This window comes from Mytilus californianus, unplaced genomic scaffold (genome assembly GCF_021869535.1).
Source record: "Mytilus californianus isolate M0D057914Y unplaced genomic scaffold, xbMytCali1.0.p SCAF_1, whole genome shotgun sequence".
Taxonomy (NCBI): domain Eukaryota; kingdom Metazoa; phylum Mollusca; class Bivalvia; order Mytilida; family Mytilidae; genus Mytilus; species Mytilus californianus.
In genome coordinates, this window is record NW_026262581.1 from 114,681,224 (window position 1) to 115,257,939 (window position 576,716).

Below are 576,716 nucleotides of genomic sequence, written 5' to 3' on the forward strand. Positions count from 1 at the left end.
AATATAAAGTGATAATATACGGATGTCTTTAAACATTTACTTGTGTTCTGAAATGTTTAAACAAAATTCGGATGGATTTATACAAATGCATTTAGAATCGATAGGATAAAATAGAACTTACTGTAATGCTCATTGCAGATTAATCGAGTTATTGATGATTCCACAAGAACAGCAATATATTTCTGCTATCTCGTTGTTATGTAATAAGATAAAATATTACAATATCGCTTAATAATTCTGAATAAAAGTAAAAGTTTGGAATTATGGAAAGAAGAGTTTTTGGAAATTCCAACTTAACCAAATTTCAAAATGAATCGAAATTGAATACCATGATTATATACGAGACAGTAATTGCCTCGGTGTTGACAATCTCAGTTATTGCGTCTTGGATATCAAATTTGGGTATCATTGTTGTGTTCGTAAAGTACAAATGCCTGAGGACAAAACATGACATGCTTGTAATTAACCTTGCATTTACAAATTTAATTATTACAGTTGGGATTTCATTTTATTCCACCTATACGTTACATCCAGGTGATATATTCCATACGAAAATAGTTTGTATGGCTCTATTTATTTGCATCTTTGGAGGAATATTAACATCTCTATTCGTGCTTTTGTTCCTGGCCTTGGAGCGATATCTCTGTATTTTACACCCTGAAATCCACATTAAAATCAAACGGAGACATGTGATAATTTGCAGCATATTAGCTTATATAGTTGGTATTACATACACTATGATGCCGTTCATTTTTAAAAATCACTGGGATCGTTACCATTTATGTGTAGTAAATGTGTTTCCTTTTGAATTCAGCATAGCGGAACAAGTATGCGGTAGTATTATAATTACTATAATATTAATCATAAATGTTATAGTTCTCAAGGTTGCACTTTCTCATGCTTCAAAGATAAACAGACTTTTAAAAAATGTACAAAATAAACACAGAAAGAAGCATAGAAGACAGAAAGGGAAGGCTTTCGTGACAGTGTTTCTATTATCTGGTATTTCAGTGATATGTTGGATTCCTGTGTTGGTTGTATTTGCAATAGAATCAGACCCAGATTTAGACGGAAGTTATAGGTGGATTTTTACCCAATTATTATACGTACCTTTATCCTTAAATACGTCAGTCACAGCAATAATCATTGGTCACAGAAATCGACATTTCAGAGATGCTATAACATCCATGGTTTGTCGCCGACAACATAGATGTAACCGAGTTAATATGGGTTGCTAATATTAAAATATTCAATTCCTATATATTGAATTCTTATTTTTGGCATAACACAATGTATGAATGTGAAAATTGAACTTTTCTTACCAATGTTTAGGATAAGGTTAGGACCCCTAAAATCGTACATGCTATGATTCGCTGATTGATGATAATTTTCAAATCAAACCAAGAAACGACTTCTCTGGAAACAATTTCGTCTCAACTTTTTTCCTTTTCTAAAAAGGCAGTCGTCGTCTAGTTTTACGGATATATATTGAATAATACGTAAACATGCTTTCTTTTAAGTGGTAGGCCATATCTTTTTAAATAGTACTGTAATCTGCAGAATATGCCCAATATATATAAACTGTTCAAAGTTACTATCTTTTTTTATGAACATCTTAGATTACCTGCTTTGCCATACCGTTGCCTACAACATTCAGGCTTGCGTTGTTATTTATATCGTGAACGGTAATGAGTTTTGTTAAGTATTTATAAATCAGTTGTTCTATTATCACACAATTACAACTATATTAATATGATTAAATGCAATGTATCTTGCATGTCCACTTGAAGTAGTATTAATGGAAATAAAACTGAGCTCGGATTCTTTGCTCCACTCAATAAATTGACTTTATTTGAAATCTGTAATTACTTCCCAGCTATATTTCAAGTTATAGAAGTTATAAGCTTCAAAATTGGTTTACTTAATTGTAATTAACGCGAACTTAATATAAACTTTTTCATAAATTGCAAATGTATTTCGGTTTAGAAATCGAATTTGGAAGTATGATAATTAATGAAAATATAAGAATTGTCCGAGTGTGGGTTGAATCAAGATGAAGATAAACCGATGGAGGCTTGGTCTTATTGATCTTTATTAAGGTAAAGATAAGAAAAACATCTTTGCTAATATTGTCAATTTTAGTAAAGAAATTTTAAGTCGTGAAAGTAAACGATTAATTTACAATAAACCCATATAGTTGTAAAAACACAAGTGCTTCGACAAGATCACGACATCTTCTGTTATGCATTCATGATCAGTAAGGCGATTACAATTGTGAAGTAGCATGTCTTTTACTGCAAAAAAAACTTTCGCCGAGTAGTTTCGGTTAATACTGGTTCACTTATCTACAACTTATAAGTTACAACATATCTACACAACTAAAATGTTTGAATTTTCATTAATGTATTAGTAAAAGGGGAAGGGGGATAATACGTCAAAGACACAACACAACAACACAAGAAACTCAAAGGATTTAAAGGTCATAATGTCAACATGCGGTCCACATTCTGTATGTAAAATTGAGAATGGAAATGAGGAATGTGTCAAACAGACAACAACCCGACCAAAGTCAAGTCAAATTTCTCAAGTCGGGTGCCTGTAGTTCAAGGAGAGTTGTTTGTTACTGTTTATCATATTTGTTTTTCTTTTGTTGTTTTGTACACAAATCAGGCCGTTGTTTTTTTCTCATTTGAATTGTTTTACATTTTGTTAAGTCGGCGCCTTTTAATATTGCTATGAGGTTATAGTTTTTCTCATTATTGAAGGTCGTAGGGCGACCTATAATTGCTAACATCTACGTCATTTGGTGGATAGTTGTCTCATTTGCAGTCATTCTACATTTTATTTTATATTAATAATCTACAGGTGCCTATACAATATGTAAAGCTTTAAATCGCCCCGAGTCTATAAGGGGACGACCATTTGATATTCTGGGGGGGGGGGGGGGGGGGGGGGTGGTCGGCAGGAGGATTTTGAAAATAAATAACTCGGCCTTGATAATCACAAAAATAAATGGTTTGTTCTGTGGTAGTTCGAAAATAAATAACCTGACTTACAATGTATTGAAAATGAATAACTCGGCAAGTCTTTAAGCCATTTTATAAATGCTATTCGAAAGTATGAGGTGGCACCAGATTCTTCATAAAATTCATCTTTTTTTCAAAAAAAAATTCGGGAAACACTTCCCAAATCTTTTAATAATAAAGGTATAAATATTATTTAAATATACTTGAAATGTCTGAAAATGGGTTTCATTTAACTTGAGGTATATTGGCTCAGGAACACTTACCTCACTTTTATTACAGGGCTGTAACTACATTGAGGCAAATGCCTTTATGTAGGAAATTTTAAAACCAAAAGCTTGTCTTCATATCAAATTGTTTTCACAGCGAGTGTTTGCAAGAAGCAAATTCTGTTCTCCCTTGGACGTAGCACCTGTTTTTTCGGGATCAATGTTTCTTTAAATTTGTCTTTTGTTCATTGATTGCCCTTCTGTATTCTCTTAGTGTTGCATTCCTTTTATGATTTAAAAATTTTGTTTTCAACTTGATCATGATTTTTATTTTATTTAGTACTTTTTAGCTAATTTTACAACTTAACTACTTTAAATTGTATCCCAGTTAAGAGCTACATCAAGTTGTAATTGAAATGTGTTATTAAAAATTACTTGACATAGTTATATCACTGATAATCAGCCCCCTCTTAACCTAATTTGAATAAAACCCCATATAATTTACAGGTATAAAAGATTTAAATTCTGCATGCCGAAACAACAACAAAAAAAAACCAGCAGCCACATTAATATTGGTCTTTTGATGTTGTCCCTATAAACTTAAGTCTTATGCTGAGTCTATACATTTTACTTTGAGACCAAAATATTGTCAAAAAATTATTAAAACAGAACTTGCGTTTTCAGAATAAGAAAGGGTCTGGAAATGCCCAGAAAGCACGATTTTGCATCATTTGTTCTATAGTTTCTTTGGGCCTTCAGCGGCTTCAAAACCCTTCAAAATTTGTTTGCCTCGCTCCGCTCGGCGTAAATACATTTGGCAATACTTTTAAAAGAGGCTAGTCACAGCCCAAGTCTAATACCGTGTATGTATGCAATACATGTATATGCAGTTTGGAATTCAGAAGATTCATTTCGCAGAGGATGATGATTAATTCTGATTAAATGGTACATTAATGACTTGACTGTACATGTATTATTTATGATAAAAAATTGATTTAAAAATTGTATGTTTTCAAATATTACAAAAATAAATAACCGATCCAAAACAAATCCTCCTGGTCCCCCCCCCCCCCCCCCCCCCAGAATATCAAATGGTCGTCCCCTAAGAATAGTGAATATATTTAACAGAGACTTTCAAAGACATGTCATCAACGTCAATTTCCCAACTAGAAGCTCCAGAGATTATTTATCGCTCACCTGGTATCTATATATAATATTTACTTATAGTCCTGCAAGATGTTATTAAAAAAGTCTTCCTGTTATTGATAAATTTTGACATGACGATTTGCTTGATAAATTCTAATAACAAGGATTTAAAAAAGGACATAGTCACTACCAATGTGTAACATAGTAAGATGTGTAACATAATAAGTCACTATAAATGTGTAACATAGTAAGATGTGTAACATAGTAAGTCACTACCAATGTGTAACATAGTAAGATGTGTAACATAGTAAGTCACTACCAATGTGTAACATAGTAAGATGTGTAACATAGTAAGTCACTACCAGTGTGTAACATAGTAAGTCACTACCAATGTGTAACATAGTAAAATTTGTAACATAGTAAGTCACTACCAATGTGTAACATAGTAAGATGTGTAACATAGTAAGTCACTACCAATGTGTAACATAGTAAGATGTGTAACATAGTAAGTCACTACCAATGTGTAACATAGTAAGATGTGTAACATAGTAAGTCACTACCAATGTGTAACATAGTAAGATGTGTAACATAGTAAATCACTACCAATGTGTAACATAGTAAAATGTGTAACATAGTAAGTCACTACCAGTGTGTAACATAGTAAGTCAATACCAATGTGTGACATAGTAAGGGTGAGTTGGTAAGGATAAATAACATTTGTATATTAAGAAAAATCTCTATGGTGTACAGAGAATATATCCAAATAGCTTGCTAGTAATGTTAAAAATATCTATCAAAAAATGTTTTGTTGGGTTTATGGAAATTTTCCATCAATTGCGATCTATAACAGTAAAGGAATAAGTCTGCAATATAAGCAGTTGGTCCCCATCGGAATACCCATCACTAAGCAGAATACTTTATTCAAGAAAAACTAACATAAATAATATCAGGCAAAACATTGCAGCCTTTAATCATGTCCTTGCATGTCCAATGAGTGTTTGGTTTGTAAGTTTTATTACTAAAAGGTGAATAAGAACGATTGCAATAGGGATTAACCACTTTATTAAATAGGAAATGTTTTGATTGATAAGAATGACAGCATAGAATATTGCGTAGAGGAATCATAACTGTCAATAGAGACCAACTGACTTTCACAGGAGCGTAGTTTATCCTGGAGCTTTTCACACAAGTTTTTTACACTTCAAAAACATAACATAAACTTTGTCACACTATTTTATAACAATATAAGAAAATGGAGTTGTGGTATGAATGTCAATGAGACAACTATCAACTCAAGAGACCAAAGGACGTGGAGTTCAAAGAACCGAAACATGTGTAATGAAAAATTACTGGATGCAGAAATAAAACGAAATTTAACAGGTGTATTATGTAATTTCAAAATCCAATACAAAGTCCGAACATTGTGGTGTTCAGTAGCAGCTTTCAGTTCAGGCGTTATTGAAGAATGTTCATCTACGCCTTTTTCTTCAATAGAAGTTGTAGCTATGGACGAACTTGAATTTGTGAATTTCAGATTATTATGCAGATATTTATACTGGGAAATGCAGAAGGTCTTGTTGTTCTGCACTATCTGTGATGTTGTTATGAACTCTACTAAAAAGTACAACAGCCCGATTTAGATTGTTAGAGAGTAAGAACTTTATGTATCAGCAGATACAGTTCATCAATTAAAGAACTTTTGTTTTGATCTTCGGAAGTCTCAATTAAGTCGATTACTTTCCGGACATAGGGAAATTAAGAGCTCAGTGTGTCTTTACATTTATTTTGTTGTTGGGTTGCTTTCTTCCTGATGTTCATTATTATCTTTGGTTCGTTGTCCTAGGTGGTATTTTAAATCGGCCGACTATATGATAGGCTTACATTATCAAAGTCGGATGTCTAAAAATAATTACTCTTCAAAGTTATAGATATGTATTTTATTTGTTTTAGTTTAGAATCAACTCACTATAGACAAAAAATTTGAAAATTAAAAATATCAACAACAAATATTTCAAAACGGTTAAATCTGGATAAGGCGAGGTTTGCCTGCATGAGATGAAGGATTGTATGATTAATATGAATACAAAGAGATTTGGGGTTAAGAACAACCATAAACACAACAAAACCAAATAGATATTTAGGTGACAGTAGATGTCAACGTACACACATACATTAATTTGATGTAACCAGTTGTTTCAAACAAAGCTTTAATATGTTTTGTTTGAACGTCAAGAATTTAATTGATGTTCTATCAAGACTTTAGTAACATATTAAAGTAGATAAAGTTATCATAAGATAAACTTATTATTATTCGTGCGAGTCTGTTGTAACAAATGAAGAATAATAATGAAGAACAGCACACATTTTTTTTGACATAATTTTTGATAGGTATCTTATCTTTTTTTTTTTCTATATTCAAAGCATATTTTGTCTCAATCCTCGTTTTTTTTTTTGTTGTTGTTGTTGGTCTTCTTCGATCCCACGTGTTCAATGCTATGTGTCATCACTGATTAAAATAAGTGAAGTCAGGTATGCAAATCAATTTTTAATTACCTGATTTCCTGAGATATGGTTTAGCAGTATTAATATCAGTGAAATATGGCATGGACCGTTTCCTGACATTTGTTTATCAGGTGTGGTAATGGACAGTACACATATGATATATCCAATCTTAGTCTCGTAAAGGTCTTTGAACCTTTACTCTTCAAGCCTATTGGTGTCACACAAACGAAATAATCTATTTTCTTTAAAGCTTTATTTGTCTCTGAACTAGATGATAACTCATACTTATATTTGTGAGATAATAAATGAATAAAATGATGTTTCAGAGATTTGTTTTTCAGCCGTCCTTGTATATATCGAAACGGCATTATGCGTTTTTGCAAGTCCCTCATATTGGGATTAAGTGCAATTATGAACCATGCCATTGAAAAAAGAGGACCGTAAGCAGTGTCACATTGAAGTTGTAATGAAATGTGAAATAAAAAGATAGCCAATGTAATTAAAACAAAGTACATCCTGTATTTGAAGATAATCAAAACTTGTCATAACAAAATTTATAGTACACACATGATGTGTTATGTACCTAACCTTTTCATAATATGTTCTGATCTGATACGTTGTTTACTAACAATTAACATATAAGTACAGATCTACTGTTTTTACTCTTATATTATATGTTTGTGAGTTATTACAATATAAATAAAAAGATAAGGTTAATGCCCTATAGCGTTTGTGAGTTATTACAACTAAAATAAAAATGTATATGAGGTAAATGTCCTATGAATGAATCAAAAGGGTTATCTAGTATAGAAATATGGTCAATGAATGCCAAAGGGTCATTTTACTGTTCCTTTGGCATTGTTTTGCCTTCCAGTAATTCATTTGCTGACTATGTGTCATCAAATTGCCGGTAACTAAAATTCCATGTTGAGAACCCCAACACCGTAAATATCAGTAGCCCTATGTACATTTTCTATCAACCAAAACGCTGATTTATGTACTTGCGTATAGAAATATAAATGTAAATAAACGCCAGGCATGCGGTTTAGGTAAAAGAATGCAAAAAGAGCATTGTACCATGATTGAAACACAATTAATGGAATCCGTGGTATTAAACATAATTAATAGAACGCTCCATGTTCTGACGCAAAATTTTCAAATAAATCATTTGTACTAGGTTTGGTATGTCACTAATCCCACATTAGGTGTGTTGTTATTTTATTACCATCTTATATTTCCTATTTTGTAAATTGTAAAAGTTTTATCACTTTACGTTAACTAATTTTTGCATAGAAACATTGCCACTAATAAGTTATGTCCTGTTTTCGGCGCGAAACATGGTTGAAATGTATTTTCAGTTTTTTCATTTCAAAATCTTTCACCAAGTAATGTATTTATAAAACGGAGATACTATATAACACGATGAAACATTATTTTCTAAAACGACGGTGTAAATCTCTTTTAAATAATAATCGAAAATAATCGGTCCTCTTGGCTCAACAAATTTGCATTTCACTCCCTGTCTTTAATTTAATAGGATTTTAAATTGCAGTTCCTTAGATCTGAAGTACACAGAGCCATGCAGAGGTAGACGCTCACATTTTCAGCAGAAAAGAATAAACATTGGAGCATACATTAAGTAAACATTAAATGACTACTCGAGAACTTCCTTTGAAATGAGGGTTTTGTTTTAAATTGGAGGTTATATTTTATCAAATAATTTCAGCAAACGTATTATAACTTCGTTTGATATTTATAATTAGCGCACGTGGGTTAACTGTACTTCTATAAGGTGTACGTAAACAGAGAAGTTATGACATGTGGCAATAAAAATATAGAGCCTCATAAACTAACTTTCACAGGAAACCTTAGGGTAGAGTATCAATTCTAAATGAAATTAATGTAAGTGCTACGTTGATGAATCAGAAGAATAATTGAGAAAAGGAATATACTATAATAATAAATCAATTAAATGTTATTTTAAACAAATTTGTAAATTAATGAAGAATTAAGAAATATCTGTTTCATGAAAAACAAAATCATAACCAGAATTTTATTAATCTATCGGTAAAATTAAAAAATAAACTATATTTTAAACCGGCGGTAAATGCAATTTGATAAATAAGTTAGGTTCCTATATAAAAAAGAAAATCATAAGATGAATCTTAATATATATATATTTGCCTGATCCTGTTTTAATAGAACAGATCATGGAAATGGGGACTGTGTCAAAGAGGCAACAACCCGCCCAAAGAGCAGAAAACAACCAAGGCCACCAATAGGTCTCCAACGCAGCGAGAAAATCCTGCATCCGGAGGCGGGCTTCAACTGGCCACCAAACAATAACGTGTGCTAGTTCGGCGAAACGTTTACGTTTAAATGACAATAAAGTTTATAGGCGAGTGACATTTTTCAAAAAGTGTGTCAGTTAAGGACTTTAATGCACCCACCTAACACACGGCTGTATTATATATCATTCGAAAGCTAATTATCTGTACTTTCTGTTTTGCCCGGTCGTAAAAAAAATCGTACGGTGCATTTTCTGTTCAATCAAGGTCAAAGGTCAAGAATAAACATTCCAAATGTTTGCGATAATTAAACAAAAAGCCATTTTATAGTTCTTGTGTTTTGTGGACTGTTGTTTGTCTGTTGGACTTTTATTTTATTTTGTTCATGGTTTTATCTAAGTTTCTTTCATTATGGGTTTGAAATTGTCCCTTTGGTATCATTTTACTTTAAACACATTAAGTTGCAGTAATGAAAATCGCCAAAATTTGCATCACAGTAAAGTAAAGAAGATTAAACACAATAAGACAAATATCCGTGAAAACAAGTTAATTTGCTGACGGTGATATATATAACCAATTCGTAATCATATAACTTAACCACAATTTTTAAAACTTCCATTACTAAAAGAGAGGCGAAAGATATCAAAGGGACATTCAAACTCATAATTTGAAAACAAACTGACAAAGCCGGGGCAAAAACCGAAAAAACGACCAAAAGACATGCAACAGTATACAAAACACAACACATAAAACTAAAGATTGAGCAACACAGACCCCACAAAATACTTGGGGTGAACTTATGGGCTCCAGATGGGTAAGCAGATCTTGTTCCACATGTGGCACCCGTCTTGTAGATCATGTAATTACTAACCCGGTGATAAGTCTAATTCGGTAGGTGACATTCGAGGCAGAGTGGAAGGTATTGTGGTTACGTCGAATGGAACATATCCGTCGTCAATATCATATCAACCGGGAGATATATACTCCATATGCAGGTGTTGCTGGAATGTTGCTACATAGAAATGGAAAATTCACAATTGGGAAGCTGAAATCATCTTTCTTGTCGTAAAATTTGTTCCCAACCGACCCTGATCGTTGATTTCTAGATGTAAGTCAAGATATGTAGTAGAGTTAACTGTATCTTTTGTGTCTTTTATTTTCATTTTAAATGGGATATACGCGTTCAACATTGTCACAACCTTTGCATTATTCAGTGAGAGGACATCATCTATATAGTGGAAAGTGAAGTTTAAAGATAATGGTAGCTTCTTTTTATTCGTCCGAAGAAGCTCTTGCATGAAGTAAGCCTCGTGTGAATAAGGAACAAGACATTAAAGCTATTCAGGAAGTCTAGTTGTAACTAGAATCATTGCTAGTTAATGGAATTTTTTCAACAAAATTATTCTTTTTCGATGATTTCATGCATTTAAACAATGAACAATGCAGTTTAGGCAGCCAAGAAGACAAGAAGACGTATACTGGTATTTGAATTCTTTGAAATTTCAATTTTCATTAATTTATTTTTTATTTATTTTTGTCTATATTTTCAATTTCTTGTTTATGGTTGACCTTATATAAATAAAAGATCAAGGTTCATAATAAAATTACAAATCATACAATAAGAAAAGTCGAAATATGTTTATTTCAGTCTGGCAGTTATAATGCACATTGCAATTTCGCAGTTTCGCCCCCTTAATTTCAAGCAATAGTATGATGCACGCATATACTTTTTTACTTTAATTTTATCAAATTCTTAAGAATTTGTCTCTTTAATCTTATATTGACCACATACAATGTTTAAAGAGGAAGAAGTGCTTAAAAGCTGTGTTTCCGCAGATGGCGGTATTTTGGGCAACTGTATAAGTTTTATGATTTGCTGTTTGATTAAAAGTAAGCATAATTATAGGAAATTGGTGATGTCAAAAACTTCTTTAATACTTATTACAGGGTTTTACTTAGTTTAAAGTGATTAGCATGTGCATCAGAAACAAACAAATTGGTTTTCACTCATTTTGTTAACTTTTACTTGAATTTCAGGAAACATGTGCTGTTTATCAAAAACACGCTTTAAATATTTAAAATGCGTTTGGTAAATGACTGTTAATCTCTCTGCTAAAAGTTTAAATCGTTTGCATATATGGATTTATTATATAGAAGTCAGAATATGCAATCAAGCTGACATCTTGGAAAATATGCACTTATTCGTCCTTGACCTTTGATCTTGATTTGACGGAAATTGCACCGTACGAATTTTTTACGACCAGGCAAAACAGATAGTACATATGTTTAGCTTTCGAATGATATACAATTTAGCCGTGTGTTAGGTGGGTGCATTAAAAATTAAATTTTATGGTTAAAGTCACTCCACTATTATAAATTTGTTAATTTTTATACCGGTATTTTAGACTTAATTGCTTTCCTTTATAATGCTTTTTATTTAAGTAAAACTGCTGAGTTGTACGGGGGAGGGGGATCTAGAACTACATAATGGTACCCGACATCAGTACTGGTGAAGAAAGAGAAGGAGAGAATTTCCTGTTCTTGGTTCCCAATAGATCATTGTTTAAACTTCAAGTAATATTAAAAAAAAAAATACATGATGCCCATACACATAGACTCCTATAACAGCACCACACTTAAGTATGACTGAAAGCTACTGAAGACGAGTAAACAAAAGAGAAGAACACGAGGGATACTTATCTATTTTCATTTTAAGTACATACTAATTATGATTTCTTCAGTTATGACTTGCTTGTCATTTCATGTGTAACATAAAAGCATAACCTACTTTGGCGTAAAGTAATCATGAACTGACATTAACAACACTTGTACTTATTGTAAACACGTGACCTTTGCATGTTAAAAGTGTGGTTTTTTTGTAATATTATTGACAGAGACATATAAAAAAAACTAAACAAGTACACTTAATATACTAATGAACTTTAAGTACATCTGACTTGTGTTTTTTTAGAATTGCCTTTTTTCATGAAAGGTGAAGCAGGAGAACACCGAATTATAAAATGAGATTTGAGCAAAAAAGAAAAAAATATAATAAAAAAAAACATTGAAGATGCTTAATTTTTTTAATGACAACATATTTGTGACGTTTGGGGAGTGTTTTTCAACAGATTATCGACATTCTTATAGGGATCAATTGGGCTCCTCTTCTTGCAGACTTGTTCCTTTATTCATATGAAGCAGACTTTATGTAGTATGGGTGTCTTTCGCCATCTTGGATTGTAAAATAGCAGAACGCAATAGGTCTAGATATTCAATCAAGTCAGCAAAATTTAATGCAGAAATTCAATTGAGTAATGTCAATTTTTATTTTAAATGAACAAATTGTTGTAATTTTAACTTATAATTACATTATACTTATATTTGTACAAGTTAAGATATTTTTTTTATTTCAATACCCTTTTCTTAGGGAATTAAGGGGATGTGACTCAGAAATAGTATAATTTCGAAGGGAATCTACATGAAAATTTTCTGTTTTGTGTTACAGCAGCAAAAATCCTACGGTGATCCCATGTTTTCTTTTTATATTCTAGAAGCATTTTCTAAGAGCTTTCTTTTCGTGTTTTAGTTATTCACTGTTCTGTCATTTAGTTTACCTTCTATTGACATAATGATGTTTTCCCTGTATAATCCATACAAAATACGTTATTTTTTCACAACCTGTAGCTTAAAAGACAGTTACCTAACATTTTTCTTATATTTTTTAACATAATTATCACAATATACATACTACATTTTGGCAAAGTATGGAAAAAAATCATTTTTTTCGTTTATACTCCTATACCACCTTAATACAAGATCTTCTCAAGAAGAATGAAAAGAAGGTGGCTTTATTCTTTAGCGTTACGTTCTATATACAAGTAGACTTGGGTTTCCTATCATGATTTTTTTTTTGGATAAAAGATTACTGCTTACAAGAGCATTGAAGCAAAAGCTGCAAATGATAAAAAAACTAAAGTCACCCCTTCCATAAATTCCCGAACGCAATCATGATTTGGTTGACAGTTATATGACATTTTTGTCACAGATGACCACAGATTATGTTCCACTTGTCGTAGCCCCAATCGCTTCCTCTTTTATTCTTTTGTGATATCACCGAATATCAGTTTTTTACGAATTTTTACTTTTCTTTTTGGATCGCCTGAGGTCATTACTAGTTTTTGGTTTGGGTTCGTGTTGCACGATCCTTAGTTTTCTATGTAGTCGTGGACTGTTATTCGTCTTTTTATATATTTATGGTATTGTCTGTTTTTCTTCGACTTATAGTTTTTATTGGCCCGCTCCTTTTATGTTTTCTTAAATATACTGCTGAGAAACCTTCAAACTAGTTTAACCCCGCCACATTCTGTATGTGCCTGTCCCAAGTCAGGAGCCTGTAATCAGTGGTTGTCGTTTGTTGCTGTATATCATATTTGTTTTTTGTTTATTATTTTGTACATTATTCAGGTCGTTAGTTTTCTCGTTTGAATTGTTTTACATTTGTCATTTCGGGGCCTTTTATAGCTGATTATACGGTATGAGTTTTGCATATTGTTGAAGGCCGTACGGTGACCAGTATAGTTCTATGTTCCTGAAAATCAGATGGTCGTTCGCTAAATTTTGTCGGTGTAAAAGTACATTTTTTTTAAAGATTCGTGATTTTTTTTTGAGCACTTTACATGACTTTGTTGTCAAACATATATTTAGAAGTATAGAGTGTAAGATGGAATTATATCTGCATCAGTATCATCATATTTGTGCTAACTTCCATTTACTATTGTCGTTGTTTTCAAGTGCTTGTTTCTATTAGGTATTTTAATGTGGATTACCAGATTTTATGTTATCTAATATGAATTAATCCATAACTTATGTTGGATCTGGTCGATCCATTGGAATATAGATGTATGTGTGCGATGTCTTTTTTTTTTTTTTTTTTTTGTGGGGTAAGGGGAGAGGATGTCTTACTTCTCCAGTTAGCAACAATTAACAAAAACAGAATGCATATAGAAAAAATATGCCGTGATATATCTGTTGAGATACCAAGGTTATCATTAAAGTCCCTGCGTTTTAATGAAAACAAAAGATCTATTAAGGCTATATAACTGGAACAGGTCCTTTGGGAGACAAATTCAGTATAGATCGGTCTGAATTCCATTTGATTGAAAAATTTAATATCACTTACCACTACTTTGATGATATTTTTGCTTTAAATAATCGAGAATTCGCTAATTATACAGCGGAATTTTACCCAAGGGAACTTACTTTAAAATAAAACTAATATAAACAACAAGACAGCAATAATTAGCCGTTTTTTTAGATTTGGATATTTCAGTCTCACACGGGAACAATGATATCTTTGCTGGTGGACTGTTAGTCCCGAGGGTATTACCAATAAAAACATTATTTAAAGATCTAATTACAGTGTTGAATTTGTAAACTATTAGAATAAGTTTATTTAAAGGATCGATAAGTTTACCCGGATCTTATCTAAATTTCCGGGCTCGGTAAATAATATCTCCGTAAAAATTAAGATGTGCTATCCCGCTTAAAATACGTTTTCTACAGGTACAACCAAACTTACAAACCAAATCTTTGTATCTATGGAAGAATTTAGTAAAGGTTTTAAGTAATTTGTGGTAACGAAATCCCTGACTTAATAATTTACCAGTTATACATAGATTACGTAATACAATCTGTCCATCCTTTATTTTGGCATTGCACAAGGTCATGTTTTTCTCTGACTGTTAATGACGTCTTTACACTAAATCCATTGGATGCTGGATGTGTACTGATTAATATTTTAGTCTTAGATACATGATTTTTTGATTATTTGTTATTGGCTTTGAATTAGCTGTCTGTAACTGCGAGTACTCTCAGATCTGTACTTAGTGTCCCTTTTGTTGTTAGGGATGAGGGATGGATAAATACCCTGCCACGTCCGGTCTGTGTTTATGTTTGATTTTTTTCTGCTTTGTATCGATCTGATGAGTTAAGCCTTTTTCAACTGATTTTTATAGTTTGTTCTTATGTTGTGCTGTTACACCACTGTCCCAGGTTAGGGGGGTTGAGCGCTCACAAACATGTTTAACCCCGCCACATTCTGTATGCGCCTGTCCCAAGTCAGGAGCCAGTAGTTCAGTGGTTGTCGTTGGTTCGTGTCTGTAGTATCTGTTTTTGTTAATTGCTTTGTTATAAATTAGGCCGTTAGTTTTCTCAATTGAATTGTTTCATATTTTTCATGTCGGGGCCTTTTACAGCCGACTATACGGTATGGGTTTTTTCTCATTGTTGAAGGCCGTACGGTTGCCTATAATTGCTTACACCACTTTATTTGAACTTTGGTGGATAGTTGTCTCATTGGCAATCATACCTCATCTCCTTATTTTTATATAAATGTTATCAAGGAGAAAATTAACGGCTTCAATCATCTCATTATCATCATGACTTTATCAACCAACGGAACGAATGGAAAGTCGAGACATTGCGTCAAATACGAAATTATTTAATGAAAGTGAGGTTAATGTACAGATATAAAAAAAATTCTAATGTAAATAAATGACAGGGAATTCAACCTCATCGTAATAACTATTATATTGTAGTGATACAAATCAGTATACTCTGGTTTGTTGTTATATATCATATTGATATTTGTATATTACAGTTACATGTATATATAATTTTCATCCACTTGTATATCATTCTATTCTACTATATTAATAATAGGGCAGTGCAAGTGCATGGTGGACACTCTTCTGAAATAATTCGATTTTTCTAATAGATTGGATTTGAGTAGGCATTCATATTTTCCGCAAAACGTTCAATCTCCCATGCAGAGTTATCGGTCCTTGAGAGAGAGCAAGGACCGATAACTCTGTATGGGAGATTGCAAACGTTCTTGAGATATTCTTCCGCATGCGTTAACACAATTTTTTCTGTACGTGTGCATAGATATTTATGATTTTTTACTTATATATATGTAGGACTCGGAGGTGCGATGGGGACGCTGAAGTGCGATGGTCACGCTGAAGTGCGATGGTCTACGCCGAAGTGCGATGGTCCGTTCGCTGATGTGCGATGGTCTATTTGACGCCTGACGGTTAGTTTAAAAAATAAAGATGTGCAGTTATTACGAGAAGTACATGTAGATTTCTTCAATAAATGGTAAATCAATTTACATTCATTATTGTATATGTCTGTCCTTAATTACAGTTGCATACTAAATGAGAGATCGTCCTCTTTGATTTTCTTCATGTGGACATAATTCTGCATTAACATTTTATCTTACTTCTTCTCATGAGTTCCTCGTTTACCGTAATATAGTAATACGGAGAGTCTGTCTGCGGACCTGTATGTATTTACAGAATGTCAAGCTCCATCGTCCGTAAAGAGGAACCTTTTGAAGATTTCGGGGAAAAAAATCGCTACAGAAGGTTAACTTTCCCCTATCCACCAATCCTCCCCGTGTCTCGTAGTATTCAAAGTTTATAAGCCCCTTATCAACTTACAAACATGGAAAACTGCTCTTAACATACACATTGACTTCTACATCGACATGAAAAGAATTGAAAATGTAGTTTGTGTAGACCATCGCACTTCAGCGTTATCACCATCGCACTTCGGCGTAGCTATAAACAAGATAGCGTCACAATGCCACCATCGCACTTAAGCGTGATCTAAAACTCACTTCAGCGTCAAACCATCGCACCTCAGCGTGACCATCGCGGTTCGGAGTACCATCGAGGTTCAGAGTCCTACATATATATATAACAAAACATTTTCATATTATTAATTTATGTTCTAAAAAAATTATTTTATGAGTATTCATTGAAGAAATGAATTTATAACAATCGGTAAGGAATGTTATTTTGCACTCGATGATGTCCTCGTATTTATAGATTATAGATCGGTTACCAGTCAAACACGAAAGTTACGTAATGGAAATCTCTCTGGCAAAAATACATCGGAATGCCCTCACGGTCATCGCGATGTAAAAAAGGGAATACATATGCACAATTAGTTCCCATCGAAATATCAATCACTTATTATAATTTATCCCTCAAAACATAGAAATATTAATAAACAACAAATTAATAGCTTTAAGCATTTTTTTGCATGTTCAATTTGTGTATTTTTGTATGTTTTATTACTGAAAATGGCAATAGAAACGACTACAACAGATATACGAGGTAGTTCCACTAAGATTTATCAAAATACCATATTATTAAATTAAAAAGTATTAAGGGTAGATATATCACAGCTTACAATGGAAGCAATTAAACTGACCTCCAATAGATCGTAAGTTATCCAGCACTCCTGAAATAGCTAATAGGCATTGTATCATAATCTCATAACAAGTTCCTTACGGGTTGTAAGAACATGTTATAATCATTAGTTGAAATAGGACATTAAACTAGCTTACAGTAGCTGCGTGAACTCTTATAGGTCAGTACTTCGTGTTTTTTTGTTGTTTTTTTCATTTTTTGTTGTTGTGCTTAGTACCGATCTGAAGAGATAGTCCCCTTTTAATTTAATATTAGAGTTTGTTCTATTATTGCATCACTGTTATTTGACGCAAATTAGTACCAAATTAATTATGACGCACTCGATTCATTGTTCCAATCTTCAACCGTTCTGTATCAGTTGACAAGTCTAGGGTTGAAGCAGATCTGGATATGCCATCATTATCTTTAATTTCAATATCAGTGGTACAAATAAGATGTAAATATTCTTTCACTAAATGAGAATACATAATCTGTATAGCAGAAACTGAATTAACTCTTAAATATACGAATACAAAATTTCTTATGACATCAATGAAAAACTTGCAATTATGTTTTAATGAAAAAATCCACCCTCTTTTGCTTTGGCAAATAAGGTTTAACAGTTATCTTAAATTAAAAAAAAAGTGTTATTTTGTTGTATCCAATCTAGGCTAGCTTTTATTGTGTGTTTATTTTAGTGTTGCTATTTACAAAACGGTCAGGACAAATATAAGGGTTTTCTTGTAGAATCAAGTGCGCCTCAACTGTTCAAAAGTAAATAAAGCAAACAGCAAAACATTTACATTTTTATGAAATTGTCATGATTTTTGATTTATCATAATCACACAGACTCTAAGTCTTGTGTCTTGTTATCAGTGTTATGTAAATGTTTATAGTTCTTTTTTTCAGAATTAAGTATCTGCGAATAACATGTAACGCCCTGTTGTCACTACCAAAATTGTCCATCAAAAACTTGGTCAAAGAAAACTTTGAAAAAAGAAAATTTGGTCAAAGTCATCTGTTGTCACCGTCAACGTTTTCATCAAAACTTTGGTCAAAGAAAAGGTGGGAAAGAGAAAATGGCTCCAATAAGAATGACTGCATTGCATTCAACTGTCTATTCTGTATATTGCCGTTCTGAGCAAATGAATTATAGATATCGTGCAAGAGTGAGTAATAAAGGGACAGAAAAAAACGGTTACTAAGAGGACAGCGAAGTCCCTTCAAAACTCTCCTTTACGAAATATTTACAGTGAAGACTCGGTTCTATTATCACTCACCGTTAATTTGATGATATTTTTGCTTTATATCATCAATAATTCTCTTATTATACAGCGGAATTTTACACAAGGGAACTTACTTTAAATAAAACTACTGTAAACAGTAATTATTGTTCTTTTCTAGATTTTATTATGTCAGTTTCACACGGGAACTCTTAGAATATACAAGACATCTAACTGTTATATGAATTATCAGTAACACAGATATATAGTTCATATTAAGCACTTCTGTCTATACAAAAATACAAATTATATAACATCTAATCAGTCGTAAGAATCAAACTGAGAGGATCTGTTCATGGACGATTTAAAATTGCCTTCCTGTAGGACGTTTCAATCAGACTTACAATAAACATATTAAGTTATTAAGTTATCAGCACAAAATCTTAATATATCAAAGCTATCCGTGTGTATTTATTATGATTTTAAATATGCTACACTCCTAAAAAACGAAAATAAAAACATTATCATAGAGGATTATACGTTTGTTTATTAATGATTTGTCTGCATTTAAGATAAAATTGTTTACATCTTTGATATTGTTTACACTTGCCTATTTACGTAATTATCATCATACATCAATTATTGTAAAAATCTGATTAACATTTAGATCCATCACAATTCGCGTGCTCGTATATGCTCATATGAGGATAGCGAACTCAGAGATCTATATTCTAATTAGATTGTTATTGCAAATAGAATACTAGTAAATCTTTATCATATCAAATTATATTTCATATGTATGATCAGCCATCAGTAAAATACTTTCAAACGTGTGACTTAAAGACGACACGAATATCAAAACCGAATCGATCAAATCTTTTACACTGAGTGTCCTCCATTATTTAAATGCATTACGAGTGATAAATATATAACATTTCCATGTACAATGGGAATATCAAACGGAGTGAGATCAGATTGCACAGGCTTTAAGCGACGATCACTCGTTATATGATTCTAAAAAAGAGACATAGGATACCAAGGGGGCAACACAACCCGAATGTTGAAGAAAACCAGACAATACCATGATCAAAAGACAAACAACAGTCCACATAACACTACAAAGAAAAACAAAGACTGAGCAACACGAACCCTACAAAAAAAAATCAAAGCGCGAATGCGCTGTAAAGGCAGTTATTCCATACAAGGTTTGTGAATTTATAGTCCAGACTGATTATAATCAAACATATAACTTTTCAGGAAAGGCTAACAGCATCACAGATTTAGACATTTTTAATTGTTATGGCATGGAAATGGTAATGCTACATTGTATTTCCTAAGAACAAATTCATGATTGAATGAGTATATTAAGGCACTTATATCGTTTGAATTAAAAAAATAACCGCTACAGAGCAACTTAGCATTAGCTGTTTGTAGAAACAAATTGATTTTGATTTATTAAATACTCAACAAAGTGCAATTGAATATTTATAATTACGTAAATAGGCAATATTTTGGTTTTCACTAATTGTGGCTATTCACATCTCGAGTTTAAAAAAAAAACATATTCCACTTCATCTTAATAGCTTGGTGTGAGTTTATCTCAAAAACATTGAGTTATATGATGCATCTTCAAGAGTCAACTCTATCCAAGAAAATCGTTATACTTCAAAAAATTACTCCGAGCAAAATTAATTTCCAAGTAAATAATTCCAAGAAATGATTATGTCAGGTCAATTGTTTTTTGTGTTTTTCAATGTCCAACGCCGAGAAAAACTAATACTACCATATTTTTGTTATGTATGTTCGTCTGGTAAGTTTTGAAGGATGTAAACTTGCTTCAGATAGTGATTCAAACTACGGTTGGATTATGTAAAGTCCTATATTTGTATTAGTGGAAATATTACTATGGATTTTACCATGTACTTAAATTAATTTCACAACAAAGAGGTGGACATACAAGCCTGTGTTGATGTAAGAGCAACATTGTCTGGCACGTCAGGGATTCTAAAGGAAGAGAATAGGGTAAATGGATTTTAGACAGGTAACTTACTGTCCTAAAATAACGTGCACATTCATATACTTCACATTTGTAAGACTTGATTCAGTTTAGCATACAAGCCTGCTGCAGTGGTTTGTGTTGTTTCTGTTGTTTAACCGATTCTAAGAGTCGGGAAGTGGTACAATATTCCTATAATAAGTACTATTTATATGATCTGAACATTTTGTTTATACGCTTTATAATTAGGTATATAAAAAAGAAGATGTGGTATGATTGCCAATGAGAAAACTCTCCACAAGAGACCAAATGACACAGAAATTAACAATATAGGTCACCGTATTAGGTCATTCCGGCCCCAAGACGATCTGTCACAAGACGTTCCGGACCCACGTCGATCAGTTCCAAGTCATTCCGGCCCCGAGTCGATTAAACCCCATAGTAAAATAATGAATAATTACTACAAAATTAATCAAAAGCTCAAACACATCAAACGAATGGAAAACTATCATATTACTAACTTGGTACACTGGCATTTTCTTATGTAGAAAATCGTGGATTAAACCTAAGTTACTATTGACAAGTGGTAACTAGCAATTGTTCAGTCGACTTTTCATCATTATACTAACGACTGAAACGATCTTAAAAGCAACTTGAGATTGAAATACCACTCGAAATAAACCCGAACCTTTTCACACGGATTCTTAAGTATTTCCGGTATGTCAGTTTGATTCTGCCCAGTTTCAATGAATTACAATAGACAAACACAGAATATCACAAACAGAATTCCACTTTTTGGGATTTTTATGATAGTGTTAACCCCCCACCCCATGTAGAACAAAATGACTTTTGCCTGATGACATAAGGCACTGTCTTTAAAAACTGGGTGCATTCATTGGTTCCAATAGTGCGTGTCCAAACCATGAAACTGACGAAATCTGTAGCAAGGTCAGTGCACAATATTTGATATGTGGTATCTACAACAGAGTTGGGACGTCTGTAGTAGATTGAGAACTAAATAGACCAACTCGTGATGGCGACTGTAGCTTGTGACATGTGAAAGTGTCAGTCGTTCCTCGTAGCCTAGTTAATAATTAATGTTTATTTCTACTAAAAAAATGTACAATTTCATATAAATAAGAAGATGTGGTATGAGTGCCAATGAGACAACTCTCCATCCAAGTCACAATGTATAAAAAGTTAACAATTATAGGTCAAAGTACGACCTTCAACACGTAGCCTTGGCTCACACTGAACAGCAATGTATAAAGGGCCCCAAAATGACTAGTGTAAAACAATTCAAACAGGAAAACCAACGGTCTAATCTATATAAAAAATTCGTAAGGGTTCCGCGGAACCCAGTGTCTCGCCTACTTTGCCTGTTAATCGCAGGCTCAACGAAAATGAGATGAGGAAAAAATTTAATAAAAATATTCCTCTTGATACAATTTTTTTATTGTAAGAAGCTTCTGTCCAAGTTTGGTAAAAATCCAGGATAGTTTATGAATCTAATAAATGTTATAAAAAATTTAACTGCAGACTGTATGTAATGTTAACTGGAAGAAAAACTAAGTCCATTTATAAGTAAAATATGGATAAACAAGTACAAAATTTTAATAAAAATTTCCTTCTAGATACTAGCTTTTGATCATAAACAAACTTCTGTCCATGTTTGGTACAAATCTAGGATAGTTTAAGAAAGTAATTAAAATTTTAAAAACTTTAACTACAGAGTGAATGTAATGTTTCCTGGCAGAAAAACTAAGTCCATTTATAAGTAAAATACGGAAAAACAGGATTTTTTTTTAAAATTTACTTCTGGATACTATCTTATGATCATAAACAAGCTTCTGTCCAAGTTTGGTAGAAATCCAGGATAGTTTGAGAAAGTTATTAAAATTTTAAAAACTTTAACCACAGAGTGAATGTAATGTTTCTTGGCAGAAAAACTAAGTCCATTTATAAGTAAAATACGGAAAAACAGGAGTTTTTTTTTTACAAAATTTACTTCTGGATACTATCTTATGATCATAAACAAGCTTCTGTCCAAGTTTGGTAGAAATCCAGTATAGTTTAAGAAAGTTATTAAAATTTCAAAAACTTTAACCACAGAGTGAATATTTGTGGACGGCGCCGACGACGACGACGACGACGCCGACGGAATGTAGGATCGCTATGTCTCGCTTTTTCGACAAAAGTTGAAGGCTCGACAAAAACGAGAAACGAAAAACACTTATGAACAACACCAACAAACGACAAACATTGAACAACAGGCTCCTGACTAGGACAGGTGAACACAAATGCAACGGGTTTAAACGTTTTAACAGGCGCCAACCTTCACCTTAACCTGAGACAGTAGTGTAACATGCAATTATGCAAAACGAAATACTGCAATCGAATGGTTTGGAGATATTTTCAGAAAAAGAACCAAGTAAGAATTAAAATTATTGTGTCCCATAGCTCGGACATTGTTTAAATAAGACATGTAGTATTATTAGGCAAATTCTCTGGCGTCAGTCTATTTGTGTTTCCTGTAGGTTATTTTTCAACAATCCACTGTAATCTGATATTTAACTTTCAATCGAACTTTAAATTTACGAACTTTTTTCTCTCACATTTAAAGGGTCCGACCTTGTGCGCGTTTTCCTCAATAAGAATGTAACCTTTGGAATGTAGCCGCTTTTGATAAAGGTAAGTCACTCTGACCTATATTTCGTGCTTTATTGACTTACAATAAGTTTACGCCAATATGCGACTCTATATAGCTTAATGAAACTTTTTTTTACGCTCAACTGTTTCTCAGATATTAGGTGATAAAATCTTGGACCTTTTCGCACTGAAGTTAAATCCCACATCGCGAACGGTTTCAATTATTATATAGTATTGTTTACCAAACGTGGCGAACTTGTAATCATTTATGATAATTACATATTTTTGAATTAGTTGTGTATGTCTGCCTTTTTTCGACTAGTGGTGTTTAATTGCTACCTCGAATAAATTACTTCATCCTTTAACCAGATTCAGATTTAGTTGAAGGTATATATGTGACATGGCCATAGAACTTGGTATTTACGGCCATGGTCCGTAAACCAGATCGAAATTATTCAAAACTTTAATTTTGCCTTGTTTTGTAAATTTTTCTCAATTATAGTTTTAAGGCAATGATTCCTTTGTACAATTATCTAAATGAAGTTTTAGGTTCCTGATTCCTGTAGAGTTAAGGCCAATTTTACCTTATTTGTTTCACTCAAATAGTCAGATATATAAATATCGAAAATTGTTAAAAACTTACTGGAATTTCAAATATTGCAGAATAAAAATATATAGATTTTTCTTATATACATATGTCAAATAAAATGTTATTCATCACTACACACTGTAATGGAATGTAATTTTGAAACAATATTGCAAAGCAAAAAGTATGGTAAGAGCCATTTTTTGGCCCTAAAATTCCCAAAATAGTTAAATTCTTCAATCTTTTCATAACCTATGTTAATTTCATTGAGAAATGAAAAGGATGGTATAATCTGTACACTTGAGTGCAGTAATGCAACTAATCATGTAGCTGTGGTGTAATAAACATGAAATTGACATAAAAGTGATTTTAATCATAATTTTTGGCACAATAAAATATGAGCAATGGTAGTGGAGATATCTTTGCATAAGACGTCTTTTGTATTTTGGGGGTAAATTCTGGGCTCATATCTTAATGTAAATGTCAAGATCTCCAAGTGAGACTTTTCGGCAGTTTTGCATGAAATTTCACAACGTTGAAGCTCTAACAAAATATGTTAGACAAAATTGAAAAATGTTAATATTGATATCTGACAGACTAATGTCATATGAACATCTGACAGACTAATGTCATATGAACATCTGACAGACTAATGCCATATGAACATCCGACAGACTAATGTCATATGAACAACTGACAGACTAATGTCATATGAACATCTGACAGACTAATGTCATATGAACATCTGACAGACTAATGTCATATGAACAACTGACAGACTAATGTCATATGAACAACTGACAGACTAATGTCATATGAACATCCGACAGACTAATGTCATATGAACATCTGACAGACTAATGTCATATGAACAACCGACAGACTAATGTCATATGAACATCCGACAGACTAATGTCATATGAACATCCGACAGACTAATGTCATATGAACATCCGACAGACTAATGTCATATGAACAACCGACAGACTAATGTCATATGAACATCTGGCAGACTAATGTCATATGAACATCTGACAGACTAATGTCATATGAACAACTGACAGACAAATGCCATATGCACATCTGACAGACTAATGTCATATGAACATCCGACAGACTAATGTCATATGAACATCTGACAGACTAATGTCATATGAACAACTGACAGACAAATGCCATATGAACATCTGACAGACTATCATATGAACAACTGACAGACTAATGTCATATGAACATCTGACAGACTAATGTCATATGAACATCTGACAGACTAATGCCATATGAACATCTGACAGACTAATGTCATATGAACAACCGACAGACTAATGTCATATGAACAACTGACAGACAAATGTCATATGAACAACTGACAGACAAATGTCATATGAACATCTGACAGACTAATGTCATATGAAATCTGACAGACTAATGTCATATGAACATCCGACAGACTAATGTCATATGAACATCCGACAGACTAATGTCATATGAACATCCGACAGACTAATGCCATATGAACATCCGACAGACTAATGTCATATGAACAACTGACAGACTAATGTCATATGAACATCTGACAGACTAATGCCATATGAACATCTGACAGACAAATGTCATATGAACAACTGACAGACTAATGCCATATGAACATCTGACAGACAAATGTCATATGAACATCTGACAGACTAATGTCATATGAACATCTGACAGACTAATGTCATATGAACATCTGACAGACAAATGTCATATGAACATCCGACAGACTAATGTCATATGAACAACTGACAGACTGATGTCATATGAACATCTGACAGACTAATGCCATATGAACATCTGACAGACTAATGTTATATGAACATCTGACAGACTAATGTCATATGAACATCTGACAGACAAATGTCATATGAACATCCGACAGACTAATGTCATATGAACATCTGACAGACTAATGCCATATGAACATCTGACAGACAAATGTCATATGAACATCTGACAGACTTATGTCATATGAACATCTGATGACTTTTATTTGTTTGATCTTTAATACCTTTTGATTTTGAAATTCAACGGGCCATAAAATGTCGCCTTATCATGCATGTTAACCTGCTCCTTTTAAGTGTTTTTTTGTAAAATTTTGTATCGAAGGACATCGTTAACCTAAATATTTATTTGTATTTGACAAATTTACTTACAACAGAGTTTGGATTTGGTTGACAATTTTCTTGGGTCTCGATTGTCGAGTGGTCTAAGTACATGTAGTTTATCTAATGTAACAGTCAACCCTAGAGCCTGTCAACTCTGAGGCTGTGATTACAAACACCGTTCGTGGCGATTGGTGTTCGACTTTGATCTTAATTGACAAGGATTTCCAGTGTTCTTGTGGTTTTCTGGGGATACTGTAGCTTCCTTAATCAATCAAATCAGGTCACCATGGTATAGTCAATGTATCTGGAAGTGGCTTTAAATACAAAATACAAACTTACAAACAAGAATGTCTTACATGGTTAATTTTTTTGTTGTTGAAAATACTGAAAATCTATTAAAATGCAGTTTTTAGCAATCTTTAGCCATTTTTTAATTGGTTTAAATGTCCAGAAATGCACCATTATAATGTTGTTAAAAACTCAAACAATACACATGAACCTGCGATAGTGTGAATTTAAGTAGGAATTGGAAGGCCTAAAAATTTTAAATAAACAGCTGCGCCATGAGCGCATAATACGCCCGTCGCTTTTTCAAAGAATAAAGTTCAATAACTTCTAAATGTCATATCAGAAATTTATAAAAAAAAATCTAAAGGGAGGTTTTTTAATAGATATAAACCAGTCACCAAAGTTTCATGAAAACTGCTCAAAGCACTTTTGAGTTATTGTCCAAAAACTGGAAAATCACCCCTTTTTTATGAATAAAATCCCATAACTCTGAAACGTAAAACCTAAAATTAATAAAAATTGAAAGGGAGCTTACGTTAATAGATATAAACAATTCACCAAAGTTTCGTGTAAACTGCTAAAAGCATTTTTGATTTATTGTCCGAAAACTGGAAAATCCCCCTTTTTTAATAAACAAAACCTCATAACTCGGAAACGGAAAATCTGAAATTCATAAAAATCAAAAGGGAGCTCACGTCAATAGATATAAACAATAATATTCATAAAAGTTTCATGTAAATTGGTCAAGCGTTTTTGAGTTATTTTCCGACATGTTGACGACGGACGGACAACGGTATACCATAATACGTCCCGTAAACGGGCATATAAAAAGGGTCTTGGTGTGAAATAAATTCAAGAGAAATTGCTGCATACCTCTTTATCTTGTGAAAAAAGGAAATTTGACGAACTTGTCATTTAGCGTTCAGATTGATAATCTTTCAGAAATACTTAGTATGTAATTGAACAATCATTATATATATAAATATGGTTTGGGATTTCACTTTGTTGAAGACTTCTAAAGAAGAATTATTTTTTGTAGAAAATTGACAGGTTTTGTGGTTATTGGCCATACATATGTATTAAATATAATGCAAAAACATGCTTAAAATATTTCCTAATCTAAAATAGCAAAAATACAAAATTTTAACAAATAGTTCATTCAAAATAGGTTAACGAATCAGATAAGTTCTACAGAGAACTTCTAAATGCTTGTTACAACGTCTTTAGTCAGTTTAAGTTTGAGGTATGTAGTCAAAAGCAAATAACGGTAACATCACAACAATAAATTTCTTCCTTGAACACAGCTGGGTGAACACAGTCGAAATTTTAAATCACACATCAGAATCCTCGTCCTCACCGCATGTGAATAATAGTCCGGGAATCTGTCCGATCTTGGTGTCAGTTCCATTTCTACTGTATTTGGACTTACTGAATGAGAAACGAACTGTCCCACAGTTTACGCTTGTTGTCCCACCTTTGCCTTGGTAAGTATCAAGTCCTTCTGCATTCGTCAGTTTCACAACAACCGTATGTTTCTTGCTGTTTGTGATAGTGACCGGATGTTCTAGTAACACAGGGTATGTATGTTGAGATTCACTAGTTTTCAATCTTGTTCGTCTCGTTGCAACCTCATGGTCTACAGTGTCGTACAAGGAGCATGTAATATCGTACACACCCTCGCCGATGTAGGAGCCGTAAACGAGAACACCATGTAAAATTATAGGACGGTTTGTTGTGAAGGCAATGGCATCAGGTTCCCCACCGCAATACCAAGAGCCATCTTCGTATACAGAATGATACCGGATACATGTTTGAATAGGACGGGTATCTTCCGAATCTCTGGCCTCAAGTTCGTCTATTTTTTCACTACGTTCATGTGTTATAAATGTAGTTATTTTGCTACCTTTTTGATAAAAGAATTTGAATAGTTCGACCTTCTCTTTGTCTGACAAAATATCCATTTCTGAAATTACATCCGTAAAATACTCTTTCCCCATGAGCGGGAATCTAATTAAATACAAAAGGTGACCAAGCTCGGCGCGCTGATTTTCACTGTTAACTTCCTTGTCCTTCTTGGTACATTTGTTCAAAGCCCATTTGAGCACACATGACAAAATTGTCTGTTCATCAACTCGTAATAAGTCGTCCTGCAGTACAAGTTCTAAACAATGAGGGCTAAGCTCGAGGAAGTCATTTGAGTGCAAGACGTCCGGTGCATGAATTCTTATATATGCCAAACATTTCTCCTGTAAATCTTGTTCATCAAAGATATAAGACTGTTCAAAGATGGTACATATATTTTCGGCTGATCTGTCCAACTCCAAATATTTCACGCACACTTTAACTAATGACTGGATGGAGTACTTTTTAGCAGCATATAACAGCTGGAGAACTAAATCTGGTTTGATGTCTGTATCTTCACAATACAGGTACCTAAAATAAACAAACCTGTATTAAGACAAATTAAAAACAAAAATGTCTTAAATATCAAATATCAAGGGCACCAAATATGGAAAGGTTCCTAAGAGCATGAATCATTAACCAACATATTTGCAACCTACTCGGTCAAGAGAAGATAATGTTTGACACATTAAACTTAGAATGGCTTTATTTGTGCGAGACACAGAGACTGATGCATACAGAGACAAGAGTGCACAGGCTGAAATGTCTCGCCTACTTCAAATTTACTGACCATTGATATTATGCTGATAGTCCTAAATATAAAGCTTTACTACAAGTATCACATAAACTTAACATGATCCAAGAAAATTAGGTCAAACCGGAAATACATGTACACCTTAAAATCTTCCCATACTCCAAATATAGTTGACCTATTGCTTATAGTTTCTAAGAAACAAATTTAACCAAAAAAACTTAACATTGACCAATGAACTATGAAAATGAGGTCAAGGTCAGATGAACCATGCCAGACAGACATGTACACCTTACAATCAATCTATGCATTAAATATAGTTGACCTATTGCCTATAGTATCTAAGATACAACTGACATTTACCTATGAACCATGAAAATGAGGTCAAGGTCAGATGATACCTGCCAAACAGACATATACACCTTACAATCATTCTATACACCAAATATAGCTGACCTATTGCTTATAGTTTAGGAAAAACAGACCAAAACACAAAAACTTAACACTGAGCAATGAACCATGAAAATGAGGTCAAGGTCATATAAAACCTGCCCGAGTGAGATGTACATCGTAAAATATTTCCATACACCAAATATAGTTGACCTATTGCATATAGTTTTAGAAAAAAAGACCAAAACACAAAAACTTAACTTTAACCACTGAACCATGAAAATGAGATCAAAGTCAAATGACATTGCAAGTTGGACATGTACACCTAACAATCATTCCATACACCAAATATAGTAGATCTATTGCTTATAGTATCTGATGTCACTGATCCATGAAATGAGGTTGAGGTCAGATGAAAACTGTCTAACAGGCATGAGAACCATGCAAGTTACGCACATACTAAATATAGTTATCATATTACCCATAATAAGAGAGAAATTAACATTACAAAAAATCTTAACTTTTTTTCAAGTAGTCATTGAACCATGAAAAATGAGGTTAAGGACAATGGACATATGACAGACGGAAACTTCATAACATAAGGCATCTATATACAAAGTATGAAGCATCCAGGTCTTCCACCTTTTAAAATATAAAGCTTTTAAGTAGTTAGTTAAAGCCGCCGCCGGATCACTATCCCTATGTCGAGCTTTCTGCAACAGAAGTCGCAGGCTCGACAAAAATCATGTTCATGGGTTGTCAATTTTCATACATTCTCGATAAATACAAGTTTTATTAAAATGCAAGCACTATGTATCAAGATGGACATTTTCGTAAATGGTGGGAAACTTAACCAATAATTTTTGACACAGGCAATCACTGTGGAATAGCAAATTATACCGATATATCGATTTTCAATGAACTCATACCACAACAGTTGTTTCTAAAAACTTATATTTTTTTATCAAAAAAAAATGTTTACCACAATTTTGACATCAGGGAACAATTTGGAATGCAAAAAGATGATTCTCAAAATTTGTGTGATTTTTTCACAAAAAGTAACTTTTCCCCAAAATTATCACAGAAATAATTTTTAATTAATGGGTTTATTTCGGAATAGCATATCATAAAATTTCAATTTAACTTTTGATAAAATTCTGGCACAAAAAGATGTTTCTCATAAGATTAATAATTATTGTTCATGGCATCAGTGAGATGTATAATTACAGAAACAATGTTAGCAATTGTGTATGGACTGTTGATTTTACATGTATACCTTTATTCTTTACTATAATCTAAAATATGAACGAATAAAATAGAGTTAAGGAGCATTTCTTCTAAATATAATCATTTTATGCTAATTTAAAGGGGAGACATTTCGTCTAACATTTTAATATTTTTTTGTAATTGTTTATTGTATATTTGTGTTTGTATTTAGTAGCAATCCGATTGTTTGGATTTTATACTAATAAAATATCTTATCTTATCTTATCATTAGATGATTAGTCGATGGAGCCTTTGTTATGTTTTACCACAAATGCCACCATGTTTGCCATCTCAACAATATGAAAAGAGGACCGACCATATGCAGAGGGTCTTCCAATCACCAATTCCTTAAACTTTTTAACCATTTCACCTTTTAGTTTTTAAGGGGGCAGATTGTAGAAAATCGGTCAATCAAAATCAAGTGTTTACGGAAGCCCATAGGGGACCTACAAAAAAATAATATTATATCGTTATCTCAATATATATATCGTTATTTCGATATAATTAAATCTTTATCTCGATATATTTATATCGTTATCTCGATATTTATATCGTTATATCGATATATTTATTTCGTTATCTCGATATAATTATATCGTTATATGTATCTCCATATATTAATTTCGTTATATCGATATAATTATATCGTTATCTCCATATATTTATTTCGTTATCTCGATATATTAATATCGTTATCTCGATATTTATATCGTTATAACGATATAATTATATCGTTATCTCTATATAATTATATCGTTATCTCGATATAATTAAATCTTTATCTCGATATTTATATAGTTAAGGTGGGGTGGGGTCAGTGGCGGATCCAAAGGGTGGGGGTGGGGGGTTCCGGGGGTTGGAACCCCCTTTTTTTACGATCAATGCATTTGAATGGGGACATATAGTTGGAACTCCCGCTTTCTCCTGGGTTGGGAACCCCCCCCCCCCCCCCTTTAAAAATGGCTGGATCCGCCCCTGGGGGTTATTGCACCTTTTTTGCATTTAACTCAAAAACTTATACATATATCAAAATTCTATCAGAGGGTAAAATTGATTAGTACATAATGATCTGTATCTGCCAAAATTTAAGTTTAGGTTGATCGGAAAACTTATTAAAGAGCTATGGGCCTATATTTGCATTTTTTTCAAATCTTCATCTTAGTTTTGACAATATCTTGAGAAAGTCGTAAAAGCTAGAGCCTTTTTTAGTTTTTCATCAATATTCCAAAGTATTTCCTGTTTACAATTATCTTACTCCTCTAGGTAAGAAACTAAGGTTCCCTGTTTACAGAAATGACATCTATCCAGGAGCAATAGAAAGCTATCAAGTCCACTTCAACCTTTATTTAACATTGAATTTAAAAGAAATACATAGTTCCCTATGCAAAATGATAAGCGCATACAATATAAAAAATATAAATGCATGATAATTACATAAAGGCTTTCATTGGTAGTAGATATGGAAATATAGAAACAGTAATTTTGAAAATTTAGGCTAAATGTATTTCTTACTCTAAAAGAAGTATATAAATATATGCAGTGTTGTATATAGATATAAGAAGATGTGGTATGCGTGCCAATGAGACAACTATCCATCCAAGTCAAAATTTACAAAAGTAAACCATTATATGTATATATATTTTAAAATACGTCTAAACATCAGCCCAACAATGTAAGGTCTGTAAATTTCCTCTCGCAAATTTTTGTTCTTCCCTCGCCGGGATTCGAACTCATGCTCCTGAGATATCGTGGCACCAAATCGCCTTGCACTATGCTCGACGCGCTAGATCACTCGACCACCTAGGCTCTACAATAATAAAGCTTTCGGTGGCCGGATGTTACTTTTCCTCGTCGTATATTTTAAAATATATATACATTTACAACACTGCATATATTTATATGCTTCTTTTAGAGTAAGAAATACATTTCGCCTAAATTTTCAAAATTACTGTTTCTAATTTGTTTGTTTTTTATCAAATCAAATCCATTCAATTCAAATTTTAGATTAAAAGCTAGAGCCTTAGTTTAAATTGGAAATTGTTCAGATCATTAAAAGCTACAATAAAGTCTTATGGGCAAAACTTTCAAATTTTGCTTCTCTTAAAATACCCAAATTTGCAGATTTTCGCATATTTTTGCTTATTTATTGAAAACTAAAAGCCCCAGGTTTGCTTGTACATTTTTTTTATTTTATAATATACACAAGGTCAGTAACTCGACAAATCAAGAATATGGTCTTCGTTTTCTCGTTGTATTTTATTTATGTATAATTAAATTGAGAATGGAAATGGGGAATGTGTCAAAGAGACAACAACCCGACCAAAGAGCAGAAAACAACTGAAGGCCACCAATGTGTCTTCAATACAGCGAGAAAATCCCGCACCCGGAGGAGTGCTTCATCTGGCCCCTAAACAAAAATGTATACTAGTTCAGTGATAATGGACGTCATTCTAAACTCCGAAATATATAAAAGAAACTTAGATTAAAAATTACACAAGACTAGCAAAGGGCAGAGGCTCCTGAATTGGGACAGGCGCAAAAATGCGGCGGGGTTAAACGATGTTTTGTGAGTTCTCAACCCTCCTCCTATACCTTTAGCCAATGTAGAAAAAACAAACACACAGCAATACGCATAGTAAAACACATTTTAAAAGAAGTCCGAGTCTGATGTCAGAATAGGTAACAAAAGAAACTAAACAAAATGACAATGATACATAAACTAACAAAGGAATACTAGCAGTTACTGACATGCCAGCTCCAGACCTCAATTAAATTGTCTAGATCAACATCTTAAAATTTTCAAAGGTATATTCCATTTTCTTTAAAACGAGCCATAAACCGACATTTTACATGTAATAATAAAAAAGTTATACAATGAAACATCTCATAATTTGAACCTATTTACCGAGGTCGGATAACTATCGGTCAGCGCCGGCTAACACCACTAGGGGATTAATCGAACATTCTTCATTTCGCGCGCTTCTGATGGATGCCAAACCTTGAAAGATATTAAACAGGCTTATTTTTTATTTGCGCTAACAGTTTGATCCGCTTACTTGATATGTCAATTTCTGTTTACATTGATTGATGTTTGCTTAACGTTCAGTCGCAAATATTTCATGCATAATCAGGACGAAAAGAAGAAAGCGACAGACCAGGGAAGCCGATCGAACTGCCGGCGCAAAAATGTAATGTCGTTTAAGTTTTGTATCAATCTGTAGCTGACGCGAAAATGCGTAGAACTGTCGATTTTCAATATAGGTCCCAGACACGCTTGAAATAGTATATATATCTGTAATATACACGAGGTCGGACAACTATCGGGGAGCGTTTGCTAACCCACTGGAGGATCAATCGACAGTTACAGTAACTCCTAACGACAAAACCATTATATTTATATTTTCCTGTGTACATTTTTGTATTACAATAACGCCAATTTGTCCCAGGAAAGAGTTGTCTTATTAATTCTCTTACTACATCTCATTTATTACGACCTCGTGTATATTAAAGATATATATACTAGTTCAAGCGGGCCTAAGACATTTAAAACTTAATGTTAAATAAAGGTTAAAATGGACTTTGTTAGTTTTCTTTTGCCCCTGTATAGATGGCATTTCTGTAAACCGGGAACCTTAATCTGTTACCTGGACGACTAAGATAATTGTAAACATGAAATATTTTGGAATAATAATAATAAAAAAAAGGCTCTAGCTTTTCAAAATATTGTCAAAATTATAAAAAATTGAGAAAAATTGCAAATAAAGGGCCATAGCTCTGAAACGAATTTTCCGATCAACCTGAACTTAAATTTCGGCAGAGGCAGATCATAATGTACTGATCAATTTAATTCTCTGCTAGAATTTGATATCTGTATAAGTTTTTGAGTTATTTACAAAAAGGTGCCATAACCCCATCTTACCTATATAATGATATCGAGATAACGACATAATTATATCGAGAAAACGATATAATTATATCGAGATAACGAAATAAATATATGGAGATAACGATATAATTATATCGATATAACGATATAAATATCGAGATAACGATATAATTATATCGAGATAACGATATAAATATCGAGATAACGATATAATTATATCGAGATAACGAAATAAATATATCGAGATAACGATATAATTATATCGAGATAACGATATAATTATATCGAGACAACGAAATACATATATCGATATAACGATATAAATATCGAGATAACGATATAAATATATCGTGATAACGATTTAATTATATCGAAATAACGATATATATATATATTGAGATAACGATAAATTATTTTTTTGTAGGTCCCCTATGGGCTTCCGTAAGTTTTGGGTAAATATTGGTGAAAACGTTTCCGTCTGGAAAAATGGAGAAAATCCTCACTTCCATATAAGTAACAAGCTTTAATATAAGTTTTAAGAAACAACTGGTAGGAGTTCATTGGAAATCAATATATAGGTATAATAAACTGTTATCACAGAGATATGTCTCGCCTTTTTGTAATTTTGATAATGCAAATGTTGAAATTAAAATAGCAATACTTTAACATGTAAGTTATGCAAATATTCAAAGTCGATGAACCATGACTGAAGGTACATGGCTAAACAATCTCCATGGAATGAGATGTGCCAATGCTAATACAACTGCATACCAAATACCACTGACTTATTATAAGTTGTTCCCTTTAAACAAACCTAAACACAAACATTAACTTGTAAACTATGTAAAAGTTTCAAAGTCAATGAATCATGATCAGGGGTGGGGCTATATAATCTCCATCGAAACGATATTTGCAAATGCCAATACATTTGCATACCAAATATCATTGACTTAACATTAGCAGTTCATCTTAAAATGATCTAATCACAAACTAATACATGTAAACTAAGCAAAAGTTTCAAAGTCAATAGACCATGACTGAGGGGGCGGGGCCAAATATTCTCCATGGAAATGAGATGTGCTAATGCTTATACAACTGAACACAAATTAACATTGGCCTACCACTAATGGTTCCCCTTGAACTGACCTAATCACAAACTAATACATGTTAACTTAGCAAAATTTTCAAAGTCAATAGACCTTGACTGAGGGGGCGGGGCCAAATAATCTCCATGGTAATGAGATGTGCCAATGCTTATACAACTGCATACCAAATATCATTGACCTACCACTAGTGGTTCCCCATAAATTGACCTAATCACAAACTAATACATATTAACTATGAAAAGTTTCAAAGTCAATAGACCTTGACTGAGGGGGCGGGGCCAAATAATCTCCATGGTAATGAGATGTGCCAATGCTAATACAACTGCATACCAAATATCATTGACCTACCACTAGTGGTTCCCCATAAATTGACCTAATCACAAACTAATGCATGTAAACTATGAAAAGTTTCAAAGTCAATAGACCTTGACTGACGGGGCGGGGCCAAATAATCTCCATGGTAATGAGATGTGCCAATGCTAATACAACTGCATACCAAATATCATTGACCTACCACTAGTGGATCACCATAAACTAGACCTAATCACAAACTAATACATTGTTGACGCCGTCGCCGACGCCGGAAACAGCATACCTATGTCTCGCTTTTTGACTCCGTCAAGGCGAGACAATATAAGTAAGCAAGTAAGCAAGTAATTTTATTGAAATAAAGTCCAAACATTGAACTATGATCAATTATGAAATGAACATATTCTTGTGCTTATAAAATGGAACAAAATATAAAAACAACATTACATTGAACAGCACAATTATAATCACTGATACCACGATCGAGTTGATTAGAGATATATGTGCAATCCGTCTGTGGTGTTTCAAAGAGATCTGGGTTGAAAACAGTAGGAAGAGTTTATAAGAAGCAATTATATTTGATACCCACTTTTCCCTGATCGTCTGCCTAACTTCACCATACAATATAAAAATAAGATGATGTGGCATGATTACCAATAAGACCACTTTCCTCCAGAGACCAAATTAAGTAGAAGTAAGCAATTATAGGTCACCCCTTCAGCAATGAGCAAAACCCATATCGCATAGCCGGTTTTGAACTTCTTGCAACCTGACCAAAACTGTATACCTTTAAATTTGTTATGCAGTGAAAGGTGTGATTAATGCATGGTTGATAAAAAGATATTTATAGAATAATAGACACTGTGTTTAATTTTTCTGTTACAACATAGCCCATTACTTACTGCAATAATATTCTAAAGACACTGTGTTCGATGTCTGGAAGAGCTATTTCTTGACCTTTTTCTGCAAGAGGACCGTTAAACATTGCAAAGAATACACAGCTTCTGCTGATCAATATGTGTTTATGCGCTGAAATTCTGGTCTTCTCCTCACCAACCAAAAACGTGACGTCACATCCAATGTTGTTTTCTAACATATATCTATTACATTCCACCAAAGATCGGGATGACTGCCAATCTTCTTCAGGAGAAGCCATCTTGAATTTAAATCCTGTAAAGACAATATTCGAAAGTCACTATGTTTACCTTCTCTAACATCGGACTTAGTTTATTCCACATTGGCTAGAGGTATTGGGGGATGATTGAGATCTTTCAAAACAGGGGCTCGAGAATCTTAATTTAGAACGTAATATGCTCTAAACCCAATGGAAACATTAGGATTTAAATTGCTTCGCCGAGCGCAGCTGGATACGACCATAGAGGTCCAACCCTGAACAGTTGGGGCAAAAATGGACACAACATTCGCGCTTGATACAGGTCTGAATTTGGATTGTAATTAAATATTTGACACATAATAGGTTTCGATATCATAAACTAGTCAAAACATTTACTAAATTTTATCATCGGTATTAACATCATTCGTAAATATAACTCAACATGCAGACATCTTATACGTTTGGGTATTTCACATCCAATCTTTTATGGTAATATTCTTTACAAAGCACAAAAATGTCAGTATTCACCTCAAAAGCTAACAAAACCTTTAAACAGACTTATTAAGAAGGGATATAGTTACGATACTGTTGTCAGGTCATTAAAGATTGCATATTTTGGCGTTAATATTGATTCACTTATAGGGTCTTTGCATCGGAATTAACACATTTATTCTAAAACCAGTTGTTGGCATGACACGGGTTATGTTCTTCTCATATATTTCATGACGTTATAATACTAAACCCCTAACAGGAGGGATTGTGCCTGATATTCATATGATGAAGACATAATCTTTCAATCAGTTTAATTGAGGTCTGGAGCTGGCATGTCAGTAACTGCTAGTAGTCTGTTGTTATTTATGTATTATTGTCATTTTGTTTATTTTCTTTTGTTTCCTATTCTGACATCGGACTCGGACTTCTCTTATACTAAGTTTTACTGTGCGTACTGTTGTGCGTTTGTTTTTTCTACATTGGGTAGAGGTATAGGGGGAGGGTTGAGATCTCAAAAAACATGTTTAACCCCGCCGCATTTTTGCGCCTGTCCCAAGTCAGGAGCCTCTGGCCTTTGTTAGTCTTGTATCATTTTTAATTTTAGTTTCCTGTGTATAATTTGGAGTTTAGTATGACGTCCATTATCACTGAATTAGTATACTTATTTGTTTAGGGGCCAGCTGAAGGACGCCTCCGGGTGCGGGAGTTTCTCGCTGCATTGAAGACCCATTGGTGGCCTTCGGCTGTTGTCTGCTCTATGGTCGGGTTGTTGTCTCTTTGACACATTCCCCATTTCCATTCTCAAATTTATTCTGACACAGAATAACTGTAGTCAAAGAACTTAGATTTGGTTATATGATTTGAATTTATATTCAATTTTTTGCTTTTATGCAATACACTATACTATTGCGAATTGACCTCCCCCCCCCCCCCCCCCCCCCCCCGAAAAAAAAATTCCCCCTTTTTTTTTGCTATCGTGCAATACACTATGCTGTTGCGAATTGACCCAGCACCCCCCCCCCCCCAAAAAAAAAACAACAAAAAAATCCCCCCTCCCTTTTTTTTTGGCAAAAAAAAATTATATTTGAAGAAATTTTCTTTTTAATTTCTGAAATCTGAAATCAGAAAAAAAAAATTGTCCCCCCCCCCCTTTTTATCACCTCCCCCTCCCCTTTTTCCCTCAATATATGGTCATTATCTCAATTCAAATTTCCAATAGAGTTTGCAATCATAATTACCCATTTAAATACATTATAAAAGTCTTAAAATAGAAAATGACATACTAGTACATAGTCATGTCTAAAATTAATATTTCTTAATCAGCATTTTTAATAGTAACTTCTAAAAATAAATTGACAGCTAATCACCTTAAGACAATACAACTTACTAGATACACATAATTTAAAAGCAGTGTAAGGGGGGTAATCCAAACTTAACATTGTACTTAAAAGTAATTGTCTATTAACAAGGAAACCCTTGTTTTCCCCCTTTTTTGCCCCTAATTCCTAAGCGGTTTGAGCCATTACCCCCCAAAGCCAATCCTAACCATCCCTATGTGGTATGGAAACTTGTGGTATAACTTCAGAGAGATCCATACACCGTTCACAAGTTATTGTCTGGGAACTAGAAAAATGTTTATTTGGGCCCCTTTTTGGTCCCTAATCCCTAAATTGTTACGACCATAACCCCCAAAATCAATCCCAACCTTCCTTTTGTGGTTATAAACTTTGTGTTTAAATTTCAAAGATTTCTATTTACTTATACTAAAGTTATTGTCCGGAAACAAAATGTCTTCGGACGACGACGACGACGACGTGATACCAATAAACGACCGCAAAATTTTTTGCGGTCGTATAAAAACAACTCGGGAATCTTAATTTAGAATGTACTATGCTCTATATCCAATGAAAACACCCCTGTATTAAAGCCAGTCTGGTAGTATTGGTATCATACAGATACATCTGTTGTCTGTTTATGACATAAGCTTGGTATATCTGTTTGGTTTACTTTTCTTTGAATAATTACTGGATATTGCTGGATTATGATTATTATTTCCAGTTCCAATTCATTTGTCTTACCAATTTCTTTTTCAAATTCATTAATTCAAGATTGTGGCATATCAGGGGGTGTGTAATTAATAAAGCATATCAAAATGGATTTGGAGTTTTTAAAATATATCTGAAGCCATGTGTATTCTAGCGAACTTATTTCCAAGATTTTTCTTCTTTTGTTATAAACATGATAAAAGGAGCTAGAAACATGCAATTACATCCCTCCATTTTTGTCACTTGTTTTCTTTACCTTTTTTACTTTTACTATTATTCTTTTGAATTTTCGTTACTCTGACAAACTCCCATTGATTTGTTTTTATTGCCATTTAGGGATATAATATCCAATTTAAAAAAAAGTAAAATATTTTCGTTTTTTTTTTCAAAGCATTGCATGGATTGACATGGACAATAGAGAGACAATAAATATATGTACAACAATGGTAATTTTCCATAAATTTACTTAAGGAATGACTGTAATATTTTTCTGTCTATGCAGAAATAACATCAAAAAATGTGGTGCACACTGAATAACCCGCGTAGCAGGTTATTTAAAAGTGTGCACCACATTTTTAAAATTATTTCGAATAGACAGGGACAAAATTTCGGTCATTCCTTATAATTTAATTCTAAATTCCATTTTTAAGGAGCAAATCATGAAAAAACGTTGAAGGCGTTACGGTCACATGACAAAATTATGTCTATGAGCTTATAGACAAAAAACTTTCGCCAATCTGTATCCAATGAATTTCTGCCAATATAGGCACACCTCCGTATTTGGAGTAAAACAATAAAATAGTTCCACCACCACAATAGACTATGAATATTCTTCCACCAATATATTTACACTTCAAACAATATGTACACTGTTCACGTTTTCAGATAAAATACTTGTTTATGTAATAAGTAAGAATTGTCTGTTTACTATTTAAATAAAAATTTTGTTTAAATGCGACCTATCTATTTAAAGTTTATTTTCCTCCAACTGCTAAACATGTCCATTTTTGCAAGCATTTCATATCTCTTATTGTGCAAGTTATACATTAGTTGTCTACAGAGAGGTTCTATTTTACTGCTGATATCAATTTGTAAATCATCACTGTTAGCATAGCGGAATGCGTTAATAATTAGTTGTAAAATGTCTAGCTGTGCATTAGTATATTGCAAAGCAGGAAGCTCACTACATTTACAAATAATGTTTTTCAGTACGGAAGTTCGAATTTGGTCTAGGGCTTTACAACACAGCAGAAAGTGTGTTAATGTTTCTTCAGCCTGGTCACATATTTTACATGTTGTATCTACGTTGTTTGGATTGTAAGCTGCTCTATATTTGTCTGTAGAATGTAAGTTCCAGTTGCAATTTTTACTCTAATTGGAATTCTGTTGATATCTCTTTGGTTAGCACTATTCGCTATGGCTAAAGGATGAATTTTCCCAGTTTTATATGATAATGATGATATATAATTCATGCTGGAATAATACATTATTTCTTCATTTATTCTTGATGTCCAGTATTTATGTACTGCTGTTGTAATCATTTTCTTCCATTTTCCTTTTGACAGATCATTACAAAGTAACGATATTGGGTTTTCTAAATCATATTTGATACATATCTTTTTCATATCTATAAACCAACTGTTGCTATCCAGGCTCTTAATCTGTAGTTGTCTTTCTGCTAGCCTCCACTCCGTTGAGTTTTTATTTGCTCTTGTAATGTTTCTAAACATTGTCAGGATTTTCAGATGTATTTCTGCTTCAATAGGTAGTAAGCCTGGTATTACGTACACAGCAGGGTCAGCAACATTAATATTCAAAGAAAGAATTTGTTTTCGTAGCTTTTAGTGTTGAAATTGTAAATTATCCAGTATTTTGCCTTTTGGTAACACAATTTCAAGTCTGTAGGTCAGTATTGGTAGAATATAAGTTCTCAACAGTGCAATTGAAGTTTCTGGATCAAGTCCTTTCTCCCCGTGTAGATCAGTACCCATTAAGCTGTAGATAGCTCGTCTTGTTTTTTTTCAAGTTTTCTTCAACAGTTGATTGTGCAGAATTGATTTGGGATCTCGTTATTCCAATATGTGTAGCTTTGTCCAATACTGGCATTACAGTATCGTTCAATTTCAAAAATCCTAAATTAGTTTCTATAGTTTTGGCCTTGCTTTTTACAGGTAAAATGAAGCCTTCGGAAGGTTGTAGCTGGTATCCTTCCCGCTTACTGAAATCTACGGCAATGTCTACCATTGTTTGTATATCTAATGAGTTACAAGCAAGTAATGCAACATCGTCTGCGCAGGTTGGGGCACAACAATTAATGTTTCGAATTTTTCCACCTAGTCCCGAGTCACATAGAAAATTCAAAAGAGGGTTTATATATAATTTATAGAAGTCGGCACTTAGAGTTCCTCCTTGCCGAACACCTTGTTCTATTTTAAAGTTTTCTTCTGAAAAGCAATTGTCCCATTTGACATGTGAAACAGCATTTTGATTAAGATTGTCAATCATTAGTATTGATTTATTTGAAAAGTCGTATTGATGAAGTCTTTTAATCAAGTTTGCGTGAACCACAACATCGAAGGCTGATTTTGCATCTAATTAATAGTTCTATAAGATCTTTATTCTCTCTTTCAAATTCTTCTACTATAAGTTCACAAAGTAACGGTGATGAACTTTCTGTGAATCCTCTTTGTAATGGATTTTGACATAAGTTATTTTACAGTGCTCTCTCATTTTCAGTATCTTCTCAATCACCTTTGAAAATGTTGGTGTTACAGTAATACCTCTGTAGTTTTTGGCATTTTTACAGCCACTTTTATTTTTAAATACCGGAAAGAAAAGAGTGTTCCAATTTTGAGTGAATCAGGAATAAAATGCATTTGAAAAGATTTGTTGATTAAGGCTTGTAAATATGTTGTCAAATTGTCACCACCATAGATAATATTTTTAGCTGTAATGCCATAGAAATCTGCTGCCTTGTTGCGATTCAAACTGTTGGTAGCTTTCAATATTTCGTCCTGTGTTACAGCAACATGTATAAATTGAACACTGCAGAGTTCAATGATGTTTTTATATTCATTTTCTGTAATCTTTAGACAGTTCGTACCAAAGTTATCATTAAGAGTGTTTTCTGCTAATTTACCAAAATGTTTCTTCCAATCTTCCATTATTTGATCCGGAGTGTTATAAATTTTGTCTCCTACATTTAGCTCATCAATTCGTCTTGATAGTTTTCCTCGTTGCTGGTTAATAAGTTTATAGAAGAGAGTTTTGTTTGAAGATCTTGCCTCTATGATTTCTTGTCTGTCCTGTATTCGTCTTTGTGCAGCTTCTATATTCTACAATGTTTTCTTAATTCCTGTGTTGTTACTTTCTTTTCAAATAGAAAAGGATCTAAACTATCAGTTGGACGTCCATTTGCTTTCCAGTTGTAAAAAGATATTTTCTCATTCCTAACATGCCTAATAGCTTTCAATATTTCATCGGACATCACTTGCAATTTTGGTTTATTCTTTCGGATTTCAGTTTTTGTGCGATCATATTGGTGGCTTTAGTTATTACAGTAGTTATCTCATGAAAACCTTTTTCGATATCGTCATTTGTTTTTATATCTTGCAGTGAGGTAAGAAGTCCTTCATTAATTATCTCAGTGTACTTGGACAAGTCTGCTTTATCCCATTTAACTTTCCCTTTAGGCTGAAATTCTGTTTCCTTTTTTGAACTCTTAGTTATTTGGAAATCCAGATGCAATAATAATGGATAGTGGTCAGAAACATTCCCAGTAAATTCACATTTGCTGATGTTAAGGACAGATAATTTAAAAATTTCTTGAAAAAGTATATAGTCAATTGCAGTACAATCTTACCCGTTAGCGCTAATGAAGGTTTTTCCAACATCTTTTGTACACAGGTGTTCGTCCATAAACGTAACTATATATTTCTGTCTCAGTGAGTTATTAGAGCCAAATATTTACTCATTAAAGTCTCCACCGATTATTATTTGGTGTGTTTGGTCATAGGTTGTCATTAGTTCATTCAGTAGATCTATACATTCTTGAAATTCTATTTGACTATTTGCTGAACTCCTGGTATCTATGATGAGTTTATTTACATGGTAAATACACTGATATGATAATTATATTTGGGTCTCCACTGATCTCAATGCATTGTATCCGATTATTCCCTATTGTGACATGTCAATGGAGTGACTATAGAATCAAGATTTTTCTTCCAAAGTATAGCTGTCTCGCCATAGCCTCTTGGCATTCTCCATGGAGTAATTGGATCGGTGGAGTCTACTGCTTTTCAGCCCCAGTATAATTTTGAAGTATGTCATTCAGCAACTTTAATTGACAGTCGAAGAGCCAATGTTCTTGAAGTATATATATATTCATAGAGTTTTTTAATTCTGTAAAAAGTGGACCACAGGTTAAAATGTTCTTACAATTAAAATCTAAAATCTTTAATACATATTTACAATTTTTTGGCTGCTTTCCTACGGGTCAAGATTTTACAGTTTGATTTTTGGACGGTTGAGGCTGTTTTAGTATAAAAAATGCTTGTCACCATTGTTTACCTCTTAGCTTATTGGCTGACCTTCACGGGATATGTAGAACCAATTGAGATCACTTTTTCCGATACTCTGTTGATTGTTGACCACATCTATTCTTTATCATTTCTATATGTTGGTCTGGTTGAAAGTGAATGGACGGGGTTTTTTTTTTTATCTCTCTTTTCTTCAGTTGGAAGTATTTCAATTAAGTTTTCTATACATATATTTCTGTAATCGTTGACGTCTGAGTGTTGTGGAGAACAGGTTGCCAGTATGAAGAATAATGGTCATTTGGTTGCTGATTTGGAAAATATTAGTGATTTGTTTGTTGATTTGGAGAATATTGGTGATTTGTTTGCTCATGAGATTTTTGCTGACAGAAAGATTCTTGATTTGATAAAATTGAGAATGGAAATGGGGAATGTGTCAAAGAGACAACAACCCGACCAAAGAACAGAAAACAGCCTAAAGCCACCAATGGGTCTTCAACACAGCGAGAAAATCCCTCACGCGGAGGCGGGCTTCAGCTGGCCCATAAACAATATATGTACTAGTTCAATGAAAATGGACGTCACACTAAACTCCAAAACATATAAATGAACTAAAATTAAAAAAACATACAAGACTAACAAAGGCCAGAGGCTCCTGACTTGGGACAGGCGCAAAAATGCGGCGGGGGTAAACATGTTTTGTGAGATCTCAACCCTACCCCTATACCTCTAGCCAATGTAGAATAAACAAACACACAGCAATACGCACAGTAAAAAATTGGTTTAGATTGTTCAGGCTTAGAAGTTCTATCACAGCTGTTGTAAAGTAGTTTGTTGAGTTCTTCATCTACTTTACCAAGTACATTTGGTGACTTTATCTCGGATTCCCAATATGAGTTTATCATTCATGGTACCATCAGGACTATATTTGTTGTCTGTGTTAGTGATACTGTGGAAAGTCCCACCGTCTCCCTGTGTTGTCTTATATGCCTCAAGTGTCTCAATTCTCGTAAATAGATTCTTTACAGTCTGTTCCAACTCTAGGTTTCTGGCTTCAGCTTTAAACAGTCTATCCAGTACTTTAGTTTTTTCTGACATGTTTTCATTAATAGCAGTCTCATTCAACTTCGACTGTTCATCTTTTTTCCGCAGTCTCTGTTCTAGTTGTCGAAGATCTTTCAGTTTGATTTTCTGAAATTCTGAATTAACACTGGTTTCAGTTTGAACTTGCTCAGTGGAACTGTTGATATTTGTTGGATAATTATTTATTGTTAGATTTTCTTCATTCTCTTCTGTGCGTTGCGCTGAGCTACAACTTATCATGTTGCCAATTTTACCATCTGTAACTATAGTTTTAGTACATGTTTGATGATCTTGTGTAATATCCAACTGTTCATTTTCATTCTGGTCTTTGAGACCCAAGCAGGCAAAGCAGGTGCTGTTGATGGTATTCAGACATGAGTTATGAAATTTCATTAGACAAATAGAGCAGCAATTTACATTATTTAGTATTAACATATTACATGCCTGCCAGTTCTGTACATTTTCTTCTTGCAAAAGGGACTCAGCTAAAGTTTAATTTTGTATATCATTTACCTCCAATGCTTTTATAATTTTGTTCTTTTCATTTTTTTCAAGAGTACAGACTGTACATATGTAAGTGAAATCCTTTCTTTTACATTTTTTACATCATCTTCTGAGAATTTTTCACAATAATAATGTACCCAGTGCCCATTGATGCAAAGTACTGCTTTTGTTCTACAGTTTCTTTTACATTTGTGACATTTTTTCCAATCAGAAGACGTTTTACATCCAAAATTAAATTATTAAAAAATAAAGTCACAGGACAATTTTTCCTATGAAAATGAGTCCCTCGTTAACGGTACATGTAGAAAAATATGTACATGTATTGCACATGCTTTTCTACAAATGTTCTAGGAAAATTGTTCAAATACTTCATTTTCTGACAAAAAATAGAACATGGTATAGGTTACCTAGGAGGCAAAGTCTGGGAACCTGTTTACCAACATGTATAGGAAGGAAAAGAATTCTGTAACATGTATATCTTTTAGATGTATTATTTAGCATTTGATTAATAACTTTTTGCTCAGCATCCAGTGTCAAATATTACACACATATTTAGGAACATTATCATACCAACACTCTTATCAAAATAAAGAAAAAAATAAAATAAAATGCAAATAAAATGCAAATGAAATGCAAATGAAATATTTGATATTTTATAGTAGTTATGAAAGTTGAAGTTATCAATTTTGCTAGGACAGTAAGTCTCTTTAAAATGTACTTTCTTAGACAACCCTTTATATTATTTTATAATTTATAAATTTGTATATTTGTTTCTCATTTATTGTTTTTTACATAAATCTGATAGGCCATTAGTTTTCTCATATTTTTTAATGTTTTACATTTGAAATGTCAAGGACTTTTATAGCTTCTTATATGCAGCATGGGTTTTGCTCATTGTTGAAGGTCGTACAGTGACCAACCGTTGTCATGGTTGTTAACTTCTAGATCATTTGGTCTCTGATGGAAAATTGTCTCGTTGGCAATCATACCACATTTCCTTATTTTTATAATGATTTTTAAATAGTAAAATAATGAAAATCAGGTTTCTTAGTTATAAGCATGATTAAATTCTTTTTCATCAATTCTTCTAATAAATAAGTCTGTTATATTTCAAAAAAAAGAATAAACATGTCTTGGGGACTTAATGAAAGCTGAATCAGAAAATATATATACCTACCGAAAATTTCAAACATTACAATAAAACATTCCATTGTTACATCAGACATATACACAAATTTATTTTTAATGTTTCTTTTTACATCTAATAGATTTTCTTTCAGAACATAGAATTTTCCCAGTAAAATTACGGACATTTTTACCTAGGAAAATAAATCTTTGGACTTTTATAGCTGACATTTGACTAAAAATACTACAACATCATGTAACCATGGACTTTTAATAGTACATATGTACACGTACTTGTAATTTGTGTCTGCACCAAATGAAATTCAGTTTGTTTTTTTCAAGTCTTCTACAGCTTTGAAAAAATGAAACTCGAAAATTTTAATTTTTAAAAAAAATGTGTTTCATATAACTTTTATATTTATATTTAGAATAATTTATATAATGAATTAGGTCCTGCCATTCCTTTATTTTTTTACAAGGGGAAAACAGGTTTGTCTGTAACCAGAGTAAATTTTATGGTGTTGAAATGACCATTAGTCAATACTTTATGATAAACCTTAAATATGTCAAAAATAACACTAAGGTTGTAAAGATACATAAACTTTATAAAAAAAAAATAAAAAATTCAGGCTTATGGTCCGGGTACACAGTTATCGTCCTTTGATTTTCGTTGTCCACGAATATAGTCCCTAGTGTGGACAGTGTGTTACTTGTCGATTTTTTTTATACCCCTTCCGAATTTATTTCTCCATGTTTTATGACTCAAATAGTAAGTAGGGGGGTGAAATGACACTGTAAAAAAATTTGGGTCATGAATTTTAAAGTAAAGTAGTGATTTGGTCCAGCTGAAAAATGTTAAAAATTAGCACATCGGAAGCTGTCAAAAGATTTGAAGACCCCCTTAGCATGAAATTGTCCATATTTTGAGTTAGAGCCGATGAAGTTTTCTATAATTTTGATATAATTTGTCCCAAAAGTAGTACAACACACTGTAAAAATATTATTGAGAAAGCGCAGGTGGGATTTTTTTAATTTCCATTTATTGTCTAAAAGAAATGCACTACGAAATAACTGTGTACTCGGACCTAAGAGGTGAAATCAGGAAATATAGAATCTGTACTTTGGCAACTTCCCTGAATGATTTGATGGTGTCAATTTATCAAATAGCATAAAACTAAAGGATTTAAACTTTTATTTGATAGAATTTCTGCAAAAATGACCAATTTTGGCATTTTATGGTCAAAATAAGCATTTCATAGCTTTTTCAATTTTGATGCATAAGTGGCATTCTGACTTTCTATCTGACAGGTTTTTATGTGTCAATATTTGTGTTTCTATGTTTCAATCCAGTTGTATTACTCATTTGTGAACTCTGAATCTACAGAAAAGAAGATTATCTCAGACAATATGCGCAAAATGTGTTGTATATATGATCCTCGTCTAACGCCCTGTTTGGATCAAGTTAAATGTGAGGAGCTTGGAACATAAAAGTTGAAGTCCATTATAAAGACCTTACTAAATTTGTATAAAAAGCACTTAACAATGTCTTTTGTACCTGTTTTATGTCACATAATACCTTTCTTTTCTTCTGTAGGATAGCAAGTGGTTCAAATATAAGCCTGTTGAGACTAAAATTGCATGCATGTTTTTCACTAAAAAGTGAAAAATCTTTGTATCAGACCATACTGTCTGCAAAAAAAGTTGAATGCAAGAGTCTTTTTGTGCTCAGATTTATTGTATCATGTCACCTGAGTATAGAAATGATAGAAAAGACACAAAATTTTATTTCATATAGCTTCAATATGCATTTTTAAATGTAAATATGTGATACGGCCTAAATTGACCCTAAATTATTTTCAGTCTTACTTGGCCTAAGACCCTTTTAAGCTAATGTGATATGTTATTTGTAAGTTTTCTTTCCATTTAAAGTACATTAAATACATATGTAAGGATTATTTATAACCAAAAAGCTTTACAAATTTAAAATTGCTGGAAAATATTACATCTTCATGTAAGGCCCCCCTTCATTGGAAAACCTCCATTTTTAGCCACAGGCTCATATAAATTTGACTTTTTAATAATTATGATAAGTCTGATGAATCAAATGAGTACTCTATTGCTTTTAATACATAATATATTATATATTAAGGCATTTCAAAAGTATTTTTTTGCAATATTTTAATTTTTTAAGCCTCAATTGTTGATAGTTGAAAATTTTCAATTTTAACGTCTAAATTTAACACTCAAAGTTCAATATAGAATTAGTCATATTGTCTATAATATATATCCTATTGCCATGAAACTTTGTAAGCAGTCTTATAATTTAATAAGCTTTAGTCATACCAAGTTTCATTAAGATTGGTCAACTTTTTCTACCCTATTAGGTCCGGGTACACAGTTATCGTCCTTTGATTTTCGTTGTCCACGAATATAGTCCCTAGTGTGGACAGTGTGTTACTTGTCGATTTTTTTTATACCCCTTCCGAATTTATTTCTCCATGTTTTATGACTCAAATAGTAAGTAGGGGGGTGAAATGACACTGTAAAAAAATTTGGGTCATGAATTTTAAAGTAAAGTAGTGATTTGGTCCAGCTGAAAAATGTTAAAAATTAGCACATCGGAAGCTGTCAAAAGATTTGAAGACCCCCTTAGCATGAAATTGTCCATATTTTGAGTTAGAGCCGATGAAGTTTTCTATAATTTTGATATAATTTGTCCCAAAAGTAGTACAACACACTGTAAAAATATTATTGAGAAAGCGCAGGTGGGATTTTTTTAATTTCCATTTATTGTCTAAAAGAAATGCACTACGAAATAACTGTGTACTCGGACCTAAGCTTATCAAATATATACAAATTACAGGGTTACACTTAAAACCTGAAGGTGGACCTGGAAAGACCTGAAATATTCCATTTGATTTATTTAAATTTTAATAACTTTTGATTTAACAATGAATTTTATTACATTATAAAAATAATAATAAAACATTGTGTAATGCCAAAACTCAACCCTTAACTGGGAAATAAAGAGACCTGAACAGACCGGAAATTCTAGTCAGACTTTTTTAATACTTCAATAACTTTTTTATTTTTCAATGGATCTCCTTCAATTTTAAATAGACTTGTTATCAAATCTTCCTTATCATAATATAAGTGCTTACAATGGTAACACATATTATACACTGGTTTGGATGTCCTGTACTTGGCAATCGCAATACTGGTATTCCAGTATTGTGTACAAGGAATAAAATTTGCTGTTCCAGTATTGTGTACAAGGAATAAAATTTGCTGTTCCAGTATTGTGTACAAGGAATAAAATTTGCTGTTCCAGTATTGTGTACAAGGAATAAAATTTGCTGTTCCAGTATTGTATTCCCGCATTGTACCAGTATTGTGGTTTAAAAAAAACTACATCAGGTGGCATAACATAACAAATGAAATATGACAATTTCATCAGGTATAATTAAAAAATACTAAAAGTAGTAATTATAATGATCTATAATAATAATTAATGATATGAAAACGAACATTTTTTCGAACTAATACTCATATTAACATCAAACCATTGAATTCAATAGGGCTTTTTCTATATATGGAATTAAACTTATATTTAGAGTAAAAAAAAAGTTAAATGTAATGGTAATAGAACTGACTATGGTGTAATTTTAGTATACTTATGTGAAAACATCATTTCATTTTTTGTAATTGATAAAGTAATTATTCAGATTGATAAAATAACAATAATTAGCCATTTTCATTTATACTGGTGTTGGAGGGACTTGTCCCCTTAGGGTGTTTATTTACCTATATGATTCGAAGCAATTAAATATTATATTCACTCTTATAGACTGCACTGAAATCAAATGCATTTTTCGAACTATGGATTGATTCAAACAAAGGTGAGAATAAATCCCAAAGTATCCCAAAATGTGCAAAACTTAATTCTATTCTTCCTACATGAATATGAAAGGACATTTATGGAGAAAACTGGAAGAAATTGAATAGTTTATCCCCTGAAAATGACTCTCAATTTGTATTTGTATAAAATCTATATATTTAGCAATAATACTATGAAACTACAATACATCTTAACTACTTTGAGTAAAAAAAGGTTGAAAAATCATATTGTCCAGTAATATCCCAACAATATCATCAGCATTGTTATACCAATATATATTAGGCACTGGCTACGGTTACATTGAAATGTAACAATAATAAAAAAGTTATTGTTACATTGGAGACTAATTGCCGGAATGCAGGGTTGGATAAGGATCTGATTAATTATGAATGTAACAATAATATTTGTGTCTACGGAGATTTATTAAACTTTAACCTTCTATACTTTTGTTGCTCAATTCTTTGATATGTACTTGATAATAATAGTAATAATATCAATAATATTGATAGTATTATTATTATTATTATTATTACTATTATTCAACAAATAGTGTTTAGATAGTTTTAAGTACTAATTATTTTAATATTCTTCACGATACTACTACAGTTTAGTAGTGCCAAAGTCAAAATATATAGTTCAATGGTTCGATGTTAAGAAAATATTTTTCACCTGAAGGAGAAACATATATTGTATTATATGTCTCTGCTTGAAGCATGGCAGACATATAAGTTTCTATAACTTCAAAAATGGATATATTGCAGAGTGGAATTGAAACGTCTGCAAAACCGACGTGCACATTGCTGCATCACTCATTTGTGATGGCTGCCTAGATTGGTTTCACCAAAAATGTGTCTGACTGAAACATGCTCCAAAAACAACATACTGGATGTGTAGAAACTGCTATGGTAAATAAAAATTTAAAAAACTGTATGCAATATTGTAAAATTCAAATAAAAGTTACTTTTTTTTATTATACATATTACTTAAGTCCCAGCATACATCATGATACATTGAAGTGCATTAACGTAATAATAACACAATGCAGTGGCGATCCAGGGGGGGGGGGGGGTTCCTGTGGTTGTAACAATAACTTATTTATTATTGTTACATTTCCATGTAACCGTAGCCAGTGCCTATTTATTATTTTTTTTTTTTACAATACTGGAACAAAATTTATTTATATTCTAGGGTATACCAGTATTGCGATCGCCGAGTACAGGAGATCCCGCTGATTGTTATAATTTTTATGATACAGCTTTGAATAATTCCTTTGTCTTATTGTTACAAAGGGTTGCAATTACTGGTTTAAACACAGTGACCAGCTAGAATGCATAGCATACAGTACTGGGAGAGGCAGGCCAAAGAGAAGCTCAGAATATATATACATACCCGAAGATCCTTTTTACAGAAAATGTAGATTTAATTTTAACTATTTTTAGTCAACTTACCAGTGATGCAAGCGTTGAAGAAAGGGCGATAACTGCTTTGTTTATATTTCTTTTTTCCGATACTCAACCCAAATATTTTTAAATGCACATGAAACAAAATACACAGTCAAATTGTATAGCTTACTGTTTATTTTAGACGATTTGCACTGTTAAAAGCTACCTTTTTTTCCATGTAACAGTGTAATGAAACGTTTTTTAAATCGTAAATGGCCGTTGCAGTGTATCCTATGATTTGTTTTTGCCTGGTTGTAGTTTAAACCGTTAACGCCCACGAGCAACTTCCGGTTCATGTGAACCGGTGTCACTGTCATTGAGGTCGAAATCACTTTTTTATGTAATACGGACAAAGAGCATCTAGAGTGCGACATTTAAATCCAAAAGACACATCATTTATCAAGTAAGAACATATCCGTGCTGGACGGAAGAAAAATACAGAAGATAAACTCTATTATTGAATAATTCCGCAATGTCAGACACAAATAGTAACAGCACTGTTCCGGAGACTTCCCACGTTCCTGTTGTTTTAATTGAAAATGTTAACCCGAACGTTAGGAACATGGAATATGCTGTCAGGGGACCAATTGTTGCGAGGGCTGCAGAAATTGACTCAGAAATAAAGAGTGGTGTAAAAAAACCATTTGCTAAAGTTCTGCCAGCAAACATAGGGGACTGTCATGCCACAGGTCAGACTCCTATAACTTTCATTCGACAGGTAATTGCCTTATGTGCTTATCCTGAACTGTTGACAAGTCAAGAATTTCCTGCAGATACAAAAGAAAGAGCTAAAAGAATATTGGCAGGTTGTAGAGGAGGAAGTATTGGGTCTTACAGTGGTAGCCCTGGTGTAGAGGTTATACGCCAAGATATTGCAGAATACATTGCAAAGCGTGATGGAGTTCCAAGCAAAAGTGAGGATGTAATCTTATGCACAGGTGCTAGTGATGGTATCAAAACTATACTCAGCATGCTGATGACTGGCAAAACAGGAAATGAAAGAGCTGGAATAATGATTCCCGTACCACAGTATCCTCTGTACTCAGCAACACTTACTGAATACAATGCCCAACCAATACGATATTTCATGAATGAGGAAAACAATTGGTCTTTGGATATCAGTGAACTTAGGAGAGCTATTGAAGAAGCAAAATCCAAATGTTTACCTCGAGCGATTTGTGTAATTAACCCAGGGAATCCAACAGGCCAGGTGTTAACACGGAAAAACATTGAAGATGTCATCAAATTTGCTCATGATGAGCGGTTGATGATTTTGTCAGATGAAGTTTATCAACACAATGTCTATGCTAAAGGATCAGAGTTTTTCTCATTTAAAAAGGTTTTAATGGAAATGGGTGCACCATATAATAGGCATGAACTTGCATCTTTTATGTCAGCATCAAAAGGTTTCATGGGAGAATGCGGGTTCAGGGGTGGATACTTTGAAGTTGTCAATTTTCACCCAGCAGTAAAAGCCTGCTTGCTGAAGACAATATCAGTAAAGCTTTGCCCACCAGTTGCTGGACAAGCTGTTATAGATTGTGTGGTCAACCCACCTGTCCTTGGGGATCCATCTTATGACCTTTTCATGAAAGAGAAAACACATGTTCTGTCTCAACTTAAAGAGAAGGCAAACTTAGTCACTGAACTTTTCAATTCTATTGAAGGTATCAAATGCAACACAGTTCAGGGAGCAATGTATTCTTTCCCACAAATATTTCTGCCACCAAAGGCCATAGAAGCTGCAAAGGCTAAAGGCCAAACACCAGATTCTTTTTATTGTTTCTCACTGCTGGAAGAGACAGGACTGTGTGTAGTACCAGGAAGTGGATTTGGACAAAAAGAGGGAACCTACCATTTCCGAATGACCATCCTTCCTCCTCTAGAAGAAATAAGAAGTGTGTTGCAAACTTTTAAAGAGTTCCATTTGCAGTTTTTATCCAAGTATAAGTAAATACTGGTAGGTACAAATCTATAAATTAAATCTTTGAATATTTGAAAAGAGTTATATATAAATGTGCAAAATACAAGTGAAATATTAAGGAAGAAGAAATAAAAGATGATGAGGGAATGAACATGATACAACAGTCTCATTAGATAAGGGTCATATTGATGGATTGCTGTCTCATTGATGTACAAAAAAGATGTATACCCCACATCTCCTTTTATTCGTGTGTTAATAGATATATTCTACATGTTACCCATGGTTATATTTACTGTTAAAGTTTTATGATAAAATAAGGGAATGTGGTATGATTGCATTCAGGACAAATACCCACCAATGACTGTTTTTTTTTTAAAAGGATGTGAAAGTGAAAACTTGTAAATGTAACAAATATTATAAAGTAAATGTAAATTAATGAATGCAACCAGTTCTATAAACTGTTCATTATTTATTGTGAGCATTTGTTGTAAAATTTTGTTTTTTGTTTCAGTTAAGTTGGCATATGGATCACCAAGATTTTCTGGTAATGACCTTCACCTGTGTACTTTCATAAATAAATGGAGGAGTTGTGATAGAAACAACATATTGTGATATTTTAAAACCAATTTTTCAAAATAAACTGCTTTAAACTTTGAATGAAACCGGTTATGAGTTATTTCCCTTTAACTACTCTATGTGATTGATGTTTACATGGTACAATATGACCTATAATCATGATAGTCCTATATGTCTCTACAATCTCACTGTGCCATGTTAGTTTTTCCAATGTATTTGAAATATAGTTGATATTATAGATTTTTTTTCTGTTAATATTATTAGTGTATTATATATCAATGAGTCAGAGAGATATTTTCAACACTTTTTCTTCTGCTGTAATATGCTATTTTGCAAAAAGTATTATTAAAGTAACCTATATTGATTAGAATAATTGTTATACTTAATAAATTATTATAATAATTTATTTTCATGAATATTCTGGAACTGAGAGAGAAGATTTGTGTTCAGTGGTTTGAGATTATGACCAATAATTTCTACTTTTCAAATTATTTTTACCTGTAACCCATTTTCTTGGCTAAAAAGTAACATGACAAGAGCTGATCATCACAACTGATGATCATAATTTACCATTACTTAGATGATGATAGATTTCTGTTTATTTGTAATATGCCCTGTTACATTTTATTTATATTAATGAATTTTATAATTTGTATATGCTTAAAAGATATTCACAATATAGACATGATAGATATAAGAAGATGTGATATGATTGCCAATGAGACAACTCTCAATCCAAGTCAAAATTTATAAAAGTAAACCATTAAAGGTCAAAGTACGGTCTTCAACACGGAGCCTTGGCTCACACTGAACAGCAAGCTATAAAGGGCCCCAAAAATTACTAATGTAAAACCATTCAAACGGGAATGTATTTTTTTAGTAAGTTTGTGTGTTAATTTTTTCTGTTGGCAGATGCAATGTTTAATTAAGATTTTGATGTCACTCTAATCCGTTAACTTGTGATTTAGAATGATTGCTTGTTGTTTCATATTTGAAAGCTTTTACCGTTCTTGAAGTTTGTTAGAATTGAATTCAAGTGATAATGCTGAGTTTGGTATCAATAGATATAAGAAGATGTGGTATGAGTGCCAATGAGACAACTCTCCATCCAAGTAAAAATTTTATAAAAGTAAACCATTATAGGTCAATGTCTATAATTCTAAAAAATATTAATAATCCTTTATCTTAAATGATAAACACGTCTTGTCTGGTAGCTACTGTAAAACTAAATAGATAATAATTTATATGCAGTTATCTCCCTTCCTATGTGGTTTACGATTTGCCATAATGAGAAAGATTTTTTGTCCATATCTGTGGGTATTCTGAAAGTGATTCAGTAAAAACATTATTCATTAATGTACATCTGTGATTTACAACTGCTTTATTTTAAGAAGACTCAACTTTTAGCATTTTAATAATTGAAGTTTATCTTTATATTAGAATATCCACAAAAGCTTTAATAACTAGAATTTTGGTTATGGTGCTATTTACTGTTATTTTTTTGTTTTGTTTATATATACAGATGCATATATTTAGTCTAAGAAAATAGGGACCTATTTAGCCTGTTTTCTGAAAATAGGATCCTTATATGTTCTTTATTTGTAGTAAATTGTTTAATTTCTGTTTTGTTAAAGATTGTTAACTTAATGTATTATTAGTTTGCCCAACAAAGTTAAGGACTAATAGTGTATCTTTTGTGTTAACATCAATGACTGGACTTGCATCTTGAAAATTGAAAGACATAGGTCATGCAAAATTAAAAGATTCTTAAAGTATCATCTGATTTTGCAAGCATATATATGTCTTATAATGAAGATGGTCCCATACCAAAGTAGGTCAACATGACCAATAATTGATGCTTCTGTGACTTTAATTTTGTTGTTTAATTTCCATGTTGAAGATCATGTGAGTTGAAGATTTATCTTACTTGTATGTAGCTAGGTGTATCCTAATGAGTAGGTTGGAATCCAGTTGAAAGTAGGTTACTCTGACCTAAACTTTTTTACAAATGACCGGTTTAAGTTTATTTCAAAATTTATCTTTGTTATTGTAAGTTGAGAAGGCTAGTATTCAGACCAATTCAATTTGATTGCTGTTGATATTTTAATGATTTTTGCCTCGCCTTGACGGAGTCCAAAAGCGAGACATAGATATGCTGTTTGCGGTGGCGGCTTCAATAATGTATTCGTTTGTGATTAGGTCTAGTTCATGGTGAACCACCAGTGGTAGGTCAATGATATTTGGTATGCAGTTGTATTAGCATTGGCACATCTCATTACCATGGAGATTATTTGGCCCTGCCCCCTCAGTCAAGGTCTATTGACTTTGAAACTTTGCTTAGTTTACATGTATTAGTTTGTGATTAGGTCAGTTTATGGGGAACCACTAGTGGTAGGTCAATGATATTTGGTATGCAGTTGTATAAGCATTGGCATATCTCAGTGCCATGGAGATAATTTAGCCCCGCCATCTCATTCATGGTCTATTGACTTTGAAACTTTTGCTTAGTTTTCATGTATTAGTTTGTGATTAGGTCAGTTTAAGGGGAACCGTTAGTGGTAGGTCAATGATAATTGGTATGCAGTTGTATAAACATTAGCACATCTCATTTCCATGGAGAATATTTGGTCCTTACCCCTCAGTCATGGTCTATTGACTTTGAAACTTTTACTTAGTTTACATGTATTAGTTTGTGATTAGGTCAGTTTAAGATGAACCACTAATGTTAAGTCAATGATATTCGGTATGCAAATGTATTGGCATTTGCAAGTTTCATTTCCATGGAGATTATATAATCCCACCTCCTAATTATGGTTCATTGTCTTTAAAACTTTTACATAGTTTACAAGTTAATGTTTGAGTTTAGGTTTGTTTAAAGGGAACGACTTATGAAAAGTCAATGGTATTTGGTTTGCAGTTGTATTAGCATTGGCACATCTCATTTCCATGGAGATTGTTTAGCCCTGTACCTTCAGTCATGGTTCATTGACTTTGAATATTTGCATAACTTACATGTTAAAGTATTGCTATTTTAATTTCAACATTTGCATTATCAAAATAACGAATAGGCAAGACATATCTCTGTGTTAACAGTTTATGGTTCAATATTTTGTTCTTATGATGCATATATAATCAATGACATGGTCTTTCTGAAGAAAATATTAGTCTGCTTTCTACAATTTGAATGAATAACTGCATCATCTAGTGCATGTGTACTTAAGTGTTTGGGACACTATCTAGAAAATAACTAATCAGATCACCAGCTTTTCATGGTGATATGACTTTGGTTCAAGTTCATATCTTTATTCCTTTGAGTGTAGGATACTTAAAAACTTTATTGATTTGGACCCTATTGAGCCAGCTTTTGTTTAAGTATGATGGGCCATGCTTTATTGACTTTATTAAAAGTGTATAAGAGTGTTCATGCACTGACTGATGAAGTTGCACACTATGAAGGGGATTATTTTAGTGATTTATAGTACCTGCAGTTTGACCTGTTCTCGGGGATTTATTTTCACGTTTTTATACGACCGCAAAATTTTTTTTAGGGGGGTCAATTTTTTTTCCTCAAGATTTAAGAAATTGTCAATTTTCCAAAGAAAAAGATTGGGGGTCACTTTATTTTGCTAATTCTTTGTATATAGTCTGAAAACAGATATATTAAGTATTGTGCAACAGCACAGTGTATTGCACAGCAGCAAGAAATCTTCAATTGAATATAAATTCAAATCATACAACCAATTTCAAGTTCTTTGACACATTTGTTCTGTGTCAGAAACCTATAAAGTGTCAAATACTTAATTAATATCCAAATTCAGACCTGTATCAAGCTTGAATATTGTGTCCATTTTTGCCCCAACTGTTCAGGGTTGGACCTCTGCGGTCGTATCCAGCTGCGCTCGGCGAAGCAGTTTATTTTGTTTCTGATTCTAATTGTCCTATCATATTAACACATTGGGGTGTGTTCCCATTTTGATCTAAGTCATGAAAACATAAATCCCTTCCAAAAATCTTCCTCACTTTACAGAAGTTTCCAAGATGTAATAAATAACCATATTTGTGTCCATTGAATTATGTAATGATGCAATCTTTGCCATTTGTGATTAACAAAACTATAAATAAAAAAAAAGGAATGCCATGATTTAACTATACATCACATGTTTTATAATAGTTACTTATCAGTTAGTAAGAAACAACAAAAGTATTTCTATAATATTTTGAAAGTTTGTACTATAGCTTATGTTACTTAAAATAAGATTATTTGAATATTTTGTTATATTTACTGAATTTTGTAATGTTACACTGCTTTGAAAGTGCTTATATGCCTTAATTGTTAATGACTGTCTGCAATAGAAACTTAAAAAGTAAAAAATTGCAAATCCCTTTTTAGAGTTTTATATGCCTTAAATTGCTGCCAGGAATATTAATAATAAGTTTTGTCTTCTCTACCAAGAAAGTAGTTGATGTTTTTAAGACAAATGTTTATGTATGAGGTAGATGTAGTCCTTTGTTGCATAATTACTGAGGAACTTATGCAATGCTGTCACTATATTAAACTCTATGATTGGTTAATGAAAATTGTGATGAGGTTACTATAACATACTCTATGATAGGTCATCAAAATTTGTTATGAGGTCATCTTAACATACTAATACTTGGTGATAGGTCAATGATATTTGTGATGAGGTCACTATAACATACTATGTGATAGGCCAATGAAATTTGTGAGTAGCCTAGGTCACTATAACATACTCTGTGATAGGTCAATGAAATTTGTGATGAGGTCACTATAACATACTCTGTGATAGGTCAATGAAATTTGTGATCAGGTCATCTTAACATACTCTGATAGGTCAATGAAATTTGTGATTATGTCGCTATAACACACTCTGTGACAGGTTAATGAAATTTGTGATCAGGTCACTATAACATACTCTGTGAAAGGTCAATGAAATGTTTGATGAGGTCACTATAACATACTCTGTGATAGGTCAATGATATTTGATAGAAACTTACGTTACCTCCCAGTTTCAGTATATTGACTTAAATTTTATATAATTTATACATTAATAAAAGAAAATGTGGGTTGTACGCAAAAGAGACAGCAACCCCACGACATAAATAGCCAAATGACATCTAGAGGGTGATGCTTAAAAGTTCATTGACAACATATTTGTTACGTTTGGTGGATTTGTTTTTCAACGCACAGCCGGCAAGCAACGTGCACCAATTGATATCCTTGTATCGCCGACTTGTTCCTTTATTTGTATAAAGGCAGACTTCATTCATATGTAGTGGCTTCTAAAGAAGAATGAAAGAAAATAAAGATACTCATTTTACTTCAAGTTCCGCTATAAAGATAATGTCATCCCATTGTTTGATGACTATGTTGATCGCATTTACCCCAGTGTAAACCGTATCGAATGCGGGAGGTCGTGGGGTAGACTACTGCTGGATCAAACCAAAGACTAAAATTGGTATTTGCTGTAATTTCACCGCCATTCACACAACGTTTTGGGGGTAAAAGCAAAGACTGGATCATGATAGTGTGTCTCAGTAGACCAACATGCATGACATATTTGCCACTGGACGTTAAACAACCAACAATCAATCAATCAGTAGATCGATATGTCTTCCCGTGAACCGTAACATTGTTAGATAGCACATTTAAAATTACACTCTGAGCGTCAATATAGAATTGATTGAGGTATAACCGGGGACAGTAATGTTACAGTGGTGGATAGTTGTTTCATTGACAATCATACCACATCGTCTGATTATTATATTGAAGTCATCTCTTCGAAAGATTTACGGACGCCATAACGATTTGATCGACCGGCATTAAATATATTGTGTCTCCGTTGACCACGAATATGTTTCGCTTGTCGCACGTCCTCTTTTAATTGTTTAAGATATTATCGAATTTGTTATTCCAGAAATCCCCCCCCCCCCCCCACCCCACCTTAAAAGAAGATATGCCAAGTCCAATTTTTGTTCCTGAGAGACATTTTTCAGATTTTGCAAAAATGTTAGGAATTCAACCTATTTGTGTTACCAATATTTTTTTCGAATCTAAAAAGATCTGAAAATACATTATCTTCGTTAAGGTTTGAGAGGGGGAAATAGTCTGTTCGACTGTTGAAGGCCGTACGGTTGCTTATAATTGCTTACATCCACTTCATTTGAACTTTGGTGGATAGTTGTCTTATTGGCAATCATACCACATCAACTTATTTTTATATTCAGACCTTTTCAGTCGTTTATTGTCATTTGAACTTGGTCCTATTTTAAAATGCAATATGTCTTATGACCTTGACTTCATTAACATCCTCTCGTAGTCAAGGCTAAATTTCCAGGATTAGTTTGTTCCTCAATTAAAATTTATGATAAGTTAACACTATTTGGTATTTAGATTGTTTTTACAAGTGTTTAAAATATGACCTTTCAGATTGGACGTTTTACATTTGCGCGGAAATAATATAACATTTGCGCAAAAGAAATATTACATTTGCGCGACTTTTACCTATATATATATATATTAACATATATATTTACCATGCTAGTTTTTACCAAACAACGCAAGATCAAAACATTGGGTTTGAGAAAATAGTACAAAGAAAAATCTAGTATATCATTCGGAAATGGCTCAAAATGTTCTCCAATAGTTTTTCTTGAACCAAACGTTCTTGGTGGCTGCTTTGCTGAGTAACTGATGGATACAATACATGATGATACCTTTCGTTTGCAGATCATAATGTTGTAGAGAACTACATGTCTCCAGATTCCAAGTTCTTTGGATTTAAATATACTGCTAGAACTGATGTATAAAGCACATGACTTGAATAATATGTTTAGTTCTTTATAGTGCTTACGGTTAACGAATCTATAGTGTGATTTTATGATTCCTCAGTATAATTATAACATTTAAAAGTAAATATTATAAACTGTCTTGACCGCCAATATATATTTCAATTTAGACTTTTATATATTTTTTCGTTTGGGCTTGTATTATATTTTCCTTCTGGTTTATATGATCCGTTCATCCTATTTGGACTCTTTAAAATTCAAGAGTCTTTCCTAAATTGAGGTAAATTATATGGCCTTCCAAATACCGTTTCGATCCCTAACATCACTGAAGAGACATTAATTGTCGAAATCCGGATATGGTGTACAAATTTTTGCACCTCATGTTTGTGGTATACCATCTTTTCCACAAGTTTATTGTTTTCTGTTTGGTATTAAATTAATATTAAGATCCATTTTGTTAGATCTGGTGATCAATTTATTTGGCAATCGCCAATGGCAGTCAGCAGGGTTTAAGAACATCAGTTGTTCGACTTGTTAGTCAAATGCGTTTTGTTAAAATAGACTTTTTCACTTTTTTGGTCTTTTGGAAATTGTTGTTTGTGATGTATTTAGACCCCTCTACCAAGCAATTTGTTTTACATGCACACGTATAAAAATTGCGGTTTTTATCCAACGCAATCATAGGTTTGAACGTTGTTTTCAATTTAGACTTAAAAGTCTAAATTGAAAACAACGTTCAAACCTATGATTGCGTTGGATAAAAACCGTTGTTTTCAATTTAGACTTAAAAGTCTAAATTGAAAACAACGTTCAAACCTATGATTGCGTTGGATAAAAACCGCAATTTTTATACTTAAAAGTCTAAATTGAAAACAACGTTCAAACCTATGATTGCGTTGGATAAAAACCGCAATTTTTATACGTGTGCATGTCTAAATTGAAAACAACGTTCAAACCTATGATTGCGTTGGATAAAAACCGCAATTTTTATACGTGTGCATGCAAAACATATTTCTTAGTAAAGGGGTCTAAATACAGCATAAACAACATTTTCCAAAAGACCAAAAAGTGTGACAAAGTATATTTTAACAAAACGCATTTGACTAGCATACACATCTCCAGTTATTTGAACATGTACTACATGTATATATAAAACCACCTGACGAGTACCCTTGGCAGGGAAGAAACAGTTTGTAAATGTCATATTCACCTGTAAATTACTATTTTTAAAACCGCGCAAATTTAATGCAAATCCGCGTATATGTAATGCACCGCGTTCGAATTAGGTCTGCTCCTTAGTAACTATTCACGATAAGTCAACTATATTAATATTTTGTGGTAGGGTGATTAGTTGCAAGGATTGCATGTTCATTTGTAATTTTTCAAATGTCATTGATATCATTTTCATTCTCAAGTATCTCAATCTACTTCGTAAACCCTGAATTTTGATTCAACACCAGAGAAAGCAGACAGAAGTATACTGTCATTCATCGCGCCAAATATCAAAAGAAATATATTTCCTCAACCTGGTCAAGATTGCAGTCTTTGTTTTGATGGTCATCACATTGAAGAAATCAGCCAAAAGACAACTTGACAACGATGATGTGATGATGTGTCTTTACCAAAGCGACGCAAACGCAATGATATGCTAGACCATATTTTATTATTCCATGACTGCCTTATAAAAGACGTCCACAATAAAAAAAAAACTAATAGAAAGTGGTCTAATATTTCATTTAAAAATTTTGTTTAAAAGGACGCACGTCTAAATGCAGAAAAGTGTTAAAATGCCTCGTTTAGAGATTTCGAGGAGATATACCGTTAGTCGAATGCGTGAAATTTATTATAAAAAAAGCGGATAAACACATCAGTATTAACAGCAATTTTCTTGTGAAAACCATTTCACCATCCCGAGATCGCTTCGACAAAGGAACATTTACAGCAGTTTTGACATTCGAGATGATTGCTAATTTAAAACATTTGAAAACTCGCCAACAGTTTTTATGAAACCATTCCACCAAATTTCTTTTTCCATTATGATACCTGCATACAACAACACTTTAATGGTAGCAATCTCTACAAGTTTGCCGGGAGAAGTGTTTGGAAATTTGATGAAGATATCTAAACAAGTACCAATGAGTAAACGCCACAACCTACTGTAAATCTAGACTATTCGACCTCATAGTGTGAAAAATTATTATGTAGAATGTTTCGGTCCACTGAAGACAACCCTCAAGCTGATAACGTGACACGTTTGTGTGAAGGGGTGTGCAAACTGGTAGTTTGTTCTGCCATTTAACCAAAGTACACTGCATGATACGTATATAGCAATATCACATGAATACACGAATACAAATCCGGAAGTTATGAAGGAAACAAATTATGAGACAGCAAACAAACTCTTTACGTTAAAACTAAAGTATACATTAAGAAGTACACGAAAGTTTTAACGCTGAATAAAACAAGAATCAAGCGAGTTTTTTTCATAGGCTTTAATATGTCATAATTTATAATAGATAAAAAACAGATAACAGAATAACAATAAACAATTGAATAAACAGCTTATAAAATTTAAGCACTTGTATTTTATCACATAAGAATTGTAGCACTAGATATTTGACCAGAAGTTTTGTTTTAAAATCGCATTGATTTTCTTGCATATCGTCTTTTTTCTCCTGCTGTCCATGATTTGGATTTTGCTCGAAAGTGGCGTAAATCTGTTGAATGGTCAGAATGAAGCATTGGTCGGTAGCTGATCGGGTCACATAGTTCAGGATTTTCGCCGAAGAAGGCTTTGTATCCACCATCAAGAAGATAAATTTCTGGAAAGTTTAATGCTGGGTAGTTTTCTTTGTTTAGTTCCCTGTCTTTGCTCCTGAGGAATCTTAACATTTTTGGACCTCTTTCTGATGAAAACTCACAGTGAAAGATAAGAACTTGTTTTTCTGTTGTTGGGTTCTGAAGCAGAGTTAAAATTGTCTCGTGTAAATACATGTTTTCCGCCCCTCTGACATGCCCACCTTCAAATTCGTATGGGTATCTACAGTCGATTATCCGGAAACTATCTATTACGCCATCATAATGACCTTCAACAAGGTCAGCGAGAATCTGTGGTGAGATGCTCTTTAAATCTTGATGCTTTCCCTGTACTGTTGGTAAACTGTATGTTCTACTACCGTCTGCTATCAAATGATCGTTTTGTGTGAGAATATTTACAACTGTCTTCACATCGTCATTGTGTCTGCGTCGCTTTGGTAAAGACACGTCATCGTTGTCGAGTTGTCTTTTGGCTGATTTCTTCAATGTGGTGTTGACATGACCATCAAAACAAAGACTGCAATCTTGATCAGGTTGAGGAAATATATTTCTTTTGATATTTGGCGTGACGAACGACAGTATACTTCTGCCTGCTTTCTCTGGTGTTGAATCAAAATTCAGGGTAACATTTGCTGATTGCATAATGTCCACATCATCAGAGTTCTGGAATAGTCTTCGGGAAATCATGTTTATCAATATTTCAACAGCTTTGTAAAGTTTTATTTTGCACTTTAAAAGCATGCAGGATATATACCCAAAATTTTGACTGGCATTAAGTAATTTTCTCTCTGATGTAGGAGTCCTGCTCATCTCATTACTCACATTATCCAATAATGTTTACCTAAAGCCATAACGATATAGCTTGGACAATGATTGCTTTGTCACTTGACCCTTTCAACCTTGATTGATTCGTCAACTTTTCACTGGTACTGAATACCATGTAATAATTGACTGTCAAAATAGTTCATTATATACCGAACTATCTGTTGTTTAGATCCCTGAGATAAATTCACCTAATTAATTCCAAATAGAATGCTTAATTGGTTAGTTCGCTTAATTTGTCTTTTTCTAATTAAATATATTTATTTATTGTCCAGTGAAATATTGTGTAATACTTTAAAAAGAAGAATATATTCATAATTCTGACATTATGTAATTTGCCTTAAAATTAAGAGAAATATACTTACAGATGAAATTCAGATATTTGATTATTTCATTTTTAACAATTGTGTTTTGTCCAAACCAGACATTCATATTTATGCAGCGTACACCTCCCCATTCCTAATAAAAAAAATTAAAAAGCAACAAACAAATTAGCACGGAACAGTTGTCGTACCCAGTAGAAATTGGCATTTCTATCTATGAAGGCTAAAATAAGATTTTTCCCCGTGACACTGAAACGATCAATGGTGAAAAATTTAGAGATAGGAACCATATCTTTGATCGCGACCTTCGGGAATATAAATTAGTATAGAGAGATATTGAGAGAAATCATTTTATTCATATAACTAAATTAATTCACATCATGTATATGCGTAGGCTAGCGAGGCATCTGTCAGCGTATTCTTTATAGATATTTCGTATATTACAAGTTTATGTATAATGGTGGTGGGTTTTGATCATTTACCTTTTCCTATAGTATACGTTACAATAATGCTGTCTATTGCAAATAAATATATATCTGGAGTCCAAAGGTAATTAATCGACGCTTTACTTCTCCTGTAACACCATCTGTCTGTCATTTTCGAGATAACTCATTTTGGGTTGAAACATTTATTTTAATTTAATGAAATGTATCCAAACAGAAAGAAAGATACAGAGCAAAGTGAACTTTATTCAAAGGTAATCTATAGTATAGAAAAAGAAAATTTGCTATCTATAACTATTATCGTACACAGTTATTACAAGGTGTTTGACTATTCTGTTAGAGCCGTGTGCTTCTAACATTCACACCATCTGTGATTTAAACGTTTTTGACGGTTCTGTAAACGCAATTTCCTTGTAATGCTCGCCCTCCCTGTTTTCTGAAAATTTTTGTCTGTCCTTTTAGAGCCGTCTGTTTGAAATACTTGCTTTAATGTGATTTAAAGCTTTTGATTGTTCTCTTATAGTCGTCTCCTTGTTATTCTTGATCTCCCTTTGATTTGAAAAGTTTTTAACTGTTCTCTTGGAAAGCTTTTGTTTCTGTTAGCGTCAAATGCTTGTAATGCTTCAACTCCCTGTGAATTGAAAGTTTTTGGCTGTTCCGTTGGAGCCGTCTACTTGTAATGCTTCATCTCCCTGTGATTTGAAAGTTTTCGTCCGTTCTGTATGCTCCAAATTTCCTTTTATGCTGTCTTTCCCCTGTGATCTTAAAGTGTTTGTTGTACAAATGTAATAAACATTACAGAATTTATATGGGTTTCGTCATTTCTCTCAAACTTCAGACCAACATACATTATAAGCTTTATAGGAAAACCACAACCACAATTGTTTTCAAATATTTCAATTTAGATTTGGAAAAGCTAATTTACGAATATATGTCTGGCTTTTTATTACTGCATCAGCTATCAAAAATTATCAATTGTATTCTAAAATCACTCGGGGAACTTGTAATGTAGTCTACACATTGGGGATGAATACCATTATATTATAAATTGTTCACATTTTTTAGAAGACATAAATACATTTAGTAAACAAAATTTCAATAGAAGTCCAAATATTATACTCTTTACTGAAATTGTGTCTTCTACAAATAAATTTATGTAAGTTTATTTGATTTAAAAAGAAGCGAGTGTGTCCTCCTGAATTAATTGTTTTTGTTGTTGTTGTATATATTGTATTTATGTTTATGTATCTAATATGATGTTATACATGTGTTTTCTGTACCTATGTATTTGGTGATGAGAATAAAGATATAAAAAAAAAGAAAAGAACAAAAAAATGTTTTTTTGGGGTGATTTTTCAAGCCGGAGTTTTTTTATAGTATGGCAAAGAGGGCTTTTACACAAAACAAAACCTTACAGAATACTTGGTTACTTATTAAACTGGTTTAAAGTTATCTTTGCAATAAAAAAGAAATTGTCTTCCTTAATTTTCATTGTTTCAACTGGAGTTCCACAAGGATCAGAACTTGGTCCTTTGTGATTTATAATATATAAAAGATTGCATAGAAATTCACATCTTTGACCGGACTCTTCGTTCAGTTTCTTAATGGTACGATTGGGGACAGATATACATTGTTGTGGGTGGTCTTGACTTATAGAGAGAGCTGGACGAATTCTCAAGGAGTTGACTTATGTTGTGCTTCAATCCAGGCAAAACAGAAATAATTATTTTATAATAACTGATACAGCAGATATTATTTCCGAAAATTATAAATAAATCCCTGTTACAAAATGTCACATACCTCTTGGGGTAATGTGCTCTGACGCTCAATGTTACAAAACATAAAAGTTTTTTTTAAAGAAAACGTAAGTAACGACTTTGCAGAGGGTATTATGAGGGGAAAAATAATTAGCTATTATAAAACGTATGGCATTATTTTCGAATATCGAAGTGAGATTTGGAACAATTGCTGGATACGGTATTGAAGGTTTGTAGAGAAAAAAAATGAAACAATCAATATTTGTAAAACAAAAAGACAAAATTTATTCTGAAAAAAAATGCAAACGCAGCCGATCTTTTTGTTTTGATCTGAACATTTAACTGATAGGTTGTTTTAATGAAAAAAAAAAAAAAAAAACATAATTCATTAAATTAGTTTTTTTTACAAACTCGATCGATATCTAGTATGTTTGAATGTTCCCGCTAGAGACAATTTTAATAACATCAATACCTTTATTTAAAGTTAATTGCCATGAATGATTGCTAACACAGAATCTAAAATATCTGGAAGAATGAAATTTGCAGACAAAACACGTTCTTACACAATTGGATAAAACTATGAATTTTCTACCCCGAGAATAGATTTACCTTGGCTGTATTTGGAAAAAACTTTCTTAATGTTGGATCTTCAATGCTCTTCAACTTCGTACTCTATGTGGCCTTTTAAACTTTTTTAGTTCGAACCTCACTGACGAGTCTTTTGTAGACGAAACGCGCAATTTTAATCCTGGTATCTATGATGAGTGTATTTAGAACCACTGGGTCGGTGCCACTGCTGGAGGAGGTTTCCTTCAAAAGGTTATAACCAGCCCGGTAGTCAGCGCTTCTATATTTTCATGAATTGTCATTGATATGGTCATAATTATAAATAAACTCGTACTTTATTTGACCTTTTCAGCTTTTTTTATTCGAGCGTCACTGACGAGTCTTTTGTGGACTGAACTTCTGTCTGGCGTACAAAATTTTAATCATGGTATCTATGATTAGTTTATTAACAACCGCTGGGTAGATGCGGTATCACCAGCCCAGTAGTCAGTACTTCTGTGTTGACATGACTTAGCATTGATACGGTAATAATTATCAATTAACTGTTTCCAAATTTTGATTTTTTTTTATATAAGAAGGATTTTATACCCAAGGAATAGATTACTTAAGCTGTATTTGGCAAAACCTTTATAAATTTTGGTTCATCGATGCTCTTCAACTTCGTACTTTATTTGCCTTTTTAACCTTTTTGATTCGAGCGTCACTGACGAGTCTTTAGTAGAATAAACGCGCGTCAGGCGTACAAAATTTTAATCCTGGTATACGATGAGTTGATTTACAATCACTTGGTCGATGACACTGCTGGTGGAGGTTTCCTCCCCGATTGTATCACCAGCACAGTAGTCATCACTTCTGTGTTGACATGAATTATCATTCATGTGGTCGTAAATATAAATTAACTGCTTACAAAACTTGGATTTTTTCGATATACTAAGGATTTTCTACCCCAAGTATAGATAACCTTAGCTGTATTTGGCGGAACCTTTATGAATTTTGGGTCCTCAATGCTCTTCAACTTTCTGCTTTATTTGACCTTTTTAACTTTTTTTATTCGAGCGTCACTGACGAGTCTTTTGTAAAAGAAACGCGCGTTGGGCGTCCTGGTATTTATGATTGAGTTTATTTGCGTTTAAGTAGTTAGTATAGATATTTGTAACGTCAACCAATTGAACAATTTTCTAAATGAAAAGAACACTTTTTAAGTTTCGTGCGTGCGCAGCGCATTTTTCGTTAGGAAAGTTGGGCAAAATTACTTTTCAGAAAGGCATACAAAATACATTTGCAAAAACGTGTGTTTTCCTTTTAAAAGTTAATGGGCCAACAACCTGCACAATCTAAACTATATCTGTTTCAGTTTGAGCCACGTGTTTTACTGAATATTTGGCAGATTCGTTCTTTTAGTTTTATAATATTAGTAAAATAACTTCGAGTCTTTTATTTAAAAGAGGCAGAAGATATCAAGGGTACATTCAAAACGCACAAGTCGACGAAACTAACAAAAACCGTGGCAGAAAACAAAAGACGACAACAAGACAGACAAGTCCTCAAAACGCTATTAAGAAAACTTGAAACTGAGCAACACGAACTTCACAACAAAACCTGGGGTGATCTTAGGGTTAAAGAAGGGTAAGCAGATCCTGCTCCACTAGTTGCACCATTAATGTTGCTCATAATACTTAATATGACATATTAGAGAGAAATAGCCCTCGAACCTCGTATGTAATACTTTAATATAATCTATCAGAGAAATAGCTTCGGCACTTCCTGTACATTATTTGATTATAGACGTTGTTAAAATGTGTATTTTAAGATATCGTTATCGAAAAAAATAATCAGTGTAAACTTTAAAATGCATCCTTATATAGATATGAATTCAACCAAAGTCATAAATATCTACGTCCTGTTTCCTTACTTCCTTCATTGTATTTATGAAGATGCAAATAATGCAAAATGAACAGAGTGATAGAACAATGGATATATGTACGTTAATATGTATTCATATTGTATTTTTCAATGTTATCAATTGTAATCCATGTCAAATGAGAGGAACAATAGCTAATTGCAGAGACAGAGGCCTTACGAAAGTACCAGATGATCTGCCTATTGGTATTACAACTTTAAACTTAATACAGAACAGAATCGCAGAATTACCAAACTATGCTTTCAGTCGTTACAAGCATTTGAAAGAATTACAACTTGATAAAACAGGGCTCACGTTAATCCAAAAGGATGCTTTCTATGGAATGAAACAACTGAGCAATTTATCACTTTCAAAAAACAAAATGGATTTGTCAAATTCAAGTTCAGCTGATATTTTTAAACCACTAACATCACTGCTAGAGCTTGACATAAGTGAAAATGACAATATCCCGGAGGTAGCATCACTTTCGTATCCATTCTTTGGCTACATGAAAAAACTAAGCAAGTTGTCAATGGATCTTTTATCTGAGCGTGTATTTGAACAATGTGGTTTTGGAGAACTTGTTAATTTGAAGGAAATTTACTTTAACAGGTGTTATATAGATCATTTGACCAACAAAACATTTTTAAATCTGACGTCCACTTTAGAGGAAGTACATTTTTACAATTCCAAACACATTACTGACATAGAATCAAATACCTTAAGACTTTTAGTTAACCTAAAGGTTCTACGTTTATACAAGTTTTGTTCAAGGTTAGATTTAGCTTTAAAACTTTTGTACCCATATGAAAACAAATCAATTTCAATAATTGAATTCACAGAAGTTAATCCGGGAATTTGCGATGGCCCTCTTCATTTTCCAAGTGCTGTCATAGTTACTCAAGAAATGTTCAAACATTTACAAAAAATATGTATTAAAGAACTAATTTTGATGGAAGATGGAATTGTAGACTTTGAACCAAAGTCCATTCTGTGGTATGAATTTCCGGAATGTTTTGAAAGCATTATTTTGTCGAAGAATCGCTTTCCAGTCGCAAATGGATTTAAAACAGCCGAACTACTCATGCTAACTCGTAAGTTAGTTAACCTCAAATATTTTGATTTGTCGTACAATCCATTGTCCTATGATAATACAGAATCGTTTACGTTCAATGTGACTGACAGTTGCTACACAACGAACCATGAACATGCAGAAAAACTGAATAATGACTCGAATATTCGTAACAGAACAATCTATATATCTTTACCTCCTAAGTTAGAAAAACTTAGACTATCAAATTTTCTACAGAAAATAGTAAACAATAATTTAACAGTTGGCATACAAAATTCGTCAAACCTGAAATATTTAGACCTGTCTTACTTTTTGTACAATTCCATTCCGGACTTAATGTTCCTACATCACAGTAACGTCGTATTTGTTAACCTTACTGGAATCGATTCACGATTGTTTGTAAGCAGAAAACACCAACCATTACTTGAAAGTGCCAGGACAGTTATACTAAAACAAACACTTCTAGGCAGAACAATATACAAATCTGGGGAATCTACATTTCAGGCAATACCAAACGTTACAACATTAGACATCTCGTCAAATAACATTTGGTATATTCCTATAAAAGCCTTTTCTGCAAATAAACAATTATCTGAGCTTATTATGGCATATAATTTATTTGCTGAAATTCCAATATCTCTGATGTCATTATCAAAATTAAAACATCTTCACATGGAATATAACATGCTTCAAACTATTAATCAAACAATGAGAACCTGGTTAGAAAATCAAAGAATACGAAACAACGGGAATTTTGTTCTCGGACTTACGGGAAATGTTTTCAAGTGTGATTGTGACACCTCCGATTTTATCCGGTGGATGTTTGAGACTAATGTTGAGTTTGATAACAAAAAGAAAAAGTACAAATGTAGATTGAAAAACGGAACGATATCAACTACAGTTCGTGTTCACAACGAATTTCATCAGCTTTTCAGTAACTGCGGAAGTCAGTATTGGCTTCTGGTAGGAATTGTTTTACTTTCCGTATTTACTGTGTTGACCATTCCAGTTGCCATTATTATAAATTTTAGATGGAGAATAGTTTACTGGATTTATCGAGAATTCAAGACAGTCGTCCAAAAAAGATTGAAACAAGATTTTTGCTACGAAGTTTACATATCATACGCACGAGATAGTGGTACCTGGGTGAAGGATTCACTGGTTCCCAAAATAGAAAATTGTTGGAAAATGACTGTCTGTGTAGAAGATCGTGACATTCTTGCTGGTGGAAGTTTCGCCGAAGCAATTGCAATATCTATCGAAAAAAGTCGAAACGTCATTTTTGTTATTTCTGATGGTTTTAAAGAAAGAACGTGGACAAGTTATGAAATCGAAAGAGCAAAATACGAAAAGTATACGGGACATCTTCACCATATAATTATCATAACAAAAAAGGTTTCAGTGGATAAAATTCCCACCGAATTTGGACGGTTTTGGAAAGATGTAATGTTCATTGAATGGCCAGAAGAGGATTCTGATTTTGGATGGGATAAATTAAAAATAGCTCTGTTTCAACAGGACAAATGATGAACATACACTAGTTGTATAATGTTTGCCTACTGCATGCGAATAATTTTTTTTCTGTAAAAAAGACAAATTTATTAACTTTATATGCTAAAATGCTAAAATTTATAATGTATTTCAAGGTTAAATGAATTCATAGTTTTTTAAGAGTCTCGAGCTTGAATAAATGTCAAAATGTCGTCCGTGAGATCTTCTCAAGAAATCAATTTGTTTGGACAGCAATACAATTTTATACTCGAATTTTTTTGTAAGTCTAGGTTAGTCTATGAAAAGGTATATACTATGCAATTTAGAGCGAGGGGCTTGCCCCGAGCTCTTCATTTCATAGTATATACCTTTTCATAGACTATCCAATTTCGAGTAATCTTTTAATTGGTCTATTGATAGTTTATTTTGGCTGACTACTTGTATCACAGGTGTTTGTAAAACGGAGCTCATTAACGAAGTTTTGTAAATCTACTCCCTAGTATCATTGTAAAATATGTTATTTCAAAAGGCCCTTGACTCCAGAATGAAAAGATGGTAGCTGCTGGTGTGAGTATGTTTATTGGTATAAAGCAGTGTTTTTACTATACATGTACTTCTTTACATGGTAAGATGACAAAATAAATTGACCAAAAGCAGGCAATGATTAAATTGCAGTGGAAGCTTTACATGTCTTGAAAACATTTTTCAATTGCACAGTAAAACTTAAGCTATAATTAATTTGAAATATATAGATAGTTTGCAGTGACGGACCCAGGTTTGCTGGGGGTCCGGGGGTTGGAAAACCCTCATTTTCGGGCGATCAATGCTTTTGAATGCAAATATGGTTGGACCCCCCTTTTTTTCCTGGGTTGGAACCCCCTTAAAAAAATGGCTGGATCCGCCCCTGGTATGTCCCATGGATAGTCTGCGGATAGTCATTAGAAACCAACTACCAATAGATCAAAGATACTAGGGTTAATGTTTTTTTTATTTCAAAGTAAAAACTAATAGATGTATCAGAACATGTATATACATATATATATATATTATATATATATATATAGGTGGCACATTCTCTTCAGACATTATTACGGTTTTGCAATTCATGACATCGTCCTGAACATGCATGAAACATTTGCCACTGGACATTAAGCAACCAATAATCAATCAATCAATCAATTCATGACGAAATAGATCAAGTTGCCTTAATTTTCCTTCACAAGGCTTCATAGTACACACCTTTTTGTGTACAAAGTAATTGCATGGGTGATAAATTATCACAATTTTAAGATGGCGTTGTACTCTAATCAAGGTATAAAGAACCATATTTGTGACTCTTTATTTAAATGAAAGAAACTTGCAATCGTCAAAAACATTTTTTAGATCCAAAGATTTTAATAGCAGAATATTTAAAAATCAATGTGAAAACTATATTACAAACTATTTAATTTAATATGGAACACAGCATTTTATTTCAAAATAATCTTGATTACGATACAATGAAATCTTACCCTTGTGGTCATTCGTGCGTAGTTACTTAGTTCACGGAAAAAGTATGTACTATGAAAATTAGAAGGCAAATTCTAGCAATTTGATTGGACGAGAAGTTGTAAGTATGTGCTAAATTGGAATATAAAATGTGTATAAGATACATCTTGAGGGCGTTAGACCGAAATGGTATATCTAATGTACACCAAGATATTATTGTCAATGCAGAATGATTGTTTTCAATAATTTAGGAGGGGGTCTTGGCATGATAAATGCAGGGTATCCAATTTCATTTAACGACATCTTGGTGTAAATATATATATAACATCTCATATATATATTTAGAAATTTCCAATTTACAAAATATAAAAAAGAACAAAAATACTTTTTATGTCCCACCTACGATAGAATAGGGGCATTATGTTTTTCGGTCTGTGCGTCCGTTCGTCCGTTCGTTCGTCTGTCCCGCTTCGGGTTAAATTTTTTGGTCAAGGTAGTTTTTGATGAAGTTGAAGTCCAATCAACCTGAAACTTGGTACACATGTTCCCTATGATATGATCTTTCTAATTTTAATGCCAAATTAGAGTTTTGACCCCAATTTCAAGGTCCACTGAACATAGAAAATGATAGTGCGAGTGGGGCATCCGTGTACTATGGACACATTCTTGTTTCGAATTGCTTTTGTACATACTTTCTTTTTAAAGGTCTATCAGAACTAACACGATTCTCTATTTTGATACCTCCTTAATATTTTTAGCTGATTCGAGCCAAAGGGCCCGTTTTTAATCACTTTGGCGTCTGTCGTCCGATCATCCATTGCTAAACATTAATTTCTAACCCCCTCAAGCGCCACCGAGTCAGTTGAAAGTAAAATTTTGGTTCAACTTTGACTGATTTCAATGACCAACCAACATAATGTATATCCACATGGGATAACATGTAAATATCTTGTTCTTGAAAATAGATTCACGAATGTATTATTTTCTAAGATGTATGACGATATTATTCCTCACAAATTGTGTTTCCAAAGATTTAACAGTTGAAGTCATCTTACAGGCCAACATACCACACATACCTCCCATTTGTCATTTGCTTCAGAGCTACTATGAAAAAATCTTTTCTAGATTTGGACATGAAACAAACCCAAAGATCTGTCAGAATACATTCAATCTAAGTCTCCTTTCTCTTGCTATAGTATATAAAAACATTTGACTTCTCTACCCTTTACACTATTATTTCGCATTCTAAACTTAAAGACAGATTTAAAAAAATAGTCCAACTTAGTTTCATAAAAAAGAATGACCTACGCTTTATAAAGGGAAAAATCATATGTTGTAAAAACAGACAATCGACATGCCTATTGAAACCTATTGTAATCCTATTCTTGTCGACTTGTTTCTGTACTCATATGAGACAGACTTCATACAGGAGCTTACCCAGGAATAATGGAAAAGGCTAGCATTAATCTTTAACTTCACGTTCGGCTATATAAAGTATGTCCTCTCACTAAATAATTCAAAATTTGGTGACCATATTGAACTCTTCTATCCCATCGAACTTGATTTAAAGGATACCACAGATACAGGTAGGTCTGCCTCATATCTTGAGAAATATCTAGAAATGGACAATGAGGGTAGGTTCAGAACTGAACATCTTTTCAAACACATTGGCTTCTATTAGATTGAATTTGTGTTAAAAAAGGCAGAAGTTTGAGATCGCTTAAACATAGTAAAAAGTCAGTTTTTTAATCAATATAAAATTGACATATTCTACAGCTCTTTTTATAAAACTTTGACGTATTCATCTCATCTTTGATGCAAAATGTTATTGTGTGGAGAAACTATCGGCAGAGCTAATATTCTATCAATCTATGTCCATAGGCGGGCCAAAAATAGCTTAGGACATGCGAAATGAATGATATAAGATGACTTTATCTTTTTATTCTGTTGGAAGAAAAAATAATCCAACGAGGGCATGATTTTGCTTAAAAATAAGATCACAGGTATCAAAACAATATAAAAACAAGGATATTTGGTATTATTGCCAATGAAATAACTATCTGTCAGAGACAAAAGAATGAAATTGGTGTCTTGACAGATCCGAAAAGTGTTCACACGTTACAACTAACCACTTCTAAGCTGCTGACTTAATATAAAAATAATATCTTCAGTAGCTCATGAGAAGAGTGACGGAAATATTTGTTAGACGAACAGATGGAGGGACAAACGAGCAGGCGAAAAGACAGACAAGGTTGATGCAATATAGCCCACTCGTAATGTGTGTGTAAAATAAATGAAAATCAGTTATCCCATATTGCAACGACACTCACTTGGTAACAAGCTCCTGACTTGGAACAGGCACATAAATAATCTGGCAGGGTTAATCATGATGTGGTCGCACAACCTTCACCAAACCTGGGACAATGATATAACAGCACACCACGAGAACACACTGTAAAAATCAGTTGGAAAGTGTCTGACTTATCAGATCGGTACAAACGACAAAACAAATACAACCAAAAAACAAGTAAAAAAAAGACACGGGACACAACATATCGATTTAAGAGTACACACTGTTATTGAAATTTACTTTTAATTTGCTTTCATTGAAATCTATACGTCGCTACAGATACGGACAAAGCGAGCGAGTTGGGGAATATTCACACTATAATAAGAGCCAAATGACAATAACCTGGAAATTAATTTCTGCAATATTTTTTAAGTAAATAGCACTTATGGCATGGTTTGAATATACATTTGGATATATTGTCAGGTTTTATAATCTGTATTTTTAACGTAAACTTTGACCTTCAAAAAAATTGTTTTTGAATTTTCATGGTTTTCAAAAAGGTTGGTTTATTTGACTTTGAGCCTAAGCGAACGAAAAAGGAGTCGTTTATCCATTCCTGAAATCACAAGAACATACAGGCCTTATATACAGGACTGAACTCCAATGGGTAATTACAGTCGTGTACTGTCGCAACATTGTTAATACACGTAATGTATCTTCTTGTTATGCCTTCGTCTGGATAATAACCATCACCTAAGCTTACACAGTCTATCAATCTGCCACCCTCAGGTTTTGGTATTTGGTATTGACTGGTACAAGTCCCTTTATAAAAGTACTTTTTAACCCCATATTGGTCTTCTCCACACTGATATATACCCATCATTCTTTCCATAAAACATTTGATGTAATTAGGTGTCATTTGTTTATTTGGGTGCTCGTATAAACCATCATCTTTATTTCGGCAGCTAGGATAAGCAATCGTGCACGGTTCTGAGTGACCGGGAACTGGTTTGTTTCTTGAATAATCACCTGGAATGAAAGAAAATATAAACACAAAAAAACTTCTTAGTATTTCATTGTCTTTCTCTTTCTCTTATTTGTTATATTATGGTAATGTGAACTTGTGATAGCAATGTTAGTATGTGCGATTCGTACGATTTTCCAATGTTTAGAGACGGAGTTGGTGATCGTTACTTTGTATCATACAAACTTTGACTGACAACAAAATAGCTGATCTATAGACATGCCACTATATGCCATGTACAGTGTTACATAATAGCTTAAACTGACGAGGAAAGGCATCGACTAACGAATGCTATAATGTTTTTTTATCTGAGTTTGCTGAGTGGTCTTGGGTGCTGGAAATAGGGCAGACGGAGTTGCCACGATGTCCAAGAAGCATTGGTTCAAATTTCTTCGAGAGAAGGACAAATATTTGCAACTGCATTTGCAGATTTAACATATTTTTGGGGACTAAATTTTAGACAAAGAATTTATCCGATGCATATATCTCATTTCCTTAAAATGTTGTGTTTAACGGATTGCTTTTGATTAATCAGGACAAATCAGCACAAGCCTATACTTACATACAAACAGACTTAAAGCAAAACTATTAATCCTATAGAATCAATGAAAACAAACTTACAGCCATCGACCAACACTTTTCTGCTTCCGCAATTCACATTAGTAAAGTTGTCACACTTGTTAGTGATATCGTTAAACATCTGAGGATAAATGCATTCGTCTAAATGTTGCTTAAAATGTAGCGGAACATATATAGTATATACTAAACTACAATCGTAAAACCTTTGACATTCCTCTGCATCGGCAATCAAAGATGACGACGACGTCTGACATTGGTCAGTTATAGCAGACGATGCTGTAAAAGAAATTTAAAGTTAAAATAGAGACACCTACATGTTTTATCTTTTGTGCATTCTCTCTGAAATAATGTTCTATCTTTCGTCAGTGGAAATATACTTCACCAGAAAGAGTTGAAAGAATTTGACATATCTGCAGACAACAAATAACATTAGTTTTTACTTGCAAAGACACTGACTATACATGTATATATATTTTTATATATTTACTCTGCAAAAAAAAAACAAACAAAAAAAACACGTATAACGTTTACTATTTTTTCTTCTTCCAATTTTGTTCTGTGTACTTCAATTCGAATTTTACAGAAATTCGTTGATATATTAAATTAGATTAAGCTTGGGCTTAAAGCTTAATAATACACGAATGGCACACAGGGTTCTTAACAAAATTGGGTCAATTTCCAGTTACGTTATAAAGTCAGTATATATTGTCACCACTATGCGCCACTAAAACTGTTCTTCATCTCCGTAACATGGACCAAATTAGATTTTGTATTCCGACCAGTGGTATCAATTGCCATTCATTTTGAAACGGTCCAATGATTGAGTTTGAGTTCGCGGACGCGTCTATTGAAGGCCTTGACAATACATTAATGATGTTCTAAGTTAGTTGATTTATGGTAACTCTTGCTGTATGGGACCAGAAAATTGTTCTGCTGAAACATCTCCCTCTTGCGGTCAATAACATTTAGCATATGTGACTGCACAATATCGTTTCTATAACGTTGAGCTGTTCAATTTACTTGGACACGCACTAGGTTTGTTCTGCTGTGAAGGCTATTTCTTGTCACATTATGACGTTCCACCGCCAAATCTGCCAACTTCTTGTACGCTGGTATGAACGAAACACTTATGTAGACGCTTGTAAACGCAGGTTCGTCCATCACATCTTTGGAGATAAAAACGTGACTCATCTCCGAACTAGACCATCACTGTATGACATAACGAAGACTTGCACGTCTGTGTAACTGGGTAGAAACTGGTTAAACATAAGGCTGTGTTAAGTAGCTCCAAGACTAACTAAGAATATCATTAATGTATCGTCAAGGCCATCAAATTTCTCTTTTTGTATATATATTTATGCATATTTGTTTCACTGATCCAAATGAACATTTCACACAAAATAAAGTAGTGAAGTGGTTAGTCTAAAATATTGATGCTATGGGGAAGTTTCATATTATCTTTTTTTCAGTTGAGGGGTTCAAAAGGATTATTTTTCACAGTTGTTCCAAAAGTCGTCCAACATGGTGTAGCGACTCTGCATTGTAGGATTTTATATAGCATATTTACTTACTAATTTCATGTCCTGATTATTTGAAATATTGTATATACGACCTTGACGTGTCAGCAGACGTAAATTTCAAGAATTATAAAAAAAAATTATAAAAAAATAGAATTATAAATAAAAATAGACATTATATAAAAATGTGTTTGATTCAAACACATACTCAATTCCTCTTCACAACGCAGTCCCCCATACGTTTTTCCTGTCGGAATCGCCACACACTGACAAATATAGCCAGGAGAATTTCCCATGTTTGAACAAGTTCCTCCGTGTAAACATGGACTACTATTGCAATGGTCAGTATCTAAAGTCGCTCTTGTTTCACAATGTGTACCAGTATACTGTATCATTCCATCCTGAGATACTGTACAAACACATTTATGTCCAGTTGTTGTTGCAAAACACGTGCCTCCATTTAAACAAGGTTTGGTGTCACAGCCGTTCAGCAAGTTTTCAAAAGCTTGTAAAAAAGGAAAGAAGCACATGAGATATGCAATAAATGTTAATAAAGTTAGCATTTCAGGAGATGATTTGGAAAAAAAACCATACAAACCAGGAAATAGGCGATGCGTATATTTGCGACGAAAGGTCATGGAAATAAAACAATAATTACAAATGTACAGATTTTCCAGGTAGTTATGATATATATATATATCAAATAGTGTCGTTCGGAGTTCATGTAAGTTAGGAATCTGTCTATAACTGCCCGCTCACAGTACAAAACAAATTGCATATCATTTTTTTTCTGTTTTGATAACATATGCATATAAAAAAATATAAGTCTCATTCCAAAGTTGGTTGGATGTTTAATATGCAAAATTAGAGAGAAAAAATAATATTTCGCGTCAGTGTTCTGGAAATCAATTACTGAAAATCCAACAATTTCATATTTCGAGAAAGTTAAGAAACCCCAAAGCAATACCAAATTCAGTAAATGAAAACGTACAAATCCTGATAATAACCTTGTAATCTAATAAAATTTACCTCTTTTTTCATACCATTGATTTGTTATATCATGCCAATTACTAAAGCTACTAGGAAAATATATTCTATATAACGAAAAGAAACAGTACGATGTAATATATAAATATAATTTATAGAAAGAAGTCGTAAGGAAATAGAGCTCGTGGCTCTTAGAACAAGATGTGTGACATGACAACATAAATATCAGAAGGCAAATTGTTCAGGAAAAAAGTAAAATAACAAAAGTACCGAACTGCAAGGAAAATTTAAAACGGAAAGTCCTTTATCAAATGGCAGAATCAAAAACTCAAACACATCAAACGAATGGAAAACAACTGTCATATTCCTGACTTGGTACAGGCATTCCCTTATGTAGAAAATGTCAGCCCTGATTTAGACAATGAAGAAACCACGCGATGAAAATTGGACGGATAACAAATCCGACTCTGAGTCTCATATATTTAACAATTATATCAAGAAAAATAAACAATGTCACAACATATACATGATATAGACAAAATACATAAGTCTCGTTTATCATTGAAAATCAAAAAATGTAAACAAAAAATAACCAAGTCTTAAATTCCAAAATAAAACAAATCTTCATGATTAAAAAGTGAACTAATATCAAATCGAAATTAATCGTCGATCAGAAGAGGAAAATATGTTCATCAACCGAAAAGAAAACCAGCTAGAAGCTTTGTGTGAGATGTTTAAGACAGAATACCACCAGAATTATTAATGCGTTATACGACCACCATATTGATTATACCCTCATTTAAACCTAAAAAGTTCACAAAATTACCAGAATGACGAAATATACAAAGAATTCATAAAATACCTAACAAAACAACAGAACCGCACATAATACATACCCGATCATTCCGGTGTGTCAATACACGAGTACACGATAAATATTCTGGTAGATTTAACAGAACTCGCATGAATGTTCTGTGAAGTCAGATAAAAATATAAGTATTTGGGCATGATTTTCCGATGGTCAGAAAAACAAATAACATATTTGGGCATGATTGTTTGATGAAATCAGATACACATATGACTTACTTGGGCATAACTGACAATTGAAACCACATAATAGTGATAATAAATTCTTTATTTAAAGAGGGTTACTCAATTAGAACTAGTTTAATTTTCAATGAGGCCCTCAAACAAAATACATGTATACAGCTAACATTCAAACATCAAAATACAACATATAAATGATGCCATCAAACAAAATACATGTATACAGCTAACATTCATACATATAAATTATTTGAACATGAATGTCCAATGAAATCAGATACACGTATGAGTCATGAGAGATGCATACAGGTAACAAAAACATCAAGTTTGTGGTTAAATGATAATACTTACATAATTCACAGAATTGTCCAGTGAAGCCAGAATAACATGTACATGAAAATCCAGTGGTACTAGCATGACATGTTCCTCCGTTTCTACATGGGAGATCAGCGCAAACTTTTGATACTGAAAGAGAACACCATCAACATTTTGTAGTATAAAGTCCTTCTTTTATTCTATTCATTCTGGTCTTCATTTCTTTTGTTTTTATGGTATTTTAACAGGAGTTAGGCATGTTTCAAAGTTCAAAGCACATCTTGCCTAAATTTTGTTCTGCCTACATACTTTCACTTTATATATATCATAGTATTCAAAACATGTATCGATAAACAGTTGACACAGAAATATTTCTCGGCTGCGTTTAAATTTTATTGTATGATACAAATTTTGAAATTTAAATGGAAACCACTTGTGACTGCCTGTACACTTATTAAAATGAAAGGAGTGACATCCAGTCTCCCTGAAAATGGGATCTGTCAAGGCTTATACAACTACATACCAAATGTCATTGACTTATCATATAAAGTGGTTCTCCTTAAACAGGGGACATAATTACATTTTTAGACATGCACAGTATGCAAAAGTTTTAAAGTTAATAAGATAAGATAAGAAAACTTTATTTTGATTCGGCATAAGTTAAAAGACACAACACAAGCTCTAAGGAGCTTTTGACCGAATATAAAAACATATACATAACATAAAAACAGTCTAATTTGACATATAAAACAACCTGTTATACGAAGTTAAATCTCACTTACATAGCATGCAATAAAAATTTAGCAACAAATTTAAAATGAAATAAAACATGCTAGACCAGAGCAAACAAAAGCAACATAAATAATAAACATCTCAAGAATTATCTGCAAGCAGAACATCGACATTCCAAACCATTCCAGGACTGAACAAGACTTTTAAAATGTGAAAAACTATTTTCAGTCCTGAAATGGTTTGGAAGGCTGTTCCATAAAGTAGCAGCAGCAAATTTGAAAGATTTTTTACCGTAACGGGTTGACTTTACCTGTGGAACATCTAGAATATTTACATACCGGAAAGAATACTTAGATTTTTTGACACTCACCAAATTTTGTAAGCACACAGGAGCTATATTATTTATAATCTTAAAAGTTTCTAGAGCCATTGTTCTAATCCGTCTAATCTGCAAGGAGGGCACCTTAGCTTTAAGTAAGAGGTCCTCGTAGGGGCTGGTAAAATCCTCATATACAAAACGGAGTGCTCTTTCCTGCACCTTTTCTAATTTTTTGGAATTTTTCTCAGTGCAAAAATGCCATGCCAAAGGACAAAAATTAAAATTACTAAGAATAAAGGTATGAAAAATAGTAAGTTTACTAAGTCTATCCAAAACTGAGCCCAAACGTTTTAAAACATTTAATTGCTGTGATGCCCTCCTACAGATTGAGCTGATATGAACATCAAAATTTAACTGATAGTCAATTTCAATGCCTAATAATTTAACTGTTTTTTCACATGTAAGGTTCGAGTTTTGAATACGTATAGATGGGTTTTGTTCAAAGGTCTTTTTGCCAACAGCCAAAACTTGAAACTTATCGGGATTTGCTTGCATTTTATTCACCCGGAACCACTCAATAAGTATTTTTGACTCAGATTCCAAAGTTGAAATTAATAAATCAAAATCTGGAGTACAGAAAGACAAAGTATTGTCATCTGCATAGTTATATAAACTTCCATTTTTAACAAAAAGAAAAATATCATTTATAAATATGTTAAACAACAATGGCCCTAGTATAGAACCCTGTGGTACGCCTTTATGGATGTCAGCCAAATCACTCAGAACATTGTTGACTTTAATTTGTTGTTTACGATTAGGACTTTAAAAGAGCAACAGCATGGGGGGATACACCATATGCTGATAATTTATCTAGCAAGATATTGTGAGGCAGGCAGTCAAAAGCCTTAGAAAGATCCATTAATACCGCTGCAATGTACTGGTTTTTATCGAGAGCTTCACGCCAATCTTCTAACACTCTGAGAAGTGTGGTCTGACATCCATGTCCACGTCTAAAAGCACACAAAAAAGGATTAAATATTTTATCAAAGTATTCAGTTAGTTGAATTTCATATATTTTTTCAAAGATTTTAGAAAATATGGGTAAGACACTAACTGGTCTATAGTTTGTTTTTAATAATGGGTCACTCTTTTTATGAAGGGGGGTCACTTGGGCTTCTTTAAGTTTGTCAGGGAAACAGTTATTTTCAATTGATAAATTTACAAGAGTTGTCAGCTGTGGTGCAATATAAAATTTACAATTTTTTACTATTTTTGCTGGAATACCATCAGCTCCTGTAGCCTTCTTTATGTTTATTTTATTCAAGATTTTATTGACATTTTCGTTAGATACTTTCTTAAATTCAAAGTCAGAAACATGCTTTCTGTTACTCAAAATTTCTTTTATACTTGGGTGATTTGAGGGGTCATATACCACATCTGCTCCAATTTTGTCTGCTACTGTGGAGAAAAAATTATTAAAAACATTTGAAACTTCATTTGGACTATTTACAATTTTGTCATTTTCACACAATAAGATTTTTTGTTCTCCACAGTTCCCCTTTTTTGAGAAAAATGGTTTGACTGTTTTCCAAAACTCGCATGATTTTGACCCACCAGAGCAACGTTCTAAAAAGTATACTTTTATTGATTTTCTCTTTATCTTAGTTACCAAATTTCTTTGTTTTCTAAATTTCTCCCAATTTTTGTCACTCCGGTTTTTAGTATATTGTGAATAAAGCATTTGTTTTCTATATATGGCCCCTCTCAGTTCTTTATTCATACATGGCAGTGGTTTTCTTCTTTGACACCTAGATTTGACAGGTGCATGTTTATTTAATATATTTTTAAAATCTTTTTCATAATCATCATAAATACTATTTAAATCTTTCTCAGTACAGTTTTCTGAAATCTTTATTTTCTGTAAATCATTTGTAAATTTGTCAATATCAAAAGTTTTGTAACTTCTATATGTTACGTCCCTGCATTTTTGTGCAGGTAAATTCCCTTTCACAACTGTAGAAATAATATTGTGACAGTCACTAACACCATTTGGACTATTTGTTGTTTTAAAACACAAATTCTTTTTACTTGTAATAATAACATCCACAAGGGATGGGTTACAACCCTTTTTAAAACATGTTGGACCTTTAACCAGTTGTGATAAGTTGAAAATATCACATATATCATGTAAAGTCTGAGATTTTTCAGCAGACAACATATCAAAATTAAGGTCACCAAAAATAATAATATTTTCATATGACACAAAACATTTATCTAGTGATTTTGTAAAATTATCAATAAAGTCATTATTTTTCATGGATGGAGGTTTGTATGCTCCCATAATAAGCCATTTGGCATCATTTATATAAATTTCATAGCAAATATTTTCAAGTTTATCAGATTCAAAACATTGTTTTCTACTGGAGGGAAAGTCTGATTTAATCAAGGTAAGTAAACCACCGCCGTGCTGATCTCTGTCACGCCTTTGTAATTTATAACCATCAACTTGAAATAAGTTGTCTTGGAAGGTATTGTCCAATTTCGATTCGGCGATCATCAATAAGTCAACTATATTGTCTGTGAGAAGTTCTTTTACCTCATCAAATTTGAACCTGAGACTGTTTATGTTTACATATGCCGCAATAAAGTTCTTTGGATGCAGACGTCTGGTCTCTCTCAAATCTTGGAACAAAAGTTTGTTTACACCGGAAGTAGAGTTTGACGATAGACTGTCATTTATAGGTGCGTTTGACTCCTCGTTAAAATCAATAAAATACGAATCGCTAAAATCTGGTAAATAACATATTTTGCAGAACCAGCTGTCAGTTGAATTTCCAAGTAGTTCATATTCTTTTAAGGGTAGATTTATACATTTTAGATGAAACCACAAGTTACAATCATCACACTGGATTGCCCGTTGGTTTTTTCTGACTCCCTTCTCGCAAGTTCCACATGGAAATTTTACTGGTCCAGGATTATTTTAATGTACCATAACAGTTGCCGGACCAAAATGTATCCATGCAAAATGAGATGTGTTAGTGATAATATTACTGCACACTAAATATAAATGACCAACCATTGGTGATGAGAAGTGGTTATTTTCAATCTGACCTAATGATATACTTTAATATGAAGACCATGCAAAAGTTTCAAAGTCAATGGACCATAACTCAGATGGTAAGGTAAAATAATCTCCATGAAAAGGTAGATCTGCCGATGCTAGTTCAACTACATATAGCCTGGGATCCTGGCCAACTGCTCGACGAAGTATTAGATTGGGTCAGGATGTCAGGCTAAACTACATATCAAATATCATTGATAGTTAATGAACTGACATACCTTGGGTTGAATTTTTCAAGAACAGGTAGCTTTATGAGTGCTAAGAAAATTTTAGTTCGAAAAGCAAATAAAGCAATGTATGAAGTATTGAAAAAGGGGAGGTTGCACAACTTGTCAGTGAAATCTCAATATGATCTATTTGATAAAATTGTGAAGCCAATCCTACTATATGGATGCGAGATTTGGGGTTTCAGTAATACTGATATTATAGAAAGAGTGCACTTAAAATTTTGTAAACTATTACTAAACCTTAAGAAGTCGACACCTAATTTTATGATTTATGGTGAACTTGGTATTTATCCCATGTCTTTATATATACAGCTGCGTATGGTTAATTTTTGGTCAAAAATGGTAAATGGGAATGATAACAGGATTGCTAAAATATTATACAGATACATGTTCTTGAAGAATTCTGTCAACCAATTTAGGTCAGATTAGTTGAAATACGTTAAAGATACATTAGATAGATGTGGATACAGCAATATATGGTTGTCACAAGGAAATTTTAATCCTAAATGGTTGGGTATTAGTTTAAAACAAAGGTTATTTGATCAGTTTCAACAGAAATGGAGAGCAGATATTGACTGTTCATCAAAAGGTTTGGCCTACAAATTGTTTAAACAAAAATTTGAATATGAAGAATATCTGAATATCTTAAGTGATAAAGATAGAATAACATATTGTAGATTTAGAACGGAAACCACAAGTTACCCATCGAAACTGGTAGATGGAATAAAATTGAACGTAACTATAGATATTGTAATTTATGTCATTGTAACGAGATTGGGGATGAATTTCATTACATTTTGCAGTGTAGTTATTTGACAAACTTTCGAGCACAATATTTGGATACTTTTTCTTGCACAGAAGTAATATACTAAAGTTTGGAAAACTATTTCAGTTAAAATTAAAAAATAAGTTAAAAAAGCTGTGCAAATTTATCAGGGTTATAACTTTTCAAGCAAGTCTTCCTGGTTAATCACCACTCTTCGCCACTACTGTGTTATTTTGTTTTATTTTATTTTTTCTTCTCATCTTGTCATGTGTGTTTATGTTATGTTATAACTTTTGATGAACTTCTTTGTACCATTGTAACTATATGGTGTTTGAGAAATAAAGAATCTTGAATCTTGAATCTTGACTTATCATATGTGGTTTCTATACTCACGTGACTGTGATTTCAGCTCACAGTTAGGGCCGTGGTAAGAAAACCCGTCAACGTTTTGGAGACAATGGCACATGTATCCATCACTTGTTCCCGTGCAAGATCCTCCATTCAAACATGGTTTGTTTAAGCATGCATTGCCTATCAAGTAAAGAAATAAATTAATAAATTAATCGATGAAAAGGAGTAGGCCCAGTAAGACCCCTTTTTGGCCCCAAAATATAGCAGTTTTACAAAATTGTTAAAATGTAAAGTTTTAGCTATTTATTGGAAAGAAGAATACTTTTGTTACATAAATATGGGCTGTTTTTGACAATACAATGCACATGTATCGGGTACTAGCATCATTAAGTCATGCTAAATTACTGAAATCTTCGAAATTTCAGCATTTTGGTTAATTTTTAGACGGTTTCCGTCTGAAATGGAAGTGGCCGCATTTGTGTTCATTCTTAATATTTAAATGTAAGTTGTATTTGATGATAATACATAACATATATAAAGGTTGAGAATGAACACGGATGCGGCCACTTTCTTTTTTGACAAAAACCATCTGAAAAGTGACATATTATGGCATATTTGATAGATTTTTCATATTTAAGCATGAAATTGAGCGTCTTTAATGACTAAATCAGTTCAAATCTTTCACTTAAACTAATTGAATCGACTGAAGTAGACACTTAAGTGTTTAAAAAGTGTCCAAATGTTTCATCAAATGAACCTGAATTTTGAGGCCAAAATCGGCCCTTACCGGACCTACTCCTTTGAATTAGTTGATAAAGGATTTTTATTATTGGTTATCATGTTGATAATTGTAATAATTGCTTATGATAATTTTACATTATTCATGATTGAAGACTAATAAATTGTTTTAATGCATTTTCAAAAAAAATCATCTGCGATTACTTAGGCTCTACAACATTTTATATTATTTAGAAGCAATATACCCACATAAAGTACTGACATGCTATGTTCTTACTGCTTCGAGTAAAACCACCATTTTTCATTTGTGCTTAAAAGTATAAATTGAGGTTGGAAATCTGCAGAGATTATGATAGCATATTTATCTTAAAATTTCATGGCTAAAACGCTCTCAACAAATATCTGAGCAAATGTGCGTTTCTATAATAGTAACAATACATATATGCATATATCTTGCGAAATATGGTAAAATCTTTGTTTCCAAATCACTATTTGAATCCAAATTCAAACAACAAAAGGATAGAGTTCAATATAATTATTCATTTTGCATTCACGGTATTTGAATAACAGTACATCGTAAAAAATTTCTACGAAAATATAATGGTTCTTTAATATGTTGTGACGATGATGTTCTCTTACCTATCTCACAGTTTTGTCCACTGTAGGCGCTGTTACAAACACACATGTAGGTTTGTTGCGGTGGTAACGATCCTATACAGTTTCCTCCGTTTAAGCATGGGTTTGATTTACACGGGTCGGGATCAGTTATAACTAAATAAATTATAAGGATCGCAAAATATCAATGTACAGTTGAAAATATAATTTGGTACTTTAACCTTTCAAGGCGTGACAACAATAAAAAGGTAAAAACCTACTACGTTACACAGTCTTGCTGAAACAGTTGGAAAACTTGGAGTTGAGTCTATATATAAAAACAAAGGAGGATCTATGATAAGAGCTAATATCTGGCTTCTGAAATTGTAATAAAACATTAGAATTAATTTTTCCATTCAAAATCTAATTAATTTAATTGATAAAAGAAAGAGAGGAATGTTATATGATAATTGATAAAAGAAAGAGAGGGATGTTATATGATAATTGATAAAAGAAAGAGAGGGATGTTTTATGATAATTGATAAAAGAAAGAGAGGGATGTTATATGATAATTTCAGTGTTGAATTTAGTAATTTGTGCTGTCTCTGTTATGATTTAGATTGTCAAAGCCTCATCCCAAAAAAATATATTCAACCCTTTTCAACATTTGTGTATATATTGAAGACATTTTGTAGCATAATCTATATTGGAATAAGACTTTGGCTAAAATCTGAATTTTTAAGACAAGATCTTAAAAAAGGTTATTTGGCCGGGTCTTTTTTCAGTTCTTCATTAGATGAAATATTTTTGGAGCAAATACATAACACAAAATTCAAAAAATACAATTACTGTAATGGGATAGACTAATGTTGACACCTGAATGATGTTACTTGATAAAATTATAAAACTTTTTTTTATTTTCGAATCATGGGACCAAAATGGCTTATCACATCTTGAACTTCATATGAACGTTATTTGGGCAAACATATTTATTGCAAACAATTTCATTTGATTAATTGTGTGCTGTTTGCTTGAAGTCCAGTGAAAATTATGTCATGTTTATTCAGGACGAGAACAAATTAATAATAAATCTTAATACGCTTGATAAGTGGGTCAACCGGAATAAAGGCGGAGACACTGGTAGCAGGTCAAGAAGTCCTTATAAGTTCACGGAAATCAAAAAATTTTAAGAGCCTTATTAGTTCTACTGATCATCTTTTTTGATAATCTAGTAATCTTTTATTGTTTTTCGAGATCAACAAATTATCATTTTTACCCTGAAGATATACATTGTTGAGTCATCCGTTTTAAGGTCAGTCAGGTCATCTATGGATATGTCAATGATAAAGTCAAGATAACTTCATTTAAATTGACAATTAAATTGTGATCTTGTTTGTTTGAAATAATCTAACAATATTCTACAATACTGATTTGTAGTATATTTTTGTTTTTGTAAAAGGCGACACAGATAAAACCTAAATTATACGTTTTATGTCAAAATAGAAAGAAGAGGGTTACGCGCCTTGTACTTTATTCACGTATTAAACTTATCTGACATTTATATAAATGTATTTAAAATGGGGAATGAACCATTGTTTTAAAGATATGTCTTCTTTTACCAGAAAAATAGTTACACTGGGTTATGTTTGTTAATCCGCTTCTGGAGAAACCTCTAAAAACAAATGTAACTATTTCCATCTGACAATTATCAATTTTAGATCGAAAGGGAGAAAAAAGGGAATATGTAAAGCTATTTTTTTAATTAGTTTCTTACTTTTGTCAGTCGTAAGACCACCGGCAGGCACACACACATCTGGATGATCCAGCGACACGCATGCAAAGTCGCCATCTTTTCTGTGTCTTAGTGTATTTGGGCATCCAGGCATCGCTATGAAATTTCCATGCACACATTTCATAAAAGTACAACTGGTTTCATTAACCTCGTCTTCGGTACACTTTGGCTGGGTAAGCGGTACTAAAAGGTTAAAAAATATACATATTAAAAATCAGGTTGTTCTTTTGTCTCATACTCAAAAATAGCACTCCAGATGTATAGTCAATGGACTATGAATATAGATATATTGAATATATAGTTATGGTAGGTTCTAACATATGATATTTACACTGCTAATACCATATGTGTTCTAAAAATGTATTATTTTCTAAGCAATATATGTGTTCTAGTAACAATGTAATGGTGCTCTAGTAAAACTGACGTTATATGGTATAACTTTCACGTGGCTTCTAACATTGGAATAGACATTTTAAAGATCTTAATTTATGGAAGACATGTTAAGGTTGTCACATTCCTTTCATTCGTAGTCATCCTTAATCATAGTAGGCAATTGATTTTTTAACAGTAAAACAACGTGTTTATAAGGTCAAAACATAGAATACGCATGTATCCTCGGTAAAACATCGAGTTGAATAAGCATTTCGATAAAATAAGAGAATGGATTGGTCTTTAACGTCTTACCATTTCTACATGCAGTATTTACATGTCCTTTTCTTCAATTCATCTTAAATAAATTAATATACAAGTATATCAATTATCTATTTCTTTGATTTACATGCAATTATGTTGAAATGCACTATCGGTTTTATATCTAACATTTATTTTGGCTCAATTTTCAAAAGACAATACATGGCTGTTTAATTCATAAAGAAACTAAACAACGGCCTAGGTTTACGAAACCCTTTGCATGTAGTGAATTCGTCGTATTCTCCGTTTTTGAGAGAGTGTTTCGTTGTTGCTAAAAAGTGTAGAATATATCAATAAGACGATCAAATGCCATAAGTCGGTTAAAGACCAGACAGGCCATGGTCAAATGAAAACAAACAGAACTAACAAACAACAGTCATCAAAACACTACCCTGAAAACTAGATATTGGGCAGCACAAACCCTACCAAAATCCAGGATGGACTCGTCGAGGATAAACAGTTACCGGTTCCGGTATTATGTTGCATTCAGTGACGTCACAATCGGGGGAAATAGGACGGAATGCGACTACGATAGGTGGAACATTAGGTAGCAATAAACAGTTAGGAAAAAATATTAAAATTTTCCCTCATAAATTTTACCATCCCCTTTTCATTGCCTTCTTGCAATATTAAGCTTACTGTTTGTGTCATATATGTGCATATGTATGTAATCAGAATCTTCCATAGATTTCATATCCAGTATATGAAATGGTAAAATATAATTTCTCCTTGGTGTATCCATGGCAACAATCTGCATTTTTTTGTTATAAAATATAGCAAAAAGGGGGGAAAAGATGTCACATATTTCCCCAAAATTTGACCAAAAGTAGAATTTCAATCACTTCAAGTAATACCTTTTCTGAAACTGTTTACATATATCTTTCAATAAATCCAATGAAAATCATATGTCTTTCGTCTCATTTTTTTGTAAAATTGCGTCAAAAACTTCGTGTAGAAAAAAAGTGTTTGTAAACATTACATTAATTTCTGGACCGATGACCGGTCTAGCTATGAAAATACGGAGAGTCAAACAGAAAATAGCCCATAAAACATGTAAAAAATAATCTTGATGTTCTTATAAACCACATTTGAAGGCTAAATTAGTACTCAGCTGTCTAAAAATGAATTTTATTACACAATAATTTAATTTTGGATGTAACGCGTCTTCCGATTGGCTGACGTTGTTTTGTTTATCAGCTCATAGACATAATTTTGTCATGTGACCGTGACGTCATCAACGTTTTTTCATGGTTTACTCCGGTTTAAAATGGAATTAAGAATTAAATTATAAGAAATGACTGTAATATTTTTTCTGTCTATTCGAAATAACATAAAAAATGTGGTGCACACTTTTAAATAACCCGCTACGCGTGTTATTCAGTGTGCACCACATTTTTGATGTTATTTCTTCATAGACAGAAAAAATACTACAGTCATTCCTTAAATAACTTTCATATTTGAAAAATCCACCGGGGCCAAAATGCGAAACCAAACTCCTAACTGTGTATTGCTACCTTATAAAAATAAGAAGATGTGGTATGGTTCACGATGAGACATCATTCCATCAGAGACCAAATTAAGTAGAAGTGACACAGATATTGTATAACTGTTAACTACAACAGGCGGGGCCGCTTGTAAAAGTTTCGAAGAGATGACGTCAACCATTAGTTCAATAACTTCCCTGTAAGCAGCAACCCTCTATTAAAGAAATCATGATAGAAAAGACCTCCAATATCGTATAACAACTGGAGGATATATACTCCATGTACAAGTGCCACTTGGATGTTTTATAGGAATAAAGCGGCAATTGACAAATATAAAACAATTCAAACGAGAAAACTAACGACATGATTTATGTATAAAATAATGAACGAAAAACAAATATGATATACAGCAACAAACAACAACCACTAAATTACAGGCTCATTTTTGAAGTTAAGTTGATCAGGAATGCTCATACCCTAATATTTAATAGCCAGGGATGCTCATACCCTAATAGTTAATAGCCAGGGATGCTCATACCCTAATAGTTAATAGCCAGGGATGCTCAGACCCTAATAGTTAATAGCCAGGGATGCTCAGACCCTAATAGTTAATAGCCAGGGATGCTCAGACCCTAATAGTTAATAGCCAGGGATGCTATACCCTAATAGTTAATAGCCAGGAATGCTCAAACCCTAATAGTTAATAGCCAGGGATGCTCAAACCCTAATAGTTGATAGCCAGGGATGCTCATACCCTAATAGTTAATAGCCAGGGCTGCTATACCCTAATAGTTAATAGCCAGGGATGCTCAAACCCTTATAGTTAATAGCCAGGGATGCTCAAACCCTAATAGTTGATAGCCAGGGATGCTCAAACCCTAATAGTTGATAGCCAGGGATGCTCAAACCCTAATAGTTAATAGCCAGGGATGCTATACCCTAATAGTTAATAGCCAGGGATGCTCAGACCCTAATAGTTAATAGCCAGGGATGCTTATGTACTTGAATACATGAGGATCTATATGACTAAAGGGGCCTAAAATGATTAGCCAAATCCATCTAAGCTGATGATGTCAGCCGTGTTGACTAATTTGTAGATCTTATTTGCAGATCATTTTTGCTAATTACAGTTTCTCTCTACCTACTATAGTTTCTGCACAAATCACAAGAATGGGTAAATATCGTCATTGGCGGTCGAGAACTTCTATAAGAGGTGATATTTGAGTTCAGTCATGTAAACTTAATTTGTAGATCTAATTTGCTTGTCATTTGTCAGTTTCTTATATCTACTAATCATGATTTCCGCACAAATCACAATAATGATTAAAAATCGTCATTGAAGGTCAAGAACTTGTGAAAGAGGTGACCTGATGATTTCAGTCATGTTGACTTATCAAAAAGTCTTACTTCGCTGGGTTTTTTTTTTGACTAACTACGTTTCTCTCATATACTATAATTTCCGCCAAAAAACGCGAAAATGTGCAATAATCGTCATTCAAGCTTATTACTCTTACAAGAAGTCAACTGGAAATTTCGGCAATGTCAACTTATTTTGCTTATCATTTATGTTTTTCTCTCTATCTACTATAGTTTCAAACAAAAGGCAAAAACTGGTTAAAATCTTTATCAAGGACGATAAGTCATATCAGGAGTCGACTGCCAAGTTCGACATTGTTGACTTATCTGTACAATTTGTCTTGCAGATTATTTTGTTGTTTAAGTTTCTATCTATCTTCTATGTTTTCAAATTAATAGAAAAAATGCAGATTGGTAAAATCAATAGAAGCCAAAAAAGAAGGCCAAAAAATAAGTAAATGCAATATAAGTTTTGTTATCAGATATTTTTGTTTTAAGGGCAATAACTCCAATAAGTATTGAATTGTAGATTCAGGTCATTTTAACTTGTTTGTAGGTCTTTGCTTGCTGATCAATTTAAATCTTCTCTCCATCTATTGAAGTTTTCAAGATATTATTCAAAATCGCCAATAATTGTTTAAAATCATTAACTGAATGACAAAAAGTTCTTAAAAAGAGTCTTCAGACAATTTTGATTAAAATTTATAATGGTACGTCTTGACATCCGGAACGTTTCTGCAATCCCAGGAGTTCTCTTACTATAATAGTTTCAAGATAAAAGACAACATTTGTATTTTACTTCCTTGTTCAGCCTTGGTGGCCATATTGGTTAGCAGACGGGATCAACAGGCACATATAAAGTAGATACACAAAAGTTGGTTCTAACTGACAAGGTAGTTTCACAGCAGAATTTCGGGGTTAAATTCAACGGACGACAAACAACGGAAGACGACAGACGACGAAAGCCAAGTGACGAAAGTAGATCATACTGGCACAAAGGCCCACATGACCTAATTGGGAATTAGATATCAAAGGAGGGAATAAAAACCATAAGTCGAAATAAGATAGACAGCACGATCGACTTTTGAAAAAACGACGAAAAGACTAACAACAGTCCACAAAATACTACACAACTAAAGATTGAGTGACAGGAACCCAACAAACTTCCGATTAACTTAGAATAAGATGTTTTGACCTCAACTATACAAAAAAAGGTTTCGTTAAATCTACAGATTGTCAATGATATTAATGTACTGAAGAAAGATAAAAAAAAATTGAAATAAGATAAAATTAAAATTTCAAAATAAAGGAGAAAACTTGCTTACATGGACTACCATCTGGCAAACAGGCATCTGGGTCCTCTATCAACACGCATGCGAAATCAGGATATTTTTGGTGCCTTTGACCAGCAGGACATCCAGGCATTTTAAGATACATCCCATGAACACATTTCATGAAATTACAGTCTCTATCTACTTTGTCTCCAACGCACAGTTGTGGTAATGGCACACCTGGTATATAAAAACTTGATAAAAGTTGCTTCTTATTTTAACTTTTTAAATGTGCATTTTACTGATTATTTCTTCCAAAGACATTATGGTACCTCAATAACTATGAATAGTTTTCTTAGGTTATAATCATTTTAGTCCATGTATTTGTACGCTATAAACATACTTTGTGCGCTTGAATTTCATAGTTTTTTTGCGGTCATTATTAATATTTATCTGCTCAACTTTTGGTTTAAATTTCGATCGGTTGTTTGGACTGCTCCTTGGTATCACCATTGTTCACCTGTGAATTTGACTTTGAATGACTTCCCGACTCTAACGGATTTAAATTTTGAAAAAAAGTAGAATTCTTAAAATTTGTGATAACCAAACATTTTCTAAGGAAAATCCGTGTAAAAGTTAGGAATGTGGTCTCTCGTTGTCCTGTATATCTCAGAACGATTAGTTTAAAAAGAATTTATTTTCTCAATCTTAGCAAAATGGATGAGTAAAGTAAATCATACTTATAATACAATATACGTATATATGCCTAATTTAATTGTATGATGTGTTTAAAATGGATTATTAAATAACTAATGTTTGTCCATTCAAAATGCATAAGATATGAAAAAACAGGACATCACAATAGTAAATTTGAAATGAAAACATATTGTTAATATTGACTTTTGAATAAACTTGAAAATAGACAACAATCTTAAACGAAGAACTTTACAAGATTGAACTAATCTGGTTGTCATGGTTTAACAACAAAATATTAATTATTTCTATGTGCGATTAAAAATTGTGTTAAAACGGATTAAAACGACACAGTAAAACAATGGTTAAAATATACATGCTGAAATATTTACCTTTTCCAAAAAATAAACATATTAAAAACGTAAGAGCTATCATTGAAATATCCATATCAATAAATAATGTTTAACATAAAAATGCATGATCGTTTTCGTTTTGTAAACTTTCTCAGATAGACATTAAATTAGTTTTAACTGGGGGCGAAGGCTGTATGATACTAATCATTATAGGTATGCTGAAATATATAGTTATTGATTCATAAATCCGTGTTGATGTTATCATTGATGTCCAGGAGTGTATTTGGTCTATTGTGATTCAGCAGTATGTGCACTCTTAAACTTTATAGTCCCGAAAATCTTTTAAAAATGCAAACTTAAGCAGACATCTTTAATTAATATGAAATATCTAGGAGGGGTATTACTATTGTGTTATTTGTAACTTTTTTAAATGATAATTTCTTGATATAGTTTCAAAATTTAATATTTAAGATAGCAATTTATCCATTTGTCAGGTGGACCTTAGTAATTCATAATCAACACTTAACGTTTAAAACAATAATAAAATCCAGAGTTATCGAGAAAAAAATGTCATCAGATGGTCGGCGCCTACGAAAATAACAACAATTAAGACAAGACAAGAAAAGACAAAGTTTTACCCTTCCTAAGTCGTGATGTGATTTAGTCTACTAGCACCATGATGACAGTTTTTTTTTACCAAGAAGTCATTCTCACTATAATGCTATAAAAATAAATTCATGCTTATAACACGTGGATTTGTTTTTACTTTTCCAAATTGCTGAGTTTGAAGCATCAGGAGATGACATTTACTAGTAACTGCAAAACCAATCAAACGTGAAGAATGAATTCAAAAGTTGTTTTTGGAAGAAAATTGCTCCATGACAAAAGTTACGCATTATTTGTGCTTTTATACAAACGTGAATGATTAACGTTAAAAACATCTTTACTCTAAATATAATATTCACCAATTAACTTTATTTTCTACCAATGAAAAAGCCACACGTTAATGAGAATGGACAGCAAAAAAGAAGGCTTTTAAGCAGGTCTTTAAAAGGTTTAATGGTTTCTAGATTTGTCCAATATCCTTTCTATCATAAAGGTTATGACAGCGATGTTCCGTGACTGAACTGAAAAGACTGCTAATAGCAATTTGATTTTTCATTGTACATTTCCTTGTATTAAATGTTTATAGAAAAGAACATCGTCTGAGTGAAAGGTTGGAAAACATTTAGATGTCAATTTCACATCAAGAGACAGTTTAATATGCATTCCTATCGATTTATCTTCGGAGATCTGAACTTAATTGTTGGAAATCATTGCTCACGTTTAATCAAATTGATAGTGTTTGTTTCGAGTTGTTCCATACTATAATTTCTATGGAAATTGGGATACTTTTGTATTCGGTTTTCTGACTGAAACTTACAATTATGTTTGGTAAAATGATGAAGTTATCTAAATAAATGTTGGCTCCGTTCGATTTTTCTTATGCATTTATTAACTTGATGGAAAGTTTGCATGGAATAGTTCTGAATCGTATCCAACAAGCTTTATTTGAAAATATTAATTGTTGGTCTTCAAAATTTGATTCTTTGTTAGAGTTATATATATTTTAATACTACATTTTAATCAAGTTAAAATTGAACTTTTAAGTTATATCGTATAAAACATCTTGACTTCAAGTACTTGAAAAATCTTTCCTGATCAAACGAGTAAACTCTTTTCCTGAACAAATGAGTATTTTTTTCCGGAATAGTTAAGTAAATGCTTTCCTAATCTTTTCTTAAAAAATAAGTAAAAAATTTCTTGAACAATTGAGTATTTTTTTTCTTAACATATGAGTGAATTCTTTATATAACAGGGGTGGTGTTCTCGAAAGTATCCCAAGATTCGTCCTAAGACACATCCGAAGACCAATTTTAGAATGGACTTAGGATCATCTTAGGACACTCTTAAGTTGTGTCTCGAAGCTATCTCAGACGCATCTTATGTTAGGACGTCCTAAACATATCCTAAGTGCGAAATTTTAAATCGTTAAAGTAATTTTTTGATAAAACATTTATTAATGACGAAACCAATTAATAAAATTGTTTACGACTTTTATAATTACATGTTTATAATTAAATGCATGATTTCAAATGTAATTATAGATTAATATCAAAAAGGATTGTAATTTAAACTGGAAAACAATTAGTTTTGAAATGAGAATTGAATTTGTAGTGTCATCGTATCGTGAAACACGAAGTTCAAAGTTTTAAATCATGCACATAACCGATGGTGCGTTTCATTTCATGTTCATCTTCACATATTTGCTTACAAATTATTGTCTGAGACGTGTCCTAAAGTTAGGATGAAGATAGGATGATCTTAAGACACCTAATTAGGTGTCCTAAAGTTAGGACAAAAAATGCCATATATCCTAAGTTAAGAGAGCTTCGAGAACACGACTTAGGACAAAGACGTGTCATGAGATGGTCTTAGGACAGTCCTAATCCTAAGATAGCTTCGAGAACACCACCCCAGATGAGTAAATTATTCCCTTAACAAATAGGTAAATTTTTTCAAGAACAATGATTTTTCCCCTTTGCAAATGAGTAAATTCTTTCCTGAACAAATGGTTAAATCATTTCCTTGACAAATGAATAAACTCTTTATTAAAAAATGATTATAAATTATTACACATGAGTAAAATTCTTTCCTGAACAAATGAGTAAATTCTTTCAGTAGGTATATCAGAATTTAACAGCAAGATAAATGCAATAATGATATTCAGAGACTTATATAAAAATAACGATCTGTGGTATGCCATTGAGACAACAATCCACCAGAGTTCAAATGACGTTGATGTAAGCAATTGTAGGTCACTTTGCGGCCTTCAACAATTAAAAAAATACCGTATGGTAAGCTTTAAAAGGCACCGACTTGAAAAATGTGAAAGAATTCAAACGAAAAAACCAACGGCATTATTTATAACAACACAATTCACGAAAAACAAATATGACAGACATGAATCAATGACTTTGGACAAGCACATAAAGAATGTGGAGGGGGATGGAGGTTTAACATTTTTATGAGAGCTCAACCCTCCCTCTTCTTTGTTAACATGTTATTTTGTTTCGTGTACTACTTCCATCAATGACAGCAAATGCAATACCAACACTTACTAGAAAAGTCTTTTTTACCTTATCTAAATATATTTTTAATGATAGATATTTTGTAGCTCATGAACTTGTGAATTTTGACCAGACTATCACTTCCATCCTGGAAATGTCCGTAGGATTAAACTGATTATCAACTGTACCCTGTATAATATCACGATTAATACTAGAGAATACCTGATTCACTTCGTTCTGATAGTATAACAAAACAGACCATTAGTTTATGTGACATGTGTTGTTTTGTCTAGTTGGGCGGCTATTTTCTGATATTGCAGGTCATTTCTTTACACGTTTCATATACATTTTATTATCGTGTTTTTTTAAATACAATTCAATATAAATTAATATAATTCAACTAAATGAACTTTAACATTTTATTACACAAAAGTATCAACTTGGACCGTAATTTTTCTCCCAAAACTGCACGGTTCAATATTTATTAATTTCACATTTTATTATCTCAAAAAATGTAGTAATTTGGAATCTGAAAACTTGTGATACAATCAATTTTATATTTAACAAGAAGTATAATCACATTTTTGCAATTTCATAACAAATTAGCCTAGTTATTTTGTTGATAGCGATGTCAGCAGAAGTCGCAGCTTTAACGAAACGTTGAATATGTTTTTGTAGTATTGATTTTACACCACTGGAACATCCATCAAGTTTTCTGACGACTTCCATTAGTGGGAGAGCTACTGTTGGTAACACAATATGAAATATGCTTTATCTCAGCATTGGACTTAATCAGAGATTACATAGACGCCAGTTTGTTTATACAGAAAAACAAAGTTCTGCTTATAAAACCATCCGAAAACTGTAATATTAAATCCAGTTTCTGTGGATATTGCGATTGATGGTAAGATTTGTTTTATTATGAATCGTTTCTTTATTTCATTACTTAATTGAAGAAAAAATGTCGATTTGAATAATAATAATAATAATAATAATAATAATAATAATAATAATAATAATAATAAAATTATTATCATTATTATTATCATAACAAATTAGGACAATTTCCAATGGGTAATACATTTTGCGTATACTTTTATCTAAATTTAGAATTGAGCGCATCCTTACAATCAATTTTCACTTGTAAATTGAAGTAACGCCTTATAAATTCAAGAGCCCGGAGCACTTTTCTAGGTACAAGATTGTGCTCAAATCCAAAAATATGAAACCCAAGGATGTATAAATACTTAAACACTTTAGGAATTATATGACTAGAAGGAACATAAAAAGAATACCCATCTAAATCCATCTAAAATTACGTAAATATCCATAAAAAGATATAGAAAAAAATTATCTTACTTCAGATTTCATTATTTTACATTTCAATGAGATTTTAATGCTGAATGATTTAGCTATATTGTGAAGAATCTCGAGTGTAACAGAAATAATTGTAAATCAACTGTAATAATTTTTTCCTCGATTCACTGGTTATGATTTACCATATTCATTCATTTCATTTCATTCATCAATTCATCATTGAAACAAATGACGAGCACAATTTCATATATTTTATTTTTAACAAAACAATCAACCTAAATGGTTTTAAAATAGATATATTCTATCTTTATTGACTCTGTTTTCTTCTCAAATTATTTTTTCTAAACTTAGGTGCAGGTATTCTTTGGTTACGTTGGGGTGTTGACTGTTGACTACTTATTTTAACATTGGGTCGCTGTTTCTTTGTTTACGTCGGGGTGTTGACTGTTGACTACTTATTTTGATATTGGGTGGCTGTTTCATTGGTTACGTCGCGGTGTTGACTGTTGACTACTTATTTTAATATTGGGTGGCTGTTTCATTGGTTACGTCGGGGTGTTGACTGTTAACTACTTATTTTAATAATGGATCGCTGTTTTATTGGTTACGTCAGGGTGTTGACTGTTGACTACTTATTTTAATATTGGGTCGCTGTTTTATTGGTTACGTCAGGGTGTTGACTGTTGACTACTTATTTTGATATTAGGTCGCTGTTTCATTGGTTACGTCGAGTTGTTGACTGTTGACTACTTATTTTAATATTGGGTCGCTGTTTCTTTGTTTACGTCGGGACGTTGACTGTTGACTACTTATTTTGATATTGGGTGGCTGTTTCTTTGGTTACGTCGGGGTGTTGATTGTTGACTACTTATTTTAACATTTGGGTGGCTGTTTCATTGGTTACGTTGGGTGTTGACTGTTGACTACTTATTTTAATATTGGGTGGCTGTTTCATTGGTTACGTCGGGATGTTGACTGTTGACTACTTATTTTCATTTTGGGTCGCTGTTTCATTGGTTACGTCGGAGTGTTGACTGTTGACTACTTATTTTGATATTAGGTCTCTGTTTCATTGGTTACGTCGGGGTGTTGACTGTTGACTACTTGATTTGATATTGGGTCGCTGTTTCATTGGTTATGTCGGGGTGTTTACTGTTGACTGCTTATTTTAATAATGGGTGGCTGTTTCCTTGGTTACGTCGGGGTGTTGACTGTTGACTACTTATTTTAATATTGGGTGGCTGTTTCATTGGTTACGTCGGGGTGTTGACTGTTGACTACTTATTTTAATATTGGGTGGCTGTTTCATTGGTTACGTCAGGGTGTTGACTGTTGACTACTTATTTTAATATTGGGTCGCTGTTTCTTTGACCGACCATTACCAAACATTTAATGGTATCAATAGAATGAAATGTCACTTGTTTCTACAACTACTTTTGTGGGTAACATTTTTAGAAATAACCTAAAAAGTGGACAAAACTGTTTGTTTAGGATTAATTATATGTGTTTGACTCAAAAGGTTTATGATGTCCTGACTAATTAATATATTTTGTTAATTTTTTGGGGTCGTTTCTTGCATTATACATCGTTTCCCTAGTATTTCCTGGCTGCTAAATTCATTCAAACACGTAGTTATCTATTAAAAAAGAAGTACTTCATAACTGTATAACATCCAATGCAAAAAACCAAGCCTTGAAATAATTCAATTGAGATTTTATTGCGATATATTATTTCTCTCTCTCTCTCTCTCTCTCTCTCTCTCTCTCTCTCTCTCTCTCTCTCTCTCTCTCTCTCTCTCTCTCCTGCGAAAATATTGATTGATTGTTGTTTGCATAACTTCCAGTGGCATGCATATTTCATACTTATTCAGGACAAAGGACAATAGGTAACAATAATACAATATGCAAGATCGACAGAGAAATTTAAAGTTACTAAAAAGAGGGTAAAATAGAAAGGGACAGAAAATTTGTATCGCAGCATGTCATCTACATAGCATTCTCAACGAGCTGTTGCAAACGTCCAAGAGAGTGGTATTCTCCCTACACAAGGCATCGCATATAACGCCACCATTCCGAGCCGATGTGGCTGTGTATTTATACATCCAGCTTTTAGGTATGTATGGGTTTTAGTGCCGGATAAACGTCTATGTGACCTTATTTCGATTATCTCAGTAGACATATCAGTTAAAGATACTTATTTCTGAAATACGAATGAAAATTGACCTCTCGGAAGAAGTTGACGTACAACACATATGTTAAATATATTGTTTTGATATCAAACAGCTATCTAGATTTAATACAAAGAATTAATATATGTGACTAATAAACACAAAAAAGGTCATTCTTCTTAATAAAAAAAAATACGTATAGGCAAACGGAATTACGTGTTATTATTCTGAATTGGCTGTCAGGCATTTTTTTTTGTATGCTCATTCAATCATCTCCATAAAAATAGTTTTAAGCGACAGTTCGTCAAATACCTGCTACGCGATCTAACGCAAATCAGATTAAGGTCATGAATCCGAGCAGGTCTATTATCTCCGGTCATTTTCCCCTAGGGGTAGGTGATGATTCTACTCCAGTCAACCATTGGGTATCCTGCGAAGCGAATGATTAAAAATAAAACATATTTAACTGGCGGAAATATAAGTTCAAACAAACAATAATACATGAAATAGGAAGTACCTAATATAATGGATCGCACCAACCACCAACAACAGACGTCTCATGGAAAAATGGATATACAAATAAAGATCAAAAACAAATTAACAAACGAACAACACATGGGTCATATATGTTGACTTGGAACTGGCTCAGTATACAACTGTCGTGAAGTTCGAATGTGTCAAAAAGTTAAATATATTTTGTGTTATAATGAAATCAGGGCAACCTTATATTGTTTTCTTGATATTTATGATAAAATTCATTCGAAAAGTATTAAACACGTCTTTTGACGTCCAAATACGTTAATACGTCCAAATACGTTAATACAAAACAGTCTCGCTTGTTCAACTGTCTCGCTTGTTCTGGTACAATACAAAACAGTCTCGTTAGTTCAACAGTCTCCCTTGTTCTGGTACAGGTTGAACTTCTATGTTCTTAAATCATAATCCAAAAATCAATTTGAGTTCTACTAAACCAATGCTTTTTATTCTCTTTTCGATATTCTTTAAGGAATTTCTTTAACCATTGAAAAAGTTATTGTTACAGAAAGTTAATCAATATTTGCATCTTTTAAAACAATATCAGAGAATGCTCCCAACGTAATCCTTAATACTATCCGCATAACTGCTGTTGCTTGCATCTTGATTGATTCTTTATCAGCCTGATTAAAACCAGATCTTTCACTTTATATTGACATGTCTTTTTTGTTGTTGAAGATGTTCTTAGAATGTAAATATTTAGACAGGAAAAAAAGGTCATGACATGAACTTTCGAAAATAATGACGGAAAGCAAAAGATGAAGGAAAACTAATTGCTAAAACACGCACATTGTACTCAAGTGCGTAGCATATTCCAAATGGTCTTTTTACCGTGTTTAAAACGACTATGTAACATTAGGAGATATGATTGCCAATGAGACAAGTATTAAAAACAGAGTCCAAATGAAGCGAATTTAAGATTACTTTACGATAACAGCTATATAATGATATTGATGGCACTATTAATTTGTTAAAATTTAACACTACTTCTATACAGTTTTTTTTTGCAATTTAATGTCGGCGTTCGTCTAATGTCATATAACATTTGTTATTAAGAGAAATTGGTTTTGAAGGAAGATATTTGACAGTTGATATTTATTTACAATGACTTTTAAACACTGATTACGATTTAGAGCTTGATATATTGTATAGACACAGCCATGTCTACTGTTGAAGACTGTATGCTGCCTTCTAGATGTCTTTTGAATATTTTTGTCATAGGGTTGCTGTTTCTTTGATGTATACCCCGCATCTCTGTTTGTTCACATGTTCTTGCCTCTACAACGATTATGTACGGGAATTTCGTTTATTCTGATCTTCATCCGAGATTCGGTGTACTCTATAGATAAGCGAATATATTACCTTCTGCAGGTACATGTGAATATTACTACTAAGAAACTGAGAGAACAAAATTTGAAATGTGATATGAACAGATTTTTTCGAAATAGTTCAACCTTTGAAATCCCCCAATACCAATTCACAAATATAAGTATTATAGGTTAAAGTCGACTTGGGTTCGTCTTAGAGGTCCTTAAAAAATTACACGCTGAATGCAGTCATGACAGTTCCATAAATGGTTATATAGATTCGTGATAATGCTCTGTGGACATGATTTCATATTATCATCAACTATTACTAATATAAGATTGATTATAGAAAAATGAAGACTATTTTTTGTCATTTCAAATAGAATGACACGTAAAAACATGAATTGTATTCCTAAAATATCTGTTGGCATTTATTCTTGTGCTTATAAATTATGTGAACCTATTTGGCTAATTTGTTTATAAGCTTCGTAATTGCTAATTTAAATGCTTTGCCAGTTAGATTCTATTTCCTTTAAACTGTATCTTTTCTATAATTTTGCCTTATAATTATTCTCCAGAATATCTTGTATCCTGTTTTGGGGAATACTTTCCATTGCAACAAAAACTTCTTTTAAATTGAAGGAAAAATCTTTCGTGCGATTCTCAGAAAGATAAAAGATACATTTATCTTCTTTGTATGGAAATCCTTTCGTTACTACTTAAAATCAAGTTCTACGGGAATATTAAAAACACGTAAAGTAAATTCCAAGACATTTGAAAATCAATATCCACATGCAATGGCAATTTTATGAAATAATATATACATCAGTGCCAATGCACGATTTGCATAAAAACGGTCATTGTGATTCTACTTGGCAAATCACATTAAAGTGAAAAATCCTGACTTGAGCACATTACGAAATACCAGGGGCAATACAAACAAAGAAAAACGAAGAAAAGGTCAGACAACAGTCACAGACAACAAAAATGGGTAACACGAACCCTATAAGTATAGATGATGATTACAAATTGCCAGTATATATATAGACGTTGATTACTGTGACCTTGAAGTTTAGTAATATTTTTTATTCCTTATATTTTTGTAGCAGGATTACACGGAATTCTATAAAATACACCAATTAATACAGATACACCAATTAATTCAGATAGACCAATCAATGCAGATTTTAAATGAATGATTGAGAGTTGCTTACTTAACATCCAGTCGGAAATATATCGTGCATATTAAGGACAATTTTAATGTTTTAGGGAGTAACACTGTGTAAGCAGTATAAAGACAATTACTCTCTTTCTATTGTCAGTCTTTATTGAACAAATACCATTGTCATTTTGGCGACTTTAAAGTGCATCATAAGTCTTCAATTTAGACGGTTACCACAAAACCATTAAGGAAAGTATTGAGATGTTTTAACTTTTTGTAATTCATTCCAGATTTTATTACTGTGTCTAAAAGCTTTTTCGCCTGATGACGTTGATCAATATCATTTTTAAAACTGAACTTCTGACAATGGTTGTGGTGTTTTAAGTCTCACGATAAAGTGATTTTCTTGTCAAGTTTTCCATTTGAGATATAAGTCAAGTTCTTCCAATGAGATTTGACACGAGGCACTGTGTCAATGAGCATATTCATTACGACCTCTGCATGTTTACAGTTTGACCACAATTCTGCATTTTTACATGAATGTCTAATTCATTCGATATATAACCGATCACACTATCTGCCAACTGCATCTATAAAGGGCAAAACAAACACATAAATGAACCTCTTAATTGCAAATAATGCAATAAGTTTTATTTGTGTATTATTGTCCACACAAAGGCAAGTAAGGCCATCGAGGCAGAAAAAGGAAGAAAACATTCTTCAGATTTGTTTGTGTGATGTATTTGATAAAATGCATGTACTATTTGTTCATTTCAGATAATTTGTCTAAATGAATCGAACATATTTTTTATGTTAAATTTATGTAATATGTTTCATTTGCTTTATAAGTTTTCAGTGAAACACGATTGAACTTTTCTATTAAAGTTCTTCTGTGTTTCAGTAAGGTTCTTCTTATTTGTCTTCCCAACAGTTAGTGTGGAGCGTACCTGATGAAGGTAGTTCATTTGTCTTTCCGAACATTTAGTGTTTATAGAAAAGAAGATGTGGTATGATTGCAAATGAGACAACTCTTCACAAGAGACCAAATGACACAGAATTTAACAACTATAGGTCACCGTGCGGCCTTCAACAATGCAATAGCATACCCGGTGTAGGTAACTTAACTGTTTTTAAGAACATTTAGAGTTGAGCATTTAGCGTTGAGCATAACCTATGAAGGTAGCCTATTTGTTTTCCTGAACATTTAGTGTTGGGCCTTTAGTGTTTAACATGCACGATTAAGGTAACTTATTTGTTTTCTCGAACATTTAGTGTTGGGCTTTATGTGTTTAGCATACCCGTTGAAGGTATCTTATTTGTTTTCCCAAACATTTAGTGTTGGGCATTAAGTGTTTAGCATACCCGTTTAAGGTAGCCTATTTGTTTTCCCGAACATTTAGTGTTGGGCATATAGTGTTTAGCATACCCGTTGAAGGTAGCTTATTTGTTTTCCCGATCATTTAGTGTTGGGCGTACACGTGAAGGTAGTTCATTTGTCTTTCTGAACATTTAGTGTTGAGCATACCCCATATGAAGGCAGTTCATTTGTTTTCCCTAACATTTCGTTTGATTGCTACTGTTATCTATTCAGCCTCTAGAGACATAGTTGAGTGTTCAGTTAATTTGAGTTTTATATGGTTATGTAGACAAGAATAAGTCAATCAATGAAAAAGGCTAATATTCTCCTATAACTGTATAGACACGCTGTATCGGCAAGTCTGTATTTCTTATAAATTTTATAGTTAGTTTTGGTGTATTAGCGAGTGTAGTATCGTTACTTCATAGTTTCGAAATAGAAAAAAATATGTATTATTGCATCGTTCCAGCAACGGGCGGGTTTTATTTACTAACAAAGTTTTTGATTTTTACTAGGATATTTAACTAATTTAAAATTAAAAATGTATATATCAGATGGTCAGGTTGCAAAAGAGCTTGCTTAATAATGTAACAATACTGGAAATGTAATAAAAAAGTGGGAAACCATTTAGAATGAAAAAGGCAGGTCCAATTTACCTAAATTCTTTTCATTGACGAAAAAATCTTTCAATCATTACAGTTCGAGATCTTCATCTGTCTGCTTTGAGGTCGTGTCTCTGAACAACTAGTCAATGCTTTCGTGCCTAAAGATGGATCAACATTTAAGTTGTTGACAATATTTTGTCAAAAAGGTCGAACCAAATTCCCCTGAATTTGTTTCTGTCAGAAAATTGTGAATTCTTCTGTAATTTGAATATTCAAGATTCTGTATAACATACTTCAATTTGTTAAAATTTGTATTAAATAATATCCAATTGTTAGACAATTTTGGTAAAATTTAACAAAATTTACATGTTTTTGTAAAAAGTTTGCTTCGACTGAAATCTAATAATTTGTATCTTAAAACGATATAAATTTATATTCAATACAGTTTTGGTTTTGGTTAAAAAAAAAAAAATCTGAAACTCGTTCGGAGGAATAGCGGGGACTTGTCTATATATATTTATCAGTTGAAACATTATTAATGTTGGTTGTGGTTGTCCTTCGATGCAAAAAATTGAAGAATTTGCTGAATTGTGTCAAAATTGTCCTTACAGCAATTGATTAACATTTTGGTTTAATCTGGGACTATTATACTAATATAATATATTATGTCCCAGGTTTAATTGATATTTTCAAAATCTATGCATTATCTTAAGGGTATATAATGTGGTCTGTTTAATAGACTTCATTAACTCTCTGATCTTGACTCTATGAATGCTACTGGCCATATCTCTACTTTTAGAGCTACTCTTCAGAGTTGTTCATCGATAATCTTTCTAACACATTTTACGAAATTCAAACCTTACATAGATATTAACAGCCAATCGTAAATTATTCACATGAGTTCATCTTTTTTTTTTAATTGAATTTTTTTTTGCATGTTCCTTGAAGATAATGATCATAATGGCAAAACAATATGTTGACACAAAACAATCATGTGGTTTAAAATATTTTCATGATATTTACGCCATCCATTTCTTCTTAAAATTATCTTATTACCAGTTCTTGAAACCAAATATCGTGTTCCTGCAAAATAATTTGAAACCGATAGATTGTACACCATTTGTACAATAAATCATTTAGCTGACACTGTCTTTTGTTTGTTTTTAATTATAAGGAAAGAAGATGAACTAAATTCAATTTGTTGCTTTTATTGAATTAAACAGTTTTGCATATTATTGTTTGTCTGTTCAGAGTGGGAAAATAATTATCCGGTTAACTCGATAGAAATCTTAATCATTTTTTGGTGTAGTTGTTACTATTATTATTAGCTGTCACCTTTTTCTGACCAGTTTACAAACAACAGTGATCTGTGTAAGTTGTTACTATTATTATTAGCTGTCACCTTTTTCTGACCAGTTTACAAACTACATTGATCTGTGTAAGTTGTTACTATTATTATTAGCTGTCACCTTTTTCTGATCAGTTTACAAACTACATTGATCTGTGTAAGTTGTTACTATTATTATTAGCTGTCACCTTTTTCTGATCAGTTTACAAACTACATTTATCTGTGTAAGTTGTTACTATTATTATTAGCTGTCACCTTTTTCTGATCAGTTTACAAACTACATTGATCTGTGTAAGTTGTTACTTTTATTATTAGTTGTCACCTTTTTCTGACCAGTTTACAAACTACATTGATCTGATCACTTAGTCTGTGATCATTGGGCTCAGTAATAAGTCTGCAAATTTATCTTCATTTTCCGAGAACACTCGTGGTCAAGTTATATTTTGTTTTGTTCTAGACCATCGTATCAGCATTGTTCTCGACCATCGTATCAGCATTGTTCTCGACCATCGTATCAGCATTGTTCTCGACCATCGTATCAGCATTGTTCTCGACCATCGTATCAGCATTGTTCTCGATCATCGTATCAGCATTGTTCTCGACCATCGTATCAGCAGTGTTCTCGACCATCGTATCAGCATATTTCTCGACCATCGTATCAACATATTTCTCGTATCAGCATTTTTCTCTGGATTTCCTGTATACTTATTTTCTCCAGTAAACGTTCTTATTGTGCACGGTATAAGTCTGATGAACTATCACATTGCTCTGATTATATTGAGAAAAGATAAATAGGCAAAGATGGATAGTTATCTCATGATAAAAGACATTAACAAGTATATTATCCCCGCTATCAATCTACTTGTTAGGTTTTGCTGTTTTTAACGATATTCGTTCAGGTCTGACACAGTTTGATACTGTATTATTTCCCAAAGAAATCGAAGGGCAATATAAGTAGTTTTTTTTATAATATAACTCGATTACGTCTCCAATAGCAAGTGCAGGTGATCTGCATGTTGTTTTATTTATTGAAGAAAAAGTTAAATGCAGAATGAAGAAAAAAAGTGTATTGACTATATAAATCGCATCTATAATTGAACTTGAAGAGAAGGATGCAACAGATAGTGAGATATATACATATTTTGTTTTGCACCTAGTGACAGTGTGGCTAAGAACTATATTTTTTTTCTTCAACTTTTCCTTGTCTTTATGCATCATACATCACCTACTCTTTATTCGTTTAGGCAGACTTCATATTTAAGAGCCTCTCGTGAATAATGGTAGGACGTTGGAATTATGAATTAACTCCAAGTTACGCTTTATAGATGATGTCCTCGTAATGAGCGGTTCAAAGTTTTGATTGGGTTGACCGTTATGGCCGGAATATCTGTCTCACAGATGACTACGGATATGTTCCACTTGACTATAAGCTGAGTTGATACGATATTAAACATGACGATGCATCAAGTCATCAGTGGTAACCTTCATAATTGGAAAATTTACGGGTTCGAGTTTCCCTTTCTTGTTCTTTTACAATTACAAAGAGGGACTTTTATTTTTTTGTCGTTTGAGATTATTTTCAAATAACCGTGACATTTCGTTATCATTTTAGAATACGATTATTTATATTCATTTGGGATTATAATCCGATAAACGGTTATTTGGGTCTATATTTTAACAGGAGAAGGTCCACAAAGACCAAAATGTCCCTAACTATTGAACTATGTCTTATCCAATCTAAAACACAAAAGTATTTTCCAAAATAAACAATGTCAGATAAGCAAATCATATATGGCTTCAATTAAAGTATCGTGCTATTCGGGTTAAGCCAAGTTTTTTTTTAAATGTATAGTTAAAAATTTCCTTTTTTTAGCATTGGCACACCCTTCGACCAAAAACTTTATATGTAAAAAAAAGCCGCGTTTTACTTTGTTTGAAATACACAATCGAAAATATATATATATATCGGTCATTGCATGTGGCAACGAAAAAAAAAACATCCTAAATTTAGAGGAAATTATTTAAAACTATCATTTCCATAATCAATATGTAAACATTAATTGTTTAACCTATCAATCTACATGGCAACATATTTTTATCATTGACCTCGCACTTGTCTAAATTTTGGCATTGACGTTATAATTCTATTATGAATTTAAGTGGATATGTTATTATTGCTAGTAATTTGTAAATTTTGTTTTAGCTGATGTTCTTTTTTTTTTTTTTTTAGATATCATCTGCGAAATCCAAGACGGCATCTTAATCTTAATCGGATGTTCTAGTATCTATTGTGATCAAATCTAGAATCTCACAATGAACGGATCATTAAATTATGCAGCCAGCACAAATCTAACGACCATATATAATCTGTCTGACATCAACTCTGAAATTGTAGATTTTACTGAAATAGAGTTGAACAAATCACCGAGTTTTATCAAACATGACTCTGGATTTATTGTGGTAACTAAACTAATTATACTGACAGTTATTATGGCCGTCGGAATCACTTGTAATGTTATAATCATATATTCTATAGGAAATAAGCCTCAATTTCATGGACCACCATTTTATTATTTGATTAGTCTGTCAGTTTCCGATCTATCCAGGACAATCTTTTGTTTCCCTTTTGTTCTTTCTTCTATTGTGGAAGGATCTATATGGAAACATGGGGATTCCTCATGTACGCTTTTGGCATTTGCAAATACATTTTTTGTATTCAGTTCTGTTGTAGCTTTATTTGCTATTGCAGTAGACAGACATCTTGCCATTGTTCATACACAGTTTCACAAAAGACGATCACGTGGGTTTATGAATCTCGCTATTGTAGTTGTTGGTTGGTTAGTGTCGTTTGCTGTTTCGTTCCCGCCAGTTTTTGGAATGGGTACATACAAATACATACCAGAAGAATCGCAGTGTACCTTTAGGCATCACACCTACCGCGGTAATGATACATTAGGGTTTCTTTTAGTTATGACTGGAGTTATGACTGGTACTATCTTATTATATGTGAAAATATTTATATTTCTAAGAAACCACAGGAGAATGTGTCCATTACAGAGACATATTCCAGCACGTAGTAATAATTGGGCATTTATTGGCCCAGGTGCCAATGGACATCTTATGATGAATTGGATCAATGGATTTACAAACGGCATGAATCAAATTCCAACAATACCACAAAATCTAGCCCATATTGCAGGTCGTATTCGGCTGCCAAGGCCAGTAAAGAATGAACATTTGACGAAAAAGTTCTTATTTGTAACAATTATGTTCGACTCGTTGTGGATTCCATATTTAGTGAAAGCTTTTATCTCGACGTTAAATGAAACTGAAATTCCATATGTTGTTGGGACTATATTATCGTGGATGACCTATATGCAAGTGGCTCTATGTCCACTTATATACTTATGTCTAATGACAGTTAAAACTAAATCAAAGAAAAAAGATAATAATGAGGACGCAATATACCAGATTGATTCTGGACAACTTTGATAGAAATTGTGAGCGTAAAAATATCGTTCCGTTGTTTTAAATGGTTGTGAATAGATTTCAATTACTTTTTTTACAATAACTTTTGTTTGAATATTTAGCGCGTATTTACAAATTGGAAAAAAATAATAATCTATTAGCATGATTTGATGTGTACGAAGCACATGATCAGATTTTATAATCTGTAAATTTTTCATCTGATATACCCATGACAATCTTAAACAATACAACAAAAAATAACAAAAAGAAACAACACGTTAACCATGATAGAGATAGATCGGAGCGGAACAAAAAGTTTATAAAGGATTCGTTGCAATAAATAAAAGATAAACATGGTATGTTGGTACAAATTAATATTGGTCTTTCGACTATGCAAATTGATAGCATCTGGTACCACAGCGATTGATGGTTATCAAGCGACAGTACTAGATACTGGAACGATGATACCACAGCAATTGATGGTTATCAAACGACAGTATACTGGCTATTCGAACGATGGTGCCACATAGATTGACGAGTCTAAAGCAGCAGAACTGAATACCACAGCAATTGATGGTTATCAATCTGGCAGTATTGACTACTGGAACTCTGGTACCGCAGTTATTAACGGTTATCAAACTTGTCGTCCTGGAGACTGAAACGGTGGAATCACAGCGATTGGTGGTTACCAAGCGACAGAACTGACTATTTAACCGGTTGTAACACAGCGATTGACGCTCATCACGCGGTAGTAATGAACCAGTTGTATTATGAGCGTTCAATACATGTTTCAATTCGCACAATACGTGTTTTCATGTCAGCTAGAATACAAATATGCAGGAAACTTTCTATCAGAAAGAAGAACAATTAAAATGAGGCGCAAACATTTTGTTAGTTTTGTTTTAAGAAGTTTTATCTTTTGTTTTTATACAGAAAAAATTAAATCCGCCATCACAAAATAAATTGTGGTCGAAGGTCTTACTTGTGCAACATCAGAAGTCGTTTTCCTTTACACATGCTTTCTTGGCTGGAGGCACATTCATCTATCGTGTTCCGTTCCCTGACTGAATTAGATAAATATTGGTATATTTCCACCATGTTAAAAGCAAACAAATATAGGTGGGTATGCAATATATCAGGGCAACAACTACTAGCATATCATACAAAAAAAATGTATTGGGTTTCGTAGCTTTAGCTTTTGATGTGTTGTTTATTCAGAACAAACATGTTTTATTTGTTTATTTATTTCTATTATTATGTTTTTAAAAAGGGTTGTCTAGTTTGTATTGCTATACAAAATTCATAACTTTTTTTTCTAATTACAAAGCATCTACGATATTTTCCTTGTTATTACTTTTTATTACATCGGATGTGACCTTGACAGGTCTTACCGGTGTTATGTTGCCGCAGAAATTTCTTTGCAGTTTGACTGATAACCGCGAACGTATTTCGTATAATTACGCGGATATTATCGAGTGCAACATAACATTCCTTATCGCTTGTTATATATTAATTTCATCAATAAATATTCATGAAAATAATTTTTAAGCACATAGATAAATGATATGAAAATGTTTTGTCGTGCGAAATATATATATCAATAACAAATCATGAATACCGAAAAGGAGTAGGTTCAGTAAGACCCCTTTTTGGCCCCAAAATATAGCAGTTTTATTATAAATAAATAAGTTTAATATAAACTTTTAGCTATTTATTGAAAAGTAGAATACTTCTGTTACATAAATATGGGCTGTTTTTGACAATACAATGCACAGGTATCGGGTAATAGCATCATTAAGTCATGCTAAATTACTGAAATCTTCACAATTTTAGCATTTTAGTTAATTTTTAGACGGTTTCCGTCTTAAATGGAAGTGGCCGCATTTGTGTTCATTCTTAATATTGAAATGTAAGTTGTATTTTATGATAATACATAACATATATAAAGGTTGAGGATGAACACGGATGCGGCCACTTTCATTTTTGACAAAAACCATCTGAAAAGTGACATATTATGGCATATTTGATAGATTTTTAATATTTAAGCTTGAATTTGAGCGTCTTAAATGACTAAATCAGTTCAAATCTTTCACATAAAGTAATTGAATCTACTAAAGTAGACACTTAAGTGTTTAAAAAGTGTCCAAAATCTTTCATCAGATTAACCTGAAGTTTTAGGCCAAAATCGGCCCTTACCGGACCTACTCCTTTGTGTTAACGCATGCGGAAGAATATTTCGAGAACGTTTTGCAACAAAAGCGGGAAAATATGAATGCCTACTCAAATCCAATCTATTAGAAAAACGAGTTATTACAGAAGAGTGTCCACCATGCACTTGCACTGCACTATCATTAGAATAGTAGAATATAATGATATATAAATGGATGAAAATTTGCCTGTAGAGTTATTAAGATGATCTGCCATATATATAACTGTTATACAAATATTGATATAATATATAACAACAAACCAGAGTATACTGATAACAAATGATTATATCACTACAATATAATAATAATTATTACGGTGAGGTTGAATTCCCTGTCATTTATTCATCATCCACACAAGAACTTATCTCAGAAAAAAAAATTATCTATCTACCTTAACCCAACTTTCAGATATAGAGATATGAATTTTTTTCTGAGACAAGTGCTTGTGACCATCCACCAGAACTTGCGGTGATCCGATGTTCAGTACTTCAGTACTTTGATTCTTTAAGCTGAAGCATCTATTTCTATAAAAAGAATGTAAAGCTTTGGTTTTGGTAAACCGTTAATGTCTTTCAATATATAAGTGGGCATGTCTTATCAAAATAAGGAGATGTGGTATGATTGCCAATACGATAACTATGAACCAGAGTCCAAATGACATGGGTGTAACAACTGTAGGTCACAATGAACAAAATCGATACCGAATAGTTAGTTATAAAAGGCCCATCGTAAGAAATGGCCAAAAGCGCATCAAAGTTCAAAAATAGAAAACTTAACAATAAGGAACGAGAAATCGTAACTTTTGTCATACAATCTCTTGTATCGAGTTTTTCCGTGTGAAACTGAAATATCCAAATTTAGAAATGGACAGTTATTTATGTTTATACTAGATTTATTTAAAGTAAGTTCCCTTGGGTATATTTCCGCAGTATAATAAAAAAAATCTTGATTATTTAAGACAAGTTATAACTAATTTAACGGAAAGTTTTATTAAATTTATCATTTAAAAGTAATCTTTATTGAGTTTTGCCGTAAATTATGATTCTAGCGATACAGGAAAAATGTCTGCTATTAAAGGGGATCAATTGGTGCCCATTGGAATTCATAAACTTGTCGATAAACGAACATAGATGTTGTTTAGGAGAAAATAAACAGCCACAACCATTTTATTACAGTTTCAGTAGATATACATAGTATATCAACAGGTTTGTCATATTCTTGCATTGCACGGGAATATATATTTGTGGCTATCTACGTGATTTTTGTATTTTTCCAAATGTTTAATATCATAACTGTGAATTTATAAAAATGGAGAAAAGTGATGGAAGCCGACAGAAATAGCATTGAATTAGGAGGACTAAATCTGTTAGAGGTGCACTGATTGATAGCTACGCCTGGAAAAACGTAGTCTTTTTATTTGTTGAAATTTGATTTTGAACAAGCTTTCAGTAACTGCAAGTACTCTTAAATAGGTACTATTTGTCTTCTGTTGTAATATTAGTTTTTATTGTGCTTAGTACCGAACTTACAATTTAAGTCTAGCCCTTTGTTACTGCTTTTTACAGTTGTTTTGTGTTGTGCTGTTACGCACCGTTTCGGGTTAAGATGAGCGTCCATAAACATGTGTAACCACGTTACCCTCCGAACGTGTAAGTCAGGATGAAGTCCTAAAAGTTATTTGTTGCCGTCTATCATAATTATTTATTTTTTATTCTTATAAGCTCAAATCAGGACGTCAATTTTTTCTTTCGTTATTGGCCTTCGGCTGTTATCTGCTCTTCGGCCGGGTTGTTGTCTCTTTGACATATTCCCCATTTCCATTCTAAATTTTACTTATCCTTCGGTGGATATTTTTCTCATTTGGCAATAATACAGCACCCCCTATTTTCCCATTTAAGTCACATTATGCAAACAATAATAGACGTCAGCCGTTTCACCATCTACTAATACAGATGGGAAAGGAAACGCTAATAAACGAATTTTGAAATAGTAAAAAGAATTTTATTGTTGTGCAACCTTTTTTTCCTGGTGTATTCGACAGATATATTTATGCAAAAAATAATGAATAGATTTGCCAGACATTACACTTCATGCACATTAATCGTGTAAAGAAGTTATCTAATAAGGTTCCTTAAAATGACATACTATGCAATTACATGTATAGTTGAACGGATGATTCACACTTTTTAACATTTAAAGTACATTTAAATGTATAGAGTTGTATTCAATTCTTTTTAATAGATAAGTCAGATATGATTGTTCGACACCAGGGTTAAGTGACATTGTGTAGCGAAGTGTAAGTCAATACATGCACCCCATATATTTGTTTTTTCTTTGTGGAAAATTATCGCTTCGTTTAATTTTCTTTCAATTGGCATATGACCGGGTATACAAAGTCGGTAGTTTGAAATTCATTATAAGCTCAAAGTAGAAAATTATTGAGGTTTTGTCAATTTAAAGATATCGATTATTTATTATCATTTGGAAATTTTTAGGTTATTACACGTGATTCAATTTTGTTAGTTGGACAAGTATGTATATGTTCTTTAAATGACTTCCGAAGGTGCCAATGCGGTTTTGAAATTCTAAGTCAAAATGGAGTGGAATCGAAAAATAGAGGACAAACTTACAGAAAATTGGCAATGGTTGATGAAGACAGTCATGCTGAAAGAAATCGTCCATGTTTTGATAGAAGACAAAGTTATAGCTCTGGATTTCTGGATGAATCTAAAAGAGAAACAAATTTCTGAGCAGGATAGGAATGCGAATTTTTTCTTCGAAGTTTCCAAATTCACAAAGGAGAGATATAGAATGTTTGTTGATGCTTTGAGAAAGGGAGGACACAGTCACCTAGCTGATATGTTGGAAATAAAACCACAAGGTATAACGAATAATTTACTGAATGAATTTTCATATAGATGTTAATTTTGTAAAATTTTAATATATTCACATATTCCAACTTTTCCTTACATTTATACCAAGGTTTCGTTATTGGTGTGTAACAACCAGGTATGTGTTCAACAGGAAAACTTTCCTATGCGATCTTGTATTGAATAAGTCATAATGGTACAATTTCAAAGTTTTTGTAAGGCCGACTCAAAGAGAAAATTTGTGCATGTTAAATTTTCAAAATCTTCATTATTATTTTTTTTCACGAATACAATAGCGATCCTAGATTCAGTCGTGTCGTCGGCGTCGTCAACATTTAGTTACAGACTGCGGTTAAAGTTTTGATAGACATCAATTAATATATCATGGAATTTTAGAAACATGGACGGAAGCTTACTCAAGAGAGCATCCAGCAGGAGCAAAATTTGATTTATTTTCTCTAATTTTTCGGTATTTTATTAATAATGGACTTAAATTGTTTCGACAACCATAAAGATACAGTCTTGTGTTATTTAGACATCACTTTGCAAAACCTTTATTTTATGGAGTTTTATGAAATTTGGACAGGGATAGCGTGTTTTTGGAAGTCAACATAACACCTTTTCACTGACAGCATTCGCATTAAAATTTGTCGATATCTTAGAATTGTATAAAAATCAACAGACTGATAAATTAAATTGACATGCGTGCTCCATTGATGAGAAACAAAGGAGTAGGATAAATTTCATCTGTATATATTTCTTTCACTCTCTTAGCTTTGAAAACTTTACCTATTTTCGAACACGCATATGGTGCATCCAATTATGATTTGTATCTTGTTACTTTGTATTATTATGGCAGTTGCTATTTGTCCGGCTAGCCGGACGAATAGTACCAGGACTATTTGTCCGGCCAATACAATACGCATGTCACTATTTGTGTGTGCGTGTAATATTATCTTCATCAGCACCAGGGGGTCGCAAATTATATATGGATATTTAAAAAGCAATGTTTTGCAATCTTTAATTGTAAGGCCCCAATCTTGTTACTGGTAATTGAAATTGTTGTTTCCTTCATATATAGTCCAATGTGGACAACGTATAATTTGAAATTTTTTTCATACATATTCCATATTTATTTCTTTATCTATGGCTTCACAATTGTATGAAGAGGGAAGAAAATACTTGTAAAGCAAACTTGGGTCGTGATTGACTCATGCATTTTAAGTTAACGTAAGGATTTGGTCTAGTTGAAAAAGATACAAAATTGTTATGTCTGAAGCTGTCAAACAGAATTATAGACCCCCTTAACATAAAGTTATCCATATTTTGAGTTAGAGGTGGTAGATTTTTCTATATGTTTCCCCCAAAAAGTAAACTACACTGTAAAAATCTTATTAGGAATCCCAGGTGGGATTTTTCTTTTTATTTGTATTTATTGTTCTAAATAAATGCACTACGTTAGGGGGTCGAGGTGACACAGGGTTCCTTTTCCCAAATCCCTCTTTGTCCCCCCAGATCCGACCTTTGTTGTCCCCTATATTCCATATCCCCACTTTTTACAACCTATATCCCACATCCACACCTTTTGTAACCCCCGCTCCCCCTTATATCTCACTTTTCCTTGTGCTTTCAGTTATTTTTGAGTCCCTTTTATAAAATTAGATCTTTCTTTAAGTTCATACTTTCGTATTCGCTTGTCTAATTCTGAAAACTGTAAACTGTATCTAAAATATTGATATCGCTGTTTTCAGCCATGATCAGTCAAAATTGAAAATCAGTGATCGGATTACACGCGACCCCCTGGTGCTGCTGAAGATAATATGACACGCACTTCCGCACGCACATAAAGTGACATGCGCATTGTCATGGCCGGACAAACAGTCCTAGCACTAGTCCGGCTAGCCGGACAAATAGCCACTCCGTATTATTATCAGTGGATCGATCTATCTGCTAGTAGATTGCAAGGCCCCGAAGGTGTCGATATCCTAGCCACCAATGCTGTTTGTATTGGCATGTTATTACTGTGATATCCTAGCCACCAATGCTGTTTGTACTGACATGTTATTACTGTGATATCCTAGCCACCAATGTTGTTTGTATTGGCATGTTGTTGCTGTGATATCCTAGCTACCAATGCTGTTTGTATTGGCATGTTATTACTGTGATATCCTAGCTACCAATGCTGTTTGTATTGGCATGTTATTACTATGATATCCTAGACACCAATGTTGTTTGTATTGGCATGTTGTTGCTGTGATATCCTAGCTACCAATGCTGTTTGTATTGGCATGTTATTACTGTGATATCCTAGCCACCAATGCTGTTTGTATTGGCATGTTATTACTGTGATATCCTAGCCACCAATACTGTTTGTATTGGCATGTTATTACTGTGATATCCTAGCCACCAATGCTGTTTGTATTGGCATGTTATTACTGTGATATCCTAGCCACCAATGCTGTTTGTATTGGCATGTTATTACTGTGATATCCTAGCCACCAATACTGTTTGTATTGGCATGTTATTACTGTGATATCCTAGCCACCAATGCTGTTTGTATTGACATGTTATTACTGTGATATCCTAGCAACCAATGCTGTTTGTATTGGCATGTTATTACTGTGATATCCTAGCCACCAATACTGTTTGTATTGGCATGTTGTTACTGTGATATCCTAGCCACCAATACTGTTTGTATTGGCATGTTGTTACTGTGATATCCTAGCCACCAATGCTGTTTGTACTGACATGTTATTACTGTGATATCCTAGCCACCAATGTTGTTTGTATTGGCATGTTGTTGCTGTGATATCCTAGCTACCAATGCTGTTTGTATTGGCATGTTATTACTGTGATATCCTAGCTACCAATGCTGTTTGTATTGGCATGTTATTACTATGATATCCTAGACACCAATGTTGTTTGTATTGGCATGTTGTTGCTGTGATATCCTAGCTACCAATGCTGTTTGTATTGGCATGTTATTACTGTGATATCCTAGCCACCAATGCTGTTTGTATTGGCATGTTATTACTGTGATATCCTAGCCACCAATACTGTTTGTATTGGCATGTTATTACTGTGATATCCTAGCCACCAATACTGTTTGTATTGGCATGTTATTACTGTGATATCCTAGCCACCAATGCTGTTTGTATTGACATGTTATTACTGTGATATCCTAGCAACCAATGCTGTTTGTATTGGCATGTTATTACTGTGATATCCTAGCCACCAATACTGTTTGTATTGGCATGTTGTTACTGTGATATCCTAGCCACCAATACTGTTTGTATTGGCATGTTGTTACTGTGATATCCTAGCCACCAATACTGTTTGTATTGGCATGTTATTACTGTGATATCCTAGCTATCCTAGCCACCAATGCTGTTTGTATTGGCATGTTATTACTGTGATATCCTAGCCACCAATGCTGTTTGTATTGGCATGTTGTTGCTGTGATATCCTAGCCACCAATGCTGTTTGTATTGGCATGTTATTACTGTGATATCCTAGCCACCAATGCTGTTTGTATTGGCATGTTATTACTGTGATATCCTAGCCACCAATGCTGTTTGTATTGGCATGTTATTACTGTGATATCCTAGCCACCAATGTTGTTTGTATTGGCATGTTATTACTGTGATATCCTAGCCACCAATGCTGTTTGTATTGGTATGTTATTACTGTGATATCCTAGCCACCAATGCTGTTTGTATTGGCATGTTGTTGCTGTGATATCCTAGCTACCAATGCTGTTTGTATTGGCATGTTATTACTGTGATATCCTAGCTACCAATGCTGTTTGTATTGGCATGTTATTACTTTGATATCCTAGCCACCAATGCTGTTTGTATTGGCATGTTATTACTGTGATATCCTAGCCACCAATGCTGTTTGTATTGGCATGTTATTACTGTGATATCCTAGCCACCAATGCTGTTTGTATTGGCATGTTGTTACTGTGATATCCTTGCTACCAATGCTGTTTGTATTGGCATGTTATTACTGTGATATCCTAGCCACCAATACTGTTTGTATTGGCATGTTATTACTGTGATATCCTAGCCACCAATGCTGTTTGTATTGGCATGTTATTACTTCAATAGAAACTGCCAGCTAACGTTAGATATCTTCCCAATGCACACGTCTACGCTGTTTTTTTGTGTGTGTTTTGATTCTATTTTGTTTTTCAGTTGTTTTTGTGAGATGGAGATATAATCGTCTTATTGGTGTTTTTGTATTTGATTGTGTAATAGTGTATTACCTTGCTTTGAACCTGATGAAAATCTAATTTTTTTACAAAGTCAGTATGAACGGTTTATGTAAATAGTTTAAACTATGAACCATCTATTTAAGAAAGATGTTTATGTCATTTTGTACTTTAAAGTATATTTGCATCCTTTGGTAGATTTAAGAGTCAACAAGACACCAACAGCCTTGGGTCCTAAAAATGAGAGAATTAAAAAGGAAAATATACCAAAGAACAGTAAAAGTAAACCTCCTCCAGAACATATAGTAAGTCTAATGTTACTGTCGTGGTTAACCAGTTGCTATCTTTTCATACATTTGTCTTTCATTTACGTCAAACGCGATTTAAATATGTTTGATTGTGATTCAACCAAGGTATGAAGGGATTATGGATTTTAATACAAGGTGTGTGTTATAATTAGACTTTTGTCACCATAAGCATTTTTAGATATCCTATCATATCCAAACTTCCTCGACACAATCAGTTCAAGCACTTTAAAGAGTCTTTTTGCACTGTATTTGAATAATTTTACTGTGTTAATTCTATAAAGCGAATCTCCAACTTAAAAGTGTTATTCCTTAAAAGTTCATGTTTTGATTTACCTTATTTTTTATTTGATTGTCACCTATTTGAAGATCATGTGAGTCTTATATAATAAAAAAAATTTAACACCACAGTGCAGTCCCATTGACGTGAACCCTTCGTCGCCTCACATTCATTTACTTGAACTTCAAACAGAGTAATGTAATCACAAAACTGACTGAGACATTTGATGTTCACCATTTTCCAAAATATTACCCTTTAAAAATAATGTCTACAAAATCAGGGAAGTAACTGTACTTCAAGTCTTTACACCAGCCATTGAAATAGAATGCAGCATTACGTATACTGCTCATTGTAAGGGTTATTTACTAGATTATACTAGACTAGTCTGGTATCGACACTGTTTGACACCAAATTGGTTAACAAACTCGTGACAAAAGAGATGCGAAAGATACCAAAGAGATACTCAAAATCATAAGTCGAAAACACACTGACAAAGAAAGCCAAGGCAAAAAACGAAAAACGACGAAAAGACAAGTAGTACACAAAACACAACAAGAAAAACTAAAGACTGATTTCAACTTGACCACTTGGTTCAATAGCTTCCTTGTAAGCAACAACCCTCTACCAAGGAAAGTGTCTAAAGAGGTGTTTGGAGTTTAAATACTTTTAAAGTGTCTAGTTCTCACATTACCTTTTATTTCGACATTTATGTTTGGTCTAGCCATCTCGGCAATACGATGGGTGTAACTTTCAGATCGTGTTGCCCTATCAACGTTCTGTTTATTTCCATAAAATCTAAATATTATTCAGCCAATACAATTTTAATAAGAAGGTGCTGATTGTAAATATCGCATATGTAACCAATTTTTTTTTTCTCAAAGAAAGTTTCGATTGAATTTTGATTTTGTTTAGGAATTTTCCTTCAGTAAATTTGATATTAAAATAATTAAAAAGTTGCCAATACCTATCAAAAAGTTAAAATGCAGTTTTAGCCATCCAAAGGAATTTATAATATAATACATGAAGCTGTGATACTGTGGAATTAAGTATAGATTCAAGGACATATTAAATTACACTGCTGGTAAAAATCAATACATCAGAATCTTTATTTGTTTGTTGTTTATTGTACCATAGTATAAGTGTTGGCTTGGTCATGAATTGTTGTATTTAGGCATATACAGGTTTAATTGATTTTGTACTTCATTTATTACTAATAGAAAATGCGTCAGTGGAAACATATAACTAGGGGTTAGTACAGGGTTTTATATGATAAACATAACATTCTGCATCTCACGCCAAGATAAGATTGTCTCCTTTGTAAAGCATAACGTATATTTATGTTATCAAAGAACATTGTTAAACTAATGAACCAACCAGGTCAAGAACTATGCGTCAATCTTAGCTTTCCACATTCATGTGTTTCCCCTTTATCCAGGTTCCTATACATGATATTTTATGTCACCATTTCTGTTGTATTTTCAGTCTAAACATGACCGCACACCAAGTGATATAAAGCGAGAAAACTCTGAACTTAGGAATCAACTAACAACAATCTCCTCTCATGTTGGACACCTTCATTCAGTGACCCAAAACATAGCAGGGTCACTTGTGTCACATAGTAAGACGTTCGTGGCAGAAAAGGAATCTTTTGTTCAAAGGATTCAAAATATAGAGGAGCATGAAAAATATCTGGAGCTGCAAGATACGAATCTTAAACAGGAAATGGTTATAAAACATTTACGATCTGAAATCGTAGATCTGAAAGTTGATCTAAATCATCAAATTAACCAACTGGAAATAAAACTGAAGGATGCTAACGTGAAGAGGGAACTTAAACAGCAAGAAGCTGAAAATTTGCTTAGTAAGATCACAGGGATAAAAACACAAATGCAAAGTCTTACTAAAGATTTAAATCTAGAGAGAGAAGAAAAAATAAAACTGAAAACAGAATCGACAAAATTACGGAAGCAGAATAGTGACCTTCAAGAAAAAATTAGGCAACAAACTTCAAAAGTAGTGTCGTTCGAAAATGATATGCTGCAAGTAAAGTCGGAGAAAGAATCGGCAAAATCTGAATTTAAACTTCTTCAGAAAAAAATGTCAGAAACCGAGAAAATGTTGAAAGATAAGACACAGAAAAATGATGAATTATCACATGATATAATTGATGCAAAGTGTAAGGCTGAAGAATTTGAACAGGAAAACAAAAGACTAGAGAACAAAGTAAGCAATTTTGAAAAAGAGATTGTAGACTTGAAGGCAAAACTCCACAAACTAGAAGCAGATAAACAACGAGCTAGAATGAAAAGTAGCGTTGTCCCGACATGGCGCTAAAAACGAGTATGATCTGTTTTGTCTTGACATTTTGTAAATATTGCCGCAAAAAATACACATCTATATTTGTTTTATTGTTGATGTTATAAGTATTAAACTAATTGTTGTTGTTTTTCAATTGGATTCATTAGAATAATAGATACATTTTACTTTTATTGGCCCGCTATTGGATATTTGATTTAAAAAAAAGAAGTATAGCTTCTCTATAAAATTATGTTAACAGCAATCTGTAAGGGAGCTACCATTTGACTCACCTTTTCAAAGGAAATGTGAGCTTTTGCCATCACTTGTCGTCCGTCGTCGTCGTCCGTCCGGTGTAAACTATTTCAAACATCTTCTCCTCTGAAACTACTGAACCAATTCCAACCAAACTTAAGCTAAATGATCCTTAGGGTATCTAGAATAAAGTTTGTATTTTATTTTTTGTTTGGTCAAAAAACATGGCCGCCATGGCTTAAAATAGAACATAGGGGTAACATGCAGTTTTGGCTTATATCTCAAAAACTAAAGCATTAAGAGCAAATCTGACGGGGTAAAAATGTTAATTAAGTCAAGTTCTATCAGCCCTGAAATTTTCAGATGAATCTAACAACCCATTGTTGGGTTGCTGCCACTAAATTGGTAATTTTAAGGAAATTTTGCAGTTTTTGGTTATCTTGAATATTATTATAGATAACGATAAACTATAAAAAGCAAAAATGTTCAGCAAAGTAAGATCTACAAATAAGTTTAATATGACCAAAATTGTCAATTGACCCCTTGAGGAGTTATTGCCCTTTAAAGACAATTTTGCATAATTTGTTTATCATGTTTTCTAACTTTAAAAAATCTTCTCCTCTGAAACTACTGAACCAAACTAAACCAAACTTAAACTGAATGATTCTTAGGTCATCTAGAATAAAGTTTGTGTTTTATTTTCTGCTTCCTCAGATAACATGGCTTTCATGGCTAAAAATAGAACATAGGGTAAAATGCAGTTTTTGACATATATCTCAAAAACTAAAGCATTTAGAGCAAATCAGACAAGAAATTAAAGTATTCATTAGGTCAAGGTCTACCTGCCCTGAAATAATCAGCCTAATCGGGTATCTGATTTTTAGGTTATTGTCCATGAATTGATGATTTTAAGGAAAATTTGTAGTTTTCGGTTATTATCTTGAATATTATTATAGATAAAGATAAACTGTAAACAGCAAAAATGTTCAGCAAAGTATGATCTACAAACAAATTTTATGATATGACCAAAATTTTCAATTGACCCCTTAAGGAGTTATTGTCCTTTAAAGACAATGTTTCACAATTTGTTCATCTGGTTTGCTTACTTTAAAAAATCTTCTCCTTTGATATTGCTGAATCAATTTCAGCCAAACTTGGGCTGAATGAGTGTCAGAGTATCTAGTATAATTTTTGTATTTTATTTCCTTGTACGTCAAGAAACATAGCCACTGTGGCTTAAATGGAACATATGAGTAAAATGCATTTTTTTTGCTTTTGAAGAAAATATGATACAAAGAACATTTAAATGTCATTTTTAAGCCACTCATTAATATATATTGAAAAGCAAAAATAATCATTGATGAAAGATTTGAGCAAAAAATTACAGGTGAGCGATTCAGGCTCTTGAGAGCCTCTTGTTTTTTGCCAAGTTGCTCATCCTGCTTTTTTTCAAATTTCCTATATATTCAATCTGAAATAAATTCCTGCTAGTGAAATTGACTATATAAGCTCAGTCTTGATGACACAATTTGGTTATTGGAGTGACGATTTATCTAACTTTAGCAAAACACAGGCTTGTTTCAGGAACATTTCGGCTAAATTAGTATAGAGCACAAGGGTCGCAAAAAACAAAGAGAGAAACATGAAATACACTTCCTGTGTATAAAATATCTTTTTAGGTGACGCTTGTGCTCTGTGTATTATTTCTTATTGTCGGTGTGTCACATTTCTAGCTCACCGGGGCCCGAAGGGCCCCATGTGAGCTTATGCCATCACTTGGCGTCCGTCGTCGTCCGTCGTCTGTCGTCGTAAACTATTTAAAAAATCTTCTCCTCTGAAACTACTGGGCCAATTACCTTCAAACTTTAACTAAATGTTCCTTAGGGTATCTAGTTTATAAATTGTATCCGAAGTTTTGATCCATCGACAAACATGGCCGCCATGGCTAAAAATAGAACATAGGGGTCAAATGCAGTTTTTGGCTTATATCTCAAAAACTAAAGCTTTTAGAGCAAATCTGACACTGAGTAAAATTGTTCAATTGGTCAAGATCTATCAGCTCTGACATTTTCAGACGAATCGAACAACCCATTGTTGGGTTGCTGCCATCAAATTGGTAGTTTTAACAAAATTTTGCAGTTTTTTGTTATTATTTTGAATATTATTATAGATATATATAAACTGTAAGCAGCAATAATGTTCAGCAAAGTAAGATCTACAAAAACGTTATTATGACCAAAATTATCAATTGACCCCTTAAGGAGTTATTGCCCTTTAAAGACAATTTAACACAATTTGTTCATCAAGTTTGCTAACATTTAAAAATCTTCTCCTCTGAAACTACTGGGCCAATTACCTTCAAACTTTAACTAATTGTTCCTTAGGGTATCTTGTTTATAAATAGTATCCGAAGTTTGTATCCATCGACAAACATGGCCGCCATGGCTAAAAATAGAACATAAGGGTCAAATGCAGTTTTGGCTTATATCTCAAAAACTAAAGCATTAAGAGCAAATCTGACAGGGGGTAAAAATGTTAATTAAGTCAAGTTCTATCAGCCCTGAAATTTTCAGATGAATCTAACAACCCATTGTTGGGTTGCTGCCACTAAATTGGTAATTTTAAGGAAATTTTGCAGTTTTTGGTTATCTTGAATATTATTATAGATAACGATAAACTATAAAAAGCAAAAATGTTCAGCAAAGTAAGATCTACAAATAAGTTTAATATGACCAAAATTGTCAATTGACCCCTTGAGGAGTTATTGCCCTTTAAAGACAATTTTGCATAATTTGTTTATCATGTTTTCTAACTTTAAAAAATCTTCTCCTCTGAAACTACTGAACCAAACTAAACCAAACTTAAACTGAATGATTCTTAGGTCATCTAGAATAAAGTTTGTGTTTTATTTTCTGTTTCCTCAGAAAACATGGCTGTCATGGCTAAAAATAGAACATAGGGTAAAATGCAGTTTTTGACATATATCTCAAAAACTAAAGCATTTAGAGCAAATCAGACAAGAAATTAAAGTATTCATTAGGTCAAGGTCTACCTGCCCTGAAATTATCAGCCAAATCGGGTATCTGATTTTTAGGTTATTGTCCATGAATTGATGATTTTAAGGAAAATTTGTAGTTTTCGGTTATTATCTTGAATATTATTATAGATAAAGATAAACTGTAAACAGCAAAAATGTTCAGCAAAGTATGATCTACAAATAAATTTTATGATATGACCAAAATTTTCAATTGACCCCTTAAGGAGTTATTGTCCTTTAAAGACAATGTTTCACAATTTGTTCATCTGGTTTGCTTACTTTAAAAAATCTTCTCCTTTGATATTGCTGAATCAATTTCAGCCAAACTTGGGCTGAATGAGTGTCAGAGTATCTAGTATAATTTTTTGTATTTTATTTCCTTGTACGTCAAGAAACATAGCCACTGTGGCTTAAATGGAACATATGAGTAAAATGCATTTTTTTTGCTTTTGAAGAAAATATGATACAAAGAACATTTAAATGGCATTTTTAAAAATGGCATTTTTAAGCCACTCATTAATATATATTGAAAAGCAAAAATAATCATTGATGAAAGATTTGAGCAAAAAATTACAGGTGAGCGATTCAGGCTCTTGAGAGCCTCTTGTTTTTTGCCAAGTTGCTCATCCTGCTTTTTTTTCAAATTTCCTATATATTCAATCTGAAATAAATTCCTGCTAGTGAAATTGACTATATAAGCTCAGTCTTGATGACACAATTTGGTTATTGGAGTGACGATTTATCTAACTTTAGGAAAACACAGGCTTGTTTCAGGAACTTTTCGGCTAAATTAGTATAGAGCACAAGGGTCGCAAAAAACAAAGAGAGAAACATGAAATACACTTCCTGTGTATAAAATATCTTTTTAGGTGACGCTTGTGCTCTGTGTATTATTTCTTATTGCCGGTGTGTCACATTTCTAGCTCACCGGGGCTCGAAGGGCCCCATGTGAGCTTATGCCATCACTTGGCGTCCGTCGTCGTCCGTCGTCGTCCGTCGTCTGTCGTCGTAAACTATTTAAAAAATCTTCTCCTCTGAAACTACTGGGCCAATTACCTTCAAACTTTAACTAAATGTTCCTTAGGGTATCTAGTTTATAAATTGTATCCGAAGTTTTGATCCATCGACAAACATGGCCGCCATGGCTAAAAATAGAACATAGGGGTCAAATGCAGTTTTTGGCTTATATCTCAAAAACTAAAGCTTTTAGAGCAAATCTGACACTGAGTAAAATTGTTCAATTGGTCAAGATCTATCAGCTCTGACATTTTCAGACGAGTCGAACAACCCATTGTTGGGTTGCTGCCATCAAATTGGTAGTTTTAACAAAATTTTGCAGTTTTTTGTTATTATTTTGAATATTATTATAGATATATATAAACTGTAAGCAGAAATAATGTTCAGCAAAGTAAGATCTACAAAAAAGTTAATATGACCAAAATTGTCAATTGACCCCTTAAGGAGTTATTGCCCTGTAAAGACAATTTAACACAATTTGTTCATCAAGTTTGCTAACATTTAAAAATCTTCTCCTCTGAAACTACTGGGCCAATTACCTTCAAACTTTAACTAATTGTTCCTTAGGGTATCTTGTTTATAAATAGTATCCGAAGTTTGTATCCATCGACAAACATGGCCGCCATGGCTAAAAATAGAACATAAGGGTCGAATGCAGTTTTTGGCTTATATCTCAAAAACTAAATCTTTTAGAGCAAATGTGACATGGGGGTAAAATTGTTTAATTGGTCAAGATCTATCGGCCCTGATATTATCAGAAGAATCGAACAACCCATTGTTGGGTTGCTGCCACCGAATTGGTAGTTTTAACAAAATTTTGCAGTTTTTTGTTATTGTTTTGAATATTATTATAGATATATATAAACTGTAAGCAGAAATAATGTTCAGCAAAGTAAGATCTACAAAAAAGTTAATATGACCATAATTGTCAATTGACCCTTTAAGGAGTTATTGCCCTTTAAAGACAATTTAACACAATTTGTTCATCAAGTTTGCTAACATTTAAAAATCTTCTCCTCTGAAACTACTGGGCCAATTACCTTCAAACTTTAACTAATTGTTCCTTAGGGTATCTTGTTTATAAATTGTATCCGAAGTTTGTATCCATCGACAAACATGGCCGCCATGGCTAAAAATAGAACATAAGGGTCAAATGCAGTTTTTGGCTTATATCTCAAAAACTAAATCTTTTAGAGCAAATGTGACATGGGGGTTAAAATTGTTTAATTGGTCAAGATCTATCGGCCCTGAAATTATCAGACGAATCGAACAACCCATTGTTGGGTTGCTGCCATCAAATTGGTAGTTTTAACAAAATTTTGCAGTTTTTTGTTATTATTTTGAATATTATTATAGATATATATAAACTGTAAGCAGCAATAATGTTCAGCAAAGTAAGATCTACAAAAAAGTTAATATGACCAAAATTGTCAATTGACCCCTTAAGGAGTTATTGCCCTTTAAAGACAATTTAACACAATTTGTTCATCAAGTTTGCTAACATTTAAAAATCTTCTCCTCTGAAACTACTGGGCCAATTACCTTCAAACTTTAACTAATTGTTCCTTAGGGTATCTTGTTTATAAATAGTATCCGAAGTTTGTATCCATCGACAAACATGGCCGCCATGGCTAAAAATAGAACATAAGGGTCGAATGCAGTTTTTGGCTTATATCTCAAAAACTAAATCTTTTAGAGCAAATGTGACATGGGGGTAAAATTGTTTAATTGGTCAAGATCTATCGGCCCTGATATTATCAGAAGAATCGAACAACCCATTGTTGGGTTGCTGCCACCGAATTGGTAGTTTTAACAAAATTTTGCAGTTTTTTGTTATTGTTTTGAATATTATTATAGATATATATAAACTGTAAGCAGAAATAATGTTCAGCAAAGTAAGATCTACAAAAAAGTTAATATGACCATAATTGTCAATTGACCCTTTAAGGAGTTATTGCCCTTTAAAGACAATTTAACACAATTTGTTCATCAAGTTTGCTAACATTTAAAAATCTTCTCCTCTGAAACTACTGGGCCAATTACCTTCAAACTTTAACTAATTGTTCCTTAGGGTATCTTGTTTATAAATTGTATCCGAAGTTTGTATCCATCGACAAACATGGCCGCCATGGCTAAAAATAGAACATAAGGGTCAAATGCAGTTTTTGGCTTATATCTCAAAAACTAAATCTTTTAGAGCAAATGTGACATGGGGGTTAAAATTGTTTAATTGGTCAAGATCTATCGGCCCTGAAATTATCAGACGAATCGAACAACCCATTGTTGGGTTGCTGCCATCAAATTGGTAGTTTTAACAAAATTTTGCAGTTTTTTGTTATTATTTTGAATATTATTATAGATATATATAAACTGTAAGCAGCAATAATGTTCAGCAAAGTAAGATCTACAAAAAAGTTATTATGACCAAAATTATCAATTGACCCCTTAAGGAGTTATTGCCCTTTAAAGACAATTTAACACAATTTGTTCATCAAGTTTGCTAACATTTAAAAATCTTCTCCTCTGAAATACAGGTGAGCGATTCAGGCTCTTGAGAGCCTCTTGTTGGGTGACGCTTGTGCTGTGTATTATTTCTTATTCCTGGTTTGTCACACATATTTGGCAAATTTGCCATTCTAAATGAATGGCAGATATTTTAAACTAAATCCTCAATGTTTTATTTAAGTACATTGCTTCAACATTTTATTCTTCAGAGAAAATTTCATATACAATTCATTTAAGGGCCGATTTGGTCCCAAATCGTATACCTTGTCCCTTGTTCGCACTATAGTCAATTTCTTTTGACTTATACGTCAAAACGAAATAAATGAAATTTGTTACACAAATAACCTATAGAACTAAGTATAAGTTAGCATCTAAAGATTATGAACAATATAGTTTTTATTGATAAGCAATTTTGACAGAAATTGAAAAATTGAAATGTTTAGTAAAATTCTGTGTCTTCCAATCTACATCTGAATGATATCTTTGTGTAATGAAACAGCTAGCGTCTTGTACTCTTCTTATCTGTCTAATATCATCTTTAAACATATCAAACCTGCATGTAAAGCACACCAGATAATTATTATAGGTTTGAAATTTTCACCTGTACAAACATATAGAAAGTGAGTAGTTTTAGTTGATTTAAAAATCCCCAAAAGAGCAACCATAAAATGTCATAGAAAATCAGGCAACATCATGGTCTGCAGAAAAAAAAACGAAAAGATAAACACAAAACATTACACTAAAAACTAGTAAAGATTGAGCAATACGAACCTCACTAAAACTTTGGGGTTTATAAAGCCATCGTAGAGCAGCGACTGATTAATTCGGGTTTTACAATTCAGAACCCGAACTGAGAGATATTAACTCCATATATAGAGCTTCCGGAATGTTGCAAAGAAATGGAAAGTTCTTATTTGGGAATCAAAGTCATTGTCATGAAGTGTTTGTACTGAACCGAATCTGTCTCTGTGGACCACTATAGGTGTAAGTTTAGGTACGAGGCAGACCTGGCTGTAGCTGGGATATTCTTTATTTGAACTTTATTGAGAATTTTGATGAAAAAATCAGCAAACTTTCAAGTAATCGTTTAAATGCTAAAACATATGTATATTTTGATTATCAGATAAGGCCTATTTTCATTAATCTTTCTTGAGAAGTCCTTGTATGAAAAATTGCTCTTCTGGGTATCCCATCTAAAGTAAAAAACAAAACAAAAAGCAATAAAAGAACAGAGTTCCAATGTCTCCCGCGTTGCACATATTTTATCTATATATATATCCATGGTACAAGGGCAATAACTAAAAAAAGCACTTTTTTTTTGTTCTTTAAAACTTTTTATTAATATCTTAGAGAAGTGAAAGCTTTAGAGCAAATGCATTGTGATTTCCATTATAATTAATATTTCCAAGAGGCATAACTCGTTAAATATATTTGATCAGAACTTATTTTCGAAAATGTCAAAGACATTGCTGATATAAACCTATGATATAAGTTTCATAAAATTCTGGCAAGAATTGAACACATGAGAGCTCTAACTATGCAATTTTGCATATAATCAATATTTCCAAGGGCCATAACTCTTTCAAAAATAATTGATCAACACTGATTTTTTAACTCTTCAGACATTGATGATATAAACCTATAATATAAATTTCATAAAAATCTGGCAAGAATTGTACACATTAGACGCTCATAAGGCAATTTTCCATATAATTAATATTCCCAAGGGGCATAAATCTCTTAAAAGTTATTGATCTGCACTGATTTTCTAAATCGTCAAAGACACTGCTGATATAAACCTATGATTTAAGTTTTATAAAATTGTGGCAAGAATTGTACACATGAGAGCGCTAACAATGCAATGTTCCATATAATTAATGTTTCTAAGGAGCATTACTCTTTCAAAAATAATTGATCGGCACGGATTTTCGAACTCGTCCAAGATATTGCTGATATAAACCTAAGATATAAGTTTCATACAAATCTGGCAAGAATTGAACACATGAGAGCGCTAACGATGCAGTTTTCCATATAATTGATGTTTTCAAGGGACATAACTCTTTTAAAAAATTGATTGGTACTGGTTTTCAAACTCGTCCAAGACATTGCTAATATAAACCTATGATATAAGTTTCATAAAAATCTGGCAAGAATTGTACAAATGAGAACGCTAACGATGCAATGTTCCATATAATTAATGTTTCCAAGGGGCATAACTCTTTTAAAAATAATTGATCGGCACTGATTTTCGAACTCATCCAAGACATTGCTGATATAAAGCTTTGATATAAGTTTCATAAAAATTTGGCGAGAATTGTACAAGTGAGAGCGCTAACAGGACCGGACGGACGGACGGACCGACGGACGCCCGGTATTTCTATGTCCCCCGCAACGCGTTGCGCGGGGGACCATTAAACACATGTCATTTCTATTAGGATATAAACGGAGTTTCGTTCTAGGTTCCCATGCTAATGAAGACAGAAAGTCCAGAAATCTTTACAAAAAGTCAGCGTCGGAAAAAAATAAATATAAGGAATAGTGGCAACAGAAAAATAAATCGAAGGAATAGTCGCAACAGAAAAATAAATCTAAGGAATAGTGGCAACAGGAAAATAAATCTAAGGAATATTAAAACGCATAAAAAAGTACATTTTCAAGTCTGAGAAAGTGCGGACAGCGGCCAAATTCTTAATCCGTTTAATATATTCTGTGATTGGATATAATCAAGAAAAATAATATCCACATGTATCTACAATTTTCATGAAGTTAATTGGACACTTAATAAACCGCAGTGTCTTTTACAGGCACATTTATAGTGAAAGCAAAACATTGTAATAATTAGATTGAATGAACCATGTAAACAAAATATGCATTAACTTTTGTTTATTTATTTACTTTACATAAGATTGTTTTTATGATCAATAGAAAATCTATATAAAAAAAATCCCGAAAAACCGACATTAAAGAAAATGATTCCCATGGTAACGAGATGATACCGGTGATACGAGTTTACCAGCTGAGATAAGACGCTTGTATCTAGTTACTGCAACTGTGTAATCAAATCAATGGCGACTGTGTTGATTCTTGTTTACAACAAGGTAAGTGTTAATTTCAAATATTTAATACCAGGTTTTACTGTTTGTTTCACACATTTGATACAGTGGTTGTTTTGGAACTCTTAAGCAAGCAGATTTTCTTATATTGTTCTACACAAATTTGTATACCAATATCCCGTCTCTTTAATAGTTTATTTTAAGAGTATAAAATAACGTAACTACAAATTTCTTTTCTTTTTTTTTTTTTACATTTTTCTTGTCATCAAGAACATTTGTTTTTAATATTTTGGATCTGATTTTTATTTAAGTCATTTTTTATAATTTTTTTCTATTCCACGTGTACAGACATTAGTCATCCGTAGAAGACGTGACGTGACGTGACGAAATGCATACTTCAGAAAATGTTTTATAAATGTTACAAAGAATTCGTGTATGCTTGATTTAAGCCGTTTACAGAATGTTCAAAGTTCGTGCAATGCTTTTAACCGTTGTTCAACTTGATTTGGTAAAATAATCAAAACAATTTTTCTCGTATTTTTGATTGTTACAGTTTAAAGAGTCAGCAATGTCAAAACCTTATTTTCCGTTCTTTTGTTATCCGATATAATTTATAAAATTTAGTTAAAGATTACAAACCGCCATGTGTTAAACTTACTGCATATATGTCATAGAAATAAGAGCGTGCGTTGTGTATTGAATAGAAAGTTTTAGTCATACTTATAAATCACTATCTTTTATCTTTTTACTCTAAAATCAAAATAGATAGGAAATTCCTGCTTGTCTAAAATGATAAATCTGACATTACAACTTTACATACCACAAATATACACTTACCAATGCTTGATTCTACTTAAATTGTACTAACTCATATTTTAACTTTAAAGTCTTTTTTATAGAATTAGTATCAATTATTCGTGTGATTTTGTTTTATATTCACACAACGTATATAAATATGCATAAATGTATCGATATAGTTTATATTAGATTTCCAAGAAAATGAAAGTATGTTTTTTTATAATGTAATTTTTGTCTAGTTTATGACAAGATATGGCTTCTAGTCAGATGGCTACTTGTCAAAATCGTTTGGTAACCCTTAACTATCACACTGTTACGTTACTGTAAGACGGGGGACATGATACTATTGATTGGAACGCTATTGTTTATTTGTTTTTATTTATCATAATTAATCTGGTATCGCTGTTGTGCATATCATCAGTGTTAATTGGGTATGGTTTACTAATAGTCTTAAGTAGACTGTACATTTATTTTGATTGTATGAAAACGATATTCCCGACTTAATTACTGATAACAAGTTCTCCTTACCATTAATTTTAATTCAGTTTACATTCAACTATGGCAAAAAATTTGGCGTAAATTGGTATTTTGTTTAAAAACATAAAATATGCGACATATCATTTGATTTTTACATGTAAAAGAAGCATGAAAGGTACCACAAGTCGAACGGAAACGCATTTCAATGTATTGTGTTCCAAGGGCTTCTGAGGACGCACACAGTTTTTGTGGGATTCGTGTTGCTCAATTTTTATTTTCTATGTAGTGTTTTGACGACTATCCGGTTGGTCTTTTTTACTTTTTGACTTTTGTTATGTGGTTTTACCTTTCTCCTTCATTTTTTTCATCAGGAAATGTCCTTTTCAGCTATTGTTTTGATTGCTTAAGACCCCTTTTTCGTGCTAAGTAACCCGTTTGTTCTTTCGTCTGACCGATTGATTATATTTTATGGGTATGATTAGCAAAATATTATCATTGTCGTTATTACTAAATATGTTGGAAGGTTAACCAATTGGATCTCATAAACTAATGGACTTTTAATGAAAATGTCAATGATTCTTAAATACTTTATGCCATTCGTGCGACTTCTGGTCCGAACTAACTACATTCTATGAGAGGTCCTTGGAGTTCTTTCTTTTTTAATCGATAATAATAACCATTTAATCTCAATTTTTCAAAGAGTTTTTAGAGTTAAACAGATTGATTTCGGTTATTTAACGACGGAATTTGACCAAACAGCCAAGAGAAAATAAAGTCTCCAATAGAATTCCATACTAACCATGTCAATAAAAGATATATTAAATATGATCAAAATAGTTTTTTTTATATGAATTATAATTCTAATCATTTTTTTTATTATTTGTTATCATTTTTTGCATTACTTTCTTATCTTATTCTTTCTTATTTTATGATGAATAGTTATGTCCTTTTTCTAAACCGAGAACTTCCGAATCGTATGTGTTTGTCTTATATCTTTAATGTCTTTTTCGATTCGGGGGTACTGAAGTAAGATTTTAGGATTTGAGACTGTCTGTTATTTGCATTCACACCATTTAAAGACTCATCGCGACTTAGATTTTAACATGTTGTAAAGACACTGATATATATTGCTGTTCAAGACTATTGTTGAGCTTAATATGTGTGTCTTTTTAGTCCCCTACCGACGAAGTTTGCACTCTGTCCGTCTGTCTATCTGTCTGTCTTTCTGTCTGTCCATCCGTCAGTCCGGCAAATCAGTTTTCCACACTTTTTTTCGTCATGCTTGAAGATATTGACTTGATATTTGTTATATAGTTTACACCATGACAAGTTATAGATCAATTGCATTTTGTTCCAGTACAATGAATTTTCAACTGGTAGGGGACTATGTATTGCCATGCAATAATCTCAGAATGCTTGTTGATTCTTGTTTTGTTAATTTCACTGTTGCCTGCATTGACATATACCTATACCCAACATATTTTTATACGACCGCAAAAAAATTTTTGTGGTCGTATATTGGTATGACGTTGGCGTCGTCGTCGTCCGGCGTCGTCGTCGTCGTCCGGCGTCGTCGTCGTCGTCGTCGTCGTCGTCGTCGTCGTCCGGCGTCGTCCGAAGACACATTGGTTTTCGCACTCTAACTTTAGTTTAAGTGAATGGATCTTTATGAAATTATACCACAAGGTTCAATACCACAAAAGGAAGGTTGGGATTGATTTTGGGGGTTATGGTAATAACAGTAAAGGAATTAGGGGCCAAAAAGGGACCAAAAATAAGCATTTTTGTAACTTCCAGACATAACTTGTGTGTTAGTGTATGGATCTCTCTGACATTGTACCACAAGGTTCCATATCACTAAAGGAATGCTGGGATTGATTTTGGGGGTAATTGCCTCCAAATTTTAGGAATTAGGGGCCAAAAAAGGGGCAAAAAACAAGCATTTTTCTAGTTTCATGACAATAACTTGTGTGTAAGTTTATGGATCTTTCTGAAATTGTACTACAAGGTTCCATATCACAAAGGGAAAGCTGGGTTTGAGTTTGGGGGTAATTGCCCTAAACGTTTAGGAATTTGGGGCCAAAAAGGGGCCAAAAAACACATTTTTTTCTAGTTTCCAGACAATAACTTGTGTTCAAGTGTATGGATCTCTCTGAAATTGTACTGCAAGGTACCATACCACAAAGGGAAGGCTGGGATTGAGTTTGGGGGTAATGAATCATAATGGGGGTTCAAAAAATTTTGGGGGGGGATTTATTTTTTTTTCCTTTTTTTTCTTTTTTTCCTTTTTTGTTTCTTTTAAAATTTTCCATTTTAAGTTGGTTATTTCTGATTTATATTTAAAATCAAATAATAATGATATGGTAGGAGATACACACCAAACAGGATGTGTAAATTATTATATAATAAGTATTGTGCAATAGCAAGAAATTTTCAATTGCACAGTATTGCACAATAGCAAGAAATCTTCAATTGCACAGTATTGCGCAATAGCAAGAAATCTTCAATTGCACAGTATTGCGCAATAGCAAGAAATATCCAATAGCACAATATTGCGCAATAGCAAGAAATTGTCAATTGTACAGTATTGCGCAATAGCAAGAAATTGTCAATTGTACAGTATTGCGCAATAGCAAGAAATATTTAATAGCACAGGATTGTGCAAAAGAAGATACTTCCTATAAATTGCTTATTTCTTGACCAATTTCAATGGGGTTTTATTCTTGATTTCATGGGGTTCTTTAATATGCTGAATCTAACCGTGTATTTAGTTTTTGGATTTTGGGCCCTGTTTTTAAATTGCTCCACATTGAGGTCCAAAGGGTCCAAAATTAAACTTTGTTTGATTTCATCAAAAATTGAATTATTGGGGTTCTTTGATATGCCGAATCTAACTGTGTATTTAGATTCTTAAATTTTGGTTCCGTTTTCAAATTGGTCTACATTAAGGTCCAAAGGGTCCAAAATTAAACTTAGTTTGATTTTAACAAAAATTGAATTCTTAGGGTTCTTTGATATGCTGAATCTAAACATGTATTTAGATTTTTGATTATGGGCCCAGTTTTCAAGTTGGTCCAAATCGGGGTCCAAAATTAAACTTTGTTTGATTTCAACAAAAATTGAATATATGGGGTTCTTTGATATGCTGAATCTAACCATGTATTTAGATTTTTGATTTTTGGGCCCCGTTATCAACTTTGTCCACATTGAGGTCAAAAGGGTCCAAAATTAAACTTTGTTTGATTTCATCAAAAATTGAATTATTGGGGTTCTTTGATATGCCGAATCTAACCGTGTATTTAGATTCTTAATTTTTGGTTCCGTTTTCAAATTGGTCTACATTAAGGTCCAAAGGGTCCAAAATTAAACTTAGTTTGATTTTAACAAAAATTGAATTCTTAGGGTTCTTTGATATGCTGAATCTAAACATGTATTTAGATTTTTGATTATGGGCCCAGTTTTCAAGTTGGTCCAAATCGGGGTCCAAAATTAAACTTTGTTTGATTTCAACAAAAATTGAATATATGGGGTTTGATATGCTGAATCTAACCATGTATTTAGATTTTTGATTTTTGGGCCCCGTTATCAACTTTGTCCACATTGAGGTCAAAAGGGTCCAAAATTAAACTTTGTTTGATTTCATCAAAAATTGAATTCTTGGGGTTCTTTGATATGCTGAATCTAACCATGTATTTAGATTTTGGATATTGGACCATAATAGGTGAATGTCCAATTTAAAATTTTTAAGTTCTTAGACCACATTCAATCTGTGTTAGAAACCTATGCTGTGTCAAATATTTAATCACAATCCAAATCCAAAGCTGTATCAAGCTTGAATGTTGTGTCCATACTTCCCCCAACTGTTCAGGGTTCGACCTCTGCGGTCGTATCAAGCTGCGCCCTGCGGAGCATTTTATTTTTCTTAAAATCTTAAATATCATTAATTTCAAATGGAGTTTATACAGTGTAACAAATAGTTCTGAAGAGATTGAATCTTAACTGTGAAAAAAAACTAATCAAAACAAATATTTTATCAGCGTTTGAAAAAGAGAGTAAGACAAGGAGGGCAAACAAGAAAGATATATCAAATATTACATTTACAGTTAAAAAAAAGGGTTTTGATGGTTCAGAGTGAGGGTGTTGGTGGGGGTAGGTGTGGGGTGGGGTCTTTTAGTTTATATGCTCCTGATCTGAAGATGTTTTAGATCAAATTCGTTTCTAATCACTAGAGGGGTTTTTAACGACCTTTACTACATGTGTACCCAAGGTCGTTAAAACCCCCTAGTAGTAGTAGTTTCTGATCAGTTAGAAGAGGTTTCTTTAATACTGCTTGGCGACCATCTTCAACTCCATTCTGGTTCTTTGAGAGTAATGATTATAATCATTCATGCTAAGTTTAATCTATATACATATATTGACGATTACATCAAAAGCTTTTTACGCTGTTTAATACATTCAAACAAACTTTGCCTTCATAGAAATGTCATATTGCACGAAGAAAATTGTAATTGTATAAATTGAAAAAAAACACGTAACATATTTGTACTAACGGAATGCCGTCAATTAAAGATAAAGATACCATTCGTTGTTTTATTTTAGATTGCTTAAGCAGACGATGAGAAGAAAACAGTATTTAAAAATCCTATGTCTATGCTGTTGTGTTCTATTCCTGTACAACCTCTACCACGCAAATGTGTCGCCGTATCCACACAAAAATTACCATGAAGAAAATCCATCAACCAAGTTGAACTCACGACCTGTCTTTCTTGTAGACACTCCAACTTGTAAAATTCCATTATTTTCACCATTTGATATTTCAATTGTTCAATTTTTGAAGCCTGGAAAGAAAATTTCTTGTAACAAATTTCTTCCATACACTTACGAAGATGGGACTATTTTGCGAGTTAACTGGACAGCAATTCACCAATCACGTCATAAAGATACCTTCAAACATTGCCGATATCAACCAATCATAAGACCATTTGAAGCGGAGCATCACAATTATTTTGACTACGGCGACTACAGTAAAAAGTTCTATTCGTATATTGAAGTTCCATATGAATTTGTAAGAGTTCGATGCTATAACAGAGCTAATGGTAAAATATATACCAATTACCACCAGTTTATTTACCGAAAGAATGATATTGAAAAAGTAAAATCGACAGCTTTCGAAAAACATAGGGCGAAAGTTTCGGAAACTTTAAATGTTTTAATGGTTGGTGTTGATTCCATTTCTAGATTGAATTTTCAAAGATATATGCGAAAGACAAATGCCTTTTTATCAAACAGACTAAACGCTTTTGACATGATGGGTTACAATAAAGTAGCAGACAACACATTTGTCAATATTGTTCCTATGACGCTTGGAAAGTTTTTAGAAGATGTCCCATGGAACGAATCACTTAGTGATATTTCATTTGATAGTTACAACTTTATATGGAAAATGTTTTCTGATCGTGGATATCGAACGTTATATGCTGAAGATGCTCCAAAAATTGCCATTTTCGATTATCTTAAAGCTGGATTTCATAAAGCACCAGCTGACTATTTCAACCGTCATTTTAGCATAGCTATGACTAAAGACAAACAACTCTGGTATAATGAACATAACTGTCTTGTCAACAGACTAGAAACTGATGTAATTTTGAATTATACATTCCAATTTGCTTCTATTATGCAAAAGAATCCATATTTTGCTTTCGCTTTTATCACTGGATTAACCCACGATTCTACAGAAAGTGCAGCCATGGCTGACGAATCATATTTCAGTTATCTGAAATCCCTTTATGAGCAACACATGCTTAACAATACACTGCTAATATTTTACAGTGATCACGGGATGCGATTCGGAAAACTAAGGGAGACTTATATTGGAAAATTAGAGGAAAGACTTCCATTTCTGTTTATAGTTTTACCAGAATGGTTCCGAAAGAAATATCCAGTAATTAGCCAAAGTCTCCACATCAACGAAAGACGTTTAATAACACCATTTGATATCTATGAAACACTCCAGGACGTTTTATTCTTTGGAACCGATCAGCGGGAGCAGTCGTCTTCAAGGGGAATAAGTTTGTTTCAAGAGGTGTCTGATGAGCGCACCTGCTCTGAAATTGGAATTCTTCCGCATTGGTGTACATGTGCAAAAAATGTACCTCTACCTCCTGAAGACATAAAAATTCGCGACTTCGGAGAGCGAATTGTCACATCAATAAATCAGATTTTATCAACATATGTAGATTGTGCACGATTGACCCTAGAAAATGTACTTAGTGCCTCGAAGATTTTACCGTATGATGAAATTCTTCGATTTAGGAAAAGTAAGAATGACGTTATAAACAGGAAAGTGACATTCGGCGACAAAGTTAACTCGTTTGTACATTACCAGCTTATCGTCCAGACAAGTCCAGGTAACGGACGATTTGAGGCCACTATAAAATATGACGAACTCCACGACTCTTCAAAAATTGCGAGTGATATTAGTAGAATAAATTTATATGGCAACCAATCAAATTGTGTAAATGATCATTCCATTAAGAAATATTGTTTTTGCAATATGTGATACAAATAAAAGATTTTATACTTTTTTATATCAGTTATTTCGACTTCAAGACTATATTATGTCAGACCAACATGTTAATTGAATATATGTATAACAAATACTACCATCTGTGTGGCTTAGTTGCTTAAGAACATACACAAATGCTGTAAGTTTATACTGACCACATGAACATGCAAAAATGACATCAAAGCCACACGACTATTGGTTTAACCTCGTCCATTGGAGCACGAAAATGAGATAAGACTAGCATATCCAAAAATTGAATAGTGTTACTAGTATCTTATTTTATAAAATTTGCTAAAACAGGCCCAATTCTGATTATTTTATCTAGATCACTATGGTTTGAACATGAGGTTAAAACCCTATGACACGTCAATTGAAAATGCAAGATGTCTTTTGGTTTTTTCTTTTTTTAGTTGTCTTGTGTTTCTGTTTCAGTAAGTAAAACCCTACATTCTCGCTTGCAAAGTTACCTAGTAATAATATCATCTCACTCGTGATAAGGTCAAGCCATATGCCATGGGATATGTAGTCACGCAAAGTAACTGAGGAATATACCTCAGGTCAGGTTATATACCATGGGGTATATAGTGCTCACTACAAATAATATATAGTAAAGCATATCAACAGAGGAATATAACTAGGGTCAAGTCATATACCATGGAGAATGTAGTGCTCACAACAAATACTATCGTCATGGATAGTAACTGAGGAATATACCTAAGGTCAGGTCATATGCCACGGGGTGTGAAGTGCTCACTACAAATAAAATAGTCGAGCATACTAAACGAGGAATATAACTAGGGTCAGGTCATATGCAATAGGGTATGTAGTGCTCACTACAAATACTATAGTCATGGATAGTAACTGAGGAATATACCAAAGGTTAGGTCATATGCCATGGGGTATGTAGTACTCACAACAAATAATATAGTCATGGATGGTAACTGAGGAATATACCTCAGGTCTGGTCATATGCCATGGGGTATGTAGTGCTCACAACAAATAATATAGTCATGGATGGTAACTGAGGAATATACCTCAGGTCTGGTCATATGCCATGGGGTGTGTAGTACTCACAACAAATACTATCGTCATGGATAGCAACTGAGGAATATGCCTTAGGTCAGGTCATATGCCATAGGGTATGTAGTGCGCACAACAAAAAATATAGTCACGCAAAGTAACCGAGGAATATACCTCAGGTCTGGTCATATGCTATGGGGTATGTAGTGCTCACAACAAATACTATCGCCATGGATAGCAACTGAGGAATATACCCAAGGTCAGGTCATATGCCATGGGGTATGTAGTGCTCACTACAAATACTATAGTCATGGATAGTAACTGAGGAATTATACCCAAGGTCAGGTCATATATGCCATGGGGTATGTAGTGCTCACTACAAATACTATAGTCATGGATAGCAACTGAGGAATATACCCAAGGTCAGGCCATATGCCATGGGGTATGTAGTACTCACAACAAATACTATCGTCATGGATAGCAACTGAGGAATATACCTTAGGTCAGGTCATATGTCATGGGGTATGTAGCGCTCACAACAAATACTATAGTTATGGATAGCAACTGAGGAATATACCTTAGGTCAGGTCATATGCCATAGAGTATGTAGTGCTCACTACAAATACTATAGTCATGGATAGCAACTGAGGAATATACCCAAGGTCAGGCCATATGCCATGGGGTATGTAGTACTCACAACAAATACTATCGTCATGGATAGCAACTGAGGAATATACCTTAGGTCAGGTCATATGTCATGGGGTATGTAGCGCTCACAACAAATACTATAGTTATGGATAGCAACTGAGGAATATACCTTAGGTCAGGTCATATGCCATAGAGTATGTAGTGCTCACAACAAATACTATCGTCATGGATAGTAACTGAGAAATATACCAAAGGTCAGATCATATGCCATGGGGTATGTAGTGCTCACAACAAATACTATAGTCATGGATAGCAACTGAGGAATATACCTCAGGTCTGGTCATATGCCATGGGGTATGTAGTACTCACAACAAATACTATCGCCATGGATAGCAACTGAGGAATATACCTTAGGTCAGGTCATATGCCATGGGGTATGTAGTACTCGCAAACAAATACTATAGTTATGGATAACAACTGAGGAATATACCTTAGGTCAGGTCATTTGCCATGGGGTATGTAGTACTCACAACAAATACTATAGTCATGGATAGCAACTGAGGAATATACCTTAGGTCAGGTCATATGCCATGGGGTATGAAGTGCTCACAACAAATACTATAGTCAGGCAAAGTAACTGAGGAATATATCTCAGGTCTGGTCATATGCTATGGGGTATGTAGCACTCACAAAAATTATGAAAAAAATATACTATCGTCATGGATATTAACTGAGGAATGTACCTAAGAAGGTCAGGTCATTTACCATGGAATATGTACTGCTCATAACATATACTATTGCCATGAATAGTAACTGAAGAATATACCCAAGGTCAGGTCATATACCATGGGGTATGTACTGCTTACAACAAGTATCATTGTCATTCATAGTTACTGATGAATATAATTTATAAGGTCAGGTTATATACCATAGGGTGTGTACTGCTTACAACAAATATTATTGTCATGCATAGTAACTGAGGATTATACCCAATGCTGAAAACATAACTGAAGCCTGAAATGAAGTCAAGGTCGTATGACATGTCGGACAAGCATTTACCAAATGCTGTGGACCTGGCATGTATAGCTACCGAAGATGATGCCTAATCCTGGTAAAATAACTCCGATCAATAGATTTTCGAAATTTTTGGCCTAAGAGTATCACTGAAAACATTAATTGTTGAAATGCACATCTGTTGCATTAAAATTGGTATCGTTCAATGTACTAGTTATGACTTCTGTGACTTAAATGCAAGATAATTTAGAGAAAAATGATTTATAATTTAAAATATTCGGACAGAAATAGATTGGAGCACATACTAGATCTGCAAGTGCTGCTTGTGATTCAGGCAAATATAAAATGTGCAGCATTTTAAGGAATACATTTGTCGCTTACCGTCTCCAAATATTAAAACAAGTATAATTGTGACTGATGAAACACTAAAAAATTATAAATTAAAATAGCAGGGGCACAAGTTTGTCTTGATAAGTTTGGTGCAATTCTGTAAAGCCATGTTCATGGAGAAGCTGATTAAAAAACGGCTTAGTCCATATTTTGGTAGTGGAAACTCCAAGCTGTATCGCTCACCTGTTGAAAAATGGCCAGTTTGCTAATGAGCACTTTTATATGCAGATACTAGTTATTCTTTCTGATCATTTTAGCACTTTAAGCTAGCCCCTATAGTTTTGGAGAAAACAACTAAAACCACAAAGAAAAAAAGAAAAAAAAAAGCAGCAGAAAATCAGCATTTCTTTGGACAGTAACTCTATAACATATAGGCAAATTTGCAGATTAGATATATATTGTCATGCTAATCATTTTGGGATTTTAACCATAACCTAGCTCCTATAGTTTTCAAAATTGCAGATCAGTTATCAGTTTCACAAAAATCTTACGAATAAAGTTGATCGTTAGTCATAAACAATTAAGTATACTTGCAACAGAGACATATATACACATGTCTCTGCTTGCAATCAACTTTATTCGCAAGATTTTTTAGTGAAACTGATCATAGCGGACAGATTATTCGAAAATTTTCAGGGTTAATATATCTTGTTGTGCTGTTTTTTTTTTTAATGCGATGATTACTTTTAACCTAGCTTCTAAATTCTGTAATACAGCAAAAAAATGAAAATGAGTAAAAACTTACATTTCAGGGTCAATAACTTCATATGGGGTATTCAGATTTTTCTATAATTTTTCAGGTAGATAGAACTTACCATGCTGAATATTTTTTTTTTGCATTTTTCACTTTTAACTTTCCTAAAAAGATTTTAAAACAATAGTCAAGATAAGCAAGAAAGTTATACATTAACATTTTAGGGGCAATAACTCCAAAAAAGGTGGATAGATTTTTCTAAATTTATCAAGGTAGGTGCTGTTTCATTTTTACCGTCAGATTTTCTTTAAGGTAGTATGGGTGTCTTTCGCCATCTTGGATTGTAAAATAGCAGAACACAATAGGTGTAGATTTTCAAGCCAGCAAAATTTGGTGCAGAAAAGCTATCAAATATTGTTTTTTTTTTTTTTAAATGAACACATTTTTGTGAATTTAACTTATAATAAATTATATTTCCACAAAGATGAGATTATATTGCTTGATTTCAATTTTTCTTAATTATGGTATTAAGGGGAGGTATCTCAGAAATAGTATAATTTCTTAAGTAATATACCTGAAATTTTTCTACTGTATGTTATAGCACGAAAAAACGTACATTGACCCCATTTTTTCTTTGGATATTCTATTTTCTCAGACCTATCTTCTCATATTTTATTTCACAATTCTATCATTTAGTTTACCCATCATTCACATAATGATGTTTTCCTTTCATAATCCATACAAAATGTGCCACTTTTCACAACCTGTAGCTTAAAAAAAAGCTTGTTGACCTACCATTTTTATAATCATGAACATATCACAATATTCAGTGCCGGATCCAGGGGGTCCGGGTGTTGGAACCCTCCTTTTTTGACGATCAATGCTTTTGAATGGGGACATATGGTTGGAACCCCCTCCCCCTTTAAAAATGGCTGAATCCGCCCCTGATATATACTACATTTTGGTAAAGTATGTAAAAATTCTATCATTTTTCGTTTATTTTCATCTTTAAATCTTCACAATAAAACAGATATTTATTTGCAATAGTTACCACTAAAAATGATGGGTAAAGGAGTTAGTCCATGTTGTCTTATTTGTAGATCTCGTCTTGCTTATGCCATTTTTTTTTTTTGTAGTTTTAAAGATAATAGCCATTAAACTGCTGATCTTACAGACACATGTCTCCCCTGTATGTTGTTTAGTGAAATGTAAATGTTAAAATTAGAATAGCAATACTTTCATATGTAAATTATGCAAAATATTCAGTCAGTAGACCATAACTGAGAGGGCAGGTCGAAATAATCTCCATGGATACGAGATATGCAAATATAAAAACTAGAGGGTCTAAAGAACCTGTTGCTCCCCTAGGTCTATGAGCACCTTCCAACAATGGACTCTCACCAACATTGTGGACTAGAATAGAATTCATGAACAAATCTTTTTTCTTTAATCTTGTATTGCTGATCATTTTTTCTGTTTAGTTTCTCTATTTTCTTTAGTTTATGCCCAAAACACACAAAAAAAAAAAAACAGTAAAAAAAATATCATTTAAGGCCATCACTCCTATAAAGAGTAAAAACTAGAGGCTCTAAAGAGCCTGTTTCGCTCAGCTTGGTCTATGTGCATATTCAACAATGAACACTCTCCAACATTGTAGACGAGAATAGAATTCATGACAAAAATCTTTTTTGTTGATCATTTAACCTGTATAGTTTCGCTCTATCTTTAGTTTTTGCTCAAAACACAAAAGAGGATACATAAAATCCTCATTAAGTGCATTTACTCCTATAAAGCGTGACAGTTTACCAACTATATCGGCAAAATTTGACTTAATAGATCTTGCCTTGCTGATCATTTTTGTGATTTAAAGTGTCTACTTATCTATTATTATTTTTATCATATAAGGAATAACGCAAAAAAAAAGGTGAAAAAAAGTCATTAAAGGGCAATAACTCCAACAAGAATTCGTCGGACGATTTCCTAAATTTGTCCGAATTGTAGATATTGTCTTGCTGATCATTGTAGCTTATTTAAATTTTTATCTATTTATTATAATTTTAAGATATAAGGCAAAAACGCAAAAAATTGGTAAAGATAATCATCAAAGGGCAATAACTCTATAAGGAGTAGACTGGTGATTTTGACCATACAAAGTTATTTGTAGAACTTGTCTTGCTAATCATTTTTGCAACTTAAAACTTTCTCTCTATTATAGTTTTCAAGATAATAGACAAAAACAAACAAAAATGGTAAAATTTGTCATATGATGGCAATTAATCCTATAAGTAGTCTTCTGATACTTTTGATGTATATGGACAATTGGTAGAGCTCAACATTCTGAACATTTCTGCCACTGTCAGATTTCCTCTATTTATAAGTTTTCAAAATAATAGACAAAACTTGCATTTTACCCTTATGTTCAATTTTTAGCCATGTCGGACATCTTGGTTGGCAGGCGGGGTCATCGGACACATATTTTTAAACAAGATACCCCAATGATGATAAAAGACAACTACGGACGACGAAGGACACCAAGTAATGAGAAAAGCTTGGTAACATTTTATTTATTTGTAGATTTTGGCTCACTGATCATATTTGCTATTTAAAGTTTCTATCTATATTTTTTTAGTTTTCGAGATAGTAGGCAAAAACGTAAAATATTGGTAAAAATCTACATTAAAGAGCAAGAACTCCTACAAGGAGTCAATTGACGATTTCGAAGTTTTTCAGATATCAGGCAAATACGCAAAAAAAAAAATGGTAAAAATCATTATCGAAGGGCAATAACACCAATAGGGTCGTCAGACGATTTCAAGATTACAAACTTATTTGTAGATCTTGTATTGCTGATCATTTTTGCTTCTATGTTTCTATCTATCTATTAGTGTTCCAGATATCAGGCAGTTGTTAGGCAAAAACGAAAAATTTCGGTACAATTCCCTCATTTAAGGGCGATAACTCCTAGAAATCGTCGTTTGACAGTTTTGAAATAATAGACAATAGGTAGATCTCATCATTTTGAGCATTTCTGCCTTTTGCAGATTTTCTCCATTTATAGCAGTTTTCAAAATATTAGACAAAACCTTGCATTTTACCCCCTATGTTCTATTTTTAGCAATGTCGGCCATGTTGGTTGGCAGGCGGGATGAACTAATAAGAAGATCTGGTATGACAGCCAATGAGACAACTAACCAGCAAAGTTCAAATGAAGTGTATGTAAGCAATTCCAACTTACAAAGTTCAAACTATGTACTGGTTTCCAAAGCTGCCCAAACACCTTACAAATATAGACTTATTTCGTCTTCAAGCCATTGTTCCACTACTAAACTGTCTATTCTACTTACTAGTACACTTGGTACAATCAAAAGCCTGGTAATAAATTGTTCAAATAAGGCCTTTGAAAATAGTGGAATTAAGTACTTTTTGAGTGTCAAAAATTCGTTGGAAGTACTTGATAAATTGCATGCTTATATTGGTGATTTCGAATTTGTTCAACGTTTTGATTTTTCTACTCTATATACCACTTTGCCTCATAATCTAATTAAATGGGCATTTAAAAAGTCAGAATGCGAATATGTAATTATGTTCAAACTCTTTTAGGTCATTTTTTAGTAACAACAAACAAAAGAACTATGTCAAATGGACCTGCTTTGATACTATAACTGCCCTTGATTTTTTACTAGATAACATTTTTGTTCGCTATGGAGATTCCGTATATCGTCAAGTTATCGGAATTCCAATTGGGACTAACTGTGCACCACTTATTGCGGACCTGTTTTTGTATTGTTATGAGTTACAATTTATGACTAAAATCAACAAAGACCCATCGAAACAACATCTGATACAAAAATCTAATAACACTTTTAGATATTTGGATGATATATTGGCTCCCAATAATGACGACTTCAGTATGTACACTAAAGAGATTTATCCTGCTGAACTGACTTTAAATAAAGCTAATACTAACAATGAACACTGCCCTTTCCTGGATCATGATATCTATATCTTTAACGGGAAGCTTATTACCAAAAAAAAAGAGATGATTTTTCATTTCCTAATAATTACATTAGATGTATGTTTCATTATAATACGTTATTCTGATTGGCTACACTGCAATCTCGCGTTATTCCTTCAATATCAACTTCATTACACAATAAAATTTATCATTCATGATGACACGAGGTCCCACAATAAAGTGCACAGGTAAATTAAATAAAAACTTGATAAAAATCGTGTTTTCATAATCCTAGCTAAAAAATGTAATTTTAAGTATTGAATGCTTCTTTTTGTAACTTCATAGGGTTGTAAAAGCGTTGACCGTGCGCACATTTTTAGAATGAAGCGCTTCCGCGCTTCATACAAAATGTACTTCGGTCAACGCTTTTACACCCCAAATGAAGTTACAAAAAGAAGCATTCAATTCTTAATTGTTAATTATCCATTTTTAGATGATGACGTTCCCTCGTCACCATCTTATGGTGTTTATATATCTCAACTTGTTCGATTCGCTCGTGTATGTAACAACATATTTGATTTTAAAGAAAGAAATCTCTGTATTACTGAAAAATTGTTTCACCAGGGTTTTCGATATCACAAACTAGTCAAAACATTTACTAAATTTTACCATCGGTACTAGGACATCATTCGTAAATATAAATCAACATGCAGACATCTTATACGTTCAGGTATTTCACATCTAATCTTTTATGGTAATATTCTTTACAAAGCACAAAAATGTCGGCATTCACCTCAAAAGCTAACCAAACCTTTAAACAGACTTATTCAGAAGGGATATAGTTACGATACTGTTGTCAGGTCATTAAAGATGGCATATTTTGGTATTAATATTGATTCACTTATAGGGTCTTTGTATCGGAAATGAACACATTTATTCTAAAACCAGTTGTTGGCATGATACGGGTTATGTTCTTCTCATATATTTTATGATGGTATGATACTAAACCCCTAACGGGAGGGATTGTGATTGATTTTCATATGATGAAGACGTAATCTTTCAATCAGTTTAATTGAGGTCTGGAGCTGGTATGTCAGTAAGTACTAACTGCTAGTAGTCCTTTGTTAATTTATGTATCATTGTCATTTTGTTTAGTTTCTTTTGTTACCTATTCTGATATCGGACTCGGGACTTCTTTTAAACTGAGTTTTACTGTACGTTTGTTTAATCTACATTGGCTAGAGGTATAGGGGGAGGGTTGAGATCTCACTAAACATGTTTAACCCCGCCGCATTTTTGCACCAGTCCCAAGTCAGGAGCCTTTGTCTTGTAAGTTTTTTAAATTTTAGTTCCTTTATATGTTTAGGAGTTTAGTATGACGTCCATTTTCATAGAACTAGTACACATTTTTGTTTAGGGGCCAGCTGAAGTCCGCCTCCAGGTGCGGGATTTTCTCGCTCTGTTGAAGACCCATTGGTGGCCTTCGGCTGTGTTTTTTACTCTTTGGTCGGGTTGTCTCTTTGACACATTCCCCATTTCCATTCTCTATTTTAATTATATGCAATCATACGGCCTTTACAATACCTATACAACTGCATATCAAATATCATTGACTTATCATATTTGGTTCCCCTCAAACTGACCTAATCACAATCTTGAAGAAACACAGACAGAAACAGTAATTTTGTACTACAAGTATAACATTATCAATGATCCATGTATATGGAGGTCAAGGTCAGATAAGACATTTCGTTTTTATAATCATTCCCTACAGGAAATGAAATTCACCACTTGCTTACATTATCCAAGGATTTGTATAGTAAATACAAATCCTTGCATTATCTGAGAAACCATTTTAACCACAAAAACTTAAGTTGACCAGTGATCAAAGAAAATCAGGTCAAGGTCAGATGAACCCTGACAAAAAGACGGGCACACCTTACAATAATTCCATAAACCAAACATAGCGAAATTATTGGTTATAGTATCTGAGAAAAAGACCTAATCAAGAAAACTTAACATTGACCAATGAAAATTAGGTCAAGGTCAAAGGAATCCTGCCAAACAAACACGTACACTTTACAATAATTCCATACACCTAATGCAGTTGACCTATTGCTTATAGTATCCGAGATACACACTTGGCAACAAAAGCTTAACCTTGATCACCGATCCAAGAAATAAGATAAAGAAAGGTAAGGTGAACCCTATCCGACAGACCCAAAGATCTTGCACAGAAATTTGCCAAATACATTTATTCTATTACAGCCAAGCCTTGTTATGTCAAAAACTTATACAAGTCGTGGCATTGTGAGAGTCCCAGTAGAATTCCTGTTTATTCAAGGCATTTCGATTTCTGATGAGTTTAACTTGGTTGATTCGAAATCGTATATTTCAAACTCCCTTTGAAGAAAAATGAACAAAAATTCAAACCTAGTTAAAAGTCAAGATATTTTTGGAAGGAAAAAGAGATTCAAATATAGAAATCGTATGTTTTTATTGTGCATTGAAACAAGTTTTTTTTAAGAAATAAAGTATTTCATAATACTGCATGTACTGTTCATGCATATGGATTGTATGATTTCTACTATTACATACAAGGCTAAACTTGTGAATAGTTATGTCAGGTCCCTTCCACTTAAACTTTGGTTTGGCTGTACTAATAAGCGAAAAACAGCATAATAAAAATCTAGTTTTTGTGGAGCCTGCGACTTATGTCGCAGCAAGCTTGACATAGGGATAGTCTATGACTTTAACTAACTTCTACATATTCTTAATATTTCAGAAGGTAGAAGACCTGGATGCTTCATATTTTGTATATAGATGCCTTATGATATGAAGTTTCTGTCTTTCATATGTCCATTGTCCTTGACCTCATTTTCATAGTTCAGTGACTACTTGGAAAAAAAGTCAAGATTTTTAGTATTCTTAATTTCTCTCTTATCATGAGTAATAGGATAACTATATTTGGTATGTGCGTACCTTGCAAGGTCCTCATGCCCTTGACCTCATTTCATGTTTCAGTGAACAAGGTTAAGTTTTCGTGGTAAAGTCTACATCTCAGATACTATAACCAATAGGTCTACTATATTTGGTGTATGTAATGGTTGTAAGGTGTACATGTCCAACTGGCAGATGTCATCTGACCTTGACCTCATTTTCATGGTTCAGTGGTAAACGTTAAGTTTTGTGTTGTGGTCTGTTTTTCAAATACTAATGCAATAGGTCAACTATATTTGGTGTATGGAAATATTTTACGATGTACATGTCAGTCTGGCAGGTTTTATTTGACCTTGACCTCATTTTCATGGTTCATTGCTCAACGTTAAGTTTTGTGTTTTGGGTCTGTTTTTCAAATACTGAATGCAATAGGTCAACTATTTTTGGTGCATGGAATGATTGTAAGGTGTATTACCTGTCTGGCAGGTATCATCTGACCTTCACCTCATTTTCATGGTTCATTGGTCAATGTTCAGTTTTCCTGGTTAACTTTGTTTGTTAGATACTATAAGCAATAGGTCAACTATATTTGATGCATGTCATGATTTTAAGGTGTACATGTCTGTCTGGCAGGGTTCATCTGAACTTGACCTCAATTTCATGGTTCATTGGTCAATATAAAATTTCCATGGTTTGGTCTCTTTCTTTTATACTATAAGCAATATGTCATCTATATTCCGTGTATGGAATGATTGTACGAAAGGTATCCTTTAATTTCCGGCTTGGTTTATCTGACCTTGACCTCATTTTCTTGGATCATAAATGTTAATGTGATACTTATAGTAAAACTTAATATTTAGGACTATCAACATAAAATCAATGGTCAGTATAGTAGGCGAGACATTTCAGCGTGTGCATTCTTGTTTAATCAGTTACTAGAATGAAAATGAGGTCAAGGACAAGGGACAAGTGACAAATGAAAACTTCAGAACATAAGGTACCATTATAAAAGGTATGAAGTATCCAGGTCTTCAACCACCTGAAATATAAAGCTATATACAAATCATTTATGCCGTTGAGATTAGTATCCCTGTCTCAATTTCAGCCAGACAGAAACTTCTGAAAATAAGGCTCCTGTATAAAAAATAAATGGGGAATGTGTACATGGGACACAGATGATGCCCCCGCTTGCATTTCATATAAAGTTATAAAGGCACATAACTGAAGAACGGTAAAAGTGACGCTACCCAAATTCAAACTTGATCTGTATTTTGTATTTTGTGGTAATAAGCATTGTGTATAAGTTTCATAACATTTGGTTGAGGCAAACTAAAGATGGAGAACGGAAACAATAAAATTCAGCAATTTTTCTGTTTATAAAGGGGCATAACTCAAGAACAATAAAAGTGATGCCACCCAATTTCAAACTTAATCTATATTATGTGGTAATAAGCATTGTGTATAAGTTTCATAACATTTGGTTGAGGCAAACTAAAGATAGAGAACGGAAACGAAAAATTCAGCAATTTTTCCAAATGTAAAGGGGCATAACTCTAGAACGATTATAGAGACGCCACCAAAATTCAAACTTTATCTGTGTTTTGTGGTAATAAGCATTGTGTATAAGTTTCATAACATTTGGTTGAGGCAAACTAAAGTTAGAGAACGGAAACCAACTTTGGGACGTAAGGACGTTCGTACAGACAGACAAGGGTAAAACTTAATGCCCCCTCCGCTACGGCGAGGGCATAAAAATGGATTATCCATCTCTTCTAACTTCTGAAATACAAAAACAGGTTTGCTTGGTTGAATGTCAAACAAAACCAAATCAACAAACTTGTAATATAATGCAGGGTAAACAACAATAAAATATCAAGACATTTTTAACATTGTATATTTTTTAATGACATTGATTTCTTCATTTTATTTTGGACAATGATCACAAATTCCATGATTTCAATTAATCAGCCTCATCAACAATCATGATTATTTTGTTAACATTTGAATTGAATTATCACCAACCAAAGCCTGAACAGCAGTGAAACAATTAATTCATAAGGTCTAACTTTATTTCATGATCATAAGGAGAAAAACAAATTCTCAGCCATTATATACATGTAATTTGTTAAACATACAATTTAATTTATTCTGGAACCAAGGAAAATGTCAAAATTGTCCAAATAACATAATAAAGATGCATCTTTGTATCTGTACACAATGTGATAACACTGCTACATCTATGGACCTATTCATATTGTTATATGTTGGTCAGATCCACTTCATACACAGGTGAGTCACAAAATATACAGATACAATGTATAAAGCAATAGTGAGCCCAGGACAGACAACTCTGCTTCTTTCTTTACCATCTTCAATTAAAAAAATAAAAATTTAACAATGAAGTATGATTAAAAGATGAAAATGAGATGAAAAGATACCAACAAATTAATCCTTGAAAAGATACCAACAAATTAATCCTTGAAAATATACCAACAAATAAATCCTTGAAAATTTGCTCAGTTCAGACAAAGTATAAATATGATGTACAAAAACATAAGGATTATGAGAATTTTTGCATGTGTTCAATGGCTACCAGAGCTCTCCGTCTCTGTCTTTGGCTGGAACCTCTATCACTCTTGGTTTGTCTATTATTCTTGCTGTTCGGTTTCCTTTCTCTACAATTCCTATAATCCACGATTGATAACCTTCTTGTTTTTCAATGTCTTTACAGAATGCTGCTGCTTGTTCCCTTGGTAATGCCATTAATAAACCTCCTAGTAACAATAATAAATAAAATTGTTATTCAATAAACTACAAAATAAAGAATTAAGGTAATGGATAATCCAACCAAATTTAACTGGTAAAGATACAAAACCATAAAATGTACTCAACAATAAAAGATAATGACAAAAAACAAAAAAATCAGAAAATGAAAACATACAACAAAATAACAATATTGTAATTAGTTAGAAATTAAATTCATCTAAATTCACAACAGCATATATATATATACCCTATTAGTTTCTCTGAAAGATTATTCAAAAAATAAATGGGGAATGTGTCCATGGGTCACAGATGAAGAGTACCAGTTACGGAACTGGTCAAGGAAAGACAACTCAGGAAATTTCTTTAACCTTACATAAATATAAACGATAGCAGTCACTTTCTCTGAGTAGCATATTATATCTACTGCATAACATCTCATCTAACTAAAAATCAAATAAATCACTCACACCCCTATTGTACCCTCCCATGCTAATAAGACCACAAACAGTACCTGATGTTTCTGCTGAATGTCCTTGTAACAAACCAAACATGTTTCCACAGGCTTTACTTATTGAAGCCATTTTTGCTATAATGGGCAAATTATGGATGACAAAGCTCACTTCGTTCTTCTGAATCTTAGCAAGGTTTTTAGCATGTCCTAACAGTCCAAATCCTGTGACATCTGTGGCTCCATGAGCATTGTATTTATGCATAAGTCTAGCACCTGTGGAAATATAAAATGTTTCAAAATAAAACATGAAATATAACCCTTGATGAAGACATGACTAACAATTCTTTATAATCATAATATTTTTCATATAAATTTAGATTTTTTTGGGAGTTTTGTATGCTTATTATTACAGTAGACTCCACCTAATCGGATATCGGCTAAACGAATATATCAGGTATTGTAATATTATTTCAAAACACCAAACCCTTCCCTATATGTTTAATGCTAATTTTATCGTGTAATTGAATATCGGATATAAGAATATATCGGCAAATCTGATAAGAATATTCAGAAAAATTCTGTTAAAACCATGCACAATCGGATATTTTCAATGTTTTTCTGACAGAAAAAGGACCCAGAAGTTACGCAATTACAATCTTGCAGACAAGAACATTTTGTTTTTACTTAATAAAAGGAACTATTTCTTAATAAATTGTTTGTCTTTATTCATTGTCTTCCTTTGTAATGTGAATCAGATGCCCTTTAAATTTAAATGGTTTGAATTTATTTATAAAATATGTTAGGGCAGTACGTTGCCGTTGGCCATGGGAGAATTTTGATAAATCTCGGCGTCCTCATAGAATCAGAAATATAATTCAAAGTGAATGTACCTCCTGCTGAATAATTTATTGCAATATACATATAAATTCCTTTTGACAAGAGAAATTTGACTTTTGTCAGATATAAATTTATAACATGTGCATGACCAATTGTCATGGACGCCATTTTTGTTTTGTTTACATAATGTGAAGAAGCCTCTAGAAGAATGGCCTAAATATTAACAGTCTTTAGAAAACATAAACTTGGTGCACAAATATTTTACCAATCATGATTATCTTCAGTAATATTCAAATTAATTTGATTTTATAAAGAAGTAAAATATATAACAAATTCGATTTCAGTTTAGAGATTCTACACTGTACACAGAATATGCTTTAATCTATTTATAGCTCAATAAGCTTACCTGTGATTAATGTAAATATGGAAATAACTTCGTTAATAAAACAAATAAAGACACAAACTATGGATGGTAGATATTTATTCACATAAATATTTCAGGGTATTTGATTTATTTTAATAAATTTAGGATTTAATAAAATGCTCCGCTGGGGCACAGCTTGATACGACCGCAGAGGTCGAACCCTGAACAGTTGGGGCAAGTATGGACACAACATTCAAGCTTGATACAGCACTGAATTTGGATTGTAATTTAATATTTGACACAGCATAGGTTTCTCAGACAGAATGAAAGTGGTCTAAGAACTTAAAAAATGTTAATTTACCTATTCAAACCATATCATTATTATTTGCTTTTATATATAAATCAGAAATTACCAATTTAAAATGGAAAATTTTAAAGAAAAAACTAGAAACTAGAGGCTCTTAAGAGCCTGTGTCGCTCACCTTGGTCTATGTGCATATTAAAACACATGGATTCATGACAGAATTGTGTTTTGGTGATGGTGATGTGTTTGTAGATCTTACTTTACTGAACATTCTTGATGCTTACAATTATCTCTTTCTATAATGAACTTGGCCCAGTAGTTTCAGTGGAAATTATTTTGTAAAAATTTACAAAATTTATGAAAATTGTTAAAAATTGATTATAAAGGGCAATAACTCCTTAAGGGGTCAATTGACCATTTTGGTCATGTTGACTTATTTGTAGGTCTTACTTTGCTGTACATTATTGCTGTTTACAGTTTATCTCTATCTATAATAATATTCAAGATAATAACCAAAAGCTGAAAAAATTTCTAAAAATTACCAATTCAGGGGCAGCAACCTAACAACGGGTTGCCTGAATGGTCTGAAAATTTAAGGGCAGATAGATCTTGACCTAATGAACAATTTTGTTTTTGAAAGATTTGCTCGAAATGCTTTTTAGATATATGAGCCAAAAACTGCATTTTACCCTATGTACTATTATTAGCCATGTCGGCCATCTTGGTTTGCGGGCGGGGTCATCAGACACAATTTTTAAACTACATACCCTAATGATGATTGTTTACAACTTTGGTTAAATTCATCTTAGTAGTTTCAGAGGAGAAGATTTTATTCAAGATAATAACCAAATATGGCAAAATTTCCTTAAAATTACTAATTCAGAGGCAGCAACCTAACACAGGTTGTCCGATTCATCTGAAAATTTCAGGGCAAATAGATCTTGACCTGATACCCATGTCAATGCTTTGGTTTCAGAGATATAAGCCAAAATCTTCATTTTACCCCTTATGTTCTATTTTTAGCCATGGCAGCCATCTTGGTTGGTTGGCCGGGTCACCGGACACATTTTTAAAACTAGATACCCTAATGATGATTGTGGCCAAGTTTGGTTAAATTTGGCCCAGTAGTTTCAGAGGAGAATATTTTTGTAAAAGTTTACGGACGACGGACGCCAAGTGATGAGAAAAGCTCACCTGGCCCAAAGGGACGACGGACGCCAAGTGATGAGAAAAGCTCACTTGGCCCAAAGGGCCAGGTGAGCTAAAAAGGAAAAAAAAATCCCCCCCCCCCCCCCCACCAATTTTTTGAATCCCCTTATGATTCATCACCCCCAAACTCAATCCCAGCTTTCCCTTTGTGGTATGGTACCTTGCAGTACAATTTCAGAGAGATCCATACACTTGAACACAAGTTATTGTCTGGAAACTAGAACTAGAGGCTCTCAAGAGCCTGTGTCGCTCACCTGTATTTACTGATGCTTTGGAAATCATGTAAAATAAGGTTAAAATCATAATTAATAGTATTAGATATTAGATATTATAATGATATCTAAGAAAATAACAAAAATCTGCAAAATTTCTGTAAAATTACTAAACTCAGGGGCAGCAACCCAATAACGGGTTGTCTGTTTCGTCTGAAATTTAGGATAGATAAATCTAAATCTGATGAACATTTTTGCCACCTGTCAGATTTGCTCTAAATGCTTTACTTTCAGAGATATTAACCAAAAACTGCATTTTACCCCTATGTTCTATTTTTAACCAAGTCAGCCATGATGGTTGGAAGGCGGGGTCATCGGACAAATTTTTTAAACTAGATACCCTAATAATGATTATGGCCAAGTATGGTTAAATTTGTCTCAGTAGTCTCAGAGAAGAAGATTTTTGTAAAAGATTACAAAAATTTACGAAAAATTACTAAAAATTGACTATGAAGGGCAATAACTCCTAAAGGGGGCGACTGACAATTTTGGTCATGTCACCTTATTTGTAGATCTTACTTTGCTGAACATTATTGCTGTTTACAGTTTATCTCTATCTATAATAATATTCAAGATAACCAAAAACTGCAAAATTTCCTTAAAATTACCAATTCAGGGGCAGCAACCCAACAAGAGGTTGTCAGATTTGTCTGAAAATTTCAGGGCAGATAGATCTTGATCTGATTATCAGTTTTACCCTATGTCAGATTTACTCTAAATGCTTTGGTTTCAGAGATATAAACCAAAATCTACATTTTACCCCTATGTTCTATTTTTAGCCATGGCGGCCATCTTGGTTGGTTGGCGGGGTCATCGGACATATTTTTTAAACTAGATTCCCTAATGATGATTGTGGCCAAGTTTGGTTAAATTTGGCCCAGTGGTTTCAGAGGAGAAGATTTTTGTAAAAAGCTAACGACGACGACGACGGACGACAAGTGATGAGAAAAGCTCACTTGGCCCTTTGGGCCAGGTGAGCTAAAAATGCTTGTTTTTGGCCCCTTTTTGTGGTATTAAACCTTATGGTAAAATTTTATAGAGATCCATTCACTTAAACTAAAGTTAGAGTGCAAAAACTAATGTGTCTTCGGACGACGACGACACCGCCAACGTCATACCAATATACGACCACAAAATTTTTTTGCGGTCGTATAAAAACTGAAAACAAATAAATACATTACATAACCAGCTGATATTACACAAACATCGTGGTGCCTGGTGGTGTATAACCTTTTACTGTTTTATAGCTAGTAACATCTCAGAATTATGTCAACTCATTATTGCAGAATATTCAATGAATATTTATTTATTGTCTAATTGAATATATCGGGTAATGGTATATTTTTTGCTGACGTTTAGGGTATCCGATTTGCAGGAGTCTACTGTACTTAAATTGCTCAAACGCATTACATTTGGATGCATTATCATAGTACAACCATTGGTCTTGTTAAGAATACTTTAGTTCGGAGATAGTCAGAATTCATTTTACACACAAAATACATGTGGTAACATCAGACATCTATGCAGTATTGGGATCAATACAACATTGTCTGCATGAAAACATCAATATATGGGCAATGTAACTTTACGTTTGTTTTTTTATCAGGGCGAGGAGGGTAAAACTAGAACAGGGTTGACTTTTTTAAGTGGGAATCTATTTAAATCTTTTGCTCAAGTCTCCTGTGTAAAAAAACTTGGAATGGGCATAGAAAAACACCACATGATATGACTTTTTCATACTCATATTGAAACAAAAACTAACCCAGAACTCTTGCATGTGTGTCTTGATTGTATAAACAAATGTCAACAGCCAACTTCTGTCTTGACCTGCTGGAATTAATTAGGGCCTTTTATATTCTATAATACCCTGTGGTATAAATCAATGTACCATTATGCAGCACATATCTACTGTAAAAAATATATTTGAGTGTAAAGGTCTCGTAAAACCAACCTGTTCTATTAAGCCTAGCCATACTAAACATAGCTCTTTGGTATGCTTTCCTTACATCATCATCTGATACAACCAGTTTAATCCTGTTCCATCTCTCTGGCTGGTCTAACCATTGATAAGCATTCACAGCTACTTGTGTTCCTAAAGGTTTTGTTAATACCAACACATCACCAACTACAGCATTATCTGGCCTGATGATTTTAAATTAAGAAAATGTTAAATATTCTTAGATAATATTTCATTAATTAAGACATGTGTGAAAATTTACTAAAATACATATGCTTACTACCCTGTACATTTTGATATTTTCACAGTAGTCTGTGACATGTATATCATCTGATCAAATCAAAATGTATCTGTAAGGTTTTTATTAAGACAATTTAAAAAGTTGATTATAACAGTGGATGTCTGACATCACCATGGTATATGATCTTGAATTACCTAAAATAAATAACGTGATCCCGAAACTGTACCTTCTGATAAAGTATAGAAGAATATATATCTACTAGGCAAAGTGTTCTGAAGGTCCACTTTGTAACAAAAAATGGAAGAGTAATGATATTCTATTTGTCAAATGGACAAAAGAATATAACCATGTCTGCCAATAATGAAAACGGATATTTATTCGACAAGAGCAATCATATTTGAAATTAATTTTTCCAAATATGAAGAAAACACCAATATAAATCCTCAAGAAAACACAACTAGAAGGGAAATTTTTTCTAATTAAACTCAAATAAACCCTTGAATGCACAACTTAAAAAGTCCCATTGATAATTTAATTTTGGTTTAAATGGATAAAACTTCCAACTTTACACAGTGAAATGGCAGCAAAGTATGGCCAACAACACATTACAACAAACTTTCTTACCTGAAAACTTTCACATATATGGTCCCAGAGATGTACAGTAGCATCAACAAATTGAAATTAAACCATTCATAGACAAAAAAAAATGATTAAAAATGCATAATGGCAATACACTATTGTCAACAATATGTAATGACTCACTCACTTGGAAAGATTTAAAGCATATGATCTGAGAGGGGTAGTGTTCACAGAGTCATAGATAATATTAGGCCTAAACTGGTTAAACTGCTTTAACTCCATAACAAAATGTCAAATGAAAATGACGAAGATGTTTTGTTTAAAGAAGACATATTAAAATCTTACATGTGAGGTTTAAGAATTCAATTAAAGAACCTTAGTGAGCATGCTCACATACCCCACGTCCCCACATTGTCACTGTAGAAATAAAATAACTAAGAAAAATATTGTATAAGAAAAAAAATTGAATCATAATTTCCTGTCGATATGCACATCTACCTAGTATGTCCTTATTATCTACAAAGTTTCATGAAATTCTGTTGTGTGGTTTCAGAGGAGTTGCGATGACAAACTGTTGCAGAGGTATATTGAAACAAATAAGTTCAAAGGGGCATAACTCCTAGAAAAAAATTGAATCATAATTTGGCCCCTTTTAGGCCCCTAATTCCTAAACTGTTTGCCCCATAACCCCTAATATGAATCCCAACCTTCTACTTGTGGTATTAAACATTGTTGTACAATTTCAGAGCAATCGAAATACTTATACACAAGTTATTATCCTGAAACTAGAAAAATGTTTGTTTTGGGCCCCTAATTCCTAAACGGTTGGGACCATCATCCCCAAAATCAATCCCAACTTTCCTTTTGTGGTATTGAACCTTCTTAAAAAATTTCATAGAGATCCATTAACTTAAAGTTATTGTCCGGAAACCAATGTGTCTTCGGACGACGACATCATACCATTATACGATCCCAAATTTTTTTTGCGGTCGTATAACAACACAATGCCCACTCCCAACTATTGTAAGAGGGGCATAGAAATTTCCTTAGAATCTACAGCAACTGGCTTTCCAAGCCACAAATAGAGAGTTGTATGTTCCCCCTGACAACGGTTATGATTGTAGAGTAGACCAGGCAGGAAGGTAAATTTTATTATGATGTCAAATAAAGCACACAAAATATACACACAACTGATCAAACCTGACTGTGGTTTCCAGTTCCTTAAACTTATGATGATAACGTTTTGACTTTGAAGCATTTGAATAAAAATTCTGCTCTAAAATTAAGACATTTGTAATTTTCCGTTAATATGTAATAAATCCCTTTAAATTCAGGATTACTGTGTGCAAAGCTAAGGCATATTTTACAAATGAACACTATATAATATTAATTCTAAGTTTTGTTAATGAAGTAAAAAATAACTATCAAGATTTTTTCCCGATGTCTAGTGTAATTTTGATTACAAGACTAAATCTCACATAATAAATTCATTGGGCTGTGAAACTGTAGTAGCTACCCCACCAATAGTTAACCATGGGTTGATGACTGTTTGACCACCAGTAACAGAACTTCCACCTTCTTCAGCATGGTCCTACAAGTGGAAAAATAAGGCATCATAACAAACTGACAAACTTCTTTACCGAGGTTGTAATATGAAAAGTTAAACCTATACTTTCATCTTTAGATTGATTGATAAATGGAAAGTCAAACTATAAGACTGGTTAAAAATCATCAATTATGGTAAGGTTTTCATATTTGTTTATCTTTCCCTTAATTTTCAGATTTCCATTTCAGGAAATTTTTGGAGTGGTAGATTTTTGTGAATTTGTTCTCTTATTTCAGTTAATAGTTATCAAAGGTACCAGGATTATAACTTAATACGCCAGACGCGCGTTTTGTCTACATAAGACTCATCAGTGACGCTCAGATCAAAATAGTTATAAAGCCAAACAAGTACCGTATAAACTCGCCTAATAGTCGATCCTACTATAAGTCGGGGGCCCTTTTCAGCTCCAAATTCTAAGGATTTAGTCTTGACCCTCGTATAAGTCGGACAAAATTTGGGCATTTTTTTTTCAGCTGACAGTAACTGAACGCCGGTAAAACCAATGCAAATCCAGGAATAATATTCATTTCTGCATTAATGTTTGTTTGGTTTGAATTTAGTTGATGCTCATCATGATAATTTATATTGCTGTTAATAATAAAGATGTATTCATTTCTCTTGTTTTGTTCACTGTTCAAATGTTAGATTAGCCATGTGTTGTTTACGTAATGCATCAATGATTTTGTAGGGTATGACTAACAACCTATTGTTTGAGAAAAGCGAATATAAACTAATATGAACCTGAAAAATTTAAAGTCAATCAACACTTGATGAAAATATTTTTCACAGCATACATAACTCGGTGTTAAATGAGCATGTACACTTCATAATTCTTATTATATTGTGATGATTAAAGGATTAAAAAAAGTAAGTGAAGCTAATCAATATATTAAAATAACTAACTCCAACTCATTAGTGTCATCTGTTTACCTATCACTGATAGTTTTCACACCTTTAGTGAATACAACTCTTTCTCTCTTAATTGGGGTTATCAATGGATTATATTGGCTTGTCAATCAATTTTGTAATTTTTGTTTACCTGAGACACTATAATGAATAATATTTTGATTTTGGGAATGAATCTTAAAATTATTTTTTGATTATTATATGATTTATAAGCATTGAATTGATATCATGATATCACAATAATGACACAATAACTCCGCTGAAAACATCCTTTCACATATTTGGTACATTGTTATCTCCTTTTCATTTTTGGTTCTTGGCTCTTCTTTTGGGTTTATAGGAAAACCATGTGACCATGAAAATCAATACACAAACCGGAAACAGTAGAATTTCAACACGAATTTGCAGAAAATGTTTACCAAAGAACAAATAAAACACAAAGACAGTATTGAAGTCATTTATTTTCAACAAAAACTTTTTATTTATTGATTTATGTAGGTTTGGCAATCAAAAACGTAGTTTTGACCAGGAAATTCACTCCTGACCACTTTTCTCAAGCTTGGATTTTTCCTCTGGTCGCTAGATCTCGTCTATTAGTCGGCCCCCCTCTCTGGATTATGAATTTTACTCCCAATTTTCCGACTAATAAGCGAGTAGGAACGGTACAAAGTTGAAGAGCATTGAGGACCCAAAATTCCAAAAAGTTGTGCCAAATACGGCTAAGGTAATCTATTCCTGGGATAAGAAAATCCTAAGTTTTTCGAAAAAATTAAAAGTTTTGTAAGTTATATAAGAAATTTTCACATAAATATCCAAATGAATCCATGCATTTTATAAGCTAAAACAACATGTCTGCTAGCTTCAGTGCTCAACATATCTATAAACAATATTTTGGCCATTATTTGTTGATCTTTACTTGACATCAACTAGTCATGGTGAGATATTAGTGTTAGAGCAAGAAAAGGGACATTTTTTCTCCTAAGTGGAAGATTTTACCAATCTCTGTCAAAAGACTGGTATTTATAAGCAAGATTTCTAAATTGTCAAAAATACAAGTATGCTACCATCTACATCTGGAGGGCTGACAGCTATTGGCTCATTAAAAATTATCATTTCAGCACATTTTCCAAAAGCAATCTCTACATGATAACCAGCAGTATCTTTTGTGAGTGGGAGTTGCTTAACAACAAATACATTATCATAAAAAAGTTAGCAGGTGGTTAGGGGAACATGAAACAATTAACAGTTTCTTGAAGGCCATGAATAGTTTAACAATGATCCTGCACTATAACAAATAATGTCAGGTGACTACAGTAAAGAACGCGAAAATTGTCAATATTCTATTTATCAGTCACATCATAATCAATCTGATGTCTGATAACTATTAGGGATGTCTGATATTTCTGCATATCATTAACTATCAGATAGCAAAAAGGTGTCACTCTGGGTAGTAATTTTAAAGAATAGATACAAATGGGATCCATAGTCATCATTTTACACTAACAACCAATAAATTGCTTCGCCGAGCGCAGCTGGATACGACTGCAGAGGTCCAACCCTGAACAGTTGGGGCAAAAATGGACACAATATTCGCGCTTGATACAGGTCTGAATTTGGATTGTAATTATAATAGGTTTCTGACACAGAATAACTGTAGTCAAAGAACTTAGAATTAGTTATATGATTTGAATTTATATTCAATTTTTTGCTTTTGTGCAATACACTTTGCTGTTGCGAATTGACCCCCCTCCCTCCATAAAAAAAAATAAAAAAATTTACCAACCTTTTTTTTTTTATTTTGTGCAATACACTATGCTGTTGCAAATTGACTCCCACCCCACCCAAAAAAAAAAAAAGAAGAAATTTTCTTTTTAATTTCTCAATTCTGAACTGAGAAAAAATTGTTCCCCTCACAATTTATATTTCACCTCCCCCCCCCCCTTTTTTCCATAAAAATAAATTCTTTCCCTCAAGATATGGTCATAATCTCAATTCAAATTTCCAATGGAATTTGCAACCATAATTACCCATTTAAATACATCATAAAAGTCTTAAAATAGAAAATGACATACATAATCATGGCTAAAATTAATATTCCTTAGTCAGCATTTTTAAATAGTAACTTCTAAAAAAAAATTGACAGCTAATCACCTCAAGACAATACAACATTTCTTTATACATAATTTAAAAGCAGTGTAAGGGAGGTAATCCAAACATAACATTGTACTTTTTTTTAATTGTCCATTAACCAGGAAACCCTCGTTTTCCCCCCTTTTTTGCCCCTAATTCCTAAACGGTTTGAGCCATAACCCCCCAAAGCCAATCCTAACCATCCCTTTGTGGTATGGAAACTTAAGGTATAATTTCAGAGAGATCCATACACCGTTCCACAAGTTATTGTCTGGAAACTAGAAAAATGCTTAATGGGCCCCTTTTTGGCCCCTAATTCCTAATCTGTTAGGACTCTAACCCTCAAAAATCAATCCCAACCTTTCTTTTGTGGTTATAAACCATTGTGTTTAATTTCATAGATTTCTATTGACATTTACTAAAGTTATTGTCCAGAAACCAAATGTCTTCGGACAATGACGTGATACCAATATTTTTTGCGGTTGTATAAAAAGAATTGTATTTTAAATTTTTTTTAAATCGTAGCTAATGCCCCTTTAACTGTCATGATTGTATGAATATATAGAAGCATCAACAGTCAACATTTATGGATCTTTCAATATGAATCTCAACTCCATACTATAAAATATGGAAGAAAAAATGTGGATAGTGTCCACAGATGATAACCCCGCTTGCATATCATATAGTTATAAAGGGACATAACTGAAGAAAAGTAAAAGTGACGCTACCCAAATTTGAACTTGATCTGAGTTCTGTGGCAATAAGCATTGTGTGCAAGTCTCATAAGTCTCTTGAGGCTAACTTAAGTAGAGAACAGAAACTAAAATTTCAGCAACTTTTCTATTTGTAAACATGCATAACTCTAGAACGGTTGTGTATAAGTTTTATAACATTTGGTTGAGGCAAACTAAAGTTAGAAAACAGAAACAAAAAATTTGTACTTGATCTTAGTTTTGTGGTAATGAATATTGTGTATAGGTTTCATAATGTTTGGTTGGGGCAAACTTAATTTACAGAATGGAAACTAAAAATTTTGCAATCTTTCGATTTATAAAGGGGCATAACTCAATAATGGTTTAAGCGACACTACCCAAATTCAACTTGATCTGTGTTTTATCAGTGGAAGTCAAAATTAAACATTGCATTGTATAAAGCATTGATTGTAGTTGATTCAACTATAATCATGGACAAAGGAAGATAACTCCAATTTAAAATTTACTTAATATTTAGAAGAAAATAAAAATTTTGCAATTTTTCCATTTATAAAGGGGCATAACTCTAGAACGGTTAAAGGTCACACCACCAAAATTCAAACTTGATCTGTGTTTTGTGGTAATAAGCATTGTGTATAAGTTTCATAACATTTGGTTGAGGCAAACTCAAGTCAGAGAAGGAAACCAATTTTGGGACGTACGTACAGACAGACAAGGGTAAAACTTAATGCCCCCTCTGCTACGGCGGGGGCATAATAAAAATTACTTTTATATCTGTACTGTTATTTTTTTGCATTTTTTCCCCAATCATATCTTGTATACATGTTTCCCCCCTTGAAACTGCAATAAATAAATCTTGACTTGAAGCTATACACATAAATTTTGTAGATTATACCCCTAAATAAATCTTACTTTAAATCCCCTCAACATCATGGGAACAACAATATCTCGTTCTTTCTCTGTCATTTTATTACTGACACCAAGCAACATCAACATGTTGTCACAATCTGTCACACCCATAGCATACAGATCACTCAGAACATTAGCACAAGCAATTTTACCCTGAAAATAAAAAAAGATTTTTCATATATTACTCAAACATTTAGTTCAAGACTCTAGAAAAAGCAACTGAAATGATATGAATAAGGTACATTTTGAATTAGTATAACCAATGAGACAGCATCTCAATAGCACAATAAAAAGTTGTCTGGATATCTGCGGAATCCTGTGTCTCGCCTGCAATTGCTGCTGTCAGTGTAAAAGTGTAATGTTGACTTAAACAGTGAGTCCATTTATTATAGAATTCACAACAGTGTGGACATGGACACCTGGTTCTTAAATGTTATTGTGTCTGTCACTGGCTGACGACAACAAATATTTCACACAATTATAGTATGTCAGGGGCCTCTCAATGGGGATGTACATAATTACTATTTTTACACTTCATAAAATAAAGGTTTTTGCATGAAACTTTATAGGAATTTGTTTTGAATAGATCTATAAAATCACAACAAAAAGTTTCTTTTGAAAGAATAAGTTAATTCAGAGGTGATATCACAGCACATTTTATTGTATTTTTCAAATTACTATGCAAATGTATTCTGACGTCAAAATTCTTGTTGTAGCGACCTGTTTGAAACAAAATCTTTTCAATTTTACTACTTTTACATTTCCTTTTCTGCATATTTTTCTCATGGAATTTCTTTTGATTATTTGTGTTGCTGGGATGCTGTCATGCTCATTATAATACATAATATACCTGACTTCTCCTTCAATATCGTCCTGAACATGCATTAAATATTTGCCACTGGACGTAAAGCAACCAACAACCAATCAATCTTTAATTATAGTCTACAGTAATCAAAACCCCAGATCTATCCCTAAACTGTATAGTTATTACTACAAAGAAATACATTAATAAACTGCTTCATCAAGTGCAGCTGGATACGAACGCAGAGGTCCAACCCTGAACAGTTGGGGCAAAAATGGACACAATATTCAAGCTTGATACAGGTCTGAATTTGGATTGTCATTAAATATTTGACACATTACAGGTTTCTGACACAGAATAAATGTAGTCAAAGAACTTGAAATTGGTTATATGATTTGAATTTATATTCAATTGAAGATTTCTTGCTGTTGTGCAATACACTGTGCTGTTGCGCAATACTTAGCAAATCTGTTTTCAGACTATATACAAAGAAATAGCAAAATAAACTGTGACCCCCAAGACAGTTTCTAAAATCTTGAGGGGAAAAAAATTGACCCCCCCTAATTTTTTTTTTTTTTTTAACTCCCTCCAAAAAAAATAACATTTGAAGAAATTTTCTTTTTGTAAAATGTGGTACAATTTAAGAGACACCCATACACTTCAACACAAATTATTGTCTGAAAACTAGAAAAAAGCTTGTTTTAGACCCTTTTTGGCCCCTAATTCCTGAACAATTTTTCGACAATTACCCCCAAAATGAATCCTAACCTTCTACTTGTGGTATTGAACCTTGTGGTTCAATTTCAGAGCAATCAAAATACTTATACACAAGTTATTGTCCTGAAACTAGAAAAATGCTTGTTTTGGGACCCTTATTCCTGAATGGTTTGGACCATCATCCCCATAAACAATCCCAACCTTCCTTTTCTTAAACTAAAGTTATTGTCCGGAAACCAAATGTCTTCAGACTACGACGTGATAGCAATATACGACCACAAAAAATTTGAAATTAAAAACAAATACTATAAACTTTTATGCAAAAACATTTATTTTATGAAAGATATAGTATTTATGTACATCCCCAATGAGATGCCCCTGACATATTGTAATTGCGTGAAATCTACAGCCAGTGATACACACTATAACATTTAAATACCATTTGTACATGTCCACACTGTTATGAACTTCATTCTATCAGTAAAATACAGAATTAGAAAAATTAGATGCTATTTCATGGTCTTGCAGATAAGCTTCTGTCCACATTTCATAACAATCCATGAAGGTTTACAAATTTATCAGTCAAAAAAAGTTTAATCCCAGACTGTCTGCAAATGTTAACTGTAAAAATATAAGTCCATCTATATATAGATCAGAAAAATACTGAATATGAAAAAAATATATTTTCTTAAGTTTGCTTCAAACATTATCTCTTTAATCATAAAAAAGCTTCTGCCAAAGTTTCATAAAATTCTATGAAGGATTGACAAAGTAATCCCAGACTGCATCTACTTGTTAAATGTAAAAAAAAAACTTTAGTCCATTTATCAGTTAAATACGGAATAAGAGGCTGTCGAGTGACAGCAAACCGGATTTTCCTGCTGAGGTCGAACCCTGAACAGTTGAGCAAGTATGGACACAACATTTAAGCTTAAAACAGCTCTAAATTTGGATTGTGATTGAATATTTAAAATAGATATGTAATGATATTTACAAATCAAAACCCCCAAACAGGATCATGTAAAAATTAAACATTAACACACACAACAAAAATAAAATACCACATAACAACTGTGACATCTACCTTCATAACACACATGACTTAAAAAAAATAATTATAAAGAAATTTTGACAACTAATGACTAAAATTAATTGAACAGAATCCATATACTTATGTTATCATTACTGGTTCATGGAATAAGTTTGAGTTATTTCCCTTTGAACAGAAATGGTTAAACTAATAAAGCAAACATAGTTCTCTAAAATTAGATATGATTTAAGGTGGCTGGGGTGTCTTCCTCCATCTTGGATTTTGAAGTAGCAGATAACAATTGGTCTAGATCTTTAATTCATGTGCAAATTTGAGAGTAGTATGTAATTCATGTGCAAGACTTTTCATGTTAATACAGAAAATTATGTGTTTTATCATATTTACGGCTGTATTTTCTAAAAAAACACAATACTTTTGTTTGATTCATTTTTTTTCAAATAGAAAGTGTTGTGAATTTATCTATTTTAATATGTTGCAAGAAAACAAGTCCAGTGACCCCATTTTTGCTTTTTCTTGTCTGAAAGCATGTTATAAGAGCTATCTTCTCACATTTTATCTTAAAATTCTATGGTGTAGTTTTCGTTTTATCACAAAAAATTGGATTTTCCATGCATAATCTATACAAAATCTGACAATTTTGCACAACCTGCTACATGATAAAAACTACATTTTGACAAATTATTAACAAATTCTATGGATTTTAATTAAGACCCCCCATCCACCTTAACCACTAAAAATAGTTCTCTAAAATTAGATGTGATGTTACACAATGTATATCTATTTTCAAATTATAATAAAATATAATTAATAGTTCCAAATATTTTTTCTTTCATTTGTCACAAACTAATATAGATCTGCAACTTATCTATCAATGTCAACAACTTTATCTACACAATGTAATGTAATGAAATATATCCTTTTATAAAAATAGATTATTATCTAATTAAAGGAGTTCACTTCATCAAAAAAAAATTATATACAGCATTCAGAAAATTAGTTTATAAAGAATAACAAACAAACCTACCATAAAATTCTTCAAACAATTACCAAAGAAAAGGAAAAAAAATCCAAAATGTCATTTATCATTAATACAATGTCTTTTAAAAATCTTTTAAAAAATGAGTTATTTCCCTTTGAACAGAAATGGAGTTATTAATAAGTCAAAAATTGAATTTTTGGGAAAGGGCTATAACTCAACAACGAGAAAAGCTAAGATCGTGAAAATTGAATTTGACCTTCATTTAGTCACAGGAAACAACATATCTAAATTTGAAAAAATTTCGTTAAAGCGTTTTCATGTTAAAGAAAGGACACGCTCACCCGCCCAATAACTGATTTTTCCTACTAAAATCCGGTTAAAAATGAGAATAAATATTTCAAAATTTTGCTCTGGATACTGTAATTTGGTCATTAATAAGCTTCTGTCTAAATTTCCTAAAATTCCATGAAGGTTTGACAAAGTAATTGATGACTGACAAACTTTAGCCTCAGACTTAATCTGAATGTTAACTGTAAAAAAAAAAGTCCATTTATCAGTAAAATACGGAAAAATGAAAATAAATATTTTCAAAATTTTGCTCTGGGTACTGTATTTTGGTCATAAACTAGCTTGTGTCCAAATTTCCTAAAATTCAGTGACGGTTTTACAAAGTTATTTGTGTCCAAAAAAAACTTTAACCACAGACTGAACCTAAATGTTGACACCACCGACGGAATCTAGGATCGCTATGCATTGCTTTCGGGACATAAATGTTGCAGGCTCGACAAAAACAACATCAGGAGGATAACAAATTGTCTTGATTTATACATTTTATGTGAGAGAATAGAGTCCATCACTACAAAGTCATCTTGTTTATTGTTCCATTCTATGCGACAACAAAGAGGATAAAAAATGTCACAATGCTATTAATGAATGGCTTCCTGATATCACTTCTCCAGACATGATTTTTCATTCCCATGACAGATTAAAGACAGAATCTGCAAGTGCTGACAGGGTTATATGCTTTCTACAAATTTCATACAAAGCTGAATTATGAAATACCTATTAAGAGCTAAAAACAAATTGTTCGAGACCAGAGTGACATTTTACTTTATAATGAAAGTAAATGACAAAGAGATATCTTTTTTTCTGTTCCATTCTATGCGACCACAAGAGGAAAATAAATCTCACATGGCTATTAATGAATGGCTTGGTCCAGTTTGAAATTTATTTTTTCAGAATCTTGATCATGAAGATGTACACCTGAAATCTTATGACTATCCCTTTAATATCAATGCAATCCATGAAATAACAGCTGAGCTAATAAACTGTTAACACAGAAATATGTCTCACCTTTTTGTTATTTTGATGGTAAAATGCAAATGTTGAAATAAAAATAGCAATACTTTAACATGTAAGTTATGCACAATATTCAAAGTCAATGAACCACGACTGATGGTACAGTCCAATCAATCTCCACGTAAATGAGATGTTCCAATGCTAATACAACTGCATACCAAATATCATTGACATACCACTAGTGGTTTCCCATAAACTGAACTAATCACAAACTAATGCATGTAAACTAAGCAAAATTTTCAAAGTCAATAGACCATGACTGGGGGGGCAGTGCCAAATAATCTCTTATATGGAAATGAAATATGCCAATGCTAATACATCTGCATACCATTGTCTGATATCATTGACCTACCACAAGTAGTTCCCCATAAAATGACCTTATCACAAACTAATACATGTAAACTAAGCAAAAGTTTTTCAAAATCAATAGATCATGACAGAAGGAGCGGGCCAAAGAATCTCCATGGAAATGAGATGTGCCAATGCTAATGCAACTGCATACCAAATATCATAAACCTACCATTAGTGGTATCCATTAACTGACCCAATCACAAACTAATACATTATATATATACATGATACATATGTCTAGCTTTTTTACTCTGTCAAGGCAAGATAAAAACAATTGTATTTATATCAGTATTAATTATAATATAGACCAGAAATATGTGTAATCAAGACAAAATTTTACATCTTTATGACGGATCAAGACAGCATCTGATATTACAGACTAAGGGCTAATTGTTAGAGACCAGAGTGACATTTTACTTTATAATTGAAAGTAAATTACATTTCCATGGAGATTCTTTTTTCTGTTCCATTCAATGCGACCACAAGAGGATAACAAATCTCACATGGCTATTAATGAATGGCTTCCTTATTTTGCTATCAATAACTGCTTTTTCTTGTGTTAAGACAATGATAAAACATTACTATAAACCCAACATATATACTTCCTTTCTTAAATCAATGAAAAGAAGCATCTAGACATGAATAAAGGCATTCCAAAATTCAAATTTTTCTAATAGTTGCATCTTCACTAGCCAAAGGTTACGATACAACCCGTTCCTCTTCAAGAGTTGTTCGAATTGTAACCCTTGGCTAGCAAAGATGAATAGTTGAGACTTGGTCCAACTTTACATTGGGAAAATACAAATGGGTCAATATCCCTAATGCGCCTCAAATTGAGGAACACAAAAGTTGTGTGTAAACAAAAAATCTCTGTGTAGTGATATTGGACATGTTTCTATTTTTAACAATTGACTGAGCTTAACCATTAAATATTTGTGTTGATTTGAGAAGTAGAGGACCATAGAATAAATGTGTAAAAACTATGCAGTTATTAAATGTATGCAAAGTATTAAATTTTCAAAGAACTTATTGTGTGAAAAAAGGGATTTTTTACCACCAGGAGCCGCATCACGAAAAGGATTTTCGGGGTGTGCTAATTTACGGAAAAATGAATCACACTTCGTACCCCGAAAATTTAACCACATATGTGAAAATGTCTCAGCTTCGAAATGAGCCATCATGCATATCCAAGTTTACGATATGGACTGTGCTACAGAGGAAAACATTACCATTACCGCCTATGTAAAATCCATTACGCATATTGCCCCAAATGCATTTTGAAGACTTTTAAAAGTGTTATACGAATAAAACTAGATGTATGGCAGGCAAAGCTGACAATGATACCCCTGCCCTTGTGAAGTCCATGATTTGTTATGGGAATCCCTAAAGCATGATTCTGATAAAAAGGGCAAAATCAGGTCCAGATTTTGAGAAAGTTTCAATTAAATGTAATAAGCGGTTTAGGAGGAGTTACGGATAAAAAAATAGGTACCCTAAAATAAAGCATAAGAAGAGCTGCAAAAAAGCACTAAATTTTTAAGATTGTGAGTAAGTTTCAATAAATTGTAATTAAGGGTTTAGGAGAAGGGGGTACAAACTGTGTAGTATAGTGTGCAGATATAACAAAGTCCATGTCATCTAAAAGTAAAACCATAAAATCATTCAAATGAAGAAATGAAATCACAAGATTAAGGTGCATCATATGAGTAAGAGTCTGTGATTGTTCCACAAAGTTCTGTCAAGCCATACAGAAGTTTGCAGATACAAAAGTGGAACAGAGGAAGGAACTAACAAACTGAGGAAGGGACTCCCCTTTCACAATATACTGCCTACTTTTGAAAGCGGGAGATATAATAAGCACAGAACATGTAGCCAATGGTTCAGTTTAATATTTTTTTTTAAAGAAACCTGATCATAAAGATGTACATCTGAAATATCTTAAGACTATTCCTTTTGCAATGCATTCCATGAATGACAGCTTAGTTTTATAATAATTCTATTATTTCTGGATCATATTATACACAAGACATATGTTTACTACAGATCAGATGACTCTTGGACAGAATCTGCTATTAGACTGTGGGCTATTTACTTTCTTAAAATTTCTTACAATGCTGTAAATTGACATAGCTCTACATATCTGAAAAAAAATTGTTCGAGACCAGAGTGACATTTTACTTTACAATTGAAAGTAAATGACAAAGAGATATCTTTTTTTCTGTTCCATTCTATGCGACCACAAGAGGATAAAAATCTCACATGGCTATTAATGAATGGCTTGGTCCAGTTTGAAATTTATTTTTTCAGAATCTTGATCATGAAGATGTACACCTGAAATCTTATGACTATCCCTTTAATATCAATGCAATCCATGAAATAACAGCTGAGCTAATAAACTGTTAACACAGAAATATGTCTCACCTTTTTGTTATTTTGATAGTAAAATGCAAATGTTGAAATAAAAATAGCAATACTTTAACATGTAAGTTATGCACAATATTCAAAGTCAATGAACCACAACTGAAGGTACAGGCCAATCAATCTCCACGTAAGTGAGATGTTCCAATGCTAATACAACTGCATACCAAATATCATTGACATACCACTAGTGGTTTCCCATAAACTGAACTAATCACAAACTAATGCATGTAAACCAAATAAAATTTAAAATTTTCAAAGTCAATAGACCATGACTGAGGGGGCAGTGCCAAATAATCTCTTATATGGAAATGAAATATGCCAATGCTAATACATCTGCATACCATTGTCTGATATCATTGACCTACCACAAGTAGTTCCCCATAAAATGACCTTATCACAAACTAATACATGTAAACTAAGCAAAAGTTTTTCAAAATCAATAGATCATGACAGAAGGAGCGGGCCAAAGAATCTCCATGGAAATGAGATGTGCCAATGCTAATGCAACTGCATACCAAATATCATAAACCTACCATTAGTGGTATCCATTAACTGACCCAATCACAAACTAATACATTATATTATATATACATGATACATATGTCTAGCTTTTTTACTCTTGTCAAGGCAAGATAAAAACAATTGTATTTATATCAGTATTATTTATAATATAGACCAGAAATATGTGTAATCAAGACAAAATTTTACATCTTTATGACAGATCAAGACAGCATCTGCTATTACAGACTGAGGGCTAATTGTTCGAGACCAGAGTGACATTTTACTTTACAATTGAAAGTAAATGACAAAGAGATATCTTTTTTTCTGTTCCATTCTATGCGACCACAAGAGGATAAAAATCTCACATGGCTATTAATGAATGGCTCCTAAATACTGCTTTATTTTTTTTAGATATTTTAACTTTTGGATTAGTTTATCTTTTTATCATGTTTATTACATTGACCATGGTGGAAACAAGCATTCTGAGAGAATTGCATGGCAATACATAGTCCCCTACCGGTTAAAAATTCATTGTACTGGAACGAAATTCGAACTTGATCTTTAACTTGTCATGATAAAACTATACACCAATTATCAAATCAATATCTTCAAGCATGACGGAAATAAAATGCTTCGCTGAGCGCAGCTGGATATGACCGCAGAGGTCCAACCCTGAACAGTTGGGGCAAAAATGGACGCAATATTCGCGCTTGATACAGGTCTGAATTAGGATTGTAATTAAATATTTGACACATAAAAGGTTTCTGACACAGAATAACTGTAGTCAAAGAACTTAGAATTGGTTATATGATTTGAATTTATTTTAAACTTTTTGCTTTTGTACAATACAAATTGCTGTTGCGAAATTGACCCCCCCCCCCTTCCCCCCACAAAAAAATAAATAAAAAATTGACCCCCCCCTTTTTTTTGCTTTTGTGCAATACACTTTGCTGTTGCGTATAAACCCTCCTCACCCCTCTTTTTTTTTTGCTAAAAAAATAATATTTGAAGAATTTCTGAAATCTGAAATGATAAAAAATTGACCCCCCACAATTTCTTTTTACCCCCCCCCCCCCCTTTTTCCCCCAAAAAAATTCTTTCCCTCAAGATATGGTCATAATCTCAATTCAAATTTCCAATGGAGTTAATTACCCATTTAAATTTACCATAGTGCTAACTTGATCTATTTTATAATAGAATTTAAAATATGGTGTCAAATCTTTCATATGGATTTTTTGTTAAAAAAAAAAGATGCAACATTTTTTACTGGTCTTCCTTTATAAATATGCATTTCTTTAAGCATAATTTAAAAGCAGTGTAAGGGAGGTTATCAAAACGTTGTATTTGGATTTCCTCCCTAACACTGCTTTTAAATTGTCTTAATTGTTCATTAACCATTACTTTATACATAATTTAAAAGCAGTGTAAGGGAGGTAGTTCAAATACATCTTACACTGCTTTAAATTATGTTTTGTACTAAAGTATTTGTCCATTAACCAGGACACCCTTGTTTTTCCCCCTTTTTTGCCCCTAATTCCTAAATGGGTTGAGCCATGACACCCCAAAGCAAATCCTAACCATCCCTTTGTGGTATGGAAACTTGTGGTATAATTTCAGAGAGATCCATACACCGTTCCACAAGTTATTGTCTGGAAACTAGAAAAATGCTTATTTTTGGCCCCTAATTCCTTAACTGTTGGTACCATAACCCCCAAAATCAATCCCTTCTTCTGTGGTATTGAACCTTATGGTAAAATTTCATAGAGATCCATTCACTTAAACTAAAGTTATTGTGCGAAAACCAATGTGTCTTTGGACGACGACGACACCAATTTCATACCAATATACGACCGCAAATAATTCTAGAATGAGATACAAGATTAACATTCCTATGAAAGATTAAGACAGAATTGGTCGTTGTAGAAGGCTGCTATTAGCTTTTTTCCAATTTCATACAAAAAAGAATTCTGAACAAGCATTCTGAGAGTATTGCATGGCAATACATAGTCCCCTACCGGGTAAAAATTCATTATACTGGAACAAAATGCTAACTTGTTCTATAACTTGTCATGGTGTAAACAAAAAGAAAATATCAAGTCAATATCTTCAAGCATGACTTAAAACAGTTTGGAAAACTGAATATATGAGTGAATTTTTTCAAGTCCAAGGACCATAACTCTGCACAAAATTATCAGACCGAAACAAAAATTTGAACTTGATCTGTAACTTGATAAAACTATTTACCAATTGTCAATCAACATCTTCAAGCATGATGAAAAACCTATAACACTCTAACATTAGATATGATGTAATTCAATGTATATCTATTTTCAAATTACAATCAAATATAATTAATAGTTCCAAATATTTTTTCTTTCATTTGTCACAAACTAATATAGATTTGTAACTTACCTATAAAATGTCAACAACTTTTATCTACACAATGTAATGTAAAGAAATATATACCTTAATAAAAATAGATTATTATCTAATTAAAGGATTTCATTTAATAAAAAAAATATATATATATATATACATGTAGCATTCAGAAAATTAGTTTATACAAAATAACATATAAACCTGCCACAAAATTCCTCAAACAATTTACCAAAGAATGTCTTTTAAAAAATGAGTTATCTCCCTTTGTACAGATTATATGGTTTAACATAGTACTCTAACATTAGTTATGGAGTTTTTTCATGGACCATATAACTCTGGACTAAATCATCAGACCGGAACAAAATTCGAACTTGATCTATAACTTGTCATGATAGAACTATATACGAAATATCAAATCAATATCTTCAAGAACGAAGAAAAAAAGTGTGGAAAGCTGAGTTGCCGGACTGACAGATGGAAAGACGGACAGACAGAGTGCAAACCTAAATTCCCCTTCGACTTCGTCGGTAGGGGACTAATTAGCTGTTCTACATACATTGTGTCTAAAACAAATTGTTAGAGAACAGAGTGCCATTTTACTTTACAAATAAAATGTAAATGACAAAGAGATAACTTTTTCATGTTCCATTCAATGCGACCATATAAGCACTAATATACTTATACAGCTATTAGTGAATGGGTCTTGTATAAAGAATTTAGATAGAATTCAAATCTTTAAAAGTCTGATTCTCATCAATAATAACTCAATTGAAAACGGACTACACATCTCTTATTTCTTTCTTACACAACTTACAGGGGTGTGGAAATATATGTTCTAAGCACTTGTCCCTGGCAAGCATACTCTTAATTTTACTGTTCAAGAGAAAGAAAGGCAAGAAAAATAGTAACTTGCCCTGAATTTCACAATATATCTAGAATTTTACTCAAAACTAGTAGGATTCTTAAAACTTTTTTGTAACACAAGATGGAATTTTTGATATTTATGTGTATGGATAGAAACAGACCCGGTATACATCAATGAGATGGAAAGCAATCAACAAAACAAAGACATCTAGAGGATGATGTTTATTCAATGTTTGATTGCACATAGCTGGGACATAATGTATAGACTTATACTATGTCCAGCATGTACATTGTACAGTACTCAGAAGAGAGAAAAAAATATATATTTGATTATTATTAAATTGTAATTGTTTTGTACAAATTGGACAAAAATTGATAGTTTTACAAATTTTTCGTAGGACAGTCAAGAGCAATCAGAACTTCACAAAACTTTTAAATTCTCTCTTCTGTTTATTTTCATTCTTTTTGTCCATTTCTGCCTGTGATTTCTATTTCTAGTCAACACCAAAATTCTTGCTTCACATTTTTATCTTTTTTATTAAGACATTCCACATCTAGGGATGTTTATCCATCACGACCTGGTCATATTTTCATACATAAAAACTCAATGACACTTCACTATCAATTTACTTCAAATTGGGGTCCCCAACTTGTAAGTCTCTATTCTCAAAATAAAATTGTTTTTATTGAAGAAATTTTTGGCCTTTAAATTATCAATAAAATAAATTCTTTTCAAGGTTGAAGGTTGGATTCTTTTCTTCAAACTGAACAACTGCAGAAAAATTTCAGTCAATGAAAATGAATAACAAAACGTTTTTGTAAAGTCTCAATAAGGAATAAAGCCTTCAAAAAGTAAGTGTTTCTGCTTACCCTTCTGACCCAAATTTCGCGTACCTACTCAAAATTTTGTTTTGTCATTTTTGTACAAACAATATCAAAGTTGACTTAAGTTAAGTCATACTATTTCCAATGTTGAAACCAGTTAAAAACATTTTGAAAGAAAAAATAATTCGCTTATCTTCCCTTTTTTTCCAGCATATAAGTGGAAACACAGGTATTATCCTATTGCAAGCATTGCTATTTTCTAAGTTATTTGATCACTGGGGAAAAGCTGTCTCATTGGCAATCATACCATATTTTTATATTGAAAACATCTTATATCGTCAATTGATCATTTGTTTGTCATACATATAATGATGTATGCAGATTTAGCAAATCAAACACCTAATTATCAGGCACAGTGGTATATTGTGGATTTGTTTATTTTTGAGGTACCAAATTTTCATTCAAGCCTTTAGAAACTTTAAAGGGAATTTATATTTTGTTGATTTACAATATACCTAATTTCATGTTTCACCTATACCCAACAAAAACCATAAAACACAAAATTATAATAAATCAACTCTAAACCTTTTCATTTATCCCTGCCAGGGTATTATTAGTTATCTTGGTGTAATCAGGGGTGTTCAGAATTTTTGACGCGCAGCCGAATGATGGGTGTATGGATTTTCAACAACGGTGTAAAATTCCGCACACCCCTGATTACACCAAGATAACGAATTTATTTCTTATGAACAATTCCTTTACTCATTTTTAAACCAGGATGTAAAATTGAAAAATGCTAATGAAAAATTTCCAGTGTAACATTTTTTCAACGATGATGTTGCTGCATATTGTCAAATACTTTTTTTCTTTATTTTTGGGAAATTCAGAAAAAAATTTTTGTTCTTTTGAATTTTTGGGAAAACAAAATTTTAAAAAATTAAAAAAAAAATTTTTTTTAATTTTTGTCTTCAAATTTATTTATTTTTTATTTTTTATATTTATTTTTTTTTTTTACATTTTATTTTTTTTCTTTATTTTGGCAATTTTTTGGCAAAATTTTATTTATCCCGGGGTGAACAAGGGTGGAGTGTTATTTACACCGGGGTAATTAACCAATCAGATTGCAGTATTTTTGCTGCATAAGAAATAAATATTTAAACATCAGGAGCCAACATAATAAATGTTAAAGTGCACACAAAACCACATTATGGAATTTGCTATTTATTGAAGATCTTTTGATAGCCTCTCTTACAATTTAATTCAACATTTTTAGACTTTGGGCAATTTGAAGAGATCTATTATTAGACTGTGACCTCTGGATATTACCAGTTTATGTGTAGTTGGACTGTATAGTGAGCTCTGGATATTACCAGTTTATGTGTAGTTGGACTGTTTAGTGACCTCTGGATATTACCAGTTTATGTGTAGTTGGACTGTATAGTGACCTCTGGATATTAACAATCTATGTGTAGTTGGACTGTATAGTGATCTCTGGATATTACCAGTTTATGTGTAGTTGGACTGTTTAGTGACCTCTGGATATTACCAGTTTATGTGTAGTTGGACTGTTTAGTGACCTCTGGATATTACCAGTTTATGTGTAGTTGGACTGTATAGTGACCTCTGGATATTAAGAGTTTATGTGTAGTTGGACTGTTTAGCAGGCCTCGACAATAACGCTTGTCCGATTGTCCGGTACCAGAGGAAAAAAAGGTCGGACAAGTAAAAGCTATATCAAGCTTGTCCGATGGGACAAGTAAAATTATTCTACAGAAAAAAAATTTAATCCGACTTTGATGAACAAAGTAATTATAGACAAAAAACAAGAATAGAAGATAAAAACAAGTATTAATTTGACATGTTTACTTGCAATCGATATTTAAAACTGGTTCTTTGTCAGATACTTTTTTTAGAGGTAAAAGGCATACTTTTCTCGGAAACCAGTCTTACTGATCCGAATCAGCATGGCTTTGTAGATAAGGTAACTTTTCAAGACAGTTCCTCACCAGCTCGGAAACTGGCAAGGCAGGGACCAAGACAAATCAGTACCTGGTTTTCCACCTTATTCTGTTGCTTTATAATAAATACCATACCGGTAATTTTTTTAACAAAAAATATTTTTTAAATAAAAATGAAGAAATTATTTACCATAAAATTCACAAAATCATATTTGATCATATGTAGAAAAAAACAATACTTGCAATTCGGTGATCTATAGTAGTTAATTTCTGTGTCATTTGGTCTCTTGCAAAGAGTTGTCTCATTGGCAATCATACCTCATCTTCTTTTTTTTATTGATTGCATTTGAAAAAACTTTTTTCAACTAAAAAACATAGATACAAATCCAATGAGTGTACATTGACAGGCCTATCAGACGGTGCCTCATGTGCAGAGTCTGATGAGACTTTAGCATTGAAGAAAGCTAGGACCTAAGTCCTGTGACATGACTAGATTCAGTTGTTCTCGACTCATATTTTTGAAAAGTATTTCAAAAGATATACATGTAAATCAAATTCTGTTATATTGTTTTAATTCATTTTGTTCCTTGAATCAACTTAAAATGCAAAAAAGGTTATTATTAAGATTTTTTTTGGACAAGTTACAATTTCATTCGGACAAGTAAGTTTTGGTATGTACTTGTCCTACTAGACAAGTTGAAAAAAAAGTTATTGTAGAGGCCTGTTTAGTGACCTCTGGATATTACCAGTTAATGTGTAGTTGGACTGTTTAGTGACCTCTGGATATTACCAGTTTATGTGTAGTTGGACTGTTTAGTGATCTCTGGATATTACCAGTTTATGTGTAGTTGGACTGTTTAGTGACCTCTGGATATTACCATTTTATGTGTAGTTGGTTTATGTCTCATTAACTAGATAGGTATTGCTATGCTATAGCAAAGGAAATCAAGTTTTATTGATATTAGACCAGTGGTTTCAGAAGAAGACTGTTTAAAAAGTTCCTGACATATATAGACAAAGATCAAGTGACAGCAATAGCTCACACTGCCCATAGGGTAAGATGACCAAAAAGGTCAAACTGTCAAAGGTTAAATTTAACCATTGCATTCTTTTTTAATGATGCAGAACCCCCTCTTCCCTAGGAACATGATTTTATTTAATTTACCATCATATAAGGGTCATCAACCAAAGGATAGAAGAAATCTGTTGTCTGAACCAATGAGAGACCTCCATGACGTAATGGTGTGACTGATGCATCCATACCAATACCTACAAAATAATTCATAACTTGCAAAACATAAATTCAAACATTCATAAATGATGTTTCCTGAGCACCTGCCTGTTTCAAGGCATTACCCATAGTGCCTACTGGCAATTTTTATCCGTTGTGTCATAGTCTGAGACCCCAACACCATCAGGGGATACTTGTTGTACGAAATTTTGTGAGTCCACAAATATTTTTATGACAAAAATATACACAGATTTGAGTTGATGTCAATTTTATTTCTATAAGAAAAGTTGTTGTTGTCAGCATGTAGTGAGTGCATGATGTCCAATCATATTTTTGACTTACTAGCAAATTAATTTCATTTTGTTAAAACCTTGAGAAATTCTGTTCCAAGAAAAAACCTCATACTACCTAACCCAACAAGAGTGCACACACTGAAATGTCTCGCCTTCTTTACTAACCATTGATTTTATGTTGATAGTCCTAAATATAAAGCTTTACTACAAGTAACACATAAACTTAACATGATCCAAGAAAATGAGGTCAAGGTCAGATAAACCAGACGAGAAATACATGTACACCTTACAATCATTCAATAAACCAAACATAGTTGACCTATTGCTTATAGTTTCTAAGAAACAGTCTTAACCAAGAAAACTAAATATTGACCAATGAACCATGAAAATGAGGTCAAGGTCAGATGATATCTGCCAGACAGACATATACACCTTACAATCCTTCCATACAACAAATATAGTTGATCTATTGCTTATAGTTGAAGAAAAACAGACCTAAACACAAAAACTTAACACTGAGAAATGAACCGTGGAAATGAGGTCAAGGTCAAATAAAACCTGCGAGACTGACATGTACATCATAAAATATTTCCATACACCAAATATAGTTGACCTATTGCATATAGTATTAGAAAAAAAGACCAAAACTCAAAATCTTAACTTTGACCACTGAACCATGAAAATGAGGTCAAGGTCTGATGACACCTACCAGTTGGACATGCACACCTTACAATCATTCCATATACCAAATATAGTAGCCCTACTGCTTATAGTATCTGATATATGGACTTGACCACGAAAACTTAACCTTGTTCACTGATCCATGAAATGAGGTCGAGGACAAATGAAAATTGTCTGACGGGCATGAGGACCTTGCAAGGTACACACATACTAAATATAGTTGACCTATTGCATATAGTATTAGAAAAAAAGACCAAAACTCAAAAACTTAACTTTGACCACTGAACCATGAAAATGAGGTCAAGGTCAGATGACACCTACCAGTTGGACATGTACACCTTACAATCATTCCATATACCAAATATAGTAGACCTACTGCTTAGGCCAAAATAAATAAATGGTGTGTTTCCGGTTTCCCGACCCTACCTCCGTTTCCGACGCCGACCCTAAACATTTTATTGACAAAAATAAAATAAAAATTCAAAATCCGGATTTGTCAGTCAGTCCGGATCCGATTATTCGTTTAGAATACTATAGATCTTCAAAGCGTTTGATAATAACGACCAATATTGATAAGTAAAGCGTTTCAAGGACCAAGATTTTAAATAAACAAGCATGGCTTTTCGGCAACCGTGTAGCGTATTAGCTGTCAAATATGCGAAATGTGATCACATGCACACAAAATATAATGACATCGAATCCGGATAATTACGATATGATGAATCTTTTTGATGAACATCAAGCAGACCTATAGACGAAAAAAATACGAAGTTGACGCACTTTGTTCAACTTCTTTGAACAGCCTTTACAAGCGAGATTTTTTAAATATTTGTATATATAATGAAGTCTATTCAGTATATATACATATATTAACTAAATCTCGTCTAGTACCTGTGCTTCTTTGGACCCGCGGCAACAGTCAGAATCGTTTCAGGTTGGACAGACTGTAACTGTCGGTAAATTGACTAACAATTTTATAGTAAAAACTGCTAAAATCAATCCAGCTTTTGTTGTAAAACATGCTCTTACGAATGTTGTACAGAATTGTGCCCAAGACGCAACATAAACGGCTGTTAATGCTTTTTAGTTTATGATGGCAAGGGAACAGACAATGTGGAACGAGAAAGATGAAACTTCAGAAGCTTTCCTCGTAGGCAGACATGGTGTATGATTCATATTCATTTATAAATGAATCTGCCCCAGCACCATGTCTACTTTTATTCTTTTTTATTTCTCTGGCTGGTCCCATAACAATTTATACAAGAAAAGGGAAAAAATCCTGTCATATTTACATCTGCAATTTATTTGACCAGTAGATTAATGAGGTACCTTCACGACGAATTGTCACGAAATAGAAGTTCCAAATGGAAAAAGTGTTCTGGAATATTATTTCCACTGGAATAAATATTACAGTATATGTTCCTTACGGAATGAATGGTATAGAATATTTATTCCAACAGGAACAGATATTATGACATTGGTTATAACAAAGTTTCCAGTGGAACTTCTGTTAGGCAGAACAATCATATGTAGACAGAATAACGCTAAAAAATCTTGCCAAACGACGTTAACGGTAATTTTTAGTGCATGACGATAAAATGTACACTTTCTTTTAGACGGTAAAAAAATCGACTGATCTTGACGAATCACGTGAAAAATTTTCCAAAAAAACGGTAACGATAATTATCTGAGACCTATAGTATACAAATCCTTGCTCTGAAGAATCAGGATAAGGATATTTTGATGAATTAAGATAAAATTTTGACCAATTTGACGCTAACGGTAGCCAAAAATTACCATTTGACGCCTGACGGTAACAGGCATTACTACCATCATTAATAAGACAAAGATTTCACATTCTCACTCTTCTCAAAACCTGGAATTTTAATATTGTCAGAACCACCCAATCTTCAATCACCATCACATTTTGTCAAACATCAAAACACATCTGTATATTAAATAAAGAGGGTGCAAGGGCAGAGTATTAACCCTAAAAAAATCATAATTATCTGCTGCTTAGCATCGGTTCAGAGTTTTTTCAAGGGGTACGAATCTGCTTCCATATGTATACCCTGTGTGACATTTACATTTTTAGGTTCAACGAGGATCAACATAATAACATACCATGCCAGATTTTTCACTGCCATTTTTGGTTTAAGATAATTAATCGTGAAGAACATACACTTTTCTTTTTACGACCAATGAAATGCATAAAATTTTCATTAAAGTTTATTTTCATATTTCTGACGCAGAATTAAAACAGAAAATTAAAAAAGCTGTAGATTTAATTACTTTTCTAAATATCAGAGAAGCCCGCACATCAAACTATTTGATTTGGAACTTTTTTCTGCTGTCGACCCATCAATAAAAAAAAAATAAAATGTTTTCATAAAATAAAATGTTTTACCTACCTACCCTACCTAATTTTTTTGAAGATGAAATAGGAAACACACTATTAATTTGTTTTGGCCTTATAGTATCTGATATATGGACTTGACCACGAAAACTTAACCTTGTTCACTGATCCATGAAATGAGGTCGAGGTCAAATGAAAATTGTCTGACGGGCATGAGGACCTTGCAAGGTACGCACATACTAAATATAGTTGACCTATTGCATATAGTTATCCTATAACTCATAATAAGAAAGAAATTAACATTACAAAAAATTTTGACTTTTTTTTCAAGTAGTCACTGAACCATGAAAATGAGGTCAAGGACAATGGACATATGACAGACGGAAACTTCGTAACATAAGGCATCTATATACAAAGTATGAAGCATCCAGGTCTTCTAGCTTCTAAAATATAAAGCTTTTAAGAAGTTAGCTAACGCCGCCTCCGCCGGATCACTATCCCTATGTCGAGCTTTCTGCGACAAAAGTCGCAGGCTCGACAAAAATCTAATTTTAAAGAAAACTTTTATGTATTCTGGATATTCTTGCCTACACCTTTTAGAAATATTAAAAAATATAAATGTTAACGCTTTTTAATACAACATAACAGATCACTTTTTGAAATCAAACTATTGATATAAATAATTTTTAATATCAATTATTTCATTTGTTCACAACACTATATGCATTTTTTAGTCATTATTCCTTGAACTTTTATACCAATGTATGCCATGAACATGTTAACTTTTTAGTTTTAAAAAAAAGTTTATGCTTTTCTATGATGAGGGTATACAGGACGACTAACTATGTAACCCTCTTTAAATGAAGAATTGTTGTTGTTGCAAAATCTATAGACTACGATTTTTTTTTCAGTTTGATACAATATCAAACCTTTCTTTAAGATAATGAATTTTAGTGTTACTGTGTACTTCTCATTTTGTTATAAAAGTAACTTATTACTGTAGTAAGCTTGGCATATTAGTAAAAACAATAGAAGTACGAATTGTAAAACCAAAAAAATACCAATTTTTTTCATACATTTGTAGCTTGGCTCTCATTTCATTTTTTTTTTTATTTCAACACATATTATCCATACTAAAATATCATGACACAAATATACAGAATAACAAATATGCACCACTTCAATCAAAACAAACATTAAATTATATGGGCAATTTGACAAGGGTTTAAGTGGGGAATATTAATAAGAAGAAGAATATTTTATTTTCCAATTAAAGGGCCCTATATTCTATAAAGAGCTTTTATCACATTACATAAAAAATATGACTGCGGCCAAACTGACACACTACAAGCATGATAATATAACTTCAAAGTTGTGAATATTTACATATTATTCAAAAAAGGTGAAAGGAACACTGGCCGTGAAATGGGCTTACAGACCCCACTGTACAACCCTCCCCCCAAAAGCAAATATGTTTAAAAATTTTGCGGCAACATTTAAACACAACATCACTGATTACTGGTGTAGTTGTTTACTCAAAATACATTCGAAATTTGTTTTCTTTTTAATGAAAGAATGCATTTGCAAGAAAATTAAAAAAAATATACATAGCGGTTCTATCAAGAATTTCCGGATTTCTTAATAATCACGTGGTTCCTCACCGTCCACGACATTTTAGTCCGCCATTTTTGTTCCTGGGGAACATCCAGGTCACTGATTAAATATATGTTTTACATCAACATTATGCTACCTTATACTATGAAAGCGTTATGAATGAAATATACATTGCAAAAACTTTCAAGATTGTCTCTTTTTAATGTATATGTTGCCAAAAAACAACTGTTATTTGTATCCGTTTGTCGGAATCGATGTAGATTGTATGTTTATGTCGATTCCGAAAATGAGTGACAATTTCAATTTTTTAAATACTTACCCATTCGGGGAGTTTCAGCCATGTACTGGAAATGAGACTGCTCCGACTCCTGGGCATTGCTGTCCTGTTGTAGTCCCTCGAGAAGCTTATCAAGAACTTCTTGAGGGACTTTACACCCTCATCCCTTTAGGTCAGCAAACTTGGTGAGTCGGAAACTAGCATCCAACTCATGTGCCACAGGATCGAACGGCCGTCTCATTCCAATTGTTTCAGGGTTCTCCATCTTGAAAGGTCTTATTTTACACTAAAAATAAAGAAAAATATGAGTTCTAAATGTCTGCATTAAATATGTAGTATTTGTCAGGCAATTAATTGTAGTTACGAGCCGAAAAAGATAAGCGTACCTACCAGACAAAGAGAAGTATGGCGACCTCCCCGACTATGCGGTGACGCGGGAAACCCCGGATGAAGTAATAGTGATTCGTTTTCGGAAACAAACGACTATTTACCCAGGGAGAAATTATTGACAAGATTAACAGTCTCTTAGACACCGTCCGTACTTCTTTTATGTGGGAAGGGGCATGTGTTTTTAAAATAAAATTTTTGAATCTTACTTCCTATAAAGAATTAATAATTGTTTTTTTTGATTACAGGGGCAAATCCAGGATTTTTGAAAGGGGAGCGTAGTTCCATAAAGGGAATATTAATACCGCGAAATTTTTTGAACGATTTTATGCTGAAAAATTATATATTTTCAATCAAAGGGAGGAGGGTGGCATACACCCTCATCATCCCTACTGCTGAAGGTAAGTGGAAAAAAATGATTCTTTTGGAAATTAGTAAAAAATTGGAAACAACTTTGAAATAAAAAAACAAATCTTATTCCTCCGATGTGAAGTTGGAATGTTTTATTACAGTTATCAAGGACGTTAAACTAAATCTAATATACGTCCTTGCAGTTATGTTGAAAAAAACATAGGTACTTTGGGACAGGATAATTTGATTTAAGCACTCCCCCTTTTTTCCAGAATCCTTATTTTTTTGTTTTATTTCAATTTCAATTATTTTCTTGTTTTTCTGTGATACTGATATTAACATAAATATATTAGAAATATCATGTATTTACCATTTACATTAAATTACAGATAAATATATGTTATTTCGAGTATTTTTTATATTAATATATCACAGAACTTGAAACGCGAAAATAATTTAAATTTATAGAAAACAAAATAATAACGGATTTTGGAGAATTAAGGGTATAATTAAGAAATAAATATATGTTGACACTTACAAGTTAAACAATTTCCAAGGAAACATTTTGTCTGCTATTTTCAGCAGACAAAGTTATGTTTTATAGACAAAGTTATGTTTTATGTAGTGCAATTCGTTAGTACAATCTGGATCCAATTCCCACGAAGCATAATCCAGCGTGGGAATTGGATCCAATTGCACTAAACAAAGTATAATTGCTCAGTGGCGGATCAAGGGAAGGGCGTGGGGTGGGGGCTTGGAACCCCCTTTGACGATCAATGCTTTTGAATGGTGACAAAGGGTTCAAGTTCAAGTTAAAAAAAGGCTGGATCCGCCCCTGTTACTTCTTGGGATTCGGATCCCTCCGCGAATTTCCCGGTGTGAAAAAGTTTACCCAATCCTTTGTGTAGAAAAATTCCAAGTTAACACTGCTGTTGTCTTCTTATTCTCACTTATTAAAGAAGTTGACTGTATCAGTTTTGGGTGATTTCAGTACCCGACGTCATTCCATATACATGCCAAACCTCTAAATAGAGCTTTTTCTTCAAACTTTCTGTATGCGTTCATAATAAAGACCAGATGTATGCATTCAAGTATGAGGGGAAAAGTATAAACCGAAGCTTCAGTCAGGAAGAAGGAAAACCGAGAGAAAAAAGACAAAAGCAGGAACAAGAAAAGCAAACAATGACAAACACTGCACAACTCAATATTGAACTCAAGTGCTCTAGAAGGGGGACGATCGGGAGGGAGCAATTTTTGCAAATAAATATTCTGTCCAACTAAATGTTGAAAATAAATATTTGGGCCTAAATGTACATGAAAATAAATATCCTGTCCTCGTAACAAGCTTATTTTATATGATTGCTTCGTCCGCCGTGGTCATACAGCTCTGTATAACAAATACATAAATAATTTGGACCGAAAAAAAAGTTTTTTATGCTCGCTTTGCTTGCCATAGTCATACAATACTGTTACAGTTAAATAAATATTATGACACCAAAACAAGCTAACCTTTTTTTCCTCATGTTCCTCTCCTTGGTCATACAGTATTATGACAGAGAAACTAATAATCTGGTCCCCAAACAATTTTTGTTCTCGCGTCCCCTTCCTTGGTCATACAGTATTCTGACAAAGAAATATATAATCTGGTCCACACTAGATATAAGAAGATGTGGTATGAGTGCCAATGAGACAACTCTCCATCCAAGTCAAAATTTATAAAAGTAAACCATTATAGGTCAAAGTACGGTCTTCAACACGGAGCCTTGGCTCACACCGAACAGCAAGCTATAAAGGGCCCCAAAAAATTACTAGTGTAAAACCTTTCAAACGGGAAAACCAACGGTCTAATCTATATGAAAAACAAGAAACGAGAAACAGTTATGAACCACATCAACAAACGACAACTACTGAACATCAGATTCCTGACTTAGGACAGGTGCAAACAATTGCAGCGGGTTTTTCTCAAGGAGCAGCAAATAATGTTTACTAAAATGAAGTTATTGGTAAGTTGATATGAACCAATCTCATTAATATTCAGACTAACAACTCGCATGCTCGTATATATAAGGTTAACCGAAATCAGAGATCTATATTCTAATGAGATAGGATATGAACCTAATTGAACTCCAGTCTGTTGAAGTTATGAAATTGGCATCTTGCATCCAAAACGAAAACTTCAAGTCACTGTTTGAAGTGTCACAATAACATGGTTGGGCATTTGTGTTATCCTTGGCGATGCGTTAGTTATTTTTATACAATGTGTGTTAGAAAATGGCGATATCAACGGTTTAAACTGATTAGCTTGTGTAAAAAAATAAACATTTTAAGAATCCTGTTTTGAGAGCCTTAGTTATCTTATATGAGCAGGGAAATGGACGACCCTCCATAAAACAACTTGGTCTGCTGAAAATAGCGGACGCCATGATTCCTCGGAAATTATCGTGTATTGTCAACATATATTTGTTCCATATTACAGATGCATGTCCCTATGGAAACACCATGTTATAGACAATGTCATGATAAATATTTCTTATGGGAAAATATTCAATAACATGGTTTCCGTTATAAACATATATTACTATCCATTGTTAACTTTATGTACATTACATTATAATCTGTTAATCATTTATTTCTGTAATCAGTACTTTTTACTGAATTCTTTATTTTTACACAATTAATTAGCTTATACATTTTAGTACCCCATTATTCTCTATTTGTTTATTTTTAGCCAATTTTCTCTATTCTTTATTTTTTTGCACATTATTGTCTATTCTGTTAACCCCTTTAAATAAACCATTTTTTCCCAGTTTAAAATATGAACCAGTTCACATGCCATGGATGTTTGTACTTTACGGTCGTTGTATGTTACCATGTTTGACATGTCTACTTACTGTGGATTCATTTATTTTCGTGGGTACCAATTTTCGTGGATTAAGGAAAACTTACATGTTCGTTGATATTTAATTTCGTGGTTTTGACGAAGTCTGCATACAAGCCTATGGAAAATTTGTTATTCGTTGAACATTTAATTTCGTGGTTCACCTGTACCCACGAAATCCACGAAAATTGATATCCAACGAATAATAATGAATCCATAGTAGTTAATAGTAAAATTGAGAATGGAAATGGGGAATGTGTCAAAGAGACAACAACCCGACCATAGAACAGACAACAGCAGAAGGTCACCAACAGGTCTTCAATGCAGCGAGAAATTCCCGCACCCGGAGGCGTCCTTAAGCTGGCCCCTAAACAAATATATATACTAGTTCAGTGATAATGAACGCCATACTAAACTCCAAATTGTACACAAGAAACTAAAATTAAAAATAATACAAGACTAACAAAGGCTAGAGGCTCCTGACTTGGGACAGGCGCAAAAATGCGGCGGGGTTAAACATGTTTATGAGATCTCAACCCTCCCCCTATACCTCTAGCCAATGTAGAAAAGTAAACGCATAACAATACGCACATTAAAATTCAGTTCAAGAGAAGTCCGAGTCTGATGTCAGAAGATGTAACCAAAGAAAATAAACAAAATGACAATAATACATAAATAACAACAGACTACTAGCAGTTAACTGACATGCCAGCTCCAGACCTCAATTAAACTGATTGAAAGATTATGTCTTCATCATATGAATATCAGGCACAATCCTTCCCGTTAGGGGTTTAGTATCATACCATCATAACATATATGAGAAGAACATAACCCGTGTCATGCCAACAACTGGTTTTTAAATAAATGTGTTTAGTGCCGATGCAAAGACCCTATAAGTGAATCAATATTAACGCCAAAATATGCAATCTTTAATGACCTGACAACAGTATCGTAACTATATCCCTTCTTAATAAGTCTATTTAGAGGTTTTGTTAGCTTCAGAGGTGAATACTGACATTTTTGTGCTTTATAAAGAATATTTCCATAAAAAATTGGATGTGAAATACCTGAACGTATAAGAAGTCTGCATGTTCTCTTAGTCTCTTTTAGTGCAATGTCAACGCTACACAACCAAATTAAAGGATACAGTAATATGGAAAAAGTGCCTTGTACAATATACGATGTAAAAATAAATTCATTACAATTCAGCTGTCGATAGGGACGTCTGAATTAGTCTTCAGCTATGCTCGATGCCTAAGTATCAAAAACATAACCGAAAAGAACCAAAATCATTGACAAATCCGGTTAAGAAATCGAAGCTATGCATGAGGTATATTAAGTATAAGGTTTGATGTAAAGATACTGATAAGTTTAGTAAAATATCGAGAATGATACATTGTGTTCTTATCAAAGGACGGAAATCGAGTTATTAGACAGAAAATGCGCTTCTACTAAACACTTTCAAACTGAATGTATATATAGTCGATTCAAATTCAGTATTATATAGAGATAGGGACTTTTCTGTAATTGCTTTCTGCATGTGTGAGTTATGTTTGTACCCCTTTTTATAGTCCACTAATCGATGTTTAAAGGAAAGGTTTGTGGTCTAGGTTAATTAAGATTTTCGATTACAAAGACGTGTGGCAGGAATCTCATATGGACGAGTCTTAACTTACTGATTCGACTGGCAACGTTATTACTGGTGACCTAAACATTCCACAAAACACTTATCTGTGAAATGTATTATCATAAGGCCCGAAATATTGTCAGCCTAAATCCATCAATTGGAAAACCAACATCAAAATACTGATAGATTCAGTCGAGGATTATGCCAGGCAATGGGTTGAACGCGAGAAAGAAGGCGTAGATATACTCTTTTCGAATGGATCAAGGATGTGAGGTCGTTGATACAAATCAGAATTAAAAAAAAATGAATGGTTCTATGAATACACATGCTACACCAATCTTTAAAGACCTTCGAAGACAAATATATGTTGTTCCCCGCAGATAAAGCACCAAACAACATCGTTTTTGTGTGTATATCACATTACATAAACTGCTTGATAAATGAATTAGGTATTGACAATTCACTTGGGAACTCAACATAAACTCCCACCGACACTTACCAAGGAAGAAGTCCTGGATAATCATAGGTCTGATCTATGTTCGTTTGGAATTTCAATCTAAAAAGAAAAACACTGTATTGGATACCTAAATTACATAAGTGTCCTTACAAACAACGTATATTGCTGGGTCTTCCAAGTGCTCCACAAAACCTCTTTCTAAAATTATTAACATTAATTTTATTAGCAATCAAACCTGGGCTTCAAAATTTTCTAAAACTAGCATTATCAAAATGCATTATCCTTAAACTTCACATTCCGCTATACAGATGATTTCATCTCACTAAATAATTCAAAGTTTGGGGACTATGTTAGACGCATCTATCCCAAGGAACTTGAAATAAAGGATACAACAGATACAATTAATTCAACCTCATATCTTGACTTACATATAGAAATTGACAATGATGGTTGGTTGAAAACAAAACTTTACAACAAAAGAGATGATTGCAGCTTCCTAATTGTGAACTTTCCATTTCTATGTAGCAACATTCCAACAGCGCCTATTTATTGAGTATATATCTCCCAGTTGATACGATATTCCAGGGCTTGCGTTTCCTATCATGATTTCCTTGATAGACAGTTGCTGTTCACAAAGAAGCTATTAAACCAAGAGTTCCAAATGGTGAAGTTGAAATCACCCCTTCAAAAAATTTACGGACACCATCACGAGTTGGTTGGCCGTTATGGAATATCGAGGGATATGTTCCGATGGTTGTAACCCCAATCTTATCCTCCTTTTCCTCAAATGTGATCTACTGAATTAGACTTATCACCAGGGTTGTACTTACATGAGCAACACGACAGGTGCCACTTGTAAATCAGGATAAAGATACCAGAGAGACATTCAAAGTCGATAATAAACTGACAACGCCATGGCTAAAAAAGAAAAAGAACAACAGACAAACAATAGTACACAAAACACAACATAGATAACTAAAGACTGAGCAACATTAACCCACCAAAAACTGGGGTGATCTCTGGTGCTCCGGAAGGGTAAGCAGATCCTGCTACACATGTGGCACCCGTCATGTTGATCATGTTAGTACAAACCAAGTGATAAGTCTAATTCGGTAGGTCACATTTGGGAAAAGGGGACAGGATTGTAGTTACATTAGGAACATATCCGCTATCATCTGAGAAACGATATTCCATACGGTCAACCAACTCGTGATGGCATCCGTAAATTTTACACAGGGATGATTTCAACTTCACCACTTGGAACTTTTGGTTTAATATCTTCCTTGTGAGCAGCAACCCTCTACCAAGAAAATCATGATAGGAAATACAAGCCCTGGAATATTGTATATACTGGGAGATATATACTCCGTATGCAGGCGCTGCTAAAATTGTTGCTACATAGAAATGGAAACTTCACAATTGGGAAGCTGAAGATCAGATCTTTTTTTCAAATTGTTTTGTTTTCAAATGACCCTCATGGTCAATTTCTAGATGTAAGTCAAGATATGAGGCAGACTTAATCTCAAGTTCAATGGGATAAATGCGTTCAACATAGTCACGAAATTTTGAATTATTTAGTGAGAGAATAATGCCTTTTTAGTTTTTAGTGTCGTTTGGTTGCTGTCTCATTGACAAATCTCCTTTTATTCACAATTGGAACATAAATAGAAATTTTGTAGAGTTCAAATTCCATAGTTACATTTTTGAACGCCTTCAATTTCAATCCCAACAATCTATCAGCCGGACAACAGAGAAGTATAGCAATTGCACATGGAACCAAAACCTGTCTTTCCATTTAGTATTGAAACAAATACATGGATGGATACCCCATATCCTTTGTTTTCTACAAATTTCAGAAAGCAAAAGACAGTCTTTAAGGAGTCAAACTCAACCACTGTCCATTGTCTAATAAAGCAGTCAAAACCCAGATGCGTGCTCAAGACTCAAAATGGTGCTTTCCTCGCGGCATTGGCTTGCTGACAGTGTAAAGAATATATTTCGGTGGTACAGCAGTAGCACAGATTCCGCACAACAAAATTAAAGCCATTTTCTTTAAACCATACGTCAAGCTTTTGAGCAATAAGAAAACAAAAAGCAGAACCTTTCAAATTAGAACGTGGTCTCAAAATTACAAAAAGAAAACAAACAGGTGGTGATGCAAGCCAGTCTGGCAATACATGTTCCGATGGGTCTACTACACAACAGACAGAAGACATTACTCAAACCAAATGCAGGTTCTAAAAAGTCGTACTGAAATCACTGAGTAACTTTGTTTCCTTGCAAGGGTCAAGAAATTGGGCATTGTCAACTTCAAAGGAGGGTTCAATCGGACATATCAACCTGATCCAACAACACGCAGACAGGTGATGGAACCCTTGTATGAATCACGTCTTCTGCCTGGTAATATTTGGTAAGAACTGGCCTTTTAAACATAATTATAATGTAGTAATACCAATATTTCACAAACTGCTTCATGGTTTAATTGGGATGAAACGGACAGGAATCTTATATAAGTATAATAGTCCCAGGTTAAAATTACCAATTAGCAGAGCTAAAGAGTTTTTTTAATTTGTTTGTTTGTTGATTTTTTCCTTCCTTTTTGGGGTTATAGGAAAGTGAGTGCTATTGTTAATTCACAAACAATACACACTGTTATAAATAAGCAATAAGAAATTGGAAGTTTATTTATTATGGTTGATACAACAGAGTATTTACAATGCTTATCATTTTCAAAAGATGGCAATGTATTACAAATAATTATGAAAGTAGAAATTTTATTATTTACTGTGAATTTTCAAAAAACATTGAGACAAATGAGATAAACAAAGTGTTGGCAGTAGGTTATGTTTTTTTAAGAATTCATAAAATTAATTAATGCAAAATAGTCCTTTTTATTATTATCACTTTGAAATACTACTATTATCTCAATAGATATATGGACTAAATTGCACACTTAAATTAATTCAACAATGTAACATTTATTCAAGTACCGGTAGCGACAAGCACAATATGTGAGTTTACAACATTTCCCAGTTTTTAATATATGTTTTAGTTAGCTTAGAATAAAAACATATCAAAAATTGCTTACATTTCCCATTTTGTTTTTAAACTGAAGTCACATCTACCCTGCTGCTTTTTATCAGTACAGTTTTCTATATCCAAAGTTTTTAAATATTCTTTTGTAACTGAATTCATTTTTTCCCTAAAGGATACTATCACAGTTAAGTTATCAGTATCACACGAGGACTAATTATTGATAAGTTAAATGAGAATAACATCTGTACAAAAATTGCATAAATAATAGCACTCTTGCAAAATTTCATCCAATATACAGATATTCAAATTTCTCAAAAACATAAACACATGAGTCTTTCCATACTGTACTATAAGTATGACAGTGTCAGCTTTCATAAAAAAAAAGAGTATTTAAACTTGACAATAAATATATACCATAAAATCTAACAGTATATAAAAACAAAGGCTTATATCACCCTGGTACCTAACAACACTAACATTAAAACATATACACATAGGAAACATCTCAACATTTAAAACAATTTAAAAGTTCAAACTCTTCAAAAATAACCACTTACACAATTTGTAACTTTTTGTATACAATTAATTATTTTAAGTATACAATCAAATAGTACGAAAGTCTTCAAAATTAAAAATTTTCCAATTTCTAAAAATTGTATCAACCTTCTAACATATGCTGCCATTCTGAAGATGCACAATGTTACTTAACAAAGTGGATTTTTGATTTTTTTTTTAACTGTTTTAAATATGCTGTGTAATTTTATATTTACCTAATAGTTTATAATAGAGCATTTGAATCTTGAGAACTATCAACTTTTTTTAAATTTCATAACTTATGTACTTATGTACCTGTGTACTTTCAGATTTAACTTTCAACAAACTGCTGAAATACAGTCAAAAGCTGTTTTACAACATACATGTATTTTTACACATATCTTTTCAGTGAGAGAATCTGTGAGACATTATGGAAAACATCTTTTACATGCACTGTTTTCCCTAAATATAAGAAGCAGGCTGATTTAACAAAGCAGAAGACAGGGCATTAATAGTGAAGTATTAAAAGTTTACTTTTATTAATTCACACTGTCAAAATCATGAAGTTGAAGGCTATTTACCAGCTTCTAAGGAAAACACTGACATGTTTTACAAAAAAATCACTTCCTACATATACTGCAGAAAATACTGCAAGTACAATCAACCTGCTTTTAATAAAAAAATATCCATCCTGGGATTTATGATAAATAAATGTAACTACAGGTTTTTATGCAGAAATTGAGACATTTCTAACACAGTTATCATTGAACAAGAAAATAATGATAGATAATTTATCTAAAAAAGTGAATGATTTGGTCAGTGAAAAGGTTAGGAACAGCAAGAGTAAGAAAATAGGGATTTCATTCAATTTCATCAATTTCTGAGTCTCCAGAGAGAGGGTTTGGTTCTCCTGTCACACTACACCGATGTAAAATAGCTTTCTCATAAGCCCGTTGCACAGCCTTCCTCACATTTGGTTTTCTGTTTTCTAATAACTTGGCTTTGTCTAAGCCAGAGTCTACACCTAAAGGTTCTAACTTGTTTCTTGGAAGCCACTGCCTAAAATTTAAAAAAAACATTAAATGATACAAGTCCACTAGCCATATAATTTTTATCCAATGGTTGTTTTAATGATTAAATCAGCATACTACAATCTTTTATTCCTTCTAGTGATGTTTAATTTCTAATTAGGCAAGGATTTTTAAAATAAGTTGGTTGAAGACAAGATTTTCAGACAAAAATAAAATTGTAGTATCATGTTTTTTTTATCCCTGCCGACCCTAAATAACATGCTTCGCCACAGCGCAGCCTGAATCGACAGCAGAGGTCTAACCCTGAACAGGTGGGGCAAGTTTGGACACAATATTCAAGCTTGATACTGTCTGAATTTGGATTGTGATCAAATTTTTTACATAATATAGGTTTCGACACAAAATAAATGTGGTCAAAGATCTTAATTTGAAATGGGACATTTGATTTACCTAGTATGGTCTGATATCCAAAATCTAACAACAAGGTTAAATTCAGCATATAAAAAAACACCAAAAATTTAATTTTAGTTGAAATCAAACAAAGCTTAATTTTGGACCCTTCAAACCTTAATATGGACTTATTTGAAAACAGGGTTAAAATAAATAAAATGCTCCGCTGGGCGCAGCTTGATACAGCACTGAATTTGGATTGTGATTAAATATTTGACACAGCATAGGTTTCTGACACAGAATGAATGTGGTCTAAGAACTTAAAATTTTTTAATTCACCTATTCAAACCATATCATTATTATTTGCTTTTATATATAAATCAGAAATAACCAATTTAAAATGGAAAATTAAAAAAAAAAAAAAAATCCCTCCCCCAAATTTTTTTGAACCCCCTTACAATTAATCACCCCCAGCCTTCCCTTTGTGGTATGGTACCTTGCAGTACAATTTCAGAGAGATCAATACACTTGAACACAAGTTATTGTCTGGATTCTAGAAAAATGCTTGTTTAAGGCCCCTTTTTGGCCCCATATTCCTAAACATTTAGGGCAATTACCAACAAACTCAAACCCAGCTTTCCCTTTGTGATATGGAACCTTGTAGTACAATTTCATAAAGATCCATACACTTACACACAAGTTATTGAAACTAGAAAAATGCTTGTTTTTTGCCCCTTTTTGGCCCCTAATTCCTAAAATTTTGAGGCAATTACCCCCAAAATCAATTCCAGCCTTCCCTTTGTGGTATGGTACCTTGCAGTACAATTTCAGAGAGATCCATACACTTGAACACAAGTTATTGTCTGGAAACTAGAAAAATGCTTATTTTTGGCCCCTAATCCCTAAACGTTTTGGGCAATTACCCCCAAACTCAATTCCAGCTTTCCCTTTGTGATATGGAATCTTGCAGTAATATTTCAGAAAGATCCATACACTTACACACAAGTTATTATCATGAAACTAGAAAAATGCTTGTTTTTTGCCCCTTTTTTGGCCCCTAATTCCTAAAATTTTGAGGCAATTACCCCCCAAATCAATCCCAGCATTCCCTTTGTGATATGGAACCTTGTGGTACAATGTCAGAGAGATCCATACACTAACACACAAGTTATGTCTGGAAGTTACAAAAATGCTTATTTTTGGCCCTTTTTTGGCCCCTAATTCCTTAACTGTTGGTACCATAACCCCCAAAATCAATCCCAACCTTCCTTTAGTGGTATTGAACCTTATGGTAAAGTTTCATAGAGATCCATTCACTTAAACTAAAGTTAGAGTGCGAAAACTTATGTGTCTTCGGACGACGATGCCGACGTCATACCAATATACGACCGCAAAATGTTTTTGCGGTCGTATAAAAATCAAAATGCACAATAAGATTCAGCATATCATAGAGCCGCAATAATTCAGTTTTTGATGAAATCTAATAAACTTTAATTTTGGATCCTTTGGACCTCAATGTAGACCAATTCAAAAATCGGGCCCAATATCCAAAATAGTAATACAAGGTTAGAACCCCAAAAATTAAAGACTTAAATTAATCCTATTGAAATTGGTTACAAGATTTGTATTTATTTTCAATTGAAGATTCTTACTATTGCGCAATACTGTGCTGTTGCACAATGCTTAGTTAATCTTTTATTTATATAGAGAATATCATATGGCTTTTTCAATATCACATCTGTATCAACCCGAAACACCAATATAATCCCAAGAGCTCTGCTTGAGGGATTATATTGGTTGAGGGTTGATACGGTGTGTGATATTGAAAAAGCCATATCATATTCACTTTATTATATACATATACCTCACGTAGATGTTTTTTATGTGACATGACGTCATACAGGTAAGGAGGTTTGAAATAACGTCATACAGATTATAGGTTTGACATGACGTCATACAGATTAGGGGTTTGATAAAGCCTTTGCAACAGTGACTGCAATCGATGACGTGACCTCATACAGATTAAAGGTGTGATAAAGCCTTTGCAACCGTGCTGATATCGATATCATCACGGGTGGCTGATACAGCACGCTTGCCAATGATTGTATTACACATACAATTTATCTGTATTTACTACTAAGTATAGAATAAAATAATTTACACACCCTGTTTGGTGTGTATCTCCTGTCATATCAGTATTTGTTGCTTTTATATGTAAATCAGAAATAATCAATGGAAAAATGGAAAAATTTTGGGAAAAAAAAACCAAAATATCATGAAAAAAAAAAATTCCCCCAAAATTTGTCCCCCCCCCAATTTTTTTTTGAAATTTTGAAGATATTTTCTTTTCAGGAAAAATGTACAATTTCAGCGAGTTCCATAAACTTTAACACAAGTTATTGTCCGGAAACTAGAAAAATGCTTGTTTTTGGCCCCCAATTCCTAAACTGTTGGTACCATAACCCCCAAAATCAATCCCAACCTTCCTTTTGTGGTATTTAACCTTATGGTAAAATTTCAAAAAGATCCATTCACTTAAACTAAAGTTAGAGTGCGAAAACCAATGTGTCTTCGGACAAGAACGCCGGACGACGACGACGCCGACGCCAACGTCATACCAATATACGACCACAAAATTTTTTTGCGGTCGTATAAAAATTTGTGATTACAGGTAATCCACTTATTGCCATCAGATGGGTCACTAATCCGTTAATTGACCATCATAATTATTTTTCCCAGTAAAATCAGTCAATCGGCATTACAATTTCAATATTTTTGAAACCACCACAATTTGCAGTTCGTTTATCGTAGTTTCGTCATTTGAACAATATTGTTTATCCCTGGACAGTTCTCATTTAAATTTCAATATTTACTCAAACAATCACAATTTGCAGTTTGTTTGTCGTAGTTTCGTCACATGAATAGTATTTTCGTCATATTTGATATCACTTTTCATCAAAAACTATCGGCAATTTCAATTAAAAAGATAGACCTTTATTCAAAACGTTCAGAAATATTTTCACGAGTCAAACAGGTGCTTTCTTTTCTATGTACTGTGCATGCACTCAAACGTAAAATACGAAATCAATTTGTATCAAATTAAAAGAGAGAGACAAATATATTTCTTACTAAGCAACTTAATTTAAATAAATGTGGATAGTGTCCACAGATGATACCCCGCTTGCATATCATATAGATATAAAGGGACATAACTGAAGAACGGTAAAAGTGACGCTACCCAAATTTGAACTTGATCTGAGTTTTGTGGTAATAAGCATTGTAAGTCTCATAACATTTGGTTGAGGCTAACTTAAGTAGAGAACAGAAACTAATTCAGCAATTTTTCTATTTGTAAAGGCACATAACTCAAGAACGGTTGTGTATAAGTTATTTAACATTTGGTTGAGACAAACTAAAGTTAGAGAACAGAAATGAATTCAGCAATTTTTATGTTTATAAAGGGACATACCTCAAGAACGGTAAAAGCGTCGCCACCAAATTTCCTACTTAATCTGTATTATGTAGTAATTAGCATTGTGTATAAGTTTCATAACATTTGGTTGAGGCAAACTAAAGTTAGAAAACGGAAACAAAAAATTTGTACTTGATCTTAGTTTTGTGGTAATGAATATTGTGTATAGGTTTCATAATTAATGCTTGGTTGGGGCAAACTTAAGTTACAGAATGGAAACTAAAAATTTTGCAATCTTTCGATTTATAAGTTAGCCTCAACCAAATGTTATGAGACTTACAATGCTTATTACCACAAAATAATGGTTAAAGTGACACTACCCAAATTCAACTTGATCTGTGTTTTATCATTGGAAGTCAAAATTAAACATTGCATTGTATAAAGCATTGATTTAAGATGATTCAACTATAATCATGGACAAAGGAAGATAACTCCAATTTTAAAAATTACTTGATTTTTAGAAAAAAATAAAAATTTTGCAATTTTTCCATTTGTAAAGGGGCATTACTCTAGAACGGTAAAAGTGAAGCCACCAAAATTCAAACTTGATATGTGTTTTGTGGTAATAAGCATTCAGTATAAGATTCATAACATTTGGTTGAGGCAAACTAAAGTTAGAGAACGGAAACCAATTTTTGGAAGAACGTACGTACGTACAGACGGACAAGGGTAAAACTTAATGCCCCCTCCGCTATGGCCTCATCATTGACCATACAGACCTGTCCAAAACAGAAAGAGCTACTTTAGGTTACAGAGGACAACCAAAAGGTATGTAATAACTGTTGAAATACACAATAAAGTCAACTATATTAATGTTTTATCAATTCTCTCATTCTGCTCTCCACAGACCAACTCAAACTGATAGTTTCCAATAGTACCTACTATGTACCTTGTGTTATGTTGACAGTTTGCCATCTTATCATATACCATCCTGTGTGTTATGCAGTGTTATATAGTTACCTACCATGTACGTTTTGTATCAAAGAAGAGGATGAGGTAGACATGTTCATCATATTTTCTCTGAAGAAGTAAAACATCCTCTGGTGGGACTGGAATAGGAACTCCATTATGGAAATAACCAGTCTTAGGCATTTTGGGATTTATTATCTGTTAAAAAAACATAAGTAGAGATCAGGATTAAATCAATATCACAGCAACCCTACAACACAAAACCTTATAAGGCCACAGCAACATATAAATTTTCCTAACTTTAGACAGGTGTGCAATCTTTCTGTGAAGATATGAGTTGAAAACTGCACAATATGGTACCATCTTATGTACATTTTACTGAAAAATGATTAAGTTCTAAAGTCTGGAAAAAATGGGAAAATTCCTCAAACAATTCCATAATAGCAGGGATTTGGGTTGAAAACTGTAGGAGGAGTCGATTAGACAAATAAATTAACCACTTTTCCCCACCTGCCTCCCAAAATCAACATACTTACTTTTAGCTGGTTTTTGTTTTTTCAAACAAAGCCAAAAAAATATTTGAAAATAACTTACAAGAGCAGGGTACCATGGGTAGCCTCTACATTTTGCCCAAACCAAATCAAGAGGCTCTAATGGTATCAGTTCTTCTGAATCACAGCTTGTACTTCTTCTTGCCCTTCCTGAAGAAAAAAATAATTATTAAGAAAATGGAAATGAATTTATTTTACCAAATCCTAATATCAAACAAATAAAGAGTCCTAATACTTCAGTCTAGATTATAATGGTATCCTTTGAAGATAGATATTTCCAACTATTGTCTTGTCATCAACAGAATGAGGAACAAAGAAAAAATCAAAGTGACATTCTTCTGGTACTTCCAAAACAACTTCCTGCATCACACTTGAAATAATAGCATAGCTAACCAGCTCTCACCTGCAGTATACGAGTACAATTACTACTTAAGCACTGAAATGGAACAGTACTGGTTTAATACAATTTCTGAAAAGACAAGTGAAAACCTTTAAACAACTATCAAGGTAAAAACATAATCTTAAAGGTTACATAAAATTTGCATTATGCATCTTTATACAGTGATTGATGGTCTGAATGCAAGAAAAAAGTAATTTCCAGGGAGACAACCTCTGAAACATGTGACTGCTACTACAAAGATACAAAACATACTTAGATTACTGGAGTTACAGGTTGATCACATGTAAAATCATTAGCAAGTCATGCAATAAATATCGTTACTGTATTAACATTTAACATGCAATAACATGCTGTTATGCAATTTCTTATTGCATTGGAAACATACAAATGAATGACAGGGTATTTTTGTTAATATTTATACAACAGAAATCAAGGAAATCAAACATGTTGCAGTAATTTAATATGCCTTATCGGCAAGTACTTCTGAATTTGACAGGCTACATGTATGCAAATTTCCATCTTGTTATTGCTAGCAAGTGGGCAATTTCTTTTTTCTAACCCTGAGAATTTGCATTACATGTTTGAGTTTTGAAGTTCTGATGCATGGTCATATACTATAAATTTAGAAATTATTGTTTGCATTTATCATTGTTACAAAAATGTGAGATTATTCCATACAATTCCAGGAAATCCTGCTGCATACAAATAGTTCAATCAAAATTTAAAACATAACTTTTGATTAATGTGATAGAAATTCTCTCACAAATGTCACAATAATAAAAAGTAGCATAAATTTCCATTTTACAATATATTGATGAAATGAGTGCTTGTAATGATCTATGCATTTGATGACCTTTCTTTTCAATAAATGATAATAATAATTTGTCAGAATTCATGGACTTCCTATTTAAAAATTCTATATTTATAATAACTAAAAGTTTCATATTATTTTCAGAATTTTTATTTGGAAATAGGATATAAAAACATCAACAATAAAAAATGTCAGCTACACTGTACAGTAAAATAACTGCTTTCAAATAATCTGTATTTTTGTATTCAACTTAAAACCATCTTTCTCTCTCTTAAATATAAATAATTAGTACAGAATATTTTAATACTTTGATCAACAAAGTTCAATTAAAAAGTTTAAAACCCACAACAAACAAAACACAAGCTAACAACCTGAGTAAAAGCATGCCAAAGTATGTCTATACCTATCTCATTTCTGTCATCACGGAGACATTCCAACATTTCTGTAACGCTGTTGATTTTATGTCTCAATACATAAGTTGATTCACAGTGCTTCATTTCTGTTTCTTGTGCAGATTTATTTCTTTTTTGCTGGACCATAGGCATGACAGAAGAAATTTTTGCCACATGACTTCGATTTATTCTAACAAAAGGTTCAGATGAATTCACAACTTTTTTAATTTTATTGTTTTTCAGACACAAGTTCTTATCATCCGAAAGAAAAATTTCTGCATATTCTGCTTCACAAGCAAGCTTAACATGCTGGCTGGTTCTATTTGTGCATGCAGGGAAAGTTAAACATTCATGCAAGCTAGATTCACCAACTGCCTTTGAAGCTGAGGTTATAATGGTTGCTACAATTAGTACCACACAAGGAGAAATACATTCAACAATTTTAATCACTGCTTTTATCAAATGAAACAAATTAATTCAAACATTATAAAAAGAACATCAACAAAGATAAATAAAAATATTTCTCCCTGAATTTATATTATAAAATATACATTTGCAAAGCAGTGATTTCCCATTTACAAAGAAAACATCCAAGTTTGGGTGCTCTGATTTTAATATTCATACATAAATTTTTTATATAAAAAAAAAACAGCACCAAATAAGCCATTTTATAATAAATGACACAAAACTGATTGCACAAATGACAAGAGCACTAACAAGGAGATTTTCTTATTGAAGGATCAGCCAGCTTGCTCATAGAAAATATCACTTTTATTAAATTTCTATCAAACATTTTGCTGGCATAAATTTCGGATTATTTGATATCTTCTGGTAACAGCTGTCTATCACTAGCTTGGGAAAGCACTGCAAGGAGAAAATGAAACAAGGTGCTGGTTATCAATATACATAGTCATTGTGTTAGCAATCATATACACATATGGTTTCTATACTAATTCAAAAACTAAAAGGATATATAAATAACCATAATGATTTGTAATGTCAACAATTTCTAGCAAAGGAAGTAAATAAACTCCTAATTATCAGAAATTCTTCCAAAAAAATTAACTCCAAATTGGAACAAATAGTAAAATTGACAGAAAATTTGGTATTTTGTTTGACTTGAAGACCAATCTAAGTTACCAGTCAAATTTGCAAACTAACTGACCTAGCTTTTAACCTTGTTTATGTTTTATCTTTTGAATTAAAAACAATCCTTTACCTAATTTAAAGAAACAATTTGTATTTCTATCTGAAAACTTTACACAGAATCATTGAGGTTATATTATAACTCATTCAGTATATTAGGACACACATGATATTATGTTACTAAATTCATGCAATGTATTGTAAGTGTAAATGTTATATATTTATACACATCATCATTTCATATTTAATCAGCAATATTAGGCACATACATATACATATATATTCCACAAAAAAACCTTGATTAATTATTTTAATCTATTTATCTGTATAATTTCAGTTTAAAAATATGAGTTGTATTTAAAAAAAAAACTAGAGACTCTAAAGAGTCTGTGTTGCTCACCTAGGTCTATGTGCATCTTGAACAATGGTTACTCTCCATCTTTGTGGACTAGATTTCATGACAAAAATCTCTTCTTTGTTGATCCTGTCTTGCTGATCATGTTTGCATATTTAAGTTTCTATCTATCTAATATAGTTTTTTTTCATATAGTTGGCAACAACGCAAAAAAATGATAAAAATTGTTATTAAAGAGAACTACTTCAATAAGGGGTCATCAGACAATTTAAACCATGTCGACTAATTTGTAGATTAAGTCTTACTCATCATTTTTGCTAATCTAAGTTTCTATCTATCTATTTCAGTTTTTCAGATATAAGGCAAAAACGCAAAAAATTGGTCAGAACCACCATTAATGGGCAATAACTCAAATAAGGGGTTGTCTGAAGATTTCAACTATTCAACTTATTTGTAGATCTTGTCTTGCTGATCATTTTTGCCTATTTAAGTTTCTATCTATTATACTTTTTCAGATATTAGACAAAAACACAAAACATTAGTAAAAATCATCTTTAAAGGGCAAAAACTCCAATAAGGTGTCATCAGACGATTTCAACCGTGTTGACTTCTTTGTAGAACTTATCTTGCTGATCAATTTTGCTATATACAGTTTCCCTCTATCTATTATGATTTTTAAGATAATAGGCAAAAATTTTAAAAAGTTGGTAAAATTCATCATTTAAGGGCAATAACTCCTATAAAAAGTCATCTGACAGTTTAAAAATAAATGGACAATAGGTAGATCTCATAATTCCAAACATTTCTGCCCTTGTCAGATTTTTTTCTCTATTTATAGTGGTTTTCAAGATAATAGACAAAACTTACATTTTACCACTATGTTCTATTTTTAGCCATGTCGGCCATCTTGGTTGGCAGGCAGGGTCATTGGACACATTTTTTAACTAAATACCCTAATGATGATTGTGTCCAAGTTTGGTTGAATTTGGATCTGTAGTTTCAGAGAAGAAGATTTTTGTAAAGGTTAACCACGACGGACGCCAAGTGATGAGAAAAATCAGTTGCACACTAACTAGTAAATACAATACAGTATATCAATGTTCTGATTGATAATTAATTAATGCATCTACAACTTGTACAATGTTCGTTAACATTTTAAATACTTAATCAAAATTTAGAGCAACATTAAAAGCAAAACATGCGAATAAAAAAAATGCTACATTCAAGCAATTGTTTTTTTTTTCTTCATATGTAGACTTTTCTTTAAGTACATGTAATTTGAAGCAACAATTCATCTATTAATAATCTATACAATATAACAAGAGTGCACCGATGAAATGTCTGGCCTGCTTTACTGACCATAATTGATTTCATGTTGAAAGTCGTAAAGAAGTTTTCACTACAAGTATCACATAAACTATACATTATCAATGATCCATGAAAATAAGGTCAAGGTATGAAAACAGCTGCATCACAGACATGTACCTATTCTTTATAATATTTAAGAAACAGACCAAAACATAAAAACTTATCACTGACCAATGAACTATGAAAATGAGGTCAAGGTCAGATGAAACTTCCAGACTGACATGTATGTACACCTCACAATAATTACATACACCACATATAGTTGATCTATTACTTAGTATCTGAGAAAGGGATCTAATCACTGATCCATGAAATGAGGTCGAGGTCAAGTGAACCTTGTTTTACAGACATGTAGACCTTGCAAGGAACCCATATATATATACCAAATATAGTTATCCTATTACTCATAATAAGTGAGAAATTCAAATGACAAAAAAAAACTACACATTTTATTATGCAGTCGCTGAACCATGAAAATGAGGTCACAGAAAATGGACAAATGAAAAACTGAAACTTCTTAACATAAGGCATCTGTATACAAACAATGAAGCATCCAGGTCTTCTACCTGCTGAAATATAAAGCTTCATATAAATAGTTCCGCCGCTGCGGGATTGTCATCCCTATGTATCACATTCTGCAACGAAATTCTGGCGATAAAAAATTTACAGTATTGCATGATATATTTAGAAAATAAATGTCTACTCAGGAAAAATGCTGGTTAAACAACTAAAAAACCCATGCAAAGCAATCTACAAACAGATTATGATGTCTTTGTTTTAAGGTGTGGATAGTACAAGCAATGAAATATTGAAAAATGTGTTAATGATTTAATCTCCCCCTATCTGTTACATTATGACTTAACTTTTAGACTTATATCTAAAAAAACCAGACATGGCACCCTTATGATTTACCTTATTAAATGATGATCACCTATATCTTTAAAAAACATGATGAATTAATGACGTGAATTGACAATGATGATAGCATTTATGCTTTTCACCAAGAATCACACCAAGAAAACTCTATCCAAAAAATCTCTTACCATATCTAGCTGAGCTTGGAGAATTAGATCCATCACTTTCTGTGCCACCATCCTCAGACAACTTTGGTAAGCCATTTGAATTTTGATCTATCCACGTATAAACAAAAATAAAGCAGCCATCAAGCATCAATCAGGCAACAATTAAATTTTAATGATTCTTCAACTTCTCCCGAGCACTTTATAAGTTATAATTAACATTTAATTCAAGTATATTAATTTATATTAGACTTTAGATTTATTTCTAAAAGCACTATGTGTATCAATTTTTTCAAACTAAAAAAATCTACTGTGAATTACAGTTCTATGAATAAAATGTGTGCAATAAACCTATAGTATAAAATACTTTAGAATTTTAGCTTAATAATATATTGGCATTGTAAAATTCAATCTTTTTCACTACCAATATCTGGTTTGAGATAAAAATGATCGATGAAAGTGATGTCTGCAACATTATTTTTCAATATTCCATGTTTTTTTCATGATAAAAATGATTTAAAGCAATGGAAAAATAACTTTGTCCAGAGATAGCTACAGATCACTTACATAAATAATTAGAATTCCAAATCACAATTACTTTATATTGTATCTGTCCTCAGTAATATCATGAGAGACGACCACATATGTGAGTAATGACAGGATTTTGTTTGTCTTTTCATTTAATTGAACATGCTGAATATGCAGACACCAAAATCAACCGTTCAGAAACTGTCAATATTGTACAGTATTAAGTTATGAATTAAACAAATGAAAATGAGAAAAAATATCATATTGAATATTTAATAACAACTTGACAACAGTTTTACCAAAAGACTCCATCTTAGTTTCAAAAACATAAAATAATATATTGAAAAGAGAACAGGTTTACATATGGGAAGCTCATTAAGAACTTATGAAGTTGAAGGTTCATTAGATATACAAAAAGCAAGCAAAAATTAAGTGTTCAAAAAAGCTAGCCAAACAAAATAATAGCTTTGTGCATTATTCAAAGCAAAATGCCCATTATACAAAAAGTGCTTCCAAGTACAAAACTTAGTACATGTATGCAGTTATAAACACTGGTTCTAGGATATAAAATAGTACAAAACTCTAAAACTGTAATTCAAAACTTGTACCAAACATTTCTTGGAGATGTGTGCAGGATAGTTTTAAGATTGAATGAAAATCACAGAGGAATAGCATAGTACAATTAAAGATTTGCAGGTGTATACTATCTATTAAGATAAAAAAAATCAGTATAATAATACAGTTTAGTTGCTACCTGTTACAGCAATAAATGATATTTCTTAAATTCAGCTATACTTTATGTAAATTAAAATTCAAGTCCTTCATCTGTGAAAATGTCATCATCAGTCAATAAAAACCTATTTAACAGACAATTCCACTTGTACCAAATATATTAGACCCATAGGTATTCCAATTCAAATATTTGATACAATTTTTCTACAGTTTAGTTCAAATAGTATGGTTCTTTTTCCTAAATCTAGTTACCATCACTAATGACAGCAAAGCCTGGAGTCTTACCTGATCTACTATTGCTACTGGATGAACCACTTGAACTTTCCGATAATGAATCATCACTTGAACTTATCACAGATGAACTTTCAGATTCCGAAGAACTTCTTAAATTATCTGGTCCTCGATATCTCATGAAACTGTCTTTTTTTGTTAAATCAGGAGGATCAGCAAATTGAGATAAAGGTTCAACCATAGAACTAGTTCGTTTAGGTGGAGACGGTCGTAAATCTCGATCAGGAGAGGCTATAGCACTAGCAGATCTCTTTCTGGCTGCAGGACTACCTGGACCTCTCAGCCTTGGAGACGTTATATTCATTGGTTCTAGTACAGGCGGTTGAGGGGATTCTGTTGACTCTGTATTAGTTTGTTTGGATTTCGGTGGCCTGCCTGGCTTCCTAGTTGTAGGAGTACTGATAGGTGGTGTATTAGGTGTGGTAACTGGACTAGAACACCGTGAATTGTTTTTTGAATTAAAACCTTTTTTGCTGAATAACACCTTAGTTCGTCTATTTACACCTGATGGTGTTGTTAATGATGAGCCACTTTCCTCAGTTTTTGTAGATGAAGTTGATGATTCTGTTGTACGCGAACTATCAGATGATCGTCTTTTTTCTGAAATATACACACTCCAAGGTAATAAATTGCAATGATGTAATAATTAATATTTATTAAATTAGGACCAATTTCATTTTTCTGGGCCTAAAATTTTGTTTATATGTATTGTTTGAACCTTATTGCAGCTATGGAAAAAAGTGATGACCTAATTTTACTGTTCAGTTTTGGACTCATTGGAATGATAGCAGAACCTATAGAACTTGCTGTTTTGTTACAAAATATTTAATAACTTTTAAAAGATAAACTACATTGTTTATATCTCTCACTCTGGTTGAAGACCTCTTTCTTTTAAGGGAGTCACCATTTTTCATTATTTCTTTTAAGATTGAAATTTTTTCCCACAAGCAATACTCTTATGATCAACTTTATGAACTTCAAGTTTTTTGCAATCCTTTTTTTTTGTTATTTTATTACAGCTGTTTGATATTTTTAACAGTTGTTTGCAAACAACCGTAGGGAGTATTAAACTTTAATATGATAAACTTAAGATAATATCCACATTCCTGCTTTACCTAAATGTCTCGGTAAAGGGGGTTCAGATTCTGATTCACTTCTACTATGACTAGCTCTTCTTCCACGCCCCCTACCCCTCCCTCTACCTCTCCCTCTTCCTGGAGTCCCTCGGCCTGCTGGCGTCTTCTCTGGTTTACAAGCTGATGATGATCTTATGTTACGAGGTTGGGGTGTAGATGGCTGACCATCCTCTTCAGCAGAATCGTCATCTGTTCCTAAGAAAAGATATCAAAATGATAAACATTTAAGAGAAATTAATGTCCTGTCTTGTCTTTTTTTTCCTTTAAGCAATTAAGCTATACATTTAATTAATGTGGAATATTTGCACAATCAACAGAATAATGTTAAAATTGCTTCTTTGCTTGATTGATTGACTGATATTCCATGTACACTCAGGATAATATCATAATCAAGGTAAAGTCCTTTGAGTTAACCCTGCTTTGCTTGATTGATTAACTGATATTCCATGTACACTCAGGATAATATCATAATCAAGGTAACGCCCTTTGAGTTAACCCTGCTTTGCTTGATTGATTAACTGATATTCCATGTACACTCAGGATAATATCATAATCAAGGTAACTCCCTTTAAGTTAACCCTGTGTTGCTTGATTGATAAACTGATATTCCATGTACACTCAGGATAATGTCATGTTCAAAGTAACGTCCTTTGAGTTAACCCTGCTTTGTGTTAGACATGGAAATCAGAATTGTGAATGTGTGACTGTAAGCAAGTCTACAAGAGGATGTGGCATTCCTAAGCTGACCAGTCATGTGTTTATTCTTAATCACCTTGTTTGGAATAGAAACAGCAAATAGAAGAGAAATAAATTTCATATAAAAGTGCTGTTATAATGCTACTAGATAAAAATTGAAAGTTCACAATGAGGCTAACCTTAAAAATATGTTTGTTTGCAGTTTCCCGACTGTACCTTCAGACTGAAGGGTCGGTAGGTAGGAAAAATATTTTATTTTATCAGCCAAAAAGTTTAAACAAGCAGTTACACAAACCAAGTTTCTTGTTAAGAAAAAAAAAACCTATTTTAAAAACCAACATGAAATGAACAGGCATTGTCAGATAAAAAAAATCTTTTCAACTAAAACTTTAATTCAATTTATGATATAAAATATGGTATTATTGAATACTGAAACACTTGTAGACAAGGAATGACTAGAACTGTTTTAAAGAAATATATTCAATGACATATATGCTTCTTGACTAGAAAGTTTTCATGAGTAGAGTATTTTCATCAGAAAAATGTAGATATTGAAGATTTATAAGACAATGTATTAAAGAGTGTATTTTTAATAAAAAAAAAATCAGCCATTGAATCTTCCTCAATTGAAAAAAGGGCAGACTGTTTTCATATTTCTAACAATATTTAATTATATGCAATACGATTATATTTTGAAAGATATGTTGATGCCAGACTTAAATGAAAACCAAAGAAAACTTACTAGTTTGTGGTGAAATCCATAGCACCCCATTAAAGTAAATGTTCTGTACTGAAATGTTTTGACAGCATAAAAAAATTGGCAGCATAGGTCCTAAGAACATGCTTTAAATTCAATTCACACAGTGACAGGCCACAAAGTTTGGGTATATTTAATATTGTAAGAAAGAGAATAGTTGCAATGAGTGGGGCAGCCCCCCTTATCCTAAAGGAGCATACTCATTGCAATCGAAGATCGATTTAATATAGAGAGAGTATATTTATTTTTCAAGCTAATCATTCATTTTCTCTACATCTTTGTGTATTTTGGGTTGCTTCTCATTGATTTGGCATGGCCGCTATCCATTTACATTTTAAATGAGTTCTTTCTCTGTACAGGCATCATGTTTACAGGTATCCATATATTCACGGTTTTAATCTTTGTCTTCTTCACAACGATTTATAGAAAATATGACATACTTCAAACTGCTTTTTGAATTGTTTAACCAATGAAATTGGTTCCATAAAGTCGAGCTCAAAAGATTCTGTATGAGACAGAAAGTTGACAAAGATTAGTCCTATAACATATGACCTCGGGGGCATTTTTTACTATTTCTATTTACTATTTCTGATATTTTTTTTACTATCAATGTGCCACCCGAGCATTAAAAATCAAAGCACTGTAAGCGCTATAGGCAGTTAACCAAAAACCAAAGCAAAAATAATTATGAAAACTGTGGCAGTGTTGCTTCATTTTTTTTTTAAGATTTGAAAGAATAACATTAAACATTCGTATATTGTACATGTATGTTTATTTAATGAATTGATTATTAAGGCAAATTAATTAATATTTTATCAAGGTTCTCAAAAGCAATGCATATATCAATGTATATTTTTAATGATGAGTTTGCAATGGTACAAGTTCGCAATGATTGCAGTTGTTCTAGTTTGGTAGTTAACGTTGGTACCAGTTGACTTTTAGTGGTACAAGTTGACGTAGTACGAGTTTGTAATAGTATGAATGGACTTGCTTCCCTGGCAGTAACACTGCGTTTGGGTTCTACAGTACAAAAGTTTTGAGACACAAATCAGCCAAAGGTTTACTACTACAGGGATCAAAGGTGAGGTCTGATTGACCTGCCCATAGTAAATGTAAATGATCCTTACCTTCACCAAGTCCATGATGTCACTCCATCCCAAGTTTGGAGTAAAATGACAGGTGATTATAAAACATTTGGTCAAATATTCTTGGGCTTTACACTGCTTGAAAGATTTATATGTTTTCTTTAAAATGAGCCATAAATAAAAATTTTCATAGGCCCAGAAATAATTAAAAAAATAAGTAAAGTAAATTCAATTAGCCTAGACTTATTTTTGCATCAGTTAAATTTTATAAGAAACAAGAAATAATTGTAACAGGATGATGTTACAAAGTCTTCCAAACAGAGCTCCCATAATTCTTCATTCCCATGGTCGCCTGACATTGGGCAAAGTCCAGTACAAATTGGTTAGGTCTAGTAAAGTGATATGCATATGTGACCCCTAGGAGATTGACCCTGTATATCATTCAAATCTTCTTGAAATGACGAACAGGAAGAATAAATATGGTTTAGGGTTGGGTATCTCACCCGGTTTACAAGTTCTCAAAAAGGGGAAAGGGGGGGTTATCCCCAGGGGACTTACCCTGTATTTCATTCGATTTGTTTTATTGTCCCATACAAGAATATATATGGTTTCGGGGTGGGGATCTCAACCGTTTACAAGTTTTCAAAAATGTGGGGGTGTGGGGTGACCCCCGTGGACTCCCCCTATAATTCATTTGATTTGTTTTCTGGTCCCATAAATGAATATATATGGTTTAGGGGTGGGGATCTCGACCGTTTACAAGTTTTCAAAAATAAGGGGGTAGGGGTGACCCCAGGAACTCCCCTATATTTCATTTGATTTGTTATCTTGTCCCATAAATGAATATATATGGTTTACGGGTGGGGATTTCAACCGTTTACAAGTTTTCAAAAAGAAGGGGGTGGGGGTGACCACAGGGACTCTCTTTATATTTCATTTGATTTGTTATCTTGTCCCATACATGAATATATACTGTTTAGGGGTGGGGATCTCGACCGTTTACAAGTTTTCAAAAAACAAGGGGGTGACCCCTGTGGACTCCCCTATCTTTCATTTGATTTGTTTTACTGTTCCATACAAGAATACATATGCAGTAGGGTGGGGATCTCGACCGTTTTACAAGTTCTCAAACATAAGGGGATGGGGTGACGCTGGGGATTCCCCCAAATTTTCATTTGATTTGTTTTATTGTCCCAACACAAGTATATATATGGTTTAGGGGTGGGGATCGCGACCGTTTACAAGAAAAAAGCACATTTTCGAATTGAAGGGGGTGGGATGACCCCCAGGGACTCACCCTATATTTTATTTGATTTGTTCTATTGTCCTGTTATTATTACTGAAGACCGTGTGCGTCTATCACTTACTATTTTCAAGTAATAGTCATTTGAAAATTGAAAAAAAATAAAATCCCATAGGGTTCTATAGTAAACTCCTCCCTTCTTAAGGCCCCTCAAAATACCCCTAAATAGACCCCAAGGCACAAACGAAAGATTGATGGCTCCGCTAGACATGTTAGTCTAACATTTTATGAAACCCTAAGTAAATCTGACAAGCGGTCCGAGTTGTCTCTGGGACGAGTTGTCCACATTTTATAAAACATCCGATCAACGTCGATTTTCATCTTTGTCATTCATAAAACAACAACAACTTTATTGGCAAGTTTAGTCGGAATAATTTAATAAAAGAAAGGAATTTAAATGTGCATACATTTAATTGAAATTAATTGATTAATCACAATCTTCTTAAACGAAAAGAAGATCATGATAAACAAAACTTACTTTATAACATCAGAATACTTACTAGCTTACGTTTCGTGTAAGATAAAATTACCGCCAACTTAGACTACTATGTATAACTTTATTTCCTCTATCATAGAGATTTGTTGTACATGAACAATATTGCTGTGCCGTTTGCCATTTGGGAAATGTAAACGACTTGCAATTAGAGATTTTCGGCGATGAAATATTTCATACAATTGTTCTTTGTCATCTTAGCCAAAAGCACATGGGATTATAAACTACGTACGGATTTCTATTGAGCACTACTTCCTATGTGCAACTTCAAAAATTTTGGGTGGTTCGACGATCATTTAAGGTTTTTCTGGTCATATTTTTTGTATTCCAGAATTGAAAGTATGAAAAAAGTGCCCAATTAGTTATTAATAACATATTACCCAGCTAGATAATAACAATAGCACTTTTTACACCATTCAGTGGGAAGAACACAAATCAAGGGTGGTAGCATAAGGCAGCTTAACTGCCTAAAAATAAAAAATGAAAATATCAGTATAAAAACGTTAAAAATTGAATAAGAATGCGAAGTCATATGTTATAGGACTAGACAAAGATGAGTTATCGTGTCGGTTGTGAATATCCGCTGCATCTTCTTCAATGATACCATCAAAGACATCATTCGATGTGCCTGAATCTGTATAAACAGTTTAATATTAAACTTTTTTGTTTGTTATTTGTCTTAAAATTGACAGAAGTTGACAGCGTAAAGGACATAACTTCATGGATACCTGTAAACTATTTCCATGTGCTTTATCATTAAACGGTCACATGAACGCTTGACGGGAAGGCAAGAAAAACCGAACTTAAAACGTGTAATTGACCTAGACTGAAATCAATTTCGGAAAGGACCTGAATTTTCTGTACTCGGCAATAGAAGTTTTAAAAATAATTTCTTAAAATTTAAAGCAATAAAATTTTCACAGTCGGGGGGATTTTCAAGGGTTGGTCGGTAAACTGCAAACAAACAATATTTTAATTTAAGCCTGAGAAAATAGGAGAATTTTTTATTGTTAGTTCTCAAATGAGCCTCACTATTGAGTTTTAGGTAAATGACAAGGTATTAATCATTATAATCTGATCTGTTATGTTGTTTAATTCCAGGCCATGAGGATTGATGTGATGAACATTATTACCAAACAAAATTATAAAAGGGCATCTTCTGTAAAGGAGATTAAGTTAAAGATAATGCTGCATGTAGCTTCTTTCCATTCTTTAAGTGAATTCTCTGTATTAAATCTTCTTCATAATAAAGAAGCATTCTGAGGTTACCGCAAAAATTTTTTTTGAACTTTAATCTTTTACTTCTTATGTCAGACATGACTATCAGTTTATACTAAATGGCTTATCAAAAGATTGAAGCATTACATAAAAAAGTGTAGAGAATTTGTGTGTGATAGATTGCAGACCTATAGTCTTCTATTGCGTTGACAGGTACAGGCCTAAAGAGAAACAAATCTCAGAGCAGAAGACCCACAGCTGGTTTTGACTTTTGGTGACAAACACACTCACAAATTTGTTAACAATACAATTGATATCAGTTTCAAAAACATTTCGTAAGAATCAAAGTGGTTTTTTTTTAACAAAGTACATTTTTTGTCTCTCCTTGTAACTGGATATTAATAGTGATTGTAGATTCAACATCATGGAAAAACATTATTAAAAAAAATATAAACCTGTGTCAACACTCTCGTCTGCATCACTTGTTTTCTGTCCTTTCTGTAAAGCAAGCTTTCTTCTAACTCTTAGAATTTCCTTTTTGATTCTTTTGATCAGTTTGGTCTGTTTACCTAAGAAGAAAAATAAAACAATTTTTAAGACATCCCATGAGTGATCTTTCAATTTAATTTCTTGATGAATTTCAAAGAAAGTATAACAGAAACCCCCTTCTAAAACCCTTTTTCAAAATATGTATTGTATATTAATTTTAGTGTCTAATCACCTTAAAAGTTTTAATATATATAAACTTTTAACACAGATATGTCTCATCTGTGTGTAATTTTGAAAGTAAATGGGGAATGTGTCCATAGGACACATATGATACCCCCACTTGTATACAACTTTATATAGGGACATAACTCAAGAACAGTAAAAGTGACACTACCCAAATTCGTACTTGATCTGAGTTTTGTTGTAATAAGCATTGTGTATAACTTTTTCATAACATTTGGTTGAGGCAAACTTTAGAGAACAGAAACTTTTCAGCAATTTTTCCATTTGTAAAAGGGCATAACTCTAGAAAGGTAAAAGCAACGCCATCCAAATTCCAACTTGATCTGTGTTTTGTCGTAATAAGCATTGTGTATAAGTTTCATAACATTTGGTTAAGGGAAAATAAAGTTAGGAAACGCAAACCAATTTTGGGACTTACGGACGTACAAATGGACAAGGGTAAAATTCAATGCCCCCTCCGCTATGGAAGGGACATAAAAACAAATGTTGATTATTTAAATGACAATACTTTAACATGTATATTATGCAAAACTTCCAAAGTCAATGAAACATGACTGATGTGTCAGGGCCATGTAATCTCCATGTAAATGCGATATGACAATGCTAAATAAAAATGCATACTAAATAGCACTGACACATCATAAGTGGTTCCCTTTAAACTGACCTATTCACAATCTCTAACATGTAGACTATGCAAAAATTCCAGTCAATGAACCATGACTAAGGGAGCTGGACCATATAATCTACATCAAAATAAAGTATACCAATGCTAATTCAACTGCATACCAAATATCATTAACTTACCATTAGTGGTTCCCCTTATAGTGACTAATCATAAACTTAAAATTGTTAACCCTGTCGCCGGAACCACACCTTAGTCTTGCATTTGCAAATTCTTTGAGTCAAGACAAAACAAGTCATTCCTTGCGTCTAATTTAAGACAAACCAAACATAATTTGACACAGGCAATAAATTTTCTTCTAATTAAAAAAAGAAGATAAAGAAACTTAGTTTGCCAAAGATACAAGATTACATTTAGGCAATTTAACTACTTCATACCCTTTCTATTATTATTGGCAGCATCCATGTTATCTAACAGGATTCTTAGTTGTTCTTCTAATGGCAAGTTTTCTTTCCTCTTATCCAAAAAATCATCAACTAAAAAGCATATATAAAAATGTCATTCAACTCCAAAAAATGCAAGCAAATAACTCTGCCTTCCAAATATTGAGTAGACGCAGATATTTATTAATACTCAATATAAACTATGAACAAGAACAATTACATGACTACAAAACAACTCATTATATAAACTTTTTTTTAGAATATTCAGTATGCTATTAGTAAGATCAAGTTTAAACAAAAGTTTTTGTTTGTTTCTATCTTCCATTGATAAATCTGTTTATTCAAATATCCTTTGTAATACAATATCACTAAGCAAGCCCAGGAATGCAGACTGAGGGAGCCCTGTGTATGGACATTCTGCATTTGTCCAAGAGGGAACAAATAGCATAAGTTAATTATTACAAAAACTGAAATAATTCTGTTGTAAATTTCTCTTACTGTCTTCTAAAATCACAGGTGATCCAATAGGATCTGGTTCCCTGTCTAAATGTAATCCAGTATCAGGATCGTAACCAACTCTTTCTACCATTCTCCTGGCTGCTCTGATCACAGCTCCACCCTATAATCAATGAAATAAAATATCAAGATTCTATGTACTTCAATGAAATGAAAATATATTGTAAACCATAAGGCATTTGTGTCTGCTCATTCGAGTGTAGCTTTACAATTATTTGTATTAATGAAAGATGAAATGTGATGATCATCTTTACATCATAAAAAACAGTCTCTATAAGAAAGAAAAATACATGAAGAATACATTATCTATTTCTGACCATGAGTATAAGCGAATTCATTATTTTTACTTGTACTCATGAAGTGTGAATTCTTACATTACATAAACATAAGTGATAGGGTGCAATAAAAGCCTCATTTGACTAAAATAATTACTAAAATTCATTGTGATAACAAAAGATTAAAAATAAATTTCAGCTCATAATTCATGTTGTTATTAAATCAATAAATGGATTTTTTAATCAATTTTGAAGAACCTTCAAATATGTAATTTTTTGAAAGACCTTGTATTTAAATCATTGCCCATACTGATGAATTATCTTAATGCAAAATTAAAAGAATTTTGTATATACTGCAATTATTAGGTCAAATAAGAATTAAGTGTGCATTCCACTTTGAATATAAATGCCTGATAGTAAGTAATGAACTTAAACTATACACTATTTTGTGGCTAAATTAAACAGTTCTTATTATTTGATATAAATGTATTACCTGATCTCTCAGTTTAACTGCACAGCGATAAAATACTGTGTCTTTTGCATTATAGGTGCAACAATTCCTTATAATGGTTTCAAAGTCTTTCTCAAATTCATCCATGGTCTTGTAAGAGTGGCCGTCTATATTCTTTCTCATTGTTGTAAAATCCATAGGTTTATCAATATAGTTTAAGTAGTCTGGTACCTGTAAAATGGTTATTATTTCATAGATAGTTATTCATTTCCAATTCAATTCAGAGTGTGCTGAAAAGAAAATTCATAAAAATTTAGAGCAAGCCTTATTAAAGTTGGCTACTAGTAGCTGCCCAATTCTGGTTATCAATTTTAAGACTAAGGTTCTTGATTTAAGCATTTAGTATAATGTATAACTGTATCACTTGAACTTGAAATAATGCATATGGTGTCAAAATAGGTGCTGTAAAGTGTAAACTTTTGCACCTTCAGAATTGATTGGTGTGTATTGGTTATTTTTGTTGTAAGATGATTGCATTGGGCTGTAAGTGACTAAACATTTACTCTACCTCTTTCTGTGGAATGATTTTGTTTTACTTTTCAAACTATATCAACATATGTTGATCCCAGATATACACAATTTTTTAGGGTTATAGATTCTACCAAAATTCACATTTGATTAAATTCAACCACTCATTAGATTTTCAAAATTAAAGATGTGAGGATTACTAATAGTCATTTCTCAAAACTGTTAATACAAAGATGTGTCTCACCTATTTGTTATTTTGATAATGCAAATGTTGATATCAAAATAGCAATCTTTTAATTATCATGCAAGTTATGCAAATATTCAAAGTCAATGAACCATGACTGAAGGTACAGGGCTAAACAATCTCCATAGAAATGAGATGTGCCATTGCTAATACAACTGCATACCAAATACCATTGACTTTTCATAAGTCGCTGCCTTTAAACAAACCTAAACACAAACATATACTTGTAAACTATGTAAAAGTTTCAAAGTCAATGAACCATGATGAGGGGTGGGGCTATATAATCTCCATGGAAATGACACTTGCAAATCCCAATACATTTGTATATTTGCCTACAAAATATCATTGATTTAACATAAGTGGTTCATCTTAAACTGACCTAATCACAAACTATTATATGTAATTTAAGCAAAGTTTCAAAGTCAATAGACCATGACTGAGGGGTAAGGACCAAGTATTCTCCATGGAAATGAGATGTTCTAATGCTTATACAACTGCATACCAAATATCATTTACCTACCACTAGTTGTTCCTCAGAAACTGACCTAATCACAAACTAATACATGTAAACTAAGCTAAGTTTCAAAGTCAATAGACCCGTGACTGAGAGGGTGGGGCCAAATAATCTCTATGGTAATGAGATGCGCCAATGCTAATACAACTGCATACCAAATATCATTGACCTACCGCTAGTTGTTCGCCATAAACTAGACCTAATCACAAATACATTGTTGACGCTGCCGCCGGAAACAGCATACTTATGTCTCGTTTTTTTTGTCAAGGTAGGACAAAAATGATATATTGAAAAACCCATAGTATCATATTAAAAAGAAAATGTTGAAAATAATCTACATGTATGCATTTAATCCCATCTTGTCAGAACAGGTTTGAATACAGAAAAACTTTCAAGTTCTTCACAGCAACACTTAATTGATGTCTGTATTAAATTGGCTTAATCAAAGCAACCAACTGATTTCATAAATTTCTTATAGTATTTTTGAGGCTTACAATGCACATGTATAACCAAGTTCTTACCTCATCTAACGATACAGGTTCAGAGAAGAAACCAGAATTATCAATTTCTTGGATCTGATCTAATGTATGTCGCAACAATACAGCAAATGGTTGTAACTGCATCTCCATTGCTTGTTGTTGAACCTTAAGCTAAAAAATTTAAAAAAAAATTTTTTCAAATAATACTATAAAATGGAAATTTTGAAATTTTAGGTAAACAGTTCACCTTGTTTTGAATAATTTAATAACCAGTGAAGATAAAAAATTAATAATTTGATAATAAAAAGCCAAATCTATGCATATAACAGGGACATTTGTATTAAACTGAATGCATTCATTCTATACTCAGATTCTGGAATTGTCCAACTGAATACTACCACTTAATAAACACTTTACTGCAAAAACCCAAGTATCAATATGAAATCATAAAAATTTAAAACAAAAATTATCTTCTAAGCTAGTTTTAAATATCTGATTGGAATGAATGCAGTTTTTTTTGCTTATATTTTCGAGTTCAAATGTCAGGATTGTTCTCAATTTATAGATTTATTTGTCCTCATCTAAGCTATTTCCATAACACTACCCCTTCATTTTTCATTTGCCACATCTTGATATTACTGCCTTAATATCCTTACATAGTGTTCTGCACCTTGTAAGTGTAAGGTTTCATTAATATTAATATTCATCTATCTATTTAGAATTGTTGCACTTATGAGACTCTTGCCACATATTGCAATATTGTAGTATGGTAATTTGATTATCTCCCCTTGAACATGTGAGACCAGAATTGTATTCCTTTTATGCAAAAGAAAAGTTCAAATACTTTGAAACTTCATAGATATGATGACCTTTTGATAGAAACCTATGATTTACACATATATCACATATTTTTAACAAATACTGGTATAATAACAAAAATTGTATATACAAAAGACTAATCACCTGTTCTCTTTTAAGTTTTTCTCTTTTTCTAATCAATTCCACCAACAATCTAGCTTTCTCCAAATCCTGTCTTAACCTTTGCCAGTACTTCAGTTGTTCTTTCAAAGCATTACTTTGTTTATCATTTTTTGTCTGAAAAATATGTAATTGTTCATAAAGGGGATTGCTAGCAATAAACTAAAATCTATTGGGCTGCATAAATTTCTGAATAATTTCTATGTATTCTGTAGACAGATTTTTATTTCATTTGTACACAACATTTTAAAGATAGAAGTTTTCAGCAGAGAGCAAGTAGAGCAGTAATGAAACTGAAAAATTGTCACATGGTATGGAATAACAAGATGAAGCTTGGTGCCATATATCAAGAACCCATGAAATGTAGTTGCTGTGAAAATGTGACAGAAATGTGTTAGACAGACTTATACCAGTATAAACTTCCTTTGGAATGGGTAAAGTAGTCATCCATACATCTTAAACAGGTACTGTGGATTCATTATTATTCTTGGGATACTAATTTTTAGTGATTTCGTGGCTTCAACGTGAACCATGAAGTAAAGATCTTTTTTAAGCTTGTAAGCAAGACTTTGGCAAAACCATGAAATCAAATATCCACGAAAATAAATGAATCAACATTATATATAATTATATGCAATATCCCCTAAAGAACAAGCCTTCCAGCTGTAAAATTGGAAGTATATTAGGCAAATGTCATTTCTACTTCTTTCATGATTATAAATAAACACAAAACAATAAATACTTCCTAACATTATATACCTGCTCTTTGTTTCTGGTCATATGATTGGACTGTAATCTCCTAAGTAGTGGCACACCATTCCGAGACTGTCTTTTTAATGTCCAATAACTTAACAGTCTTGTTATGAATGGTTGCTTCTTTGGCAAGTTAAGCATTTCACCTATTTTTGTTAGTCTGAAATCAAAAAGACAATGTACATGTTTATGCTGCAAAACTATCAAACATCATATCTAGAATACACATTTAAGAAATTTTGACATTGTTATACCAAAAAAAATAAAAGAAGAAAGTGTCTAAGGACATGAATGCCCCTGCTTAAGCTTTGCAATGAAAATGGGATGGACGGAAAGATGGAGAGTCAAGGGTAACACTTAATGCCCCCATCGCCTACAGCCGGGGTATAAAAAAAGACAAAGGACATTTACAGTTTATGACTTAATTTATTTTACTGTTTAGCTTGTTTTTTTTCAGTGTAATCAGTTCTTCAAAAAAGTTACGGTCAGAGCTCAATATTAGGGTTGGTCAGGAAACTCTAGAAGCACATTTTTTATTTTTGTTTGACAATCTTTACCAATTATCAACATTATATTACATTAAGATTTAATGCAACCATACCTGAGCTGTGGAATTATTGGAATAGAAACAACTGGCATGGCATTTCTTTTCTCAGCTAGGATTTTTCTTGCTTTTCTCATTTTTAATCGAGATTTTTCTTTAGCATCTGCTGATTTTTCCTCCTCTGATGTAGTACTGTCATTTAACATAGGTGTACAATCTGAGTCAGCTGGAGCATGAACATCACAATAGGCTGTTTTACGAACTGTCACAGTTAAACCACTAGGCTCTTTGACAGGTTCTATTTTCATATAAAGTCCTGCCTGTTGAGCACAAGTCACATGAAATGCAGTGTAACAGTTTGTTTTGTGGCACTGAATGCATGCTCCTGTCCCTCTCTGTTTACAAATATAACATGATAACCTCCATCGTGCAGGAGGAATTCTCTCCATACTATCTATGGGTTCTAAAAATACTGTGTTTGCAAACCCTACTTCAGGTATCCATAATGCACATACCACATGAGCCCATTTTCCGTCATCAGTTTGTTTGAAAGCACCACCCTTATTTGGGCATAGACAACAATCAACTGCTCGTGAGGGAGACTGAAGACACCGACGACACAACCATTGTCCTTCAGGAATATATGGAACACCATAACATTCCTGGTGCACAGCCAAGTTACACATGTCACAAAATAAAATCACATTGCTATTTTGACATTCACCATCCATACAAATACTACAAACAGCATCTTCATCAATAGGAGGGCCAATATCCTTTCCTGAGGACTGACTCTGGAAAAAAGCTTCTTTTTCAAATCTGTCCATTAAAAGTTCAAAATCTGCTTGATTTACCAGAGTAAGTCCATCTGATTCTCTTTTTTTGTTCAACAGTTCCAACCATGCATGATCCTGAAATAAATATTAATATTCTATAGCTATTTTGATGTTCTTACTTTCCAGTAATATTTCAGTATTATTTACATATGGTTTGTATGTCTTTTTGGATTAAACATTGCAATTTTAATGTGAAAATCACAGTACCCATAAGGTGATTCAGTTAAAAATCTCTCTTGCTCAGAGTTCGCGAAAACTTATTTTGACCCGTCGGTCATGGGACCGACAAAGCATGATTATTTGTCAGTCCTACAAAATCTGTCAATTTTATCCAGAAATAAAATTAATAACATATTTTATCGAAAAATAACTTTATTAATATTAGTTTTATTCTTCGCACCCACAGGCAAATTAACAATGAAGGACCAGTTCAGGTCTTCTGATTGTTCTTTTTAAAGTCATCTTCACTATCCATTTCATCATCTGAATCACTTTCTCGGCTGTTACAGTATTCGTTTGCTCCATTGTCGGGTTCAATTGCGGATTGTTTGCCAGGGATGGCTCTATGAACAAATTTAGTAGGCCACGTGTAGATCGCCGCTTTGGTTTGTTTATAATTAATCTGTAAACCAGTACCGGAAATTGGCAGCAGGTACATCTGATAACCGATATAAACACTTATTGGAAACAGTTGCAGTACATCTAATAACCGATGTAAAAAAGTGCCGAAATATGCACTACAACGGCCGTTTTTACAAGAGCATTAACTTAAAAATTCGTAAGGGTTCCGCGGAACCCAGTGTCTCGCCTACTTTTGCTGTTAATCGCAGGCTCAACAAAAATGAGGAAAAAAATTAATAAAAATATTCCTCTCTATACTATCTTTTGATTGTAAGTAGCTTCTGTCGAAGTTTGGTAAAAATCCAGGATAGTTTATGAATCGATATATCTAATAAATGTTTTAAAAACTTAAACATGTTAAACTGCAGACTGTGTGTAATGTTAACTGTAAGAAAAACTAAGTCCATTTATAAGTAAAATACGGAAAAAATGGAACAAAATTTTAACAAAATTTCCTTCTAGATACTATAGCTTTTAATCATAAACAAGCTTCTGTCCAAGTTTGGTACAAATCCAGGATAGTTTAAGAAAGTTATTAAAATTTCAAAAACTTTAACCACAGAGTGAATGTAATGTTTCCTGGCAGAAAAACTAAGTCCATTTATAAGTAAAATACAGAAAAAATGGAATTTTTTTTTTACAAAATTTACTTCTGGATACTATCTTATGGTCATAAACAAGCTTCTTTCCAAGTTTGGTAGAAATCCAGAATAGTTTAAGAAAGTTATTAAAATTTCAAAAACTTAAACCACAGAGTGAATGTAATGTTTCTGGCAGAAAAACTAAGTCCATTAATAAGTAAAATACGGAAAAAATGTAATTTTTTTTTTACAAAATTTACTTTTGAATATTATCTTATGATCATAAACAAGCTTCTGTCCAAGTTTGGTAGAAATCCAGGATAGTTTAAGAAAGTTATTAAAATTTCAAAAACTTTAACCACAGAGTGAATATTTGTGGATGCCGCCGACGACAGAATGTAGGATCGCTATGTCTCTCTTTTTCCACAAAAGTTGAAGGCTCGACAAAAAGCACTTTTTTTGTTCTATAAGACTTTATCTTAATATCTTAGAGAAATGAAGGCTTCAGAACAAATGCAATGTGATTTCCATTATAATTAATATTTCCAAGGAGCATAACTTGTTAAAAATATTTGATCAGAACTTATTTTCGAAAGTATCAAAGACACTGCTGATATAAACCTATGATACAAGATTCATAAAATTCTGACAAGAACTTATGAAAGCGCTAACAATGCAATTTTCCGTATAATCAATATTTCCAAGGGGCATAACTCTTTTAAAAATTTTGATCAGCACTGATTTTCAAACTCATTGCTGATATAAACTTATGAATAAAGTTTCAGAAAATTCTGACAAGAAATGTACACATGAAAGCGATAACAATGCAATTTTGCCATATAATTAATGTTTCCAAGGGGCATAACTCTTTTAAAAATAATTGATCAGCACTGATTTTCAAACCTATTCAAGACATTGCTGATATAAACCTATGATATAAGTTTCATAAAAATCTGGCAATAATTGTACATGTGAGAGCGCTAACAAGACCGGACGGACACCCAGTATTTCTATGTCCCTAACAATAAAGTTACTGATAAAGATATATAAAAAGATTTTATCAAATGCTTATTTTTGACTTACAACATCAAGATAGGAAATTGATGATATTGTTTAAAATTGATCTTTTTTTTTAACCCATAAATACATGTATGTACATGTATATATAATAGCTCTTTTATATCTTGTGTAAGGCCTAAAAAAAAATAATCTGTGTTTCCGGTAACATCATTTTGAAAAATAGGGTCGGTAGGTCGGATTATTATTATTTTTTTTTACATTGTAAACGAAATCCGGAAAATTATCATGGTTTTTCCAAGTCCGGGTCCGTAATTAGTTTCAAATACGGAAGTGCGCCCATTTGCAATGTTTTGAAGCACCTGCTGTGCAAATTTCTTGGATTTTAACCTATATGGAAAACCTTTTGACATAAATAAAATGTTTTACTGGCTTTCTGTGCCAGTAGAAGCAAGTTAGATAAATAGTTATGTCGATTAACAGAAGCCTGTGTCAAAAACAGGGTCGGTTGATACCATTTTTAAAAAATTTTTTTTGAAGATCCAATAAAAAAATTAGGGTCGGGGCTAAAAAATAGGGTTACCGGAAACACAGATTTTTTTTTCTCGGCCTAATTAATTACTGGTACAAATGTAGGTTGCTGTCTAATAACTTGATACAATAAAGGACTACAAGGTTTTTGATTAATTTTACCAAATGTATTCATCAAAACCAGTTGTAATACAAAGGTAATTACCAATCATCAATGTGTAATTGACTTCAGCATGCAACAATACTGCTGAATTTTAAATGCTAAAAAAAATATCATACGAATCTCTGTGTGATTGACATATGTCACCTTCATCATCAGGTATCAACATATTTCCTTCTGTTTTAAGACTGTTTATAGACAGATTTGGTTTATTTGTTGTAAAGTTTGGGCTAGTATACATGTACATGTACATGTAGCTTGATAAGTGAGAAACTGAAATTTCATTAACAAATTTTAAAGGGAGATAATTAATGTAGCTTGATGCAGATGTAGTTGTTCAGAACCTGGTAAATGGTCAGTAAAATATGATATGGTAGACAATATCATAAATTATAGGTACAGATCAGTGAAAGAAGATATATAGAAACAGATATATTTTTCTTGATTCTAAAATATTATTTCATGAAAATCACATTTAGTATCTACATCTTCACCATTGCACATGTGTACTAATTAAAAGATCGCATTAACTAATAAAAATTGTAAAAAACATGATACTTAGTGAATTTCCTTGTCTGGACAGTTTACTCACCTCTTCATCCATATCATACTCAACTTCATCATCCAACTCATCTGTAGATTTTTCAATATAACGATAATATGAGTTTGGCCTTGGTTTAGGATTTGTTGGCTTGATATAATTGTCCACAATCTTAAACTGTGCCTCTGGTAATTTACCAGCATTGTTTACATCGGCTGGGACTGGTGCTTCTTTGTTTTTAGTTTTGTTTTTATCTGTATGCTGCTTAGTTACTTTGGGGACTTTCTCCGCTTTCTCTTCTTTTTCTTTATTACTCTGGTTGTCTATCTGATCTTGAGATATTATTTCTAAAGGTTCATATATATTTATTCTATGAATCCTACCATCAACATCAATTTCCACCAGTCTTTGTGCTTCAGCATAGGTCAGAGTTTCCAGTCTTGGAGCTGGTTTAACAAATTCTGGTGGAGTGGGTGATCTTCGCATTGATCTGTGATGACCCCATCTTCCTTTTTTCTTACCAGGTTTCTTACCAGTTGGAGTAGGACTGTTATTTTCTGGGTTATCATGATCATAATTATATAGATGAAACTGAATACCACAATAACTTTTATACACTTTACCACAGTCTTTAACCGGACATTCATAAGGTGGTTTAGTGGCCTTCAAGTTTTGACAAAAATCTCTGACATCAAAATCATACACCATTCTGATGAAATTCCTACACCATTTCAAGGGAAAGTCTAAAAAAAGGAAAAATCAAGAAAATATACAATTTATCTATACAGTTATGTATGGTAAGTCTAAACACCTTAAAAATCTGTGCATGACAATTGCAGTTATTCCCAAGTTGACAAGACATTGGCTCGGTGTAAAGTATAGAAATCAAATCTTTTACAATCCAGAGAGTAGTTGTTCTACAGGCTATTATAGCTTATAATGTTTTGTTTTATCAATAAGGCAGGGAAACTGATTAGCAGGGATCCAGTATCCTAGGCTATAAAAATTTGGGCCTTGACACCTAATATTTTTGCTGATAACAATTAATATCCATCAGTTGGTCCCCAACATAACAGATCGGTCTGTCCTGGTTCCTGTTCACACTGCATCATTTTAGTCCAGAAAAGTGAGTTATTTCACACAGACTTAAAATAATTATTCTTAATTTTAATGTATAATTACCAAAATATATAGACAGTATGTACATGTATTGTAATAATTCTTGTTTCATGGTGAATAATATTCTAAAAATTAATTACCTAGCTACTTGAGAATTCATGAATAAAGAAAAATTTTCCAACAACTAATATTTCTAATTAAGAAATAATTCATGGGAGCCATAGATTTGATGGAAAACGATCAGGATAAAATTTGAATATCACGGCCCAGGCCATGTGTAAATGTCCAACAAATATATGGCTTCCATGAATTATTTCGATTCTAATAGGGCAAATACGGTAATTTAAAAACTGAAACGGAGGTAAGATTGCCGTGCGTAAATCCACAGCTGACATGTCGTAACTAAGGAGTGAGCCGCCATGTTGACTTGCTGAAATCCACAAATGTGCAAATAATGCAATAGAATAGAAAGTGAAACAACACCTACCTCAAAACTCTGTTTTAATGTGATATTATCCGAATTTAGGGCATATATGTAAGGGAAAACCTTCAGCTTGAGAGTTTTCATTCGTATGACATTAATGCGCCAAGATCATTCACGAAATTTTGCAGAATTTTATTTTATTTTGATTTTGTACATTTTTTAAGGTCTTGTGCATTAATTTTTTTTTATTATGCATTAGAATAGGAATAGCAGTCTGTAGTTTCTTTTTTAATTTTAATTCAAACACAACGAAATCGTCATAGTGTTTGCACATAGGTTACGATACATGTGGATTTACGTGGGAGGTAAATAGTAACAACCATTAATATGTAACATGTATCTCTGAGTTTGCGCTAAGTATAGATATATCGAGAATTTAATCACCCTATTGTTTACAAAGCGAAAGAAGCATGTCATACTAGAATTGCTAATAACCGTAGACAACTAATATTTCTAATTGCTAATAACCGTAGACAGAGATTTTTTTTAAAATAAAAATAACTGTATTTTGCAAAAAGACTATTTGTCTCATTGCATTATGCCAGTTACGATATCAGGTAGTTACATCTTTTCTGGTGAAATATATGGTTCGAGAAATACATGTAGCCTTTGTCTCATTTGCACTCATACCACATCTTATATCTATTTGCTGCAACAGCAAGACTAATTTAAGGATGATTTCTATATATGTCCAGTTATAAAATTCAGTGCAAAAAAAAAACCCATTCAGTTCGTCATAATACATTTTGTACTTCATAAAACAATAAAATGCTCCGCAGGGCGCAGCTTGATACGACCGCAGAGGTCGAACCCTGAACAGTTGGGGCAAGTATGGACACAACATTCAAGCTTGATACAGCTTTGCATTTGGATTGTGATTAAATATTTGACACAGCATAGGTTTCTGACACAGAATGAATGTGGTCTAAGAACTTAAAAATTTTAAATTGGACATTCACCTATTATGGTCCAATATCCAAAATCTAAATACATGGTTAGATTCAGCATATCAAAGAACCCCAAGAATTCAATTTTTGATGAAATCAAACAAAGTTTAATTTTGGACCCTTTTGACCTCAATGTGGACAAAGTTGATAACGGGGCCCAAAAATAAAAAATCTAAGTACATGGTTAGATTCAGCATATCAAAGAACCCCATACATTCAATTTTTGTTGAAATCAAACAAAGTTTAATTTTGGACCCCGATTTGGACCAACTTGAAAACTGGGCCCAAAATCAAAAATCTAAATACATGTTTAGATTCAGAATATCAAAGAACCCTAAGAATTAAATTTTTGTTAAAATCAAACTAAGTTTAGTTTTGGACCCTTTGGACCTTAATGTAGACCAATTTGAAAACGGAACCAAAAATTAAGAATCTAAATACACGGTTAGATTCGGCATATCAAAGAACCCCAAAAATTCAATTTTTGATGAAATCAAACAAAGTTAAATTTTGGACCTCAATGTGGACCAATTTAAAAACGGGGCCCAAAATCCAAAAACTTAATACATGGTTAGATTCAGCATATTAAAGAACCCCAAGAATTCAAGAATAAAACCCCATTGAAATTGATCAAGAAATAAGCAATTTATACGAAGTATCTTCTTTTGCACAATACTGTGCAATTGAATATTTCTTGCTATTGCGCAATACTGTACAATTGACAATTTCTTGCTATTGCGCAATATTGTGCTATTGGATATTTCTTGCTATTGCGCAATACTGTGCAATTGAAGATTTCTTGCTATTGCGCAATACTGTGCAATTGAAGATTTCTTGCTATTAAGCAATACTGTGCAATTGAAAATTTCTTGCTATTGCACAATACTTATTATATAATAATTTACACATCCTGTTTGGTGTGTATCTCCTACCATATCATTATTATTTGCTTTTAAATATAAATCAGAAATAACCAACTTAAAATGGAAAATTTTAAAAGAAAAAAAAAAGGAAAAAAAGAAAAAAAAAGGAAAAAAAAAAAAAATCCCCCCCCAAATTTTTTGAACCCCCTTATGATTCATCACCCCCAAACTCAATCCCAGCCTTCCCTTTGTGGTATGGTACCTTGCAGTACAATTTCAGAGAGATCCATACACTTGAACACAAATTATTGTCTGGAAACTAGAAAAATGCGTTTTTTTTACCCTTTTTGGCCCCAAATTCCTAAACATTTAGGGCAATTACCCCCAAACTCAAACCCAGCTTTCCCTTTGTGATATGAAACCTTGTAGTACAATTTCAGAAAGATCCATACACTTACACACAAGTTATTGTCATGAAACTAGAAAAATGCTTGTTTTTTGCCCCTTTTTTGGCCCCTAATTCCTAAAATTTTGAGGCAATTACCCCCAAAATCAATCCCAGCATTCCTTTTGTGATATGGAACCTTGTTGTACAATGTCAGAGAGATCCATACACTAACACACAAGTTATGTTTGGAAGTTACAAAAATGCTTATTTTTGGCCCCTAATTCCTTTACTGTTGGTACCATAACCCCCAAAATCAATCCCAACCTTCCTTTTGTGGTATTGAACCTTGTGGTAAAATTTCATAGAGATCCATTCACTTAAACTAAAGTTAGAGTGCGAAAACCAATGTGTCTTCGGACGACGACGACGCCGTCATACCAATATACGACCACAAAAATTTTTTTGCGGTCGTATAAAAACTATTAATGCCAACAGCACAGATTCATTCCCAAGATGGAAAATCATAGTCTTTCACCCACAGGAGTATGTGAAATGATATTGAAACATGGAAAAGAAAAATGGCATTTCAATCTCAAGTTCAAGATACTGAAATATGACTTGTCCATCCAATTTTTAAGCAAGTAAATTGCAAGGATTTAAGAATTGATACCCAGCAAAACTAATTCATCATGTCCATTGTCATTATATTACCTGATGTAAATTGTTTTGCCACTTAGTCAAGCTAAACTTGTAAGAAAGTGGGGAAAAGGATACAGTTAAAAATTATGACTGCAATATCATATGGAATTAGCCTACGTCCTGCTCTTTACAGATGTAAACAAAAAATTTGAACCAGTTTCCGGTTTCGGACTACAACTGAAAATTAAATCGTCACCAGTTTCGCTATATCTACCTCGTAATTTTTCAACGATGAGAATAAATTACGTCTATATTAACATTTTACATTATCTGATATGCAGCCAACAACAGCCTGTTACAACAAGTCAAATGACACCGACGCCGCAGCTCATGGATCGATTTAGGGCAGACAATGAAATCGGTGAATTGATTTAATTTTGAAGAATTACTGCACATTTACCATCTAAAACTGATACAAATTGTTTTCTTTGTTCATTTTGAGCCAGACCAACTATGTCTGCGTTAGTATCATTGTGTATGCTATATGAAAATAAGTGAAATAACAAACCTTTCCAATGCGTCCTCTTCGTTTGGCCAAGCAGGCATATGCGCATATGTTGTTGCGCAGCCCATTTCCGTTTTTCAGATTTCAAAGTTTTAAGCGGGAATATTATAAAACTTTGAAGATCATAACTTTTATAGAATCACATCACACGGCGTGTCACATCATAATCCATAATCAGTTGCTTTGCAATGATTCTGTAATATGATATATTACAACTATCATTGATATCTTCATTTGAGGTTTGGGCTTTATGTTCTCAACAAGGATTTGTATAGTGAGAACTATACAAATCCTTGTTCTCAAGTGTCCATGGATGATCAGTGTTGTAGTTATCGCCTAATATTACTAACGATAATTCGTGTCTAAGTAAAATATGGGGGGGAAGCAGGGGCGGATCCAGCCATTTATAAAAAAGGGGGGTCCTAACCCAGGATAAAGGAGGGGGGTTCCAACTGTATGTCCCCATTCAAATGCATTGATCGTCAAACCCCCCCCCCCCCCCACCCCTCTTCCTGGATCCGCCACTGGGCAGACTGATTGAACATGATTGATTGTTGCTTTCATGCATATTCAGGACGAGAACAAATCAACAATAAATGAAGTAAGCAGGTTCTTCAAAATGGGAAGACCGGGGTGAAATATTTAATGCACCTGGAAAAAGAGTATGTCGAAAAGGAAATAAATTAATGTCCGGCGACAGCCTACCTACGCACCCATCAAAGAGCATTCGCAACCGTGACTATTCAACGTGCGGAGAGCGTGCATATATCGAATTATTTGAACTCTAGTGAATATATAGTAGTCAAATAATAATCATACCACATCTCCTTATTTTTAAAGAGAGTGTGCATGGCACTCTCCCTAAACGAGGAATAGGATTGAACATCCCTATTCTGAACGGACGTGTCTGCGTAATTATACGCACATCCTACATAGCAAAACTAACGCGGCCCCGGTTCTACTGACGAACTGGACTATGATGAGTCCGGACTACTCCATGATCCTTAGGATAGTATTTATACAAATTGAAAATAAATCAACTAGATTATTTATCAGGAAAGATTACATTCTTTACAGACGGATGAAAATTATAATCGACATGAAGGAATCTTCAGACATAAATAACTTTACGTATATATAGCATTAATTTTGACTGTATTCAGTTGGAATCATGATATCTATCTTGAAATTTTTAGTACTGTGCCACGGTTGGTTTTTTTGTTGTCTCCATCTCCCTTTATGACGCTGAGGTACTGACAAAACAATATTCAACCACGATCACCTCTAAAAAGTCGTTGTACAGATTCTTTTGATGTTAAAGTTTATGCCAAGGTGCATGGATACTGGATCCGGAGAGCTTTGGCGGGAGTCATGAAATTGACAACCAATCACCAATTTAGGTCATTCGAATCAATTTCTTCCGAAATTGACCAATTTATATTTTTTATGACACCTTGAAGTTTAGGTCACTTTTTTATTCCTCATTATTCACAAACAGCTTCGTCGATCTTTCTTTCTAGAAAAATAAATACTAACAAATTTAAATATATTAGACATTTGCCTCACCACTATCGACGTTGTATGAAAGATTCGCAGTGGTTCTTTTCAGCTGAGGAAATTCATTTTTAATAGCTGTTTACTGAAGTTAAGTATAGTATCAAGAAAATTAGGTATATCACAAACATATATATGTAATATATCGATACAAAGGGACAATAACAAAATATTAATAGAAAAAAACATAAAAGACCATGACAAAAAGAAAAGAACGAACAGGCAATCAAAAGTCTACAAAACATTACAAAGAAAACAAAGAGCAACACAGGAGTTGCACTCAGGTGCTCTTGAAATCTAAGCAGCTCCTGATCTATGTAATCAATTCATGTTGCCCATAACAAGCGATCATTCGATAATATGTCATAAACTAGGAAAGGAGGAGAGAATTGTGGATACAACAATCGAAACAAATCCTTGGCCATCTTTGACACAGATACTTAGTATTCCATACCGTTCTCCCTTATCATGATGGTGAACTTTGGAACATTCCATTTAACATCTGAAAAAGTTGGGGGGGGGGGGGGGGGGTCTGGGGCGGGGTTTTAAAAGTAATTTTGATGGGGGACCGGCCCATTTTTTGTTTCTGATGGGTCTAAGTTCTTGGGCACGATTTGGCATCTGAGGGATTTAAAACCTAGCATCTGCATGAGGGATTGAAACTTGTGTGAAAATTTTCTTAGGGGGTCTTTGACAAGGTAACCATCCATCCCCCTTTTCAGATATTAAATGGAATGGCCCTTTGCCTTTTACGAACACTTGGCTCGGCAGCTTTCGTGTAAGGACAAACTCTCCTCTATCAAGGAAATCATAAGAAGAAACTCGTGCCCTGGAATAACGTTTTAATCAACATTGAGATATGTATTCAAATACAAGTGGCTGGTGCTGCTCTACTATTGATACATATAAAAAAAATGAAAATGAAAATGAAAATGAAAAAGGATAAATTGAAATATTAGTAATCTCTTTGTCGTCAAGTTCTCAACTGACCCTTACTGCCAATTTTGTTATGCAAGTCAATATATGAAGTTGACCTAACTATAATTTAAAGTCAATGGGAAAGGTGCGATAAACATAGCCACCAAACGTCGGATTATTCATTGAGAAAACATCATCCATATATAAAGGGAAAAGTGAAGTCAAAGGATAACTGAAGCATCTTTTCATTCTCGTGAAAATACCATTATGAATTCTGCCTCACACAAATATAGAACAAACCATAGAAGTGGAGCAGTGTTGGTTCCTTTGGAATGCGAACTGTCTTTTGAAAACATGTTCTTGAATAAAACGAACATATGCTGCCAATAAAAAAACAAGCCTCTTAATGGTGTCATTTTTACAGAACTTCTTCTTTGAATCGGATGATGATGGTGGATGGCTGCTTAATGTCCAATTAATACGCATATTCAGGACGAATGTTTATGTTTACCCGGACACGTTATTCTGATTCTGAGCCGACCAGTCTTACGCATACTCCTTAATGCCGCGTGCTTAGCGGAGAAGCAGCAAATGCCAATTTTAAAGTATTTGCTTTGACCAGGCCGGGGTTCGAACCCACGACCTCCGCACTCGAGGCGAACATGCTACCACAAGACCACCGAGGCGGTTCTCTTTGAATCAGAGTCTTACAGGGTATGGTTTGTCCCTTTCTTAAACAAGATATTTCACTATGTTGGTCGTATTTTAGATTTGGATAAATTCTGTCAATCTGTTTAGAATGAGAGATACACATGAACTTGTACTTTAATGGTACAGCCGTCAAATGTTTAAGACCACCCTCCTCCCTATACTAAATGTACATAATACATGGTCTATATTTCATCTCCCTATTTTTTCTAGATAAAAATGTTAGTGAGAATCCATGGAAAAAGTACGCCACTGCAACCAAGGCCCTTCATCATGAAGGTGACGTGACTTTTTGTACGCCCATATATAGTCTTTGCACGTGCACAAAACTAGCCACTCTTCGTTGTACACTCTCAATCATGACAGCCAGTATCATTCTGTAGATACGAGTCCCACTCTGTGTAGGAGGTGTTCCAGAACTGAACGAACAAGAGAGATGTATAGGCAGATTACTTGAAATATTTGTTGCAGTGTTTGAGGTTCTTCTAAAATAGGGTTAGAATCCGCTGAGGGAAGAACAAAAACTTGCGAACGTAAATTTGCGTTGCAGATCTAACATTGTTGGGCTTAATTTGAGACGAATTATATATAAATTAAGGTGTTAGTCCTGTATACCCACGAGTTACCCTATGGAATATGTCTGTCGTAAATTTGTCACGTTTAGAATCCGATCTACTCTAATATATAGGGCGCTGGAAACGGTGCAGGCGGTGTTGCCACGATGTCACAGAAGCAAGGGTTCTAATCCCGCTGAGGGAAGAACAAATTTGAAGATCTAACATTGTTGGGCTAAATTTGAGACGAATGATATACATATAATGGTGTTATAGCCCTGTATAAACCACATGTTATCCGATGGAGAATGTCTGTAATAAAGTTGTCATTAAAATTTGATGTGGCGGCATGGTAATTAAATATATATATTGAGATCTGGGCACAGTGCAGGCGGTGTTGTCACGATATCCCAATAGCATGAGTTTGAATCCGGGCGAGTGAAGAACAAAAATTTGCTTCCGCAAATTTGCAGATGTAACATTGTTGTGCTGATATTTAGAGTAATTATGAATATAATATGTGTTTTCAGTCGTGTATCACCTTCACAGGTGATCCAATAGATGGATCTGTCGTAGAGTTGTCACTTGTTTACACGTTATTCTTTCCTTATTTTACTTATTTTGTATTTACATTGTATCATAGATCAAATTTATTTGTTAAGTGTATGTTCACTGGTGTTAATATCTCTTTTGATTGAGTTAAGCCATTTCAATTGATATTTTATAGTGTGTCTTTCTATGTTGTGATGTTACACTATTGTTTCAGATAAGGGTGAAGGTTTGGTACCATTAAAACGTTTAAACCCGCTGCATTTGTTTGCACCTGTCCTAAGTCAGGAATCTGATGTTCAGTAGTTGTCGTTTGTTGATGTGGTTCATAAGTGTTTCTCGTTTCTCGTTTTTTTATATAGATTAGACCGTTGGTTTTCCCGTTTGAATGGTTTTACACTAGTAATTTTTGGGGCCCTTTATAGCTTGCTGTTCGGTGTGAGCCAAGGCTCCGTGTTGAAGACCGTACTTTGACCTATAGTGGTTTACTTTTATAAATTTTGACTTGGATTTAGAGTTGTCTCATTGGCACTCATACCACATCTTCTTTTATCTAAATATCAAATAATTATTTCTGTGACTGCATCTTACGATCCTTTACGACAGATAATTTAGCTAATCTGCAATCAGTTCCATCTGGGAACAGTATATATATATGTTCCTGGTTCCATCTTCGTGCCTAATATATATATCATGTACTGTGTTACAACTCTAGATTCTACTGACGAGAGAAGGTAAAACTAGGCCACCGAAAGCTGAATTTTTAGTTCAATCTAGGTGGTCGAGTGGTCTAGAGATCTGGACACAGTGCAGGTGGTGTTGTCACGATACCCCAATAGCATGAGTTCGAATTCCGGTGAGGGAAGAACAAAAATTTGCTTCCGCAAATTTGCAAATTTAACATTGTTGTGCTGATATTTAGAGTAATTATATAAGTACGTCTAAACAAGTGACAACTCTACGACAGATCCATGCATTGGATCACCATGCAGTGAAAGTGATACACGGCTGAAAACACATATTATATTCATAATTACTCTAAATATCAGCACAACAATGTTAAATCTGCAAATTTGCGGAAGCAAATATTTGTTCTTCCCTCGTCATATATATATTTAGTGCCTGGAAAATCAACCTAACAATGTTAGAGTAGATCTGATTCTTTACTTCCTTCCCGAGTTGGGCTGGAACCTGTATTTTTTACTTCTCACTTCTACGACAACACCGTCTAGCATTGAGCAGACGCCTTCTCCCCTCCTCTATAACTATATAGCTTATAAAAATCAGCTTTTGTTTCGGAAGGTATTAATAATAATGACACCTTATAAACGATCATAAATATTTTTTCATGGTAAACATTCCAATATGATTTCAGTCAACTTTTCGTGTAACAGGGATACCAAGGCAATAAAAAAAACGAGGTAAATCTGACAATAACATGTCCAAAAGAAAAACAAAGAAAAATCGAAAAACTGATTGAAAAAGGGATGGGATTTTGGCTACAAGTGGAACATGTCACGGTTAGTCCGAGATTGCTGTGACGTTAATGAGAACTTGTTTTGCACACTGGCACTTGTGTTAATAAAGTCGAAAAAATACAGAAATCGAGATGTTCCTTCATCATACAATTGTATGGATCACAATTTAATTTTATATTTTGAACTTGACGAAACGGATAAGACTTGGCGAGAAGTCAACAAGCAGTCCTCAAAATACTACACAGAAAACTATATATGATATAGTAAGCAACTCGAACCCATTAAAAACCGAGGGTAATTCATGTGTTCTGACACGGTAACTGGCAGTTCTACGGACTCTTCTCGAGTGCGGGAGGTCGTGGATTCAATCCCCTATCGAGTCAATCTAAAATATTGCATTTAGTAGAAACAACAAGCAAAGCTGTTCGGGTCGGAGTCAGTCTGAAATACGTGTAATATTTGCCATTGGACGTTAAGCGACTATGCTCAATTGTAATATGGCGTCCTTCTTATCTAGAAGGGGGTACATGTGCTTGGCGTCATTGACTATTGAATGGTATAGTCTAAACGACGCGAGCTATAATAGTGGATATTTCTGAGGGAGTAATACTCGCTACAATATTCAATCAAATCTTTTAAACAAGTAAAACTATATGTATTTGAGAACGTTTAATCGGGTACCTCTTGGTTTTTTTGGGTTTTTTTTATTTGTTTTTCTTTATTGGATTATCATGGATGCAGTTTTTGTATCCTCGACGGTAACCCACGTCTCAGTAATAATCAATAAGACATCTCAGCTTAGTTTGAAAGGCTTATATTATCTTATTTTTCATTTGCGGTCCTCTATCCGTAAACACGTTTAGAGAGCACACTTAACCCTGCTGATTACCACATTAACGCGTTAAGGATGTGGGAAGAGACTGTCGTGATATACCCAATTACATCAAACATGAATCAATGATCTTATTTCAAACTTAAATATGATATGCAATATACATTGTACCTGTTAATTCAATTTACCCTTCAGTATAGAGCAAACAGACATAAATCTTTGTTGACGTCATCACAATACAAAAGATTTCATATTTCCGTAAACAGAAAAGACCTCCTCTGATTTTAATTTGTATCTTCACACACTCCTTGTTGTTTTGTTTATCACTCTATATAGGGGAGGTGGAGCAGGGTCGTCAATGTAACTTAAATTAACTTGTGTACCTCGAAAAGAACATGCATGAAATATTCACCACTGGACGTTAAGCAAACAACAATCAATCAATCGAAATGAATTGATGCATAGTAATCGGACAGCTAAATCAATTTTTAAAGCTGTTCAATCTAATTAAAATATAGAGCTCTGATTTCGTTATACTCATATGAGTACGCAAGTTAAGATAGATTAATTAGATTGAAGGCTGTTATTTTTCATTTAAATGACATGTTTTCAAAATTTCTTGTCAGTCATGATATACGATGTCTGATTTCTTTTAAGGTCCATTTAAAAAGCCAGTCACAAGGTAAAATTTCTGCTCTTAAATATCTCACTTTCCAACTTACACCTTCTTTCACGTGACATTTTAGTCAAAGTATCCCGATCTTCAGGACCTAGCAATTGGATTTATCTTTAATTTAAGATAGTCCTATATATATATATGCTTGAAATATTTGCCACTTGATAGTCAGTAACTGTTAAACAATTGAAAGTATTAAAAGATGGGGAATGAAGAAAAAGAAATGAAAAAAATATAATAAAACACTGAGCAAAATAATGCAAAGTATAATTTAACTTGTTGTAAGAACGTATATCAATTTGAACTTACCAAAAATGTTACATTCGCGGATGCAGCAAGGGGTTTGTGGATGAAGATACGATCTTCCTTCGGATTTTTTTTCTTAAGTGAAAAATAAGGCTGGGACACCTTTTTTCAAAAAAAAAATTCTATTGGAAATCAGAAGAAAATAAATCAGCATTAAAGATCCTGTTTGCTATTTAAACAAATCGTTTGTATATTTGAATAATTATGTTGAAAAAAATGTGTCTTGAGAAAAAACGCGTCTGTTCGTAACATTATAATAAAGTGGTTATCTCCCTTACACTGTGGTGCGTTTTAAAACATTTAAGACGTTATTTAAGTTTCAAAGCGATAACGCACCAAGATACGCAAATTAAAATTAAATTAAAAACGTAACAAAAAGGAAGACAATCATCACACTGCCTTTTGTCTCTCTTTTTAGTTTCGATTATACATTTTTTTCATAACTAGTCCGTTATTTTTATAAGTTTTTTTGATTTACAAAGGAACATCATTATTTTCAATAATAAAAAAAACTAGTCTTTCTCTCTCTCTCTCTCATTGAATGCTGTTTTTTTTATCATAACTTCCACTATATAGAATAAGATTATCCAAACTTTCTGTTCGATGCTTTCTTAAATGGTGCAAAAGGACAAAGGGTGTAATTCCAAACCCCCATAAAAAAATGAAAACAACACGTTATTAATGTCATGCATCCAAAGCGCCTTTCTGGATTTACCTTCATCATGAACGCGCAAAGCCGAAGATGTATAAGAACCGTAACAGTTGAAGAGCTATATATATATAACCAAAAAGTACTTAAAAAATAGCCAAATCCATCTAAGGTCAACTTTGCTTGATGGAGTTGAAACCTTAATTTCATAACCCTCTTCTTCGCCAACTAAATTATCATATAATTCGTCAACCAATGCTATATTTTTTTTTTCGAGTTGGTTTATTTCATTGCCATATTAGATCGAATTAGTCACTTTTGTTTATAGACGTATTCCCTTTGTAAATCATAAATGGGTAAGCAAGTAACAGAAACGGAAAAGGAGGGATGTAGAGAGTCACAAAATGAAATAATTCATATCTGAAAGATAAAACATTGCTTTTCTTCAGGCATACTTGTGTTAACATGGGTGAAATGCCTTTTTTATTCAAGTTTTTGGCAAACATTCAAAATTTACAAAAAAATATTGAATGTTGTTGTATCAATATAAGAAGTACAGTGGCCGACATTAAATTATAAGGAGACATCTGTACATGAAGATTAAGTATTGTTAGCTTGATCTTATTCCGTAAATATGAGCAGTCTCTCTATACGGAGATTTGGAAAAAGTCAATGAAACAGCAGCTCAACCAAACACACAAACATTATAGTGTTTAAATATTGTATACGGCTGTGATTTTTTTTTCATGTAATGTCGATGTATAATAGAGTCAATGGCCTCTCCTGAGCCGTTTTCTTTTTATATTATTGTATGCCTTCTATCCCATTTATTGAGTTACAAAGTACGGTCGAGTACTTAACAAAAAACAACCTCGCTACACGTTAATGTGCTCATCCAAATTCAGTGCACTTCGGTCCATTTGTGCGTTAGACCCCGGGTGGGGTGGGGGTTGCACTTCGATCCTTTTGTGGTAGGATGGGCAGCTGAGACCTTTAGAACCTCAGCCTTTTTGTATATGTTGAATATTAAACAATCATAACCCCTTTCATATATGTTTTACCCCCCCCCCCCCCCCCAAAAAAAAAAAAAGAAAAAAAGAAAGACATAGCTTTATCTCGGAATTCAGGTCGTTAATGCTCTTCATTTCGTACTGTATTTGTCAATTTTTTTTATTCGAGCGTCACTGATATATATATTATCATATATTGAAACACATCCAACTACTCATTATATAATTAGTTGCCCATCCCCCCGGGTGCTTGGTGCATTATAGATCGTTTCAGTATTATAAATTGTTTACCATATTTATTGTGTTTATTTCCTTCCTTTGTTTATCAATCTTTTCTTTTCTTAACCTTGTAGATCTGGTTAAAGTTCCATAAAAGTTGCGCTCTTAAATCGATAAAAAAATATTACTAAAATATTACAATAGTTACCAAAATTTCTGGCTCGCTTCGATCGTTGACCATCTTAAGATAATGCTCTAAGAACAAACTATGAGTTTTGTTGCTTTTTTTGCGTTATTTTTAAGCAAAATCGTGAACATCTTATATTATTTCTGTATTGGATTTTTCGATCAATAGTCATAGATAAGTAACAAATTAACTCTATATGAACGTTCAATACTTCTAAATAAATATTAAACCTGTCATAAGTAAACATAATGTAACAATACTAAATAAAGAAAATATAAATGAAACTGTAAAGTAACTAATAAGTAACATAATTTTGATATACGTTTAATAACTTCTTGTATCTATGATCACTTGTGAAGTTCGTGTGAACGTACCGTATGAACTGAAATAAACTATAAATCATGTTAGGATTACGTTATATACCATGCGTACTGATAGGTTTAAATCATTTAAAATCAAAAACAATATGCTTGTGTTGTAGATATAATAAATATATTAATGCAGTAGTCTAAATGCATAGTATTCTATCGTATAGTGGGAACTAATTAAAAGCGAGCGACATCATTGGTTGGAGAACACACGATCAGCGTGATTGACGCGTCTGTGGTTGCACGCCCACAAATTAGACTACATGGTCCGAGTTTGAAGTGTGAAAAGAGATGAAGTTTTGACCATGTTAAGTTACGATGGCATTAGTTTTGCTAGTATTTGTACTGCTTCTTCCAATGCTATACCGGTGTCACCCAGCAGGAATTCCAAAGGGTTAGTATAATTAGCTTGTTCTAATTTGTATCTATTAAACAACTTGTTGTATTTTATTTTTATTTTTCGTTTATAACATGTTTTATATATTTTCAGATATAAGAAGAGAAATAACAAAAGAAATAGTGTTTCCAAAGAGACTAAATACTTATGATAATCATGATAATCATATTAATAAAAGGAGTACTCGTAATAAGCAAAAAATTGTGTCTTATTCCATATCAGCGTTTGGAAATGAATTTTTATTAGACTTAACTTTTACAAAGGATTTTATACCTAATAAGTATGTTGTGCAAACTTTTGGTGACAACTATACTCGGATAGAGGACAAAAGCTCCGACCAGGAGCAGTGTTTCTATCGTGGAAGTATTCAGAATGCTAGCCCCTCGTGGGCAGTATTCGACTTATGCAATGGCCTGGTAAGTCCTTTACTTGTAGTACGTAAAGATATGACACATTTTACTATTCTGTTACAGAGATGTTAAACCCTGCCTATCAACTTCGTTACTTTTCTTTGTATCTCGTGTTAAGCTTTCTTAAAAGCTATAATCTACCCTCCCTCTGTTTTTTCCCTGCAATTTTTCACCCTTCGCAAGAAATTAATAAGTATGTACAGTTAAATTTCTCACTTGTAGGTATAGAATTTAAGCTTAAAATTCAATAAACAGATTAAACTATCAATTGTTTTACTACCGTTCAACTCAGGTAAGCTGATTTTACTATATTAGATTAGCCGAGTCAGCTAGTTTTATTCGTCTGTCGAAGCTGCACTCGATGTATATATATACATTTTGGAAGTGCAGAGCTGGCAATCAGAAGCCAGAAAATTAAACACAATAATCTCTGAAGTTAACGATATTTTTATACCAATATTTCTGGAATGAATAAGGTAAATTTGGAAGGTTCATTGACCAACTGCAAAATGCAGAGTGCAAATTAAAAGTATTACAATTATAGCATTTGTCAATGATATAGAGCTTGATCGTGTATTCAAAAGAGGGGTGGAGAGGACATGAGAGAGTATTGGAGGAACAAGAAGACAGAACGTCATACTCAGTAACTGGCAGTTTGCACCTGTATCAGAATGATTGGGACTTGTACAGACAATTTTACTTTCTTATTGATAATTTATCTGTGTTTCGTATTTCATACAAAAAAATAAATTGAGTTATTCTTTCCATTTTGAGTAGGTAGAAAGACATTAGTCTTACGTAAAGAAGTAGATTTTGGTGTAAAGGACACCCTTGTAGTCGCACGAGGGTCTACATATATACAGAACGGATTTATTTTCAGATTTCCATCCATCCCAACAGTTATCTCGGCTTTATTCTGTTCCGAGTGAAATCGATTTAACTCAAGCAAAGTCACTGTTTCTGACCCTCGCAAACGTCCGTTCTTCGTCTCTCTTCGAATTGGTTTAACCTTCATTTTCCAGAGAAAATGCATGTTTCGGAGCTCTATTTGCATTTTCCCCCCCAACCAACAATCAGGGAGTTCGCCACTTTTTTGCATGACTGTCGTAGACATACTATTGCACTCGGCATATCGTTTTTTTTTTTATATCTTTCTTTAATGGTATACTTTCAATGTAAAACAGATTGAATGTTGCTTATTACTTACAAGCTGTATTGATGATATCAGTAAACAACTGATTGGACAGATTATTTATGTTTAACTTTTACAAGGATAACTAAGTCAACACTAGATACAGGCCTATATCATAAAACACTATCATAAAAGCTATCAAGCGACGCAGGTGAAGTGTCTTATATTTGCGTCATCCAAAGGCATGGTGATTGACAGTTCTACTCTGAACTGAAGATTTTTTTTTATTACGGGTACCAACAAACATAAATACACCAAATAAAATTCCACGTTCAGTGTTTTATGTGCTTCTTTATAAAACAGTAACACTCATAGTCATAACGCATTTAGGTTCTATAGATGAAACCCAGAATTCAATACCATGTATAGTTCTCTTTTCATTTGGACGTTATATATGAATAAGAAGATGTGGTATGACTGTCAATGAGACACCTATCCACTAGAGACTATGTCTATCATAATGTCTGTTAAACCATCGTTTCACATGCATTACACTGACAAGAATATGTGAGTGTTGTAACAATATAACAGCAAAGTGACAAAAGAACGTCAAAAGCCTAACACTGTTTCCTATTAACGTGTCACGTATGGACCTGGTCAGATTACGCTATTCGAAAACGTCCATCCCCTTCAAGTTGCAAACGACATGCCAGGTCTTCCACAGATGAATATTTCCGCAGTTTTGTTGAAATATATATTTTTGTATTAATTTAACGAATATTTTACATTACTTTGGATCAAATAGCAATACGCTTACGTCTTCTGAGGCATGTCAATATACACCGAGCATTGGATATTGTTGCTTGTTCATTTTCGATGTATTTTCTTATAAAAAAGGGGAGTTGATACTATGCCTGATTACTGATTGATTGTTGCCTGTTTAACGTTGTCCAGTGGCAAATATTACATGCATATTTAAGACGAGAGCAAGTGAACAATTAATGCAAAAGGTAGGTTCGGCAAGATAGATCGACCTGGAAGAAGAACGGGAAATTTGGAATGTCACTGGAAAATAAGAGTAAGTTGGATAGGATCATACTATCTACGAATTCATCATAGAGTTGTTGTAAGGGTTTCTAAACTTGCAAAGAGTTTGGCATTCTCCCTACACGAGACGTTTTTAACGTTCATTTTCCGGAGGGCTATGTATTTATTCAAACAAACGGACGCCTGCCCCACTTAATCAAGGGTTTCTCTGCAAGATTGGAGAAGTCAAGGAATGACCAGCATGCACATTTCTATATATATCCCAGTCAAATCTTTGGGCCTAGACAACACTATTACCCATAGACAAACAGACTCAGATAACGAAAGATAACGCAACACTTACCCCACTGAAAAAATAGTGGTGGAGTCAGGTTCTACGGAAGTGTAAGCAATTCCTGCTCCTATCCATTAATCATTATGTTGCTCTTGTTATGTAAGTAAAAATCCGATGATAAGTCGCATTTTGGTAAAATCACAATCATGAAGATTTTGCATATAATCAAGGATTTTGTATAGCATACAAATCTTTGGTATAATCGGATACATTAAATGCAGTATATGTCTCTGGTATAATATTAGAAATGGGGGATGGTGAGACTATTAACGAATAGCAAGTGTTTAATTTAGTAACATCTAAAGTATACGTATATGTACGACATATATCCACGAAATAAGTATTACATTGACTAAAATGAATAATTTGATATTTTTACAAAGTCTTAATTGTTAATTGGGTGAACTCGATTATTGGAGTCGTGGGTGTATTTTAAATGTTTCCATCCCCTTACTTTATCTTCCCTAAAAAAAGCACGGATCAATACACAGCTCCCACATAGCATAACAGTTAAAATGAGCAGTCTTTGCTCAAAACTGTTAGACTTAAAAACCCGAAAATCAATCTATCACATCGTAAAATGCATGCGTTTCCTACAGCAGTGTAACATATTATACTATCAGTATCACTGTCTGCAGGTTATGAAACGATAACTTATCACATAATTTCCCCTTGCACACAACTATTAATCGCAAAAACTCATTCTTCCCAAGAAATATCCGGGATTGGAACGCTTTCTCATGGGGTTGTATCAGCACCATCAGTGGAGGCCTTTAAAGCCTCGATGACAAAGCTGAACTAAATTAAAAAAATTGGGGGGAGGGGGGTGGTCTAGTATGCGCACCAAATCCATGGCAGTATAATCAGTTCGTTGATTGTGGCCATTATCTGGCAGAAGCAGAAGCAACTTGTATGTATACAATGTATCCTCTTCTTGGTCATGTGTCTATAATAATTCCTCTTTCACTAGTTCATGGTTCTCATCAAAGCTTGCACCTATTTATTGAAAATCTTGACATCCTGATCCTAAGGTCAAAACATTGACACTACTTGTCACATTGTACTAATTAATTGTTTCATCTAGTACTCTCTTTCTCTTAGTAGTATCTCACGTTACTTGGGTATACTTTGTAGGTGCAGGATCAGGATTCAGGGCTTACTAGCTCTTAAAATTACCCTGTACTATCTAAATTGTCTCCAAAATTTTTGTTCATAGTTCTGGGTTTCTGTAAATTATCAAAATAATATCACACAGACTAAATGATTTTATAGGTTTCACATGCATTGTGTAATGATTTTATAGGGTTGTGTATGTGTGTTACATTACCTGAATATAACATCCTAGGCTTTAGTCATTTGGTTCTATATCTGGTCGCTCATCAATGTGGGGACGTCCGATCTGTATAACAACTGGGTAATGACTGTCAAATATACAATGGGAAATCCTGGAATTCCTTAATATGACATATTAGTCTTCCGAATGCACATTGGTAATAGTAAACCTTAGTAAATGTAGTTCCGAGTAAACTGATGTTATACCATATTCATAACAATAGCACCGTATAGCACTGTAAGTGTATACATACGGACACATGATAAGATACCTTCATCTATGCATAAACTTATTGGAGTAAAGGATTCTTTTGAGCAGGAATATGTGACTTAAAACATACAAATGAAAATACAGCTAAGGGATGATTTTGCCATCAAGAGTAGTTTTAATCAATGTGATAACAATTATATTTACAAAACAATCAGCATTGTAGGCATGCAGTATACACAAATAATTGTATACATATTCCAGTCGTAGGCTCAATAGTAAGAAAAATGTTATATTCGGTAACGCATATGATGTAGATATAGAATGGAGCAGATTTGTGGTGTTGACCATTTCATATTTATAAAGTTTTATACCTAATGGAATGCCAAAGTTTAAGTTGAATACCAAGTTCTATTTATATTTTCAGCTTGGTTCATTTTATGCACATGGTGAACATTTCATTGTTGAACCATTCACAGAAAGTGATTCTTCTAAAGAAGATACAAATGCTCATTACATTTACAGACATTCACATCCAGTTAAGCCACAGTCAGACTGTGGTGTAAAAGGTAGGATTTTTAAAGTAAAATTGTACCAATTCTATTTATAACGAAACTAATTCTATATATACGAGAAAACCAATTCAATATATGAGAATGAGATACGAAAGGTTGGTGATTAACCATATCTTTAGCACAGGTTAGTTTTAGCTATAATCACATCAAATGTTCATCACCCTGTGACACACCTCAACTTATTTTCAGTTAGTTGTGGACATTACAGAAATTTTCCTTATGTGAACTATGCAAGAAGTTTAAATAATTAGGAGGTGGTCTTTTAGCAGTTGAACTTTATTTCATGGTTAAGCATGATAAATGCATGATATCCAAGTACATTTAATGAATATATTTATAAGTGGTTATTGTTGTGACATAACCTACTTTATGTTGAAGGTTAGAGGTTTTTGTTTTCAATAGAAATGCTAATTTGAAATTCAGGTGTTAGCATATTCAACATAGCAAAATTTTTAAATACTTTTTGCCTGGTCATTGGATTAAAATAATTCATTTATTGGTGTAATGTGGCCTCTGTTTATCCATATGTGAATGCAATAGAATCACTTAGATTTTTTTTTTAAATATGACTCATTTATTTAACTAATTTTAATTTTCTTATTTGAGCAAATAAGATAATTTTACATTTATATATATATCACTGGAAGTCTATTACCTAAAGTGTATTACCAGGTAATGGACCTCTGATATCACTTAGAGAAAACCAATTATAAAAATCTTTGCTTAAGGAATAGATTGAAGTGCAGTAAACAAAAGGAATTCAACAATACAATTTATTTGGTGTTAAAGTTCTTGCTATTACTGGAAGGAAATAAACTGAATCGAAAGGGTGATCAATTTATAGAGTGTCAAAATACCATATAAAATACTTAGATAGCCAGGAAATTATCCTTAAATATTAGTATAACCTGATCTTTATCACAGATCAGAGAGAAATATTAAGGTATTACCACAAATCATATTAAAGATTAATAGGCTTACTTTCCATAATAAGTCAGAAAAATATTTACCGTTTTGTATTTACAATTCAATTGCTTATATCAATCAGATGTTTAGTTGAAAAAACTCCCAAGATTTTAATAAGAAGATCCATTTATCATATTATATAACCAACAGAAATGTCCATTTTTATGTTGTATGATATTGGAGGTGTCACTAAAATTTTGACTAGAGAACAGGAACTATTGAATACATATTTGCTTTAACTTTTTACATTTTAATCCCTACCACAACATTAAGAAGGTGGAATAAAAAAATATAAGTAGAAGAATTACAAATGCATGAATCTACCAACACTGAATAGTATGGACAGTATTACCGATATTTTACCCAAATAAAATGGCTCTATGTAGTTTTGCCTTTGTTTCCAGTACAAGGCTAAAACAGTGTACAACTCGGATTCCAAATGTAATTCCAGGTTTCCAACTTGAGAATGAATTCTGAAATTCTTTATCACTGCATGCATGCTAGGTCATCTGTTAATGATAAAATGTCTGTCAATAAATTTTGAATAAGAATCAAAATTTGAATTTTATTGTGACACAATAGAAATGATGACAGCTGACAATTAGTCTAGTAATAAAACAATTTGAAGGTCCATTACACAGGTATAATACAAGATGAGACCAGTGACAAGGATAAAAGGGCATGATTTACATGGTAGAATGACATATTATATTTGACCACTATTATTTGTTGTGTCTGTTGGTCACTTGTACAAAGATTTTTGCTATGCTTTTAAAAATTACAGTTATTTTGATAAGTTGTTTAAAAGAGAAATTATTTATTGTTCGCCAACTCTGTCACTGATTAGAACACAATTGATCCATTTTCTGAAATTATTTTGTGATTAAAAAGGTTACATCTATTGTTAACTTACTTAAAAAAAGATAATTGGATGATTTTTATTGTGGAGAATGTTATTGCATAAAAAGTTTATGAAACATGAAATTATGGTCAAAATTGAAAAAGTCTCTTGTAAAAAATCAGTGATAGCGGTACTTTCTCTGGTTTTGTATTAAAGAGAATTAATTATCTTTTATTCTTTTTTTATTTTTTTTTGGGGGGGGGGGGGGGGAGGAGGCAGGTGCCAGGAAGCTTGTGTAACATTATTTGAAAATGATGACATCATTACTTAACATTAAAGTTAAATACTTTAGAAAAATACAAGGTGTTCATCTTGTAAAAATGCATCATCATGTTGTGGACAGCATACTTTTAACAATTAAAATAAGCTTGTTTTGTCCATTGCATTACACAACACTTTTTATATTGTACCAATTGGTCTAAATGCCTAATGGCAATTGAAACCTTTCTGTTGGTGTGTTTGATTCATGCCATCTACTACAGAGAACACTTTTCTTTGGTATCTTTAGTTCTATGATTTATACTATGTGTATATTAAGCTTGGATAAGTAGGTTTTAACACCTGTCTTTTGCTTCACCTGCTTTACCTACGTGAAGGGTGTATGTAGGTAATAAACAGTGTACAAAATGAACTTTAATATATGTCCTGAACCATGACTGACCATATTCACTATTGTAAGGTATATTTATCAGAAAGTAAATGGTTTTAAAAGTCATTCATGTTTGTACCATGTTCCACTGAAATTCCCTGGGTGGAATATTATGTGTCCTGTTTATTAATACCCACTAATTGTTAACTTGTAATATATAGCCTTCATAAATTCATTTTGTGACAAAATGTTAAGATATCTTTGATGGGGTCTTTTTCCTTGATTAAGTTCAAATGCCTTCTAGACCAATTTGCAAAGCTTGATTAGTAAAAGAATTAGCCATCAACCTTAATTATTCTGAAAAGTACATGTTAAGGACAAGAAGAAAAAAGGTGATGTTGACCGTTAATAATATGTGGTAACAGTAATCACATTTGAGGGGTTTTAATTATGATTTATTATATTTCCTTTAATGATATCTTGTCCCGTCTTCTATGTAGGTTTAAAGAATGAAGGAAATCATGACATTTAAAGAATTTATGGTCAGTCCTTTAAATAAATCATAAGTATAAATTGAAGTCTAAAGTGTAGGCTCCGTAGAAATTATTCTGGCAACAGTTTGACTATCCTTGTTGAATTGTATGTAAGTTTTATCTGCAGTTAGGGAATTATTCATCTTTTACATTGATTGTGAAATACTGCATGGTTAATATCACCTCCCATTACCTTAACTATTATCAAGAAAAGATAGTTTTTTTTATTTGATCTCCTGGGTCATGAATATTATCTATTTAAGGCATCATTGTCCGATTCAGCTACACACAGGGTCCCTGGACACTTATATGTTCTGCAAGATAAAAATAAGTGTACAATCATGTTTGACAGAAATATTGAACAGTATATACAGATTTTATTAAATCTATATTACATGAAAGTCATTTGCATTTCCCACTTAAAAAAGATTTGTACTGTCAGATATTAATTCTGATGCTGAAACAACAAGGGAAAGTAAGGTCTTTGTGGAAGTCAGTTACAGACTTGAAATTAACATTTCCAGAAGTCTTTAGCTTGTTTCTTTATAAGAGGAATATTGCACATTGCTGGTCTTTTTATCAAATTTGTGACAAGCTATCTCTGTGATGAATTGGTTGTTTACTTGTTGTCTAAAAAATTATTAGATTTCCACTAAAGTCATCTTTGAATACTGTACATATATTAATTTTGTGATATCAGCTAATTTATAAAGACACAATGACCTAAATGTTTCTAACATTTACCCATATTTGTCTAAAACAGTTACAGTACACAGACTTAAGTCATGAACTAGTCTAAATGACTGCCTAAAAAATGTTACAAATAGCTTGTTATCATAATTTGCATGTTAAATGTCTTTAAAATCTCTTCATATTTGTTCTATTCCAATGAGCAGAGTCTTCCAATTTGTTCATTACAACATTTAATCTGTATAATTCTGCAATTAGAAGTTAAAAACTATTTTGGAAATCACCATTAAGATATAAATGCCTTTTGAATGGACCATTTACATCAAATTAATGACAAATTTTTTTCATAATTGCTTAAACCATGATGAATTATGAATTTTAAAGAAATGTAAGAAATGGGGTCAGCTGCCTTCAAGGCTTTGAATACTTTTATCATTTCTAACATAAAGGAAACACAGGCTGTTTCTTAAAACGGCAAGATTTACTTATATATCTTGAATGTGCTTAGTACTGATATGATAAGTCTAGTTTGTCTTTTACACCACTGTCCAAGCTAGGGAGAGGGTTTGCACGATTGCAATCATGTTTAGCCTGACACATACTTTATGTGCCTGTCCCAAGCAGGGAGCATGCCAGAGCCTTCTATAGCTAACCATATGACATTGGTTTTGCTTACAATTGAAGGCCTATACATGTATTTGTTTACATCCTCATCCATTGGTCTCTGGTTGATAATTATCATTGGCAATCATACCACATCTCCTTATTTTTATGCTCATGAGTGCATGATATGTGATGGTTAATCATAGGTTGAGTAAAATTAATTAGTTTATTTCCTATAATTTAACTAAAAAAGGTAATGTTAAGAGCATATAAAATTTGAAGATAACAAAATCAAATGAAAATAGCATTTAAGTTACCCTTGAGAGCCAAAATGAAAGAAAAATCCTATCCTCGAATATTGACAAAACTTGTGGCTATTTTGTAGTAAGTTTTGTACTGTACTATTGCCAGCTATTGTATTGATGATGTTATGATATAAAAGAGAAGACCTTGTCTAATCTCAGCTTATCACCAGTTATTCTTGCCAAGAGTTAGGTTATTGCTTAGGAACATGGTTTTATATGTATAACCATCTATACATATATCAATCTTCTTTACTCCCACATTATTACTGTCTAGTAAAATAAAACTTTTATGACAATAACTGTCTCTCCATTAATCATATTTCACTGGAAAAATGGTCACAACTGTTGAAATAATACAATTTATACCTTTGAAAATATTAGCCTTCAGTGTTGTCAGTTGATTTTGTAGTCACATCTCTGGAAAATTAATGTTCAAAATAATTGATTTTAAGGTCAAGTAATTTACTGCCGTGTAATGATCTACTGCTTACTTGATGTCTTTGCTTCATTGTATGATATAAGAAGGATATATTATATTACAATAAAAAAAATGAATGAAAATATGACCGCAGTGAAAAGGTGCACACTATTTAATTAAGATGTAACAGTCCAACATTGTTTATGCAAACATAAGTACAGGTACACGGTACACCCAAATATTTTGCCCAGGAAACTGTAGGGCTTGCATAAATTTGTAATCTGTAACTACAAAAAGTGGCATTTCATTGTATAACTGTTATGAATTAGTTAATATTAAATGTTTTTGGAATGAAAAGTGCAGGGAAAGACATGATATTGTTTAACAATGTTTCAGTTTTTTTCTTTTCTTTGTTGGAAGTCTGTAAACAAATTTACCTTGGTCATTACACAAGATCATGTTTTTCTTCACAATTCATGATGCTTCTGTATGAAATCTACTTGGAAGTACAATGGCTGATATGAAAGTGTAAGGTTGAAGCTATACAGTGACCTATAGTTGCTAACTTCCACGTCATTTAAAATCTGGTAGTTGTCTCATTGGCAATCATACCACATCTTATTTTTATCTTAAAAGTGTACTTGAACTTTTGTAAACTGCAACTTTGTGACTGGTCATAACAGGAACTTTTTTTCAATGACAAAGTCATGTAAAGAAATTTCTGAAGGAAGCTTACATTAAAAAATCAAAGCAAAGAAATTATTACCAAGACATTTCTGGACAGGACAAATGGGTGCTTATATTAAGAGATGTCCAATATTGAGTGCAGTTTTTTCATTCTGTAAGATTTTGTATCTTCTGTCTGATATAAGGTGATTTATGTATTACCCATTTTTATACAACAATGTGTTATGATGAAGAGAAGATGATTTTATACAAAAAGTGAACATGATATCATTCATGTGTGGCCCTCGTTTTCTGTCATTTGATGTGAGTTTAATGTCAGGTATTGGTATGTGGACAAACTCCACCTTGCACAGAAAGTAAATACATGATAAAAGAAATCTAGTCTCTTTGTTATTAATTGTTACATTAGGTATAATAGCCAAATGTTTTAATGAAAGACTCTGGTTAATAAGTAATTGACCATGCTTGTAATTTAAGGTCTATTTTTATTATCATGTCTGTTTCAGCTGCTTCTCACCTATTGGTTCAGTCAGTGCAATGATTATTTTGGTATCTTTCATTAAAAAATTTGACCATATTGAATGGATTTTTCCAAAAGGATTAAAAAGTTCCAAACAAATTTTGTTATAGGGGCAAACACCTATAGAACATAAGTATGTTTTTGCCACTTTGAGCACCTGAGCTCTCCCTTGGTTTTCAGTAGGGCTTGTGTTACTCATTCTTTAGTTTGTTCTGTGTAGTGTTTTATGGCGCCGGGGCCTGAGCCCTCTCTTGGTTTTCAGTAAGGCTTGTGTTACTTTAGTTTGTTCTGTGTATTGTTTTATGGTGCCAGGGCTTTAGCCCTCCCTTGGTTTTCAGTAGGGCTTGTGATACTTTAGTTTGTTCTGTGTAGTGTTTTATGGACTATTGTTTGTCTTTCTTCTTTTTTTTGCCATAGTGTGTTCTCTCTTCCTTTGATCTATGTTTTTTAGCTCACCTGACCCAAAGGGAAACTTATGGGTTTTTATGCCCTGTCTATGATAGTCTATGCATCAATCCATTTCTTAGTCTCAGGGTCTGTCTGTCCTGTATCAGGTTTAAGTTTTGGTTTAGGGTAATTTGGGTTACATCAACTTGAAACTTAAAACACATGTTCATTATGAACTTTAAAACATATGCCAAATTAGGGTTTTGACTGTGATTTCATATTTCACACAACATACAAATACAATAGTGTTGAGTGGGTCATTGTGTCTTATGGGCAAATATTCTTTTGTTTTCAAACAAGCTTTACACAATTTTTGTATTATCTAAATACTAACTGCAATGTTTTTTATGTTGAATTTAAATCACCTCCGAAATACGATTCTGTACAGTGGCAGTCAGCACATTTTAGTTTTTTTTCAAGTGTATGCAAGTGCTGTTATGAAATTGAAGGTCAGACACAATGGAGTATGGCCTTGTGCCAATAGTAACTATCACAGGTACCTAACACATTCAGAGTTTCATAAGACATTTGGCTTGGTGGTCTGATGAAAAACAAAACCAGCAGAACTCATAATCATTATAGTTTATTGAAAATTTATAGATTATATGAAAGGAAGGGCTAGACAAAATTAAAGAATCGTGTAGCACAATAATTAATTGATTGTTATAACTTTCTACAAGAGGTTGAAGGAGGTTAAAGAAGTAAAATGTTTTGATATGCATTGATCAACTTATTATCCCATGGCTAGAAAGATGTTGTAGGGATATAATTACATGTTTGTCAGTCAGACTCTGTCTGTGTGTCCATATGTGGATTGTGGATACAGTTGAAACATTGGATGAGGATTAAATGAACCATAAAATTATCAAGGTCATCAGTCACATATATCAAGGTTTTCAGTCAAATTTTTGTATACACAGAGTAGAAGGAGGCCTAGATGAATTAATGTTTCAGTCAATAATAACTTGTTTCTTCTGGTTATGGGATAATCATAGTTGTATAAACCCATGGTTTATTCATCTATGGGATAATTAAGGAATTTTAATCTATGTATTAAAATGTAATTCTTTCAATACTGAAAATTATTGCTTCAAAGTTCCTGCATTAAGATTGATTCTATCATTTTGTGTAGACCTGTTTTATGAGTGTTTCTTTAATGATATTGGTTTTCCTATCTCTGTGATATCTTAGTAAAACAAGTGATATCTACATTAATGAATAGTTGTGATAGTATATAGTTTATATATTTATTTCATAAATCATCTTCTTATATACGTTAATCAATTTCCACATTTTTAGTAAATCATGACTTCAAAAACGGGGTATCCAATTTTTTTATTTTGATGTTTATCTATGTAGAATCAAATTGAAATTTCAATAAATGCACAAAAGCTAGACACATTTAAATGCATCTAAGAGGTGTGGAAACTTCAAGCAATTGTTAGCCCTCATAGATTTGATTTGTAAATTCAAGGATAAACTATGTATCTTTTGCTAAAACTATATTATGACACTTGACCACTCAAAAAATGATCTTTTTTCACTGACCAAATAAATATGTATAGTAATAGGATAGTGTCTTTATCCTTGGGGTTAGAGATAGTGTTTCTAATTATACAAAAATGTTAGATAGGAAATAGAAAATAATGTAGAAAATGGGTTTTGGGAGGAAAAATGCTAATACAGAGTATAACAATTAGAAAGTTAAACTATAACCAATAACCTACTGAACTTCCCATGAGCTTTTGTTTCTACTATCTTTCATTGAAATTGAGATGATGTATTCATGTATTCTGAAAATACACCCTTTTGATGGAATCTATATTATATATCTGTAAAAAATAAGGCTGTAAGAAAATAAAAACAAAAGTAGGCACATTAATGTATTTTAACATATTTTTAAGGATGTAGAATGGTGTTTATGGGTGCTGGTCAGTGAAGGGTTTTGGTGGTAATGTCTTATTTTTTCAATCAAAAGTTATAAGTGCAACTTTAGAAATTAAAATTTTTGTAACAGTTCTTTACAGTAAAAGAGCTTTTTGGCAGAAAAGACAGCAAAAAATAATTTAATATATGTTATGATAATTACCATGATTACCTATGGTCAGTTGTGTTACCCCAGACAGAACATGATAATGATATTAGACATACAGACATAAGTAAATTGACACAATCTGTGTAAAGCTTTCACAATTAACAGGTGTCTGTACATACTGATATTACAGGTACATGGTTCAGATCATACCTTGCTGATATTTTACCAATTTATAGCATTTAACAGACATTGCATTCAGGTTATCATGATTATCATTCTTAAATAATCATGGTTATCATTCCTATCATGTTACACTACATGTCACTTTCCATTAGACCTGATCTTACATGTTCATTGTATGCTTCTAGTATTGTTAGCTTTTGTTGAAATGGTCTTGAGTAAAGTGCTGCTATTTTGCAGTAGTTGTGTCTCTTTAAAAGTTTCAGTCATAGATAAATGATATTGTCTGCATTGGAATTCAGAGATAAGAATGCTTGAAATACTTTGGAAAAAGATATACATATAACATCATAGTTACTTCAAACACTATTTTTGCTTTTTCAGACATGATACAGGTTATTATTTTTTTACAAATCATTGAAGTAGAAGTTAAGAAATTTTGTGATGGAATAGTTACTGCTGGTAAATCTTTAGCCTTCAAGTCTCTGTGTACTGTATTGATGAGGCTTAACTTCTCTCAACATTTCTTTAATGTAGTAAATATTTGTTATGTATTTTACTCAGTTGTTTAACTTTCTAAGTTTGAAGATGTCTCAGAGTGTTTGTTCAAATGTAAAACTGTAAAAGAATTGTTGCCAAATATAAATAGTGAAAAGTTTTACTTAACATCCCTTAATCTTGACTTTACATACAGAGTGGTGCTTTAAATATTTAAAAGTCACCTTTAATTTGTTTATTGAAAATATAAGCAAACTAATAAATTGGTTTGGTAGTGTTTGATGTCGTAATACCAAATATAACAGTAATAAAGTTTTAATTAAGTCTAATTCACTATATGACATTTAATAAAGTAAATTTTAGGTCATTAGAACATTTTAAATTCTTATTTTTCACACATCAAAGGATGTTATATCAGAAAGCATTTTAAATTTATTTATTGTTTATTATTTAATTAATAGTATGTTAAATTTTGACAACTGTAATGATGTTTCATGATCATTTTGATTTATGTTCCAAATTGTCTTCTTAGGAGACAAAAACTATTGTTAAATATAGCCCAAGGGTTTAAAATAATAAGACTTTACCAATGACAGACTCTCCTACTGAAATTTAGAAGTCAGGACACAGTCTTGGTTTGTTCTCACTTGTAAATCAGGCTAAAGCTTCCAAGACAGCTTTAGTAAGAATTTTTTAACTGTATTGGCAGTTTCTTGTTTATTTGAATCAGCAGTGATATTTGAAAGTGAAACAATGATCTGTTTAAAGTAAATTACAGCTGTCCGTTGCCAAAAACATTTATACCTTCTAGCCTTAAAGCTCATTTCAAGAAAAAGAGTTTGTCTTTACATTTTTTTTTTAAATTTTCCATAGCCAACTGAAACACCAACAATTAAAACATAGATTTATGTCAGAAAGTATTGAAATACATCTCTTATACCACTCTTGACTTGTTAACTCAAATTCAGATGAAATTAAAGGCTTAATATTATTTGTACAAGAGACTGAAACATGAAGCTACTAAAAGGATGACTGAAATTATACAATAGTACATGTAAGATTAATTGATTCTTTTGAAGGTGGAAATCTTCAAGTTGTAGTTCACTCAGATTTTTGTTAAATTATAACATCAAAGCATTAAATTCCATATGTACAAATAAGTATTATGAATTGAAACTTGACCAACAAGCATACGTCTTGTTCATATTTTGTTGTTTTTTTTCTCAAAATTTACTAGTTTTCTTTATTTACTGCATAATAAAGTAATAATATACATTACAATTTGAGATATTTATGGTTAATTTTGTCCAATTTAAATACTTTTGTTCTTATGATTCTCCATGCATTAAAAAAAGTAATTTTACACTTATTTATCTTGTGACTAATATCAAATAAATACTTCATTTAGTTCATTTAGATTTATTTTATAATCTGAACAAGTGTCATTTTTCAAAGTTTTGTTGATTTGAAACTTATTCATAAAAACTTTACACCTTATCACACAAATGATTAATTACTTTTGAAGGCTTTTTGTCATAAAACCTCAAAAATAGTACCACTGTGGTGACCTATGCAATTTTATGTTCAAAAATTTAATTGTGGTTGTTCCTCAAATAATTAAGATAATGAAAAAATTGCCTTTGATCTTGAAATATTGTATTTTGATGAAGTAATATTGTGGGTTTATTACATACATAAAAAAGAAGATGAGTATCTATTTGTAAAATGAATGACAATTTTTATTCCATTCATGAAAATTTATGAATGGATAAGTACACATTTGTACTTTTGTAATGTTAGCAGTTAGTGGGGGTCCGTGTTACATTTCAGTTGTAGTCAATGTCAAAGTATCAGGAATCTAGCAATTAGTTTGTATGCAAATGTAAATATTAGGATTAGAATCAATGCATTACAATTTTTACCTATCATGCATTTATTAATTGATATAAGAGGAAGATATAATTTGCATTGGAATAACATTTTGTCCGCTTAAATTTTACAATACCAGAAAAACCTAAGCCATATTTCTTTATGGGAATTGTTCTTCCCGGCATCTATGAAGAACTAAAAAATTTTGAGTACATTTCAACCAAATGATTTTACTTTTTTGGGTTGTAATTCATAAAATTTTATTTCTTATATATACATTTTTTACTTCAGTTTAATTGCAGTTTTAAATGCATGTATATGAGCATCTATTTCCTCTTATATAAGTTGAGAATTCACTTGACTTCAGTTTTACAATGACTATTAAATTACATGGTCATTTGTTTCTCAGCATCCGCCTTTCCTATTTGAATAATTATGTAAAGTTTTGTAAATCTGAAAGAAAGAAACAAAGGTCATTTGTTTATAAATAAATAACAGCAATATTTAGCTAGAGGAATTGTAGATATATCTTTGTGATCTGAGAAGGTAATGAGACATTTTCTGTGGTTTGGCTTTAGGAATAGCATTATTTTGTCATTGTACATTGGTGTATTTGCACATATTTGTAATGACCGACAAACCTACCTAACAGGTTGACTTGTGGGTATGATGTTTTGTTGTCATGTTGTACAGGCTAAGGTGTCTGACAGACTTATAATGACATAATACTACTATATTTTGTATGACAGGTTGTCATATTTAGATAGTATCATATAATATTGTTAGATAATGAAAAACATGGCCATAGGTGTTTGAACACGGATCATCGTAATTATCTTGTACTATATGGGTCATGATACATGTTTTTATAGTATTAAGGTCTTTATATCCTAAAAATTAGTACTGGACATTTCAGAATTTCTGAAAGATCTTTGACTTTAAATGAAAAATTCAAGCAGAAAAATAAATTTTGGAAATACTCAAAGTATTAGCGATATTGTTATGAAAACAACATCTCGACTAAATGGATGCCAACAGGAGCAGATTTTAAATCATACCTTGTTAAATGTTACAACAGATCCAACAGTTATTGCTAGAGGGTTGGAACTGCTTAAAGCTGGCAATGATGGAGGAGTCAAAAATTTATGTGTGTTTTTCACTTTATTAGATCTTTTTAAAAAAAATTAAAAAATTTGTGATATCCTAAATTAACATATATTAGAAAGAGAAACTTTTTTATACTGTATTTTGCTTGTGTTGTTAAGTTATTTTTAGCATTGCTATTTACAGAAATTGAATTTGATGGATGGCAAATGACTCATATTACAAAATGAAAAATGGAAAATTATAGAAAAAGAATTGTTTTATACTTTTTTCTGATATATGACTTTGAAGTAAGCTAAGTTTCTTTTCTTTTGTTTGATATATGTCAAGTTAAATGGCCATAATTTCATGTAAGACCAATGTATCACTTTGTAAAATAGACTGGGACAGTTATGGTCAAGTTATAGTTCAGGGGGGCAACCAAGGAAATTAATTTCTTTACGAATATTTTTTTCAAGACTGTATTCCAACTTTTCCTAATATTGGAGAAAAAAAAATCACAAATTAAAAGTTTTGTTTTCTATTAATTTCTATTGACATCTTATGGACCAAATGTTGTTGATGCTATGGCCTGGTTTGCCAGGAGTAACAAGTGACAAATTTGACAGACTGATAAACTGTCAATTTGTTAGACTTAGAACCCCCCTCAGACATTTGAGGTCATACTGACCATAATAATCCAGTAAAGCAGACAGGTCCCATAAGTTAAAACAAGGTGTAGGTGGAATTAATTAGAACTGATTGTAGGCATCTTAAAAGGAAAACAATTTCATATGGAAAAGTTACATTGCATTGGACTTTTTTTTTACTCAGCATATCATATGATTTTGTTTTACTCTGAATTCCTTTTTCATGCATGATAATAGTTGAAATATTTTTTAAACAAACTGCATAACATGTCAATCAAATTAATGAATTTAAGCCTATTCATTCACTTCAAAAAATAGAATTCCACCATCTAATGTTTTTAAATATGTATAAAGGTACATTGTATATTCTAATATTAAATTTTTCCTTTTTTTTGTATGAAGACTAGACTTTCATTCAATTTTGCAAGTCTGCTAATGTTAGATTAGTTATCTTCCTATAATTTTATCCCATCAATTTCATCAATGGGATTATGTAAAGGTAAGGGTTATCGTGAGCATGACATTAAATATTAAGATACCTAAGGAGCAGATTATCACTGTACAAAAACATGAATGATATCCTAAATAGTGATATCTATATTGGTAAATTCATTTACCTGTAATTTAGATAGTAATCAAAGCTTTAATTTGACACCTGACTGCACCATGCAAGGTCGTGCAGCTATTATGCACCTATTATAGCAAATGTGTGTTAAATTCCCCTATCTTAAAATCATCTAAGGTCCGAATGAGTCACCAGATTTAAATGGATTTAGGCACTAATTGTCGGATTAAATGTGCTGTTTGGAATTCTTGAATGTAAATCAAGATGAATTAAGATATTTACATGTATCTGATAGGTAAGTTTAGGGAGTCTGATTTATCAAGTTTCAATCAGATATGACTTTTTTCTTGCTTATTCTGCAGAAAATTAGACATTCGTTGTACTATATCTAATGTGTTTACATTTTGAGCAATGAAGTTTTTGCAAAGCTGTAACCGAAGTCTATCTTGAAAATTTCTGCCCAATGAAATTTTTATCCCCCCCCCCTGATAAAAAATTCAAGAGTCTTCATCTGAAATGTAAATATATTAAGAGCAGGACATATTGTATAAAAACTTGGTTGATGAATTTAAACATCTTGAAGTTTTTTTGTGCTTGGTTGTTGTCACATTGATGTATACCCAACATCCTGTTTTAATCATTTTGGGATAATTTTTTATAAAGATCAGTTTTACAATCTTTCCTCTCTTCAGATTTTGGCCTACTGATATTGCACAGTATTTCTCTATACTTGTATTTCTTTATTCATATTATCTTTCTGCAGTTTTGTTTACATAATAGTTGGAGATTATGAGAAAAATGACACATATTGTACAGTTTCATCTGAAGTGAAGCATTCCACAGTAATTTAGAACTACCTGTGTTTACAGTTCTTATGTTAGGCCAATCAAATCGAGACTGTGGTTTTTATGGTAAAGAAGTTTATTTGCTTAAGGAAATTTTTTGAGTTCAAATAAAATCCAGAGTGATTTTTTTTATAAAACTATAGGTTAATGTCAATGAAGAAATTTTTGAAGACTTGTAGAGGATTGCCTATATCAGCCATTCATTCTACAAATTAACGAAGAAACTTCCATTATGGTTCAATCAATACAGAGGTATCTCAAATGGCATATCAGGTCACTGCAGAATCTGTTTGTAGGAACATTATCTAAACTTTGCACCTTTGGAAAATGTTGTTTAATTGGCATCATGGTATTGAACTGTTGTAGATGAGTTTTTAATCCAGGTTAGTTGTAGGTTGGTCTGCAAAGTCATTAGGTCATCTTATAATAATTAACACCTTGGTGAAGCACTATAGCAACTCAAATAAATAAACGCTTTTTCCCTTCAAGATATTTTTATAGTATCGAAGTAGGTCATAAGGTAAATTTGCTAGATTGAAGATTTGCAGATTAACAAATGTGTATATTGAGAAACAGAAATACAGTAAAATCGGTCAATGTGATGTGAATTAAGGTTGTGTGATTTGGGGTACCATTATCCTTCAACAATATCAGCTGTTGCCAAAACATATTTAGTAATTAATCAAAGTATAAAGAAAAATCTATTGATTTGAAAACTGGTTTTATAGTTTCAACACCAAGGACTCTAGATCTTGTATGGGTTTTTCTTACCATTTAAGAACCCCCATCAGTCTTCAGGATGAAGAAGAGCAATAACAGCCCTCAGCTTTCTTTCCAGTATTTCTATGTGAATATGTGTCCCATATCTTCTGTTTTACAATTGAAGAAAAGGACATTTACAATGGGATAATAAAAAATCTTGAATCTAAAGACTTAACATGAAAAAAGTTAAAAAGAAAAAAGAAAAAATACACAAAAAGCTTTTCAAACCATGATAACTCTAAAAGTAGAGGTGAACTCGACAGTTTCAGAAGGGTATACCTAATTCTCACTTCACTACAAGCACTTGTCTTGTTTGACATTTGAAAATGAAAATATGGTGTGATAAGTCATATCTTCTAATGTAGCAAGTTTTTATAGTAGTACATCACACACACACACTGAATTTAACTTACCTGAAATAAACAGGGTTACATGAATAAAGGACAAATTATGTTGTATAGTTCAGGTCTTGCATAAAATTCCCAAGACTGTTATATTTGTATTGTTTGTGTAGAAGACATGTTTAAGTTCACAATTATTAGAAAACCACATCATAACTAACAACAAAGCATTTTATTGAGAACCATTTGCCCAATAATGACCAATTATATCCTGTCCAGTGCACTTTTTGTCACTTGGAATGTTAAGTACCCAGTCAAGTGATCATTGATAAAATTGATTAGATTTGCATTAATTGTTTCAGTTTAGTAAACATTAAACAGCTTTGTTTGTTGTGGAGTATTTTATAAGAGTAGAAACTTCTGACTGGTCCCTTCAATTATGTCCCAGTCAAAGGTTGTGACAAGTCATCCTGGACAACCTATTACAATAGAAAGGTCAGACGTGTGACAGATAATGAGACTGTTTGGACACACCCTATAATCAAATCTCACTTATGTACATCAACTACTTTTAAATTACTGATATTAAATATAGGAGGTCTGTTGAACCTTTCATTAAGACCGTCATATGTGCACTGTCCCTTTACCTTCAAGGTGTGAGAGACTAAAAACCTTTCAGATACCTGAAAAAAGACATTTTTAAAGTTTTTGATTTTAATCTTGACACCTTTGAAAAACTATAATTATCTTGACCAGTTAAGGTCAACAATGAGGTGGTCAGACAATAAGGTAAAAAGATGTTTGTTTATTTTCTGCTTAAAACTCATTAATATCTTTCAAATTATTATTTGAAAAAAAATATATGGAAAATTTCTCAGTTTTGATGCTATCAAACTCCACATGTTTATTATAATTTCAGCTACTTTATACTTGATAAATGTGTGTTGATCCAGTCTTCATTAATCATCTTTTTTGTTGACCACAACTGCCAGAGGCTAAGTCCAGATGGACATCTTAGTGGCTGAACATTATTTAATTTGTCTGAAGAAATTTATAATTAAATCACATAGCAAATTTTTGAATCCTTTTTTTATTCAGTCTTAATTTAAATAGAGTCCTATAGCCTCTAATTCAGAAACTATGAAAACAGTTCTCAAGTTATAGTGTGAAAATGGCTTGGAGCGGGAAGTCTGCCCACCCATTACTTGTACTACCCAAAATGAAATTTTAAAATTTTACAGTAAAACTCCAGTAATTCTCCATTTACCATGAGAAACAAAAGTATTTCCATCTCACTCAGGGAATGTTTTAGTTTACCTAAGTTCAAGAAAGTTCTGTGCTTCTCTTATATTTTTTCTTGGGTCTACTGTATGGGAAATTTTACTTCCCTTTGTGAGCATAGTTATGCAGGTATTGGAGCATGGGTGTGCAGGTTTGGGAGCATGGATATGCAGGTATGGGAGCATGGATATGCAGGTATGGGAGCATGGGTATGCAGGTATGGAGAACATGGTTGTGAATTTGTAAGCTCTATTATGTGTCTGTGAAATTGGACAGATTAGTATGATAACAAATTGATTTAAGAAGTTTCTGAAAATAAAATCCTTGAAGTTAGTAATTTAGAAAAGTTTAAACTATGATAAATTTTTTAATGGTCAACAATTGAATACAGGTTTTTAATTCACTAAAATTGTAAGAAATTGAAAAAATGTGTTCCATGTCTGTCATATAATTAGGTCTTTGAACTTTTTAACCTCAGTTAAAGTTTTGTATTTGGACAGAAGTTTACTATTAATGTATGTAATAGGGTCTTATTCATGTCAGAGTAGTATGATACTATTCATTTTATAATCAGTGACGACAAACTGTGAATGGATTATAAATATTAATATGCCTAATAATTAAACATTGGTTTGCGTACCTGTATTACTGATAATACCTATGTTACCTGTTGATGACTCATGTCATGGAATGTGTTGATATATAGGTTGCTTGACAGTTAACTTGGCTTATCTGTGTCTATTTTGAGTTTGTCTTTGGTCAATGGGTCAGTTTGATCTCACTAGATCAGTTACTCCTCTGGTCACCTTATCTAAAATATATGTCTTGTACACCATGGTAGTAGTTGTGGTAACACTTCTGTCAAAACATGACAAAACCATTGCAATTTTGCAAAATCATCGAAATTGCATTTGATTTTTTTAAATATATTTTTTTGATTCAGGAAGCACTTGTATACATTCTTATAAAATTGATAGTTTTTGGCTTAAATTCCATTGGCTATCCTTATTATATAAAAAATATTCTCTTGCTCAAAGGACAAGGTACAATGATTGATTGATAGCTATTTGCATATTGTCCAGTGGCAAGTATTTACTGAATATTCAGGACAACATATGGTACAATGATGGTTTGCTTAATGTCCAGTGGAAAGTATTTCATGAGTATTCAGGACGACACAAGGTACAATGGCAAAAAACTGTTATAAAAAGATTTGATTTTATGATACAGGAAGCGAAAGTTTGGTTTGTTTTTTAAGGTCCGTTTTATGCAAATTATACAAAAATTAGATATAAATGTTCACAATTTCACCAACTTGGAAAACAAATTTCCCCAGATCCACTGTTGGAAGTAGCTGAAAGAAAAAGTTTTTCAACCTATTCTGACAAAATGCCTATTGTAGAGATCAGACTCATGAAACAATCAAGTTATTTAGGTGTTTTCTTACTAATTGATTATTTCACCATATCAAAATACTTTATTGATAGATTATATGCATTGTAGTGTTTGACATCCATAAGAAAGAGTCGTAATAGTCTCTGTTTGTACCTTGTCCTTTTTCATTTTTTCCCTGTAGTTTCTGTTCTCTAATGTAATGTTTTTGTTAATTGGAGGTTAATCTTTTAGCAAATTTAAGGCTGTTCATGCATGCAGAAAATTGAGATTTTAACTTTTTATAGGCAAATTTATAATAAGGGTTATTTGAATAGAAATAAAACTAGCCATTTCGTGATGATTTCTTTGAAACCAGTTATTAGCTGTAGAATTTATTTATAATTGAGAACTCCCAAGTAGAACTCCAAGGAATTTGCACAAGGCCATTTAGGGTATCAACTTTTTTGTATCCCATGATTGAAATTAGATGACCAAGAAAGAAGTTTATTATTAGAAAGGGGTGCAAAAAGCTAGATTTGATGAAAAGGCTCTTTTTATGAACAATGATATATTTAGCAAAGCAAGGTATTTTTGTATTAAAATATAAAGCTTTTTTGTTTTATAGATTTTGTTATTAATATTTTTCCCATAACTGATTTTAAAGAATATTGCATGTTTGTAACATTTTAGTTTGAATCAGGTCAGATATCAGGGTTATATTCAAATGTTTTAATATAATTACCAGATCATTGTTTGAATTTTGGCCTAATTTTTTCAATGGACTAAAGTAAAAGAAAAAAATTCAGATCAGGGTCAGGTTTCACACTTGACACAAAAATTACCTGATTTGAACCTTAACACCTGTAAAAATTAGGGCCTGTCATATTGTTATTTATATCTACTGCCTTGATTTATTGGGTGAAGTTCATACCCATGATCAAATAATGTTAAAAATAATTCCTTAATTGCTTCATTAGTGAAATAGCTGGAGAGTATTTACCTCAACAAAATTTGGAATCCTGTAGTTTTCCATTTAGAAATAGAAAAGTTTTTGTTGTACAACATTAAGGCTGTTAATCGCTTTACTTTTGATTAGATATCTCATTCTTGTATCCATGATAGTAAATATGAAAGTTAATTTGTATCTGAAAATAACAGCGGTCTCGTGAACATCACAAGACTTCTACCCAGCACAGCTTTGCTGGAACTAAAATACTTTCAATGAGCATACAACCTTTCTATATTATTTATGTTATACATAGAATTAAAGACCATACTATGATCATTGTGTAGTAAGATTTGGATTTTATTTTTTGTTAAGTTGCTGCCTCATTGTTATTTACTCAATATATCTACTTATAAAGACAACAAATATATGTAACTGCTGAATAAAAAATAAACTTGTTAAGACATCCAATCTAAACCATACCATGTTTGGGTGGTCTTATCTTTGATTTACTTCATCTGTTGTGTTAATTATTACTATTAATATTAGTGATATTGACTGGATATACATATGTTACGCATGTTTTTCATTCTTATTTATCGAAAAATTACTATAGATTTTGTATAAAACTGCTTATAAGGGTTTTAAATCATGTTTGAGATGATCCTCACAAGGAAGGTGTCATGGCATCTCATATGAATTTGAAATCTAGTTCACTAACATTGGTTTTTTTTAATTATATTTCAGAAGATTATAAGCATACAAAGAGAAAGGAAGAAGAGAATTCTAGTTTAAATGACAATAATTTTAATTCATCTGTGATGTTAGAATCTAATTCTTCATATTATAAAAGTAACAATAGTGCTCATCATATTCATAAACGTTCCACGTCATATAAACGTTATGTCGAAGTTATGATTGCTGCAGACTATCATATGCAACAGTATCATGGCAGCAATTTACAGCGTTACATATTAACATTAATGGCAATCGTAAGTATTCTTTTATTTCAATGATAAACTAATCCATACAATATAAGTTCACATAACTGTCAAAAAGTCCCAAATTCAAGACATATGAGATGAATGTGGTTTCAATTACTTTTGTGGGTGCTAATTTCTTGGATCAAGGAAAAAAATTTGGGTGGTTTTGACAAGTATTCCATAACAGTTAATGGAATAATTGTATTCTGTTGATAATGCAATTTGGTTAACCAGAAAATTGTTGAAAATATTAGTTCTCCACAAATAAAATGAATTCTCTATTTATGAATACACTACAATTAAATTTATTATTTTTTAGTGAATGTGCATAGGGGAGGAAACACACATCCTTTAAGCATGCTTAACATATACTGTACTGCCATTGCATTGAATAAAAGAAAGACTAAAATAACAGTTTTGAATTTGATATACTACCTTCATATTTGAATCTATAAGCAAAATTATATTCTAATAATTACTAGATAGTTTGGTTTTTCTTTTAACATTTTGAAATATAGGTACTTCCAATAATAAAAAGATTTATTTTACATATATATTTCAGGTATCCAGTATATATCATGATGATTCTATAGAAAATTTCATCAATATAGTTGTAGTAAAAATTGTACAGTTTGAATCTGAACAGGTAAGAATGGCAGCTTTAATTCCATCGGTAATCTTCAGATTTATTACAGAAAAGAATTATAAGTATTGTGTAAATAAATCTTTTCCCCCTAAATAGGTATGAAAAATCAGTATTTCCAATGCTAGATATCTACTTTTTAATTCTGAATAAAAACCGCTGGTATCCAATAATAGAGTACAATTTTAAGGTATTTTGAAATGACAATTTTTAATCAAATGATAAATTCCTAATTTTAAGATAAATTGTTTTGATTTTAAGCAATATCTTTTTATTGGGAAATAGTGGTTTAATGATAAACCCCAACTGTGGTCAGGTACACAGACCACAGTCAATGACAGAGTATCGCTTGCTTGATCTCGCGGTCATTTCCTGGTCCACTCATTAATATTCTTTTTTTCCCTAGCTATATGACAATAAAAACCACAAGTTTTTGTCTGTTTTTGACCATCTTCATTTATCATGGAATGATTGTTATATTGTGTACATGACAATAGGTTTTGGTTAAACCCTCTGTATAATGAAATGGGATGATTGAAAAATTGAAGTATTTAATGCCGACAAAGAGACACACGTTGATGGTAAAAAATGATATACATTGAGTCCACACACAGGCTGACCATGGTGTTATAGTATTAATGGCAGGACATACACCTTAAATTAATCAAAATAGCTACATGATACTAGTTGTATTACTGTCCCATTCATAAAAAGTGATGATACGGTAGATTTAAATCTAGGGCTTATAAACGTTTGAGTATATCACTGGTATGATATTCCGCTGAGTGTTTTTGTTAGGGACATGATCTACTGTTTTGTTCAGTTTCGTTAATCCTTTAGACCACTTGCAATCCCATGTATTTAATACTAGAGAGGTGGGTCTTTTTTTACTTCAGATCCTGCTTTAATGAATTAGAAATTGTTTGACTTCAAATTTCAGTTATTAGAAAAAAGACAGTCTACATGTGTGTCCACAGCTGTGAATTCTTGTCAACCTGATATTATTTTGATACTAGTAAACAAAAATTTTGAGGTCCTGTTTGTTAATATATAGCTCCTAACAGTGATCTATTTATACTTCCTTGTCTAATGTTTAGGTTTGAGCTTCCAGACACATGAAAGTTATAAAGTTATTTTCATTGACTAGCAATGGGTCGATACCATTGCTGGTGCATAGTTAGTCCCAGCTCATCATCAGCTCAGTAGTCAGTGCTTGGGTACAAACTAGATTTATAACATTCTATTCCTTAATTCCCCATTGATAAGGTTCCACATCTCTCTTTTTGGTCATAAAGCTCATAACATTGCTTTGTTTTTATACCTCCCTGGCTTAATAATGGTTTCTTTTAAAGGTAAATCCATATAAGCACCTCAGATGCACTAAATTTACAAAGCATTATTTTCATTAAATGGGATTTTTAAACTGACCTTATTTTGATTTCACTTAATTTGTATTTAATAGATACTGGTAAAGGGGAAGCTTAGAATTACTGTTTAATTGCTTTTTCTTCAAATATCCTAAAGATTTTCTGATATTTTATGACAAAAATACAAAGAGTAATTAAGTGTCAAATGTTTGTTCTATTCTAATGGTTATCTCTTTTTAAAAATCAATTAGTGGATGTTAAGTATGGTTACTTCAATCATTTTCTGTCACTTAATTGACAAACCACAGGTAAAATTTCACAGGTAATTGTGCGGTTATATCTTGTGTATTATTTTACTGTTTAAGAACTGAAAACAGAAGATAGTAGAGTCTTCTATTTCTGTCAAACCATGACTGAATTGTCAAGATCGAGTCCCATATCTTTGCAGTCCATCGGCTAAATTGGTTGGAGTTACGTCTTAAAGCGATATAGGAAATCAGTCTTTGTTTGACATGTCTTTCATAAATCTTCTTTTAAAATTATTGTAGAAGGTACAAACTTGCACCTGTTACTCAATCAATTTCTTATTTTATGTTCCTTTATTTAAAGAAATGCCAAAGGTGAAAATTAGAACAATAAGAGGTTATTACTTGTAACATTATAAAAAAAATACTATTAGTAGACCACAATTACCTCAAAAATGTGATTATAACTTTGATACAGGTTTTGTACTACCCATTTAAAATAGAATAATCTGTTTTGCCTGAAGTCAACTTTTGCACATCTCTGTCACTGAAAGAGTTTTAATCAAAGGTGTAAGTTTCATATTAAGTGATGCACCAGTAAACTAAATGTAGACAAATGTAACCTACACCAGTTTTTATAAACACAGGTATCTCTTTGATATATTTATACAGGTAAATGCTGTTACGAATCTGGTGGGTCTTAAATTCCCATTTTACTTGTGGTTGCACATCTAAGGTGACATTTCCTTTTAGTCTTATTGTTTTATTTTATTCTCCAGACTGAAAAATGGTATGATTGTTATCTGTTCATGAGGCTAGAATTGGCGATTATTTTACGTACCTTAAGTAAGATCCCTGACATCAGCATTAGAGAAAACAGAATTATACGATCTACGATCAGTTTTCTTTTATCGTGTTGATCCAAGGAGTAAAAAGACATTCCGTAATATATGTACATAATACTATAGGTTAAATGCTATTATATTAGTCTGTGTTTTGCATTATAGGCAAATTATACCATTTTGTTTAGGTGGGCCCACCGACTGATATCTTTTTTCCAAAATATATTGGTCTTTTATGATAAATTCAACAGAACCTGATATATTTAATGATAGTCTTTAATCATTTTAAGTTGAATACTTCTTTTATTAGCAATATGTTCCATATTTAGAGTCTCTTTAGAAATTTAAAAGTTACACTTACTCTTTGAATAATATGGATTTTATGAATTATTATTAATCTATTGAACGTGTAATAATGTAAAATGCATTTAGATGATTTTTGATTCACTGAGTTAAAAACATGACTTGGATGAAATTGAAATATATTTTTATCTGTAAACCACAGATGATAATATGATGAAAAAGTTTACTAGGCTTATTTTTCTCTGTTTTCTAAAAATGTCCTCAGACAGTGACAGATATTAGAATTATTATTATTGCAAGGGAGATCTGTTGTTTATAGATTAGTACTTTAGAATATCCAGTTCCTTTCAACTAATTGAGTTATTGGTGAAATATTTGAAATTGTTTAAGAAGAATGAAATTTCTCATAGTTATTAAAGAATGAAAATGATTTGAAGTTTGAATCTTCAAGTTTAGCTTAACAATAAGTTACCGAATCCATATATTTGATAACTTTAATCTAGGTTGTAAATTATGTATCAATTCAATGTCAAGTTTTCTAATAAAGTTCTAAAAGGATCATTTTGAGTTTATTTTGGTGTTCTAATAGATATGCTACAGTTCTGCTGAGTCAGCATTAAAGTACATTCATAGTAAAGTTACGTGACTGTTAACAGTTTTAAGTTATAATTAGATTGTCATCAGGATGAAAAAAAAAACCATAATTTATTGATGATCTTAATGATTTTATACATCATAGGATGATATCTAATTTTCATACCTTTTTAGTGATATAATTATATTTTTTTATCATGGAGATCACTAATTATATGTAATTATTACACAACATTTTTCTTAAAGTATGCTCATTTAAATGATGAAAATGATTTTGTTTCAAATAGCAGTGGGACATGAAGATTACGCTTTTGATTATTACAAGGTTAATGCAGCTTAGGTTAGTGGGAGGGTTGAAAGCTCACAAACACGTTTAATCCCGCCACATTCTTCATGTACCTGTCCTAAATCTGGAGCCTGTAATTCAGTGGTTGTCTTTGGTTGCTGTCTGACATATTTGTTATGACATTGGAAGATATCTAGATAATTAATTACCAAATACTAACTGAATATAACAATTTAAATAAAAAAATGACTTGAAATTGATTACAACATTGAAATTATTACGAGGTTTTTATAATTGCGAATAATGCGACTGGGTGAGTATCGCAATGATAAGACATCACATTCTGATATCTGATACACATATCTGTATGCAGCTTTTTCTGAAATCACAATTGCTGATTTTGCATTTTTGTCCATTCTTCAAAAATTGCAATAATGAATGCCCACAACAATATCTGAATTTACAGTAAATAACAAAATATAAAAATACCACCAGAATTGAACAGAATTAATCAAATTTAGGAAACTTTTTTTTATAAAAATTGTTTAAATGACCAACGGCATTAAAATGTCACCTTTAAACTATGATAATGATCTTTTATCATGATAACCTAAATTGAAATTCCATGATATTTTAAAGCAAGAATAAATTACTTTATGGACATAAGTTGACATTTTTAATATAGATTTAAACATTAATATGAGAAATTTTGTGTCTTAATCTATGTTTTGTACCTATAAAAGACTTGTATGAGAGTTTCAGATCAAGTAGTTTTGTACTGTTTTGTACCAGGTTCTATTTAATGTGTTATAAACATGTGGATTGTCCTGAGGCTGATTCCACACCAAGTTTATTCATTCATTACGATTTTAGCAAAATATTTCTGTTTTTGTTGTCTATTTAAATCAAACTGATTATGTATGTATTATTTATGAAATTAACTTAGTACATAGTTTTTAATATGGTATCACCGGAGTTGTCAGAAAATAATCCTTAATCTTGTTTTGTCTGTTTAGTTCACTGTCTAGTCAAGATAAATTCTCTTTGGGATCAGCCTTTATAGTAAAATGATTGTATTGAAATGCAGCTGAAACTCCTTCAAATGTGCAGCTCAAGTTTTTGTCAGATTTAGATATAATATGGATTTGAAACCATGAAAATAAACTTGTACATTTTTTTGTATTACCTCAAATTGTTCTTAATTGTATTCATTATCCCTTAAGAAACTTCTTGTCTCAGTCATAAAAAAATCAGATTGGCTTATTGACTTAAATTCTCCTCCTGTGATTTGTAAATCTTGAGTTTTAAATAAGGTTTTATGATTAATATTTGATTATTCTAATTTATTTAACCAGTATTTTTAGAGGGTTTATGATCAATAGTTTGGTAATTTTTTTAGTTACTTATTGTTAACTAAATCTTGTTGCTTCGGACATTGAAAACCTATAAATTAATATTTGATCTGATTGTTTTACAGAATGGACCTAAAATATCAACAAATGCACACAAAACATTGGAAGAATTTTGCAAGTGGCAGCATATACAGAATGAAGATAGTGATGATCATCCATATCATTATGACACTGCAGTATTACTTACTAGGTAAGTGTTAAAACAGATAAAGGCAGGCAAGACTTGTAGGCAATATGGTTACCATAGAGATGATCATCCATATCATTATGACACTGCAGTATTACTTACTAGGTAAGTGTTAAACAGATAAAGGCAGGCAAGACTTGTAGGCAATATGGTTAGCATAGAGATGATCATCCATATCATTATGACACTGCAGTTTTACTTACAAGGTAAGTGTTAAAACAACTACTGGCAGGCAAGATGATTACTATAGAGATGAACATCCATATCATTATGACACTGCAGTATGTGTTAAAAAAATACCAGCAGGCAAGAATTGTAGGCAAGATAGTTACCATATAGATGAACATTCATATCAATATACCACTGTATAGTTGCAAGGTAATTGTTGAACAGATACAGGCAAGGTTTGTAGGCAAGGTGGTTACCATAGAGATGATCATCAGTATCATATGACACTGCAGTATTACTTACAAGCTAAGTGTTGGACAGATGTGGGCAAGTCTTAGAGGCAAAGTGGTTATTAACATTTGTTTGTCTAAACATGGGTTTTTGAACTGTGTAAAATTGGAATATAACAAGTTGAGAGTAATCTTTATGATAATATTTGACCCATCTGGTTTATTATGATTATTTAGATTGAGTATGTTTCTATCAAACATTAGAGATGATTAAATAGTGAAGCTTGGACCATATTTCCTCCATAAAATATAATGTCTGTCTGAGTATTTACATTTCTACATCAGACTTATGGATAATTTTGATTACCAGTATTTATTTAACATCTCAGTAATGAGAAAACAAGACTCTTTGATTGGCATATTGTTTGGTTTTGTTTTGAAATAAATGCTTTTGTTGCACATGATTGCAATGGTAGATGGTCAGTAGCCTTTGAAGTTTACATCTGACATTATGATTTGATTGAGAAGTTGTCAGTATGTTATGATGGACATCATAACAGTTGGCTGGTCAGTATTATTCCAAAACCTGGTCAGGTACTTCACTGGTACTAAACATGATTGATAAAAAAGTTGTTAGTGTAATTTTATAGATCATAAAACAGGTGGTTTGTTTTGCAACATAACCTGTGCTGGGTCACTGAGCTTGGTCTTGCTTTATTTTATGTTTCTGGTATAGATATAAAGCTTATTTCTTTTCTTGGTGAATAAAACTTAATGGAATTAAAGATTTTAATTTCTGTATAGTACTGTCCTGGGACTATTATACTAACGGGACTGGAAACCGTTACACCAATCAGTGTAATAATATCAACATCACGGTTGTTAGAACGAGACTTTACCTGCGCTATTTATCGATATGCCATATTGTTTTGACAGTGACAGCGTGCCTTGATCTTATAATTTCCGTAATTTGTTTTTTTATTTTATAGTTATTAGAAATGATAATCCTTAATATAAACATGATTACAATAATGATAAAAGATATCTCGATCTTTGACAGTTGTTATTAATCACCAAATCCCGTCTTAAGTGTAAAAAATGACACATACAAATTGAAATTTTCAGGATGAAAATAGCGTGGGGACAATGTGGAAAAAAGTATATGATTCATAAAATTTCTTATAACTGTTGATTGAAAAGAGATACGCAAGTTCTGTTTGTTGTAAAATCATATTTATAGGTTATAGTTTGGATTTGCCTATTTTTATTGTCACTTTTTAAAATAAAAAGTGGAATTTAAATCTCTTTCTCATTACAACTGGAACCCACATGCGCGGCTCAAATAAATTATACTGTTCCTATAAAATTACCTACTCCTTTTTATGTGTACAATATTTTTAATATAATCAGGGTTAATTTTGCTCAGTAATGGTCTTCTGGTGGCATTAGCATATGACTTCGTGAAAATATGTACACTAGGTTCCATAATTAGAACTAGAAAAGTAGGCCCGTTCACATCCATATTGAAATTTTGGTGTAAACACGAAGTTCACAAAAGTTCAAAACAATGTGGCTATATCTTTATGAGACCTGGGTTACTTTTGTTATATGAATTAATTATGAACTGAAATTGTAAACATTGTTTTTATTGCACACTTATTGTTTTTATCAGGATTAATTATGATCTGTTAACCTTTGACATGTTGTTTTCTTAGCGGTCAAGTAAAGTGCTGGCATTTCGACTACATCTGGTTTATTTTCAACACTAATATATTGACTACTTATATAATAATTTTTCGTAAACAATATATATTTTTTGCATATAAACTAATTAAATTAATAATTATCTTTTTATTTCAAATCCACCAATTTTAACAGTATTATATATATGCTGACTTGTTTGCCGAATTCTGTTGTTTACATTCATGTACCGGATGCTTATTTACTATGTGACACGATAAGCTGTCAATCAAAACAAAAATCAATAATCCGCTATCGGGGCAATGAATTCTCAACAGATCGATCAGTTTCCAGTCCCGTTAGTATAATAGTCCAAGTACTGTCATTCAAAAAACATACATAGCTAAATTTAAAGATAAGCCATATTGTTTAAGTTCAGATACATATGTGTCCCTCTTTACATATGGTAATAACATTATAGTTCTAATGACATTGGAAGGTGTTAAATGTCAGTGGTCAAAGGTCAAGGTCACAACATTTTGGAAAAGTTCATTATGTTTTTGGTATCACATCCAGGTACTGTCAAATAATAATAAAAACTTTTAATATTGTTGCATATAAAAACATGAATCTTATTAATACCAAAGGTATTAAAGATAAACATCACATAAAAAGATGTAGTTCAGTGGAAATGGAATACTGTTTCTTCTGTTTTCAGTTTTTCAAGTTATGCTTGTCCAGCTTTAATAAATATGGACTGAAATAAAGCATGTTTATGGTCAGTAATCAATGATCAGTATTTTGTTTCTGTAATTTAGTTTCAATGACAAGACTGTCTGATGAAGAAGAAACATACCAGTTATTTTTTTAGTTGGAGTCATGAACTATCACAGATTGAATTATACATTGGTTTCTGATTGAAAGAAAACAATGTGTTTTGTATTGAGATGTTATTAATGCTGATACAACTATTGTTTGTGGACATGCATCTTGGTCTGAATCTGTTCTTTGTCTCTGAGAAAAGTTTAGACATAGAATTTGTGAATGAGAAGTGAAGTGACTATTTTACTATTGAGCATGTTTCTCTTTATGTATTATTCATTGGTTTTTGAAAACTAAATATTTGAATTCTTTTTTTCTGTCCTTATTGAGAAATACTGTGTTATAAAATGCCCTTTTAACTGTCACAATACTAAGGAAACTCAATATCAGAAACATACTTGAGTGTTGACATGTTCTTTGATTTGCTAAAAGGTGCTGAAAATTCCCAAAAAAAGTAATGTTTGTTTAGCAAAAGCAGTCTTATAATAGAGGAGACTATCTGGTCACTACCCTTTCTTTAGATACTGTTTTTTCCTTTTATTTCTCTCATCTGATTTACAGTAGCTCATTTTTCATGACCGAATTAAAAAGTAAACAATAAATTCCAATTTTTATTGGGTTTTCAGAAAAATTAATTGTTAATTTTCTCCTTTCTTAGTTCACTGACATTTATTATGTTGGGTCACTGACTGAGTTGTCCACCTCTTTTCAATATTAGAATTTTCACACCTTCAGATAGAAATCTTACCCTTGTATAAATCACGGCCTGTATTAAAATCTAGGCTATTTTATCTAAAATTTATGTTTTGATGGGTCTTGTCTCCAGCTGATGTACAGGCTATATTATAAAAGAAAGATGAAAATAAGAATGTGTGAAAACTAATGCTGATTAAGATAAGAAATTTTATGCTGTAATAAGTATGTTCTAGTTACAAGGCTAAAGACCTCAACCCTAATTAGAGGAAGATAACAAAGAATTGTTTTTTTGCAATAAATGTAACATAAGTCAATGAAATTGAACAAAAATCTGTGTCTGTTTCTAATGGCATTTCTTTGGCATTTATTTTTCGGTCAGAAAAAGTAGGTTAGTGACCCTTGGACCATCTTTGTGGACATGAGATGGGTGTAATAACCACAAAATTTAAAGAATTGATGGTAATCCCTGTAGATATTATAATCCATATACCTAGATACAATATACCATTGAAAATATTCTGCTTATCACAATGATAATTAAGGGTGGACTAAACTGTCAGATTTATAACTAGTCACATGTTCATATAAGTGGATTAGAAATCCTACTTATAACACCAAGATTATACTGTGGATACCAAACTTTCTCTCAGATATTTTGAAAGTATGGTCAAAGATTAGCATCTGTCATGAATTTCATAAACAAAGCCTTACATTTCAGTCAAAGGAATATTTTTTACTTAAATATCTAAAAGACAATTCCAGAATTCTTTATTTATTTTTAGCCTGATATCAACATTCTCACTGTTGAAATATTTTAACAATAGTTTAATATCAATCTAGCCATACTCTGATCCAAGAAATATAAAATTTGATACTACCTTTCCAAAATGTCTTTTTACCTGAGTTACTACGTTCTACTGCAGCAGGTGTAGATCCAGGGTTTACAGGGAAGGGGGCATTATTGTCCTTAGGGGTAAAAAGAAACATGGTGAATATGTTTTGGTGATTTTATGATTTTATGCACCAAAAAAAAAAAAGATCTGGTCTGATCAAACAGGGATGAACTCCCTCTACCCTCTCCACCCCCACCCGAATCCACCACTGTGCAGTACACTGTATATTTTGAATACTGGTCACGCCTTACGACAGTCTGTGAGTCAGTACTATAAGGAGACAGTATTAATCCACATCAGCATAAAGGTTATTGGAAGTTTTGATAAATAGTTTATTCAACTATCTGTAGGTATATTTTGAAAGTTATAGAGAAGGTCAGTATTCTTTGTGAAATATTGCTTGTCTCTTTTCTCTTTAGGAGATCACACCAAATCTTGTTTTATTGTGAAGAATCCTGCTGTTTCTCTTGGATTGGCTGACTTGAGATTTATTATTCACAGCTTGAGAAGCATGTTATATATTGGTAGAAATCATTGTATTTATTCTTATCTTTTTGAATACTTTGATGAGATAGTAATAATTGAATTAGCTGCAGAATCAGAATATTGGAATTGTTTGCTGCTCTGGATTGTATACTGACTATTTATACTTGTATGAGGTGGAATAGCTTGTGAGAGATGCTCAACTTCATAGATTCAAGAATATCTTCAGTTGCAGAAATTGGGTGCCAAAGGTCAGCAACACAAAGCTGACAGATTTAGTCTAAATGATTTGTAAATAACATTGAATTGCCTGATCTTGATCGGTTATCCATATTTTGTACACTGCAGTTCATAAACCTTCAGTATTAAATAGCGATTTTATATAAGATGAAGTGAATTTCCACCTGTGGATTATTCCTAATTGCATACATTGGTATGAAGAAATAATGGCAGTTAAAACCACAAAATTGCCACTACTGTGGTCTTAACTTTCCTGTAGATCATCTAGAAAGACTTGATAGTCTTGATATACATACTTAATATTTGTATGTGTTTTGTTAAGTCAGCCAACAGATGGACATTCACACAATGATATGTATTCATGGAGAATTTTTTACCTTTCTAAATCAATACCAGTAATTATGGTTGGACTTGTGGTAGCTCTTATATATATGACCATAACTATGGGCCTTAGTCTATTACTATGGAAGGATTTCTAGTTAATAGTCCATTTGTGTGAGTTGGCATAATTTGTATCTATTTATATGTAAGTTTTAATACTAATGACAGACTTCTGGTAGTCACTCTTATACATTAATGTTTGGTAGTTTCTTTTGTCTTTTATGGACATCAATTCATGTTTGGTAGTTTTTCGTGTTTTTCATGGACTTCCACTTTTGTTTGGTAGTTTCTTCTGTCTTTCATGGACTTAACTTTTGTTTGGTAGTTTCTCATGTCTTTCATGGACTTCCACTCATGTTTGGTAGTTTCTTGTGTCTTTCATGGACTCCCACACATGTTTGGTAGTTTCTTCAGTCTTTTATGGACTTCCACTCATGTATGGTAGTTTCTCGTGTCTTTCTTGGACTTCCACTTTTGTTTGGTACTTTCTCGTGTCTTTCACTCATGTTTGGTAGCTTCTCGTGTCTTTCAAGGACTTTGACTCATGTTTGGTAGTTTCTTTTGTCTTTCATGGACTTCCACTCATGTTTGTTAGTTTCTCATGTCTTTCATGGACATCCACTCATGTTTGGTAGTTTCTTGTGTCTTTCATGGACTTGCACTCATGTTTGTAGTTGCATTTGTCTTTTATGGACTTGCACTCATGTTTGGAAGTTACTTGTGTCTTTTACTATGGGTGCACTTCTATATAACTTATAGTGTTTCCTTAAAACCAATTTGGTAATGTCAAAATGTACTTCACAGATAATTGTAGGGAACTGTAATGATCCCTCACATGTAATTACACTATTTCCTATGTACCCTCGAAGAATCTGTTTTGTAAATCTGGAATAGAAGGAATAGGATGTATCAGTTTTTGACTCAAATTCCCCTATGGTTATAAATGAATTTAGTGAAAATGTCTGTTCTAGCAACAAACTGAGTTAAACAGTTTTACTGTACCTTTAGAATGAATATATTTCCTATTTTAAGCCATAAAACTGTACAATAATTTTCAAATGCCAACAGGTAAAATTTTCTTGGGAACAAATGGCAACAGCACAATCATAGATAACATCAGTACAATGGTAGATGACATTAGCACAATCATAGATGACATCAGCACAATCATAGATGACATCAGCACAATGGTAGATGACATCACCACAAAATTATCAGCTGTGGCTTCAATAGTTTCAAGTTTTGTTCTTTTTTTTTTAGACATGTATGCAATTACTAAACTTAAGTATAGCTGTAAACTTAATGTTGGCTTTTCCTTAATGTCACTTTTTAGTAATAGGGACAATCAGTAGATTGATTTTATGGTTAAATGTCCAGATTTTTAAATTGCAGTAAATATTTTTCCTTTCGATAAATTCTGTTGCTGAAAGTATTTTTGGTGTAATTATTTGATAGTGAATGAAGGTTTCCCCAGAAATTGGCATTAATTCAGTGAGGTAATTTTACTTGCTCTTACTTTTCCTTTGAAAGAAGATGATGATTAGTATTTAATGAAAGGTGATAAGAAAACAGTTTTGGGTCGGTTGATGCAGTCATGTTTATAAATGGTGGTGAAATCTGTTGAGATTGCATTTTCATCAATGAAAAAGGACCTGTTGGGTAATCAGCCTGATTTTCACACGATCAAATGTCATATTGATTAAGAAAACAGTTGTATGCTACACTATCATGACTATTGGCATTACCAAATCTTCTTACCATTTTGTAATTGAATAATTGGATTTTTCAGACACCAGAAGTCTGTTAATGTAGAAATCATACCTTTATTTTGGCTGCATTTTTTTGGTTATGTATGTCATTTTTTCTAAATTAGAAATTGTCTAGGTAGGTACAGATAGAAAGCTTATATGATCCATCATATATTTTGACATACTTGAATTGATGATACCTAATGATTGGCAAAGATTATGTTATTAGAGAACACACTATATGGGTATACAAATAAAACTCCAGATTTTTATTCAGAAAATGGATGTGTAATGTCCTTTTTTGTACAGTTTTTTTTTAGTTTAATGATTTCTTTTTTCTGTTTTTTTTTCATGGCTTAGCCAAGGGTTTTGTTTTACTCTGCTTTGCCTTCCATTGCTAAGCTAAGAGTATTGTTTTTGTAATGGCTGAGCTAAGAGATTTGTTTTTCCATGGCTGCGCTAAGAGTTTTGTCTCCCATGGGTGGCTAAGAGGCTTCTTTTCCATGGCAAAGCTTAGAGTATTGTTTCACTATGGGTTTTTTTTTGTATGGACATGTGCATGTAGTAGCTGTTATTAAACCTCTATTGAATAAACTGGTAAAGACAGTAAATCATGTTTGTAGAATCAGCTTAAGTGTGAATTCTGACAGAGCTTATCATATTCCTAATAACACAGTAATCAATTAATGACCTCTTAAAAACATGATAATTATAGATTTACATCAATACAGAATTGTAATGTGATTAACTAGGCGCCCCACTCTTGTTACAAGATCATCAATTTTAGATAAAAAGACCATCTTCCTTCAAAGGATGTTCTATTTAGAAAAATATATTTGTAATTTTTCCATTTTTAAAAATTGAAATTTAGACAAACTTTGCAGCTCAATGATTAGTTGAGTCATGCAATAGGACACATACATGTTAGATACCACTACAGTCAAAGAGTCAAAAGTTTACTGTACAGATTTTGCTCATTTAGGTTATTTTCAAAGATAGTTCCATCATTTTTATATTGAAGAAATGTGTTTAGAGAATTTGTACTAACTAATGCTTTATCAAATCTCCAATGTTTCAGTATGCAGAGGAACATATACCAGAACTTGAGATAAACTATATATATTTTGACCTCTCCTTGACAGACAAGTTTTGATCATTAACATTTAACAGGCTATTATTTGAACTTGGAATTATTTTTAATTATGGAACTTGCATTATTTCTTGTGCTTGAAATTTTTTATGAATTCCATGTTTATTCTGTATTATAATGTTCTGTGCGGCGCACAACACTTTCTATTACAAAGAAGATAGCATATTTTTCAATAGAATGTACTGTGCCGCGCACAACACTATCTATACAAAATACATTGTGTGGAAAGTGTTATGCACCGCTCAAAACATAATAATACTTAATAAACATGGAATTTATCAAAAATTTCAAATACATGAAATTATGCAAATTCCATAATTAAAAATAATTCCAAGTTCAAATAATAGCCTGTTATTTTGTATAAAAATATTATATTATGACTTCAAAATATTTTTAATATTTTATTTAATGTGTTATATAAAATATTTGGAACATCATCACAATAAAAATTCTTTGGATATATAGTCTCCTGATGACGTTCTTGTACAAAAACAAAATTTAATTTGTTTGCTCATATACGTGCACAATAAAATGTTGCAAGCCTTGCACAGTGTGATCTTAAAAAACTATAGAACTGCAGTTACACATCTCATTTATTTTTGACATAAAAGTTATCTTATGTGAAATCGTAATATATCTTCTTCCTTTCATCTATATTTTATGTCCTTATAATAAATCTCAGTTACTATTGAAATTGTAGCCATTACACATTCTACAAGATGTACAATAAATGATACATATTTTGTTTAACTTAGCTGGATGTTTTCTAATCATTTGTCATCAAGATTCAGTTCAGCTTTAAAGAAAGTCATTCTTAATGCTTTTTTTGTGATTTTGAATAAAAATTGCAATAAGATTTTGATGTAATTAGTAACTTTGATCACTATATTACATACAGGATTTTTTTGCTGAGCTGGTCATTATGAAAAGATGTTAATTATGTGATAAATGTATCGTAACATCAACATAGTGTTTTTTCTTCAAACTTATAAATAAATGATCTAGTCCTCTGATATTTGGCCTAGACTATAAACTTGTGAAACAATTGTCTTTAGAAATTCTACAAAATGCAGAACATGCTATATTTGAGCATGACAGTAGATTTCCAGTAACAAGGACCATGACAGTAGATTTCCAATAACAAGGACCATGACAGTAGATTTCCAATAACAAGGACCATGACAGTAGATTTCCAATAACAAGGACCATGACAGTAGATTTCCAATAACAAGGACTATAAATCATCTACAGTAGTTTAGTTGGATGTGATTATAAGCCATTTTGAAAGTGACATTTGTTAACTGGAGTGTTTGATCAATGTGTGGTATTTTACAAAGTAACAATTGAGTTTCACCTTTTCTCACCTGGTCTGTATAATCCTTGTTAATGTGTTTGGATATGAAATCTACTATTGTTGACTTTGGATATGGTTAATTCAAACACTGAATCTTGTCCTTGTTGTTGCTAATCCCCATCATCAATACTACATTCTTCATAAAACAGTTGTAAATTATTTTCCCAGTTTGATCTGTTCAAACACTTGTCTGTTTAAAGAAATTTCTATTTCTTTTCAAGTTGTATTTTATTGAAGAACATTTAGATTATATTTGGTGATAGCCTTAAATCAAAGAATAAAAGGTGTTAAACATAGCTGTCAGAGACTCCAAAATACAAGCAGAGTTATTGGTAGGCGGTATTTTTGAATAAAAAAGGTACCATTATAGTATTATACTGATGGAGTTGATTTATTGATTGATTTGATGCATTCATGTTTTTTTTGTCACATTTTCTGAGCAGCTACAAGTAATAGCTGTTTTCAGTTTTTAAATGGCTCTAACTTTAATTTGCTTATGCCATTCAGTATGACACACTTTCAGTTCCTTTGATGTTCTTCTTTCTTTTTGATGAAAAGTTATATTTCGATAAGGTCATGCATATACTTGTATATGATATTTTGTCACCTATTTATTTAGAAACTATAAGTCATAGTTTCTGTTAATATGGCACCGAGCTTCATCTGGTTTTGCAATACCAAATTGTGACACATTTTCAATTCCTTTGGATGTTGAACATTGCACGGAGTATAATTAGTTAGGGATAGCTCACAGTACATCTTATTTGTTCTTGTTTAAAAATTTGGCAGCTTATCAGAGTGAATGTTCAGAAGTTCATTTTTCAGAAACATGTGAAGGTCTTAAATTCTGTTTTGACAGATTCTTAAATTAATTTTCACAAGACATGTAATGTGTATATTTCCAAATAATTTTAGCACAAAAGATAAACTTAATTTAGGAATTATAAATCACTTGTAACTTAATAAATCAAGATTTTGTCATATTTTTGGTCATTTATATTGGTCAGTGAACTTTTCTTTTTCTATACAAACAAACATGATATTGAAATAACTTTTTAATTTTATTCATAATATAATATTTTGGCCACAATTTGTACTTCAAAGTACGTGGTACAGCAATATGACTCATTTGTTTGGGTGTATTGTATCAAAATGAAAAAAAATAGCATTGACTTTTTAAGTTACCGAATGAGACCGTTAGAGTGACAAAATGAAAAACACAGTTAAATTTAAAAATTTAAATCCAATACCAGTGTTGAAACTGTTTGTTATTTTACAGTGTTAATCAATCTTGAGGTCTTCGTACTACTGCACATACACCTACAACTTTATTTAAACTACAAAAGTGTCCATTTTAGAAAACAAACAGAAGCTATATTGGTGTTCTTTAAAAGAATAACAAGTTGCAAAATATGAAACATTTTATTGTAGGAATAATTGCACAAATGCAGTAAATAGTATTTGTTATTTTCTGATTGTTTTCACCTTAACCAAAGCAAATTATTTATCAAATTAATATCTCATTTACATTTAATGATACAAAACATTTACTTAAACTTGTGTTGCGATGACTTTGATTGTCCTTATCAAAATGTTCAAACAACCAAAGCATACATATTCATATTTCCAACTTGTGACATTTAACAACCTCTAACATTTTGTAATATCCAAATTATAACTTTGAAATTTATGCATGCAAATTGCTGCCGAAAGTATTGAAATATACACAGTTTTGTCTACATTTTATGAAATTGTAAAAATGTACAAAAGTTTGATGTTAAATGTAGTGTTATGCCAAACACACATGCAGATATTTCTGAGAACATCAGTTTAAAATTTCATGTCATGAAATTTTTAACAACCAATCAATTTTGAAGATGCAAACATTGAATATTGCAGTACACTGTAGTTGTAGAAATATGCTGTGTTGGCAGTATAGTATAAGAAAAGTGAGTTAATGATTAAAATGATCAAGTAGATGATGATAGTTTAATGAAGAAATTATCAGTATGTGTCTGTGATCCATGTAATTCTGAGGAATTTGATAACCAGGAGCAAACAGTAGGTAGATAAGTTGTGATTAATGACAATTCACTGTGAGAGACAGGTCACATTGCTTCATAATAACTCCTCAATTGATCCCACTGTATGGAATGCTGTTGCCGTGTAGGGAGACGTTTTGTCGTTTTGTTGCAAAAATATCTGTTAAGCCGTTATTTTGGTCAACATTACATCATACTGAGTAAATTGACTTGAATATTCTTGGTTCTACTGTATATGAAAATAATAGGACAAATTTAGTAATGAAGATGAGACTATTATGATATGATGATTAATAGATTTATCCTGTCCTAGACATGTCAAGCACTTTTGAAACCCAATTAAACACCAATTTATTTCAGATAAAATGTCTGTAAAAGTTGAAGTCAACTTGATTTGACATATGAAATGATATCTGTATTTTTAATAGCATTATAACTTATGTTGACCCTACAGGATCCAGATTTTAACAACACCACTATTTTCAAAGAATTTAAAATATTCTGTTAGAAAAATGTGCATATATCATAAAATGCTCTTCTTATAGTCCTTTTCCGAAACCAATTTTTTAGAACTATGAATCCATTGTAAAAAAAATTATTAAAGCAAGTTATTTCCATTTGTGGATGCATAAATGTTGGCTGCAATGCAGAACAGTGATATATATATATATATATCTATCTGAAGCATTAACACCAAGTAAACTAGACTGTTATTATTGTCAAATACAAGTACTGCCCTATTACCCTTCTCTGCATGAAAATAACTTACTGGAAATTAAAATGGTGATCTAAGAAATCACTATTATGGAAAGCACTATTTTGACTTTGAGAGAGATATCATGAATATGCTTTTACTTTCGACCAACACTGTCTACACTGTATTATTTTAAGTAATTATATTTAACATGGATACTGCATAATTTCTATACATTTTTACCAATGTTTGTCATTATCATCGAGGTAACAGCCAAAGAATTCTAAGTGATGCAATCTACAGACTACAGTTTTATTTTGTTTTCTACATTGTACTTGCTTCTTGAGTTCAAAGACAGTCTTTATCTGTTCGCTGTTAGATTGTGACCGCATAAATATCAGTCATTTTTCTTAGTCATATGTGAAATTGGTAATATCTTCGTTACAGAATTATAAAAAAGTTTACATCATGAGTTATCCTAAGTTTGCTTAATTGTGATATTTCTGGCATGCCACTATGCATTCATCATTATAATGACAATAACTTAAGATGAAAGAAATATTTGACACTTCTCTAAGTAACTTATTTATTATCTTTTCATTTAAAAAAAGATGTGCTTCAAAAATCACAGGTGTTTTGTAGAGAAATGAAGTGAGAACTATACAAATTATCTGCTTGGAACATATCACATTAAGATATTTAAAAAAATTCAAAATCAGTTAAGTTAAAAGTATTTTAAAAATTAAACTCTTTGGCTTCAAATATAAAATGTGAAGCAGTTTGCCTTGATGTTTAATTATTCTATGGAAAAATATAAAGATTATGAAAAACAGAATTATTCACTGCTGATAGACCTTGAAGTCCTTAATTTTTTGTTATTTGATCAGTGTAAAAGGAGTATAATAAGTACTCAAATGGTTTTGGGATAGATATTCTAATTACATGTACTTTAATTGATATGATTTCTGACAGTATAGCCAAGTCAAAAGAGAATACATTGCTATGACTTATCCTGTACTAAAAAAAGATTTATAGGTTCATTCATGAAGGTGATCTTTGATCTGGATTTACAAAATGTGAAATGTGAAAGGTAGAAAAAAGAATGAACAAGGAACAAGTGTTCTGTATTTGAAACTGTGGAAACAATTCTTTTGATGGAAGTGACGTCTACGAATATTTCAGCACGGAATTTGTAATGGGTTCTCCCTTGAAGGCCCCACAGTGAGATGACCAAGCAGCCACCACTTTACTCATCAATATTTACAGGGTTAAATAACATGATAGAATGTTAAAACAACTTTCAAGTCATATTTTACAAAGTTTATGTCTCTGATGTTTTTGATTGGAAACATTTTTCTTCAGACTGCATCTGATACTACCAGACATCTTGATGAAATCTTACATAGTTTGTTGACGTTTTCTGACATGATTCGGTGTCAAGAGATTATACTGTTTAGCTTCTGTTCCTATTAGTCAGGTTGTTGTGTAATTTTAAAGTTGATTTTAGTAAGAAAAAATACCTAATTCAACCTTTTAAATATATACCACTGAAATGACAAAATTAGAAAATAACAAAAATTTTATCCTAATATCTAAACTTAACATTTGCTTGGCAACTTTGGTGCATCCAAAATCTATGTTCAAAATAAGGATCTTCCTGTGTGTTCTCCTTTAACAGAAGAAAACAATAAGATGTATGATTTTTTTTTTATATGAGATTAAATGTTGTCTCTAGGATAATTGGTTATAAAAGCATTCTTACCATTAAAACTTCCTAATTTAAGAGGATTTTGTCGTTACATCATAAAGATCACAGCAGGGGTCTATTGAGAGCTGATACTGAATCTTTTTTATTGTATAATCTTCTGATGATAGCACCAGTCTGTAACTGTTACTGGGTTATTTCTAAACTCATTGCAAACCTTTTATATTTTGCTTTTATACTTTACTGCACACTGAATTTAACTTGTAACCTAACTGATTGAATCATTGATACATGTGTTTCTTTCCATATGGTGGTAGAAACATTAAGGTTCAATTAAGTTCATGTGATATACCAGTCCTTTTTAAACCAATGACCTGTTTATCTACACTAGCTTTCTGACAATTGAAACTTTAAACAGTAATTAGTTATAGATAATAATTGTTCAATCTCTTTTATAAAAATGATATAGGTGGACAGGTCATCTGAGACCAGTCTTAGACAAATTGTTTAAGTGATCAGAACACCACTATGTATGATAAAGAAATATAGAAGAGCAAGCCCGATAAACAGAGAAAATGATGTTTGAAATACAATATAATGGTAGGAGGGAAGATCTCCCAACAAGACATCAGAGAATAATAAATGAAAATTGTTTTATAATTGACAGTAAATGAGAAATAATAAGTCAGTGTAACTTTACTACAAGAAAATGACAGTGTAGATGTACTGATAGTGCCAAAAATGACAAACTTTCCTTATACACAGTACTATTGTTACCTGATGTATATCTAGTAACATGTATCATAAACCAAGGAGTAGATGGACATTGCTGGATGTCCAATAGTATGGGTTCTATTTGAAATGATAAATGTTTGCCTTTGAAAATTAATAATACATAAAAAGGAATGACAGAAAGATACAGCACACACAGTACAACAGACCACATCAACTATACTCAAAATATTTAGTTGCCCTTTTAGAGTTAAGATTTTATCATTATTTCTTTATTTATCTATTTTTATGCTTTCTTTGCTAAATCAGATACCAGGACAATCAAAATACAATTCTAAAGCACTGAACCCTTGGTGTATGTTAATTGTAGTATCACAACTTATATATAATTAGCAATGCCTTCGTTAGTTCTTCCACAAAACGTGAGTTTCCCTGCTGGACGTAACGTACATCCCAAATTGATTTTTTTTTATTGTAGATAGTCCTGCTGTTTTCTTATTATGTGTTGTTACCTTTGAGTTTGTATGTATCAAATTATGGCCCCTATGGTCCTTTTATTAATCATATAAAAATATTTGACTTTGTCCGAACAAAATAAAGGTTTACCATACTATTTATACTGGTATTTTGAGGGGTCTAGAGTTAGAGTAATAACAAATTTCTTAAAGTACAGATGAAAAGTCGTTATTTTGCACAACACTAGTTGAAAGATATATCTAAGAAATATGCTGTCAAAGACAGAGTCTGAAAAATGGAATGAAAGAAGTTGTTTAATCATGTGAACCTTTGTATTCCTATTATGATTAGGAACAGAAAAGACAACCTGTTATTTTTTATGGTTCAGACATGTAATTAATGTTATTATGTTTGGCCAGCTATAAGTCAAATAAATTAGTTTGTTTTCCTCTGCTGTTTTGTCTATTAACTACAGGCTCCATGTTAACAAAGCTTTCTAGGTTATATATTGAGCATGTTAATCTATTTATTGAAACCATGACTGTACAATATTTTTCTTCCACCTGTCTTTTTATCCTGAACATATTCTGAAATTTTTCATGTTCAAAAAGAAATTAATAATACTTTAAAACTTCAGTGATCAGTTCTATATTGGCAGCAAAGACACAAACTTTGTCAAATAAACACCTAAATGAGAACAATTATAAAACTATGTCGCAACTAATATCATGGGTAAGCTGTGACATTTGTATATTACATTTTAGCCGACAGTTACTGCTATACATAGGCATGGTATTAGAAGGGCACTATGTTTAACACATAAAGTATATAATCTTTTCTTTAAAACATTTTTGAGAGCTGTAGTCTTTAAAGCTTTCTTGTCAAATGATCATTTACCAATATCCCTCTAGGTCTGATCTGACCCAGGAATTAGTTGAGGACGCTGCTTGCATTCATTAATGTATATTAACCATATTGAGGCACAATAGTAAGTGAGAAAACTGCTGAGGTATAAATTGTAGTACAAATTCCAATAGCTTTGTATTTCTATTCATTCATTTAAATATAAGTTTGTTATTTCCATTGAGGTAGACACAATATTTAAACAGTTTAATGTCCCATTACAATTTCATTGAACAAATAATCACTATTTACTGGGACTGTGTATAGATTCTGTTTCATAGTATTAATATTTTATTGAGTATGTGATAATATGTTTAAATTCAGATCAGTGGGCATTTTCAGTTTGAATACTATCTCAAAGTTTGATAAATTAAATCGGTCAGTCAAATCATAACTTTATAAAAATTTACTTGTTGACCTTAAAAGTATTATATAATTTTTATTATTATCACTTTAGTGAAAAGGTTTAAGGGAGGATCATTGGTTGTAACCTTTCTGCCTACAAATTAATTTTCTATGTTTGAAGTATTATCAAGTTCATTCTTATTGAGTATTCATACTAAGCTATCTGAATAGTACAGACTGCTTAACAGTAGGCCATTGGATGAGTAGGGCCCAGTCTGTCCAAGACATACTAGCTCAAAGTGGTTTTTCTTCTTCTTAGAGTAATGATTGATTTAGTAATCTTTTAATTAATTTCACACAAATTTTTATCCAGTACATTTTGGTGGAGTTAGAATTCAATTATTGAATCTTTTAGTTGGCCAGCAAAGTTAAGATCTACATATGCAGATATTCAAATTGTCTTTAGTTAGGGATTTTTATTGTCTGAAATGCCTTTGCTTGTGTTTGAACCTTGAAGGCTGCTATAATTACAGCTTGTTTTTACTTTTTGATCATTAGATCTTTGTTACTAAATGATTTTATGCAGCAGATTTAGATCAATGGCGATATATATGTAGGACTCCGAGGTGCGACAGGGACGCTGAAGTGCGATGGTCACGCTGAAGTGCAATGGTCTGCACCAAAGTGCGATGGTCTTTTCACTGATGTGTGATGGTCTATATGATGCTTGATGAGAACTGGTTTTTTTTACTAGCTAGAATATAAATTTTCATTTTTTTGTCCATAAGATTTTAATGGCATTTCAATATCGATGATATGTATCTGTATGGTTGAACATATGTAAACTGTTTGAATGTCATCTGTTAGTACCCTGCTAATATTATAGTTTCATCTATACATTTAATGAACATCTTTTCAAACAGTGTTTGCAACATTTGAAACACAGAATATATTTCATATTATGTATTTTCTTAGTTGTAGTTGCATAATAAATTAGAGATTGTCCTAATTTATTTTGCTGCATAGTCTCAGCTATTTACTAAACAATTTGAAAAGCTGCCTCTAACAAGCAACTTGGCTTCTTCATCGACATGTGAACATGAAAAACATTAATTATAAAGTTTATGTAACCTATCGCACTTCAGTATAGCTATCAACAAGATAGCATCACAATGAAACCATTGCACTTTAGCGTGATCAAAAATGCACTTCAGCGTCAAACCATCGCACATCAGCGCAATCATTACGGTTCAGAGTCCTACATATATATATAGTTACTATCATTTAGTAAAGACAAAGTAGGATTTATGAATGAAGTTAATGTCGATGTACTTTCACACCTGTTATTCTAGTTACAACCTCAGGACACAGAATGTCACAAGTTACTGATTGACCGATTCAAGAAAATCTATTTTACCTCCACTTGATATAACTGACTGGACCACACAGTCCAATACTTTATGATAAGGCATCATGTCCAGTTGATTTTTACACCACACGTTACACATCTAGGGACATTGACCAACACACATTCTTTTTAGGCCAATGTTCATTGACTATTCTAACTTTATTAACTTCATTCATATGCAGTCTGCCTTTCAGCAATTGTACTTAATTGTAGAAAAGGATATTTTTCACTATCATCATTTGTTTGGCTGCAATATTTATTGGTTATTGCTTTAATAATTTGCACTGAAAAAGACCAGATAGTGGGTACTTGCTGCATGATCTCTGTATCACAGAAAGGAAGGTATATCATCATTTAATGAGCTTGTTTGTTGTTATTCTGAAATTCCATACAGAGCAAAGTAAAAGAAGAGGTCAGTGCTCTGTCCACATTTTGTTCTGTGGTTACTGACCTCAGAAACTGGACAGTCTGGTTAACATAGTTTTTCATCAACTGGCTACTGAACCCAGAAACAGGACTCCTGATTTAAGATAGGTTGTCACCATTTCATTTTTATTTAGTTGTTTCATACTGTCATTCATACCATATTTTGTTATGGTTTTTGTTTATGGAGTCTGTGATGTCAGGATAATCACCTGTGGACCTTTGGCTTTACTTGTTTGTTTATTTACCATCACTTATCATATGCATCATATTTTCATTTCATATTTTGTATCCAGTTACCATCCTGTCCGATTGCAATGGCCGGACAATGATCCAGAGTTGTTTGTTGGTTGAATAAAGGATAGAAGATTTCTAATCTTTCTAAATATAACAATATTTAGAAGAGAGGATTTTGTTTTATATGACTCAAAGAAAACCAAAGGCCAGTAACTTACTTCTAGGTTACAAATAGTTGAAAAAATGGAATATCTGTATGCAAAAAGGAAAACTTTGTTAATGCTTAAATCCACATCATGAACTCTGGTGGATAGTTGTCTAAATTGTCAATCATACCACATCTCCTTATTTTATGTTAATGGTAAAATTCATTGTAATAGTGTCTAACATTTCATATTAATGACTAAATTTTAATTAAAAGTTATATACATTTACATGTAACAAATAATACATAAATATGTAACAGCTTGTTTTATTTATATTATAAACTAAAAATAGGAGAAAGCAATAATAATGTTCTTCTTAATGAATTGTAACATACAAAAAACTAATCAGTTTATTATCATGATTGATAAGAAGGCAATTCTTATGGAAAATTAAGATCTTGATGTTTGGTACTATGTTAGTTCATGTTAAACTTTTCAAATTAACTTCAGTAATTTACTGAGCCTTGAATAAGATAAGATTTTACTTTTGATATTGACTCCAAAAGTTTTAAATTCCCTGACCTGACTGTTCCTGAATTATATGGAACTTGGGATAAATTTGATGCATGTATTTTTATCAAATCTCTTTTTTCTAACACTATTTGAAAAATGTATTTTAGAATATTTAAAATGTCTTTCATTGTGCAGTAAATCTGCACTGCCTACATATATCATTGTAAATCATTTGTTTATAAATGAAGGTATTACCTAAAATCAGGCATTTTATATAACATTGACAAGATAAAACTAATAAATTAAAAATAAATAGAAGATTTTAAGTAAGATAGCACTTGCCCTAAAATATATGGTGCAAATGTTATCAAAGTATGTGCTCATTATAGGTTGGGAATGTTTAGTCCTTTATGTTTAGCAAGGCAAGTATGGTAGAACGATTGTAAAAATTCCTGCTGTACTTGGTAAAGAAATAACATCTTTTTTGTTGAAAGTTATGTCATTATACAACCAAAAAACATGTTGACAAGAAGAAAAACAACAACATGCAGACATTTATTTCTTTGTACTTGTGAGGTCATATAGTCTTAAGATAATTTCAAATTAAAATAGAAATACACATTTATATTTCATGGTATTTTGTCCTTCTGCTCTGACTTTTGGACATGGACATTTTTCTTAAACCTTTGTTTGGTATAGTCCTTTTGAATTGTGTCATACAGATTTTTTGTCATATTACAATCATCAGGAAATGACTTGCCTTAAAGATGTGAATCTTCTTGAAGTCTTTTGCAGACAATAGTACTACGATCAAAATATTACTGCCATCATATGTCTTTGATCAGTGCGTATTGTTTATAATAGTACATGTTTTTCAAATTTTTGTGGCAGAAATTAAGGAATGTTCTTATGATTTGGATATTTATCATATGAGTTTATACCGGACAAAATCTTTGATAAAAACTATTTGGCACAATATTTTATAGAAACTCCTTGTTTACACTTGATTACCAGGCACTGACACTGCACTTATAACTAGAATGTACCTTAGTTTACCAGGCACTGACACTGCACTTTTAACTAGAATGTACCTTAGTTTACCAGGTACTGACACTGCACTTATACTAGAATGTACCTTAATTCACCTAATGTCATAGGAAAATTTTGGACATTCTGCTTGCAAAATGGTAGCATTAAGTGCACTAAGGTTAATTGTGTGTGGTTTACGTAAGTTCACAATGGGCAATGATATTCTGTCATTAACCTCTTTGAAAAATGATGCAAAGCACTTGACTGGTTGTTTTTTTTAGGAATAAAGAATGGATGGCTTTTCAAGCTTCTGAACATTGTAACACCTCATTTAGGATAGTTTTATATTGTAGACGTAGTTTGACGTCATGTAAGCGGTTAGTTAACATGTTTTACATATCCATTGTGTTTGATTGCTTTACCAAAGTAATTAGCCACCAGAGGGGGTAAATTATGTTTATTATGAACACTTCAGCCAGTCCTTTCATGTTTATAGACCTTCCCTTAGAGATGAATGATTGAGATGTTATACATCAATATAGCCAGCATTTTATTTTTCTGTGTTCATTTATCAAATGAAAAAAAAAATATAGAAATCAACTAATTTTTATACCAAGAAATTACATAATTTGTTTGTGAATGTATTTCATGAATTTATTAGGTTTAAGTCAGCTGTGCAGGTGATTTGTTTTTCAATGTAAACAGTTCATTGTCCTTTATGCCAGACATCATGTGAAGCATACTTGGTTAAGTCATAAAAACATAATTGTTTGGTGCTTCTGTATCATACTATTCAGTGAAGATTGCAATAATGAGGACCAAAACTTCTTCATTCTGTGAGAACCTTGAATGAACATTGAGGAATGTTTGGACTGGATCTGTGCTTGTGGTACTTGAGTGAAATCAGGAACAAGTATCGTGTTTTGTACATGCTTATAGTACCACTCTTACTAAAATGGCTACAATTTTGAATACTAGAGTATTCTTTATCCCAGTTTAAGTAGCTGACAAGATTTTTTATCCAAGTTCAAGCAATTTATAATATTCTCATTCAAAATTTTAGCGTTTTTATTGAACTATGATTCATCAATTGACACAAGATGATACATTACACTTATACCATACTGATACTTTATGATTGGCCAGGAATTGTAGTTTTTCTTATTAATTGTCATTTGTAGTGGCTGTTATAATTACATGTCTTTACAGAATTTGCATGGTCATCGATGTTCCCTTTGAAGTAAGATGTAGGTATGCACTGTAATTAACAGCAGATAGACTGCTACATCATGGTTGTATTGCATTCTCAATATAGGATGATATTGGAAGATTGTAGTTAATTTGTACTTTTGACTTGTTTTACTATGCAATGTGACAATTTTAAAACAGACAAGAAAGCCATCAGTATAGCTGGGAATACAATACGGTTATATCATAACGATGATGATGACTTGTCACGGATTATTGAGATTTAAAGTTTTACAGATCTTGTGTGATCCTGGTAAATCTATTAACCCACCTAGCATAAAGAATTGTAACCTAATTTCCATCATTAATGGGTTAATTACGTGTCTTCTCTGATCCATGATCCAACTCTGTTTGAGATGGTGTCTTTGATTTCATGTTTTTGTTGCTTTAACTGAAACAGTTGGCTTGTAGTCAGTGAATAGTTTGTACTATTTTTTTGTCCCATGACAGTTTCCCTGGTTTTTTTTCTTGGCAGAACTTGTATTTTTAGTGGTATGCTCCTGGAAGCTTTTTCTCAGGCTTATTTCTGGTAAAACATTCAAGTTGCAAAGTTCATTCATGGAATTTTGTCATTCTTGAATCATGAAGCTATGAAATTCTTATGCCAGCAGTCTATTTTTTTTATTTATTTAAGTTATTAGTACTGATACTTTCCATATTATACTGTCATTATTTGTCAACAAAAAATATATTGTTCATAGATCCTTAATATAGCAATGCAGCATACACTTAATTTTTAATGAAATATTTTTGAGCATATGAACCAAAATTTTATTAGAATGATATTGTTATTTCAATGATTGTATTGAATAATGGTTCAGAGCCTATTAAGGAGTTTTATAATGTTGATCATTATTACACATTTGAATTGTTTTATCATTAATGGAGTTCTTCCAATGATTGTAGAGTAACTATAACAATATTCTGTTTTTGTATTTTTCAGACAAGATATTTGTCGGGCGCCAAAAAAATGTGATACTTTAGGTAAGTGTTGAACTATTGCTTAAGTGTTCAGTCAGGAGTGTGTACTAATTGATCCTTTTTATATGAAATGGAGTATATCTTCAGAATCAATGTTAAATAATGCTCACTCATAATACTGGTATATGATATAACATCAATAGAAAAATAACAATTCATCGTCTATGAAAAACCAGGATAAGTAACTATAAATATAAACATACAATAGGATATCCAAAAATATCATTTATTAACCCTTGCAAAGTATTCTGAGATGTGCTCTCAAGGATTGTCTAAGAAGTGTTGATGCCCGTATTATCTATTAAAATGTATATATATCCTTATTACATGAAGAAATACACATCAATGTATTGTAAGACATTAGCTATATGTTGTTTTCAAGGATGATAGAAATAAAACTTTTGGAAGATGCATGAAAATTCTAAACAGAATTTTTTTTCTCATTTTCTATTGATTAAAATATTGGAATAAAGCAAGTCAAAGACACTGTCAGATTTGCAATCAAAGACACTTGACAGATTTGCAGTCAAAGACACTGTCAGATTTGCAATCAAAGACACTGTCAGATTTGCAATCAAAGTATCATGTAGGCTATAATCTTGATGAATATTGTAATGATTTAGAATATTTTACTGCCAAGCTTGCCAGTCCTATAGGTATTCTATAAGAACAATATTCACCAATACTTGTGCAATGACCTTTTATTGTAGGACAAAACTATTGACAATATTGAACTACCAGGAGATAATGCATAATAGTTTTTGGTTGCATTCTGCAAGAAATATCATGTTGCTATATTATAATATCTATTACTATGACTACAGTCATATTGGTATCCATGTGATCTTGTCAGCCATACATCTACCATGTCTACCCCATACCCAGTTTTTCTCACTGATACAAACAGATGTTTCTGTAGACCAGAATGACCTTCCTTTATCACTTAATCCACACTATAAAATCAAATACTGTTCAATCATACAAGTTACTAACATGCAGGTGTGACCAACATCAAATGGTTGTCCACTTTTATTGTGATCTATACCCTGATGTAAACATCATCAATGTCCAATTGTTATAATCCAATCGTCCAGTTAACAAGGTCCAGTGTCTGACTACTATTGTCCAGTTAGGATGGATCGGTAATTGATTTAAGATGTGATTTTATGATTGATTGCATCTCCATCTGTACATCTTTTTTAATCTGAAAAGTTCTCAACTGTAGCCTTATTCATCCATAGAAGTTTCAAAAACCTAAAAGAAAATTGGATTTTTTATATAGATATATTAATTGTTTTTATCCTCATTTGAAATTTGAATATGGTTTACTGAAAATTATCAATTACAAAAGTTTGTTCAAAACGTGTCATAGGTTTTACTGTATAAATTACATCTGTATAACAACTTATGTAATGAACCCTAATATACCTGTCACTCACATATGGCAAAGTTACTGATTTGTAATTGTTTGATGATTTTTTTGGTTTTTGTTTTGAAGTTTTTTTTGTCCTATAACATGATAAACTTAGCATATTCATTCAGACAGTTTACACAATTACTAAAGATTATGGGTTGACTTATTTAGTGAAAATATAAATGATATACATCGAAACATTTAAAATTTTTAATTTATGCACTATTTTTAATATAAAAAAATACATGAAATATTTCATTCATGCTTATGCTTTCAATAGCCAATGAGAAAAACTTCAGTATATTTTAAAAGCCAGAAAAATTTATTTATTATGACCCAATATAAAAATTTTATGCGGTGGGTCTTATTCTAGTTTTGTATCATTCACAAAATTTTAATGATTCAACTCTTCAGTTGAGATTTTGCATAGTTTTTATTGTAAAGGTATATTATATATTTTGAGGTCTGGCTATTAACCTCTAGGCTATTGAAGATCTTTGTGCTGAATAAAATTTTATTTCAATTTGACAAAAGCAGTTAAATAATCTTTAAAAGTTTAACCATTTTAATGAAAACCGAGAAACTATGAAAGATATTATTTGAAAACTGAGAAAGTACAAGTTATGAGTTTAGAGATTAAAATTTCATAAAATGATCATATGACAAGACTAATTATGGCCTGTGAAGAGATTATAGCGACAAAGAAGATAAAGAAGCAATAAAGATAATGTCTTGTAGCGACCATAATGATCACACAGTGGGACTCATCCCTGTAATTGTTACCCTTATAGTCACAAAGATCTGCTCTCTGCTGAAATGACAACTTTTTGGCAAGTAAAAATGGCAATATAATGGACATGAAACAATGCTGAAGGAATTACTTAAATAAGTTTAAACTAAATTGCATGGTTTGAATTTCAATCATTTAAAAGCATAAATAGTTTTTCTGTCAGTTTGACATACAGGTTAACTGTAAGTATTTTTGTATTAATGTCATTGAGATTGATCTGATGCTTTATGTAGGGAGAGTGCCATGCTCACGGTATGTTGAAAAATCCTTGCAAAACCATTAAGGGTTCTGATGGTCTGCTGCAAGGCAAACATTATTTGTTATTTTATGATTGTCCTTTGAATCTTAACAAGAAAACTATAAACCCTGTGAGCTTGACCTCTGTGTCTATCAGGAAAGTTATAGACACTGTAAGCTTGACCTTTGTGTCTAACAGGGAAGCTGTAGACCCTGTGAGCTTGACCTCTGTGTCTAACAGGAAAGTTATAGACACTGTAAGCTTGACCTTTGTGTGTCTAACAGGGAAGCTGTAGACCCTGTGAGCTTGACCTCTGTGTCTAACAGGGAAGTTATAGACACTGTAAGCTTGACCTTTGTGTCTAACAGGGAGGTTGTAGACACTGTGATCTTGACTTATTTATCTTACAGGGAAGTTGTAGACACTGAGCTTGACTGGTTAGTCTAACAGGGAATGCTAGTAGACACTGTAAGCTTGACCTCTGTTTCTAACAGGGAAGTTGCAGACAATATGAGCTTGACCTCTGTGTCTAACAGGGAAGTTGTAGACAATGTGAGCTTGACCTCTGTGTCTAACAGGGAAGTTGTAGACAATGTGAGCTTGACCTCTGTGTCTAACAGGGAAGTTGTAGACAATGAGAGCTTGACCTCTGTGTCTAACAGGTAGTTGTAAATAATGTGACTTTGACATCTGTCTAACAAAGAAGTTGTAGACAATATAAGCTTGTCCTCTGTGTCTAACAGTGAATCTGTAGACACTGTGACTTTGACCTCTGTGTCTAATTGAGAAAGTGTAGACACTCTGACCTTGATCTCTGCGACTAACAGGGAGGTTGTAGACAATCTGAGCTTGACCTCCGTGTCTAACAGGAATGTTGTAGACAATATGAGCTTGCCCTGTGTCTAACAGGGAAGCTATAGAAAAGTGACCTTGACCTCTGTGTCTAACAGGAAAGTTGTAGACAATGTGAGCTTGGCCTCTGTGTCTAACAGGGAAGTTGTAGACAATGGGAGCTTGACCTCTGTGTTTATTGAGAAGTTGTAGACAATGTGAGCTTGACCTCTGTGTCTAACATGGAGGTTGTAGAAAATGTTAATACGTTTAAACCCCCTGCATTTGTTTGCACCTGTCCTAAGTCAGGAACCCTGATGTTCAGTGGTTGTCGTTTGTTGATGTGGTGCATAAGTGTTTCTTGTTTCTCGTTTTTTATATAGATTAGACTGTTGGTTTTTCAGGTTTGAATGGTTTTACACTAGTCATTTTTGGGGCCCTTTATAGCTTGCTGTTCGGTGTGAGCCAAGGCTCCGTGTTGAAGGCCGTACTTTGACCTATAATTGTTTACTTTTACAAATTGTGACTTGGATGGAGAGTTGTCTCATTGGCACTCATACCACATCTTCTTATATCTATTGACCTCTGTGTCTAACAGGAATGTTGTTGACAATGTGAACTTGGCCTGTGTCTAACAGGGAAGCTATAGAAAATGTGACCTTGACCTCTGTCTAACAGTGAAGCTATAGAAAATGTGACCTTGACCTCTGTGTCTAACAGTGAAGCTATAGAAAATGTGACCTTGACCTCTGTGTCTAACAGGAATGTTGTTGACAATGTGAACTTGGCCTGTGTCTAACAGTGAAGCTATAGAAAATGTGACCTTGACCTCTGTGTCTAACAGGAAAGTTGTAGACAATGTGAGCTTGACCTCTGTGTCTAACAGGGAATTTGTAATGTGACATTGGCATCTGTGTTTAACAGGGAAGCTATAAGACTATGGGTTTGTCTTCTGTATCTTATTAGCTGTTTTTTTTAAATTAAAGCTGTTTTTTTTAAATTAAATCTTGATTCTCTTTCACTGTCTTTTATTATACTGATACTAGAAAGGATGTCCAAGACTTGTGTGTTAATTGGTACAATAACTTAATGAAATATAATGTGTTACATCTTCCCCTTTGGCAAAGAAAAATGCTCATTTATTTCACACCTCCATATTTGATAAAGTTTATTAGACTAATTTCCAATTAATTAACAGATATTTGTACTTTTTACACTACCTTAAGATGTATTTGACTCATTAATTTAATTGCACAGACAAAAAGTTCCTTTTTTTTTTAGTAAGAACTATTTTGCTTTTGGGCAGGCATTTTTATATTCATTTACATTTTATTCTTTATGCATACTTATTTCTCAAACCTTATTTTATTTGTACATTAACTTGTTTTTTAGAGGTATTTCATAGTGATGTTTTTACCTTTGCTTAAATTTATCTATGTTTTTTTCTGAAACAGGATAAACTATTGCAAAGTCAAGAAATTTGGCACGATATTTGTTGTTATGAAAATAAGAAATATAGCAAAGTATGCTCATGAATCATTAAGATACCTTGTAAAAAGTCTTTTCAAAACAAAATGTGTTTTTAACATGACTTTCTGTTGACAGGTTTAGCAGAAGTAGGGACCATGTGTGACCCGCTAAAAAGTTGTTCCATTATAGAAGATAATGGAATTAGTTCAGCTTATACTATTGCTCATGAATTAGGCCATGTGTAAGTACCTATTTTACATGTTATTCTTCTTAGTTCCTCTATAGTACCCATCTTGTATTGTAGAAAAAAAATGCATGTTAACAACCACTCCTCCGTGACAGAACCAGTTACTATGGATTAAGGTAGACTTTTATTTTATTTACCTTTGTTTATAAAGTACTTTTAAGATGCAGATTGTTTAATAAGATCAGAAAGGTCAAATGTACTTTACCTAAGAGTTGATTATTTTTGTGTTAAATTGCATAATTTGCACCTCATTAAAAGTACAAATTAATTATAAAATATTTAATTAATACTATATGAGTTGTTAAATTATCTAGCTTATGCTATGTTTGATAATAGAAAACAACGATTATATAAATAGATATAATTAGACAAACAAGTTAAATGGTATTGTTCTGTCAGTATTACTAAAGGAACTTCTTTGATACAGATCAGTATTATGAACTCAAGATCAGGAAGCAAAAATACTTAGAAAAATGTGTATGTATAAGTTTATTTGGTGGTCATAAAACTTACATATAATCTGTTCAACAGTTAGGTAACATTTTAAACAAATTACCCATAAATTTCTTCTTCAAATGCAGGAAATATTTGGCCTATGGACTTTATAAAATAACTGAAATCCACCAATAAATCATAATTTGATGTCAAAATGTTTTATACTGCTTATTTCTATGTATCTTGTGCCTGTACTATGTTTATCAACTTTTGAGGTCATAATGCTTAGAAAAGGCAAAACTAGGTCTTGCAAAAAGCCTTGAACTCTATGAATGAAGACATAGCTCAGGACATACTTTAATTTTTGAGTTAAGACGAATTATCAATTAAAGGCTGAAAAAAATAGTATTGTTTTGAAAAAAAGCAAACTTGATCATAGGACCTGAAACAAACCAAAAATGCACAAAAATTGAAAGAGTTGAAACTTTATAGGGAACAAGGTAAAATTGATGTAGGGACCTTGGTAGGAGGTGGTTTCACTATTCCCTTTTATTGTATCTCATTGGTTTGGCTTTGTATTGCTTTGATAGAAAACAGTGATCAAATAAGTTCAGGTATTAGTTGTATGAAATGTCATATTTTGATAAATATTACTCCTTTATCAAAGGCTTTGACAACAGATAGGTCGAAATACTTAAGTCCTGTAATAACCTTATGTCTTAAATCTCAAATTATAAGTTTGAAATAATGAAAAATAATATGTTATTCACAATTGATTCAAAATTGTATTTTGATATTCCTTGAGGGTTTTACCTGATACCATGAGGGTCATTTGTTAAAAACTCATTGGGTAAATTGTAGTAATTTCTTTGTTTAAATTTGTCCCTTCCTCTCAAAGTGTGCAGCATAAATTGCTATGTTAGGGTGATCATAAGACAGCTGTCATTTTGAACAAAGACCAATATACAAGAAAAATCTCTTGGAGAGGTCATGTCACTTTGTAACTTTACAGGGGGCAAGCCACATCAATTTTAAGAAGCAATCTTTTTTTAATATAAGAAAACAGTGTCTTTAGATATTAAAAAAGCATCATATTTCTCAATAAGGAAAGCAAAATGAAAATTTAAAGTAATTTTACATAGGGAGTAAAGAATCTCCAAATTTAAAAAAAAGTTTATCTTTTTATTCATATTTGATAGTTACAGGGTCTGTTAAGCTCAGAAATTAGATAATTGAAAGTTGTATCTTTTACTGTGAATATGATTTTTTTTCATTTATTGATTTATACCTATTGTATTTGCATGGACTTCTGAGTTGCAAATTTATTTTTATTAGTTGACCTGATGCCCATTCCTTCTATAAGAGGTTGGTTAACCTATCTTTAAAATGACTCAGCTAGTGAAGGACTCAACCTTTATCAAGATAGGATATAAACAGATTGCTTGGTCATAAATTAATTTTCTGATGAGAAAAAGATAGATATGATGCCAAAATTGTAAATAATTAAAAATTACTGAACAAAATGCCTCAAATAAGGATAATTATTTTATTTGTGACAGTTTCTTCATACTTTACATAGTTCCAGGTGTTTGCCACTTTGTTAATTAATGTTTTGCACCTTTAATTGACAGTTCTTTTTATTGTCAAATTGTTGTTAAAGCCCTATCATACATATCTAATATCTTTTTGTGGTTACTGATTATGCTTTATTTGTACCAATACTGTAATATGACATATTCTATTGTCTTAAAACAAATGATCCTTGTATTATAACAGGTGTGATAGTCAAAGGGGAACTGATCCAAAACAATACCGGCTTCATATTCACATATATTTCTGTGCCAATATTTTCTAAGTTAAAATCAATTAAATATTTCATTGAAATATGTAAGAAAAAAGGTCTTAGAGGTGTAAATGTATTGGACTTTTTTTAGAAGTGTGTCGCGTGCCATGCTTTGGAAACATACCAGAAATAATTCAAAGGCTAATAAGTAAAGGTGTACTTTTAGGTCAATTTTGCTACTCATTAATTTAAAAGGGTTTTTTTTATTACACAACACTGTCATGGTAAATATAGTTCTGTGTATGCTATACATTCTGTTTTGTTTATCTCCATGAATTTCTAAAAATTGTCAAATAAGTTGAAGGAAAGGCATCATAAAACCTGGTTTACAAACTACTCAACTGTGGATGGGGAAATAAGTAAAAGGTTTGCATCATAAAACCTGGTTTACAAACCATCTAACTGTGTGGAGGTTGGGCATCATAAACCTGGTTTACAAACCACCCAACTGTAGGGACATAAGTCATATGTTAGGAATCGTAAAACCTGGTTTACAAACAACTGAACTGTGGAGATATAAAATATAGGTTTGTTATCATAAAACCTGGTTTGTAAACCAACCAACTGTGGGGATATAAGTTAGAGTTATGCCTCATAAAACCTCGTTTATAAACCATCCAACTGTCGAAATATAAGTTAGAGGTTAGGCATCATAAAACCTGGTTTATAAACCATCCAACTTACCTGTTTGTATAAAAGTTAGCAATTTGACATGGCAAAGCCTGGTGGTTTAACACACCACCTAATTGTAGGGATATTAGTTAAAGGTTTTGCATAATAAAACTTTGTTTGACACACCACTTAACTTTACCAAATAAATGGTTACTTTGACCTATAATTGTTTACTTTTTATATATTGTGACTTGGATGGAAAGTTGTCTCATTGGCACTCATACCACATCTTCTTATTTCTATTTACCAGTTTAATAACTTTTATTTTCCATCAGTTGTTTTTGATAACCATTTTGGCTTTTTGACCTCTGATACTACCTTTTAAAGTTTTGCTTTTTCCTATTCTTATTGTGAACATTGTAAAAGTGATTAAAGGAATTGTATATCTTTTACAAAGGAAATGAAAAAAAACCCTCTTTAAATTCCCTTTCTCCTCTTTGTGCTATGGTACCATACAGGAATGTAATTGAAAAATGAGATATAATTATCTTATTGGGAATAGCTTAGAAATGCTCATAGAAGTATTGTAATGCAAGAGACAGGTCTACTGTGAAAGAAAAGTCTCAATTTAAAAAAAAAAAAATTCCTGACTGGATGATACTTTAACTATGACAATTCCGTATTTTGATACATTTTGATATCTTATCCCCATTCTGTTTTGACAATTTTCATTACTTTAAGATCAATATATTCTCCATAGACTATAATATTTGAGAAGTCTCTGAAATTATTGATAAATGCTCAACGTTATATACAACCATTCCTATGTCTAAACAATAGGACAAATTTGGGGGTAGAAAAATAGTACAGTTCTTTAAACATTTTAAAAGGGAATTGATCTTTTCATAAAATGTTGAATATTTTGTTGTTTAAACATTTTAAAGAGGAATTCATCTTTTCTTAAAATGTTGAATATTTCGTTCTTTTAACATTTTAAAGAGGAATTCATCTTTTCTTAAAATGTTGAATATTTTGTTCTTTTAATATTTGAAAGGGGAATTCATCTTTTCTTAAAATGTTGAATATTTTATGACTGATAAGGAAAGTTAATATTTGTTTGAAGTAAGGGTGATAATAATTTAATATTGACTCTAGCTATTTACTTTATTACATAATACACAATTTTATCAATCAGTTCTGAGTGTTATTTAAAAATAAGAGGCTAATTGAATATGTTACACAGGAGAAATCTCTAGGGCCAATAAATCATAAATCACCTGGTCCGCCATATTATTCTATAAAACATTAGTAAAGTCCAATGTTATAATGTTAATTGATATTGAGGTAACTAAAGTGTTATAATTGACAACTTGTGTTGACATGCTGTAAGATGCTCTTATTCAGTCATCTTAATGTGAACAGATTGGACATTTAGATGACAAATTCTATATCATTCATATATACTTAGTATGTAAATAAATAACCATGAAATAATCTTTTACTAATTGTTGTATTTAATGGTATTGGAAGTTGTGAGGTTTGCTGGTGAACTTCCAGGTAGCCAGGTATCTACAAATAGATATAAGAAGATGTGGTATGAGTGCCAATGAGACAACTCTCCATCCAAGTCAAAATTTATAAAAGTAAACCATTATAGGTCACAGTACGGTCTTCAACACGGAGCCTTGGCTCACACCGAACAGTAAGCTATAAAGGGCCCCAAAAAATTACTAGTGTAAAACCATTCAAACGGTAAAACCAACGGTCTAATCTATATAAAAAAAACGAGAAACGAGAAACACTTATGAACCACACCAACAAACGACAACTACTGAACATCAGATTCCTGACTTAGGATAAGGTGCAAACAAATGCAGCGGGTTTAAACGTTTTAATGGTACCAAACCTTCACCCTTTTTCTGAAACAATAGTGTAACATCACAACATACACATTTTGATTATTCACTGCAGCCATTTGCAAACATTTCCTTTGTCCCCAATTATCAAGACTGACATGAATCTGTGCAGACATGAATCTGTGCAGACATGTAGGAAAGTTCATTGAAAAAATTCTACAAGCTAAAATTGAGCTATAGAATACAGTATATGTATACAGCAAAGCGGAGACCATATTTCGACTTTTTGAGGTTTAGGACATTCTGAGTATTAATTCAATAGTAAAGGATGAAGACTATTTGAAGACCTCTAAATAAAAGATAGCAAGATGTGATATGATTTCCAATAAGACAACTATCCAACAGAGTCCATATGATGTAGATTTAGGCAACTATAGGTCACTGTACGGCCTTCTACATTGAGCAAAACCCACAATGTATAGTCAGCTATTAAGGGCCCAATGTTTACTTTTGGAATCTGTTTTTAGTTTTATGTTACGTTCTGATCTTCAAGCACTGATTATTTTATGGTGATTATTTTGCCAAAGTCACAGAAAACACATTTCGTATCTTCTATACATGTTTTTAAAGCCATGTCCTTTTCTGAAATGAAGGCTGAATGAGAAAATATATAAAGAATCCACCTAGTTAATAGTATGTCTTGGATTGTTGACCTTCTCACACAAATGTCCAAGTATATGTCAGTCTAAAACAAATAAACATTCCCATAATAGGTCATAGTTTTATGATGGCAAATGTTTACCAATACTGTTATTGTACTCCAGATACTGAAACAGCTGGTCCTGAAATGTCCCAAATTACATGGGTGTATCCAAAATCAGCTAGTATTAGTTATACTATTATGGTTTACTGTCACCCTGTCATTTTGGAGTCAGTCTTTTAGGTGTAAAGAAAACACATACATGACAAATTTTCAAGGCTGGTGATTGATTGTTTAGTTTTCATTTCATTGTAAATTTACAAATTTTGTTGACAGATATTTGACAAAGTTTCAGAGTGAACTGGTGAGCCAGTGCAGTTGTAAATGATATAGGACTGTCATTTTAACTTAGTCTCTCCATGTTTGTCTAAATTTACCTTTAATAGCTAGTTCATCAGGAAGTTTGTAAGAACTATTTCCTTCTCAGATCCACAACTGCATTGGAAAAATAAAAAGCTGATTCAGCTATAATTGAAAAACAAGTAGGGAGTTGTACAATTTGATTACATGTTCAATTTAATTATAGTTTCCTCTCACCTCTGTCAAATTTTATCAGATGTGCATTCTGGTATCTTTTATCAAAGATTTGATTATATAACCACCTGCCAGAAATGATATTCCTTCAAAGTCATACATGCTGTAAATTTCTTATATCTACAATATCTATTAACATTAAGGAACTATTTCCTTCATTTCTATATAGTGCAATGTGGTTATTATTGCATCAGGAATAGACAATTTTAGGTTAGAATATCAGAAAAAATTACATTAGTGTTCTATAAAAAACCTGTTTTGGGTCACCTCTGTGTATTGATGGTGATTTACCTGTGATTGTCAGGTAGATTGTTTGTAATTATGTAATCAGAGGATTTATCAATTCATCTCTTGTTATAACCACACAACCCCTTTAAATATTGTGGTTTCTTTGATTTATATGCCAATGTTTTGATACATGTCTTATATTTTCTACTTCAATGTGGTTAAGTTAGTCATCCCTCCTTATAAAGAGTGCAGACTATTTTCACATCTTTTTCAGAGGTTAGGGAGTAAAATTATATTGAATATGATTCACAATGATTGAAAGTCAGTGATGATAATGTGGTTTCACATTTTGCTGTTAGTCCTGTACACAGTTTAGCTACTGCCCAATCTTAAAGCATTATGTACTGGCTTTTATGTAAGACATCAGTGTGCTTTATCTTTTAATGACAGCATTTTTTTTTAATTCTAGCTTTCCCCCATCCTACATAAATCTGCTAAATATCTTTCCCTCCATCCTACACAAATCTGCTAAATTTCTTCTCAACCTTCCTACATTAATCTTCTAAATATTTTTTTAAGCTGTTTTAAGTTGTTAGTTTGTTAAATTCAAAACTTTGATTTGTTATTTTTTCAGATTTAATTTACCTCATGACGACCAACCTCGATGTCTAAAATTCAACAAAGGAGATACTAGGAATAACGTGATGGCACCAACACTTGACCATAACATAAGTCCTTGGTCGTGGTCTCGATGCAGTGCACTTCTACTTACAAAATTTATTGAGTATGATTCTAGCATTCTTTAAATAGTATAAATATCTAAAATAATTGAAAAACTCTGCATTCTTGAAAATATATTCAACCTTATATTAGAAAGATGATTTTCATTATTATGCATTCATGATTACTGCTTCAAGTAAAGCTCTAACTTTTATGCAACATAAAACAAAAAACAATAAAACTTATTACAAAAAAATAAAGTTATTTTGATACAATTAGACTCTGGGGAATAATTGTTGATTTTCTAAAAAAATAGTGTGTAGGGGAGGGGGGTTACCAGATTTAAATCTAGAAATGATACATGAGGCTTAACAATACCACATGTTAATTCCTTATACAATTTGACCTGAAATATTGTCTTTTTGTCTCAAAACAAAAGGAGTGCTTCAATTTTTAGGGAATATGAACTCTTAAGCTGAACCTTAAGAAGTGAATACAATAGAAAAATGAATGAAATTATCAAACCTTTAAAATGATAGTCATGTTTACTTCTGTTTGGTATGAAAAAACATTTTTTCTATAAATTTGGCCCTAAAGTAAAGGGCAGGGACTTATATGAGAATGAATGTTGTACATTTACATCTGTCCTACATCTTGTCTTAGATTCTTGATTAAGGAGTAAAAAGCTTGTACCCAATGGAAAGTTATAAATCTTCCGTAGTTTAGGTATCAATGGTATTGGTTTAAATGACAATATTTGATTATTTTAAACAGTGGCACTCTGTTTGTGTTTAGAAGAACTCCAATAAGAATATCAATGGTGACATCAACTATAATCAGCTTCTTTAATCTAGCCTGCCAAGATAAACTTGACTGGCCTGTAGTAGTATTGCAGCCTTCACCCTCTTTATATTGTCTCTATTCTACATTTCAACCATGTTTTAAGTAATAATGACTATCCTCTGTATTCATTCTTTGGTGCAGTGCAGGTTTCACAGAGTGTTTGTTAGACAAGCCAACAGAAACAAAATATATACAACCAAAACACCATGGAGAACAAGTACAAAGATATTACGATGTCAACAGACAATGTCAACTGTCTTTTGGAAAAGATTATGCTATCTGTCCATTCATGGTAAGATAACTGTAATGTCATAAATTATTTCTTTAGTTTGAATTGATAAATGCATTGAATTAAGAATTAAAATAATGTTACAATGGTTAAAGTCATGTATAACTTCAGAATAGGTTGAGATTCTTTGTGTCATAATATATTACACACAAAACAGAAAATAGAAAAGGTTATGTTGAAAAGAAAATTGCTGAAAAATGTACAGTTGTATTTTGCTGTAAATGCATGTGCATTCAGTGGCTTGTTGCCCTATGAATCAAGGATCTAATTTCCTTTAAAAGCATTATAGTAGAAGAGATGATCTATGTTTTAGGCAGATGATTGTGGAAAGCTATGGTGTACAGATTTAAAGGACACATATAAGAAATGTAGGACGTTGCACATGCCATGGGCAGACGGAACTGACTGTGGATCTAACAGGGTATGTTACTCAACAAAAAATCGAACTTCTCATTTGCATACAATCTTTTTCCACATCTACAGTTTCAGCAATCAGAACCAATACTCAACAAAAAATAGAACTTCTCATTTGTATACAATCTTTTTCCACATCTACAGTTTCAGCAATCAGAACCAATACTAGAATAACACTGTTATCATGGCTTCCCTGACATTGTGAACAATGTGAAAACTCTTTGTTACACCACTCAGCATATGTTGCTTAGTTTACTTTGGTGTCTCAAGAAATGTTAAATTTTGATTACCTTTACTTATAATTCAGCCAGTATCAATCATTAGTACACTTATTTTTAAAGCTTCCAATTTTTTAGAAATACTACATATAAATGTAACACTTTCCTTCTGGCTGGCACCTCTGGAAAATGAGACATTGTTGAACTATTTGAATGATTAGGCAAATTGGTTGCAGATTATATGATTAGAATTTAATGATCTCTTCTTTGATTAAAAATAGCATGATTTCAGAAAGTTTTTTGTCAGACATGTATACTTGAAGAATAGGATCATTGTAAAAACTTTTGCTCATCTGGCACAAATACTTTATAGTGCTTGTCACTGTTTATTAAGTAGTTACGTAACTGTGTTACTAGGATAAATGGTATAATTTGGAAAATTTTCCAATTTGCAATTTTGATTTATTGGTTTTCAAATCGTTATGACTTTTTACATGCAGATATTTTTATCTTGCACATGTTTTATTGTGGAACCCAGCCTATATTTTAAGAGACTGTCAAATTGATACACAGAGGATTTTCATAATTTACACAGAATGTCTGATATTATTTTATTGACTGGATGTCAGCTGTTCTCCAGTGCATATTCTGAATATTTATTATATAAACTGATTTAGGAGATTGTCTTGCTGATACTTTCAAGATTTTCATAATTTGCCTAAAATATGTGATTATATATTTGTTCAAAGATTATTTTTTGTAATTATGTGCAGTAAAAGTCAATAAATTTTGTGTTTATTTTTTTTTTATCTTATTTAAATATCCAAAATCTTCAAAATATATCTTGTAATTTGTCATTATTTAACTAATAAAAAGAAGACTAATAGTTCCTCCCAAACATCACCACCTGGTAAAAGTAGTGGATAGTGATAATAATGTTGTATACTTGTCATTTGGTCGGAAGTTTTAGTTTTAATTGTAAACCAGTTAGTCTCATACTTTTGATAAAATGTAAAAAAAATTAAGAATGAAATAGCATCTGCATAATTTTACAACTCTTTTAAGAAATGCACTTTCTCCATATTTTCCAAGGTTTTAAAGAGGTTGAAATGATATTATGTTTCATTTGATTAAATTATTTGTATTACTACTCACACTGACATCATAATGTGGTTAAAGTAGATATTTAACGGTTATTTTATTAGTTCTGGGTTACATAATATGTTGAAGAGTTACATTTATTGTTCATATGATGAATTTACATGATATATTTTTGCATTAGAATCAAATTTATCCTTTAGATAATGATATGGTGATCTAAAGACATAATAGTTTATTCTAAGATTGTTATGACATAATTCAGTCAAATTATCCACTTTGTGCAGTCATCTTGAAAACCATGGAATATTTAATAATGTTAATTATAATATTAAATTCATATTATTTTAATGCTTGCAAAGACATTTATTGGGTAATTACAGCTTCATTGTTAGATGTAGCTCTTTGAAGAAATGACATAATATCAAATTCAGCAGGAAAATCTAGCATTTTGGTAAAAGTCAAAAATTGAGTCAAGGTATTTGCATCTTTATGACATATTTTCTTGAAATCTAATAGGTATTTCTAATGATTGAAATGAAAATATGTAGTGAAGACTACACTGATAGAAATAAGTTAATGCATCCAAATCTACACCAAAGCAAGTTCTTTCTGAAATTAAGTTGCTCTAAAAATATTTTGTCCTATAAATTCTGAAACAATTTTTGTCCTTCAGATGAATTACCATGTGTCCATCATCCCTATAAGAGGTTTTTCATTGTAGTTTCTCTGACATAACTTTTATCTGTATGTGATGTACTTTCCCTTTCATAGTTGCTAAGGCCTTCAATGAACATAACTGAATAGAAAATATGTATTTTACAGTGGTGCTGGCATGGTGAATGCAGATTCAAAAAGAACTATAAACCTATAGATGGGGGTTGGGGAAAGTGGGAGGAGTATGGTGATTGTTCAAGGTTGTGTGGAGGAGGCATTAAAACCTCTATCAGAAAATGTAGCAGTCCAAGGTAAAGTCCAAATCATATTGAATTTACACTGTTCCAAATATATCTGGGAAAAACCACCTTTTTCGTGTGTCAAGATAAATGACAACCGACATAAAATCCTTTATCCTCAATTTTGGAATCTTGAATAGCTTCTTTCAGCTTGTAGAAATAGCTTCTAATAAGCATTATTTTCTGTATTTTTTTCTCAGTAAATTATCCAGTGGAATAAGGTATTTTCAGCAATATTTTTTAATTCCATTTCCATCTTTCTCAAAAAATAAAAATTATTGAAACTAAGTAAAATCATATGTAAATGTTTTTTTCAGGTTTATATATATATATATAATTCTTCTAGGTTAAACATTGCGACTTATTCTATGAGGTGTATTTGAATTGTGTTTATTTATTTTTGAAAAATCTGTTTTGATGAAAAGGTTAAGATTTTCATACAGTCTTAAGAGATTAAAATTATTCAAAAGCTATATTTGAGATATTTGTTGTCATGAAAGGTTGATAAGTTATTAATATGATGAAATAATCCTCTGTCAGAAGGATGTCTTTGATGTCAAAACAAACAGCTATCCTGTTATCTGTTTTTCATATTTAACCCAATTTTTAAGCTTTTTTAAAATGATGATATATTGCAGGAAACTATAAATACTAAAATTTATAACAGTAAAGTTTAACTTGCCAACCTTTAAATGGAACAATCTTCCTACTGTGTTTAATAATTGTACAATCTGGTCAGTGTTCTATTTACAGTGAAATTTTCAAATTTAGCTTTTAGTGTATTCTGAAGGAACAAGTGAAGTCAATAATTCATATTGATTAATAATTGTAGAAAAGTGGTTTTCAGCTTAACAGCACACTTTTTGTTGAAGATAGAGCCAAATTCTCCTATGGTTGTGATTTAAAAGCCATATTGTAAGAGTGCTTTCCAAACATTTGTTATGAAATTCTCTTGTTCTTTAATTCAGCTGTTTCTGCAGATTTTGTTTAAAGTCCATAAAATTAATTAACATTATATGTTTTTTACAGACCATCCAATGGAGGAAAGTATTGTATAGGTCGTAGAACCAGATACAGATCATGCAATCTTAAGGTAGATTATCCCACAAATAATATATCTTCTTCCCTATTATATAACATATTTTGTATTTTATGAAATTTTTAATGTTACTCAGTGCTGAAAAGTCATTCAAATTTTCAAAAAAATGCATCTAACAAACCATCACTATCTAGTTAATTGGTATTATCAGTGAAAAAATATGTTATTTCTAAACTATTAAGATTTATGGCAATAAATAATAATTATTTCTGGAATTAACTGTTTAAATACTTCCGTATATGGATGGTTCTTTGTGAGTTAACAAATTGTTTGCGTCATTTTATTCCAGATTTATGGCAAAGTTTGTATTAATCAACAGAATAGCTTTTATAACTTCAATAAAAAAACATTTGAAACAGATGGGAACATGTATTAACTGTTTTAATGTTAATTTTGAATAATGATTTCATCATACAAATGATTATTTCCTAGGAATGTCCACCTGGTTCTCAAGATTTCCGTCAGATGCAGTGTGCAGCTTTTAATAATTCTGCCAAAATTCAGGGCTTGCCATCAACTGTTCATTGGATACCAAAATATTCTGGAAGTAGGTAGCTATTTTTTCATTTAAGAATTTATAAGTTATCCCTTTACTGCACCTACTTTATTAAAGTAAATAGTTATTGAAGACAGTTGATGTTAATCTAAAGAAAATGAAACATAAAAGAATACATTCAGAATAATTAATTTAATAATTGTGCCACTAAATTAACATGCCAAGTCATAAGCCATTTTGAAGCTGAATAAGCATGTATTATGTGTTTAAACAGTAAGATTGAAAGACTCTTGTAAACTGTACTGCCAAGCCTCACATACCAGTGCCTACTATCAACTGAAGGACAAAGTTATTGATGGAACCAAATGCAGACCTGATTCTTATGATATCTGTGTCAATGGAAAATGTATGGTTAGTGTTTATACAATTAAATATAATTCAATTACTTTTCTAAACAAACTGTCATGTGACTGCTTATGCTTATGTTTTTTTTGTGTCATAATTAATTCAGATGAAATTTTTATGCTGGTGATATATATCTAGACATACTACTTATCATGTTAAATTGTGACTTGGATGGGGAGTTGTCTCATTGGCACTCATACCACATCTTCTTATATCTATATACTACTTATCATGGTTTTCTACAGATATGCAGAACAAACAAAAAAATACTTTGAATTGATTACTATTCCTGGGATTCCAATTTTCATGTATTTCTAGGGTACAAGTGAACCATGAATTTAAATATGTTATACAACAAATATAATATGTCTATAGGCTTGTATGCAGACTTTGTGAAAACCATGACATGTAATAGCCATGAAAATATAATTTTTTCTTCATCCACAAAACTGAATGAATCCACAGAAGTCCAGTTAGCTTATTACATTTATCACAAGACCTTAGAACTGTAACAGACACTTGATATACATAAAGTATTAAAAAAAGAAGAATTACTATTATACTGAACAATTGAGTTAATGGTAGTGCTTGACCTGCAGACCTTTTGAAATGGATTGTCATCTGTTTATTTTAAAAGGGAGTTTTATATATGTAATATTGTATTGTAAATGTTGTCAATGTTGTAAATTTGGTTATTGACAGCACATTTCTTTGCTGTGAAAACCCATATTAACCTGTCAGAATGGTGTCAGACTGAATAACACATCATAATAAGATCTTAAGTATATATTCAAGCATCTAATAAAAAGTCTCCTTATTGTATATTATAAACAAGTATATCAAGTTTGACATGAGACAGTGTTGTGAAGGGCAGTTATCCGTCATGACTTGTTTGCCCATTTATGTCATTAAGTTCTTGAAATAAACCATGATGTATAACAAAGCAGCATGTTACAGCATTAATTTGTTTGTTTTTCTGTCTACAGAAAGCTGGCTGTGACAATCGACTTGGATCTGACATGAAAGTGGACAGATGTGGAATCTGTGGTGGGGACAATTCTACTTGTCATACAAAGAAAATTTCTAATACGTTTAATAATGTTGTTTACGGTTATAATATCGTTCACAAGTTTCCAGTAGGGGCAAGAGACATTAAAGTCAAACAGAAAGGTTATATGAATCTTAAAGAGGATGAAACCTATTTAGGTAATTTTATTTATAGCCTTGGGCACATTGTTACTTTTTATAGAAATTAAATGACCAAATTATCAGTTCATTGATAAAACTAAATGAACACTAATGACACATTGTAATAGAAGTTTTGGTTAAGGAGAAAAAAATCTTGTGTTTAAGAGCTGAATCTATAATCAATTGAAATATTGTGCTTTTTAAAATGAAATCAGGTCGGCCACTGGGAACATATTTGGAAGATTATGCTACATTATTTGATATTTCTTTGAGAATATATTAATTTCATGTATTCAAATTGCATGTTTTTAACTTAAGATATGGTGGAATTTTTTTTTTATAAAGAGCTTTTCTTGAAAGCCACTTCAGAAACCACGCTGTTCAATTCAAACAGTTTCTTTAATTTACCATATGATAATTATAAATAATAGGACCTCTCAGCAAGTGTCAAGATGAAGAGCAACAATAAAAGTGGTGTTCTTTTACAAAGTTCCATTTTTCCTAGTTTTTAATTGAATTGTCTCAAATACCTAACTAATATCCTTTATATGTTGGTATAAAAACACAACAGTAAATAAGTAAATAAAAATATATTAGTAGTATAATATTATACAGTATCAGCTCAAGATTGGTCCAAAAAAAATCAAGATTAAATTATAATTATAAATGAAGAAAGAAGACTGTAGAATGGTAAAATATGGCTTCTATCCTAGTAAAGAATGCCTCTTATCTTACCTTCTATCCTAGTAAAGAATGCCTCTTATCATACCTTCTATCCTAGTAAAGAATGCCTCTTATCGTACCTTCTATCCTAGTAAAGAATGCCTCTTATCTTACCTTCTATCCTAGTAAAGAATGCCTCTTATCGTACCTTCTATCCTAGTAAAGAATGCCTCTTATCTTACCTTGTATCCTAGTAAAGAATGCCTCTTACCTTACCTTCTATCCTAGTAAAGTATGACTGTTATTGTACCTTCTATTCTAGTAAAGAATGCCTCTTATCGTACCTTCTATCCTAGTAAAGAATGCCTCTTATCTTAACTTTTATCCTAGTAAAGAATGCCTCTTATCTTACCTTCTATCCTAGTAAAGAATGCCTCTAATCTTACCTTCTATCCTAGTAAAGAATGCCTCTTATCGTACCTTCTATCCTAGTAAAGAATGCCTCTTATCGTACCTTCTATCCTAGTAAAGAATGCCTCTTATCTTACCTTCTATCCTAGCAAAGAATGCCCTTTATCTTACAAACTATTAAAGAGGCTTTTGAAGCTCATTTTTAAAGTAATGAATTGCAAGAAAACATGTATAATTTTTAAAAGTAGACCTAAGTTTTAACCTGAAATTTTACAGCTTTGCAGAATTCAACTGGTGCTTTTATACTGAATGGGAAAAAAGTGATAGATAGTGCAGTGACCAAAATAAAGGCAGCAGGAACCATTATAGAGTATAGTGGATCTGATACTGTGATAGAGATGATCAATGCTTCTGGACCAATCAAAGATACTCTTACATTACTGGTAAAGTCTCAAGACTATTCAGATTGCAAATATTTGAAATAACTAAATAATTCATAACTTTAAAAATAGTTAGTTTTGTTTCAGTATCTTCAGATAAACTTGAAGAAATAAGAATTAGAAAGTTCTCAAATGTTGTACAATGTAGCAAGTTTTTTAGCCTCATTGGAAATAAAATTAGGGACCATTTTTAATATAAAATAAAGAAATATGGTATGATTGCCAATGAGACAACTATCTAAATGAAGGGAATTAGAAAACCATAGGTCACCATTCAGCCTTCAACAATGAGCCAAACATGGCCTTTTTTAATGACAAAACAATTAAAAAAAAAAAAATATGCAAAGATACAGATGACCTAAACAGAATTACATGTAGATTTAACTTAGGCCACTACTGACAGTATGTTTACTGTTAGAAAAAAATAAAGTTAGAAGCTTGAAAAAAAAATACAGATAAATTATTTCATCATATTTTCTCAACAAAATACTTTTGTAAAATCTGATTGCTCTATTATTAGGCTTATTGTATGTCTTGTAGGTTCTGTCAGTAGGAAAAGTCAATCCACCCAATGTAGACTACTCATATGCATTTTCTGTTGATACCAAATATGTATACAGATACCAAGAAATGTGGAGCCCTTGTAGTTATCTCTGTAATGGTAATTATACTTAATAAATTTTGATAAAATGTCATTTTTTTGCTGAAGTTGTCAAAAACAAATTTGCCTAACTGTGCTTAGCAGTTTTTTTTACCATTTTGGACATTTACATCCTCTTTCATCATACCCTGGATTTGCCCTTGATAATATGGCAATTTAAAAAAAAAATCTTCTCAAATCATTTCTTTTACTTTTTGGCATTTGATTTCCAGTATGACATTTTCACATTGTAATTAATTTGTATTTTACATTTTTAATAAGGTTCAGTGTCCTATTGGTGAAAATACAGAAAGAAAACTTGGTCCAAATTAATAAATTGATTTTTTTCTAAATTAGAATTGATTTTAAATGTTGATCTGATAGTAATTTTATTTAGAAAGTTAAAGGTGAGGTAATGACAATGATTTCGAACCTGATAATCCGCAGCAGCTAATCATTAATTTTCAATTGAAAAGGTCAACTTGTATCTTTATGTGGGCGTGGAAGACATTGTAAGACATCTTTTATTAGTTACAATGTTTGAAAAGATTACTGTTCCAAATTTAATGTCATCAAGATTGAAATAATGAAATACATGTATCATGAAAATCTTGATATATGAATAAATACAAAGCTACTATGCACTGCTTCCTAGCATGAACTTTATTTAGTTCAGGCCTAACAATTGTTTGAATGTATTCAAAACTTTGTACAGGTATTAACAATATACCTTTTATATTGAAATAGTCAATGCAATTTCTCCAGTAAGAAGTTTGCAGTATAAAAGTAGGTATGGTGGTAAATGACAGCAATCCATCAAGACAGACAATTGACAATGTTCATTTAGAATTTACAATGCTTTCTTCTACAATGAGCAACTTCATATTTAGAACTTTTATATAATTGCTTCAAATTGTTATTTTATATAGGAAAGCGAACACGTTCAGCAGTATGTGTGAGTGATGATGATAACAGAATGGTTGTCAAGACAGACAATTGACAATGTTCATTTAGAATTTACAATGCTTTCTTCTACAATGAGCAACTTCATATTTAGAACTTTTATATAATTGCTTCAAATTGTTATTTTATATAGGAAAGCGAACACGTTCAGCAGTATGTGTGAGTGATGATGATAACAGAATGGTTGTTTCTGACAGTAAATGTGACAGATTAAGAATACCTAAACCACCAGGTCAACAAAGAAGATGTAGTTATGATTGTTCATTAAGGTATAAAAAATTAAATAGTGCTAAAACATTTTATTTCTGTGAATAATATGCTTTTTCCTCTCTGCATCTCCAATCCTCAAATGCTCATAAACCATTGCATTGATTTCCATGAAACACCCACTGGAAGTTAAGCAAGTATCAATCAGTCAATCCACAAAACTCTCAATATTGAGTTGTACATTATGGCATTGTGTACTTAAAAATAAAATCAAAGTTTCAAAGCATTAACTTTGTTGTTTTTTAGATATAGATACTTAGTAGAGATGTGAATTTCAGTTCTAGTTTTAACTTGTAATTTGTATCTTATATATATAGGTGGAGAACAGAGCAAGAGGAATGTTCAGTCAGATGTGGTGAAGGTGTTGCAAAACAGAATGTTTATTGTGTGAAATCTACATACTATACACAAACACATGTAGACCTTACACATTGTGACCATCAAGGTCCACGCCCGGGAGACATGGTTACCTGTATGGGCAGATGTGATCCAACTCATTGGGAATACTCTGGTTGGTCAAAGGTAACATTAATTAACGACGTTAGATAGATAATTATGAGTTGATAAATTGGTTGCATGTTTTTTGTACAGCAGTCAACATTACAGCCAATATGATCTTACTGTGCACTGATATACCTCATAAACAAAGAAATCGTAAAATTATTTTAATAGTAATTTCTCATGTTTTCAAGTTTAACGCAGTACAAATTGATAGTGAGAACAATGTGTCTTGTATAGTTTAAAATTTTCAAAAACTCAACTTTCAATTCTATATTTATATATTTGATAGTGTACCCAGACTTGTGATGGAGGTATTCAGACACGGACAGCATGGTGTACCAATGTGAGTCGACGTAAACTACCAGATAAAGATTGTGAAGCTTCAGAAAAAATTCTTACAAAGATTTGTAATGATGAACCATGTGCAGTGTGGAGAACATTTTCCTGGTCAGGGGTAAGTATGGGATATGTGATTCATTTTATAGAAGTTTATTATTTAAGGCAATATTTTGTGTCATCAAATAGATTCTTTATTTACCTCATTTAAGAAACAACTCTTTAATGTCATGCTCTATGCTTATTCTAACATCAGTAGACATTATATTTGTCAAATTGCAAATTCCATTGTGACATCAAGTACATGTACACCATGTTTTTTTAAAATTAAAACAAAGCAAAGAAGAGGTTCATATTAGAATTTTATTTTTTAAAGAGAGGGGTGAATTATACTTAAATGAAACAGCAACCCTTAAAAACAATTTAACCAGGAAAGAAATGGAGATGACAACATTAAATGATTTTCAACTTCAGTATTGTTATCAGGTTCTCAAGATGCAAACATAAGATATGCATTTACAGTGTGGTTTCCCTTGATTTGATATTGTTTGGTTATTGTTGTAGTGTTCAGCAACTTGTGGGTCTGGAACAAGACATAGAGATGTCCATTGTTACCAGAGGGAGAAGAAGATTGAAGATGGATTTTGTAACCATAGACGCATGCCATCTACAAGTGAATCCTGTAACCTGAATGCCTGTCCAGTTTGGAAGACTGGACCGTGGAGACCAGTAAGTATATGCTCCATATCGCCTTTTATTCATATATGCAAAAATTTATGCTTTAGTTATGTAAGGGTTTCTTGATTCTATTGGTTTCCAAAAAAGTAGCATAAACAGTTAAACAGTAATGTGCAAGCTTCAATGGTACTGTTATACAGTCTAAACTTTATATTTGCAGATCTACACCGTTGTTTTGGATTTGAAATCTTGAATTTGAAATAAAAGTCTTGTATTTAATAACCTTGAAATAAGACACAACTAAATTTCAGAACCACACTTCCCTAACAGAAAAGATTTAACCCTTGAATAACTCCTTTTGCAACAGTGATTAGACCTTCGTTATCCATGTAGAAATGTATGTATAACCTTGGGTCTTAAAGTATTCTCATTTAACAATTTGTATAATGACTTACTCAGTTTGAAAACACCAAGATTCAATTTGTCAAAATGTTTTAAATAGGTACACAAAGCAATATTTTAACTTAACAGTACTTGAATATGAATGATATACTTTAGCTAAAAAGAGAACATTAAACTGTCAGAAGCAAAAATAGAATAAACTTTAATGACAAAATTAAATTATCCAGTGAAAATTTGCCTCCATAATGTGTGATGGTGTACTTATGATGATACATACAGGTGTTATATAACACATATAGTTATATAATCTTCTTACTCCTACACTTATTGCAGCTATAAACTTGATGTATGGGCAGTTTTGTCACGCTTTACTACTAAGCATCCTTTTTTTCTAAACTAATCTTGAATTCCTTATACATATTTTTTTAAAGGTTTTATAGAACTTTTAAAAAAATGATAAAAATAAAATGAAAGTACCTCTTATAACACATAATTATTGTCATCTATGAAAAGTATTTATATATATAAAATAGTGTTGAAGAAGCATCTTTTTTTTTACTTAATTACCCTGTTATCGACAAAATATTCCAAGTTAGCCAATTTTAGGGTTATACTTTTAATGTTTTATTATATCCAAAATACATGAGATCTTTGGTTTTGTGATCCACATTGGTGTTTGTTGGTTTCTTGAAACCATCAGTACCTTTTGAAATTTTACATTATGTTAACCATAAGGTAGAGGTTAAGGCAAGTTTTAGCAAATCTGACATTTCAGGTACGTAACAAGTTCATCTGATATGTTTCGTGGTAGTTAAGGGAATCTGTAATTCCAAGATCTTCTGAGTTTAGTTGTTTTTCCTTTTGAAATATTTGTCACCATTCTAAAATGCACTGCAGCAAATTTATATAAAAATATTTAAGAAATCTGTCATTGTTTCTACTTATGCTAATTATGATATGACTAACAACCAGTTACTCAGTGAACTATTAAAATAAAAAAAATGAGCAAACATTCAATTGTACTTGCTTTAAAATAGATGGCCTTTGTAATGATTGTTGACTAATATGATTGCCTTTACTGTGTACATCATGCAGTAATCTATCATCATAAGAAATAAACCCATGATTTATACAGTCCTTGTGCTTCTTTTAATCAGTCAGATTTCTTTGTTTTTGATGCTTTGTACTATATTTCAAACAGACAACCCAAATGACCTTTTTTGACATATAGTTGTGCAATAATAGCAGTGTTTTATGGCAAAATAATAGCTTAAAAGTGACAATAAAATTAGTTTAAAGTGTTAGGTATAAAGCCTTTCTTAACAGATTCCTACTCCACCTAGTGGATCAAAGACTTGAAAGGTGAATACTATTCTTTATAACACTCAAGTGATACATTTATTGACTAGACATTTTTAATTAATTATCTATGAAACAAAGAAACTGTTTTGTACTGAAAATCTTAAAACAAATGAAAATTGGTAAAGAATAAAGGACAAGTTTATTTCTGTTTCTGGTTGTTATAATGTTTTTTTTGTCAAATAAGTACAACATTGGTCACCATGACATGTTTGAAATCTAAAAAGTGTATAAGTAGATGCACAATAATGGTCTGTCCATGTTTGTATACTATGTTGACTCTAAATAAAACTTATTTATTATTATTATTATTATTACCATGTTTGAAATAGGATTGAAGTGTATAAGTACAGACTTTTTATAGTTGTATCATGTGATAAATTATTTTTACCATAGATGTATAACTCATTTTATTTATCTATAGTTTTTAACTTAATGCTGTTTGAAGACAGGAGTGGTTTCGATTTTTTTGTGTCGTTGGGTTGCTGTTTCATTGGTATTTACCCCACAACTTAATTATTCATACAAATGGATTAAACACACAAAATTAGATCCAGTTTACTGTAGTGAACTATGTAATATACATTTTGACTTAGGGCCAAATGTACTGATCAATAAATTACAACCACAATAAAGAAGAAACACTATTTGTATTACTCCCTGCAAAAAACAAAAACAAAAAATGTTCAAAGATGTTTAGTACTATGAATCTTTTAATTAATTCATTAAATAAGGGGGTGAGAATGAATGGCTGCTTAAAGGAGATTAAAAGATATTTCAACAAAAAATGGAATCATTGATTCCTGTAAGGTTAATCATCTATAAATCTTTTGAAAAGTGGAAAACATAATTTCCTTTGGTCTTAGTTTGGTATTGAAATTTCAGTAATAAATTTATTTTACATTTTATATTGTCCACTTTTATTTGAGAACTAAACAGTGGCTTTCCTGTATTCAGTATAATAAAGAAGTACAAAGAATTTATTACTAGTAATAAAAGTATGTTCATTATTACATTAATTACTTTTCACTGCATATTTGTGGACATAAAAAATGAGGTCAGACTTTTCAGATTCTACGTGACAATTTTCAGTGAATAAGTACATATTTATTTGACCCCTTGTTTGGGTAATTTTTATGTCCATTTTATGTAAAGTGAGTGTAAAATGATCTAATAAATAACATACTTTTTAACAATTTCATTTGGAAGAAGATCATTAAAGTTAGTGTTTGATGATTTTTTATCATCCATATTATTTCCTTTTTTTGTTGATTGTATGCTTATCTTTGACCATTCAGTCAGTTATTTTGTCATCAATTTTAAAATGGAGCACATTGCAATATAAAAAACTCATTAATTATTGTACATGAATAATTCACTAAATATTTATTCTTATTTTTTATTACAATGTTGACATTTCAGACAAAGGGGCAAAAATTCCTTATCACATTAGTTTGTAGATTAATTTGATATTGTACTAACCTTTATAACCTAAATATACACATTTTGAGGTCAAATGACCAGAGCTAAATCTATTTGATTATTTCCTTGAAGTATATCATCAGAACTTCATTAGATTTGATTACTGTAAATTCAGAAATTATTGTGATTTTTGAAGAATGGAATAAATTGTGATCTTTATTATTGCGATTTCAGGAAAATCTGTATACAGATATATGTATCAGTTTTCAGAATGCGAGTTCTTATTATTGAGATTCTCAACCAGTCCCATTATTCGCATTAATAAAAACCTCGCATTAATTTCTGAATTTACAGTATAAGGTATTTATAAGGTATTTTTACCCTTTTAAAAAAAATTAATATTGAATGCATTGGCATTAGTTTCTTTCTAAAAAGAATCTGAGCATGGCAAGTCAAATGCCTCAAAGAAACTGAGTAAATGCCATTATGAAAAACATATCATTGAATCCTTAAGCTTTCAGCCTCTGTTTGACTGGTTTATTTTTTTTTTTTCAGTGTTCAGTTACATGTGGATTAGGGATTGCAAAACAAGATATATATTGCCGATCTGTCAGAGATGAAATCCTGAAGGACGATATTTGTGATCCCTCCAGTAAACCATATGGTGTAAAGGCATGTGACACAGGGGCATGTCCAACTACCACTTCCACAACAACAACTACCACAACCTTACCGACTACTACAACAACCAGGACCACTACGACAACAACAACACCAACTACTACCATGACAACAAGTACTACATCAACCCCAGCTCCTATGTTAGTAGCCTCAGTATCAGTCGAATGGAAACATACTGATTGGTCAGAAGTAAGTTTATGCAAATAAGGATCATTTTGTACCTAGTGCAAATATGGTTGAAACTGACTGCTTTAATATTTGGTTCAGCAGAGTTATTGAATGCCATAAAGTGGATTTTTTTTCATTATACAATGTCAAGTAAAGAAATAGAGCTATTGCTAACAACAGATAATCCTATCTCTTCTCAGATTTTAGTAAATCTTGTTTCTAAAAACTAAATTCAGAAATTATTGGGAGATTTTTATTAATTCGAATATGCAACTAGGTGAGTATAGCAATAATAAGAGCTCCCATTCTGATATTTGATATATCTGTAAGCAGATTTACCTGAAACAACAATAATTAATCTCCTATTTTTGTCAAATCTTCAAAAATAGCAATAATAAAGGGACGCAATAATTTCTGAATTCACAGTACATAGTACATGACATCTCTCTTTCTTAAATCCTGAAAAATTGTTACTCATTTCTTTATAATACAGCTGCTTAGAACTGGACTTCTACATATGTGAATAATAATATGATGTTTGTGGATATTACCCACACAAGTTTTTCTGTTCTCTAACTAAAACATCAATACCCTATGACATAGTTGCTTTGATCTGATTTTTTATGCGAAACTCAACTAGTATGAAATAAAAGGGATGAGGCTTACACACCAATTAGACAGCAACCCAAATACATCTGGAGGAAAAAACAGTCTTCAGCAATAAACAGGTGTCTATACAATATGTTATGCCATTAATCGTACTACATCTATCAAAGTGTCATTCACAGATAGAATAAAGGTCATAGTGATCCATTTTTTCCTGTATATTTGTTTCTTTTCAAGTTGTCCACAGTGATAAAATATCTTATTTCTAAGACTTGTATAGAAAATCTTCTTTCAAGATCGAGGTGACCCAATTTTTGAAATGGACTTTGTTACATAATGATAATTGAAAAGCTTCCAATCTTTGTTAAATTGTCTTGAAGTTGATGATTTCTGAGGAAATAACACTTATTTTCATTACTTTTTAAGATTTTGTGGTATAATTATTGTGAGCTAAAATCTTTTTGAAATTTCTTTTAAAATCTCAAGTTATGTAATATTGTTTGATAAAAATGAAGAATTATCTCTTTTACCATTAACATTTCTTCTAATTTTTAGCATTTTTTACTTTTCAAAATTTGTTCTTGCAATTAGATATATGCAATATCTCCTATTGAGAAAATGATCTTGAATGTCATGATATATCTAGAGTGACAGATTGACAAATTATAATGTACTTCATAAACAGTATACTGATTGTGACCCAACAATAGACTGAATCACATAAAGAATAATTAACTTTCTTTGAAAAACAATTAAACATAATCATGGTCCATTTTTATTTCAAAAAGAAATACAATGTGAAAAAACTTTACTAGATGACATTAGTCCTTATAAGTCCACTGTTTTTATTGTGCTTTAAGCTTTGCATAAAAGAAATCCTGATTATACAGTAAATAAATGCTGTAAAGTAACATTCTTTACATATGTTTTGAATTTAGGCATTAAGGAATAACCCTTCATAAATTTATCATTTTGTTATGAAAGTGAAATTACAAAAGCTCATGTAATGCTTTCCAACCACCTTGATGTAAAGAGACTATTAATTTCTTATGTCAAGGACATTGTGGTTAAGTAAGATTACTGTACTGAATTAACACATATATTTTAAAGTGCATCATACGTGTGGCAGACTGAAGTTTTCTGATAATAAACAGCAGTCTTTTTTCAATAGTATCTGCCAAAATTGAAGAATTTACAAATTTACAGAATTGGCAGAGAAAAAGTTGAATTTTTTTATCATTGTATATCTTGGCAAATTCAATGCATATCTGTCAAACTGACGATTCTATTGTTCCAAAATAACTGTGTCACTTACGTCACTTTGCTGCAATAGAAGAAAGATATTCAGTTATGACGACAGTGGTTGTTTTATTTGTAGATAATGGGTAAAGTTTGTTATGTCTAGGTTTAGTGTAACATTAACCAGTAACATAGCTGTTGTGTAGAGACTTTCTCAGAGGAACAAGTTACATTTCACAGATATTTCTTGTTTGTTTCGCTTAAGTTGAAGACTGTTATATAAAAACAGTTATTGTAATGCAACCTTTCTACAAAAATCTATTGATTAAAAAAAGTGTTTATTGATGTTTAATCTAATCAAATAGGAAACTGAAATTGAGGAAGTGAAAAATCATCTCATTGTAGATGTCACTTGCCCAAGAATGAACTTTTACTGTGACCTATAGTTGTTAAATTCTATGTCATTTGGTCTCTGGTGGTGAGTTGTCTCATTGGCAATCATACCAGTATTCTTATTTTTATATTTTGTTTTCAAAGGTCAAGGGTCATGAGCAAAAATTCAGTGATAGGAAACCTACTTCCATATGTCAGCTTTCTAATAAGATCATGACTTACCAAGATATTTAACTGCAACTGAAATCATTTGATTGCTGCAAATTTTTGTCAAGTCTAGTTTCTGATGTCATAATAATTTTTTCCATCATACATGTATTTCCAATATTTATCAAAAATTAAATGATTCTCATTTAGTGTTCATCTACATGTGGCAAAGGTACTAGAAGTAGACTGGTTTACTGTGAGAACAGCCAGGGCCAGTCAAGGTTGAAGTCTTCCTGTAGCCACTTGATAGAGCCACCTACTACAGAGATATGTATAGACAAACCATGTGGTGTATGGAGATCTGGAGATTGGGGCGAGGTAGGCTATCTATAAACTAAATTAATGCTTTCATACGGGATAATCTAATAGATATTTAACATTTGATGAAAGGTTGGTTGTTTTTTTTTTTGCATTCAAATTGGAGAAAAAGTGAAGTAGAGTCTGGTTCATTGTGTTTAAAACAATAATGTATCAAATACCATAATTAAACCTTTGTTACTCTTTATATTGAGTTGAATCAAATGATTCATTGCAGAGTTTCTTTCTCGTGTATTAGCCATATTAGTTTTGGTGTACTGGTATGTATATTTTCTCAAATCTGTCTTAAGATGCTTTTGTGAATTGATTATGTAAAAAATTACTTTCTTATTGATCTTATAATCTTGTTACGTGATTAGACATAGTTGTCTGTTCAAGGTATTACAATGAAGAAACATTTTAAGGATTTGTTTTCCTAGCCATGGCTGTTAGTGCAGACAGTATGCATTTTTTAGATACCAGGTTACAAAAATCTGCAAAACCTGCAGTGAAACGTCACCACACAGTAACATAGGGCATTGATTTCTGTTTAACTCAGCAGCCAAATAATAAAGTCTTTAAACAGTGTGCATACTGAGATTAAATAAAAAAGAAACAACCTTGTTGAATAGTTCTAATCATCTCATTGGCCTTATCTGACTTCTATTGTGTCAACAGGACTCAAGATAAAAACTGTGAATAATGATAGAGATAATTGGTGAAGATGCTCTGTATAGTGGGAGGTTTTCTGGTGCAAAAGATTATAATCTCAGCATCAAACAGTCTATATTGTCTGTCTGAGAAACAGATTGGTTCAAAATGGGAGATGCTTTATGTTTTGATTTATAAATTAAGATGTGGTTTTTTACAGTAAAATCTAAAGTATCTTTAATTTGATAAAATGTAGAATTAAGAAAATTTCAAAGTTGACCAGCAACAAAAACAGGTTTTATCGGTAATTATTAGTGGTAAATAATATCATCTTTAAAAATCATGGTTAATAGTTAAGATTTTAGAGACAAGGTCGAAATAAAATTATTCTTACCTCACTAGTTTTGATGGATTGATGAAGAGGATATGAGATGTTTAGATTCCTTGTCTATCCCTTGCATGAAATATTTTCCATGTCTTTTCCTCCCTTAAGACATATTTCTTGTGTATTCCTCCCATGGGATAGAAAAGAGACATAACCATAGATTTAGGATATCAGAGATAAAAAAGAACCGCTCTATATAAGTTTTATACTCATCCTGAAATAATATGTTTTCCATTGTGCACCCATCTGTCTGTTATTCCATCCATTGGTCTGTTGTTCCTGTATCAGGTTAAAGATTTGGTTTAAGGTAGTTTCCTGGTACCATGAATTTGTGGTCACTTCCATTTAAAACTACCAGGGTACATATGTTTATTATGACGTGAACTTTTAGAAATGTATGCCTAATAAGGTTTTCGGCCAAAATTTCATATCTGACTGAAAAGGGAATTGTGATAGTGCAAGCAGGGCAAGGTAGCCTATAGGCACATATTCTTGTTGGTACTGTTGCTGTCAAAGACATCATGAAATATGGGTCAGCAATTTAAGTTTTTAACACGGAAAAGCCAATCTTAATTCTTATATGACCTGAAAAGTACAGTAAAATGCAGCTGTTGGTAGACATGGTCTGACCTAGATATAGGATGATTTATTTTAATTTTTCAGTAGAAATAAAATGCTATCTTTATGAAGCAGCATGTATAAAGGGGTGTGGTGATTATGATAGTCTTTACAGATCATCCTAATCTAAAAGATTTACCTTTTACATAGGAATAAAAAAAATCATCAAAATCATTGATTATATAGTTTTTAACCTCTGTTAAAATTTGTATAACACAAATCTTTTTGAATCTGTCTTAGCTAAGAATGTAATTACAACTGAAATCAAACTAGTGTCAGGTTGAATAAAGATCAATAAAGGTCAATAAAGGTCAAGTCACCTGCATTACAATGTTTTTTAACATATGCTGAAATATTGATAAATGAAGAAAAGAATGATATACAATAATGAGACAGCAACCAAACAACAAGATGAAACAAAAACAAATCTTGACTACATTATGACACTGTTTCCTCTGGTATGAATTGCATATAAGTTCATTAGTTATTATTTACATCAATAAATTATGGATTTGAAAATGATGTATTTGTTTCTCTTTTATTTTTATATTCCTAACTTTGTGAATGACTATGAAATAACACACACATGTTTACACATTAAGAACTTTACTATGTTAAACAAACTGTGCTCTATCACTTTCTTTTATTTTGTAATTATTATAAATTTTAAAGTCTAATTAACACCTTCTGTTGAATACTATAATGTAATATTATCCAAAAATTGTTTGGGATTATTAAAAGTGTTACTAAAAAGAAACATTACAAATTTTGTAATGTTAGGTTTTCTATTGTAAATTTTAACATAAACTGATGTCCATAGTTTTTAGTTTTTTTAGATCATCCCTTACATTAAGAAACTGACACATGCTGGTTTTTCAAGTAGTGCAGAGTCAATATTGGATAAACAGAAAACTTTAAGGATGCTTCAAGCTCTGTCCATATCTTTATAAAATGGGACCCATTATTCAAAACTCTTCATACAATAAAGCTTATTTTGGTTTAAATAAGGTCCTGGTATAATAAATTCTTGTTAAGTACTTTTGTTAAGTGATGAGAAAATGCATTAAAAGAACAATTTGATTTATCATGATCCATTGTTAAGATTGTTACGGGTAAACTAATCTTACATATAAACCAGCTGCACAGAAATTACATGTATCTATATTACATGCTATTTGAAACAAATGTTGTTGACACAGAGCATTGCACTTAAAAAAAACTTATTTGAAAGGTATTGTAAGATTGGTATCAGTTATTTTATTTATCAACACCTGTATATTGATTGTTGAGGATATTAATAAGTAAAATGAATGAAACATAAGACACCTTACGTGACATTCAGGGATGTATATTTACCACTTACATATACAGGTACACCTTTTTTTGTACAATGAATTAGAATGAATTAATTTATGTTGTGATGGCTTCTGAAAAATTTGTTTGTGGGAATTTGCCCGATGTTATTGTTTTGATGAATCTCTGATTTCTGGATCATTTTAACAACTACAACTTGCTTGAAAAAAATGAAACATAAAACATCCTATGTGCTTTGGCTTGAAACAAATATTTGTGGGAATTTGCCCTATGTTATTTTTTTTGATGAATTTCTGATTTCTAAATCATTTTTGTCGAGCCTTCGACTTTTGTCTAAAAAGCGAGACATAGCGATCCTACATTCCGTCGGCGGCGGCGGCAGCGTCCACAAATATTCACTCTGTGGTTAAAGTTTTTGAAATTTTAATAACTTTCTTAAACTATCCTGGATTTCTACCAAACTTGGACAGAAGCTAGTTTATGATCATAAAATAGTATCCAGAAGTAAATTTTGTAAAAAAAAATTCCTGTTTTTCCGTATTTTACTTATAAATGGACTTAGTTTTTCTGCCAGGAAACATTACATTCACTCTGTGGTTAAAGTTTTTAAAATTTTAATAACTTTCTTAAACTATCCTGGATTTGTACCAAACATGGACAGAAGTTTGTTTATGATCAAAAGCTAGTATCTAGAAGGAAATTTTTATTAAAATTTTGTACTTGTTTATCCATATTTTACTTATAAATGGACTTAGTTTTTCTTCCACTTAACATTACATACAGTCTGCAGTTAAATTTTTTAAAACATTTATTAGATTCATAAACTATCCTGGATTTTTACCAAACTTGGACAGAAGCTTCTTACAATAAAAAAATTGTATCGAGAGGAATATTTTTATTAAATTTTTTCCTCATCTCATTTTTGTTGAGCCTGCGATTAACAGCAAAAGTAGGCGAGACACTGGGTTCCGCGTAACCCTTACAAATTTTAACATCTTCAACTTGCTTGAACAAAAATTGGCTGTTCTGTGTTTTTATGGTTTTAATGACTGATGTTTTGGTGCACTCTTTTGGTGTCTGAATTTTGATTTTGAATAAAAAGTTGTAAAATTGATACTATGAATATCTTTAACAGCCATCATATAACATATTTTAGTGTACACAAACTTGTGGAGAAGGTGAAGAAGTGCGTTTGGTTGCCTGCTTTCTTCCTGGACGTCAGCTTGGTCAAGACAATGACTGTGAACCAGAAACAAAACCTGACTCTGTACGGAAGTGCCATCGAGCCGACTGTCCTGGTACCAGATACATCAGTGGAGGTGGAGCTCATTGGAGAACAGGCCCATGGTCAGGGGTAAGTGAAGTTCTGTAAATGATTATCTACTTGTAGGACAGATCTGTAGTCTGTTGTAACACATATAGGATGCATCATTAATGTTATTAAATTCATGCTGGATCACAAATCAAAAGCAGCTTTATAATATATATCTACAAATTATCAATCCATGTGCAATTTTAATCAGGAAAATTGAAAATGAATTGATAACTACATAGTACCCTGAGTAAAAAGATGTGTTATTTTTCAGTTTACAGTGGTAATAAAACTTGATGATGGATGTTACTTCAGATTGAATTTAATTAAGATACAGAGAGAAAATGTTTTTTTTTTTAAATTTAATTGATAAACCGAGTTTATGTAGCTGTAAATGTGATTAGATTCATGAAAGCTTTCACTTTTATATGTAGGATAATTGATGGTATAAAGTGTCTTATCATTGTCTGTTAGTGTCAGAATAGCTAATTTAGGCACTTTATACTGGTAACTTTCTAAGTACCTGACTGATTCATTTTGCAACTTGTATTAACATTATCTGATTTATAATAACAGTGCTCAGCGTCCTGTGAGAGTGGGATGCAGAGACGACAGGTTGTTTGCCAGGACGAGTTTGGCCTCAGTGACCGCTGTGATCAGACAACCAGACCAACTGAATTACAAGCTTGCAACACTGGAGCATGTCCTGCATGGAATACTGGAGTTTGGTCTGAGGTAATGGCCGAAAATATCAAAATTCCTTATGGGCTTTTAAAGTTCTATCTGAGAGTATTGCATTGGTTCCTTGATATATTAAAACAGTTGAAGTGAGATATCAATACAATATGCATCAGTCAAAAATGAGCAAATAGTAGTCATGGCTTCTTACTTTTGCCCAATTTTTGTTTATTAATTATACTTTACATGAGGAATTGTTAGCCATATAAAACATTTACATATTTTTGGAATCAACCACCTCCAGTTTATTTGTGCATGGCACTGGTACTTACAGTAGTTTTTAATGATAAATCAATTTGAGGATTTAAATTACTTTATCTTCTGAAAACTTGATAATTAGGCATATGACAGGGTGCCATAGGTTTGCAGAGACAACCATCTTCAGACTTCTGAAAACTTGATAATTAGCCATATGACAGGGTGCCATAGGTTTGTAGAGACAACCATCTTCAGACTTCTGAAAACTTGATAATTAGGCATATGACAGGGTGACATAGGTTTGCAGAGACAAACATCTTCAGACTTCTGAAAACTTGATAATTAGGAATATGACAGGGTGACATAGGTTTGCAGAGACAACCATCTTCAGACTTCTGAAAACTTGATAATTAGGCATATGACAGGGTGACATAGGTTTGTAGAGACAACCATCTTCAGACTTCTGAAAAAAAAAAGTGAAAAAAAAAGCTTTTGACAAAGGGAAATAATTCTGTATATGTTGCAGTTGCCAATTAAAATTATGACATTTTACTAAGACTGGACCACCTGTTGAAAAAGTAGTACTCAAACTTATATTGAACCTAGTTCAGCTTTGCGTGAAATGAAATATAAATTTTACAGATTGAAAGTACATTAAACTTTCACCAAGGATACATTTTGTACTTTGAAGATTACATGATAAAGCTAAAAAAAATTCAAGGCTACCATTGTTAATTTTTGTTTATTAATGATCTGTTAAATATTTATAGATTGTCATTATTTTCCAATTAATGCCTGAGTTAAGAATCAGTTCTTACATAATACAGTTGAATATAATGGATAAGGTGAAGTTGTTCCATCAGTCAAAATACTATAATTGTACAGATTTCAAACTAAATCATTGTTCATTCTATATATACATTAAACATAAATCTGAAAATAAATATTTTGTCAATCCTTTTTTTTTTCAAACAATCAAAAAAACTTTAAAGTACATTATTCTGTTAATATTTTACAGTGTTCCGTATCATGTGGACAGGATGGCATTCAGACTCGTCGTGTTTTGTGTCAGCTCCCCAATGGTCATGTTCTGTCAGATGGTCAATGCAACATGACAGTCAGACCTACATACAAGCAGCTATGCAACAAAGGTCCATGTAGCACCAAACGTAGATGGCGCATCAGTCAGTGGTCATCGGTAAGATATAGAGATTGGTATTATCGTTACTATCAATATTTACAGCATAGTTACCACAGAAGGAGGAGACAAAGATGGAGATATAAGTAGTATTTGTTTTTCTACCTCTTTGTATCCACTGAACAGTGTTAAAATTTATGTACTTTACAAATCAATTCTCACAGCTTTTTAATGTGCAAAATTAAATAGTCTGTCAGTCAATTTTTTCAGGATCACAATTTTTATACGACAGCAAAAAATTTTGCGGTCGTATATTGGTATCACGTTGTTGTCATCGTCGTTGTCCGAAGACATTTGGTTTCCGGACAATAACTTTAGTAAATGTAAATAGAAATCTATGAAATTTAAACACTAGGTTTATAACCACAAAAGGAAGGTTGGGATTGATTTTGGGGGTTATAGTCCTAACAGTTTAGGGGGATGGGGACAATTTTTTCTCCTCAAGATTTCAGAAATCAAAAAGAAAATTTCTTCAAAAAAGGGGGGGGGGGGGGTTGGATTAAAAAAAAAAATTTTGAAAAAGAAAGGGAGGGGTTAAAAAAAAATTATTTTTTTTTGGGGGGGGGGAGGTCAATTCGCAACAGCATAGTGTATTGCACAAAAGTAAAAAATTGAATATAAATTCAAATCATATAACCAATTCTTAGTTCTTTGACTACAGTTATTCTGTATCAAATATTTAATTACAATCCAAATTCAGACCTGTATCAAGCGCGAATATTGTGTCCATTTTTGTCCCAACTGTTCAGGGTTGGACCTCTGCGGTCGTAGCCTGCTGCGCTCGGCGAAGCAATTTATTGTAATTGTATAATTGTTGTTCTAGTTCTGATTGATTACTGTGGATTCATTCTTATTTTGTGGATCAAACTTTTGTGGATTTCGTAGGTATCAGCAAACCATAAATTTAAATGTTCAACGAATGTCACATTTTTATATAAGGTTGTGTGCAGACTTTAGCAAAACCATAGTATTAGATATCCAAGATGATGCAAGTTTTCCTAAATCCAAGAAAAATGGGCACCAACGAAAATAAATGAATCCACAGTAATCTTCATTGAAAAGAAATATTCTAATCTTTGGATTTAGTTTGAAAAGCCTGTTTGCTTTCTGAAAGTTATATTTGCTCTTATTTTGTCTTAGATATAAGGAATTTTTGAAACTGATGACTTCTTAATTGAAACATAGTCTGTTGATTTAACTGTCAATATATCCAAGGTCATCCTCAATGTCAAATGATACCTTTTGTCTTGGAGAAGTCCATATTGTCATTGCTGCAATGATTATGTTTTTTCTCAGGTCATGCTATTGGATAGATCATGACTGAAATTGTATTTTATACAACATTTGAACAAAAGTTCCATAAACTTATGGAATGCTCAAATCAGGGTACAATATTCTATATATATTTGTCAATACTTTTGATAATGTGATGTGAATATTTGAGTAATTTATTGGCATGCATGAGTATGAAATGTTTTCACTGTCAAAATATATAAGGTATGTCTAATGAAACTACATTATATTATAATCAATTCTTTTTTGTGAGTTTTTTTCTCCAAACACTGCATCTATTATTTTCTTCCTATTGTGCTCTATGTACTTTTACAAATACTAGTTGTAAACAAATGCAAAGGTATGACATATGGTTGTTCTGAAGAGATAATAATCGTTTAATATGGAATAAATATATCTGTGATACACTAATTGATCCAAAAAAACCATACATTAACAGTGACAGGATGTTTTACCAGCTTCAGTTTGTCATTGTAGCTTTCTAAGCTTGTCAATATGACGTAGATTTCAGTTTGTATATATACATGTGACGTTGGAGTCGTGAAGATAGTGTACAATACTACATTTGGCAAAGTTACAACAGGTGTGTTATAGTAACCTTCATATGTCTTGATTCCAGCTGGAGCCTTCCCCAGTGTTACATGTACTTGGCGCTGTATTACTGGCTTCATATAGATGCAATATTGTGTATAACTTGTTTTTTATAAACAAACAAGACAAGTTAATTGCTTTCCACCCTTTGTTTTAAGTCTTCTTTGTTGTCTACCCAGTTAATTGCCAACTTTTCAAAAGATTTTGTTTCTTCGGTCATTTTTTGTTGCTGATGCCACATAAGTTCAAAGTTAACTGATCCGAAAGTCTCATTTTTTTGGGAAAAGCATTAACAGCTTGATAATGCTACACCTCCGTCAACTTGGATTGGTCAAAAGCATTAATGCTTATAAATGCTAGATGCCCCTCCACCTCAAGTAAGAAGCATTAGTAACTTGAGAATGCTACATACCTGTATACTGTAAGGAATCAAAAGCATTAACAGCTTGATCATGCTACATACCCATAAATCTGAAGGATCATATGCATTAACAACTTGATAATGCTACATGTACCTCTTCTACCTTGAGTGGTCAAAGGCATTAACAGCTTGATAATGCTACATGTACCTCTTTTACCTTGAGGGGTCAAAGGCATTAACAGCTTGATAATGCTACATGTACCTCTTCTACCTTGAGGGGTCAAAGGCATTAACAGCTTGATAATGCTACATGTACCTCTTCTACCTTGAGGGGTCAAAGGCATTAACAGCTTGATCATGCTACATGCCCATAAACCTGAAGGATCATATGCATTAACAACTTGATCATGCTACATGTACCTCTTCTACCTTGAGGGGTCAAAGGCATTAACAGCTTGATATTGTTGAGGGATCAAAAGCACAAATCACTTCATTGTGCTACATGTCCCTCTACTACCTTGATAGATCAAAGACATAAACAGTTTGATATTACTAAGGGGTCACAGCATTAACAGTTTAATATTGCTAAGGGGTCAAAGCATTAACAGCTTGATAATACTACATTATCCTCTACCTTAAGGGGTAAAAAGCATGGAATTATTTAAACAATAATGGTATTGATATAAAATTTTCATATTTGATTTTTATTCTCAAGGAGAACAAAGGCTTCAAAATAATCATGAAAAGTGTTCTCTAAAAAAGGGATTTTTCTTTATTGCGGATTTTTCTATATTGCATTCATTCAGCAATAGATACTTGACATTCTGCAATAAAAAATTGCAATTTTTACTTAATTATTCTTCATTGCTTTTATGATATATATTTTTTATTTTATGTTTTTTTATCATATTAATCATTATGCTTAACAGTATCAATAGATATACAATTATGTAAGTGTTAACTATTTGAAAAAAATAATAAAAACCTCCTGTTCAAAGCCATGTTACCTCCATAAAAATGATCTGTATTAAATAATGATAATGGGCTTCATTCTGTTTTGCTTCATAACCCGACACATGACGTCATTCCAGGAATAAGGTTAATTTGACTCACACTTTTTATATTGTTTATCAACATATCCTATCAATTGCTTATTTCAATTAATAAAAAAAACAGCCATTTGACCTTCAAGGTCTTTAGTGTGATCTTCATCAAAGACAATAAAACATAGGTTGTCTATGAAGGAAATGTGAAACACATTCTAAAACCTTGACCTTGCTTGTATTTGAAATTCTCAAAGATAAAACAAATTAATGGACCTTGGCTACTTATTACTGAAATTCCTGCTATGTAAAAAAAACTGTCTGCAAACACTTGCACTTCTCTTTGAAGTAACTCTAAAATTCTGTGTTAATAACAATGATGTCTTATAGAAAATTGTGTTTATACCCAATATCAGAATCAGATTAATTTTTACAACTTTGAATGAATTTGTTATAGGAAGCATTGATGCAATGGTTATTAAATATTATTACATTTAGAGATTCAGATGGGAAGACAGGTGTTCTCAGTACTATGGTACTCATGTAATGGTATTTCATGTGTAAACAGTCGATGTAAATAATAGTGCTTCATAAATATGTCCTATATTCTGTATCAGTCAAATTGTTTGATTAGTTACCTCTCAAAATGCTTGTTTTTGCTGAAAATATGACACAATCTTGAATAGAATTTTCTTTTTTTGAAATGGTTCAAGTGTTATCAGTTTTTGTGCATCTTAATAAATATTATGATAATTTAGTAGGTTCCAATTTGATACAACTTAAATGGCCGGTTATGGCTATTATTGCCATCTAAACTTTTGAATGGTACCCTGGTATTTTTCACTTACAAAAAAGACAGATGTATTATATAAAACTGCTGGAAGATTTTTGAATAATATGTTGCAGGGTTATGTGACTTAAATTGTAAAAACTATGCAGTTTTCCATATTCCCCATGATAACTCAAGTATGCTTTCAAGAATCTTTATGAAATTTTTAAACAATGTAAGGGTTTATAAATTTTATAAAAACATTTTGAGGGACATAGAAATACTGGGCATCCGTCCGTCCGGTCTTGTAAGTGCTCTCACATGTACAATTCTTGCCAGATTTTTATAAAACTTATATTGTAGGTTTTTATCAGCAATGTCTGGGACAAGTTCGAAAATCAGTGCCAATCAACTATTTTTAAAAGAATTATGCCCCTTGAAAACATTAATTATATGGAAAATTGCATCGTTTGTGCTCTCATGAGTACAATTCTTGCCAGATTTTTTATCAAATTCATATCAAAGGTATAAAACAGCAATGTCTCTGACAATTTCAAAAACAAGTGCCAGTCAAATATGTTTTAATGAGTTTCCCTTGGAAATATAAAATATATATCAGAAATTGCTCTCAAGTCTTCAACTCTCTAGTAAGATAATTTTAAAAAGTTTTAAAGAACATAAAAATCTTTTTTTTAGTTATTGCCCTTGGACAGAGCAGATGAAATATGTGCAATGCGGGGAACATTGGAACTCTGTTCTTTTATTTCTTGTAGAATTGTTATGAAATCAAAAGTTTATATCAGCAATGTCTTGGACAAGTTTGAAAATCATTGCTGATCATTTATTCTTACATGTCCCTTGGTAATAGAAATTATCTGATCTCATGCCTCCATTTCTTATAGGATATTAATGAAAAAGTTGAAAAGTACCCCCAAAATATTTTTTTTAATATCTGCTCTTAGACAGATGAAATATGTATATCATCATAACATTGGAACACTTTTGTTTTATAATGATACCTTGGACACTTTTCACCTTTAATTTTGAGGAAATCCAGTTTTATAGTTACAGTTATCATTTCATATAAATATTTACTGTATATTTTGTTCTGGTGGCTTAATTTATATCAATTCAATTTAATACAGGGTAATCTTTTGAAAGGTTTTACTGTAGCATTAATTAATATTTTCTATCATTGCACAGTGAAATCCACCATTAAGTTGAGTTTACCTGTTTTAATCAATCTGAGATTCTTTAGATACTTGAATTTCATTTGATCGCTTTAAATGTTAGTAAAAGAAATCTAGAACAAAGCGAATCCTTCTTGAGTTTTATTTATTTGTAGGTGACCTCATTTCATAAGGCAAGAAATTAATCATTGTAGTGTCTGGGTCATAAAATTAATAATGAAATTAACCAAATGAATATGAATTATATTAACAGCATCTTGTATTGATGTATTTTTCTGTGATTTGTATGTAATTTTGATTACTTGTCTAGAAATCAATTTTTTTACATCTGTTTGAGATCTTTGTTTTTTTAAAATCACATGGCAAAGTGGTTGCCAAGTCTGTTGGCTTCACTTTGCCATGTGAGAGTTTTTTAAAAACTATTTGTCATGACCTTTGAACTAAAAAATTTAAATTGTTAAGTGTCATCAACACCTTGTAGGACTGCCAAAGTGACAACTCCATGTCCATTTGATTGGTGCTGAGTAGACAGATTTCTAGAAAGGTGCACTTGATTGGAAGTTTAAAACCATTGGGAGGTTCTTCTTGAAATTATACATACCAACATTTCTATTTTAATTGATAGGTACGAAAGGTTAATGGTATGTAATATTACATTGAGATAAAGTCTTGTTTCATCAGACCCCCTACATTAAATTTAAAAGTATATCTTGAATTTGATGAATTGGATGATTTACTAAAACATTTGTTGTAGAAATATCATTTTCAAAACTGTGAATATAATATATATTGATTATAAACAGATCCAGATTTTGACGATTTGCCATTGTTTGGGTGTTGAATCTCAAGTGGAATAAACTATTAGTAAAATCATGCCAGAATTAAATAGAACATCATCCTATGATCATAACATTGTATGTTCTTTCTTCAGCTACTTTGAAGATCTTTGACAAGAAAGTTTCTGATCATAACATTGTATGTTCTTTCTTCACCAACTTTGAGGGCCTTTGATATGCATCTATGGTTTGGATGTGCAGTTCATCCCTATGAAATCCTTATAAAATTAACTCCCCTGTTTCAGTTAATATTAATAAATTTTCTGTGGATATTATTCTGGATTATGTAGATCAAATTACACCCACTGATAGACAAAACTAAATAAATGTCATTTGGAAGACTTGACCATTTCATACAGGCACAAAACACTGCTATTTATTTTTCTGTGTGTTAGTGTCTGATGTATGTGAATGTTGACCCCTCTAATCTCCCTTAGGGGAGGATTTGGGAACTATATAATATTTTGAACCATGATTCAACGTCATTAAACATAGTGTGGATTTATTTATTTTCAAGGGTACCAATTTTCTTGGATTAAAAAAAAAAAGTATTTCTGTTGATATTTGATTTCGTGGTTTTACAAAAGTCTGCATACATAGAGAATATCATATGGCTTTTTCAATATCACATCCGTATCAACCCGAGACACAAATATAATCCCAAGAGCTCTGCTCGAGGGATTATATTAGTTGAGGGTTGATATGGTGTGTGATATTGAAAAAGCCATATCATATACACTTTATTATATACATATACCTCACGTAGATGCTTTTTTATGTGAGTGACGTTACGTGACGTCACGTCATACAGATAAGGAGGTTTGAAATGACGTCATACAGATTATAGGTTTGACATGACGTCATACAGATTAGGGTTTGCAACAGTGACTGCAATCGATGATGTGACGTCATACAGATTAAAGGTGTGATAAAGCCTTTGCAACCGTGCTGATATTGATATCATCACGGGTGGCTGATACAGCACGCTTGCCAATGATTGTATTAATCATACAATTTATCTGTATTTACTACTAAGTATATAATAAAAACCTATACAAAATTTTTACTTCTTTGAATATTTAAATTCATGGTTCACCTGTATCCACAAAATCAACAAAAATTGGTATCCCACAAATGACAGTAAGCCAAACTGTAGATAGTCTTTGGTATTAGTACTAGTGCAACACTGCCAAACTGTAGATAGTCTTTGGTATTAGTACTAGTGCAACACTACCAGATCTGCATTTTACACCTTGTGAATAACATACAGGAAAGGAAGTGCAATACTTTAACAATTAAAACATGCACATATTGAAGATTGGGTTGAATAGCTGTCTGCACCTTATAATTTGCCTGACACATATACCGTCTCATCAGACAGCTTCTTTTTCTTCTGATTTAACAGTGAATCATCTGATCTTCACACCCCTCTCTATTACCACACGCATCATTCCAATAGTACCGTAGCTCCTCATAATATATGTAGTGTTCTAAGTCTGTATTCATAGACAGCTTTGAAGTTGAATTTCAATTGTACTATAAGTTGTGGTATAGATATTAGTATAAATACTTTTCATATTTGTCACAGAATCTTAAATGGGACTAGTGATTACTGTAAGAATGGTCACCAGTATCTGTGGGAAAAAAAGCTGTTAGAATTTAATTAATTGAGGGTAGAGGTTTTATAAAGTTAAAGGACTATAAGAAAAACTATTTAAATTTGAATTATGAATTGAGGGTTGAAATTCTGAATGATAGAAGTCTTTTATATGTTATTGACTATGCAGTCAATGTACATTTTTGTCATGCCTTCTTGCATTCCATTTGGCTTATAATTTAATATCCAACTTTGGAAGATATTCTTTCTTTCAATGATTTGTTTATTGTATTTTACATTGAAACTAAGCTTCTTTTTAGCTCACCAGGGCCCGAAGGGCCTCATGTGAGCTTATGCCATCACTTGGCGTCCGTCGTCGTCTGTCATCGTAAACTATTTCAAAAATCTTCTCCTCTGAAACTACTGGGCCAAATACCTTCAAACTTTAACTAAATGTTCCTTAGGGTATCTAGTTTATAAATTTTTTTGATCCATCGACAAACAGGGCCACCATGGCTAAAAATAGAACATAGGGGTCAAATGCAGTTTTTGGCTTATATCTTAAAAACCAAAGCTTTTAGAGCAAATCTGACATGGGGTAAAATTGTTCAATTGGTCAAGATCTATCAGCCCTGAAATTTTCAGACGAATCGAACAAACCCATTGTTGGGTTTCTGCCACCAAATTGGTAGTTTTAAGGTAATTTTGCAGTTTTTTGTTATCTTGAATATTATTATAGATAGATATAAACTGTAAACAGCAATAATGTTCAGCAAAGTAAGATCTACAAAAAAGTTAATAAGACCATAATTGTCAATTGACCCCTTAAGGAGTTATTGCCCTTTAAAGACAATTTTACACAATTTGTTCATCAAGTTTGCTAACATTTAAAAATCTTCTCCTCTGAAACTATTGGGCCAATTACCTTCAAACTTTAACTCGGAAGTTTTGATCCATTGACAAACATGGCCACCATGGCTAAAAATAGAACATAAGGGTCAAATGCAGTTTTTGGCTTATATCTCAAAAACTAAAGCTTTTAGAGCAAATCTGACATGGGGTAAAATTGTTCAATTGGTCAAGATCTATTGGCCCTGAAATTATCAGACGATTCGAACAACCCATTGTTGGGTTTCTGCCACCAAATTGGTAGTTTTAAAAAAATTTTGCAGTTTTTTGTTATTATCTTGAATATTATTATAGATAGATATAAACTGTAAGCTGCAATAATGTTCAGCAAAGTAAGATCTACAAAAAAGTTAATCTGACCAAAATTGTCAATTGACCCCTTAAGGAGTTATTGCCCTTTAAAGACAATTTTACACAATTTGTTCATCAAGTTTGCTAACATTTAAAAATCTTCTCCTCTGAAATACAGGTGAGCGATTCAGGCTCTTGAGAGCCTCTTGTTTCTTGGTGTGGTCCTACAGATGGCTGCATATAGTATTATCTCCGTGTGGCACGCGAAACAGCAGATTTGGTTACAATTCACTGATTCTCTTATCCAAAGACTTTGATAGAACAAACGTTTTTAACCATCTTTTAATCGTAGGCATTGATACAAGTTAATTTACTAGATAAAGAACACTTAAAATGCATTTCTTTAGTACAAGCTGTCATTAAAGCAGATTGATAATTAGTGATCTACAGGAGAAAAACAAAGATTGTTTCTTTTGTTTTTTATGTCTGCATTTGTTTTAAACTATGTGTCAGGTTGAACCCAATTTCAATTTTTTTTTAATTCCAAGAATTTGTAGTATTTTTGCAATTTTGCAGTGTTGAGTGTAGTTTTCAGCATCTGGTTGATAACAAAACTTGTAGCAATAAAATTTTATCAGCTGTTTTTGTATCAATACAGGTGCAAAATGTTTTCTAAAATTAATTAATAGTTTCAATTGTTCCATGAAGTTTGCTTTCAATCTGTATAACTTGTTGACCAATATAGACATTTCAGATGTATAATGAAGAGGACAGAATAGTCACATGAAATACTGAGAAATATTCCATGTATATTAATTCAGGAACTACAGCTCATTTTTTTCATCAGAGTTTGGGACTTGTTCAGGAAAATAAGAACAATAACCTACATTGTCATACCAGGTTATCATCTTTAGAAATTAGCAATAAATTTAGTTTGACCACAAATTAATTTAACTTGACCACAAACTAATTTAACTTGACCACAAACTGTGGTTAAATAAACATATGAAAACAGATAGGTTGTCATTTTCTGTCTAAATGTTACCCCAGTCTAAAAGTAAATAATGACCCTGATCTTTTTTTACTGGTAAAAAAATAATCATAGTCAATATATAATTTGTAAACAATTTGTTTAATTTTTTTTTAATTGTAAATTGAGTTGACTTCCGAAAATTGCAACAAGAAACAACCTTATGTATTATTTATAAAAATCTTTATAATGTCAAAAAGTGTTGCAAATCAGTCTAGTAATGAATTCCTACAAAGACTGATAGCATTTACCCAATGTACTAGATATCTATGAATTTATTAATTGACAGAACAGTTTGTATACACCTGAAGAAATGTGGTATCTATTGCTGTTATTAAGCAAGTTCTGGTTGGCAGTTATACCATGTTTATGTCTTCTTAATGATTATGTAACGATACACACCTAATTAAAGTGCATTAAAGTATGCATTTTTTGTAAGTCTGACTTATCTGTGATCTGGTCCTAGTTTAACCTCAATACTTGTCAGTGTTCATCCCAGCTTCCTTCAGTTTCGCTTCTTTACACACCAGACAAAGTAGTCACCTGTTTCTGGTGTGTTTTGGTATATTCTCCACAAAAAAACATTCAATTTGTGTAAGAATAAATGATTTGAATCATACAATGTCTGGAAAAAAGGGATTGGTGACCATTTGTATTATGAAAATTGCATGCAAAATATAATCTGGAAAGTGGCATTCAAAAATTGTACTCGGTGTACCTGCTGTTTACTTACATGATAGAATTCTTTAATGGTTTAAGTTCAGTATGCAGTAAACTTTGTATAGTTTTTGACTGGATTTGAGAGCAATAGATGATGTCCAAGAACATAGTCTGTAACTTGTTTTTATTATACTGGTTTACTTTAAACAGCTTTTGAGTGAGGTTAGCCAATCAAAGACAAAGAGGCAGCCAGCAGATCGCTCTGGACCAAAAGTTTCAATACTTACCTTGCAACATCAGAAATTATTATAAAGACAATTATATAAGAAAATATTATTAAGAATAACAAACGAAATTATACTTTTTCATGTATTTTTAGGATAAGTGTCTGTTAGAAATATTTGGGTTTTTTTTATGTTTTCTTTATCTTAACCATATTTGGTCAAATATGTATTTTGTTGCAAAAGCATTATTATAGGCAAATCGTGATTGATTCCAGGCATTATATTTGTGAATTGTCATGTTCTCAAAGATATCTTTTAAGTGTTGTGATTGGTTTGTCTACTTAAATCATTTTAACTGACCATCCTATTGTGATCATTTTTGCTAAGTGGACAATACTACCAGAGGTTGGCATCCTATCATTTAGTTTGACCTCCTATATGATCATATCATTGATAACAATGATAGGACTTCAAAGGGGAGAGAACTGATATCTGCCAAAACATGTGATTATTTGTTTGTTGTAAGATAGAGAGAACAAGTATAGGTGTTAAGCTGGAGATTGTTTGTTTCTTTGTGGTCATCCTCCATTGTCAGAAATAGATTATTCTGGCAGATAATATGCAACTCAGCAATTTATTATCAATTTGGATTAGTTCAGATGTGTTTTATTTAGTAGGAAGTTTGATATTGATTCTGATTATGAATGTTTTCCCACCATTATAACCTTAAAACAATAATTGAAAATTCTATAAAACCAAAATATATTAGATTTCTTTTTATATATGTATATGACTATAACATTAAAGTTGTTATAAAACTTGTTAAAAAAAATTATCTCTTTTCCAAATTCATTTTTTCCAGTTATGCTTCAACCAAGCTGAAAAAAACCTATTTTTGAATGTAAACTCAAGGTTGACTTTGACAACACATGTATATACAAATACAATACAGTTAGTCTATAAAGATTTGAAGGCATTGGTGTTTTGATCTACCTCATGCTTGAAGGTTATGTACAAATGCATGTGATTTTTTCTTTTATTTAGAGCTATAACCTTCAAATTAAATTTTTGGTATCCAGTCAGATTCTATTTTACAGGTAAGTTTTGGAAGTTTTCAAAATACTTAAGTTTGTCTATGTACAAAGAATGTGTCCATTGGTCGAATGGTATAGCCCAGTATCACAATTTTGTAACCAACACATTACCAAAAAAACAACATTCTGAATCTCTTGTACAGTTACAAAGATGTATATGAATGAAATAAAAAAAACTTAAAAAATCCAGTGATGTATCTTATTCGTTATTTTTTTTGCAGTGTTCAGTAAGTTGTGGAAGAGGCCATCAACAAAGGGAGATAACTTGTATAGACGAAGAAGGCAATCATCATCCAGACACAGAATGTCATGGCACAAAACCTAGAGAATCACAATACTGTCACATGGGTAGATGTCCAAGATGGTATGGAGATAAATGGAGCAAGGTATGTTGAGAAGGAAATAGGGTATTCATGGTTGTATCCCTTTTCACAAAAATCTGTGGCTTCAATTTACCAGATTATAGAAGTTGTCATTGATTCTAAGTTTGTGATAACTTTGGTTTTTAAGTTTTTTTAATTTTTGTATTTTATGTGAAAAGAGATCTAGGAAATCAATTAAATATAGTCCATAGAGACTGTCTGAAACTGTTAGCATCATAATAGTCATTGTGGTTTAATATAATACTAGTATTGACAAACAGACTCCTTTAATAGATAGTTGTTTTGCTCTCCAAGAATTTATCATTTGATTGAAAGTCCCTTCTGCAATCATCATGATCATCCAAGATAATGGTGAAAGACTATTTTGAAAACCATGTTGATATTTAAAGCATTTGCAGTGTATTCAAAGTATACTTATAAATATTTATAATACAATTTTTATAATTTTAATTTGTTCATTTCTAATGTTCTAAAATTTCCCTTGAAATGTTTATTAATTATTATTTACTTTGAATAGTTTGAGAGAAAGTTTGAACTTTGTTCAATAATTTCCATACAACATCTCCTTACACAAAATATCAACCAGCCTAAATGTACGATTTTATAGTATGTTATTTTCAGTCATAACATCTTGCATAATATTACAGTGTTCAGTAACTTGTGGAGAAGGCATTAGAGTTAGAAACATCACTTGTAAAGTTAAAAGGTATCAGACAGTCGATCCAAAATTATGTGAAGGAAAAAGGAAACCAAGAATTCTTAGAACATGTCAGAGGAAAACCTGTTCCAACTATTACTGGAAAACTGATAAATGGTCACAGGTAATTAAAAAATTGTGGATTTATTTAAGGAAATAAATGTTTGCTCTAAATGATGGGCACCAGCTAATCCATGAATTGTAATATACATGTTTTATGTATATACTTGAATATTGTATACTTTAGAGAAATGCATTTAGTTTTTCCCTGGTGTAGTCTACATTTTGAACCTCATAGAAGACTAGCTTTTTCAGAGTGCACCTAAACCATGGAAGATAAACAATTTCTGATGAATCTTTTCCATACGTTTTATGTCATGCTGTTCATAGGTCCACCCAAGATACGAAGTCATACTTTTTGTTTTCAAAGGACCTGGTTAAAAGGGTATCAGCCCACTTTACATATCGTTGTTTTCTGACGTTAGTACAAAATTCCACTTACGAAGTGATATATCAGTAGTCAAGATGTGCTATCTGAGTACTTGACCTAAACAATTCATCTTGACCTTCTTATCACAATTATTAATAGATTATGAAATAGGAGGCCTCTATTCATTTATCATTATAACATTTAGTTCATATTTCATATCTCATATACAAATCAATAATCATAAGAATTCTTGTTTATTTCTAAATGGTAAAACTAAAAAGGGATATTTTATCATGAATAAAAGAATTACTATTTAAGCTCAATGAAATGTCATACATGTGTTGATTAAAACATTTAAGTTGAACTTTAATCTTAAGTTAAGCCTTTGAAGATTAAGCCATTAAGAGCTTGTTTTCATAGACATATGTAAAAAGTGTGCCACCCAACAAGACATAATACAAAAATCTATCATTTAAATTGGTTACTGTGTCAGTAGTTAATAAAGATTCAACATAAAAAAGTCAGTATGCCAGGCAAATGTCCAAAGTCAGTATGCCAGGCAAATGTCCATCACATACTGGTCCTAAATCAGGCTCAACAATCAAGGTAATTTAAGATCAAATTATCATATACTGACAGTGGAAATTGTTTAGAAGAAATAAAATGATCTGCTTTGCCTTTAATTTAGATAAGCCATGTAATGACAGTTTTTGAGAATCATATATACATGAAGTTTATGTAACTTCTAGATTCATTTTGACAGCATTAGGTGGGTTGTTTATAGGAGAAGTATAAACACAAAGATATTGAGTTTACAAACATTGAAATTCCTCTTGGTTTTATGTAGGTAATAAACTAAACTGAAAACTTATGATATAGTGAAGAAATATATCATATTTTTTTTAATGTTTGGTTACTACATGAAATATATTGCTGTCCGTGAAATAGATATCTTTATATAATTACATGTCTGGACTGTATTTAGGTCTGTAATTATCAAGGTCTGACGACTTCTTTAATGTCATCATAGATATGACCAAAAAACCGATTTACAGATTTTTTTAATCAGTGATATTTCTCACCAGTTACTTTTATTTGGTTAAAAGTGCTAAGAACAAAATCCTTTTTAACACTCTCAAGTAGAATTTATGACATAAATTACAATATTGTCCCAAAATTTTCATAGATCAAAACACAACATCTTAGTTTTAGGATTAAAAAGCATTATGTGGGTATCTTTTAAAGCAGTGTAAGCAAAGATTGTCACTGGGGAAAGTTTTGAGAAAGATAGTTAATTGGAAACTAAACTATTAGATGAACAATGATTTTCATATATATTATTAGGTTTATACTTTTTGAGCCTTTATGAAATGGCTTAACCTATTTATAGTTGAATGTACTAAACTAAAAGTGTATGTACTACTGAATGACCATGATAAGTTAATTGTTTTTGACTATTTTTCCTTTATATAGAATATTCAGAAAACACTGTTTGCCACAAAAACAAATTCATTGAAACATTTATTCAAATAACTTGGAAGGACTGCTTAAAGCTGGAATTAAATTGTGTAAGAGACTGAAAATTTCTATCACTATGCATTATTATCATAATAAATAAAAGATTTTTGTGATTTTTTTTACAGTGTTCTCAAACATGTGGTTTTGGTATGAAAACACGGAGAGTGAAATGTGTAAGACGTGATGGTTATCATGTTCCTGACAGTCGCTGTGACAGACGTACAAAACCTAAAGTCAAGAGACGTTGTAGCGAATTTCCATGTCCTTATTTCTGGAACACTTCACCTTGGACTTCAGTAAGTCAGATTTTTCTGTACCATATTAATTCCGGAACTCTTCTGTAAGTCGTCTGTAAAATAGATTTAACTGTACCATTTAAATGCTGGAACACTTCTGTAGGTCATCTTGTAAGATAGATTTAACTGTACCATTTAAATGCTGGAACACTTCTGTAAGTCATCTGTAAGATAGATTTAACTGTACCATTTAAATGCTGGAACACTTCTGTAAGTCATCTGTAAGATAGATTTAACTGTACCATTTAAATGCTGGAACACTTCTGTAAGTCATCTGTAAGATAGATTTAACTGTACCATTTAAATGCTGAAACTCTATTGTAAGTCACCTGTAAGATAGATTTAACTGTACCATTTAAAAGCTGGAACACTTCTGTAAGTCATCTGTAAGATAGATTTAACTGTACCATTTAAATGCTGGAACTCTTCTGTAGGTCATCTGTAAGATAGATTTAACTGTACCATTTAAATGCTGGAACACTTCTGTAAGTCAGTTTTTACGATTCAGTACTCTGTGGATAGTTGTCTCATTGGTAATTATACCACATGTCCAAATTTTAATATGGTTTAAAGGAAACATTTTAATTCAATAAATAGAATGTTGGTCAAAATGTAGTTATTTTTTTTAAAATCTTCAATATTTAAAAAAGAAATTCAGGGTAATTTGATAGTACATGTACTATTGATAAGTAGGTAGAAAAATGTTGACAATGATAAATTTCTAAGTATACAATGCAATTCATTTTAAAACTTTTTTCTCCAGCGTCCTGTTAGAATTTCCCATTGGATTTTCAAGAAATTGTTACCTGTAAACAAATAAAGATTTTTTATTTTTCACTTAAGAATGAAGCTTTAAGCATTGAAGAGCAAAAAACATGCTCAGCATATGTTAAAGTCTGTTTAGACCAAAGAGAAAATATTCTAGAATATGAGCTTGTCTGAGAGATCAAGGCTAGACTTTCATCAGTGATTTTGATCATATTTACCAAACAAGTTGAGAAAATCTAATGAAATAACTTTCCATTTCCAAAGCTTAATTCTTGATCCCCCTCGGCTAGCGTATTCCACTGATTTACATGTTACGGTAAAAATCTAACCTAATGATATAACTCTAATTTGGGCTACTTCATTGCTGAATGATATAACTTCAGTGAATACCTCCCCTTTATTGACTAAAACATAACACTTACAGGTATTATCCCTGAAAAAGCATGAACAAGTAACCAAAATATTTTCTAAGATCTTACTAACATTGCCATAATATATTAATTTATCTTCAAATGCAGGGATTAGTATAAATATTTTTTTTACACTTTTATTGTCCCCCGCGCACGCTTTTGCAGGGGACATAGAAATAAAGGGTGTCCATCCGTGTGTGTGTGTGTCCGTCCGTCCGTGTGTCTTGTTAGCGCTCCCACAGGAACAATTCTTGCCAGATTTTTATAAAACTTATACTATAGGTTAATATCAGCAATATCTCGGACAAGTTCTATAATGGTGACGATCGACTTTTTTAAAAGAGTTTAATATATGGCCCTTGGAAATATTGATTATATGGAAAATTACATTGTTAGCACTCTCATATGTTCAATTCTTGCCAGAATTTTTGAAACTTATATCATAGGTTTATATCGGCAATGTCTTTGACACTTTCGAATATATGTTCTTATCAAATATTTATGCACCTTGGAAACATTAATTTTAATGGAAATCACATTGCATTTGCTCTGAAGCCTTCATTTCTTTAAGATATTAATAAAAAGTATTAAAGAACAACAAAAAGTGCTTTTTTTAGTTATTGCCCTTGTTCCTTGGATAGATAAGATATGTGCAAAATGGGGGACATTGGAACTCTGTTCTTTTATTTGAATCTGTATCTTTGAAAGGGGATTCCACTGTATTACCAATTGAAAAAAGTGAGCAAATAGTTTTCTTGTGTGAAAACAAGCATGAGTATCCTTATTTTTTTCATTTCTATATATACTCACAGATCTATTAGTAATCTTGTTGGACACCTTCAATTACTTTGACTAGGCCTTACATGTACTAGGGTCCAAATTCAGTCAAACTGATGTATGTAAAAATGGCAAGGGGATAAGGTGTCATTTGTGGAAGTACTATTTGATAATTTAACAAGTTATGATTTTTTTCTTAAAGTGTGACAAAACCTGTGATGAAGGTGCACAACAAAGACAGGTTGTTTGTCAGGCTGTGACTAAAGAAGGCTGGATTTTACCTGGAGAAGTACCATATGGCTGTAGAAAGGAGGAAGAGCCACAGCGAGTTCAAAAATGTAACTTAGGCAATTGTGATGGTTATCGATGGGTTGTAGGAGCATGGGGAAAGGTAAGCAGCCAAAAAAACAAAGTTTTATTTAGTAATTCTTAACAGGAGCTTATAATATAAAATTACAATTAATTGCCTATGCAAGTTGTGGAACTAACATTTTTTATGATAAGATGAGAGAGGTTTTAATTTTCAGATTGTTCATTTAAATGTTTAAGACAAACATATAAAGGATAGCATATATGCAGGAATTCCTTGTAGAAATGCTGAATACCCACTAACTTTTTTGAATGCCATCTTTCAGAAGATTTAATATTTTTGTTATAGAATTATTATTAGTCTATTAGCAACTCTATTGTAAGTATAAATAGCTATTTACAGTGAAAGGGAGATAACTTAATGTTGACTTTAGTTTTAGTTAGATAAATGTAGATATTAGATCAGGAATTTTAAACAGTAATCATTGCCACTAGCCATTTTATTAACTTTTGATTTCTAAAACTTATGTCTTCAAATCTTATTACAGTGTGGTTTTTAAATGTTACATTTTTGGCACCTATAGTTGTTAAGTCATTGTGAAATTCAAAATAAGATCAAAGATTATTCGGCATATTATTGGTAATGATTACATTGTCTCAGTTAAATCAGCAATGTGCTGGATTTGCTAGTTCTTTTAGCAGTAAGGGGCTTAATTATAAATAAGCTTAAGTGATAGGTTACTGAAAGGGTGAATGTAATTTTAATCAGCCCATATTATTTAATTATATATAATACATTGAACTTTAAAAGATAGTTGTTTGTAAATAAAATGTACTTTTTAATGAGAAAATATTCCCAATTAATCTACTTTATATTAGATTACCAATATTTGATATAACACCTGTAACCACTGGTTAACTGTTCTGGGGTAAATTTTAAAAACAACAATGTCAATTCTACTTAATAATAACATTGGATTGTCAGCACATTTGAATGATAACTTATTTGAAATTGGTTATCAATAATGACATAAATAAGTGATTTCAGCCTTAAATATTTGTTGTTTATCTCTTATATGTTTTATTCAACAAATTAATCTGTATGTACAAAATTTGTAAACTTTTTAAAACACATATTAGAATGTAAGTATATGTATTTCTTATTACAGTGTTCCTCACGTTGTGGATGGGGGAAAGAAATGAGATTAGTTATATGTGTTGACAAACAAGGAAGAAGGAGATCAAGAAAACGATGTCGTAGAGATCTAAAGCCTGAGTCAAGACAAAATTGTTATAGTGGTCCATGTATGTATAACTTGTCTCACTAGAAAAATTGAATGCTACCTATACAAACATATTAGCATTAAGATTTTGTTCAGTTCTTTTCGAGAACATATATATATATAGATAAAATTATTAAATGTACACAGATGCAAGCCTTTGTTATGTAGGTAGGTAAAATGTTTCGATTTTTTGGAGAACCTTAGTGGCCGAGTTGTCTAAGTAGTCTAAATACTGTATCACTAGCCTGTCGACACTGAGGTTGCGAGTTCGAATCCAGCAGGTACATGGCAGGTGCGCTTGACTCCAATCTTAGTTGACTAGGAAATTCAGTTTTCCTACCTAAGGTCGTGGTTCTCTCTGGCCTCTCCGGCTTCCTCCACCAATAAAAACTGACCACCATGAAATAGCACAATAGTGCTGAAAGTGGTGTTCAATACCAATCAATCAATCAATCAACTTTTTGGGGAATACTTAAATATCTTCTTAATAAGGAAGGTCTTCAGGCCTTAATATTAAGTTGAAAAAAGAACTAAAATATTTAGGGTAGGGAAAAATTGGAAGATTAGGGTCCAAGTAGGAGATTAGGGCCAAGTAGGTTACCAGTAACTCAAATGTATTTACTTTAGGTCTACATATGTTGGTGACTAAAGTACAATGTTTTTAAAATTTCTATGCAGACATGTGTTTATAATTTATTGTATCATGAATTTAATATTTTCAGGTTATGCTAAGTCCTGTTTAGAGTTGAAAGATAAAACATCAATAAGACATGATGATATGTACAGTATATTGGTGAAAGGAAGAATATTGCAGGTAAGATTGATCTATTTCAGTCACATAACAATTACATTTCAATTTTGATAAATATCATATCAATTGACACCTCTGTTCTCTTTTAGTAGCTCAGCATGTCAGCATGTCAGTTCCAAGTATCATGTAATCATATCATCTAAATGTCCTTGTCCTGAATATGCATGTTATGCTAAGCTACTGTCATTCTGTTAACCAATCTTTATTTCCAAAGATATATATTGGATGTGCTCTCATGTGTCAGTCCTTTGAACAAAGAGGGATAACTCAATATTTTATTTTTCAGGTTTTCTGTAAAAATATGAAAAGCAATAAACCTGAAGAGTATATAACATTACCTGCTGGAGCTAGTGATAACTATGCTGAAATTTATGATATGAGGTAAGATTTTTGATACCCGATACCTTGAGTCTAAAAAGTTTTTCTAATTACCTAACTTTAAAACTATTCTATTCCATTATTTAAGACAAGGAAGCAACTTTTTTTTTAAAACTGTCATGGATTATTATTCAGTTCTTTATTTGATTGTTAACTGGGTTTATCTGATTAATATTTGGTTATTGATTTGGGTTAGGGAGGCAGGTGGGTGGGAGAGGCCACTAGTACTATTTTTGTTTTTTTTTTCCAACTTGACAGTCACTTTATCATCACTAGTTTAACTAATTATTCTCTAAATGTAAATTTTTCTAGGTTGAAAAGGTCAAGGACATGTCCAAATAATGGATCAAGAATAGAAAATGATAGTTCCAAATTCCGGATTTCACCTTACCGATTAGCAGGATTTACATCATATAGTAAACTTCGCCTAGATCTCAAGACAATGATAGTCAACAGTAAGTACTAAATAATATATATAATGTTCTATTATTATAAACATGTGTTTTCGTTATAAAATCTACTACATAGAAATGGTCAGAATAAATATAGCTTGACAGAAACATGTAATTTGAATACTCAGTTGTAGAATTTGTCAAATCATTGACCACACTTTTCAAAGATGGCAGACTCTCTTAGAAGTTCATCTCAGTTTCAAAACAAATGTCTTTCTGATACATTATGCATCTTTTTCCAATTGTTGTATTTGTATGAAAATCCTGTGCATTGTGAAATGGGGTTGAACATTGATACTGGACCATATTATCTTGACTTGTACAATTGTATTTTTTTCCAATACAGCATACCTATATATATTTCATTTATATGAAATTTAGTACTAAGATGTAACATATTTTTTCTAACTTTCTTTAAAAAAAAACTGTAAATGGACTAGGTAGGTATTTGAAAGAGAAACCTAACTTCATATGATTATTGATAAACATTGTATATTGCAGCCACAGATACATCATTTGCCACATCCCATAGTGGAAAATACATTCCTTTTGCATCTGCTGGTGACTGTTATAGTTCCAAGAATCATTGCCCACAGGTAAATACAGATACATTGAAAATGATAACATTAAGCTTTACTTTTTTTATTTAACTTGCATTTTTTCGACAATATTACTGAAACAAATAATGTATCTCAGTTCTCTTCAAAAAATTTCAAATTATTTCTTGTCATAGATGAAATTTAGAAATAGCATCTAGTTCCTTAAATTTATAGCATCAGAATCAACCAATCTATATATTCTGGTACCAGTTACCGTCAGAAATTCATAGTTTTTCTCAAATATTTTTTTACAGGAACTCCTGTTGAAAATATTCTTTTACCATAAAAAGGGTTACCAAAAGTTAGGTTTAACACCACGCACTCAATCTTTAAATCATCTTATAAACGAAGAAAATCATTATACCAGTGTGTCAATTTTGTCTTGAAATTTAATGGTTACAAGGACCAGTTACTGTCGTTTAAGAATCTACTCACTAAATGATAGATATTTCCCCTTTTTATGAGTGTGTATATCATATAATGCTTTTTTGTAGTAAGACGAGAAGGTTCTTTGCTTAGGTAATTAACCAAGCACATAGTCATTACGTCCGTATATTTACGTCCGTATATTCTAAATCTTCTCTTTCTTTCCCAAGTCTGAGCTGGTCATAAGTTTTGTCACTTGAGATCAACAAAATATATAGTACTGAAGGAGAGCAAAAAATATAATGCTTATATTATTTGGAGACAGCTGGCAACACTCTAACAAAGACCAACACATTTTTTTTACTATAGAAGGTAGTGCGGATTTGTTTTCTCTCAATCAATTTATGACTTTTGAACAGCGGTATACTACTGTTGCCTTTCTTTATAGAAATGTTTAAATTTTGATTGTGACATTTTATTTGCTAGTAAATGTGTAACACCCAAGTCTTATCATTTCAGGGTAGATTCAGTATCAACTTATCTGGTACTGGTTTGCTGGTGTCTAAAAATACCACATGGAAGTCATATGGAAAACATACCTCAAAATCTATACAAATACTCAATGTAAGTATAGGGGAATAGGTTATGAGCAAGAAAAATACATCCAAACTACATTTGAAAAATTAGTGATCAAATTCTGACAACAGATAACAGTAATCAAAAATGGACAAAACTCTTAAAAAAAAATCAACCATAGAAATATGAAATATGTACATCAAAACAAGGTAAACTTTGAAACTTCAGATTAGACTTCTACTGTATTTTTATTAACTTCAATAAAATGGACTAAACTGTGGTATTCTAGAGTAGAGTCTTAGTCTGTCCCATTTAACCTAACTCTTTGGATAGATGACTTCTGCTCCACTTCTGAAAATGTAACTTAAATCCAACTCATAAAAATTTATACTATTCTGTTTTACATCAGTTTCATTGGCTTAATAACACATGAAACTAAAAGTTTTGTTGCTGGCATCTTGAAAACCACAAAAAGCTGATGCTGGTTTGAAATTACACACAAGATATAAATATTCAGAAAGTATTTGCTATGAAAACAATATAATAAGAAGACTTAAGCTGAAGGTATTAAACTTGTTATCAAACAATTAACAACCATTGTGTTGTGGTAATTTTAAATGGATGATTTGAAAAAGTGAAAATGAGTATACTAAAAAAGACAATTGACTATTGTAGGATAGAGAAGTTGTACAAGGGGTTTGTGGTGGACATTGTGGAACATGCTCACCAGATGTAAGCTTTGGTCTTCAATTGGATGTACGACATTGATGATGGAGGTAAGAGCACTCTTTCATTAATCCTGCTTCTGTATTATCGTTAATCAATCAACAATAAAAACAAAACACTCGTTAAGAAAAACGTTGGAAAATGACTTCCCCTCATTGAAGAAAAAAGTTTTATATTGTATAACCTTAGATGAAATCTTTCCACAGTAATATAAGAAATTATGAGCCTTTAACAGATGCCCTGCTTGAAAATATACAGCAAATTATGCAATTTTTCAATTTACAAAGGGACATACCGGTAACTTAAGAATGGCAAAAGTAACCCCGCCAAAATTCAACTTGATCTGTGTTTGGCATGGTAATAAGCATTGTGTATAATTTTTTTAACATTGGTTGAGGCAAACTAAAGTTATAGTGTGGAAACAGCAAATTTAGTAATTTTCCATTTATAAAGAGACATAACAAGAGAACAGTGAAAGTGACACCACCCAAATTCAAACTTGATCTGTGTTTGGTGGTAATAAGCATTGTGTATGGGTTTTATAATATTTGGTTGAGGCAAACTAAAGTTCAAGAATGGAAACTAATTTGGGACGGACAGACGGATGGATGTACAGACAGACAAGGGTAAAACTTAATGCCCCTTCCACCACGGTTGGGACATAAAAATATCCTCATTTAATTGTTGATGAATTCAATATGAAGAGAAATTGGAAATGGAGAACCATTTTTAGAAAGGGTTTTTCATAAAAATATTGTGTAATTATTGTGTTATAGTGTTGAAACTTACCTTTTGTTTCTTGCTTTTTTTATTATGAATTTCAATGCAAGCAACTGTTGTCTAGTATTTCTCAAGGAATTATAACTTTATGATTTATAAATCATTTATTAAAGTTACCACATTTAACTTATAATTTTACTCAGACAATTCTTTTCTATTTCAGGAATTTAGAAGATGATACACATTCAGCAATACTCATGGAAGAATTCTCACTCCACGACGTGTATATATCTCATTTCTCATGTATATATTTCCATTCTAATATTTATATAACAGTATCACTGCTATAAAGATTTTCCGTCCAAAGGAAGAAATCTCAGAAAACCAATATGATACTCAGTATAAAAATACTAAGTAATCAATAAGATGGTTTGCTGGCAGTGCAAATAGTCCTAAAAGGTTATTGGATTTTGTGGAGTTTATTTCACCGTCATTGAATATATCTTGATGATATATCTATAGAAAGAAAACAAAATGACAAGAAAGTTTCAGTAAAAACTATTCTAATTTATAGAGCAGTAAAGGACTAAAAAATTGAAAAAGTGCAATTTTTTTTTAACATTGCTGTCTTTCAAGGGATGATTTGTGTGAGGAACAAAGACAGTATTTACAGGAGCAGTGTAGTGATGAAATCCACAGATATTAAAATGGTGCTATATAACAAACATTGATATTATTTAAATTTTGTAATTAAAATGTCTTTTATATTTATTATAAATTTGTTTTGAGTCTGTATTTTATTTTGTATATTTTTATGGCCCATTTTTGTAACTTTTTCATTTTTCATCATGTTTGTATTTCACCAATAAAACATGCAATTCTTCAAAAAGTTTTAAAGAACCAAATATTGGAAGACGTCAGTTTTTTTTAAATATAATTGTTAGTGTTTTGGTTTAGACCCTTCATCTAAAATTTGTTTTAGCTATAAGGTTTATGTATACATTTAAATTTCAAATGAAATAGAAAATCTTTAGATCTTTTTGATTGTTAGGAACACAGCATTCTTTTATTTTATATTTCATATTAAAAGAAACAGATAAAAGATTTGAACATATTTTTTTTTACATGTGGTGCAATATATATAAGAAACAAAATTGAAGAACACATATAAATAACTAAGTCAAAAGTAACCGGTAACTGCACCAAATACTCATAATTTTGTTGTTGGACTATTTTTTGTTTTACCCAGTTTTGTTATTGGTTAGTGTTCATTCCATTCATTTAGAAGACAAGCTATGTATTTATAGAAAGTTGTATATATATTTTTTTGTTGATACTTTAGAAATGTTATGTTTTAGAATATTTTTTAACTCCATTGAAGAACTAATGAAAAGAGTTGAATTAAGGTTTGATCTGAGAAAAAGTCTGTAAATAAGGTATATTATTGCCAGTTATTTTAACAGTTAATGTTAGAAGTCAGTTTTGAAAATGGAAATTGCTTTTTCAGTATAACTTGACAATCAAAACATCAGTGTATTTGATTACAAGCTTTAATGTAGAAATCATTGATCTTATATTTCTCTTGTATATCAGACTTCCAAGTTTGACATTTGATTATAAATTTTACTTGATTTAATTACCAAATTTATTCATCAGAGTTAAAAAGGAAATTTATAGGGACCGCTACAAAGAGGTTCGGTTATTTATTCCAGCAAAATGTAGTAAATTTAATTTCAGGCTTCTAAAGAAATATCTTTTAACTTTGTTAACCACATATCATGAATTGTATATTCTAGACATATGAATCAGTTACTACTGTATACCAGAGAGTTTGCTTCAAGGTGATTGCTCATCTGTTCACCATGAAACATCTTCCAATAGCTGTCAAGAAGATTGACAGTAGAACCAGTGCAGTTCATATGATATATTAGTTATTACTTATTATATTTCATGGGATTATTTTCTAATTTCCATCCACCACATATCTTACCTTTCCAAATGGTCGTCTTTAATTGTCCTCTTCATAAGCTTTCAATTTCTTATTCAAAAATTGAAGCAGGTGCTTCTGATAACTGTATTTTGAACTACTAAGAATTAATTGACCCATGCAAGAAAGTTGCAGAGGTTATAATGTTATTGTCCTGTTAGTCTATAATTACTTTTTTATTGCCTTGATATCTTCTTAATACATTTTGGATCCTCTTCAAATTTGAATAAAGTATACCAGGATGAACATCACCTGGATAGCCGAATCTTTTTTTTAGTAGGTTAACTCTCTTTCATTGATGTGGGGGGATGGGGTTGATATGAACTTGCTCGCTAAGGTTCTATTTTATTTCTCTCTTGCATTGATGTTGGGGGATGGGGTTGATATGAGCTTGCTCTCTAAGGTTCTATTTTATTTCTCTCTTTCATTGATGTGGGGGAGGGATGGGGTTGATATGAGCTTGCTCACTAAGGTTTTACTTTATTTCTCTCTTTCATTGATGTGGGGGGGGTGGGGTTGATATGAGCTTGCTCACTAAGGTTCTATTTTATTTCTCTCTTACATTGATGTTGGGGGATGGGGTTGATATGAGCTTGCTCTCTAAGGTTCTATTTTATTTCTCTCTTTCATTGATGTGGGGGGGGGGGGGGTGATATGAGCTTGCTCACTAAGGTTCTATTTTATTTCTCTCTTTCATTTATGTGGGGGGGGGGGGGGGTTGATATGAGCTTGCTCACTAAGGTTCTATTATTTTTCTCTCTTTAATTGATGTGTAGGATGGGGTTGACATGAGCTTGCTCACTAAGGTTCTATTTTATTTCTCTCTTTCATTGATGTGGGGGATGGGGTTGATATGAGCTTGCTCACTAAGGTTCTATTTTATTTCTCTCTTACATTGATGTTGGGGGATGGGGTTGATATGAGCTTGCTCTCTAAGGTTCTATTTTATTTCTCTCTTTCATTGATGTGGGGGGATGGGGTTGATATGAGCTTGCTCACTAAGGTTCTATTTTATTTCTCTCTTTCAATGATGTGGGGGGATGGGGTTGATATGAGCTTGCTCACTAAGGTTCTATTTTATTTCTCTCTTTCATTGATGTGTAGGATGGGGTTGATATGAGCTTGCTCTCTAAGGTTCTATTTTATTTCTCTCTTTCATTGATGTGTAGGATGGGGTTGATATGAGCTTGCTCTCTAAGGTTCTATTTTATTTCTCTCTTACATTGATGTGGGGGGGGGGGGGGGGGGGGGTGGGGTTGATATGAGCTTGCTCACTAGGGTTCTATTTTATTTCTCTCTTTCATTGATGTGTATGATGGGGTTGATATGAGCTTGCTCACTAAGGTTCTATTTTATTTCTCTCTTGCATTGATGTTTGGGGATGGGGTTGATATGAGCTTGCTCTCTAAGGTTCTATTTTATTTCTCTCTTTCATTGATGTGGGAGGATGGGGTTGATATGAGCTTGCTCACTAAGGTTCTATTTTATTTCTCTCTTTCATTGATGTTGTGGATGGGGTTGATATGAGCTTGCTCACTAAGGTTCTATTTTATTTAAATTATTGTAGTTATTTCTTTTAAAAAGTTGTGTGATATACTTAATTATTTATTGTTTTGTAAATATGATGTAAATAGTTTTAGTAAATTATGTAAATATGTATAAATTTTTATAGGTTTAAGCATAATATTCTAAAATTTTCTGCAAATGTCGGGCAATTGCTTGCTATTGTCAATTTTCTACAAGTAAAGTTATTGCTATCTGTATTTTATTGTTCAGCTCTGTTGAGCTTAGAGCCATTTCAGAAAATCCATTCTAATATTCATCATCATATATCTTATGAAATAAAACTCACATATGGTTTTATTCTAATTAAGTCACTATGACTATATTATAATATTATTACCCATACAAATATTGCTTTATCTTTCTTAAATATGTTTTGAAGTGTTAAGTTATATTGAAAAAAAAGAATATTTGTTTCTTTAGATGTACATAAAGAACATTATATTAAAGGTGATATTTTTGTGGTATATTCTGTTCATGTGTCTGTAAATTAAGTCCCTTTATTTATACTTAGTACATGTAGCTATAACACTGCCAATGAATGTATTTAGCATTATATTAAAATATACTTCATATGGAAAAAGTACCAAAAACAGACTTCCCAAAAGACTTCAGTTAAAAGTATTTGCACTGACTGGTTAATTTAATATCCAATAGTTTAAACATAAACAATATCAAAATACAGATTAAAAATATTTTAGAAATGATTCTAAAACCTGATTTTTTAATGACTCAGTTTTGAATTAAAGTTATATTAGAGGTTAAAATTAATTTATAGTTGTACCATATAGTCTGTATGATTGGTAAATGTAAAATACACACAAATGATCTGGTAAATATCACACACGAATGATCTGTTGAATGTCAGGATTTACAAACATCATTATTTGAATATTTAACTGCACTTTGTTTTACATAGGCAGCAAATTTAGATTTTTGTAACATTTTAATTATTTTCCATCCATGTTTACGATAATAGTGAATGGATGGATGGATATACACGGGATGGAATAATTGAATAAAGAAGAATGAAAATTATTAGTGACCAAAATGATATTAAAATTTTCTCTATCACTTTTATGAAAATGTGATATTTGCATTTCCAAAGTGAGAAAGTTGAAGCATTTATATTGTTTATTTTAAAGTTGGCCAGTATTGTAAGCATGAATCAAAATGGAGACAAATTAATGAATCTCGTATTTGTTTACCTCAATGTTGTATACAAATTGTTTTACATAAAATTATGTATTTCTCTAAGTTGCAGTTTTCCCATAATTTAGGAGCACATATGTATGCAATGTTTTTGTAAAAGTTATATTTGAATGTGACATGAATTTGAATACAGTAATTCTAACTAAATATGATGCTGCCCATTCAATTATATACCGTTATTTTTGTTTTGGGCATTACATCTTAACATGGAATGCTATTGTTGGAGATATAAAATAAAGTTTACATTGAATTAGATTTTAAGTGTCCCTAGGGTTGAATAAATTGTAAACTTCAAATTTAAAAAAAAAGTCAGGTCTTGGAGGAAATACATTGACCATTTTGAATAACTGTAGTTAATAAAAGCCATTCAGTATCATCTACCTCGTCAGATAGAATAAATACTCCTTAAAACAGTAATTATTTTGCTGAGATAATAATAGCAAAAATGAATGCCATTAAAGTGTTTACTATACAATATTCAGTTTTTAGATGATGTCATGTGTTTAATTTGTAGCAGCCTTGTGTTTTTATGTATTTATAATTTTTTATAATACCAGATATAATGAATGCAAGAATGTATTATGATTGAGTTATATAAGAGTTTACAAATTTTCCATAGGTTGAACAGTCTTAAAGGATGAAAAAATAAACCTACTGTTTGTAGGAGCTGATACTGTAAAATGGTTTATTTTTGACAAGTTTTAATTTGACAACTTCTAGATCCTAACCTGTGGGTAAGGTTTGTTCTGCAATTCTGATCTTCTGTTAAGACCAAATTTATGCAAGGGGATATTTTCATGATTTCATCTTAAAAACAAAATTAGCAAAAATAAACTTCTCATGAAAATTTCCAACTTTACAGTAACAGTTCAGGAGGAGCTTGTTTAAATGTTCAGTCAAAACAATGTTCCACAAAATTACAAACATTTATAGCTAAAAATACACAAATTTTCTCTTCACAAATAATGGTATGAATGACATGTGTGAGAACATTGATCTCAAGTTTATGAATGATTGAAAGTAATTATTTCTAGTCATGTGTGAAGATAAGTGTGTATAACATGTACAGTGATTATTATTCTAAATTTGATTTTTATTAGATATTTAATAAAGCATTTTATTGAACATTTTATATTGTTTATTAAATTGGTTTCAAAAGGGAGGTCAAACCAAAGATGTTAAAATTGGTATTTGCTACTTCTCTGCCAAGCATGCAGCATTTAAGGAGTGAGAGCATAGACTGGTTGACACAAAGTCAGAATAGTGTTCGGTGTAGGGTCATATGTCTTCTTGCGGACTGTTACCTTGTGAACTAGACCCTTAAAAAATATGGCATTGTGTGTCTGTCTAGTACCAAACAAGGTTCATAATTCATATTCACATTGCATTTACATGTTCTCGTCCTGAATATGCATTTAATTTGCCACTGGACATTAATCATGCAGTCATCCATCACCATCATCAAAAGCCCCATGCATCATTGTCATCACATCTCAAGAAAACACAACAGGCCATGATGTATTGATGAGTGAATAAAACACAACAGGCCATGATGTATTGATGAGTGAATAAAATGTAACAGTAGTTTACCAACATTCTAAATTTGTAATGGAAATGAAAGCTTACAGTGTATCAATTCATGACAAATCACAAAGAGCACATGACCAAAGAAAAGTAACAGTGCTATTAATGATGATCTTCATCTCAAAGTCACTGTAAGGCTTTCAACAACTTGGAGCAAAAACTCTCACTACACCTTACTGCAAGTTCAAGACTTGCATCTAAAAGCAACCAAGAAAAAAAAAGCTCAGGAAAGAACTATAAAAAACAGGGATACATGTACCAGATGTGTCAACAGAGTAGGCATTCCCTGTTATACATGTACCGGATGTGTCAACAGAGTAGGCATTCAATGTTATACATGTACCTGATGTGTCAACAGAGTAGGCATTCCCTGTTATACATGTATCAGATGTGTCAATAGAGAAGGCATTCCCTGTTATACATGTACCAGATGTGTCAACAGAGTAGGCATTCCCTGTTATACATGTACCAGATGTGTCAACAGAGTAGGCATTCCCTGTTATACATGTACCAGATGTGTCAACAGAGTAGGCATTCCCTGTTATACATGTACCAGATGTGTCAACAGAGTAGGCATTCCCTGTTATGCATGCATCATCTATATGTAAATCCAGACAAAAATCATACAATAGATATAAGAAGATGTGGTATGAGTGCCAATGAGACAACTCACCATCCAAGTCAAAATTTATAAAGGTAAACCATTATAGGTCAAAGTACAGTCTTCAATACGGAGCCTTGGCTCACACCGAACAGCAAGCTATAAAGGGCCCCAAAAATTACTAGTGTAAAACCATTCAAACGGGAAAACCAACGGTCTAATCTACATAAAAAACGAGAAACAAGAAACACTTATGAACCACATCAACAAACGACAACTACTGAACATCAGATTCCTGACTAGGGTAGGTGCAAACAATTGCAGCGGGTTTAAACGTTTTAACGGTACCAAGCCTTCACCCTTATCTGAAACAATAGTGTAACATCACAACATAGAAAGACACACTATAAAATATCAATTGAAATGGCTTAACTCAATCAAAAGACATATTAACACCAGTTAACATACACTGAAAAAATAAATTTGATCTATGATACAATGTAAATACAAAATAAATAATCTAAGGGAAGAATGATTAAAGTAACATGTTATACCGCTGTGAAATGTTAAACAATTTAAGAAAAACAATACATGAATAGGGAATAGGACTCGATCTGTAAATTGTCAGATCTGACAAACAAGACAGTTGTTGCCCAGACTGCAAAGAGGTTTTGCCTAATCCCTTAGTTCTTTGTATTTTTTGCTTCATAGGGTAAAACCTTAGATGCTACAGTTAGACAGATCATTCCAAAAGAAATGTTAGTCTAGCTTTATTTTTTAACATATTAAAATAAACAAAAGAATTAATTTATTTACTAATATCTGGTGTGCATACTTGACTTCAATCAGTACAAATCATGTGTTAGATCAAGGTTAACCCTTAAAAGGGACAGTATAATAATATTAGATTAAAATTTTAGATCTAAGTTAATTAGTAATTGATGAAATGATGTGAAAGTCAGGTGAACCCATCATCAGTCATGTTTGTTGTAATGAAACTGAACCAAATAGACTTAACCTATACAGTAATTAAAAACTTTTCTAACCATGAAATTTAAAGGTGAAGATATACCAAATAATGTGAACTCACTCTGATGTTTTACCCTTAAGATACCTCTAAAATTACCCTATCACAAAAATTAAACCATCAAAAAAATATCAGTAACCACTAAACCAACAAATGTACCTGCAAATGATTGTACAAATCATAAATATTTTACATATTACTTTTAAGTAACCTAAAAACCTAATCTACAAGAATAGAGGGGCAAAATATATAAACTACTGTTATTGCAATATTGTATGCAGTGGCGGATCCAGAACTTTTCATAAAGGGGGGGGGGGGGGCCCGCTGACTGACCTAAGGGGGGGCCCACTTCAGTCATGCTTCAGTGATTCCCTATATAATCAACCAAATTTTTCCCACAAAAGGGGGGGCCCCCTGGATCCGCCTATGGTATGGATAAGAGCAAGAACACATTAACTAATTGAAGATTAGTTTAAAAATAAATCAATATTTACTTGAAAAAAAAACACCAAAAAAGAGGGAAAAGAAAACAAGAGGTATACATGTGACTGTATCCCCCACCTGGTGAAAAAATCATCAGTTTGCTAATTAGGACCTTTATATGCACATCCTATAGTTACTCTTTGTGCAATAAACATGTTCAACCTAGCTCCTATGGGTTTTTAGATAACAGCCAAAACTGCAAAAAAACCCTGCAAAAATCAACATTTCTGGGACAATTACTCCAAAAAGGGTGTCAAAAATATCCAAGTAGATAGCTCTTATCATGCTGATCAATTTTGCAGTTACATTTTTAACTAAGCTTCAAAAAAAAAAACAGAAAAAAAATGCAAAAATATTACAGGGGCGATAACTCAAAATTATGTCTATTAATTTTTTCAAATTTTCAGGGTTAATAGATCTTGTTGTGCTGATTATTTTTGAAATTTACACTTTTATCCTAGCTCCTATTTTTTCATGATAACAGCTACAAACTGCAAGAAAATATTATTTCAGGGGGATAAACTCCAAAACAGGTGGACAGATTTTCTTCAATTTTTAAGGTAGATACATCTTCTTGTACTGATCGTTTTTGCAGTTTACATTTTTAACCTAGCTCCTATAGTTTTTAAAACAATGGAAAGGAAATGCCAAAAAAGTTAAAAATCTAAATGTCAGGTGCAATAACTCCAAAACAGATGGACAGATTTTTCTCCAATTTTCAATGTAGATATATCTTATTGTGCTGACCTTTACAATTTACGCTTTTAACCTAGCTTCTATATGTTTTTCATGAAAAAATAGATATTTCAGTGGCAATAACTCAAAAACAAGTAAATATATTTTTGTCCAATTTCAGGGTGCATACATCTTGTCATGCTGATCAGTTTTTCGATGTACACTTGTAACCTAGCTCCTATAGTTTTGGGAACAATGGCAAGGAAATGCAAAAAGATTAAAAATAAACATTTATGGGGCAATAACTCCATAACAAATGGACATTTTTTCCAAAATATTCAGGGTATAGATAGAACTTGTTGTGTCGACCATTTTTAGCCAGTTAGTTCTTCTCTAGTTGCTATAACCAAAACTGCAGTTGCCCACCTTCCTTGTGTTGTATTTTCAGACAAGGTGGCAATGTTGGTTGGTCAACCTGGACGAAATCACAAAGTTTATAATTGATGCAGACAAACTTTTGTTTCAATCCATTTCGCAGTTTTAGAGGAAAAGATTTTTGAAGAAAAGTTTACGGATGACGGACGCAAAGTGATGGCAAAAATTCACATGGCACTTCGGGCCAGGTGAGCTTAAAATAAGGGGTCTAGGCACCAAACGCCTTTGATTAAAACTTTATGGAATGAATATTTTCAATTATTTCCAACTGGGAATAGCATACTAATTATCCCACTCTACACTTCACTTAATTGGCAGAAATGTTTCAGCAGCTGATCAAAATAAAGAAATTAATTTGACCCTGCAACTGTTTGAAATTGTTGTCTCACCGATATGCACTAAAATACAATATTTTTAAATTGGAAATTCCTATACCAATGCAGGCACTACCACAGAATGGATTGCTCGAACCTTTATTGTGGAAAGTATGTAGATATTAATTTTGGAAATTGTAGGATTTTTCCATTTTTAATCAATAGACAGATGTTTGTTTAAATCTCTAGCAAAAAAATGAAAACCGGATATTATTGCCTCTCCTTTACAAATGAGTCGGAGTTCCTTTAGACACCTGTAAAAAAAACCAAGAAGATCATTTAAGGCAGTGACTATTTTTCCGTCGCCGGCTAGCTATGTACATATACAATCGTTAAGAACGTTACTGAAGAGAATAGATTGCAGGACAGAAATATGAGAACCCTGATTAATAATTACCCAGGAGTTATATTGGAAGACTGTACATACAAAACAAAAAAATTGAGAATGCCATTATATTTCATTGTCAATGTTGAAGGTAACGGACAAAGTGAAATAGTTGTAAAGTTTCTTTTTACTAAGGAAGATGAATATACACTTTTGTTCGTGAAAGAGTTGTTCATATCAAGAAACAAAAAAATGGGAAAATGTAGGGGTTCACGGTGTTGACCGATAAAGACATGTGTTAGAGAAATGTATTAGGAAAGGCTATGCCTCAAGCTAGGTTGCAACTGTGTCTGATCCACGTCTTGAGAAATTTCAAACGAGAAATATCAATTGAAAAACTTGGGATAACTATTGGTGAGAAAACAAGAACTTTTAAAGTACTACAGAAAATAAATTAATGCAAAACAGAAAATTAGTATCAAAATTTGTATATCAGGTTGTGTACAGAATCACCAAAGTCAGTTATTTCATACTTTAATAAAAAAAAACTGGCACACCATTAGACATGAGTGGGTTGGTGGACTTAAGGAAGGAAGAAATCTATGTAATCGAACCAACAACAGAATAAAAATATCAATGATAAAGTGAAGTCTGTGGTGCATCATCATTCGACATTACCAGAATTTGCTGAACACTTTCTTATAGCTTTAGAATCGCTGAGAACTAAGAGAGAATAAAATAGTGAGGCTATTTCAGATTTCTATCTTTGAGTGGTGTAAAAGTAGCAACTATAAGCTATATTTAATTTTGTTCAAAACAAGTTTAAGTGACTTTTACAAAATAAAATAAATCACAACAACCGAAAGCACATATGCTAAAGTTTCTAAAGTGAATTTAAATTCCTGTTTACGAATCCAGTATTTTTATTGTGACTTTTTTTTACAGGTTCAATTTATATGTTTTTGCTTGACACCGCAATGTTTTAAAATGTTGTGTGTATTTTATGTATTGTGTATGTTGTTATATATCAAATTGAAATAATAATATACCATTTTACAGTATCCAAAAAACAAACTTAGGATTCATCAATTTTTATTAGAGCAGGCAAAATAGCATATTTTCTATATTGCCGTCGCCGGCAAAATAGCCACTGCCATCATTTAATTTCACATATAGGTATATTGATGATGTTCTCTCCATTAACAATCCAAATTGTTCTAATTGGTCCCATTGGTATATCCTTCTGAATTAGAGATTAAAGAAACCACAGACACAGCTTCCTTCGTCTCATTGTTAGACATAAATCTCGAATTTGACTCCAACGGTCTTCTCAGTACCAGACACAATTGGCGCTGTTTGATCCCAATTATTGTCACGTAACCCAATTATGTCTGTTAGTGTTAGCGAAGCCGTCACACAATTTGTCAATATGAAGGAACTGTAAACAACTGTCATACAAGTGCAGGTTTAGCTAGCTATACAACCAGGTTTTACTCACTATTTTCTTCGAAAAATGCTTGTACCAAGTCAGGAATAAGACAGTTATTTTTCATTCCCTCCGTTGGCTGATATCATTAACATTTGAATTGGTTTTGTCAGGTATTATGTGAATTTCCCATTTTGAAATTAAACTTGGAGTTCGGTATTTTTGTTCAAAGAAATACCTTTCATAGCGGCATGTGTATTTCAAATAACATATGTTAAGGCTGAGATTTGGTGAATTTTTAGAATTTGATGACATTTTGTATGCATTTAGAACTCGTTGAACTGCCTCAACTTTGTACTTGTTTGGCTTTATTACTAATTTGATCTGAGCGTCACTGATGAGTCTTGTGTAGACGAAACGCGCGTCTGGCGTATTAAATTATAATCCTGGTACCTTTGATAACTTTTACACCACTGGGTCGATGCGACTGCTGGTGGACGTTTCGTCCCCGGGGGTATCATCAGCCCAGTTATCAGCACTTCGGTGATGACATGCATATCAATTATATGGTCATTTTTATAAATTTCCTGTTACAAAACTTGGGAGCGTCTTTTTACCACAGAACACCACAGAATACCACAGAACACCACAGAATACCACAAAACACCACAGAACACCCAAAATTTACCACAGAACTTCGAAATAATAATACTTCAGACATTAATATCGTGTAATTGTTAATTCTTTTTATAATTTGACATTCATTATTCAAATAAAATTTAATTTTTCTATTTAGGGTCGACTCATTAACGCTACGTCCCCAACTGAATGGCCAATATAAATTGGGATCATACCGAAAACCACTAGGTAGCTATTAAAACCATAATATATTTATTTTTGTGACATTTATATTTTAAATACATTTTAATCTTTTTTGTAATTTTAATTCATTTTTGAAAATGTTTAGATACATTACGTAATTATTTATTAAAGTGATTAATGAAGTAATTTGTTAAGCTGATATCTAGAGTTGTTCAAACAATTGGCGAATGTGTGTACATCAAAGTTTTCTCCGTTTATAGAGTTATATATAAAACTTCAAAAAGATATCTAAAGTTGTTGTAGGACAGTAATATTTGAGTTGACTTATAACATATTATAAGTGTGTCTTTTTAATTGTCAATTAAAAGTTCAAGCTCGATGACTGTTTTTGGAATCTTATGTTGTGTGTGTATCTTCTTCAATCATTTAACAATATTTCGGATTTTTACCAAATTTTGTATGCATTTAGAAATCGTTGAACTGAGCATTTACATATATATTCTATATTTTTTTGGTAAAAAGACGCTCCGACAAAACTTTGAATTTTTCGAAAAACTAAGGATTTTCTTATCCCAGGAATAGATTACCTTAATTAGCCGTATTTGGCACACTGTGACTTTTTGGAATTTTGGGTCCTCGATGCTCTTCAACTTTGTACTTGTTTGGCTTTATAACTATTTTGATCTGAGCGTCACTGATGAGTCTTATGTAGACGAAACGCGCGTCTGGCGTATTACATTATAATCCTGGTACCTTTGATCAGGAACATATATATTGACTATCTGAATATCGAAAAATGTAAACTGTTATGTAGCCTCATACCTTTACAGATACAACCAATTAAAAGCAGTGAAAAATGCACTTGTTTTTTGTATTTTAAATTGCTATTTCTCAAAATCCGTCCGTAGAAAATAAGAATGAAATGAAATGTTATTGCCGTGAAAATTTTTTCTTAATGAATTCAATATTTTAAGTGGTCACCGGATCCCGATTCAGCATATGAGCAAGAACACATACATAAGGGTAACTAATTTGAAATTTTTAAGAAATTTAAATAAAAAATGTTAAACACTATGAAAAGAATGAAAAAGGATGCAATGACCAATTAAGCGCTTGTGTAAAAACTAAATCACGAAATCTTCTACCATCCAAAAGCTCTATATCGGTATATTACGGATAAGCCAAATTCGGATATTTTCAATGTCTTATCCTGCTTGCACTCGAAAACTGCAAGATTTTGGTCATTTCCTGTAAAATATGGGCATTGATGAAAAATTGAAAAGATATGAAAAAATTGACTTTCTTGGAGAAGGACAGGTAATTGATGACAAAACAAATAATATCTGACGCGTAAATCAGGGGTTTGTATACTATCTCAAAACAGACTTAGTTTTTTTTCAATAACAAACAGGAAAAAGATTTTTTTTAAATCAATGTTCTCATGGTTCGTGCTTTTCCTGAAACTAATTATTTTTGTTCTCAAGAAATAAGAGTCTAACAATTTATTTAAAAAAAAAACATGACCCCTCCTAACTGTGTAATTATCGCTTTTCCATCAACTAATTTATCAAAATAGTCAACAGCATGAATATCATGATCCCAGTTTCCTGCATCTCATATATATGTGATCAGCAAGAGGATCATTCTGATTGTTAAAAGAAGAGTTTGAATTTACAGTGAGCCTGTTTAGAATAATGTTTTGATCAGGATTTTCATTTTGATCTAAGCATAAGGAACCATAAATAGGATTGTTGAGTTGATAATCCAAAGGTTTTGCTATTTTCTAGGATGCTATTTAAAATTTGAGGGGAGAACACTGCTCAGCAGTATAAATGTATTCCTGATCATCTTCTGTTTGTGGGTTTCTACATCAATTTCATGTACTAATTCAGAGTCAGTTTTATGTCATTTTTGCATTTTGTTTTATTAGCTTACTTTTCAAGTTTTTATACGACGGCAAAATAAAATTCAGAATGGAAATGGGGAATATGTCAAAAATTTGCTTTCAAGTAATGCAATCATGTCGCTGTTGTTGTCCGAAGACACATTTGGTTTCTGGACAATAACTTTAGTTAAAGTAAATGTATGAAATTGTACCAGAAGTTTCATTTTCAATACATAAAAGGAAGGTTAGAATTGATTTTGGGGGTTATCATATCTAACCAACAGTTTAGGAGTCAGTGGTCAAAAACAACATTTTTGGGTTGTTTTTTCCATAATTTTTGGGTTTTTTCTCCAAAAATTTACCATTTTTACATTGATTATTTCTCATTTATATATAAATGCAACAAATACTGATATGGCAGGAGATACACACGAAACAGGGTGTGTAAATTATTTTATCCTTAATTTGTGCATTTTTCCTTTGAGGTGTACTTCTTGATAATGTCAACGTCAGTATCAATGAACTGGTCATGATAAAGAAAATATATTGGGTCAGTTCGCAATTGACATGCGTGAGTGCACCGCAAAAGAATCTTCTTTCCCTTTAATTCAAAAAATTGCACATGATTTTTTTCGCAGAACCGCACGAGTTATTTCATGAATGAAACACTTATCATCGTTTGAAACTTTCAGTAATTAAAAGTTAGTTTAGCCTTTTTGAACGATTCACTGATTGTGTGAAAATTTGAACAGAAAATGTACGGTAAACCTGATAAGAATTATTGATAGCTTTCCTTACTATTCACAAGGACATATAACTAACATATCGTCCATGCTATTCCGATCTGAGTTTTTATTCATACATAGTCGAGCATGGCTGGTGCTGTTCCAAGTTGTCTTCTTTCTCTGCATGTTTCTTGAGAAGTATTTGTTTGACCTGGTCAGTCACTATAAAGTGTTACAATTCATATTTAGACGCAACACATAATTAGTGACCAAAAAGGTACCGCTTTCACATGTATGACATGAGAGAATCTAGAAAAAAAAATTAAATGTACACATAATTTTTCAACATTTTTATGGGACTATCATATAAAATTAAAGGAGATATGTAGTTGGAGACTGCTGCTGAATAGAAATGTTCGGGCTCACCTGATACCTGTTTTCAAATTAGTCCATATTAAAGTTTGAAGGGACCAAAATTAAAATATGTTTGATTTCAACTGACATAAAATTTTTGGTGTTTTTATATGCTAAATCTACATCTGCGGTTGTATTAGGCTGTGCTTGGTGAAGCATTTTTCGTAGATTTACTTTTTCCCGGGAATGCTTCATCTGTTGATATATGCATGTGATCAGAAATTTTTCAACAAATTAAATACACTTGAGCATGAAAACTCTGATTTGAAGATGTCATTACAACAGGTTAAACACACAACAGAATTGGACAAGTTTCAGTTACAGTCAAAACTTGATCAGCAAACATCTCAGTCTGAGCTTCAAAAGGTGAACCATAACAAATCACAGAAGCAATTTGAGTTTGAAATTAATAAATTAGAAACTACAATACATGAGAAAGATGATAAACTTAAAACTTTAGTAAGCTCATGCAATGAACTGAAATCTAGATTAGAAGAAAAAGATGATGAGCTATACAGTCTCAAACAACATGCATGTAGAGATGATGGTGCAGCGCATTTTCAGGATGTTCCATCAAGAACTAGACGATCTACACAAAGCAACTTGCGTCAAAATAATGCAGACAAACCACATGTTATATTAATTGGAACGTCAAATATTGAAAGAATTGATGTATCTAAATTGTCATCAAAGTTTACAATGGAGAAGCGAATTGCTTACACTTTACCTGATACCGAGAAAAGTTTGCGAGAAATTGAGCATGCACCTGATATAATTGCGTTTCACTCCTTAACAAATGAGCTACGTGAAAAAAGTGCAGAAATTTGTGTTAACAAAATGAAGGAAATTATATCTTTAACATGTGATTTATATCCATCTTCAAAAGTTATCTTATCTACACCAACACCTAGAGCTGACAACGAAAGCTTCAATATGAAAGGTCAGTTGATAAGTGCTTTATTGAAGCAGGAATACTTTGATACCGAAAAAGTTTATCTGTGTGATCACAGTAACCTAGCTAATAAAGGCAGAGCAATCCCTAGATTTCTTAGTGAGGATGATAAATATCACCTTTCAGATCAAGGTGTAAACGTGTTTGCAGCAAATATTCGGGATATAGTTGATGAAGCACTAGATCTACCAAAACGTAGACCTTTTTATAACAGCAATGTTAACCTGAATAACGGATCAAGAGGCGGATATCGTGGACGTGGTGGATATCGTGGGCGTGGTGGATATCGTGGTCGCGGTTATAACACTTATAACAATTATCAAAGTCGGGGTCGTGGATATGGGCAGCCTTAATATGCTGATACATTTGTATTTAGATTTTCTTAGTAAAGAAGATAAAGTTGCCAGTTATAATTAAGTTTTGTTTGATATATTGTAAACAATTGTAGCTAGATTTTGTTTTGCTTTCTGTTTTATCTAAACTTAAATTGTCATTTATATAGGACAATAAAAAGATAATTTCATTTTTGCCTTTCCTTAGTTAGAGGAGTTTGTTATTTTATAAGAGGGAAAAGAGTTTTATTATTTTACAAGGATTTCATATTCATATTACCTGCCCAAAAGCTGACTGTCAAAGTTAATAAAAGATTATTGTACAATTAACCAGTGGTGAGAGGGAATTTTAAAAGATTACTATTAAAAAAGCAATTATGACCAGTCAAAAGAGAAATAATTTTTTTCACAACATAACATTTTGTGTTTGGAACATAGGTGGGCTTATTTCAAAGCATCATGATAAAATAACAGATCCCCTTTTTCTTCAAGAGATAAGAAAATATGATGTTATACTATTAACTGAGACCCATGTAGGTTATAACACTACAGTCAATATTGAGGGTTTTAACTATTACCCTATTTGTAGACCACAATCAGCTAACTCTAGATACTATGGGGGCTTAGGTATTTTGATCAAATATGAAGTTCGCAAGGGCATCAAGATTTTGATAAATACATGTAAAGATTATCAATGGTTACAGTTTGATAAACATTATTTTAATCTAAGTACAGATATATTCCTATGTTTGGCATATATTATACCAGCTACTTCATTTTATGTTGATCAATCAGAAGATGACACACTAGAAAACATAGAAAAAGATATCATAAATTTTAGCCATCAAGGTAGTATTATATTGTGTGGGGACTTAAATGCAAGGACAGGGTCAGAGCCAGATTTTATAATAAATGATGTTAATGATACACATATACCAATGTATGATAATTATAGTTGTGATATTATTCAAGAAAAGAGATTAAGTTATGATATGAAAGTAGATTCAAGAGGTAAACAACTTCTGGACTTATGTATTGCGTCCAAATTACGTATTTTAAATGGAAGAATGTGGGGCGATTCTTATGGTAAATACACTTGTATAAAAGCAGTAGGTAGTAGTGTGGTTGACTATGTTATCATGTCGGAAGACTTGATTGAAGATACTTTATTTTTTCATGTTGCTGATTTTTTATCAACTCTGTCAGACTGTCACTGTAAACTGACATTTGGCCTGTTAGCTAGTTACTCGCATAAAGCTAAGGAGCAAGACAATACTATTTTATTTCCAGGAAAATATATATGGTCAGAAACCTCTACACAAAAACTTCAAGATACTTTATGCCAGCCAATTATTAGAAATAGTATCAAAAATTTTTTAGACACAAAATTTAATCTTTCAGAGGACTATATTGAAAAGGCAGCTAATGAATGTTTTGATATAATAGATAATGCTGCCAGTAAATGTTTAATATTCCGTAAAACCAAGAAAAAAGTTGCACGTAAATACAAAAACAAAAAATGGTTTGACAAAGACCTGGTACAAAAACGTAAAAGCCTTATTTCTAAAGGTGAGCTGTTATCAAAATTCCCCTGGGACCCAATTATAAAAGGGTCTTACTATAAATGTTATAGGGAGTATAATAAGCTACGTAAATATAAACAAAGGAAATTTAAACAAAACATTCTTGACAGTCTGGATAATCTAAGGGATAATAATCCAAAGAGTTATTGGAATCTCATCAAAGAATTAAAAGAAGACAATTTGGATGGTCCAGAACATTCTATTCAAACTAACGTCTGGTTTTCATATTTTCAATCTTTAAATCTCAACTCTGACAAATTTAAAGACAGATTAGAGGAAATTAACAAGAAAGTAAAAAATTTAGAAAATAATCCAACTTTTTGTGAACTGGATTACAAAATAACCCTAAAAGAAATTTTGGATGCTATAAATAAACTAAAGAATAATAAAGCTGCAGGACTAGATGGTATCCCAAACGAGATATTAAAATCAGGGGGTAGTATATTTGCACCTGTTTTGCAGAAACTTTTTAACTTGATATTCTGCTCTGGAACATACCCTCGCAAATGGTCATTGTCTTATATATGTCCAATTTTTAAAGCAGGGAGTCCTAGTAAACCTGAAAATTACAGAGGCATAGCAATTAATTCATGCATTGGAAAATTATTTAACAGTATTCTTAATAAAAGACTTGACATTCATCTTGATAAAAATAATATAATTCATCCATGTCAGGTTGGTTTCTCAAAAAAGAGCAGAACATCTGACCATATGTTTGTTTTAAAAACCATATTAGATAAATATACTAACAGAAAAGGGGGGAAAATTTATGCTTGCTTTGTGGACTTTAAAAAGGCTTTTGATAGGGTCATACACTGTGGTATTAGATACAAATTATTGGAAAATAACATATCTGGAAAATTTTATACTATTTTAAAAGACATGTACAGAAAAAATGAAATGTCGGTGAAAGTGGGTAATGTACTAACGCCATCTTTCAGCTCGCTAGTTGGGGTTAGGCAAGGGGATGTTCTAAGCCCAAATTTATTTAAGCTTTTCATTAACGATCTGCCTCCAAGATTTGAGTCGAGTCCAGATGCTGTTTATATCAATGGGCGTAGAATTGATTGTCTTATGTACGCCGATGACATTATTATATTATCAAACACTAAACAGGGTCTGCAAACCCGACTTGATAACCTGCAAACTTATTGTATTGATTGGTGTCTAGATGTTAACTTGTCCAAAACAAAAGTTTTAATTTTTAACAAGCCTGGAAAATTTTTGAAGGAATCTCTTTGTTTAGATAATGAGGCTATAGAATGTGTTAACAGATATAAATATTTAGGGATAGTCTTTACTTCCAGTGGTCTTTTTCAGCAGGGGAAAGAAGAGCTATTCAAAAAGTCCTTAAAGGCAAAATTTAAACTACAAAAATCCATGTCAGCTTGTAATCCAAGTATTGATACTGCAATCCATTTATATGATCACACAATAAAACCAATTTTATTATATTGTAGTGAAATCTGGGGTACCTTTAAGATTAACTCTGCTGCTTGCAAGAAAAAAAGTGATTATCTATTTGAATTAATTTACATAAATGATTATTTGGAAAAATCACATTTCAGGTATCTAAAATATATTCTTGGTGTAAATAAAAAAGCCTCAAATTTGGCAGTGTTATCAGAGGTTGCAAGATTTCCTCTTTATTTTTCTGTCATTATATCTATGGTAAAATATGTACACAGGCTTAACAAATTGGACGATGGGTTACTTTATGATGCTTATGTTTGTAATAAAATTTTAGATGCAGGAAACATTAATTGTTGGTATTCATCTATGAGATATGTCCTTCAATCACTTGATATACAAAATTTGAATACAAAGCTCAATAGATTAATTAAATTTGTAAAATGTAAACTTTGTAACAGTTTTAAAACATTTTGGGGGGTCAAAAGATCTGATACCTTATCACAAGGTAATAGTAAATTAGAAAATTATTTCAACCTCAAGACTGACTTCGTAAAGGAGGCTTATTTATCAATTAAAGATTTTAATATAAGAAGAGCTATATGTAAATTGAGAATAAGTGCACATGATCTTAAAATTGAGAAAGATAGGTATAGTAAAAAATACATAGAGAGAAGTCAGCGTCTATGTCATCACTGCCTATCACATGGATCAAATTCTATTGAAGATGAGACCCATTTCACAGTAAGTTGTCCTTTATATAACGAACAGAGAAAATTATTATGGGATAAAGTAAACAGTTTTTGTAATAATTTTAAAGAATTACCCAAGGATAAAAAATATTTCTGGCTGTTCACAAATGAGCATTTACCAACTCTTATGTGCCTAGGCAATTATATAATTAAGTGTTTAGAAATAAGATCCAGGTGGATACAAAATATATAAAATTATTATGCAATTATTGTTAATGTTATGTAAGACACATGATGTGTTAGGCTCTGATCCTGTCCAATATATGATAGTATTATATTAGGATATAGTTTTTCTTTTTTCCAATCATATTGTGCTTAATATTGTTGTAAATGATGCCCTTTATGGGTTCTTGATTAGATTAATAAAATTCTTATCTTATCTTATCTTATCTTATTCTCATTGTGAACGATTTGTGTATATTTAAAAATATTAACCGATGTTGAAAGACATGTATAATGTCAAATCATAACAATACAAATTGTTTAGTCTCAAAGAAAACTTGTAAGATTTCCGCAGTTATTTTTGTTGAATAGGTGCAAATTGGGTACTCTGTGCAATTTTGGAACTGTGACGTTATAGCCATCAGTGTTTATTGCTTTAATAGGTCGAAATGTGCACCTGATAAAAGTATTCAGTAGAGGGAAAATGTTTTGAACAGGTTTAAACTGACGCATAAAATATACAGGCGACTGCTGGAGGCAATTATTTTTATTGCATCCAAATAATGTGACGGCAGCTTGAATTTCAAAGGATGTAGCCCACATACTTCCAAGTAACATGCTCTATACCTATACCTGATCTATAGATCAAAAGTCATGGTATTGTCATGGATTATCAAAACTCCATCTTCCCATAAAATCCTATTTTGGACAATATGGTTGCATACAATACAATGTATAAATGTATCACTCAGACTCAAGTCTCCTTTTACAGATGTTTTATGATTAAACTTAGAGAGTGAAAAAAAAACAGTCTCCATCTCCTGGGACTGTTTAAGGTAGATATGTGTCATGATTATTGACAAGATTTGTTGAGAGTTTGTCAAAGGAAGTACAGTCTACAGATAGTGAATTTGAATATATTTTTTTTGTTTAAAACTTTTGTTAAGTTTTGAATTTCACCTGCATTTGTCTGTGAGCTACAGGAATAACCGTGATCACATTCAACAGTATAACCAACTTCATTATCACTGTAACTTATGGGAAATTCTGTAGCAGATAAATAATAGTAGTCATGGTCAACCAGAGGCAGAGCAGCGGATTTTACTACCTCCGGCTACGTTTCTCCCGAAATGTATTGCTTGCAGAGGGTTTTTCTGTGTTCCCATGGCTGGACGGAACTTTTACACTACAAATGCTATCATAAATTATGATATTGTAACTTTTAAATGAAGTGCCTGTGGTTATTTAGGAAATTTGTCACTGATAATGGAAAGATGAAGCAGACGATGAAACATGGTGTAAGATGTTGTTGTCCAAACTTCGGTTATTTCCGTGGTACAATAAAATTTAAATAAACTACACAAGTTACTAAAATTTCTAAATTCTTGTTTTTGTAAACAAATAAAAATTCATGTCGTAATGAACATCCAATTTATTCCGTTTTGTCCCGTTTTTCAAGATCGCGATTAAACGAGAATCTGGCAGCCATTAAAAATATAAGGGTTAAACTAATGTCCTGACGGATATTCCAATGCTAATTTCGTTTTCATTATTTGAAGAATTGACTTTATATTTGGAGCCAAGCAAGAATACAATATTTATTTAATAAATATAAGGGAAAAAAAGAAAAGAAATATTTTTAAGAGTTAGATAACTTGACTTGATCAACTTCGAAAAAATAAAAAAAAAATTGTACGAGATTTAACGAGAGTGACGAAACTTTTGAGATTGATCATGTAGAGAGAGTTATCGTTCTTTATTCCAATTCGATGCTTCTACCATAAGTGCCAGCTAAAGCTGGCATATAAAAGTAAGGAGATGTGGTATGATTGCCAAAGAGACAATTATCCATCAAAGTTAAAATGAAGTGGATATATCTATTACATTTGTAAAACATAACAATATTGCAACACACTTTACATGTAATAGTAGAGAACTATTATATGTAAGGCTCCTAAATCTTTTTTGTGTGTACAAGAAACAAAATATGGATTGAAACAATGTTTAATTTGACATGATGTGTTGAATTAGTATTATTACAGTTGAATGCTGAATTAGTATTATTACAGTTGAATGCTGAATTTCACATTGTCATTATAGATTGAAAACTAAAGTTGGACATTCATTGTTTACATTTGCAGAGTTGGAATATTTAAAAAAAATTTGCAGAACTTTTTTTAATTGAAAAATTAATATTTTTGATCGCTTTAAACTTTTTTATATTTTACCATAAGACAGACAAAAAGAGTGGTGACATTTGAAGTTAACATTGTCAATAACTTACAAACAATTTCAAACATGTATCAAAGGGTTGTGTCTATCCAGTAATGGTAATGGATGAAGCTTCCTTGGCTACCAATTAGACAATAAAAAATACAAACTAGCATACTTTTTTTTCCATTTTAGAGTGTTGACTTTTAATATTTATCATATTAAGTTTTTTTTTGTAGGTTAACTGGTTTACTTTTAATTTTTCATATTTGATTTTAGAGGGACAGTATTATGTAAAATTGGAATAGAAACTATATATCAAATATTTCTAATGCTATTTGCTAAATCCACAAAAATAAACTACTCCAGAGTTATTCAAAGTCTTCAAAATGTGTTTATTATTCTGTGGATTTTTTTCAGGAAACTGCCTATCTTTAATTTTACTTTTTTTTCTTCAGTTTGCTACAGTATATAAGGCTAAAGACTTGGAGACAGGAAATATTGTTGCTGTGAAAAAGGTCAGTTGTACATGTACATGTGTCATTTAATATTAAAGAACATATGAATGTTTTTTTTGTATTTTCATAAAAGATGATATAAAATAATCAAATTGACATAAATATGATAGTTGACTACAGTCGAGCATCTGCCCTTCCCTTTGTTTTTGAGGAGGCCTTGGTCTCTTTTTTATGGAATAATAATGTAAGAGAAATCTATGTGTATTATTAATAGCAGGCAACTTAAAAATAAAGAAATAAATAAAATAACTTACTAGTAATAATTCCTATCATTTGAATCAACCTCTTCATTTTAATGATCTATAGGAAAATTTTCATTTGGATGTGTTGAACATTGACTCTATTTTTTAATTCCTTAAAGATAAAACAGTGTAATAATACATTTCAGATAAAAGTTGGTACCAGAGAGGAAGCTGCAGATGGTATAAACAGGACAGCATTGAGAGAAATAAAACTTTTACAAGAACTTAAACATCACCATATTATAGGTGTAAGAAATGGGATTTTTATACATTCAACTTCAATGATTTTCATTTTCTGTTAACATATCATCCTGAATATGCATGAAACATCTACTACTGGACATTAAACAAACAACAATCAATCAACTTCTTCTTAGCTTTATGTTTTTTGTTACAACATAAGAACTAAAGGAGATTTAAGGTGTATGTAAATGAGACAGTAACCCAACAACAAAATGAAACCAGAAAAGACACATAAACCCTTTCATAACAGGGATTAACAATGAAATATTAAATTTTTGATTTTTTTTCATATAATTTTTTTTTGTCTTGATGCTATGTATTATTTTATTATGTATTCATTTCAGTTACAAGATGTATTTGGACACAGATCAAATGTCAGTTTAGTATTTGATTTCATGGATACTGATTTAGAGGTGAATTTAGTTTTGTTTTGTCTGTGCTCACTTCTTTGTTAACTATTTATACAAAATAGTAACAGCTTTTATAAAAAAATATTGACCAAGAAGGCAAATGATTTTAGTTACAAAGTCTTAAGTTAGATTTAGATCCCAATACAATATTTTTGTCTTTTCTATCGCACTGCTTTAGTACCCCATTACAATTATTGGTAAATGAATAACACCAATAATGTTCTCTTACACTACATGTATGCACAATTGTAAATTTATTATTTTTTGTTTGCTTATATGTATTGCTGTTAAAATCCCCTATGTTGTCCCATGGTAGCTTGCTTGCCTAGTGTGAGAGGGTCAAATCATAGAGTTGAAAATTGATATTTGTGCTTCTCTGCTAAGCACACAGCATTTAGGAGTAAGAGCAAAAACAGGCTGGTTTTGAGTAAGAATATTGTCTCCGGTTAGTGTGTAATGTCTTCCATTCATGTTTTGCTTTTCGTCATCTTGATATTTTGATTATATGAGCTTTCTACAGTAAACAAAATGATTTACCATACATGTCTAAGATGATCTCATAGTATCAACATGGTTCAAATATCCTTTGTAGAATTTAACCTGATTGAACTAACACAATAAAGAAATGTTTTACTCTATTTGATCATTTATTTCAAATATTAGGGAGAGTGGTTTTGTTTTGATTGGCTGAAATTTGATAAATGCTTTTTTGTACTATTTTTGTCCTGACCCAGATATTTGTTTCACAGAAAGTTGCAAACCTTCTTGAGGTTGTGCACCTTCCATCATGATAAAATTGAGAATGGAAATGGGGGAATGTGTCAAAGAGACAACAACCCAACCAAAGAGCAGAAAACAGCCCAAGGCCACCAATCGATCTTCAACACAGCTAGAAAATCCCACACCCGAAAGTGGGCTTCAGCTGCCCCCTAAACAATACTGTATACTTGTTCAGGGAAAATGGACGTCACACTAAACTCCAAAACATATAAATGAACCAAAATTAAAAAAAAAATATACAAGACTAACAAAGGCCAGAGGTTCTTGACTTGGGTCCGGTGCAGAAATGCAGTGGGGTTAAACATGTTTTGTGAGATCTCAACCCTCCCTTATACCTCTAGCCAATGTGGAATAAACAAACACACAGTAATACAAACTGTAAAACTCGGTTCAAAAGAAGTCTGAGTCCGATGTTAGAATAGGTAACAAAAGAAATTAAGCAAAATGACACTGATTAACATAAATTAACAAAGGACTACTAGCAGTTACTGACATGCCAGCTCCAGACCTCAATTAAAAATTTAAAGATTTTGACTGTTCTCATACTAATATGACTTCCTGTACACAGTTTTCTCATTTTCGTATGGATGAAACTTGTAATATGGTGAACATGGAGTGTACATGTTTTATCTTCAGCTTAGATTAAAATATGAATATGATCAATGAACCCATATTTAAATACTCTTCAAACTACCAACAGTACACTTTTGTTTTATGGAAAAAAAAGCATCATGCTGTTGATCAGCTGCTTTTGATATTGTTGACCATTAAAAAGTAACATCAGGTAATTGTTATTCATAAGTCACGCCTTGGAGGATACAGAATGGTCTCCGTCTGTCTGAAACACATCTATACTCAAGAGACTGACAAAAGCTTTTATACTTGGTAGGATGATTTGTCAACATATTCTCTTGACTGTTTGCTATATTCATTTTACATATTGAATTTCAGATAATAATTAAAGACAATACAATCGTACTGACACCTGGTCACATAAAATCCTACATATTGCAGACATTAAAAGGTTTAGAATACCTTCATCATCACTGGATTCTACACAGAGTAAGATATCACTATACTTTTAAACTTAAACAAGAAGGAAGGTTAAAATGCTTATTCTTATGATAAAGATAGTTAATAAGAAAAATTACCAATTTTATATATATTAAATGAAATTCAGTTGAAATTTAGTTTATTGCATTCATTAAATTAGGTGCAGTAGGTCCCTTTTGGCCCCAAGTATTAAGTCCATTATTTGAAGATAAACAAATGTTTATATTTTCTCTAAATGGTTTGATTTTCTGAAAGAGAGGTATACATGTTTTACCTGTAGAATTAGTCTGAGGAAAAACTAAAAAACATCCCATGATTTGTGAATTTACCGTTTTTTCTTTAAAGATGTGAATCTTTTATGTTTGAAAAAAATATAATGCCATAAAAATTGAAGACATCCAAACTTTGACTTACAAATAAAACAATAAAATATTTTGACTGTTTGGTTCTACTGGTAAAATATCCCTCATTTTCCCAACCTAGCGTAGCACCCCATTTATTTATACATCTAAGGTTGTTCCAACTATCCATTTTGCATCTTTGCATTTATGATGAGAATAAATCCATGTTTTTCATTGTACTTATAAAAATGTTTATATTTAGTTTGAATTCACCAACTTTTTTAGCTCACCTGGCCCGAAGATCCAAGTGAGCTTTTCTCATCACTTGGCGTCCTGCATCCATCGTCGTCCGTCGTCGTTAACTTTTACAAAAATCTTCTCCTCTGAAACGACTGGGTCAAATTTAACCAAACTTGGCCGCAATCATCATTGGGGTATCTAGTTTAAAAATGTGTCCTATGACCCCGCCTGCCAACCAAGATGGCCAACATGGCTAAAAATAGAGAACATATAGGGGTAAAATGCAAGTTTTGTCTATTATTTTGAAGACCGTTATAAATAGAGAAAATCTGACAAGGGCAAAAATATTCAGAATGTTGAGCTCTTCCGATTGTTCATATATATGTCAAAACTCACAAATGACTTCTTATAGGAGTTATTGCCTTTTATCTTGAAAACTATAATAGATAGAAACTTTAAATTGCAAAAATGACCAGCAAAACAAGTTCTACAAATAAGTCTGCATTGTCGAAATCGTCAGTCGACTCCTTATTAGAGTTATTGCCTTTTGATGACGGTTTTTACCAATTTTTTGCATTTTTGCCTTATATATTATATAATAGATAGATAGAAACTTAAATAAGCAAAAATGATCAGGAAGACAAGATCAGCAATTAAAACGAATGGAGGAAATCGTCCAACGACTCCTTATTGGAGTTATTGCTCTTTAATGATGATTTTTACCATTTTTTTTTAGTTTTGCCTTATATGATAAAAATTATAAAAGATAAATAGTCACTTTAAATCACAAAAATGATCAGCAAGGCAAGATCTACTAACAAGTCAAATTTTGTCGATATAGTTAGTAGCTATATGGACTGTCACTCTTTATAGAAGTGATTGCCCTTAAATGAGGATTTTTTTTACCCTCTTTTGTGTTTTGAGCAAAAACTAAGAAGATAGATCTAGAATCAAACAGATTTTTGTCTTGAATTCTATTCTTGTCTACAATGTTGGAGAGTGTCCTTTGTTGAATATGCACATAGACGAAGGTGAGCGACACAGGCTCTTTTGAACCTCTAGTTATTTTTTATTTGATTTGGTGGGAGAAAAATGCAAATAACATGACAATTCAAATTTTATTTTTTGGAGGGGGTACAGATAGTAGAATTATCCTTGCATAGGTTGTAGATATTTCAAATGCTTTGACACATTTAAGTGAAAATGGACAAATCAAGTTAAATAAAACAGTCTGTTATCTGTTTTCAGGACTTGAAACCCAATAATTTATTAATCAATGATCAGGGCTTACTGAAATTGGGAGATTTTGGTTTGGCCAAATTTTTTGGATCACCATCAAGAGTATATACCAATCAAGTGGTTACTAGGTAAGTTTAAAGGTAAAGCTACCAGTAGTTTTACCAATTCCAAGTGTGTATAGTAACTAGATAAGTTTGATAGTTTAGCTGTAAGTAAATTTTACTAAATCGTAGTGGGTGTATACTGAGTCATTGAATCATGGTGTAGTCATTATGATCAATAAATAGAGATGATCAGAATTTACATCAATGAAATAATGCCAAAAATACAGCTAAAGAGAATGATGTAAATGAACTATAGACCAATGTACTGCATTCCTTTGATAACAGATATTATACATAACAATTTATTCTATAAAAATCACGATATCATAATTAAAGACAAATATAGAATTAGATGATTTCCAATGAGACAACTAGTCAGCAGAGAACAAAAGACCAGGATGTAAACAGTTTGTTTTCTTGTGTTATTTTTATGCCCCCGCCGAGGCGGAGGGGGCATTAAGTTTTACCCTCGTACGTCCGTCCATACGTCCCGAAATTGGTTTCCTTTCTCTAACTTGAGTTTGCCTCAACCAAATGTTATGAAACTTATACACAATGCTTATTACCACAAAACACAGATCAAGTTTGAATTTTGGTGGCGTCACTTTAACCGATCTAGAGTTATGCCCTTTATAAAAGGAAATATTGCAAAATTTTTAGTTTCCGTTCTCTAACTTAAGTTTGCCTCAACCAAATGTTATGAAACTTATACACAATGCTTATTACCACAAAACACAGATCAAGTTTGAATTTTGGTGGTGTCACTTTAACCAATCTAGAGTTATGCCCCTTTATAAAAGGAAAAATTGCAAAATTTTTATTTTCTTCTAAATATCAAGTTTATATAATATATTTTTTAAATTGGAGTTATCTTCCTTTGACCATGATTATAGTTGAATCAACTACAATCAATGCTTTATACAATGCAATGTTTAATTTTGACTTCCACTGATCAAGTTGAATTTGGGTAGTGTCACTTTAACCATTATTGAGTTATGCCCCTTTATAAATAGAAAGATTGCAAAATTTTTTAGTTTCCATTCTGTAACTGAAGTTTTCCCCAGCCAAACATTATGAAACCTATACACAATATTCATTACCACAAAACTCAGTAAGGATCAAGTACAATTTTTTTGTTTCAGTTCTCTAACTTGGGTTTGCCTCAACCAAATGTTATGAAACTTATACACAATGCTTATTACTACATAATACAGATTAAGTACGAAATTAGGTGGCAACACTTTTACCATTCTAGAGTTATGTCCCTTTATAAACATAAAAATTGCTGAATTTTTTAGTTTGTCTCAACCAAATGTAAAACTTATACACAACCGTTCTAGAGTTATGTGTGTTTACAAATAGAAAAATTGCTGAATTTTTAGTTTCTGTTCTCTACTTAAGTTAGCCTCAACCAAATGTTATGAGACTTACACACAATGCTTATTACCACAAAACTCAGATCAAGTTCAAATTTGGGTAGCGTCACTTTTACCGTTCTTCAGTTATGTCCCTTTATAACTATATGATATGCAAGCGGGGGCATCATCTGTGTCCACATGTGGACACTATCCACATTTATGTAGAAAACATTTTTATGCCCCTGCCTCAACCAAATGTTATCAAACTTATACACAATGCTTATTACCACAAAACACAGATCAAGTTTGAATTTTGGTGGCGTCATTTTAACTGTTTCAGAGTTATGCCCCTTTATAAATGGAAAAATTGCAATATTTTTTATTTCCGTTCTCTAACTTAAATTTGCCTCAACCAAATGTTATGAAACTTATACACAATGCTTATTACCACAATACACAGATCAAGTTTGAATTTTGGTGGCGTCACTTTCACTGTTCTAAAGTTATGCCCCTTTACAATTTTTTTTCTAAAAATATCAATGATGTCATTGTTCAAGTAATTTTTAAAATTGGAATTATCTTCCTTTGTCCATTATTACAGTTGAATCAACTACAATCAATGCTTTATACAATGCAATGTTTAATTTTGCCTTTTGCTGATAAAACACAGATCAAGTTGAATTTGGGTAGTGTCACTTTAACCATTATTGATTTATGCCCCTTTATAAATTGAAAAATTGCAAAATTTTTAGTTTTCGTTCTGTAACTCAAGTTTGCCCCAACCAAACATGAAACCTATACACAATACTTATTACCAAAAAACTAAGATCAAGTACAAATTTGGGTACTTTCACTTTTATTGTTCTTGAGTTATGTCCCTTTATAATGTTGTATGCAAGCGGGGCATCATCTGTGTCCATGTGGACACAATCTCATTTATTTTTATGTATACTAGTATACAGGACAATGTTATCAAACTCGATTGGTTTTCACTTGCAGCTCAAGCTAACATAGAATTGTTTATTTCATATTTGAGTCATTCCAAATAGGGTATAATTGTACACAAATTTAATTAGTTAAGAATAAACAAACATCAGCAGCTCTTTTCACAAAGTATCTTGAGTAAAAATTCTCTTTAAGTAATGAACATTTCAGTATAACTTATGATCAATTTTAATTCTTACATTTTTTGTGAAAATAGTTGCAGAAACATTTTACTCTTGTTCTTCTGTACAACTGAATTTGACACATTTTAACATTTGTTGTACAAGAGTTATGACCTGGCACATTTTGCCAAAGTTTAAGTTGTTGAATAAACATCAATGATACTTAACATATTTTTATGTCTAGATGGTATAGATGTCCAGAACTGTTGTTTGGAGCAAGGCAATATGGGACTGGTGTAGACATGTGGGCAGTTGGGTGTATACTGGCAGAGCTTTTACTCAGGGTTTGTTAATTCTGAATATAGATACATTGGCTGTAGGATGTTGACTGGCAGACATTTTACTAAGGGTTCCTAATTCTTAATATTGAGTAATTGGCATTAGGATGTTTTCTGGATGAACTTTTATTTAAATTTAGATTTGCATCATAGACACATTGTGCTGTATTTTTATGCCCCCGCCATAGTGGAGGGGGCATTAAGTTTTACCCTTGTCCATATGTATGTACGTCCATACGTCCAAAGTTGGTTTCCGTTCTCTAACTTTAGTTTGCCTCAACCAAATGTTATGAAACTTATACACAATGCTTATTACCACAAAATACAGATAAATTTTGAATTTTGGTGGTGTCACTTTAACTGTTCTAGAGTTATGCCCCTTCACAATGGGAAAATTGCTGAATTTTTCGGTTCCGTTCTCTTTCTTAAGTTAGCCTCAACGAAATGTTATGAAACTTATACACAATGCTTATTACTACAAAATACAGATCAAGTTTGAATTTATGTGGTGTCAATTTTACTGCTCTAGAGTTATGCCCCTTTACAAATGGGAAAATTGCTGAATTTTTCGTTTCCGTTCTCTAACTTAAGTTAGTCTCAACCAAATGTTATGAAACTTATATATACACAATACTTATTACCACAAAACTCAGACCAAGTACAAATTTGGGTTGAGTGACTTTTACCGTTCTTCAGTTATGCCCCTTTATAACTTTATATGATATGCAAGCGGGGGCATCATCTGTGTCCCATGGACACATTCCCCATTTATTTGGAGAACTTTTACTTTATGTATTCCCAATAAGATATAAGTTATCTCTCAATACACACATTTGACAACCCTCAAAGCAAAAGAAAAGCAATTTTATTGCTGTTTTTAATCTGTCTCACAGTGAGGCTTTCAGTGCAGAGAAATAGCTCACACCTTACTGCAAAAACACAGATACTGAGTAGTATATAAATTCCAGAATGTAAAAAAAATGTGAAAAATACTCTTATAGTTTGCCCAATAATCTCATAGTAATACATATATACACACATAATAAAAATATTTAGACGACCATGGAGCACATCAAGATAATGATAATTGTATAGAGTTACGGTATTTATTGATTGTAACCAACAGTATGTATAATAAAAAATGCATTTTATCAAAAAGCATCATACAGTAATATATTTTCAAAGAAAACCTCTCACCACAACAATGATCTATTTCAATAGCCCTATCATGGTTTAGAGAGAAGGGTAGGAGGGGTGTCATCCTGAATTTCTGAAAAAATAAAAGCTGAATCTTGAATTCCCGAAAAAATAAAGCACTCTTTCGCGGATCCTGAAAAATTAGTCATTTATTCTCGATTCCTGATAAGTGTAAATGATGAATTCCCGTAAAAATAAAGGCCCAATCCTGATTCAGAAGATAAGATGAAAATATTTTTGACAAATGATTTAAGATTTAACAGAGGATAATTGAAGAATACACCTGAATAAAGATCAAGAATAACAAGGACTTTAGAGCATAAGAAACTGTGAACAAGATAAATGTTGACTTAAAGAATTGAATGATATTAAATCTATACCTTTATAATGGGGGATAACTCCAAACTTAGTGGATGAAAAGGAGGAGATAACTCCCAAACTAGCTGGAAGAAAATAAGGAATGAGAAATAACTTCAAAACTAAGTGGATCAAAAGATAACTCATAGATATTTAAATAGTACAGTGTTTATTGACAGAATTCTTTTGAGATTTTTACATTCATGTACAGTGAAACCTATTCGGAAGTAGGATGTATATATATATACCGGTAGACCTTTTAATTAGAGCTCAGTTTGTAAATTTATATTTATTAAGTGTTCATAAAACTGTGAGAACTTGCAGATGATGAGTTGTAGGCTGTATGGTGTAAACATTTAGTCAGAATTTGCAAATACCTTACGCATACCAAGATCTGCAACATACATGACAAATTATACAAAAAATGAGACCATACACCATCAGTAACATATACTTAGTATATGGGATATATCATTCAAGATAAATCATCTTTAACTTAATAAAAATCCTTAAACTGTGATAAATATTTAGGATAACCTGATTTTTGCAGGTACCATTTCTACCAGGAGATTCAGATTTAGACCAGTTAAGTAGAATATTCCAGATGCTAGGTACACCATCTGATGAGACATGGGCAGTAAGTGTAGAGTTAACATTTTTTTAAACGTATACATTTATACAGGGTTTCCAATTTTTTTTAGCTAGCCAGACATTTTTTTCAATCCCCTTTTTAATACCTTTATATTTTATGGCTAAAGGCAATCAGGTTAATCATAAGGGGAATCAAGGACATTTACTGACATGAAAACGATTACTTCCTAATTTTTGATAGGGATTCCGTGAACTAACGTGTTCTAATACCGGATGTTGACTTGACAGCAATATAGCTCAGAGCAAAGACAGGCACATGAAGAATGTATATGAAGTTTAAGATATTCCCAGGCTGTGGTCCATATTTCATATCATAGAGTATGAAAGATTCACTTAACTATATGTATATGGAGTTTAAAATATTCTCTGGATACGATATTAGATGTTATGTTACAGAGAATGAAAGATTTACCACACTATGTGTAGTTTAAGATATTTCCTAGGGTATGATCCATGTTTTATATTACAGAGTATGAAAGATTTACCACACTATGTGTAGTTTAAGATATTTCCTAGGGTATGAACTGTATGATCCATGTTTTATATTACAGAGTATGAAAGATTTACCACACTATGTGTAGTTTAAGATATTTCCTAGGGTATGATCCATGTTTTATATTACAGAGTATGAAAGATTTACCAGACTATGTAAAGTTTAAGGTATTCCCTGGATATGATCTAAAAGATGTGTTTATAGCTGCTACCGAAGATTTATTGTGTTTAATGAAAAAATTACTGGCCATGGATCCACTACAGAGATGTTCAGCTACAGAGGTATATATAACATTGTTGTAGATTAATGATGTTGCTGTTGATAACATAGAAACCTCATTTAAGAGGTCACATCTCTTTAAAGGTAACTTTTGGAATTCCCAATGAGCAACTGCTTGATACAGGTTTGACTCTTAAGTTGAAACATAAGTAATGGAAAAGAATCTATGAGAATTTGTTTATTAATGACACAAAAACTCCACATGCAGCTGACAAAAAGAAAGGAAAATCAGCTTTATTGCTTCATCTTAAATTCACAGTGGACCTTTCAACTTACAGATTTGTTGATATCAACATGTGTTGACAGTTTTTGATTCAGACTTGACCAGTTATTCCTTATTATAGGTTAATGATTCTCTGTTTGCATTTTCTCACAGAAAAATAGAGATTATTTAGATTCTAAAGTAAATTTAACATATTTTATAAAGGTCAACATGTTAAAATACAGATAATTTTAAAAAAAAAGGCAATACTGGACAATTATTTAGATTTTGTTGCAAAGATCAGCTTATTTTCAGATGAACAATTCTTCCTATAAAAGCACCAGTGAGACCTATATCTATGTCTATAGTTTACTTCTGTAAACTGACACCATCAATAAAAAAAAAAAATAAATAAGCTACACAGATATTCATTATTTTTCAGTCACTGAAAATGGACTACTTTAGTAACAAACCTCCACCAACACCAGGTCATTTATTACCTAAAGCAGGAAAACCACCAGAGACAAAACCAAACTTAAAACGCAAATTCCAGGGACAAGATTCAGGTTATGATAGTTTATTTTTTAAATTTGTTTGTTTCCAAACCTATTGTAAATATACAGTTTCATAAAAGGCTTTGCCAGGTTCATATTTATGGATCATTGATAATGTTAGGGGAAATTTGTCTAATTCAGTTTCTAAACTGTCATCAATAATGTTGTTGGAATATTTTTAAACTAGATTGTATAGTTCATTTATCTGTCTTCAGAAACACATTATACACATTATAGAAAAAAGTTGTACTTTGAGAAATTTGTCGAATATCATTCAATAATTAACTACAAAAACATAATAACAGCACTTTTATTTAACTTATTCATAATTTCATATTACAGTTGGTTTGGTAAAGCGACTTCAATTCTGAGAAAGGCATAAAGCAGGTTGGATTGGATCTTAAATCATACAAATATCTAGGATTACGCCTGGACCCATATAAGCAGAAAGAAAGTAGTACATGAACAAGGAGCCAGTCTTTCAGTTCAAAGACGAGTTTACTGTAATAAAATAAAACAATTTCCTAAGAAGCTGTTAAACTAAATTAATTGGTGCATTATTGTTGGTTGTTAATAAATGTATACTCTTTTGTAAACCTTTTTTTATTTTGGATGTAACGCGTCTTCTGATTGGCTGACGTTGTTTTGTTTATCAGCTCATAGACATAATTTTGTCATGTGACCGTGACGTCATCAACGTTTTTTCATGGTTTACTCCGGTTTAAAATGGAATTCAGAATTAAATTATAAGAAATGACTCTAATATTTTTTTCTGTCTATTCGAAATAACATAAAAAATGTGGTGCACACTTTAAAATAACCCGCTACGCGGGTTAATCAGTGTGCACCACATTTTTGATGTTATTTCTTCATAGACAGAAAAAATATTACAGTCATTCCTTAAATATTTATTTTAATTAGCATTTCATTGAAGATGAGATTTGGTTGTTATTTTCTAGTGGTGGCAATGTAACAAGTTTGAAAAGATTCTTATTTTTTATCTTCCTAGCTTCTTATCAATAATTGCTCAATTATATAGAGTTAATTTCTCAGAAAGGTCTATTAACTTTTGTTGACCTAACTTCCATCTATATTGTTTTCTGGAGAAGGTCAAAATTTCAAAAAAATTGTGGTCCCAACCAACATAGTTTCTTTTCAGGTGCCAGAAATTACCCATTGTATTTTAGGACAAAATTACAATATAATTTGACAGTGCCTGTAAAATTTATTCATTGCTTATCTAGAAATAGGGCGATTTACACTTGACATAGTAAAGGCACATAACTATTGTGGAAGAATAAAATTGTTGCCCTCGAAATGATTTTTGTTGTTCTTTTTGTGTCATTTGAGTGCTATATATCCTTTCCTCTACTTTTATTGGCTCACCTAGGACTGGTTGTCCATCATTGTCTGTCTGGTAAACCTTTAAATTTGTATAATTTCACAACACAAATGTTTTACAAAGAAAGTGTATGAACTGTTCAGCATATTCTATTATCAGTTGAAGGAAAAACAGCATCTTGGTCAAAAGTGAAAGACAAACTATAGATCAAAAAACATTACATCGAAAAATAATGAACTGAATGAATATAAACTCTGCTCAATCTGGGAAATGATCCAGAAGGGTAAGCAGTTCCTCTTCTCCATGTTGTTTATGACATGTTATCTGCTTACCTTTCCAGAGCACTTGAGAACACCCCCCGTTTTTGGTGGGGTTTGTGTTGCTCAGTGTTTAATTTTCTATGTTGTGTTTTGTGTACTGTTGTTTGTCCTTTCATCGTTTCTTGTTTTTTACCATGGCATTGTCAGTTTGAACATTTCTTTGGTATCTTTTACCTTGGCATTGTCAGTTTGAACATTTCTTTGGTATCTTTTACCTTGGCATTGTCAGTTTGAACATTTCTTTGGTATCTTTTACCTTGGCATTGTCAGTTTGAACATTTCTTTTGTATCTTTTGCCTTGGCATTGTCAGTTTGAACATTTCTTTTGTATCTTTTGCCTTGGCATTGTCAGATTGAACATTTCTTTGGTATCTTTTACCTTGGCATTGTCAGTTTGAACATTTCTTTGGTATCTTTTGCCTTGGCATTGTCAGTTTGAACATTTCTTTGGTATCTTTTGCCTTGGCATTGTCAGTTTGAACATTTCTTTTGTATCTTTTACCTTGGCATTGTCAGTTTGAACATTTCTTTGGTATCGTTTGCCTTGGCATTGTCAGTTTGAACATTTCTTTGGTATCTTTTGCCTTGGCATTGTCAGTTTGAACATTTCTTTTGTATCTTTTACCTTGGCATTGTCAGTTTGAACATTTCTTTGGTATCTTTTGCCATGGCATTGTCAGTTTGAACATTTCTTTGGTATCTTTTGCCTTGGCATTGTCAGTTTGAACATTTCTTTTGTATCTTTTGCCATGGCATTGTCAGTTTGAACATTTCTTTGGTATCTTTTGCCTTGGCATTGTCAGTTTGAACATTTCTTTGGTATCTTTTGCCTTGGCATTGTCAGTTTGAACATTTCTTTGGTATCTTTTGCCTCTCTTTTATAATCAAATGACCTATCCAGTGATAGTTCATAAATGAGAAAAGGAAGATGAAATTGTGACTATGACAAAAAGAAACATATCCATGGTATTTTGTGATACATATAGTCCATAATGGTCAACCAAGATATTATGTAGATGTCAACATTTTAATGACTAATTTATATTTTGCCTTGGTTCAGTAGCTTTCATGTAAGCAGCAACCTTCAATCAAAAAAATTCTCATAAGAAACAAGTTTCTTGAATATCATATAAACTGAGAGATAGATAATCCCTTTGTGGTTACTGTTAGAGTGTTGCTATGTGAAATCTCTTCAAAGATTATAATTTGATACACCAGACAAATTTTCCAACTGCATGGAATTCATCAGTGGCCCTCCAGTCAAAACAGTTAAGAGGCCAAATCATCAATTTGAGAAGTTGAAGAGCATTGAATACCAAAATTTCAAAATGTTGTACCAAATCCGAGTAAGTCCCAAAACAAAGTTCACAATGGAAAAGTTGAAGTGCTTTCTTTTTGTCAAAGCTTAGCTCTCAACCAGCCTTCACTGAATTTATAGTGAAAGCTCAAGGTATGAAGCAGTATCTTTGGTATCTTTTAGTTTTATTTCAAATTAACTAAAAGGACATTCTCTGTACAGAAGAATGCAAATATTTTCTTATGTACATTATTTAGAAGCCCTTGCTTAAAGTGAATACAGATAATGAAAAGTAAGCATTGCTCCAACTGGAATACTGAATACGGTGTTTCAGGAATTTTCAGAAATTTTGATAAATTTTTCAACTTTAGTTGTGTTCTGTCATCTGGTTACTGTAATTTCAATATTTATTAAGATATACACTCCAATTTCATATGACCTGGAATAGTTCAATGTAATAACTGAAAATTATCCTATTCGACAAAACGGTTTTAGAATAGAGAATGACTGACCTATGAACATTTTTATTGGCAAATTGAAAGTTGAACTTCAAGTGTACAGTTTCAACAATATTTTACAACTGTCAATTGACCACTAAATCAATGTTTTGTGCACTTAGAATTTATTTTTTTAGAATAGTTCTCTCTAAAAATAAAAATTTTTAGTGCACTAAGAAAAAATAATAAATCTGTATTTAGATGACTATAGAACAAACTATCAAGTACAAAGGCTGAAATAATAGGTAAAAACAGTCTTAACAAAATATCATTTCAATAAATATGATATACTATGCCTTGACTACTAATGTTGCTGTCCTGTCTTTGCGACCAAATTTAAAAGATAACAAAATTTCAGTTTGCATCATTCAGTTAAACCTAGGACATCATATATTGACTACTAGTATACTATTCCCAGGTTAAACTGATTATTGCATTAAATATTTTATCCAATAGATATGGGAAGACTGCAGCATGTCAACAGTGATATTTGTGCAAAAATGCAGGATGAAAAACATTTAGCATAGACTTTCAATTTTGTGATGATGTGAAATATTAGTACCTTTGCAACTTGTAAACTCAAGAATGGTGACTTTCATAATATAAATTTGCTATTATTGTACAATTTTTAGCTCACCTGGCCGGAAGGGCCAAGTAAGCTTTTCTCATCACTTGGCGTCCGTCGTCGTCGTCGTCGTCCGTCGTCTTTAGCTTTTTACAAAAATCTTCTCCTCTGCAACCACTGGGCCAAATTTAACCAAACTTGGCCACAATCATCATTAGGGTATCTTGTTTAAAAAATGTGTCCGATGACCCCGCAAACCAACCAAGATGGCCGCCATGGCTAAAAATAAAACATAGGGGTAAAATGTAGATTTTGGCTTATATCTCTGAAACCAAAGCATTTAGAGTAAATCTGACAAGGGTAAAACTGATTATCAGGTCAAGATCTATCTGCCCTGAAATTTTCAGACAAATCTGACAAACTGTTGTTGGGTTGCTGCCCCTGAATTGGTAATTTTAAGGAAATTTTGCAGTTTTTGGTTATTATCTTGAATATTATTATAGATAGAGATAAACTGTAAACAGCAATAATGTTCATCAAAGTAAGATCTACAAATAAGTCGCATGACCAAAATTGTCAGTCGACCCCTTTAGGAGTTATTGCCCTTTATAGTCAATTTTTAACAATTTTTCGTACATTTTTGTAATCTTTTACAAAAATCTTCTTCTCTGAAACTACTGTGACAAATTTAACCATACTTGGCCATAATCATTATTAGGGTATCTAGATTAAAAAATTTTTCCGATGACCCCGCCTTCCAACCATCATGGCCGACTTGGTTAAAAATAGAACATAAGGGTAAAATGCAGTTTTTGGTTTATATCTCTGAAACTAAAGCATTTAGAGCAAATCTGACAGGTGGCAAAAATGTTAATCAGATTTAGATTTATCTGCCCTGAAATTTTCAGACGAATCCGACAACCCGTTGTTGGGTTGCTGCCCCTGAGTTAGTAATTTTACAAAAATTTTGCAGTTTTTTGTTATTATCTTAGATATCATTATAATATCTAATTTTGATACTATTAATTGTGATTTTAACCTTATTTTACATGATTTCCAAAGCATCAGTAAATACAGGTGAGCGACACAGGCTCTTGAGAGCCTCTAGTTTATATAAAAATGCATAATAATATGCGAAGTTTGTTTCACACTTTATTTTGTAAATATCACAGGTATATCCTGAGTTTTATCATTAAATTTCTGTTAAGTTACCCTCCCTCCCATCCCTTATTTAAATTGTTGTACAAGTTATAGTATGTATTTATGCAGGTTTTTTTTTATATGGCCCACAAGCAATGTAGTTTATTAGTGTTGTATCTATATAATATATTTATGTAATGAACTTGTACAATACTATTCGGCCAAAATAAAAGTATCATTTATCTTGCTTCTCATACAGAGCCAGAGAGGATTGTGGTAATTTTTTAATGCCTTTCAAATATCTTCTTGGTTTTCTAACATTTAAGCTGTCTTTTAATCCAAGCAGAAACATTCCGTTTGAAAACACATTTCAGACTGATAGTACACAAATTCTTGTGTAAACGACAGAATGTTGATCAGACTGACAATGCACCAACATTTGTACAGATTACAGACATGTTATTAGACTGACAATGCACCCAACACTTGTATGAATTACAGACATGTTATCAGACTGACAATGCACCCAACACTTGTAAGGATTACAGACATGTTATTAGACTGACAATGCACCAAACCCTTGTATGGATTACAGACATGTTATCAGACAGACAATGCACCCTACACTTGTAAGGATTACAGACATGTTATCAGACTGACAATGCACCCAACCCTTATATGGATGACAGACATGTTATTAGACTGACAATGCACCCTACACTTGTATGGATTACAGACATGTTGTTAGAGTGACAATGCACCCAACACTTGTATGAGTTACATACAAGTTATTAGACTGACAATGCACCAAAACTTGTATGGATTACAGACATGTTATTAGACTGACAATGCACCCTACATTTGTATGGATCTCAGACATGTTATCAGACTGACAATGCACCCAACACTTGTGTGGATTACAGACATGTTATCAGACTGACAATGCACCCAACACTTGTATGGATTACAGACATGTTATCAGACTGACAATGCACCCAACCCTTGTATGGATTACAGACATGTTATTAGACTGACAATGCACCCAACCCTTGTATGGATTACAGACATGTTATTAGACTGACAATGCACCCTACACTTGTATGGATCTCAGACATGTTATCAGACTGACAATGCACCCAACACTTGTATGGGTTACTTACATGTGTTTGAATTGACTATGCACATAATACTTGTATTGGTTACAGACATGTTTTCAGACTGACAATGCACCAACACTTGTATGGATAACATACATGTTATTAGACTGACAATGCACCAACACTTGTATGGGTTACAGACATGTTATTAGACTGACAATGCACCCAACACTTGTATGAGTTACAGACATGTTGTTAGACTGACAATGCACCTTATACTTGTATGAGTTACATACATGTTATAAGACTGACAATGCACCAACACTTGTATGGATTACAGACATGTTATCAGACTGACAATGCACCAACACTTGTATGGATTACAGACATGTTATTAGACTGACAATGCACCCAAACCTTGTATGAGTTATAGACATGTTATTAGACTGACAATGCACCCAACACTTGTATGAGTTACAGACATGTTGTTAGACTGACAATGCACCTTATACTTGTATGAGTTACATACATGTTATTAGACTGACAATGCACCAACACTTGTATGGATTACAGACATATTATCAGACTGACAATGCACCAACACTTGTATGGATTACAGACATGTTATTAGACTGACAATGCACCCAACCCTTGTATGAGTTATAGACATGTTATCAGACCGTGACAATACACCCAACACTTGTTTGGATTACATTTATGTTATCAGACAGACAATACACCAACACTTGTTTGGATTACAGCCATGTTATCAGACTGACAATACAACTCCAATAATTATATCAATAACAGAAATGTTAACGGACTCAAATAACACCATAACTTGTATGGATTACAGAAAGGTTATCATACTGATATTACATCAATATTCGATGGATTACAGAAATGTTTTCATACTGATATTACATCAATACTTGATGGATTACAGAAAGGTTTTCATACTGATATTACATCAATACTTGATGGATTACAGAAAGGTTTTCATACTGATATTACATCAATACTTGATGGATTACAGAAAGGTTTTCATGCTGATATTACATCAATATTTGATGGATTACAGAAAGGTTTTCATACTGATATTACATCAATACTTGATGGATTACAGAAAGGTTTTTATACTGATATTACATCAATACTTTATGGATTACAGAAAGGTTTTCATACTGATATTACATCAATACTTGATGGATTACAGAAAGGTTTTCATACTGATATTACATCAATACTTGATGGATTACAGAAAGGTTTTCATACTGATATTACACCAATACTTGATGGATTACAGAAAGGTTTTCATACTGATATTACACCAATACTTGATGGATTACAGAAAGGTTTTCATACTGATATTACATCAATACTTGATGGATTACAGAAAGGTTTTTATACTTATATTATATTAATTCTTGTATGGATTAAAGATATGTACTGATAATACACTTATACTTGTGCGAATAACAGATATGGTATCAGACTGACAATGCACCAATACTTGTTTGAATGATAGAAATCAGAGCAGACAATGTACGAAATACCTGCGTGCATGACAGAACTATTATTCGACAGGAATTGCACCAAATACTTATAAAAATAAGAAGATGTGGTATAATTGACATAATTGCCAATGAGACAACTCTCCACCAGAGACCAACTGACATAGAAGTTAACAACTATAGGTTACCGTACGACCCTCAACCATAAGCAAAACCCATACTACATAGTCAGCTATAACATGCCCCGAAATGACAAACGTAAAACAATTCAAACGAGAAAACTAGCGGCCTGATTTATGTAAAAACAATGAACGATCTACAAATATGATATACAACAACAAACGGCAACCTCAGAATTACAGGCTCCCGACTTAAGACGGCACATACAGAATCTGCTGGGATTAAACATGTAAGCGGGCGCCCAACCCTCCCCTAACCTCGGACAGTGGTGTAATGTATGATTAACGGAAATGTCATCAGGTTGAATAAAGTTTTTGGACGATTTTATGCGTTAAAGACACTCTGAGACATTCACCATTTTATAAATTTTGTCAGAAATTTAAATGTTCTTTCTTTCTCGGTCACAGCAATTTCTTGCAATTTTCTAAAACTAAAAAGCGAACTAAAATTCCTTTGGTCTACTCTTATATCATTATGGTAAAGGAACTGTGGATGTAAGACAGTTAGATGGATAAGGGACTTTATTTCCAATAGATTACAAGAAGTGGTTGTCGAAGGTAAAACAGAGGAGTGAAGTTAAAATCTTGTACCACAATGGTCAGTTTTAGGACCCAGTTTACAATTTTTTTATATCATTAAACGACCTAGATCAAGGCCTCCATTCAACATTGAGAGTGCTTGCGGACAATACTGTACTGTCTATATGCCCTTTTTCACAGACATCGACTTACATAAAATCCAAGTAGAACTGGACAAACTAGCAAAATGGGAAAAAACAACTTTGGAAAATGGTTTTCTGTCTTGAAAAATGCAGCGCCCTCGTAGTCACAAAAAATAAAAACACACAAACATATCAAGTTGGATTACAAGCTTCAAGGCCACGTGCACTCTATAGTATATGAGCTCATATTCCCTGTGTTATTATTTCAACATCATTTACCATTTTGACCCTCATTTTTACTCACAGGCGATATGGGCTTATGTTCCCTGTCAAGGTCACTAATCAAATTGCAGGATTACCCGGGATATCTCCTCTGGTATAATGTCATTACATGATCATTACATTTTAGACATTCTTTTATTTACCAATCATGGGGCCTTAGCAGGCAAGATACATAATAATTATTATAAAACATGCGAGTTTTTAGTGAAAATACGCAATGTACAAAGAAATGAAGTAAAATATGAGCAATATAGGATATACAGTATGAAGTGTTTCGTTTTACAGTAATCCAAGTCTGTCTATTAAACTGACAATATCAGCAATTTTGTTTTAAACCAGTTTTTAATCATGCGCAGTTTTTTCCGGTATAGATCTTTAGAAATAAATTAAAGGAGCACTTGCTTCCCCAGACAGTTTTAGCGTCCAATAGTAGATCATGGTATGTATGATACTTATGCATGTGACGTCACTATATCAATTAAAAAAAATCAGGTAAACCGAAAGTAGAAATTGACTTCTGGGAAATCAGTGGTTGATAACAGGATATTAGTCTAGATGAAGTATTCGGTAAGATACTATATATTATAAGAAATGCCAAGTAAGAAAGGGAAATAAAATGAAAATAACACTAGTATATTTTCGTTCATCAGATTTAAAGGTATACGTACATCATTTGTTAAACTGTCAAAATGAAATAGGATATTTTATATCTATTAAAGGTCAAAGAACGTACGTGCAAATCTTCAGTTGCAAAATACAAATATCTTTATTCCTAACTCACGAGATAGCTAGATAGTAATTCAATAAACATGAATCATAAAAAGAGACAAACGAAAAGGAAATATTTTAATTATAATAATAATGATAATAGGTCATAATACAGACTTGAAATATTGATCAGATATCATTGTATGTTCACGTTTAAGGTTCATGTGGACCCTTTGGCTAAAATGGCTGCGTTTTCACCTCAAAATCTACTCTGAGCAAAGACAAACCTGTGCATTTGGAAAATTTTTGAGACACAGCATGCCCTAGATAGATAAAATTCAAATGCATTTTATGTTTAAGAAAATTTAAAACTTAACTGGATTTTGCTGTGCACTTTTTTTTGTCCATGGAAAAGATGATAAAAAATTAACAAACAGTTGAGTTTCACTTGATATGGTCCACTCGGGTACACAGTTTTAATCACTAATTATTGGCTGTGTTTGGATATACGCCTAAGGCAGCCTATGGTTACCCATAGGTATCTTTGGGTACCAATGGTTTGATATTTTGATATATAGAATATCAAACCAAAGGTACCTATGGATAACCATAGGCCACCTCTGGCGTATATCCAAACACAGCCATTGTCAGGTATCTATTGTCCATCTATTGTCCATGGCTGTGTTTGGATATACGCCTAAGGCAGCCTATGGTTACCCATAGGTATCTTTGGGTACCAATGGTTTGATATTTTGATATATAGAATATCAAACCAAAGGTACCTATGGATAACCATAGGCCACCTCTGGCGTATATCCAAACACAGCCCATGTCAATCAATACAGTTCACTTCAGTTATTACCTGTGGGGAATTTCTCAAACCTCTTTCCCAAATTTGTTTATTTTGGCACCTTCTGGAGAAATGAAAAAAAGTGCACAGCAAAATCCAGTTAAGTTTTTAATTTTCTAAAAGAGAAAATGTATTTGAATTTTATTTATCTAGAGTATGCTATGCCTTAAATTTTTTCCAGATACTCAGGTTTGTCTGTACTCAGAGTAAATTTTGAGGTGAAAATGCAGCCATTTTAGCCAAAGGGTCCACATGAACCTTAACGACCTTGACTGGCTGGTAAGCCCTCGCACGGTCGGTAATTAATATTCAGTAATAGTTATACACCGAGGGATAGGTGTGTCTGGATAAGAAACCCCGACGGCCGGAGGCCGGCGGGTTTCTTATCCAGACACGCCGTATCCCGAGTTGTATAACTAACTTACACCCAATGCTAAACCCTATATTTGTTAACATTGATTATTAAATGAAAAAGAACGGATAGCATATTTATTGACAAAATCGAACCATGATTTATAAGAAAAACATTTTTTTTACATGAAACCCCACTAGTAACCTTACTTTGACTATGTTCTTTCAAACTTTGACAAGTGAGTAGATTTTACAAATGTCAAAGTTGCTGTTTTGCATATTCCCCTAAAATTTGCAAAGCATGGGTTGTCCTCAGCTTAATAAAGAATATTTCAAACAATTTTACCTCTAAAAAATGTTCGCCTCGCTCCGCTCGGCGAACATTTAAGTTCCCCCCCCCCTAACATATATAATCCTGGATCCGCCCCTGGGAACTATCTGCAATGGGTGATGATATACTTTGTGGGGTTGTCAAACGATTTATCATATACATTGGCTTGTAAGGATCATCTTTGAATTCTCGTTGTTGATGAATTGGAGACGATATAGTGTCATTTTTGTGATTTAGAAATATATTGAAAGGCGAGTTGATGCTTAAAGAAAATCACAAATTCTGACATGATTCAGTTTATAAGGAGACGACCATTTGTTTTTTTATTTTTTAGAAAGGGGAAACAAGGGGTGGGAGACAGGAGGATATTTTTGGGACGGAAGATTCGTTTTCAACCGGTGCTAGTACTGCTTTTAATAACACGCGTTTTGGGGGCATAATGATTTTATTCATCAGAATATTCATTTCCAAACCCCTCCCCCGTGAATAGTTAATGGTCGTGATCTATTTAAACGACGTAAGTCATGTTCTAATTATAGCAACGACCGATCGTTCGAGAGACTCTTTCACCGTACGAGAGACTCTCATGGTCGTTAAATACCCCCGTACAGTAGTATGAGGACACAATATAACATCAATAGAAAGAAAAGGCAATATAAACATCAATATACTAATGACTTCAAAATCTTTCAATATAAATTTTCTTACTTTCGCCTATGTGTCGACTTAACACGTGATACAGTTAAGCCCCAACCATTCCAGGATTTTTAAGGTTTGCTAGGTTAAACGAGTGTCCGTCACAGCAAGGAGATATATATTGATATCACTCTGAATTAGTAGTATTTTATTTTTTTTTATTTCAGGTTAACAATTATGCGGATTATTAGATAATAGTACAAGTTGTAAAAATAAGTAGACGTCAATTTATGGTATGTATAGTACTTCCTTACTGGGAGAGAAATTATAAAAGTCTTCTTGTGTTCGAAGCGCTTTCGTGTACAATTCAACATTATTTCAGAAGCTCGTATTGATAGCTATTATATTAAAAGCCTTATACATGTAGGAATAAATGTATAACCCAAATTATAAAGAAATGATCTGAAAGAAATCGACAAAAGTCGTCAATATCCAATCTTTCCGGAGTTGAGTTAAAACATTATCTTTTCTAAGCATTCATAGAATGTAAGAAGATTTGTCACTAAAGTAAAAACAGGCGAGATTACGGTGTACATGTGAAACTTTTAAAATTTTGTGAAGAGATATTAATTCCTGTCTGATGTTATTCATAAAAAATCAATTGCTGGCACATATAAAGTATCTTACATTTCATTACTGAAGGTCCTATAGTTTTTAGATTTTGGAAAACATAAACACATGTTACTCATTAAATCATTTGAATGATGTTAGTAGTAACAAATTATCTCTTTTAGGAGATTGATGACTTCCAAAATCCTTCCATAATTTTACTCTTTTTTAGATCTTGTATGTAGCTTTAATATACCAAACATGCATGGTAAACTGCAAACAAACCTGATGAATAACAATGATAAATGCACAGTTCCTATGCTTTGGGTTTTGTTAAGTGTAGGTATACGGATTTTGTGTCTTGATAGACCAAATCCCTTCTTTTCCATTTCATAGTGCTTACTCAGTGGCTGAATAAGAAGTATACATGGTCATACGTTAACTTTATTCAAATAAAACCACATCATATATGTGCGTATGGGACTTTATCAAATGCTCAATGAATGATGAATAAACAGCTTTATTCACATACTTTTCCTCTCAGCCTAAATCTTATTTCGGAAAAAGTTTATCATCGTTGGGGAACGGAACAATGTATGAACACAAATGACTCTAAGTTTTAAAAAATGATATGTTTCAGGACCACCAGGATTTTCTTTTCACCACGATGATTTCTTCGGTCAAAATTTTCACTTCTTCTTATATTCGGAAGCAATTGAAGTATAAGAATTAACATCCAATGGCAAATATATGTCATGCATGTTCAGAGAAAACTAGCTTGAAAGTTTTATCTCAAATCCAATCCCAACTTTGTGCATTATTTTTTTTATCCGACATCTATCTTTAATGTAGTCACTACCTTCTTTGATCTTTTTCCAGTATACATATAGCTTCTCATATACTATTACTAAATAGGGGGCCTCGGTGGCAGAGTGGTCTAAGTAGTTCAACTGCTGTATAACTAGCCTGTCAACACTAAGGTTGTTCGCTCGACTCAAATCTTAATTCACAAGGATTGTCAGTTTTCTTGCGAATGTCGATGAGAGTGGCGTTAAACACCAACCAATCAATCTAATAAATAGTATATACTTTTCATGTGCGAGGCTTTACTATTTAAAAAGAAACAATTTTATCAGGTATTGGAAACATTAATGACTACCTCTAATTTGTTAAACATTAAAACAAACTATGATAGGGCAAATTTCGAATCTTTCACTGAATCATACATAATGTTTATCACTAAAGTAAATATATGTAAAAGCTAATAAAGTTCATGGCTTTCATACTAGGCCTGCCGAGAACTTCATATATCTACAAATATAAATATAAAATAAACCTGCAAATGTGAATACTATCTATCAGCATTTAAAAAAAAGTTAAACTGCTGATTAAACGTTTTCTTCGTGTTTCATGGATTAATTACCTAACCTCGATATTAGATAAACATAAAAATCATGACAAACTTCTCTGAAATACTTAGCGAAAAAAAAAATATTTACATTCATTTTACATATCAAATATACGTAATAAGAATTCATTTCGTGACATTACTGATCATGTGAGTGACCTCGTCCGAGGTAGATCAAGACAGGAGCTTTAGACATACACATAACAGGCGATTGTCTTCATTTTTGAATGAGACATGAAAAAAAACAGATTTGTGGTAAACATCGACGAGACGACAACCCAACGAACAAAACATTAGATATATGTCTAGTCTTTGATCCGTCCGTCCTTCCGTCAGTCGTATTTCCTAGTGCTAAATAAAATACTTTATATCGGATTGAAACATATGGCCAAGTCAGGAGCCTGTTATTCAGTGGTTGTCGTTTGTTGCTGTATATCATATTTGTTTATCGTTCATTATTTTGTACATAAATCAGGCCGTTAGTTTTCTCGTTTGAATTGTTTTACGTTTGTCATTTCGGGGCCTTTTATAGCTGATTATGCGGTATGGGTTTTACTTAAAAATTGAATGCTTATTTTTGTAAATTTATTGGGGTGTAAAAGCGTTGACCGAAGTACATTCTAAAAATTTGCGCACGGTCAACGCTTTTACAGCCCTATTATAAAATTACCAAAAGAAGCATTCAATACTTATAATTACATTTTTTTGCTAGGATCATGAAAACATAATTTCTATCAAGTTTTTCTTTTATTTACCTGTGCACTTTATTATACCCCACGCAACGAGTTGTGGAGGGTATAATGTTTTTGACCCGTCCGTCAGTCCGTCAGTCCTGTTTCTTGTCATCGCAACTCCTCTCAAACCACACAACAGAATTTCATGAAACCTTTTCAGATAATAAGGACATACTACGTAGATGTGCATATCGACAGGAAATTACGATTCAATGTTTTTATCTAGGAGTTACGCTCTTTTGAACTTATTTGCTTCAATATACTACTGCAACAGTTTGTCATCGCAACTCCTCTGAAATCAGACAACAGAATTTCATGAAACCTTTTTAGATAATAAGGACATACTATGCAGATGTGCATATCGACAGGAAATTACGATTCAATTTTTTTTTTCTAGGAGTTACGCCCCTTTGAACTTATTTGCTTCATTATACTAATGCAACAGTTTGTCATCGCAACTCCTCTGAAACCACACAACAGAATTTCATGAAACATTTTTAGATAATAAGGACATACTATGCAGATGTGCATATCGACAGGAAATTACGATTCAATTTTTAGTCCCCTACCGACGAAGTCGAAGGGGACTATAGGTTTGCACTCTGTCCGTCTGTCTGTCCGTCCGTCCGTCTGTCCATCCGTCAGTCCGGCAAATCAGTTTTCCAGACTTTTTTTCTTCATGCTTGAAGATATTGATTTGATATTTGGTGTATTGTTTTATCATGACAAGTTACAGGTCAAGTTCGATTTTCACGATTTTAGCTTGTCTCCTTGTTCAGTTAAAGCCCTTTCCCTAGAATTAAATTTTTGATGAAATACTTATTAATTACTAGATTTCTTTTCAAAGGGAATTAACTCATTTTTTAATTTTCCCTAGAATTAAATTTTTAATGAAATACTTATTAATTACTAGATTTCTGTTCAAAGGGAAACTCCTCCGAAACCACACAACAGAATTTCATGAAACTTTGTAGATAATAAGGACATACTACGTAGATGTGCATATCGACAGGAAATTATGATTCAATTTTTTTTTCTTATACAATTTTTTTTTCTTACTGTTATTTTATTTCTCCTGTGACAATGTGGGGACGTGGGGTATGTGAGCGCGCTCACTAAGGTTCTTTAATTGTGGAAGCTCGTGTCATCATGAATGTTACATTTCATTTTGAAATGAAGGTTAATTTCAGAATGACGCGAGATTGCTGTTAGCCAATCAAAATAACGTATTATAAAAAAACATACATGTAATGTAATTATTCATTGTTGAAGGCCGTACGGTGACCTATACATGCAGTTGTTAATTTCTTTGTCATTTGGTCTCTTGTGTAGAATTGTCAATCATACCAAATCTTCTTATTTTTATATGTACATGCTGAAATCCCTATTGATTTGTAAGGTTACCATGTCAAAGGCAAAGGTCATAGTGACTAAAACAGACCACAATTAATGCAGAAAAGTGGTTTTCGGAAGCTTAATTACATACTATATATAATTAAGATAAAGATTCCTATTGATTTTCAAGTTACTTGGTCTAACGTCAAGGTCATAGTTATGAAAAAAAGACGCGTGAATTATATAACTGTCTAAAATCATAATTTAGTGTAGTATGTGACCTTGCTCCCTAATGTTCCTTAATTTTCCACGTCGCTTTTGGAAGGGGTACTTAATACTAAGCAGTAGGGATGAACCGTTGGAATATGTCCCTTTTCATGCCAAATTATACATGATGAGGGAGTAAAGTTAAAATGAAATATTTAGAAGTTGAATAATTTTGACATTTATAATGCTGTTGTTATAAACATCTAAAACACTTTTTGTATCTATTGAAACATGTCAAACTTCATTTATTTACCCCCCCCCCCCCCCCCCCCCCTCCAAACCCGGCCGAAAAAAGGATCGGTGGATTTGAAAATGCTAATGTCCTGTCGTCCCTCCGACTTTGTAAGCGCCTTCGTTGAAATTTATATCAATGGTTCATCAGCAATTTCTCATTGGAGTTTGTCGAAATTTTTGTCTTAGCATTTCATAACAGGGCAATATCTTGCAATACTTCGAAATTCAGATCGAATATCATTTGGGGGTTATATACTCGAAATGTAAAAACAAAAATGAAAAATTTGCATTGTAAGCGCTCCCGTGACGATTTTTCAGTTTGAAGTTTGATAAAATTCATGTCAACTGTTTACATCATCCATATCTCTGATATGTTCAAAATCAGGGTTAGGGCTGGTCGAATATTTAAGACTTTAGCCCTTTTCAAATGTAAATTATATCGGAAAACAACATTGTAAGTGGTCCCGCGTCTACGTTTCGCATTGAAGTTCAATAACATTCATGCTCAAGATTTACATCAGCAATATCTCAGACGATTCGTAAGTTCAGTGTGGTTCAAATTTGTTTGGGGAGAGGGGGGTTATTCTCCTTAGAAATAACTTTAGAAAATCATTATTGTTAGCGCTCTCTCACCTTCATTTCGCAATTCTGTTTAATGAAATTTATGACGGAGGATTTACATCAGCAATACCACATATGAATAGAAATTGTTGTTTTCTATTCGAAATTGATTTATGAAATTTGATAATCGGTAAACTAATGTTGCCTCTTAATGCTCGTCAAACGTTATAATCATGTAGGGAATTTGGTCTGTTTGCTTTGTCAAAATCTACAAAGCAAGGACTTCATTTTCAAGATTCATGCCGTGGGTCTAGTAGCTGGTATACCAGCAGCTCACCTTTCCAAGACATTGATTTAAATATAATCATACTTCCGAGAGTACATCTGTTAACCTTTTTAAAAGATCACTTAGAATGAAACGTTAACATTGTATATTTTTCAAACATATTCTTGAAAATTGTGAATATTTTTACAGGTAGTACTGAAGACGATGTTTGTAAAGACTGACTCATGAATTTCTTCAGAAGAATCGTGAAGCACATAAAGGGTGAGGAAACTGCAACAGGAGAGATTGATAACAGTCCACGTGATGACGCTTATATTCCTTCAAACACAACACAATACTACAGGAGATCAAGAGACATTTCAGATGAGGCTTCTATCAATGCAATAAGGGTGTCTTGTGTCCCGGGTGATAATGATGTTCGTGGAATATCCCAAGATCACCCTTTAAAAGGTGCCGATTCATCCCAGATTTTGTCTCGTACCGGTAAGTCTGATTTATATGATCTCGATTCTTCTCGAATTCTCATTAAAGAAGACTCCGATGTAGAAACACTGAAATATGGTAGATGCCCTGCATCCGGATGTACAAATTCTATATCAAGTAATGTTAACTCTAGTAATGACATGTTATATGGAGTATTAGAAAATGAAAAAACTAACAAAGAAGACCTTATGCATTCAGAGTCAATAGCAAGTCCATTTTCGAATGATGTAAAACCTGCTGTTATCAACAGCCGAGAAATTAGTAAAGATGTTTCTGGACAAATAACACTTACTTCATTTATAAATGATACACCAAAACAAGTTATGACTAAAGATGCACCTAAAAACCAAGAGAGCGATATCTATGTAAAACTCTCAGATTCATCAACGTCTACGAAAACGAAAGTCGAAAGTTTTCATGATCGTTACAGAGCATCATTTTCTCAAGAAAACCAAATAGGCGAAATACTAGGGAAAACGAAGTCACAGATATCAACCGGTGGTAAAGCACCAAATGATATCAACTGGGAATTTAAAACAGAAAGAAAAAGTCATAAATCGACAGAAAAACCGAATGAGATGACTTGTCATTTACAATCAAAAACAAATCTCGGTGACAAAATTCTCCCAAAGAATGTAAAACTTATGTATAATGCTAATGATACTAATTCTTCAAAGGTCAAGCTGTTTGAGGAACGCGAAGAAACAGAAACGAAATGTAGATTGAACTTAAAATCTTCTAGATCGAAGGAAAATGTTGTTTCAGAACCACGGTTAAACTGTAGCGGAGAACATTTGAATGAAGTGTTCTCTAGCAATGACAATTTACCTAACACATTCTATGATGTACTCTGGTATTCCGCTTCAAACCAGAATGCATCTGAAATGCGGACTAGTCCATGGAAAGAGAAAGAAATAATTGCAGACATTGGAAGACCGAAAAATGACATGGATTTATCTTATGGAAAGAAGCAAACAAATGTGAAGAAAGCTAATGAAATATCTGATTTGAATATAAAATCTGATTATATGGAAAAGAACAAACTAGACGGGAAGATGAATTCACAAAATGAACTCGCCAGCCAACTCAAAATGGAAGAAGATAATGTTAGAATGACTCATGTTGAACACTCAAGACATTACATTTCCGCTCAAGACACTAAGAGTGATATCAGCTCACAGGATGAATATTCATTGGAGACTGCAATAAAACTTGACGCGTGCATAGATATGTATGAAAAGTTAGCTTGTCGTTTGGAAACGCCAGAATCAGAGAATTTCACAAAGACTACATATGGTGCTAATAGTTGTATTAAAAATAATTCTGTTCAATATCAAGAAACAACTGTTGAAATGTCAGGAGTAAATACGAGTGAAGCTTGGTTTGGAATGATTGATGGCAGCAAAATCTCCCAAAAGGATGAATATTGCTTTAAAACGAACATAAACGTGCGTGATTCTACTACCACAGATTGTCTTAAGAAAAGATCTAAAATGTCACTGGGCAGGACATGTAATGAAGTAACTGATTTAAAAATATCTAAACACGTCATAAGGGACGTTGTTGCTCCTAGTGATCTTTATACTTATGTTCAGCCGCCTGCTGAACAAACAAAGCTTGATTTTGGTCATGAGAAGGAAACATCAAAAACGTGTCATGATATTTCAATAGAGGAATTGAATTTAAATGAACATGAGACATCGACAGTTATTTTAGATACAGAAAAAATAAACAGCAATCTGGCTCAAAAGGCAAAAATCGTCAAAGGCGATGTAAAAGAAAAAGAAAGATTTACTGAAAATGCATTATACAGAAATAGTTGTGAGATAAGCAGCACCGTTGAAATGAAGGAACCGAAACGCAAACTTCTAAAAGAAGATATTTATAAAAACCCGAAGGAAAATACCTTGGCACAACAATCTTACACTGTCAAAACGAGCAATCGAAGTACTATAGCCAGTTTTGAAAGTAAAGCCGACAGCTCACAGGGTGAGCAAGAAAAAATACAATTTAAAGTCGAAGAGCAACAAAGCGATGTTTCCGACATGTGGAATAGTGCATGGAGAAAGCAAAAGTCAATTGAAGAAGTTTGGACTTTAAACAGTGACGTTCATGGTGGCCCTCATGTGAAGAGGCAGTCAAGCTTGATAAAAGCGAATACAAAATCACGTTTGAATGCAATATCTGTTGACATAGAAATGAAAAAGCAAATTGAGGAATTTAACCTGCAAAACGAATCCGTAAGTGAACTTGAGATGGAAATATCTAGTTTCAAAACTGAAAAGGGTCAACAACCAAAAACGAATATTTCCACTCAAGACACTCAAACCAATATCAGCCCACAGGATCAAATTTCCTGTAAAACCAGACAAAAACCATTTTCCCTGAGAGATGAGATATCTGGAACTGCACTACAACCGTGTAAAAAAGTGCTAAATGAGACAAATCCCCATTTGGGAACCGAGAACGTCACAAAACCTAAACATGATGCCAGAAGTTGTATTAGAACCAATCCTGTCGAATATCAAGAAACACACGTAGAGATATCAAGATCTAATATAAGTGAAACAGGCTTTCGAGTGAATAATGAAAATGTTGATGACAGTAAAATCTGTCAAAATCAAGAATGCGATAATTTATCGGATTTTAAACCATATGATTTATCCTTTCAAAAGACATGGATTCAGGACATGACTAAACACGTATCTGAATTTAAAATGTCTACAGATGTCGGAAGTAATGTAATTGCGTCTAGTAATCGTGACAGTACTGTACAAATGTCTGTTGGACAAAAACAAATAGATTGCTGTCTGGAGTATGAAAGGCTTAAAACCAAGCATTATACATCAACAGCAGAATCAATTGTTCAGAAGGAGCTTGCATCTACAGTTACTGTCAGTTTAGAAAGTGTAAATATAGTTCAGACAACTGAAAAGAGAAAGAGTTCTGGAAAGGACGAGCTGATAAAGAAAGAAACATTAACTGAAAATGTTAGGAAGCCAGAGAAATTAATTCTTGAAATTTTCAATTGTGATAACATATATGACTACCAAAGCTTTTTACAAGATAGAATAGGGATTTCAGTTAAATTTACTATTGAAGACATTATTAAGAAACAAAATAGTACAAATCTAATTGTCCAGTTTCCCAGTAAAACATCGAGCAGAAAAGTCACTGAAATATTGCATTTAAGGAACTGTGAGTGCAAGACTATTGTTAAGTGTCATTTCTACGAAGAACAAAGGAAAAGAGACAAAAGACAGAGAAATGCGAAAGCAGAAGCATCACCCAGAAATAGTTGCGAAAAAGATGTCACAAGGGAAACGACACCAGACAAGCAGAAAAAGCCAAAAGATCAGAGTCGGAGTCAAAAGATACTTTTGTCGGCAACACAATCTACTGCTATCAAAATTGACAACCAAAGAATCCAAACCAATTCTGAAAGCGTAACAATCGGTTATCATGCAAAACGAAAAACATCTGATGGTGGAAATTGTGATATGTTTTACGGACTTGTTGATGAACAACGCATTGAAATGGATACTAAAAAAGAAACTGAAATCAAATCTCAGATTTTCAAAAGGTCAAGCACAACAAATAAACAAAAACACAACTGTATATCAAAGAATAAAACTGTCACAACCAAAAGAGAAAAACAACTAAAAGGAGAGACAACTAATGTTTCAGACAATTACCACTCAAGTGAAAATTTACAAAGCTTAAAATCTGAAATAGACAACAAAAAGTTACAATCCAATAAATCTAATATTAAGATTGTACAAGATGGACTGTTAAATTTGGAAAGTGACCTTGTTTCACAAAATAATGTGGTTAGGCACGAAAATCACAAGGAAATGACTGAGGCAAAGTCGAAATCCAAACGTGTTTACACAGGAGCACCCAAAAATGGTGACTATTCAACTGGTGAGATAAAAGTTATACAAAGCATGAATACAAGGAAAACAAATAGTGAAATTACACAGAACACTCCTTTGACTGTTAATAAACTCGTTGAAAAAAATCAAATTAACAATCCAGACTCTTCAGTCAACACCACTGCAGTAGCAGAAAAGAAATTGAACACGACTGAACTCGGTCAAGGAAATTACAAATGCAAACCACAATGTATTGAAATCGAAATATATAATCTTTCAAGGGCAGAATCAAATTTGGAACGATTTTTGAATTTGCGACTACAAAAGCAAGTTAAATTTAGTATTAAAAGTATGGAAGTATTACAAAATGTGATTTTTTTGTCTGTTGAATTCCCAAGCACAAATTCTTCAAGGAAAGCTATGGTTTTACTCCAGAAGGGCAACACACTGACGGGAACCAACATTAAGTGTCATATCGATAAGAAAAGAAAACAGGAGATTCAACAAAACTTGCGAAATAAAAGGCTATCGGATATGGCAAGCCAACAAGCAGACATTGCAAAACAATTTCAGGACAATCATGAGACACAACTTAAAGAATTGAGAAAATATTTAGAAAAGTTTAAGGATAAGAAGCAAAAATTTCAACCAATAGACAGCTTTAATAAAAAGAACAAAGAGAAAGAAACATTGACTTCAAAAGTGAAAGAAATGGAAAGCCAAAAATCTGAATTCAAATCTTTTATAAAGTCATTCCTTTGCAAGTTAGAAAAACTTCAAAACTCTTCCTTTAATGAACAGGAATTGTTGGAGCTTGAAACCAGCTTCAAATCTGAGTGTGACAGGTTTGCCGCCGCACTTCCCATATATGCATGCAGAACAGAAATTTGTACAATGATTCATAAAGATCAAACATCCGTTATTCTAGGTGAGACTGGATCGGGAAAAAGTACACAAGTCGTTCAGTATCTATATCAAACAGGTATTTATTCAGAGGGGATTATCATTTGCACCCAACCAAGAAAAGTAGCTGCTATTAGTCTGGCCACTAGAGTAGCAAAGGAAATGTCATCAAACGTTGGCAACTTGGTAGGATATCAAGTCGGTATGCAATCAAAAAAATCAAAAGATACCAAAATCCTTTACGTGACAGACCATGTGCTTCTAAATGAATGCCTGAAAGATCCCCATCTGTCATTGTTTTCTTGCATAATTATCGATGAAGCTCATGAAAGAAGCATCTTCACTGATCTTTTACTAGGAATGATAAAGAAATGTCTGCCGTCTAGGCCGGATTTACGTGTTGTAGTAACATCTGCTACTATCGATCCAGATGTATTCGTTCGTTTTTTCGGTGAATGTCCAGTATTGTCAGTTTCCGGTAGAACTTTTCCTGTCGACGTGGAGTGGTCAGAAGAGGCATTTGATGATAATTATGAAAAAAGGACACTCGAGAAAGCTATAGATGTCCACCTAAGAGAAGACAAAGGAGATATATTAGTTTTCCTAACGTCCCCATTAGAAGTCGAAAAAAGTTGCAAACAATTTGAAGATAAACTTCGAAGCTATCGTGATTTTATATGCCTTCCTTTACATGGGAAACTACAAGCAAACGAACAACAGCGAGTTTTTAACCCTGCATCACATGGAAAACGGAAAATTGTATTTGCCACTAACAGTGCTGAAACATCCATAACAATACCAGGAATTAAGTACGTTGTAGATTCCGGACGAATAAAAGAAATGCAATTTGATCCTAAAAAGAACATAAGTTCATTAGTTGTAACATTGGTGACACAAAGCTCTGCAAATCAAAGAAGTGGCAGAGCTGGACGAACCGCTCCTGGAAAATGTTTTAGGCTTTATTCAGAGGATGAATATAAAAAAATGAATGTATGTTCCACTCCAGAAATATTACGTGTTAATTTAGGACAGGCAATCCTAAAGCTCATGGAATTAGGTGTTGATCCTATTTCATTTGATTTCGTAGAATCACCTCCAAGGCATCAACTGACTAATGCTATGGAAACGCTTGTGTCAATTGGTGCAGTATCAGAAGGAATGCTGACAGACATTGGAAAATGGATTGCAAAGCTACCTTTTGATCCCATACTTGGAGCATTTATACACGACGCAATTGGATGTGATGTTGGTATTGAAGCTCTAATTTTGACAGCCTGTTGTGGCTCTGGAGGGTCGCTCTTTTACCGATCTGGTACTCTTGCAGAGAAAACAAATGCGGATAAAATGAAAATTCGATTTTCGCATCAAGGTGGCGACGTCATGACAATGTTGAATGCGTATAGAGAGTGGCATGTTCAACCGGAAAATTCCAAGGGTAAATGGTGTGCACAGAACTATGTTAATGGGAAAACGATAAAAGCTGTGAGAGAAACTGCTACCGAAGTGCTCTCAATTCTTCGCAAGGAATTAAAAATTAAGTTGGAATTTAAGTTAAGTGATCCAGAAAAAGTTGACCTCATGTTACAAAAAATGATATTCAAAACTTTCAAGCACAATATATGTCACTTTTTAGGACACGAGCGAGCTGGTTATCATGTCATACATAAAGCACATGATGTTTGTCTTTTTCCATCTTCATCTTTGCCTTCTCTTGGACTCAAGCCAGAATGGTTAGTTATTGAACAAGTTTTACAAATAAATCGAGACTATGGTGTCAATGCCACACCAGTACCAGTTGAGTGGATTGAAGAAGGGCTAGAAGAAGGTTGGCTTAAACCCTTTGATATGGAACGTGTTGAAAAACAAAAAGTAAGGTGCTTAGGTGCGTACGGAATGGGAGACCAAACTTTCAGAGATTTTGTTGGACCTCGCTATGCAAAACTGAAGGACATCGAGATACTACTTAACGAGATTGCAGATGGAAGTATTGTTATACTCGATACAGATGGTAAAACAGGCGAAATTTGCCTCTATTCTACAAATACAAAATACGTGACATCACTATTGGTTAAGCATGTTGAAAATATATTGAACGCATTGAGAAGAAAATTCAAGGATGAGAAAAGCGAACAGTATTTAAGTTCTTCAAACCAAGGAACGCGTATAGTTATTTCAGCCGGTTGTAATGTAGCAGATGTTCTCATGCCAGACGAATTCAAATCAGTCATAGTAGTCAGTGATCCTCTCAACGTGCAATGGCTTACTGAAGAAGTTGTTAGAAATGAATTTGAGACATATGGTCAAGTTGAACACATTGAACAGTTTTATTTTACCAAGAATAAGAGAAATTGGGGAAAAGTTACCTTTATGACAACTCAAGAAGCTGAATATGCAGTAAAAGAATCAAAAGAAGAAGAGATATGTGCTCGACCAACTGGAAATGCCAGACTCCAAAATGAACATCGTTTTCGTGTAAAGTTCGAATGGTGCCGTCGTAAATCTAAAGGGTCTGCTTTTGTAGAATTCAGCGAACAAAGAATAGCTGATAATATACTCCATGACTGTAGGTCATTGCTGATAGGAGGAACCAGAGCAGTACTGAATCCTAGTAAAAAAGGAGGAAGTCAAATATTTGTTAATAATTTGAACAGATTTGTAAATGAAGCAGTATTGAGGCATAGCTTTGTTACAAAATTCCATATTGGTGATAATCATATTGTTGCAGCTTCGTTCATTCGCGAGAGGGTTCAGACTTCAAGACCAGAACTAGATTTAATCCAACAAAGACTCCGTGCCCACATACAAATGCATGTCAAAGAAGGAAAATATGATCTATTTATAAAACCACCCAAAGATCAGGATTTCACGTTTCTTGCCTTTGCATCTTTTTCAAAGGTAGAAGAAGGACAAAATGCAAGTGCACATGTACAGCAAAATTTTAGACCTAATGGTGAAGTTCTAAACACATCTATAACGCTTCAAGCCTCAATTCTTGTTTACAAAGCCATATTTGAAAAATGTAATGACGTAATATTTAAAGCTATTACTACTTTGAATCAACAAGAAGGGATTGAAATTCGCCATAAAATAATGAGAAACGGAAACTGTAAACTTGACATGAATTGCGATCATGTTGACACTTTACGAAGGGTCAGACGAAAACTTGACAAAATTGTTCAGGGCAAAAGAATGACAAAGCAAGAATTTCCAAATATACAGGAACTTTTCACAAGAGCTGGGAAGTATGAAATACGGAATATCATGTCACAAACAAGTTCGTTGATAATAGACGATTATCGAATACTAGAAATATCGATTTACGGCGAAAAAGAGAAGCGAAACAAGGCATCAACACTTTTAAAAGAGTACCTGTATAAATTGAGTCAAGGAATTAACCGAAGTTTATCTCTAAAAGGAGCAGATAAGCCATTCGGTGTTATAAAAGAAATGTTTTTACGATTTGGTATAGATCTTGGGAAGATGAAACGTGATATCAGAGGTCTTCACCGTTTACAGATTAATTTACGTCATCATAGTGTTGATATAAACGGCACGTCTGAAGCTGTTGAAAAAGCAGTGGTCGAAATAAATGGTGTGATTGATCATTTAAGAGAAATGCAAAACTGTGAGCACATTGAGAATGAAGAACACCAATGTGCTATTTGCTTCATGGAAATAGAAGATGGGGAAATGTACCGTTTAGAATCTTGCGGTCATCCTTTTTGTAAAACTTGCATCGTTCCACAACTGGAATCAGCAGTTGGAAACAGTGACTTTCCCTTGGCATGCTGCAAAGAAAGTTGTGATGAATTATGGTCATGGAAGGACATCACCAAATTATCATTGCAGTCAGGAATGACAATTAACAACTTGGTCAATCGAGCCACAAGTTCCTATATTGCAAGAAATGTAAATGAATATAAATATTGTACTTCGCCAGAATGCCCAAGTGTTTACCGCGTGACAAAGATGGTCAATGAATTCAGTTGTGGTGAATGCGGGGCGAGGATTTGTACAGCTTGCCACACCCAGTACCATGATGGTATATCATGTGACAATATGAAAGAACTTAAGGAGGATACTTCTGGAATAGCAATATGGCTACGAAAAGATCCCCATAATCGTAAACTGTGTCCCGGCTGCGGTTTACCAATTGAAAAGGCATCTGGTTGCGACCATATGGAATGTACCAAGTGTCGTAGACATTTTTGCTGGGTATGTCTAGCGCATTTTGGTTCTAGTGGGGAGTGTTATGGTCACCTTCGTAGTGAACATGGTGGATATGGAGGAGGATACTAATTTATGTATTTATTGTAATTGTGCAAACTTTGTATTTATGGTATTTTCAGAGTTCAAAATATGTGTACGCATTTCAACAGGATAAGAGAGTAATCACATATTGTAACCAGAATCCTATATAAGATGTGAGTCTGGCATCGTGTTTCTGGGACACTGAGCCATGCATGTTGTATAACGCATTCTCTTTGAAATTTACATTCCTGATTCTGTGTCTTTAATGTATTGTATTTTTTTTTATTTAAGCGCGAAGGTACATTCCAAAAAGTACTCGTTACACAGTGTGGTAGATATAATTTTTTCAAGAGGCACGGCCAATTTCTCCTGTATCTATTTCCCTCTGAATGCGGCATGGTCAAAAGAAGAAAGTGTTTTGAACGTATTGGATTTTTAGTATTAAAGTCGGAAATAATATATTTAAAAGACTTTTTAACAATTTTACAATGTTGAAGACAACTTTGATACAAAATATGCAAATTTAAAGGGAAGGTTTTTTTGTTGTTGTAAGTTTCTTCATTGAAGGGTACTAATAACCAAAGTGAATTTGAATTTGAAACCCAGACAACAGTAGTACATCCGATTTCGGTTAAATATATTCTTCTTATTTAGTTTTTATGGAGATGGGGACGTAAAATACCTGGAATTTGACAAAATCTATCTTAATTGCAGTGTTGGTCCTTCTTTATATATATGTTGTTTTCAATTTAGACTTGATTATATATTTTTTTGTTTGGGCTTGTATTATATTTTCATTCGGGTTTATATGATCCGTTCAACCTATTTCGACTCTTTAAAATTCAGAGTCTATCCTAAATTGAGGTAAATTATATGGCCTTCCAAATACCGTTTCGATCCCTAACATCACTGAAGAGACATTAATTGTCGAAATCCGGATATTGTGTACAAATTTTTGCACCTCATGTTTGCGGTATACCATCTTTTCCGCAAGTTTATTGTTTTCTGTTTGGTAATAAATTAAATATTAAGATCCATTTTGTTACATCTTGTGATCTGTTTCTTTGGCAATCGCCAATGGCAGTCAGCAGAGTTTAAGAACATCAGCTGTTCGACCTGCTAGTCAAATGCGTTTTGTTAGAATATACTTTTTTCACATTTTTTGGTCTTTTGGGAAATGTTGTTTGTGCTGTATTTACACCCCTCTACCAAGAAACTTGTTTTGCATGCACACGTATAAAAATTGCGGTTTTTATCCAACGCAATCATAGGTTTGAACGTTGTTTTCAATTTAGACTTGTTTATAATTTTGTTATATATGTTCGGAAATACTCCATGCTGTTAGAACTTCAAAGTAAAACATGAAGCTGTGATATTGTGAATTTAAATAAATATTGAAAGACTATTTTAAATGGCTCTAGTGTGAAATGAATTCAGGGGAATGCGGCCATACTTGCTTAATCATTGTTGAGGGGTTTTACGCAGTCCGATTAAACCAGATCTCCTTTCTCCTTTAGTTTGGGTGTACGATGCTCAATCAGGTTGGGGTTTTATTATACATTTGGTATTTGGGATATTTCTGGGTTTTTAAACGCGGGGTGTTTTAAATTACTTTGAAGATATGAAACATAACATGTGTATTTTGAGCGAAAATAAGAAGGTGCAATAAGTAAGTGGATACAATGTTTTTGTGTGATTTTTACTTCATGTCCGATTTTGCTTTTTGTTCTAGTCCGATCGTCAAATTTTATATTTGTCTAATAATTTTGCTTTTCGATTGGAATTTGGCTTCTTGACTGATGCTATTCTTTCGATTTGCTTTTTCTTTCATACTTTTGCTTCTCTAGTCTGATGCTTTTTGTCCGATTTTCTTTTGTTCAAAAATTTTCCTATGTGTCCGATTGTTTGCTTTTTCACTTGATATTTTGTTCTTGGATTTATAATTGAATTGAAAATATTATATGCATTTAATTTTAGAGAGTCCTAGGGTAGATATACAGATTTGTAGGAAATGATTATTTACGATAGAATTGCTTTACCAGAATTGAGTGTCGATAGCTAATACAGTGTATATAATGTGCGAATCCTGAAATGCCATTTTTACTGTATCCGTGATGAATTTCTAATGTAGAATGATAAATAAACAGACGACAAATTCGTGATTTTTGAATAAAACAAGAAATAATATATAATGTGTACTGTTTTTATAAATTCATGATAAAGGTATGAGATGCGGACGGGTTTTCATTGCGCCTACAGCCATCCAGGTGTAAAAGTGATACACAAATAGATAGATATTAAGAATAGTTCACGAACAGAGCGTGCAAGAGATTTGAAAGTAGCAGTTAAGTTTTATTTGCAGAAAAATGTACCTTTTAACATAAATATTAATGTTGTATAACTTAAAACAGGTTTTGTTATTCAGCTTGTTGATATTGAATCAAATTCCACTATGCTGTTTTCGTTATGCGATTCATGTTTACTGTCGAATAATGATACTAGACTTTCATTTTCACTGTAGGGCGATTCATTTCTATTGTACATGCGATGCATTTTCACAGAAGGAAATGAATTAATTTTCATCATATAAAGTCTTAATTCAGCCAACTCTCTAACAAAATTTATGAAGTCTGAAGGATTGATTATATGTGCATACTTAGTGAGTGAAAGTCTGAGGTAATATATCAATAAATTCCGTAAAAATGGCATTTATTGCTAATATAGTCAATTCTCTTTTCTCTAATAGTTTGTCCAGATCCAGATCTATATGTAGGATAAAATTTATCCTTTCTTATGACACGCCATCATCTTTGAATACATATATCTTGGACAGTTAAGCCAACCAAAGTCACCGAAAAAGCAATGTTTTCGGTTTCGGTTTAAATCTACATCACATAATTATAAAACGTCTTTATAGTTATTTTACTAATGCTTGTAGTTTAAATGTGTAGTTGTTTGCTTGCTTTGTTTGTATAAATGTTTGCTTAAGCGTTGTAATTAAGATTGAGCAAACAAAGCAAAAAAGCCAACCAAACCTTTAAACTACAAGCATTAAGAAAATAGCTCTAATGGATGCATCTTAGATAGCAAAGAGCAGTCACAAAACGATCTTCATTTCACGATTGAGTGAGTGGTAACGTTTTCATCTCGCACAAACAATTGCCTTACATTTGACGCTTGGATGACTGGATAATTGATATTTATCATGCCATTATGTATACATCTCGCACAGTAAAGAAAGTTTGAGCAACGATCGAGTCACCTTAATTTATGTTTGAATTTTTTATAAATCGCTGTTACAAAATAAGCAAATACGTAATTGTAAGAATACAAGTATATATTGAATACATTTTATTGTTACATTTTTAATTGGTTCTATACCACGGGGCATAACCGCCGTACATTTGATTCCTGTCGTTAATCGCTGCATTGCGAAGCGATGTTGGTAGATAGACCGTCCGCATATTTTCACAAAAGACTAATTGACGTACTGTTGAGTTAAGTATTCAATGTTTATGAAAACAAAGTTTACTGATCCTGACCGCATTGTATATTATTTATATTACATGCGACTATTTTAGATAGACTGGTCTGTGAATTACTTATAAACATCGCGAAACAAACACTCTGTGTAACTCAAACTTGATTTAACTACAAATAGAGCATAGTTAGTTTACTCTTACACTAAATGCGACCGTGTATTTTGTGATTTGTTGTTTAAAATACATAATGCGAATGAGAAACCCGTTGTTTTATTTTACTTGCAGTCATTTACTTGAAAAACTGACCTCAGAATTTTGGCAATGTACGATTAATTCTCTTTGTAGTTTGTTTGCTTTCTTTAGTACCGTTCGTTGTACATTCTTGTACTGTTCGTCGTGCAAAAAGCCTATCAATATGGTAGAAGCAGAGACATATAATACATGTATTATATGTCTCTGGTAGAAGTATGTATGAAACGGGGTGACAAATTTTCAAAGCTTTTTTAAGCGAGTACTTAAACTTTTCAAGGAAAATTCGCCATAAAATACGTTATATTCATGGATGTTCTGCTCCAGTGAATTTTCGGATCCATGACACACTAATAGGAAACTCACCGAAAATATTTGAATATGCATGATATGAACGTGTATCACCTTAAGGCGATGTGACGCATATCACCCTGACCTTCGTGTGAGCTTGACCATTTGACCTCAAGATCAAAATGCTGGATTTCTAAGAAACTAGATTGCAATCAGGCGTTCCCGATGAGTGTGCTTCTCTAGCTCCATCTTCGCTAGCCAAGGGTTACGATCCACTTCCCTCCTCTCCACCCTTGGCAGATTAAGCCAACATTTGTGATAACAATGTTGCGCCATCTATCGGTAGATTAAAGTCACGCCCATTCCGAATACATTATTCTTGACCAATGGTAGCACTTCAACTCTTCAATTTGAAGGTAAAAACACGGTAGCGTCTAGATTCTACACACTTGGTAAAGCAGGAAACGAAAATATACGTTGACATTCATGCATTTGTGCAAGAAACATACACAGGAACTTCTATTAATTGATTAAAAACATTCAAATTATCACTAAATATAGTCGTATGTTTAGGGATGTAAAGACTTGTTGCACAATAAGCACGTGGCAATTGTTTACATACACTTTCTACATTTACACGTGATCATGTTATAGGCGCTTTTTGATTGGATGCAGCGAGTTTCGACTGCAACCAATGAAAATCATTACCTTGTGTCTCCGAAATTCTATCTCAATCCGCCAAGGTGGAGAGGAGGGAAGTAAATCGTAACCCTTGGCTAGCGAAGATGCTCTAGCTCCAGTAAGTTCTGTTTCACGTCAAACAAATACAAAATTCAGGTTGCTTTAATTTTCAGTATGAAATGTTAGAAATGTCAAATAGTTTTAGTAGTTGCAAATGCTTGCTCACAAAAAAATAAGATAGGCATTTCAATAGACACAGCTAATTATGTTCTCGATGTTTTACTAACGAACGGTACAGAACTATTACGTAAACACGCAACGAACGTACAGAAAAAAAAAATCGACGAACGGTACACAACGCACAACGTCCGGAATCAACCCTACGTTGGTTATACCCGTGTATATTCAAGTAAGCATCTACGACTAGCTTGCATTTCAAATTGTAAATATCATCAATATTAAAGTCATTAAAAGACTATTTTCAGTTGTTGCTTTTCGAATTATCATATCAAACGACAATAAAATTCATCGCACCTCAAAGAATTCCACATCAGAAATGATTGCACTTACAGTGATAATGCATCGCATATATAGTTAAAATGAATCGCATTCAGTAAACAATGTTATGGATTCAGCTGCTTTAATTACATTTTTTTTTTGGATTTTAATCCTGTTATTATACATTAAAAAGTTATATTCTAAATAAATTGTGTTAAAACATACATTCAAATCAATTATTTTGTATTTTCAAAAAGTAAACAAACGCAGTTTTTCCCATCATCCTTTATTCTACAATAGACATACTCGCATACGACAGTGAAAATGAACTAACTGGTTTCGCACTTTATATACACTGTAATATATATTTTATATATTCTTTTATTATTTCTGTGCAAAAAATTAGGTGCTCCTGCCAGTGAATTTTGTGTTGGACATATTAAAGTTTGGCTCACCAACAGTCCAATGAGCCAATCAATCCTTAAGTTTGTCTGTGAACGAAATAAATTACAGCAATCTTCAAAGTATGTGTCCACAAATTAGTAAAAACGTTCGGAATTGGTGACAAGGCCGATTAAATTTTAAAAAATTTAAAAAACACAACATTTTGCTTAGAGACCACGGAAGGATTTTTTAAATTCTAATATCAATTTTTCAATTAACAATTTTGTTTTGACATGAAGCATTAACAGCAAATTCATAATATATGTCGAAGTTCAAACGATCAGAAAAACTCAATATCTGATAATTTGTCGAAGCAATTTGTCGTACATGTATATGTTGATTTCAAAAAATAAAATAATGTATCAGCGATTATTATTAACATTTAAGAAGAGGTTTGATTAGAATAAATCTTGAATGTTCAGCATATCATTGCTTGAGTGCAACGAATAAAGTCTTCTGTGATTAATTATTATTTTCTTGTTTTTTTGCAATAAATTATGAAAATACCTTGCACCTGCCTTGTTTGATCAACGGCAGATATTGACTAAGGAACACGGAAGCAGTAAGTTAATCTGAGCAGATTCGAATATTTTGACTCTTGAGGCAGAGGCGAAAAACGCGAGAGCAAACCGTAGAATACAAAAGAACAAAATAATTTACAAAAATTGCCCCCTTGCAACATGAACTCCAAAAACAAATTTTAACAAACAAACAAAACAAAACAAAAAATTCGATAGACAGAAAATACCCCGGAAGGACACATCGTCAGTAGAAAATGTGGTGAGGCGTGGAGTACGGTTACGTGTTGTGAATAATCCATTCAGTACGACGAGAAATCTAGAAGAAAATGTATATGTTGTGTCGAGACTCGTGATATATGTTTTACAGTTATTTTGCTCAAGAATGTTACTGTATGTATCACAGTCATGACAGAAGCGAATAAACTGATTTACCACAAAAAAGGGAGAGCTCACAATTGGAAAGTAAGTAAGTGTCATTTAAAAGTTGACATTGATTTTTAGGTTATTGCCCCTGAATTGATGATTTTAAGGAAATTTTGCAGTTTTCGGTTATTATCTTGAATATTATTATAGATAAAGATAAACTGTAAACAGCAAAAATGTTCAGCAAAGTAAGATCTACAAATAAGTGTAATGACCAAAATTGTCAATTGATCCCTTAAGGAGTAATTGCCCTTTAAAGACAATTTTTCAATATTTGTTCATCTAGTTTGCTTACTTTAAAAATTTTCTCCTTTGAAACTGCTGAATCAATTCCAGCCAAACTTGGGCTGAATGAGTTTCAGAGTATCTAGAATAAATTTTGTATTTTATTTCCTTGTACGTCAAGAAACATAGCCACTATGGCTAAAATGGAACATACGGGTAAAATGCATTTTTTTGCTTTTGAAGAAAATATGACAGATACAAAGAACATTTAAATGACATTTTTAAGCCACTCATTAATATATATATTGAAAAAGCAAAAAAATCATTGATGAAAGATTTAAGTAAAAAATTACAGGTGAGCGATTCAGGAAAAAGTAACAGTTGAAGTAGCTGGATTGAACAGTTAAACAGAATTTCATTCCAACGGCTCATGAATCTTTTGGATTTATGTCCCGGTGCCTGGGGACTCACTTTGATGTTTAAACCTTTTGGTACAGTTCTACTTTGAATATATTTTTTTAAATTTGATAAATGATGTTCAGTTTGTAGTTTCTTTTTAGTTAAAGATCTTAATTTCTTGAAATGCAGTGCGCTATCCATGTTGTAAAGATAGCGATAGATTTGAATGGATTACACAAACATTTGTGAAATGCGTGCTACTGAAGATAATAATATAAGTGCCTATTTAAGAAAAAAAGTTCATGGAAATCATTATTCAAAGTAGAAATGTACCAAAAGGTTTAAACATCAAAGTGAGTCCCCAGGCACCGGGACATAAATCCAAAAGATTCATGAGCCGTTGGAATGAAATTCTGTTTAACTGTTCAATCCAGCTACTTCAACTGTTACCTTTTTTTACAACCACAAATTACAAACAAATTGTAAATGAAATATCAGATATCATCAACAATAGTAACATTTCACGTGACGATTTACCAATAATTAAACGTCGCCTCGCAGATATTGAAAAAATTGAACTATCCAAACATAAAGAAAAACAAAAGAATAAATTTCAAAGAGATAAAATTCACACTGTCTATTTAAATCAGGATATGAATGATATCAATACAACAAACCATAAGGTCCCTAGAAAAAGAAAATTCAAAAGACGGAAACAAAAAACTGAAAGCATTGTTGTAAATTTGTCATCTAAAGAACTTACACGTGCTGAATAATCTCTTTTAAGTAAAGGTTTAAACTTCTGTCCTATCCCATCAAATGTAAATAACTTTCAGCTAAACGAGGACTTAGACCAATTCGCTAGACGTTTACGCTTGAAAGATTTTTTCTACAATAGGGGCAAGAAAAACCTTGAAGAATCTGGATTAACAGATTCAGATACTGACACCAATGAAGAAGTCACGCCCATCCCAAAATTTAAGAAAAAAAGTTCATGGAAACCACCTAAGAGTAAAAATGATAACTTGGAGTCATTCATTAACTACGTGAGGTCTGATACAAAGTCCTGTATAACAAATACAAGAAATTATAATTTATCCAAGTCAGAAAGCATTGCTTTGAAAGCGTTAAAAGATCAAGAGGATATCGTAATAAAACCTGCCGACAAAGGGGGTGCTGTGGTTGTCATGAATAAAACAGATTACATAGCAGAGGGAAATTGCCAACTTTCAAACTCCATTTTTATAAACAATTAACCACAGATCCAAGACTAAATACTATTCGAAGGATCAACACCATCCTTCAAGAGATGTTCGACAAAAAGCATATAGACAATGACACCTTTGATTATCTCCGACCTCTTGAGAACGAAGCAAAGGCCGGAAGATTCTATATGTTGCCTAAAATACATAAAACGGGCAATCCAGGTCGACCAATTGTTTCAGCAAATAATCATCCAACTGAAAAGATATCAGAATTTGTAGACCATCATCTAAGACCTCATGTGAAAGAACTACCCTCTTACATTCAGGATACGACTGATTATCTAAAGAAAATGGAAAACCTCAATCCTCTACCAAGCAATACTATACTTGCATCCATGGACGTGTCTTCTTTATATACCAACATTCCACAAGACGAAGGAATAGCAGCGTGTGAAGAGGTATGGAACACTCGTAGTGAAAAAAATCCTCCAACTGAGTGCCTTGTTACACTTCTGAAACTAGTGCTAGAGAACAACAACTTCTCTTTCAATGAAAAACATTATCTCCAGATAGACGGTACTAGTATGGGCACAAAAATGGCCCCGTCATATGCCAACATATTTATGGGCCAACTTGAAAAACGCCTCTTGGCTAGTGCTCCATACCAGCCCTTATCATGGTTCCGATTCATTGACGATATTGATTTCAAATGGACAGATTCACACGAACATCTTAATGAATTTCTAGGACACTGTAACTCTTTCCACCATTCAATAAAATTTACATATGAATCATCTATGGAGAAAATAAACTTCCTCGACACTACGAGTTACATCAAGAACGGAACCATTATAACGGACCTTCATACCAAACAAACGGACAAACATCAATTCCTTTCTCCTAAAAGTTGCCATCCTAAACACTGCTCCCGTGGCATCCCATTCAGCCAGGCATTGCGAATCAAGAGAATATGATCTACTGAAAATACGCAAAATGCTAGACTTGGACAACTACGTAAACATCTAGTTGTTCGAGGATACAATAACAACATCATTGATAGCGCTTTCGAAAGAGCAAACAAAACTAGTCGCCAAGAACTTCTAGAGTACAAAGATAAGAATAAAGCAGCTAACAGAACACCCCTTGTCTCACTTACCATCCTGATTTTAAAAATGTGTCTTCCATTGTTCAGAAGCATTGGAAAATTATAGAAAATGATTCAAATCTTAAAAAAGTATTTTCCTCACCACCAGTCATGGCCTTCAGAAGACCTAAAACATCCGTGACAAATTAGTGACATCTGTATTAGCAAAGCAGCCTACTCCATCTCCCGGTTGCTACAAACAATGTGGTCGAAGGAACTGCTTGTGTTGTAAAGCTGCCAATACAAGCAGTTCTTTCATCAGCTCCTTTACTAAACAAAATTATACCATCTACTCAAATTCCAACTGTAAAACGGAGAACTCAATTTATATATTAACATGTGACACTTGTGGCATTCAGTATGTGGGAGAAACGATGGACAAATTTAATATTCGGCTCAATAACCATCGTTCATGGTACAAAACCAACAAAAACTGTCCTCTCACAAGACATCTTCGTTCAACGAAACATTCTTTTGATAATGTTACTTTCCAAATCATAATAGTCAACACCGAGTGGGACACCACGGCGAGAAGGAGAAGAGAAAATTTTTGGATCCACCAACTCCACACTTTAGCACCTGATGGTCTTAACGAAAAAGATGAGAAAAGATACAGGAAAGATAAAAAATAATTTAGTACACAGCATCTTCCTTTTTATCCTGTAATATTGGCCAATGGACGTTGCTAACTTCAACTACCAATTTTGTAAAAATCTTGAACTTCATCCAAATTATGTATTATTTTCAAGGCAGCTAAATTCAAGTGCAACATATACATTGAGCTGCAAAAGTTTCTTATCATCTACATCCGATTTCACCTGGATAGATGCACGCTTGATAAAGCTAGTTAGTCTAGCGAAATATTGCGTTTATTTTCATCATTTTGTAAATATTTTAAACATTCTTATATTTACATACTAAATAGTGTGTTTAAATTACATTGTTAGGCAATCTATATATATATATAGATTTGGTGTCACGATATCTCAGTAGCATGAGTTCGAATCCCGGCGAGGGAAGAACAAAAAATTTGCGAAAGCAAATTTACAGATCTAACATTGTTGGGCTGATGTTTAGACGAGTTATATATATATATATATATATATATATATATATATATATATATATATATCCACCCAATATCCAATACAGATTTTAGCAACTAGTAGTCTACATGTATGTCATCGTACACAATTATCAAAACCCATACAGCATAGCAAGTCAATAAAATTTCTCACGTGAAACCAACAGCCCATACATAAAACATGTGCGAAAATCAGTTTTTTTACCAACTTAAGTTAAGACATACATGAATAAGAATAAGGAGATGTGGTATGATTGTCAATGAGACAACTGTCCACCAAAGTTCAAATGAAGTGGATGTAAGCAATTATACAGTCTATCTTTATTTCATATCATGATAGACAAAAGTCAAAGTGTTTTTACATGTACATGTATGCTATAAAGTCAATACAAGCCAAAAACGTTCAAAAAGTATATACTGTTACATAATAAACATTTTAGTTATCATGTTTACCAAGACATTATTCATAAATAGCTATAGACCTAGCATACATTGTGCATGAAAGTTACACAAAGAAAAGTCAAACTAATTAGAAACTTTTCCCTTTTAATTAAATACGTGACGTAAACCAGATGAAGCTTTCCTGCTTACCTTATTTCTTTCAAAACATGTGAAAGCGTACCAACGTACAGTCAGAAAAAGATGAACGAAGTCTTCTGTGATAGATGACACAAGTCTCTCTTCTCAAGATAATGTCTGTATAATACGTAACCATGAATAATTCCATGATTGACTATTTCAGAGGCTGTTATGACAGAGAGGTAAACAGACAGAAAGTCACAGGACAAAAAGTCACAGGACACAAAGTCACAAATTTGATAGGACAAAAAGTCAAAGGACAAAAAGTCACAAATAATTTGTTGATAATTGTTCGAATATATAAGAGAAAGATCTTGAAATATTTTCTTTTTATAATATATATTCATTTTTAAGTTAAGAAATTGTTCATAAGCCTTGATAAATGAAAAATTTATTAAATTTTAATCATGCAAATTAAAGGATATATTCTTTGCACCATGAAGCCATTGAAGTACCAAGCCACTTTGACATTTTGTTTTCATAACAATTATTTGATCATTATTAATAATTTATTGAATGAATTTTAATAACAAAATTGCTTTATATTTAAGAGTTCAAGAAAAAAAAATGTTTAAATTAAGTGTTTTCTTGTTCAAACGAAAATAATCTCAAAACTGAATTGTGACTTTTTGTCCTGTGACTTTTTGTCTGTATCTTTCTGTCCTACATTTGACAGGGAGCTGACCTATTAATTTATGCACAATTGTTTCAAGTTCTCTGACAAGAAAGAAAAATGTATCACTTGGTTTCTGAAGACCCCTTCTGTCCTGTTTGTTAAACCATTTCCCATATGCATTTACAAATGTTATTTTATTAGTACAGTTCAAAACATTTGCTTGCAGTGGATAATTTATAACACACTGAGTAACATTTCTTCAATGCCATTATAATGAAACCGGCTACTTGTATAGAATAGAATATAGAATAGAATAGAATATTTTTATTTCCCAAATTACAGGGCCCATAAAGGGCATAAAATCAGATACAATCGATTTACATAATTGGTAACAACAACTATAATACACAATGCAGTAATTCTTCTTGAAATGTGTGGTAAGTTCTCAAACTATGTAATTGGCGAAATAGCAGCTCACAAACACTTGTTGTGGTAAGATTAGTTGAGCTTGCCACAAAAACGGTTTTGCACCTTTCCCCCGAAATTGCGGGAAGAAGCAAAGTTGCATATAGCAATAATGTCATCATTTACAACAATGACATATTTTTTTCAATGTTTTGGCAAATGAATGACATTAAAAATTTACAGAAGTTAACAAAATAAACACATTGTTCTTACACATTGAATTACGCTTTTTCATCAAAAGTAAACACTTTAATTACGATTTTTTATTAAAAGTAACTTGAGTGGGAATCAATAATAATTACATTTAAAACTGATTAAAGTCCCTTACCATCACAACAATGTCTATACGTAACAAAAATAAGAAAATAACTCGAAACATGTGTTCAAAAAAAAGGGTCCCGGTAAAGTGAGAAACGGAACAGAAACGAAACAGAGCGAAACGAAACGAAACATGGCGAAACGAAACGTAACACAGCGAAACGAAACGAAACACGACGAAACGAAACGAAACATGTAAATTGAGAAACGAAACACAACGAAACGAAACAAAATCTGTATTTTGAGGAACCACCTATAGAAAATCTTCCTGACATAGCCGAAGATCAGTGTGGGTTTAGAGGGCTCTTTTGATTGATATCATCTAATCGTTTGCTTAAAAATCGTCAAAAAAACAACATTGGTGGTATGTATATCTTTTTGGACAATTATGCCTCCCCTTTCCTTAAACTCTGGATCTGTCTCTGCTTTTTTTATATATGTATACAAAAGATCTCGTTTAATCCAAAGAGAACGTGTGATTAACGGTTTATTCGAACACACATTACACACTGGAATTAACTTCACTGATTGTCGCACTAGAAAGAACGCATTACATACCAGTTCTATTGCGCTTTGTATTTTTCTATGCTTTATAGTCCCACACATTGTTATCATTAATAATATTATGATATATCAGTATGTATAACTTTTCATTCGATCACGTCTGTTAATATCATTGTATATGCAATAATCTGCAATAGGTTTTTATCATTTATTGTTTATGAGTTTGTGCCAAGAAAGGTATTTGATTCATGAATGAAACAATTACATGTACGTATCCCAAGTGAAATAACCATAGCCAAAATATGTAAATGGTATGGACACTTTGCCAAACATAACTTTAGGTAGTAGGATCCAAATGTTCAAGTTGGATGCATTCACCCTATATGTGGCTACAACATTGTCAAGTCCGACCTGGGACGTCAAAGGGGGGGATTGACCACGTTGCGACCTGACGTCTCTTTTGAAAGTACATGTGACCTTTAAAATGTAAACCGAGAATCAAATCAGTTTAGAACTGAATAGTTTGCTTAAAAGTGACCTGGTGACCCGAGGCAATTTTTAATCGTGACCTTGTGATCTAAAGTGGTACTGGAGCACAGTCACTTTTCTCCTTTTATTCATACAATATTGTATGTTCGACTCGTCATGTTCTACTTTCTTTTTTAAACTTACGGTACCGAATATTGTGTTTTGTTATTCGCCATTTATCTTGACAGACGCGTGTTACTAGGTATAGTATCTACCACATTTTCAAAAGATAAGCTACGAAGTACATGCATACGGCATCTCCATACAGTTGAAGTCGATGGTACCTGTTGTAAGTAGTTTAAAAGGTTAATATGAATTGAACTTGTATTAAACGCGATTATGTCTTGCCTGATTTGCAACAAAATGAAAGAAGAAGAATGTCATCATGGTCATGGACTGCCATAATAAAATCTTTGAAACTTAAAAACAAAGAAGAAACGAATACAAACTAGAATATGTTACAGTGACGAATTAGAAATGGACATATTGTGTAGACACCTATCTATTTTTGAAATTATACTATATGTTGCCTTCTAGATGTCCTTAGTTTGTTCTTGTCGTTTGGTTGCTGTCTTATTGACGTGTAATCTACATTTCATACAGTTTTAGTTCCGTTGAGTGTACTTTTGAATCGGTGCATGAAAAATCATAACTAAACTGGTTATTGTGTATAGATTAATTGTCTTTCTTTCCCTCAATAATTCTAGGAAGATGAACCAAAGAGAGATGTACACATATACTTGTTTCTATCAATATATAATACATATGAATAGTACGTCGACCTTCCCATGTGGAGATGTACCTAAATTAAAAATATTAATATGTAAACAGAAAATAATGTTACACTTTTCAATCTTTAACTTCTCCTCCCTCCATTTTTTTTACTGTATCAATTTTAAAGACATGTCGCTTCTAAACAAAATCTGATTGATCTGTAGCTTATCCCCCAAACCTGCTTTGATACAAACTTGAATATGTTCCTCATTAAATTCGATCCCAAAACTTAAAAGGCATACATATCTAAATAGTCGTAATTAATTCCATTGAGCACGAAACTATAATCCAAATCAGATTTTTTTATTTGGATATTCTAAAATACATTTCTTTTTCGGCAGAAATTACAAAAAAAAATATTATCTGGTTTGACTGGGAAACACTGATTTCAGATGTACATTGTACACAAAATATTATAAAATATTTTATGTCCCACCCTTTGAGTGGAAAACATGTCATGTTTTAGCATAAAATCGTCTATTTTGGAGTGAAAAAAATTGGATGATTTAAATAAATTAGATGTTTTTGATGGTCTTTTGGATTCTGTTGACAGTTTTGACTTTTCTACTCTAATCAAATGGTCTTTTGGTAGATCTGAATGCGAATTTTCTACTCTTTACACTACACCTCCACACAATCTTATCAAACAAAAGTTTTCTTATTTAATTAAATGGTCGTTTGGTAAATCTGAATGCAAATATATTTGCTGCAATTCATTTAAAGCCTTCTTCTCTAATGTGAAAGGTAAATATGCTAGATATACTTACTGGAGGTGGGATGTGATGATTGAAGCTGTTAATTTCCCCTTGATAATATTTATGTACGTTTTAGCAACAAAGTTTATCGACAGGTTGTAGGTATTCCAATGGACACTAATTGCGCCCCTTTGATAGCAGACTTGTTTTTGTACTGTTCTGAATCATAGTTTATGACCACACTAAGTAAAGACCCGTCAAAATTGCATTTAACTGATAAATTCAACAACACTTACCTTTATCTTGATGATATTTTTTCGTTAAAAAATCAAGAATTTTCTAAATATACTGCCGACATTTACGACAAAATAGACGATTTTTCGTTCCCGATTGTTATTTTTCACCTTTTGGATGGTGATGTTCCATTGGCACCATCTTATGGTGTTTGAATTTCACAACTCGTTCGCTATGCCCGTGTCTGTTGTGACGTTTTTGATAGTAACGAACGTAATCTATGTATTACTGGTAAATTATTAAGCCAGGGATTTCGTTACCACAAATTACTTAAAACCTTTACTAAATTCTTCCATAGATATAAAGATTTGGTTTTGAAGTTCAAATGGGATAGCACATCCTAATTTTTATGGAAATGTTGTTTACCGTGCCCGGAAATTTAGAAACGATCCTGGTAAACTTGTCGATCCGTGAAATAAACTTATTCTAAAAGGTTACCAATTCAACACTGTAATTAGATCATTGAAAATTGTTTTATTTGTATCAATATTGATTTTGTTGTCGGTAAATTAAAAGCAAACTAAATATTATTGTTATATAATTCATATACACATTCATGGATCTACAATCTGTCGATACCTGTATCTTGGCATTACACAAGGTCGTGTTTTTCCTCTGACTGTTTATGACGTCTGTATACTAAATCCATTGGATGTTGGATGTGTACAGATTGATAATTTAGTCTTAGATGCATGATTTTTTTATTACTTGTTAGTGGCTTTGAACTAGCTGCCAGTAACTTCGAGTACTCTCAGATCAGTACTTAGTGTCTTTTTGTTGTTGGGATATACAAGTACCCGCGGCCACATCCACTCTGTGTTTTGTTAGATGTATGTTATTTGTATCCATCTGATTAGTTAAGCCTTTTTCAACTGATTTTTATAGTTCGTTCTTATGTTGTACTGTTTCACCACTGTCCCAGGTTAGGAGGAGGTTGGGATCCCGCTAACATGTTTAACCCCGCCACATTCTGTATGAATGTGCCTGTCCCAAGTCAGGAGCCTGTAATTCAGTGGTTGTCAATTGTTGAAGTGTTACATATTTGTTTTTCGTTCATTTTTTGTATATAAATTAGGCCGTTATTTTTCTCGTTTGAATTGTTTTACATTTGTACGTCATTTCGGGGCCTTTTATAGCTGACTATGCGATATGGGCTTTGCTTATTGTTGAATGCCGTACGGTGACCTATAGTTGTTAATTACTATGTCATTTGGTCACTTGTGGAGAGTTGCCTCATTGGCAATCATATCACATCTTCTTTTTTATATTCGCTACATGTACACTCGGTGATATTTTTTAAATTTTATATGGAATTACACTTCTTTCAAAATCGAGGATTCGCCCCTAAAGGTAAGAGTACTTTTGAACTGTGCAGTATATCTGAGGTAGTAAATGCACACCTTTGCTGTGCATTATCCAGATTATAGCACAGTAAGAACAAAGAGATTTTACTCATGTCATGTGTTAAGTATCCATAGGACAGTATGACTCGCTTAAAATATCAAATTTTCATGTTCATTGAATCGCAAATTATGGTTCAAATTCCTAATTTGGCATACATTTCAAAAAGAACATGTAATAATGAACATGTGTATAGTTTCAAGTTGACATGAACACAACTCCATTGTAATTTAATCTATCTTAACAAACAGAATAAACCTAGTATTGGACGGACGGCAGCACAGACCAGAAAAGATTATGCCCCACTACCGTAGGCGGTACATAAAATCCTAGTCACAAAGGTAAGAATGGCCCATTTTTGTTTGAGGCTGATATTCAGACGATCCCCAGTAACAGCTATTCTAATTTCAATGTTCCCTCATTGTTGCATGTAACAAGAAGCCGTTAGAACAGGCTCTGTAGTATAGCTGACGCACCTAAGCCTCACATTTAACAATATACATTTATTTCCCGTGCCGGAGGGAGATATGAAGATTTGTTCACCCAAGAATATTCATATTTCACGAGGGCTCTGCCCGAGGGAAATATGATTTTTCGAGGGTGAACAAATCTTCATATCTCCCGAGGCAAAGGGAAATGAATGTTTTATTCCACTGCCTATGCTTTGTTTACTATCAATATTTTAAATATTATTTTGCATACATTTTTTTTTATTATCCGCTGTTTTTGTAAGTCAAACTAAACACGACAACCCATTGATAAACAGTAAGGATCAAAATTTAATTATAAGTCTTTTTGTTTTATCGTCTGAAATAAATTTGAACATGATAATGATTTTTGCTATCGCTATTTTAAGAAGAATAAGAAGTTCAAAACGTTATGTACATTAACCGCGCGTAACGTCGCACGAAGTAATCACGACATTTCAGAGGGGAATATGATCCTCAGAATGGAATATGAAGATTTGTTCAATGACACGTGGGATAGTCACAACCAATCAAATATTGATTAAACTATCAATATGTTTAAACAGTGGAATAAAACAATTTGACTAATTGCAACTAATGCACGAAGATACCAATGTAAATGACGAGTAATTTTTTCAAAGTTGAATGGAATATTCGGTGTCTTCGGCTATGCACATATCTCGTCAGGAAGATTTTCTATATGTCGTTCCTCAAAATACAGATTTTGTTTCGTTTCGTAGTGTTTCGTTTCTCAATTTAAATGTTTCGTTTCGTTTCGTCGTGTTTCGTTTCGTTTCGCTGTGTTTCGTTTCGTTTCGCCATGTTTCGTTTCGTTTCGCTCTGTTTCGTTTCTGTTCCGTTTCTCACTTTACCGGGACCCCAAAAAAAATTACCGAATAATTGTTCCGATATCGTAAGTGACAAGTAGTAGTGGCGAGTAGCGAAGTCTAGCCGTGACATAGAAAGCGATAAACCACGAGATTCCAATCCTTAACTTACTATACAAATCCTTGATAATACTGAATCAATAAACAAATTAAAGAATAACCAAGATAGAAATTCAAAAGTTGTTAATACATAAAATTAACCCTAAAGACCAGGAGAAAAATAAGGTAATACCCATTTATAAATAGGGCACGGGTGGGCGGGTTAAAAAATGTTCTCTCAACTATCGAAATTGTTGATCGACGCTTCAACTCGATATTCAAGAATAATATAAAAAGAACCGTAAGTGTTTACCGTGTGAAAACAAATCTTGGAGTGAAGAAAAAAGGTATGTAATTTAACAGGTAAATGAAAGTGAGTAGAATTCAACTGATAATCCAATAGGAAAAGTTATGACAAACTTAGGATGACGAAAATTAAATAGCAATTTAACAAATTTAATTCGCTAACAGCAGAAAAAAACCAATAATGAATCCGCGGAAAAGTTAAATCTAGCAAGAATGGAAATTTCTTTCTCAGAAATTATTTTTATTAAAATAAAAATCTCCACATCATTCAAATGCATCACCAACAAACTCCAGCAACTTTAATTCTAGTTTCGGTCTTTTTATAGAACGTGATGGGTTTCATTTTACAAACTTACTTTTCGGTGTTAGTGTTGGATAGATTGTCAGAAGGAAGGAAATCGAAAGTAGGCTTGTACATCGAATTAATATAAAAATAATACAGGAAATCTTATTGCTCATTTGATGTTGTAAACAGTATACATCCTTATGTTTGTTAAGGGTCTTTGAAAAATAATGTTTCACATGCTTGTTACATAACACACAACTGACAAATACATATACTGTAGGAAGATCAAAAAAGAAGGCGTGAGACTAAAGAAGACGGATAAGTGTAAGTGTGTGAGGTTATTTGACTATGCAATGGATAAGATTTTATTTTATTTTCCACGGGCAGTTATCTCAGTAAATTTGTTTACCTATTTACATATACTAACTGCCGAGACCAGTTGCTGTGTATATCGTCACAGTACCCATGCAATAGGCTATTTAAGAAATAATTCATGGAAGCCATAGATTTGATATAAATTTACACGTGGCCTGGGCCGTGATTCAAATTTTATCCTGAGCGTTAGCAAGGGATAAAATTAACGAATATCACCGCCCAGGCCATGTGTAAATTTCCAACAAATCTATGGCTTCCATGAATTATTTCGGTTCTAATAGGACAAATACGGTAATTTAAAAAATGCAGCGAGGGTGGATATGCCGTGTGTGTGGCTGTTCTTTTTTATCCCTTGTTAGTTAAAGCTAAAAATGTTCCTATAAATCTATAGCTTGCATGAATTATTTCTTAAATAACTGCTAGAAAAATGTGTTTAATTCTTTTTATTTATTCTCAACCCCAACATTTGCTATTTTTAATTTATATTTTTTTCTCGTAAGCTACCGTCAACTCTGCACTTGACTTTCATAACTAAGGAGCCGCCATGTTGACTTGCTGAATTCAGTAAATGTGCGAATAATGCAATAGAACAGAAAATAAAACAACACTTACCTCAAAAGTCCATTTTAATGCAATATTATTCGAATTTCAATGTTTACATCACGGAGAAACCTTCAGCTTTAGTGTTTTCATTTGTATGACGTCATGTTTTGAAATGACTTTAATGTGCCAAAAGCATTAATAGACTTTTGTGGAATTTTATTTTATTTTGATTTTCAAAGTTGTACATTTCTCCGAGCTCTAATGCATTAATTCTTTTTGTTATGCATCAGAATAAGAATAAAGGTTCTGTAGTCTTTTTTCAATTGCAATTTTTAACACAACGAAAATGGCACAGCGTTTGCAAATAGGTTACGATACATGTGGATTTATGTGGGAGATATATTGTTACCGCCATTATTATGTATATATATCTCTGAGTCTGCGCTAAGTATAGATTTATCGAGAATTTTATCACGTTGTTGTTTACAAAGCAAAAGAAGCACCTCGTCTTAGAAGTCTCGAAAGATCGTCAATTCCGCATGCCTTTATGACGTCATTTACCAGATAGAAGGTGCGCCTGTATCCCCACACTATTAAAGTTTCAAGCATTTTCAGAATCGTCATTCTGCAGGGTAGTGCAGAAATAATTTATGTTCCGTAAGTACGTAATCTTAATTCCTGTACGACTAAAAGGGAGGGTGGCAGACTAATTAGATTTTAATTTCCCTAATATTTTGTTCAGTATAGCATGAAACTTTTTCACCCTTTCGCTCAACAGTGACGATGCCTACAAATTGGTCACATGATGATGGAAGTCACATGACAGATTCAACTAACTACCGTATCCCGGAACTGGCGTATTTGCACCTATTTTACAAAAAAAAAGAAAATGCAGCAGAGATCTTACAGGTTTCCTTAGTGACTAAACAAATTCGTTTGTATTTTTATAATTTGGCATTATGCACGTCTTTTCATCATAGATAAACATATTTAAATATACACAAAAAACCGCCAATACAGTTTGGGGAACATCCTCATAAATGGGTATTAACCTCATTTATGGGTATTATACCCCAAAACAGGTATCAGTTTTCAGTGATAAAAATATCAACTTTGGATTAAAAGATATTTTCTGTAATGGCGTAAACTTTTGGGTAAAGGAGAACTTTTTGCTTAAAGTCTCCATGACTAAAATATCATCAGGATAAAAGTAAACAGCCTTTAAAAAGTAAGATTTTTGGAGGTAATTATCTTTGTATTCAGTTCTCATTTGAACTATAGTCCTAACAGGGAAAATGTTGCCATTTATATGAATATTTGCGCCATGATGAAATACAAAATTTGATTTTTTTTATCACTGTAAATTGATACCCGTTGATACCCGATTTTGGGTATAATATCCATAAATGAGGATAGTACCCATTTATGAGGATCTTCCCTAACCTGATATATATATACAGATGCTGTATCCAGTGAAAAAAGTAAAATTTACAGAAAGGTAGATGAAAAAACTGTCAAAATAGGTGCAATTTGGGTACCTTCACATCACATATGAAGGCATTAAAATGTTAAAAAGATCAGATCATACTTAGCAGTTCATGTTAAATTAGTATTAGCACACACACCTTTGTCTGAAAAATATACAAGGAACATTATCCATGGCTTTTCATAAAAAAAAAAAAAAAAAATATATGTGTACTGATAAGAGTATGTTCAAAGAGTAAACATGGTAAATATTGCAACATTTCATAGTCTTTTTTAGCCTAAGTTTTTGATTTTTACTTACAATCACATACAATTTGATGTCTTGAAAATTTGCCTTAAGTCTTCAGTTTATTGTATAAACTATATCCGAATACATTTTCCATATGAGGAGTCAATCTGACACCGAAATAAATCCAAAAATATTGCAGCATTTAATACCCCCTCCCTCTCCCCCCTAAAAAAAACCAAAAAAAACAGACGGATGAAATGTCTTCAGAATTTGAAGGATTTTTAGCTTACAAAGCATCTGATAAATAACAACATATCTTGATCTTACCTTGCAGATGATTTGATTACAATGTGGGGGAAACTACAAGGTGCTATTGACAGGTTTTCTAAGATAGCACAACCTGTTGAAGAACAAGAAACAAGCAGTAAACCAAGAAAATTTAGTTACGGCCGCCCTGAATTCTTACAACTGAATGATGATGAAGTACAAGTTTGTCAAGATATCTATACCCGACCTATTATTGTTCCTAGAGATGAAATGCTGTTACTTAGGACATCTGGCTATGCTGAGTAAGATATTAATTATAGATATATTCTCATTGAATTTGTTAAAAATTAGATAGCAGGTAACTGCATGAGCATTCATTGCAATCTGTCCAGATCAATGTCAAATATTTGAAAAATAATTTTTCAAATAAATCTAGACAGCCAGCTCAGTAATTAAGTCCGTATTCACCCTACTGTTATGTAGAAACTCTTCATTTATGAAAATTTTCATGTTTTCAGTTTACATGAAAGTTCATATATATCTCTTGTACTGTAGCATGTGTAAGATTTAAAATTGTTTAAACTTGCATAAAGCACCCTTTGTCAGTTGGTAAGAATATTCAATTTGTCTTGTTTTAAAATGAATGTATATATATATACACTGGACAGAATGTATCTTAAAAATCATAAATGTGTAACTTTTGCAGGTAACATAAGTATTTGTAAAACTCCACATGTTTGTGGCTTCGGCATATAGATTTCCACTGTGCCATTTGTAAAACAGCATCTGAAATGGCATCTTGAAATGGTTGAATTTCATGTTTAAGTACATTTTTGACAAAACTTATGTTTGAACATCAGTAATATTTCACTCATACTTTTACATTTACTCATTTGGCAACTGTCAGTTGGACTTACTTTTTAAAGTTGTGTTTTATGTTGAATTTTGGAGCAAATGGTAATTATAGGCAAGGCATCCCTTTTCAACAGGCACAGCATTTAGTTTTGTTGAGAGAAGTTTAACAGTTGAAAATACTATTTACATTTGAAAATGCTTATTAAGTGATTAATTGATTGTTGACAAGATACTGTATGATTATAATCACGGTATATTATTTTGTTCCAATCACAGAGTTATAAATGGTGGAAAAAGTAAATTAAATGAAGACCAATCCACATCCAAACAATTTTTTATCAAGAAGAAATCAGTAAGAAATGGTGCAGTGTCCACAGAAATTCCACTGGAACCAATAACAGATGGGGGACCAGTAAGTCTTACCAAATATCTAATATCAGACATTTAATTTTGATACCATTGATTTGAATAAAAGAGAGATGTGGGGTATATGTGAATGAGCAATCCCAAAATATAGTAAAACCAAAACAGACATCAAGGACTTCATTAATGCTTCAATAATACTAGGAACATGTCTGTACTATTTGTCAAGATTTACATTGTCCAGAAAAGGCTGAATAAATTCAAAATGTCACAAAGATCTGTGACCTACTCCAAATTTTTTATAGGACAAAAAGGACTAAGAAATGAACAAAGACAATCACTGACGAGGTTTTGACTCAGAACAGGCATATTAACATTTTGTGTGTTTAAACTAGTTTTTTTAATACTTAACCCTACAGACAATGTAATAACAAAATGAACGTAATCAAATTCAGAAAAAGCATTAAATATACCTCATTTGATATGAATAATGGAAACTGCATTCTTAGGCTGTTCCTTTAATAAATGACTGCTACAGAGCAATGAAAATACCTTCAAAAAATTGTCATTTCAGTTTCAGTCTGATTTGGTTCAGATCATACAAATAATGATGATTCAAGTTTTGGATCGATAGTAATGTTTGACTAATAAAATGACCTTTTGATGTAAGTCTTGACAAGAGTTTATTCTAAGAAACAAAGTAATGAGTGTTAACTGTCCTTTCAGATGAATGAGATTCCAGTGACCTACTTTGCAATATTTGATGGACATGCTGGTCCTGATGCTGCATTGATGGCTTCTAAACTGTTACATAAACTGGTTGAGGTAAGATGGCCTCCAGGTTGTTATATAAATTTATAGAGTTAATAATAAAAAATGAATGCTAATGTTGGAATTTAGACTGAAATGATGCTTTAAAAAAATAAAACAATTAATATTATTGACTCCTCTTCAATGATTGCGTATGTCATTTTCTCATTTACTATCATTAATCATGCATCTATTTTCGGTCAATGGAAGAATTGTAACATGAACACATCCATTAGACAGAGTTAACCTGTTTTTGACTTCATTTTCATGATTCATTTTAAAGTTTTTTTTCTTAGGTCAGTTTCTCAGATACTATAAATAATTGGTCGAATATTATTAATCCGCAGAATCATTCTCAAATGCAAATGTTTGTCTGATTCTCCTGAAACTTTACCTCATTTTCATGTTTCAGGGATCAATGTTAAGATTTTTTTTTCACTTAGGTCATTTCTCAGTTGCTGTTTATAGACAGTCATATATATTTGGTCTATAGAGACATGCATACCCTTTCTAATTAAGGGAACTGTTTAGGTAACAATACCAAGTTTTTTTTGTGTCAGGTCATTTTCTCAGCATCCTTAATTAACATGTGAACGCTACTTGGTCTATACATTTTTGTAAGGCATGCTGTTCCATGGGACAAGGTTTGCCTGTTGTTGAACTTATTTTCATGGTTCATTGATTAACATTTCAGTAATAATGCTAAGGTCAGATTTCAGTTACTGTATGTAAGAGTTTCAACAATATTTAGTCTCAAGAATCATTTTAAGTTGTATATATCCAACTGTCAAGAGCAATCTGATCTTGATCTCAATTTAAAGGTTTATTGATCAATGTTAATTTTTTTGCACCGATCATTTTCTTTAATTTTGATCTTTATTGTGAATGTATTTAGTCGGCAAAATTTATTATGATGTTTACCTTTTGTCTGATGGGGTTCACCTTACCTTGTCCTCATTTTATGGTTTATTGACCAAATGTTACATTTTATGATTAGGTCAGTTTCTCAGCTAATATAACTATAGTAGGTCATATATATTTGTTGTATGTAATCATTGTAAGGTGTACATTTCTGGGTTTACCAGATCTTGACCTCATTTTTCATGGCTCTATTATTAACATTAATTTTCCATGCTAAGGTCAGATTTCAGTTTACTAAAAATCCCTTATGGGAAGGTTTGTAGAGACACTTCCACATAAGGTCACTTATTAAAAAATATTAGTCAGTTCATACTAACTTTTAATTACATGATATAGATTATTCGATGCAAAATGTCTAACATTCATGTTGATTAATCACAACAAGAAAATTGAGGTTGAAAAGTTGGTACAAAAGGAAATTCAGTTCAGTTCTTTGTTGTAAAGGACATAACAGTCATGGAACCAGAGATGCAAACAGTTTTTTTTTCTGTCAGACATTGGGGCCTACAGGGTAGTAAGTTTTGCCAGACCCATCAAGTTTTTGTCAGACCTATATTTTCACTCAAAAATAAAATGAGACGCTTTTGAACAATTAATTTTTATTTTGTTATATATTATTGTAATCTGTGATTCATATTCATAAACATTGTAGTTTATTCAATATATTAATACATAAATGATGACCCAAGAGTTATTCCTCACAGGAGTACTTTGACACAAGATAATCTAATTGTTCTTATGCCAATAATTGGCATAAGAACAATTAGATCAAAAACAAAGACGGTGGCAAGCTACCTTTGTACGTCAAAACGAATAAATATGTTCAAACATTAACTAAAATGAAGAAAAAAAAACTCTTAGAAAACTAAAATAATACTTGTTTTTGTTTAATTTTATAATTTACTTAAATCTGGTCATTACGACATTAGATGTCCCTTAATAGAACTTTTGGTTTTCAGTGCTTTTCAACTACATAATTGATTTGGCCATCTATTGTTCCAACTGTTCATGCACCACTGATGTGTCATATGGAGACGAAACTCGTTTTTTTATACTAACAATGTTCTCGTTATGGCGACTTATTCGCGCCATGGACGCATGGTTTTCTGTCTGGACGCGCCATTGCATGAACCGTGCGTCCGAGGAACGCGTCTGATAACACTTGCTGAGTCTTGTAATCATCAGAATTATCCCTCAGCTATCAAAAAGAAGCTGAAAACATGCTTATACTCAATATTTTTACCGGAAATTTACTTTCGTTTTCATTGCTATGTGTAATAATAAATCCCGAGAAATAAGAAAATAACTATGATCACATGACTTACGCTAATTGGATAAAGGCAAAGAAGATTGAAATATGTTTACATCAGCACGTTTACCTATTACCGGCAATAAATGTGTCATTAGAACTTTGGGTTTTCAATGCCTTTCAACTGCATTATAAATTTGGAAGCCAAGGTTACAAGAACCAACAGAAATTTCAATTTTGACGGCCCCAAACAGTAAAAATATTTGCCGGTCATTGGGTCTGACACAAAGACGTCATTTGCCGGACCCTCTAAAATTCTGCCCCCCAGGTCCGACAGGTCCGACGATTAGTTGCATCACTGTGGAACTATTACACAACCTCACTCACTTTGTTTGTGTGCTATCAGAACTATAATACAGAATTCATATTCAATGTAAAACTGATAGGGATATTTTCCTGTCTAGTGAATAGAAAAACAAAGGATATGGGGTATCCATCCATGACACAAAATCAGTACATACACAGCAAAAAAACACACTAAAAGCAAAGAAACAGCACTTTTATGGCTATTCTCTTTATTTCAAAGTCACAGTGATGCAAGTTTATTTACAACAATTACTGGTTAAATTTTTGAAAATATTGTTCAATTAACCTGTTTTAGAGAGAAAACAAATTGAAAAGGGTGATGCATACTGATTTGAAAATTGAAAATTTAAACAGTTGCTATTGTTTTGTAGGAAAAGTTGAATGGTGTGAAAGACTTTATTTTTGAAATAGCTGGTCCTACTAAAGGACAGCTTGGAGATTCAAAGCATGATTCAAAGTCCATATCCATCCATAGTTTAGTGATTGGTGCTCTGGAACAGTCTTTTATTTCAATGGTAATAGTTTTGCATTTTTAAAGTCTTCTGTTTTTCAACCATGTCATGCTGTGCAACTGACCTGTATCGTTTTTACAAACTCAATGAATACAATCAGTCTTTGGTGTATACTTGAAGAATGTGTCTTGTTTATAGAGTCAAAAAAGATTTGTTCAATACATAAAAGCTTCAATTTTACAGCAATCAGTTAAGATAAAAGCATTCAATTAACAAGCCTTTTAATTTATATGACAAAAATTATTGTAGTTCTATGTCTGTCATGGTTTTATTTAAAATGCATACAGAGACTTAGAATATATCATGTACCTTCATATTCACATTCCGTCTATGGTACCGGTATGTCATTATAATCAAGGGATACCTAGTAAAATTTCATTCCCCAAATAAACTTCTTCAAGTTTAGTCTTGAAAATTGTATAAGATAGAAAGATAATGCAAAATAACCTTCCTTGTGTAATATGACAATGGCAGAGCATGATTTTATCAATTTGTATTTAAACTAAATTGTAAGGGTAGGTTGTACAATGTATATTTTATATATCTTAGATGGGCTAAGTAAATTAAATATTTGGTAAATTGAGATTTTTCTAAAGGTGTTTCTCAGAATAAAATGTATTAACAAATTAAGTTAGTATGAAACAAAGATTACAGGTAGAATAATAATTTATAATGGTGTTAAGTATTTGTGAAAATACCTTTATATCACAAGTAGGTGTTACTGATAAAGACGTAGGCATCATATAAATGGAAAGAAATTACAAAGTCAAATTTATGCAATGGAATACCAATGCTTTGCATCTTACTCTGTAAAATGCTATACTATTTCAGGACCAACAAATAGTAGACGAGAAACAGAACTATACAATATTAGGAGGTTGTGCTGTTATTGTTGCTTTATTTTTACTGGGAAAACTCTACATTGCTAATGCTGGGGATTGCAGGTTGGTTTATATAAATTATTACAGATAACTTCAGACCAGAATGTACTTGCTTAAGGCCAAACAAATTATTATAAGCTTCTTAGGCACTCTGAGTTGACTGTTTTTTCTTGCCAAAGCCTTTTTAAACCTTGACCTCCCTTTAATGTTTTATTAGTCAATGATGAAATTACTTTGTCATCTTTATTGGTTACAAGAAATGGTTGCAAGGGGTATATGTCTGTATTGAAGAGTTCAGTTAACTTTGACCTCATTTTCATGGTTTCTTGATCAAAGTTCAATTTTCCTGATTTGGTCAGTTTCTCAATTACTATAAATGGGTCAGCAACATGTTATATACAATGGTTTTAAAGGGTACTTGTTCTTCTGATATGGTTCATTTGACCTTGACCTCATTTTCATGATTAATTAGAAATATTAAGTGTTTGTGATTACATCAAACTCTCAGTAACATTAAGTAGTAGGTCAACTATAATTGTTAAATCATTCTGAGATGTACATGTCATTTGACCAAGTTTATCTGACCATGACCTTATTTTCACACATTGATTATGGTAACCTTGTTTTATTCCTGTAGTAAGACATTGATCTCAAATAATTTGAAAAGAAACTCAGTCGTAATCAGCAAAGCAGGATAGATGTTTCTTCTTGTGCACTCTGTACATTTATTTGTCATTATGATTTTGAGTAATTATAGAGATATCTTTTTGAAAATCAAAGCAACTGTCAGTTTTCTGTTAATGTTAGATTATGATATTGTGTATTTATAGAGCAATTTATCTCAAATACTTTCAAAAGAAAAGAAAATTCAGTCATTATCAGTAAACCAGCCTAGACATCTCAGCATGTGCACTCTGTACAGTTATTTGTGGTTTTGATTTGAGTGATGTAACTATACATTTGTCTGTGCATTTTTGTTTATAGAGCAATCTACTGTAACAAAAAAGTAACTGTACAGTTATCCAATGACATGACACCTCATTATGAAAGACAGAGGATAATGATCCAGGTAAGATTTTCAAAGTTAGAGTAATTTTGATATTAAAGAAGATTGCATTAAAAATTTTAGCTGCTAAACCAGGTAGCTCGTCCATCACAATGCCTATCAGATGATATAGATATACCATTTTTAGCTGTTATTTATGAAAATTCACCAGTATGTAATTTTGTTCATTTATGATTATATATAATGAAATGAACTGATTAACCGAACTCATGAAATTATCAGATTTGAAGGTATATGTGTGTCAGTCTGATTTATAACTATTTAATACACAATAAGTTAAGTTCAAAATTTTAATTGGAACTTATATATAAGTTTTTTTGCATTTGAAAAGGAGTATGTATGAATTATTCATAAAAAACGAAAATTACATTACTAGTAAGGTTTTATAAATTTATATATGAAATGAAAAGCAATTATTGCAGACAGCAACCAATGACCACTGGATTACATGCTCCTGACTTGGGACAGCCATATAAAGAATATGGTGGGGTTTAACATGTTTCTGAGTGCTCATCCCTCCCCTAACCTGAGACAATGGAGTAACAGCACAGCATAAGATCTTGATAGTATAAATATGTAAAACTATTGATTCATATGAAACACAAGAATTTTCTCAGTATATCTTCTTCAACTTTTGATCAAAATATTGAATTCATTAAAACATACTGACATACTTGTTCAGGCCATGACACGTCCAGAATTAATTGGTGAAGACTTTACTTACAACGAATATACCAGACGGATAACCAGAAACGATATTGGGAAAAGAATACTGTATAGAGGGCCCATGATGACAGGATGGTATGTTAATATTTGATCTCAGGTTTTGATACTATGTAGATGGATATTTTGTCATTAATTGACAGATTCATACTCAAAAGACTATTATTTACACAATCTTCGTTCAATACAGATACATTCTTATTTTCCACAAATTAGGAAAAGCAAATGAACTCAAATCCATGATAAATATCACTTGGGAATAGTGGGAAAATACTTTTTGATTCAAATGATGGAAGAAAGTGGAAAATGACTGTCATACATGTATTTCTGACTTGGTATGGATTCCTCCCATGGGAAAGAATTCTTGGAGTTTCTTACAACTTCAAAGCAGGTAAATGTCAGTTGTTTTTAATTTTCAGATTATTCATGGAAAGCTGATAAAAAAATCAAATCTAGAACATAGATGATGAGCAGTTATGTATTTTTTTCAGGTTTGAATTTATAGTTTTTACGTTGAACAATCAAATAAGCTACAGAAGACTTATGGCAGACAAAAATTAAAACAAAACTGTACAAAAATATATGATTAAAGTATTTTGTTTTTTAAGGTCTTACAAAGTAGCTGATGAGGAAGATTTGAAAGTGCCCTTAATATTTAAACTTGGAGGAAAGGTATTCAATTATTTCCAATTTTTTTTTTATATAACAATTTTTCACAGGTAACACAGTGATACCTGTCTAAACCGGACATCTTTTGGAATGCATTTTTATACGATCGCAAAAAATTTTATCACGTCAGCGTCGTCCGAAGACATTTGGTTTCCGGACAATAACTTTAGTAGTGTAAATAGAAATCTATGAAATTTAAACACAAGGTTTATAACCACAAAAGAAAGGTTGGGATTGATTTTGGGGGTTATAGTCCTAACAGTTTAGGAATTAGGGGCCAAAAAGGGGCCCAAATAAGCATATTTCTAGTTTCCAGACAATAACTTGTGGAACGGTGTATGGATTTCTCTGAAATTATACCACAAGTTTCCATACCACAAAGGGATGGTTAGGATTGGCTTTTGGGGGTTATGGCTCAAACCGATAAGGAATTAGGGGCAAAAAAGGGGGAAAAACAAGGGTTTCCTGGTTAATGGACAATTAAAAAAAAGTAAAATGTTATGTTTGGATTACCTCCTTTACACTGCTTTTAAATTATGTATAAAGAAATGTTTTATTGTCTTGAGGTGATTAGCTGTCAATTTATTTTTAGAAGTTACTATTTGAAAATGCTGATTAAGGAATATTAATTTTAGCCATGATTATGTATGTCATTTTCTATTTTAAGACTTTTATGATGTATTTAAATAGGTAGTTATGGTTGCATTGCAACTCCATTGGAAATTTGAATTGAGATTATGACCATATCTTGAGGGAAAGAATTTTTTTTTTGGAAAAAGGGATTGGGGGAGGTGAAAAAAAAATTGGGGAAGGGGGGGGGGGGGGAGTAAAAAAGAAATTGTGAGGGGGGGGGACAATTTTATCTCATTTCAGATTTCAGAAATTAAAAAGAAAATTTCTTCAAATATTATTTTTTTTGGCAAAAAAAAAGGGGGGGGGGGGGGGGGGGGGGTAAAAAAAAAATTTTGTTGGGGGAGGGGGGGTCAATTTGCAACAGCATAGTGTATTGCACAAAAGCAAAAAATTGAATATAAATTCAATCATATAACCAATTCTAAGTTCTTTGACTACAGTTATTCTGTGTCAGAAACCTATTACTGTAAATTCAGAAATTATTGCGTGCATTTATTATTTCGATTTTGTCATTTTAAACTAAAATGCGATTTTATTTTTTGCGATATTGAGAAAAATCCTGTTTAATTCATATAAAAAAAATTGAAAATGCGAGTTTAAATTATTGCGATTATAACCCTGTCGCATTTTTCGCAATAATAAAAACATCGCAATAATTTCTGAATTTACAGTATGTGTCAAATATTTGATTACAATCCAAATTCAGACCTGTATCAAGCGCGAATATTGTGTCCATTTTTGCCCCAACTGTTCAGGGTTGGACCTCTACGGTCGTATCCAGCTGCGCTCGGTGAAGCAATTTATTTTCTGATGAAACAGGTATTTGATTACACAGGTCGAGTTCTAAGGAATATTTGTTAAAATATTCGGGTAGGAAAGTTCAGTTTGGACATGTTTCTCTATGCAAGAAAAATTTCAATTTGTTTTCCTTATTCCAAAGATGGCACATTGGAAGTATTGGGTTACCATACATACACACAGTAAAGGGTTAATCTATTAAAAGGGGTCATATGTCTATTGATTTCAAGTAATATACATACACAACAAGACACTGTAAAGTAATTAAAATTACATTTTTTACACATACCCAACATTTGAGGTTTATTTGATTATTTTTCAAATGTTGACATGTACGAAGTATATCAGGACATCACATTTTCATCACAATTTATTACATAAATCTTGCACATGTCTCTGAAATACAAAAGAATTGAAGTCTTAAATGAAAATATAGACTGAGTAACTGGTTATATAACTTTGAACACACTTCAGTGTAGAGGATAAGTATATAAACTTCCTTAATAAATGTTCAATTTTTCAAGTTGCTGCACAAATTTGACATCACATACATTCAGAGTAGTTTATTTTTCTAGGTTTTCTAGGTTGTACATATACATTTCCAAAGTATGTTGTTAGTTTTACAGATTTTACATGTTTCTATGCTGATACACAAATTTATTAGAAGAGAAAATAGTATTTTATGAAATTGTGAGTATTTAAAATATTTTTTTCAGTCGAGACTTATGCAAACCATTGGTGTTTCTAGAGGTTTTGGGGACCATGATTTGAGAGTTTTTGATTCAAGAATATATTTAAAACCACTCTTATCTGCTGTTCCAGAGGTAAGATAGCTAATCTTTGATTGATTGATTGTTGGTGTTTTAACTCCACTTTTAAGCGCCACATTTGGGCTATTTTGTGTCGGTCAGTTTTTATAGGTGGAGGAAGCCAGAGTGCCGAGAGAAATCCACTGACCTGTGATAGGAAAACTGACAATCCTAGTCAATTATTAGAGTCGAGTGCACCTGCACGAGCGGGGTTCGAACTCACAACCTCAGTGTTGACTGGCTAGTGATTACAGAAGTAGAACTACTTTGACCACTTGGCCACCGAGGCCCCTAATCTTTGTTTTTGTGACATCCAGGATGTTGATGTCTACAGTTAAACCTGCCTTAACAGTCACCTTGTTTCTGCGGTCACCTGTGTCTAACATCACTTTCAGACACTCCCAAACATTTTTTTTATCTATATAATTTAACTCTTTTCATTGGTCACCTGTATAATGTGGTCAGCTGTCACATAATTTTTGCATGAAATTGTCATTTCAACTTTTAACAACAGTTATTTTAATGTTTTTAACTACCAATATAATGATAAATCATGACAACAAACATATGTGTTCAGTATTGAAGTCAAAAAGAAAATAGGAACCTGTTTGCGACCAAGATCGTGCAATAGGAGGTGAAATCGTGAATTCCTTGTGTTCTACTCCTTTCAGTTTCAGTTGAAAACAGTCTCACCAACTTATTTCTCCACAAATATTAAATTATTTTGAAAATTTTCTTCCAATATTCAACGCCGGAATCCACCATTTTTTATTCAATGCTCGCAAGAAGGATAACTCTACTGATTGAAAACACTAAAACACTTTGCCGTGATACTGGCCACAGGAGATGTTGGAATAAGAATTTTTCAGAACCTCTTTTAAAAGGTCACCTCTCTTGAACAGTCACTTTTAATGCTTCCCATGAGTGACTGCTTAATATATGTTTACCTGCATTATAATTTTGGACAACACTGATTAATCAGTTAGTTTATAATACCCACCTTTTCAAACTGAATTAGGTGATAATTTAAAGAAAAAAGAAAAAGAGAGAAGCAGAAGTAAGTAGTAGCTTGGTTTTAATTACACAATGCAAATAAATTGTGGATGGATTCAAAACATCCACATGCATAAAAAAAATTTAGGAATCCAAAAACACTTTTTTGCAGTCTTACCTAAGTTAATATTTATGTATAAGATAATGCAATTACATAGCAAGAGATAACATTTTATATTTTAAGGTAAAAGTTTTTGATCTGAAATCCAATGTAGAAGATGCTGTATTAGTAATGGCTTCTGATGGATTATGGGATGTCATAACAACAGAAGATGTTCGAACAACTGTATATAATGTGTTGAATCAGAGTAGGAAGGATGATCCTAAAAGGTCTATATATTTACAAGGTTTACACAGGCACTTGTCTCAGAATATATTACCTATATACCTTAAAATATAACACAAGGTACCAAACTCGCATTTTTGGGAAATGACACACGCTTGCTACTTATATATATTTCAATTCCATGGTTGTCTTTCCGACTGAAGCTTATTATGTCGTAAATTTACATTAAAATATCTACAAAATGGTGTATGGCATGCCTATTTCTGATGTTAGAATCATTGTAGTAGGTCTTCCAAGTAGGTTTACCTTAAATTATTTCGTTTCTCACAGCAAAATAGCAATGTCGATATGGCAGTGAATGATTGTTTATAAAATTATTTCCCAAAAGCCTGTTAAGTGCTTCTCTGAATAGAATCCATATAGTAAATTTTTAAAAGATACTGTAATAAAAAAATGTAAAAAGTGTTATTTGAGGTATTGCAAATGTGTTAGGAATTTCTATTTTTAAACTCAAATTTTCCCATTCTATCAATTTCGTTGAGACTCTGGACTTCACATATAATAACAAGCTTCAGTTGGATAGACAACTGCAGATTCAAAATATAACAAAAGTTTGCGACCAAGTGACATTTCTCAAAAATCTGATTTGGGAACCTTGTGTTACTGTGAATTCAGAAATTATTGTGAGTTTTTTATTAATGCAAACATTGAGACTGGGTGAGTATCGCATTAATAAGAACTCCTATTCTGATACCTGATACATATATCTGTATGAGGCTTTTCCTGAAATTGCAAAAATTTATATCGCATTTTTTTTCAATCTTCATGCAATAATTTCTGAATTACAGTATATTAAGGTATATAGAAAATATTTTTTCAGAGACAAGTGCGTTTGAAGATTTATCATTAAGTATTTTTCATCCATTTATCATTTTTACTTAATTGACTCTTTAATATTAGATTTAGATAAAGCAGAAATGCCAGCAAAAAGTTAAATGAAAAAAAAAAGAATTTCCTTGGGTTTACCAAATATTTGCAGAAGTTGAAAGGAGTAGGGGCAATACAGCCCTTATTTGGCCCAAATATTAGTGCGAATTAAAAAGTTACAATACATATTCTTAAATTTGTCATAACCACACTAAGATACATGGTGTTCAGAAAATAAAAACAAATTTCACATTTAAGGATTTACCATGGCAACAAACCATGACAAAATTTATATGCTTTGTAAAATTTCTTAATTTCCCTTGTGTTGCGTCAACTTTTAAGTATATATTAGATTGGAAATGTATGTGTGCACGCAAGAAACAATTTTATATTTAGTGAGAATATGTCAATAGTTATAATAAAGCTTCTCTTTAATTATTTAGTTGATTCTTGCCTGTGCACAATGTTTCCTCAAAAGAAATAATTATGGAAAACTGCATAAACTCTGCAGTTTTCTTTGTTTTCATGATAATGGTGCATATTGTGATGTCTTAATTAAAAATCTTATGTTATGCATTTATATTTCTTTATTTTATGCATTTCCAAACATTATGTGCAAATTTTGAATAGTTCTAAAAACACTTTAGTTTCTTGGGCCAAAACCGGGCCTTAATGCCCCTACTCCTTTGAGTAGAAAACATCCATAATTGCTGACTGATTAAAGACATGATAAATTTTAATGTTGAACTCCACAGTAGTTAAAGAGTTTTGTTTTCTGTAGATTTAATGCAGTTGCTCAAGAATTAGTGATGCAAGCCAGAGGGACCCCAGTTCATGGAATGAATGGTTGGACTAAAAAAGATGGATCTGCAGGATCCTTTGATGACATTACAGTATTAGTTATACCATTGGGAGATGGTGTTTAATTTATGTGCAATCAAATTTTTATTGGACTAGGTGGATTTGTGATGTGCAATTGTGTATATAGGTGCTTATCAAATGAAAAAAAGGGTTCATATGATGATTTAATTAAAGTTACGGCAACATAAGAATGAAACTTCCATAGTATTGCCCCACTGAAACTTGCTGCTCTATTTTATCTTGAAATTATATTGATAATTGTTTTGATGTTCTTAACTTTTTAGCATTCCAAATATTTTAGTACCTCAACTAAAATCTGGGTCCCAAGGGTCTCATAATCAAGTTGACCTAAATAAAACGTAAGAATGGAATATTGCCTATGCATAATTTTATCAGCTTTCTTTAATTAATTTTTAATGACATCATTACATTTGATGCAAGTTTTGCAAAAAAGTTATCTTTTACATAAGAATAAGAATTTGCTTCCAAAATAGTTTTCATTTGAAATATATAGTCAGACTTTTTTAAATATAATTACATCCACATTAGATGCAACTAAACAAATAAGTTGAATATTACATTGTAAATTGGGTTTAACTTGTGAAAAAAATAACAAAAATGCATTAATAAGTAGGAAAAATTTAATGAACAAAAAAAGTACAGAATGCAGGATTAAATTTATCATTATTTCAAAATGTGTCTATGGAGTTTTCAAAACAGTATATCAGGCTATATCAGGAAATATAGTTTGTTCTGACTATACATGAAAAGGGGGAGCAAGTGTTGGAGAAAGGAGGCATGATTGTATGCAGTCATGGACCATTGACTTAAAAAAATCATAATTCATATATTAAAGATTGTGATTATATTGGTTTAAGGGGAATAACTTGATAATAATATTTGGTAAACAGTTGTATTATCATTGGCATATATCATTTCTAAAGGGATTATTTGACCTCAGTCATGGTTCGTTGACTTTGAAATTGTTGCATAGTTTACATGTTAAAGTATTGCCATTTTAATTTCTACATTTGCATTATACTATCAAAACACCATATATATCTCTGTGTCAACAATTTATTACATATTTAAACATTTTAAATGTTTAGCAGTATTTTTTATGTAGGATGTCCATTTATTTTGCAATTTAGACATTTTAGCTAATTTCTCCTAGAAGACTAATTGATCTTTGTTTTTGCAAAAACCAATGGATTAGACCTTTTCTTGCTGGCATTTAAATATATGCTGCCTAAATATTTGATTCACAAAACCTGCTTATATGAACTTCACAGCATGCTGGGCTTAACACATGATTGTGTTTATTGTAAGATGGTGAATCAATTGCAATATTTGGTTGGTTGTGATTTTGTGCAATTGCAAGCAAAATTTATTAATTAATTAATTCTTTTTTCAGCATCTTTTTTTGTGTAATTTTAAGCATACACTGAAATATTTGGATCCAGCACAATTTATTATAATGTAGGACCTATAGATGATTTAGGTCAAGTGTAGTTTGAACTGTAACATGATTTCAATGGAGAAGCAGCTTTATATTGTAATTTACAGTTGGTCTAATTATCAATGATTATGTTTGTAAGAAGAGTAATTCTTGCTATATGGAGCCTGTAGTTTCTTTAAGATGACACATGTATAAATTGTTTCTCATTTTTGTTCTTGTTTTATTACAACAAGAAAGCATTTTATATTTACACACATTTTTCACTTTGATTTTATACAAGATGGTGTATTAAAAGAATGTACAATTTTATCCAATATAGTGCCAAAACTTAGTTGTGCCAACATTTATTGATAAACAGACAATCTTTATTGTCTCTAAAACCAAAACTACCAATCATCCTTAACATACAAAGAAATCAAGTCATTAATGAAATTATAGTGTGATATCTGAAATGAGAAAGTATCTACTATTAAAAAAAGATGTTTCCAAAATTAAAATTTAAATTGTGTGTTGAATTTTACTTTTTTTGGCAAAAACTAATTTGAGAATCATAATTTATTATGAATCTGCCAAATAACATATTTCAGATGTTCTTAAGACATTAGACTTTCATTCATCAATATTCATATTTTCAGTTTGTGTTGCATGATTTCAATGGAGAAGCATTAGGGCTTTATACTTCATACATTTTGAGCAAAACTGCAAAAAACTTCCCATTATTAGTTAGATATGACCTAAGGCGTTACCCATACACAATCTAATTTAAATGCAAATGTGTGTAATGTACCTTTTTGTGTAAGGCCATGTCTCATATATATTTTGACCAAAAACCACATGTAAAATGACCAAATAGGCCAAATATGTCAATTTTGATATGTTTATGATGTCATAGCAACATCACAAGCTTTCTGCACTAAAAGTAAATCATTATGTTCATATTTTTATAATATTAAGATTACTTGGAAAGTCTTAGATAATTTGACTATTTTTGCAATTTAATGGTTCAAATAATGACTCTGATCATACATCTTCCTTTAAATCTTATTCTTATTCTGATTGATTAGAATTTCCTATCCTTAAAATGGGCACAAATCAAACAGTCAAAATATACAACAATAAAGGATTCAAAGAACTTAATTTGTTCAATATTTTTTGGGGAAATTTTGTTTTTTCCTAACATGTTAACAATTAGACACAACAGTGAACTTGTCAGATTTATCCGAATTTTTGTTTTGTTGTATAACTCTACACAGTTAGGTGACTGAATAATTTGTCCAACTTTTACTAGTTTTAAATCTTTTTTCCCAATTTGCTTACTTCCTTATTGGTGCAGAAGTTATCTTTTACTGAGGGTCCAAAATTAAATATAATTATGATTTTCATATATATATTTAAGATAATTATGCATAAATAAAACTGATATTTAGAGAGACATACTACTGTTATATACGAATAAATACCACAAAAATGTAAAACCTACATTCCAGCAAAAATAGTTTGAACATAGAAATTTTAAGGAGGCTTGTGCCCCAAAAGGTTCATTTTCTTACAATTTCAAATTTACTGTACACCAACTTAATATTGTGAGCCATTTATATACTCCCATCAGATGTTCATATGACATTAATCTGTTGGACATCAGTATTTATATTTTTGAATTTTACATATTGGCATTAGGGCCTCTAACTTGTAACATTTAATGCCAAACAGCAAAAACTGCCAAAATAGCCTCATTTTGAGATCTTGTCATTACTATTTGGATATGAGCAACATATTTACCCCAAAACATATTTTGCTTCAAAAATGTATTTTTCAAGGATGTTTATGTGTGTTAAATATTTTTGGGTAAAGCTGTTGCTCATAGAAATTTTCACCAAAAAGTGGCAAAAACTGTGTGTGGAATGGCCATTTAGATCAAATACATTAATTTTGACATTTTTATAGTGACCTTTCTGCACTAAAGTGTCCAAATTATATTAACCTGTTCATTTATCAATCAATTTAACATACTTTAAAAGGCTTGAATATTTTTACAATTTTTGAAATTTGAGGAGCTAAATAATGGCTCCTCCTTTGTTGGATATTCTCTCCAATGTATTTATTAACAAAGTTACAAAATCGTGGAAATAAATTGCTTTAATAAAGTGGACTAGGAAGGGATAAACCTATTAAAAGAATCCACAAAATGAGTTGATTTACTGTAATATTTGCATTTAGAGATTGTATCTTTGGTAGGATCCACTTACATAATGTCAGATTGTTCTGTTAACTCTTGTTCTATTTCATTAGTGGTTATTTTGTCTTCCATTTTCCCCAGTATGATTTAATAAGTAGAGTAGATGTAAATACATTTTTGTAGCAGAAGGAAATATACACATGTATAAATGGCAAAACAGAATTTACAAACTTTAGATTCAATGTTGTTATACATTCGGTAGATGAATCCTTCAATGGTTTATTTTTGACAGTTACAGTGTATTTCAGTCAACATTGTAACTGTCCAGGGCAAGTTATATACAGTCTCATGACAACAAATTAAGAAATAATCTGTGGTGTATTATATATTATCATACTCATTTTCATTACATTTGTATTTAAATTTGTTGACCAAATGTGAGCGTTGAGTGTTTGTTATTCTTTTTTATTGTTAATTTATTTGAATTCAAAGATATTGATTAAACTATTTATTTTATCAGCCATATTAGTTTGATTTATAGTTATAATAAAATTTCCATTGTTATTTTTATACAATATGGAAGACAAGACATTTTGGAATACCCATTGTCCATTTATAGTTCCAATCTTGTCTTAATGGGACCAGTTTGTTTAAACAAAAATTAAAAAAAAACTTTTTTTTTAGCTCACCTGACCCAAAGAGCCAAGGGAGCTATTGCCATCCCTTGATGTCTGTCATCATCATAAACTTTTTTAAAGATCTTTTCCTCTGAAACTACAGAACAAATTTGAACCAAATTTGGGTGAATGATCTCATGGTATCTAGTATCCAGTTTGGGATTGTTATTCTGGTCAGTCAACAAACATGGCGATGCAGTGTTTGGCTTACATATCAAAAACTAAAGCAGTTAGACCAAAACTGACTGGGGTAAATGTGATCAGCAGATCAAGATTGATTTGTTTGGAAATTTTCAGACGAATCAAACAACATAATTTAGAGTTATTACATGTACCCTGAAATAATAATTTTTATAAAATTTATTATCTTGAAAACTATTATAGATACAGCAAAATTTTAAACAGCAAAACTGCTCAGCACTGAGTGAAGAAAGATCTACCTTTAAGTCTAAAGACTGAATTCTTCAATTGTTCCTTATAGTAGTTATTGCCCATGAAAGATGATTTTTACCGAAACTATGAGAGATTGATAGAATCTTTAAAAGGTTTGTTTAAACACAAATTTATATACAGTTTAATTGAAGTCTGGAGCTGGCATGTCAGTAACTGCTAGTATTCCTTTGTTAATTTATGTTGATTGTCATTTTGCTTAGTTTCTTCTGTTACCTGTTCTAACATAGGACTCTGACTTCTTTTAAACTGAGTTTTACTGTGTGTATTGCTGCATGTTTGTGTATTCCACATTTGCTAGGGGAAGGGTTGAGATCTCACAAAACGAGTTTAACCCCTCCACATTTTTGCGCCTGTCCAAAGTCAAGAAACTATCTCGTGTGTTCTTTTAATTTAGATTCCTTCGATAGATTAGGAGTTAAGAATGGCATCCATTTTGTGGAACTAATATACATTACTGTTTAGGGCCAGCTGAAGCCCACATCTGGGTGTGGATTTTCTCTCTGCATTGAAGACCCATTGGTGGTCTTGGCCTGTTTTCTGCTCTTTGGTCAGGTTGTTATCTCTTTGGCATGTTCCTTATTTCCATTCTCTATTGAACAGAAAAATAATCATTGATGCAAGATCTTCACAAAATTCCTTTATAAATGGAAAAATTGCTGAATTTTTCATTTCCGTTCTCTGACTTTATTTTGCCTCAAACAAATGTTATGACAATTATACACAATGCTTATTATCATAAAACACAGATCAAGTTCGAAGTTGAGTGGTATTACCTTTACAGTTCTCTAGTTATGTCCCTTTATAACTTTATATGCAAGCAGGGGCATCATCTGTGTCCCATGGACTTATGATTTTTTTTTCATAAAATCTTATTTCTATGAGGCAGGGCTAGTTTTTCGAGGACATTTGGTTTCCAGACAATAACTTGAATATAAGTGTATGGATCTCTATGAAATTGTACCACAATGTTCCATACTACAAAAGGAAGGTTGGGATTGATTTTGGTAGTTATTGCCCCAGTTGTTTAGGAATTCACCTTTTTAGGGTTCAAAAAGGGGCCAATAACTTGTGTATAAGTGTATGGATCTCTATGAAATTTTACAAGGTTTTTTTTCTCTTTATTTTATTTTTTCAAAACACATAACACATAATATACAAGGGTATATCAATTATCATTAACAGTGCAGATACTAGTAATAAAATTAATTTTAATAATTCTTAAAATTACTATTTTCTGAAGAACAGTTTGAGTTTTCTCCTTTAAACAAATTCATGTGTGTTTTGTTTCATTTTTACAGAGAAATTTTCAAGAAAAAAAAAAAAAGGAAATGAGAAATCAATATAATAAAAACAACACAGAATTTTATTGTGGAAGAAAAAGTTTTAAGTTGTAGGGAAAAAAAGGAAAATTTGGTCATTGGTGGTTTGCTCTATATATCATTACATTTATATGGTACTTTTTACCACAAGGATCCTTACTTCTAAAGGAAGGTTGGGATTGCTTTTGGGGGTCATGGCCAAAACCGTTTGTGAATTAGGGACCAGAAAGGGGCAAAAAAACTATGATTTTCGGGTTTCCAGACAATAACTTGAGTATAAGTGTATGGATCTCTATGAAATTGTACCACAAGGTTCCATACCAAAAAAGGAAGGATGGGATTGATTTTGGGGGTATGGCCCTCAATGTTTAGGGGTAAAAAAAAACCAATACTTTTCTAATACTTTGTATAAACTGCTTATTTCTTGACCAATTTCAATGGGGTTTAATTTAAAGTCTTGATTTCTTAGGGTGCTTAATTGTGCTGAATCTAACCGTGTATTTAGATTTTTGATTTAGGACCCCATCATTAAATTGGTTCACATTGAGGTCCAAAGAGTCCAAAATTAAACTTTGTTTGATTTCAACAAGAATTGAATTCTTGGGCTTCTTTACAGCTCTTTTCATAATGCTAGCAAGACAAAGGTTTGTTTGACATGCTTGCTTTGTTTGTATGAATGTTTGCTCAAGCATTGTAATTAAGATTGACATCTGCAAACAATATAAGTAGGTGGAGTTATAAAGCATTATAAAAAGAGCTGTAATATGCTGAAGAATCTAACCTTGTATTTAGATTTTTTATTTTGGGCCCGGTCTGTTTTTCTAATACTGTATGCATTAGATCAACTAAGTTTGATGTATGGAAATATTTTATGATGTTTATTTTAGTGTGGCAGGTTTTATTTGACCTTTGAGAAATGTTAAGTTTTTGTGTTTTGGTCTGTTTTTTTTTTAAACTATAAGCCTATGTCAACTATATTTGGTATATGAAATGTTTGTAAGGTGTATATATCTGTCTGGCAGGTATCATCTGACCTTGACCTCATTTTCATGGTTTATTGGTCAATGTTAAGCTTTCCTAGTTAAGTTTGTTTCTTAAATATTATATGCAATAGGTCAACTATATTTGATCCATATAATAATTGTAAGGTGTATATGTCTGTCTGACAGGATTCATTTGACCTGGACCTCATTTTCATTGTTCATTGGTCAATATAAAGTTTTCATGGTATAGTCTGTCTCTTATATACTATATAAGTAATAGGTCAACTATATTTGGTGTGTGGAAAGATTGTAAGGTGTATATGTTCAATTGTACTTCTGGCTTGGTTTATATGACCTTGACCTCATTTTCTTGGATCATATAAAAGTTTATATGATACTTGTAGTAAAACTTTAAATTTAGCCCTATCAGCATAAAATCAATGGTCAGTAAAGCAGGCGAGACATTTCAGTGTGTGCACTCTTGTTTTATGAAGTGAACCCTTTTACAAACTAAGCTCATTTTGTCCATCAATAAATAAATAAAGTAAATTCTTGATGTACTTGGATATGCTGAATCTAACCGTGTATTTAGATTTTGGGTATTGGACCATAATAGGTTAAAGTCCAATTTCAAATTTTTCAGTTCTTTGACCACATCCAATGTCTCAGAAACCTATGATGTGTCAAATATTTAATCACAATCCAAATTCAGAGCTGTATCAAGCTTGAATGTAGTGTCCATACTTGCCCCAACTGTTAACTGTTCAGGGTTCTATCATTTTATTTATGATTTTGATAATTGCATTAATCTGTTATGAGGTACATTATTCCTTGGATCTTGTTCATTAAAAAATTTATCAACTGGGAGATATGTGCTCCATATTCAGGCACTGCTGGAATGTTGCTCCTAGAAAATGGTAAGTTGAAATGTTCTCTTTTGTCGATTAATTAAAGTTTTTAATTTCTAACGTAAGTGAAGATAAGTGGCCAACTTTAATGTATTCATGGTATCCTATATATCAATTTGAATAGAGGTGCATTGTTCAACAGACACCAAACTTTGAATAAATTAGTGAGAGGATATTAACTATATAGCTAGATGTGAAGTTTCTTTTCATTTTTTCTGAGATGCTCCTGTGTGAAGTCTGCCTCGTATGATTAAAGGAACAAGTCTGCAAGGAGAGGAGCAATTGGCTGTCATATGATTGCTGATTATCTGTTGAAAACAGGTCTTCAAAAGGTAACAAATATATTGTAAGAAAAATATCAAGCATTCTGATGTCAGTTTCAGAGAACTTTTTTTTTTTTTTTAGAAAGTATTATTTATCCCTCCCTTAAACAAGATATTTGTGTCTATATTGGCCATTCTTTTCACTGTCTATTAAGTTTAAAAAGAGAAATATTAGTGTATAGGTATACTGTCAAATGTTTTTTTACAGCTTCATGAGGCAAGATGAATTACCGTGTTTGTAAGCACTGATGGGTAGACCCATTTTCATTTTGCATCATGAATTTAAAATTAACATTGCATAACCACTTTTGTAATTCAAAACCACAAAACAGGAAGAGGGATTAAATTTCAGTAGTACATAATGTTCTTGAAAAAAAAATGTGTGATGAAAACTTTTAAGTTCATTCAACACATTGTAAAATTCAAAGGATCTGTAAACAGGAAGTAGGTGTCTGCTAGACCTGAAAAGTGCTTTGACATTAAATCTCATCACTATCAAGCTGCTTATCAAATATGAAGTCATTCTGTTTGGAGATAAATGTGACACAATTTTTTAAGTTAATTGAATACATTGAAAAATTCTATGTATCTGCATAAAAGAAGTAGGTGTGCTCACATGTTACAACTCATCACTGGGAAGCTGCTGTCTAAATATGCTTTAGCCTGAACATGCATGAAATATTTGACACTGGACGTTAAGCAAACATTAATCAATCAATCTGAATAAAGAGACGGATGACAAGGTGAATACAAAATAGACCCACTTTAGTATAATAAGCAAAGGAACATATTTAGGCAATATTCAAGTTACAAAATGATGTGTATAATCATATTTATGAAGTATAAGTTTCAGAATGTAGTGCATGGATGTTCTACCCACTAATATGGAAAGAAAAGTTAATTCAAAATATTGCCTATATATTTTTGCTGATCATACTTAAGTGGGGGTTATATGGTATTCACCTTGACCGTCTGACTGTTTGTCTGTTGATTGTTAAAAAATAATAACGCTATTTTAAGTTTCTCTTTTGTTTACTTAAGATACAAAATTGATTACTTATAATGGTACTGTTAAGTAGGATGTAATATGACAAACTGGTCACACAAAATTGTAAAACTTTGGATCATATCCTTCATCACACTTATACACATGCAATACAATACACATCAGTGTTGGCAGTGAATTATTTCCTGGTACATCATATGCATTATGAATTTTATACTAAAAATGGCCCATGGCTACCTGCAATTGAAAATGATATCTAGCAAAACAGTCTTCTAAATGGGACATTAAATGATCATGTACACTTGGTAATACACAAAAATCCTGAAGAAATGGAGGTTTACCTGGATTCACATTTACAACAAATTATTGACATTACAGTAACAACAAGACCTTAAGTTTAAATGGTCTTTAAAAAAAAAACAGAGGATTTATTTCTCTTATTGTTACTGTAACATTATAAGCATAACCAAAGATGGCTGTGTCAAGGGCATTTAGTATTGAAAATAGCCAAGAGGCATGAAAGTGCTAATGACATTGTTCCCTTAGCATTGTTATATATTGATTTGAATGTTCCCTTAGCATTGTTATATATTGATTTGAATGTTCCCTTAGCATTGTTATATATTGATTTGAATGTTCCCTTAGCATTGTTATATATTGATTTGAATGTTCCCTTAGCATTGTTATATATTGATTTGAAATGTAGTCTTTGTGAATTACAAATTTTAGATTTGTTATAATTAACACCTTCACAAAAATGAACGAACAAACAAGCATGGAGGAGATGTTTTTACAACATAACAATGACAGGTGGGCATATAAAATTGGTTCCATGCCCACAACTAAAGCAAAGATAAGTGTGGCACAAAGAATAAAAAAAAAACACAAAAAAAGATAAGAATGAATTGGTTAAAATACTATACAGACATGTGTATGCCATATTTATGTCACTTATGTAGCAAATACATTGTCAGGAGACAATACCTGTTATGAGAATCTTCCTCCTTTTTTTTAAATTGCCTATATTCATTTGCTGTAGATTCTTTTGACATAATTAAAATATACAAAATAAATTATTTGTTTGTATAAACGTAACTATGGTTTGTCTGATGTGTTCAATTAATGTTTAAATTTTTCTAAATTTCAAATAGAACATGATCGGAGTTATTTAAAAACACTAAATCAAAAACATTTTAAATAAAATTTCAAAGCGAAATAGAAATTGAGAGAATTATGAAAGATCAAGTCATGGCAATATTAATATGGTTCATTTATATTCAGTTAAAATACTATTAAGCCTTTCATTTTAAATCAAATTTTAATATCACAAAGTATCTTGAATATGTAATTAAAATATTTTAATACACCTAAACCTTTAAAAAAAAAAACAAAATACAAATATTATGATCTTGTGTCTCTTGCACTCAAATTATTTCAATTAATGTTTATGAGATTGCACATTAGCAGTAAAATAAACAACAATTGTATATGAATCTTTCATAATATGTCCCGTCCATATACAACATTTATAAAACATTCATCACTATTCTTCAAGTCTTTGCTGCCTCCAATATTAAAACATTTCTTTATCACTCAATCATCAATGTAAGGTAACCAAAATGCCTAAAATAAGAAATAAAACAATTGATAAAAATTTAACAGTAAATACCTTTGGATATATGTATAATAACAATAAGTGAATGCACTGAGAGATGAATGCTGATGAAAGATGATGCACCTTATATAGATAACCTATACTTGGATGGATCATCTATCTCAGATAAAGGACAGGTATTAAAGAAATATTGATCATGATCATTTACTTAAAATGAAAGGCTGATAAATTAATACCTCACCATACAAAATTCATATCAAGGCCTCATCACAAATACTTTTAAAATTAAAAAAATAAAATGCTTGGCTGAGCGCAGCCTGATACAACCGCAGTGGTCGAACCCTGAACAGTTGGGGCAAATTTGGACACAATATTCAAGCTTGATACTATCTGAATTTGGATTGTGATCAAATTTTGGACATAATATAGGTTTCTGACACAAAATTAATGTGGTCAAAGATCTTACAAATATAATGCACAATACTGTGCAATTGAAGATTTCTTCTTGAAACTTTTCAAAAATTTGAAATTTTGAAAATTTTGAAAAAAAAATTGGAAACCACCCCTTCCCCCCAAAATTTTTGAATCCCCCTTTTAGTATTAACCATCAAACTCAATTGCAGTCTTTTCTTTGTAGTATAGAACCTTGTAGTACAATTTTAGAGAGATCCATACACTTAATCACAAGTTACTGTCTGGAAACTAGAAAAATGCTTTTTTTTAACGATAAAAGCCCATTTAAATACATCATAAAAGTATTAAAATAGAAAATGACATCATAGTCATGGCTAAAATTAAAAAACCTTCATCAGCAACTTTTAATAGTAATATCTAAAAATTAAAGAACCTTAGTGAGCACGCTCACATACCCCACGTCCCCACATTGTCACTGGAGAAAAAAAATAACTGTAAGAAAAAAAAATTGTATAAGAAAAAAAAATTGAATCATAATTTCCTGTCGATATGCACATCTACATAGTATGTCCTTATTATCTACAAAGTTTCATGAAATTCTGTTGTGTGGTTTCAGAGGAGTTGCGATGACAAACTGTTGCAGAGGTATATTGAAGCAAATAAGTTCAAAGGGGCGTAACTCCTAGAAAAAAAATTGAATCGTAATTTCCTGTCGATATGCACATCTACTTAGTATGTCCTTATTATCTGAAAAGGTTTCATGAAATTCTATTGTGTGGTTTGAGAGGAGTTGCGATGACAAAAGGTTGCAGTAGTATATTGGGCAAATAAGTTCAATGGGGCGTAACTCCTGGAAAAAAAATTGAATCGTAATTTCCTGTCGATATGCACATCTACGTAGTATGTCCTTATTATCTACAAAGTTTCATGAAATTTTGTTGTTTGGTTTCAGAGGAGTTGAGATGACAAACTGTTGCAGTAGTACATAAAAGTAAATAAGTTCAAAGGGGCGTAACTCCTAGAAAAAAAATTGAATCATAATTTCCTGTCGATATGCACATCTACGTAGTATGTCCTTATTATCTACAAAGTTTCATGAAATTCTGTTGTGTGGTTTCAGAGGAGGTGCGATGACAAACTGTTGCAGAGGTTTATTGAAGCAAATAAGTTCAAAGGGGCGTAACTCCTAGAAAAAAAATTGAATTGTAATTTCCTGTCGATATGCACATCTACGTAGTATGTCCTTATTATCTGAAAAGGTTTCATGAAATTCTATTGTGTGGTTTGAGAGGAGTTGCGATGACAAAAGGTTGCAGTAGTATATTGGGCAAATAAGTTCAAAGGGGCGTAACTCCTGGAAAAAAAATTGAATCGTAATTTCCTGTCGATATGCACATCTACGTAGTATGTCCTTATTATCTACAAAGTTTCATGAAATTTTGTTGTGTGGTTTCAGAGGAGTTGAGATGACAAACTGTTGCAGTAGTACATTAAAGTAAATAAGTTCAAAGGGGCGCAACTCCTAGAAAAAAAATTAAATCGTAATTTCCTGTCGATATGCACAACTACATAGTATGTCCTTATTATCTAAAAAGGTTTCGTGAAATTCTGTTGTGTGGTTTGAGAGGAGTTGCGATGACAAGAAACAGGACTGACGGACTGACGGACGGACAGACGGACGGACAGACGGGTCAAAAACATTATACCCTCCGCAACTCGTTGCGTGGGGTATAATAAAATTCCTTCATCAGCATTTAAAAGTCACTTCTAAAAATAAATTGACAGCTAGGACTTCGCAACCATAAAAACCCATTTAAATACATCATAAAAGTATTAAAATAGAAAATGACATCATAATCATGCCTAAAATTAAAAAAACTTTCATCAGCAACATTAAATAGTAATAACTCAAAATAAAATTCCTTCACATACATAATCATGGCTATAATTAAATTGCCTTTATTAAACATTTTTAAAATAGTAACTTCTAAAAATAAATTGACAGCTAATTACCTAAAGACAATACATTTCTTTATAAATAATTTACAAGCAGTGTAAGGGAGGTAATTTGACAATATGTTTGAATTACCTCCCTTTCACTGCCTTAAAATTATGTTTTGTACTTAAGTAATTGTCCATTAACCTGGAAACCCTTGTTTTCCCCCTTTTTCCCCTTAATTCCTAAACAGTTTGAGCCATAACCCCCCAAAGCAAATTCTTACAATCCCTTTGTGATATGGTAATTTGTGGTATAATTTCAGAGAGATCCATACACCATTTCACAAGTTATTGTCTGGAAACTAGAAAAATGCTTATTTGGGCCCCTAATTCCTGAACTGTTAGGACCATAACCCCCAAAATCAATCCCAACCTTCCTTTTGTAGTCATAAACCTTATGGTAAAATTTCATAGAAATCCATACACTTAAACAAAAGTTATTGTCCGGAAACCAATGTGTCTTTGGATGACGACGACAATAAAAATGTGTAAAATGCCATTACTATGTATATTGTACAACATTAATTTTAACTTTTTAAACAGAACTTTATATTTTGTACAAATCTGAAAACCATTGCTTGATAATGTCAGATAGGGATGGACTTTTTTCACAATACTGATAGGCTTGTCTTGATGCATTCTCTAAGTTTCATGACCATATTTGACACAATCAACTTTGATAAAATTGCTTAAATGTCAACTTTAAAAACCCAAGTTCCTCAATACCTTGCAAATAGCTATAGGAATTAAAGATGAGTGTATGCAAGTTACAATTTTAATACTTTGGTGGATGTTTATTTTACTATGCATGCATTAACAATAACATTCATACAACATATATTAACTAGAAGCTCTCAAGAGCCTGTGTCGCTCACCTGATTCTACTTTGGTTTTGGAAATCATGTAAAAATAGATTAAAATCATAACAGATACCCTAATAATGAGTGAGGCCAAATTTGGTTTAATATTGGTCCTGTAATTTAATAAAAAATCCTGGTGGCCATCTTGAACAGTAAATCGGCAACAAAGTAGCAACACTTAATCAGCACCTCATAAGAAACATTTATGCCATGTTTTGGTTTCATTCCATTCAGTGCACCTCTAGAAGAAGCATTTGTATGTATTTCCCATACGGTCTTATGTTAAAGGAAGTCCCCCTATTGGCGGCCATCATGGATGAAGGATCAGCTTCAAAGTAACAAAACTTAGTCAGCACCTCATAAGGAACATTCATGCCATGTTTGGTTTCAATCCATTCAGTATGTGGTTCTCTAAAAGAAGACATTTGTATGTATCATCCATAGGGTCCTTTGTTAAACATTGTCCCCATCTGGCAGCCATCATGGATGAAGGATCAGCTTCAAAGTAACAGCACTTGGTCAGCACCTCAAAAGGAACATGCATGCCATGTTTGGTTTCATTCCATTCAATGGTTCTCTAAAAGAAAACATTTGTACGTATTTCTCATAGGGTCCTATGTTAAACTAAGTCCTCCGCTGGCGGCCATCTTAGATTATGGATCGGCTTCATAGTAACAACACTTGGTCAGCACCTCATAAGGAACATTCATGCCATGTTTGGTTTCATTGCATTCAGTGGTTCTCTAAAAGAAGACATTTGTTTGTATTTCCCATAGGGTCCTATGTTAAACTAAGTCCCCCGCTGGCTGCCATCTTGGATGATGGATCAGCTTCAAAGTAACAACACTTGGTCAGCACCTCATAAGGAACATTCATGCCATGTTTGGTTTCATTGCATTCAGTGGTTCTCTAAAAGAAGACATTTGTATGTATTTCCTATAGGGTCCTATGTTAAACTAAGTCCCCCGCTGGCTGCCATCTTGGATGATGGATCAGCTTCAAAGTAACAACACTTGGTCAGCACCTCATAAGGAATATTCATGCCATGTTTGGTTTCATTGCATTCAGTGGTTCTCTAAAAGAAGACATTTGTATGTATTTCCCATAGGGTCCTATGTTAAACTAAGTCCCTCTCTGGCGGCCATCTTGGATGATGGATCGGCTTCAAAGTAACAACACTTAGTCAAGACCTCATAAGGAACATTCATGCCATGTTTGGTTTCATTGCATTCAGTGGTTCTCTAAAAGAAGACATTTGTATGTATTTCCCATAGGGTCCCATGTTAAACTAAGTCCCTCACTGGCGGCCATTTTGGATGATGGAACAGCTACAAAGTAACAACACTTGGTCAGCACCTTGTAAGGAACATTCATGCTATGTTTTGTTTCATTCCATTCAGTGGTTCTCTAAAAGAAGTCATTTGTATGCATTTCCCATAGGGTCCTATGTTAAATTAAGTCCTCCGCTGGCGGCCATCTTGGATGATGGATCAGCTACAAAGTAACAACACTTGGTCAGCACCTCCTAATGAACATTCATGCTATGTTTTGTTTCATTCCATTCAGTGGTTCTCTAAAAGAAGTCATTTGTATGCATTTCCCATAGGGTCCTATGTTAAACTAAGTCCCTCACTGGTGGCCATTTTGGATGATGGAACAGCTACAAAGTAACAACACTTGGTCAGCACCTTGTAAGGAACATTCATGCTATGTTTTGTTACATTCCATTCAGTGGTTCTCTAAAAGAAGTCATTTGTATGCATTTCCCATAGGGTCCTATGTTAAACTAAGTCCCCCGCTGGCTGCCATCTTGGATGATGGATCAGCTTCAAAGTAACAACACTTGGTCAGCACCTCATAAGGAACATTCATGCCATGTTTGGTTTCATTGCATTCAGTGGTTCTCTAAAAGAAGTCATTTGTATGCATTTCCCATAGGGTCCTATGTTAAACTAAGTCCCTCACTGGCGGCCATTTTGGATGATGGAACAGCTACAAAGTAACAACACTTGGTCAGCACCTCATAAGGAATATTCATGCCATGTTTGGTTTCATTGCATTCAGTGGTTCTCTAAAAGAAGACATTTGTATGTATTTCCCATAGGGTCCTATGTTAAACTAAGTCCCTCTCTGGCGGCCATCTTGGATGATGGATCGGCTTCAAAGTAACAACACTTAGTCAAGACCTCATAAGGAACATTCATGCCATGTTTGGTTTCATTGCATTCAGTGGTTCTCTAAAAGAAGACATTTGTATGTATTTCCCATAGGGTCCCATGTTAAACTAAGTCCCCCGCTGGCATCCATCTTGGATTATGGATCGGCTTCAAAGTAACAACACTCGGTCAGCACCTCATAAAGAACATTCATACCATGTTTGGTTTCATTCCATTCAGTGGTTCTCTAAAAGAAGACATTTGTATGTATTTCCCATAGGGTGGTATGTTAAACTAAGTCCCCCGCTGGCGGCCATCTTGGATTATGGATCGGCTTCAAAGTAACAACACTCTGTCAGCACCTCATAAGAAACATTCATGCAATGTTTGGTTTCATTCCATTCAGTGGTTCTCTAAAAGAAGACATTTGTATGTATTTCCCATAGGGTCCTATGTTAAACTAAGTCCCCCGCTTGCGGCCATCTTGGATTATGGATCAGCTTCAAAGTAACAACACTCAGTCAGCACCTCATAAGGAACATTCATACCATGTTTGGTTTTATTCCATTCAGTGGTTCTCTAAAAGAAGACATTTGTATGTATTTCCCATAGGTCCTATGTTAAACTAAGTCCCCCGCTGGCGGCCATCTTGGATTATGGATCGGCTTCAAAGTAACAACACTCGGTCAGCACCTCATAAGGAACATTCATACCATGTTTGGTTTCATTCCGTTCAGTGGTTCTATAAAAGAAGACATTTGTATGTATTTCCCATAGGGTCCTATGTTAAACTAAGTCCCTCACTGGTGGCCATTTTGGATGATGGAACAGCTACAAAGTAACAACACTTGGTCAGCACCTTGTAAGGAACATTCATGCTATGTTTTGTTACATTCCATTCAGTGGTTCTCTAAAAGAAGTCATTTGTATGCATTTCCCATAGGGTCCTATGTTAAACTAAGTCCCCTGCTGGCGGCCATCTTGGATGATGGATCGGCTACAAAGTAACAACACTTGGTCAGCACCTCCTAATGAACATTCATGCTATGTTTTGTTTCATTCCATTCAGTGGTTCTCTAAAAGAAGTCATTTGTATGCATTTCCCATAGGGTCCTATGTTAAACTAAGTCCCTCACTGGCGGCCATTTTGGATGATGGAACAGCTACAAAGTAACAACACTTGGTCAGCACCTTGTAAGGAACATTCATGCTATGTTTTGTTTCATTCCATTCAGTGGTTCTCTAAAAGAAGTCATTTGTATGCATTTCCCATAGGGTCCTATGTTAAATTAAGTCCTCCGCTGGCGGCCATCTTGGATGATGGATCAGCTACAAAGTAACAACACTTGGTCAGCACCTCCTAATGAACATTCATGCTATGTTTTGTTTCATTCCATTCAGTGGTTCTCTAAAAGAAGTCATTTGTATGCATTTCCCATAGGGTCCTATGTTAAACTAAGTCCCTCACTGGTGGCCATTTTGGATGATGGAACAGCTACAAAGTAACAACACTTGGTCAGCACCTTGTAAGGAACATTCATGCTATGTTTTGTTACATTCCATTCAGTGGTTCTCTAAAAGAAGTCATTTGTATGCATTTCCCATAGGGTCCTATGTTAAACTAAGTCCCCCGCTGGCGGCCATCTTGGATGATGGATGGCTACAAAGTAACAACACTTGGTCAGCACCTCATAAGGAACATTCATGCCATGTTTGGTTTCATTCCATTCAGTGGTTCTCTAGAAGAAGTTCAAAATGTAAAAAGTTAACGCCGACGACGGACGACGCCGGAAGACGATGGACGACGGACGACAGACGCCAAGTGATGAGAAAAGCTCACTTGGCCCTTCGGGCCAGGTGAGCTAAAAATGATAGAATAATTCAAGTTTTTGAAAGATGAAATATATCAAAGCGACTGAACAACACATAATTCATGAATGCATGTAACTGATGTTGTTTTTTTGGTCACAAGTTGAATATTTTCAATAACTGAAATCATGGAATAGTTATTCTTTTTCGTGAATGCCAGAGAAGTGAAATTAGAATATTTATTTCACAAATGCAATATATAATCATGTTAATTCATCACAACCAATGTTAAATTATGCTTTATTTAAGGTGTACCAAAGAAAGTCCTTTTATATTTTGTCTGTAAATCCTTATTTCCACCCCTAGCCTATCAACACTGCGATTGTGAGTTCGAACCCTGCACATAGCAGGTGTGTTTGATTCCAATCATATATAGGATTACCAGTTTTCCTACAGAAGGTCGTGGTTCCCTTCAGCATTTTTGCTTCCTCAACGAATAAAAGTTTGTTATAGTTATGTACATATTCCTTCATTAAGTTATCAATTTATGTAAAAACATTATTTTAAACTTACCATATTTGTACAAGCAGTAGCTAACATCATTAGTTTAGGATTAAACTGAACACATTGAACTGGTCCTGGATGATCACAGTTAAACACAGCTACTCTCACACCTGTGTCTGTATTCCAACAGTTAATTTTACCATCTGTTGAACCTGAGCAAACACAAATTATAATTCTAATATAAATACTAAAATATTGTTATGGGACGGTAAGGGTGTGTCCCTGCTGAAAAGTATTTATTGTAGCTCAACACTATGTGTTTTGTTATTGGTAATATGTTAAGGTCTGTTGACCCAGGTAATGTTTCAAAATAACTAATACCAGTAGCGAAGCTTAGCTGGCTGAATGTTCAAGCAATGGTAGCGTAGAAGACAAGGCACCCAAATTTCAATATGTTAGATGGGAAACTCATTTGCACTGACAAATTAGTATAACAGATAGAAAGATTAATTTACAATTTATCATACAAAACCTTCATAATTATTTCAAGTTTTTATCAAAGAGAACTCACCAGAGCACTTAAGTTATAACAAAATATATAGAGCAAGCCACATTATTTGGTGAGTAAGTTGTGTGTCAACATCCTAGTAAATGCTAAATATCTACCTAAAATTCAATCATGGTTTGGTCCATTAAGTCAAAGGGGATGCATACAATTTCAAAGGTATATGTATTCTACAGGTTGCATCAACTGCAGCATATTTGGTTTGCTCTGGTCATTTCTTTGGTATCAGATGTAGACGCAGGCTAAAGTCTCCTCCAAATGAATTCTGAATGCATTCAAATTTGTACAACTGGCCCCCAAAGTCTTTGTGTTTAAATGGTGAATGTAAGACATGTACGTAATGTTGATCTCAGGTCACTGAAATCAGTATACTCTGCTGATGCAAATGGCCACAAGTATGAATGTTGACATTCTGTCAAGTTGGAAAATGGACTTACAGAACTTAACTGAGCTTACCCTAATCATAGTCATAGACCTAACAAACAATGGAATGTTCATCAAATATCTTTGAATATATGATGGAAAATCTAAGCCTACTTAGCAACCACAAAAAAATCAAAACATAATCTTCCCATTGCTGCCTCATCTGCTAACACAGTAAAATAAATAACAATAATCGTCTCTGGTATTGAGATATTTTGGATGTTATGGGTATTTTAAAATACATCTCTGGTATAAAGATGTGGTGTGATACATAGTATAAATAATGTATTTCTGGTTTCAAGATAACGTCTGACACATGGTGTAAATAATGTGTTTCTGGTATCAAGATACAATGTATGGTTTGACACATGGTATATATATATAATGTATCTCTGGTATCAAGATATGGTCTGACACATGGTATATATAATGTATCTCTGGTATCAAGATATGGTCTGACACATGATATAAATAATGTATCTCTTGTATCAAGATATGGTCTGACACATGGTATATATAATGTGTCTCTGGTATCAAGATTTGGTCCGACACATGGTATAAATAATGAATCTCTGGTATCAAGATTTGGTCCGACACATGGTATAAATAATGTATCTCTGGTATCAAGATATGGTCTGACACATGATATAAATAATGTATCTCTGGTATCAAGATATGGTCTGACACTTGGTATAAATAATGTATCTCTGGTATCAAGATATGGTCTGACACATGGTATATATAATGTGTCTCTAATATCAAGATATGGTCTAATACATGGTATAAATAATGTATATCTGGTATCAAGATTTGGTCCGACACATGGTATAAATAATGTATCTCTGGTATCAAGATTTGGTCCCACACATGGTATAAATAATGTATCTCTGGTATCAAGATATGGTCTGACACATGATATAAATAATGTATCTCTGGTATCAAGATATAGTCTGACACTTGGTATAAATAATGTATCTCTGGTTTCAAGATATGGTCTGACACATGGTATAAATAATGTATCTCCGGTATCAAGATATGGTCTGACACATGGTATATATAATGTATCTCTGGTATCAAGATATGGTCTGACACATGGTATAAGTAATGTATCTCTGGTATTAAGATATGGTCTGACACATGGTATAAATAATGTATCTCCGGTATCAAGATGAGGTCTAATACATGGTATAAATAATGTATCTCTGGTATCAAAATATGGTCTAATACATGGTACATGTAAATGATATATCTCTGGTATCAAGATATGGTCTGCCACATGGTATATATAATGTGTCTCTAATATCAAGATATGGTCTAATACATGATATAAATAATGTATCTCTGGTATCAAGATATGGTCTGACACATGGTATAAATAATGTATCTCTGGTATCAAGATATGGTCTGACACATGGTATAAGTAATGTATCTCTGGTATCAAGATATGGTCTGACACATGGTATATATAATGTATCTCTGGTTTCAAGATATTGTCTGACACATGGTATAAGTAATGTATCTCTGGTATCAAGATATGGTCTGACACATGGTATATATAATGTATCTCTGGTATCAAGATATGGTCTGATACATGGTTTAAATATAAATGTATCTCTTGTATGAAGATACTTAAACGAGAGTGCACACAGTGAAATGTCTCGTCTGGTTTACTTATCATGATTGAATTTACGTTGACAGTGTGTAATATGAAGGATTTACTATAACTTTCAAATTAAATTAACATAATGATCAATGTAAAATTTCAAATTAAATTAACATAATGATCAATGTAAAATAGGTCAAATTCAGATAAACACAGACAGACATGTACACCTTACAATCATACCATACACCAAATACAGTTAACCTATTGCTTATGGTATACGGAAAACAGACCTAATTAAAAAAATTTAACACTGACCAATGAACCATGAAAAAAAGGTCAAGGTCAAATGAACCATGCCAGACAGACAGGTACACAATGCAATGATTCCATACACCAAATAAAGTTGACCTATTGCTTACTGTATTTAAACAAGAGTGCACACGCTGAAATGTCTCGCCTGTTTTACTGACCATTGATTTTATGTTGAAAGTCTTAAAGATAAAGGTTTTACTACAAGTATCACATAAACTTAACATTCTTAAAGATCCAGGACAATGAGGTTAAGGTCAGATAAAAACTGTTACACCTTGTACACCTTACAATTATTTCATACACCAAATATAGTTGACCCATTGCTTATGGTAATCGAAAAACTGACCAAAACACAAAAACTTAATGTTAATCAATAAACCATGGAAATGAGGTCAAGGTCAGATGATAATGGCTAGACAGACATGTTCATCTTACAATCATTCTATTAACCAAATTTAGTTGACCTATTGCTTATAGTACTTGAAAACAGACCAAAACACAATAAACAGCTGCGCCATGAGCGCATGATACGCCCGTCGTCTTGTGTAAGAATTTTTATGCAATAATCATAAATAGTTTCTGACATACGGCCTGACATGCGAAAAGCCCCTTTTCTTTTATAAAAAACTCAATATCTCTAAAATAAAATTTTGAATCAAAACCAAAAAGTATACAGATCTTAAGATTAATATAACTAAGAAGTTTGTAAAGTTTTAAGCAATAATCATAAACTGTTTTTGAGATATGGCGAGACATGTGAAAAACCCCTCCCCCTTTTTTAACAAAATACTCAATATGTCTAAAATAAAATTTTGAATCATCACCAAAAAGTATACAGATCTTAAGATTAATATAACTAAGAAGTGTGTAAAGTTTTAAGCAATAATCATAAATTATTTTTGAGATACGACGCGACATGTGAAAAAAAACACACCCCTGTTTTAGTTACAAATTCCCGTAACTGAAAAAGTTGTAATCTTAGTTTCACCAAAAAGTATACAGATTGTTTGACCATCATAAGAAACAACTATTTAAAGTTTCATGAAATTTGGATAAGTCGTTCTGATGTTACGGTGCGACATGTTTACGCCAGACAGACAGACGGACGAACGGACGGACACCAGACATTTGTATACCATAATACGTCCCGTCAAAAATTGACAGGCGTATAAAAATTTAACATTGACCAATGAACCATGAAAATGAGGTCAGGTAGTACTTAAAAAACAGACCAAAACACAAAACTTAACATTGACCAATGAACCATTAAAATGAGGTCAAGGTCAGATGACACCAACTAGACAGACATGTACACCTTACAATCATTCCATACACCAAATAAAGTTGACCTATTGCTTACAGTACTTGAAAATTAGACCAAAACACAAAAAATTTACCAATGACCAATGAACCATTAAAATGAGGTCAAGGTCAGATGACACAAGCTAGACAGCATGTACACCTAACAATCATTCCATACACCAAATAAAGTTGACCTAGTGCTTACAGTATCTAAACAAGAGTGCACACGCTGAAATGTCTCGCCTCTTTACTGACCATTGATTTTATGTTAAAAGTCTTAAAGATAAAGTTTTTACTACAACTATCACATAAACTTAACATTCTTAAAGATCCAGGACAATGAGGTCAAGGTCAGATAAAAACTGTCACACAGACATGTTCACCTTACAATTATTCCATACACCAAATATAGTCGACCCATTGCTTATGGTAATCGAAAAACTGACCAAAACACAAAAACTTAATGTTAACCAATAAACCATGGAAATGAGGTCAAGGTCAGATGATACTGGCTAGACAGACATGTTCACCTTACAATCATTCCATACACCAATTATAGTTGACCTATTGCTATTAGTATTTGAAAAACAGACCAAAACACAAACACTTCACATTGACCAATGAACAATGAAAATGAGGTCAAAGTCAGATGACACTGGATAGACAGACATGTACACCTTAAGATCATTCTATAAACTTGAAAAACAGACCAAAACACAAAAATTTAACATTGACCAATGAACCATAAAAATGAGGTCAAGGTCAGATGACACCAGCTAGACAGACATGTATACCTTACAATCATTCCATACACCAAATATAGTTGACCTATTGCTTACAGTACTTGAAAAACAGACCAAAACACAAAAACTTAACATTGACCAATGAACCATTAAAATGAGGTCAAGGTTAGATGACACCAGCTAAACAGACATGTACACCTTACAATCATTCCATACACCAAATAAAGTTGACCTATTGCTTACAGTACTTGAAAATTAGACCAAAACACAAAAAATTAACAATGACCAATGAACCATTAATATGAGGTCATGGTCAGATGAAACCTGCCAGTCTGACATGTACCCCTTACAATCATTCCATACACCACATATAGTTGACCTGCTGCTTGTAGTATCTTTCAAACAGACTTAATCACGTAACTTTAACCTTGATCACTGATCCATGAATTGAGGTCGAGGTCAGGTTAACCCTGTCTGACGGACATGTAGACGTTGCAAGGAACCCATATACCAAATATAGTTATCCTATTACTCATAATAAGTGAGAAATTCACATGACAAAAAACTAATTTTTTTTCAAGCAGTCACTGAACCATGAAAATGGGGTCAACATGGTCAAGGGACAATGGGCATATGACAGACAGAAACTTCGTAACATAAGGTATCTGCATACAAGGTATGAAGCATCCAGGTCTTCTACCTTCTGATATATAAAGCTTTATACAAATAGTTTACGCTGCCGGATAGTAATACCTATGTCTTGCATACTGCGCCTTTCGTCTCAGGCAAGACAAAAACAATCATAAACATGAAAACTTTACATTAAATAATGAACCGTGAAAATGAGCCTAGATCAAGGTTAGATGAGTCCTGCCAGACAGACCTGTACACCTTATAATCATTCCATACACCAAATATAGTTGACCTATTGCTAACAGTTTTTGATAAACAGACAAAACCATGAAAACTCAACATTGTTCAATGAACCATGAAAATGAGGTCAAGGTCAGATGAATCCTGCCAGATGGACATACACACGTTATAATCATTCTATACACCATATATAGTTGACCTATTGCTTTTAGTATCTGACAAAAAGACCAAATCAGAAAAATTTACATTGACCAATGAACCATGAAAATGAGGTCCAGGTCAGATGAAACCTGCCAGTCAGACATGAAGACGTAACAATCATTCCATACACCAAATATAGTTGACCTATTGCATTTATATACTGTGGATTCATTATTATTCGTGGGATATCAACTTTCGTTGATTTCGTGGTTACAGGTTAACCACGAATTTAAATGTCAAACGAAGTACAAATTTTCTATAGGTTTGTATGCAGACTTTGGTAAAACCACGAATTCAAATATCCACGGAAATACAATTTCTCCTCAATCCACGAAAATTGGTACCCACGAAAATAAATGAATCCTCAGTAGTAACTGAGATAAGAGTTTGACCACTTAAACCTCACCTTGATCACTGATCCATGAAATGAGGTCGAGGTCAGGTGAACCCTATCTGACGGACATATAGGCGTTGCAAGGAACCCATATACCAAATATACATGTAGTTATCCTATTACTAATTGAGAAATAAACATGTTTTTTAAGCAGTCGCTGAACCCTGAAAACCAGGTTAAGGACAATAGACATATGACGGATGGAAACTAGTTACATAAGGCATCTGCATACAAGGCATGAAAAAATAGGTCTTCTACCTTCTGAAACATACAGTTTTAAACAAATACTTTAGGCTATCCCTGCCACCAAATTTTGTTGCAGCACGACAAAAACTGAATTGAAGTTAAGTCCAAGCCATTAATTGGAGTAAGGTTACACAGGACAATTTTCAGAGTAAAATTCAGAAAAATAGCTGATCATTTGTAACAGTTACTAATTATGTAGGTCCAATGTTGAGAAACAGAAACAGTCAATTTTTATTTCAACATTGATTTATGTCTATCAAATACAAAAAAGACTTGATAAAACAATACATGATCAATGCAATTGTTTAAAAGTTATCTCCATGGAAATACTTACCAACAAATGCAAACTGTGAATCTGGACTAAAAGATGCTTCCAAACTAATACCTTTAGTGTTCTGAAAGCCCTGTGAAAAAATAAGTGTATTTCAATAATATATCAAAACAACCATCCAATATGGGAAATGAGAACTAGAGGCTCTCAAGAGCCTGTGTCGCTCACCTGTATTTACTGATGCTTTGGAAATCATGTAAAATAAGGTTAAAATCATAATTAAAGGGAAACTTCGCAAAAAAATAAAAAATTGATATATATTATGTCCATTCTGTATAAAAAAGCACAAATTCATAAATATTAAAGTTTTATTCTGCTAGATAAGAGATCACCATCGATTTTAAATTTAGAGTATCAATTCTCTGCGTGCGGCCATTTTGACATCTTCTTGGTTTAGAAACCCCGATATATCTATAAACCACAAAGGACCAAAACCAGCAGTAACCTAACGTAGTCGCATTTATCCGACTAACTAACTTGATACGAAAAATGTAATTATTTTTTTAAATAACTATGGTCTGTCGTTTTAAAACTGTTTTTTTCTTTACAAAGTTTTTGAAACAAGAAATTTATATGGGAATTAGTTAAAAAGTCAAAGTTCAAAGTCATAAATAAGTGTTCCGTGTAAATCGTTTTCGAAAATCTAATTTGTTCATAATTCTTTTATGTAATAAACTTATTTAAATAAATTCGGACCTTCTCTTATCTGATCACCAGCATGGCTAAAGGAATTATTCCCTGAGGTATTGTGAGGTGACACGTCCAGGTATTCAAGCGATTTCCTGTCGGGTTTAAAAACTCTTATTACACAATTACATAAAGCATGTTCATGCATCGCTTCACTTCTGAGGGTATTGATTAGTGTACACGGCCGATAACTTGTAACTTTCCACTTTAAAACTATCAGGTGTAATATACATCTTTGTCTTGCGTGTCCAATAGTGATATACTAATCATTACTAAACTCATACGCTTGTTTATAAATAACATTTCTAGTGTAAAGAATGATATTTATGAAAATCTAAATAATTCCAAAAAAAGATTTGATAAAATAAAAATCTATTTACATATTTTTCCAAGGGTAAATTGGGGAAAATGTAAGTATATACTCGTTGTCAATAATGATGGACATTTTGAAACATGAAAAACTATTGATTTAAAAAATACGCACTTGTCGATCATTGGTTTATACGCCTAGATAGAAAGTTACGGAACTATAGATAGTCGCAATTTAAAATTGTATATTGAATATAAGAAAGAACATCTAGAACCAATTTGATTTAAATACAGGTCGATATCTAACTTGCTTTGGTTCATCGAAGTTATGGACATAGTAAAATCACAGATTTATATTTCAATATGGATTGTTCTCGAACAGTTGAAGAAATTCGTCATCATCACAATTGTTGGGTATAATGTATATTAATGTGAACATGGTTCTAATAGAACCTTATGCCAATTTTCCTGTTCCGACATGCATGTAATATATATGCCACTGGACGTACACTAATGATCCCCAAAAGTTTATTTGAAGAAATAAAGAAACTTCACTCCGGATAGACTGATAGTAGTTGTATTAACATCTGATCAGCTTGAGGGTTGATTAATTTATTACGTTAGCTTGTGGGGGAATAAACCATTCCCACTATTGCACTTATGCATAAAATATTAAATAAGAGTAATATAAGAGAAAATATAAATACGAAAAGTCACATATCTGGTAAAAAAAAAAGTCTCACCAACTATAGGATTTCACGTACAATTGTCATTATGATCGAAATAACGGACAGTCATTAAAATACATGCATGTACGCTTTGATAAAAAGGGGTGCCGCAGTTGCATATTATTCATCATAAATCTATTTCAAGTTTATACTTTCCTGTTATTCTTATCAGTTAACACAGAGACATGTAACTATACATCTCTAGTTAACGACAATCAACTATATAAATATCTGAATCTGATGTGACTTACCGTTCATCTCTAGTGGTTCATCTCTTTCTTTTTTTTTCTTCTTTTTTTTTTTTATTTGGGCAGGAACATAAACATTGTTAGATATAATGTTCCCAGGTTTGAGGGGGGGGGGGTTGGAGGTCAAGTCTATCGAAAGTTACAAAATAAGAACGTTGTATTTATGAATTTACAAGAAGAATTCTGTTCTTGGACGTTGTTTTCTCCTTTCTTTTTTTTTAGTTCAGTGATTTAAATTGAGAAAAAATCTAGTCAGAATTTAAATCGTTCGGACAATCCCCCACCTAATACTCCTCTAAAATCATGAATGGTCATGCTTCACAATCATCAGAATTTACTTTGCATTGGTACATTCTGTATCGGTAGTGATTAACCTTGACATTTCCGGGTATAACAGAGCTACTTGTATATTACCTGTATGTGGTTAGGTACATCGTCCGATGAGGTCTTACGTATACAGGTTCACATTTATAATGGTTTCTGATATAACAAGGTTTTATGACATTCACACTTCTGCATGTTCTGTATACCAGTTTCTTATCTTATTTTCAGACCGAATGAGGATGTGAATATTTTCCAGGAAAAATATTGAGTATCAAAGTATCAAATTAATTTCATATTTTTTCTTTCTTGGTATTAAATCACAGAAATTTAAAGATAATACTGCTTATAGATATAAGAAGATGTGGTATGAGTGCAAATGAGACAACTCTCCATCCAAGTCACAATTTATAAAAGTAAACCATTATAGGTCAAAGTACGGAATTCAACACGGAGCCTTGGCTCACACCGAACAGCAATTAAGCTATAAAGGGCCCCAACAAATTACTAGTGTAAAACCAGGAGTATTCTTGTCAGTTGAGACAGACATATAATCATATGTATATATATGTCTGCGGTATAGACATGGTTTATGAATGAATGATAAATCTTACAAAGGTACAAGATATAAAGCACATTGAACATTGAATACGCCGGTCTGTCTCCATTCAATAAAGGTAAGTTGACGTTAGATTGATTCTGTAAAAAAATTTTAAACATCGTTGGTCAAATAGCTAAAATATTTGTTGTGAGATGTAGAATATTTTAATAAGGACATTCCCGATTAGGTAAATGTAGATCGCTTTGGACGGACCAAACTATATTAATGTAACTGATAATTTTCTCTGCTCATTTAAATATTCAAGGTTACCGATGATAATTCAAAATAGCACAATTTTTGGTTTATACGCTCGTTTTCGTGGGCCATTTTTATTTATAAAATTATTTCATTGAAAGTTATTCAGAATTCCGATGTTACAACAAAGTACTCACCCATCTATTTAAAAACTGAGCTAACGCAAAATATAAAAAATATATATAACGGCGATTCAGGTATTTTGCCACCATATTCCTCCCCAAATAATAATTTTTTTCTGTCTCAAACCCACATTTCTCTTTTATCATTTTTGTCGAGCCTTCGACTTTAGTCGAAAAAGCGAGACATAGCGATCCTACATTCCGTCGGCGTCGTCGTTGTAGTCGGCGGCATCCACAAATATTCACTCTGTGGTTAAAGTTTTTGAAATTTTAATAACTTTCTTAAAATATCCTACTGATTTCTACCAAACTTGGACAGAAGCTTGTTTATGATCATAAGATAGTATCCAGAAGTAAATATCGTAAAAATAAAATTCCATTTTTTCCGTATTTTACTTATAAATGGACTTAGTTTTTCTGCCGGGAAATATTACATTCACTCTGTGGTTAAAGTTTTTAAAATTTTAATAACTTTCTTAAACTATCCTGGGTTTGTACCAAACTTGGGCAGAAGCTTGTTTATGATCATAAGATATTATTCAGAAGTAAATTTTGTAAAAAAATAAATCCATTTTTTCCTTATTTTACTTTTAAATGGACTTAGATTTTCTGCCAGGAAACAACACATTCACTCTGTGGTTAAAGTTTTTAAAATTTTAATAACTTTCTTATACCATGTATACTATTTTGGATTTGTACCAAACTTGGACAGAAGCTTGTTTATGATCAAAAGCTAGTATCTAGAAGGAAATTTTGTTAAAAAAATAAATCTATTTTTTCCGTATTTTACTTTTAAATGGACTTAGATTTTCTGCCAGGAAACAACACATTCACTCTGTGGTTAAAGTTTTTAAAATTTTAATAACTTTCTTATACTATTTTGGATTTGTATCAAACTTGGACAGAAGCTTGTTTATGATCAAATGCTAGTATCTAGAAGGAAATTTTGTTTTCTACCAGATAAAATTACATTCAGTCTGCAGTTAAAATTTTTAAACATTTATTAGATTCATAAACTATCCTGGATTTTTACCAAACTTGGACTGAAGCTTCTTACAATCAAAAGATAGTATCAAGTGGAATATTTTTATTGATTTACTTCCTCAATTTTTGTAGAGCCTGCGATTAACAGAAAAAGTAGGCGAGACACTGGGTTCCGCGGAACCCTTACGAATTTTTTTTTAATGTTTTTCAAACCGGAAAATAATTTTTGTTCTCAATTATTCGATCTCATTCCAATAAGACAAAGTTGACCTTAAATTTCCTGTCAACTTTTTAATTATCTTTCTTCAAATGGCTGAAGTATTTATACGTTGTGAGATTTAAAATATTTTGATAAGGACATTAATTCCTGAATATGTAAATAAAGATCGTTTTGGACGGACCAAATTATATAATTGCAATTGGTAATTATCTATTTCAAATATTCAAGGTTACCGATTCTAATTTAAAATAGTACAATTTTTAGTTCATACACTCGTGTTTAGAATGCCATTATTATTTATTCAATTAAATTAATTCAGTATTTCATTGTTACAAAAATATTCAGCAGTCATAATTCATTTTAAACTGAGCTTACGGAAAATATAAAAATATACCACGGCTATCCAGTTATTGTGCCACCATATTACTCCCTCAAAATAATTATATTTCTTTTTTTATTTTCTGTCTCAAACTATCACTCCCGTTTATCATTCATACGAAATGATGTTCACACCTGGAACGGTGAACCGTGACGGCTAAAATTCACTGAGTGAAGATCAAAAGATTAGAATTACAGAATGCAAACCTTTAAATACCTTGAATTTAACCACGCATTCAACAGGTAGTCACTAAGTGTCACAGTACAATACACATTGTATTTACACGGTACTAGCGGAAAATGTTTGCTAGACTGAAGTAAAAGTTGAGAATACAAACATGCATTTTTAATACACTATCAGTTAAATATGTTTGTTGAAAATATCCGTCGGAAAAAAAATTCATAAAAATATTCTATTGTATGATTTACTTTTATTACTATAATGACTATAATCATATCAGAAATCCTTAAAATATAAATCCTACATTTTATTTTTAAAAGTTGCACGGCTGATCACTTTACTTTCTTAATTATTAGTTGGTTAATAGCTACGCCAAAAGTCGTCGATGCGCTTTAAATCGCGTTATTAGATGATTAACGAACAAGACTTAAATGAGATTAATTCCACTCCCGGCATGCAAAAAGACTAAAACTACGTCACAGAAGTCAGGAAGTTCGAATAAATAAAATTAATAATTCCCAATTTTCTTCTTTATTAGTTTTCATATCCAGATAAAACTTGGTGAATATGTTTTTTATGGTATTATGAACATAATAAGATGATAAGTAAAAAATCGCGAATTTTCCCTTTAATAGTATTAGATATTAGATATTATAATGATATGTAAGATAATAACAAAAAACTGCAAAATTTCTGTAAAATAAATAACTCAGGGGCAGCAACCCAACAACAGGTTGTCGGATTAGTCTGAAAATTTCAGGGCAGATAAATCCAAATCTGATGAACATTTTTGCCACCTGTCAGATTTGCTCTAAATGCTTTAGTTTCAGAGATATAAACAAAAAACTGCATTTTACCCCTATGTTCTATTTTTAACCATGTCGGCCATGATGGTTGGAAGGCGGGGTCATCGGACAAATTTTTTAAACTAGATACCCTAATAATGATTATGGCCAAGTATGGTTAAATTTGTCTCAGTAGTTTCAGAGAAGAAGATTTTTGTAAAAGATTACAAAAATTTACAAAAAAATGTTAAAAATTGACTATAAAGGGCAATAACTCCTAAAGGGGTCAACTGACCATTTTGGTCATGTTGACTTATTTGTAGATCTTTCTTTGCTGTACATTATTGCTGTTTACAGTTTATCTCTATCTATAATAATACTCAAGATAATAACCAAAAACAACAAAAGTTTCCTTAAAATTACCTATTCAGGGGCAGCAACCTAACAACAGGTTATCCGATTCATCTGAAAATTTCAGGGTAAAAAGATTTTGACCTGATTAACAATTTTACCCCAGTCAGATTTGCTGTAAATGCTTTGGTTTTAGAGTTATAAGCCAAAATCTACATTTTTACCCTATGTTCTATTTTTAGCCATGGTGGCCATCTTGGTTGGTTGGCGGGATGGCCGGACACATTTTTTTAACAAGATACCCTAATAATGATTGTGGCCAAGTTTGGTCAAATTTGGCCCAGTAGTTTCAGAGGATAAGATTTTTGTAAAAGTTTACGGACGACGGACGCAGGACACCAAGTGATGAGAAAAGCTCACTTGGCTTTTTGGGCCAGGCGAGCTAAAAAGAGAAAAGTTTATTCAAAATCATGCAGAAAATACCTGAGAGATCAAAGGTGAAGGTCAAATGAAGGTCATAATGATTTGCGACACTATCTTCACCTTCATGCCAAATATCATTAGCCAATGTCAATAATGCCAAAATATAAAAAAAAATTGGCCAATTCAAAGTTGAATGAGAACAAAAAGTAATTCTAATAAAATGCTCTGCTGGGGCGCAGCTTGATATGACCGCAGAGGTCGAACCCTGAACAGTTGGGGCAAGTATGGACACAACATTCAAGCTTGATACAGCACTGAATTTGGATTGTAATTAAATATTTGACACAGCATAGGTTTCTGACACAGAATGAATGTGGTCTAAGAACTTAAAAAAATTTTAATTTACCTATTCAAACCATATCATTATAATTTGCTTTTATATATAAATCAGAAATAACCAATTTAAAATGGAAAATTTTAAAGAAAATAAAGGAGAAAAAAATCCCCCCCCCCCCCCCCCAATTTTTTTAACCCCCTTATGATTCATCACCCCCAAACTCAATCCCAGCCTTCCCTTTGTGGTATGGTACCTTGCAGTACAATTTCAGAGAGATCCATACACTTGAACACAAGTTATTGTCTGGAAACTAGAAAAAGGCTTGTTTTTTTTACCCCTTTTTGGCCCCAAATTCCTAAACGTTAAGGGCAATTACCCCCAAACTCAAACCCAGCTTTCCCTTTGTGATATGGAACCTTGTAGTACAATTTCATAAAGATCCATACACTTACACACAAGTTATTGTCATGATACTACAAAAATGCTTGTTTTTTGCCCCTTTATGGCCCCTAATTCCTAAAATTTTGAGGCAATTACCCCCAATATCAATCCCAGCCTTCCCTTTGTGGTATGGTACCTTGCAGTACAAATTCAGAGAGATCCATACACTTCAACACAAGTTATTGTCTGGAAACTAGAAAAATGCTTATTTTTGGCCCCTTTTTCCTAAACGTTTTGGGCAATTACCCCCAAACTCAATTCCAGCTTTCCCTTTGTGATATCAACCTTGTGGTACAATGTCAGAGAGATTCATACACTTGCACACAAGTTATTGTCATGAAACTAGAAAACTGCTTGTTTTTTGCCCCTTTTTGGCCCCTAATTCCTAAAATTTGGAGGCAATTACCCCCAAAATCAATCCCAGCATTCCCTTTGTGATATGGAACCTTGTGGTACAATGTCAGAGAGATTCATACATTTACACACAAGTTATTGTCATGAAACTAGAAAACTGCTTGTTTTTTGCCCCTTTTTTGCCCCTAATTCCTAAAATTTGGAGGCAATTACCCCCAAAATCAATCCCAGCATTCCCTTTGTGATATGGAACCTTGTGGTACAATGTCAGAGAGATCCATACACTAACACACAAGTTATGTCTGGAAGTTACAAAAATGCTTATTTTTGGCCCCTAATTCCTTAACTGTTGGTACCATAACCCCCAAAATCAATCCCCACCTTCCTTTTGTGGTATTGAACCTTATGGTAAAATTTCATAGAGATCCATTCACTTAAACTAAAGTTAGAGTGCGAAAACCAATGTGTCTTCGGACGATGACAAGGTCGCCAACGTCATACCAATATACGACCACAAAATTTGTTTGCGGTCGTATAAAAAAAAGTAATGTCTCCATTCAATAAGGAGAGACATAATAAATTTTTCAAATATTTTTTCCTAAGAAAAGAGACTTGTATGATCAAGTAATTAAGTTTTATGATTTTGACAGATTTGAAGTGTAGCACTATCATCGGTGATATTTTACAGGATGATTTAAAAATATTTTATTTTACTCGCCATACTGTTTTATTCTGTGACGTGTTGGAAATTCCAGACAATTTTTACGTTGCACTTTTATATATGTATCATATAAAAGATCACTTTAACCCCGAATGTAACTACAAATGAACACCTTATCTACTTCTATGTAAGTGACGTCACATAATCTATATATCTCGGGAGACTTAACCTACCATTCTACCTACGTGTACATGAAATTACCATGAATGTCTGTAATGGTGTTCCCTGGAAGGCATCAATCAACCTGACAACCTGTCCATTGGTAGATATCAGTATCATTTTACCATCTGGACTAAACTTCATTCCAGTCCAGTCACAGTCTTTATCTTGAGCTAGTTTAAATGTGGCAAATGGTCCCTGTAATAAAAAACATTAGTGTTTATCTACAAATGAATTAACTAAATTTTGTATAATACTGTCAAGAAAGCCAATAAGTAAGATTGCCTTAGCCTTTTGGCACAGCTTTTGTGAAATTTTCTGTTTTAAATACTCTTCAACTTTGTATTTGAATTGGCCTTTCAACATGTCCAACTGTTTTGGTTTGAGTGCCACTGATCAGGGCTTCCAAAATTATTTTTAATCAGCCGGACATTTTATATATTATCCGATTTTAATCCCTTAAGACTAAATAAACAAAAGGCAATTATGGTAATCAGTTGCCGAGTTGGCCATCCCAATGATTGACATTAAAAAAAACGATATTAAACTTTCTTTGATTCAAATTCGAAGTTCTGACGTGAACTGTTAAATTGGCAGTGCATCATTCGAAGTGTGCAACATCAGCGTACTTATATCTGCCTTAGACTCTTTATTTGTGCAAAATAACCAGCTGATAACGTTGTCAAAAACTTTACTTTCGTTTTTATACCGGATGTTATCTTGACAATGGTAAAACATGGACCGGAGACGGATACGTAAATTCCGTGGACGTTTGCAAAGCGTGAATGAGTGGAAGTAGCTCTTTCTACGTTATTTCTTCAAGAAAATATTGGAAATAAACATGAGATAAAGGTATCAATGACAATTTAAGCATTTTTTGAAGAAATTAGGATATATAATTAAATTTCACACATGCGCACACGTGTACTAGTTCAAACAGAGACATGTCTCTAGGTTCAAACAACGTGGTTATGACGATTTTTCATTTTCACCTTTTTAATTTTTTCATCAAATCATATTTGTAAACGTATTTCTGATAATTTAAATCTTTTTGACTAAATTAATTCGATGCAAACCGCTGAAATGTAAGAAAATAACTTTGAATAGACCGATCAATGTCCGGTTCAAAATAGTTTACCTGTCACATGAACAGGTAAATTTCAGCTGTTTGACAACTAATTAGCCTTGATTAAAATGAGAAGGTATTAAAGTAGGGGTTGTTTTGATAGTACTTAATGATCATGTCACTTTTATGACCGGAAATGTGTGGCTGTTCAAGGCAAAACGTTGGGTCAAAAAGATCGCGAATTATGTTAAAATGACCGTCTCTTAAAGCCTTGAAAACTAAAAAGTAGATGACCGTTTCATGCTTTGCCCAGCCGGACTTTTACCGGACATTATACAAATGTCCGGCATATATGACCGTTTTGGAAACCTTGCCACTGATGTCTTATGTAGACAAAACTCGCTTCTGGCATAACATATTATAAGTCTGGTATCTTTTTTAACAACCACTGGGTCGATTCCACTAATGGTGGACCTTTTGAAACCGGTGGTATCACCAGCCCAGTATCAGCACTTTTGTGTTGACATGAAATATCATTGCTATGTTAATTTCCTGTATATGTACTGTTATCAAAATACTGAATTATTCAAAACGCTAATGTGTATCTACCCCCAGAAATAGATTGCCTATGCCATATTTAGAACAATTTTTGGGAATTTTCGGTTTGAAATGCTCTTCAACTTCGTAATTGATTTTGCTTTTCTACTGTTTTGAATCGACTACTACTGATGAGCCTGTAGACATAATGCGTGTCTAGCATACCAAATTATAAATCTTTGCTGAGTTTTAGTACACACTGTATTGCAAGAGAAAATAGTATGTTTTATAAACTAATCATAATGCCAGTGTAATATGTTATGATTGAGAAAGAAAATGCAATGTAATGTAAAATCCTGACTAGTAAATGAATACAAAAATCAACAATATGTAATAAAGAAGTTGAAAAAAGAAAATGTTTCACCCAGGCATTAGTTTTTCCCATGCTTTCATTTTCTGTTTTTCAGCAATGGTTCACAAAAAATATTTCCTTTTATGTTCACCAGAAATTATTTGGTCTTATGATTACATATCTTATTCACAATATAAATTATTATATAGTATATTAACATGGAAACAATCTCTGTATCATATAAAGTGGTTTCTAATAATGTAGCAAAGTTATTATTCATTTAGAAATACTTTTGAAAAGTTTTTATTCCAGTGTAAAATTAGATCAAGTTATTCTATAATTGAATATAAAATACTTTCAGTGCGTGTATTTATGCAATAACTATACAGATTAGCATGAAGACTAATACAATTTAAACATACTTCAACCAAAGGAAGGCACACACTTTTCCAGTAAACCAACAACAAAGTAATATATCAAAATAACTAGAGGCTCTAAAGAGCCTGTGTCGCTCACCTTGGTCTATGTGCATATTAAACGAAGGACACAGATGGATTCATGACAAAATTGTGTTTTGGTGATGGTGATGTGTTTGTAGATCTTACTTTACTGAACATTCTTGCTCCTTACTATTATCTCTATCTATAATGAACTTGGCCCGGTAGATACAGTGGAAAATACTTTGTAAAAATTTACAAAAATTTACACAATTTATGAAAATTGTAAAAAATTGACTATAAAGGGCAATAACTCCTTAAGGGGTCAATTGACAATTTTGGTCATGTTGCCTTATTTGTAGATCTAACTTTGCTGTACATTATTGCTGTTTACAGTTTATCTCTATCTATAATAATATTCAAGATAATAACCAAAAGCTGCAAAATTTTCTTAAAATTACCAATTCAGGGGCAGCAACCCAACAATGTGTTGCCTGATTGGTCTGAAAATTTCAGGGCAGATAGATCTTGACCTAATGAGAGATTTTACCCCCATGTCAGATTTGCTCTAAATGCTTTGGTTTCAGAGATATGAGCCAAAAACTGCATTTTACCCTATGTACTATTTTTTAGCCATGTCGGCCATCTTGGTTCGCGGGCGGGGTCATTGGACACATTTTTTAAACTAGATACCCTAATGATGATTGTGGACAAGTTTGGTTAAATTTGTCTTAGTAGTTTCAGAGGAGAATATTTTTGTAAAAAATTACAAAAATTTATGAAAAATGGTAAAAAATTGACTATAAAGGGCAATAACTCCTTAAGGGGTTAACTGACAATTTTGGTCAAGTTGACTTATTTGTAGATCTTACTTTGCTGAACATTATTGCTGTTTACAGTTTATCTCTATCTATAATAATATTCAAGATAATAACCAAAAACGGCAAAATTTCCTTAAAATTACCAGTTCAGGGGCAGCAACCCAACAACGGGTTGCCTGATTGGTAAGAAAATTTCAGGGCAGATAGATCTTGACCTAATGAACAATTTTATACTCATCAGATTTGCTCTAAATGCTTTGGTTTCAGAGATATGAGCCAAAAACTGCATTTTACCCTATGTACTATTTTTTAGCCATGTCGGCCATCTTGGTTCATGGGCGGGGTCATCGGACACATTTTTTAAACAAGATACCCTAATGATGATTGTGGACAAGTTTGGTTAAATTTGTCTTAGTAGTTTCAGAGGAGAAGATTTTTGTAAAAGATTACAAAAATTTACGAAAAATGGTTAAAAATTGACTATAAAGGGCAATAACTCCTTAAGGGGTCAACTGACCATTTTGGTCAAGTTGACTTATTTGTAGATCTTACTTTGCTGAACATTATTGCTGTTTACAGTTTATCTCTATCTATAATAATATTCAAGATGATAACCAAAAACGGCAAAATTTCCTTAAAATTACCAATTCAGGGGCAGCAACCCAACAACAGGTTGTCCGATTCATCTGAAAATTTCAGGGCAGATAGATCTTGACCTAATAAACAATTTTACACCATGTCAGATTTGCTCTAAATGCTTTGGTTTCAGAGATATAAGCCAAAATCTACATTTTACCCCTATGTTCTATTTTTAGCCATGGCGGCCATCTTGGTTGGTTGGCCGGGTCACCGGACACATTTTTTAAACTAGATACCCCAATGATGATTGTGGCCAAGTTTGGTCAAATTTGGCCCAGTAGTTTCAGAGGAGAAGATTTTTGTAAAAGTTTACGGACGACGGACGACGGACGCAGGACGACGGACGACGGACGCAAAGTGATGAGAAAAGCTCACTTGACCTTTCAGGTCAGGTGAGCTAAAAATGATTTTTTGTAGATTTTCATTTTTAAAGATTAATTTTAGAGAGATAAAAAATGATTTTCGTGAACCTTTTTCAGGTGTTTTACATTTAAAAGAAACATATTCCTTATTACAGAACCTACAAGGTGATTCTGTTAAAAACTAATCTTTCTAGTATAATATGAATCACAGTGACCCAGGGTGATTGCTGTGGATTTAGACAGATAACACTATGATTCAGACCCAGTATATTATACCTATGGAATATACAGTGGGATTCAGAATCAACTAACACCAATTTCTGTGAAAATTTAGAGCTGTTCCATTAAAACACATATGGTACCCAGGGGTAACCATCCATAGAAGCAAATTGCATACATTTTTAAAGTGTATAACATAATATTTCTTATCCACTTAAAGTGGCAAATTCAAGTTGCCATGCCTACTCCCCTGTAAGTTTTTATTGAGCATCCCTAACAAGATCACCTTGAGTGTATTGTAATTTTTGAATTCTCTTGTATAAATTTTTTTTGAAAATACTAAACGTACACAATGTGTTTTTTTTGGTCTCTTTTCAAAGTAATTAGTCAAATATTATGGCTTACCCTATCAAATGACCTGAGATCATATAATTTAACACATTCTGAGTTGATACCAGCAGCAAAAATAAGTCCTTCTGGATCAAAAGCTGCAACAGGTCGACCAGACAAATGCATTAATCCCTGAAATATAAATATATCCAATATAAGTTTAATTTCATTGATCAGATATGATATCCTGTCTAAAAGCCAAGCTCAAGAAATCTGAAATTTCTTGTGCATCTCCATGATTGACGTCAGTATTTGATGCTTGAGAATATATTATCATAGATACTATATTTCAATTCTTTCTTTAAATAGGATTGCCATCAGCCAATGTTACAAGTAGGTTCTTCAAAAAAATCATAAAATAATTTTCAATAAAATCTCTATTTCTTCCAAAATAATTTATTCAAAGCTGTTGGACCTGAATATTCATTACTAATTTTTATAGTTGCAGACTTTCAATAATGTACAAGCATGCATGCTCTATTCAAACAGTACAGTTCAAAGAAACTTACCTGACAGTTCTGTGAACGTAAATCCCATAATCTTAGTGTTTTATCTAGAGATCCAGAGAGGAAAGAATCATTTATTGGTGACATGCTCAATGCTACAACCCTAAAAGACATAAAACAAACATTATCAACAGAGACAAATTATATCTGTGTGATCCTGACTGCCTTTCATAACACATACTCTAGTTCAACAAACCTGACATAAGTGGTTCAATTACCTAAATTTATTTCACAATAAAGCCAATTGTCACTTTTGTGTCATATTTCAACAAAACAAAAAAATATGCATTGTAATTCATAAAAATTATTCTAAAAATATCAAAATTCTTTTGAAAACACAAAAAATACTTATCAAATAGAGAATGAATTTTATTTATGCATCATGTTCAGAATTAATTAAAACTGATAATTTTGCTCTCATGGCTGGCACGGTATCATCTGAATTTACATAATAATAAAAATAATCATATGCAGATATGTTATTGATTGCTTTAATTTTTAATTTTTATGGTCATGTGTAATGCATAAATATTTCATTACTGTCTGAGATCAACTTTTGTGATAAGAATTAGATCTACAATTGACTTAAGTCAAAAGATAAAAAAAACATCTATATTCCTCAACAAAAATAAAATGAAATTCACAGTTGTCTCCATCATGTCCATTGACAGAATGCTTGCAATTGAAACTGGCAAAACAATTCGTCATGAATTTTGTATTCAATTAAGATCAAATATTTTCGCCACAGACATGAAAGGTTGATTTTTCATTTGATATTAATTTTTTTTAATAAATTTATTTAATGTTTTTACATATGGATAAAACTCAGGTGTGATAAACTACTTACTTTTTGGTGTGGCCTGGAAAGTATCTTATGTATTTATTGTCATGAAGAGACAGATATCGAATGGTATCTACAATAAATAATGAAGGAAACATAAAGTCTGGTACTTATATCATGTAAAAAAGCAGGTACATATATTTAGAAAAGAAAGGCAACTGCAATATAAAGTCATGCATCACAAATTGATAAGAAATCTTGAGAAAAAAAAGATGTTTCATTCTTATTGAAATATTTAGTAGGTACTAGTATGTCCAGATGGCTTATATTCAAAATTACTCATAATTTCAAAATCATTTCTAAAATGTTTCAATTTTCCCATGAATGACACATTTGTAATTGTCCTGTAGTCCTGAATGTTTACACCATTCTCATGAAACAATATGTGTCCATAGCACACCAAGCTCCACTCACACTATCCTATGTCCATAGGCATAGTCCATGTTCAGTGAACAATAAAATTGGGGTCAAAATCATAATTTGGCACTTTCTTTCAAAAATTCACCTTACAATGAACATGTGTATTATAGTCAAGTTGATGTGACCATACATTGTAGACTACTGATACCAAAAACTTATACCAGAGAAAGTACTAATTTCAAACTATCACATTTCTTTATCAGTGAACCATTAAATTGAGATAAAAACTGTAAATTGGTACATGTATATACATGTAATCTAAAAAGTTTACATCATGATGAACATGTGCTACGTACTGTACAAAGTTTCAAGTTGACCACAACTTCATTGTTAACTACCTTAACCAAAAACTTTAATCTGATACAGGACGGACTAATGGTTCAGATGAACAGACCAGAAAAAAATAATACCCTTCACTTCTATCGTATGCAGGGCATCATTACTGCTTTTTTATATTATAAAGTCAAAAATCTCAACTGCAACTGGTCAAAGTCATTTATTAACTAAACTATAACCTTTCTTAAAATGTCCATTGTACTTCTCAAATTTTGAGCTATGTATTACATGCATTTATATGTTCATATGTATTTTGGCTATACATTCACAATTTGTACCTTGCCACCCCATGATTAAAATTTATCTTAATGTTTTCATGTCTCCAATGTGGAGTTTTATACTGGTCAACAATCATGACAATACCTCAAATATATAATAAAATATTTACCATCAACTTTGGTTGAACTGTGTAATGCTGTATTGACTGCATGTGTATAACAAATCAAATCCACACCATACTTCTTACTGTTTAAAGTTTTCTTAGGCCTGTAAAAAAATTAATTTCCCATGATAGTTTTATATATATATATATATGTAGGACTCTGAACTGCGATGGTAATCCTAACCACGATGGTCACGTTGATGTGTGATGGTTTGACGCTGAAGTGCGTTTTTGATCACCGAAGTGGGATGGTGGCATTGTGACAACGCTGAAATGGGGAGCGATTGGTGGAGATGGAACCTTCTGTAGTGTTTTTTTTTTTAGAATCTACAAAAGGTTCTTTTTTACATACGATTGAGCTAGGCCTTCTCTCAATAAAAACAGGTCCCCAGACAGACTCTTTGTGCATGAGAGATATCAAGTAAAGACATAATATTAACACAGAATTATGTTCACATGCAGAAAATCAAAGAGGATGATCTCACATTCAGTTTGCAACTGTAATTAAGGACATATATAGACAATAACGAATTCAAATTTATCTACCAACTATTAAAAAAATCTACTCCTCATAGGCCTAATACATTTTGTAATAATTAAACATCTGTAGATTTTAAACTAGCCATCATGCGTTATAAAGACCATTGCATATCAGCACACTGACCATCACACTACAGTGTGGCCATCGCACTTCAGTGTCCCCATTGCCCCTCTGAGTCTTACATATGGACAGTGAAATTCATTATTTACTGGTAAACTGGGTTATTTATTTATTTTTTAATTTCTACAAAAACATGCATATTAAGTGCATTTGTTCAGGTCACTAGCAACACATTTTGGTAAGTGACTTTTCCAGAAACTGATTAAGTTTGATCTCTCTGACATGTCTGAAAACCTCCATCAGACAAGGGATCGACCTCATTAACAATCTGGTATCCAGAAAACTTGTCTACCAAAAAATGTTGCTTTTTAAGTAATCATTTGAGCACATATAACATCATTTTATAGCAAAAGTTTAAAATTTATCTAAATTTGATTTCATTTTCTTGCATTTTTTTTGGTTATGGAGACTGAAATAATACATTATATATGTAACACTCCCAAACGTGTCCATCCCCCCAAACGTGTCTATTCTCCCCAAACGTGTCCGTAATATTCAATATGGCCCAAATGTGTCCGATTTCAAAACCCCCAAACGTGTCCGATAATTGTTTTTCGCCAAAACGTGTCCACCGTTAAACGTCAGAACGTTTTACGTCTTTTAGCGCCAATACATGTATGTCCTTAATAAAATCAATAACGTTTACGGCAATTCTATGATGGGGGAAACAGTTGATGAGGTAGTAATTTATTAGCATTAGCTTGTTCAATGTCGGTTGTTAATGATGATCATAATTGCAAATTTAATATGTAACATATGAATTAACTTTTGACTGAATTTGCTTATTGTCCAGTTGCAAGTATATCATGCTCATTTAGAGCGATCATACAAATAATTCTAGTGCAGTTGAATTAATCGTTTACTATGTAAATTATGTGTTACTAATAAACTCTGATGATGCTTTTTATATTAATCTGACGGCGGGCTTTCAGCAGAATTGACTTCCCTTTTTTTCAACAGTTCTGATATTTTAAAAGCTCTTCAAATCAAAAACTGGTTTTCTGGGTTTCTAATAAATTTAAGGTTTCGAGCATCACTAAAGACACACAAACAAGAGAAATAACGTCCAGTGCCAAATATTTCATGCATTATTTAAACGAAATCATGTTAACAATAAATACTGTATATAGGTTCTATTATCATACCCGGAATTTAGGATTGGGCCTAAGTTTTGACGGTTATTCGGGATTAACACTAGTTGGGATTATAATCTAAAAAAAAATAAGAGCGTGTGAAGACTGATTTTTTTATGACTTCAGTAAGAAACTGCTGCAATCTCCGTTATGTAATAGAGGCCATTTTGAATAAAAGTTGCGGAAATTTTAAAAAAATGTTGCCTTCCAAAATACAACAGATGGCACCACGAAAGAGTGAATTGCTACAAAAGTATTAATGCGCAGAGAATGGGACATTCTCCCTACACGAGGTATCTGATTTATGATCTACAATTTAACTGAGCATGACTGCGTACATTTACATCCAATATAGCCGAACGGACGCCCCCACTTTTAACCAGGTTATACTGCCGGTTTATAAAAGACCTAGAAGTAATTTATTTCTATTTTTTAATGAAATAGTAAAATGAGTATACGTTATTGAAAAAAACAATGACCAAATAACCGACGTATTTATAATATGGACACGAATGATAGTTCCAGTAAAAGAAAAAAAATTAAGCTTGATATGGACACGTTTGGGGGATTGGGCACGTTTGGGCGTTTATACAAATGACACGCTTTGGTGCCCTTTTACATTTAGACATGTTAAGCAGTTCAGTGATGTCATGTGGACACGTTTGGGGGAATCGGACACGTTTGGGGGGAAGGACACGTTTATGAGTGTTACATATATAGCACTAAAATTTAATTTTATCATTGTTGGACTTGCCATGGCCAAACATGATGAGTCTCTCACGTTTTGAATTTTCCTTTGAATTTCGGTATTTTTGTTATGTTACTTTTTTTGTGTATATGAAAAAACTTACTTCAATTCATAAGAGCGCTTTCCATCTGGGACTAATACATTTATCTATAAGTCCCAGTTTCAATGCAATTTTTATTCAGTTTCTATTTCCAAGGGTCATAATTCTTTGAAAAACAGTTGATCAGCATTGATTTTCATAACAATCTGGCAAGAAATGTACATGTGAGACACTTTACAAGAAGGGAAGGAGGGATAATGGCCCAGTATTTCTATGTCACAGCAACACGTCACGCGTAGGACAATAAAAAACAATAGGGATAATGTTTGATGGGACTATTGCTGGATAACTCGGACTAAAACAAACTCAGTCTATAGCAAACTTGGACTATAACAAACTCGGAATATAACAAACTCAGCCTACTATTATCTCTATAAAAAAATAAAGTGAACAAATTAAACTGGGCCTTGTTATGGGCCAAGTTATTTAACAACTTTATATACGAATTTATGAGATAAATATTTTTGACAAAAAAAATATAAAAAATGTATTAAAATAAACTGAGATCCATAATATATTGTTAAATATGTGTTTATATTGTATAAAGTTTAATAATGAAATATAAGTTTGAACATAATACTTTAAATTAAAGATAATGACCTAATATTTGATATTTTGTTGTGAATTTCTCGTTTTTACTTTTATATCGATGGTATGGGATTTTTTTTGAAAAATGGTTAATGAATGCATACATTAATTTCCAAATTTACACAGAGGTATCTGTTAATATAAATGAGATATTGAATTGACCATTTTTTCCCCCTATGTTTTGTATAAATATACTCTATACTTCAGCAAAATGGAATTCGCACCAACATCCAAGCAATCCAAGCCCTTACTATGAATTCACTTATTTGGTTATTTATAATTTCATGCAATTACAGGTAGTTATGCTCACTTAGTTTTATGGGTGATTGAAAAGGTGTTAACTGTACACGTGGCAGTATGATATCATACATTGTAGGTCCAGTTCATTCAAATAAGTCATGCATATGATAAATAAGGAAATAATGAAATGAAAAATTTAAGACAAAAGAAAAGAAAAAAGACAAATAAGTGTAACTTTTTATAACTGAAATTAATCTGAGGGTCTGGATGGGGTCCTTCATTCCTGTATTCTTTACCTTTTTAGGTTATTTTTCTCAATTCTTCATAGATTTTGCCCATTATTCTAGAATCTTTATATTCTAGTACCCCATTATTCTCTATTCTTTATTTTTTCGGAAGATTATTCTGTAGTAATGGTCCATTATTCTCTAATCTGTAAACCAAATCCAGACCCTCTAGTCTCACTTTTCATTTTACATCTTGTTAAAGTAATTTATATTTCTTGCTTGTAATATGTTCAAAATAAATTATAAATGTGATTATTCTAACTCATAATTAATTTAAAACTTTATATGCCTGTCCCATGTCAGGAGCCTGTAGTTGGTTCATGTCCGTCTTGTTTTTCGTAAATTGTTTTGTTATAAATTAGTCTGTTAGTTTTCTCAATTCAATCATTTACTTTTTTTAATGTCTGGCCTTTTGAAGTTTTTGGCTTTTATAACGGACTATATACTAGTATGGGTTTTTCTCATAGTTGAAGGCTGTATGGTTGCCTATAAATTAATAGCTTACATATAGTTGTCTCATTGCCATTGGCAATCATACCACATCTCCTTATTTTTATACTGTCATTTACTGATAATTAATTTCAAATAAGGTGAATATGATCGTTGATCAAACTTATAATCTTCTAGTTATCCGAGTTTGTTATAGGCCGAGTATGTGAGGCCGACTATGTTATAATCGGAGTTTGTTATGGGCCGAGTTATCAAGGACTCGAAGGAGTCGATGGCACAACTAAAACTAACCAGAATAATTCAGTCGTAATATTCCACTGCTCTACGATGGCTACATTAACGCCTGAAGGCCTTGTCAAAAAAAAATAGTCAAAAAATCATTCGGAATTCAGGGCTCACACTACTTCAGAATCATAGAGAGAAGTGACTTCTCTTTTTGAAACTGATAGGGAGAAGTGGTGAGATTTGAAAGAAAAGTGCTCCTTCGCGCGCTGCGCTACAATGTTTGGTTTTTTACTACCTATAGTACAAAGGGTCATATGTAAATAATGTTCTTTTTATATTGTTCAATTCATATCTGAGTATACAATTAAAGTAACAGTTCAAATCCAAAGTTGTTTAAGTTATGGTTCTTGTGAGAAACTACAAACTAAATAATCTAGCATTAAAATTTTTTTTTATATGTCAAAAAGGTAAAGAAATTATATCAATTACACTTCAATTAAAAAACTATCTTGTTTATGACTTTCAGTGTTTCTCAACAAAAGATGTACTAAGTTAAGCTGGACCACAATATATTGATATAATAGTATTATAGTACCAGAGTTATGCAACTTTAATCAATAATTTGAAACAATACATATGTATGGAATTATATAATTAAATTTTTTTTTTATATGTCAAAAAGGTAAAGAAATTATAATATATCAATTACACTTCAATTAAAAAACTATCTTGTTTATGACTTTCAGTGTTTCTCAACAAAAGATGTACTAAGTTAAGCTGGACCACAATATATTGATATAATAGTATTATAGTACCAGAGTTATGCAACTTTAATCAATAATTTGAAACAATACATACCGTTCCTACTCGCTTATTAGTCGGAAAATTGGGAGTAAAATTCATAATCCAGAGAGGGGGGCCGACTAATAGACGAGATCTAGCGACCAGAGGAAAAATCCAAGCTTGAGAAAAGTGGTCAGGAGTGAATTTCCTGGTCAAAACTACGTTTTTGATTGCCAAACCTACATAAATCAATAAATAAAAAGTTTTTGTTGAAAATAAATGACTTCAATACTGTCTTTGTGTTTTATTTGTTCTTTGGTAAACATTTTCTGCAAATTCGTGTTGAAATTCTACTGTTTCCGGTTTGTGTATTGATTTTCATGGTCACATGGTTTTCCTATAAACCCAAAAGAAGAGCCAAGAACCAAAAATGAAAAGGAGATAACAATGTACCAAATATGTGAAAGGATGTTTTCAGCGGAGTTATTGTGTCATTATTGTGATATCATGATATCAATTCAATGCTTATAAATCATATAATAATCAAAAAATAATTTTAAGATTCATTCCCAAAATCAAAATATTATTCATTATAGTGTCTCAGGTAAACAAAAATTACAAAATTGATTGACAAGCTAATATAATCCATTGATAACCCCAATTAAGAGACAAAGAGTTGTATTCACTAAAGGTGTGAAAACTATCAGTGATAGGTAAACAGATGACACTAATGAGTTGGAGTTAGTTATTATAATATATTGATTAGCTTCACTTAATTTTTTTAATCCTTTAATCATCACAATATAATAAGAATTATGAAGTGTACATGCTCATTTAACACCGAGTTATGTATGCTGTGAAAAATATTTTCATCAAGTGTTGATTGACTTTAAATTTTTCAGGTTCATATTGGTTTATATTCGCTTTTCTCAAACAATAGGTTGTTAGTCATACCCTACAAAATCATTGATGCATTACGTAAACAACACATGGCTAATCTAACATTTGAACAGTGAACAAAACAAGAGAAATGAATACATCTTTATTATTAACAGCAATATAAATTATCATGATGAGCATCAACTAAATTCAAACCAAACAAACATTAATGCAGAAATGAATATTATTCCTGGATTTGCATTGGTTTTACCGGCGTTCAGTTCCTGTCAGCTGAAAAAAAAATGCCCAAATTTTGTCCGACTTATACGAGGGTCAAGACTAAATCCTTAGAATTTGGAGCTGAAAAGGGACCCCGACTTATAGTAGGATCGACTATTAGGCGAGTATCTACGGTATGTATGGAATTATATACATTAATCAAGTAGATCTGACCAAAAGTCTGTTAATGCGTGTGGAATGCGTAATTTTTCCTTTTGGGATCAATATTCTTCTGTCAGCTGTTCCATTCATGCGTCCCTAGTTATTATTGTAAATATACGGATTTCGGTCATAGCTGGTCCGTTTCCGATCCGTAGTTAGTAAACAGTTAATGGCGGACGAAGAAAATTTACAAAAATAAACGATGTTTGACAAGCTATTTGGAAAGGAACATGACGTTTTTAATGCAATAAATGGATTAAACATTTAATGGAGGCAACTTTTATCACGTTCAAATGAAGTAACAAACTTATTTTGCCGCTGAAAGTTAGATTGTTGTACGCTCTCGTCTGTCTCGAGTAACAAGTATCGGAAGTGCATGAAGTGATAAAAAGTTGTCTTTTTATTAAATAACCTGCTACACACTGTAAAGTCAATGCTTAAACCTCTTTTCTTCAGAAAATGAATCGTTATGTCTGAATTTTTTTAATTCTCAATAAAAGATTGATGTTTCATCTACTTGGGAAAAATTGAAAATGTCCGATGACGAAAGCGACTGAAAGCGAGTATGGTGAACAACAGGGCGACTAAAACGGTCGGGCAAAGCAAAGTGACGGAGGGGAAAGAGACCTTATCGCCCCAGTCGCCTGCTAGCTTGAGCTCTGGAATTAGCTTGGGATTAACCTATCAGCCTTGCCTATCTCGATAACATTGAGCTATTAGCTGATTGGCTCTCTCTTACAGAGAAAACCAATCAAAATCCTGGATTCGTGACGATCACAGGGAGGGACTGAATTATTCAGATTTATTCTGGTTAAACTAAAACATGTAAAACAAAAAGCATGTTCTTGTAAGCTTACGTTCCATTCTGACAATCGTATATGACGATAGAGTCATCATCGCTGCTTGAAATAAGGGTTTCTCCGTTTGCCGAAAAATCTAAATTATTTATTCGTTCTGTATTTTCCCTAAATACTTTAGCAACTCTAAAATTTCGAACAACATTGTCAGTTAGCTTCATTTTTGTGAATTTGTAGGAGGCGCTGTTGTTGACTATTTACTTCGTGATATTGTTTAAGTATCACCAAACACCAAAAAAGCTACAAAGCAGGCTTTTGTGCGAATGAATAAAATAACAGGTTTATAAAAACATACATACACAAGAAATAATAGAGGTTCAATGAATTTTTAATTGAAAATTTATAAAAGACATTGTATGTATTAATTACGAAAATCATGAAAAATATGCACTATTGTCTGTCGTTGTAGTGTATGATAAATTTTACTCAGATTTGGTTTTTAGATGTTTCATAATTAATATTCATATTTTTCATACAAATCTTAGTATAAACAGAATTTTACACAATATTCATATTGCTCATTACTTTCTTGACATTCATTTATTTAAATAAGGAGACTATTTTATTTCTTTATTTTAAAGACTTTATTAACTGCGTTACAAGATTTCAGGGCACCTTGCTTTAGCAGACGAAAACATCTTGAGCTAGACATACATTGTTCATGTTATCTCTATTATGACCCCTTTAAAACTATGACACGGTAATATATTATCATTTGGTTGCTGTCGGTTTGTTAAGTAGGTGTATTCAACTTTTTCTGTCCTAAAACTTTAATAATGTACCTAAATAACTGCAGTCAGACAAATCATGAGATATCATTTTGATAAGACTTCTGTCTTCTCTCTCCCATATCTGAAGATTTCATTTTGATGTGGCTTCTGTCTGTCTGGGTTCTCTGTCACATTATGAGGTATCATTTCGCTATGGCTTCTGTCTGTCTGGATTTTAACACATTCAATCTCTGTCACATTTCAAAACCTCTCTCTGCACGTTCATTTTGCTGTGGCTTTTGATTTTGTCTTTCTGGGTTTTCAAAACCTTAAATAATACATAAATACTTTGCCAGATCATGATATATGGTATGACTGCTTTTGAGGTACATCAGAAGGATTTGACAAATATGGGCCTGTTTGCATCACAAAATTTTCTTTTAAAAAACAAGACAGGTAAAATAAATTTTTTAGAGGGGGTTGAAATTTTTTTCATTCTTAAACTGGGGTGGTCAAAAAAATTTAGGGCGCACTGGGGGTTCGAAAAACTAGATCAGAATTATTGACTATAGCAAAATTTACGCAGCGCATTTTCTGTTTCGGGCAATAAGTAACCTATGTGTAATGTTGAGATGATTAAATCTTGCATATAAAATAAATTAGGTTGTGCTAAAATGAGAAACGAAATAGAAACGCAATGAAAAATGAGGAAACGAAACGAAATATAATGAAATACATTTCTCGTGGACAAAAAATTATCTAGTTAGTTTTTGTAAACGCAAAATTTAATCATGTTAATCATTTCTTTCTTTTGCATATAAAGCACACGTAAGAATAAATCGAAGATATTCGGTGAAATTATTCATTTCCGGAATGAAAAAAATATTATTCTTTGTATTACGGATTGCACTAAGCAGGAACTGCTTATCCTACCTAAGGCACATGAGTTCATCCCTATATTTGTTGTAAAGGGGTTCCTATTGTTTTTGCTCTACTTTTTGGAGCAAGAGTACCACATAACACCCCATCATACTAAATGAACACAATAACATATTACAGTTTATTCAGTGGAGGGTGCCATATGGAACTCTTTCCTTTGTACCAAACAATATCAACTGGATACTTCGCGCTCTGTCAAGTCACATGGATACATTTGTCCTAAGAATTTCGGGCTTGTACCAAACGTTTAATGCATTTGGTTATGCCTTAGTTAAAGCTAGACAAGAAAAAAATACCCAATTGCCTTTTTTACAACGCCTTATTATACAGGATAATGACTCATCGCCGGTTATTTCACACAAGAGTTACATAATTGGTGTAACTAGTGGATTAGGAACTGCTGATCCTGCAGGAATAATAGAAATCCGCCTCTTGTTTTTTTGGTGGGGTTCATGTTGCTCAATTATTATTTTTCCTCTGTTATTTTTGGTGTTTTTTTTTTTTTGCTTAATTACATGAATTTTTCATTTCCACCTTGGCCATGTTTTACTCTTTGCTTAGATTTAAGAGGTTTAATAGTTTGATGAGAAATGTGTGTACTAAGAAAATTTGAAACATATCAAATAAAAATAATTATATTATTATTGATGGATAAAAATTGAAATTTATGTTTACAAAGACAAATAAATGCTGCCAGGTATGATGAAAAAAATGACACTCTTAAAATCAAATGGTCGATCTCTTATCATGTGCCTATGTTGTATGGTGAAGTCATTTTGTGACGGAAAACTTCAAGAGGTTGATTTAGGGGGAGGGGGGCAGGGGAACTGGTCCCCCCTTATGGAGCTACATGTATGGTTAATGCATAGACTTTTTACTTGTTCCACTCCAAACGTTGTCTAGTTTGCCCCCTTTCAAAAACCTGGATCCACATCTGACTTCAATGTAAAGTTTAATCAAGACACTAACACTTGAAAATCTTACAAATATTTGGGACATGACGTTCAAAGCTGGTTTTAGTTAGGAAGATAGCGAAATTCCAAGAGTTTGTAGGACCTTTTCATGTGACAAACAACAAAATTGGAGAATGAATAACATGAAACTTAGTTTTAGACCATAAGGCATATAAAATTAATTTGTAGGATTCCCATCTCTGTCTGTCATGATTTATTTTATCTCACCGAGTGGTCTAAGTAGTTACTACTGTAATCACTAGCCAGTCAACACTGAGGTTGTGAGTTCAAACCCCACTTGTGCGGGTGCACTCGACTCCAATCTTTATTGACTAGGATTGTCAGTTTTCCTATCCAAGGTTGGTGGTTTTCTCTGGGCACTCCGGCTTCCTCCACCAATAAAAACTGGCTGCCACGAAATAACCCAAAAGCGGTGCTTAAAAGTGGCGTTAAAACACCAAAAATCAAATCAAATCAATCATAGTTACGGATATTGTTTTGTAAAACATAAATGTGGTAATAATTCATGTTCATGAGCTGTATACAGTGCATGGAATGCAATGAGTACAGCTGGATACACCAAAAAAACAAAAAACAAAAACAAAAAAAACACACAAAAAACGAAAACGGAACTAGCTAATTTATAGTTTGGGCGCACGCTAACATGTTTAACCTCATCACATTCTGTAGGTGCATGTCTCAAGTCAGGAGCCTGTAATTCAGTGGTGTTCGTTTGTTGCTTATATTATATTTGTTTTTTTCATTTATTGTTTTGTACTTAAATCAGGACGTTAGTTTTCTCGTTTGAATTGTTTTACATATTTGTCATTTTCGATGTCTTTTATACAGTAAGGTTTTGCTCATTGTTGAAGACCGTACAGTGACTGATAGTTGCCAAACTTCTACTTAATTTTGGTCTCAGATGGAGAGTTGTCTCATTGGCAATCATACTACATCTTCTTATTTTTATATTACCAGTAAGTTACAGTTTAGAGATTTTTTACCGGCGTTTCTAAGACTTAGCGAGTACTACTGAAACCAAAGGCAATTTACATTACAAAGATATGAGACAACAAACAGCAACTGTGCACTGGAATAACAAGCACCACACAGGCACTAAATAGTCGGGACTGGTTAGAACTATATGTTAAACTAAGAGACTATAAAATGCCAAAGTTGCTATTTGGTTTGCGAGTATACCACAAAATGGTAAAAAAAGAAACAGAGGACACTTCAAAACTCCTATGTCGAAGAGAAACTTACAGTACCATGGCAATAAAACGAAAACCATGAAAAAACAAACAAATTCACAAAACACTACATAGAAGTGTTAAGACTGAGCAACACAAATCCTACCAAAAAAAAACATGCTTGATCCTATGTGCTCCGGAAGGGTTAGCAGATCCTGCTCTACATGTGTAAATATTTACAAATCGGACAATTATTCAAAAATGTTTAACCCCGTCGCATTTTCTATGTGCTTGTCCCTAATCAGGAGCTTTTAACTCAGTTGTTGTCGATTGTAGCTGTCTGTCATAATTGTTTTACGTTTATTGTTTTAGCATATATGTATACATATATATCCGGGCGTTTTTAAATAATATAAAATGATTTTTATTTCATTTCGTTTTGTTTTGTTTCGTTTCGTTTTGTTTCGTTCATTGCGTTTCTATTTCGTTTCTCATTTTAGCACAACCCAAATAAATGCCTTTATTTAAGAATTGAATGCTTCTTTTTGTAAATTTATTGGGATGTAAAAGCGTTGACCGAAGTACATTTTGTATAAAGCGCGGAAGTCTTCATTCTAAAAATGTCAAACGTTCAACGCTTTTACAACCCTATAAATTACTAAAAGAAGCATTCAATACTTATAATTACATTTTTTTGCTAGGGTCATGAAAACACGATTTTCATCAAGTTTTTTTTTTTTACCTGTGCACTTTATTGTGGAAGCTCGCGTCATCATGAATGTTTCATTTCATTTTGAAATGAAGGTTAATTTCAGAATGACGCGAGATTGGTGTTAGCCAATCAAAATAAAGTATTATAATGAAACATACATGTAATGTAATTATATCACCAATAGAGCTTAATAGACAATGTAAACTGTAAATAGCTTAATCTCTGGTCATCACAGCATGACCTCTTTGCCTATCATATTACACTCTTCGTGTATGTAAAAACTGTGGTCAAGGACTTATATAGTAAGACTATGCCCTATACAAATCCTTGCTGTGGTTAGAAGAAAATTAACAAGTCTGTTGTTTGATATTAGAAACAGTTTTTTGTTATGAGATTTCATAAATATTTCATATGATCGTATAGATAAAGTGAAGAAAATTTATCTAAATACAAGCAAATTTTCTGAGCTAAGAGTAAGAAAAGAGTTGGCAGGCCTGGACTTAAGTTGGAATGAGAAACAAAAAGAATAACCTTAACTACATAGAAAGGCTGTTAATAGGAAATTGAAAATTCTGGTTTCAAAGTGTAATAACTTGAACAAACAGATGTGCCCTTCCATTGAAAATAAGACCTTTTTTTTCCCCCTTATGAATGAATTGTACGACTTTAGCAAAGAAAGTGTCCCTTTAGTACTTACAATATTGATGTTGAACTAATTGGTTAAAATTGCTTTAAAGTTCATAAAAATGACAAAAGCTCTATTTGTTTTATTGGAGAAGAATGTTTTTTGATCATACAGCAAAATGATTGATCTTGAAAAGTTGGATAATCCTGTGACAGAATATTGGGAAATATATGAAAAACAGCATAACAGTTGAGAAGAGACTATCGATCAGGGAGCCAGTGTAGAAGAAATGAGTGGTCGTGGAAGTGAAGAGCATATAGAGAGTGAATCTTAGCTTTCAAAGAGAGAATAATGTAGTAGTTGAGAGTGGGGAGGACTGATTGTGGTTCCTTTGAAAAAGGTTTTGAAATTGACAAACAATTGTATTACATGTACAAATGCTATCAATGTAAAATAAATACTATTTGTATAGATGTATTCCTAGGTTAAGGAATAGGGGGGGGTCAAAATTTTCAAATTGCTTCTTTTAATAGGAAGGGTTGAATTCTTAGATTTTACCAACCTGGGGGGGGGGGGGTTCATTTTACATGGTATGGTTAAAAAATTCCCCAACCCCCCGAGCTGGTAAATAATGACTGTTCCCTAACTAATATGACAGTTTAATTAGGATTGGAAAACAAGTGTATTTTCACTTTTACAAATTCCTCTCCTATATATATGATATTAATAGATGAATGGCATCAAAGATTTACTGAACTAAGAAGTACAATGAGTACATGAATATGGATCTACAACAATTTATTTTATGCATATTTATATCTCAATGCATGTATATAAAGGAGTAGGTTCGATAAGGCCCTAAAATGGCCCCTAATTCTAGCTAGACTGGATTGTAAAAACATCTTTTTGTTGAAAATTTATATTTTTGCGTTCTATTCATGACGTCACAAATAGCACTCATTTTGATTTTCCGCAAAAATTCTATGAAAACGGGTAAATTTACATCCATTTTTAGGAGAGGAAACATAGAGCGCATGCTTTGACAACAAAGATATCTTAGCCTAATGTTTGTTATGAAATTTTACATATCTGACTTGAATATTTTGTTTGTCGACGCCTGCGCTCTATGTTTCCCACGTCGTAATTAGGTTGAAATCAGGACAATTTTGTCCAATGTCGCAAAAATCTCTATTTTTAACCTATTTTGGATGTAAAAATCAATGCTTGAATATAAAACTTTGGCAAAAATAGTTTTATTTAACTTTCTCCTATGTCTTCTCATCAACTTAAAACATGTTTTATCCTGAAACATTGAACTAAATAATCAGGGCCAAATTTGGCCCTTACCGAACTTACTCCTTTCACATGAATCTCTTTGTTTTAAGAATAAAATTTTGAATAAAAAGAAAGTTATCAGTATTTTCAATGTCGGATATCAAAGATTACCATACAGTAAGTTATGAATATTAGGCTGACATGACAAGTTACTCAGCATAATCTCTCTAAGTAATTGGTATTGCAGACAATGCAATAAAAAGGTTCAGATGTTTCAATATGTCTACATTTGCAGAAAGGATCAGTAACTAAATTTTTTCTATACAAATGTTCATTCAGACCATTGCTCTCAGTTCTGAATCTAGTATGCAAAATTTGTCCTAGTCTACTACCACTGTAAAAAGCTTGTGTAAATGACTAGACCATATCAAATGGAATTCAGGTGTTCATTTATTTTACCAACTTTTGCAGATTTATTAAAAAGAAATTACATACTACCTAATCCCCAAAAAACTCAAAACACAATGCATATAAATTTTTCCAGGTGCAAGGTTTGTCTTGACTTGGAGTAGATTTTGAGTTATAAACATGACCATGCTACTTTTTATGCCCCCCACTGTAGTGGTTTACCCTCGTCTAACTGTACGTCTGTCAGTATGTACCTATACTTACGTAAGTACGTCCCAAAATTGGTTTCTGTTCTCTAACTTTAGTTTGCCTCAACCAAATGTTATGAAACTTATACACAATGCTTATTACCACAAAACACAGATCAAGTTCGATATTGTGTCATTACTTTTACAATTCTCTAGTTATGTCCCTTTATAACGTTATATGCAAGCGGGGGCATCATCTGTGTCCAATGGATGCATTCTCCATTTATTATTTTTATTAAGATAATTTCTTTTCATTGGTTTTACAGTAAAAGTTAAAAGTTAATATGGTAAAGTGACTGATTAAAAATATATATTTACACAAGAAGCATATTCTGTGATAATTAACAAAGTACTCACTGTCTAAAAATCTCATTAGTTATTTTGCTATGTCAAAACTCACCAATGATATTATGGTATTTTAATGACGCCATAGTAAAATTTTGTTATGAATTGTATAATTAATCATTTGCTTTCTTCATGCATTTCAGACATTTAAAGACAGTGTCATTTAAATGAATTTGTTTACTTTAATTATGCCCCTGCTGCAGCAACTGGCCCATGAAGTGTAACCCTTGTGCGTCCTTCTTTCCGTCTGTCTTTCCATCCATCCAATTTTTGTTTCTACACTCTTACTTAACATGCTTAAGTTTGCCTTATGCAAATTTTATGACACTCATACACAATGCTAAGAATGACAAAACGCAGACAAAGTTCAAATTGGGATTAATTGTTAGTTATTTACTGTTCTAGAATTTTTCCCCTTTTAATCTTGGAAAATTACAAAGCTTGAGCGGGATCATTTGTATCCTCGGACACATTCTTCTTTTATTTTTAAATTATAGACTCAAAGCTTCAAAATTTATCTTTTGAAAGGCTATTTGATTAAATCTATGGGCTAAATTAATTTTATTACACATGTACATTTTTTATTTATATTTTAAAACTAATCTAGTTTTTATACGCCCGTCAATTTTTGACGGGACGTATTATGGTATACAAATGTCCGGTGTCCGTCCCGTCTGTCTGTCCGGCGTAAACATGTCGCACCGTAACTTGAGAATGACTTATCCAAATTTCATGAAACTTAAGATAGTTGTTTATTATGATGGTCAAGTGATCTGTATACTTTTTGGTGAAAATAAGATAAAAACTTTTTGAGTTACGGGTCTTAGCAACTAAAACAGGTGTGTGTTTTTTTTTCACATGTCGCGCCGTATCTCAAAAACAATTTATGATTATTGCTTAAAACTTTACACACTTCTTAGTTATATTAATCTTAAGATCTGTATACTTTTTGGTGATGATTCAAAATTTTATTTTAGAGATATTGAGTATTTTGTTAAAAATGGGGGAGGGCTTTTCACATGTTGCGCCGTATCTCAAAAACAGTTTATGATTATTGCTTAAAACATTACACACTTCTTAGTTATATTAACCTTAAGATCTGTATACTTTTTAGTGATGATTCAAAATTTTATTTTTGAGTTATTGAGTATTTTGTAAAAAAAGGGGGAGGGGTTTTTCACATGTTGCCCCGTATCTCAAAAACGATTTATGACTATTGCTTAAAATTTTACACACTTCTTAGTTATATTAATCTAAAGATCTGTATACTTTTTGGTTTTGATTCAAAATTTTATTTTTGAGATATTTATTTTTTTTTTTTAAAAGGGGGGTTTTCACATGTCGTGCCGTATCTCAAAAACGATTTATGATTATTGCTCAAAGTTTTACACACTTCTTAGTTATATTAATCTAAAGATCTATACTTTTTGGTTTTGATTCAAAATTTTTTTTTAGAGATATTGTGTTTTTTTTTTTTAAAAAAGGGGGGTTTTCGCATGTCACGCTGTATGTCAGAAACTATTTATGCTTATTGCATAAAAATTCACACACAAGACGACGAGCGTATCTTGCGCTCATGGCTCAGCTGTTTATTTTTTATACTATCTCTGTTGTCATGGTTTTCATTTTACACTATTATAAAGGAACTGCTAAACTTTCGTGGTTTTGAGCAAAAGTTTGTGGGTTCTTAAATTCAGGGCTTAGTTTTCTAAAAAAAAATCTATTGAAGAATTTGAAGCCATCAGAAACAAAGATTATTGAAAATAATCATATGTTGTCTTACAATGATTTGTGGGACATTACATAATATTGTGTTCAATTTCAATCATTTTTTTGTCTTTCATTACTGACAACATTCATCAAATTTCGAAGAAAATAATTGCTTTCAGCATTGTTCAGAAATAAGCTGATTCATCTATACTTACACAATATTGTCTCTTTGAAGGAAATTGCAAAGTAAACATTTTAATTGTTGCACACATGTACATGTAATCGGAAGTGATGAAACTAAATTAATTTATAACGTAACTCAAATGATCAACAGATTAACAATCATCAAAGGTGTTAATTGGGCCATTAACATGTCAATTAAAGAAAATGATTACATAAAAAAATGCTGAAAATATATTTTGAATTGTAGAATTTATTCTTATGAAATAAAAAAGCAAGCCCGATGTGAATTTATACTCTTTTTTTTGTATAAAAATTATTAGGAGATAGAATGAACAATTCATATGCATATCATCACTGGAAGTCTGTCTTTCATCGATCAAAACTAATTTTTGATGAGAATTAAAAGGTTAAAAGTTGTACAGGTTAGGCTTTTTAGAGAATAAATGGGTAAAATCCTGTCTGAAGTTGTATATAATAGTTCATAGTGCGTTTGCTGATGTTCAATGTATTCTCTAGATTGAATGCCTGTATCCAAGTTGTCTAACCTTCATGGGGATCTTTCCAGGTCTTGTTTGGACAACAGTTGTTATATTTTGTCAGACACTTAAATTCGTGGATAAAGCCATCCACGAAAACCAGGAAAATTGGTGCCCCAGCAATAAAAGTAGTTTCACAGTAATTTGTAAATTTTTAGTAAAAGTAAATGTTGAGACAGCTAAAATTTCATTGATTTCCAGGTCTGGTTTGGACAACATTGGATTTCATTGATTTGCATATTGGGAATAAAGGGAGAGATTATGAAATAAATTAGTCTTTATTTTATGTTTCTCTGATCCATTAAAACATCATACAAGGTACCAAGGGAAGGCACTTTGAAAATGGGGTATTGAACCATCCATAGAGACACTTTTGAAATTTTTATTAAAATTTTACTGTACATCCACCCATAGAACAATTTTAATTATGAAACTGGGTAAATATAGGCATATTAATTACTCTTAGCCTAGATTGTGGGATTCTTTATCATATAGTTGAATCCATTTGAAATGTTGAACAAATAACAAAAATACAATTCCATAAAGGTGGATCCTGAAGTACACAACATACTAGTGCAAGAAAGATAACTCATTACATTTCTGAATCAGTCAATTTGGTCCGAGTACACAGTTATTTCGTAGTGCATTTCTTTTAGACAATAAATGAAAATAAAAAAAATCCCACCTGCGCTTTCTCAATAATATTTTTACAGTGTGTTGTACTACTTTTGGGACAAATCATATCAAAATTATAGAAAACTTCATCGGCTCTAACTCAAAATATGGACAATTCTATGTTAAGGGGGTCTTGAAATCTTTTGACAGCTTCCGAAGTGCTAATTTTTAACCTTTTTCAGCTGGACCAAATCACTACTTTACTTTACAATTCATGACCCAAATTTTTTTACAGTGTAATTTCATCCCCCTACTTGCTATTTGAGGCATAAAACATGAAGGAATACATTTGGAAGGGGTACTAAAAAAATTGGCAAGCAACACACTGTCCACACTAGGGACTTTATTCGTGGACAACGAAAATCAAAGGACGATAACTGTGTACTCGGACCTAATAGGATAGAAAAATTTGACCAATCTTAATAAAACTTGGTATGACTAAAGCTTAATAAATTATGAGACTGCTGACAAAGTTTCATGGCAATAGGATATATATTATAGACAATATGATAAATTCTATATTCAACTTCACGTGTTAAATTTTGACGTTTAAATTGAAAAATTTCAACTATCAACATTTGGGGCTTTAAAAATCAAAATATTGCAAAAAATTACATTTTAAAGGCCTTAATATATGACATATTATGTATTTAAAGCAATAGAATACTCATTTGATTTATCAGACTTATCACAATTATTTAAAAGTCAAATTTATATGAGCCTGTGCCAAAAAATGGAGGTTTTCCAATGAAGGGGGGCCTTACATGAAGATGTATTATTTTCCAGCAATTTTAAATTTGTGGAGTTTTTTGGTTATAAATAATCCTTACATATGTATTAAATGTACTTTAAATTGAAAGAAAAATTACAAATAGCATACCATATTAGTATAAAAGGGTCTTAAGCCAAGTAAGACTGAAAATAATTTAGGGTCAATTTAGGCCGTAGCACATATTTACATTTAAAAATGCATACTGAAGCTATAGGAAATAAAAATTTGTGTCTTTTTTATAATTTCTATACTCAGGTTACATGATACAATAAATCTGAGCATAAAAGGACTCTTGCATTCAACTTTTTTTGCAGACAGTATGGTCTGATACAAAGATTTTTCACTTTTTAGTGAAAAACTTGCATGCAATTTTAGCCTCAGCAGGCTTATATTTGAACCACTTGCTATTTAACATAAGAAAAGAAAGATACTATGTGAAATGAAACAGGTACAAAAGACATTGTGAAGTGCTTTTAATACAAATTTAGTGAAATCTTTATTATGGACTTCAACTTTTATGTACCTAGGTCCTCACATTTAACTTGATCCAAACAGGCCGTTACACGAGGGTCATTTATACAACACATTTTGCACATATTGTCTGAGATAATCTTATTTTCTGTAGATTCAGAGTTCACAAATGAGTAATACAACTGGGTTAAAGCATAGAAACACAAATATTGACACAGGAAAACCTGTCACATAGAAAGTCAGAATGCCACTTATGCATCAAAATTGAAAAAGCTTTGAAATGCTTATTTTGACCATATAATGCTAAAATGGGTAATTTTTGCAGAATTTCTATCAAATAAAAGTCTAAATCCTTTAGTTTCATGCTATCTGACAAATTGACACCATTAAATCATTCAGGGAAGTTGCCAAAGTACAGATTCTATATTTACTGATTTCGCCTCTTAGGTCCGAGTACACAGTTATTTCGTAGTGCATTTCTTTTAGACAATAAATGAAAATAAAAAAAATCCCACCTGCGCTTTCTCAATAATATTTTTACAGTGTGTTGTACTACTTTTGGGACAAATCATATCAAAATTATAGAAAACTTCATCGGCTCTAACTCAAAATATGGACAATTCTATGTTAAGGGGGTCTTGAAATCTTTTGACAGCTTCCGAAGTGCTAATTTTTAACCTTTTTCAGCTGGACCAAATCACTACTTTACTTTACAATTCATGACCCAAATTTTTTTACAGTGTAATTTCATCCCCCTACTTGCTATTTGAGGCATAAAACATGAAGGAATACATTTGGAAGGGGTACTAAAAAAATTGGCAAGCAACACACTGTCCACACTAGGGACTTTATTCGTGGACAACGAAAATCAAAGGACGATAACTGTGTACTCGGACCATTTGAAATATATGCGCACAATACAATTGTTTATATAAAATAAATGTGCAATTAACTAATTATGTTGTGTCTCATTGGGTAATCAGTGCAGGCTATCAAAACATGAAAAACATTCTTTTGAAGATAAGTACCAACTAAAAGTGAGGTTTACATACTACGTGAAAGGTTACATAAAATTTTAATTTGGTGGGTGCATGACAAGTTACATCCATTTTGCTGTGGAAACACCACTGAAATGTATTTTCTGAAATGGGATGAGTCAGTCAGTTGGAATATGTTTTGAAGTTGCTGTTGTGTTCATTTATATCATACCAATAAATAAAAAAGGGCGTTGTTATAAAAATATATATTTGTTTTCTTTTTGATTAAACAGGTACCTCAGTTGGCTTTGTCCCGTCTGTAAATTCATTTCACAGCACAGACAACCTAGAGTATTTACACATTTACCAGTCAATGGATTGACTTTGAATTTTTACAAATTCTCATCATACATCAGTTGTACAAAGGACACTTCTGAGATGGCTAATCAAGATGTAGTGTCTATATTTTCATCTGCTGTAAACTCTGTATTACCCCATCAGTTGATACGGAATCATATACAGTTGGATCACAATGGAAAAAATTTGGTCATTGAGGAACAAAAATATAAATTAGATAACAATATTTATGTTGTTGGTTTTGGGAAGGCTGTATTGGGGATGGCCAGGGCAGTAGATGATACGTTATCACAGCATATAGTTAGAGGTATTATTAGTGTACCTACAGGAATTCAGGAAAATTTCAGAGATGCTGGCAAGCTGTAAGTATAATGCTATGATGAATTTGTTTTTGTATTGTAGTATTGACATATTGAACACTGTCTATTGTCATCCATCTTCCATAATTTTCTGCATTGTTATCCTGGTCATGACATCACTTTTGTAAATCTGAAGCTTCTCTTAAATAACCTGACAAAAAACAAACAAATGGCATGTACTCTTTAATATAAAATAAATTAAATACAAGTGAACCAACGCCTGGTAAATCTTCTGTCAATAGATTCCATAAAGTGGATACCACAGGTATGCAGGGTCGTTACGATAAAAACATAAAATGTAGAAGCCTAAGAAGGTCCTATAACAACAACACTTTAAGGAATTCCTTAAAGTGTTGTTGTTATAGGACCTTCTACAATATCAAATAAAGTTGTAAACATTCTAGCTGTTTTTAAATCACAATGATTTCATACATTTTCCATAGCCTTTAAGATCTACATGTTCAGAGTGACGTGTTCACAAACTTTTTTCTAATCCATAAACTCCCCCTTCAGCACAAATTTTATTTTTTACCTAATTTTATTTTTGGGTTTTCCCATAGCCAAAAACAAAAATTCCAATTGTGCAAATCTCATATCAACAACTCTCAACTGAACAGGTATACCAAATATTTGCATATTTTTTTTCATAGTTACTACAGCTATGCAATTTGTATTTCATTTTTTGACCTTTTTGATTTCCTCTGTTTGCCTTATCAACAAATTGACATTGATGAATCCATTAAAATAAGAAATGGAATACAGACTGTGGCAAGTGAAACACATCTTCCATGAAATGAATATTTAAATGTTTATATGAAAATAAGGAGAAGTGGTATGATTGCCAATGAGACAACTATCCACCAAAGTTCAAATGAGGTGGATATAAGCAATTATAGACAACCGTACTGCCTTCAACAATGAGAATAACCCAAACCATATATTCGGCTATAAAAGGCCCTGACATGAAAAATGTGAAACAATTCAAATGAGAAATAGACCTGATATATCATAAAAACCATTTACGAAAAAAAAACAATTATGACAGACATGAATTAACGAAAATTACTGAACTACAGGGTCCTGACTTGGGACAGGTACAAATAGGATGTGGTGGGGTTAAATGATTGGTTTTCATTTTAGTGCGTATGTATTCCTTATTGTAAAGGAAGATGTATTTTTATATACATTAACCAGTACTTTACCTTTAATGATATGAACTAGCTTTTCATCAGCTAGGAAAATTTAAATTAAAGAAATTCATGACTAACAAACTTTTGTTAGTTGAGATTTTTTTTAATTTTCATTGCTTTTTACAACACACTTAATGTTATTTAAAAATATGTTGTAGACCAAGCGACCAATAAACATTTCTATACAAGTGTCTTCAAAGACCCTCATACTTTTTTTTTTCTGAAACTTCCCTTAGTACATTTCATTTACAGATGGGAAACATGAGAAGGGGAGATAACCTAATTTTATATTGATGCAAGTTCTTAAATTATAAATTGAAATAATTTCAAAAATGTTTTATAAGAATCTGTAATTTTGAATTGCAGGCTATTATCATGAGGGATTAAAAAAATTATATTTTATTTCCGAACAAAATACAATATTTATTACTGCATGTGCTCTAGATGACAACAATGCACAGAGAAACAATTTCATGGTTATGGCATAAAATGTAATTATAAGTATTGTATGCTTCTTTTTGTAATTTTATAGGCTATAGTTAATGTGTTTATCATGCACACATGTAATAGTATGAAATGCTATATTTATTGTATTAACCTGAAACAAACAAGGACATACAGTATGAATACTTTTCTTTCATTGAAGATCATATTTGATTTGTTTTATTGTGATGTTTGGTCTTGTTTCATTGAGTTTTACCCTGCATATACCATGTATACAATCAATATATAAAAAGTGTGTCTTCATTAATTAAATATTCAATTTATTTCTTAATGTTATAATCTCTTGCAGTGATATGTTACTCGATTCTAACAGCAAAATAGAGGTCAGAGAAGGATCTAAAAACAACATGCCAGATAAAAGTTCGTACCAAACTGCTATGAGAATTCAGGATTTGGTTTCTAAACTGAGAGAAAAGGATCTCCTTATTGTCTTGATATCAGGTATATTTAGAAAATATACAAGTCTTGTCACTGGTCTGCTTCTTGATTTTCAGATGGTAAGGATACTTGTTTTAGTTGGGTCCTATCATGAACCATAATTTTATTTTTAGTTGTGACAATTTGAAATAAGATTGAATGGAATTGTCCTTGGATTGTTACTTTTCAAAAAAGTGTAATTTTGGCTGATGTCCAGTCAAACATCATTTAGGTGTCTTTAAAAAATAAAATATAAACCTACATGTATTTGGCAGCAGAATGAATTAATTCTAGATGTCCTTTGGTTTTTCGTGCCATTGGGTTGCTATTTTTAACATATACAATGTACCTTATAATGTTTGAGCTGAAAAAGAATACGCATATTCTGCTCAGGAATATTTTGGAGAAAAAAATTGTTTTGATAACATTGTTAGTTCATATCATGCATTTGCAAAAAATACTGTTACTATTTTCTTTACTTAACTGTCATGTCATAATTCCTTATTCAAGATGGCTATTGTTATGAAATTATAAACTTGGAAAATTTGTATTTTATCGAAGTAGTACAACTTTTAAGAATTTAAATAAATAATTTTTACCCAAACATTCTGTTCAAATCCTATTTTGCAGATTTTTCTTTATTATACGACCGCAAAAATTAAAAATTTTTTGGTCGTATATTGGTAACAGGTTGTTGTCGTCATCGTCAGCGTCGTCAGCGTCGTCCGAAGATAGATGGTTTCCAGATAATAACTTCAGTATCAGTAAAAAGAAATCAATAAAATTTTAACGCCAGGTTTATAACCACTAAAGGAAATTTGGGATTTATTTTGGGTGTTATGGTCCCAACTGTTTAGGAATTAGGGGCCAAAAAAGGGGCCCAAATAAGCATTTTTGTAGTTTCCAGACAATAACTTGTGTTAAAATGTATGAATCTCTCTGAAATTATACAAGTTTCCATACTACAAAGGGATGGTTAGGATTGACTTTGTGAGGTTATGGCTCAAACCATTTAGGAATTAGGGGCAAAAAAAGGGGAAAAACAAGGGTTTTTCTGGTTAAAGGACAATTGAGACAATTTAAAAGCAGTGTAAGGGAGGTAATCCAAATCAAAATCCAAATCAATTTAAATAGCAATGTTTGATTACCTCCCTTACATTGCTTGTAAATTATGTATTAAGAAATGATGATTGTCTGCGATACTGACCATAACTTGAGGGAAAGAAATATTTTTTTGAATAAGGGAAAGGGGAGGGGGAAAAAATTGGAGGGGGACAATTTTCTCATTTCTGATTTCAGAAATTAAAAGAAAACTTCTTCAAATATTTTTTTTTGGGGGGTTAATATTCAACAGCATAGTGTATTGCACAAACGCAAAACGGGGTAAAATTTTTTTTGGTTTTGGGAAGGGGGGGGGGTGGTGCAATTCGCATAGTGTATTGCACAAAAGCAAAAAATTGAATATAAATTCAAATCATATAACCAATTTGAAGTTCTTTGACTACAGTTATTCTGTGTCAGAAACCTATTATGTGTCAAAAATTTAATTACAATCCAAATTCAGACCTGTATCAAGTGTGAATATTGTGTCCATTTCGGCCCCAACTTTTCAGGGTTGGACATCTGTGGTGTTATCCAGCTGTGCTCAGCGAAGCAATTTATTTTTGCTTATTATTTCACAATTTTTAGCAAAGAATGGATTTGTAAGGGGGGATAACTCTGCATCCCAAAAAAGTGACCTGCACCAATAAAAAAAATTTACAAGCCTCACTGACTTACAGATTTTAAACATAGACTAAATTTTAAACCAAATAATTTTGAAATTGGTTCGTATTCAACCATGGCTTGTAAAATACCTAGAAATTTTAAACTGAACAATTGACCAAAATACTACAACAGACAATTATATAGCAACTTTTACAAATAATTCCAAATAAAACCTTTTCTGTGGTAAAGAAATAAGTTACAACATAAAATTTCTTTATCATTATATTTCAATATTCAAATGTTAGATAGAACAATGTAACAGGTGGGAATAGAAATAAAGGGTTGTGTCTTAAACTGGAGAGATATACCATATGCTAGTACCTATATTGTAACAACATTATTCTTGAGAACATTAGAAAACAAATGTAGGATGCACAATAATTCAAATGTATATACAGTCAGTCTTTTTTTATCCTTTTAATCTAGGAGGCGGATCTGCTTTGTTGCCATTACCAATACCACCAGTTACACTAGAGGAAGAATTGGAACTTACTCAGATTATGTCTAAAAATGGAGCTAATATTGATGAGCTTAATATTCTCAGGAAAAATATTGAAGTTTTAAAAGGTGGAGGCTTGGCAAAACAAGCCTTTCCAGCAAAGGTGTGTTGTTATAAGATTCTTTTAATTTTTCTCTTTCCAAATAAAATAATATTCAGATTATTTTGAGTGTACAAAAGGCTAGGGTATTTACATCTCCTGCTTTTATTCTGTTGGTCAGTTATAGTATTTGGTAAAATTAAAAATACAATTTTGAAGAATTTTCCTTTTATGAATAATTGATGAACATGTATAATGTGTTTTAATCAGTAGTTTTATAAGTTTAAAAACCAATTATTTTGATATACATGTATAAGTTTATAAATCTTTTTTGGGTTAATGCGACTATTATTTTATACAGAATTTAACCTTCTGACAGGGAAACAAATACACTAGCATCCCAAAGGTTGACTTAAGTAGAGAAATGTGGTCACCTGGACTTCTCCCATTTGCAATAAAACCCATGATTGAATATGCATCTGTTTTGCTTTTCCGGTTGTAAAAATACACAGCCATGTCTGATTAGAATGTGGATATAAAGTAAGATGCATTATGTAGGGAGATTGCCAAGCTCTCTGCTGGTTAAAGAACCCTTGCAACAACTCTATCATGATTTTGTAGGTGGCTTTTTGCAAGACAAAACATAAAAATAAAAAGATTTGTATGATTGCTAATGAGACAACAATCCACCAGAGACCAAATGACGTAGATGATCTAATCAACTCAAATCAAAGTTTTATTTATTGTCGATACATTGCTAACAAAGTAACACAAGCTCTAGTGAGCTTTTAAAATCGACATTATAATACATTACACACAAACAAAATGACATGCAAACAAACACAAACACACATATTAAGACAAACATACATATAATAAGACATAAAACAGCAAGCATTCAAGCACATAAGCAAAATAAGATAATACTGTTCATGCAGATAAATTATAAAATCACAGCAAACTAATTTAGCATAAAAATCAGCAAAAAAGCCAATCTAAGCTCAAATCATATAGCACTAATTGCATCCATTCCAGGTCTGTATTAAATTTGAAAATTGAATTAAAGAAGTTTCCTGTCTGATGTTGTTTGGCAGCTCATTCCATAATTGTGCAGCACTATGGCGGAACCATTTTAGCCCATATCTTGTAGTGTTTACTCTCGGTATATCAGCTGTATCCTTAGATCTAAAATTATAACGTTGAGTTTTTATATTGATTTAGTCATGAAGATAACTTGGACTTTTCTTGTGTACAATTTTAAATGTTTCAATTCCAATGGTTCTAAGTCTGTGAATTTTTAAAGATGGAAGTTTAGAAGTCAAAAGTAAATTTTCATAGCTGCTTATATAGTCCTATATGAAAAGGAGAGCTCTGTCCTGAATTTTTTCAATTTTTTGTGTATTTTTTTTACTACAGAAATACCAAATTACCGGACAATAATTCAAATTTGAAAGAATGAAAGAGTAGGAAGCTGTTAGACATCCCAACCTGTTGAAATATTTACCAATACAATTAAGAATGTTAAGTTGTTGTGAAGCTTTTTTGAGAGATATGATTATCAAAATTTAGTTCAAAGTCTATTGTTACACCAAGGTGTTTAACATCTTCATTAAATGAAATATTGCTTTCTAAATCAAAAGTTAAATTATAATTTTCTGTCTTTTTCCCAATAGCAACGGCCTGGAACTTGTCTGGATTAGCTTTCATTAAATTTTGTGAAAACCATTTTATCATTTTTGAACTGTCATTTTCAAGTGTTTTAACTAAATTATCTACATTATTGTCACAGTAAGACAGGGTATTGTCATCTGCATAGTTATAAATCGTACTGTCTTGAACACAGTAAAAAATATCGTTGATGAAGACATTAAACAACACTGGTCCAAGACCCCCTTTATCAGTATTTTCCAGTCACTGTAAGTGTTGCCAATCTTTATACGTTGCCTTCTATTTTCCAGGTTACTTTTAAATAACTTTAACGAGCTATCAGAAACGCCATAAGCCTCTACTTTTAATAAAAGTAAATCGTGGGGCAAGCAGTCAGAGGCTTTTGATAGATCCATTAGGATGGTCACAAATATATTTATTTTCATCAAGAGCTTTTTTCCAATCTTCTATAATTTTTAATAACGCTGTTTGACAACCGAAACCAGAACAAGAAGGGTGTTGTTCTTTTTGAAAATTGGGGCCACTTGGGCAGATTTAAGTTTTTCTGGAAAGACTGAATTTTCAAAAGATTGTTAATTAACAATTTTATGGGAATTGCAATAGCTGGTTGTACTAGCTTTATGATTTTAGAAGAAATGCCATCATACCCTGTAGCCTTTTTTGCCCTACCTACGATAGTAGTAGGGGCATTATGTTTTCTGGTCTGTGCGTCCGTTTGTTCGTCCGTCCGTTTGTTTGTCTGTCCTGCTTCAAGTTAAAGTTTTTGGTCAAGGTAGTTTTTGATGAAGTTGAAGTCCAACATGTTCCCTATGATATGATCTTTCTAATTTTAATGCCAAATTAGAGTTTTGAGCCAAATTCATGGTCCACTGAACATTGAAAATGATAGTGTGAGTGGGCATCCGTGTACTATATGGACTCATTCTTGTTTACATTTAATTTGTTTATCTGTTTATTGACAAATTCATCTGTTACTGGTCTAAAAACTAGTTCTTCTTTACTTATTCTGTTCTCAATTTGTTTTATGCTTGGATGGTTTTTGGCAACATTTATAAAAAAAATTGTTAAATATTTCAGTCTTTCTTAGGCTCACTAACTATTTTGTCATTTTCACACAGAATTATGTTATTTGTTTTTGTACCTTTATTTGATATAAATGGTTTAATTGTTGGATAAAAAGTGGTGGATTTTGGTCCACCAGCTGTTCTTTCAAAAACATATGTTTTTATAGAGTTTTTCTTCATTTTGGTTACAAGATTTCTTTGTTTTCTGTACATTTCCCAGTTTGCATCAGTTTTACATTTCTGGAATTTATTATAATACATTCTTTTTTTATAAATTGCCTTTCTTAAGTTCTTATTCATAAAAAGTGCTGGTGATACTATTGGTTACCTCTTTTTCATTGGAATTATGTTTGTCAACAACATTAAGAAAATCTTTCTCAAAGTTTGCATATGCATTGTCTACACAATTAACTGCAATATTTTTTCAAGCTCTAATGACTGTAAATCTTTAATAAATTGTTCATTATCAAAATCCTTGAAGCTTCTATACTGGATAAAATCTCTCTTAAATTTAGGGATATCCCCTTTAAGTTGGAAGGATATTAAATTATGGACATCACTAAGACCACAACAGAAATTTGTAATGTTTTGACAGTACTCTATTCTATTGGAAGCAATTATAGGTCACAATACAGGCTTCAAAAAGGAAATATCTTTATTCCAAATGGCAGTCTTAATTTTCTGCCATTATCCAGGTTGTTCCATGTTTTTTTTAGAAGGAATTAGATCTTAAAAATGGATTTTAATTTGAACTGCAGCTAAAAACTGGTAAAATATCATAATTTATAAAGTTGAGTATGGAAATGGGGAATGTGTCAAAGAGACAACAACCCGACCAAAGAGCAGAAAACAGCCGAAGGCCACCAATTGGTCTTCAACACAGCAAGAAAATCCTGCACCCGGAGGTAGGCTTCAGCTGGCCCCTAAACAAAAATGTGTACTAGTTCAATGAAAATGGACGTCACACTAAACTCCAAAACATATAAATGAACTAAAATTAAAAAACATACAAGACTTACAAAGGCCAGCTAGAGGCTCCTGACTTGGGACAGGCGCAAAAATGTGGCGGGGTTAAACATGTTTTGTGAGATCCAACCCTACCCTATACCTCTAGCCAATGTAGAATAAACAAACACACAGCAATACGCACAGTAAAACTCAGTTTAAAAGAAGTCTGTGTCCGATGTCAGAATAGGTAACAAAAGAAACTAAGCAAAATGATAATGATACATAAATTAACAAAGGACTACTAGCAGTTACTGACATGCCAGCTCCAGACCTCAATTAAACTGATTGAAAGATTATGTCTTCATCATATGAAAATCAAGCACAATGATAATCCCTCCCGTTAGGGGTTTAGTATCATACCATCATAAAATATATGAGTAGAACATAACCTGTATCAGGCTATCAACTTTAAGAAACATAATCTCAATTTGCATATTGTAGATCTAAAATGTTTGCCTTTTTTAGAATCTCTCAGAAAGTCTTAATTGTTTTGGCCAAATATAGATCCTCCTGGTCTTCTCTTCTTTTAATAAGACACCAAAGTTCTTAGAATGCAAAAACGACAAAAACTGTGGTGTTTCTATAATGAGTTTAAGTATCCAGCTTTTAAAAAATGAACAATTATAAGAACCTATTCCTACACTATTACGAAAAATGTATAACTTGCAAAGATTTCTTTTGTCTACCCCATTGAAGATGGAAGGAAGATGAATTCCATTGTAGCTACCTGTATTATTCTAATGGGATTTAAACAATATTTTATTCATAATAAATTGAATTAGATTGGGCGACAGGCCAAGCCCATATTGGCACTTGCAACTGTATTATGGACAATTTCTAGTCTAGATATCAGAATGATATAATTTGTTTATTGTTAAAAGTAAGATGTCATCATATCTATTTGTTTGTCATACAATGTATATATTTATTGTACAGATGCTCACGAACTTTTCACTTACATAAAAAAAATTCCTATCAACTAAGGACTAAGAGTAACCAACTAAAAGTTGTACAACAATAAATTTTTATCATTTCTGATTAAAAGTTTAAATTGTTTTAAAATCAGTAAAAATTTAAAACTTTATTTAATCCAGTTTTGTGTATTTTGAAGGTCATTGCCTTGATTGTGTCAGATGTTATAGCAGACAAGCTTGAGATAATCAGCAGTGGTCCTACAGTGGCTGACAAGTCTACCCCACAACAATGTCTGATGATTCTTAAACAATTGAATTTACAAGACAAAATACCAGAATCAATTAACACTCTTCTTATAAGACGTACAAGGGAAATTACTAAAAGTACAGGTTCTATGGAATACACTGGAGGAACACAGTGGGAACATGTTCAAAATGTTATTGTTGGAAATAACAAAATGGCACTGGCCGCAGCCTCAATGAAGGCAGAACAACTTGGTTTCCTGCCTATTATTTTAAGCTCTGTTCTTGATGGTGAGGCAAGTAAAGTTGGTGTAATGTTTGGAATGCTTGCAAGATATGCTGCACTCTCATTTGGGTACAAAGTATCAAATCCAAAAAGTAGTGACTATGTTCAGTTGGAATTAGATCTGGTGACAAAAGGGGTTCCAAAGAAAACTTTGAAAAAGGTAGTTGCTCTGGCTCAGCATGCTTATAATATAAAAAAACCCATATGTATTCTGACTGGTGGGGAGACAACAGTACAAGTTAAAGGTTCAGGAATAGGAGGAAGAAATCAGGAGATGGTTGTTGCTTGTGCTTTGGAAATAGACAAACAATGTCGTAATGATACATCAGTTCTAGCTAATTTTGATTTAATATTTCTGAGTGGTGGAACAGACGGTATAGATGGACCAACTCCAGTTGCTGGTGCAGTGATAGATCAAACATTTATACAAAAATGTAATGACAATAATATGGATGCGTTGACTTACTTACGAAACAATGACACATTTAATTTATTTGGGAAAATAAGTGAAGAATGTTTGATACTAATTGGTCATACAGGCACAAATGTAATGGATATACAAGCTTTAGTGATTAAGAGCAAATGAAGAAAATATTTACACCAAAGAATGAATGTTTAACCTCTAATCTCAATTGATTATTGTGTTATGTGCATTGATTGTTATATGTATTGTTCATTTTAATGTGTGAAGGCCTTGTGTGAGATTAACAATTGTATGTTAAATGAGTTACCTTCGTTAAATAAAGAATTTATTATTATTATTATTATAATATATACATGTTTCATCAAATGAGTTAGCAATATTTTGTAAAAATCAGTTAAGTTTGAGCTATTCTGGGGACTTTATCAGAAAAAACAATGCCACCTAGTCACATTAAAAATGTAGGAACAAATGACCGCATCAGCTTAAGATTAATTTTGTAGAGCCTTTTATATTTGTATTTTTATTTATATATATCTATACAGAAATCCTGACAATTTGTCTTTTAATACTGAATTTGTATTATGTCTTATTGAGATGAAAAGTCAAATGCAAAGCACAGCTTTGAAATTTAAAAATTACAATATTTACTTACATTTATATAGGTGAAAGATAAGCAACAATAGTACATGTTTTTTTGTCCCTCCAAGAATACTAGAATTTTGAACCTTTGAAATAAAAATGTATTCTCTCAACAAAGATGCAGTCAGTTAGCAGTGCAATTTTTTTTTATAGTTATTGCTTCCCTTGAAGAACATCCACTAACATTAGAGTGTAGGCCTGCATGATTTAATACTATCGGGTTTAAAGGGGCATTAGCTATGAGATATAAAAAAAATTAAATATGATTTTTTTTTTGTTCAATCATTAATGAAAGTGAAATAGTGAAATAATAATTCGCTTTAAGCAACAAGTTTGGTTCACTTTTGTCATAATAAGATAAGAAATATCGCTGATGAATTATTCACTTGCAAGTGAATAATGCAAGTGAATAATTCGACCTCATTGGATCCGTATTCATGTGACCTTTTATTAAACTCCTTAGCTAGAGATGGGTTACACATGAACTAGGCGTGTTCAGCTATTAAAAGGGAAAGAATGTCAACATTGAAAGTGAAACAAGAGGAAATCATTTGGTTGACTGATTCGATCCACAAAAACTCATTCTTATACAGGTAATAACGATGATTAGTATATTTGTTTAATCTATGAATATGAAATCAAACAGACCTAGAAAAGTCCAATTGCACGCGTTTGCTATCTATTTATATGTATATTTATGTTTATATCGGGTTATATGACATCAGCAGTCTTCGGAAGTCACTTCGATAGTTAATTAGATGGCGTCTAAACTAAAATACACACGAAATATGGAAACATATTATCGAGTCCATGTATTATTAATTGTTCATTTTTCATTTTAGACTTTTTGTAAGTTGGATATACGTTTTAGTAGGTTATTAATTAAATACGAGAATTTGAGTCAAATTGGTGAAAATGAATTTGACAGCTGAGCTAATGCCCCTTTAAGTCCTTTAACCTTGTATTCAGTATTAAAAGGTCTGTGAGCTTTCTTTGATACAGTATTGTTTATAATTATTTTGCTTGTATGAATTTTTTTTATTATCTATTATACTGTTACATTTGTATTATAGAGTAAAGTGCTTTTCTTCTACTGATTTTTCTTTGTATGTTCTTTCATATGCACCTTTTGTTATTCTGCTGATCAATGTATATAAAAAGAAAGGGTCAAGATAAAAAAAAAATTGTTAAACCCGCCATCTTCATGATCAGTGCTTGTATTTTGTTAATTTGTATGACCCACTTATAATAGTAGAGGAACAGTATGTTTTCCTGTCTGTGTATTATCCAGCTGTCTGTCCTGTATCAGGGTTAAGTTTGCGTTTAAGGTAGTCTATATTGAAGTTGTGGTAACATTATCTTGAAACTCAGTTCACATATTTATTATGATGTGAGCTAAAGAAAATATGTACCAAATCAGGATTATGTTCCAGATTTGGGGGTTCAGTGATCAGGTTAAAAGCTTTGGTTTGGATATTTTACAATGAATTTGGTGTTAAATGGCAGATCTAAGATGGAGTCTAAATTTTTTTAATAATTTTGTTTAGACTGCAGACAATTTAGTGTAGTGATTGATGTATTGTGTAGAATACCACTGGGTAACACGAATGACCGAATAACACCGTTATTATTCAAATAACACTTGTAATGACCGAATAACACTTGAAATTTTAATATTAGTACATATTGTTGACTTTTAAACAGTGATTATTAAATAATATTATATTATAAGTGTATTTCATAACTTAAAAATGATTAACAGAAAGCAGGTTAGTTAATAAAGATCGTTTTAAATTTAGTGTGTACATCCAACATGGCGACCATTGTGATTTCCTTGGTCGCCATGTTGGATGTACACACCCAGGGCTGCCAAGTCTCACGCATTAAGCGTGAGACTCACACCTTTTCATGCTTATTTGGCGACATTTTCCTTTGATCTATTGTTTTTTCTCTTTGATCTTTACGATTTTGGCCAAATCTCACACATTTGCATTATTAAAAGTTGGCAGAACTGACACACTATATTTAAAATAATCTTTATGAACTTACCTGCTTTCTGTAAATCATTTTTAAGTTATAAAATACATCAATAATATACTATTATTTATTAATCAATGTTTAAAAGTCACAAAAATGTGCTAATATTAAATTTTTTAAGTGTTATTCGGTCATTACAAGTGTTATTCTGATAATAACGGTGTTATTCGGTTATTCGAGGTACCGGAATACCACTTGCTGACCTTTATTTGTCTTTTGGTTTTTAACCCGGCTTTCTAACAAAAAAAAATCTGGTTATTAATTTGGGGTAGTACATGTGCAGCAGGCCTTGTTGGCCAGCATCTCCAGCTATTCTGTGCCATAACTTGGGAACCTTTAAACCAATGTTTTTTCAAATTTTAATATGATGTAACTGTCAGATAACAAAATTGGCATCAATTTGAATATTGAACATTTTTGTCTTCACTGCCTGCGACGAAAGGTGGAAAGCAACACATAGGTATTCCTTTTTCCGGCTATGTTGGCGCTAGATGCAACAAAAATTGTTTGATAGGAACTACTTGTGATAGATAATGATATTTTGTATAAAATTCCATTACTATCAGTACATATCAGTTTGGCAACTATTTCTAGGCCATGCCTCCTAGGTCATAGTCCAGACTTTATATTAATTAGCAATTTTCAATGTTAATTTTTTTGCTTAAGTCAGTTTGATAGGAATTACTTTTGTCAATGATATTTTCTATAAAGATGCTTTACTATCAGTACATATCAGTTTGAACATTAATTTGAGGCCGTGCCTTCTAGGTCATTGTCCAAGAATTTTGAATTGATTAGCAATGTGTCTTACTCCTTAATCCTGCACAGTTACCGAGAAGCAGCAATTACCAATTTTATAGTCTTTGGTTTTAAAAACAAAAGTGCACACACTTAGAATGTCTTGAATGCTTTACTTAAAGACATGTACACCCTAAAAACATTCCATGCACTAAATTCAGTGGTCCTATCACTTCTAGTACCTGAGAAACAGACTTAACATTGACCAATGAACCTTTAAAATGAGGTCAAGGTCATATGATCCCTTCCAGACAGACATTTTCACCTGGCAATCATTCCATACACCAAAGAGAGTTGACCTACTGCTTGTAAAATCTGATAAACTGGCAAAACCATGAAAACTAATCATTGACCAATGAACCATGAAAATGAGGTCACAGTCATATGAAACCTGCCAGACATACATGTAGACCTTACAACCTATTGCTTTCAGTATCTGAGATACAACTTGACCATGAAAACATAACTGATCACTGATCCATGAAATGAGGTTGAGGTCAGTTTAATCTAGTCTGACTAAAGCCAGTTTATTTTGGGCTGGCTTTAGTCAGACTGCACTGTTTGACAGACCTTGCAAGAAACCTATATACCAAATATAGTTCTACTATTACTCATAACAAATGAGTATTTCACATGACAAATACCGGTAAACTCATTTTTTTCAAACAGTCACTGAAGCATGAAAGTTATGTCAAGGACAGTTGACACATGACAGACAGAAACTTCTGAACATAAGGTATCTGCATACAAGGTATAAAGCATCCATATCTACTCTTTGTGAAAAATAAAACTTTATACAATAAATGTATGCCGCCTTGTAATCCTTTGTCCTGCAACAAAATCCTGATTGCTGCTTGTTTTCAATGTTATTGTTGAGTTGCTGTCATTGGTGTATACACCACATCACATATTAATATTGTCATATCAGTGATGTTCAGTTGTCTCTTGATATAATTGCTGAGGCAGAGCGACACATCATAATATTTTAGGAGTATGAATGATAAATATAGCATTTTTTTTGCCAGGTAATTATCAGGTTAAGTATGCCAGTACTATCTAAAAAGGCACTTTCGTTTATCTCACATCCTTTATTTACCTTTACAAAATATTTCATCTTCTTCGCGCCTTTAGAAAATTATACTATCCATTAATTGGCACACCTGCCAACATAGAGGTGTTTTGGTAGGTCAATACAAAAAAATTGAATTCAGATTCTAGTGCATACCATTTTTAATGTTACCTCGATTTGAGAACAAAAGTGCTATTTTTGAAATTGTATAATTAGTCAATACATATTAAAATGAAATGATTAAATATTAAATTTCTGTTATGTTAAATGATTGATTGTAAGTGCCACTTTCAGTACTTTTGTGCTAATTCGTGGCTGTCAGTTTTTATAGGTGGAGGAAGCCAGAGTGCCCAGAGAGAACCACAGACCTTCAGTGGGAAAACTGACAATCCTAGTAAATTAATATTGGATTTGAGTGCACCTGCCACGTGCTGGATTCACACTGACAATCTCAAGGTTGACAGGCTAGTGATATAGACCACTAGGCCTAAGAAGCCCCTTGTTATATATTGAGAATACTAAGCTTTCTGATGTGTTCTGTAAATTTCTTTGATAGACTTTTAGTGTTGGTTTGATAACAAATATGCAATTGATTTGAGGGTTTGATATAGCATATGATATCCTGGAAACTAGTACCAGTAAATGATGATATGTCTTGATTGATGTAACAAACTTCATCACTAAGGCCAACAGACAATGAAAGTTATTGCCATCACTAAGCAGTTATAGTCAGTTTATTTGTTGTCTGGTAAACTTTTCACAAATTAAGAGGGCAAATTAAATTTAGACAGTACATATTCATACAACAACACAAGAATTACTTTAACAGAAACAATTTATTCAATTTTAAACATATGTAGATACATATATTTCAAAACATAAGCACAACAAAATCAGAGCATATAACAAATGATATACTTATACAACAATTGAAACAATGTGCACTGTATTTAAAAATGAATGGAAAATGTGTCAATGGGACACAGATGATGCCCTCGCTTGCATATAATGTTATAAAGGAACATAACTCAAGAACAGTAAAAGTAATGCAACCCAAATTCAAACCTGATCTGTGTTTTGTGGTAATAAGCATTGTGTATAAGTTTCATAACATTTGGTTAACGCAAACAAAAGTTAGAGAACGGAAACTCATTTTGGGACGTACGGACAGACAAGGGTATAACTTAATGCCCCCTCCAGCGCAAATTTTTTTATAAACACTATTAAAACTTTGAACATAAAGGCTTCTACTATCCAGAAAAAGAAAAACATGGTTACATCATATATTCTACTGTAAAAGCTAAAGAAACTATACAGCATATAGTAATAAGACTCTTGTTAAATAGGATGTAATCACGAAAAGTATTAAAAGTTGGATGGAAACTTGATAACCTACAGTACTACTTCCTATAGAATGTGTTAAAAGGGAAGTGTACTAACTTTACATCCAGCATATATTACATTTTTGTACAAGGCATGTCTACATGATATCTTATTTACAGGGATCTGTTGTGGCAATGAAAGTTGTTTGTATAAAGAGTCTGAGATATTACAAGTTAATAGGAATACAGACCCAAGTTTGGTTCTGATTATCCTGCCATTTCAGAGATTTTAAAATGTTGGGTAGGAGGGGGTGTCATCCTGAATTCCTGAAAAAATAAAAAATATAAATGCTGAATTCCAATTTCCTGTAAAAATTAAGCATCCTTTCCCAGACCACCCAAAATTTTTCATTAATTCCTGGAGTCCCAATAAGTATAAATTCCAAACTCCCACAAAAAATAAAGCCCAATCTGCATGATCTGTTGACCAGAAAAGAGGTCCTTCCACCCCTCTAAAATGTATTTTGTAAGATTCCACCTTGAACCGTTTTACACTGTCAGCCATTGCTTTCATTCAGAACGAGATATTCTGAACAATTCCAAAACTGATGTAAACGTTTTCAATGAATAATTGATTTGAACAGTATTTTTTGTTACATGTACGGTTCTTTTCCATAAGGTCTAGTGTTAAAAAAATTGACTAGTATTAAGGTAACAATAACAAGTATATTGATTGAACGAACTGACAATGACAGCAACTGGTCAAGTGTATGATTTGCAGTTTTATACAATACATGTATATATTATAATTTTCAAAATATCAAAAGAGTTCATCCATGATCCTTGACTTTCCTCGTCAACTGTTTATCATTTGTAGTGCACTGAATGGTGCAATTCATTATAATGAATATACCCCTCTATTAACATGGTAAAGAATTGTTTATGAAATCAATATCTAATTGAGACTTCTGTGAATCCTTTTTCATTAAAATTTGACATAGAAGCTCCTGCACCAGGTTAAAGATTTATTCTGTTGATGATGATGTATCCCTATCAATGGGCTTTGAATATTAAATAAAAACCAAACATTTCTCCAAATTCTGATAAATTTCCTTTTATAGAATATGATTTTCTGTTTTAATAATTTTATCAGTGTCTGAAAATAAATAGGGAATGTTTTTGTTCTTACCAAGGATTTATATAGTAAGATATACAAATCCTTGTTCTTACAGAAAAAAAAGATAAAAAAGAAAACAATAGAATAGGGAAAGAAACTCGTCATTTTCATAGTTTTTTCTATACTACAAAGTTAAATGCACTACATGTATTAGTTAATTTTCTGTATCAAAATAACTTAATATTATACTGGAAATTCAGAAATAATTTGTGCATCTATTATTGTATTATTTATCAAGGAACACAATGACCAGATTAAATATGCAAACTACTTCAAGGAATACAAGCTAGTATTCTAATTACTAATTTCAAGTTACTAATTCTCTCACCTTTTCCATATCGATAAGTACAGTCAAATCTGCATATAAAAGTTAACCTTGGAAGCAGAGAAAACTGACCTTATAAGAGAGGTGAACTTTGAATTAAGGTGTAAAATATATAATATGATATATGTATTTCTACAGCAGGACAAGAAGAAGGTGACCGGACAAGACAAGTTTTCACATAATAGAAGTGATTTTGTAGCAGGTTTGACTGTATGTCACAAAAATTTCTGAATTAACATGTATAATAAATTATAATTTAAAATTAATGTTATATTATTCTCTTGAATATTGTTGTAAATTTGAAATAAGAGACTGAAAATGTGTGATAATTATGCAATTTAGAACAGAACTTTCTTGCTGCTGTTTCATAAAGACTGAATTTGAGCCATGATATCTGGTTTCAGAATAGAACTTGTAGCTCCTCCTCCTTGTGCAGCATGCACATCCTTCATTATAGATTCATCCCATACAAAATGTAACACTACTGCAGGACATAAACCAAGCTCAGCCATAGTTTTGATCTCTTCTGTCAACTTACTACCACTGCTTGTTTGTAAAATAAATGGCATCCAGTCATTTTCTAATGATGATCGTATGAAATCATACAAACAAGATAATTTTTCATTAGCTTTGAATATTCCTTGGATAAGAATACCATCTGGCAATCTTACTCGTATAAGAGTGAAACGGTATTTACGTAGCTCTTTCATTTCATCCCTTTCACGCATTGCTTTGGTACGTAACATGCCTAGTTTTTCCACAGCTTCCTGTCTTCTTTGTTGTTCTTTTTTAAACTCTTCAGGATTTATAGCGTAAAATTCTTCAGGAATGTCAAATTTGGAGGAACCTGAAGATTGGTGAAAAACTTTCAAAGCACGATCAAGTTGACATTGTATTGGTTCAGCTGCACGTAAAACTTCTTTTATTCCATTGAGTCTTTCAACATCTTCTGCAGTTTCCCCCGACATTACATAGAAGTTTTCTTCATTATCTTCAAATGGAAGCTGTTTAATTTGAAATCCACATGCTTGTAAGAATTCGTCTGTACCATTTAACTGAGATACTCTTTCTTTAAATGCTTTATTTGACATCCTTATTTTTCTATATTTTTCCTCACCAGGATTATTTGTAATATTGTCTAAATATTTAATTAAAGTTTCTACACAGATTCTAACTTTTTCTCTGTCTTTGTTTAAAGTTTGTATCATAACTGCAGAAGACATTTCTGGCTCTTCAGCGAGCTGACTAAGAAGGAATTCATGAATATAAGCATCTATTTCATCCTTTGGAAGCACTGCTGGCCCAATATCTGGACAGGTATATAAAACATGAGGTATCACAGAAGAATGATCTTTTTCTATTTCCACTGGTCCTTGCATGGCTTGGGCTTGGGCTAGCATTTTTTCTGATGCCTTTTTTTCTGCCTCCATCTCTCTTCTCATTCTAGCTTTCATTGACATTATGTTTTCATCTGTAAAAAAAAAAAAAAAAAAGCATAAAGCTATAAACACATTGCTGGAAACATATATACAAAATACAAACTGGTAGCTAAGTATGCAGGTAATTGATAATATATATCCCTCAATCATTCAGTAAAATTAATATACATATACTGCTAGTCTTCTTCCATGTATGTCTACATGTATAAAACAAAATATCATAATTCTATGACAATCATCTTTGAAAACAATTCATTTTTCTTATGAGATGATCTAGAAAAAGGAGAAAATTAAGACTACATTCCTATTGCAGACATACCCAATTTTCAATTGTGCATGTAACATTTAAAACATAGTCTATTTATTTGTTCATGTCCAAGGGGAATCACTCATTCGAACATTGAAACAAAGTCCATAAAATGTCATAAAAAACATTTATGGTGATTTTATAGCATTACGGTAAATGTAAATATAATTTTCATTCTCAGATTAAGGCCTGTATTGTGTCAGTGATCCATGGTATGGTAATCCACATATATCATGTATATATAAATGTAAATCATTTCCAAAATATAATTTTTACTATCCTGGACAATTTACAGAAAAAAATTTACCTTTTTTTTTTGATACATGTACCAACCTTCATTAATTAATGACTGACATATTGTATTTTAAAACCTGATTAAGGAATGATTTGATATTTGGTCTGCAATTTTTGTATCTTGAGTTTGTACTTTGTAAGCAATTTTCAGATCTGCTGGGCAGACAGTGACTTCCTGTTGGACGATACCTTGAATTTTCATAAATTTCACTGAGCATGAAATTTTTTGTCAGAGGCAAACTTAAAAGCAGGGGTTGCAATTTTTCTGACTACCGGGTAACCCTAATCCTAAAACTTTGTCCCGGGGGTAAAGTGAAGGACAGCAGCCGGTCAACTGCATTGTACTTGCTTTCAGTGACTGTTATCATTCTTTAATACAGTAAAGTACTCAGCTTTTTTCTTGAAGAAACAGGACTTTAAAAGTGGGAATTTTTCTAATTAAATAAAGCACAATTAAGTTGCAGGATTTATGTCTCAGTTTCGATTTTGAAACATCAAAAAGAAAGTTATCTTGGTTGTAATGAACAGTTTGGATGTATAAAAGGCACACAAATATGCAAATAAGTATATGATTGCAATAATGATTTTAAATTGAAGCTTCCATAAAACCAAACGAAATTCAAATAATCCTTATCCAAGTGAACAAAATTCTAAAATTGCCCTCATGAAATGTTTTCATTTTTAATATTATGAAATATTTAAGGTTAACCGTACATTGTTAAGTCTATATTTATATCTGCGGTCAGTCCATGAGTTCAAATCAGATTTGATTCCAGATTTTTTTTATTGTAATTTTCTTCATTTAAGACAATACATTACTTCACATGTATCTAACCTCCATTAAATACTAAAACTTCTGTACAGGTAAAATTTTACTTTAATCAATCTTATACCAATGTTTTATAGTAAAGTGCATTTCCTGTACTGATTTTTATTATACATTTAATGTATATATTCTTTAGAGTATCTTTTGTTTGTCGATAGATCAAGATTAAAAGGGGGAGTGATTATGGTGATAAGACCATGTAAAAACAATTGTTACATTAAAGTCAGGCACTTTGCCTGTGGTTTTCTTTTATCATATCTCAGTTTTCTTATTATTTTGGAATTTGGTGTTGATGGCAGATATTAGATAGTATTTGTTTAATTTGTTTACAATTTTTATGAACTCTGGATGATTTACAGCTTAAAGCATTATACACATGTATGTCTGTCTTTTTTGGTTAGACTATGTTACCCTCTATATGCTTTTGATTATATTTTGTGTCATTGGGTTTTTTATTGACAGCAACCCCACTTCTACTTTTATTTCTTGCTTATCTTTCAAATGTTTGTCCCCTTTCTCACTTCAAATTCAATGTTATTTTTGAAAAGCATCAGCAATAAACTCAATAAATCAATTCTGTTCATTTTGTCCACAACCAGTCGCATTTTAATTTAATTTGATGGGTTAGACCTAGTGTTAAATGCTTCAACAAATTCAATGGATTTAATTTTACCAAATAAAAAAATCATAATGGCATAATACCAACACCTCAAATTTTCCATTTTTAAGTCACAAAATTGGACAGATAAACCATAAAAAGAAACTTGTATCATTCCATTCTTTTGAATTTTTCTAATTTCACCATTTTTTAGGGAAAAAAGTAATTTTTGAATTATTTATGTCTCTGATAGAACCTGATAAACTACAATGGTTTATTTCTCAAATATCAAATACATGTACAAAAAATATTCACCATACTGAAGTTGCCCAGATTAAAATTTCAAAATCTGTTAAATTGTTGCCTTGTATATATGTACTAGCATTAGCTTTTTAAAACTTTGGAAGTTAAAACACAACAAATGAACAAGTAAATTTCCAACCAAGCATTACATGTACCTTGTTTAGATTGTTTCTCTTTCTGTTCCATTCTAGCCAGTGCTGCAGCTGCTGCCCGTTTCTTCTCCTCTGTCACAGAAGCATCTCCTCTGGGAGAAATTGGTGATTGGCTACTGGTTCCTGGTTGTGATACAGACCTCTGTGTAGGTGGGGGTCTTTGTACTGGCTCATCTAATTTATGTCCCTCACCATACTTTTTAAACTTAAAATCCATCTTCTTCTTCTGAAAAAACTTCTTTATGGCTGACATCTTGATGTTTGACTTTATTCTCTTTTTAAGTGAAGGTCAGATCTTACTGTAGTACCATATAACAAATCTCCTAAAATTAATATTGGAAATTACAGTATTATTTTCAATAATCATGATAATCAGACATCTATTGATATTTAGTCCATTAATTTAGCCAAATACTTCTAAACCATTGTAACCAATACTACCTTTCACTTGTAAAAGGATGACATGGAGATGAACTAGTTGTCATTAACTGCAAGTACTCTCATATCCAGTGGTCTCGTTAGCCCAAAATAGAAGGGTGCCGCGTCCTTCTGCCCTGACGCCTTTTCCCAAAAAACCCTTGTGCCGTTTTGGCAATGTACTGGTAAAATTGTTTTTTGTCTCATCGATTTCTAATCACAAAGTTAAATTACATATATGACACCTGGTGATTGCCCCCAGGTTAATCATGTCATTAAAATCAATTACAGTTGATTAGACTTCAAAGGTGTTAATAACTAGGTAATTTTATTAAGACAATGTACTTCGTCAAATTGAATATAAATTGATGAATGTGTCGGCGAGTGTTTTAAGCTTGGGTCAGCATTTTCGATCTCCAAGTCCCAATGGAAGAGTGTAAAAATGAAGACTTTCATGACTATAGTCTAGAATTTAAGTCATCAAAATACAACTATGCCTTCACAGAAACACCGTCCTTTTCAACTTCATCGTAAACGTGTTGGAAATTAATTTTGGAGTTACTTCCCCTGTTTTAGCTTATTACAAATTTGTGCTCCTAAAATATTATCTATCTTTGAAAATAGGAATAAAGTATCAATTAAATACAAAATTATATAAGAATGTTACCTTAAAGATCAAAACTGTCTTTGAACATACCAAAAAAAAAATATACTGCAATTCATTTTTGATAATCATACTTTTATCAATCCATGTTCTATCTAGACATTGTCAATTTAGATTATAATTATATTTGGTGAAAGTTGTTAAGCTGAAATCCTACAAAAATCTAGTTATAGGACTAGCTGAAACTATCATGACAAGTTAATTGGATGAAGTTATACTAAATAATTCATTGACAGGAACTATGAAATAAGTTGAGAGGGCCAAACTCTAGCTGAAAATTTTAAATGAGACAACTCTAAAATATGAGATGTTTAGTTTATGCTGGTTTTTTTTTGGAAGGGGGGTTATAGTTATAGTTATTTTGACTCTTTTGGTTAATAGTGATGTGATGTTGAACATGTATTGCCATGTATTATGAATATGTAGTATGAATGACTTTTCTAATACAAATTTTATAGAATAAATAATCAAAACAATTTATTATCTTTATTGTCAACATATACAGTAAAAAAACAATGTGAACTTGTGATACACACAGAAATGTAGACAAAAAAAAATAGCAGTGCCTTTTCCTATCATAAAAAAGTGCTCTGCCCTCCACTGGCACCCTGCCCCTTTCAATTTCTAGCAGGAGCACTGATATCTGTACTTTGTGTCTTTTTTGTTTTAAGGATATATAAATATAAATACCCTGTCACATTGTGTTTTTCTCATTGATGAATTCCTTACAGTGGCCTATAATTGCTTACATCCACTTCATTTGAACTATGGTAGAGAGTTGTCTCATTGGCAATCATATCACATCTCCTTATTTTTATATGTTAATAAAATTTTAGAGCAAAGAGGTTTCCATTACAATATGATAGAATCTAGGAAAATTCTGTTGTTATTTTACTAACCCTGTCTTAAGAACTTCTCGCAAATGTGCTGACCATACAATGACCATGCAATCTTTATAAGGATTATGTTGACCAATAACCAGGCTAATAAAAAGAGCAGTATGGTGCTTTGCACATCTCCAACATCAATTTTTAACCAGGATAAAATTACGATATTCACTTGCTGAAACACTGAATAGATATAGTCTGACGTAACTGTATCTTTGATATATGAATAGAAGGTTTGGTCACTCATCACATGACAATTGTTCGATAAACAAAAATATGCTACAGGCAAATTGCAAACTTTATATATCGCTGTGTCTTTGCGAAATCGAAACCGGTGTCAAGGAAAATTCAATCCGGAATTTTTTTACCGGAAGGTCTTTCTTAAGTCAATTCCCCGGTTAATACTGTTCTGAATGAGGAAATGTCTTGCAAACAGAACATCTGTGAGCAAATAAAATTGTCTTCGACTTTTTTTTATTACCCTCAAATGTTATTGTAAACGTTAATTGAAAAAAATATCATCGGAAAATGGAGCGCAAACCCGAATCCTCACTGACTTCCGGGATAAATAATGACGTATAAAAAAGCTAAAAAAAAATCTCAACTATGAATATATTTGAAATGCCAGCAATCTTGATGTGCTTTTTTATTTTCAGTTAAAGAATAATGCATTCTTCAAAACTGATATGGCTGATATACTCCATTTTTGTATTAACTGCTTGCAGGGGAGACTTTGTAAAGCCAAAACCAGCTGCTAATGTAAATGAACCACAACAAATCCACATTGGCTTTGGTCAGCGATTAACGGACATAATTATTTTATGGTCAACTAGAAACAATGATTCATCAGTCGCAGAATATTATACAGGAAACACAAATGCTAAGGTATTCCTTAAATATTTCGTAATATAGTCCAATATATATAGTCATTTCGTACCAACCTTTTCTTACAAATCTGGGTCCATTCGCCTGTTTCACGTCCACTATAGAACCTGTTCGCACTGGGTCCGTTTTGCTCTTATACCCGTTCGCCGTGCATCTGTTTTGCCCTGATTTTTATTTTATTTTGTTGCTTGTAAAATGTAAATTATTTGATTAAAGTATAAATGTATTTTAAGTTGGTTGATAATTTCATCAAATATCTATGCTGCTACCAGATAATTATTTTTCTATGTAAATTATTTGATTGAAGTAAATGTATGTTTAAGATAGTTGATAATCTCATCGAATATTTATGCTGCTACCAGATAATTATTTTTTCGATAGGCTATTTCTTGAATCATGTCTTTCACCGGAAAAGATCGTCAAAATTTTACGCACGTCTTTATGACATCATTTACAAGATAGAAGGCGCACCTGTATCCCTGCACTAGAGGGAGGGTGCAACTAGTTAGATTTTTATCACCCGAATATTTGTGCAGTATACATTAAACTTTTTCACCAATTCGCTCAACATGTGTTGGAAGTGATGATGCCTACATTTTAGTCACATGGTGATGGAAGTCACATGACAGATTCAACTAGCTACCTTATCCCGGAACTGGCGTATTAGTGCAATGAAGTGTACAGAAATACAAGATATTTGATATAAAACAATTGAAAATCAAGTTATCTGTATGTTTTTTAATTTATCTTTATTGGTACATTTTGACAATTAAATTTCGGAACAATCATTTACAGTTATATAACAAGATCCAATTCGAACTTAGTCATTTGCATCACAGTTATGTCCTAACACTATTATTTTGTTGAGCACTGCATAGGAATATTCAATAAAAAAACAATTAAACTAAAAAGACACAATCACCAAGCCATTCTCTCTACATTCTACACCTTGAATTACTATCTAAATAAAACAAACTTGAGATCAAAGAAGCTATTGGTTTCACCTTTTTGAATTTTACATGTCTCTGGTTTTTTTTTTTAATTTTGTTATTGTTATTAACCCATCAAAGACAACTGATACAACAATCAATGAGATCAAAGACATCATAATTATACATAATCAGCATTCTAAATTACAATCTACAGTCATTAAAAGTAATTCTCAATGAAAACAAATGCATGACTAGTACAATGCTAAACAAGCCATTAATTTTTAAATATTTCCATGTTTTTTTTCATGACTTGAAAAATATATGTTTTCTTAAATATTTACCATATAAATATTTGAATATGTTTTATAAAGCTTTGATAACTGTAATATTTCAATAGGCGAACGAACCCAGGGTGAATATGTTATTAGGGCGAACGGACCCGATACCATTTCCTACGTAGCAAAAACCATTTTGTACCATGACCACTTTGTACCTCATGGATAATTTATATGTATGCCATTTGGTACCTTATGGAATATAAAAATAATATCATGAATATTAAAATACATGTACAACTTGAAAACCTTTTTATTCTAAATTAATTGAATAATACAGTAGAGTCAATAGTGAATTTACGTTGTACAGTTTATTTAGAATGGCAATGTCTGCACATTTGGCGGGCATTTTTTATGGAACCACTCGAGGCAGCCATCACAAACAACGGATGCAGCAATGTGCACGTTGGTTTTGTACACCAAATAATTACACTATGCAATGTCCCTTTTAGACATAATAATTAATTATCATCTTTCAGTTACTGCCATCCCATCAATATAATACTGATGATATAATTGATGGCTAATAAAATGCAACTGTGATAAAGTACATTGTATGTAGAGTTTATTAGAACTATTTGTTTTAAAACAGTGCTTTGTTCAAAGAATAGACTACTCTGTGTTGGCAGTACGACTATATTTGCCACAAATGATCTCCACAACGTTTTTACCAGCACGCTTGTTTTTGTTTTTCATGATAAAATACCTTTGAATCAATAAAGATGTAGACCATATGCAAATACAACAACAATAGAAAGCCACACAAAAACAACAGAAAAAAATATATATACATGTATGATGGGCAACATGTCTCACCTAATTAAAGATTTGCACTTATTTTTGTTATTCATGTTATTACAAATCCACCTAACCTGTTACCAATCTAACAGTAGTTTTTATACAAAATATTTTGCGTCGTATAATGCTATGGTGTCGTCGACAGCGTTGTCCGAAGACACATTTGGTTTCCGGACAATGACTTTAGTTTAAGTGAATGGATCTCTAAGAAATTTTACCAGAAGGTTCAATACCACAAAAGGAAGGTTTGGATTGATTTTGGGGGTTATGGCACCAACAGTTTAGGAATTACGGCCAAAAAGGGACCAAAAACAAGCATTTTTGTAGTTTCCGGACAATAACTTGTGTGTTAGTGTATAGATCTATCACAAGGTTCCATACCACAAAGGGAAGGCTGGGATTGGGGGTAATTGCCCTAACGGTCCAGGAATGAGGGGCCAAAAACAAGCATTTTTCTAGTTTCCAGACAGTTACTTGTGTTCAAGTGTTTGGATCTCTCTAAAATTGTACAAGGTTCCATTCCACAAAGGGAAGGCTGGGATTAATTTTGGGTTAATTACTCCAAGGGGAGAGAGTTCAAAAAGTTTTGGGGGATTTTTTTTTCCAATTTTTTTTGGGGGTCCATATTTTTTTTCTTCAAAATTTTTGAAATTTCAAATTATTGCGCAATAGCAAAGAAATCTTCAATTGCACAGTATTGCGCAATAGCAAGAAATCTTCAATTGCACAGTATTGCGCAATAGTAAGAAATCTTCAATTGCACAGTAATGCGCAATAGCACAGTATTGCACAATAGCACAGTATTGAGCAATAGCACAGTATTGCGCTATAGCAAGAAATCTTCAATTGCTCAGTATTGGGCAATAGCAAGTAATCTTCCATTGCACAGTATTGCGCAATAGCAAGAAATCTTCAATTGCACAGTATTGCTCAATAGCAAGAAATCTCCAATTGCACAGTATTGCGTAACAACAAAGTATTGCGCAATAGCAAGAAATATTCAATTGCACAGTATTGTGCAATAGCACAGTATTGCGCAATAGCAAGAAATCTTCAATTGCACAGTATTGCGCAATAGCAAGAAATCTTCAATTAGACAGTATTGCACAATAGCAAGAAATCTTCAATTGGCCAGTATTGCGCAACAACACAGTATTAAGCAAAAGCAAGAAATCTTCAATTGCACAGTATTGCACATTTGCAAGAAATCTTAAATTGCACAGTATTGCGCAATAGCAAGAAATCTTCAGTTGAAAATAAATACAAATCTTTTAACCAATTTTAATGGGATTCATTTAAAATCTTTAATTTTTGGGGGTTCTAACCTTGTATTACTTATTTGGATATTGAGCCCCATTTTTAAATTGGTCTACATTGAGGTCAAAAGGGTCCAAAATTAAACTTTGTTTGATTTCATCAAAAACTGAATTATTGCGACTGTATGATTTGCTGAATCTTATTGTGCATTTAGATTTTTTATTTTGGGCCCAGTTTTCAAATTAGTTCTTATTAAGGTTTGAAGGGTCCAAAATTAATCGTTGTTTGATTTCAACAATAAATAAATTATTGGTGTTTTTTTATATATGCTGAATCTAACCATGTTGTTAGATTTTGGATATCAGACCATTCTAGGTAAATTAAATGTCCCATTTCAAATTTTTAGAAACCTATATTATGTCAAAAATTTGATCACAATCCAAATTCAGACAGTATCAAGCTTGAATATTGTGTCCAAACTTGCCCCAGCTGTTCAGGGTTAGACCTCTGTGGTCGTATCTGGCTGCGCTCAGCGAAGCATTTTATTTACAAACTTGCATAGTTTTTTTCCCCGAAAAATGGGAATGATTGCTTTCTTTAATGTTGAGGATATCAACAGTACGTGTGTAACAGACGTGTATATTCATAAGGTTGGTTATGTTGGTAATGATTTAACCTAACCAAAGTAGGCAATTACTGTACTGTACAAATGGTCATTGTTGTATGTTCTTTTTTTGATATTACAGATCTAACTAACAAATCTTTTTCCTGTAAGAATTGATAAGACAAGCATGATCTTGCATGTTTGATAGGTAACCTGTGTTGTCCACTATGAGGGTGTGTACAAAATTTCTGATCCAATTTGCTGCAATTCATATATATAAAGCCTTTTATGGGTAATGAAAAAAGTAAATATGCTAGATATACTAAGAGAGGTCTAAGTTCCTGAAAATAAAATGCAGTTTGTGCAGAAAAGGGTTTTCCAGAAGCTCATTTTTTTTTTAACATTTAACAAATTCAAATTCTGCAAATGGGACAGAGCCTACTCACTTAAGGCTCTTTAATTATTATTGTTGACAATTTATTCCGTCTTATGTCAAATGTAATATATGTATGATATTGGATTTCAGTACAAAATTATATGAGAGAAAAGCACATTAAACAGTCAAGGATATAACTCTATAGGGTTATTAGAGAAAAATAACATACGCTTGTTATTGTGGACAAAAAAATCAAAGAACTGTGATAACATATGTATGTTACATGTTTCAAAGGGACAATATACATCATTAGTTTTGTTAAAATGTATACAAGTTCTATTGATATTGCTACTGTCTTTATGTATACTTAACTATAGAAAGATATAACAGTTCATAGTTTGCCAATCATGCATATCACACCTATGTTATTACAGAACAAATATGCCTGTAATAACTAAAGGGTGTTATTACAGCTTCTCTACATCACTTCAAAGCATTTGCTCAGACATAGATCATGCTCAATTACAATGTATTTTAATTTATTGTAAGAAGTAATGATCAGAGCATGTAATGAGGTTCTGCGCAAGCTTCCCAGTAATTCCCAAGTGTCTCATTTGATAAGTTACATGCCTTTAATAACTAAGCCTTGTTATTACAGCTAAGTTAATCACTTAAAAGCCTTGTCTCATTGGTTTACCATGGTTAATGAAAAATGTATTAATCTAAATTAATAGTTAGTTATCAAGGCTATATGCATTTAGTTTCTGTGCAAAGTTTCAAGAGTTCCCTAAAGCACACTAAAAATAAAAATATTTATGATTTATTTTACAAATAACAAACATATGTTATTACAGATTAAGTAAATTTAAGGATTAAAGAGTAGACAACTCATAAAAGTATCTGTAATAACACATGCAAGTTATTTTCTGTAATAACCCTATAGAGTTATATCCCTGACTGTTAAAAGGATAAAATGCAGGGTCTGACACTTACGGTTGTCCTATTGCCCGGGGCAAGTTAATGCCGTATTCGGACAAGTAAAAACACCATCTTGGTTGTCCGATCGGGCAAGTGAAAAAAAAACTGTTATATGATTAAAATTTCACAAAATCAATAGTGTCTGTTGTTTTGTCCATAGATTACTCAGTGATAACACCGCACGGTCGAGTAAAGTGGTCTTAACCCCCCTTCAATGCGTATATTTCGTCATTTGTTCGCACTGAATTCCCCATTTTACCAAAAATAGATCACGTTTAAAAATATTGGCCAATCAGGCGGCCACGGCTTTGCTTCGTCATTATCGTTATTAATCGGGACACCACTCTGGCGTTTCTGACGCACGTGTTATTCCCACCGATCAATGGAAAGCGGAGGTCTATTTTCGTTGTTCTAACTTTAGAATTTGACATCGAATGTGTATTTCCCTAAGATCATGAAGATGGAAAACATAAAAGCTTGAAAGAGAAAATGAAATTAAACTTTAACAAATTTGTCAGTTGTCAGTTTATTAAGAAGGGTTTTTTTAAATGGCATTTCTTAGATAAATTATTATGAAATAAGTATCTCTATGTAAATGATCCAATTCCCGTATATTCCTCGATCTTTTCCCTCCCTCCTCGGCTCATATATGCCTCATAGTATCTCAGTGGTCAAGTCTAGTTGCTGCTATCATGGCACAACAATCAACCCTGGCATGTAAAAGCTTGGGCATGTAGATTTCACTTTCGGACAAGTAAAAGTAAAGGGCACTTGCCCAACTGGACAAGTTGGTATAAAAGTTAATGTCGAACCCTGAAATGATTATTTCTTATACATATTTAAACATTAAGTAATGGTCAGCACCCAACCCATTGCATGGTTAATCTAGGAATCTGACTGTAGTCCAGACCAACAATTTTGCTCTCTTTAGTACTTAGCCGTAAAAGTACTTTTGGTAGGAATATTTTGATGGTTTACTATATGATAATCATAGAAACATTGCCATATTTTCTGGAAAGCTGTTTTTCTCTTTTATTATGAATAAAAGGAGATGTGAACCAGCATTCAATTTAGACCTTTATCTCACTGACTGTCTTCTAATTTCAGGCTATTAAAGGGGAGACAATCCATTTCGAAGGAAATCCACTAGGATGTCAATACCTCCACAGGGTGTACATTGCAAATCTGACTCCTGGTAAAAAGTATTTCTACAAGGTTTTTGGACAGAATTCAGATTTTACAAGCAGCCAATATAGCTTTACCATCCCAGATGTAAATAAACCTCTGACATACATGATTTATGGAGATCTTGGTTTACTTTCAGCAAACCTTCAGTTTCTGAAACATGAAGTCATTCTTGATCCACAAAAATATAGTGCTATCTTTCACATAGGAGATATAGCGTATGATCTTGGTAGTGATGGAGGGAAAAGGGGAGATAAATTCCTTAATGCAATTCAACCAATGGCAGCTCATGTGCCATACATGACTATTCCGGGAGATCATGAATTGTTTCCCGGGAGTAAAGACCATTATAGGTTTAGGTTTTCAACTCCTAATGCTGGTTGGCCAATGCCAATGTACCAGTTATGGTATAGCTTAGATGCTGGCCTGATACATTTTGTCTGCATATCTACTGAAGTGTTTTTCCTAGATAAAGATAATATTGATAGACAAATGAAATGGCTTGAAGAAGATCTGGAAGCAGTAAATGAGGATCGGAGCAAGCAGCCATGGATAATTGTTTTGGGACATAGACCAATGTATTGTAGTGTTAATGATGAGAGTGAAGATTGTCGGAAGTTTGATTCTGTTATCAGAACTAGGCTTGAGGATGTGTTTTACAAGAATGGTGTTGATCTCTTTATTAGTGGACATCAGCACTTATATGAGAGAACTTATCCTGTTTATAAAAATAAAGTTCTGGCATTCAGTAATAGGAATCCAAGAGCCACAATCCATTTAATTGTTGGTTCTCTTGGCAACCAGTATTTGACTGAATTTAGCTCTAAGCCAGGTGGACCTTGGTCAGCCAATGTTGTTTCAGCAATGGAGATGGAAATCTATGGTAAAGTCAAAGCTTTCAATGACACACATTTATTCTGGACTGCTAATAAAGCTATGGACAATGGTGTGGTGGACAAAGCATGGATAATACAAAATCAACATGGACCTTTTGATCAGGCAATCATTCCAGATCCACTTGGTGCCGCAGGAAAACAATGGAGGAAACATAATCAGGAGGATGATAATACTTTTATCAATTTGAATTTCTTCTATGTTGATAAAGATGATTACAACACGAGAGTGACAGTGCTAATGTTCACTTTTATTTTCCTTATCTTTGGGGTTTGCTTTAGGAAGAAAATTTTAAACAGTTTCAGATATTGTTGTATTAATCATGATAAATGTAAAAATGGCCAGCTTATTCCAATGTAGATTTATATTTCTACATTTGTATGTTGGATGAAAGCCTTATTGATATCCACTAGTTTGTAAATATTTAAAATAAAAATATACACAGCTAAATATAGATCTGAGACACATGCTATAAATAGAAATCTTAAAATCAGGCCAATATTGGCAATACACTAAATCGTTCAGCTTTACTTTAAATAAAGATTTAACAGTCATCACAAAGTTATACGTCCTTTTGATATTCATATAGAACTCTGTTAAATGTTAAAATAACAGAAAGAAATTACATGCACAGTCATTCCCAAGGTCTGTCAGACATGTGGCAATGTCCAGTAATAAATGGTTTGGTCCAGTAAAATTTCATCAATTACTGGACCAAATGACCAGTGTAGATGTAAGAATTTTGTAATGCTCATAACGTAAAAGACTGCTAAATTACTGACCGGACCAGTAATTGTTGAACATTTACTGGACCAAAAGACCACTGAGGTCCAAAAAACCTTTGGAACCTCTGCATGCAATGATGTTGTAAACCTTTTATCAAAATGTGGGGATGATGAAGGTCCATACTAAGAATATTTACCACGAGCCAAAGATATGAAAATTGTTGACATCTTCGTATATCTTCTAGTATATTTATTGGGAACAACTGGACACAGTTGAATTAATAAATGTTCACTGTATGAATAAACATAGAAAAGTTACAATAACATTTTTGCTACAATTGTAGATTAACTATGATTATGTTGTTTACATATAGCTTTGAAACATGTAATTTGTGTAAATTCTGTTGTATTATGCATACAGATTTCTAGGGTTACATGTATCTCCGATATGTATTTTTTTCTTCTTATTTTATTGACAATATGGACAAAAGAAAATGTGGTGTACACCCAAATGAGACAGCAACTCAACAACAAAAATATCCAAAAGATACTAGTGAACATACAGTATTCAGCAACAGTCAGCATCTATATGATATGTCAGGTGTACACTCTTTTCCTATGTTTATAATATTAGTGAATGAATAAAACAAAAATATTCATAGTTCTACAATCAACACTAACAGACTAAATTCTCTTAATAACAAAAAAATTGAACATTTAGATGTATAAAATTATGAACCATTATTATTATTATAGAATAAATCATTCATGAACATGTTTTTTTGTAAAAATTTACATTTTGTGGTAACATTAGTATTTCATGATGTCACTTGTGTATAGTGGTTTGCAATTTTTATCCAGATCTGACTAGTAGTAAAATGTTGGATTAGAATTCAATTGTTTTATTTTCACCTTTTTCTAGCATTTTATATACCTTCATAATCATTTTGAAGAACATTTTACTTTTATCATTTGAGGTTGTATTTACTGTCAATTACATCATCCATATGTACATATATGCATAAACGGTGTTTTGAGAGGAGTTTTCTCACAGAATTACAATTTTGTAAATATGACAAAAAAGACATTTTCTTTATTCTTTAATAGCAAGTTTTCTATGGAAAGAAAAATTATCAGTTATTGCCCTTTAGTGCAATTTATAATTGATTTTTATATTTGTTTTTTTGTCTATTATCTAGGGCACTATAATAATAGAAAGGAAAAAAAACGTAAGCAATCTACAAAGTCGCTACAAAGACTGAAACCATCAGACCACTCCTTAGAAGAGTTATTGCCCTTAAATAACAATTTTTGCCTGTTATCTGGAAAATTATAGCAGATAAATAGAAACTCTTACAGTCAGGATTCTACTTTGTCAAAATTATCTCCCCATTATGCCAGTTCATTTTTACAATCGTAAAAATGGAAGCCATTGTAGAGATGACGCGCTGCCAATTTAGCTCTTGAAAACCGATAAATTTATCCACATACATGACATAGCACCATTACGATCCTTATATGCCAGTTGTATTTTAAAAGACAAATGTATCTACTAGCTAATGAGCATCAGTTAATGTACTTGTCTACATTTAGTCAACTTAAAACTATTGTCTGATCGGTTGTCAGGTGGAATTTTCGAAAATTCATAAACATTTAAAATAAATTCTAATTCAATATTTTGTGGAAGGGCAGACTAAAAATTTTCAGTGGTTAAAGACTATAAACCCTAGATATCACACAAAAAAAATGAAGTTTTTCGAAGATATGCATTTTTAAGATCCAACTTAAAAGTCTGTCAAGTATTTTTAGTAAAAATTTGCTATTCGACCACACCTATTCTGTTTCTGTGATTCATTAGAAAGGTATTTAACTTGACCCATATATTTCATTTTTTTAGTACTGTGAATTTTCGATGTTATAAAGTCAACCTGTAGCCTTAACTTGATATACATTGTATAAAAATGATAGAATCTGAAGCGAGATGATGTATCAAATACTTTTGCTTTTTACGTTTTCAAGACAAAATATTCAACTCAAACACGCCCTAACATAAAAAAGTGCACTCGATTTTCTCTTTTCGATGCAATTGTTACCCATTTTTTGGAATTATTTCTTGAGTCACATAATGGAAGGGCAGAAACGAAAATTAAGGAACAAATAGATTGATATGTTCTCCGTCCGTGGTTTTTTTTTTTTTTTAAATCGGAGGATATGCATTTTTTAGATCCAACTGAATAGACACCCATGTCGTGGACTTGATATCTAATTGTTCTGCTTAATTATGTAATAGATAAATTGAAAACTTATGCAAATGGTGTTTTTATGATTAAATACTTCGTAATTTAGCCGAAAACTGTCATTTTATTTGTTTCTATTAACTTTTAAAATTTTTGTTACTATAGTAAACATTACAGTAAGCATTTCTTGCCTTCTCTAACAAAGAGCTTCGATTCTTTTGTTCTATTTCAACTGGGTTTCCGCCTGTTTACCAGAGCAAGAGATTATAGAACAAGAACTCCAATAAGGATTAAACTCACAATTTCGGCCAGCAGACTTATTTGTAGATGTTGTCTTGCTAATCTTTTTTGCTTATTTAATTAAGATTCTATCTATCTTTTATAGTTTTTCAGATATTAGACAAAAATGCAAAAAATTGGTAAAAATAGTTCTTAAAGGGCAATAACTGCAGGGGTCGTCAGACGATTTCAATGTTGTAAACTTATTTGTAGATCTTGTTTTGCTGATCATTTTTACTTATTTAAGTTTCTATCTATCTATTATAATTTTTTAGATATTAGGCAAACATGCAAAATATTGATAAAAATCATCATTATTAAAAGGCAATTAGAAATTATCTGATGATTTTAAACATTTGACTAATTTGTAGATTTTGTCATGATAATCACTTTTACTGTTAAAGTTTCTCTATCTATTATGATTTTCAGGATAATAGGCAAAAATGAAAAAAATGGCAAAATTCATCATTTAAGGGCAAGAAGTTGTCTGGCAGTTTTGATGTAAAAATGGACAATAGGTAGATCTCATCATTCTGAACATTTTTGCCTCTATCAGATTTTTTCTCTATTTATAGCAATTGTCAAGTTAATATCCAAAACTTGCATATTATCCAGGGCTATGTTCTATTTTTAGCCATGTTGGATGGCAAACTTGGTCATCTGACACATTTTTGTAAACTTAATACCTAATGATGGTTGTGGCCAAGTTTGGTTTAATTTGGCCTAGCATTTTCAGAGGAGAACATTTTTGTAAAAGTTAACAACTACAGACAGCGGACGCCGAAAGGACAAGTGATGAGAAAAGCTCACTTTGCCCTTTTGTCCAGTTGGGCTAACAAGCAAATTGAAATCTACAAATAATATTTTGTGGTCTTTGATATTATGATGACTTCTTAGAGGAGGCCATTTAAATAAAGGAGGGTTTTGATTGCGAAAAAAAATAAAAAAATAAATATTAAATATTTTTTCCAGATGAGAAATTCAGGCTCTTAGAAAGACTCTTGTTTATTTTTTTTTTTTTTTTTTTTAATTCTATTTGTAATTTGTAAAATTATCATTGATGATTACAATGTAAGTTTGCATTATTAATTAAATGCCAAGAATTATACATATTTTTGTGACACATTTTTATATTGAATCTAATTTATAACAGAACTACAATTATATACATGATATATGATATATTTAAATGGTTATTTACTGGTAACTCTGGAGATGTGTTTGGCTGATATTTTTACAAATGAAATATTCAGTAGACAAAACTATGTTTATATTTGCTTAATTGATTGAAGTATATGGAAATCAGTGCTATTTCTTCATTAATGTCATTGATTATTGTTAGCTATTCCAATTTTGATGATTGTATTTGTATAATTGGATGTATATGCATTTGTTTATGTACATTTTATTGAAATTAATCTGGAAATTTGTTTTTTATGAGATTTTGAATTTTGTTAATTGATTGTTGACTGGTGTAGCACACTGCCATTAATAAACATGTAAATCTTGGCTTTTTTTTTTTACTCCATAATGATTGCAGTATTTGAAAATATGTTTTTGTTATTATTGATAATACAAATATGGAAAAGAAACCACTACATCAAAAAAGTGCTATTTAGATGATTGTAACTTCACTGCACAGATGAGATTTATGCGATTCATTATAGAATAAAGGCGAGATGTGGTATGAGACATCTATCCAACAGAGTCCAAATGAAGCGGATTTAAGCAACTGTAGGTCACCACACAGTCTTCAAAAATGAGTAAAACTCATTCTGTATAGACAGGAATTTTAGGCCCTAACATTACAAAATGTGAAGCAATAAATTAACAGGTTGATTTTGACAAAACATTAAACGAAAAACAAATATGACAGACAGCAAGACAGCAAGACAGCAACCAACTACAACCACTAATTACAGACATTGGGCAGACATGTATATAATTTAACAAGGTTAATTGTTGTGCTTTGATATTCAACAAAAGCACTGTCTTTTGTGAGTACTCAATAAATTGAGAACTAGAGCCTCTGATGGACATGTGCCACTCATCTGCATTTTTGCATTTTCAACAATGGCCACTTTATGTTAAAAATCCTATGAGGCCATGTCAGCTGTTGCTTTCACTTGGCGTGTCGTCTGTTTTCGGGAGCAGTCGCCTGTCCGTCATAAACTTAAAAAAAAAATCTCTAAAACTGTTAAGTCAAATGTTATCAAACCTTGCATAAATGTTCCTTAGGATATGTAGTTGTCCACTGCGCAACACGTTGCGGGGTACATAGAAATACCCGGCGTCCGTCCGTCTGTCTGTCCGTCCGTCCGTCCGGTCTTATTAGCGCTCTCACATGTTCTATTCTCATATCATAGGTTTATATCGGCAATGTCTTGGACTAGTTCGAAAATCAGTGCCGATTAATTAATTTTAGAATAGTTATGCCCTTGGATACATTAATTATGTGGAAAAATTGCATTGTTAGCACTCTCATGTGTACAATTATTGCCAGATGGGATTTTTATGAAACTTATATATCATAAGTTTATATTAGCAATGTCTTGGGCGATTTCGAAAGTCTGTGCCGATTAATTATTTTTAAAAGAGTTATGCCCCTTGGAAACATTAACTATACAGAAAATTGCATCGTTAGCGCTCTCATGTGTACAATTCTTGCCAGATTTTTATGAAACTTATATCATAGGTTAATATTTGCAATGTCTTGGACGAGTTCGAAAATCAGTGCCGATCAATTATTTTTTAACGTGCTATGCCCCTTGGAAATATTGATTATACAGAAAGTTAGCGCTCTCATGTGTACAACTCTTGCCAAACTTCTTGTGATTTGATCCATTAACAAACATGGCTGCTGTTGCCTAAAATAGACAGTAGGAGCGAAATGCAGTTTTTGGGATTATATCTCAAAACACGAAAGCAGTTAGAGCAAATCTGACTAGATAAAAATGATCAGCAGGTAAAGGTCTATCTACTGCGAAATTTTCAGAAAAAAACAGAAAACACTTTTGCCCAGGAAGTGTTTTTTTTTTTTTTAAATTTAATAGTTTTGGGTTTTTCTTGAAAACTATAACAGATTAAGAGAAATTTCAAACAGTAAAAATGACCAGAACAATAAGACCTACAATTAAGTCAACTTGGCAGAAAAAATTGGCTTTGAATGATGATTTTTACCCTTTCCGATTTTTTTTCTATAGAAAACTTGAGTTAAGAATGTCTTGATAGTAAAATGGTTGGACAAATCGTCAATTAACCCCTTATAGGAATTATTGCCATTGATTTTACTCATGTTTGTGTCTTTTTGCAGAAACCATAATAGATCGAGAGAAATTTTAAAGAGCAAAAACAATCTACAAACAAGTCGACTCGGCCAAAAATTTCCAATTGACCGTTTATAGGAGTAATTGTCCTTGAAAGATTATTTTATCCATTTTTTCTTCATTTTTTGCATCAACTTTTATAGATAGAGAAAGGTTGTAATCAGCAAAGATGTTAAGCACAACAAGATCGACAAATAAGTCAACATGGCCGAAATTGTCAATTGACTCCTATTTTGAGTTATTGCCACTGAATGACTATATATTTTTATCCATTTTATGACATTTTGTTTGCAGTAATAAAAGATGGATAGAGAGCAACAATATAAAGCAAAAATGTTCAGCAAAATAAGACCTACAAATAAGTCACATGGTTGAAATGGCCAATTGACCCCTGAGAGGAGTTATTGCCCTTGAATGATTATTATTTTTTTCTTATTGCACTAACTATAATAGATAGAGAGAAACTGTCAAAAAGCAAATATATTCAGCACAATAAGATCTACAAATCGGTCAGTATGGCCAAAATTGTTAAAATATCTATAGGAATTAGAGAGAAACGTAAAAAAAGCAAAAACTATCAGCAAAATAATTTCAACAAGCTTAAGTTAATCACATTCCCAAACCTTTGACCCTGAGTCAACGATTTTATATTAACCTTTAATATTTACCCTTGGCATCAATAGATATCAACCAATATTTAAGTATGTACACTAAGTATTGAACTGAAATGATGACAACATTATTTTGTATTTTGCTATCTAAACTATTGTCTTGAACGTATACATGCTGATGGTTTGCACTGACATCCTATCCTATTTTTTTACTCAGTATTATATTGGAAATCTTGACAAAGTAATATATTCTTTTTGACTGACACGACGTTGATATATAAACCATACCCTCTTGTTGCTATTCCATCTGATGCCTACATACTAGTAGAATCAAGATTTTTTTTTATAGAGCATACAATAATTATTATGGAAGATTGACTATAAACCGTGATATAACATGAATATAATTCATCCGAAATTAATTGAATAATGAATCTAAATTTTATTATGGTACATAAACAAAACTTGGTAGCATAAAACTCTCCCAAATGACTTGTATCCTTAGTTTGCACAACATGAGAACATTAATATATTATTGAATAAATCTATCACAGCATTTTTTTCCCAGAAATAATACAAATGCAGGATAGATGCAAACATGTCACAGCAGTAGTATATGACATTTTTAACAAAAATTAAGAGATTTTTTTTCCGTTTCAGAAAAATATTACTGTTAAATCATAAACATGTAGTATTTCAAAATATTGGCCGTATTTTTTTATAAGAGAGTTATTGTCTGGATGACAATTCTACTAGTATGAAAAAAAAACCCGTCACATACTTCATAAAACCTGTTGATATCACGAGAAGACAATCTGACCGAAAAACAGAAAAGCATCATTCTGAGACAAAGAGGTAATTTTGAGACTACGTGACTGTGTAATAGTAGTCTCAGATAATATGTATGAAAAAAGTTATTTTCGCGAGCGATTTAATTTTTTCGATTTTCGCGTAGAAAAATAACACGTATATGAATCGTCGTGATTATTTAATAGTGGATTTTCCCTGAAATAAATACATTAAGACATATTAGAAATTTGCGAAAATACATCTCCACGAAGTCGGCTAGAAAGAGGTAAACTCAAAATAAAGTACTAGTATTTGCGAAAATAAATTGGTTTAAAGTTTATGAGCCATTTGAAATAAAATATCAATAAAAAGATTTACACAACATGTTAACAATAAGCACTGAATGCACACCAATGCTGGTGACGCATGCGAATCAGGACCCCCTTCCAGACCAGCACCTGATATAACCCCCCCCCCCCCCACCCCCACCCACCGGCTTAGATGCCAGAAGATTTTTTTTTCTGTTTGTGATTAGTACACGTCTTTTCTTATTGATCTGTTTATGTTTTTTTGTTTGTGATTTGTATCGTTATTGTTATATCATATGATTTCTCTTTATTCTCATGCTCCCTTTGATGTTTTGAAACTCATTTGTATCTTCTACGTCTAATTTAATATCATCACATCTAATTTTAAAAGAACATCTCTAAATTTTACATTAGCCAACATGTAAAGGTTATCCTATAATTTAAGTACACTGATTGATAGAGTGTATCCTGGTTGTCTGCAATGGCAGGGTATTGAAATTCTGTCATGACCAATAACTTAAATAAATTCGATTTGAAAACAAAAATCTTAATAACGCTATTACTTGCAAAATAGAAGTCATTTGTTATTCAATTTTCTACCGAACCGTTTTTACAGCTAGTTATTATTATGTACCTTCATACAAGATGGAGATACGAGCAGAAACTTATTACACATAATGTATAGTATGACGAAAACTTTTACCAAGAAATTCAATAAAATCTTTAAAAAAGCAGTTGAAGGACTCAAACCCAACAAACATTTGTTAAATCATACATGTATAATCAACTACATATGTTAAATCATACATGTATAATCAACTACATATGTTAAATCATACATGTATAATCAACTTTAAGATTTATGGTTCATAATCGAATCCACTATGCAAACATGACTGCAAACATGCAGATACATAAATTGAATTGATAAATCTAAATACCAATATAACTTGAAATATTAAACATTTTAAGAATTGTATTCAGTAGTTTCCATTCATTAGCCGTTATGATAAAGTTATAAATGAAGTAAAACAGTCTTTGTAGATTTCCTCACAAGATTTAGAATGAGAATTCAAATAAAGAGACAGATGCCTTGTTTTAAATAGAACTAAAAAAGCGAAACGCACCTTGTTCTTTTGACAGTGGGCACGCATTTTTTGTGCTCGTTCTGGAAACACTCGAAGGAGATGAACAGATGAAAAAAATGATCTTAATCTAATTTCATTTTTTAAAATTTGAACATTTATATTTTTATTACCTTTTCAGCAGACTATGGCTTTGAATTCTTGTTGTGACAATTGACTCAGTATTGTAATTCAATCAAGGTGAGAGAAAACTCTGAATAACCCCTTTACATCTAGATATTAGTCTCTTAATTCAATATTTCCTTGCGTTCTTTTTAACACCTGCTTTATGCTGACTAGTATCTGTCTGGTACTGAAATGCAATCTGAAACTAATTACAATATGCAGTATAATGCAATGTTTTAAGTACTTCTACCAACCCCATAACTTTAACACATTGATCTGGTATCAAATGGACAAGAACAACATGCATTGGTTGCTATTTCTGTTTTCATTCAATATCGTTCATAAAACTCTATCTATGATAAATCTTTATTTAGTGATCGATGGATAACATTTTCAGTAGTTAGATATCCCTAAATAAGGTCGCCGAAAGATTAACATGAGAGGAAAGCTTGAAATTTATAATTATTCTTTTGTACCAAATGATAAACTCATCATAGATACCAGGATTGAAATTTTATCGTACGCCAGATGCTCGTTGAATCTTAAAAAGACTCATCAATGACACTCTAATGAAAAAAAGGTAAGAAGGCCAAAGAAAGTACAAATTTGAAGAGTATTGAGGACCCAACATTCATATAGAAGTTTTGCCAAATACAGATTAGGTGATCTATTCCTGGGGAAGAAAATCCTTAGTTTTTCAAAAAATTCAAAGTTTTGTAAACAGTTAATTTAAAATTATGACCATATCAATAATAATTCATGACAACACAGAAGTGCTGACTACTATGCTGGTGATACCCTTAGGGAGAAAAACTCCACCAGCAGTGGCACCGACCCAGTGGTTGTAAATAAACTCATCATAGATACCAGCATTGAACTTTTGTACACCAGACGCACGTTTCGACTAAAAAAGACTCATTAGTGACGCTTGAATCAAAACAGTAAAAAAGACCAAAACAAAGTACGAAGTTGAAAAGTATTGAAGACCAACAATTTCTAAAGTTTTGCCAAATACAGCTAAAGTTATCTATTCCTGGGGTAGAAAATCCTTAGTATTTTCAAATTTTCAAAGTTTAAACAGTTAATTTATAACTAAGACCATATCAATGATAATCCATGTCGACACAGAAGTGCTGACTACTTACTGGGCTGGTGATACAATCGGAGAGAAAAACACCACCAGCAGTGGCAGCAACCCAGTGGTTGTAAATAGACTCATCATAGATACCAGGATAGAAATTTTGTACGACAAACGCGCGTTTCGTCTAAAAAAAACTCATCAGTGTCGCCCGAATGAAAAAAAAGTTAAAAAGACCAAACAAAATACGAATTTGTAGAGTATTGAGGACCAATATTCCTAGAAGTTTTGCCAAACGATGTTAACGTTTTATTTACCGTTTTATGAAATCTTGTATTTGTATGAATTCTTCATAGTCCTTTTATAACACATATATGTGTATCTCATCTATTACTTTTAATGATATATCAAGATTCTCATTTCAACAATGTATTTTTATTATCATATAAAACTATGCTAATGTTTATTTTTTCCATCTCTATTCATGAATACTAAGCGCTACTGAAATAAGGTTTTAGGTATATATCAAATAACCTTGAACAAATAAGAAATTAGGTGTACCACAGTAGGCCATGTTCATTTATTCTTTATACAATACATCGATGACATTTCAAAAGACTAAGTTTTGATCATTTTGGTTTGAATGCTCGCATGCAAAATATTAATAGCGTTTGCTTCCGAAATTGTTTTGAGGTTGTTATCAAAGCTTCTTTTAATACCCATGGGTCGGTATCGCAGTTGGTTGACTATATGTCCCAGTAGGTACTGTGCATCCGGTAACCAGTGCTTCAGTATTGGCATAACTTTTGTTTGTTAATGTCCAATTAAGAAACTATGCAATTGTCCAATTAAGAAAATATGCAATTGTCCAGTTAAGAAAACATCCGAGTGTCCAAAATCCTAGGATGAAACTCGCTGAGGCAAAGCTGGCTTTAGACAGTTTTAGCTGTTTTATTAATGATTTTTAGTTTCATTGTTCTCAAACGTTTTATATTTTTGGCTTATTTGACTTTTAGCCTCGAGTATTCTGAATAAGTTTATTCCAAATAAAAACATATTGTAGCTCACGGATTCCGGTTTAATACGTTCTTTGGAAAACTTTATTGCTCCAATTATTTTTCTCGCTGAAATCAGCACAATACGTTTGATCACTTGTTGGATGCAATAATAATAAAAGATCATCCACATTTAAAATGAATCTTATTAACGAGATATTAGAATTTGAGGCAAATATAATGTAGAAGGAATGGAATTGTTTTTAATTTTAATTAATACAAATCCAGCTAAAAAAAACTTGATGGAATAGCACATGAACTTCAGAAAAACGAGATTTTGTGAGTCGAAACAGTAAGGTCTCCCGCTATGCATGCATCACCAGCCATACAAATCCACACTCAGACAAAATGTTAAAATCGGGAATAGGACTCATTCGGTAAATTTGCAGATCAGACGACTTTTCTGTTAAAACAGGAAATCAAACGAGTATAACTGTAAATTTTGCATGTTTGTCCGATATTAAGACTTTCATTTCTTCTTACAGATATTCTGTACTGAAAATCCTAACCTGCTAATCCATAAACAAGTGACGCATGCTAATCAGGCATCTTTCCGGACCGGCTACTAAATAAGCCGCGGCTAAGATGTGAATTGGTTTTGCTAAAATTTTTAGTTTTTTTAATCGTCTGTTTTTATCAGTCTGTTTATCTGTTTTTACTAGACTGTTCATCTGTTTTGTTGCTTAATTGTTATTTGTATCGTTCGTGTTATATCCACAAGACTTATATTTCTCACCTCTCTTTGATACAAGTCTAATCTAATATAATCAAAACTCTAAACTAAAAGACAAATTGAAAGAGTTAGTCCTGCTTTGTTTCATAAAAAATAATGGCCTTCGTAGTTACAAGTTTCTTGTCTTAGGTAGGGATAAATCGTACTATGTAAAAAATCACTCTGATTCGAACAAATTTTTTTCTGAAACTGACATCATCGTTTTATATAGATTAGACCGTTGGTTTTCCTGTTTGAATTGTTTTACACTAGTCATTTTGGGGTCCTTTATAGCTTGCTATTCGGTGTGAGCCAAGGCTCCCTGTTGAAGGCCATACTTTGACCTATAATTGTTTACTTTTTACACATTGTGATTTCGATGGAGAGTTGTCTCAATGGCACTCATACCACATCTTCTTATTTCTATTATCAAGATGCATGCTTTCTTGATTGGCAACATATTTGTCACGTTTGGAGGAAGTGTTTGTCAACAAACAATCGGCATTCTAATAGGAACCAACTGTGCTCCTTTTCTCGCTAACTTGTTCTTTTATTCATATGAGGCTGATTGCATACAGGAACTTCTTACTAGGAAGAAAGAAAGGAGTTAGCAGTATCCTTTAACCTCACTTTCCGCTATATAGATGATGTTCTCTCACTAAATAATTCAAAATGTGATGACTATGTTGAACGTATCTATCCCATCGAACTTGAGATAAAGGATACAACAGATACAGTTAAGTCGGCCTCATATATTGACTTACATCTGAAAATTGACAATGATGGTCGGTTGAAAACAAAATTTTAAGACAAAAGAGATGATTTCAGCTTCCCAATTATGAACTTCCAATTTCTATGTAGCAACATTCCAGCAGCACCTGCATACAGAGTATATATCCCCCAGTTGATACGATATTCCCGGGCTTATTTTTTCCTATCATGATTTCCTTGATACAGGGTTGCTGCTCACAATGAAGCTTATAAACCAAGAGTTCCATGTGGTAAACATGAAATCGTTCCTTTGTAAATTTTAAGGACGCCATCACTAGTTGGTTGACGGTTATGGCATATCCGTTTCACAGATGATAGCGAATATGACTTACCGAATTAGACTATTTACCGGATTTGTAATAACATAAGCAACACGACGGGTGCCACATGTGGAGCAGGATCTGCTTACCCTTCCGGAGCACCTGAGATCACCCCCAGTTTTTGGTGGGGTTCGTATTGCTTAGTCTTTAGTTTTCTATGTTGTGTCATCTGTACTATTATTTGTCTGTTTGTCTTTTTATTTTTAGCCATGGCGTTGTCAGTTTGTTTTCGATCTATGAGTTTGACTGTCCCTCTGGTATCTTTCGTCCCTCTTTTTCAATTGTCGTAACTACAACCCCGTCCACTTTTCCCGAATGTGACCTTACAAATTAGACTTATCACCGGGTTTATACTAACATGAGCAACTCGACGGGTGTCACATCATGCACATGTGAAGCAGGATCTGCTTACCCTTCCGGAGCACATGAGATCGCTCTAAGTTTTTGGTGAGGTTCGTGTTGCTCAGTCTTTCGTTTTCTATGGTGTGTTTTGTGTACTGTTGTTTGTTTGTATTTTTTTTTAGCCATGGTGTTGTCAGTTTATTTTCGACTTGTGAGTTAGAATGTCCCTTTGGTATCTTTCGCCTCTATTCTAATTCTAAAAGAACAACTTCATTAAATATTACGTACGTAACATATGTAGCGGTTTTCTATATATAATTTAATTACGCTAATTGATTGATTTTATTCTGGTTGTTTGCAACAAATATCTTCAATATAATCGATTTAAAAACAAAAATCTGATTTATGCTATTACTTGTTATAAAAATTAAATTGTCTACTGAAACCCATTTAACAGCTTGCGAATATTGATCTTGTGCTTTTTTTACAAGACGAAGATGCGAGCAGAAACTTATTTCTCATGATGTATAGTATGATGAGTACTTTTACCAATAAGTCAATAAAAGCTTAACGAAAATCAGCTGAAGGACTAAAAGATAGCAGACATCTCTTAAATCATACACTTGTGATCATCTTTAAGATGTGTGGTTCCGATGACCAAATCCGCCTTCAAACATGGCTGCATAAACATAAAAGCAATCATTAATAAACAAACTCAAATGTTTAATCCCACCACATTCTTTATGTGCCTGTCCCAAGTCAGGAGCCTGTAGTTCAGTGGTTGTCGTTGGTTCATGTGTGTCATATTTGTTTTTCGTAAATTACTTTTTTTATAATACAGGCCATTAATTTTGTCAATTGAATTGTTTCATATTTTTCATGTCGGGGCCTTTTATAGCCGACTATATGGTATGGTTTTTTAATCATTGTTGAAGTCCGTACGATTGCCTATAATTGCTTACATTCACTTTATTTGAACATTGATGGATAGTTGTCTCAGTGGCAATCATGCCACATCTCCTTATTTTTATATCAATATGTCTAAAAAAAAAAACCAAACACATAACTTATCTTTACTTGAAATATTTAACATTATAAGTATTGTATTCAGTAGCCGTTATTACGCTTGTTGGTCCTCTCAATGTTGCTCGTGTCGGTAATAATTATCAGTTTCTTTTTCTAAAAAAGTTCATCGGAAGATACCAAGACCTTGTTGATAAATATTCCGTATCAACTTCACAAATAATACATGATGGTCTTGAAGTATAGATTCTAGGTACTGACGTTGTTTATCATCTTAATTACGTGTTATAGTGTTCTTTTATTTGTCTGTAAATTATTAACTTTTACTGTTTAGTCCTTTTTTGATAATATCCCTTTGGCGTGGGTCAATTCTTATACATTCCGCCATTGTGTTATTGTGCTATCGTCATTTTTTGTATTCATGTCTTTCATTTTTGCCTATGTGCTTTGTCTATATACCATTTCGTTTTTCTTTGATGACATATTTGTTTGTTTTTATAGGGATTAAGATTATAACACAATGTTGACTGCTTTTCCCCCATTTTTGACATTTTAACATATTATGTCTGTTTGTTTTGTTCACACATTATTGTCAATACAATGGAATTTTATGCGACTGTCATATAAGTGAGAGATTTAGCTACCTATCAAACCAGGTTTAATCCCCCATTTTCTACATATGGAAATGCCTGTACCAATTCAGGAATATGACAGTTGTTTTTTATTTGTTTGATGTATTTGAGGTTTTAATTTTGCCATTTGATAAGGGACTTTCCGTTTTGAATTTCCCTTAGAGTTCGATATTTTTGTTATTTTACTCTTTCCACTCAATCGCTGTATAATGGCATAGAAATTAGAATGAGTACTCAAATTAAGGAGACAGATGTCTATAGTTTTATATAGCAAGACAAAAGCAAAAAGCACCTTGCTTTTTACTGAGTTGGCACGTGGGATTTATCGTTCTCGAAACACTCGAAGGGGATAAATAAATTAAAAACAATAATCATAGTTTATTTCTCATTTGAATTTGTACATTTATAATTTGATTTCATTTTTAAAGCAGGTTAGTCTTACCTTTTAAATCACAAAGAGAAACTATCGTTACAACTTTGGAAAAAAGACCAAAAGTAGGAACGATCAGTTGGAATATAAATCAGATACGTCATCAGAACAAATACAAAAAATCATTTATCTATACTGAAACTGAAAAAGCTTTGACAGATTGAAAAGGCTTTACGTAGAAGAAACTGAAACCGTAAATGTTATATGTACAAGGTCGAGCGTATTCAGTATTGTTCTTTCAGTTCCATGTTTTGTTGCAATTTTGTGAGTCTTGCATACTAATTGAAATATAATTAGAAATCTTATCTCCATCTTTTCTATCTAATATTATTCAATTTACTCTAAAAAAAATCTTTAACAACATCATAAAATGTTTTCAATGTCACATAAATCACATGTATTATTGTTTTATAGTCCATTTGCATGAAAAAAAAATATATTAAAACACAGTGATCGTATTAATCTCTATGGCTTGGCAATCGTTTTGTGATAATTGACTGCAATTTTAATCAAGGTGTGAGAAAACTCCAAATAACCCCGTTACATCCAGATATTAGTCACTTGTATAAAATAGTTTCTTGAAATTATATTTACCGGCTACTCAGCCGCCATGCCGTTTAGTATCTGGCTAGTACTGAGTTGCGATCTGAAACGAATAACAGTTTACAGTATGATTCTACCAACTCCATAACTTTAACGCATTGATCTGGTATCAGATGGTCTAGAACAACGTGCGTTAGTTACTGTTTGTTTTTATTATCGTTCATGAACCTATATAAGTAATACATATTGATTTAATGAGGATAACATTGCCAGTAATTAGATATTCTTCCACCAGGTCTTTGAAAGATAACATGAGAGGAAAGCTTGAAATTCGGAAGGATTCTTTTATAAATGATTTTTCGTATGTGCGTATGCTATCATAGAAATTATTGATATCTTTAGAATAATTACGATCGTTTTGTGTAATTTTCTACGAAATTTTACCATGTTCCGGGTAAAAGCTGTGCATTTTTTCAATTTTCTATTAAATTGTCCTTTTTAATAGTATCAACATATGCTATTCTTACTTCAATTATACTGATTAATTTCATCTCTATGGACAACAGATTCTGCTGAAAAATTTAATTGGTTCTGAAAAATTATATAATGCCTGTTTAATTATATCAATAAATTTTGTAGTTTGGGGTTGTTTTATACATTAAACCACTATTATTTCTGTAGATAGAATAGTCTCAAAATGTGTTGGCAAATGATACAAACATATATGGAAATGGCATCTTCATCTTTGCAGGATGCTGATATTGCTTTATAAAGTTCCATATTGAGCATATCAACATTTGGACGCTGGCATCTAATATATATATATATATATATATATATATATATATATATATATATAGACTTTGACCTACCTTTTGTTCGGATGCTGACATCCCAACTATATACATGCAGATTCACATTTCTTTTGGATGCTGGTATTCCATTAAAAAATTAGATGTTCACGCATTAGAGTTAATCTCCGGGATGCTGACATCCCAGATGTGAGTAAAAACTGTCTAGACATATTATGAATGCTGGCATCCATTTCCTTTGGATGCTGACATCCGTCTTCTTTGGATACTGACATCCGTTCCAACTTCTTTGGATGCTGGCATCCGTTTTGTTCGAATGCTGGCATCTTAGCATTTTATTTGGATGCTGGCATCTTTTGCCCCAGATAACTGCAAAGTGCATTTTCCTATGGTATTTTAAATGCTTAAAGAATGTATTGTGTTAAATAAAGTAAAAACAAACTAGATTGTCAGGAAAGGAGATACACTCTAATATGTAGGTTTTTATTTTTTTAAATTTAACCAAATTATGATCACCCCAAGGTTGACTGGCCACTCTTTGTTTTTTCCGTCCAGCACAGGCAGCAGTAAAACCCTTGCAAATAGGAGCGTCAGTGTGGCTGTGCTGGATGTACAAGTAGGCAACCACGTCCGGGAGCGGAAAAAGGCAATGCCTCTATCCTATATACCCTCTTTTTTTAGTGGCAGTCCAAATTTTCCCGACCTTCATCCTTGACAGCCTCTATTTTAAGAAAACCAGAAAACCAGAAAACCCTGGCCGTGTTAGGCGCAACTTTTTGGAAGTTTTGGTCCTCGGTGCTCTTCAGCTTTGTACTTGTTTTGGCTTTCAAACTTTTTTCATCTGAGCTTCACTGGTTGGTCTTGTGTGGACGAAACGCACGTCTGGCGTATTGAATTTTAAGCCTAGTACCTTTTGTTAGCTATTATTCGTGTGTTTCTTTGTTCTTTATGTTCTCCCATTTATTTGTATTGTGGTCCTGTCATGTGATGTTGTCGTTTTGGTGTTGTGTTTGACGTTGCCAAAAAAGCGGGAGGTTTGGCATGCCACAAAACCAGGTTCAACCCACCATTTTTTTCTTAAAATGTCCTGTACCAAGTCAGGAAAATGGCCATTGTTATATTATAGTTCGTTTCTCTGTGTGTTACATTTTAATTTTGTGTTTTTGTTGTGTCGTTGTTCTCCTCTTATATTTGATGCGTTCCCCTCAGTTTTAGTTTGTAACCCGGATTTGTTTTTATCTCTATCGATTTATGAGTTTCGAACAGCGGTATACTACTGTTGCCTTTATTTAGGACCTACCTATTATATTATTGTTAATTTGTTCTCGGCCTGAACATGCATGAAATATTTGCCACGTAATATTGGACGTAAGGCAAGCAACAATCAATCAATCAACAATTAAAAGTTAAACCAAATCATGATCCATGACATACATGTGACTGAAGTGCAACCGTTCAATTGAAAATATATTATTTAAAAAAAAGTCGAATATTTTGTGTTTGCTCATTTTTTATAAATGAAATATATAAAACTGGTGAACATTGTGATAGATAACAAAAATACAAATAAAAAAACAACGAATCAATAATAAACAATATTTTATTCTACCAAAATTAACAGAATTGACAACATGGTCATGCAATTTGACACAAAAAAGCAACAAAATATTATAAAACTTTCTTATATTAATACCTACGTATAGTTTTTTTTAAGTTAAATTTATTCAGAATGGTCCACTTCATCTTTAGTGAAAGTATGAAAAAATGTTTAACTGTAAAATTGTGATTTTTTTCGTGATAATAGCCCAAAAATGTGTAAAAATTGATGGAAAATGAGAAATATCACAAGAAATGGGTACTTTCAAATGGCCGTAGCAAAAAAAAAGAAGTGCACCACCATATTATTTTTCTTCATCAGTTATTTTCTTACATTCATATAAACCCAAAAATCAGGTTAAGAAAAAAAGTTTAATTCTAGAAATTCTTGGCTCCTCAGAGGTGTACATCCTTAAAAATAGTAATTATGCACGGAAAACAGTCAACGGTTAGATCAAGAAATAACACATAGACTATTAATTACTTTTTAACTTCTCATCTTTATATATTATCAATGAACAGAGAGAATATTCATTAGGTGCTCACAAGACAACACAAAACAAAACTTATTGACAAGATAAAATTAAATAAGTAGCACAAAGTCGACTTTTAATCAACATTCCAAATGTCCTTGCATTTGACAATTTGGTCTCTTTATAAGAGCGAATTCTAAATTTCGTTTTAAAAGGTAAAAGAAAAATCGTTCATAAAACACCAGGTAAGAAAGAAACAAAGGAACAAGGTATGGATTTTACTATTGTTGAAGGCCGTACGGTGACCTATAGTTGTCTACTGAAATAATATCAAGTTATCCTAGACATACACTGTACAATTTGAATTGGTGACTGCACTTTATTTAGATGCTCCATTATGAGGTCTTTAAGCCTGCATAATAATTTTTTGTCATTGACAAACCCCAATATTCATCTGTACGTATTGGATATTGTCAGTATCACTTGACTTGCTGTATGCAACTTCCCATACATCGGTACATCATATCAGGATCTACTTTCATTCAATTCATAAAACTAACATGTTCTTAATACTACAATACTAGTATCAAGCTTGTAATATTTCTGTATTGAATATATATCGGTACGTAAATCTTTTACTAAAATAATCAGTTACACGAACTAGAGCTATCCAATTTTGTTTTATTATTTATTACTAATCAGCTGGAATGTCAGATGATCTGGTGCTGTTGGGATGTTTCGTCGCCTAAGTTTAACCTGTCCAGTTACTAAGTGTTTACAATACATAATACACAACACATAAATAGTAACCGGAAAGGTACAGCCACTGCTTGAAAAATGCTGAAACGAGAAACGAAATATTGTGCTAGTTTTAAATACATGAAAATGTTTAAACGACAAAAATATTTGAAGAAATCGTTCTCATCAATTTGGACTCTAGTAGATAGTTGTCTCATTGGCAACTATACAATACCTCATTAGTTTTTCATTCACAGTTAGTTACAGGTTCGCCACTCTGGTCTTTGAAATCTAATGTGGCCATTAGCAATCATTGGGTCTATTCCGCATATTAAAAATCTAAAAGGTTATCAAAAAAAAGTCTTCGTTGTGACATTACAATACTGTGAAAGTAGATATTCGTGCAGTATTAATTTTGAAAATATCTTGAGTTCCTCCTAACTTTGAAAATGACTGCTCATGGTTGAAAAAAAATCCTTACATTATAACCCCCATAGTTTTAATGAAATGAACTTTTAAACCAACCGACTTAGTATTAGTAAGCCTTTATATTATCAGGTGAAAATAAATATTTTGTCCGATAAACTCCTCACAAAGAATTTCAAATGTTCGTTCCCTTCAGACCCTTGAAATTAATATGCGAACAAAACATTGAAACTTTCAGTTAAACTGGATTGTCTCCTGGTCCGAGGAAAATTCTCTCTTACAAACCTGAAAATCGGTAATTCATGGATTTTTTTATATAAATATGGCTTGTGAGGCATCTTTTCAGGACACTTTTAGTTTTTGAAAAACGTTTTGACTTTCTAGACCGATAATCAATCTTAAATCAAATTTCTTATATTTTGCCTCTTACCGGCAGTGGCCGTAGGGCTGGTGGTTAATCGTAAATACAGTCTCTGGTTTTGGGGCGGGATGGGGGGGGGGGGGGGGTCACATGCAACTCATTTTCGTCAAATCTATTTAACAACATAATCATGAGCAGAGCATGATAGGTTACATATTTTCAAAATATATGAAAAGGGTAGGGTACTGGCAGGCTCAGACACTACTAGATAAGGATCGAAGTACACCCCCCTCCCCCGAGGACCTGGACTCCGAAGATTTCCCGATTGGCATAAATCATTATTGCCCAACCGTTTTAGCTTGCAATATTTGCAGTCTTGATAATCCAGCTATTGCTTTTCTATGTACGGTTTTAGGGTCTTTCAGGTATAAAATTGACGCATTTTGTGAACTCGAAATTCGTAATTCACCACTAAAGTATAGAAATTCGGCAAACAATATCATACAGAACTTGTTGGAATCCAGCATTCGGATGGTTTGTGATGGCTGCACTCCAACAGTTTGGGATGCCAGCATCCAGCTAATTCGGGATGCAAGCAGCCGGAATATTCGGGATGCCAGCATCTAGAAGGGAAAAAAAATACCAAAGCCGATCATGAAAGGTTTTTGGCATCTCAGCTGCATTTAGATGTCTCAACGCTCTGTATTTGAAAAATCAGAATCTGGGACAAATCTTGATTCTAAAAACAGAAATTAACTTGGAAACAGCATTAATGCCTAAAATAGATGCCTTAGTAACAAAAATGAAACTAGAATAAAAAAAGACTACACATATTTTATAAAATTGAACAATATTAGGGAATCGCATGAACTTCAAAAGAGATAGGCATTGTGCGTCGAAAAAGTAAGAGTCTCCGGCTATGCATGCATCACAAGCCATTCGAATCGACGTTTGCCTGAGCTATATGTCTATCGTGCCAAAAAGTTATATTTTTTATTGTATGGGGCTGAGGTGGGTGTGAGTAGCTAAAACTATTCAATAATCCCCATCTAAAGTAATGATAAATTGGATACCCATCCTTTCCATCCCCAAAATATTTTAAGGCCATCCCTTATTTTTCTCCCATCCACTTCATGTTACAAATGACCAGTTCCTAATGATTTTTTGACCACAGTTTAAAAATAAAAGAACACACGTCAAGACGAAAAGACAATCTGAAAGAAAGACATAGGAAAGTTTCAATAGACAAAGAGGTAAATTCCGACACTACTGTGTTATAGTTTCTATGTATGTTGGCGTTTGTTTTTGTAGCAGTTCAGTGTTTATGTTGTTCCGTTGTTTTTCTCATATAGTTGATGTGTTTACCTCGGTTTTGGTTTGTGACCCGGATTTGTTTCAGTTAAATCGATTTATGACTATTGAACAGCGGTATACTACTGTTGCCTTTATCTATAGTAGTCTCAGGTTAAACATTAAAAAATAGACTGTTCAGACGGTGGGGAATGGAGGCTAAACACAGTTTTTGTTGTTGATGTGAAATCTACATGTAAAATATTGATCATCATAGTATATGAACCATTCTAAATGAAATTTCGATAAAATTATTTATAAATATGGCAAATTTTAAAAATGAGCACTGAATGCACACCAATGCGGTTGACGCATGCAAATCAGGACCACCCTAAAAGATAGGTACCACATATAACCTCGGCTTAGATGCGAGTTCGTATCGCAAAATATTTAGTTTTTTGTGTTCGTGATTAAAAATGCATCTGTTTTTATTGGTCTGTGCATCTGTTTTGTTGCTTATGATTTGTTCGTGTTATATTCACAAGATGTCTATTTCTCATCCTCCATGTGATGTGACATGTTACGTCTACGTTTAATCTTATATTATCAAATTTGATTTAAAAAGAACAGCATCGCTAAATGTTACAAATGTTTACATAAGCAACATGTAACGGTTATTTATAATCTAATTACATCGATTGATTTTGATTTTGTCTGTAATGGCAGGGTATTGAAATTCTGTTACTACAAATATCTTTAAGAAACTCGATTTTAAATCGAAAATCTGAAATACGCTATTTCTTGCAACTTGTCCAAAATAGAAGTAATTTGTAATTTAATATTCTACCGAAACCCATCTTACATTAACAGCTTGTTAATATAACATGCCTTCTGACAAGACGGAGATACGAGCAAATACTTATTACAGATAATGTATAGTATGACGAGAAGTTTTACCAAAAGATTCAATATAAACGGAAGAAAATCAGTTGAAGAACTAAAAGCCAACATACATGAGCTAAATCATACACTAATGATCATCTTTAAGATTTGTGGGTAATGATCAAATCCACCATCAAACATGACTGCTAAAATGCAGATAAATAGATTGACTTGGTAAATCTACAAACCAACATAAATTACATATCCTTGAACTATTAAACTTTATAAGTATTGTATTCAATATGTGTTAATATCCGTTGTTGATCCCCTAAATGTTACTTGTGCAGGCTGAAATTGCATGTATCACCAAACCGGGCATCTTGAACAAACGAGTGGGAATCTGAAATAAATAAATTGACGAATTACGTCGTCAAACCTATTTAGAACTGATAATATTGTCGTCGCAATATCTTTTAGTCACGAGTAAATTTGATTCCACGTCTGTCATTCGGTTTTATCGAAAGAATTGCGGTAACAATGTAAATTACGTTTCTCATAAGGGTTCCGACAACGTCTCATGAAAGTATATCTATAGAAGATATTGCAAGGTAAGTACACGGTTTCCATTCATTCGCCGTTATGTGTAGATTTCAGTACAAACTTAAGAATGAGTATTCAAATTAAGAAGACAGATGCCTAGTTTAAAAAAGCAAGATAAAAGAAAAAAGCACCTTGTTTTTTTTACAGAGTTGGGACATGAGATTGTTTTTCTCTATCTTGAAACATCCGAAGGGATGTATAATGAAAAAAAAGAATCTTTTTTTTTTCAAGTTAGTACATTTATCATTTTATTACCTTTTTAAATCCGTTTTGTTTAAACTTTTAAAAGCGTAAATGGAAACCGTTAGTACATCTTTGGAAAGAAGACAAACAATAGGAACGATCAGTAGAAAGGTAAATCAGAATCGGACCAGATAACAAATGAAAGCATTACCTATACATGCTATACCACAACTGAGAAAGATTTGAAAGATTAGAAAGTCTTTCCTAAGAAGAAATTGAACCTGTAATTGATATCGTTATATGTACATAGTCGAGCGTATTCAGTATTGTGTCATGTTTTGTTGCAATTTTGTTTGACTGGCATCCTAATTGAAACGTAATTAGAAATCTTGTCTCCATTTTTTCTGTCTAATTATATTGAATTTACTCTCAAAAGAAAATATCAAAAACATCGTATAATGTTTTCAATGTCACATAAACCACGTGTATCATTGTTCTATAGCCTAGTAACATGAAGTCATAATTACATGAAAACACAGTGCGATTTATCGTGCTCATTCTGGTTGTCAGCATTTTACGACTTGGAAATCTTGTTGTGGGAGAAAACCGAATAACCCCGTTACATCCAGATATTAGTCACTTGTAATCTGATGTTTTCTTGAAATTCTGTTAAACGGCTACTTCAGGATAATCAGTATCTGTCTGGTAATAAGATTTGATCTTATACTGATTACAATATGCAGTATAATGAAATGTTCTAATTACGTCTACCAACCCTATAACTTTAACTATGATCTGGTATCAAATGGCAGAAAACAAATGCTTTGGTTACTACCTTCGTTTTCATTCATTATCGTTCATGAAACTCTCTCTATAATACATCTTTATTTAGTGAGGATAGCATTTCCAGTAATTAGATGTTCTTCAACAAGGTCTTCGTAAAATTAACATGGGAGGAAAGCTTGAAATTTGGAATGATTCTTTCATACCAAATAAACGATGTTAACATTTCTTCTAACAGTCTAACGTTCTATGAACTTTTTGTATTTGAATGAATTCTTCATAGCCTTTCTATAACACATATTTGTGTATCTCATCTTTAACTTTTAATAATATATCAAGATTCCCATTTCAACAATGTATTTTGATTGTCCTATAAAACTTTGTTAGTGTTTATTTTTTCCATCTCTTTTCATGAATACTAAGTGCTATACTGAAATAGGGTTTCAAGTATTCTTATATTAAATAACCTTGTTAAAATTAGAAATAGGTGTATCACAGTAAGTCATGTTCCTTTATTAGGTCTTTCCACTATTTTGTGGAAAGACCTATTGTATTTGTTCTGGTTATTTTTTTTCTTCTTCCGCCAAATTTCAAAACTTGTTTTCTGGTTTTGCAAGATGTCGTTTAGATTTTTTTGCATATGATATCAGTTATTGCGCTTTTGAGACTGACCCTGTTTAGTCGAAGACTTTTTATTGTAAGAGTTATCTCCCAATACTGTTTTCTTTGTGGTGAGATCTCCTCCGTAACTGTAAAAGAAAGCGACAAATTGATTTTTACTAAATTGCTCGTTATATCCTCAGGATGATTTGTCACATGTTAACCGAATCAATTCGTAGAATCCATATGACAATTATTTCCCCTTTTGAATTTGACATAAGTGATATGTCAATGTATCACATGAATGGTAAGTAATACAGACCTAAGGTGTGTGTATTTGAGGTCCTGGGTTCATAAAAATAGACTTGAGGTCAAGGTCAAAGGTCAAGGTCATGTTCTAAATTTTGACATTTCATTGTTCCGAGATCTCGTCTGACAATCTCAGAGATATATCTTAGAGATGCATTTAAGAACTAGTGCAAAATGTTTGCCTCATTGTAATGAAGATATGATACATTTGGTCTGAAACAATCCAATGACATCTTATAGGAGTTATTGTCCCTGAAATGATTCAATTTAAGGTTAATTGATTATTTCTCCAACTTGGTACATGATAAAGCCATAAGGTCTTTTGCAAACTGTTGGTTGCATATGACCTTGAAAAAAATAAACCGGAAGAGTGACCTTGAGTTAACCGGAAGTAGCCATTTTTGCACTTTTTTCATTGAAAAGTACCTAGAAACTATGTTTTTTAAATATGCATACATAAACCTATCATTTGAGACCGGAAGTGACAATCGGAAGTAGCTAATATAGCCATTATTACAGGGAAAAGTATATAGAAACCATATATTTTTGGAATCAGTGTAAACAAAGCTATCATGTGAGACCGAAAGTGACATTTCAAAACCGGAAGTTGACAATTATCTCCCTAATTTCAGGCAAAAAAATATAGAAACATTTATTTATTGAATCAGTATGAAGAAACCTATGCTTTGACGCCAATAGTAACTTTGAGTAAACCGGAAGTAGCTTCTCATCAATAATTTAGAAAATTGATGTGGAAAGACTTTCAATTGTTCTCTGAACAATTGGTTTTTAATTGTTAATACAATACACGGATGACGTTCGAAAATACTAAGTTTTGACCCTTTTGGTGTAAAAAAAAATAAGAATGTAAATGAGGAATGTGTCAAAGAGACAACAACCCGACCAAAGAGCAGAAAACAGCCCAATGCCACCAATAGGTCTTCAACACAGCGATAAAA

At 32.4% G+C, this 576,716-nt stretch overlaps 18 protein-coding genes and 2 long non-coding RNA genes across 41 annotated transcripts; 12 read left to right on the top strand and 8 right to left on the bottom strand.

Annotated features, from left to right (window-relative positions):
• Positions 1–27,174: 27,174 nt before the first annotated feature.
• On the bottom strand, positions 27,175–52,191 carry LOC127731191 (BTB/POZ domain-containing protein 6-like). Its single transcript, XM_052240143.1, has 3 exons — positions 52,170–52,191; positions 36,825–37,092; positions 27,175–28,745 (listed from the first exon to the last, which is right to left on the bottom strand). The coding sequence occupies exons 2-3, from the start codon at positions 37,076–37,078 to the stop codon at positions 27,644–27,646; spliced, it is 1,356 nt and encodes a 451-aa protein (XP_052096103.1). The 5' UTR covers positions 37,079–37,092; positions 52,170–52,191; the 3' UTR covers positions 27,175–27,643.
• A 170-nt stretch (positions 52,192–52,361) lies between these two features.
• Positions 52,362–59,047, top strand: LOC127731169 (alanine aminotransferase 2-like). 2 transcript variants are annotated; one of them, XR_007995542.1, is made up of 3 exons: positions 52,362–54,123; positions 54,599–57,029; positions 57,197–59,047. XR_007995542.1 is itself a non-coding variant. In XM_052240112.1 (2 exons), the coding sequence occupies exon 1, from the start codon at positions 52,636–52,638 to the stop codon at positions 54,115–54,117; it is 1,482 nt and encodes a 493-aa protein (XP_052096072.1). In that variant the 5' UTR covers positions 52,362–52,635; the 3' UTR covers positions 54,118–54,123; positions 54,599–59,047. The 2 variants fall into 2 exon arrangements, 1 of the variants encoding a protein (XP_052096072.1); XM_052240112.1 differs by having other exon boundaries at positions 54,599–59,047.
• Positions 59,048–61,645: 2,598 nt separating this feature from the next.
• On the bottom strand, positions 61,646–64,929 carry LOC127738803 (M-phase inducer phosphatase-like). The gene is made up of 2 exons (XM_052250183.1): positions 64,133–64,929; positions 61,646–62,065 (listed from the first exon to the last, which is right to left on the bottom strand). The coding sequence occupies exons 1-2, from the start codon at positions 64,927–64,929 to the stop codon at positions 62,038–62,040; spliced, it is 825 nt and encodes a 274-aa protein (XP_052106143.1). The 3' UTR covers positions 61,646–62,037.
• Positions 64,930–70,169: 5,240 nt separating this feature from the next.
• Positions 70,170–72,745, top strand: LOC127738808 (toll-like receptor 10). Its single transcript, XM_052250196.1, has 2 exons — positions 70,170–70,305; positions 71,740–72,745. The coding sequence occupies exons 1-2, from the start codon at positions 70,170–70,172 to the stop codon at positions 72,696–72,698; spliced, it is 1,095 nt and encodes a 364-aa protein (XP_052106156.1). The 3' UTR covers positions 72,699–72,745.
• A 5,676-nt stretch (positions 72,746–78,421) lies between these two features.
• On the bottom strand, positions 78,422–88,928 carry LOC127738814 (fibropellin-1-like). The gene is made up of 5 exons (XM_052250210.1): positions 88,803–88,928; positions 87,468–87,605; positions 81,946–82,059; positions 79,769–80,065; positions 78,422–78,453 (listed from the first exon to the last, which is right to left on the bottom strand). Exons 1-5 carry the CDS (start codon positions 88,846–88,848, stop codon positions 78,422–78,424), a joined length of 627 nt encoding a protein of 208 aa, XP_052106170.1. The 5' UTR covers positions 88,849–88,928.
• A 22,688-nt stretch (positions 88,929–111,616) lies between these two features.
• Positions 111,617–112,795, top strand: LOC127738819 (probable G protein-coupled receptor 85). Its single transcript, XM_052250223.1, has one exon. It carries the CDS (start codon positions 111,617–111,619, stop codon positions 112,793–112,795), a length of 1,179 nt encoding a protein of 392 aa, XP_052106183.1.
• A 4,551-nt stretch (positions 112,796–117,346) lies between these two features.
• Positions 117,347–125,095, top strand: LOC127731214 (putative autophagy-related protein 11). The gene is made up of 3 exons (XM_052240177.1): positions 117,347–117,862; positions 122,263–122,369; positions 124,132–125,095. The coding sequence occupies exons 1-3, from the start codon at positions 117,577–117,579 to the stop codon at positions 124,981–124,983; spliced, it is 1,245 nt and encodes a 414-aa protein (XP_052096137.1). The 5' UTR covers positions 117,347–117,576; the 3' UTR covers positions 124,984–125,095.
• A 9,684-nt stretch (positions 125,096–134,779) lies between these two features.
• On the top strand, positions 134,780–142,673 carry LOC127731134 (uncharacterized). The gene is made up of 2 exons (XM_052240064.1): positions 134,780–134,856; positions 140,686–142,673. The coding sequence occupies exon 2, from the start codon at positions 140,702–140,704 to the stop codon at positions 142,643–142,645; it is 1,944 nt and encodes a 647-aa protein (XP_052096024.1). The 5' UTR covers positions 134,780–134,856; positions 140,686–140,701; the 3' UTR covers positions 142,646–142,673.
• A 12,519-nt stretch (positions 142,674–155,192) lies between these two features.
• On the bottom strand, positions 155,193–189,674 carry LOC127731220 (inactive selenide, water dikinase-like protein). 2 transcript variants are annotated; one of them, XM_052240200.1, is made up of 8 exons: positions 189,606–189,674; positions 189,258–189,501; positions 183,929–184,032; positions 168,560–168,709; positions 163,771–163,883; positions 161,467–161,657; positions 156,590–156,802; positions 155,193–156,086 (listed from the first exon to the last, which is right to left on the bottom strand). In XM_052240200.1, the coding sequence occupies exons 2-8, from the start codon at positions 189,277–189,279 to the stop codon at positions 155,902–155,904; spliced, it is 978 nt and encodes a 325-aa protein (XP_052096160.1). In that variant the 5' UTR covers positions 189,280–189,501; positions 189,606–189,674; the 3' UTR covers positions 155,193–155,901. The 2 variants fall into 2 exon arrangements, with proteins under 2 accessions (XP_052096160.1, XP_052096150.1); XM_052240190.1 differs by having other exon boundaries at positions 189,602–189,655.
• Positions 189,675–197,584: 7,910 nt separating this feature from the next.
• LOC127731067 (bromodomain-containing protein 1-like) lies at positions 197,585–234,981 on the bottom strand. Of its 5 annotated transcripts, XM_052239913.1 has the most exons (16): positions 234,943–234,981; positions 229,986–230,677; positions 225,705–226,558; positions 225,110–225,263; positions 224,336–224,467; positions 223,415–223,543; positions 221,650–221,838; positions 220,864–220,984; positions 220,360–220,458; positions 219,024–219,137; positions 212,996–213,211; positions 211,875–212,480; positions 210,354–210,440; positions 204,882–204,988; positions 204,343–204,485; positions 197,585–199,544 (listed from the first exon to the last, which is right to left on the bottom strand). In XM_052239913.1, exons 2-16 carry the CDS (start codon positions 230,640–230,642, stop codon positions 199,346–199,348), a joined length of 3,807 nt encoding a protein of 1,268 aa, XP_052095873.1. In that variant the 5' UTR covers positions 230,643–230,677; positions 234,943–234,981; the 3' UTR covers positions 197,585–199,345. The 5 variants fall into 5 exon arrangements, 3 of the variants coding, with proteins under 3 accessions (XP_052095873.1, XP_052095893.1, XP_052095883.1); XM_052239933.1 differs by lacking the exon at positions 220,360–220,458; XM_052239923.1 differs by lacking the exon at positions 210,354–210,440.
• Positions 234,982–245,092: 10,111 nt separating this feature from the next.
• Positions 245,093–365,384, top strand: LOC127731029 (A disintegrin and metalloproteinase with thrombospondin motifs 9-like). Of its 15 annotated transcripts, XM_052239854.1 has the most exons (43): positions 245,093–245,341; positions 245,438–245,760; positions 250,235–250,376; positions 270,218–270,462; positions 271,016–271,099; positions 276,211–276,335; positions 299,002–299,042; positions 303,918–304,023; positions 310,932–311,081; positions 312,002–312,152; positions 312,463–312,570; positions 314,705–314,847; positions 315,865–315,928; positions 316,367–316,481; positions 316,705–316,841; positions 317,822–318,041; positions 319,374–319,540; positions 320,078–320,198; positions 321,274–321,409; positions 321,725–321,929; positions 322,198–322,362; positions 322,809–322,973; positions 326,661–326,975; positions 329,550–329,717; positions 333,821–334,018; positions 334,553–334,711; positions 335,931–336,110; positions 348,220–348,384; positions 349,029–349,202; positions 351,152–351,322; positions 353,480–353,668; positions 354,756–354,891; positions 355,592–355,683; positions 355,967–356,061; positions 356,371–356,513; positions 357,012–357,106; positions 357,995–358,099; positions 358,727–358,827; positions 359,721–361,887; positions 362,356–362,487; positions 362,554–362,683; positions 362,829–362,894; positions 362,961–365,384. In XM_052239854.1, the coding sequence occupies exons 1-38, from the start codon at positions 245,266–245,268 to the stop codon at positions 358,817–358,819; spliced, it is 5,667 nt and encodes a 1,888-aa protein (XP_052095814.1). In that variant the 5' UTR covers positions 245,093–245,265; the 3' UTR covers positions 358,820–358,827; positions 359,721–361,887; positions 362,356–362,487; positions 362,554–362,683; positions 362,829–362,894; positions 362,961–365,384. The 15 variants fall into 15 exon arrangements, with proteins under 15 accessions (XP_052095814.1, XP_052095754.1, XP_052095793.1 ...); XM_052239794.1 differs by having other exon boundaries at positions 362,829–365,384; XM_052239833.1 differs by lacking the exon at positions 362,829–362,894 and having other exon boundaries at positions 362,895–365,384.
• Positions 365,385–373,236: 7,852 nt separating this feature from the next.
• Positions 373,237–395,460, top strand: LOC127731237 (cyclin-dependent kinase 7-like). The gene is made up of 11 exons (XM_052240238.1): positions 373,237–373,328; positions 382,896–382,955; positions 383,344–383,445; positions 383,785–383,853; positions 385,582–385,692; positions 387,513–387,631; positions 390,316–390,415; positions 392,514–392,600; positions 393,239–393,388; positions 394,031–394,154; positions 394,485–395,460. Exons 1-11 carry the CDS (start codon positions 373,269–373,271, stop codon positions 394,511–394,513), a joined length of 1,011 nt encoding a protein of 336 aa, XP_052096198.1. The 5' UTR covers positions 373,237–373,268; the 3' UTR covers positions 394,514–395,460.
• Positions 395,461–403,557: 8,097 nt separating this feature from the next.
• Positions 403,558–423,051, top strand: LOC127731026 (uncharacterized). Its single transcript, XM_052239777.1, has 3 exons — positions 403,558–403,604; positions 406,141–406,206; positions 411,537–423,051. The coding sequence occupies exon 3, from the start codon at positions 411,572–411,574 to the stop codon at positions 420,905–420,907; it is 9,336 nt and encodes a 3,111-aa protein (XP_052095737.1). The 5' UTR covers positions 403,558–403,604; positions 406,141–406,206; positions 411,537–411,571; the 3' UTR covers positions 420,908–423,051.
• Positions 423,052–439,758: 16,707 nt separating this feature from the next.
• Positions 439,759–460,501, top strand: LOC127731177 (protein phosphatase 1H-like). 2 transcript variants are annotated; one of them, XM_052240132.1, is made up of 12 exons: positions 439,759–439,782; positions 442,631–442,865; positions 443,695–443,830; positions 444,508–444,606; positions 447,499–447,642; positions 448,471–448,583; positions 449,505–449,589; positions 450,269–450,387; positions 450,918–450,981; positions 453,126–453,233; positions 454,456–454,601; positions 456,266–460,501. In XM_052240132.1, exons 2-12 carry the CDS (start codon positions 442,645–442,647, stop codon positions 456,408–456,410), a joined length of 1,380 nt encoding a protein of 459 aa, XP_052096092.1. In that variant the 5' UTR covers positions 439,759–439,782; positions 442,631–442,644; the 3' UTR covers positions 456,411–460,501. The 2 variants fall into 2 exon arrangements, with proteins under 2 accessions (XP_052096092.1, XP_052096084.1); XM_052240124.1 differs by lacking the exon at positions 439,759–439,782 and adding an exon at positions 439,790–439,988.
• A 5,155-nt stretch (positions 460,502–465,656) lies between these two features.
• Positions 465,657–505,499, bottom strand: LOC127731250 (WD repeat-containing protein 82-like). Its single transcript, XM_052240280.1, has 9 exons — positions 505,307–505,499; positions 497,921–498,018; positions 496,783–496,849; positions 495,939–496,038; positions 495,445–495,561; positions 490,649–490,804; positions 482,005–482,074; positions 475,075–475,217; positions 465,657–467,272 (listed from the first exon to the last, which is right to left on the bottom strand). The coding sequence occupies exons 1-9, from the start codon at positions 505,465–505,467 to the stop codon at positions 467,243–467,245; spliced, it is 942 nt and encodes a 313-aa protein (XP_052096240.1). The 5' UTR covers positions 505,468–505,499; the 3' UTR covers positions 465,657–467,242.
• On the bottom strand, positions 470,544–474,133 carry LOC127731373 (uncharacterized). Its single transcript, XR_007995615.1, has 5 exons — positions 474,050–474,133; positions 473,055–473,883; positions 472,723–472,888; positions 471,727–472,556; positions 470,544–471,560 (listed from the first exon to the last, which is right to left on the bottom strand). It is a non-coding gene; the product is annotated as an uncharacterized LOC127731373 (long non-coding RNA).
• LOC127731384 (uncharacterized) lies at positions 472,445–474,275 on the top strand. Its single transcript, XR_007995616.1, has 2 exons — positions 472,445–472,475; positions 473,305–474,275. It is a non-coding gene; the product is annotated as an uncharacterized LOC127731384 (long non-coding RNA).
• A 413-nt stretch (positions 505,500–505,912) lies between the features above and the next one.
• LOC127731157 (glycerate kinase-like) lies at positions 505,913–529,112 on the top strand. The gene is made up of 5 exons (XM_052240091.1): positions 505,913–506,006; positions 518,329–518,754; positions 520,735–520,886; positions 523,056–523,231; positions 528,020–529,112. The coding sequence occupies exons 1-5, from the start codon at positions 505,999–506,001 to the stop codon at positions 528,935–528,937; spliced, it is 1,680 nt and encodes a 559-aa protein (XP_052096051.1). The 5' UTR covers positions 505,913–505,998; the 3' UTR covers positions 528,938–529,112.
• A 5,023-nt stretch (positions 529,113–534,135) lies between these two features.
• On the bottom strand, positions 534,136–542,511 carry LOC127731199 (UBX domain-containing protein 6-like). The gene is made up of 3 exons (XM_052240153.1): positions 542,042–542,511; positions 540,065–540,384; positions 534,136–537,613 (listed from the first exon to the last, which is right to left on the bottom strand). Exons 2-3 carry the CDS (start codon positions 540,312–540,314, stop codon positions 536,508–536,510), a joined length of 1,356 nt encoding a protein of 451 aa, XP_052096113.1. The 5' UTR covers positions 540,315–540,384; positions 542,042–542,511; the 3' UTR covers positions 534,136–536,507.
• An 83-nt stretch (positions 542,512–542,594) lies between these two features.
• On the top strand, positions 542,595–555,023 carry LOC127731166 (acid phosphatase type 7-like). Its single transcript, XM_052240105.1, has 2 exons — positions 542,595–542,914; positions 549,302–555,023. Exons 1-2 carry the CDS (start codon positions 542,696–542,698, stop codon positions 550,631–550,633), a joined length of 1,551 nt encoding a protein of 516 aa, XP_052096065.1. The 5' UTR covers positions 542,595–542,695; the 3' UTR covers positions 550,634–555,023.
• Positions 555,024–576,716: the final 21,693 nt, after the last annotated feature.

Excerpts from the sequence above, each read along its gene's own strand:
- LOC127731026 (XM_052239777.1), top strand. The coding sequence starts at position 411,572 with ATGAATTTCTTCAGAAGAATCGTGAAGCACATAAAGGGTGAGGAAACT.
- LOC127731199 (XM_052240153.1), bottom strand. The coding sequence starts at position 540,314 with ATGTCAGCCATAAAGAAGTTTTTTCAGAAGAAGAAGATGGATTTTAAG. Across the intron at positions 537,614-540,064 it reads AGAGAAACAATCTAAACAAG|ATGAAAACATAATGTCAATG; the intron begins GTACATGTAATG and ends TTTTTTTTACAG.
- LOC127738808 (XM_052250196.1), top strand. The coding sequence starts at position 70,170 with ATGGATATATGTACGTTAATATGTATTCATATTGTATTTTTCAATGTT. Across the intron at positions 70,306-71,739 it reads ACCAGATGATCTGCCTATTG|CCTTTTCTGCAAATAAACAA; the intron begins GTATTACAACTT and ends TTCCTATAAAAG.
- LOC127738819 (XM_052250223.1), top strand. The coding sequence starts at position 111,617 with ATGAACGGATCATTAAATTATGCAGCCAGCACAAATCTAACGACCATA.
- LOC127731214 (XM_052240177.1), top strand. The coding sequence starts at position 117,577 with ATGGAGTGGAATCGAAAAATAGAGGACAAACTTACAGAAAATTGGCAA. Across the intron at positions 117,863-122,262 it reads GTTGGAAATAAAACCACAAG|ATTTAAGAGTCAACAAGACA; the intron begins GTATAACGAATA and ends ATCCTTTGGTAG. Across the intron at positions 122,370-124,131 it reads AACCTCCTCCAGAACATATA|TCTAAACATGACCGCACACC; the intron begins GTAAGTCTAATG and ends TTGTATTTTCAG.
- LOC127731250 (XM_052240280.1), bottom strand. The coding sequence starts at position 505,467 with ATGAAGCTAACTGACAATGTTGTTCGAAATTTTAGAGTTGCTAAAGTA. Across the intron at positions 498,019-505,306 it reads TACGATTGTCAGAATGGAAC|GCCTAAGAAAACTTTAAACA; the intron begins GTAAGCTTACAA and ends ATTTTTTTACAG. Across the intron at positions 490,805-495,444 it reads ATCTCAGGTCATTTGATAGG|GGACCATTTGCCACATTTAA; the intron begins GTAAGCCATAAT and ends TTTTTATTACAG.
- LOC127731177 (XM_052240132.1), top strand. The coding sequence starts at position 442,645 with ATGTGGGGGAAACTACAAGGTGCTATTGACAGGTTTTCTAAGATAGCA. Across the intron at positions 450,982-453,125 it reads TATTTAAACTTGGAGGAAAG|TCGAGACTTATGCAAACCAT; the intron begins GTATTCAATTAT and ends TATTTTTTTCAG. Across the intron at positions 453,234-454,455 it reads TCTTATCTGCTGTTCCAGAG|GTAAAAGTTTTTGATCTGAA; the intron begins GTAAGATAGCTA and ends TTATATTTTAAG.
- LOC127731191 (XM_052240143.1), bottom strand. The coding sequence starts at position 37,078 with ATGGCTTCTCCTGAAGAAGATTGGCAGTCATCCCGATCTTTGGTGGAA. Across the intron at positions 28,746-36,824 it reads GTCTTTAGAATATTATTGCA|GTACCTGTATTGTGAAGATA; the intron begins GTAAGTAATGGG and ends TGTTTATTTTAG.
- LOC127731029 (XM_052239794.1), top strand. The coding sequence starts at position 245,266 with ATGGCATTAGTTTTGCTAGTATTTGTACTGCTTCTTCCAATGCTATAC. Across the intron at positions 250,377-270,217 it reads GTCAGACTGTGGTGTAAAAG|AAGATTATAAGCATACAAAG; the intron begins GTAGGATTTTTA and ends ATTATATTTCAG. Across the intron at positions 314,848-315,864 it reads AGAAAATGTAGCAGTCCAAG|ACCATCCAATGGAGGAAAGT; the intron begins GTAAAGTCCAAA and ends TGTTTTTTACAG.
- LOC127738814 (XM_052250210.1), bottom strand. The coding sequence starts at position 88,848 with ATGTGTGTTTGTAACAGCGCCTACAGTGGACAAAACTGTGAGATAG. Across the intron at positions 87,606-88,802 it reads TGGACAAAACTGTGAGATAG|GCAATGCATGCTTAAACAAA; the intron begins GTAAGAGAACAT and ends TTTACTTGATAG. Across the intron at positions 82,060-87,467 it reads TGAGCTGAAATCACAGTCAC|TATCAAAAGTTTGCGCTGAT; the intron begins GTGAGTATAGAA and ends GTTCTCTTTCAG.
- LOC127731220 (XM_052240200.1), bottom strand. The coding sequence starts at position 189,279 with ATGGCTGAAACTCCCCGAATGG. Across the intron at positions 156,803-161,466 it reads GGCTAGGCTTAATAGAACAG|GTGCTAGACTTATGCATAAA; the intron begins GTTGGTTTTACG and ends ATATTTCCACAG. Across the intron at positions 156,087-156,589 it reads ACATTCAGCAGAAACATCAG|GAGGTTTATTAATGGCATTA; the intron begins GTACTGTTTGTG and ends TATTGTTACTAG.
- LOC127731166 (XM_052240105.1), top strand. The coding sequence starts at position 542,696 with ATGCATTCTTCAAAACTGATATGGCTGATATACTCCATTTTTGTATTA. Across the intron at positions 542,915-549,301 it reads CAGGAAACACAAATGCTAAG|GCTATTAAAGGGGAGACAAT; the intron begins GTATTCCTTAAA and ends TTCTAATTTCAG.
- LOC127738803 (XM_052250183.1), bottom strand. The coding sequence starts at position 64,929 with ATGCAATCAGCAAATGTTACCCTGAATTTTGATTCAACACCAGAGAAA. Across the intron at positions 62,066-64,132 it reads ACAGCAGGAGAAAAAAGACG|AACAATTTCCAAAAGACCAA; the intron begins ATATGCAAGAAA and ends TACATCACAAAC.
- LOC127731134 (XM_052240064.1), top strand. The coding sequence starts at position 140,702 with ATGAGAAGAAAACAGTATTTAAAAATCCTATGTCTATGCTGTTGTGTT.
- LOC127731067 (XM_052239913.1), bottom strand. The coding sequence starts at position 230,642 with ATGGTGTATGATTTTGATGTCAGAGATTTTTGTCAAAACTTGAAGGCC. Across the intron at positions 220,459-220,863 it reads ACCTGTGATTTTAGAAGACA|TTGATGATTTTTTGGATAAG; the intron begins GTAAGAGAAATT and ends TATGCTTTTTAG. Across the intron at positions 219,138-220,359 it reads TGCCAATAATAATAGAAAGG|GTAAACAGACCAAACTGATC; the intron begins GTATGAAGTAGT and ends TTTTCTTCTTAG.
- LOC127731157 (XM_052240091.1), top strand. Across the intron at positions 518,755-520,734 it reads TTCAGAGATGCTGGCAAGCT|TGATATGTTACTCGATTCTA; the intron begins GTAAGTATAATG and ends AATCTCTTGCAG. Across the intron at positions 520,887-523,055 it reads CCTTATTGTCTTGATATCAG|GAGGCGGATCTGCTTTGTTG; the intron begins GTATATTTAGAA and ends CTTTTAATCTAG.
- LOC127731169 (XM_052240112.1), top strand. The coding sequence starts at position 52,636 with ATGTCAGACACAAATAGTAACAGCACTGTTCCGGAGACTTCCCACGTT.
- LOC127731237 (XM_052240238.1), top strand. The coding sequence starts at position 373,269 with ATGGGCATTGATGAAAAATTGAAAAGATATGAAAAAATTGACTTTCTT. Across the intron at positions 385,693-387,512 it reads ATCACTGGATTCTACACAGA|GACTTGAAACCCAATAATTT; the intron begins GTAAGATATCAC and ends ATCTGTTTTCAG. Across the intron at positions 390,416-392,513 it reads TGGCAGAGCTTTTACTCAGG|GTACCATTTCTACCAGGAGA; the intron begins GTTTGTTAATTC and ends TGATTTTTGCAG.